This window comes from Schistocerca nitens, chromosome 1 (genome assembly GCF_023898315.1).
Source record: "Schistocerca nitens isolate TAMUIC-IGC-003100 chromosome 1, iqSchNite1.1, whole genome shotgun sequence".
NCBI lineage: Eukaryota > Metazoa > Arthropoda > Insecta > Orthoptera > Acrididae > Schistocerca > Schistocerca nitens.
In genome coordinates this window covers 131,957,623-132,534,338 of record NC_064614.1, presented here as the reverse complement: position 1 = coordinate 132,534,338, position 576,716 = coordinate 131,957,623, and the positions used below count along the sequence as shown (strand labels likewise).

The window sequence follows — 576,716 nt, the reverse complement described above, 5'->3', positions numbered from 1 at the left end:
CGAGCAGGCCATGGTACAGGACGACCTCTGCCACTCCACGTTTCTGGGAACCATCGGTCCAGGAATCGACGCACACGACGACTGAAATGTGCCGGCACCCCGTCATGTTGGAACCACATGTGTTGTCTGGTAGGGAGCGGGACGTCTTCCAGCAATTCTGGTAATGCTCTGGCGAGAAAATTGTAATAGTGCCTGCTATCTAATGGCCTAGGTAGCAGATACGGCCCAATTAAACAGTCCCCAACAACACCGACCCACACATTAACGAAGAACCGCACTTGATGAACGCTAGTAACTGTAGCATGTTGGTTATCCTCACTCCAAACATGCGAATTGTGCATGTTGAAGACTCCATCACGCCCGAACGTTGCTTCATTTGTAAACAACACAGAGGATGGAAATGTAGGATGCATTTCACACTGTTCCAGGTACCACTGCGAAAAGTGTGCTCTGGGTGGATAATCAACTGGTTCCGGGTTGTGGACACTCTGTAAATGAAATGGAAGTAACAATTGCTTTCGCAGGACTGTTCTTACATTCATCTGATTCGTCCCCAAGTTACGTGCAATTGCGCGAGTGCTGATTGAAGGATCCCGCTCCACATGCTGCAAGACAGCTTCCTCAAATTGCAGCGTTCTTACCGTGCGACGGCGTCCTTGTCCAGGTAATCTGCTAAATGACCGGTCCCACGTAGCCTTTGGTACACAGCAGCAAAGGTCGTATGATGCGGGATACGGCGATTAGGATATTGTTGTTGATAAACCCGCTGTGCAGCTCGTCCGTTGTGGTGCGCTACGTACTACGCACCACCCATATCAGTGTGCTCACTCCCGGTGTATCGCTCCATTAGTAAACAGAGACAATGCACTACTGCACGGGTGGACAGCAGTTTTCTACAACTGAAGAGCGTAATACGCCCTCTGGAACAACTGAAGATCGTAATACGGTCTCTAACAGCTGAAAATCGTAATATGGCCTCCACCGGTTTAAATAATCCTCATAGGAAAAAATGACATCAGAATACTATTTGTTTTGATGTCCCCTACAACCTCCCAGAGTTTGTCGGTTTAAACACTTTTCACCCTGTAATCGCCATGCATACTTACACAGGCCACACAACTGTTTGGCATACTCTGTATCAGGTGGTCGAGCAGCTTCTGAGGTATAGCCTCCCATTCTTGCACCAGTGCCTGTCGGAGCTCCTGAAGTGTCCTAGGGGTTTGAAGACGGGCAGCGATACATCGACCGAGAGCATTCCAGACTTGCTCGATGGGGTTTAAGTCTGGAGAACAGGCAGGTCACTCCATTCGCCTGATATCTTCTGTTTCAAGGTACTCCTCCACGATGGTAGCTCGGTGGGACCGTACGTTATCATCCATCAGGAGGAGGGTGGGACCCACTGCATCCCTGAAAAGGCGGACATACTGGTGCAAAATGACGTCCCGATACATCCTGACCTGTTACAGTTCCTCTGTCAAAGACATGCAGGGGTGTACGTGCACCAATCATAATCCCACCCCACACCATCAAACCACGACCTCCATACAGGTCCCTTACAAGGACATTCAGGGGTTGATATCTGTTTCCTGGTTCACGCCAGATGAAAACCCGGCGAGAATCACTGTTCAGACTATACCTGGTCTCTTCCGTGAACATAACCTGGGACCACTCTTCCAAAGACCATGTACTGTGTTCTTGACACCAGGCTTTAGGGCTCTCCTGGGACCAGGGGTCAGTGGGATGCATCTTGCGGGTCTCCGGGCAAATAAACCATGTCTGTTCAGTCGTCTGTAGATTGTGTGTCTGGAGACAACAGTTCCAGTGGCTGTGGTAACGTTCCGAGCAAGGCTGCCTGCAGTACTCTGTGGCCGTCTGCGGGCACTGATGGTGAGATATCGGTCTTTTTGTGGTGTTGTACACTGTGGACGTCCCGTACTGTAGCGCCTGGACACGTTTCCTGTCTGCTGGAATCGTTGCCATAATCTTGAGATCACACTTTGTGGCACACGGAAGGCTCGTGCTACGACCTGCTGGGTTTCAAATGGTTCAAATGGCTCTGAGCACTATGGGACTTAACATCTATGGTCATCAGTCCCCTAGAACTTAGAACTACTTAAACCTAACTAACCTAAGGACAGCACACAACACCCAGTCATCACGAGGCAGACTGCTGGGTTTCACCAACCTCCAGTCGCCCTAGTATTCTACCCATCATAACGTCATAAATATGTGTTCTTTGAGCCATTTTCAACACACAGTCACCACTAGCACGTCTGAAAACGTCTGCACACTTACTCGGTGCACCGTACTCTGACATGCATCAACACACCTTTGGGTATGTAGACTGGGCTATGAGCACTATGGGACTTAACTTCTAAGGTCATCAGTCCACAAGAACTTATAACTACTTAATCCTTACTAACCTAAGGACATCACACACATCCATGCCCTAGGCAGGATTCGAACCTGCGACGTAGCGGTCGCGCGGTTCCAGATTGTAACTCCTAGAACCGCTTGGCCACCCCGGGCGGCACGTGTGTAGACTGCTGCCAGCGCCACCGTGCGACAGTCGCAGCTCCGATGCACCGCATTGTCATACCCCGAGGTGATTTAAACCGGCAAACCGCCCACCAGAGCGTTGTTTCACCATCTATCAGCATTATCCTTAATTTATGACCATGAATGTAGTTACAGTATGTTGTTTCTATAGCTGAAATACTGCTTTTAATTATACACGAATCTCAACTTCTTGTAATATTTTTCAACAAGGCAAAGCTAACATATCGCATTGAATACCTTAACAATGTCAGGTTTTTGCTTTCCTTTTTGTCTCGTCAGTTCACTAAATCGTTAACTGTGTAGTAATATTTCATAAAACCAAAGAGTAAACATCAAAAATTTCGCGTTATAGGCTTTTAATTCCAAAATTACTCTAATATTCTGTTTATGTGAATCAATTGCCGCAGAATCGACGTCGACGAGACGTTAAACCCAGTCTTCCCTCCTTCCTTTCAAAAAATCTCCCCTGGTAGGGACCAGTAATATACTAGTTGCAAGTGCAGCTATTTCTATTGGAATTAGTCGCTAGTCAAAAAGCCATGCTTTAAAAATACAATGACTTTTATTTTGCTCGTGACGTAGCCATCATCAGATACAGATGCGTAGATCTAGGGTTAAGCTGGCTGAGTAGCATAAAAAGTCATACAACGTCTTCGGAAGTACTAGTGCAAAGACAGCACAAACACAAAAGAGTTACAAGTTGCGTACCTAACACGAGACGTAGGCTGTCGTCACATGTTTCGTACGCAACTGCCAACGCTCTTGTCCACGTGCTGTCATTGCACTTCTGATCAAGAAAGTAATTCTTGACCCGCTGTATAACGTTTTATGCGACCTAGCCAGCTTAACTACAGATCTACGTTTATTTACTATAATGGCTGCTAGCGTCCTATGTGACTTTATGTCACACCTTTATATCTTCAGATGTCTAGGAGCAACATGGTGTGCGTAGATATAAAGGTTACAAGATGTGCACATACCAAACATAAGTTGACTGCAGTCTGCTTACGATGGTTAGGAGCACATCTTGTAGCCTTTATATCTACGTGCAGCATGTTGCTCCTGCATATCCGAAGATAGGCATGACGTAAACGTGTCATATTACTTGCAATGAAGTCATTCTATGTTTGACGCACAGCCTTTTGATGAGCTACTAATCCATCCTTTATGCAGTACTACTGTAATATATGGTCGGCTGACTCCTACGCGACATTGTGTCACAAGTGTGTTATTTCTGCTGAGTCAGAACGGTGAACTGAACAACATTGCATCTACACTCCTGGAAATGGAAAAAAGAACACATTGACACCGGTGTGTCAGACCCACCATACTTGCTCCGGACACTGCGAGAGGGCTGTACAAGCAATGATCACACGCACGGCACAGCGGACACACCAGGAACCGCGGTGTTGGCCGTCGAATGGCGCTAGCTGCGCAGCATTTGTGCACCGCCGCCGTCAGTGTCAGCCAGTTTGCCGTGGCATACGGAGCTCCATCGCAGTCTTTAACACTGGTAGCATGCCGCGACAGCGTGGACGTGAACCGTATGTGCAGTTGACGGACTTTGAGCGAGGGCGTATAGTGGGCATGCGGGAGGCCGGGTGGACGTACCGCCGAATTGCTCAACACGTGGGGCGTGAGGTCTCCACAGTACATCGATGTTGTCGCCAGTGGTCGGCGGAAGGTGCACGTGCCCGTCGACCTGGGACCGGACCGCAGCGACGCACGGATGCACGCCAGGACCGTAGGATCCTACGCAGTGCCGTAGGGGACCGCACCGCCACTTCCCAGCAAATTAGGGACACTGTTGCTCCTGGGGTATCGGCGAGGACCATTCGCAACCGTCTCCATGAAGCTGGGCTACGGTCCCGCACACCGTTAGGCCGTCTTCCGCTCACGCCCCAACATCGTGCAGCCCGCCTCCAGTGGTGTCGCGACAGGCGTGAATGGAGGAACGAATGGAGACGTGTCGTCTTCAGCGATGAGAGTCGCTTCTGCCTTGGTGCCAATGATGGTCGTATGCGTGTTTGGCGCCGTGCAGGTGAGCGCCACAATCAGGACTGCATACGACCGAGGCACACAGGGCCAACACCCGGCATCATGGTGTGGGGAGCGATCTCCTACACTGGCCGTACACCACTGGTGATCGTCGAGGGGACACTGAATAGTGCACGGTACATCCAAACCGTCATCGAACCCATCGTTCTACCATTCCTAGACCGGCAAGGGAACTTGCTGTTCCAACAGGACAATGCACGTCCGCATGTATCCCGTGCCACCCAACGTGCTCTAGAAGGTGTAAGTCAACTACCCTGGCCAGCAAGATCTCCGGATCTGTCCCCCATTGAGCATGTTTGGGACTGGATGAAGCGTCGTCTCACGCGGTCTGCACGTCCAGCACGAACGCTGGTCCAACTGAGGCGCCAGGTGGAAATGGCATGGCAAGCCGTTCCACAGGACTACATCCAGCATCTCTACGATCGTCTCCATGGGAGAATAGCAGCCTGCATTGCTGCGAAAGGTGGATATACACTGTACTAGTGCCGACATTGTGCATGCTCTGTTGCCTGTGTCTATGTGCCTGTGGTTCTATCAGTGTGATCATGTGATGTATCTGACCCCAGGAATGTGTCAATAAAGTTTCCCCTTCCTGGGACAATGAATTCACGGTGTTCTTATTTCAATTTCCAGGAGTGTATATTTACGTCATTTGCAGACTAATAATTGTAGCTATTGCGAGTCATATGTTTTTAGGTTGCTTACTACCTCCAAGTGTGTGTGGTAAAATCCAAACCATTGCAGCTTGTTTTCTCTTTGGTAGCAGGTTAGATAATAAAGTGTGATCGCTAAACAGGTACTCTACACTGAAGAGCCAAAGAAACTGATACATCTGCCTGATATCATGTAGGGCACCCGCGAGCACGCAGAAGTGCCGCAACACGACGTGGCATGGACTCCACTAATGTCTGAAGTGGTGCTGGAGGCAATCGACACCATGAATCCTGCAGGGCTGTGCATAAATCCGTAAGAGTACTAGGGGAGGGACAGCTCTTCTGAACAGCACGTTGCAAGGCATCCCGGATATGATCAATAATGTTCATGCCCGGGTAGATTCGTGGCCAGAGGAAGTGTTTAAACTCAGAAGAGTGATCCTCGCGCCACTCTGTAGCATTTTTGGACCTATGGGGTGTCGCATTGTCCTGCTGGAATTGCCCAAGTCCGTTGGGATGCACAATGGACATGAATGGATGCAGGTGATCAGACAGAAGGCTTACGTACGTGTTACCATTCAAAGTCGCCTCTAAACGGATCAGGGGTCCTATATCACTTCAACTGCACACGCCGCACGCCATTACAGAACCTCCACCAGCTTGAACAGTCCCCCCTGCTGACATGCAGGGTCCATGGATTAATGAGGTTGTCCCCATACCCGTACACGTCCATGCGCTCGATACAATTTGAAACGAGATTCGTCGGATCAGGCAACATCTTTCCAGTCATCAACAGTCCAATGTCGGTGTTGACAGGCCTTCGCCTCCGATAGCCCATATCAGTGATGTTTCGTTGAATGGTTTGCATTCTGACACTTGGTGACGCCACAGTTTTGAAATCAGCAGGCTTGCACTTCTGTCACGTTGAACTATTCTCTTCAGTCTTCATTGGTCCCGTTCTTGCAGGATGTCGGAGGTTTTGTGTTTGACCGGATTCCTGATATTAGCGGTACACTCGTGAAATGGTCGTAAGGGGAAAATCCCCACATCATCGCTACCTCGGAGATGCTGTGTCCCATCGTTATTGCTCATGCACCGACTATAACACCACGTTCAGACTCACTTAAATCTTTATGACCTGCCACTGTAGCAGCAGTAACCGATCTAACAACTGCTCCAGACATTTGTTTTATCAAACAGGCTGTGCCGACCGCAGTGCCGTATTCCACCTGTTTACATTTCTCTGTATTTGAATACCCATGCCTATACCAAATTCTTTGGTGCTTCAGTGTACTTTCCGGCCAGTAATTTTAAATACAAAAATTGCACAGAAAATCTGTTAGAACTGTCCGATAGTGCTCAATGTGCCCTACCCATTGACACTACGTTTGTCTTAATCGACTAAGGCAATATCGAGTTATCAATTTTTAAAGATCATTGTATGTGGAAATCATATTTAACAGCTTTCAAACCAAATTTCGTAGCGTGTGCGCGGCATTCACGCATTCGTCTAACATTTGTCTTTCAAAACGTGTTAATGTTTTCTCTGACACGTGTTTGCCTTAGTTTTCTGTTTAGTGTGTCCCTTATGCGGTATCGTCCGCTATCCGGTCGGCTGCTCTTTCAAATAGGCGCGCCGCCAGTTACGGCACCGCATTCCCTACAGGCGCCACTGCGGCTGCAGGGCGCTGCCACGAACGATTACGTCGCCGCCAACGAGGTGCCAGCATCCCCTCTCCGTAGCTCCAGCGGCGAGTGTACTTATGTTCGAAAGTTCACGCACAGATCCACATTTTTTTTTGTTTGCCGGTTGAATAACATTTACAGACGTTCATAGTAGCCACTGCTCGACATGATCTGAATGGACATTCTACTGAAGAGTGAGAGATTTATAAATCTTTTGTATCTGTGTATTTTTCAACATTCAAAGGACTGTTAGCAGCTGACGCTGCAGATACTCTACAAAGTTACATATTTCTTTTACTATTTTTTTGTTCTGTTTATGAACGGCATCTGTGCCTCATTCCTGTACCCACCAAAGAATTATACGGAATGCAAAAGAAGGCACATCATCTTATTTCATATTTTCTTTACTGAGCTAGTTCGGCCATGGCAACTACCCTATGCAGTTCGTTCAAACGTTCGGGATTTCTTCGCCATGTGCTCGGAGCGTCCACCCAGCTTGTAACACCGAAAATGCAGGATGCATGGCACCTGCTATCGATATATAACTTGTTTTTTTAATTGTATGCAAATATTTGTAATTTAAATCCTTTCTTTTAATAAGTAAAAAAGTCAGCAGAAAAGGCTCAGTTGTTCAGACAATAATATGAAATCCAATTTGCAAAATAAGTAACGGCAAAGTAAAAAGTGCTTGCTGTTTTTCTAAATTTCTTTGATGACGTTATGCTGAGGTAGCTGACAGTCATTGTTGACGTAACGAAGTTCAGTATTGACATACAGTTCAATTGGATATTTTCAAATTATTACTCGTTTGCCTCTTTCAAAATTTAATGCCAAACATAACGTAAGAGTGTCTTCTCAGTTTACTTTATCATTACATACTCACTTAAAATTAGCTTAAAAAATGGCAACCTTTAGTTGCCACATCAGTGTTTAATAATACATGTTTTTCTTTCCCATCATCTTGTACAGGATATTGTATGTAAATTGCCCTAGTGGGCTGGGGACGGTTAATTACTTCCTTTTCGTTCATTAGTGTAACTTTTGGATTCATGATCAGTGGTACCCCTTTCTGTCCAGTGTTGTTTGTGGGTGAATGCACAAAATAACTTTCATTTTACAAATTATAGCCCTGAGACCTGAGTTTCTCATGGCGTATACAACTTTTTCTGTTTAAACTCTATTTGGAATCCGGCTCTCTCCCCTGTCAAAAAACAGAGGGACAGAGCCAATGCTACCTCACCTGCGAATTCATAGTCTCACTATCGATAGCTCTGACTTTGGTCATCTTTGGTGGCACTAATGTTCAGTGTGTGTGTGTTATCTTTCCTGCTTCAGTCCGAGAACCGAGGTTTTAAATTTGCATGTACGCCGCCTATCGGTTGCAGTTTGCCTTGAAAATGGGGGGGTATTCTCCCGCCGAAAAGCCCGCATCTCGTGGTCGTGCGGTAGCGTTCTCGCTTCCCACGCCCGGGTTCCCGGGTTCGATTCCCGGTGGGGTCGGGGATTTTCTCTGCCTCGTGATGGCTGGGTGTTGTGTGCTGTCCTTAGGTTAGTTAGGTTTAAGTAGTTCTAAGTTCTAGGGGACTGATGACCACAGCAGTTGAGTCCCATAGTGCTCAGAGCCATTTGAACCATTTTTCCCGCCGAAATATCGGCGGTCGCTGAAAATGTTACCTGGCTGAATTCCCGGAAGTTATTTGAAATTATAGCCCTGTTTGGTTTAAATACTTTTATTTTTAATAGACTTTCCATCAGAAGCGTCGGTTGTACACTTTCCTCCTTCTTATCGGTATCCATTAGGCATACACGCGATCCACGATCATATTTTATATAGCAAGCAGGATAGGCCGATTAGTAAGAGGGAGGTGACCTGCAGTGGAGACTTCTCATACTTCGAGCACCGCCAATCAGCGCGTGTAAAAGTTGCCGCCACCTACTGAACACCCTCGTCCAGCCTAGCATGGCGCTACAACTGTCAAACCACGCTCAGATGGTCGTAACAACACCCTCCGATCCGGCTGCCAGTGTTATGACGGGATTCGCACGCACGGCCGCGTCTGTTTGCTAAAGTTTTTCTTAGACATTTTCAAAGTCTACCGTCTCATCCTGTTGACTACACACTCTCGTCTATTGCTCGCTGAGGAACTGCAGAAGCCGGACGACAGCTCTCTCACACAGGCTGTAACCTTCCACTCACTTATCGACCTTAATGACAGTGAAAAATTAAACCGCGTGTACCTAATGGAAATTTGGGAAAAGCAATAGTCACCGAAGTTAATCTGTCGGTAAAGAGGGAGGAAAGGGTTACATCTAAATGAAAGGAAAAATGCAAATGAAATTGCTGAAATTAACTTTTAAAAAGGGTAAGTTAATGAAGAAAGTAAATGTGCGGTCATTACGTTAACAATTAACTGGCGTTAATTAGATATTTGAGATTTGGGGAAAATTACGGTCGCCAGTTCTATGGACAACTGCTATAATAACTGAAAAAGAAAGGTTAAAGCACAAATAATTAGCACTAAAAGCGTGGCAACTGACGGTTGACATGTGTTTGTGAAAACTGAATGTTTGTCAGAAGTAATAAATTTCGCTACACTCTTACTTAATTTAGCAAAAGAATTAATAAAACTGGAAAATTGCTTCTGAAGCACTACGAAATTCAATAAAATAAGGTTAGTCTTGGGCTGCCTCAACAATCATCTCAAAAGCTACTTGAATCTACGCAATTTAGAAGTACGAGATTTAACTTTGAACTTGAATTAAATGATTTTGAACAATTAACAATAGTAAAATTTAGTACGTATCGAGCTCTGCTGCAGTCACAGGTAAGCTAAAATATGATAAAAAAACTCGCACTCTTAATTTGTGCTTATGTAATCTAAATATTGTAGCCAGCTATGAATACTTTAACTAAACTTTGAAATTAAAGCAGTGAAATGGAATGATATTACTTTAATGCTGGCGTTTGAATTTCAACGACACTCGGGTTCATTCCGGAAAAGGAAGGGACCCTGCTTGGTAATGCAATTGGGACAATGAGCAACAAAGGTTCATGCTAAGTTGCTGTATGTTATCCAAATGGAACAGTTTGAAAAGCTGAGGTCTGTCATACAGCTCTAAAACTTTACGTGCTTTCAGTCTTCCTTGTTGGTTGTTTGAAGGTTTGAAGTCGTCGATCGGGGAGGTGGCGACAGTCACTCATTGTCGGCCGTCACTGTTGCAGAAGCTGGATGTTGGCGCGCCTTATTCTCAACACGCTCACCAGGCGAAACGGGCTCTTGATGTCTGCCAGCTAATATTTCCCGTCCGCGACACCGTGTCAGAAACTATCATAGCAAGTCGAGCGCAATTACATGCTGCCAAACTCCGAAAGCGCGGCAACTCGCGGGAGCGTAACACAACACACCTGCTCCACCGGCCTACTCCAGCCAGACTCTGATCTGCCCGCGCTCCACGCGGCAGAGTTCACACTACCCAAGATCCTAAACACTTTGGTTCTCCACACGACCTATCGATGTAGTCGTTCGATAACATAGTTTTCCCTAGGCAAGACCCTGCGTAAAAATACAATTAATATTTACAAAACAAACCAATTATACATCGACATAAATGCATTATATATACAGGGTGTTACAAAAAGGTACGGCCAAACGTTCTGGAAACATTCCTCACACACAAAGAAAGAAAATATGTTATGTGGACATGTGTCCGGAAACGCTTACTTTCCATGTTAGAGCTCATTTTATTACTTCTCTTCAAATCACATTAATCATGGAATGGAAACACACAGCAACAGAACGTACCAGCGAGACTTCAAACACTTCGTTGCAGGAAATGTTCAAAATGTCCTCCCTTAGCGAGGATACATGCATCCACCCTCCGTCGCATGGAATCCCTGATGCGCTGATGCAGCCCTGGAGAATGGCGTATTGTATCACAGCCGTCCACAATACGAGTACGAAGAGTCTCTACATTTGGTACCGGGGTTGCGTAGACAAGAGCTTTCAAATGTCCCCATAAATGAAAGTCAAGAGGGTTGAGGTCAGGAGAGCGTGGAGGCCATGGAATTGGTCCGCCTCTACCAATCCATCGGTCACCGAATCTGTTATTGAGAAGCGTACGAACACTTCAACTGAAATGTGTAGGAGCTCCATCGTGCTTGAACCACATGTTGTGTCGTCCTTGCAAAGGCACATGTTCTAGCAGCACAGGTAGAGTATCCCGTATGAAATCATGATAACGTGCTCCATTGAGCGTAGGTGGAAGAACATGGGGCCCAATCAAGACATCACCAACAACGCCTGCCCAAACGTTCACAGAAAATCTGTGTTGATAACGTGATTGCACAATAGCGTGCGGATTCCCGTCAGCCCACACATGTTGATTGTGAAAATTTACAATTTGATCATGTTGGAATGAAGCCTCATCCGTAAAGAGAACATTTGCACTGAAATGAGGATTGACACAGTGTTGAATGAACCATTCGCAGAAGTGTACCCGTGGAGGCCAATCAGCTGCTGATAGTGCTTGCACACTCTGTACATGGTACGGAAACAACTGGTTCTCCCGCAGCACTCTCCATACAGTGACGTGGTCAACGTTATCTTGTACAGCAGCAACTACTCTGACGCTGACAATAGGGTTATCGTCAACTGCACGAAGAATCGCCTCGTCCATTGCAGGTGTCCTCGTCGTTCTAGGTCTTCCCCAGTCGCGAGTTCTGTGCTCCCTAAAACGCCGATAAATTGCTTCGAACGTCTTCCTGTCGGGACACCTTTGTTCTGGAAATCTGTCTCGATACAAACGTAGCGCGCCACGGCTATTGCCCCGTGCGCCATACATCAAATGGGCATCTGCCAACTCCGCATTTGCAAACATTGCACTTACTGCAAAACCACGTTCGTGATGAACACTAACCTGTTGATGCTACGTACTGCTGTGCTTGATGCTAGTACTGTAGAGCAATGAGTCGCATGTCAACACAAGCACCGAAGTCAACATTATCTTCCTTCAATTGGGCAAACTGGTGGTGAATCGAGGAAGTACAGTACATACTGACGAAACTAAAATGAGCTCTAACATAGAAATTAAGCGTTTCCGGACACATGTCCAGATAACATCTTTTCTTTATTTGTGTGTAAGGAATGTTTCCTGAAAGTTTGGCCATACCTTTTTGTAAAACAATTACAATATGTAAAGACACAGAAATGTCATACCTTCAGGTAACAAAATAAGGTAAATTTTATTGTACAATAGATGGAAATTTCCGTAGAAATACTGGAACACGTGAGGCAATACTGACCTTACGACTTACCTTAGAAGAAAGATTAAGGAAAGGCAAACCTACGTTTCTAGCATTTGTAGACTTAGAGAAAGCTTTTGACAATGTTGACTGGAATACTCTCTTTCAAATTCTAAAGGTGGCAGGGGTAAAATACAGGGAGCGAAAGGCTATTTACAATTTGTACAGAAACCGGGTGGCACTTATAAGTGTCGAGGGACATGAAAGGGAAGCAGCCGTTGGGAAGGGAGTAAGGCAGGGTTGTAGCCTCTCCCCGATGTTATTCAATCTGTCTTGAAGGGAGGATATAAGTGAACATCAACAAAAGCAAAACGAGGATAATGGAATGTAGTCGAATTAAGTCGGGTGATGTTGAGGGTATTAGATTAGGAAATGAGACACTTAAAGTAGTAAAGGAGTTTTGCTATTTGGGGAGCAAAATAACTGATGATGGTCGAAGTAGAGAGGATATAAAATGTAGACTGGCAATGGCAAGGAAAACATTTCTGAAGAAGAGAAATTTGTTAACATCGAGTATAGATTTAAGTGTCAGGAAGTCATTTGTATGGAGTGTAGCCATGTATGGAAGTGAAACATGGACGGTAAATAGTTTGGACAAGAAGAGAATAGAAGCTTTCGAAATGTGGTGCTACAGAAGAATGCTGAAGATTAGATGGGTAGATCACGTAACTAATGAGGAAGTATTGAATAGGATTGGGGAGAAGAGAAGTTTGTGGCACAACTCGACCAGAAGAAGGGATCGGTTGGTAGGACATGTTCTGAGGCATCAAGGGATCACCAATTTAGTATTGGAGGACATCGTGGAGGGTAAAAATCGTAGGGGGAGACCAAGAGATGAATACACTAAGCAGATTCAGAAGGATGTAGGTTGCAGTAGGTACTGGGAGATGAAGAAGCTTGCACAGGATAGAGTAGCATGGAGAGCTGCATCAAACCAGTCTCAGGACTGAAGACCACAACAACAACAACAACATAGATGGAAATAGGAGGATATGCATTTCCGGCGTTAGAAGGCAATTCGGCAGCTACAACTAGGTGCGATCTAATATCGTAAAGAGACGTAGGGTGAGAACTAGAACGCGTGAGAGGGGCGAAGCGGAAGGCGGCGGCGATGTGGCAGCAGGAGCAGGGCGCGCCCCTAAACCCTGCAGGCGGCAGATTGAGGCCGTTGCGCCCCCGGGGGCCACCTGGTCCGTTTCCGCAACCGGCAATCCAATAAGGAGGCCGGGTCCTGACGTGCGTGAGCGCAGCTGCCCTCGCCGCACCTCGCCCCGTGCCTTCTGTCTCACGTCGCGGGACCCGTGACCGAGGAAGCCCGGTTCCCTTTGGCTCCCCGAATTCACTCTCGGCTCTACGTGCGCCAGTAAGTGCTTGATGCTGTTCCATATTCGCTGTCTACGGATACTCCGACAAAGCCTAGCTGAATCACCTTTATATTCCAATCAGTTTCTACGTTGAAGGTAACTTCATCTTGCAGTTATGGAGTGTGACACTGCGGCTGGTGGATGGACTGTAAAAATAATATTCAAACATCGTCTCGAATGAAAAACAGCCAACATTGCACTAATTATGTTTATTCTAAACCTTGACCATAGTTTCTGCTACAGCCTTCTTCAGAAGTTATGTTGTTGTTGTGGTCTTCAGTCCTGAGACTGGTTTGATGCAGATCTCCATGATACCCTATCCTGTGCAAACTTCTTCATCTCCCAGTACTTACTACATCCTACATCCTTCTGAATCTCCTTAGTGTATTCATCTCTTGGTCTCCCTCTACGATTTTTATCCCCGACGCTGCCCTCCAGTACTAAATTTGTGATCCCTTGATGCCTGAGAACATGACCTACCAACCGGCCCCTTCTTCTTGTCAAGTTGTGCCACAAACTCATCTTCTTCCCAATTTCATTCAATACCTCCTCATTAGTTATGTGATCTACCCATCTAATCTTCAGCATTCTTCTGTAGCACCACATTTCGAAAGCTTCTATTCTCTCTGTTTATCGTCCATGTTTCACCTCCATATATGGCTACACTCCATACAAACACTTTCAGAAACGACTTCCTAACACTTAAATCTATACTCGATGTTAACAAATTTCTCTTCTTCAGAAACGCTTTCCTTGCCATTGGCAGTCTACATTTTATATCTTCTCTACTTCGGCCATCATCAGTTATTTTGCTCCCCAATTAGCACAACTCCTTTACTACTTTGTCTCATTTCCTAATCTAATTCCGGCAGCATCACCCGATTTAATTCGACTACATTCCATTGCCCTCATTTTGCTTTTGTTGATGTTCATCTGATATCCTCCTTTCAAGACACGGTCCATTCCGTTCAACTGCTCTCTCTGACAGAATTAAAATGTCATCGGCGAACCTCCAAGTTTTTATTTCTTCTCCATGGATTTTAATACCTACTCCGAATTTTTCTTTTGTTTCCTTCACTGCTTGCTCAATATACAGATTGAATAACATCGGGGAAAGGCTACAACCCTGTCTCACTCCATTCCCAACCACTGCCTCCCTTTCATGTCCCTCGACATAACTGCCATCTGGTTTCTGTATAAATTGTAAATAGGCTTTCGATCCCTGTATTTTACCCCTGCCACCTTCAGAATTAGAAAGACAGTATTCCAGTCAATATTGCCAAAAGCTTCAGAAGTCATAAACTTTTAAAAATGAAACATATCTCAGCCCAGCGGATTCGTCAAGATTTATAAAATAAAATAACTTCAACAGACATAAGCCTGTTGCGATTATAAGTAAAACTACATATGGCACCGTATGTGCTCCGCCACTACATCTGTTATAACAGATGTAGTGGCGGTGGACAACAAAATTTTCAACACATCACGAAAGAATGTAATAAGATGTCATATATCTCTACACTGATCAGCCAGAGCATTCTGTCCACCGACCTGCTAACGATATAAACCCGTCCAGGCTATAGCAGAACCACCTGGCGAGGCACTGACTGCTGGTCAGACACACGCACTGTGCATGTTGTATCAGCGGCCATGCTATCTGTGAGTAGAATAGGGAATGCGCGCGATCTCTCCCAATTTGATCGAGGGCAGATGGTGGTGACCCAGAGGCACGGTATGAGCGTTTTCGAAACTGCACGACTTGTCGGGCGTTCGAGGAATGCTCTGGAGGATGTCCTTAACAGGTGGTGAAACCATAGTCGTGAGGTTGAGCGGCCACCACTTCTTACAGACGTCAGATGTCGTATCCTGCACACACTGGTGAAACAGTACAGGCGGCGAACTGTGGGGGAACTACACTACTGGCCATTTAAATTGCTAAACCAAGAAGAAATGCAGATGATAAACGGGTATTCATTGGACAAATATATAATACAAGAACTGACGTGTGATTACATATTAACGCAATTTGGGTGCATAGATTCTGAGAAATCAGTACCCAGAACAACCACCTCTGGCCGTAATAACGGCCTTCATACGCCTGAGCATTGAGTCTAACAGAGCTTGGATGGCGTGTACAGGTACAGCTGCCCATGCAGCTTCAACACGATACCACAGTTCATGAAGAATAGTGGCTGGCGTATTGTGACGAGCCAGTTCTCAGCCACCATTGAACAGAAGTTTTCAATTGGTGAGAGATCGGAGAATGTTCTGGCCAGGGCAGCAGTCGAACATTTTCTGTATCCAGAAAGGCCCGTACAGGACCTGCAACATGCGGTCGTGCATTATCCTGCAGAAATGTATGGTTTCGCAGGGATCGAATGAAGGGTAGAGCCACGGGTCGTAACACATCTGAAATGTAACGTCCACTGTTCAAAGTGCCGTCAATGCGAACAAGAGGGGACCAAGACGTGTAAACAATGGCACCCCATACCATCACGCCGGGTGATACGCCAGTACGGCGATGACGAATACACGCTTCCAATGTGCGTTCACCGCGATGTCGCCAAACACGGACGAGACCATCATGATTGCTGTAAAGAGAACCTGGATTCACCCGAAAAAATGACGTTTTGCGATTCGGGCACCCAGGTTCGTCGTTGAGTACATCATCGCAGGCGCTCCTGTCTGTGATGCAGCGTAAACGCAGCCACGGTCTCCGAGCTGATAGTCGATGCTGCTGCAAACGTCGTTGAACTGTTCGTGAAGAAGGCTGTTGTGTTTCAAACGTCCCCATCTGTTGACTCAGGGATCGAGACGTGGCTGCATGATCCGTTACAGCCATGCGGATAAGATGCCTGTCATCTCGACTGCTAGTGATACGAGGCTGTTTGGATCCAGCACGGCGTTCCGTATTACCCTCCTGAACCCACCGATTCCATATTCTGCTAACAGTCATTGGATTTCGACCAACGCGATACGATAAACCTCAATCGCGATAGGCTACAATCCGACCCTTATCAAAGTCGGAAACGTGATGGTACGCATTTCTCCTCCTTACACGATGCATCAGAACAACGTTTCACCAGGCAACGCCGGTCAACTGCTGTTTGTGTATGAGAATCCGGTTGGAAACTTTCCTCATGTCAGCACGTTGTAGGTGTCGGCACCGGCGCCAACCTTGTGTGGATGCTCTGAAAAGCTGATCATTTGCATATCACAGTATCTGCTTCCGGTCGGTTAAATTTCGCATCTGTAGCACGTCATCTTCGTGGTGTAGCAATTTTAATGGCCAGTAGTGTAACTTTAATGCTGGGCAGAGTACAAGTGTGTCTGAACGCACAGTGCACCCAACACTCTTAACGATGAGTTTCCGCAGCCGACGACCCATGCTTGTGCCACTGCTAATACCATGACATCGGCCGCTGAAATGGGCACCGGAAGCTGGCGCCGTGACAGGGCGTTGCATGGTCTGATGAGTCCGAGTACCTTCTTCATCATGTCTATGGGAGGACGCGAATCCATCTTCTCCCCTGGGAACAGCTACTTGACATCTGCACTGCGGGACGCAGACAAGTTGGCGGTGGCTCCATTATGCATTGGGGACATTCACGTAGGCATCCATGGTTCCAGTGGAGCTCCTGCAAGGGCACCACGAGGCCGAAAAGCATCGTGCATTGTTTGCAGACAACGTACACTCCTTCATGACGATCATGTTTCACAATGTGACATTTTTCAACAAGGTAAGTTCCAATTGATGTGCTGTCCTCATAAGTCGCCAGATCTGAACCCGATAGAACACATCTTTCACGTAACTGAACGTGGCTTCAGAGCTCATCGGCCCCCTCACGGGAATTTGCGGGAATTAGGTGACTTATGTGTGCAGATGTGGTGGGAACTCTGTCGAGCGGTATACAAAGGCCTCACTACTTCCATGTCATCATGCGTCGCCGCTGTTATCTGTCGACCAAGATTAGCTCCAATGCTGATGATTTAGCTAAATACAAGGAATACTGTAAAATATATAAAAAAAGTAATTCAGACATCTAAACAAATGCACTGGGAGAAGAAGATAGCAATGTCAGGGAACAAAATACAAACAATATGGGATATAGTGAAAGAGGAGACTGGCAGAACCAGAAAGGAACAGGAGCAAATAGCATTAAGGGTAGATGACACATTAGTAACCGATGGGCATAGTGTGGTAAATCTATTTAAACAAGTACTTTATATCCGTTACTGATAGAATGGGATTGCCAGGGTCAGTAAATAATGCCCTTTAATATCAGAAACTAGCCTTTACAAATAGCTTAAGGTACATGAATATGTCACTCACTTCACCAAAAGAAATAACTTTCATAATAAAATCTTTAAAAACAAAGCATTCTAGTGGTTATGATGAAATATCAACAAAGTTAATTAAGGCATGTTCTTGTGAGTTCAGTACAATTCTAAGTTACTTGTGTAACCAGTCAATTATAACTGGTACATTTCCTGACTGGCTAAAATATGCAGATGTTAAGCCTCTATTCAAGAAAGGGGATAAAGAGATACCATCAAACTACTGACCGATTTCACTTTTGCCACCATTCTCAAAAATTTCAGAAAAAGTAATGTCCAGGCAGCTTCTCAACCATCTGACCACTAATAATATATTATCAAAAACACAGTTTGGATTTCTGAAGGGTTCTGATATCACCTACAGTGAAAATGAACTTAATTCATTAAATAACAAATTACAAGCAGCAGGTATTTTCTGTGATTTGTCAAAGGCATTTGATTGTGTGAACCACAACAGCCTTTTAAATAAATTAGAATTGTATGGTGTCACGGGCAGTGCTGCAAAATGGTTCAAGCCATACCTCGCTAACAGGAAACAAAGGGTGCCAGTGCAACGGACTAGTGAATTAAGTCATCAGTCATCATCAGAACGGGAAGAAATTACATGTGGTGTCCCACAAGGATCCTTCTTAGGGCCATTGCTTTTACTTGTGTACATTAATGATCTCTCATCAATTACACTGCCAGAAGCAGAGTTCGTTTTGTTTCCAGATGACACAAGTATCGCAATAAATAGTATGTCAAGTGTAGTTCTAGAAAGATCTGCTAATGATATTTTCATGGATATTAATAAATGGTTTAAAGCCAACTCACTGACATTACACTTCGAAAAGACTCACTATATGCAATTCAGAACCTGTAAGAGGTTTCCACCCAGCATATGTATAAAGTGTGAAGAAGAGCAGATAGAAGAAGTTGACAGTCTTAAATTCCTGGGATTACAACTTGATAATAAATTCAGTTGGGAGGAGCACACCACAGAACTGCAGAAACGCCTTAACAAATCTGTATTTGCAATTCGCGTGTTAGCAGACATAGGCGACATAAAAATGAAAAACCTTGCATACTTTGCCTACTTTCATTCCATAATGACATATGGTGTAATATTTTGGGGTAACTCTTCAAGTCAAACAAACGTTTTCAGAGTCCAAAAGGGTTTAATACGTATTATTTCTGGAGTAAATTCACAGACGTCCTGTAGAAACCTCTTCAAAGAACTGGGTGTACTAACTACTGCCAATCAGTATATTTACCCCTTAATGAAATTTGTCCCAAATAATAAATCTCTAAATCAAATGGTTCAAATGGCTCTGAGCACTATGGGACTCAACTGCTGAGGTCATTAGTCCCCTAGAACTTAGAACTAGTTAAACCTAACTAACCTAAGGACATCACACACATCCATGCCCGAGGCAGGATTCGAACCTGCGACCGTAGCGGTCTCGCGGTTCCAGACTGCAGCGCCAGAACCGCGTGGCCACTTCGGCCGGCTAATAAATCTCTTTTTCCAACAAACAGCTCAGTTCATACATACAATACAAGGAGCAAAAATGATCTGCACAAGGACTTAAAAGCATTTACTTTAGTTCAAAATGGAGTCCACTACTCAGGTACACTCATCTTCAATAATTTGCCAGCAAACATAAAAAAATTAGTTACAAATAAAAATCATTTTAAAAGGAGCCTGAAAGACTTACTAGTGGCCAACTCCTACTCCATTGACGAATTTTTTAATAGAAACAAATGATGTATTGTATATACTCTGACTATTAGTATTGTTAAATCAGCTTAAAAAATGATGTATTTTATATACTCATACTATTAGTATTGTTACTTTAGCTTAAAAAAATGACATGTTCCACATCCACGAGGATCTCCTCAGCATGGATCTATGGAACGAAAAACTAATGTAATCTAATCTAATCTAATCCATGCCAAAGGTGGAAGTACCAGCTATTAGAAGGGTTGTCATAATGTTCTGGCTGATCAGTATATATGTAAAAGATAATGCCCCAACTGACTGACTTACTGACTGGCGCATTATGGGCAAGCCAAAAACGCTAATAATAGGAACTTTAAATATGCAGAAGCTGCTGGTCTTATGCTGTAGGCTACGTTTAAGAAAGGATTTTTCGAAATTCCATCCCTAAGGGGCTGAAGCAAGGGTTACAACGTTTTTCAAAAAGTATCAATGTAAAGTGAATTTTGATAGCACACCTACAAAAATCGGTATTTAGTTTCTCGGTCAGAAATAAAGAAATACATATTTTGGCATTTTTTGAAAGGTTATCCCTATGGGGATAAATTAGTGAGTAAAACATTTTTCGAAAATACATCGCTATTAAGGAACTACTAAAGTATTTTTAAAGTTAGACCTATGAAAACTGGTGTTTGCTTCCTCGGTTTGAAACAAAAAAATACGTGTTTAAGTGTTGTATGAAATATTTCATTACGAAAGCACGAAAATAAAAATTTGACTTCTCGGTTAGAACTAACAAATCGTGTTTCACTTTGTTTTGAAACTGAAACCCTACGGGTGTGAAATAAGGACTGAAAGTGTTTATGGAAATATTTCGTTATGCAAGTATTTTTGAAGATAAACTTATCAAAATGTGTGTTTGGTTTCTCTCTTAGAAATAAAAAAGACACACAGTTCTCTGTGTTTGGATACTCAACCTCTAAGAGAGTGAAACAGGTGGGGAGAACGATGCAGTTACGAAAATATTTCGTGGCGAAGGCATTTTAAAGCTACACTAAATGACCGAAAGTATCCCAACATCTGGATGAAAATGACTTGCAAGTTCGTGGCGCCCTCCATCGGTAATGCTGGAATTCAATATGGTGTTGGCTCACTCTTAGTCTTGGTGACAGCTTCCACTCTCGCAGACGTTCAATAAGGTGCTGGAAGGTTTCTTGGGAAATGGTAGCACATTCTTCACGGAGTGCTGCACTGAGGAGAGGTATCCATGTCGATCGGTGACGTCTGGCACGAAGTTTGTGTTCCAAAGCATCCCAAAGGTGTTCTGTGAGATTCAGGCCAGGGCTCTGTGGAGGCCAGTCCATTTCAGGGATGTTATTGTCATGTAACCACTCCGCCACAGGCCGTGCATTACAAACAGGTGCTCGATCGTGTTGAAAGATGCAGTCGCCATCCCGGAATTGCTCTTCAACAGTGGAAAGTGTATGCCTGCGCTGTGACAGTGCCACGCAAAACAACAAGGGGTAGCGGTGGCCGTGCGGTTCTAGGCGCTGCAGTCAGGAACCGCGGGACTGCTACGGTCGCAGGTTCGAATCCTGCCTCGGGCATGGATGTGTGTGATGTCCTTAGGTTAGTTAGGTTTAAGTATTTCTAAGTTCTAGGGGACTGATGACCTAAGATGTTAAGTCCCATAGTGCTCAGAGCCATTTGAACCAACAAGGGGTAACAAGTGCCCTCCATGAAAAACGCGACCATACCATAACAGCACCGCCCTTCAATTGTCGGCGGTCTCTGTTAGTCAACAGACGAGGTCGAACTGTACGCTTATGTGTCCCTTCACGTTTCCACTTCACTATCACATCGGAAACAGTGGACCTACGGATGTTTAGGAGTATGGAAAACTCGCGTACAGACGTATGACACAAGTGACACCCAATCACCTGACCACATTCTAAGTCCGTGAGTTCCGCGGAGCGCCACATTCTGCTCTCACACGATGTCTAAAGACTACCGAGTCCACTGATATGGAGTACCTGGCAGTAGCTGGCAGCACAATGCACCTAATATGAAAAACGCATGTTTTTGCGGGGTGTCCGTATACATTTGATCACTTAGTGTTTGTATGTGATAATTGGTATTTGACTTATCAGTTAGAAATGAAAAACTGCTTGTTTTACTGTTTTTGGCAATTCAGTCGCTATGACTGAAAACTAAATCGTTTTCCTTGAATATAGTGTAAGTAGGCTGTTTATGTTTTCTTATTGGCAACGTTACATAGCGCTCTGTGTGAGAATCACTGGCTGTGCTGTGTGCAGTCTGTGGCTAGTTTGCATTGTTGTCTGCCATTGTAGTGTTGGGCAGCGGCAGCTGGATGACCTTTGTAATTGTATTCACTTGTTATAAAATTGTAATTGACACCAGTTCATCAAATTAAGTAACTTGTACGTTACATTTCACTGCACACGTTTCTGTTGGTCATAGTATATGGACAATATGTGAGAAGTAGGGACTGTTAGTGTTTGCACGTGTGTTAATAATTCAGCAAGGGACTGGATAACAGCATTGCTGGTTCTAAGGACATTACAAAAAACTTTGTGAGTGCACAAGTGGTGATTTATGGACTTGCTATATTCTCCGCAAGACTCTTCGATGGTGATTGTGCACCTGCACAGTCGCAACAAGTGGCTGCTGGCCGTCTCTACATGGACTACAGTGGGTCTGCATCTTTGATGGCCCACCAATACCATTAATTCTACAAGGACTGCAGTGGGTGTGCACCCCTGGTGGCCCACCAATACTGTAATCTCTACCGGGACTACAGTGGGTCTACTCTGTGATGACCTACCTACCAATATTCTTCAAAACTTCGACTGACTCTGCTGTGGGTTTGCTCTGTTGTGGCGCATTACCTGTCTGCATGTCGAGAGTCAGCACTGTCTTTCCGTTGGAAGGACAACACTACTTCTTCAAGACTGTATGGAAATCCATTACTTCCGTGTGCATTTTCTTTTACTGCTCAGACTTTGAGAAAAACACTGCAGTTTTATTGTGATGAATGATTAGGACTGTCTTTATGGACTGTAGAAAATTTTAGCTTTTGACCAACATTGTATTTTATTATCTTTGTTATTGTAATTATGAAAATTTTTTTCAAATCTGTATTGGCCAGTGCCCAAAACAATTTGTAAAATTTTTTGTGGGGAGTATGGGGGCTATGTAAGTAGGCTGTTTATGTTTTCTTATTGGCAACGTTACATAGCGCTCTGTGTGAGAATCACTGGCTGTGCTGTGTGCAGTCTGTGGCTAGTTTGCATTGTTGTCTGCCATTGTAGTGTTGGGCAGCGGCAGCTGGATGTGAACAGCGCGTAGCGTTGCGCAGTTGGAGGTGAGCCGCCAGCAGTGGTGGATGTGGGGAGAGAGATGGCGGAGTTTGGAAATTTGTAAGATATACAATGATCTGTTATGTATATTATGAGTTTTCAACATTATTAAAGTAAATACATTGTTTGTTCTCTATTAAAATCTTTCATTTGCTAACTGTGCCTATCAGTAGTTAGTGCCTTCAGTAGTTTGAATCTTTTATTTAGCTGCCAGTAGTGGCGCTCGCTGTATTGCAGTAGCTTGAGCAGCGAAGATTTTTGTGAGGTAAGTGATTTGTTTCAATAGAAATGGGGTAAGTAAATAACCAGACAACGCTGAGCAATCGGCGAGTAAATTAATAAATTATGCAACTATTGTTGCCCTCTGTTCTCGAGATTTCCGGTTCCGCTATCGGAACGCTTCCGCGGCGGAACGTGGCGTTCTTTGCTTCGCGGCGGACTACCGGGCGCCCAGCGCTTCGCCGCGATGGTTAAACGCCCAATTAGTCAGCTAACAGCGGAGCTGGAGAGAAGGCATTAGACTGGAGCGAGGGCGCGCTGGCTTAGCTAATGAACGCTGCAGTGCTGTGGGGGACCCAGCACGGGCCGCGGGGGCTCCGAGTCCAATAATGCGAGCCTTACTCTTGTTATGTCCCGGGGCAACGCTGCGGTTTAAATTAAATCCGCGCGCAGGGCGGGTCGTATTAAACGGCCCGAGCCCTTCATCGCCGCTGTTTCCGCCATCTCTTCCAGTCCGCTGAAGCTTCCGGCTCGCTATTATTTCTGTACCAGAATGCGACTGACTAATTAATCGGTGTTGAGAAGAGAAACCGTGAGTAAATAAACCTTCGTTGGACGTTGATTTTGAAGGTGGAATATAGGCCATATGCTTTTAATTTAGGAATTGCAGTTGCCATCCCTCCATCCACAAATAACTGTTCTGGACACAGCTGCAAATTTTATAAATTTTATTTGTGGTTGGCCACTTTACACGTGGCCGTGCCCTCTCCAGGATAAAAATCTACTCACCATCGGAACACAACGTTCCCTGGTTACAACAACGTTTTATACGCAGGAAAAGAAATGTAACATAAAATCATATTTTCCTGCATGTTATATGTTACAGTCTTCTAAGGAATCCATTATAATAGCATGGTGTGTTAAGCTTTATAATAAACAACATATTTCCTTTCCTCTCAAGGAGATAGTATATACACTGCCTGAGGAGAAAAGTGACATGGCCGAATATCGATCTAACTTATTATCGGTACACACCATCGACAAACAGAATGTATAGTGTTGTAACACGCCATGTAGGATACACGGGGGGCATGGACAGCATCAGATATCGACTGGTCACTGTAAAGGACACGGAGATTACACGTTCTTTCGTGAGACAGCGTTATCAGCACCTGACGGAGTTTGAAAGGCGTTTCATTGTGGTGTCTGCATTTGGATGGCTGACGAATCGTGCGGTATCCAGCTTTGTGGGTAGTTCGGACGTGGCAGTGGTTTCATCTTGAGGTGCATGGGAAGTGAAGGCAGACATAGAGGTCATCAATGTTTCGTCCTACCACGTCTGACTATCAAATTGGAGGATGGCCGTAGTGTGCAACGAGTAAATTGCAACCCCTTCGTACCTACTCTTACGTTTGGCATAAAAGTTTCGTTTTCTTTCATAAGTGTTCATGATGATAATCGTATGGCATTGATGACCCGAAGAATCCGCCTGGGATAAATCGGCAGCCGAGTTGCAAGCCTTTTCATTTGACGCCACATTGGACGAGTTGCGTGTTGATGATGATGAAGTAATGATGAGGAGAACACAACACCCAGTCAGTGAGCAGAGAAAATCTCCGAGCCAGCCGGGAATAGAACCCAGGCCCACTGCATGGCAGTCAGACGCGCTCACCACTCAGCTACAGAGGCAGACACAAATGTTCAATTTTACCTTCAGCAGACACATGACAAACATTCAGATTGTAGTCGAACTAGTCCAAAATTTTTCCAGGCATCTCTGGAGTTGCTGTGAAAAAGTAATGGTTTTCTCGCAACATTCTGTGTCATCCTGCGTCATTGGTCGGATAATAGCAGTTTCGTGTCCTGCGGTCGACAGGGAAGAATTAACAATCAAGTTTGAATACACTTTATTTAACTACAACGCCTCCTTGGCGTGCACTAATTTCCAAACTGAAGAACAACTGTGACTTCAAGTCACAGCTGGTAGTGACTGACATCCTGACGGTGCATGACAGTCATCCTGACTCTTCATGAGTTGTCTTTCACATGACGATATCTCGGCGCCATTTTGTAACAACACTGAAGTGCTGGCTGGGGCCTGAAAACATACTGTGACCACAAAACAAAGTATCAAAAAGAGCAGTTTATTAAGAAGAAGATAAATTTTATAGTGAGAAAATACAGAATTAACAGCAATTATGGAAATACATGAGTATAAAATAATTTAAAAAACGACAACCGCGGGACTGCTACGGTCGCAGGTTCGAATCCTGCCTCGGGCATGGGTGTGTGTGATGTCCTTAGGTTAGTTAGGTTTAAGTAGTTCTAAGTTCTAGGGGACTTATGACCTAAGATGTTGAGTCCCATAGTGCTCAGAGCCATTTGAACCATTTTGAAAAAACGACAAATATTGCCCCATGCTTGTGAGCCAAAATGAAATTATGAAATAATTCTAGAAGTAAGCAGTTGCAGTAAAAGTGATTAACGGAAAATTACAAGTCAAGATCTAGCAAATAATTATTGTTACCAACTGCAGAACGACTTAACCTCAAATGATAAACGCTGAGTATGGTGAGGCCAAAAATAACACAAAAGACATACATTTTACTTACTAATTTAATTAAGGACAATGATCCCTCGTTCACAAATACTAGTTTACTGAAACACAGACCAATCTTGAGCAAATAGAATTTCACTACAAGGAAAATTTAATCTTTATATCTATAAAGCAGAGTATGTGTGTATATCTGGGATCTGTTTCAACACACCTCAATCCATTTCGACCAAATTTGGTACAGTTACAGCAGACTTCATGAGAAACAACACTGTGCGGGTTTATAATCTTCTAGCTCCAACAGGAGCGGAAATATGAGAAAAATTTTTTTTCCAGCTCTTAGAATAAAGGCTGCCCTGCATGATGGGCATGTTCTGTAGGTGTGATGTGTTGGAATATCGCTTTGCCTTATCAACCTGCTTTGCCTGGCAACCTATAGGTCAGGGGAAAGAAGTGTGTGTGTGAGTGTGTGTGTTTTTTTATATTCTTTTTCTCCTTCAAGCCCCTGATGTGTAGGCTATTGTGTACGACAAGGGTGTTGTGTAAGTAAGTAACTTACACAAGACGTTCTCAGAAAGCGCGGCTTGTGCACGCAAATGATCCACCCATGCTGCTCATAACTTGGCAAGTAGACAACAGGATCTAACCCTGATACACATTCGCAACAAATGCCGAATAATTGTCCAGAAAATCGGCTAAATACAGCCTAGTAGCAAAACACAACTGAACACGTATGCTTACAATGGCGAATCGGAGGAACGACCTGTATTGGCCTGGGTGGTGGATAGATATGGAGAGAGGGAGGTAGGAGTGGCTGGATTGAGAGAAGGGGGAGCGAGGATATGCACAGGGACAGGGGGGGGGGGAGCACCGCAGAGAGATGATGTAGGAAATTTAGAGAGAGAGACGATGAGTGGCAGATGGGCAGAGATGGGGAGGAGGAGATGTACAGAGAGAGAGGAAGTAGGAAACGGTCAGAGAGAGGGGAAGGAGAAGTAGGGAGAGTGAGAGAGGGAGGGAGAGAGAGAGAGAGAGAGAGAGAGAGAGAGAATGGGGAGCAGGAGATAGAGGTGGGAGAAAGATGTGAACAGAGTGACAGAGGAAGAAAGAAGTGCAGAAAGAGACGGGGGAATGGGATATGGGCATCTTCATTAGTTGTAAAGCTTGTTGATGTGGACACCGACCTTTAATTCAGTTATCCTGTACATGTTTTATGTACTACTAACATTTTCCCCGCAGCCTTGCCTTAATATCCTACCAACTGGGCTACCCAAGCAGGACTCACGCCCCGTCCTCACAGAGCAGTTGCCCGCGAAAGGCAAAGGTCCCGAGTTCAAGTCTCGGTCCGGCACACATTTTTAATCTGCCAGGAAGTTTCATATCAGAGCACACTGCGCTGCAGAGTAAAAATCTCATTCAAGATTACCTGTAACTGTGATGTCCTCTCCAACTGACTGGAGAAACATTCAAAATGTTTGACACTGATGCATTATACATATGGTTCGATATAACCCTTTCAAGATCAACTAAGGCCTCAAGATGGTGCATTGAAGCGCCGAAACTGGTAGCTGCACAATAAATGACATCATAAGAACGGCTGCAGGTGCTTTGTTTTCTTACAAAAAATTTTAAGCTGATCGATTTTGCGGATCTGCGAAGTGGGACACTTGTGGTACCTGGAGCAAACTAGATCCATGTTTTCATATTTAACTATGATTTTCAGAGTTAAATATTTAATTTTAGAATGATTTTATCCGTATGGCGATTATGGAAAAAGTATAACAAGTCGGTACCAAAACATTTACTCTCCTAACTATGAAAAAGGTGAAACATCGCACACAGATTTCCAACATAACATATGAAGACGGTTTTCACATATCACCCACAAATACTTTCTACATTGAAATGATAATTAAATGGACACCCTAGCTGCAAACAGGCGTTCATGTACTTGATTGGGGACATGTTGAAAATGTGTGCTCCGACCGGGACTCGAACCCAGGATCTCCTGCTTACATGGCAGACGCTCTATCCATCTGAGCCACCGCGGGCACAGAGGATAGTGCGTCTGCAGGGACTTATCCCTTGCACGCTCCCCGTGAGATCCACATTCCCAACATGTCCACACCACTACATTCGTAGTGCGCCTAATAGATGTTTGCCCATCATATGAAGTACATGAACGCCTGTTTGCAGCTAGGGTGTCCATTTAATTATCATTTCATTTCTAGCAAAGCTGCATGGTCATCCACAGTAACTGTTCTTTCGGGAACAGATACTACCGTCATATATACTTAAAATGTGGCTTCCCGGCCATTGACCTTCTTGTGCGAACGCACACGCTATGCCCGAACTCGTACGGGACTTGGTAGATTAATCTGCCACGAGTAATGAGTATGATGGGCAAACATCTATTAGGCGCACTACGAATGTAGTGGTGTGGACATGTTGGGAATGTGGATCTCACGGGGAGCGTGCAAGGGATAAGTCCCTGCAGACGCACTATCCTCTGTGCCCGCGGTGGCTCAGATGGATAGAGCGTCTGCCATGTAAGCAGGAGATCCCGGGTTCGAGTCCCGGTCGGGGCACACATTTTCAACATGTCCCCAATGAAGTACATGAACGCCTGTTTGCAGCTAGGGTGTCCATTTAATTATCATTTCATTTCTAGCAAAGCTGCATGGTCATCCACGGTAACTGTTCTTTCAGGAACAGATACTACCGTCATATATACTTTCTACATTACACTACACAGATTATATGCATGTCAGCAGAATTACTGAGTTCTGTAGTAAAGTTTGAAAACAGTGTCTATGACGTTTAAGAATACACCGTTAGTTTCTGTAGACGTTCTTGCAATAGATAAGATGATGATTTGATCTGATTTTCGTGAAACAGACGCTCTGTAAACACTCACCACCCCATTTCACGACCACAACCTTCTATGTATCCATTCCATAGCAAGGGGTATTTTTCTCCTAGTTCCGAAAGCATATCGCTACTTGTTAGCACTAGACATGTGAGATGTCCCAACGCTGAAAACTACATACGACTTTAGTGGGGCATACGTGTGCCACCAACAACGAAAGGGCTAAGGTTCTTGCACTTTTTTCGACTTCCTCTTGCGAGCTGGACTCACGCAGCCATTGTGATCTCACAGCCGTGTTAGCGAGGTGCGCGGTCACCTGGCCGTCTAGCACGCTTCCCCGTAAACGGAAGAGCAGGTCGATGAGGACCGTGTCTGTGATTAGGTGGCGACGAGTTTGCTGTCGGCGCGCCGGCTTTCGTGGCGCTGAAGGCCTCCAATTACCTGTCTCCTCTGGCCCCATCGACCCTCGCTCCAGTGCAGCGCTTTGTCCGCGCACGCAACTCCGCTGCAATTACCGGGCGGCCCGTCACTACTACGAAGGCGAATTCCTCTCCTGTTGCAATCTGCCACCTGCATTTCGCGCTCCATTCGTATAACAACTCGCCGTCACAGAAGTGGCGTCATCATCCATCCGAGAAGCGATACATGAGGACGGATGTGAAACAGAATTGCCTGAGCGAAACTGTCTCGAAATCTGGAAGAAAGTCCAATGAGATTCGGGTTGTGAATGCACCGGCGGTAAGACAATATCTCTACCGTATGATAGCAATGGTAATGTTACCGCTGACAGCACCACTAAGGCAGAGTTACTAAACACAGTTTTAGAAAGTTACATCACGGACGAATATGGAGTAAAACTTCGAGAATTCGGATCAAGAACACCTGTCGATATAATTTCAGAGCACACTGGTGTGAAAAACGTAAGAACGGAAGTATGGGTCGCGTTCAGTAAGTAATGCAACGCATTTTTTCTGAACGGTGGTTGGTTTTATTCAGGATTGCGATACACTATATTATTCCCCCCACTTTTGGCTACAAAACCATGTTTTGCAACACAATCTCCTTACGCCACAATACTTGTAGAGCCTGTTTGCCCGCGTGGTACCGCTCTGCTGGTCAACAGCGGAGCTAACGTTTTGCTGGCTCAGTAACCTCCCAATCATTCGCATGCTGCTCCATATGGAGTCTGTCCTCCATTGGGACAAACGGATGGAATTCGGAAGGTGTGAGATCTGGGCTGTAGGGCGGATGAGGAATAACAGTCCACTGAAGTTATGTCAGCTACTCTCGGATGCGCAGATCTGTGTAAGGCCTGGCGTTGTTATGTAGAAACAGAAGTTCGCTTGCATTTTTGTGGCGAGGAGCTACCTGAAGGTGTCTCAGTGCACTTGAGAGTTGATCGTCGCACCATGACAGTGGATGTCACGCAGAACAACCCCGTCAGAGTCCCACAGCCATCACTTTAGCGGCTGAGAATGCGGCGTTGAACATTTTCTGTGGAGGAGAGGTGGTGCGGCGCCATTCCATGGATTGCTATTTCGTTTCCGGTTCGAGGAGTTGCACCCATGTTTCATCGTCTGTGACGACACTTGACAAAAATTGTCACTATCAGCCTCGTAAGGCGCAAATAATTCGACATACGTGGTCCTTCGTTGCTCTTTATGGTCCTCTGCTGGCGGTGAGGAACTCAGCGGGAACGCAGCTTTGAGTATCCCAATTGGTGATCGCGTCTGATAGCACTACCAATAAAGACATCGAGTTGTGCAGCGAGGTGCTTGATCGGACGATCACCTCGCATGAGAGTGTCCGCACGTTCCAACACTGCAGCAGTCACAGCTGTGTGCGGCCAGCCGGCACGCGCGGAGTGGGACTGTTTTACTCGACCTTGTTGCGATGATGACTGACGCCTCACCTGACGAGTCATCGTGCTTTTGTTCGCTGACAGGTCTCCGTGGACATTCTGCAAGAACCTGTGAATGTCTGCGATGTTCTGGGTTTCCTGCACAAGAAAAACTCTATGTCACCACTCTGCTTGGAACGCACCTCCACTACAGACGCATTTTTGAATTTTGAAGGCTACGTATAGCGCCATGCGACGGGGCGGAGAATAAGTGCGGTCGAAGAGTTCACACGAATGTGCGTATACAAATGTTCGTTAAAGAATGTTATAGCAAATTTTGGCTCTCACGTAAGTCTCAGGGGATGATTTCCACACTTGGTGCATTAGTACACTGTTATATTTTTTGAATTAATATTCACTCAGACATTACAGTTTATGCTACGGAACAAAAATTAGGCGATTATTATAGCAAAATCATTATTCACGACACAGTTGAATTAACTTTTATCATCACTATTTATTGGCGTCGTCCTTTTCTTTCACGCAATGAAATTAGCACTAGTGAGACGGTTTACAGTTTCACTTTAATAATAATTTGACTCCGAGCCCCCAATAGCAGTAATGTAGGCTGCTATAATCGAGAGTTACTCAATCAACTCGAACAGTATCAGAAGTCCCATTGTCCTCTGTGTTCTAACAGTTTTGGCGCGAAATCACATATCGCCACATGTTCACTTACGCCGATGTATACCTCGTAATTCGTGCTCACACAAATAGTCGTAGCACTTCCAGTTCACCGAATATATGCTTGCACCCTTGCACTATTAAAAAATTACTATTTCTCGAAATAAATCGGCGCGAAAAATTCTTACTCACACGACCACATGGGCCACCCAAAAGTGGGGCTCGCTCGCCACCCACTGGCCAACTCCGCAATGACTGCCCGTGGCCAAGACGGCCGCTTATATAGGCTCGGATGTCTAGCCCCCTGGCTATGCAAGTACCAATCTCACCAGTTAAGGTTATAAATTTTGACACATACATCCCTCAACAGAAATAAGTACACCATCGGAACCATGCTAAAAGGTACATCTTATCTACTATTTTACATTAGTTTCTAGGATTATTCTACCACCAATAAATCAAGTTTTAGTTTTTTGCAAAATTTCGCCACTTAGCGCAAATTTGTTTGTTTACATCTGTGCTTCAAAGTTTTAACATAGAACTGCATATAGCACTGTTTTTAGACCGAGTCTATAGCCATCTATACATTGCGTTGCTCAGAATCTTCAGCTCTATAATAATTAATTAAATATGGGCGATAAATATTAATAATAATTTGCAAACAATGAAAAATATTGCAAGGTAAGTGTATAGTATAGCTTAACTAGTTTCAAATATGTGTGATGCCACCCAAAATACTATATAGTGCCGTTCTTTACGTCATGAATTTTCTATTGAATTTTATAAACAATTTCCCATCAAACTTTGTTTATTGCTACTTACGAGCTTAATTATTAATGAATCTTGACATATGACTATGGCACTCTATCCGCTATGACGAGACGCTTTTAATGAGTGCTCGCTCATCTCTGTAAGTTGTTATTTGCGATCTTTATTAAGTTTTCAGTATTCGTGATACTAAACAATTTTCAAGTTACTGTAACTTTTGTGTCTCGTGGCTTAAAAGAAAGCTAGATCTTTCAGAAGGTGCATATTGCTGACCAAAATCCACTGCCGCATCGCTCTTTACCGTAAGTTACATAATGTGCGAAAAACCAAACAATGCCCCACGTGGCCGCCCGGCGGCGGAGGCGTCACACCGACCCGCTGCAAATCTCGCGCGGGCGCGCCACGCGCTTCCGTGAATGGCGCACCATGTCGCGCGCTCGCCATCCACAAAGCAATTCTTGCATACTAGACCTATTCATCTAGTAACGGGGTTTCTACCGTCACAGCCACCACCTACTTCATGAAACTATAGGGGATGAAGTGGGAATATTCCATGATGTCCCACAATTTCAGCATTTTTCAACCGAAATTGTTCGATAAAATGTATTTTCAGTTACTTATTGAACGCTCCTTGTATGGTGTGACTATCAGGAAAGATAGCTCGATGAAAGATAGAAAGAAGTGCTGCATTAGAGTACAGAAGGTAACTGGAGAACATACACAATGAGACGAACGGAAATAACACTTCTATTCAAAGACATTAATAACTATACTGAAGTCATCGCTGTTCAGAGCGAGGCCTCCAAATGGAGAGACATGGACGGCAATGCTTGCTCTGCAACGTTCTTCCATGCTGGCCAAAAGGTTGTGAGGAGTTCTTGTGGTCCTCCAGCAGTGCTGTCGACAACTACTAGACGGTCGTTGGTACAAGCGGACGTGCTACAATATGCCTCCCAACCGCATCCCACACTTACTAACGAGATTTAAAGCAGAGCAAAGGGATTGTCATACCGTTCGCCGAATATAATCTCGTTCTAACAAGGGAACCTCCCCATCGCACCCCCCTCAGATTTAATTATAAGTTGGCACAGTGGATAGGCCTTGAAAACTGAACACAGATCAATCGAGAAAACAGGAAGAAGTTGTGTGGAATTATGAAAAAATAAGCAAAATATACAAACTGAGTAGTCCATGCGGAAGATAGGCAACATCAAGGAGGGCGTGAGCTCAGGAGCGCCGTGGTCCCGTGGTTAGAGTGAGCAGAAGCGGAATGAGAGGTCCTTGGTTCAAGTCTTCCCTCGGGTGAAAATTTTAATTTTTTATTTACAGTTTATGTCACAAACTCTAATGTTTTCATCACTTTTTTGGGGGTGATTACCACATCCACATGAAAACCTAAATCGGGCAAGGTAGAAGAATCTTTTTACCCATTCACCAAGTGTACAAGTTAGGTGGGTCGACAACATATTCCTGTCATGTGCCGCACATGCCGTCACCAGTGTCGTATAGAATATATCAGACGTGCTTTCCTGTGGAGGAATCGGTTGACCTATGACCTTGCGATCAAATGTTTTCGGTTCCCATTGGAGAGGCACGTCCTTTCGTCTACTAATTGGTTGGTTGGTTTTTTGGGGAAGGAGACCAGACAGCGTGGTCATCGGTCTCATCGGATTAGGGAAGGATAGGGAAGGAAGTCGGCCGTGCCCTTTCAGAGGAACCATCCTGGCATTTGCCTGGAGTGATTTAGGGAAATCACGGAAAACCTAAATCAGGATGGCCGGACGCGGGATTGAACCGTCGTCCTCCCGAATGCGAGTCCAGTGTCTTACCACTGCGCCACCTCGCTCGGTTCGTCTACTAATCGCACGGTTTTGCGGTGCGGTCGCAAAACACAGACACTAAACTTATTACAGTGAACAGAGACGTCAATGAACGGACAGATCATAACTTTGCGAAAGTAAAGAAAGTAAACTTTTCACTCGAGGGAAGACTTGAACCAAGGACCTCTCGTTCCGCAGCTGATTACGCTAACCACGGGACCACGGCGATTTAGAGCTCTCAGTATCCTGTGTGTTACCTATCTTGCGCATGGACTACTCAGTTTGTATATTTTGCTTATTTTTTTTCATAGTTCCACACAACTACTTCCTGTTTTCTCGATTGATGTGTGTTCAGTTTTTCAAGGCCTATCCACTGTGCCAACTTATAACTAAATCTGAGGGGGGTGCGATGGGGAGGTTCCCTTGTAAGAGATCCTCCACTCTCACTGTTCGATGCAGTTGCACATTGTCATCCATAAAAATAAAGTTACGGCCAAATGCTCCCCGGAAAAGACGCAAATGAGTAAGGAGGTCAGTACATCCATACAACACCACGCATCCCCCACATCATAACAGCTGCACCATCGTAACTATCATGTTCGACAATGCTGGACGCACCCTCATATGGCGAGAGAAGGGAACACGTAATGTACGTAATGCACAGAGGACGATCCGTTCCTAAAGCCTGGAAACTTACACAGGTCAGGAGAAACAAATTACGTAGCGCGCTCAATTATAAACCCATATCATTGACATCGGTTTGTAGTAGCATTTTGGAACACACACTGTGTTCCAACAGCGTAAAATATGAAACTTTCTGGAAGATTAAAACTGTGTGCCGGACCGAGACTCGAGACCTTTGCCTTTCGCGGGCAAGTACCCTACCAACTTTTTTTTTTTTTTTTTTTTGGCAGACGCTCTATCCATCTTTTTTTTTTAAACATATACAAATGAGTGTTAGGTAAACAGATTATTAGAATAACATTAAAATCAACAAAATAGAACATATTCTGTTTTCCTTTTTTTTGTTTTTTTGTTTTTGTTTAAAAATTTGTATTGAACAAACTAAAAGTACATATATATTCACTATGCAAGAGTTCTTCAAGGTACCATTTAAAAATATACAAATGACTGTTAGTTAAACAAAAAAAATATTAAAAAAAACATTAAATACAACAAAATATAACATATTCTGTCTTCTCCCTTTTTTTTAAAAAAAATTGTGTTTGTTTTTGGTCGATGCATGAGAACGTGGATAAGGGTGTTGCATCATGTGACAGGTAGGCATGGTACACCCCAACTTTGAGGGGGGTCAAGGAAGACGCTGCGGAGATAACCGGCAAAAGTTTGTCGGTAAGATGGTTTTCGGGTGAGGGTGGTATGCGCGGTCACAACTTTGTACCAGAAGTGAAGGACTGTATGCGGACCACTCTGAAAGAGATATTCTAAAGCCTGTCCTCGAAACCAGATTAGGGTATGGTGCTTAGCAAGAGGGTAGTGAAATGTCTGGGGCAACAACAGGAAATCCGGGGTTACCGTCGTTGGCGGGGCACGGAGGTAAAAGCCCACAATTCGTTGGATGAGGAGCCATACGTTTTGTTTCAGGGGGCACGTAAGACGGTGCTCGTCGGTGTCTTCGAGCTGACAGTCATGGCAGAGTGGGGAGGTGGCCAGTCCTATGCGATAAAGTCGACTATTAGTCGGGAATTTTCCATAGACTAAAACATACCAGAGTGCAGACACAGACGACGGTAAAAAGGGTGCATGCACACACCCCCAAACCGTGCGCCAGTTAATGTCAGGATGCTGTAGCACCATGGGGTCGCAAGGATTGGACAGCATAAACAAACGATAATAATCGTTTGTACGGGGAGGACGGGTGACTGGAAGATCGGCCCGAATGTAGCTGAGTTCTATGAAACAATTGGCGACGTAGTACAATAATGGAGAAATAGGTACCACATTGATCGGTGGATCGAGAGAAGCTGGTCGGAGGATATCTAAGAGACTGCGTGTTAAGGACGGGACCGGCCCCTGCCAGTGCCGCAACAGAGTGTGGACAAAGAGTGCAGAAGATCGTGCCCGCACGTTGATGAGTCCGAGGCCACCTTTTGCAGGAGGCAGTGTTAGAGTGTTGTAGCGGACTTTGAAATGTGCCCCTGCTGACACGAAATATCCAAAGGCTGATTGGATGCGGCGGCCAAGGAGTAACGGCATTGGGAGGATCTGGGCGACGTGTACCAGTTTAGGGGCGACATAGATGTTGACATAGGACACACGTTGGAGTTGGTTTAAGTTACGGTGCACTTGACCGCGGACATGGTGCCGAATCGACTGCAAAAGCCGCCGGTAAGCCAGGGCCACTGTGCGGTGTGTGGAGCTCGTAAATTCGATACCCAAGTAACGAAGGGTGGCACTGACTGGGAGTGGGGTCGGCACCATAGCCGGGAGGCCGCGCCCAATGTGCATCATAGTCGATTTACGGACATTAAGAATGCTACCAGAAAGACGTCCATACTGGTGGATCCATTGGATGGCGTCATTGCGTTCTGTGGAGGAGCAGGTGAGAAAGAGGAGATCGTCCGCATAAGCCCTACAGTGAAAGGTGTGGTCACGCAAAGTGAGGCCCTGCAGTCTAGAGGTAAGTCCAGTGATGAGGGGCTCAAGTGCAATGGCATATAGTAAAGTAGACATAGGGCATCCTTGACGCACAGAGCGGCATATAGGGATCGGTCCTACAAGCCTCCCATTGACTTGTACCATCGAGACCGCGGGAAGTAGTAACCGGCGAATGGCATCGACAAAAAGCAATGGGAACCCCATACGTGTCGCCACCATGAGGAGGAATGGGTGTCGAACGCGATCAAAGGCACTCGTGAAATCGACGGACACCAGTGCTGCACGAAGGCGACAAACCGATGCCAGTGCAATAAGGTCACGGCATTCTCCTAGGGCTGTTCGTAAGGTGGCCCCACAACCACGTGCAGTCTGCTCAGGTGAAAGGACCGTAGGTAAGACGGTGCGTATGCGCGCTGCTAAGAGGCGTGCATAGATTTTATAGTCTGCATTCAGTAGTGTAAGGGGACGATATGCAGAGACATGAGACCCTCCCTTCGGTTTAGGCACAGGTAGAAGAATGCCAGTGACGAATTCAGGTGGAATTGGGAAGGACGGAGTAAAGAGTTCCTGAATCATTTCCGTCCAGCGAGGAAGCATTAACGTGGTGAACGCCCGGTAAAACTCCACTGGGAGACCATCTGGTCCGGGTGATTTGTTCTTGGCCCCTTTGTTGATCGCATCTACCACCTCTTCTGCGGTGATTGCAGACATCATGGACGTTGACTCCGCTACGGTGAGGGTCCGATCAGGGGAAGGACGGAGATCATCAGGAATGGGCGTCGCCATCGGTTCATCATCATAAAATTGGCGATAATGTTCAGCAAAGGCAGACACGACTGCCGCCTGTGTTGTGTGGTGAACACCATCGGAGGTCATGATGTTGGGGACGAAAAGCCGACGTCGACGACTATGGTCGGATGCGGCGTGGATTGTGGATGGGGTTTCGTCGTGGAGGAGGTCTTGTCGTCGGGAACGCACCACGACACCATGCATTCGTGCACGTTGAAGAGAGAGAGGAGAGCTACCCACACACGACTCACGCCCCATCCTTACAGCTCCACTCCTGCCAGTACCTCGTCTCTTACCTTCCAAACTTTACAGAAGTTTACATTCGTGGGTAACTCAGTTGGTAGAGCACTTGCCCGCAAAAGGCAAAGGTCTCGAGTTCGAGTCTCGGTCCGGCACATAGTTTTAATCTGCCAGGAAGTTTCATATCAGCGCACGCTCCACTGCAGTGTGAAAATCTCATTCTGGAAGCGTGAAATATATGTAAAAAAGCGATCTATTGGAACATGACCTACCAGGGTTCAGAAACTATTGTTCTTCTGAAACAGAACTGTTTCTTTGTTCACACGAAGTATGAATACTATGGACAAGGGATCTCAAGTTGATTCTATATTTCTATATTTGCAGAAGGCTTTTGACACCGATGCTTACAAACAGCTTCTAGTTAACGTGTGTGCGTTTGGAATAAAGTTTCAGTTATACCACTGGATCCGTCATTTCCTGTCAGCAAGGTCGCAGTTTGTAGCAACTGACGACAAGTCAGTGAGTGAACGTAAGTGACATCTGGGATTTCCAAAGGGACTGCGTATAACCCTCTACTGAAAGACTGCTTTTTATTGGTAGAACACTTAGAAGATACAATAAGCCTTCTAATGAGACTGCTTGTACTATGACTATACGTTCTCATCTGGAGTATTGCTGCGTAGTATGGAGTCCTTACCAGATAGGATTTGACAGAGGACATTGAGAAGGTTCAAAAAGGGGTAGCTCGCACTTTATTACCTAGAAGGAGGGGAGAGTTGTTACGGATATTATACGCGAGTTGGGATGCCAGTAACTGAAACAAAGACGTTTGTCATTGCGGCAAAACCTTCTCACGAAAGTTCAAACACCAACTTTATCTTACGAATGCGAAAATATTTTGTTGACTCTCACCTAAATAGAGAGAAACGACTATTTTAAAGGAGAGTTCTCACGGGAAGATAAGTGTTCACTTTTCCCACGTGCTATTTGAGAGTGGAGCGCTTGAGAAATAGTCAAAGTGATTGTATGAACCCTCTGGCAAACGTTTAAGTGTGAATTGCAGTGTAGTTATATAGATACACACAGGAAGCAGCTACACGGGTATCGAGGGCTATGTGGAGGGGACTGGGAGGCTCTTTAGGTTAGAGGGTCTCGGGAAGCTACAGAAAGGTCATCAGTCTGAAAGGGCTCAGGGCAAATACAGGGAGGTAGACCTAGCAACAGTCGGTATTGTAGTTGTAACTGTGTCGGGAAAAAACCAAAACTCCATGCCGTAATAGAAAGCACTTCTAACATTCTGCGTGGTGTCTGTTTGTTCTAAGTCGTGTCTCCCTACCACTTTCGCGCAACGACGCTCTGAACGTGTTTTTTAGGGAATTGACTAGTTTGAACGTGGGACCTGTTGCTGGTAAGGAGACGCCAGGCCACACATGACATGTAGAGTTCAGAAGCGTTCAGTGAGACTAGCGTTGATATAATCAAATACTTAATGAATTCAGCGTCAGCTCCACTGCACTCCCTGTAAAAGAATCTTAATACTAACTAAATTTAGTGGAAGGGGTTCAAGGCTTTCCTATTTTTAGTTAGCTGGTAAAATAACGTCGAAAAAGCAGTTAAGTTTACCATTGTAAATTTTATTCTACTCACAAAACATTGTTTATGAATTGCACTATTGATGAAAGGAAATATTTTAATTCAGGATGATAAAAACCAACTGTGTTCAACAAAAATGTGAACGAATATTCCCTGAATGGGTTTCCAAGTTCTACAATGGATCGAAGGATGACCTATGCCATATCACATCTATAATTTAGGTTTAAATTAAGTTTCATAAAAGAGAAAACTATCAAAATGGTCTACAGTGCCCCTCAATTATCTTTAATTACTTATCTAACTTGTCGTAAATTACAGTGGCTAATGTGGCTTTTCAATAATTATATAACAGAAAAATCATCGCGTTTCAGATTTTTGCTTCAAGTAGCAAATGTGAACACCATGAAATTTAATTGACGATCGACACTAGTATTACGTAAAAAGGGGATGTAACAGATGAGACTTCTGCAGTTCTGAGTGAAGCCTTATGCGCTCAAAAATGCGGCATCGCGTGCGTTCATTACCTTGTTGGTGTTTAGGCAGCGTCAGGGGGCGGCGGGCGGCACAGCTCCACGCACCTCGCCGTCTCGGAAGCAACACTCTCTTAACTGCTCCTCACTACAATTTACCGAAGTTGGTTTAAAAAAAGCTATCTGGCTGTGCTTTCAACTGACCAATCAGGGACTCAATGTTAACCTTAAGCTCTGCCTACAAAAATTCTGTCTATCCAATAAGAAACGTTATACTTTTCGTGGTGGGGCAATGTTTTTAACGTTTGCAACGTAACAGAGACGCGAAAAAGCCTCACGCTAAAACTTGCAGCTGGTGTGGCCCTTTTAGTGTTATTGTAAGATCTGTACTGTTCTTCTGGAGGGCTCTATCTTTTAACATGGGATGTGGGTGGTCCTGGCGGTCAGCCGGCAACGTGGGTGTCTGTCCCTTATCGTAGGGCCTTCTCGCTTACACGACTCTGCTCTCGGCTTCTGTTCTCGTTTCTCCCCTCGGAACTGCGTGTGTTTCACGGTGGGAAGGTATGACATGCATTTAGGCGCTCTTGTGATAGTCTGTGGTATTCCATTTGCTCGCTCGTTGATCGTATTACTTTGGTTACTTTAATGTCAGGATTTATTCGGAGCTATGTGACATACTGCCGGATTTGCTATCATGTCAGCGTTTTCATGGAAGGTGTTGGATTTGCCTGACACCTTACACACTGAAGCTCAAATTGTTATAGGTGCTGAAAGCTGGCTAGAGCCGGAAATTACTTCAGCCGAAAGTTTTTCAAAGTAACTAACCGTGTTCAGAAAGAAAAGATTAAATACAGTTGGTGATGCAGTGTGTATCGCTGCCAGAAGTAGTTTACCTTGTAGTGAAATTGAAGTAGATGGTTCCTGTGAGTTAGATTAGGTAGAAGTTATACTTGACAACCGGAATAAATTAATAATTGGTTCATTTTACAGACCCCTGACTCAGATGATACAGTTTCTGAATATTTCAAAGAAAACTTAAGTCTTATTTCAGATAGATACCCCACTCATGCAATTATAGTTGGTGGTGACTTCAATCTACCCTCGATATGTTGGAAAAATATATATTTAAAACAGGCGGTAGGCATAAAACAGGTTCGAAATTGTACTGAATGCTTTCTCAGAAAATTATTTCGAACAAGTTCAGTAGCCCACTCGAAGTGTAAATGGTTACCAAAACGTACTTGACCTCTTAGCAATAAATAATCCTGGTCAAATAGGCAGCTTCATTACAGATGAAGAGAAAAGTTACCACTGTTGTAGTTAGGCTGAATATCGTAACATAATTAAACGGAAAGTACATCTATTCAAGAAAGCAGATAAAAATTCGTTGAAAACCTTTCTAAGAGACAGCTTCAATTTCTTCCGATACGACTATGTAAGTGTAGACAAGCTGTGATCTGAATTCCAAAAACATAGTATGGACGACTATATATATATATATATATATATATATATATATATATATATATATATATATATCACATAAATTAATAAAAGAAGGTACTGATCCCCCATAGTACACAAAACGGGGCAGAACACTGTTGCAGAGGCAACGAAAAAAATCATTAAAAATTAAAAGAACACAAAATCCCTAAGATTGGTAAAGTTTTACAAAAGCTCGAAATTTAGTGCGAAGTTCAATGCGAAATACGTTTAATAGTTTCCACAATGAGACTCTGTCTCATATCCTGGCAGAGAACACTTTCACTGAGTGATGACAATAGTGATGTCACTGACATTCCGAAAACCGTTCACCAAAGAAGACGAAGTAAATACTGCAGAATTCAAATCAAGAAGAACTGCCAACATGAGTAACTTAGACCTAGATATCTTTGGTGTGGCATAGAAGCAAGGGAGCCGGTCCAGATTGTATACCAGTCTGGTTCGTCTGAGAGTATGCTGATACAATAGCTCTATACTTACCAATCATATACAACCGCTTGCGCTACAAAAGATCGAAACCTAAAGCCTCGAAAGTTGCACAGATCTCACCAACGCCCAAAAAGGGAAACATAAGTAATCCGCTGAATTAAAGACCCATGTCATTAACGTCGATTTGCAGTCGGAATTTGGAACATATACCATGTTTGAATATTATCAATTACTTCAAAGAAAGCGATTTGTTGACAAATAGTCATCACGGATTCAGAAAATATGGTTCTTTTGAAATACAACTAGTTCTCTATTATTACGAAATAACGTTTGCTATCGACAGGTGATGTCAAATTGATTCCACGTTTTTGATCTCCAGAAGGATTTCGACACAGTTCCTCCCAAGCGTCTTCTAGTCAAACTGCGTGCCTAGGGAGTATCGCGTCAGTTGTGTGACTAGATTTGTCATTTTCTGTCGGTAAAGTCACAGTTTGTAGTAACTGACGGAAAGTGAGCGGGTAAAACAGAAATAATATCCGGCGTTCCCCAAGGAAGCGTTATAGACCCTTTGCTGTTCCTGATCAACATAAAACATTTATGAGACAATCTGAGCAGCTTTCTTAGACTTTTTGCAGACGATGCAGTCATTTAATGTCTCGTAAAGTGTTTAGATGATCTAAAAGAATTGCAAAATAATTTAGACAAGACATCTGTGTGGTAGGAAAATTGGCAGATGACTCTAAATAATGAAAAGTGTGAAGTCATCCACGTGATTTCTAAAAGAAAATCGCAAAATTTCGGTTACAGGATGAATCACACAAATCTAAAGGCCGCAAATTCAACTAAATTCTTAGGGATTACAGTTGCTAATAACTTAAATTGGAACGATAATATTTGTATGTAGAGCAAACCAAAGACTGCGGTTTATAGACAGAAGACAGCAATGGGTCTATGAAAGAGACTGCTCACACTACGGTTGTTTGCCGTCTTCCGAACTTACGGACGACTTCGAAAAGTTAAAAGAGTGGCAGCTCTTTTTGTATTATCACTAAATAGAGGAGAGAGTGTCATGGACATGATGCGTGAATTGCGGTGGCAATCATTAAAGCAAAGGGGATTTCCGTTGTGTCAGGCTTTTATCATGAAATTTCAGACACCAACTTTCTCCTCAGACTGTTAAAATTTTGTTGGTGCTCTTTTTTTTTTTTTGGTCATCAGACTGGTTTGATGCGGCCCGACGCGAATTCCTCTCCTGTGCTTAACTATTCATCTCAGAGTAGCACTTGCAACCTACGTCTTCAATTACCTGCTGGATGTATTCCAATCTCTGTCTTCCTCTACAGTTTCTGACCTCTACGGCTCCCGCTAGTACCCCTGATGCCTTAACAGATGTCTTATGATCCTGTCCCTTCATCGTGTCAGTGTTTTCCGCAAATTTCTTTCCTCTCCGATCCTGCGCAGAACCTATTCATTCCTTACCTTATCAGTTCATCCAATTTTCAACATTTGTCTGTAGTACCGGATCTCAGATGCTTCACTTCTCTTTCCCACAGATCTTATTTCACTACCATACAATGCTGTGCTCCAAACGGAAATCCTCAGAAATTTTTTCCTCAAATTACGGCCTATACTTGATACTAGTAGATTTATCTTGGCCAGGAATGCCCTTTTGGCTGTGCTATTCTGCTTTTGGTGTCCTCCTTCCTTCGTCCGTCATTGGTTAATTTGCTGCCTAGGTATCAAAAGTCCTTAACTTCATCTACTTGGTGATCATCAATCCTAATGTCAAGTTTCTCGCTGTTCACATTTCTACTACTTCTCATTGTCATTACTTTCGTGTTTCTTCGATTTGCTGTAAATCCATATTCTGTAGTCATTAGACTGTCCATTCCATTCAGCAGGTCATTTAATTCTTTTTCACTTTCTCTCAGAACAACATTGTCATCAGTGAATCGTATCATTGATACCCTTTCACCTTAACTTTAATTTCACTACTGAACTTTCTTTTATTCCCATAATTGATTCTTCGACGCACAGATTGACCAGTAGGGCCGAAAGACTATATTCCTGTCTTACTCCCTGTTTCATTCAACCACGTAGTTGTTGATCATTCACTCTACTCATTCCCTCTTGGCTCTTGTACATAATGTATATTACCCGTCTCTCCGTAGAGCTTACCCCTATTTTCCTCAGAGTTTCCAACATCTTGCACCATTCCACATTATCGAAACCTTTCTCCCTGTCAACCAATCCTTTGAACGTGTCTTGATTTTTCTTTAGTCTTCCTTCCAAAATCAACCGAAACGTCAGAATTGTGTCTCTGGTGCCTTTACCTTTCCTAAGGCCAAACTGATCGTCATCTAACACATCCTCAATTTTCTTTTCCGTTGTTCTATATATTATTCTCGTTAGAAGTTTGGATGCAAGAACTTTTATGCTGATTGTGTGATAATTTTTGCACTTGTCAGCTCTTGCAGTCTTCGGAATTGTGTGGATGATATTTTCCCGATAGTCATTCGGTATATATTCACCTACCTAGGGAGAAATTTTGATCGTAATAAAATAAGAGAAATCAGTGCTCGCACGAAGGATTTAAGTCTTCGTTCCTTCTGCGCGCTTTTAGAGAGTAGAACGTTAGAGAAGTAGCTTAAAGGTGGTTCGATGACTCCTCAACCAGACACTTAATTTTGAACTGCAGAGTAACCGTGTAGATGTGGAAGTAGTCATGTAGTTGTGCAAGAAGCATATAAAGGGCAGACAGGCACTATCAAGGAAAGCATGTCGGAAACAAGGAAAGTATGGTAACAAGTAATAATTATGCAGGTCAAAAAATCCCCTCTTCCCATTTCCCTCCCTCGCAGGGGACATGACGCTAATTCCGTACAACACAGCATCTATCCTTGATAACTGCCTCAGTTCGATGAGGAAGAGAGTCCGCGTTAGGAATGCAGCCTGAAGCCGATCTTTGTTGATTAGAGCCATTAGACCCATCCAGTTGTGGGGATGTTTGTTCGTTACACTTACTGTGCCGTACGGTTCTGTATAGTTTATGGGATTCGGCTGCTCTAGATGGGCACTCCAGGTGCGATACGGTCTCGTGTGTTCGACAAACCAGGAAGTCATGCATGCAACATTGTGAAGGCGGTTGTGGTCATCTTTGAAGACGGAAGAGTCCACAGCGTATGAGAATGTAAAAGAAAGGACAACTTTTAGCCAGCGAGAATGGTAAAATAAACATCGCGATTCATGTTGACGGTGCGAATGGGACTAAGTCGTGGTACGAAAATATATGATGCAGTCAGACTGTCGTACTTGTTAGACTAATTAAGTATATAATATTGTTTGCTCATCTATAAGCATTATAAAGTCTCCCGTTGCGTTTCTCTGTTTATATATGAAGGCTGATCTCGGTAACTACTCTCGGGATTTTTACACGGTTTTTACTAATACTCACAGGTACACTGAGAGTAAGACAAACATCCTTCATAAAGAGCAATATATTTCTCCTCGCTATATCTCAAGTCATTTACAGTGACTCAATGAACATAACACATTTTACATGTTACAACAGGAACGAACAAAGTTCATATACTAGCTGTGCATGTGGAAGCGCGTGGGCAGAAGCACGCACCAAGTACATTATGCAACGAAATCAATAACGTTTGCTAGTTTACGTTCACTGGCGCAAAAAAAGTGATACATTCCTTACTTACCCCCTTAAGGGACGATTTTTTAATATTTTTTTACAAGTAGCCTGTGTCCTCCTTCATGGTTGTAGCTACTTCCATACGAAATTTTATCAAAATCGGTTCAGAGGTTTAGTCGTGAAAAAGTAACAGACAAAGTTACTTTCGCATTTAATAATATTAGTATGGATGGATCGATTAAACACGTTGAGGATTATACAAGCCCTGTATTGACTGTGTTGACTCTTATTACGTTTACCATATCAATCGATAAAAGCGTTTTCACGGATATAATAATGTTGAATAGTCAAAGATAAAACAGTGTTCTCAAGGAGTAAATATTTTCCCTAATTCGAGTAGTATTCTTCAGATCAAAAACTTTCTGATACTATACTCTTCCTAAAGCATCCCGTGTTCTTCCTCACGATTCAGGCTATCTCCATAAGAAATTTCATCGAAATTTGATTTTGTCCTGAAAACGTAAGAGACAGAATTATTTTCACATTTATAGTATTACTATGGGTAAGTTCTGAAGTCATGAACTATTTTTCCAACAAGTACGAGCAAAAAGTAAGGGACGATCGGAACACCGTGAATAAAAGATGAGAATACATGCAGTGATGTACTGTATATTTCGTGTATTTACCTCAGTACGTTTTGATGAGTGTCCGGGTTTCAACTGTCAGCTGCTCGATACATCAACAGAAGATTAATGGCCATTTTCGTGACAATGTCACTCGTTATTTATGAGTTGCGGTATTGATCATTGTTATCGCCCGGCCGCCGAAAATTTTTGTTTTGCGAAATCTTACGATCACAACGCAGAAAAGAGAAAACGGTTTGCAACCACACACTAATCTGTTGATTCACGACTTGCCGTTTGCATACATTTCATTTCATACAACAGAATGAAGCAAACCAGATAGATTTTACTTTCGTTTAAATTAAAGAAGATTCTCCATACACTCCTGGAAATTGAAGTAAGAACACCGTGAATTCATTGTCCCAGGAAGGGGAAACTTTATTGACACATTCCTGGGGTCAGATACATCACATGATCACACTGACAGAACCACAGGCACATAGACACAGGCAACAGAGCATGCACAATGTCGGCACTAGTACAGTGTATATCCACCTTTCGCAGCAATGCAGGCTGCTATTCTCCCATGGAGACGATCGTAGAGATGCTGGATGTAGTCCTGTGGAACGGCTTGCCATGCCATTTCCACCTGGCGCCTCAGTTGGACCAGCGTTCGTGCTGGACGTGCAGACCGCGTGAGACGACGCTTCATCCAGTCCCAAATATGCTCAATGGGGGACAGATCCGGAGATCTTGCTGGCCAGGGTAGTTGACTTACACCTTCTAGAGCACGTTGGGTGGCACGGGATACATGCGGACGTGCATTGTCCTGTTGGAACAGCAAGTTCCCTTGCCGGTCTAGGAATGGTAGAACGATGGGTTCGATGACGGTTTGGATGTACCGTGCACTATTCAGTGTCCCCTCGACGATCACCAGTGGTGTACGGCCAGTGTAGGAGATCACTCCCCACACCATGATGCCGGGTGTTGGCCCTATGTGCCTCGGTCGTATGCAGTCCTGATTGTGGCGCTCACCTGCACGGCGCCAAACACGCATACGACCATCATTGGCACCAAGGCAGAAGCGACTCTCATCGCTGAAGACGACACGTCTCCATTCGTCCCTCCATTCACGCCTGTCGCGACACCACTGGAGGCGGGCTGCACGATGTTGGGGCGTGAGCGGAAGACGGCCTAACGGTGTGCGGGACCGTAGCCCAGCTTCATGGAGACGGTCTTGGCGTGCATCCGTGCGTCGCTGCGGTCCGGTCCCAGGTCGACGGGCAGGTGCACCTTCCGCCGACCACTGGCGACAACATCGATGTACTGTGGAGACCTCACGCCCCACGTGTTGAGCAATTCGGCGGTACGTCCACCCGGCCTCCCGCATGCCCACTATACGCCCTCGCTCAAAGTCCGTCAACTGCACATACGGTTCACGTCCACGCTGTCGCGGCATGCTACCAGTGTTAAAGACTGCGATGGAGCTCCGTATGCCACGGCAAACTGGCTGACACTGACGGCGGTGGTGCACAAATGCTGCGCAGCTAGCGCCATTCGACGGCCAACACCGCGGTTCCTGGTGTGTCCGCTGTGCCGTGCGTGTGATCATTGCTTGTACAGCCCTCTCGCAGTGTCCGGAGCATGTATGGTGGGTCTGACACACCGGTGTCAATGTGTTCTTTTTTCCATTTCCAGGAGTGATATTTCTTCTGTATTTTCATTTACTACCATAAAAATAAATGCTACATTAGTAGTGGTAATTAAAAAAAACTATTTCAAGTAGACTCTGCAATTGAAAAATAGCGAATACAACTTATTCCTACCTCTATCACAATTTATAAAGTGGTATACTCCTAGGTAGTGGAAACAGCACCGATAAATTATGATTTACTTTATTGCAGGCACATATACTAGTATCGTGTTTTGATTTTCAAGGTTATCTTTCAAAGAACTGCATGTACGGTACGTGATACAAATCTCTAGCTACTATTGTGGCATAGCCTCTTTCAAATAACGCCACTAGTGGACTACGAAGTATTTAGTAACTATGTGAAAAAAGAAACAATACCAAGTGGTCCGCAAAGATCAAGCAATTCAAACGGAAGTGCAGTATAGATTTAGCACAGTCACTCTGCACGAAAATTCAATTTGCAAATCAACAACGTGGCATTATGCTTGCAGCTTTCGTGTACAAGAGACAACTGCATGTTTTACGATCATGTGAGAGTGCCAAAAGATAGCTGAGATATCCAGTTTGGAGGAATGATGTTGAAGCGATATGTATTGGACAAACTGCGGAGGATGTTCACTGTCAGAATTGTTTTATTCCACGAAACGTGCATTGAAAACTGAGTTATCCACTCTTTCAGACTCCTGACTAGAGAAACTAAACATATTACTTTTCTCCTAAATCATCGTTTCCGGACCAATATTGACACTGTAGTTCTTCTTTACTGGAATCGTCATAATCAAATTGAAATAGTTTCTTTCATGTCCGTTTCATCTTTTGTCTTTTCTTTTTAGTTTTGTTGTTGGTTTCAACTATTTTACGTACATCTGGCTCCTTTGACTCAGCGTCATGTTTTTTTATTGTACTCTTTTTATATATATATATATATATATATATATATATATATATATATATATATATATATATATATATATTTAAAATGTTTCCTTTATGCCCCACAGGAACATGTCTGACTGCTTTAGAAATTACTGTATTTACCCATAGAGCTGAAACTGCTTCTAGTATTTCTGCACTGGAGTTATGAAGAGCTTTTGCTTCAAAATTTAATCAAAACTGTGGGCTATGGGTGGAGACCCGGTCAGGATTCGAATAAGTCACCAACTAAAACTAAACTCCTTCCGAACAGGCCATGAAGCCCCCCAACGGTACCGACCGACTGCCGTGTCATCCTCAGCTCATAGGCGTCACTGGATGCGGATATGGTGGGACATGAAGTCAGCACACCGATCTCCCAGCTGTATGTCAGTTTCCCAGACCAGAGCCGCTACTTCTCAATGAAGTAGCTCCTCAGTTTGCCCCACAAGGGCTGAGTGCACCCCGCTTGCCAACAGCGCTCGATAGACTGGATGGTCACCCATCCAAATGTTAGCCCACCCCGACAGCGCTTAACTTCAGTGATCTGATGGGAACCGGTGTTACCACTGCGGCAAGGCCGTTGTCCCAATAAGTTGCTTAGGTGAGCTGTTGACACAGTCATCAGTGCGAACTGGTAGGTCTTTTGACTTTCCTAGCATCGTCTCCACTAAAAAATACTCGTCTAGGAATTTTTGTACATTGAAGAGGTCGATAACGGGTACTTGAAAAACTTTTGTATAGTGCAATGAAAAATAATGGCTACTGTTTAACCGGACTTGTGAAAAATCTTGGCTTCATGACAGGAACTATTTGTAAGACATGTTTAGGTTTTAAAGAATGTCAGATTTTCTGTGAAGCCTTCATCATAGAAATTCCTTTATTAACTGATTTCATAACCAGCTGCAGCTATTCTAAATTACACTTAACTTTATTAATTGTTGATTTCTAGGTGTCTTGAAGCAAGCCAGAAGAATTTGTGGAATACCGATCCGGAAAGAAAGTGATCACTCTTACAATGAGTCAAAAGACCGTTATCACATCCACAGCAACACCTGTTATAGAACACTCGTATAGACTAATGAAATACGTTGGTGGGAAGAAATCGCATTACCGAACAGGACTTAATGTAGAGTAATGAAATTACCGCAACACATTTTTCTAGGTAATATATTGAAGTGATTAACACCGCAAGATCGTACGTTAATTACAAGCGAGATGTGCCATTACAAATATGAAACGCTGGTATACTAAGAACCAGTAACCGCCAGAATGTTGAATGCAAGCATGTAACTTTGTATTCATTGTGTTGTACAGGTACCGGATGTCGAGTTTGTGGGATGGAGTTCCATACCGTTTGCACTTAGTTTGTCAATACAGGGATGATTAATGATGGTTGAGGATGATGCTGGGTTTGTCGTCCGTTAATGTCCCATATTTAATGGTTCAAATGGCTCTAAACACTATGAGACTTAACATATAAGGTCATAAGTCCCCTAGACTTAGAACTACTTAAACCTAACTAACCTAAGGACATCACATACCTCCATGCCCGAGGCAGGATTAGAATCTGCGACCGTAGCAGCAGCGCGGTTTCGGACTGAAGCGCCTACAACAGCTCAGTCACAGCGGCCGACGTCCCATATTTACTTGTTTGGAAATGGATCTGAGATCTGGTCATCGAGCAGGTCAGGGAAACATGTCGACATTCTGCATGGCATGTTTGGATAAAACAGTAGTTGACGCGTCTTTCTGAGTTAAAGTGACGCATGGTGCAGTGCAAGTGGCTGTGGTGTGGAAGGACGAACCAGAAAATATACAGGGGAAGCAGGATTCATAATTATACACTGCTTATTTAAGTTCAGAACTCGATTAACAATCACTCAATTTGACTGATTATATTTGATTTGATCCATTATAAATGGTTTCTAAAAGCCTGCGACTGTAGATACAATAGGTTTGTTTATATATAAATAAATCTTCTGCTACCAGTCACGATTTTTATTTATTTTACTATTCGCACGACGCGTTTCGAGAAATAATTCTCATTTTCAAGTGCGTTTCTTTTTATGTGTGTTAAGCCATTTCTTTTGATGTTGTCAGTGTGTGTGAGTCTGCTTCATTTTGTTGACTTTTACTGTAATACATAAGAAACGCGATTTTTAGTTGGGTATCAATCCTTTCTGTGAGGTTAGTGGGTAAAGTTTGAGAACAATTTGTACTTACAGTTTTCTAATGGTCCATTTGTGTAGAGTCTCACACACACTTAACATCACACACAACTTGTACACTTTACACATCGAAAATATCTTATATAAACAAAACAGTTACAGAGATCTTCTTACAGGTAGTTCACAGAGATAACATTATAGGTCTTCCACAGATTATGATATGCTTTTGTACAGAGGTTATTTATCTTAACAGCTTGATTTTTACAATTGTGCTTATTTATATGTTTTACTATTTTTATTTAAGTATATTATCGAAACATCTGAAGAAATTCACTGATTCACTTTCAAGTTTTTCATTTAATATTTTATCTTCATATTTTCTGTAATGTGAATATATCTCCAGTTCTTCAAGCAAATCCATTTTATGTCCTTTATTTAGTCGGTGGAGTACTTTGACATATTGCTCTATTTTTCCAAATGGGTGTCCTGTATTATGTATGTGTGTTGCTATTGCTGATGTAGTGTGTTTGTTGTGTGTGTATGCTCTAATGTGCTCTGTGTACCTGGTGTTAATATTTCGGCCTGTTTGTCCTACGTAGAACTTGGAGCATTCCTGGCATGTTACCTTGTATATTCCAGAGTCTGAATATGGATCATGATTACACTTTATATTATGTATTAGTTTTTGGTGTAGTTTATTGGATGTAGAAAACCCAATTTTTACTCTGTGATTTTTGAAAATATGTGCAATCTTCTGTGATACATTGCCTATGTATGGAATGCTAGATATATATTTGTTTTTCTCTTTTTCTTCTGTGGTGCAGTTTGTACCTGGGTTTCTCTTCACTTTGACTAAGATTGTGTCAACCATGGAAGCATTGTAACCATTGGCAACTGCAATCTTCTTCACTGTGTTTATTTCTTGTTGCATATTTTCTTGGTTCAATGGTATTTTAGTTGCCCTATGCAGCATTGACCTGTATGCTACCTGTTTATGGATATTTGGGTGACATGAGGTTGCAGGGATTGTGGTGTCAGTCATTGTATTTTTCCTATAAATTTTGAATGTGCATGTGTTGTTGTGTCTTGTAATATTTAGGTCCAGAAAGTTGATACTCTTATTTTGCTCATGTTCCACTGTAAATTTGATTTTCTCATTTAGATTATTGAAATGATTAAGAATGTCTGTGATGTCTTTGGTATCTCCTTTCACTAACAGTAGTGTGTCATCTACATATCTCCTATAAAATTCTATTTTCTTTAGGCAAGGTTCTTGGCTGTCAAATAATTTTTGTTCTAAGTGATTTATGTATATGTCAGCTATGGTACCGGATATACATGATCCCATTGCTAGGCCATCTGGTTGCTTATAAAAGTTGTCATTAAAGGTAAAGTAGTTGTAACTTAACATTCAGCACATTAAAAAAGACCCAACCAAACAATTCCAAAGTAAAATTAAGGAACAATTAAAGAACACACATTTTCTGTTGACAGAAACTGAAAAGAAATACCTTACATGTATGAATCCAAAAGCACCACGCCTAAGAGCACAGCCGAAAATACACAAAAATGGAAACCTGATACGTCCTGTGGTTAACTCTATAAACAGCCCAGCATACAAACTGTCACAAAAACTAAATAACATACTGGTGAAAAATTATACATATGAAACAACATATTCCATAAAAAACAGCATGATTCTAGCCAAAGAACTAAGAACCAGAAAGCTCCCCCAAGATGCACAGTTTATATCACTTGACATCACCAACCTTTATTCAAACATACCCATACAAGAAGCTCTAACAGTAATACAAAAGAACCTTATGCAACACAAGAAACTTTCATACACAGAGATTGTCGAATTTATGGAACTCCTTCAGCTAACCCTAAGTTACAACTACTTTACCTTTAATGACAACATTTATAAGCAACCAGATGGCCTAGCAATGGGATCATGTATATCCGGTACCATAGCTGACATATACATAAATCACTTAGAACAAAAATTATTTGACAGCCAAGAACCTTGCCTAAAGAAAATAGAATTTTATAGGAGATATGTAGATGACACACTACTGTTAGTGAAAGGAGATACCAAAGACATCACAGACATTCTTAATCATTTCAATAATCTAAATGAGAAAATCAAATTTACAGTGGAACATGAGCAAAATAAGAGTATCAACTTTCTAGACCTAAATATTACAAGACACAACAACACATGCACATTCAAAATTTATAGGAAAAACACAATGACTGACACCACAATCCCTGCAACCTCATGTCACCCAAATATCCATAAACAGGTAGCATACAGGTCAATGCTGCATAGGGCAACTAAAATACCATTGAACCAAGAAAATATGCAACAAGAAATAAACACAGTGAAGAAGATTGCAGTTGCCAATGGTTACAATGCTTCCATGGTTGACACAATCTTAGTCAAAGTGAAGAGAAACCCAGGTACAAACTGCACCACAGAAGAAAAAGAGAAAAACAAATATATATCTAGCATTCCATACATAGGCAATGTATCACAGAAGATTGCACATATTTTCAAAAATCACAGAGTAAAAATTGGGTTTTCTACATCCAATAAACTACACCAAAAACTAATACATAATATAAAGTGTAATCATGATCCATATTCAGACTCTGGAATATACAAGGTAACATGCCAGGAATGCTCCAAGTTCTACGTAGGACAAACAGGCCGAAATATTAACACCAGGTACACAGAGCACATTAGAGCATACACACACAACAAACACACTACATCAGCAATAGCAACACACATACATAATACAGGACACCCATTTGGAAAAATAGAGCAATATGTCAAAGTACTCCACCGACTAAATAAAGGACATAAAATGGATTTGCTTGAAGAACTGGAGATATATTCACATTACTGAAAGTATGAAGATAAAATATTAAATGAAAAACTTGAAAGTGAATCAGTGAATTTCTTCAGATGTTTCGATAATATACTTAAATAAAAATAGTAAAACATATAAATAAGCACAATTGTAAAAATCAAACTGTTAAGATAAATAACCTCTGTACAAAAGCATATCATAATCTGTGGAAGACCTATAATGTTATCTCTGTGAACTACCTGTAAGAAGATCTCTGTAACTGTTTTGTTTACATAAGATATTTTCGATGTGTAAAGTGTACAAGTTGTGTGTGATGTTAAGTGTGTGTGAGACTCTACACAAATGGACCATTAGAAAACTGTAAGTACAAATTGTTCTCAAACTTTACCCACTAACCTCACAGAAAGGATTGATACCCAACTAAAAATCGCGTTTCTTATGTATTACAGTAAAAGTCAACAAAATGAAGCAGACTCACACACACTGACAACATCAAAAGAAATGGCTTAACACACATAAAAAGAAACGCACTTGAAAATGAGAATTATTTCTCGAAACGCGTCGTGCGAATAGTAAAATAAAGAAAAATCGTGACTGGTAGCAGAAGATTTATTTATTTATAAACAAACCTATTGACTGATTATAAAGATTACAATAAACAACAAATTTCATATAGCAATCAGTGAGAATTTCCCCTTAGGGAAAGTAAACACGGGTACTCAGTCAGCCTGTTTACGCCAAAGTTACTGTAATATTGCATCTCGTAGACGATATTAGATTCAGATTGAAAGCAAAATTTACAGGCAATACGATAGTCTAGATGAGACTGCACTTAACCCCAGGTGCTCAAATAATGGATAATATAACTGTAAAAATAATTAAAGTTCATGAAGATCCTCTAAAAATTTAAAAGCAAATGTATGACAGAAAAATGAAATAATGAAATAGACTTACAGAGCGGGGCCAGATTATACATGAACAGTATCACAATTCCCACGCCCGGGTTCCCGGGTTCGATTCCCGGCGGGGTCAGGGATTTTCGCAGCCTCGTGATGACTGGGTGTTGTTTGCTGTCCTTAGGTTAGTTAGGTATAAGTAGTTTTAAGTTCTAGGGGACTGATGACCATAGATGTTAAGTCCCATAGTGCTGCCGGCCGCGGTGGTCTAGCGGTTCTAGGCGCTCAGTCGGGAACCGCGCGACTGCTACGGTCGCAGGTTCGAATCCTGCCTCGGGCTTGGATGTGTGTGATGTCCTTAGGTTAGTTAGGTTTAAGTAGTTCTAAGTTCTAGGGGACTGATGACCACAGATGTTAAGTCCCATAGTGCTCAGAGCCATTTGGACCCATAGTGCTCAGAGCCATTTGAACCATTTTTTTGAACAGTATCAAAAGAGTTTTGCTCCTGCAAGACGATTAAATGCAACTTCTCCTCCAAAATTTACGTAAAGTGTAAATGCAGAAGTAATATGACGATTAACGGATGTTAACGCTAGAAGCAACCAATCTCAAAGGCAAACTCCTGTCTTGTATAAACGAATCCAACCACTAGCTTCAGTTCTTACGATTTCCCAGTTGGTTGGTTGATTTGGGGGAGGGGACCAAACAGCCTGGTCACCGATCCCATCGGTTAAGGGAAGGGTGAGAAAGGAATTCGACCGTGCCATTCACAGGAACCATCCCGGCATTTGCCTGAAGCGTTTTAGGGAAGTCACGGAAAACCTAAATCAGGATGGCCGGACGTGGTAGTGAACCGTCGTTCTCCCAACTGCCGGTCCAGTGCGTGCTAACCACTGCACCACCTCGCTCGGTGATTTTCCAGGTCAGGACAGTGAATAACCAAGTTATTCAAACATTCAGTGTGAGGGTCATTAAGACATTTGATTTGCCCTCTCACTCTCGTCTCCAGGTGAAATGCCATGACGGCGCCACACATAACAGACAACTGGCGGCAGAAATCCAAGAAGCCAGATGTACAACAGACTAAGATTGGCCATGAGAATGCGGCGACAGAATGGATCAAAGTCAGTTACGTACATACATAACAAGAAAACAGGTTTATCGGGCTTTGATGGGTAACTAAGAAAATACAGGGCGGGAGCGGACACAAGCGTTAGCGAGCGCAGCCACATGGCACTCAGTCACGCAAACAACTTGCAGGCGGTAATGAGACGAGTACACAAACACAGCGCAATGGCTTAACAGCACGAATAAATAAACGGGGCAGGCCGGTAAAGCAAACAAAGCCACCTGCAAGTCAATGCGTGCAAGCAAGCAACCCGAATTCGAAATGTTGTGGCAAACATTAGATTAAAACACTCAAATTCACCCTTGTCATGTAAAAAACAACATTGTAAAGTAAAACAGACAGAGGTCTGGTAATAAACCAACATGCATGGCACAGATTTAAATCAGCATAAACAGTAACCACTCCTTAGTTTATCAAACAATCTTTAATTTGCAAAACATACCTTCACTCATTTCGCCTATCCTGACCCTTTTATAACTGCTAGTAACTTTAATTCATTCGTGGGGTAGCCACGCAATAACGAGGCCAATCAGCAGCAAAAAATTAACACAGTGACAACACCAAGCCCATCACCGTTTAGCACACAGAGTTCGGTTTAAATTAGGAACAAGACAGCCAGCTTCGGCACTTTGCCACAACAGAGATTCAAAACACAAAAGGGCGTACATGGTGACACAAGGTATCAGAAACACTTTCTTACAGGAACACACCGCCATTTGACTGTTTTATTGTTTATTTAAGTGCAAGCAAGGTTTCGGCCTTTTAAGCCATTTTCAAGTATTTAATTTTACGTCTTTAACATATGTTGCAGGACACTTAACATGTTTTCAAGCTCAAATTTGGCCATAATTTAAGAATAATATTGGCGCTACACGAAATGCCAAATGTAAAATCACCATCTTCTAACATATTAGTAAATAATTGTGGGAGCACGTCATATTTAATACAAACAGGCTTGCGTTGGTAAGTAAAAGACAGCACATGTCCTTAAAACGTAAGCCTGTTTATAGTAAATATGACGTTCTCCCACGATTATTTACTGATCTGTTACAAGATGGTGATTTTACATTTGGAATTTCGTAGGGAGCCAACATTTTTCTTAATTGATGGCCTACTTTGAGCTTGACAACGTGTCAAGTGTCTTACAATATATGTCAAAGACGTAAGATCAAATACTAGAAAATGGCATAAAAGACCGAAATCCGGATTTACTTAAATAAACAATGAAACAGTTAAATGTCGGTGTGTTCCTTTAAGAAATATTGTATAACTATTGCTCAGCAACATTAAAAACAGTTTGTTAGGAATACGTTTTACACGCAACATTACTTTCTCACCACGGTCACTTCAGAGGAACGAACCAGCGGTCAGCAACTGTAGAGGTAAGAAAATACCGTCTGGCTGAACGCACTAGCCGTTTTCTAGAAAAGACACAGGCAGGCCCCACTGTACGTCTACAGCTTAGCTGTGGCGGCACAGCACGCAAGAGGTTGTGTCGATATCAGTCCAGACGTCGTAGCGGGCAGTCGATGTCCGATGTTAACCGGCGTCCGTGCCTACCTGACCGCGGCTCGAAGCCACACCTCCCAGCTGCGCGAAAAGTACCAGTGGGCGGTGCTGCCGTCCAGACGTAATGCGCAGCGGAAGATAGCGCAGACGTGCGAATCGATGTAGCGCCGGCGAGCCACGCGGCTCAGTGGTATGTGGGCGAGCGTTATCGTGCTGGAAAACACCCACTGGAATGCTGTTCAGTGGAAGATAGCGCAAACGTGCGAATCGATGAACCGCCGTCTAGCCAGGCGGCTTAGTGGTATGTGGGCGAGCGTTATCGTGCTGGAAAACAGCCACTGGAATACTGTTCAAAATGGTTCAAATGGCTCTGTGCACTATGGGACCTAACTTCTGAGGTCATCAGTCCCCTAGAACTACTTAAACCTAGGTAACCTAAGGACATCACACACATCCATGCCCGTAGCGGTCGCGCGGTTCCAGACCGTAGCGCCCAGAACCGCTCAGTCACTCCGGCCGGCGGAATACTGTTCATGAATGCCAGCACAACAGGTCGACCCATCAGACAGACTTATAGATTTGCTGTCACGGTTCGTCGGATAACCACAAGAGTGCTTCTGCTGTCATACAAACTTGCGTCCCAGACCATAACTCGAGACTTAGGTCCAGTGCATCTAGCACTTTGACAGATCGGTTGCAGGCAGTCAGCTGACCTCCTTCTAACCAACACACAGCCATCACTGGCACTGAGGCAGATCTATCTTTCATCAGAAAACGCAACAAACCTTCACCCCGCCTTGCAATGCGCTCTCGCTTGACAACACTGAAGTAACAAATGGCGATGGTTTGGTATCAGTGTAAAGCGCTCTTCAGAGCGTCTGGCTCGGAGCTGACCTTGAAGTAACCGATTTGTAACAGTGCGTTGTGTCACTGTGGTGCCAACGGCTGCTCGAGTTGTGCTTCAGTTTCAGTAGGATGCGCCAGAGCCATAAGAGGAATACGACGGTCTTCCTTCTTGATAGTGCACGTGGCTGTCCAGAGCCATCTTCTTGCGACTGTACATTTTAGTGACGACCGCTGCCAGCAATCATCCACAGTGGCTACATTCCTGCCAAGTCTTTATGTAACATTGCAGATAGAACATCAACCTTCTTGTAGCCCTATTACATCACGCCGTTCAAGCTTAGTGAGGTACTGATAATAGCGTCTCTGTCGCCTTAAAGGCATTCTTGACTAACGTCAGCTCACCATATCCAGTTTCAAAGGTAACAAACGCTTACGACCATTACAGCGTGTATTTAAAGATTGATTTGCATCGCCATAGCGGCGCTGCTAGATTTAGAAATATGCCTATCGCCGTTCGTTTGTGTCGCACAACTACTTCTTGGAGCTGCAGTGTTTTTTCGTCAGTTCGAGTCTCGGTCGGGCACACAGTTTTAATCTGCCAGGAAGTTTTCAGTGTAGTAAAAACTGAAAACAAATATGCTACAGAATAACTCTATTTTTACAGCTTATCCAGTTTACCTTTGTGCTTGACGATGGAATAACAGCCGCAACCCGGTTTGTAAAATTAAATTGTACCGTAGAATATTACACTTGTGTCGTGTTTTTTTTTTCATCCATAATGTACCTCAGTTTAATCCACGTAGTTGAAATAACTTTCTCGGTAAACTCTGAGTAACTACGTTAGAGTGGAAACTACGATTTCTTAAGTGAGAATTCTGCAGTTACAACCTTACTGCACTTTACTGCATGAATATGTTATTAGTGAGTCATTGTTGTAATCTGTAAACTCATATAAATACTTGGATGTAACGCTTAGGCCGGCCGGGGTGGCCGTGCGGTTCTAGGCGCTACAGTTTGGAAGCGCAGGACCGCTACGGTCGCAGGTTCGAATCCTGCCTCGGGCATGGATGTGTGTGGTGTCCTTAGGTTAGTTAGGTTTAAGTAGTTCTAAGTTCTAGGGGACTTATGACCTCAGAAGTTAAGTCCCATAGTGCTCAGAGCCATTTGAACCAATTTTTTGTAACGCTTAGTTGGGACATAAAGTGGAACAAACATACAGGCTCAGTCATCGGTAAAGCAAGTAGCAGACTTCGGTTTATCGGTAGATTACTGGGGAAATGCAATAAGTCTACAAAGGAGATTGCTAGCAAGCCACTCGTGCGACCCATCCTAGAATGTTGCTCAAGTGTGTGGGACCAAATAGGACTAGCAGGGGATGTTGAACTTATTTATTTATTTATTTATTGTTCCGTGGGACCACATTAAGGAGAAGTCTCCATGGTCATGGAACGAGTCAATACATGAAATTATAACACGATTGTAGAAACAGATAAAATGAAATATAAGAAACATATTCGGGCGACAAGTCGTTAGTTTAAATAAAGAAAATCAATAATGTAACACTGGAATTTGCTTAATTTTTTAGCTCTTCCAGGAGCTCCTCGACAGAATAGAAGGAGTGAGCCACGAGGAAACTCTTCAGTTTAGACTTAAAAGTGTTTGGGATACTGCTAAGATTTTTGAGTTCTTGTGGTAGCTTATTGAAAATGGATGCAGCAGAATACTGCACTCCTTTCTGCACAAGAGTCAAGGAAGTGCATTGCACATGCAGATTTGATTTCTGCCTAGTATTAACTGAGTGAAAGCTGCTAACTCCTGGGAATAGGCTAATATTGCTAACAACAAACGACATTAAAGGAAATACATACTGTGAGGGCAATGTCAAAATTCCCAGACTATTGAATAGGGGTCGACAAGAGGTTTTCGAACTTACACCACACATAGCTCGAACAGCCCGTTTTTGAACCAGAAATACCCTTTTTGAATCAGTAGAATTACCCCAAAAAATAATACCATATGACATAAGCGTATGAAAATATGCGAAGTAGACTACTTTTCGTGTTGAAATGTCACTTATTTCAGATACTGTTCTAATGGTAAATAAAGCGGCATTTAGTTTTTGAACAAGATCCTGAACATGGGCTTTCCACAACAGCTTACTATCTATCCGTACGCCTAGGAACTTGAACTGTTCCGTCTCGCTTATAACATGCCCATTCTGTCTGATTAAAATATCAGTTCTTGTTGAATTGTTAGAAACTGTAAAAACTGAGTCTTACTGTGATTTAGCATCAAATTATTTTCCACAAGCCACGAACTTATTTCATGAACTACATTATTTGATAATGTTTCAATATTACACACAAGATCCTTCACTACCAAGCTGGTGTCATCAGCAAACAGAAATATTTTTGAATCACCGGTAATACTAGAAGGCATATCATTTATATAAATAAGAAACAGCAGTGGCCCCAGCACCGACCCTTGGGGAACGCCCCATTTAACAGTGCCCCACTGGGACTGAACATCATTACCACTCTCAATATTGCGGAGGATTACCTTCTGCTTTCTGTTCTTAAAGTAGGAGGCGAACCAATTGTAAGCTACTCCCCTTACTCCATAATGTTCCAACTTCTGCAGTAATATTTTGTGGTCAACACAGTCAAAAGCCTTCGTTAAATCAAAGAAAACACCTAACGTTCGCAACTTTTTATTTAATCCGTCCAAAACCTCACAGAGAAAAGAGACTATAGCATTTTCAGTTGTTAAGCCATTTCTAAAACCAAACTGTACATTTGACAGCAAATTATGTGAATTTAAATGCTGCAGTAACCTTGTATATACAACCCTCTCGATAACTTTAGCAAACACCGATGGCATAGAAATGGGTCTATAATTGTCAACATTATCCCTGTCTCCCTTTTTATAAAGTGGCTTCACTACCGAATACTTTAATCGGTCAGGAAACCGACCACTCCTAAGGGAAAAGTTACAGATATGGCTAAGTACTGGGCTAACATACATGGAACAATACTTCAGTATTCTGCTAGATACCCCGTCATATCCATGAGAGTTCTTGGTCTTTAGTGATTTAATTATTAACTCAATCTCCCTCTTGTCAGTATCATGGAGGAGCACTTCAGGTAACAGTCTCGGAACACTTTTTTCTAGGAGCGCTATATGATTCCCTGTTGGGACTAGGTTTCTATTTAGTTCACCTGCTATATTCAGAAAGTGATTATTAAATACTGTGCATATATGCGACTTATTAGTAACATGCACATCCCCACTACGCACTGATTCTATATTCTCGACCTGTCTCTGCAGACCAGCCACTTCCTTTACGACTGACCATATGGTTTTAATTTTATCCTGAGACTTAGCTATTCTGTCTGCATACCACATACTTTTTGCTTTCCTAATAACTTTTTTAAGCACCTTACAATACTGTTTGTAATGGGGTGCTGAATTTAGATTTTGACTGTTTCTAACGTTTTGATATAATTGCCACTTTGTTCTACAAGATATTCTTATCCCTTTAGTCAGCCACCCAGGCTGCCTGTTTGTGCTAGTACCCTGTTTTGAACGTTCTAACGGAAAGCAACTTTCAAAGAGCACGAGAAAAGTCTTGAGGAAAGCATTATATTTATCGTCTACTGTATCAGCACTATAAACATCTTGCCACTCTTGTTCCTTGATAAGGCTTACAAAAGTCTGTACAGCAACTGGATCAGCTTTCCTAAAATGTTGGTAACTATATTTAACATGTGTTGCAGCACAAAAATCTTTTAGACTTAAAATTTGTGCATCATGATCTGAAAGGCCATTCACCTTTTTGCTAACAGAATGCCCTTCTAGTAATGAGGAATGAACAAAAATATTGTCTATGGTTGTTCTACTGTTCCCTTGCACTCTCGTTGGAAAGAATACGGTTTGCATAAGATTATATGAATGAAGGAGGTCTACCAGCATCCTTTTCCTTGCACAATCACTTATACAATTAATATTGAAGTCACCACATATAACTAACTTTTTGTATTTCCTATAAAGTGAACCAAGAACCTCCTCTAGCTTTAGCAAAAATGTTGTGAAATCGGAGTCTGGGGATCTATAAATAACAACAGTAAGAAGTTTAGCTCCACTAAATTTAACCACACCTGCACAACATTCAAACACCTTTTCAGTGCAGTACTTTGAAACATCAATTGACTCAAATGGGATACCGTTTTTCACATACATGGCTACTCCCCCACACCGCAAAGAGCACCTAGAAAAGCTGCCAGCCAACCTGTATCCTGGTAAAGGAAGCCTCTGAATTATCTCCTTATTTAAGAAGTGTTCAGATATACCAATAATTTCAGAGTCAACATCTATAAGCAGTTCACTAACTTTATCTCTAATACCTTGTATATTTTGATGAAATATACTAATTCCCTCATTAATCGGATACCCAAGCTTCGTAGAAAGTGGTTTCTTTGTTAGAGAGACTTCCCTTAAGCAGGAATACCTATCAGCTGACTTCAATCTAAAAAAGGTACAGCTCTAACACCCACAACTACCGGAATTTTCCCATGAGTGATCCCACCACCCCCACCTATGCTGTCACCTATAAGTTTTGCCAACCTCCCCTTCCCATACCTGTTGAGGTGCAGGCCATGCCTAGTGAAACCCGTCCTGCTGATAGACTCCACCGACACCACTGAAATGTGACTCATGCCTTCTGTCATCAGCGCACCCATAAGTCTCATGTTATTACGCCTGACGGCTGTATTAAGATGAGGCCGATCGTGACGCTGAAACAGTTCCACGAAATGCACATTCTTGTTGCCAGTCTGAGTGGCTATCTTTTCCAGGTCACCATCTATGTCATACCCCCCATCCCTATCAATACTATTACCAGCCCCACCCACAATCACTACCTGATCCTCTTTAGTAAAATCCCTACATAACCCCCCTATGTTAAAAGTCACCTGAGCCAATCCTGCATTAGGCTTCACAATGCTGGTGACCTGGTACTCACTCCCCAAAACTTCCTGCAACTGCTGGCCTACACCTCTACCATGAGAACTACCTAGCAGCAGAACCTTCTTCTTTCTCTTAGACTTTGCAACTGTCCTAGCCACCGTAACTGCTGAGGTCTGCTGCATACTTCCTACATCTACAGCTACTAGAGATTCCTCTCCACTAGACTCTGACAGTTGGTCATATCTATTACAAACACCAATAGTAAAACTATCTGAAAATCTCCTTCTCCTAGCAGATCTCTTGCCAACAGCCAGCTCCCATTCCCCAACCCCCTTCTCCCTCCTCATCCTATCTAGCTCCTCCTGTGCAGGAGAAGGGCAGCACCAATGATCACAAGTTTGGTTGACTTGCAGGAGAGTGTCACTGAGACGTTGAAGGAACTGAACTGTAAGACTCTTGAAGGTAGAAAACTTGTTTTCAAGAAGTATGTGTGAGAGCAGAAGGGCGATAAATGTTTGCTTGTGGTAAATGCTTGTGATTTTGCCACTGAAATACAATGGGCAGAACAGCCTCTTGACTGGGTGGGATAGCCCCACCATTGTTATATACTGTGATTTCTGCCTTCTTCACATGTTTGTTTAATACTTTGTTCCTGTAAAGGAATTTCTATCTTTTATATACTGGAATGCATTTAGGATGAAAACACCATAATTGTATCATACTGATTCATTTTAAAAACTTTCATGTGATGTTATATAGGGCTCACAGTTGAAATGAGCGGAATAGCCGCTCTGTATCCTATAATATCGTCTGCTGTATTATTAGCAATTTTATGGTAACACAACTTTTTTCGCTCTTGCAAAAATCAAAGGAATGAAGTTGTGGTAAGAGTTATTTTACAAAGTTGCGAAATAGAAATTTTGGAATTTAAAATGTGCCACATGTAAGGAACAGTATATATTTAACTTTCACTAAATACTGTATTATTTAGAAAAATGCTCAGTGTATTTTTATAATACAATAATAATTTTCTGCAATTAATAAATTATTCTGTAAATTATTACATTTGCAAAAATTTTCTACGAACGTGGCTTCTTTTGTAACTTATGCAAAGTTAAATCTATAGGATAACTAACTTTTATCAGCAAAAACATTTATGTTAAGAACTGCACTGGGCAATACACAACTGAATCAACATATTTTATTAGAGACGATGGATTTGGGTTCAGGATCGGACAATAATCGAACCACTGTACCAAAATATTCGGTCTGTAATAAAATATACTTATACAGCTGTGTATTGCGTAATGTAGTTCTTAAAATTCAATAAAACAATACAACACCAGCTCAGTAATAATAATACTAATAATAGAAAACTTTTGCATTGAAAGATACGAAATATGTTTCGATATGTAGCGAAGTAATTTGGATAAATATTGAAGTTTCGTAGATACTTTAGTGTTGGTTGTTAGTGCAATAGACATGGATCCTCTGCTCTATAACTGCAATTAGAATGAACACTGTAAATAAAAAGAGATAGGATCGCAGTTTTTGGTAAACTGACGATGGCATTACAAACTATATTTGACATAATAATCTCATAATCTGGGTTTGTTATAAGATGCTTATAGTTGAGTCGACGTAAATTGATCACTGACAGCTGCAGTGGGCTGGGCGTGGCATCTTCGCACACCTACCTCAACCAATAACTAACGCGAGTTGGTAAACGTCTTTATGGCAACACCTCAGTGTTTCTACAGCTCTTTAGGTGGCAACTGTTTTCGCCTGCAACAATTTGCATATCGCAGTTGAAAGTTGGCAACAGCCCTGCGAGCTGTTCAGACCTTCTTACGCCCTCTCCACTACGGGGCTGCAGGTGGTTCCGCAGCTAGTTTCCCAGTGGCCTTGTTTCTGACGATCCGAAAAATATATGTTACCCATAGAAATGTAAAACTACTGTAGACTTATTTAGTTTATCAAACGTCAGCGCAGACTACGCTAGTTTTACAAGCAGGTTTGATCATTTAAGGCTGTACCCACATTACCTGCATTACTTCTGTTGCATACCTATCGGGCGTTACCTCACAACGATCGCTCTCTTGACGTGTATGATAGGTGTCTCACTAAATTGCCCTAAAAACCAGAAGCAGTAAACCATCTAAAAACGAGTGAGGGTACATTAAGGGGTGAGGAACCTACTGAACATTTTTCTTCTACATAGTTATCCTCCAGCCTGTTACTCAAAAATAAATAGTGTTTGTAGCAAAATTGAAACTGTCAATGTTTAATGCAGGTTTTATTCGAAGATGTAACAGAGGGATGGTGTGATAAAATCAAGAAAACAATTCAGATTAATCATGTAGCATTATAAAAGAAAAAAAAACTTCCTCAACGAAAAGAAAAAAAATATCAAACATTCTTCAATACTTCTTCAAAATAGTTTCAAACAAGTTTCTGTTATTCATTAACAACTTTCACATTTATGGGTATTAATAGGAACTTCTTGGCATTCATCATGATGAACATTCTACTGCGTGCAAAATAACAACAACGAACTGACGGAGGGTCAATGGGGAGTCCATTGTCCCCATAGCCGCAAATTTGCTTATGGAAGATTTTGAGGACATGGCGGTGAAAAATGGCTCTGAGCACTATGGGACTCAACTGCTGTGGTCATCAGTCCCCCAGAACTTAGAACTACTTAAACCTAACTAACCTAAGGACAGCAGACACATCCATGCCCGAGGCAGGATTCGAACCTGCGACCGTAGCAGTCGCACGGTTCCGGACTGCGCGCCTAGAACCGCGAGACCACCGCGGCCGGCCATGGCGGTGAAGACGGCGTTCTTAAAACCAACTTGCTTCTGGAGTTAAGTCGACGATACCTTTATGGTATGATCACATGGGAGGGATGCTATAGATTGTTTCCTTGATCATTTTAATTGCCTGCATCCCAATATTAAGTTCACGATGGAAGTTGAAAAGGATGGAAAACTTCCGTTTTTAGATGTCTTGGTCTACAGGAGGGATGATGGGACACTAGGACATAGTGTTTACCGTAAGTCCATGCATACGGTCCGAGATCTTCATGCATCAAGTTGTCATCCATCGTACCAACGCAACGGGGTCCTACGTTCATTGGTAAAAGGAGCTTATGCCATCTCAGATGCAGATAGTTTGACACAAGAGCTGGACCATCTAAAAGTTGTGTTCAAGCAGAATGGTTATACTGAGAATCAGATCCGTCGTGCTATACAGATTGTACTTTCGCGGAAACCAACGGAAGATAAAAGCAAATAGGTGGCATTCCGACCTTTTGCGGGAAACATATCTTCAAAAATAGGTAGAATTTTAAAGAAATTTAATAGTAAAAGTGTATTCCGCCCACCAGCTATAACCAGAGCCCGGCTGGGCTCAGTGAAGCATGATTTAGGTTTGAGAAAGCTCGGAGTCTACAAGATTCCCTCCCATTGCAGGAAAGTCTGTATTGGAAAAACAAATCGTACGGTCCAGGATAATTACGTGGAGCGTCATCGCCACACGCGTTTATTGGAGCCAGAAAAAATCTGCAGTGGCTGAACATTGTCTTACGGAAGGACATAAAATGTTGTACGATGAGACACAAATGGTTGCTCCTGCGTCGCGGTATTGGGACTGTGTAGTGAAATAAGGCACTGAAATCCGGCTATCTGACAATATTATAAAAAGAGGTAAGGGGTATCGTTTAAGTAAGTGTTGGAACCCTGTTCTGTTTGACATTAAGAAACAACGGTCCCTGTCTGGGTTTTCGAAAACTGTCAGTAGTGTTTGATACCGATTTATCGTTTCCGTGAGCGTTCAACAGCGGTGCGCTGTTGTGCCTGTCGCTAGAGGGCAGTTATTTTCACGCACGCGCGGGCACGGTCGGTGTATAAAGGAGCCGATGCGGCGTGTTTGATTCCAGTTGGGCGAGATAGTGCGGCGGCCTACTCAGCTGATGATGGCGGCCAGGTGAACCGACGATATATTGCGTTAATATGACGAGATGTTTCGGCTGGAGATCCGATATGAATACAAAAATAATTATACGGGCTGGTTCATTGATAGTGACCGGGCCAAATATCTCAAGAAATAAGCATCAAACGAAAAAACTACAAAGAACGAAACTATTGTAGCTTGAAGAGGGAAACCAGATGGCGCTATGGTTGGCCCGCTAGATGGCACCGCCATAGGTCAAACGGATATCAACGGCGTTTTTTTAAAAAAATACGAACCTCATTTTTTTTATATATTCGTGTAGTACGTAAAGAAAGATGAATGTTTTGGTTGGACCACTTTTTTCGCTTTGTGATTGATGGCCCTGTAATAGTCACAAACGTGTACGTAAGTGGTATCACCTAACGTTCCGCCAGTGCGGACGGTATTTGATTCGTGATACATTACCCGTGTTAAAAATGGACCGTTTACCAATTGCGGAAAAAGTCGATATCGTGTTGATGTATGGCTATTGCGATCAAAACGCGCAACGGGCGTGTGCTATGTATGATGCTCGGTATACAAGTATCCAAGTGTCCGGACCGTTCGCCGGATAGTTACGTTATTTAAGGAAACAGGAAGCCACATGTGAAACGTTACCACGCGTTCTATTTAGCGACGAAGCGTCATTCACCAACAGCGGTAACGTGAACCGACATAATATGCACTAGTGGGCAACGGAAAATCCACGATGGCTTCGACAAGTGGAACATCAGCGACCTTGGCAGGTTAATGTATGGTACGGCATTATGGGAGGAAGGATAATTGGCCCCCATTTTGTCGACGGCAATCTATATGGTGCAATGTATGCTGATTTCCTACGTAATGTTCTACCGATGTTACTACAAGATGTTTCACTGCATGACGGAATGGCGATGTACTTCCAGCATGATGAATGTCCGGCGCCTAGCTCTCGTGCGGTTGGAGCGGTATTGAATAGCATATTTCATGACAGGTGGATTGGTCGTCGAACCACAATACCATGGTTCGCACGTTCACCGGATCTGACGTCCCCGGGTTTCTTTCTGTGGGGACAGTTGAAGGATACTTGCTTTCGTGATCCACCGGCAACGCCTGACAACATGCGTCAGCGCATTGTCAATGCATGTGCGAACATTACGGAAGGCGAACTACTCGCTGTTGAGAGGAATGTCGTTACACGTATTGGGAAATGCATTGAGGTTGACGGACATCATTTTGTGCATTTATTGCATTAATGTGGTATTTACAAGTAATCACGCTGTAACAGCATCCGTTCTCAGAAATGATAAGTTCACAAAGGTACATGTATCACATTGGAACAACCGAAATAAAATGTTCAAACGTACCTACGTTCTGTATTTTAATTTAAAAAAAGCTACCTGTTGCCAACTGTTCGTCTAAAATTGTGAGCCGTATGTTTGTGACCATCACAGAGCGAAAAAAGTGGTCCAACTAAAACAATCATATTTCTTTACGTAATACACGAATATATAATACAAAATGGGGGTTCCTAATTTAAAAAAACGCAGTTGATATCCGTTTGACCTATGGCAACGCCATCTAGCGGGCCAACCATAGCGCCATCTGGTTTCCCCCTTCAAGCTAGACAAGTTTCGTTCTTTGTAGTTTTTTCGTTTGACGCTTATTTCGTGAGAAATTTTTTCGGTGACGATCAATGGAGCACTCTGTATATCTTTTGTGTTTGTGCATGTAAACTGTAGTTGCATCGAAGTTCACATAACAACGAAGAAGTTAGCGATCATATAATTTTATCTGCACTTCACAATTAAGTGCATGGCAGACGGTTCATCACACCACCTTCAAGCTAGTTCTCTATGGTCCCACTCTCTAACAGCTCTCGGGAGAAACGAACACTTCCATCTTACTGTGCGAGCTGTGATTCCTCTTATTTTATCACGACGATCCTTTCTCGCTATGTAGGAGGGAGCCAACAGAATATTTTCGGATTCGGAGGGGAAAGTTGCTGGTTGAAATGTCACGAGTAGATTCAGCCGCAGCGAAAAACGCCTTTGTTTTCATGACTTCCACCCTTAAAAAAAAAAAAATGGTTCAAATGGCTCTGAGCACTATGGGACTTAATTTCTGAGGTCATCAGTCCCCTAGAACTTAGAACTACGTAAACCTAACTAACCTAAGGACATCATACACATCCATGCCCAAGGCAGGATTCGAACCTGCGACCGTAGCGGTCGCGCGGTTCCAGACTGTAGCGCCTAGAACCGCTCAGCCACTCCGGCCGGTGACTGCCACCCTAATTCATGCATCTCGTCCGTTGCACTCTCTCCCCTATTTCGTGATACAACGAAACGTACTGCCCTTCTTTGAACTTTTCCGATGTCCTCCGTCAGTCCCATTTGACGCAGATCCCATACCGCACAGCAATACTCCAGAAGAGGGCGGACAAGAGTGCTGTACGCAGTCCCTTTAATCGATCTGTTGCATTTTCTAAGTGTTCTACCTATAAATGTTAGTCTTTGGTTTGCTTTACACACAACAATACCCATGTGATCGTTCCGGTTGAAGTTATTCGTAAACGAAATTTATGTTCTGTAAGGGTATAAAATACAAAATGCGCTAACAAGGGCTGATGTGCGATTCTAGTTATGTGTAAAACGAACAAGCAAACAAACAACGCATTCATATGTGTATCTTTCCCTACCAATGCTACTAATATTCCTTATATTCCTTTAATCCTACCATTTACTATGTCATTTATGTAGCGTCCCCAAACCAACCCAACCGTAATTTTGGTAGCGTGCAGTTCTAGGTACACATGAAGCGCTTATAGTTTTGACAGTCTGTCGCGTGTGACCATTACAGCAGACGGTCAGCTAGTGTTTGGGTGTTAACACGGCAGTCCTCCACCGCGGCGCTACAGCGCGACCTCTGAGCTGTGTGGTGGTCTGCGAGTTGTGGAGGACCCAACCACCAGCGCCTCTCGAGGGCCCTCGGCCGCGGCCGCGACTGAGAGAGCGCAAACACACGTTCGCGCAAAACAAACGTCGGTCGGTCGGTCCCTCCGCTACCCGCTACATTCGTACTCGAGCGTAATTGTTCCGCTAAAGCTCCACTTCCCGCACCATCTGCTCTGCAAACAGAAAATTACCTCTAAACAATACAACCTCAATTCTGTGAAGAATCGAACTCTAATACGTGAGGAAGCGAAACAGTTTTAAAACTTGACATAGTTTAAAAATGACATAACGTGTGAATGATTTGTCGTTCGCCTGGAAAATCTTTATGGCTGAAGACACAAAACCCCAACTATGTTGCTTCTATTAGTTTCGGATTATTTGCCTAGTTGCAGGTATCCCATACTTCTGTGTTTATAGTAACACACATATTTATTTTTTACAATTATAGCACAGTTTTTTTAATTGTATTGTATTAGAACTACCTTCCAATATTTTTATTAATTTCATATACATTTATACAACCAATATAAGAACTACTTGCATTTTCTTCTGAAAAGGTAGTTTTTCCTCCTAAAATATCTGTCACACAATGATACAATTTCTTCAGTAGAATATGTCGATACTATCTACAAAATACGTAGCGAAGAGAGTTAGTAATAAAGAAATAATAAATTTATGTCTCATGGTTGCTGCTAAAGTTTTGACGCGTAAAAGACAAATATTTAGTAATCGATAATCTGCTTTCCTTTCATGGTTTTTCGGGGGCGTGAGCAAGGAAAAGTTTAGAAAGCTTTGAAATTATATTTAAAGTTAGGTAAAATTCGCTAGATGCTCTCCCATAATCGCGAACATTGGATGAGTATAGTCTCGACAATTCGAGCTTCGTTTTTAGAGAAACTTATGTTTGACACTTCTCAATGTGTCCGACATCATAGCTCCTTTACTGTACGTTATACAATGATGTAATGTTGCAGGTACATTCAGTTGTATATGTGCATACTGTCTGCAAACGGTGTTGCGTACGGAGATAGTATTAAAGAGGTAAAGTCATGCCAGATGCTGAAGTATTACTGCGTAAACTGCGAAAATGGAGTAAGCGATAAATTATTTTCCATTCATTCTTTTTTTGCACAGGATGTTGGATATATATATATATATATATATATATATATATATATATATATATACATTAAAATGAGACACCACGAAAGAGTTATCCGAATTAGACGTGTAACGGGACATACTACTCTAGCATTACTTTTCTTCAGCAATAGTTGTCGATACCACTACTATTTTTCGAATTTTGGACAGGTTATTGTTATCACAGCTGCTTTTGTGAAAATTTTCATATAATTTTGTACATAAACATGTGCTACATAAATGGAAAACTTGTCTGCAAAAAGCTCGAGATAATCGTGACCGAATTAATTCAGATTTTTACATTAAAAATTCGAGAAAACGTTCGGATAGACATAGACTACACATTTTTAAATACATATAGTATATAAAACCTGCATCTACAACACCATATAAAAAAGGTCATCCTGTATTATTGGTATCAAAAATCTCTAACAGTTCTAGGCCGATTCACTTGAAATTTTTAAACTATACTCTAATAAACATCCGGACGGACATAGCCTATATATTATTTTAAAATTATTGTATACAAATATATACAAACTGCTTGAAGGGGAAAGTTTTTTTTAGCAAAAATATCGAAATTTCTTGACCATTTTCACCAACTTTTTACACGGTGCTCTAATAAACATTCAGAGGGAGATAGGCTATATATATATATATATATATATATATATATATATATATATATATATATATATAAATTTATGTATATGTCTATACATACTGTATAAAGACAAGTTCTTGATTAATGTTTTTACCAAAATCTCGAAAATTTTTCGCGATACTTTTAACATTCAGACGGCCTTAGGTTACATACTTTTTAATATACATGGCACATAAATATAGATGGAATACACAAAGTGGGAAAATTCTTGACCAATTTATTTCTTATTTTTGCAGGATACTCTTATAATTTTCGGACGGATATAGGTTGCTAATATTTAAATATACACTGAAGCGCCATAGAAACTGGCATAAGCATACGTATTCTAATACAGAAATATGTGAACAGGCAGAATACGGCGCTGTGGTCGGCAACGCCTATATAAGACAACAAATGTCTGGCGCAGTTGTTAGATCGGTTACTGCTGCTACAATGGCAGGTTATCAAGATTTAACTGAGTTTGAACGCTGTGATATAGTTGGCGCACGAGCGATGCGACGCAGCATCTCCGAGGTAGCGATGAAGTGGCGATTTTCCCGTAAGACCATTTCACGAGTGTACCGCGAATATCAGGAGCCTGGCATAACATGAAATCTCCGAAATCGCTGCCTCCGGAAAAAGACCCTGCAAGAACGGGACCAACGACGACTGAAGAGAATCGATCAACGCGACAGTAGTTCAACCCTTTCGCAAATTCCTGAGATTTTCAATGCTCGGCCATCAACAAGTGTCAGCATGCGAACCATCCAACGATACATCGTCGATGTGGGCTTTCGGAGCCGAGGGCCAATCGTGCACCCTTGATGACTGCAAGCCACAAAGCTTTACGCCTCGCCTGGGCCCGTCAACACAAACATTGGACTGTCGATGACTGGAAACATATTGCCTGGTCCAGCGAGTCTCATTTCTAACTGTATCGAGCGGATGGACGTGTACGGGTATGAAGACGACCTCAAGAGCCCATGAATCCTGTATGTGAGCAGGGGACTGTCAAGCTGGCGGAGGTTCTGTAATGCTGCGGAGCGTGTGCAGGTGGAGTGATATGGGATCCTTGATACGTCCAGCAGCACAATGCGACACCCCAGACGTCCAGAATTGCTGCAGAGTGGCTCCAGGAACAGTCTTCTGAGTCTTAACACTTCCTCTGGCCACCAAAACCCCAGACATGAACATTATTGAGCGTATCTGAGATGCATTTCGACTTGCTGTTCAGTCTCTCGTACTCTTACGGATTTATGAGCAGTCCTGCAGGATTTATGGTGTCAGTTCCCTCCAGTACTACTTCAGACATTAGTTGAGTCCATGCCATGCCTTGTTGCGGCACCTCCGCGCGCTCGCGAGGGCTCTACACGATATTAGGCAGGTGTACCAGGTTCTCTGGCTCTTCAGTGTATGTGGTCAATAAATATATATGTTATACTTAATGGGTAAACGTTGTTAGCAAAAATTTCGGAGAGATATTTGCTGTACATCTTTTAATTGTATGCAACGCAGGGTGGGGCAAATAAAAGTGGCCTGGAGAACAGATTTCTAGGGTAGAAAGAAACACAGCAGTGGAATGGAAATGCAGTACTAACCTCACTATAGCTGAATTGAAAGTGACAACCATTCATGTCATCGCACTTTTGGGGTGTGGTCAGTGAGGTCCTGAAGGCGGATCGAAGCTGGACTGCTGGAATTGCTGCAGTCTCATCCGAAATGTCCTGCTGTAGTTATTAAAGATAATGAGGGTTGTCGCAGTACACCTTAGGCTTGAGGGCTCTCGACACAAAGTAATCGCTCACTAACAGATCGGGTGCGTAGGCAGCTAGGGCCGCGACGAGACTGACCTCTGCTGACGACTCTGTCAGGTGAGAAGGTTGTGTAAACGTGCTCCAAAGTTTTGATGGCTGTGTGAACAGTTGCTCCGTCCCGTTGGAAGCAAATGTAGGTCTTTTCCTACTCCGTTAATGCTGCCAGTAGTATCCAGTCTTCCGGATCAAATGGTTCAAATGGCTCTGAGCACTATGGGACTTAACATCTTAGGTCATCAGTCCCCTAGAACTTAGAACTACTTAAACCTAACTAACCTAAGGACATCACACACATCCATGCCCGAGGCAGGATTCGAACCTGCGACCGTAGCGGTCGCGCGGTTCCAGACTGTAGCGCCTAGAACCGCACGACCACCACGGCCGGCTCTTCCGGATCACTTTTATTTGCCCCATCCTGTGTATTTGTTTAATGATAGAGAGGGAAACATTGTTAGCAAAGATCTCGTGAAGCTCTTAACTGTTTTACTTCTTACAAAAAATTATATATACGTATTAAAAGAAGGTACAGATTTTCTGTTAAAAGAGACTGCGAGAAAGATAATGCTCTGCAGTGAAAATGCACAGTTTCGTTTACTTTCTTTCTCGCAGTCAGCTTTAAATGAGATATCAGGGCTTTTAAACTTCAGACAAATTGTTTCTTCAACATAAACCTTTCTCTTTATATATAATTTTGAACAAAAACTGTGCTGTTTTGTTCGTGGCAGTCAGTTTTTACAGGAAAGTTGTATTTATGGGTTACCGACTTATGACTGAACTACCACTACGGAATCTGAGCAACCCGACACTTTGCAAGCCTGCCTGTTTACAGATCAAAACTATGGTAAATACTGTCATTGACGCTACTATCCTCACAGAACCAGCTTCTGGACAGGTATGTCCTGTAACTCTTGTAGTAATGATCTCAACTGATTAACTAATTCATTTATAATGACTTAATTTTCCACAAAGGCTTCGTTTGCAATAACAATAAAGAAGGCTCAAGATCAGAGAGAGAGAGAGAGAGAGAGAGAGAGAGAGAGAGAGAGAGGAGGGGAAGCTAATGAAAAAGGGGGGAGAAGAAGGAGATGGACAGAGAGAGGGATGAAGAGGAGATTAGGACGTACATACGATTCCTGTACGTATTTAGCAAATGAGATGCGCTGCTAGCATCGCGAGTCTAATATAAAAGTGAGTGGTACGAAGCGTATTCTGAATATACACACATAAAAAAAAAGTTTTTAATCACCCCGGTTCCCAGAAATCCTGAAGATAGACGTTGACTGTGGATATTCTGTCACAGATACAGTCCATTTGACTGTTCAGAGATGTCACTAAACCCACCCAAATACGTAAACAACCATGCATGAACAGCACCTATTAGGCGGAGGGGGATCATTTCCAGTCATTCCACCAGGAAGGAGGTACAAGGCTCGTGTTGTCTGCAGTTAAACCATGCCTAGGCGGCCAATACCGCGGTTCGATTGCGTCCGCATTGTTAGTTTGTGCCAGGAAGGGCTCTCAACAAGGGAAGAGTCCAGGCGTCTCGCAGTGAACCAAAGCGATGCTGTTCGGACACGGAGGAGATACAGAGAGACAGGATCTGTCGATGACATGCCTCGCTCGGGCCACCCAAGGGCTACTACTGCAGTGGATGATCGCTATTTACTGATTTTCGCTCGGAGGAACCCTGATAGCAAAGCCACTACGTTGAATAATGCTTTCCTTGCAGCCACAGGACGTTGTGTCACGACTCAAACTGTGTGCAATATGCTGCATCGTGAGCAACCTCACGTCCGACGTCCATGTCGATGTCCATCTTTGCAACCACGACACCATGCAGTGCGGTACAGATGGGCTCAACAAAATGCCGAATGGACCGCTCAGGATTGGCATCACGTTCTCTTCACCGATAAGTGTGGCTATGCCTACAACCAGACAATCGTCGGATACGTGTTTGGAGGTAACGCAGTCAGGCTGAACGCCTTAGATTCACGGTCCAGTAAGTGCAGCGAGGTGGAGGTTCCCTGTTGTTTTGGGGTGGCATTATGTGGGGCCGATGTACGCCGCTTGTGGTCATGGAAGTGCCATAACGGCTGTACGATACGCGAACGCCATCCTCCGACCGATAGTGCAACCATATCGGCAGCACACTGGCGAGGCATTCGTCTTCATGGACGACAATTCGTGCCCCCAACGTGCACATGTTGTGAATGACTTACTTCAGAAACGACATCGCTTGACTAGAGTGGCCAGCATGTTCACCAGACATGAACCCTATCGAATCATGCCTGGGATAGATTGAAAAGGGCTGTTTATGGATGACGTAACCCATCAACCACACTGAAGGATCTACGCTGAATCGCAATTGAGGAGTGGGACTATCTGGACCAACAGTGCCTTGATGAATCTGTGGCTTGTATGCCACGACGAATACAGGCATGCATCAATGTAAGAGGTCGTGCTACTGGGTATTAGAGATACCGGTGTGTGCAGTGATGTGGACCACCACCTGTGATGGTCTCGCTGTATGGTGGTACAACATGCAATGTGTGGTTTTCATGAGCAATAAAAAGGGCGGAAACTATGTTTATTTGATCTCTATTCCAATTTTTTGTACAGATTCCGGAACTCTCGGAACCGAGGTGATGCCAAACTTTTTTTGATGTGTGTTTCACTGGAGTGTAGCCTTGTACGGAAGTTTAATGTAAGCGGTAAGCACTTCAGACAACAGTGGAAAAGAAGCATTTGACATGTGATGCTACAGAAGAATGCTGAAGATTGTGTGGTCAGATCGAGTAGGCGTTCCGGAATTCTGACAGCTACATAATATACTAGTTATACAGTGATGAGACAGATCATTGTCATATTGTGTCCGTCCACCTTTGGAACGCAGTTGATTTGTGATTCCTTGGTAGGTTTCCGAAGATGTGTAGCACAATACTGTACAGGGTGTCCCACTCAAACTTCCCTGATTTCATAGACCATAGAAAAAAAAAAAAAAAAAAAAAACCAGCAGATACGAAAATGAAAAATACACCAAACTGTAGAGCATCTCAAAGAATTTGTTTATTTATTGTCAATACACCTCGACATGTGGACCATTTGTAGCACGAAGAATATCGAATTTATATTCAATTTCTTGCCAAGATCTTTGTAACATTTCCTCTGATATTGTTGCAATCGCCTTAGTGATACGATGTCGCAAAGTAGGAATATCGACACTTTGGTCGCATACACGCGGTCCTTCACGAATCCCCACATGAAGAAATCAAGTGGCGTAAAGTCGGGTGTACATGGTGGCCAGGCAATGGGTCCTCCGCGTCCGATTCAACGATTGAAAAATTTCCTATTCAGGAACTTGCGAACAGCCGCTGACCAATGCAGCGGAGCTCCATCTTGTTGAAAAATGATGTTGGGTTGCAAGTCTTGTATCTGACGGTACACAAACTGCTCCAACATATCCAGATGTACTCACCCATTCACTGTTTGTCCGCAAAGAAGAACGGTCCAACAATCCTGTCGTGCGTTAGCCCGCACCAGACGCTTAGTGTAGGGCTATCACAACATGTTCAGTGACAATGTGTGGATTTTGCGACCCCAAATCCGAACCCTTCCTGATAGATGAAAGTTTGCTTTATCTGAGGATAAACATCTTTCCAGGGAGATGGCATCGATATTAATAGACTGCAGCATATCCGCAGCAAATTGTTGTCGACGTGGTTTGTCATACGCCATCAGATGTTGCAGAATTTGCACTTTATAAGCACACATACGAAGACGCTGGTGAACTACATGATGATTGACGAATTGACTTGCGCGGGCTTCTGAGAAACGTTTGTCTGATGCCCTCTGTTTCTTCTGAAACTCCGTAATGTGCACCGCCAGAATGTTTCAGAACATTTGCTATTGCCAGAAACTTCCTGTACCATTTCTTAAATTTTTCACATCAGGTGGATCACATTCATACACACGACGATAATTTCTTTGCACAGCAATCGGCGATTATGTTTCTGCGAACCGCACTACTGCTTGCGCGCACTGATATGGAGTCGCCATTTTCACTTCATGCGACCATACTGCACTCTGGCGACGATACTTCGCACTTTTGATGCGGGAATATAAATTCTTTGAGATGCTGTACAGTGTGGTGCGTTTTTCATTGTTGTATCTACTGCGGTTTTTCTCTCCTGGGTCCTTGAAATCAGGGAGGTTTGAGTGGGACACCCCGTATGTCTAAGCACAGTCATGCATTTCCGTAAATTGCTGGATGGTTGTTCGTGGGAAAAGTGCTGGCTCCCGTTAGCATTCTAAAAGGTATGGAAGCACAACAGAACAAATTATGTGTTTAATACGGTGTTGGAAAACTGTTGGCATGTAAAGCAGCTTCCTTTTGTCTTGAAATGGGTAAATACAGGTCCTGTATGATGTTCAAGGGAATATTGTATCATTCTTCCTGCGAGTTTAGTTAACATTGATGGTGGCTAGCGATCATGCTTTCTTCATCTGGAAAGTGGACCACCGTGGCTCAATAATATTGTGATCTAATGACTGTGGTTGCCAGCGGGATGGTATAATTCATCATCATGTTCACAAAATCAGTCCTGTGCGATGCTAGCTGTGTGAAAGAGTTGTTCATGGAACACAACATCACCACTGGGGAGCAAATACACTACCGTGGGAAGGACCAGTTCAGCCAAAATAGTCGCATAATCCTTAGCCATAATGCTACTTTGCAGAGAAACTATGGGATCCGTGGAATACTACGACATGGCTGGTCGAATCATCTCCGAAACCCCGAGCCATGTTTCACTTTTGAGACGTAAACTAAGTGAGAAGTTGGAAACAGTTTGCAGCAGGATTCATCCGACCAAATGACTTTCTTCGATTACTCCATAGTCCAGGTTTATGGCTTCGGCAAGACCTTTGCCTGTCATGGGCATTTGAATCATAGAATTTCAGATCATACAATGAAGGCTATCGCGACCGGATGTTTCAGCTGCTGAGGATTTTTCCGGGTTATATGGCCGTGGTCGATGGTCGGCAAGACTCAGCACAACCAGGAGCACCTCCGAAGATGTCCAACGTATACTAGGGCGAAACGTTAGGGATTGAAGAGTTCCATGAACCACAGCCATACTATCTGGAAAAATTCTCAGCAGCTGAATTCCAGATCGCCCTACAAAACCCACTTTACCGTGATCCCATCGTATTGTTTTGGTGCTGACAGGGTTCTCGAGTCGACATTCAGTTCTGCAGCGACTTACACAGCTGTCGTCCTCTTGTTTTCCGTCACAATGCTCTTCAATAGGCGTCCATCACGACCACTCAACATATACTTCCATGCGCGTTGTGACTTGGTGGCTGACATTCCTCCGCTTTCCCTGAAAGTGGTATGAACCTTCGATACGATATCTCTTCAAATACGTTATCTTCCTGGAAGATGACATCCTTGCCGGGGAAAACATCAAGCCTGAAGGGACGCAGGAGGTCTGCAATAATGATTACGTGCTCCACAGCTGGTATGTTGCCTTTGACTACTACCACAGGTCCCGTGGAAGTGCAGGCCAATGTCTCCAATAGCATAATACTGCCCTCACCGGTCCGCACTCATGGCGTAACAAGAAACGGACAATGTACGAGGGGCATTCATTAAGGAACGCAAAATATTATTTTCCCTGACACAGCTAGAAGCAAGAGAAGATTTTGTTAAAGGGGGGGTAGGACGTCAAAGGGGCCGATTTCGAGAAGAAGAGGCACCATAGGACATTTTAATTTGCACTGTCTATATTTTTACAAATAAATTCATAAAACTTTGTCAGCATGACCAGGAATGATTCAGGATTCACACTCATAGCAGTGGATGTTCAAAAACACGAAAAAATAATATTTTTTAAATTTGAAATTTCATGATTTTTTTCACTTACTGTTGGCTGCATTTGTTGCTATAGGTACACTTTTCTTCATAAGTAAGAGAGATTCTTCGATGAATTTAGCTCAGCTTACAAACCATACTTACAGATGTATGAAACTCTAGAATTTATTTAATCTATGGAAAAATGAATGGGCTGTTACGTTTTAAACTTCGTGTTTAGAGAAAACTCGAATTTTATAGATAATTATCTCAATTTTTACCACAGTTTTTAACAGATTTGGGAAATTCTAGAGCTTCATACACCTGTAAGTATGGTTTGTATACTGTGCAAAATTCATCGAAGAATCTCTCTTACTTATGAAGAAAAGTGTACCTACAGCAACAAATGCAGCCAATACCAAGTGAAAAAATGATGAAATTTCACATGTAAAAAAAAATTGTTTTGTTATGTTTTTGAACATCCTCTGCTATGAGTGTGAATCCTGAATCCTTCTTGGTCATGCTAACATAGTTTTACGAATTTATTTGTAAAAGTATAGACAATGTAAATTAAAATGTCTTGTGGTGCCTCTCCTGCTCCAAATCGGCCCGTTTCACGTCCTACCGCCCTTAATTCATATCGCCTCGAGACAATGCATTCATACATTTTTTTCTCGGCCAGTATCGGTTGACTAATGCGGAATTTGTTGTGGGACATTGTGGAATATTCCCGTTCAGTCCGCACAGTTCCACAATGTTCCGATAGGTGGCGGCGCTATACTACCCTTCGAAATGGCGTCTGTAACGGACGTGCTTTCCAAGCAGAGATCTGTCATCGAGCTTCTTTTCGCGGAAAACCAGAGCATCGCAGATATTCACAGGCGCTTGCACATCGTCTACGGCTACCTGGCACTGAACAAAACCGTGGTGAGTCGTTGGGCGAGGAGTCTGTCATAATCGCAGTTAGGTCGTGCAAACCTGTACGATCTCGCGCGTGCCAGCCGGTCGGACACACCCTCAGGAAATTGAAGAAACGACTTCAGCGTGTTCGTCGCCACTAAAATGCAAACGAACTTCTCCTTCTTCGTGTCAAAGCAAAGCCACACCAAAGTGTGCACACCCGAGACAAGGTCACGACATTTAACTGGACTATTCTTCTTCATCCATCCTACGGCCGGGATATCACACCTTCCCACTTCCATTTGTTACACCGAATGGAGGATGCATTCCATGGGAAGTAGTACGTGATTGACGGGGAGATTATTGATGGAACAAGACGTTGGCTCTGGCATCGACTGGTAGAGCTGTACCACGTGGGTTTACAGGCTCTCCCAGTAAGGTGGTGTAAGACCGCCTGATTTACTTCCTCCAGTATCTCGTCTTCTACCTTCCAAACTTCACAGAAGCTCTCCTGCGAACCTTGCAGAACTAGCACTCCTGGAAGAAAGGATATTGCGGAGACATGGCTTATACACAGCCTGGGGAATGTTTCCAGAATGAAATTTTCACTCTGCAGCGGAGTGTGCGCTGATATGATACTTCCTGGCAGATTAAAAATGTGTGCCGGACCGAGATTCGAACACGGGTCCTTTGCCTTTCGCGGGCAGCTCAGTTGGTAGAGCACATGGCCGCGAAAGGCAAAGATTCCGAGTTCGAGTCTCGGACCGGCACGCAATTTTAATCTGCCAGGTAGTTTCATATCAGCGCACACTCCGCTGCAGAGTGAAAATTTCATTCCAGTTTACGTCCTTTCTTTCCATCTGCCTCGTTTTCATTTGACTGCCCCTTATAGTGTATCTAAAGGTATTAAATGTATTTCTTTTACTGCTGTTCATTCAAAAGATATTCAGTTTGTATACTCATGATTACTCCATGTAATAATAATAATAATTATTATTATTACAATTATTATTAAATCCATTACTTCACTCTACCTGTTATTTTTTGCAGCAAATGTAGTCTATATTTTAGAATAAAATTCACTCATAAGTTGTACAGACGTTATTTAATTCACCTTACCAGTTTCAACAAATTAATTTGTCATCTTGAGAAGCCTACAAAATTAGGGATATTATAAATCATTAAATTTTGGCCATGCATTTATGCAACGTATAAGAAAAGTGTTACAGTAACTTGCTTAGTACTGGTTTTATAGTTGTCATTATTACCTTCATAGAAAAATATTGCTATGAAATATTCTGTCATCAATCTGTGTTTACAATAATCACGTACCATATGCACAGTTTTGGACATTATAACGTTATGTGTATGTAGACGAGTTAGTCAGCTGCCTAATACAAGAATGAGGACTATCCTTCTTCATCCATCCTACGGCAGGGATCTCACACCTTCCCACTTCCACTTGTTAAACTGAATGGAGGATGCATTCCGTGGGAAGTGGTACGTATTGACGGGGAGATTATTGATGGAACAAGACGTTGGCCCTGGCATCGACTAGTAGAGTGGTACCACGCGGGTTTACAGGCCCTCCCAGTAAGGTGGTGTAAGACCGCCTCATTGAACGGAGTTGATGTTGAGAAACAGGGTAGTCTAGCCAAAAGTTTGGAAAATGATATGTTGTATTGAAATTATGAACAGAACGAAAATGATTTCAGAAAAAAAAGTATTGCCTTAGTTACTGAATGCCCCTCGAAGTGGCGCGTATTGTGTTATCGCTGACTTAGTTGTGGAGTATCTTTGCAGGCAGCCTCGTCTGTAGAGAGTTGAGCGCGGGACACGGTACTGTTATGTTGTGTAGTGTGTAGCTCTGCATGTGAGAGGCTTCTTTTAGTATTCAGGTTGTAGTGTTGCTACAAGTGCTGTTACAGTAAAGTGATGAAATATGGAAGTGATTCAGAGGAAAGTGCGTCAAGAAGTAATGAAAAAGTGAGCAGTGCCGTCGATAACGTATTTATGTTTCCTCTCGTTGCGTGTCGTACAGCATCGATCTCCGCGCCGTGTTCGGTCTCCCAGAATGAACCAATGTGAATCAGTAAAAATTAGTTACCATAAAAGAGTGCAGTCAAGTGCCAGTGTCTTGTAGCGAGCGTGAGGACGTGCGTTCGATCATCGCGTTTCCGCATTATCAACAATCAGCCGCGCCGCGACCGTTACGCTCACGCTCGTACAAGTGAGAACTGAGAAATGAAAAACTAACTTTACGAACAGTGTTATATCATTACCAGTGACAAGGAGGACTATTACCAGATATCTGTATGTGTGACGAGCGTAAGAACTTTCGTTCGATAATTCGGCTTCCGCATCATCAACAATCACCCGCGTCATGTCGGTTACGTGTACGCTCATCTAAATGATATTTTGTGGACTGTTAATAATCCATTAATTGGGATAACACTTGTGAATTAGAATGTAAACAGTGCAACCTGCGATTTTCCTTTAATAGTCTCAGAATATAGTTGTTCATACCAGACGTCGAACAGTGTTGTGTTTTAACGTTGAGTGGCTCCCCTTACTCGCTTGCATATTTCGATAAATAATTTCAGGCAAGCCAACAGCGGTGTGAAGCAGAACAGTACGACCGCCGCGGGATTATCAGGTACGTGGTGTGGACAGGGCGCACGGTCAAGAAAAGCAACGGTCACGAAACGACAAACAGTTTGAAGTACCCCCCCCCCCCATTTGTACTTCCGGGCGTGTTACAAAGTGCATATCGCTAATTATTTTCATTAATACTCACCCACAATGAAATAAAGTAATTCTGAACAACGCTGTATTATCAAACTAATAATGTTCAATCCCAAGGAGTTGAAACGCGTCGTGGAAACATGCCACAGCGGCTACGGAGTCCAGTTTTGAGTAATTATTTAACTGGACGACTTTTTTGCGTTGCCCAAATCCGATTGACGAATCTGCGATAGTGTGCTTTTCCATGTTTGCAGTTACGAGTATTTCCTGCCGCAGTGTGTACAACAACAAAAACGAAAATACTGATGGTCTAACATGAAAAATTTAATTTCTGCGATAATTATTTCTCTTTGTGTCCATGTCGTGCAATTACAGACTCGGCAACCGTGCAAATGAGGGACGCGATGACTGCGCTTTCCTTTTCCCGAATATACTGTTTCAAACAGCATGGCATGCGAAAATGGTAATTAATTACCTGTTTCGGAAGTAATTGCAGTGCATGAAATTAAATTTGGCCATTTATTAAAGCTAACTCATTCGACTGGATCGGACAAAAAAGGGTAAAGGCAAAATGAATTTTTTTTTCCAGTCGCAAATAACGCGACGAGGCTATAAAGGCATATGTCAGCAACCTTCTCTGTTGCTACAAATGCAGGTCGGATTCTGTACTGTGGTCGGACGAGGCAGGCGCCCAAGCTTTGCAGAAATACGTATATATTCTCACTGATTTGCAAAATGCAAGCGCAAAATTTGACAATATTACTCTTGTAGCCATAGTAGTACCAGCCACTTACGGTCCAAGTCAATACAAGGATGTCTGAAATAGAAGATTCAAAACTGTTAAACTATTGTGTGTAAGGGGCAATCAAATAAAAACCAGACAAATGCGATCAAAAGTAAGTAAACTGTTCTTTGTTTCATAATATTCGCCGTAACTGTTAATACATTTATCCCATGTGAGACAAGATGGTCACTGCATTCATGGAGCCGGCCGCGGTGGCCGAGCGGCTCTAGGCGCTTCAGTCCAGAACCGCGCGACTGCTACGGTCGCAGGTTCGAATCCTGCCTCGGGCATGGATATGTGTGATGTCTTTAGGTTAGTTAGGTTGAAATAGCTCTAAGTTCTAGGGGACTGATGACCTCAGATGTTAAGTCCCATAGTGCTCAGAACCATTTGAACCATTTGCATTCATGGAAAAATGTTTCCAGTTGCCTAAGAAACTATGATGGTGCCCAGGAATGGATCATTTTATCCGAAGCAAATCGGCAGCCACGAATGCCTTTCTTAAGGCATCCAAAAATGTGGAAATTGCACAGGGAGATATCAAAACAGTATGAAGGATGTGTAAGGACTTCCCAGCGAGCCAACATTTAGACAAGGTTGTTTCGACTACGCTGAAGAAGGTTTGCTTGAAAACTATTATACATCCTCCACACAGTCCCGATCTCTCCCGATGGGATTTCACGTTTTTGGAGCCCTCAATAAACACATTCGTGGACGTCGATTTGGTTCGGATGAAGAGGTGCACATTTGGGTACAACTATGGTCCCATAGGCAACCACAAACATTTTTCCGGGGGCCTTTCCCGTCTGGTCTCACAGTGGTATAGATGTAGTAACAGTTATGGCGATTACTTTTGAAATAATGAACAGTTTACGTCCTCTCTTTCCAGCTGCTTCGTTTCCATTTGACTGCCCCATATACAGGGTGTTACAAAAAGGTACGGCCAAACTTTCAGGAAACATTCCTCACACACAAAGAAAGAAAATAAGTTATGTGCCCGGAAACGCTTGCTTTCCATGTTAGAGCTCATTTTATTACTACTCTTCAAATCACTTTAATAATGGAATGGAAACACACAACAACAGAATGTACCAGCGTGACTTCAAACACTTTGTTACAGGAAATGTTCAAAATGTCCTCCGTTAGCGAGGATACATGCATCCACCCTCAAAATGGTTCAAATGGCTCTGTGCACTATGGGACTCAACATCTTAGGTCATAAGTCCCATAGAACTTAGAACTACTTAAACCTAACTAACCTAAGGACATCACAGACACCCAAGCCCGAGGCAGGATTCGAACCTGCAACCGTAGCAGCCTCGCGGTTCCGGACTGCAGCGCCAGAACCGCACGGCCACAGCGGCCGGCTTGCATCCACCCTCCGTCGCATGGAATCCCTGATGCGCTGATGCAGCCCTGGAGAATGGCATATTGTATCACAGCCGTCCACAACACGAGCACGAAGAGTCTCTACATTTGGTATCGGGGTTGCGTAGACAAGAGCTTTCAAATGCCCCCTTAAATGAAAGTCAGGAGGGTTGGGGTCAGGAGAGCGTGGAGGCCATGGAACTGGTCCGCCTCTACCAATCCATCGGTCACCGAATCTGTTGTTGAGAAGCGTACGAACACTTCAACTGAAATGTGCAGGAGCTCAATCGTGCATGAACCACATGTTGTGTCGTACTTGTAAAGGCACATGTTCTAGCAGAACAGGTAGAATATCCCGTATGAAATCATGATAACGTGCTCCATTGAGCGCAGGTGGAAGAACATACTGACGAAACTAAAATGAGCTCTAACATGGAAATTAAGCGTTTCCGGACACATGTCCACATAACATCTGTTCTTTATTTGTGTGGGATGAATGTTTCCTGAAAGTTTGGCCGTACCTTTTTGTAACACCCTGTATAGTGCTCAGGAGAGCATTATAAATCGCAGTGAATTCAGTGTAATTATGTCTTTCAAAAACGTATCATTTCTGTTCCTCTTAATGTGTATTTCTTTCAGTTATCCCCTCTAAAGTAGTGTATCAGTGCTTTCTATGCATCGTCGAGCTGCGTTAGTTGGCAGTGACACATAATGTGTAAGTTACTTTCTTTCTTGCGTTTAGCACACCACAACAGCTCGTCTTATGCCAAGAGAAGAAAATGGTAAATCGCACAGTGCTCTGTCTATGATGACGTAGGTATCCACGAGCGATCATTTCAAGTCCTCCTTTGATTTTCTCTTTTCCCATTTTCTCTCCTTCGCGTTCTGCTACCGTCGTCTGCACAGCAGATCGAAGCACAGCAGCCGCTTTCGCCAGCTCCACGGACCGCCCTAATCGCCGCCGGAACTTTCCGCACAGCAGCCGCAGCCGACGCTAGGGACGTCCGCAGTGTGGCCCTAGCCCTAAGTCTCGGCGTGCGTGGGCTGGCCCTTAGAGCCCAGCCGGGTCAGGGCCGCTCGCCACAGAGCGGGGATTAGGGTCGCGGATGCTGCTGGGCCACGCGGGGATTTGGCCGGCTGCCCGGAGGCGGAGAAGCGAAGGGAAGGGAAACCGAGGAGTGCGGCCGTCTTATCTCGAACGGCGGACCTCAGCGCTGCAGACCAGTCGATGGCACTGCAGCGGGCTTAGCGGCAGGGGTCTCGCCGGCGCTACGGTTTATTAAGGAGAGCAAAGCGGAAGGGTGAATGTTTAATGAGGTTGCCTACAGTACTCCTAAGATACTTAATTTTTTGGTTAATGAAAAGGCGGCTCGCTTTTTCGTGATCTTTCCAAGGTGTTTGATTTTGTAGACCATATAACTTTCTTAGAAAAACTCAAGTTTCAGGGAAACGACTTCTTTATGCACAACTGGTTTGAATAATACTTAAGAAGCACAATGCAAACATTGTACTGAATAATTCTGTCAATATCGGAAAGATGGAAATTTTTCTGACTTGGGGAAGGAAAAAAAAATCCTAAAGGGAGTCCCACAGGGTTCAATTTTGGGTCCACACCTATTCCTTTTATATGTGAATGACCTTACACTTAACATTCAATGAGCAAAACTAGTGTTTTTTGCGGACAATATTAGTGTTAGAATAAATCCCATTAGAGAGAAAGTAGCAGAAGAGTTGGTAAATGATATTTGCCAAAGATATATTGAGTGATTCTCTAAAAATTTACTCTGACTACATACGGTTCTGTAAGATAAATAGTCATACCAACTGATAGGTGTCATTTGAGTATTAATCGATTGCACAGTAATGGCACATCTTTGCGCTGTGGCTGTTACACGAGAGCGAGCAGCGATGTTGTAATGTGTATCGCAGGGTTAGGTTATCATCTTTGGTGTGCACGTAGGCGCAGTAGCAGATAGCGTTTAGTTGTGTTAAAATGAGGAAGCAGTTGTAATATTTTGTTTCAATGTAAAGTCTCGATTTATCGATGTGTTTAACTAAGATGATTGTGTAATGGTAACTGATCTGAGAAGGTGGAAGTGTAATGGAATATTTTATTTACGTGAAGAGCATTTATAGGTTACTTTTTTGAAGTCACTCTTTTATTATTGCAGCGCCATTTTTCGGCTGCCTTTCTCTTACAGTTTTTAACTGCCCATGGTTTTTTTCAAAAGTAGAAATGGAGCCAAGTGTGTTTCGAAAATACTTCGATTTGCAACTAACAGGGAACTCATAGCACATCACGAGTGTCTCTGTGTAGATGTAGTAATTTGCAGCTTTAGCATGGCGACGCGCAAGACAGAGCAGTACTGCAACACGTTATCCAGATTTGCGCAGAATAGAGTTTAGGACTAAATATTTTGATCTTTTTTTTATTCAATCAGGGCCATATTATGTTACTGAGAGACAGAGTTTTCTTTGTTGTGTATCAGTTTTATTTCTGGAATCTGGGATCAGTTTTGCAAAACTAATTATCGTAGGTTTTATGTCAATGATCATTATTCAGGCATTTTATACTGTTCAAAATTCTTGCAGTCAAATGATTCACTTAACCAATATTAAAGGCTTTACTTCTCATTACGACAGTTCAATTTTTTATCAAGATTCATTATTATTTCTGCACAGCTCTTATTCAGAACAGAGTACGTCAATCGCATTTCTATTTTTAAAGAGAATTTTCACAACAACTCATGTAGCACATGAGCAGGAGTCATTAAACAGGGTAAAATTCCTTGCATAAAAGGCGAAACCTCTACCCAATGAGTAACTACCTAGTTATTTCTTCACTCCGAATTAAATAAGATGTTTGAAGCAAGGCTTCATTAAATAACGTATGCAAAATGCAAACACTTCGGTGTCTTAATAGCACAAATACCGTTACTAATAGTCGTATAATCTGAAAACATATAATGGTCCATAAATTCCTTAGTCAGATTCAGACAACTTCAGTTACATTCGACTTTAAGTATCATCCTGGCCTGGCGCATCGATCGTTCCAGAATACTTTTCAAACAAGAACTGAACAATCACACAAATCAAAAAGTAATTTTCCTCAGCAGAGGCGGCATGGCACTCTTTGGCAGCCAGTATATTTTGCCTCGCTGTTGAGTGCCAACTTATTTTCTCCCAAGCAGCACCATCGATAGCTGCGTGGCTGGTTACGAAGACGGAGCTACTACAATATTACTGTTCCAACCATTAATTCAAATAAATTCCTCTCAGTTGTAGCAGACCTGTCCGCTCTGCAGTGACGCTGGACGTAAACCTTCTATGCTTAAGATACAGTGTGTTCGCCCTCCGAGTTGTTAGATGCATTTTCTCTAATCTTCCGGCAGGTATTAGCAATTTCATTTGTCAAATGTACATCTGCAGTCAGTTCAAACAAACTCTGTTCATCATGTCTTTCATGTGACGCACAGTGTCGACTGAAGGCATAATTTTCTTACCCATTAAAAACAAAATGATTTTTAAAGCGGAATTTTTCGTAGCAATTCGAAAGTGCGGACCCAAATTAGTCTAGTGCGTTATTAGTTTTGTCTTTTTGCGTTAACAAGGACAGGAAAGCAAGATCATTAGCCAGTACTCCAGCAACGACTGATCAGCTTTGCTGCATTGCGGTAGCAGTCAGCACGGGCCAGGGCAGAGCAGTCGCTGATGGAGTGCTAGTTGATTTCCGTGTTTATTGTCTCTCTTAATACACTACTGGCCATTAAAATTGCTACACCAAAAAGAAATGCAGATGATAAACGGATATTCATTGGACAAATATATTATACTAGAACTGACATTTGATTACATTTTCACGCAAGTTGGGTGCATAGATCCTGATAAACCAGTACCCAGAACAACCACCTCTGGCCGTAATAACCGCGTTGATACGCCTGGGAATTGAGTCAAACAGAGCTTGGATGGCGTGTACAAGTTCAGCTGCCCATGCAACTCCAACACGATTCCACCGTTCATCAAGTGTAGTGACTGGCGTATTGTGACGAGCCAGTTGCTGGGCCACCATTGACCAGACGTCTTCAGTTGGTGAGAGATCTGGAGAATGTGCTGACCAGGGCAGCAGTCGAACATTTTCTGTATCCAGAAAGGCCCGTACAAAACCTGCAACATGCGGTCGTGCACTATCCTGCTGAAATGTAGGGTTTCGCAGGGATCGAAAAAGAGGGTAGAGACACGGATCGTAACACATCTGAAATGTAACGTCCTCTGCTCAAAGTGCCATCAATGTGAACAAGAGGTGACAAAGACATGTAACCAATGGCACCCCATACCATCACGTCGATTGATACGCCAATATCGCGATGACAAATACCCGCTTCCAGTTTGCGTTCACCGCGATGTTGCCAAACACGGATGTGGCCATCATGATGCTGTAAACAGAAGCTGGATTCATCAAAAAAAAAATGACGTTTTGCCATTCGTGCACCCAGGTTCGTCGTTGAGTACACCATCGCAGGCGCTCCTGTCTGTGATGCAGCGTCAAGGGTAACCGCAGCCATGGTCTCCGTGCTGATAGTCCATGCTGCTGCAAACGTCGTCGAACTGTTCGTGCAGATGTTTGTTGTCTTGCAAACGTCCCCATCTGTTGACTCAGGGATCGAGACATGGCTGCACGATCCGTTGCAGCCGTGCGGATAAGATGCTTGTCATCTCGATTGCTAGTGATACGAGGCCGTTGGGATCCAGCACAGCGTTCCGTATTACCCTCCTGAACCCACCGATTCCATATTCTGCTAACAGTTATTGGATCTCGACCAACGCGAGCAGCAATGTCGCTATACGATAAACTGCAATCGCGATAGGCTACAATGCGACCTTTATCAAAATGATGGTACGCATTTCTCCTCCTTACACGATGCATCAGAACAACGTTTCACCAGGCAACGGCGCTCAACTGCTGTTTGCGTATGAGAAATCGGGTGGAAACTTTCCTCATTTCAACACGTTGTAGGTGTCGCCACCGGCACCAACCTTGTGTGAATGCTCTGAAAAGCTAATCATTTGCACATCTTCTTCCTGTCGGTTAAATTTAGCGTCTGTATCATGTCATCTTCGTGGTGTAGCAATTTTAATGGCCAGTAGTATACATGTCGATAAAACGAATATCTCATTAGACTAATGCAGGTCAGCCCTATCGAGTGGATACGAAAAATTTTCTGACTATAATGGGGACCAAACCGAAGCTTTCTGTCGACACTGTGCATCACATGGTGTGCATTATTTGTTTGGGCTCACTCCACCTACATAATTCAAGAACGAAATAGCAAATATCTGCCGGAACACCAGAGAAAATGCGGCTGGCAACAATGAGGTCACCACAGTCTCCTAATGCTCTGTCAGACATCCTTTTGCCCGGTGTAGTGCAGAAAGTCGAAATGGCATGGATTCAAAAAGTCGTTGCAACTCCCCTGTAGAAATATTGAGACATGTTGTCTGTATAGCCGTTTGCAATTGCGGAAGTGTTGCTGGCACACGATTTTTTGCACGAACTGCTCTCTCGATAATGTCCCATTAATGTTCGATAGGATTCATGTTGGGTGATATGGATGGCCAAATCATTCGCTTGAATTGTCCAGAACCTTCTTCAAACCAATCGCAAACTAAAGAATTCCATAGTTCTTTGGGAACATGAAGTCCATGAATGGCTGCAAATGGTGTCCAGGGAGAAGAACACAGTCATTTTCAGTCAGTGATCGGTTGAGTTGGACCAGACGAACCATTACATTCCAAGTAAACCCAACCCACACCATTGTGGACCCCCCAGCAGCTAGCACAGTGCCTTGTTGACAACCTGGGCCCATGGCTACATGCGGTGTACGTCACACTTGAATCCTACCATCGGTTCTTAACAACTGAAATCAGGCCACGGTTTACCAGTTGTCTTGGGTCAAAGTGATATGGTAATGAGGCCAGGAGATTCTTTACAAGCGATTTTGTGCTAGCAAAGGCACTCTCTTCGGCCGTCTGCTGCTATAGCCCATCAACGCCAAATTCCGCCGCTCTGTCCTAATGGATACATTTGTCGTACGTCCCACATTGATTTGTGCGGGTATTTCAAGCACTGTTACTTGTCTGTTAGTACTGACAATATTAGGCAAACGCCGCTGCTCTCGGTCGTTAACTGAAAGCCGTCGGCCACTACGTTTCCGTGCTGAGAGGTATCCTGGGCACACTCTTGACCCTGTGGATCTCGGAATATTGAAGCCCCTAACGATTTCCGAAACGGAATATCTCATACATCTAACACCAACGACCAGAGTCTGTTAATTTCCATCGTATGGCAATAATGATTTTGGGGAGCTTTTCACTTAAATCACCTGAGTACAAATAACAGCTCCGTCAGTGCACTACCATTTTATACCCAGTGTCCGCGGTACTACCCCGATCTGCATATGTGCATATCGCTATTCCATGACTTTGACATCTCAGTGTATGTTTGTGGATTACAGATGAATGTTGTCGGTCGCACTAGGCGATACGTCATAGGCTACTCAGAAATTTTAATTATCATCTCGAAAAAATTAAGCTGAAAGAATAGAAACTGGCGTTGATAATAGTCCTTCTCTACATATCGTGTCATTGACGCGGTACGTATTTCCAACAATGGATGACGCTGTAGAGACCTTGAGTGTAAAAGTCTGCATTTTGTTGTTCAGGAAAAATTTCACCTCGTAATGTAGGCTATTACTGGGTGTTTGACTTTTACGGATACAAAGGGAAGCGGCGACTAATGGAAACTGCAACCAGAAATACTACCTCAGTTCCCCAAATCAAGTGCGCAAGAACGCCGCAAGCAGTATCCTTTCTCCTGGTTTTTATTTAGGGCACCACCAAGCTTCTCCACAGCGGGTTTTCTGATTTTTCCGGCAGATATTAATAATTTCGTTTTTGTAATGTGCAGTTAAAGTCAATCTAAACAAATACTCTTCCTCACGTCTTTCATGCGGCGCCCGTTGTCTACAGAAAGCGTCACGTGGTAGAGGCCATTCCAAAGGGCTAATCGTTCTTTCAGTTGCGGATTATACAGGGTTTCCATAAAGTCTGAGTGCATAGCAAATTCTAATAAATAATAATAATGCACATTTTAGTCACTTTAATGTTAATAAATGATATTTTCAAAATGATCTCCATGATTTGAATGTATAATTTGGTGCGCTTTGCAAGATTAAGGTGAACTCGATGGAACAGGTCTGAATCGCTGTCGATTTTAGCACTCTTACTAGTAACGCATACTCTCAGATGGTTTAAATTTGTAATCTTCATAGGGGAATCTTTGTCTTTCAGTGTACCCAAGTAAAAGAAATCGAGGGCCAAAAGATATGGCGAACAGAGGGACCACTCCGCATGACGTCTACTTCCAGCGCAACTTGGAAAATTGTCGTTAAACAAATCTCTAACAGCTGCAGCAAAATAGGCCGGGGGCCACATCCTGCTGAAACCAATCTGGAAGTCACCCACCCAAACGCTCAACTTGAGGCATCAATATGTCTCTCAGCATGTTCAAATAAGTCTCACGCATTACATGTTCATCAAGGAAGAAAGGTCCTAGTACATGAGCTTTCCACAAACTACACCACAGCCCTGCTGTTTGGATGTACTAATCCAATGTGGATTGCCTTGAGAGCACTATCGAAGATTTTGTCTCTTCACTCTACCATTGAAATAAAACACCAAAAAATGGTTCAAATGGCTCGCAGCACTATGAGACTTAACTTCTGAGGTCATCAGTCTCCGAGAACTTAGAACTACTTAAACCTAACTAACCTAAGGACAACACACGCATCCATGCCCGAGGCAGGATTCGAACCTGCGACCGTAGCGATCGCTCGGTTCCAGACTGTAGCGCCTAGAACCGCACGGCCACTCCGGCCGGCGCCGACTGACATTGCACCGGAACGTTCTTACATAGGTGAAGTATGTGGGAATGGAAATAGTCCCCTGAGGCTGTGAGCTCGAAGGCAGGTTGAAGCCAAAGTCCAGCGAGGTGGTGAGCTTGAGGATGGTTGAAGACAAAAGTCCATCGAGGCAGAGAGCAGGAGAAGCGATGGCTTGGCTGCTCGGATGCTACAGTAACATGATTCTCGTTCTGATCGGCGACATGAACTGGCTGTAGACAGGCTGGATGGGGTCCTAAGTAAAACCCCAGAGGAAGCATACCGGCTGATGCGTTCAGTGTGCACACTATTTGCGGAAACGAATTAGTGACCGGGATGGCAGCGATGTTTACGGCTGTGCTTACGCCTCTGACGGTGAGTTTGGCCCATGCAATACTGTGCCGGCTGCTGGAGGTTCTGTAGAAACCAACACTGTATATCTGTGTTTACGTTCGGTCTCCGAAGGTAGTGTCGTTAGCGCCTGGAGCTTCAGGAGCGAGCGGTTGGCGGCTGTGTAGCGGGCAGTAGCCTAGGGATACAGCAGAGGGCTGCATCAAAACACTGAAGATCACCACCACAACAACAACAATTAAACTGTGTGACTTCCTTTCTATAAGTACTGCGGTAGTGAATCAGCAACGATTGTTAGCGCCTGAAGGTCCAGCAGCCGGCGGCACATGACTGTATGATTGGTGGCTGTGTCGCAGGCAGTAGTCTGGGGATATAGCAGAGAGCTGCATGAAAACTCTCTTTGAACTGAAGACTACTACCCCGACCACCACTGGCACCACCACCACCACCACCACCAACGCCACCACCATCATAACAACAACAATTAAAGCTTTAACTACTTTTCCTGAATAGGTACAGCAGTCGTGAGTCTGCAATAAAGACCACATGAGTGATCAAGTTTGGTATGTTCCGCAGCGACTGAATCTTTTGCTGAAGTTTATTTTGCGTGTTAAGTACCAGCGAGCCAGTGACGGTCAGAGGGAGTGAGTTATCTATCGCCCCGCCAGACGGCGCCGTATATCCTGTCCGGCGCTCCATCGCTCGCGGCTGCGTCCCCTGGCTGGCAGACTGCCACGCGAAGCACCCCCGCCCTGCATTGCGGTGCCGGCCTACCCCAGTCCAGCTCGCCGCCTGCGACCCCAGATAAGCCAGCGCTCTGTTTACGCGACAACTAATTTGCGACTCCGGCTCCACGCAGTTTCCCCCAACTTGTCCCACCGACTCTACTGTTTCTCCACACTGCGCGATAAAGCACAACGGCGGGTTTACGATTCACCATTAAACACTTGATTTACCACTACTGAAACTCTGTTTATCACATTCTTTCAAAACACTTCACAAAAGAGTTTTGTGGAACATTTCTGAGTTCGAACATAGTAAATTTCCAAGAGACAGAGCTGGCCTATGTCCACGAATCGGCATGGATTTAGAAAGCATCGGTCCAGCGAAACTCAGCTTGCCCTTTTCTCACATGATTTACTGAGAAGCGTGGATGAAGGGCTACGGGCAGATTCCATATTTATAGACTTCCGAAATGCATTTGACGCGGTACACCACTGCAGAATGTTAACGAAACTGGACAATATGGAATGTGTTCCCAGATACGTGATTGGTTCCCCGACTTCTTAAGCAATAAAACTCAAGGGTATCATCAGGAGAGCCCCATGGCGGTGTGATAGGACCTCTACTTCTTTCTATGTAGCTAAATGATCTGGCGGACAATTTGGGCACTAATCTGCGGTTGTTTACTTAAACTCTGTTTATCACCTTCTTTCAAATACTTCAAAAATGGTTCAAATGGCTCTGAGCACTATGGGACTTAACATCTGAGGTCATCAGTCCCCTAGAACTTAGAACTACCTAAACCTAACTAACCTAAGGACATCACACAGATCCATACCCGAGGCAGGATTCGAACCTGCGACCTTAGCGGTCGTGCGGTTCCAGACTGAAGCGTCTAGAACCGCTCGGCCACACCAGCCAGCTCAAATATTTCACACCAGAGAATTCCAGAATATGATGCTGCGGTGTATGGGAAGGTGTCGATGATGAGCCACTGTAGTATAGTACAAGATGACTCAGACAAAATTTCTAGTTGCTATGGTGAGTGGAAGGTGGCTCTTAATGTGGAAAAACGTAAGTTAATACGGATGACAAACTGCCTATTGGCTTCTGTCTCGGGTTCTTCGGCCGACGTTCATCTAATGATTTTTCTGACGTTTCGCCAGCACGAGTGGCTGGCATTGTCAAAGCTTCACCCTCCATTGCCGGTGGTGAACTGGAGCCGAGCTCGCGGGCGCAGACTATATGTACCTGGCGCGCCAACGTCCGAGGGCTTCTCCGCGGTCATTTCCGGTGCGGTTCTCCTCTTGCTACCTGCGACGGTCGTTCGCTGCAGTACGGGAAGCCAGGATCCGTTGACCTTAAGGCTTTCCCCTTTCTTGTTCAAACTGTTCGCGTGTTTTTGTATTTCTACAGCTTCTCTGAACAAGCGCGTGTGATAGTGGTTCTCTACAGCCAGAACTTCCGTGTCGGCGAATTTTATTACGTGGTCGGTCTCATTCAGTGCGTGTTCTGCCACGGCCGATTTCTCCACCTGCCCCAACCTGCAATGTCGCTTATGCTCCTTGATCCTGGTGTTAATGGATCGTCCAGTCATCCCGACATAAACTTTTCCGCATGTGCATGGTATGCGGTATATTCCCGACATTGCAAGTGGGTCTCTTTTCTCCTTCGCCGATCTAAGACACTCTTTGATCTTCCTTGTAGGTTTGAAGATCGTCTTTACGCCATGTTTGCGCAATATACGGCCGATTCTGTCCGTCACTCTGGGAATGTATGGCAGAAAGGCCGTACCCGACATTTCTTTTTCTGGTTCCTTACTTCGCCGAGTGTTTGGCTCAGTTACACTTCTAATATAATTTGTGGAGTACCCATTGCTCCTCAGGACTGTTTCCAGGTGTTGCATTTCTCGTTTGAGGTGTTGCGGCTCACATATTCGTCCTGCTCTCGTTACGAGCGTACTAATCATGCCCCTTTTCTGGCTTGGGTGGTGGTTTGACAGTTTGTGCAGGTATCGGTCCGTGTGAGTCGGTTTTCGATACACGCTGTGTCCCAGGTTTTCGCCGTCCCTTGTGACCAGCACATCTAGAAATGGCAGTTTCTTGTCCTTTTCTACTTCCATGGTAAATGTTATGTTGGCATGGAGGCTGTTCAAGTGTCTTAGGAAGTCACCGAGCTGTTCTTCACCATGGCTCCACACCACGAAAGTATCATCGACGTACCTGTACCACACCTTAGGTTTGCAAGTCGCCGAGTCCAGTGCCTGTGCTTCGAATTGTTCCATGAAGAAGTTGGCCACCACTGGACTGAGAGGACTACCCATGGCGACGCCTTCCAGCTGTTCGTAGAAGTCGCCATTCCACGTGAAATAGCTCGTGGTGAGACATGCATGGAAGAGCTTTCTGATGTCTAGCGCGAAAATGGAACCGATGTGCTCCAGAGCGTCACTGAGTGGCACTTTCGTAAATAACGAAACAACATCAAAGCTGACCAGGATGTCGTTTGGTGCAAGTTTCAGTTTCTTCAGCTTCTCAATGAAATGTCCTGAGTCCTTAATGTATGTGTCGGTCTGCCCCACGTGTGGTTGGAGCAGAGAGGCCAAGTGTTTTGCCAGCTTATATGTCGGTGATCCAGGAGCGCTAACGATCGGTCTCAGTGGAACGTTGTTCTTATGGATCTTGGGTAATCCATACAGCCGAGGTGGTAGGGCTTCTGTATTGCGCAGGTTTCTCGGTATGTCCGCCGGCAGAGAAGACGCCTTGATCAATCGATTCGTATTCCGTGTGATACGTTGCGTCGGATCTGCGCTTAGTTTTCGGTACGTCGTCGGATCTAATAGGTCTCGGATCTTTTGCTCATAATCTTCGGTCTTCATTACGACGGTCGCATTCCCCTTATCGGCAGGCAGTACCAATATACTCTTGTCGGCGTTGAGATTCTTAATGGCTTGTACCTCTTCTTTCTTCAGGTTGCAAGCTGGCGGTCTTGCTCGGCGCAGTATCCTGGCTGTTTCCGTGCGTATTTCCTCTGCCCTTTCACAAGGAAGGGCACGAATGGCTGCTTCGGTGTTGGCAATGATGTCCTCCATAGGTATGGTTCTCGGGATGATAGCGAAATTCCCTCCTTTTTGAAGAACAGACACTTCCTCTTCGGTCAATTGTCGTTCAGTGAGGTTGACCACTGTGTGTGACATGTCGGGAGTCGCCTTGTCGGTCTGCTTCCGGCATCTTTCCCGTACTGCAGCGAACGACCGTCGCAGGTAGCAAGAGGAGAACCGCACCGGAAATGACCGCGGAGAAGCCCTCGGACGTTGGCGCGCCAGGTACATATAGTCTGCGCCCGCGAGCTCGGCTCCAGTTCACCACCGGCAATGGAGGGTGAAGCTTTGACAATGCCAGCCACTCGTGCTGGCGAAACGTCAGAAAAATCATTAGATGAACGTCGGCCGAAGAACCCGAGACAGAAGCCAATAGGCAGTTTGTCAACAAGTGGCCACGAAAGCCTCAACAATTTTGTATTACGCCTCTACGGGGAGGAGATTTGCACATTGTACCGACGCCTTGACCAACGACGGAAGAAGAAAGCGCGACTGATGTCCTCTCTCGCCTTTCTGTCACGGTGCCGAGATGAATGTGCTACACCGAAGTTCTTGAGATGCAAGCGCCTATTCACCACCGCCCAAGCACAGCGTATCTACGACAGAATGGAACGAGCTTTTCTTCGTGAGCGAATACATACAACACGAAGAGACTTGGCAAGAACGGATCAGGAACTTCTGGACATTTTCTATCAACTAAGTAGCAGAATGCATCGAGACGACTGGGACAAGATCGACAGCATCACTCACAGGAGCATGCAGAACGAACTCGAGCGCTGCACCGAGCGACAGAAGAAAAAGTTTGAAAGATGCCGGAAGCAGACCGACAAGGCGACTCCCGACATGTCACACACAGTGGTCAACCTCACTGAACGACAATTGACCGAAGAGGAAGTGTCTGTTCTTCAAAAAGGAGGGAATTTCGCTATCATCCCGAGAACCATACCTATGGAGGACATCATTGCCAACACCGAAGCAGCCATTCGTGCCCTTCCTTGTGAAAGGGCAGAGGAAATACGCACGGAAACAGCCAGGATACTGCGCCGAGCAAAACCGCCAGCTTGCAACCTGAAGAAAGAAGAGGTACAAGCCATTAAGAATCTCAACGCCGACAAGAGTATATTGGTACTGCCTGCCGATAAGGGGAATGCGACCGTCGTAATGAAGACCGAAGATTATGAGCAAAAGATCCGAGACCTATTAGATCCGACGACGTACCGAAAACTAAGCGCAGATCCGACGCAACGTATCACACAGAATACGAATCGATTGATCAAGGCGTCTTCTCTGCCGGCGGACATACAGAGAAACCTGCGCAACACAGAAGCCCTACCACCTCGGCTGTATGGATTACCCAAGATCCATAAGAACAACGTTCCACTGAGACCGATCGTTAGCGCTCCTGGATCACCGACATATAAGCTGGCAAAACACTTGGCCTCTCTGCTCCAACCACACGTGGGGAAGACCGACACATACATTAAGGACTCAGGACATTTCATTGAGAAGCTGAAGAAACTGAAACTTGCACCAAACGACATCCTGGTCAGCTTTGATGTTGTTTCGTTATTTACGAAAGTGCCACTCAGTGACGCTCTGGAGCACATCGGTTCCATTTTCGCGCTAGACATCAGAAAGCTCTTCCATGCGTGTCTCACCACGAGCTATTTCACGTGGAATGGCGACTTCTACGAACAGCTGGAAGGCGTCGCCATGGGTAGTCCTCTCAGTCCAGTGGTGGCCAACTTCTTCATGGAACAATTCGAAGCACAGGCACTGGACTCGGCGACTTGCAAACCTAAGGTGTGGTACAGGTACGTCGATGATACTTTCGTGGTGTGGAGCCATGGTGAAGAACAGCTCGGTGACTTCCTAAGACACTTGAACAGCCTCCATGCCAACATAACATTTACCATGGAAGTAGAAAAGGACAAGAAACTGCCATTTCTAGATGTGCTGGTCACAAGGGACGGCGAAAACCTGGGACACAGCGTGTATCGAAAACCGACTCACACGGACCGATACCTGCACAAACTGTCAAACCACCACCCAAGCCAGAAAAGGGGCATGATTAGTACGCTCGTAACGAGAGCAGGACGAATATGTGAGCCGCAACACCTCAAACGAGAAATGCAACACCTGGAAACAGTCCTGAGGAGCAATGGGTACTCCACAAATTATATTAGAAGTGTAACTGAGCCAAACACTCGGCGAAGTAAGGAACCAGAAAAAGAAATGTCGGGTACGGCCTTTCTGCCATACATTCCCAGAGTGACGGACAGAATCGGCCGTATATTGCGCAAACATGGCGTAAAGACGATCTTCAAACCGACAAGGAAGATCAAAGAGTGTCTTAGATCGGCGAAGGAGAAAAGAGACCCACTTGCAATGTCGGGAATATACCGCATACCATGCACATGCGGAAAAGTTTATGTCGGGATGACTGGACGATCCATTAACACCAGGATCAAGGAGCATAAGCGACATTGCAGGTTGGGGCAGGTGGAGAAATCGGCCGTGGCAGAACACGCACTGAATGAGACCGACCACGTAATAAAATTCGCCGACACGGAAGTTCTGGCTGTAGAGAACCACTATCACACGCGCTTGTTCAGAGAAGCTGTAGAAATACAAAAACACGCGAACAGTTTGAACAAGAAAGAGGAAAGCCTTAAGGTCAACGGATCCTGGCTTCCCGTACTGCAGCGAACGACCGTCGCAGGTAGCAAGAGGAGAACCGCACCGGAAATGACCGCGGAGAAGCCCTCGGACGTTGGCGCGCCAGGTACATATAGTCTGCGCCCGCGAGCTCGGCTCCAGTTCACCACCGGCAATGGAGGGTGAAGCTTTGACAATGCCAGCCACTCGTGCTGGCGAAACGTCAGAAAAATCAGTAGATGAACGTCGGCCGAAGAACCCGAGACAGAAGCCAATAGGCAGTTTGTCAACAAGTGGCCACGAAAGCCTCAACAATTTTGTATTAATACGGATGAACAGGAAAAACAAACCCATAAAACTGGGATACAGCATTAGTAGTGTCGTGCTTGACACAGTCATGTCGTTTAAATACCTGGGCGTAACAATCCAAAGCGATATGAAATGGAACGAGCATGTGAGCATTTCTGGTAGGGAAGGCGAATGGTTGACTTCGGTTTATTAGTATAGTTTTAGGAAAGTGTGAGTCACCTGTAAAGCAGACTACATGTAGGATGCTAGTGGGACCTATTCTTCAGTACTGTTCTGATTACAGAACGACGTCGAAGCAATTCAGAGGCGGGCTGCTAGATTTGTAACCGGTAGGTTCGAACAACACGCAAGATGGTTTGTAAACTCACATGCGAATCGCTGGTGGGAAGGTGACGTACGTTTCAAAGAACTCTACTGAGAAAATTTAGTGAACCGGCATTTGAGGCTGCTGAATAAAAATGATTTTAAAATTCGGAGATGTCTGTGGTCTAGGACTCATCAGCGACATTTGTCCATATTTATTATACTTTTTGGGTGGGGAACTAAGAACCACGTTCCACTTTCAGTTCCTAACTCGGTGTTCTCTTCTTTCCTTCAAATACTCTTTCATTTGTCCCCCACGTTTTTTCTTTCTGTCTTCATACCACTTCAGACCAGTCTTACCAATTTCCTGGCTTGGAGTTCTGCTGCTGTAGGATAGCAGGACGCGGGTTCCTTTGAGTGTCAATCATTATTTCTATGAGAATACACAGAAATTTTATTTCAAATACCTAGAACGGACAACAGAGTCTTTCGTGAACAACCCTATCTTAAAATAAAATAAAAGTGGGCGAAAACACTTTGTCTTTCGCGCTGAATAAAAATGATGACTAAAAGAAACACAACACTAACAGTAGCACTTCATGTTTAAATAACAATCATAAATTTAGACAACATAGTGTATGTAAAGCAGCGACCTGATGCTTTATTTAAGTCGATCTCGACTGTTCATTTTAACTTAAATAATAATTTTATAAAAATCTGTTTTAAGTTTCAAAATTTTATTTCAATTATTTACAAAGCGTGCAACCACATTGCATTTAACTGCCAAAGCTGCACATTTAAAACTTGCCAAGCTGAATTTTATTGAAGAACTATCACACTACAATCGTATAAGGTTCTGGTAATACCGCTGTGCCAAAACAACTGACTACATCAATAAACACACAGCGTTATCAAATTTTTCAGAATAAAAACATACAACCAACACTCACACTTTTTTCACAAACAAGACAAAAATAGTTTTTAAAAAGTTACTATAAGTTAACAGACAATTTTCGGCCACCACAGTTGCTTACCAGAACGGCTAAGAGCACTGTCGCCCTGTAGGCATCAACTTGTACATTTCTAATCACCATTGTGGGTAACCACACAGAACACACATGGCGGCAGGTTAAGAGTGTATTACACTAAATCTAGAACGCACTAAAACTAAATTACATCCTTTGAACACTGACAGTAATCAATATTAGCAGCAAATAATCAAATCGAGAAGACGATAAAAAAACTCAGAAACGCCCGGTCAGGTATGAAAGAGAACTTTTTCTGAATTACTTAAATAGGGTGGCACCCAGCAAACCAAGAAATTTGATTGTTTTGTTCTATTACCACACTTTATCAGTAATATACTGGTACACGCTGAACAGTTTAAACATATCTAACATTATGAGAACGATGGCACAGTTGAAACAGATTACCACATGCGAAGTAACCTTGCAAGGTTCCATAGTCATGTGACTGGTAGCAAAATGACTCATGCACCAGATAGTACACTACTGGCCATTAAAATTGCTACACCACGAAGATGACGTGCTACAGACGCGAAATTTAACCGACAGGAAGAAGATGCTGCGATATGCAAATGATTAGCTTTCCAGAGCATTCACACAAGGTTGACATCAAAAACGAGCTGACATGTTTCCAACCGATTTCTCATACACAAACAGCAGTTGACCGGCGTTGTCTGGTGAAACGTTGATGTGATTCCTCATGTAAGGAGGATAAATGCGTACCATCACGTTTGCGACATTGATAAAGGTCGTATTTGCAGCCTATCGCGATTGCGGTTTATCGTATCGCGACATTGCTGCTCGCGTTGGTCAAGATCCAAAGACTGTTAGCAGAATATGAAATCGGTAGGTTCAGGAGGGTAATACGGAACACTGTGCTGGATCCCAACAGCCTCGTATCACTAGCAGTCGAAATGACAGGCATCTTATCCGCATGGCTGTAACGGATCGTGCAGCCATGTCTCGATCCCTGAATCAACAGATGGGGACGTTTTGCAAGACAACAAACCATCTGCACGAACAGTTCGACGGCGTTTGCAGCAGCATGGACTATCAGCTCGGAGACCATGGCTGCGGTTACCCTTGACGCTGCATCACAGACAGGAGCGCCTGCGATGGTGTACTCAACGACGAACCTGGGTGCACGAATGGCAAAACGTCATTTTTTTTGATGAATCCAGCTTCTGTTTACAGCATCATGATGGTCGCATCCGTGTTTGGCAACATCGCGGTGAACGCAAACTGGAAGCGGGTATTTGTCATCGCGATATTGGCGTATCAATCGGCGTGATGGTATGGGGTGCCATTGGTTACATGTCTTTGTCACCTCTTGTTCACATTGATGGCACTTTGAGCAGAGGACGTTACATTTCAGATGTGTTACGATCCGTGTCTCTGCCCTCTCATTCGATCCCTGCGAAACACTACATATCAGCAGGATAATGCACGACCGCAGGTTTTGTACGGGCCTTTCTGGCTACAGAAAATGTTCGACTGCTGCCCTGGTCAGCACATTCTCCAGATCTCTCACCAGCTGAAGACGTCTGGTCAATGGTGGCCCAGCAACTGGCTCGTTACAATACGCCAGTCACTACACTTGATGAACTGGGGAATCGTGTTGGAGTTGCATGGGCAGCTGAACTTGTACACGCCATCTAAGCTCTGTTTGACTCAATTCCCAGGCTATCAACGCGGTTATTACGGCCAGAGGTGGTTGTTCTGGGTACTGGTTTATCAGGATCTATGCACCCAACTTGCGTGAAAATGTAATCACATGTCAGTTCTAGTATAACATATTTGTCCAATGAATATCCGAATTTCTTTTTGGAGTAGCAATTTTAATGGCCAGTATTGAAATTTGCTTAATGTGAGATCGTTAATGAAATTGTACCAAGGTAAAACTCGAGTTCAAGTATCTCACCATGTATTATCTGGCTCTGTTCTTCGGTAACTAACTCCCGACGAACTCCAGCATAGTGCAGCAGCAGTCAGTTGCAAGGAACAACTTAAAGAGGGACGATAACCACGACAGCATTGACATGCTCACATTGCCACGACGGCACCCAGTTCCGCCCCTAGTCCCGCCGTACGCTTTCATCAGGCAACTAGCATCAGACTGCTGTACACCTCCTCTTACTGGAGTGGTTCGGTATTTAGTCCCAATAGTACCAGAGACAGTCACCTCCGTTGCAGCGCCACACTTCCTGTCGCACCAAGTCCATGTCCTCTCTGTATCCTCGCTCCTGCAAACCGCATGCACCGTGCTCTCTAAAAGCTCACCATTCCAAAGACCATCCCGCCATCAGCGCTCATTCGGTGACGCGAGAATCTCTGGGCGATCGAGTGCATCTAAATCGGTACACATGTATCACTTTCCATGTTCAGTATTTTTCCTCTGTATAGTTCTCTGTCACTTGTTTCTTCAGCTTTCATTTTGTTCTAAAACTGTTTTTACTTCATGGATCCCACTTATTAACTTCTTATTCCACAAATATTTGAAGAGCTTTTAGGTTAATCTATCCTCTTCCATTCGATATCAATCTCCAAGAAATACTTCTTTTGCTCATTACTTCTGGCACGTTTCCCATGTTTCAACAAATTTCATTATTACTACGAAATTAAAAACCTTCAGTAGTTCTACGTGGGCGTCATATTTTCCGAATGATTCACTTTTCTAGTATGTCTGATCTATCTAAATTATAGATGAATGCTGGACATTCTCTTGCCTATAGAAATTCTGGCGTATTGTTAGCAGTTTTTGTTGCAAAACGTCTTTAATTTACTTTGTTTTTACTTTACTTTGTTGTGAAAGTCCTTAGTTACACAACACTTCCTTCCCATTTTATGTATCCTTTCCCCTACAGCAGTTTTTACTAAAAATCATTCAAAATCGAAGATAAAAAATATTTTTTTATTCAAGACAACCAGTTTCAGTAGTCTTAGATGTCATCTTCAGGTCCTCAACTTTTCTTCGTCGTAAAACATGTCCATTTTACGCTGAATCTCGTGCACAAGTTGTCAAGTGGATGCATGATGTTCAACGTAAAATAAACATGTTTTACTATAAAAAAATGTTTAAACTGTCGATGACAAGTAAGACACTGAAACCGGTTGTCTTGAATGAAAAATATTTTGTGTGATCTTGGCTTTTGAATGGTTTTTAACTATTAAAACAGATTGCCCTTTTGTGCTCTCAATATGAGAAAATTCAATCAGCAGCTTTTACCATAAAAATTTTTGTGTTATTACCCCAAGATATTTAATTTTTTTAACATTTTCAGTTTAGTCAATTTCTCAGAAATTCCGGTGGATTTATAATGTCTGCACAAAATTGATTTCTATATTTTTCTTGTTTTATTAATTTTTTAATTCTTTGTAATTAATTTTCTAACTAGAAATTCTACAAACTATAGGGTTTCATAAAAGATACAGTAGAACATCGATACAGTAGTATACGAACTAAGAGATTCACACCGTGCTTGGCTTATGTGACACACTATTTCACAAAGTTTTTGTGCCATTCAGTCAGCTTCAAGGTGTCTGCAATTATTTCCACGCACAACATGAAGTCTGTATTCAAGCTCTATCCATAATAGTTTCAACATACCAGTTTTAATTGTGGCAATGTCAGCAACGATTCAGTGCTTTAAATCACTCATGTGGTTGACAGACGTTTGGTGGACTCTGTCGTTGACATACCCTCACGGAAAGAAGTCCATCGGTGTAATGTCAGGCGACCTAGGAGGCCAGTGATATGATCATCCCTGCCAGTCCATCGATCTGGAAACACCTGGTCTAGCCGCATGGCACAGTCTGAGCTTAATGTGACGGTGTTTACAAAATTTCCAGCTTCCTCTAAGCGGTGAAGAACGCCCACTGTGCATTGCGCACGTTGTGGCTTGTCGTCTGGTTTCAATGCGTGCAAGAGAACTTGCAGTCGGTATGGATACCTCTATAAACGTTTCTGAAGCACCCGGTGCAAGAGGGCCATACGGATTTGCAGTGCCTGCAGCGCTCACCGACCAGACTTCTGCGGTGAATGCTGAAAATCCAACAGTATCCGTTCTGCGTCGGCTCTACCAGTTCCAAGTTGGCCAGTATGAAGAGTCACATCAACGCTTCTTGTCTGTATAAAATTCCTGAACTTATGTCGTTGCTTCCCACACTGAGACTGCAAGTTCGTTCGTTTGAACCAGCTTTTCCGCCGGCCGCGGTGGTCTAGCGGTTCTGGCGCTGCAGTCCGGAACCGCGGGACTGCTACGTTCGCAGGTTCGAATCCTGCCTCGGGCATGGGTGTGTGTGATGTCCTTAGGTTAGTTAGGTTTAAGTAGTTCTAAGTTCTAGGGGACTTATGACCTAAGACGTTGAGTCCCATAGTGCTCAGAGCCATTTGAACCATTTTTAGCCCAGCTTTTCCGATTTGGTCTGAGTAAACCATTCCACACACTGAGCCTTTTCTTGGACTGTTGTCATTATGCTTCACTCACGGCAACCTGAGACACACACAAACAAAACATTCTGAATCTGTCACGTAAGCCAGGCATTGGGCTGGTGCATAAGTTCATAGTGTTTTCCCTTAGGTTTAATAAATACAACACATACACATAGCTGATACGTCATCAATAATGTTTTCTCCTTCACTATTTAGAACAGTCTCCCAACTCTGGGATATTTTTTCGATTCGATGGCTATAGATATCGAGTGGTTTTGAGGCAAAAGAACTTGTCGGGCCATCTTCAGAGCGCATTTTCACCGGGATAGGAGGTTCCTTGAAGTTTGTTCGATAGAGTGCGGAAAAGGAGAAAATCTGAGGACGCAAAATCAAGTGAATAAGGTGGATGCGGAAAGACTTCCACACCCTACTACTGTGTAGTGTTTTTTGTCAGTCTAGCAGAATGCGGGCTGGCGTTATGATGGAGTAGCATCACTTCACGCTCTCTTTCTGGTCGTTGTTCTTCGACTGTGTCTGCAAGGTGTCTCAGTTGTTGGCAATACATGACAGCAGTGATGGTTACACCTCGGGGAAGCAATTCATAGTACACCAGACACTTGCTGTTCCGCCACATTTATAACATTATCTTTTGCGGATGCGCGCAGGTCTTTGTACGCGGAGTTGCTGCTTTATTTGTGCTCAGCCATTCCTTTCTTTTCCTTATGTTAGCATAAAGACACCATTTCTCGTCACCAGAAACGATAGAGGATAGAAAAGGTCGATGCTGTTCCGAACCAATTAATGACAAGCAAGGACAAATGTACACATGGCCAGCCGCAGATTTTTGTGATTTTGGCTTAGAGCATGCGGTAAACATACACCGGATTTTGTTACCTTCCCCATTGCACTGAAATATCTCACGATGGTGAAGTGATGACTGTTCATTACATTTCCCAGTTGACGAGTATATTGACGTGTATCATTGTGAATTAATGCATTTAAGCGATCTTCATCAAATCCCGAAGATATTCCTGGGCGTGGAGCCCAACTAATGTCAAAACGATCCTCCTTAAAACGAGAAAACCATTTTCTTGCGGCACTCTGTGCAACAGCATTATCCCCATATACAAAGCAAATGTTTCTGGCAGCCTCGTTTGCTGTCACCCCTCTACTGAAGTCAAACAGAAGAATATGTCGGAAATATTTAGATTTCTCCCCTTGGAACTCCACTTTCTAACGTCCACAGCTCCACTCACTATCTCCATATGACAATATGACAACATGTAAACTCGTGAAATCTTCTCGGGTGATCAGCCGAGTAAAGGCGTCGTCTTCTCGCAACGTCAAGACAATTTTTCATGCCCCAAGTAAAATTAAGGACATACTTGGCTCAGTCAAAGACCACCTAGGACTGCAGACTCCGGGCGTATACAGTATTGAATGTGAATGTGGTACGAAATACATCGGACAAACGCAGCGCTGCATCACGCAGAGGCGCTCGGAACACATTAGAAATGTACGCCTTGGTCAGACAGAAAAATCGGCGGTAGCGGAACATAGCCTTAACGAAGGACACACCTTCCTCTTTGAGGGTACGAAGAAGCTGTGTGACACTAAAGGATTTTGGGATTCAGTTTTCAAAGAGGCTGTAGAAATTCGGTTGAACAGCAACCTGATCAATCGAGACACTGGTTTCCAACTTAGTACAGCTTGGAATCCCGCAATAACTAAAATTAGAAGAGAACGCTCCGGCACGAAGACGGTAGCGGCCACAGACGTATTAGGAACCGGCGGGGACTCGACGCCCGGTCCGCGCCGCGAACCCCCCACCACTGGCGCGGCGGCCGATTCCGCAGGTACCTGATTGGTCGGCGCCCGGAATCAGTCACTGGTCCAGGAGACTTTATAGGACCGCGCAACACAGCATCTCGACGGAAATCCCACTCCTGAGAGAGCGTTTCCAAGACCTGGCAAGGGCCTTCTATGAAGGTACTTCCAGGTCGGGAAACGCCCTCATCCATTCCCTAGGTCGGTATGACATGTCCCGCGATAAACACAATCGCCCCATGACGATCTTTGACGACTAAGTCGAAGAGAAAAATCCCAATACCCATTCCCAAATCCTGCTCCTACCCCAAATACTACAAATATCTCGCCAAACCTCAGGCAAGTACCAGAATCACACAGAACAAACATCACAATCTCACAGACATCCAAAAAGTACAGAAATAATCACACACACAAGCACACAGGGGAGTAAAAGCCGCAAGGCTACAAACTCCCCCTCACACTTCCCCAAAGAGGGGAAAGTAATAGATGTGAGCAGCACAGCATCTCGACAAAGCAGAACACACAGATCCTCGTCGCCCTTCAGGCAACAGTCCAGCAGTCGCTCCCCTCTGCGACTTCCTCAGTAGTACCAAAACCCCATCATGAATAGACGACCGAATATTCAAGGCCTGACAATGTGCGTCTTTAACGCAGACGGCATTGTTAATCAAGAGGTCGAGTTCAGAGAACTCATGAAGGAGTTCTCCATCGACATATGCATGATGGGGGAAACCCACCTAAAACCGGGAATAAAAGCGACAGTTCCCAACTACGTTACCTACCGTAAAGACAGGCCAACCCAAGGCGGAGGAGTGGCCATATATGTAAAAAGAGGGATCCCTCACCACCAGGTATTCTTACCAGCTACCAACAAAATCGAAGCAGTGGCAGTGGAAGTAACCACTGCCACTGGACCCCTAACAATTGTTGCAGTCTACCGACCCCCACATGACCAGATAGATGAGGGAGACATAGCTGCTCTAGGGCAAATTGAAGGCAAACTCATAATAGGGGGAGACTTCAATGCCAAACATCCTGATTGGAATTCTAGAGTAACCTCCAGAGCAGGTGCCAAACTGCAACAACTAGCGCACACCCACCACTTCGAAACATGGGGTCCAGTCGAGCCCACACATTTTCCGAAAAACGGAAGCAGGCCCGATGTGTTAGACATAGCTCTCACTAGGAGGATCGCAGGATTTGTGACCGCAAGGACAATCAACAGAATGTCCTCCGACCACAACCCAGTGATTCTGGAGGTCGATGTGGGAGAATGGGTAGCACTCCCACGGTACCAGACGTCATACAAACGTACAGACTGGGAGCGATACCAAGAAACTGTCGCCTCTGATATCGCTCGCGCTCCGCCACTTACTGCTGAAACAGTAGAACAAGCGCTACAAGACCTAACAGGCACCATCTTGCAGGCAGCGGAAGAAGCCACCCCTCCACAAAGGGATGGCCCACCGCCGCAAATACAGCTCCCGGAACACTTGCTAGCTCAAATTCGACATAAGAACAGAGTGGCAAAAGAGTGGAAGATCACCAGAAATCAGGCCACCAGGAGGCTGCTCAATCGTCTACAGAGAGAACTGAAGGTAGCGCTCAATGAGCACAGAAACCAGCAATGGCAAAACCGCCTCACAGCTCTCAAAGTAGACGATCATACTCTATGGCAAGCGACCAAACAGTTTACAAAACGACGCGCTAGGATGCCGCCACTGCATGGCGAACGGGGACTGGTCTACAGCCATGCTGGAAAGGCCAACGCCCTCGCCGACTCCTTCGAGAAGCAGTTCCAAGCGGCAGAACCCCAGGATGATGAGCATGAAAGAGTGGTCCGTCGTCAACTGGCCGTCTTCCTCAATGCTGAGGAGGACCCGGAAGACGAACCCACAGTTTTTGCCCCCGAGGACGTGGCAAGAGTAATCAGGTCCCTCCCTACAAAAAAGGCACCAGGGCACGACAGTGTCACTAATCAGTTAGTAAAAAATCTCCCACCCACAGCAATCACACACCTCGCGAACGTCCTCAACGAGATTACTCGATCCCGTGTTTTCCCAGCTTGCTGGAAACATGCGGAAGTGGTCGCGATACACAAACCAGGGAAAGACCCTCTATTCCCGCAGCACTACAGGCCGATTAGCCTCTTGCCAACTCTCAGCAAGATCTATGAGCGCCTCCTGCTAAGACCCATACAAGAACATATTACCAGAGAGCAAATTCTGCCGGATTTCCAATTTGGGTTCCGGCAGAACCACTCTGCCCCACAACAGGTCATGAGAATGGTCGAAGCAGCCACAGAGGGCTTCAACCACAGAGGCTACTGCGGGATAGTGCTACTAGACGTAGCCAAAGCCTTTGATTCAGTATGGCATAGAGGGCTACTCTACAAGTTGTACACACAAGGGTTTCCTGGGAGTATAGTTCAGCTCATCAAGAGCTATCTCACAAATAGGACTTTCTCCGTCAAAGTAGAAACTGCCACCTCCACCAGAAGGCGTATTCGTGCCGGGGTGCCGCAGGGATCGGTCCTGGGGCCCGTATTGTACAGTTTGTACACTGCGGACACACCAACGGCCCCCCTGGTGCACACTGCACAGTACGCTGACGATACAGCCTTCTACACGAGAAACGCGAACAAGGACCTGGTCATCCGTAGGCTACAAAAGGTTTTAGACGACACGGAAACTTGGGCCCGTCGCTGGCGCATCACCATCAATTCTGAGAAGACGCAGGCAATGCTGATTACCCGCAGGCTCGGAAGGCGCGAACCTCCCCAACGTCCCCCCCTCCACCTTCACCTAAATGGAATCCAACTCCCCTGGCGCAGAACCACCAAGTACCTTGGCGTAACCTTGGACTCTCGTCTTACGTGGAAACCCCACATAGACGAGATCCACAGGAAGGTCTGCGCCAGAATGTCCATCCTATACCCTATCCTGAACGCAACCAGCTCCCTTCCCTGCCCAGTAGCAGTAAATGTTTACCAGGCCCTGATCCGGCCAGTAATGGAGTATGCGTGCCCTGTCTGGGGATACGCGGCAAAGCAGCACCTGGACAAACTCCAGAGGCTGCAAAACCGCGCCCTCAGAAGGGCACTGCACCTACCTCTCGGATTCCCCACAGACGACTTACACGCCGCAGCCGAAATCCCACTCCTGAGAGAGCGTTTCCAGGATCTGGCAAGGGCCTTCTATGAGGGTTCTTCCAGATCCGGAAACGCGCTCATCCATTCCCTAGGTCGGTATGACATGTCCCGCGATAAGCATAAGCGCCCTATGACGATCTTCGACGATTAAGTCGAAGAGAAAATCCCAATACCCAATCCCTAATCCAGTTCCATCCCATATAACACCAATCTTTTTTCGCCTACCCCAGGCAAGTACCAGACTCACTCACAACAAACATCACAAGTCACAGACACCAAAAAACTATAGAAAAATCACACACACACGTTCACAGGGGAGTAAAAGCCGAAAGGCTACAAACTCCCCCTCACACTTCCCCAAAGAGGGGAAAGTAATAGATGTGAACAGCAGCAGCAGCATCTCGACACTTCGCTTGAAGGTGATGGGTACGAAACAATTCGAAACGTTGCGAGAAGACGACGCCTTTACTCGGCTGATCACCCGAGAAGATTTCACGAATGGAATACGCCGAGAAAGTCCCAAATCACATTTAACATGTAAACTCATATAGCAACAGCGTACTACAAACAAAAAATGACAATTGATAAGTAAACCCATAGTAAACGGAATACCAACAAGTAAATAAAAACGCTACAAACATATGCACCAACCTAAGAGTTTGGGTGCTATAAAACGTTTAAATTGTTGCGTACCTTTTGGGACTCCCTGTACTTGCCGATACCTTCCATTATCAGGTACCTCTGGCTCGCGTGGTACCACGGAACCTGAAAAATAAAATAAAATAAATAATGTGTCTGAATCGGATGGATCTGTTGATAAGTAAGTGTGTAGTTATAATGGTCATTAGAGTATTAGGAACAAAAGAAATAAAGAATTAACGCAACACGGAAAAACCAGAGTATAGGAATAAATAACACATTTCAGAGAAAAGTTCTCAGCTTCTGTGATGAACTGCTGTAGAGAATTGAAGGAGTCAACTACAAGGAAACATTCGAAAAGATGGCAATACTTGGCACTCTGACTATTTTTTTCAGTTCTTTTAGAAGTGTATTGAAGATGAAACCTTACCATTCTGTACAGTGCTTACAGAAGTGTTACCGGAGAACATGTCGCTTTCCTTTTAGTGTCCACTGAATGAATGTTCCAGTTTCTTTTGAATCAGTCAATATTGTGAACAACAAATGACATGACGGAATATACGTACGGGGATGGGAGAGTTAGAATTCCGGAGACATCCTTACAACAACCTAAATGAAGTTCTGGAACTTTTCTGGGCTGAGAGTATTCATGGTGAGTGGACGGAATAGCCCCAAACCATGACACGGTATGAGATGAAACGGTGAAAGTAAGCAAACTAAATAAGCCTTGCGTTTTAGTGCTGAGGTCAGTGGAGGTCATTCCTATACTGAAGACAGCAGCGTACAGATTCTGCACAAGGTCTTGAATATGTAACTTACAAGTACGTCTCCCATCTATCCTCAGTTCTGAGAATTTAAAGTGGTAGGATTCGCCGACTGTTTGGCCGCCCTGGGACAGTAAGATTTCACTTTTACACCACCAGTTTAGCGTCAATATGTCCTCTGAAAGCAATATAGTGATTTTGCTGATTACCCTGCTAGTTACAAAAGTTATCCAGAGTAAAGCATAACTCCAATGACCAACTTTTAGAGGTTTATTAGCTACCCACGGTCGCCGACGGAACGTTACAATGTAATGGTCCGCTCCCGGTAGCTGAATGGTCAGCGTGATAGACTGTCAATCCTCAGGGCCCGGGTTCGATTCCCGGCTGGGTCGGAGAGTTTCTCCGCTCAGGGACTGGGTGTTGTGTTGTCCTAATCATCATCATTTCATCCCCATCGACGCGCAGGTCGCCGAAGTGTCGTCAAATCGAAAGACCTGCACCAGGCGAACGGTCTACCCGACGGGAGGCCCTAGCCACACGACATTTCATTTCATTTTACAATGTAATGATTTGATTATGATTTATACATCTAATCTTCATTTACATCTACGTACCTACTCTGCCAAAGTAACATACGGTGCGTAGCGGAGGGAACCCTGTACCACTACTAATCGTTTCATTTCCTGTTCCACTCGCAAAGAGAGCGACAGAAAAACGTCTGCAGTCCTTTGTGTGACTCCTAATTTATCGTATTGTTCTGGTCCTTGTGCAGGATGTATGTTGGCGGGAGTAGAATAATTCTGCAGTCAGTTTCAAATCCTGATTCTCTAAATTTTCTTCGTAGTGTTCTTCAAAACGAACTTCGCCTTCCCTCCAGCGATTCGCATTTCAGTACCCGATACATCTCCACAATACTTGTGTGTTGTTAGAAACTACCGGTTACAAAGCTAGCTGCCCATCCTCGAATTGATTCGATACATTCTTTTACTCCGACCCGGTGCGGACCCTAAACACTCGAGCACTACCCAAGAATAGGTCGCACCAGTGTCCTATAAACGGTCTCCTTTGCAGGTGAGTCACAATTCGCTAAAATTCTCCCAATAAGCCGAAATCGACCATTAGGCTTCACTTCCACAGTACTTATGTGCTCATTCAATTTCATATATTTTTTCAACTGTATACCTAGTTATTTAATCGACATGAGTGTGTAAAACAGCACACTACTAATTCTGTATTCGAATGGCACGGGATTGTTTTTCCTACTAATCTCCATTAACTTACATTTTTCTTCATTTAGAGCTAGATATCCTTCATCACAGCAACCAGAAATTCTAAGACATTTTGTATCCTGCTATAGTCTCTAAACAGCACCTTCCTGTGTGTCACAGCATCGTCAGCAAACAACTACAAGTTGCTGCTTATACTGTCCCTCACATCATTTATTTATATACAGAATAATACTAAAATAAATTCCCTTCCGAAAAGGCCAAGGAAGGCCCAACGGTACCGACCGACCGCCGTGTCATCCTCAGCCGACTGGCATCAGTAGTTGTGGATATAGAGGGGCATGTGGTCAGCACACCACTCTTCTGGCCATTTTCAGTTTTCGTGATTGCAACAGCTACTTCCCAGTCAAGCAGCTCCTCAATTGGCCTCATAAAGGCTGAGTGCACCGCGTTTGCCAACAGCGCTCGGCAATCCGGACGGTATTGCTAGCCAAGCCCAGCAGTGCTTCATTTCGGTGATCTGGCGGAAACCATGTTACAACTGCGGCAAGGCTGTTACCATATAAAGAAAAATAGCGGTCCTAATTATTCAATTTGGCAACGGCCTTGCCTCAGTGGATACAGTGGTTCCCTTCAGATCACCGAAGTTAAGCGCTGTCGGGAGTGGCCGGCGCTTGGATGGGTAACCATCCGGGCTGCCATGCGCTGTTGCCATTTTTCGGGGTGGACTCAGCCTCGTGATGGCAATTGAGGAGCTACTCGACCGAATAGTAGCGGCTCCGGTCAAAGAAATCCATCACAACGACTGGGAGAGCGGTCGGCTTACCACACGCCCCTCCTATCCGCATCGTCATCTGAGGATGACACGGCGGTCGAATGGTCCCGATGGGCCACTTGTGGCCTGAAGACGGAGTGCTTAAACAATAATAATTCGATTTGCTACCTTTGTTTCTGAGAAAATACCATCATAGCACTGAAAAAATCCTGTAATATGTAATCACTGAAATGTACGATATACGAGGTACATATGGGCCAACCGTTCATCAGTAAACCTATCCATAGTACTGCTCTATATCGCTGTTGATGCACAACTAACACTGTTGGAAAACAAAACTCTAGGCAGAACAGAGAGGTACTGAAGACAAATTTGAGAACAACGTGTTAAGGAGGGTATTACTGATGTCTACAATAGGTACCGTGACCGAATATAAAAACGACAGACAGTGCATACCGTCGACACTGGCTGTGTTGAGCACTGTTTTCAGCGAAATACAGTTACAATGCTATGTGGAGCGGAGCAGTAAGCGAGATGCAATAGCTCTGTATCGAACCGCTGGAGATTGTGTTCATTTACAGCAAAATACTCACAAAATGTCCCTGAACAATCTTTTAAAGTTTGTCGCTGTAGTTCTGGTTCATCCTCTTCAAAGAACTTAAGAGAAAAAAGTTTCAAGTCATTTGCCATTTAGAGCTGGACATCATTGTTATATATCAAGAAAAGCAATGTAACCCAGACGAGAACATTGTGCCATCCCTTCTTTACATGAGAAACATGAGATTCATACCTTGTTCCTGTTTGTTGCTCCATTCTGCCTCCTACTTTCTAGATATGAACCACTGTTGACCATTTTCCTATACTCCCCCATCCCTGTTTGTTGCTCCTTGCAGGATGATACTCTGCTTCGTGCTTTCTGCATATGAACCATTGCTGAGTATTCTCCTAAACCAATAATACTCCAATTTATGCAGAAATATTACATGGTCCATACAATCAAATACTTGTCTTACATCAAAGGAAAATACCTATCAGTAAACCTTCTTTGTCCAATAGATATCTGAAGTTGACGCAGACTTTAAGCAGAAGTGTTTTTGATTCTGTACGCCTACAAATTAACAAACCGCAGCTTATCTTACGTGGTCGGCATTTCAACATTGGTCTTTCTTGTCTACAACAAAATTTCTACACAGAGATACAGAACAGTGATAGCATACTAGCATGATGATAAAGATTTTCTCAAGAAACTGATATTCATGTTGCGTCTTTTGATTATAAAACCGTTGTGATTAGAAATCCAATTTCCTGTGACTGATGAAATGACCACCAGGGTGTATTATTGTTGTTCGTATTCAGTATTGTTACCAGGCCTCGTAGGGTGTATAAGGGACGTGAGCATCATCAAAAGTTGAATAATCACTGTAAATGACGCATATATGTCACGTAATCGTGTGGGCCAGCGTTATCAGCGCCAGACAAAATTTTAAAGTAGCCACGTTGTGGGTTTCTATTTGGTCACTTGAGGAATCGTCCAGTTTTCATATTTACGGGGCATTTGGATGTGAGAGCGTCCCAGTGTTGGACTGTATGGGAACGTAAGCGCAGGCATACCCGTCTTCATCGTTCCGGTCCACTACATCCGACCACCTCAAAGGAGGAGCGCAAACAGCAATCGCATCGTAACTCCTTCACATCTAAGCGAGGAATCAAAGTACAACTAATAGACTTCCTACAACATTCTCTGTTTTGGTGTACCATGGGACAGCAGCCGGACTAGGGAATTACCATTCCTCGCGAAATCTGCAGCTAACATCACAATGCAAACAGCTGCATTTGGAGTGGCATCGTGACCTGGAAGCCTGGACTGCAAATGAATGGCATCGCAGTGTGATGAGCAAGGAATTGCGGGCCCGTGACGCCGATCGTCGGCATGTGCGGTGGCGCCAGGTGAGAGGTCACGTTCTACTAATGTTTTGGAGAGGCACAGTGTACTATTCATGGCGTCGTGGTGACGGGAGCCATCGTGTATGATAAGTCATGGCTGAAGGAGATGGAGGGAACTCTGATGATACAATGGTACATCACGGACTTCCTGCACCCCATGTATTACCTCCCATGTGACAGTACGGTGGTGCAGGACAATGCTCGTCACAACACATGGCACGTGTCTCAATGAACTGTCTGGGTGATGTTGAGGTAATCGTGTGGAGACCAATATCCCCAAACCTGTCTCCAATAGATCGTCCGCCCCAGCAGTAGTAGCCAGCATATCAACGACCTGTTACAACAACTGTGCATCAGCATGCCTCAGGAGAGGATACAAAGGATTTTTGACACCCTTTCCAACCAAATGCATGCATCCTGACCAGAGAGGGTGTTTCGTCATACTGATAAGAAGATGTACACTGCCAAGTTCTTTGTAAGTATGAGTCGGTTTTGCTATCACTGAATTAACGGTAGCTACCCTCTCAAGTTTCGTATCTTCGCCCCCTTCTCGGTGCTTCACATGCCTCTGTTCGTGTACTAATCTCTCTCATCCTAATTTCGTGATTCTTACGTGAGATTTGTGATAACGTCTGCGGAACTGTCGCTCAGTCTTTCTCCAATACTTGTTCTCCAAATTTAGCCACCATGACTTTACTACAATAACATCACATGCTTATCTACTTTCGTTTTCTCTCGCTCTCTAAGTGTACCGCCCGCATTTGGTAACGTGTGAATGCCAACATTGTGATATGAAGTGGTGCCTTATCTGAAATAATAATGGGCCTGGTAGGTCTAAATTGCAAAGATGAAGAGGCAAATAAAGAAATGAATATAGATGTTGAACTTATTAGTAATCCGGTCGTTATCTATAACATATTCATTTATGTATTACTCTTTCTCATGGTCAAGCAATAAATACGACTTTTACATCAAACTTTAAGCTGAATGATAACAAATCTTTCGTACTTTTATCTTCAAAAGATAATACGGTTTTATTCCAGAACTGATGTTTAACATGTAAGTATGAGTTGTAATTTTTTCTTGTAAAGAAGGTGTGCATTTATATGCTGCAATCGAACTCCAAAGTGACATAAAAATAAGCAAGCAGTAAAACTCTTAGCGCGTAGAACGCGCTAGCTGCGACATAACTGGTTATGAATTTAACCAGTACAAAAATTATCCGCCCTTAGCTGCACGTGTATGGAGTGGAAGTACGGAAGGACGATTCTGTCAGCACGTAAAATATTTATGGCAGCATAACTCGGCTGAGACGCAATATTTATGTCTTCCTGCGCACAGAAAAGGGATTTCTACCAGCTATAAATCAGGCAGGAAGCAGTTTAAGAGCGCATTCACGACTGTCCGTCTTAAATTTGATTTTTAGTTGCACGCTGAATCCTGTCGGGAAGAGGGGAGCTATTTCAGGCCGGCAGGGCTCGAGAAGATACGGGACGGATATTGCTCCCTTCTGCTTATATACAGAGGAAACTGTGTTGCTCAGCACAATATAGAAAAATGACGTTTGATTCGTAGTGCTTCACTACAATGTTCGATAGACAGTGAACTCCAATTTTTATTAATGTAGGCAGAATTACAGACGTGACGGTACCAAAAAATTTTCTTTCTTTGGTGATATTATTTATGGATATATCGTTGGGCTTAGCGTTATTTCATTTTTCAGATCTGTCTCAAAACTGTAGGAACGTGAAGACGATTTTTTGGTTTTTTCATTTGCTCAAAGTCCATTGTGGACAAAAATGTATTGTATCACTGATCATGAATCGAAAGTACATTTAACTGCTACCTTTCCACGACTACAACACTGAACCGATTGTCATGAAATTTGGCATGGAGAAAGCTTGAACATAGGTTGCTTTAGAAAGGGAATAGAAAAATTTATTTATGGATTTGAAGAATATTACGCGAATTAGGACAAATATTTATTCTTTGACCTTTGAAATTTATCATATTTGTGAAAATGATTTTATTGGTTGATAAGTTCTACAGAGTAAGATTCACAGTAGTAAATACAATGCTGATACAATCCTCAACGTGTTAAATCCGTACTTCCTTACTAATATTATAAGGGCGTAAGTAACTCTACTCCATTAACACTACTAAACTGCTTAACCGATTTCATTGTACAAGGGACGTTCAATGAGTAAAGCAACACTTTTTTTTCTCGGCCAGTTCCGATTGAAAAAATGCAGAATTTCTTCTGGGACATCGTGGAATATTCTCGCTTCAGCCCCTGCAGTTTCACGAAGCTTGAATGAGCACGCCTAAAAATTTGGGCGATTCATTGTGTAACCAAATGTTTCAAATGGCTCTGAGCACTATGGGACTTAACATCTGAGCTCATCAGTCCCCTTGACTTAGAAATACTTAAACCTAACTAACCTAAGGACATCAAACACATCCATGCCCGAGACAGGATTCGAACCTGCGACCGTAGCAGCAGCGCGGTTCCGGACTGAAGCGCCTAGAAACGCTCGGCCACAACGGCCGGCATCGTGCAACCGAAATATCTTTTAGGATAGATGTTGTTGACCTCACTCTTTTTTGTTTAGAGTGAACTGCAACTCTCTTTGTACCGTAGTTCTTTGCAATTGTTTTTGATCTTCCGATGACTTTCGTAGCATCATCTGCGAACACTCTAGGGGGACTGCTCAGATTGCCTCCTAAATCGTTTACATATATTGGGAACAGCATAGGGCGTATAACACGTCCCTGAGAAAACCCAGATGTCAGTCATTACCTCCTGTGATTAAAGAGCCACGTTACCTTGTTCGGCTTGGATTGGATGTTGAAACATATGTAACTGTACCTCGCTTTTGCACGTTTAGGGTGCTTGAAGATATTCCTTCCAGTTTATTTCAGAAGTATGTTCTTTTTTAGCCACTGAATTCTGCTAGTTTCGTATGTTCAGAAATCAAGGAAAGAAAGGTCATTGAAAATTAAATTTTATGAATATATATCGAAAGAAAAATACGCATCACTTCTTTGTTGGTAATGCGATGCCGGTCGTGGAATTATGGTATGAATACGTCCACACGTTGTTTACTATTTAGTGAAGGCAATTCCATTTTTTATTTCACATTTGGCTTGTCGTAAGAAGTAAAATACATTATACAATTTTTAACAGATAAAAGAGTGTTTCTGGCGCAACTTTCCACGGTAATAGACATATTACGCATGATGTGTAACGCACAGATGATTACAGATAACTGAGGCGTATACCAAAACGTTTGGTGCGCAGTTGGAAGTATATCTCAGTTAACACTGTTTTCCAGATTGTTGTACAAGCTATATTATAAAATTAAGTTTTATGTCAACGTCCGGTTTCTACGGCAGTGAAAATTCTATTTAAAATATTGTATCTTTGTATCGTTTCAATAATCTAAGAACAAAGATAGTAATGAAAGGTATTTCATACAGTCATGAAACGTGATGTAATACTAACATTTTACATCAAGATAATTTTTTCCGAGAAAGTTAATTGTGTTTTCGAAATAAAGTGATAGTGCTTTATCTAGTAAGCAATGAATTACTATGTGGCATTACAAAAATTAAATTTGCAAAATAATCAAGTGTATGTTACATTTGTTATAAATGATAAGGAAAAAATTGAAATAAACTTACATTTCTCAAAGATACAAATTCTTTTTTATATATGCTTGTCTAAAGCGAAATGTGTGGGATTACCAATTTTCATAATATTACATTGTCACATAGCAAGTTCTTAAAAAAAGTGTTCTTGTGTCAGAGACAAATTTGAAAAACAATACAATTTTCTAATTCCTTCAGTGTATAGTATAATTACGTGAAAGTCGTAAATTCCTTACTCTATGACCGAAATTTGAATAAACGCTATCGAAAAGGAGGTCGAATCGTATCTTTCACTTGACCCTGAGTCGTACCGTGAGGTTCGATTGATTCAGAAACCCCAAGATCTTGGTTTGGTATACACTCAGTTCAAAAACGGAATCGCAACGATCCTTCTGGGTACAGATGGGCCATATTTCTTGGTTAGAGTTGCCACTGTGTGCTAACTGTGAACGCAAAGTTTGAGCGGAGAGTGACGCTAGAGCTCCTTCAGACAGGTCTGTGTGTGTGTGTGTGTGTGTGTGTGTGTGTGTGTGTGTGTGCCATGCGGCGGGCGCGGTAATGCAAGAGCAGGAGTCGCCTGGTAATGGCGCTGCTTGCGAAGTTGGTCCTTAAGCGGCCTGCGCTGGCTATCAATCCCTCCCGCTGGCAGGTGAGCGGCAGGGGTGCCAACTTTACCCCGGGGTTCCGCTGCTGCAGGACGGAATTCTTCGCGTTACTGGAGACTCCAAGCGCCAGCGGGCTGCTCTTCTGGAACGACGACCGTGGGTAGCGGGTAGGTTATTGGCGCCCACGCTTCTCCATTAATCTCCTTCCGACCTATGCACTGAGAAGAAATTGCGTGTCATATTCCAGAATTTCTTAATGGAATTAGAACACCAACACTGCGCCTAATTACCACCATCATTTCTCATCCAGAGACAAGTTAAAACCCTCCGGGAGTCTTTACCCGACGTAATTCGTGGAAGTATGTTTTGCTTGTTCCTGGTATTCAAGATCACTCATCATCAGGATTCCCTAACAATATCAACATATCTTTCACTCAGCTGGTTACAGGTGGTGTGGCCGGCCGCTGTGGCCGAGCGGTTCTAGACGCTTCAGCCCGGGACCGCGCTGCTGCTAGGGTCGCAGGTTCGAAACCTGCCTATGGCATGGATGTTTGTGATGTCCTTAGGTTAGTTAGGTTTAAGTAGTTCTAAGTCAAGGGGACTGATGACCTCAGATGTTAAGTCCCATAGTGCTTACAGCCATTTGAACAGGTGGTATGCAAACAGACGCTAAACTGCCATGAAATGAAACTCCTGCTTGGATGTGAAGATGATTTCTATTTGAGTGCAGTCGCAGTAATTAGGTAGGACTAAAGTCGCCTGCATTCTCTATATACGGAAATACACTCATATGCAAAACTTATTGAAGAAGGCAACTTTCGCTTGATGTGTCATTGCCAAGTATTATAGCTCAATGAAACTTGAACCGTACGTAGAAAAAACAGCTGCAGCAGTGCGGTACAGAAGACAAATGGGCCGACCGGGGTGACAGGTTCGACCGCTACGGTCGCAGGTTCGAATCCTGCTTCGGGCATGGACGGTGTGATGTCCTTAGGTTAGTTAGGTTTAAGTAGTTCTAAGTTCTAGGGGACTGATGACCTTAGAAGTTAAGTCCCATAGTGCTCAGAGCCATTTGAACCATTTTTTTGAAGACAAATGAAATAATACGCAATTAGACGAACAGAAATTACACTTAATCATCTTGGAACAAATACCACTAGCACTGACAAATATAGCCAATGTGGTATATACCAACTAGCTTGCAACTGCTGCCAATCTGTATATGTGGGTCAAACATGCAGGAATTTCAGAACCAGGTACACAGAACATCTCAGAGCCCTGAAAAGCAATAGCTCACACTCTACATTAGCAGACCACATGATAGCACAGAATCACCACCTAACAAAGATTCTTAAAACTAGTAACAGCTTATACCAAAAATTAACTGTAGAAGAAAACTGTCACATCCAAAAATCAATAGCCCACGAAAAGAAAGTACTAAATGAATACATATCACTATGCAATAAAACTCTCTTTGCTAGAGTTGAAGAACTGTACCCACACCAAAACTTCACACAATCAGCCAGCAGAATTAAATTTCCCTCTCCCTTCTCTCCCTCCTCCCCCCCCTCCTCCCACCCAGCCCTGAACACACAAACAACCCCCCGCCTCCCCCCCTCCCACAAAGACAAACAAACCAAACACCATGAACGTCGATAACACTTCAGATCTGTGCCTGTCACCCAGACAAACCTGCCACTGAACAAATGAACGGCACACAGCCACAACAACACGTAATGAAGGCGACAAAAAATCGCAGAAATTGTCTGTGAAACGACTAAAGTGATAGAAATCAGCGTGTTACCACATCACAAACAATGGAGACAAACACCACAACATCAAGCTGTATACAACACGCGAAATTACGCGATACTTACTCATTTTCGTTCGGAAATGCGGAATAAACAAAAATAAAAGTTACGTTTCGCTGTTTGCAGAAGACAAATTGTAGATTGAGTAGCAAACTTACAGCTACCTACATAAACATTCAATAATTTCACGTAAGATATGTATTTAAAATAGTGAATACATTCATCCTTCTTCCAATTAAACTATTAAACCAGAACTTTAGACATATTGCTATAAACTAAGTACAGTGCATCAACCCAGTAATAGACATCTCAACTGAGAATTGTAAACAAACCACGTATAATTTTTGACAACAGTCACTTAATTTACAGATGTAAATATTTTGTATCAAATGCTTCTCTAAACGTTAATAGGTAAGAACAATTTTAGAGAAAGGAAATAAAGAAACCAAGTGAAGATAGCAGAAAAAGTGCTGAACCATGTCAGGGTAAAACAACACTCCAAAGGTATCTTACACGAGGCGGAATTTCTCATAGAAGAAATTACACTTTTATTCGAAGACAATAATTACACTGAAATCACCACGCATCACCTGTACACTGCAAAAAGCGGTTCATTGCTGTTAATAGGGTGTGTGACTACTACAGACGGCCGTGAATGCTGTGCAAAGTGCTCTCATACTGCCCACAAGATTGATGAGGGGTTCTTTTGGTAGGGCATACTGCTTCTCCACCAGCGCTGTTGACAAATGCTAGTGAATGCTGATGTGCTGCAACATGTCTTCCCAGTGCATCCAACAGGTAGCCGATGGGATACAAGTCGGGGAAACTGGCAGGCCAATCCATTCGACGAATATTCTCTCGCTCCAACAGCTGCGCCATCTTCATTGTTCGATGCTGCCGCACATTTTAATCCACAAAAATGAATCCAAGGGTGAATCACCCATGATCAAACGCACATGGGAAAGGAGTACGGTGTCACAATAACATTGACCAGTGAATGTATCGCGTTCAAACATTGAGAGGCCAGTACGCCCATGCAGCACTATGCCCTCTCACACCAAAACACCATAACACCACCAAAAAAATCGTGTGCGGCAATATTGGAAGTTCTGTCATATGGCTGGAGGAGGGAACTTTTAAAGCACTACATAGTGCCGCAAACGACGAACGCGCCTTGTGTGCTGTACCATGGGCGCTGGCCTGTGGATGAACCTTGTATTCCTCCACCTAGCACCGAAAACTGGCGACCCTTTTTACAGCACTAAGACATCCAAAGCAGTTTTTTTTGTACTTATTTCTGACATTAGTTCAAATGGCACTAAACACTATGATACTTAAAAATCACCGAGCGCGGTGGCGCAGTGGTTAGACACTGGACTCGCATTCGGGAAGACGACGGTTCAATCCCGCGTCCGGCCACCCTGATTGAGGTTTTCCGTGATTTCCCTAAATCACTCCAGGCAAATGCCGGGATGGTTCCTCTGAAAGGGCACGGCCGACTTCCTTCCCAATCCTTCCCTAATCCGATGAGACCGATGACCACGCTGTCTGGTCTCCTTCCCCAAACCAACCAACCAACCAACTTAAAAATCTGAGGTCATCAGTCCCCTAGATTTAGAACTACTTAAACCTAACTAACGGAAGGACATCACACACATCCATGCCCTGAGACAGTAGCAGCACCGCGGTTCCGGACTGAAGTGCCTAGAATCGCTCGGCCACAGCGTCCGGCCCGACATTAGTCTTAAAGTGAATATCTGCACCATCTATGTCGTCTTAATGGGACGAAAGTACGAGAATTGTTCAATAAGTAATGCCCTACATTTTTTTTAAAAGCCATTCATACACCTAGACAAACGTCCTTGTTGGTGCTTCACATCCGATGTTTATTCTGTGCACCTGTGAAGTTTCTAACCGTTCTGGCAGATATTAGAGCCGTAGTACAGCGTCAAAATGGCGTCTACATACGACCCACATTACAAGCAGCGCGCAGAAAAAGAAACCGTGGTGAATGTCCATAAACGTTTGTGTGCAGTGTATGGCGATGCTGCAGTTGATAGCAGTACAGTTGGGCGATGGGTGAAGAAATTTACAGCCTCAGGAAATGCAGAAATAGAGCTCCATGATCAGCCACGCTCGGGACGACCTGTCACAGCCACTGCTCCAGACACGCTGAATCTTGCGTATGCCATTACTCGTGCCGACCGGAGCACCACAACTCGACAATTGGCTCTACAGTTGTCGGTCAGCATTGGAAATGCGTCTGCAATGGTCGAGACTCTCGGATATTCCACGAATGCCCACAAGATTCAAAGAAAGGCCATTTCATCTGAATTGTTGGAGCGTTTTGAGACCGACGGAGAGGCCTTTCTGTCACGGATCGTTACGGGGGACGAAAGTTGGGTACACCACTTTGCGCCGGAAACAAAAAGACAGCCCATGTGAATGGATCATCCTCATGCACCACAAAAGAAGAAATTCAAGACAACCCCCTCTGCCGGAAAAGTCACGGCGAAATTCTTCTGGGATTGTGATGGCGTCATTCTCGTGGATGTGATTCCAAGAGGGTGAACCATCAATTCAGAGGCATACGTGAAGGCTCTGAATAAACTCAAGAACCTTTTCCGACGTGTTCGATTGGACAAGAATCCAGCAGAAATCTTGCTCCAACACGATAATGCACGCCAACACACAAGTCTGAGAACCCGGAACACATCGCCAAATTGGGTTGGACATCATTGTCTTCTCCACCATACAGCCCAGACCTGGCACCCTCGGACTTCCATCTCTTTGGGCCGCTTAAGGTTTCTCTACGGGGAACCACACTTTGAAGATGACGAGAGTGTCAGTCATGCAGTGAAAATATGGCTACGCCTACAGGACAAGAGCTTTTACCGTTAGGAAATACATGCCCTTCCACAACGTTGGCGTACGGCCATAGGACGTTTTGGAGACTACGTAGAAAAATATACAACGCAGAGAAGACGTGTTGATGTATATTGTCACCAAAATCTAACTCTTAACAATAAATATGTTCTGAGAAAAAAAAATGGGGCATTACTTATTCAACGACCCTCGTAAGAGTTGGGGAAATTTTAATGAGGCCCTTTACAATTATTACAAGTAATGTACGTTGAATACCGTCTTTTGCGAACGTAATAAACGTTTTATTTAGAACATATGCGTATCGATTTATTTCAGAGTATCTTCAGTGGTCAGATTTTTTTGCTTGCTACTCATTTCCTAAAGTGCTTGCCTTTTATAACATTAGGTCTAACCAAATACGTTTTCATGATATTTTGATGCTCTTACACCTCACGTAGAAATATAAGGTGGGAACGAAAAGTTTCCGGTCGTAAGCCGTACATTTGGTTCATAACAAGAGCCATAAAAGTTTCAATATTTCCCCTTAAAAATTCATAATTTAGCTCTTGAGCAATAATATTCACTTCTGTCAATTGTATAACGACGGCTGCTGGCACGAGAAACGGTATGCCAATCAGGCAAAATCACCCACCGACAAACCAGGTTGAAGATACCCTTTTGGTAAAATACCGTGTCCTGCTGCCTGAAGAAGTCTCTAACTTCTTGATGCTTATCCTCGTTCAGCAAGAGTCGTCGACTATTTAGGGCCTTTTATTAAGGGACTAATGGCCGTATAGCCGCATGAGGAGAGATCAACACTAAAGGGCGGGTGTTCGAGTGTCTCCCGCTTCAGTTGCTGTAATTTCTGCGTTACGGCATTTGCGATATGGGGACGTACGTTATCATGAGGCAGCAGCATCCCTTGTCGCACACCATTCCACACCGCTGCTTATCGACAGACATGCTGCCCCATGCACATTCTTCATTTTCCGATGGATGTCTATCGGTGTTTGTCCCCCGGCGGCCAAGGAAAAATAGTAACACGTTAGTCCTGTTTGGACTGATTTGGTAATAACGTCGCCATAGTTCACGTTTCCGCATTTACCACATACACGTCTGAAACACGTGAATACCACACTAATCCTTTGCCTATATATCCTTTGTCTGTAAACACCTTTGTCTGTGTTTATAGACCCGCATCTGTGTCACGCTACGTTGCGTGCACGATGCAACGGTACCCTTAAACGGAGAATTTTTATCGCCCCTTATAAGAAATAGCTATCGAGGTTTAAGTGCAACAAAACAACTTGAAAGCTAAAATATATCCAGTGTGAGTCAAGTGCAATGTTCTGAAAATCGAACACTTACACTATGTGATCAAAAGTATCCGGACACCTGGCTGAAAATGACTTACAAGTTCATGGCGCCCTCCATCGGTAATGCTGGAATTCAATATGGTGTTGGCCACCCTTAACCTTGATGACAGCTTCCACTTTCGCAGGCATACGTTTAATCGTGTTCTGGAAGGTATCTCGGGGAATGACAGCCCATTCTTCACAGAGTGCTGCACTGAGGAGAGGTATCGATGTCGGTCGGTGAGGCCTGGCACGAAGTCGTCGTTCCAAAACGTCCCAAATGTGTTCTATAGTACTCAGATCAGGACTCTGTACAGACCAGTCCATTAAAGGGGTGTTATTGTCGTGTAACCACTCCGGCACATGCCGTGCATTATAAACAGCTGCTCAATCGTGTTGAAAGGTGCAATCGCCACCCTCGAATTGCTCTTCAACAGTGAGAAGCAAGACGGTGCTTAAAACATCATAGGGCTGTGCTGTGATAGTGCCACGCAAAGCAACAAACCCACACCATAACATCATTGCCTCTGAGTTTTCCTGTTGGCATAACACACGCTGGCAGATGAGGTTCATCGGGAATCCGCCATACCCACACCCTGCCATCGAATCGCCACATTATGTACCGTGATTCGTCACTCCACACAACATTTTTCCATTGTTCAATCGAACATTGTGTACGCTCCTTACACCAAGCGAGGCGTCGTTTGGCATTTACTGGCATGATGTTTGGCTTATGAGCAGCCGCTCGACCACGAAATCAAAGTTTTCTCACCTTCCGCCTGTCATAGTACTTGCAATGGATCCTGATGCAGTTTGGAATTCCTATGTGATGGTCTGGATAGGTGTCTGCCAATTGCTCATTACGACCTTCTTCAACTGTCGGCGGCCTGTGTCAAACGAGGTCGGCCTGTACGCTTTTGTGCTGACATGGTGTCAGTTCCTTCCAGAACTACTTCAGACATTACTCGTGTCCACCCCACGTCGTGGTGCAGCACTTCTGCGTGCTCGCGGGGGCCTACACGATATTAAGCAGGTGTACAAGTTTCTTTGGCTCTTCAGTGTTTTTTGACCTGTTATTTTATGTTTCTGTGTGTTTTACGTTACGACTTTTTAAGGGGAGAAGAGCAGCTGCTATGTCCCGTTTTGGAAACGTTGTGCAACAAATGTTACATGCATTCTATGAGACCCAGTTGAGTTTCCTCTGTAAAGTGATTTTACTTAATTTTCTATCCTACAGTCCCGTGTTAAGATCGGAGACCAACTTAAAACTATTCCAGTGGAGTCGTGTAAGCGCCAGCATAGAATCTCACGCTTTCCCATCTCTCTCATCGTAGCCAACGAAGCAAACGCAGAATTGCAACTCCACACGCACTATTCGAGTGCAAGTGTAACCTACCAATTCGGGAAAACTGATTCTCGGAGCTGCATTATATTTTCATACTACGTAGATCCCATCTACGCATGTCGCTAACAGGAGATTGTGATCGTCCCTGGGGTGGAGTTGCGCGCTTTTCGCCGCTGCAATCCGACCTCCACCGCCCCCAGTAGCCGGGGGCGGCGTTTAATTAAGGCTGGCTCGTCGTATCTCAGCGCTCCCCTCTCCTCTCCTCCCCTCCCTTCTCCGCTTGCTCTTCCCCGGTGCCTTTTGGTGTGATAAGCCCGGCTGCTAGCCGGCGAGGATTGGTACCCCGTCTCTTGGCACACTTGGTCCGTATCGTAGATCCACCATATATCTGCCTCAATTTATTCTGATTGATGCAGGCGTTGCCAAAAGCAGTTTTTCGCAAGTGCTGTCTTTGATATTTTTTACGGGAACCTAACACGTCTTCAACTATTTTCTGTGACCGAGATCCATTACATAGACGAGCCAATGTTATATACTACTCTTGTAGACTGCCGGGGGGAGGTATAAATTAGCATATAAAACGTACCATAGCTAAGACTGTGGTGATTTTTAGTGCCGCATAGATCAAGAATAAAAGTACGATACAGGGACCCTCAACATAAGAAATAGTTACTGCATGATAGTAAATGTAATGAAACTAGTAAGTGTCTCACGTTTCACTACTTGTACTTGTAAATTCAAAATCATTCTTACTTCACATTTCATACAGTTTTAATAACATGACTCATACGAGTTTCATTAGTTTCGAAATGTACTGATTATTTTTCATATTTTGGATACATTTCAGAATTTATTTACTAAATGTTGTGTTAATTTGAAGAAATTGTTAATTATAAACTTTCAAAATAACTTAAAGAAAAGATAGCATAAGTAACGCAATTTTTACACGGAATTTTGTCCTTCTTAGTGAGGAGGTGGAAATGAGGTATAGTTGTTGCAGTGTACTGTAATCATGGGCAGTCCCGATTTCACTTTATACTTGGGAACTAATTCAGATGTCTCTGCATGATGCAAATTGTGAATGTTACTACGCACTAACTGACTGTTTTCCTTATGTCATTGTCATCATTATCTTCATCATCATCAACATCACTATCACCATAGTTCTCCAATTCCAGTTTCCCAGGTGTGGTGTACAAGCGCTCAACATCTCGTTCTGTCTTCACAGACCTTCTGTTCCAAGACAGCTTCCCATTTGTGTCCTTTCTCCTCTACATCTGACCTATCAGTCTTCATACAGCCTTTTCTTGCTGTTCCCCATGGTCTTCTTCCTACGAGACTCAGGTTCAAATACATTTGGCAAGTCTTTGACTGCTCATTCTCGTTGTGTGCCCATACCACTGAAGCCTGCGTTTCTTTACGACACTGGTAACAGGGACCTCAATACCAGCTACTTTTCTGTTCACCTCAATCCTGATTTTGTCCTTTCTAGTTGTTTGATTCATAGTTCTAATGGATCTCATTTCTGTTACATGAATTCTGCTGAGGTCTTTGTTTAGTAGGGTACATGTTTCTAAACCATATGTTAGGACTGGTACAAAATAGGTTTGGTACATGGTCGCTTTTGCTTTTCGTGGCATTTTATCATCCCAGAGAAGATTTCTAATTTCACTGTTGTTCCTTGCCTGTTGATGGTCATCTCTAAGGTCCTTGTTTTGCTTATATTTAGTCCGAAATTTTTGAACGTGGTAATCCTGTCTTTAAGTTTCCTCTGTGCTTCAGCTTCTGTCTCTCCCCATACTATCAAAACATCACTGTCTATTTTCTTCATAGATTTTATGATTTTTGTCCACTACCATTACAAACAGGAGTAGTGATAGGGCACTTCCTTGTTGGACATCTCTCTTTTTCCAAACCATTCTGATCGTCAGTTGTCTATCTGAACACAGCTGTAAGACTTTTGATATAGCGTCTTGACTTTATCGATTAGTTACTTTGGCACCTTTAGTTCTTCCAAATATTCCCATATATTTTTTCGAAGAACATTGTCATACGCTTTTTCAATGTCTAGAAATACAATCACAAGATTTTTTTCATATTCCCAGTACTTTTCTGTCAAAATTCTTACTGCAAAAATAAATCCGTAGTACCTCGACGAACTTTCCTGAATCGATGTTGTTTTTCCTCAAGTGAACGTTCTGCTACACTATGTGATCAAAAGTATCCGGACACCTGGCTGAAAATGACTTACAAGTTCGTGGCGCCCTCCATGGTAATGCTGGAATTCGATATGGTGTTGGCCCCCCTTAGTCTTGATGACAGTTTCAACTCTCTCAGGCATACATTAAATCATGTACCGGAAGGTTTCTTGGTGAATGGCAGCTAATTCTCCACGGAGTGTTGCACTGAGGAGAGGTATCGATGGCGGTCAGTGAGGCCTGGCACGAAATTGGCGTTCGAAATCATCTCAAAGGTGTTCTATAGGATTCAGGACTCTGTGCAGGTCAGTCCATTACAGGGATGTTATTGTCGTGCAACCACTCCGTCACAGGCCATGCATTATCGTGTTGAAAGATGCAGTCGCCATCCCCGAATTGCTCTTCAACAGTGGGAAGCAAGAAGTGCTTAAAACATCAATGTAGGAATATGCTGTGATAGTGCCACGCAAACCAACAAGGGGTGCAAGCCCCCTCCATGAAAAACACGACCATACCGTAACAGTACCGCCTCCGAATTTTACTGTTGACACTACACATGCTGGCAGATGACGTTCACCTGGCATTCGCCATCCCCACACCCTGCCATCGGATCGCCACATTGTGTATCATGATTCGTCACTCCACACAACGTTAAATCTATGTTCAACGTTAGCAAATTTCTCTTGTTTGGAATTGATTTTATTACCATTGCCAGTCTACATTTTGTATCTTCCCTGCGTCGGCCGTCATCAGTTAATTTGCAACAGAAATAGCAAGATTCATCTACTATTTAAGTGTCTCATTTCATAATCAGATTCCCCTAGCATCACCTGATTTAATTCGACTACATTTCAATTAACCTTTTTTTGCTTTTGTTTATGAAAATGAAATGATGATATGGCATTTATTGGCCGGGATATCCCATTCGGGCTTCGGCCGCCGTGTTGCAAGTCTTTTTAGTTGACGCCACTTCGGCGTCTAGCGTGTCAATGATGATGAAAGACACACGACACCCAGTCCCCTTCCGGGAATCGAACCCGGGCCCCCGTGCCTGGAAGGCGATAACGCTACCACTGCGCTATGGAGGCGGACGATTTTGGTGATATTCATCTTATATGCCCCTTTAAAGATTCTGTCCATTCCGTTCAACTGCTCTTCCAAATCCTTCGCTGACTCTGACACAATTAAAATGTCATCGGCAAGCTCTCTGAAGTTCAATTCCTATTCCAAATTTTTGGTTGTTTTGTGGGATTAAAGGGACCAGACTGCAACGGTCATCGGTCCTTTGTTCCAAACCTTAAAAACTACCACACAGAGTAAAAAAAACGGATAATAGAGACAACAGACAACACAGGACAAGAAAAACTCAGACAAAGAACAGACATAACAAATTAAAAGCAAACGGAGTGTGGCAGTGGTTGCCCGACCATAGAATAAAAAAGGAAAAGCCAACCACCGAGAACACATTAAAAACTCAGTTTAAAACCGTAGGCCAAAGGCCAGAATCAACACAAAACAATAAAGTAAAACATACTCAAATTAAATGATAAAAACCCCCTGCCCGAATAAAACGTAAAACTAAGCCAGCCATAGCAGGGTCATCAGTTAAAAGGGCAGGGAGCGTATCAGGCAGCGCAAATGTCTGCCTGACCACAGCTAAAAGGGGGCACGCCAACAAAATGTGGGCCACTGTCAAAGCCGCCCCGCAGCGACACAGAGGAGGGTCCTCCCGACGCAGTAGGTAACTGTGTGTCAGCCAAGAGTGGCCAATGCGGAGCCGACAAAGAACGACTGAGTCCCTGCGGTTGGCTCGCATGGATGACCGCCACACAGTCGTCGTCTCCTTAATGGCACGGAGTTTATTGGGCGTGATCCGATCGCGCCATTCAGCGTCCCAGAGCGCAAAAACTTTTCGGCGGAGGACTGCTCGCAAATCAGTCTCTGGGAGGCCAATGTCCATAGATGGTTTACTGATGGCCTCTTTCGCCAGGTGGTCAACATATTCATTGCCCGGGATACCGACATGACCGGGGGTCCACACAGAGACCACAGAGCGGCCGCAACGGGCAAGAGTATGCAGGGACTCCTGGATAGCCATCACCAGACGAGAACGAGGGAAACACTGGTCGAGAGCTCGTAAGCCGCTCAGGGAATCGCTACAGATCACGAAGGACTCATCTGAGCAGGAACGGATATACTCTAGGGCACGAAAGATGGCGACCAGCTCAGCAGTGTAAACGCTGCAGCCAGCCGGCAATGAACGTTGTTCGGAATGGTCCCCTAGAGGAAGCGCATAACCGGCACGACCAGCAACCATCGAGCCGTCATTGTACGCAATGCCAGAGCCCTGATACATTGCAAGGAGGGAAAGAAAGCGGTAGCGGAAGGCCTCCAGAGGGACTGAGTCCTTCGGGCCCTGTGCCAATTCCAGGTGAAGGCGAGGGCGAGGCACACACCATGGGGGTGTACGCAGAGGTGCCCTGAAAGGAGGCGGAAGAAGTAAGGCCCCAAGCCCGGAGATAAGCTCTCAGACGCGGACCACGATCGTACTGCCAGCCCTGGGTCGACGTTCTGGAAGATTGACGTGCGACTCTGGGAATAGTAGCCCATAGTTAGGATGCCCGGGCAAGCTGAAAACATGGGCAGCATAAGCGGCCAGCAAACGTTGGCGCTGTAACCGCAGTGGAGGGACACCTGCCTCCACTAGTATGCTGTCCACAGGCCTGGTACGGAAAGCACCAGTGGCAAGGCGTATCCCGCTGTGAAGGATTGGGTCCAGCACCTGCAACGCAGATGGGGATGCTGAGCCATAAGCCAGGCTCCCATAATCCAGACGGGACTGGATTAACGCCTGGTAGAGCCGTAACAGGGTAGATCGGTCGGCGCCCCAGCGGGTGTGGCTCAAGCATCTCAGAGCATTTAGATGCCGCCAACACGCCTGTTTAAGCTGCCGAATATGAGGCAGCCAAGTCAGCTGGGCATCAAAAACTACACCCAAAAACCTGTGGGTCTCCACCACAGCAAGGAGTTCGTCGGCAAGATAAAGCCGCGGCTCAGGATGGACCGTTCGGCGCCGGCAGAAATGCATAACGCGGGTCTTGGCAGCCGAAAACTGAAAACCATGCGCTACAGCCCAAGACTGCGCCTTGTGGATAGCGCCCTGTAGCTGACGTTCAACAGCTGCAATGCCAGTAGAGCTGCAGTAAAGGCAGAAGTCGTCAGCATACAGGGAAGCGGAGACAGAATTTCCCACCGCTGCAGCGAGCCCGTTTATTGCGATTAAAAACAGGCAGACACTGAGGACAGATCCCTGTGGTACCCCGTTCTCCTGGACTCGGGAGGAACTATGAGAGGCCGCGACTTGCACGCGGAAGGTACGATACGACAGAAAATTTCGGATAAAGAGCGGCAGAGGGCCCCGAAGACCCCATCCATGAAGCGTAGAAAGTATGTGATGACGCCATGTCGTATCGTACGCCTTCCGCATGTCGAAAAAGATAGCGACCAGGTGCTGACGGCGGGCAAAGGCAGTACGGATGGCCGACTCCAGCCTTTACGGAATCCACCCTGAGACGGAGCCAGAAGGCCCCGAGACTCCAGTACCCAATTCAAGCGCCGGCTCACCATCCGTTCTAGAAGCTTGCAAAGAACGTTGGTGAGACTAATGCGGCGGTAGCTGTCCACCTCCAAAGGGCTCTTGCCCAGTTTCAAAACGTGGATGACAATGCTTTCCCGCCATTGCGACGGAAACTCACCCTCGACCCAGAGACGGTTGTAAAGGTCGAGGAGGCGTCACTTGCAGTCCACTGAAAGGTGTTTCAGCATCTGACAGTGAATGCGATCTGGCCCAGGAGCGGTATCAGGGCAAGCGGCAAGGGCGCTGTGAAATTCCCACTCACTGAATGGAGCATTGTAGGATTCAGAATGGTGGGTGCGAAAAGAAAGGCTCCGACGTTCCATCCGCTCTTTAATGGAGCGGAAGGCCAGTCGGTAATTGGAAGAAGCGGAGGCGCAAAATGCTCTTCCAAGCTGTTGGCAATTTCGTCGGAGTCTTTACAAACTGCTCCATTCAGTGAGAGCGCAGGGACGCTGACAGGGGTCCGATAGCCATAGAGGCGTCGGATCTTGGCCCAGACCTGCGATGGAGAGACATGGAGTCCAATGGTGGACACATACCGCTCCCAGCACTCCTGCTTGCTTTGGCGGATAAGGCGGCGGGCCCGCGCACGCAGCCATTTGAAGGTGATGAGGTGTTCAATGCGGAATGTCGCTTGTGACGCTGTAGCGCCCGCCGGCGATCTTTAATCGCCTCAGCGATCTCAGGCGACCACCAAGGCACAGTCCGCCATCGAGGGGACCCAGAAGAACTGGGAATGGCAGATTCTGCGGTAGTAACGATGCTGGTGGTGACTGAGTGAACCACCGCATCAATGTCGTCACTAGAGAGAGGCTCAATAGCGGCAATGGAGGAGAACAAGTCCCAGTCAGCCGTATTCATAGCCCATCTGCTGGGGCGCCCAGAAGAGTGACGCCGTGGCAGTGACAGAAAGATTGGAAAATGGTCACTACCACACAGGTCGTCATGCACACTCCACTGGACAGACGGTGAGAGGCTAGGGCTACAGATCGATAGGTCAATGGCAGAGTATGTGCCATGCGCCACACTGAAGTGTGTGGAGGCACCATCATTTAAAATCGAGAGATCGAGCTGCGCCAATAAATGCTCAACGGTGGCGCCTCGACCTGTTGCCACTGACCCACCCCACAGAGGGTTATGGGCGTTAAAGTCGCCCAGTAACAAGAAAGGTGGCGGCAATTTGGCTATCAGCGCAGCCAGGACATGCTGCGCGACATCACCATCCGGTGGAAGGTAAAGACTGGAGACAGTAACAGCCTGTGGCGTCCACACCCGAACAGCGACAGCCTCTAAAGCTGTATGTAGAGGGACAGACTCGCTGTGAAGAAAGTTAAGGACATATGTGCAGACGCCACCAGACACCCTTTCATAAGCTGTCCGGTTCTTATAATAACCCCGATAGCCACGGAGGGCGGGGGTTCGCATTGCTGGAAACCAAGTTTCCTGAGAAGTGCAATGCAGAAGAAAGGGTGAAGGCTGATAAGTTGGCGGAGCTCAGCTAGATGGTGGAAGAAACCGCTGCAGTTCCACTGGAGGATGGTATTGTCCATGTCTGAGAAAGGTGTGACGGGACTGGGAAGGCAGATTACGCCGCTGGGTCACCTGCTGCCTCCGAATGAGCACCTGTGCTAGTGCTTTCAATGGCGTCTGAGGGACCGGCGAGATCGAGGTCCTCAGCGGACGCCAGAATCTCCACCTCGGCCTCAGACGCAGTGCTTGTAGGAAGCGGTGGGCTGGGTGCCACCGCAATGTCGTTAGCCTTGGGGACTTTCTTCTTCTTCTGTTTCTCTCGCTGTGCCTTCGGTGGTTCAGGCTTGGAGGGCTTCACTGGGTCAGTCTCAGGGACGGACGACCACCGTGAGGCCCTACGACCAGGGACTGGTGGTTGTTTCAGCCACTTGCGGGTGTCCGCTTTTCCACTGGTCGGAACTTGCGAAGGTAGGTCCCCAAGGTGCCCCTTCCTGGCGAGAGTAGCCGAAGAAGTCTTACTCTTCTCCGGCTGGGAAGGGGGAACTGATGTCCCCTATGGTTGGAGGGGGTGTTGCTCCTGAAGAAGATGAAGCAGGAGCAACAGGGAGTGAATTGCCCCCCCCCCCCCACAACCAAGGGGGCCGGTGGATTCTGACAGATCTTAGAGCCAACGATAAGTGACGATGGGAGAACCGTTGTTGCAGCAGCGGCGTAGGTCGACGTCATTGCCACAGGATGGAGCCGCTCATACTTCCGTTTAGCCTCGGTGTAGGTCAGATATTCCATTATCTTTCGTTCCTTCTGGAATATCCTACAGTCCGGCGAGCAGGGGGAATGGTGTTCTCCGCAGTTAACACAGATGGGAGGCGGAGCACATGGAGTATTGGGATGCAAAGGACGTCCACAATCTCAACATGTGATGCCGGAAGTACAGCGAGATGACATGTGCCCAAACTTCCAGCATTTAAAACACGGCATCGGAGGAGGGATATATGGCTTCACATCACAGCGGTAAACCATCACCTTGACCTTTTCGGGTAAAACATCACCTTCGAAGGCCAAGATGAAGGCACCGGTGGCTACCTGATTATCCCTTGGACCCCGATGGACGCGCCGGACGAAGTGAACACCTTGTCGTTCTAGATTGGCGCGTAGTTCATCGTCGGACTGCAGAAGAAGATCCCTGTGGAATATAATACCCTGGACCATGTTTAAACTCTTATGGGGAGTGATGGTGACGGAAACATCCCCAAACCTGTCGCAAGTGAGCAACTTCCGTGACTGGGCAGAGGATGCTGCTTTGATGAGAACTGACCCAGAGCGCATTTTGGACAAGCTCTTCACCTCCCCGAACTTGTCCTCTAAATGCTCCACAAAAAACTGGGGCTTGGTCGACATAATTGATTCCCCATCTACTCGCATACACACGAGGTACTGGGGTGAATAATCTCCACTGCCTTCTTTGGACAAACGTTCCTCCCATGCCCGCATCTCCTGGTCGTGCGGTAGCGATCTCGCTTCCCACGCCCGGGTTCCCGGGTTCGATTCCCGGCGGGGTCAGGGATTTTCTCTGCCTCGTGAGATGTCCTTAGGTTACTTAGGTTTAAGTAGTTCTAATTTCTAGGAGACTGATGACCATAGATGTTAAGTCCCATAGTGCTCAGAGCCATTTGAACCATTTTTTTTCGTTCCTCCCATGGAGTGGCCAGGGAGGGAAATGATCTCTGATCAAATTTCTTTCCATTGAGGTTAGACCTCGATCACTTAGAGACTGCTGGTGGAGGCCCACCAGCGAGAGATGATGTACCATGCTTCATTGCGGGTCATTCGCCATGATGCCACCCACTCCGACCAGGGGCTCTCCCCACGGGCGCCACCCAGCCGCAGCAAAGACCACGTGGCAGGATGGCCTTTGCCGGGAGTCCCGATGCCCCAAAGGGATAGGCATCTACTCCTCGGCATACGTGGGAAGGTAACAGCTCAGGCATCAGCAGTGCGATCCGTGTGTAGTCAGGGGGCTACCACCAAGAGGGTACATGACGACCCCACCACAACGGACTGGCTACCGTGCTGGATCTCGGGTGTCGAAATATGCATGTACATTAAACTTCCTGGCAGATTAAAACTGTGTGCCCGACCGAGACTCGAGCTCGAGTCTCGAGTCTCGGTCGGGCACACAGTTTTAATCTGCCACGATGTTTCATATCAGCGCACACTCCGCTGCAGAGTGAAAATCTCATTCTGGATCCACGTACATTACGAGGGCAAAGATAGAAGTGCACAATGGAGGGAAGGGATGCTATCCGGAACACACTGCAGCGGATGTGGCCGGAAGCTCGATGTAAGTCCAACTCCATGAAAATATCAGGTGTGCCAGATCTTAGGGCAAGATGGATTTAAGATGCACCACGTAAGGTGTCCTTCCCCAAGTGGTACGCACTAACGGAAAAATTTGGAAATAGAGTGGTCAAACCCCTCAGGGGACCATCATATTAAAGGCCGAAACAGTTGAGACTCCTTTTAGTCGCCTCTTACGACAGGCAGGAATACCGCGGGCCTATTCTTACCCCCGAACCCGCAGGGGGGTCCAAAGTTTTCTTGTTCAGTGTACGTGTTGAATAAGATCGGGGGTAGGCTGGAACTCTGCCTCCTCCTCAACCACTGCTTCCCATTCGTTCCTCTCAACTCCGGATTTTGAACAAGTAGTAAATAGCCCTTCCCTTCCTGTATTTTACTGGTGCTACCTTCAAAATTTCAAAAAGAATATTCCAGTCAACATTGTCAAAAGCTTTCGGACAGTAAAAAAATGATATAAATGTGGGTTGGCCTTTCCTTAAACTATCTTCTAAGCGAAGTCTTAGGCTCAGTCACTATTGCCTCGTGTGTATCTACATTTCTCCGGAATTCAAAATAATCTTCCACGAGGTCGGCGACTACCATTTTTCCATCTGTATCTAAGGTATTCGTTTAGTATTTTGCAAACGTGACTTATTAAACTGATATTTCGTCATTTCAGAATTATGGAGAACAGCAATCAGTCGTCCTTTCCTTTCAGGGTTTATTAAAGCAAATCTAAACTTCGGCTAGTAAATAGTCATTATCAATACAGTATTTCAAAGTTTCAATACATGCCCTAGTACTTCAATCCCCTGTTGTTCGGGTCCTGTGACAGTTCATTCACGACAGCTTTAATAACGCCGAAAGGAAAGCACGGCCGATTGCTGTTATCCATCATTTTGAAAGTCATATCACAGTCGTTGGGTGCATTCCACATTCCTAATGGACGGTAACTTGATGATAGAACGGTAATTTTCACACCTGTAAATAAATGATTTCTTTGAAATTGGAATTAGTACGTTCTTATTGAAGCCTTAGGGTATTTCGCGTGTCTCACACATCGTGCTCACCAGATGGAAGAATTTTGTCATGTCTGGCTCTCCCAAGGCTGTCAGTGGTTCTGACAGAGTATCGTCTACACCCGGTGCACTGATTCGACTTAGAGCTTCCAGAGCTTTGTCAAACTCTTCTCGCAGTATCGTATCTCCCATCTGAACTTCATCTACGTCCACTTCCCATTCTATAATATTGCTTTCACGTTCATCTCCCTTGTACAGGGAATCTATATACTCCTCCCACCTTTCAGTTTTTCCTTCTTTGCTTAGGATTCGTTTGCCATCTGAGCTCTTGATGAAATGACTTAAAGATACTAATGAAGTAAATTTTGGCCCTCAAGGAACACACAGGGTCAAGATCGTTACAACAATGCTCTCTCGGGACTAACATGGAAGAACCGCCATGCCAATAGGCCTCGTACCAAATCCTAACAGCCAACGTGAACAAATCCGATCCCCACACAATGCATCACTCCTAGCGGAGCCGAGTCCGACTTGACGCCGCAAACCACAGCGCCCCTGACAGCAACTGATTGGAGGGCGCTCTCTGTGGCGAGGAACCGCTAGTTCTCTGTTGTGCGATGCAGGAGACATGAAAGAAGGAAGCCGTCACACCACAATAACTTTACTACTTTGTCCAGTTTAGGCTCACGCGGAAGAGAGGCCGGCCATTTCTCCCTACACACTCAATCGCCTCACTGGAAGCGTCTCTGGCGGAGCTCAAGCTGTCATAAAGGCGAGGAGTGGACTCACGCCACATTACGGGGACACGCCCCTGAACGTGCTACATTTTTAGCATTATCTTCACCCTCATAGTGCAACTGATCCATAAATGACAGATAGCTCAAAATTCTTACACACAATTAGGGTCATTAGTCAAAGCATTTCCCTAAACATCATTGAGATATTTATTATATTTTGGTACTGACAACAATATTTATAATAGTACAAAAAACGGAACACTATTTCACTGCGGTACCATTTTCTTTGGAACGACTGACTGCACAGCTTGGAAAAAGAGTCAGAGTACAGACAACATTCACATAAGTGTTTTATGACTCCAATTTCCTTCCCTGATGCTGATCTGTGAAAAAGACAAGGAATTTATTTTACTACAAAAAATATTTAAAAATGTAGCTGAATATCACCGACATCATCATCATGTTGTAAATTTTTCAGGAAATAGTGTGAAAGGGAGGTAGAGGAGGTCATCTTAAATATCTGTGCCAATATTTGTGAGTTTAACGTCAGTCATTTATGAGAAAAGTATACCTTAATGATGAAAATTCAAGTTTTCGATAAATCGCAAAAGAAGATTTACAGATTAACTTACCACTATGCTTGTTTAGAACATTCCAGCTGCATAGTGCAGTAGTCCTCGTGTTTCTTTATCCTCCATACTCTTTCTTTTCATTCTTTTCTTTATCCTCGACTCCTTGGTAGCAGCCTCTGCAGCTGTCTCTGCTTCGGTTACCCGTCACTTATCAACAGCAGTTAGAGCTGAAGCCATATTCATTCCCGTCTGGATCTTCAATTTCTTCATAACATTTAGCCTTGAAATTGCACCATCATTAAATGTTATTATTGCATCCATTACACCAATCTTCAGCACTGTCAGCACAACAAGTTCAGTTTTGGGTATTCTCTCCCATATACAGCTGTTGAAGCTTTCTTTTGCATTCTGAGAGAGACCATGCAAACATTTCTTAAGTAGATTTTTATTTGCCAGATACCTATATATAGGTCTTATTGCCTCCATTACAACACGTGGTAAGGAATGTTTGTGGGTGTATTGTATGCCTGTAGCATTGCTCAACCAGTACTTGCACCACGAATCTTCCCCTTTGGACACAGCCGGCCGAAGTGGCCGTGCGGTTAAAGGCGCTGCAGTCTGGAACCGCAAGACCGCTACGGTCGCAGTTTCGAATCCTGCCTCGTGCATGGATGTTTGTGATGTCCTTAGGTTAGTTAGGTTTAACTAGTTCTAAGTTCTAGGGGACTAATGACCTCAGAAGTTGAGTCCCATAGTGCTCAGAGCCATTTGAACCATTTGAACCCTTTGGACACAAACCGTGCTGTGGGGTGTCATCTGTTGATAGTCTGTAAAACCATGTTGCTCCTCAAATATTCTTCAAATCTCCTACATATCTCTTTATTTCTAGTTTAGAATCAATTTCACTTTTTGTAGGACGACCTGGACCAGCTATTTGTTTTCCATCTGACAGTTTTTTCCATTGAAGTCTTTACATAATTTTTTCAGCCGATCTCCCATTCTTTTTTGTACATGCCCAACACATTCAAGCTTTTCCATAAGAGTGTCCCCAAGGTAGCCTACATACGTCACACCACGAGTGACCTCTGATCTTCTAAAGATGTTTAGAACTCCTTTCGTTTCCCTGTTTCCACTTGGGCCATCAAAGTTCTTTACACAAAGATGGGTGAAAATAAATTTTCTTGTACAACTCTGGCAATGCTTTGTTAGATGGTTCAAATGGCTCTGAGCACTATGGGACTTAACATCTGAGGTCATCAGTCCCCTACACTCAAAACTACTCAAACCTAACTAGCCTAAGGACATCACACACATCCATGCCCGAGGCAGGATTCGAAGGTGCGACCGTAGCAGCAGCGCGGTTCCGGACTGAAGCGCCTAGAACCGCTCGGTCAGAGCGGGCGCGCTTTTTTAGACATTCATAGTCTAGTATTTTACCAGTTTCCATAAATGTGGCAGTTGAAACCCCATTCAGAGAAGTATTACCTACCTTCTGCCAAGATCCATTAAACGCTGCTACAATGACTTCATTCTCAGACAAGGCCACAGCTTCTTCTGCTGTTCTTTTCATTATGTATTAATTTATTGTATCTGTCAAACCTCAGTGGAGGTTGAGGCAAATCCAAAACTGCACAAAATGTCTGTGCATCTCCCCCTCCCCTTCCAATACATCGCATTGCATAAACAAGCTGAATATTTGCACTGTAATGTCGACTATCATTTACTGGCGATGTCATGGTATCATTGTGCATCTTACACGAGTTACTGGCAATCACTAACCGACATGAAAGACCCTTCCTTGCTGAAATGTCCTCAGAAACGTCAGTATTATCTTCACAATTGCAATACTTATATTTCACAGCATTCTTCAAAAGTCTTGACAGCATATTAAGGTTCACAATAACATTTCCAACTGCTCACAATACTACTAGGCTCGTTCGTATTACATTCAGAAAGCGAAAGTTTACCTCTAGAAGCACTGCCCATAGATAAAGTTTGCGAGGGCGACTTTTGGAGCAACTGATGCCTATTATTCGGTTGTGTTTGGAACTGGTTGCCACAAAACTTTCGTTTGGAGCTAAAGTTCTTCATTCTCGGCATTTGTAGCACAGGAAACACACACACAGAAACAAAACAACACACAACAAGTACAAAACCACACATGTATGAAATTCCGAAATCATATATTCTCAGATCTATGTTTACATTCGGACCACAGCCTTCTAGACTTGCCTGTACTTTGGTTCTGGGAGTCAGTGCCTTCTAGAATACACCTGTGTTAACAATCAATAATTAACTATGGAAAAAATGGAAGAACAAAATAATGCATCACGTTTTCTGACGCACTTCGAACTGACAGATGGGTGTTGCTCCTGTGCAAAATTACGTTCAACCTCAATTTTAGAACGAACAGAAAATGATAACACCAGTAAACTATACATTTTTGAAATCAGCATGAAATGCTCTTTTCTATAGATCAAGAATTTGTTTTCAAATTTTTGATCATTTTCACGATCATGTCCCCTTAATGTACATTATTAGGTGGCCATATACTTCTGATCAGGTAAAGTATGTATCCATCACTGCATTCCAAAATACACCATGGTCTGGGTAGACCATTGCGCTGACGAGAACACAGGTGTAATATGCACTCATATAACCATACGCAACTCTCCTTTTGTAACCCGACATATTAAAAATATACAGAGTCTATCAAAAAGAAACATCCGATTTGGCATGTCTATATATCTGAAACTACAAAACGTACACAATGAATTTTATTTCTTGATGAATGGGAAACTCAGTAAGTTCTTTTCATACCTTTTCGTAGGTGTTCAATATGCCCCCTTTGAGATGCATGGCATATATCAGTGCGGTATTGAAATTGTTCCTAAACTGCAGCGAGCATGCCTTCAGTTACAGTTTCTATAGCTGCTATTATGCGATGCCTCAGTTCATTCTTACTTGTTCCTAGTGGAGGTACATAAACAGAGTTTTTTTTTTATGAGCACCTACAAGAAATAATCTCATACAGTCAGGTCAGGTGATCTGGGAGGCCAGAAATGTAAGGCTGAATCATTGGGTCCTGTGCGACAGATCTATCCTTCAGTAATCCTTCGATTTAAAAGTTGCCGTACTTCCAGGTAGCAGTGTGGTGGTGCCCCATTCCGTCGGCAAATGAAGTCGTTCGAATCAGTCTCCAACCGTGGAAAGTTCTCAAGCATATTGAGATATGTGCTTCCTGTAACAGTGTTCTCGGCGAAGGAAAATTAATTGTTCACTTTTTCCTGTGGAACTGCGCAAAACACATCAAATTTTTGCGAGTCCCTCTCATGTTGTACAGCTTCATGTAGTTGTTCCGTATGCCATATTCTCAAATGTGACGGTTCACCTTTCCATTTAAATGGCATGTTGCCTCGTTACTAAACACAAAGCGTGGAAGACAACTGCACGGCCGGCCGCTGGTGGCCAAACGGTTCTAGGCGCTTCAGTCTGGAACCGCGCGACCGCTACGGTCGCAGGTTAGAATCCTGCCTCGGGCATGGATGTGTGTGATGTCCTTAGGTTAGTTGGGTTTAACTAGTTCTAAGTTCTAGGGGACTGATGACCTCAGAGGTCCCATAGTGCTCAGAGCCATTTGAACCATTTTTGAAAACTGCGCAGGTTGTTATTTTCCACCTTCATGAAGATTTTGTAGTAGCTGAATTCTGTAAGGCTTCATGTGTAAATGTCGAATGAACACACGTCACAGGGTCATCGGGTCCAAGTTGAGCTGTCTAGCTGCACGGCGAACGGATTTCCGCGGACTCCTTGTGAAACTATGGCAGATGCGTTCGACATCTGTGTCGGCCCGGCGATTTGACTTTACGCAATCTGTTGCTTGGAATTGATCACACCATCGTCTAATTCTCTGTGCTGTAGGGGGATCCACAGCGTACCTAGTATGAAAATCACGCTGAACAGTTATTACTGACCCGCACTGCGCAAAACGTAGAACACAAAACGCTTTCTGATGTCCGGACACCATTTTTATTATAACTGAAGTGGGCGCACACTGCCGCTAGCTAGCGGGAACCATGTAAACCTCATGAGTTTTCTCTTTCCAACAGTACGTTATTCACGCACGTATCTCAAATAACATTAGAGTTACTTTTTTTTATAAATCGGATGATTCTTTTTGATACACCCCCTACTTCCAAATGGCTGAAGCGGTGCACTCTTTGTTACGTGTCGCCTATATAACGGCTTTCAGCGATAACAGAAATTTGATTTTGATTATTTATGCAATTATTTATCGAACTTAAAAATTTAAAATTCAGTCATAATCTACTCATTAAGAGGAATAATCTTATGTTAAGGGTTAACACAATAAGTATTAAAGTTAGAAACTGTGCATATGTCTCCAGCCAGCAAAACTCACGGTACGCAGATTACCCACACTATTCTCATCCAGTATTTGAGAATGTGTGCACTAAGCGACTTCCAACAATCTTTTACCATGATTTCTAACATTTTCGGAACCTTTTCTGTCTGACACCCCACACGGAATAATGAAACGAGAGAAGTTTATTGCTTACTACAATCTCCTGGTTCATGCGCTACAACTTCAGCGTCATACATGACGTTTTAATTTATTACTTCTCTATTGCTAAGTCTATTCATAATGCATTTGCAGACATTGTACCTACAAAATTACACTGACGAGCCAAAGAATCTTGTACGCCTGCCTAATATCGTGTAGGGCCCCCGCGAACGCACAGATGTGCTGCAACACGACTCGGCATGCACTCGACAAATGTCTGAAGTAGTGGTAGAAGGGACTGGCACCATAAATCCTGCACGGCTGTCCATAAATCCGCAAGAGTACGAGGAGGTGGAGATCTCCTCTGAACGCATCCCAGCCATGCTCAGTGATGTTCATATCTGGGGAGTTTGGTGGCCTGGGAAAGTATTTAAACTCAGAAGACTATTCCTGGAGCCACTCTTTAGCAATTCTAGACGTGTGGGGTGTCGTATTGTCCTGCTGGAATTGCCCAAGTCCGTCGTAATGCACAACGGACACGAATGGATACAGGTGATCAGGCAGGAAGCGTCACCTGTCCGAATCTATCTAGACGTATCAGGGTCGCATATCACTCCAACTGCACCCGCCCCACTCCATAACAGAGTCTTCAACAGTTTGAACACTTCTCTGTTGACACGCTGGGTCCATGGACTCATGAGGTTGATTCCATCACACACATGCATCCGATCGATACAATTTGTAAGGAGACTCGTCCGATCGGACAACGTGTTTCCAGTCATCAACAGCCAAGTGTCGCTGTTGAAGGAGCAGGCAGATGCATAGCTTTCTGTTGTGCAGTCATCAAGTATACATGACTGGACTTTCGACTCCGAAACCCCACATCGATGATGTTTAGTTGAACGGTTCTCGCGCTGACACTTGTTGATAGCCCTGCGTTGAAAACTGCAGCAATTTGCGGAATGGTTGCGCCTCTGTCACGTTGAACGAGTCTCTTGTGTCGTCGTTGGTTCCGTTCTTGCAGGATCTTTTTCCGGCCGCAGCGATGTTTGACGTATGATGTTGTACCGGAAAGTCGTGAAATGGTCGTATGGGAAAATCCCCACCACATCGCTACCTCGGATATGCTGTATCCTATCGCTCGTGCGTCGACTATAATACCACGTTCAAACTCACTTAAATTTTTTATAACCTGCCATTGTAGCAACAGTAACCGATCTAACAGACATTAATAGTCTATATAGGCGTTGTCGACCGCAGCGCCGTATTCCGCTTGTTTACATATCTCTGTATTTGAATACGTATGCCTATACAAGTTTCTTTGGGGCTTCAGTATATATCATTGAGTGTGTCGTGGTTCAGGAGGTATGATATCGAGCATGGAAATGCATGAAAAATTAGCTTTTCTTACAAAGGAAGGCAAATTACTCAGCCTACATTAATCCAGTGAATTATACAAAACTAATAAAACCAACGTAGTCGCAGGGTTTTGTGAATCGTGGGAGGGGGGCGCTGGGCATTGCTATTACTGTTATTCTTGAGGGTCTGCTCGTATCGAAGTCGATATGGTCAGCCGCTCCCTTTCTACCACAACTTAGCGGAAGAAAAAAAAAAAAACTGACATCACTGCGAGCAGAACTCTCGACTCTTCTACCTCGGCATTTGATATACGTCAATGCACATTCTCTGCTGGCCAACATACTATAAAGACTCCTTTGAAAAGAAAGAAATTTTTTTTTGTATGTTCACTGTTGTGGGTAAATACATACAGCGTACACAGGGCGATGTGTGAAACTGATAGCGATTACACTCTTCCGCTGTTGTAGTAATCTGCTCCAGATGCTGCAGATACCGTGTTGAGCTGAAAGTGGTAACCAAAGTACGGAGAAATATTCTTCGGGGCTCTGTTGCATAGCAGTAAGATTGCTTTCAGTTCTGAGAAATGCCCAAGTACTATTGTGGATTTGAATGATCCATGAAGTGACTTCTTTTGCGAAGAAAACATCGAACTATTTGGGCTCTGAGCACTATGGGACTTAACATCTATGGTCATCAGTCCCCTAGAACTTAGAACTACTTAAACCTAACTAACCTAAGGACAGCACACAACACCCAGTCATCACGAGGCAGAGAAAATCCCTGACCCCGCCGGGAATCGAACCCGGGGACCCGGGCGCGGGAAACGAGAACGCTACCGCACGACCACGAGCTGCGGACTATTTCATTAGAACTGAACACTCCCGTCGGAACTGTTCTCAAGCTGGTGTTTATTAGTAAATCACAATAGAAGTATATCGCTGGGTGTATAATAACACGCACCTTCTTGAAATGAACAATATTTTATTGTTCTATTAACTGATTTCCTTCCATATACCCTTATATTTTACAATCTGAATCAGAACCTCGCAATGGCGTCGATTTTTACATCACAAGAATGGCTCCCCTCTCTTCAAATTTTTACTCTTAAGAAGAACAAAAGCTCTATCTCCTAAGAATAATTATGTGAGCGCTGACCGCCACAGAGTAATAAACAATATCTTTGTCTCTCTCTCGCACTGTCACAGCAAGTTACGCTGCATGATACATCATATATGCCCCTCTTATGGACGAACGTTTTTAGGCAAAAACAAACACGAGCGTTCACACAACACTATATCGGTGATTGTTTATGACGCTGTATTAATGTCCACTAGAGTATTAATGTCCACTATATTACTTATGGTATTTTGGTATTAGTGAATGACTATCTAAATGGAAATTATAGATTTGTGTGCATATACTGCTGACGAAGCCTGTGATGCTTGAAAATTCCTGATGCAGCTTAAATGCATAGCTTACATGCTTGCTTTTACTCATTTGTCGAGGATGGCATGAGATGTGATCAGAAACCTTTTTCATCATCACTCAAAGCTTCTGTCACTCGCCTTGGGATGTCTCAAACGGATAATCTAGCCATTTGGCCAAGCCTCACAAAGGAAAACCAAGTAAAACCTCGGGGTAGGTTTACCATCCTCGTATTTCTCATTTGCAAAGAAAATTAATTGAATTGCAATGGAAAAAAATATTTACAATATGGATTTTTTTCAATGAATTTAAACACTGTTCACAAAAGAAACACAACACTGTTAATCTTCTGTGTCTTGAGGTGAACCGTCGACGCGTTGGTTTACGTCCATCTACCATTCCCTTCTATCTGTCATCTCCGGGTAACTGATTGAATTCTATTCCCATTTCACCGTCTCCTCGTGGGTATTATGGTTTTCCGCATATGATTAACACGAAAATAAGAGTCAGTGTAAGTTCCGTGGAAAAGGTGTTTGATCTATGCTGAGCTGAAATAGAATCTAATCTAAAGTTTTTTCTAATTCTCTGTCCTGAATTCGAAATATTCGGAAGTCGTAAGGTGTTCTTCATTTCTATCAACAACCCTATACACAAATCCAACTGGTGCTGCCGTGTCAACTTATGCTCGTCATCTTTCAGATGGATTTTAACACTTGTTGATGTGCTTATAACTGAAAGGCATTGTTCAGTTGGTAACTTCGCGAGCAACAATTGACATAACATAATTGACATACACGGGTATGTTACAACAATAGTACAATTATAAAGACAATGTACATCACAAAAGATTGAAACAAAGTAATAGGCGTCCTTTTAAAACTGAGAACGGGTTACCCCTTCCGAACGGCATGACTTCAGCTCAGCGAGTAAAAAAGCAAATACAAACATATACTGACATAGTTAAATTGACATAAGAAAAGATATCTTGCCATAGACCAGATTCATTTGAGTCACTAACCCATGGTCATTATGCATTGTGAAACCTGATTGAAGTTACTATCAACTAAATAAAAAAAATTTAAAAGAAATCATTCATACTATAGCTAAATTCTCTGCATACTGAAAAGAAAACTTATCTTTACAGTGGAAAACAAATACATAATGTCTGCATATCTCTCGTACATTATGCCTGAAAAGAAAAACTAACTACTAAATTGCAAAAAGAAAGAAACTATCCTAAGTATGATTCATAGGTTTAATGAAAATTCTCTAATCAATATTATTTGATACGAGTAGTATCTTCAATCTTCAGAATCTTCAGTCATTATGAAATTGCTTCAACAAGTGATGAGGATACATTCCTTTCACCTTTCCATTCTTCACATCCTTCAAAACATAAGTTCCTGGATGGGGTATTTTGGTAATCACAAATGGTCCTTGATACAATAATTGCCATTTTGTGTTCTTCCTCTGTATAAGTGAAGCCTTAGGATGAGTTTTTACTGAAACTTGGTCTTTCACTTTATATGTTTTTATTTTTCCAAGTCGATTGTCAAAATATATTTTCCTTTTTCTTGCCTTGTCCATTATATTGAGTAAGGATTGTCGTACTTTATTTTGTACATCTATTTTGTTAATAGCTACTTTAGGAATTGGTCGAATCCAGTCATTCTGTTCCTGTTTTCCAAACATCAGTTCGTATGGGGTGTATTCTGTCGTAGTATGTGGCATATTGTTTACAATTTCCTGAAAATCGTAAAGATAATCGATCCATTTGGGTTGCTGGTTGTGGCAATATGTTCTCATGAACCGGTTTAATTCACGAAAAATTCGTTCCACGGGATTCGCCGAAGGGTGGTACACTGATGTTAGAATTTGTTTTATACCACAACTGGTTAATGTTTGCCTCCAACGAAATCCAGTGAACATTGACCCATTGTCAGAAAGAATAGTCTCTGGTTTGCCTACCTTGAATATGTAATCCTTGACCAGCTTCTTGGCTAAGGATGCAGCAGTAGCTGATTTTAATGGATAAAGTTTGACATACTTCGTGAATATATCAAGAAAAGCTACAATATATTAACATCCTCCCCTTGATGATGGTAGAGGACCACAGACGTCGACCGAAATGATTAACAGCGGTTTAGTGGGTATAATAGGATGTAGGAAATCTTTCACACAAAAATTTCCTGGTTTGGCTAGCTGACAAATTTTACATTTCCTTAACTGTCTGTGTACTTTCCTGCGAATATTTGGGAAGTAGCAATATGTTTGAATCTTCCGAGCACACTTTAATACTCCAAAATGTCCCCAAGTGATGCGCGTGTGCAAAATTAAGTCATTCTCATTCTTCTCGGGAATACACACCTTCCAATTATCTGAATCAAGATGCCCTTTGAAAAATAAGACGTCGTCCTCAACTTTGTACAGTCTCTTCAGATCATCGTTTCCAGGCTTTGCTAAAGTTTCCATTATTGATTGCCACCGAGGATCATTCTGTAGATTTTCCATGTTCTTACACATGTCAAGAAAATGTTTCCTATATATTCTATCAGTCATTATAAGAACATTAAATCAGGACGGATTGTCCGTGATGTTGATAGTTGACAAATCTCCATCTGGCATTCTAGACTGTGCATCGTCGATGAAATTATCCTGTCCGCTTATGTATTTAATTTCAAATTGAAACTCTTGGAGTGAGAGCGTCCATCTTGCTGATCTTGGATGTAATAATTTACATGTTTGCAAAAAACGTAACGCTTTGTGGTCACAGTATACTGTTGTCTTCGCTCGGTGTAAGTAATAGTAAAATTTCTTACATAACCAAACTACGGCCAAAGCTTCCCTTTCGGTAGTCGTATATGTTCTTTCACAAGCAGTTAAGAGTCGGCTAGCAAAAGCTATTGGACAGAAAGTTGATTTTCTATCTATCATCTTTACTTGGAAGAGGCATGAACCTATTCCAATTTCCGAAGAATCTTCCATTAAACCGAATTCTTGGCTCATATCTGGATGATTTAATATTTGTGAATTGACTAAGGCATGTTTTATTGCTTCAAATGCATTCTGACATTGTTGCATCCACACCCACGGAGTATTTTTGCGCAACAAGCTGTACAACGGTTCTGCATTAATAGAGTGGTCGTGAATGAAACGCCGGAAAGAAGAGACAACTCCGAGGAAGCCCTTTAATTTCCTTTTTGTTGTTGAAACTGCAAAGTTCTTGATTGCCTTTAGTTTCTCAGAGTCCGGTAAGATGCCTTTTCCATTTATAAGATGACCCAAAAATTTGATTTTATCCCGAGCAAAATGGGACTTTTGCAGATTTGCGGTTATGCCTGCTTCCTTGAAACGTTCTAACACTCTTCTCAACAAATCAACGTGCTCCTTCCATGTGGTCGTAGCTGTGAGCATGTCGTCCACAAAGTTAAATTGCTTCGAAGTGCAGGTCACAATGCGTAATCTAGAGCATTTATAAAAACTCCTGAGGTTACGTTTAGCCCAAAAGGTAAAACCTTAAATTGATAGCTTCTACCTGCAAGTACAAACGCGGTGTACTTTTTTGATGGTTCGTCTAGAGCCACCTGCCTAAATGAACTTCTCAGATCAATATTTGTTAAGTATTTTATCCACTCGAACTTTTGAATTAGCTCATCGATATTTTCCGGATGAGTTCGCACGGGCACGATAATCTTATTTATCTGCCCTGCGTCTGGCACGAGACGAACTTTTCCTCCCTTTTTCGAGACAACATGAAGCGGACTACAGTATGGACTCGTCGAAGGTTCGATCAGATCTCATTCAAGCATTTGGTGGATTTCCGCATCAACTGCCTTTCGTTGGTGCCACGGTACTGGATAAAAAATACGGCTGAAAACTTGGTGTGGTATCACATCTAAATGGCATGTGTATCCCTTGATTACACCAGGTATTTCTTGAAAGACTTCATGATATTCCTGTAGATCATATAGTTTCTTCGATGTTGTTGCAAATATTCAGGTTCTTGCACCTTTTTATATACCAGATCTTCAGGGTTTAAGACTGGTTGCAAGTAATTAATTTGGTAGTACCGTGCAGGTTTGTTATGTATCCACTTTATTTGCAGCTTTCGTCCCTGACGATACTTTCCATGGGTACTATATTCCCTGAGAAGATTCACTTGATGTTTCTGATCCATTATTGTAAAACCGGCACGGCCTAGAGAAAAATCGATATGCCAATTTCTCTCTCTAAATTCATCTATACCCAGGATACAGTCCTCAACCAATTTTTCTATTACAAGGAACGTGCAATTTATAGCTACATTTCCTATATCTAACTGGAGTCGAGTCTGCACTTTAACCTGAGAAGTCTTATGACCAGTAGGACCTACAATTCTACAACACTGAACAGGAAAAATCGGTGGATTTGCTTTCTGAAGTATTCTTTGAAATGACTTTCAGAAACGACATTTACTGCTGCTCCCGTGTCTGAAGTAGCTTGCACAGTAATGCCTTCAGTTGCCGCCTGAATTTTCGCAACAGGTTCAGTGATATGTTCCTCTTGACAAGGCATCATATCCTGCTGAAGTTCTACTATTAATAATCTGCCATCATTGTACCGAAAAAATTGACGTTTGAATTTTCGCCCCTCAAAACTTCCTCGACTTTATAGTTGTTTTTCTATTTTTATTAACAAGCACTGATGCAGGTATCCTTATCGCACGACAAAGGCACAGGGGATGGTAAACAGTCCACCTTATTCCCGCAATATAGTAGGAGGCGTTATTACGCTGAACTGATGGCCCAGTCGTGGCGCTGTGCGTCACGATAAGCTGATTCATGGCTGGCCTGGCCAGAGCTCGCGAAGCGCACGTTCCGTCCCAAGTATAAGGTAGGATTCCGGAGGCGCTGTGTGATGGGAGCGAGGCTTGTGGAGGGTATATGGAGGGAAGGAGGGGGGAGCGGGGTTGGTCTCAAAAATACGGCCGCGGCGCCCAGGGCGCTGCCAGACCGTGGCTTCCCTATCCCTCTCCCCCACTCCCCTCCCCTCTCTCAGACTCCTCCGCTGGTGCAGATAACCGGGTCCCCAGAGGCCGCCTGTCTAAAGAGACGGCGGAGGTAGAGAGAGCTTGGGGAACCGCAGCGCAGCCTCCTGCAATATCGTCCTCCGCCCTGAAGCCAAGCGCTCTGTTTAGGGCTCGTGAGGGCGACGGTGCGGACTGGCCTTCTTCCATTTCCTGCTTAGTTGTGCAGTGGTCAAAATAAATGCTCCCGAAACTTTAATGTTGAACCTTGTGTCCAGAAATACGTTATGATATCAATAGAGTTTTTCTTTTTTTTTCTTTTTTTAATATAATTCTAGCGGACCAGATGGCAGTTATAAGAGTCTAGGGGTATGAAAGGGAAGCAGTGATTGGGAAGGGAGTGAGACAGGGTTGTAGCCTATCCCCTACGATATTCAATCTGTATATTGAGCAAGCAGTAAAGGAAACAAAAGAAAAATTCGGAGTAGGAATTAAAATCCATGAAGAAGAAATTGACATTGTAATTCTGTCAGAGACAGGAAAGGACCTGGAAGAGCAGCTGAACGGAATGGACAGTGTCTTGAAAGGAGGATTTATGAACATCAACAAAAGCAAAACGAGGATAATGGAATGTAGTCCAATTAAATCGGGTGATGCTGCAGGAATTAGATTAGGAAATGAGACGCTTAAAGTAGTAAAGGAGATTTGCTATTTTGGGAGCAAAATAACTGATGATGGTCGAAGTAGAGAGGATATAAAATGTAGACTGGCAATGGCAAGGAAAGCGTTTCTGAAGAAGAGAAGTTTGTTAACATGGAGTATAGATTCAAGTGTCAGGAAGCTGTTCCTGAAAGTGTATGGAGTGTGACCATGTATGGAAGTGAAACATGGACGATAAATAGTTTAGACAAAAAGAGAATAGAAGCTTTCGAAATGTGATGCTACAGAAGAATGTTGAAGAATAAATGGGTAGATCACATAACTAATGAGGAGGTATTGAATAGAACTGAAGAGAAGAGAAATTTGTGGCACAACTTGACTAGAAGAAAGGATCGGTAGGTAGGGCATGTTCTGAGGCATCAAGGGAACACCAATTTAGTATTGGAGGGCAGCGTGGAGGGTAAAAATCGTAGAGGGAGACCAAGAGATGAATACACTAAACAGATTCAGAAGGATGTAGGTTGCAGTAGGTACTGGGAGATGAAGACGCTTGCACAGGATAGAGTAGCATGGAGAGCTGCATCAAATTAGTCTCTGGACTGAAGACCACAACAACAACAACAATTCCAGCGGAGATGGTCCTTGTTTCTACCGTGAGGGGGCAGTATGTGCATTCTGTGGCAACCGTATCTCCTGTAAACATTGCATTACCTTCACTGTGTGACATTACGAAATTTGTGTTCCTTCAGGATGGTTCGGACAACAATAACGTACGATCGGAGGCTTCATATAGTCACTCTAATGGAGCAGGGAATGAGACAGGTGCACGTTGCAGGAAATATCGCTGTGAGTCAAAGTGCTGTCTCTAGAATCTGGAACAAGTGTCTAGCGACAAGATAATTTGGGAATCGTCAGAGAAATGGCCTTGAAAGAAAAACAGCAGGTGTGCAGAATCAATATCTGTGTGTAACAGCAAGAAAAAACCCTCAATACTGACTGAGGTGGAGCAGTGGACTCGCATTCCGCAGGACGACGGTTCAAACCCGCATCCGGCCATCTTGATTTAGGTTTTCCGTGATTTCCCTGGTCGCTCCAGGCAAATGCCGAGATGGTTCCTTTGAATAAGCACAGCCGACTTCCTTCCCCGTTCTTTCCTAATCCGGTGGGACCGATGACCTCGCTGTTCGGTCCGCTCCATCAAATCAACCAACCAAACCCACAACACAATGCGATACATACACAGCGGCAGTTACAATCAGCTACAGAAGTCCAGTGTCAACATAATAGGAACGAAATAGGCCTCATGAGCAGGGATTAAGTGTTAGAAGACCTCTCAGGCCTCCTTTTCTAACTGGGGTTCGGAGAGGTCTCATGTCATATGGACGCGAACCTTTGTGGACTAGACAGCAACGGGATATACCGCTGTTTTCTGATGAGATTGTCAGTCTCCACTCTCACATTACTGATATTCGTGTGCGGGACAACAAGGGCAACGCTTACAACCCCTTTGTATCACAGACCGGCACCTCTATCAAGGTGCTTCAGTCATGTTTTCGAATGGCATCATGTATGGCTGCAGGACTCCCCTTGTGCCAATATGTAGGAGAATGTCTTATGTGAAGTATTCGGACGACATCCATGCACGCTTTGTGGCTCTATTTGGTGAACTTATTGGAGAGGGATTCACATTGATGGACGGTGATACGCGCCCCCATCGCCACAATCTTGCGAATAGCTTCCTATTAGAGCATAGAATCGGTCGGGTGGAATGACCTCTCCAGCTCTCAGCTGCATTGTGAATGCATGGACCATGCTATAACGAGCAGTTTGTAATCGTCCTGTCCCACCAGGGACCCTACAGGGCATAGGACATCATAGATGTCGCTGTGGAGGAATGGGACAACATTGCACAGGCTAATTTGCGCAATTTGACAAAGAGTATGCCTAACTGCATTCAGAAGTGTCTCTAGTTACGAGTGTCAAGCGGCTCATAAACAATGTTTACTGAAGATGACAGTGAGAAGAAATCGTAGTGTTTGGAGTGGAATCTTTTGTCCGATCTTTATTTTGTTAATGTTTGTCTAGAGTTAACGTGTTTATCTTCTTTTTCTTTGTTTTCAACTTGGGAATCACATAGTCAGGTGCTTACCGACGTCATATTCTAGGACGTCACAGGAAAATTTGAAATAAATATTGCTATGGGGAGGCAGATGGGTAGTGGCTCAATGGTAGACTACTGCCTGCGCCGCTTTGGCAGGTGACTGACAGGCAGTATCTAATAGTCAGCTTGTAACCATGTGTAGTGTTTTCTACAGCAAGAGGTCGATATCACACGGAATTTCTCTTGTCACCCCTTGTGTATTCTGCTGAAACCTTGTTACGTGAAGCTGCTGGCTGGGGAAAACACGCAGCCCGCTGGCCTGGCACCGCTTGCACGCAGGATGTAGCCAAGTTGTAGCCATCCTTCTTGTTAATGCTGTTAGGATGTTTGATTATTTCAGTAGCCTCTTTCACAATGAAGTGTCAAAAGTCATGGAGTACCTCCTAACATCGTATCAGACCTCCTTTGCCCGGCGTGTTGCAGCAACTCGACGTGGCATGGACTCAACAAGTCCTTAGAATACCCCTGCAGAAATATTGAACCATGTTGCCTGTAGAGTCGTCCATAATTGGGAAAGTGTTTGTGGTGCGGGATTTTGTGAACAAAGTGACCTCTCTACTATGTCCCAAAATATTAGATGGGCCAAACCATCCGTTAGATTATTCAGAATGGTCTTCGAAACAATCGCGAACTATTGAGGCCCAGTGAATCGGCACATTGTAATCCACAAAAATTCGATTATTGTTTCGGAACATGGAATCTATGAATGGCTGTCAATGGCTTCCAAGCAGCCGAACACAACCATTTTCAGTCAATAATCATTCAGTTGGACCAGAGGTCGGAGTCCGTTTCATGTAAACGCAGCCCATACAACTATGGAGTCGCCACCACCTCGCAGAGTGCCTTGTTGACATCTTGGGTGCATGGCCTCTCTTACGACGGTTTTTCAGTCGTTTATACCTTGTATACGTGATACTTCCGCCACCTGTATAAGTGGATATCGCTATCCCTTGTTTTTTGTCACCTCAGTGCACTTTTCCTCATTCATGACCGCCGCGAAAGCATGCGTGTGTCTTGGAAGTTAACTGACCTGCCACAGTCCTGGTGGCGTTCACCACAAGCTCACCTGTTGTGTTGGCGCTGTGAATGTAAGAAAGACGTACAGAATGTTTGCACATGTAATGGATTAGGAACGGGACGGGCACAGAATAGGTTAAAAAAGTGAGAAAGCCATAATGCTGGTTTTGTTATTAACTGCCACTTGCACAGTTTGTTCAATATGAATACCGGAGACATCGCTGTGGTAAAGTATGCGCCAGATTTGCACCTGAAGGCCAAAGCTGGAAGTACTTTTGTCCAGTGTAAATCGGTTCCGCATTAATGCAGTAGCTAGTCTATCAAGTTTACCTGCCATTTGATAATTATAGCGCACACTGGAGCCCCGTGAGCAGCTGTACGTTAATTATAGCCCACCATGCACAAATTTGTTGTGGAAACTATATATGAACAGGTCCAATTTTAACCTGAAAATACTGCCCTGAAACACTATGTTTCTAAACAATACCAGACAATGTAAGTATTCATTGGAGAAAAAATTTAATTTGTGGACCACTGAAAATACCTAAAAAGCCTAAATGAAACGTGATTGCATAACAAAAATGCTAGTTTGCAACAGATGGGTAAAACAGATCTGTATCTGCAAGCTAAACAGCGTAGTTACTTGTTTTTCCCTTTTGGTTATATCGAAACCTTTCAGTCTCAATCGATGCTCTTTATTTATTAATTTAAATTCTTACGAGAAAATGATTAAAATGAAATGACATACAAATTTCGCGACAGGAGACTAATCGGTAATTTTGAATTCTCAGTTTTCATTATGATTGGAAATCGATGTGACTACTTCATAAGGATAGCATTTTATTTTCAGCAGCTTAGATATTTTATTCAAATGATATATGGGACATGGGGGTACCAGCTGGAAAGAAGTGAAGGGATGATTCTTTGATGTTTTGATATGTTTACTTCCATCCCTAACACACATACACAGATTATATATATATGTGTATGTTCAGTATCTCCACCTAAGACAATGAAAAAATTTTAAACAAATTTGGTACACACATGAGTTATTGTCTAGAAAGCGACAGTGTGGTGTTATCGCTTTGGGGTAGTGGTGGGGGTGACAACGGAGTGGTGCAGAAGATGGACAGAGAAAGGAGGAGCAAATAGAGAGGGGGGAAGGAGATAATTAGAGAGAAAGGGAGAAGCGGATGACAGACAAAGGTGAACGGAGGAGATAGAAGGGGGAGAGGAGGAGGGAGGAGGGAGTGGTGGACTGAGGGAGGAAATGGACAGTTGAATGGTGGAGGATGGAACATGTAGAAGGCAGATGGAGCTTCAATAGGGCTAGTGGGCAGGTGAAAAGGAAAAGGGTTGAGGAGGCAGTCGGAAGGGAAAGAGGGTGTGAGATGGAAGAAGGAGAGAGAGTTTGGACGTAGGTGTAAGTGGGAGAGAGTGTTGTGTGGAAGCTGGAAGATGGACAGGATGTGAAGAGGAATGTAAGAAAGGCATAGGGTGTGATGAAGCAAGTGGAAGAGGGGAGAAAGAGATACAAGGAGGAAGATAGATTATGGGAGAGGTGACACAGGTATGTGTCCATTCGTACGAGGGTGAAGACGTGGATAAGAAGCCATTAAAGAAATAAATAAAAAACTAAAATGCCGTTTTGATGTACACCCGAACTGGTGCTAACATTTAGATGTCACTGGAAATGCTAAGAGAAGTTGACATGTGCAATACAATTCTCTGCTTTTTTTTATTTCAGGACAATTTAATTCGGGTGTAGCTTTCTTTTTAGGTAAGGTTTGACACGGCACTTTAGCTGGGGAGAGAGTCGATGGTGTGAAACTGTGTTGGCGATATGTGTGACTATCTGTTCAATATTCCTCTCGTAATGAAAGAGACACCAATCTAAACGTCACTGCGGGATAGAGCGCTACGGAATTTAGCACTGGACAAAATCGCAAGGGGGGCAAAAAGCTGACAAGTCTTCCTCTTTTTCTCTCGTCCTTTTTCTCCTTCCGCTTAAATTGTGAATATGCAAATGAGTCGCTGAATATTTATTCGAACACGGGAGCGTGGTGGTTCGCGCGAATGAATGCTGAAGCGCCACTGCTGTAGCAACTCAGAACTAAACACGAGCCCTAACGTGCGCAGCGGGACGGTATATCCAATTTTCTGGGTCTCCGGTTACGGCGACTGAGCCAGCCGTGAGTGAGCTTAGTCGCACTCTGACAGGCTCCCTTCAGAAGCCCCTACTACCCCTCTAACAGCCACTCCTTCTCCCCTCCCCTCCCCCTCCCTCCACCCCCTCCACACACACCCATCACAGACACCACCCTCTAACCTTTCTGTAAAAGCTGCTCATTCCGGACCGGTTCTAGAATAGGACGATCATCACCGGTGCGGAAAAACACTTAAAACTCGGCGCGCCGTACTTTATCCGGATTACACCGTTTCAGTAATTAAACCTGCTTATTTTCTTGGGCGGGCACTCAAGTCTAAGACGTGAAAAACGTACAGGGTTATCTGTGTTCAGGGCTTCCGACTGAAGCGCTCACCACGAGACGAGCCAGTCGGAGGAAATTATGTATCGTCTGCTTCCATTTACGTTTCGTAATTACATTTTCCGTGGTTGCTGTCGGGAGTCCACAAAGACCACATCGCTTCAGTCTGCTTTCACGTGGTTTTGCACAGCGCAGTTACAGAAGTATTTACGAGCTGCAAATGAGGATACGATCTCCGGCAGCAGGAAGTTCTACATCTACATCTGCATCTACATCTATATCCAAACGTTACAAGCAGCCTTGCGGTGTGTGGTGCAGTGTGTTTCTGGTACCACAAACTGATCTCCCCTTCTCCATTCCATTTGGGAATGACGCTTGGGAAAGATGATTGTCTGTAAAATTTAGTGTGAGCCCAAATTTCTGTGATCTTCTCGTCATGGTCATTTCAAGAGGCATACGTCGGAATGACGCCTGGGAAGGATGATTGTTTGTAAAATTTAGCGTGAGCCCTAATTTTTGTGATCTTCTCGTCATGGTCATTTCAAGAGACATGCGTCGGAGGGATAAACATGTTGTTCCGGTTTTCTAGGAGGATACGCTCTCGGAATGTCAACTGTGAACTTCTCTGTAACGCAGAACGCCTCTCTTGTAGTGTATGCCTTCGAAGCTTGCTAACACTTGTGCACAGACCGAACGACCCCGTAACCAATGGCGCCGTTCGTCTTTGGAACTTCTCTACCTGCTCTATTAACCCGTTCTTCTAAGAAGAGACCTACACTGATGAACAGGCAAAATATTTTTGTGAGGTAAAAACTTTAAAATATTTAATTTTTTGTTCAGTAAAAATACAAAAAGTATGTATAAAAATCCAAAAATATATTGTTTCAATATTAGAAACCTGTAAATAAGAAAAGTGCAAATACTTATTTTAAAAATGTCTCACCAAGCATCCTGATGCAGTGGTGGATTTAGACAACTCGTTGTTGCAGTGAACCACGAAAACTTCCACCAAGATTTCCATCATAAATCGATGCCAGTTGTCTCGAAACAATGCACGATACCTGGAGAAGGACCTCTCAACATAACACGATGATTGTCTTGTATTTTTCAACAAACTGGAACACTCATTTTCAATTTCACCATCGTCTGCCTCTCCTTCCAAAACCTTTGTAATTTTACACTTAGAATGAGACCCACCATTTCTTGTGAAACATACTTTCAAATTGCTGTTTCATAACTTCCACTTTTGAAACTTCGAATGAATGGAATTTTTTTGTCATCGTCACGCAATTCATTAACTGTCTCAGTTAAGCCGGTTGGTGTTTGAAAATTTTTGATAGAGTGAAACAAAGAAAAACAAAAAACATATTTGCAAATAAATAAGAAAGCTCAAGCTTTTAATGTACTGCGGTTGACGAAATTCAGAAGAATTTAAACTGTAGAAGTGTCACCCTTATTTAATCCATCAATCACCGATTTAAAATTTTCAAAATTATTCGAATACTACTCTGTTACTTCCAGCCACGGCCCCCGTCGATGAACTACGATGTAGGTGGATGTGTAAGATTTGGATATTTGGCTCTCAACAAATCAGTTCTTGTCGGCGCTTTCACAACAGCCTTTTCGCTGTTTGAGATGAATTTGTCCACTTTGGGATACAATGTATCTATCTGCTCACATGCTCTGTGTAAACCATGTACTATACAAGTTACGTGTATAATGTCCGGGTGCAGAAAGGCCTCCGGCAACATTTTTCATTTATGGAACAGAATTAGTATGCAAGAGGAAAACATTATCAAATTCCTCTTCTATCGTTAAAAAAAAAAAAATCTGCAGAAATTCATTGAATAAGCGAGCCACTGCCGCATCATCCGATGCTAATATCTCTTTACTTGACACTAGAAAACACCTCTTAGATACTATTTCAACATTTTATGGAACACCTATTATATTTCCCAATTTCTTGCCGGTAGAGGCTGATGATTCGTCAGTGCTTAAGCAGATTTTTAATTTTTTTAATTTTAACGTTTTGCTCTGATCTTTCCTCTCATTTTCCGGTAGCAGGCAGGCACATACTATTTTATTAATATTAATTCTAGTGTTTCAGAATTTCGTAAGAAAATTTCTGAACTCTGGACATCTCAATTTATGTAAAGGAATATCACACGAAAGAAAAGTATAAATCTGCAAAATATTCGGAGCTTTTGAAAACTAGGGTACGTGGAGAATTGTACGTGAAGCGGCTATTCTGTGTTAACTGCCTGCTAAATGCTGCAAGACTTTATACCGGTGGTCTGCATTTACTGATTTCTCACATTTTGAGAGAATAGAACTCTACCATTACTTGTAAAGCTGGAATGAAATTCGACAACATATTGTTGCAAACCAGAGCGAACACTGGACTCCGCTTTCGTCATTACATCGCCAGTCACTCCACATAAGATGTTGTTCCATAAAAACGCTATGCTTTAAACAAGACGAGGGCAACGATTTAAGACTGTTGAGTACATTGCCTCAGCCCTCCACATGAGAAATAAGGGATTTCGCGTTGCGATAGCGAGGCTGTGCCTGTCGTGTAGGTCACTCACAATGCAATACATTTACGACTGAAGTTCATTGAAACTGCATTATCATAATATGAGAAGACACGAGTTTTTTTGTAAAATTTAAAAATTATTCCACAGAAAAGTGACAAATTAGGTGGTTTTGTGGAATTATTTAAAATATTTATTTACATAAAATAACAAAAATGTGTATTTCATTAGAAATAGAATTTGATGTACGACTGAAGTGTGCTGGTTCGGAAATTTCAAACTTGATTACAGATTTTTATCTACAACAAAAAATTACCTGCATAAAAATCGGTTCTCTTCTGATCAGCAATACACAAGAATTGATCGAACAGTCTCCATCATGTATCCTTCTTATGATCAGTGTTTCCCACGTAAGACTCTTCAAAGGCATCTTTTTCATAGAAATTTGTGTCGGCGCATACACCATATTGGCGAGGGCGGTTCGGAGTTGTTAGTGCTTGTGCCTTTTCAGTTATTTATTTGTATTATATGATCATTTTACAGTCTCATTTAGAGACATCATGTATAGAAGGTTACAGTATTATTTAAGGACTTCATATATAAAATTTTAAATATATACACAGATACACGTAATATAAAAAAAGGAAACGAACGATCCAGAGAAAAGGCTGTAATTGGATATCTAGGTCTCTTAATCACTCTACAGCTCTTTGTTTCATCAAATACAGCTCGCTGAGTCAACCGGAGTACACTCTTCAATCAGGTGCCGCGTAGTTTGCACAGGATTACCACAATCACATACCGGGACGTCTTTGAAGGTCCATTCACAAAAGAGGCATCGCATCTTCCATGGCCTTTATGGAACCGATTCAGATGTGTCGACAGTTTTCTGGGAAGACCAAATCCGTTCACACGTTTGTTAAGATTAGTTATCAGATGGGAATTTGTCGGAGAAAACTTATGCCAAACCTCTCTCCATTCTTGACAAATGTCATATACAAGAGATTCATCTTGTGTTGCCCAGGGTGGTTATCTAGGGTAGTTATCTAGATCGGAGTCTGCTGGCGGGGGTATTCTGTAGTTGGTTATGTTGAAGTGATTTCTGGTAAGCGGAACACTTTTGGAACTCTCTTACTGCTGCTTCTCGCCTTATTGATGGAGGTGCAACAGCTGCCGTGGAAGTGGTGTAGATTTAGCAGTGCCACTGACTATTCTGATTACTTGATGCAATTTGACGTCAAGTATGCGAACATGTGCATTGGTTTTCCATACTGTAGCGTAGTATTCTGCCGTCGAGTAAACCAATGCCACTGTAGCAGTACGAAGAGTATCTGCATTTGCACCCCATAATGACTCATCCAGTTGACTGACAATATCAGTTCTAATGTTTACTTTTTTACTACATTTTCTAAATGGTTGTTAAAGGTAAGATCCCAGTCTAAAATGACCCCCAAGTATTTTGGGTAAGTGTTATGGTCCAGGGGGATGTTTTCGAAGACCAATGTAATTGGCGATTTGCATCACAGTTATTAAGATGGTAAGCATTTCCTCTGTTTTAGATCGATTTGGCTCCGGTCTCCAGTTCTTGAAATAGTCGTCCATTACTTGTAAATCTATGGTCAACGTATGAATCACAGGATAGTCCATGTTTGCAACACATCAGACATGGACTTTCCAGTGATTCGTTCTGCCAAATAAAGTTGAAAAACGTAACATTGTATTAGTAAACAGTAAATGCAGTTCTTTTGTATAGCAATACAATTTCCCAGTTTTTCCCGACCTATCAAGGCGGCTGTGACGTCACTAGTCATGGTTCGGCTTCCAGTTTAGCATAGAGACCACTGGTTGTGGAGTATTTTTCTTCCCTTGGTGTAGAGTCAACCAGAGATGAGCAATGTTACTCAATGCTTGAGATACTGTTCACCCTAGAGTTCCATTAAAATACTGTTCGCAGTTATCAAACCGAGTGTTCCTGGAGGAATGGCCAATATTCAGAGAAGAGATAGGAATGATCACTCGAAGCAGAAACGTTAGTAAACACGGGTTCTAAAATGCATGCCTTAATAGATATGAGCACTTCTTCCTCTTCGCTACTGTCAAACACATGTCTTCAACTGTACAAGTGCTCAGAGATATTGAGGTGTGAATTTCCCATGTTTACTAGACTTTTTGCTTCGCTTGATTGTTTCTGTCATATCCTTAAATATTGGCTATTCCTTCTGGGTCTACATGTACATTTAGTACTTGCATAGCTGTTCTTACTGTGTACTGTTTTGGGATCTTATCAGTCTTTTAGGTGGTATATGTTTCCATATTTAAAGTTAAGCAGTAGATTACCTATGACTATTTCACATCTCGTAACCATCTAATATATATTTTTCTTTTCATCTGTCCTGTAAAGTATGTTATAAAACATGTGCAACCTATCAAAACAAATTTTGATGACAGCGTAGTCTAATTGCACACTTCAGCAATAAAATGTTTATAGATTAAATGTATTTGCAATTGCGAGTATGGACAACCATCAGCTATAGAACGGAATGACGACAGTGAAAATTTGAGCCGGACCTGGGCTCTAACCCGGATTTCCAACTTATCAACAGCGGTTACCACGACTGACGGCCAGATCCATACGAAATATATAGCCAACCATGTGTCTATGACTTCTAATCGTACATCCATTATATATATTCATGTACAGGTGGGACATTTTACTTGAAAGTCGCTTCCCTGGTGTCGGGGGATAAATACGATATTTCAGTGCCAAACTTGGCATCAGGCAGTGCTTTTTTCTCGGTGAACTTAGTCACCAACGAGTGCTCTCGGCTCTCGGTGGCACTCTGGCCTTGTGCCGAAGCACAGTTATTTTGTACCTGTCCTGTAGCGCTTGTTACTGTATTCTCGGCTTCTAATTCCCTACCGCCGAAGCAGACTTCTTTTCTAGCAATAAACCTGTTGTATCTTGGACAGTGTTCTTCTTGTATCGTGAAGCGTGAAACGTCAACAACGAAGGTAATTACATTATTGATGTAACTTGAAATATTGTTAATAATTTATCTGGTTGAATTCAATGTACGGAAACAAGACCGCATTACTTTACGGTACCGCTAACGTATTGTCTTCCTGTCGGCTGGCCTTTCCATGTGGCGCTTTCTGTGTGTGTGGCAGTGTTCTGCCGGCCACGGCAGCTTCTCGGTCTGACACATAACTACTTGAAAAATGATGCTCAAAACCAACAGTGGTATTATAATCAACCTCGTTTATTCAAAATGTATTATCAGTTTCGACCACAAAAAGAGTCATATTCAGGCCCAAAGCATAGTAGCCTACCATCAACGTACAAACCTGAATGATTGCAAATTACGTTTGGGCCTTGAAGATGACGCTTTTTGGCATCGAAAATGATAGCATTTTCTGTATAAATGTCGTAGGATTACAATAACGCTGTTGGTTTGAATTATCATTATTCAGGTAATTCATGTCCGGATGCTCTCCAATTGTCCTCGATGGATTACCAGAGACCTAATCTTAATCTGGTAGACAGTTTCAGATACGGAATTATGAACGATGTGACAAAATTATAAAATATTTCCTTCACGGTGCATCGAACAGCGTGTGATGACACAATTAAATTAAAATTGCAATGTCGAAATGTTTCTTATTTATTTAAACAGTATCGAGTCAAAATCGACCGAGTAAAACGATCGATCTTATACTAAAGATTAGTGTTAAGGAAACGTCTATAAATATGTCAAAATTTAAAAGTGTAATGTCGGTGCTTAATGTTCGTTGGAAGGAGACAGAATTTTAGGAAAAATTAATAATTTTATGAAATCTACAATATAGAAATGAACATTAGTTTAATAGCTACTGAATAAATGTACTGACTGGAAGATTATAAGAGTACTAGAACATCGAATTCATTTAAAGAAAATGGATTCATAAAGGTAGGGAGTCTACTGTGGGTTTTCGATCACCAGTCGTTTGAATGACTTTTGGGCGAGCACCGCAAGAGAGGGAAGAAAGTAAAAGCAGAGCAGTTGCAGTCGAGCCTTGACAATGTACGTATCGTGGCGTGCCATGTCTGGCGATGTGATCCTTAAGCAAAAACAGTTCTGGGTGGAAGTGCTTAATATTTGGTGTGGCAGTGGTATATAGTTCCTGAAGAAGCCTTCAGCCTATTCTGTGTCAGAAGGAAAGAATATCTGACTGGTTTTATATGACGGAGTATGGAGTGTTCGATACAGCAAGTTGACGTGACCATCGCAAATGGGTGGTAACTAAAAAACAGTTCAAATGTGTGTGAAATCATATGGGACTTAACTGCTAAAGTCATCAGTCCCTAAGCTTACACACTACTTAACCTAAATTATCCTAAGGACAAACACACACACACATGCCCGAGGGAGGACTCGAACCTCCGCCGGGACCAGCTGCACAGTTCATGACTCCAGCACCCCAGACCGCTCGGCTAATCCCGCGCGGCGGGTGGTAATTATTAATTAATTCCAACACTGGAGATGTGAAGAGTCTGTCCAAATTTTCATACAGCAAGCACGAACTTCAACGTCGACGCGACTGTAACGAACTAGGCTAGACACTTTCGTGTTAATTCTTTAGCAGTGTATCAGAATGTTACTGTCTACCCTATGGTTTCCCTAAGTTCTAATACAGTTTTGTTAAACGCATTTGTTAGAATCATTGTCCCAAAGTCATGTACGGATCCAAATTTCCCTGCAGTTTTTTTTTAAATGCAGTTTTTGTGTCATTTTTACGGTTAGCAGATAGTAGCTAATTAATTTTGATGTTATGACGATGAAGTGTGATCGCTTTCAGATGTCATTGTAAAGTTCAATTTAATGAGATTGCTTACATTTAAATTTGCTTCATCGGAATATTAACTTTACGTAATTATTCAAAGTAAAGATGGCAGCCATTAAGCCACAAAAGAATATCTCAATCTGGATCCATCTTGTTTCCAAGTAAAATTGTTGCCATATAAGTCATTAAAGTAAATTCTCTTCCCGCACATTTAAGGAAATTAAACTGAACTGAAGTACTGAAATTGTTCCTTCGGAGCTGGCGACCAAATCAGTCTTCGTAGGTACAGTTTTCTTTTAGCTTTGTCGTAAGGTAAGACTACATTGCTGCAAGCTCTTTGCTACAGAGGTGCAGATAAACCATATCCAGGTAGACCATATAATGTGTTGTGTCTTTAATAATTTGTGTGGCGTACCGATCCCGAAATTGGCACCCCACTATCTACATCTCGATTTGGAGAGAAGTTTAAATCATGAATAGTTCCCTTGCTTTAATAGTATTCTGTTAGAAAACACTTGTCAAAATTTGTGTTAGAGATTGTTACTAATGTTAATACACTGAAGCGCCAAAGAAACTGGTGTAGGAATGCGTATTCAAATACAGAGATACGTAAACAGGCAGAGTACGGCACTGCTGTCGACAACGTCATTATAGGACAACAAGTGCCTGGCATAGTTGTTAGATCGAGTTCTGCTGCTACATTGACAGGTTATCAAGCTTGAAGTTGGTTTCAACGTGGTGTTATAGTCGGCATACGAGCGACGGGACACATCATCTTCGAGGTAGCGATGAAGTGGGGATTTTCCCATTCCACCATTTCAAGACTGAACAGTGAATATCAGTAATCCGCTAAAACATCAAATCTCCGACATCGCTGCTGCCGGAAAAAGATCCTGCAAGAACGGGAGCAACGACAACTGAAGAGAATCGTTCAACTTGCTGGATATTTCAGTGCTGAGCCATCAACAAGTGTCAGCATGCTAACTACTCAACGAAACATCAAAACATCATCGATGTGGGCTTTGGGGGCCTAAGGCCCACACGGGTACCCTTGACAACTGCATGACACAAAGTTTTACGCCTCGCCTAGGCCCGTCAACACCGACATTAGACTGTTGATGAAACATGATGGAAACATGCTTCCTGGTCCGACGAGTCTCATTTCAAACTGTATCGAGCGGATGGACGAGTACGGATATGGAGACAACGTCATGCATCCATGGACGCCGCATGTCAGCAGGGAACTGTTCAAGCTAGTGAAGGTTCTGTAATGGTGTGGGGAGTGTGCAGTTGGAGTGTTATGGGACCTCTCGTACGTCTAGATACGACTCTGACAGGTGACACGTACGTAAGCATCCTGTCTAATCATTTGCATCCATTCATGTCCATTGTGCATTCCGACGGACTTGGGCATCTCCAACAGGGCAATACGACATCCCACAGGTCCAGAACTGCTACAGAGTGGCTGCATGAACACACTTCTACGTTTATAGTCTTCTGCTGGCCACCAAACTCCCCAGAGATGAACATTATTGGGCGTATCTGGGATGCCCTGCAACGTGCTGTTCAAAAGAGATCTCCACCCCCTCGGACTCTTACGATGGAGAGGCCTTCAGGATTCATGGTGTCAGTTTCCCCCATAACTATTTCAGGCATTGTATTGTATTGCATTGTATTCCATGTTGACTAGGGACCTAGAAACGACGGAGAGGTTCCTTCCCCGCCGCAACCCCAGTGGTCCACAACCCCATGACGACCACAACAGTCCACTTCACCCCTCTGCCGCCCCACACCGAACCCAGGGTTTATTGTGCGATTCGGCCTCCGGTGAACACCCCCAGGGAATGTCTCACACCAGACCAGTGTAACCCCTATGTTTGCGTGGTAGAGTAATGGTGGTGTGCGCAGCAATCGCCGACATAATGTAGCTGAGGCGGGAACTAGCCCGCATTGGCGGAGAAGGATGGAAAACCGCCTAAAAACCATCCACAGACTGGCCGGCTCACCGGTCCTCGACACAAGTCCGTCGGGCGGATTCGTGCCAGCGACCAGGCGCTCCTTCCTACTCTGGAAAGCCGTGCGTTAGATCGCTCGGCTAACCGGGCGGGCTATTTCAGGCATTAGTGGAGGGCATGCCATGTATTGCGGCAATTATGAGAGCTCGCGGGGGTCCTACACGTTATTAGGCAGGTGTAAGAGTTTGTTTGGCTCTTCAATGTAGTAAGGGGAAATCAAAAGCTGTATTTTTCTGATAAGCTACATGTAGCCAGCACAAGAGGAGCGGACCTTTTTCTTTTTGTAAAGCAGTGCGGCAGGTAACGGTACACGCACGGGGTGCTGTAAGCCAGACCGCTAAGCGGATTCACTCTCTGTAGCTAGGCCAACGCTACAGAAGTTTGCAGAAATTATCCTGCACATTATTACTTCCATATTAAGCAATATTAGGGAGTCGTACAGCGAAATATTGTCCCTTTCGTAGTAAAATAAGCATTCCTTTCCCTGTAATGTAATGTTAAAAAATAGTTCGATTACACGCGATTCGGACATTTAAAATACCAAGGCAGTTATAAGAGTCGAGGAACATGAAAGGGAAGCAGTGGTTGGGAAGAGAGTGAGACAGAGTTGTAGCCTAGACCTAGATGTTATTCAATCTGTATATTGAGCAAGCAGTAAAGGAAACAAAAGAAAAATTCGGAGTAGGTATTAAAATCCATGGAGAACAAATAGAAACTTTGAGGTTCGCCGATGACATTATAATTCTGTCAGAGACAGCAAAGGATTTGGAAGAGCAGTTGAACGGAATGGACAGTGTCTTGAAAGGAGGATATAAGATGAACAACAACAAAACCAAAACGAGGATAATGGAATGTAGTCGAATGAAGTCCTGTGACGCTGAGGGAATTAGCTTAGGAAATGAGACACTTAAAGTAGTAAAGGAGTTATGCTATTTGGGGAGCAAAATAACTGATGATGGTCGCGAAGTAGAGAGGATATAAAATGTAGACTTGCAATGGCAAGGAAAGCGTTTCTGAAGAAGAGAAATTTGTTAACATCGAGTATTCATTTAAGTGTCAGGAAGTCGTTTCTGAAAGTATTTGTATGGAGTGTAGTCATGTATGGAAGTGAAACATGGACGAAAAATAGTTTGGACAAGAAGAGAATAGAAGCTTTCGAAATGTGGTGCTACAGAAGAATGCTGAAGATTAGATGGGTAGATGACATAACTAATGAGGAGGTATTGAACAGAATTGGGGAGAAGAGGAGTTTGTGGCACAACTTGACAAGAAGAAGGGACCGGTTGGTAGGACATGTTCTGAGGCATCAAGGGATCACAAATTTAGCATTGGAGGGCAGCGTGGAGGGTAAAAATCGTAGAGGGAGACCAAGAGATGAATACGCTAAGCAGATTCAGAAGGATGTAGGTTGCAGTAAGTACTGGGAGATGAATAAGCTTGCACAGGATAGAGTAGCATGGAGAAGTGCATCAAACCAGTCTCAGGACTGAAGACCACAACAACAACAACAACAAGCCAGATCTGTCACATGTAGAATCGGCCGACTCGGTTACAAGCATTAGACCTACCTTTTTCCCCACACTCTTTCCATTCATAGTGATGGAGAGGGACAGAACTACAGTACAGTGAGTGAGCGTGGTTTCCTTTGTGTGGCGGCAGGTGACGCCCGACTGCGAGGGCGAGGAGGCGGAGGAGGGCGGCGACTGCGCGCCCGTCTCCGTCAGCTGGGAGGGCGGCGCCGAGCTGCAGAGCGGCGACGTGCTGCTGGTGCGCATCGACGACGCCCGGCTGGTGGCCGGCCGGCAGGCCAGCGCCAGGACCCGGCCGGGACACCTGCCCGGAGACCGCTACGGCCCGCCGCAGGACGACAGGTAGCGCGCGGCGGGCCAGTCTAGCGCAGCGCCTGCAGCCGCTCTACACTCAGCGCCACTAGCGGGAGCCCTCGGAACTACGGCTCGGCGTGTAACTGTGAAAGGCGCCCACAGCCTTCCTCTGTAATGGTGAGAAACCCTCGGGCTCGGCGACGTTTCAGACAGCAAGGTATCTTCGACACATACGAAAGGAAGACCAGCGCTCAGAAGTTCAAACGTGAGGTGTACAGTGGGCTAGTGATGTAACGTTAGCATCAAATTACATCACAATTCTGCCAACGGCACCGTGAATATGTCACATGAGGGGAAGGCATTTACATCCCCTCTTACCCACATTTAAATTCTTCTTTTGTTGTCTCTGTCAGGACCGCGAGTCCACTGTTGAATCCTCACTCTGAGCTCGGCGACAGTTCAAACTTCAAACATATACGAAAAAAGGACCACAGCTCAGAAATTTATACGACGTGTAATTTGGGTTGATGATGCAGGGAATGGCAATTGAATCTCAATGCGGACAAGTGTAATGCGCTGCGAATACATAGAAAGAAAGATCCTTTATCATTTAGCTACAGTATAGCAGGTCAGCAACTGGAAACAATTAATTCCATAAATTATCTAGGAGTAGGCATTAGGAGTTATTTAAAATGGAATGACCACATAAAGTTGATCGTCGGTAAAGCAGATGCCAGACTGAGATTCATGGAAGAATCCTACGGAAATGCAATCCGAAGACAAAGGAAGTAGGTTACAGTAGACTTATTTGCCCACTGCTTGAATATTGCTCAGCAGTATGGAATCCGTGCCAGATAGGGTTGATAGAAGAGATAGAAAAGATCCAACGGAGAGCAGCGCGCTTCGTTACAGTATTAATAATCGCGAAAGCGTTACGGAGATGATAGATAAACTCCAGTGGAAGACTCTGCAAGACAGACGCTCAGTAGCTCGGTACGGGCTTTTGTTGAAGTTTTGAGAACATACCTTCAATGAGGAGTCAAGCAGTATATTGCCCTCCTACGTATATCTCGCGAAGGGACCATGAGGATAAAATCAGAGAGACTAGAGCCCACACGGAGGCATACCGACAATCTTTCTTTCCACGAACAATACGAGACTGGAATAGAAGGGAGAACTGATAGAGGTCCTCAAGGTACCCTCCGCCACGCATCGTTGGGTGGCTTGCGGAGTATGGATGTAGATGTCGATGTAGATGTAGATTCATACCAAATTTTACTACAGTATTCAGCCATGGACGTGTCACATGATGAGAAGGTCGTCACAACCCCTCTTACACATATTTCCTTTGGCGTCTCTGCGATTTAGTCAGCACCGTGACGCCCAGTGTTGGATATACGTGCTTTCCTTATGGGTAACCGAGGAGAACATTTCAGACTCACCGTCGCTCATAATCAATACGGAAACGCTTGGAGGGATGTAATCAATCTCCTATCACTGGAACATTTCCAGACTTGCTAAAATATGCTGAAGTTAAGCCTCTTTACAAGAAGGGGGATAAAAAGGTACCATCAAAGTATCGACCAATTTCTCTTTTGCCGGATTTCTCACAAATATTTGAAAAGGTTGTGTTCAAGCTTCTCCTTAAGCATGTGACTAAAAATAATATATTCTCCAATTCACAGATTGGATTTCTTAAGGGCTCTGATGTAGAGAAAGCTATTTACACTTACAATGAGAATATACTTATTCATTAGATAAAAAATTAGAGGCTACTGGAATTTTCTGTGACCTGTCAAAAGCCTTTGAATGTGTGAAACACAGCATTCTCTTAAGTATATTAGAATGTTATGGTGTCGCTGCGACATGATTTGAGTCTTATCTATCTAACAGGAAACAAAGGGTGACGTTGCAAAATACCTATGCAGTAAGCAGTCAGTCTTCACCTGATTGGGAGTTAATTACATGTGCTGTTCATCAAGGTTCCATCTTGGGTTCATTGCTTTTTCCTGTGTGCATTAATGACCTCTCGTCTGTTACATTGCCAGATGATAAGTTTGTTTTGTTTGTAGATGATACAAACATTGCAATAAGTAGCAAGTCCAAATAATGATTTAGAAATAGCTGCTAATCAAATTTTCACTGACATTAATAAATGGTTTGAAGCTAATTCACTGTCATTGAACTTTGAGGAGACCCACTATATGCAGTTCAGAACCGGTCAGAGATTTCCTTCCAGCGCGTGTATAACATACGAAGCAGGCAGTTCGAAGAAGTTGACAGTGTTAAACTTCTGGGATTACAACTTGATAATAAATGCAGTTGGGAAGGTCATACTACAGAATTGCTTAAGCGCCTAAACAAGTCTGTTTTTGCAGTGACAACGTCCCCTGACAATTCAGCCGTATTGCAAGAACATTGTATGCCAGCAACTCCATTTAACGTGATCGCTCCCTTTTGGAGAGCACTGCGAGTGTAATTTTTGCTCCGGTATACGGGGTGGAACCACTAAGATCCATTCAAAACCATTCGGCGTATTTTGAACGTGATTTTAAGCAGGAACTGGTGTTTATCTTTTTTCATAGCTCCTGTTCCACAACTTCTAGTGATCACAGAGGGTTGTGACACTGTCACACAGATGAATAAAACGACTAAATTTCATTCCCTCTGCCCTCCACCCCCCATATGGGCAGTCCCTCCGTGCCACCCACCCGCCTTTGCTGAGCACTTTAAAAATATACTTGAACAGAGACAACTTACGTCGAAATACTAAGCTTTTGCATACAGTCAACGCCTGGTACACCCTTCTGATTCTGTATGGACTACTATCAGGAGCACGACTAGCAGCGTAACCTGCCTGGATGCTCATAGCACTCTCGTTAAAAGTTCCATCTCTACAGTATATCTGTAAAGCCCTCAACAAAGCTGGATGTGTGGCACTGAGCTTTTGCCGAACTAGTGGTCCTAGGGGACACTTTGTCGTTTTATTCAAGCAGTTGTCAATGTCGCACCCCTTCTCAATGAGGCCACAGTAGGGCATGTAACTGGAGAACTGAAAATATGCAGACATTTCTGCTCCGGCCACGTTAAGTTTACGACGAATGGCTTTTAACGGTCCCAAATGCTTCCCTCTTTACACTAGGGCAAAAATTACGTTCATACTGCACAACAAAATGGTGCACACACATTCAAGGGCGTTACAGCCCCACGATGTCCTTAGAGTACGGCTGAATCGTCCAGTGGTGTCAACAATATCAACAATCTTCAAGAATGTTCAAAATGGTTCAAATGGCTCTGAGCACTATGGGACATAACTTCTGAGGTCATCAGTCCCCTAGAACTTAGAACTACTTAAACCTAACTAACCTAAGGACATCACACACATCCATGTCTGGGGCAGGATTCGAACCTGCGACAGTAGCGGTCTCGCGGTTCCAGACTGTAGCACCTAGAACCGCTCGGCCACCCCGGCCGGCTTCAAGAATGTCTTCCTGTTGCTTATTACACTGCAAACTGTCGATTCAGACCGCGAGATGTGTGGGAAAGGAAGGAGTGAATTCACTGACGCCCTTTATACATCGTCCCGAGACCTTTACCTGTCGATAGTGAGCGGTGGTGTGTCTGAAATGTTTTCCTCGGCCATCCATAAGAAAACTACGTATTTCAAACAATTTGTTTCGCGATTCTGACTACATCTCAGAGGCGTCAAAAGAAGTGGTGAATTATGGGTAACAGGGGTTGTGACAACCTTCTCATCGTGTGACGCGTCCACATGCTGAAGTGTAGTGAAATTTGGTGCGAATGTGGCATCACCAACTCAATTTACGTTTCAAATGAACTTCTGAGCTTTTTCTCGCATGTGTCGACACCTTGCTGTTTGAACTGTCGCCGAGCCCTAAACTGAGGTCGCAGGTCGCCACCTTTGCAACATTACAGAGGAACTGCACACTCCGCTGCAGAGTGAAAATCTCATTCTGGAAACATCCTCCAGGCTGTGGCTAAGCCATGTCTCCGCAATATCCTTTCCTTCAGGAGTGCTAGTTCTGCAAGGTTCGCAGGAGAGCTTCTGTTAAGTTTGGAAGGTAGGAGATGAGGTAATGGCAGAAGTAAAGCTGTGAGGACCGGGCGTGAGTCGTGCTTCGGTAGCTCAGATGGTAGAGCACTTGCCCGCGAAGGGCAAAGGTCCTGAGTTCGAGTCTCGGTCCGGCACACAGTTTTAATCTGCCAGGAAGTTTCATATCAGCGCACACTCCGCTGCAGAGTGAAAATCTCATTCTGATTACAGAGGAAGGTTGTACGCACCTTTGAGCTACATTAAAAATTTATTCGTCTTAGTGGGAGACAATTGCGAAGTTTCGAAAAACTGGTAATTTAATTTTGTTGCACAGTATAGAAACTGAAACTTCTAACACTGTTACGTCTATTAGGAGGTCTGAATTAACTTACTAGATGGTGCTACGTTCAACTGCAAGTCCTGGTATCGTTGAATTTATTAGCTGATAAAAAAGTGCACCACACTACCTACATAAACTATAGCTTTATATTCATTCTTATTCAACTTAATACTTCTTGAGGTTGAACAAGAGAGTTGCAGAAGATTACACGAAGTTGATACATGAATGAGGGAAAACACGATCATTAATGCAGTCCCCTTACACACAACTAGCACAACGCATCATAATCTCGCACATGGGGAGCGCAAGTAGGAAAAAGTGTCTCCTGTGTATAAGAAGGATAAAACAATGCACCAGCAGAATCATTGACCAATATCCTGAACATCAGTTTGCTGCAATATTCTTGAAAATATTTTCAGTTACAATATAACAAAATATCCTTGAACCGGAAAAGCTTCTGTCCACAAATCAGCATGCTTTTAGAAAGCATCACAGGGTATCCTGCGAAACATGGATGGAGGACAACAGGCAGATTCCATGAAAGACTGGTTTGATGCAGCTCTCCATACTACTTTATCCTGGGCTAGCCCCTTCAATTTTGGGAATCTGTGATAAGATCTTATGGGACCAAACTGCTGAGTTCATCGGTCCTTAAGCTTACGCACTACTGAATCTAACTTTAACTAACCTACGCTGAGGACAACACACACAACTATGCCCGAGGGAAGACCCGAACCTCCGACGGGGAGAGCCGTGCGGACCTTGACAAGGCATCCTAGACCGCGTGGCTACCCCGCGCTGTGCCAGTCCCTTCATCTCCGGGTAACTACGATTTTACCCCCCCCCCCCCCATACACATACACACACCTCTCTCCAATACTAAATTGGTGATCCCTTGATGCCTCATAACGTGTTGTACCAACCGGTCCCTTCTTCCAGTCAAGTTGTGCCACAAATTCCTCTTCTCCAGGAACGCTACTCAGTACCTCCTCATTAGTTACGCGATCTACCCATCTAATCTTCAGCATTCTTTTGTAGCACCACATTTCAAAAGTTTCTATTCTCTTCCTGTCTAAACCGTTTATCGTCCAAGTTTCACTTCCGTGCGGCTACACGCCATACAAATACTTTCAGAAAAGGCTTCCTTGTACTTAAATCTATACTCGATGCCAACAAATTTCTCTTCTCCAGAAAGGCTTTCCTTGCCATTACCAGTCAACATTTTGTGTTCTCTCTACTTCGACCATCATCAGTTATTTTGCTGCCGAAATAGGAAAACTCATATACTACTTTGTGTGTCTCATTTCCTAATCTAATTCCCTCAGCATCACCTGATTTAATTCGACTACATTCTATTTACCTCGTTTTGCCTTTGTTGAAGTTAAGTTAGAAAATTGTAATTTCTCTATGTGTCGCAGGTGGAATATGAAGTGCGCTGTTTTGGTGACTGTCCATGTGGTGTTAAATCTGTTGCAGTCAGGGAATGGCTTAAAGTCTCATGCCGCGGTGTTTTTTGCAACCAAATGACGTCGATATTGTTCTGTTTATCAGGTTGAGTATTTGGTTACTAGTTAACGCAATGTATGCGATCGTTTGACACAGAATTGTGTGCGCCGGAGTGTCTGGTTCACTGCACGTTTCACAGGCGTCTGTCAGAATCACGTATTCTTCTGCAGGTTTTTCGTTGGTCGCTATCGTCCTGTTAATGACTTCGCACCAGGTACTGCAAAGTTCCTGTGAGAAGAAACGCTCCGAGACATTTTACCATACGGCGTTCCATCAGTACGGCGGGAGTTTCGACAGAATGGTCTGACAGCGTCGAATAGTTTCTTTTCAGCTTACACTCTGGGATTTAGGGCTGTTTCTGTTATGTAGGTCTTCTGTGTGTAGTTTTGTCGCAAGAAGCCGAGTTTAGATAAAATCTTCGTTTGGTCGATGACCCTATTTGTACGTGTGACATTGGCCGGGTTGTTTTCTGTGATTCTAGAAGTCCTGTGTATCATCACAGCAGCGCATTTTAGCATAAAGTCGATAAATCCGAGACCCCCTCCTGGTATCATAGTGCATATTGTGCCCGTAACTTTTGATTGACTCACAGCCCAAATGGTGCAACTTAACTTCCTACTGTTTTTGAGATGTGACATCTTGTTAATAGAGAAAATGGTGTAATTTTCAACTCGAATAGCAACCGCATCGGTAGCGCTACAAGTTTCTGTTCTAAATATCTCGGAACAAGTTACTCTACTTTTGCTGTAAAGGGCTTTATGTGTCCATACCACATTACGCAGGAGACCGCTTATCTTGTAGCTTGTTCCAGTTACTCGGACAGGTCTAGAATGAGTCATGTACACGATTTTTCGAGTGAAAATAAGTTTATTAGATTTATTTTTCTCAATGGCAGGGTTCCTGATGCGTTTGCCTTAGCTATCGCTCTGATAAAATACACTGTTCTTCGTGAGCTGCCATTCCTTGAATGTTGGCTTGGACGTGTTCTCTAAGTATTTTATGTTTTTCGTTTATTACGAATCAAAGCCGCTCTAATTGAGTTGTATTTGTCGTATGGATACGTCTCTAGCAGTGTGAGTTGTGTTCAATGACCTGCACTGCGGAGGTTATACGCAAGGCTAGCCAAAACGCACTGGACATGGCCAGCTTTTGGTCGAAAACGACACAATCTAAAACAACAATTGACAGGGTAAATTTTATGTCGGCATGGAGGTTGTTCAGGTGTCTTAGGAAGTCACGGAGCTGTTCTTCACCTTGGCTCCACAGAAGTGCAGAAATGTACTGAACAAGTTTCTTGTCATTGTCAACCAGGAGATACGGGATCTCTTGTAAATTTCTTATTTATGATGATGACTGAATACCCATGATTGCAAATGAAATCTTCTTTATTTGGGTGGATTATTAGTTTCGCCTAACAAAGTAGCCATTTTCAGACGGTAAAACTTTCTCGATTAGTGTCGGTGCCAATATGCCACAATCTTTCGTAAAACAACATCCATACATGACAACGTAACTTTACATCGTTCATGGCCAGTGTAATTGACCAATGGTCTTGAAACAAACATGTTATGCCGTTAAACCTTTATAGCTGTCACAGTCAGTATTCACATCTACCACGTTACAGCAACATATAGATGATCTCTGCTGCGAGGTGATGTAAATACTGATTGTGTCAGTTACCAAGTGTTAATCATAAAACACCTCTGTTTTATGACCATCGTTCTATATATCTGTGATGAATGATGAAAAGCTGTTTTGAAGTATGGCATATACGGACGTTGTCATTTTAACAAAGATTTTACAGATGTGTGAAGCCATAGTGACACAAACACTATTTTATGATCTGAAGATAGCTAGATTTTTCGCCAAAACTAGTAGCGCAGCCAAATAAAGAAGATCCCATGTGCGATCCTTACTTCAGGAGCTTCCAGTCCCTAACATAAGTTTAAAAAAGAGTATTGAGGTTAACGGTGAGATATTCTAACATTTAAATTTATTGCGAAACTTTGAACAGCTGTAGATGTGAATGTGTTAAAAACACGTATTTTTCAATTGATGCTTTGTAAAATGCATGTTTTAATGTTTACTAACTCTTGTACTTGTGTAAACCTGACAGTGTATCAAATAATACTGAAGGTAAATAACAACGTACATTAAATGTGTTCTATCTCTGAAACCATTCGGAATAGGTCATATGGCCACATGAATTTTTCTGCTTCAAATGATCGTTCCTGTCGTATCTCTCAATAATAACCATTCTTCCTGGGACTCCAGGCATATTTGTCACTTTTTACTTTTCCATACATTGTATGACAGGTGTGATACTTCTGATACAGATGCCTAAATGAAGAAATAAATTAATCACAATAGTTTCTGCTGTGGTTTAACAAATGGGTGTAGCCAGAGAACCACTCTCCTCTAGGCTGAAAAATTTTCACATCGCAGAGTAACATTTTTAAACAGTTCATCCGATTTTCCCAGCCTCTAAGAGACACAGGTTCTCTACCAGCACAAAAAGTTAACAGTGGAAGTCCTCGTTCAGTACAGATGTCTGAGATTGTGTGGCTTTGAGGAAGACCTGCAGTACAACTCAGCTGACTGCAGACTACCCAGCTCAAGCAAAGCAAAGCTCTGGTCCCTAATGGGACAATAGGTACCCAAGGACCACCGTGTCACCCTCTGTCAATGGCGAAAACAGATGGGAAAAATCGTATGCAGTGCCGCGTATCGAACTTGTGTGCAGTTAGGCACGTTGACCATTGAACCAGGAACCTACCTCTCAGACAAATGTGTATTTTGGGTACTGGGGTACAGACAGACATCACAACAGTGTTGATCGAGCCCCAACGCGACTATGCTCATATCCACAACACAACCAACTGTCTTTTAGCCACGCCTAAGAACAAATGTAGGTGCCTAAGAAAGTTTTCGGATCCACCTTGTAACATGCCCTTTTATTTATTTTATTGTTCCCGCTCGTTCGGGATCTGAATAGCAGCCCAAAATTAGATAATTAATTAATGTGACCGTGTACCTAATGGGCTGGCAATCGGATTGGACTGCTCAGGGGATGTTACATTCCGTATTGTCCTTCGCAAATACTGTAATAAGTACTGTTTAGTGGTAAGAAGGACACAACACAGTTTGACAAACAAGATCTATATTCTTAGCAAAAGCACAAACTAAGGAGACAGCCACTGCCTTCGTTAATACACTGTAAATGACGGCTAATCTCAGCACAGGTTTCTTTAGTTATTCTTAATCGTCACACGCAACATCCAATCACTGTAATCCAAGTAATGCCGGCGCGGTAGACGCGGAAGTTCAATAGCGGCACTTACTCTCACTGAAATCACTCTGTAATTAAACTTTCTCACTTTCCCGTATAATACTAATACAAAGGGGTTAAACCACGGCGATGGCCACTCCCTTTTACCGGTAATTTTCCTTAATTCAACTGCTGGCTTCTGCACAGCTCTGCCCGCCTCGCGGGCACCTACCACACCTTGACTTCAGCACATCTCAACACTAACTGTTCTCCGCCCAGTTCTTCCCGCCTCGCGGGAATCTACCCAAGCAGCACTCGGCACTCCGGTGAATCCCCTCTAGCTCTCGCGACCTGCACACACACTACTCGATAGTTGCCCTGTCGACCTGTGTGAGCGCAAACTTAGTAGTAAGGGCCTGCGGAGCCCTTACATCCCCGCCCTCAAAAACTTCTTTTGAACCGCAGGTGAAAAAGAATCGGCAAGGGATTTAAAACATAGTTACATTTGAACAAAACATGCAATACAAATCATTAGTGAAATTACAAATTCGTCAAATAATCCTGGACTCCGGTAGTGGGCTGCCTCCACAACAATTTCTACAAAAGGTTATTACATCACATAAATAGCATTGTCCAAATTTACAATTTTTCATTTCAACCAGTAATAGTCCTCTCTAGTCCAATATCAAAATGACAGCACACACAGCATATATACTCAAAAATTATTACCTAAACACAGGACATATGAACACTACACTACCATTTAGCTATTACAGGTTTTATATTCATTCTTAGATAGTCTTTGACATGAAATATGCAACTCTAATTGTAATATATCACAAAACACAATGTAAATAAACACTTCCCTCTTTCAAAAGTCCATTTTACAGCTAAATGCTCTAACCATGTCGTAGCAGGTTTATTTGGGTCCTGGTAGCCCTCACTCTTAACCGGACCTCACCTGGAGTGTCATTCGGTTTTTCGGTTCCTCCGCCTCTTCCTCTGTAATCAGACGAATGATTAATATGAATCCTTGGGTCATTACTCCCTTCTCTGTTTCGATTATTAGCTTGCTTGTATTTCTGTGATCTAATAGACTCCAACTGCTCCAGTATCTTCATTAAGGCCTCTCTACCTTTAATTAGGCTCCTGGATACGGTTCCTTGCCTTTTCTGATTCAATCTTCTTTTTATCACAGATACCATGACGTTATCATTCAGGGGTTGTTCCAAAATCTCGTTCCATTTCCACAAATGTTTGGCAAATTCTTCCGACGTTCCTTTCCAATTACTAAGTGGTCTGCATCGTAGTGGGTCCTCAAGTGCTGCACACTGACGACTTTTGGGCCAGCATTTCTTCAATAATCCTCCTCCAGACTGATCATAATTAGTAGTCTCTTTCTTCCTCTTGATTCCACAAGTGAAGTCCTCACCTTCGATTGCAACCCACTGGTCATCTTCTTCTCGCTGCACGGCTATAGCATTTCTCGGATTGACTGCCAGTTTTGCTTATCTCCTATCCCCTCAACCACATCGTTGCATTGTTTCTGCATCTGCGTCACCTTGGCGATTCGATGATTGCAATTTGTTTCCACTTCGTTGATTCTTTCTCCCAATTCGGCTTTCGTTTCTTCAATATTGTCTCCTATTTTTTTTTGTTAATTTTCCTTCCACCTTCTCCACGTCTCCCTGGACTTGGTCTATACTCTTCTGTAGCTTCTTCTCTTTCTCGTTGACGTCCATCTTCAGTCGTTCTTGTAGCTCCTGCATTTCCTTCTTCAGATTACATTCCATCTTCATCTGCGATGTTTTGATCTCTTGTGCTATAGTCTCTTGTAAACGCTTCTCTAACGACGCGTTATTTTCTTGTACACTTTTTTCTACTGATTCTCTCGTTTCTCGTGAATTCTTCTCTAACGATGCATTAGTTTCTTGTAAACGCTTCTCTACTGATTCTCGGGATATTCTTCCCTCTTCTCTAGATTCCTTAACCTCTTTTAGTAAGTCTGCCAACACCGACCACATATCGGCACTCTCTGAAACTGACTTATTTCTCGTCGTTGGTCCCGGTGTCTCGGGATAATTAGTTGAATGTGCTGATGGGCTTCCTAATGACAATCCACAATCACTAATTCCTGAATCATCTCTGTCTTTCTGTCCTATCCCTTTCCTTTCAACTACTGCTTCACAGACCTGTTTATCTTCCGTAGACATGATTGGTTTATATTTAATGCCCAGGCAAGTAATACAAAATAACCTCCAATAACCCAAAACACTCCTAATTACCATGAACTAATCAAACAGTACCTGCAATCCTTTCAGTTAATTCCCAAAATGATACAACATGCATGAGTACTGAACATAACAGCTCCCAAAAACCAAAATTTCCAATAACAATTTCCACATACACAGTTTATGTAAAAATGTTTTAAACAAGATAATCATAACACTCACAAAATCTATAAATGCAAATTCATCAAAACAATTACCATTTATTCAGTGCAGTGTGCATAAGTAAGCATGCTAGACTTCAGAGTATGTTTCGCAACTTTTCTGAAATTACTGCAATTGAGCACTTTTCCTAATGTAAATACCAGTTAAAAACTGTTTATTTATCGCGAAGACTGCACACTGCAATTACTGTTATGTTAACCCGTCGTCTTCACTCACCAACCGACGTTACCGCGAGTCGCGATGTTTTGATGTTTGAGATGGGCGTGGCTGTGCCGCCGCTGGAGCTCGCGTGAAGTTGAAGATCAGCTGCAAGGCGACGTAGTTCCCCGTCGGCCGCTCCGTGGCGCTGTAGGCGGGCATAGTTTGTAGTTCGGCCGCTAGATGCCGGGACTGCTCTCGTTATCTCGAAGTCGCGTCGCTCGCCGTGGTGTCGTGTGACATCACCTCGCGGATCGAAGCTTTTTGCTGCAACTGCTACACGAGTCTGCGTTACGTCACTCACTAATTGCGTCGCCACAATACATTATCGTCAGCGTACCAGTTTATGGGTCCACACGAAACCGTCCGATTTTCACCGTTCAAAAAGCAATTTCCGTCAACATGTTATCACTAAACACCTTTCTAACAACTTGTGTGACGAAGTCTTGGCTCGTTTTGCTATTTTACTGTTCACACGTGTCTTTCTTTAGTGATCACTTTTCCCAGTTTTTCGCGCGGATTTTCGCATTTGCACTTTACAACACAGTTTATTGACGCTATTGTTTTATTTAATATGGCAAGAAAACCAGTTTTGTCACAATCGTACGATATTATTACTTCGTATTGTTCAAAAAATGCACTGTTCCTTATCGCGATTTTAACGTTCATGCACTGTCCCGATTCCACATTGCAAAATTAGTTTTCTGGCGTTAAACAAGGTAAATTACCTATTGTTCATTACGATTCGCCCGAAGATTGCACTTGTCCTGTCACGGTCGCCAAGGGTGTAACATGCCCTTTTATTTATTTTATTGTTCCCGCTCGTTTGGGATCTGAATAGCAGCCCAAAATTAGATAATTAATTAATGTGACCGTGTACCTAATGGGCTGGCAATCGGATTGGACTGCTCAGGGGATGTTACATTCCGTATTGTCCTTCGCAAATACTGTAATAAGTACTGTTTAGTGGTAAGAAGGACACAACACAGTTTGACAAACAAGATCTATATTCTTAGCAAAAGCACAAACTAAGGAGACAGCCACTGCCTTCGTTAATACACTGTAAATGACGGCTAATCTCAGCACAGGTTTCTTTAGTTATTCTTAATCGTCACACGCAACATCCAATCACTGTAATCCAAGTAATGCCGGCGCGGTAGACGCGGAAGTTCAATAGCGGCACTTACTCTCACTGAAATCACTCTGTAATTAAACTTTCTCACTTTCCCGTATAATACTAATACAAAGGGGTTAAACCACGGCGATGGCCACTCCCTTTTACCGGTAATTTTCCTTAATTCAACTGCTGGCTTCTGCACAGCTCTGCCCGCCTCGCGGGCACCTACCACACCTTGACTTCAGCACATCTCAACACTAACTGTTCTCCGCCCAGTTCTTCCCGCCTCGCGGGAATCTACCCAAGCAGCACTCGGCACTCCGGTGAACCCCCTCTAGCTCTCGCGACCTGCACACACACTACTCGATAGTTGCCCTGTCGACCTGTGTGAGCGCAAACTTAGTAGTAAGGGCCTGCGGACCCCTTACAACCTTCAATGGATTCTCTTGTCTTAGTTCGATGAGTACTACAACTCACAAAATATTCGACACTGTATTTTGACACCTTTTCATATACGTCCTTTACCAGTGAAACTTGAAGTGTCCACGTACGTCCTCTGTGCTTCAGGCGGCGCCAGCCCGAGACGGCCGTGTACCAGGTCACCCGGCCGGGACACGACCACTGTGACGTCACGGAGGGCGTGCTGCTCGACATAACGCCGCTCATCGTGGACGGCCGCAAGGTCGTGACGCTGTACGACAAGGACCTCACCGAGGGCATCAATCTGCTCATCGGTGAGTCCCGCCGGCTGCGTTCCCTCTTCCTCTGTGCGTACTTGAAACACGTAGGCATTCAAAATCTGAGGCAGAAACCATCTCTACGGACATGCAACATGCTATAGATGAAAAACATGTTTGCAACTAATTGTCTGTCCAATGCGGCCTATTTACTGAAGCTTAGTCGGCCACAGGGGGAATTTTTGTACATTTTCGCCTGTATTGTTACGCCTATGATACGGACGGTTTGAAAATGGACATATGTACTTCTTAATGGAAATTATGACCAAGCTCTTCTCCGAAGAAGGAGAGCCTCAACATCACAATAGAGCTGTAAGTTTTATGAGACTAACTGGTCCCATTCATGCCTGTTTTACCTTACAGTATCGACAGCTACAGCTCTGCGAGTAATCACCTGCGAAAATTCTCTAATGTTGTTTGTGTTTATTCCTGAATGTTACCTGTGAACAGAAGATTAAGATATTTTATTTATCTAAGACGTCTTGGTGTGTTATACAATGACTTTCAGCAAGCCAGAGTACGATATCATGATGCTATGACAAACGTACTGATTTATTTTCTACTTCCAACGTTCCTCTCTGTTGGGTTGGCAGAAGAGCCAACACCGTGTTGCTAGAGGAGGCCGAAATGCACGCGTTTAAGCTCACGCAGACTGGCCTGAGGTCTGGAACAGCTAAAGGAGTTATAGTAGCCAAAAATAGTACATAGCTTCTGGAATACTTAACTTTAATCCATAATTGGAGAACATCGCTCTTGATGATACATGAATTACAATCTCAATATAAACTGGTAATGGCGCCTTGCTAGGTCGTAGCAAATGACGTAGCTGAAGGCTATGCTAACTATCGTCTCGGCAAATGAGAGCGTATTTGTCAGTGAACCATTCTTAGCAACGTCGGCTGTACAACTGGGGCGAGTGCTAGGACGTCTCTCTAGACCTGCCGTGTGGCGGCGCTCGGTCTGAAATCACTGACAGTGGTGACACGCGGGTCCGATGTATACTAGCGGACCGCGGCCGATTTAAAGGCTACCACCTAGCAAATGTGGTGTCTGGCGGTGACACCAGACTCTCTACACATCAAAAATACATTTGGAGGTCATGAGTAATTCTAAGAACTTAAGAAAACCAAACAATTTACTTTAAAGAGAGTAAACATGAACAGGGGTTGGACAAAATTTCGGAGATACTGCTAGAAGTGCATTCTCGAACACAAATGCAGGTGACGGACATGCCTGCAGGTGGGCTGTTGTATTTGACCACGAACGGCACCTGTGCAACGTCCTCAGTACGTTTCAAGTGTGAGCCGTGGTCAGAACTGCGTTCCATTCCATTGTTGTTGTTGTTGTGGTTTCAGTCGAGAGACTGGTTTGATGCAGCTCTCCATGCTACTCTATCCCATGCAAGGTGCTTCATCTCCCAGTACCTAATGCAACCTACATCCTTCTGAATCTGTTTGTTGTATTCATCTCTTGGTCTTCTTCTACGATTTTTACCCTTCACTCTGCCCTCCAATACTAAATTGATGAACCCTTGATGCCTCAGAATATGCCCTACCAAACGATCCCATCTTCTAGTCAAGTTGTGCCACAAATTTCTCTTCTCTCCAATTCTGTTCAATGCCTCCTCATTAGTTAAGTGATCTACCCATCTAATCTTCAGCATTCTTCTGTAGCACCACATTTCGAAAGCTTCTATTCTCTTCTTCTCTAAACTATTTATCGTCCACGTTTCACTTCCATACATGGCTACACTCCATACAAATACTTTCAGAAACGACTTCCTGACACTTAAATTTGTACTCGAGGTTAACAAATTTCTCTTTTTCACAAACGCTTTCCTTGCAATTGCCAGTCTACATTTTATATCCTCTCTACTTCGAGCATCATCAGTTATTTTGCTCCCCAAATATCAAAACTCATTTACTACTCTAAGCGTCTCATTTCCCAATCTAATTCCCGTACCATCACCCGACTTAATTTGACCTCATTCCATTATCCTCGTTCCGCTTTTGTTGATGTTCATCTTATATCCTCCTTTAAAGACACTGTCCATCCCGTTCAAGTGCTCTTCCAGGTCCTTTGCTGCCTCTGACAGAATTACAATGTCATCGGCGAACATCAAAGTTTTTATTTCTTCTCCATGGATTTTAATTCCTACTCCGAATTTTTCTTTTGTTTCCTTTACTGCTTGCTCAATATACAGATTGAATAACATCGGGGATAGGCTACAACCCTGTCTCACTTCCTTCCCAACCACTGCTTCCCTTTCATGCCCCTCGACTCTTATAGCTGCCATCTGGTTTCTGTACAAATTGTAAATAGCCATTCGCTCTCTGTATTTTACCCCTGCCACCTTCAGGATTTGAAAGAGAGTATTCCAGTCAACATTGTCAAAAGCTTTCCCTAGGTCTACAAATGCTAGAAACGTAGGATTGCCTTTTCTTAATCTATTTTCTAAGATAAGTCGTAGGGTCAGTATTGCCTCGCGTGTTCCAACATTTCTACGGAATCCAAATTGATCTACCCCGAGGCCGGCTTCTACCGGTTTTTCCATTCGTCTGTAAAGAATTGGTGTTGGTATTTTGCAGCAGTGACTTATTAAACAGATAGTTCGGTAATTTTCACACCTGTAAACACCTTCAGTCGGAAATGACTCAAATCGAACGTGGGCAAATTGGTAGTGCTCGTGTGATGGGTGTTCCCACAACCACGGTAGGCGAAGTGTTTGGTGTTTCAAGAGCCACTGCATCGAAGATTTATAAGGCATACGGGGAAAGTGAGAAAACATTGTTCACTAAGTCACAACACTGTCTAACGTGTGTCATGAGTGATCGTGACAGACGGTCATGGAAGAGGACTCCGATAAAAAATAAGAGGGTGACAGCTGAATGAGTCACTGCAGAACTGAAAGTCGCACTAGCGAACCACACAACAACACGAAGAGAGCTCCAGCAGCAGGAAATAGCAGCGAGAGCTGTAATTCTAAACGTCACCGAATGCCCGTAGCAAGAAAACGAAGTGCCGAAGCCACAACACATGGATTATCGAGCAATAGAAGAAATTCATTAGCTAGGGTGAGACTACACTACTGGCCATTAAAATTGCTACACCAAGAAGAAATGCAGATGATAAACGGGTATTCATTGGACAAATATGTTGTACTAGAACTGACATGTAACAACATTTTCACGCATTTCGGGTGCACAGATCCTGAGAAATCAGTACCCAGAACAACCAGCTCTGCCCGTAATAACGGCCTTGGTACGCCTGGACATTGAGTCAAACAGAGCTTGGATGGCGTGTGCAGGTACAGCTGCCCATGCAGCTTCAACACGATACCACAGTTCATCAAGAGTAGTGACTGGCGTATTGTGACGAGCCAGTTGCTCGGCCACCATTGACCAGGCGTTTTCAATTGGTGAGAGATCTGGAGAATGTGCTGGCCAGGGCAGCAGTCGAACATTTTCTGTATCCAGAAAGGCCCGTACAAAACCTGCAACATGCGGTCGTGCATTATCCTGCTGAAATGTAAGGTTTCGCACGGATCGAATGAAGGGTAGAGCCATGGGTCGTAACACATCTGAAATGTAACGTCCACTGTTAAAAGTGCCGTCAATGCGAACAAGAGGTGACCGAGACGTGTAACCAATGGCACCTCATACCAAAACGCCATGTGATACGCCAGTATGGTGATGACGAATACACGCTTCCAATGTGTGTTCACCGCGATGTCGCCAAACACGGACGCGACCATCAAGATGCTGTAAACAGAACCTGGATTCATCCGAAAAAATGACGTTTTTCCATTCGTGCACCCAGGTTCGTCGTTGAGTACACCATTCCAGGCGCTCCTGTCTGTGATGTAGCGTCAAGGGTAACTGCAGCCAAGCTGCTGCAAACGTCGTCGAACTGTTCGTGCATATGGTGGTTGTCTTGCAAACGTCCCCATCTGTTGACTCAGGGATCGACACGTGGCTGCACGATACTTTCCAGCCATGCGGATAAGATGCGTGTCGTCTCGACTGCTAGTGATACGAGGCAGTTGGGATACAGCACGGCGTTCCGTATTACCCTCCTAAACCCACAGATTCCATATTCTGCGAACAGTCATTGGATCTCGACCAACGCGAGCAGCAATGTCGCGATACGATAAACCGCAATCGCGATAGGCTACAATCCGACCTTTATCAAAGTCGGAAACGTGATGGTACGCATTTATCCTCCTTACACGAGGCATCACAACAACGTTTCGCCAGTCAACGCCGGTCAACTGCTGTTTGTGTATTAGAAATCGGTTGGAAACTTTCCTCATGTCAGCACGTTGTAGGTGTCACCACCGGCGCCAACCTTGTGTGAATGCTCTGAAAAGCTAATCATTTACATATCACAGCATCTTCTTCCTGTCGGTTAAATTTCGCGTCTGTAACACGTCTTCTTCATTATGTAGCAATTTTAATGTCCAGTAGTGTAGTTTCACATTGTTTCCAACATCTGGCAGGGTTAACGTTCGCCGTACTCTGTCCAAAGCCTACGGTGCAGACTGCTTCCTTCCAAGAAGAAAACCTGTCGGGGGTTCGGTGCCAATATGTGCTGCCATGTATTAGTATCCGATGAGCACCAATGGTTACCCTGCAGGATCGCATTACTGCCAAGAATTATGTGACTATTTTGACTGATCAAGTCCATCCCAAGGTACAGTGTTAATTACCCAGTGGTGATTGCGTGCTCCAAGAGAGCAAGACCCCTTTTCACGCAGCTCGCATTGTCCAGGAGTGGTTTTGTGTTCTGTGAGTACGAGGATGAATTATCGCATGCCTGGCCATCACAGTCACCAGACCTAAATACTGTTGTGCCTTTGTAGCCTATATTGGACAGAATGGTCTATGATTGCTATCCGCCTCCATCATCGTTACCCGTACAGAAGGAGATTAAAGTTACAAGAATGGTATGACATGAAAGAGTGTTCGGAGTTGAGAAAGGAAGGAGAAAAGTTGTAACCTTTCATGTATCTCAGTCTCTTCACTGAGCAATCAGAGAGAAATTTTTATATGGAATTAAATGTCAGAAAGAAGAAAAAAAAGTTGATGGTGATAATTTAATTCTGTTAAAGGTAGCAAATGATTGGAAGACGCGTTGAACAGAATTTATAGTCTTAAGGTTTTTAACATGGCTGTCAATCAGCGACTGTTGTATAACACAAAATTTTTAAAAACACAGCCCTCAGTCGCGAACACAATTAATTTGCAACCTAAGTTTCGGTGTGACAAGGGACACCTTTTTCGGAGAAAATTAAAACTAAATGTTGCAGCATAACGTACCAAAAAATACGAATTGTGCGGTCATACCTAACAACGTCAGATAGTCAGAATTAAACTAAAATGCAACGGAGGTGCAAGCCCCTAGTGGCTTGCACCTCCGTTGCACTTACAAGGCGAAGACCTCAGAAACAGCCTACCGATTAGGTTCATATTTGGCAGATTGCTTGCGTTCTGCCTAAAATGCAAGAATGTGAGATACTTTGGCCTAATACCTCTTCTTATTTGAGAAAACTACACGTACAGTTCATTATGCACAGTCGACTCAAAATTGATGGGTTCGACAGAAATTTGAAAACTCAGCGTTTTATCCATCATATATAGTGTCCACAAACGCACATTTTCCTAGAATCCGAGGAAAGAAACTGTCAGGACTGCCACTCACATACCTATAAGCTGCACCACGCTGGTGAACGAAAGAACCGCTGGCGTGGGAATAACTTATTTGCGTTGGAAGTGGACAATTCCCCATGCAACTCGGCTGATTTTTTTTTATTTGTACCTTTTTCCCATACGAAAATTGAGAGAAATAGAAAGGTTAATGATTGAAGCCAGTCAACAAGAAATAATAACAAGTTATAATATTTGAAGAAATATTTCAGAGCAAAGATCGCAATTTAAATATTTATTCTGACAAGAAAAAAAGAGTTAGGCAAATAAGTTTCTCAAACTGCGAGTTGGATCAGTAAAGAATTAAAATTTTAAGCCTCATTGTATTAAACAGTTCCTAGTAAGAATGCTCCGAATTTTTTCACGAGGAACTATAAACAACTAACCCCATGATGCTTGTTTACGATCAGGCACTGGACATAATTTTACTTTGCGGCTTCATAATTGAAATGTAATTCTGGAAACCCAGATAGAATTGTCCAACCGCACGAATGGACTAACGATTCGAATCATAATTCGTGCTCAACAGTGACCACCGATTTTACATGCGATTTTATCGTATGTCCGTTACAAATCAAAGTTAATTATATTGGAACAAATAAGCCCTCGGTCACAAATATTAAGTCAAAATTGACCTGGTGTCGATGCTACTATGAGCGTTGTCTTCAGAATTAGACTAACTGTTCTAAAATATATTAGTTATATAGTACATTAATAAAATTGAAGTTTGTACTGAGTGGAAAAGATGCAGTCAAAGTTAATTTCCGAGAAAAAAATGTTTTAAATGCAAACCACGTCTGTTTGTCACTGAATTTTCATAAGGAGGAATATAGGTGCACGAAGATTATATTCATTAGATATTCTTGATGTTGCAAATATATTTGCTGCAGGTGTTTATATGTCACGTACCATGCATGTAGCTGTTTGGAAGAAACTGACCATAGGTAACAAAATGAATGAAGCAGTTGTTGTAAGGCGACCATGATTAAAATGTTCATATTCTGTACTATCAAATCGTTTGAGAAATTTATTTGACCACTTTGTTATTATTCATTGTTGTTTTACTTACATTATTAACCACCCAATTCCTACCAAATTACGAAAAACACAATTAAATAATACAGTAGTTTTTCCCTCAGAAATGGAGCATGGGTTTTCATCTTCAAGCCAAATGCCTTGTTTGCTATCCAAGCGGCCGTTTCGCTCGCCAGTGTGTACCTTAGATGCCTGAAGTGGTAGTCATAACAATTTCTTTCCTCGATTTCTAGGAAAACATGCGTTTGTGGACCTCGAATATAGTGATGATGAAAAATGACCCGCTTTCAATTACCTACCGATCCTGTCAATTATGAGTCGATTGAATTAGGTATGTTTTTCTCAAAAACGGAGAAGTGTCGAGCTAAAAAAAACTTATATTCTTTTATTTTATGTTGTACACACCGGTTGATCGTGTCTAAGGCCTTCCCCTTGTTATATTAGGAAATGAGATACTCGAGGAAAAAACCTGACGATGTCAGAAATAAGGAGAACATGAAATTAGAACTCATATAGCAACAAAGAGAGAGGTAGTAAAAATTTTAGTGTTAGAAGAGTTTTACGAAAATATTTGCGTGGAATGTAGCCTCGTATGGAAGGGAAACTGAGCGATAAACAATATAGACAAGAAGGTTTTCAATATAGCGCTATAGTAGAATGCTGAGGGCTATACAGGTAGACGGGATAACTGATGAAGAGGTAATAAATAGAATTATGACAAAAAGACGTTTATGGCACATCAGGGCTAAAAGAAGGGATCAGATGAAGGAACACCTACTGAAGCATCAAGGTAAAGTTGATTCAATTGTGGAGGGAGGTGTCGAGGACAAAAATTTAAGGCCAAAGCTTCAGTAAAGGAAAGAGGTTTCAAGTTTATGTAGTTTAACAGCAGTGCAAAGATGAAGAGGCTTGTACAGGATACACCAAAGAGGGAAACTGCATCTACCCATGGCCGTAAAAGATCACCACACGAATGTTTTGCAATGTATATTAAAATAACTTTGTTCATATATTCTACTATTTTCATGTCTGGTGAATTAATAAAAAAACAATAAGTGAATGAGAAAACTATTTGTAGTTGTTTTCGGTGAAAATTCTGCAGTTTATCTCGATTCATAATGAATTGCCAAACCCACTTTTCGGTAAAGTGATCCGTTATGCGGGGTTTGCCTCGAAATTATTGCCAACGTGTGAAATGGTCAGAAATGTTAATGAAGTTTATTTGCGAAGTGAGATACTTACGAAGAAGCGTCACTGTGGCAAATCTGCCTTCGCGTGATGCTCGTGTTGTACGGAATTTCTATGTTTAGAATGCTTCTTCGACCGGTATCATCCAAGGGAATGCAGAAAAACTTCCTGAAGAATAAACATAAGAATAAAATATGAGAATAATATAAGAACTGATACAAGAATGAAATATAAGAATATGAGTATTAAAAAGGATGATAATCTCTGAAAATTTCATATACACATATATTATACAATAAATGCGTGACGTTTATTGCCAAACTCAGTTTTAATTTCACAATTAGTATAGCGCCCTGTATCCTCTACATCTACATCTACATACATACTCCGCAATCCACCATACCGTGCGTGGCGGAGGGTGCCTCGTACCACAACTATCATCTTCTCTCTCAGTTCCACTCCCAAACAGAACGAGAGAAAAATGACTACCTATATGCCTCTGTACGAGCACTAATCTCTCTTATCTTATCTTATCTTTGTGGTCTTTCCGCGAAATATAAGTTGGCGGCAGTAAAATTGTACTGCAGTCAGCCTCAAATGCTGGTTCTCTGAATTTCCTCAGTAGCGATTCACTAAAAGAACGCCTCTTTTCCTCTAGAGACTCCCACCTGAGTTCCTGAAGCATTTCCGTAACACTCGCGTGATGATCAAACCTACCAGTAACAAATCTAGCAGCCCGCCTCTGAATTGCTTCTATGTCCTCTCTCAATCCGACCAGATAGGGACCCCAAACGCTCGAGCAGTACTCAAGAATAGGTCGTATTAGTGTTTTATAAGCGGTCTCCTTTACAGATGAACCACATCTTCCCAAAATTCTACCAATGAACCGAAGACGACTGTCCGCCTTCCCCACAACTGCCATTACATGCTTGTCGCACTTCATATCGCTCTGCAATGTTACGCCCAAATATTTAATCGACGTGACTGTGTCAAGTTCTACACTACTAATGGAGTATTCAAACATGAGTATTCTAACATGATGACAAACATTCTTGTAGTAAACTAATACCGACATGGGTAGGTACACGGAAATAAATTAATAAATAAAATGAAATAAAATAAATAAAACAATAATTTGATTTCGAACACGGGGCACGGCGCTAGCCTCTGCACCACCGTTTCAGCCGCGACTACTGCGCCATGAAAGCCATCCAGATTACTTCAACTTTGGCTGTCCTTTTCTCAGAAACGTTCGAATATCCACGAATAAGGCGATGCACCTGTCTGCTTATCTAAACACCTCTTTCACTGATCGAAGTTTCTGTGAAAACGGGTTACGGCACTTGTGTTCTTCTCACAACTGAAACTCAAAGCACCAGAAGGAAGCAATATCTATCGCAGAGTTGCATCACAGCAGCTCGTCGGACGGTGGAGGGAGAGGCATCTGCCGCAGGCCCTGTGTGAGGAGCGTCCAGGAGGGTTCGTGCTTTCTCGGCCACTTCCCGTGGGCCTGATGGCAGATAGCTTTCGGGCGAGATGCGCTCCGAGATAGCCCACGCTGGACAAAGCAGGCGGACGGCCACTCTCGCCGGAGAGCCATGTCACAGGCCGGCCGCCCCTCTGACGTCACCCGCACCCTGCTGACGCGGACCACTCAGCGGACTACCTGCTTTCAGCTTGTCCCGTGCAATGCTGCATACATTACTCAGGGACCACGTTTTTGCGGCGAGCTGCTTATAAAACGCCGAAACCTGCAGATGCCACACATTGTGTGACATAAGATAATCCGAGTACAGCTACAGTTCCCCACCATCCTCCTAGTAATCTGTGAGTGAACAAATCTGATAAGATGGTGATGACACAATTAGCTGTTGTTTGCAAATAATGATCTGCAGAAGCAACCACTTATCATTACAGCAAAAGCGACTGGATAAAAATAAAATAGGTGTTTTGAAGGGGGTGCAATCTTGAGATAAAATAGTTGAAGAACGAAAGAAAAACAGGGAGTAAATAATGATTATTTGAAAAGAAAAACAAGGAGTAAATAATGATTATTTGCTACGCACTTGGACTGAGATAAGAGAGATATCATTGCATCCCTCAAAAATATAATAGAAAAGTATTATTGCATGTAAACATAAAAGATAACTTATAGTAATGTTTTAGCAAGTAAATAAAATATTGTATTATACCTTCCCTCTCTATATGAATGAACTGAAGTCCTGTGCTCGGTTCTTTAGTATATCTGGGCTACTCTCAGAAACTACTGTAGATATTTTGTTACAGTCTTGGAATTAATTCGTCGGACTACGTCTTGCAGTGTATGATGCGATAAAAGAAATTATTCAGATAGTTAAGGGAGACAAAAATGTAATAGTCACGGGGGACTGGAATTCAATAGTAGGAAAAGGAAGAGAAGGTTCAAATGGTTCAAATGGCTCTGAGCACTATGGGACTCAACTGCTGTGGTTATCAGTCCCCTAGAACTTAGAACTACTTAAACCTAACTAACCTAAGGACATCACACACATCCATGCCCGAGGCAGGATTCGAACCTGCGACCGTAGCAGTCGCACGGTTCCGGACTGCGCGCCTAGAACCGCGAGACCACCGCGGCCGGCAGGAAGAGAAGGAAAAGTAGTAGGTGAATATGCAATGGGGGTAAGGAATGAAAGAGGAAGCCGCCTCGTACAATTTTACACAGAGCATAACTTAATCATAGCTAACACTTGATTTAAGAATCATGAAAGAAAGCTGCATACGTGGAAGAGGCCTGGAGACAGTGGAAGGTTTCACATAGATTTTATAATGGTATGATAGACATTTAGGAACCAGGTTTTAGATTGTAAAATATTTCCAGAGTCAGATATGGTCTCTGACCACAATCTATTGGTTATGAACTGTAGATTAAAACTGCAAAAACGAGGAAATTTAAGGAGATGGGACCTGGATAAACTGAAAGAACCAGAGATTGTAGAGAATTTCAGCGAGAGTATTAGGGAACGATTGACAAGAAAAGAGGAAAGAAATAAAGTAGAAGATGAATGGGTAACTTTGAAAGATGAAGTAGTGAAGGCAGCAGAGGATCAAGTAGGTAAAAAGACGAGGTCTAGTAGAAATCCTTGGGAAACAGAAGAGATACTGACTTTAATTGATGAAAGGAGAAAATATAAAAATGGAGTAAAAGAAGAAGGCGAAAAGAAATACAAACGTCTCAAAAATGATTTCGACTAGGTGCAATGTGACTAAGCAGGGATGGCTAGAGGACAAATGTGAGGATGTAGAGGCGTATATCACTACGGGTAAGATAGAACCTGCATACAGGAAAATTAAAGAGACCTTTGGAGACAAGAGAACCAGCTGTATAAATATCAAGAGCTCAGATGGAAAACCGGTTCTAAGCAAAGAACGGATAGCAGAAAGGTGCAAGGAGTACATATAGGGTCTATACAAGGGCGATGTAATTGAGGGCAGTGTTATGGAAATGGAAGAGGACATAGATGAAGATGAAATGGGTGATATGGATTGGATTGTTTTGGGGGAGGAGACCAGACAGCGAGGTCATCGGTCTCATCGGATTAAGGAAAGACGGGGAAGGAAGCCGTCCGTGCCCTTTCAAAGGAACCATCCCGACATTTTCCTGGAGCGATTTAGGGAAATTACGGAAAACCTAAATCAGGATGGCAGGAAGCGGGATTGAACCGTCGTCCTCCCGAATGCGAGTCCAGTGTGCTAGCCATTGCACCACCTCGCTCGGTGGGTGATATGATACTGCGAGAATTTGACAGAGCACTGAAAGGCCCAAGTCGAAACAAGGCCCTATTAGTAGACAACATTCCATTAGAACTACTGATAGCCTTGGGAGAGCTCGTGAATAAGATGTATGAGACAGGAGAAATACAATCAAACTTCAAGAAGAATGTAGTAATTCGAATCCCAAAGAAAGCAGGTGTTGACAGGTGTGAAAATTACCGAACTAACAAGTTAATACGTCACGGCTGCAAAATATTAACACGAATTCTCTACAGACGAATGGAAAAACTGGTAGAAGCTGGCCTTGGGGGAAGATCAGTCTGGATTCTGTAGAAATATTGGAACATGCGAGGCAATATTGACCCTACGATTTATCGTAGAAGACACTGTAGATTAAGGACAGAAAACCTAAGTTTCTAGCATTTGTATATCTAGAGAAAGCTTTTGACAATGTTGACTGGAATACTCTCTTTCAAATTCTGAAGATTGCAGGGATCAAATACAGGGAATGAAAGGCTATTTACAACCTATACATATACCAGACGGCAGTTATAAGAGTTGAGAGGCATAAAAAGGAAGGAGTGGTTGGGAAGGGAGTGAGACAGGGTTGTAGCCTATCCCCAATGTTATTCAATCTGTATACTGAGCAAGCAGTAAAGGAAACAAAAGAAAAATTTTGGGTAGGAAATAAAATCCACGGAGCAAAAATAAAAACTTTGAGGTTTGCCGATGACACTGTGATTCTGTCAGAGACAGCAAAGGACTTGGAAGGTCATCTGTACGTAATGGACAGTGCCTTGAAAGGAGGATGTAAGATGAACATCAACAAAAGCGAAACGCGGATGATGAAATGTAGGAGAATTAGGTGTTTCTCAGGGAATTAGATGAGGAAATGAGACACTTAAAGTATCAGATGAGTTTTGCTATTTGAAGAACAAAAGAACCGATGATGGTAGAAGTAGAGAGGATATAAAATGTAGACTGGCAATGGCAAGGAAAGCGTTTCAGAAGAAGAGAAATTTGTTAACATCGAGTATAGATTTAAGTGTCAGAAAGTCTTTTCTGAAACTATTTGTACGGAGTGTAGCCACGTATGGAAGCGAAACATGAAGGATAAATACTTTAGACAAGAAAAGACTAGAAGCTTTCGAAATGGGTGCTAAAGAAGAATGGTGAAAGTTAGATGGTTACATCTCCTAACTAATGAGGAGGTACTGGATTGAGTTGGGGATAAAAGGAATTTGTGGCAAGAAGTGGTCAGTTGGTGGGACACGTTCTGAGCATCGAGGCACAACCAATGTAGTGTTGGAGGGAAGAGAGGAGAGTAAAAATTGTAGAGGGAGACCAAGGGATGAATACATTAAGCAGATTCAGAAGGACGGAAGTTGCAGTAGCTACTCGGAGATGAAGAAGCTTGCAAAGGATAGAGTAGCATAGAGAGCTGCATTAAACCAGTCTCTGGACTGAAGACCACAACAACAACAACAACAACGGCAACAACACCTGGCAAGTATCGATATCGATAACTGGCCAAAATCGTCGAGATTCTCATTCTCAGGATGGATTAACTATCTATATACATAATTAAGTTTATACGTAACCATCAATGCGTGAGACCTACTAGCACTTGGCCAATTTTTTCATATCTACTTTATTTTTATTTTGTATACTGCGGTGTTTCACCTGCACAGCTATTTTCAAGTAAAACGTTTAACCCGTTAAGTACATATGTTTCGCGTTACAGTCATATAATTCCATGAGCAGTGCTTGATTGGCTGGGCTTAATAGCTGCATGCATGGTATCCAGCCCTATACAAACAGTATCGCACAGATAGGCCATTTACTGACGTGAGAAAGCAAATGCACAGTGTGCACCACCTATGAAGTTATTTGGCTGTAACCAAAAACATATGTGTTTACTGGGTTACAAGTTTTGAAGGTGGCTGGAAAGCCGAAACGTCGTGGTATATAAAAAAAGAAAAAATCTAACGTAAAATGAACAGCCAATGCATGAAACTAATTCCCACAAGAAATTTCATTTCATTTGCAAAATTGTCATTGACCATAAGGGAGCCTTAATTGGCCTCAAGTATTTGCCTTTGCGAATGTTCTTTACCAGATAGAAATAATACAGAACTGGCGCTGCGAAAAGAACAGTTCGGTAGACACCGCTTTAGCTTACAAAGTGTGGATACGCGTAGATGAAGAATGATGAATTTAAAAAAGCCAGAAGTTCACAGAACATTAAATGAAAATCACAGATCGTGACTGCAGCTTGAAGAACAATCCCGAAAACATATGAAGCTGGCGTTTGCTGTGGACCTCTTTTTTCTCCTCTTTTTTTTTACCCCGCTATTGCAGTCATTGCTCATGTGTGTTTCAAAGGGAAACTAAAAAAAGGGGTCACTTGGCGGCCGTTTTATCGAGCTGGCTTTATTGTGTCGGCGCGTGCACGCCACCGCAGTTAATGGAGTTTGTGTGTAGTGCGTCCCACCGGCACCACAACACATCTGGCAACGGAAAAACTGCAATATCGCGGTAACAGCCGTTTCTCTGTCTCACAAAGCATTTTTACTGCCCAAAATCAGCCTAGTGGGCAGTGTAGCATTGTATCTTGCCCGAGAGTAGCACGTAACCCCCGCAACCACGATGTAAAAAGATCTCCAGTGAACACTGCGGAGAAACAGTAAATTATTTCCACATTGAACTTTAAAAAAAAAAAACTTAGGTGAGGTCCCAGTAAGAATGAAAGCTTAACATGTTCGGATCGTATGCTCCAATGTTTCACAGGCATAATTACATGAAGTATTTCTGCCGTTACGTAAGCAGTGTTTGCTTTCATAACAGTTGAAACAGTCTCAAGCTACAATCATACTTCTGTTATAAATTAATACTCTGTGGAAAACGATTACGTAAAATTATTCCACCTTTTTCGGTAATAATTGATGAGACATCACTGAATTTTCTGTTTCGACTACTTTAACAATATTAATAATTATTGTGCGACTTTCAGTAGAAAAACTTTCTTTAGTATCTTTAAGGGAAAGACTGAATAGAGTATGACAAATTTTTCGCAGCAACGAAGTGGCTATAGGGCTGATAGATAATGATTACATAACCTCGACTGTCTTAGAGGTAAAAACGAGCAGAGCTGGTGACAGGGAAATGCACATTACTTTTGTCGATTTGGAAAAAGCGCAAGACAACATCCCAAGATCTGAGAGTATAAGTGCCATGAAGAGAATAAAAGTACAAGATAAATGCCTTGAAATGGTTATGAGAATGTAAAAAGGTACAGAAGCAAAAGTAAAGATGTGTAAAAGAAGAACAGGGAGCTTCAAAGCCACCAATGGCTTTAAGAAATTTTCCAGTCTAACCCGCATTACTTTTTGACGTAATTTATACATAGACCAAGCGTTGGAGGCACGGTTCCAAAAATTGTTGAGGAATGAGTATGTTAACTGGACAGGACAGAATGCATTCATTACTTCTTGAAAATGGCCAGCTAATTTTCGAAAATAACAGACAAGGTATGAAGCACGTTCTGGATAATTTCCAAAAGGAATACATAAGATACGATCTAAAAATTAGTTTCCTTAAGACAGAGTACATGTGTATCGGTAGACCAGGAAAGGATTTAATTCTCAAAACTAGAAAAATAAAAAAATGTGAATTGTAATATTTAGTTTCTGTTATATACTCTGACGGAACATATGACAAAAATATTAAGACCAAAGCAATGTATATACTCCGATCGTAATACTGTTTTCGCCATTCTTATTCTAACAAATACTGCACCAATTAGCATGTTTTCCGGCTAATTACTTCTCTTAATTTTGTTATGCTTAATTTTTAATTCGTTGAAATATCAAATTGATCATGTAGAGTGCTACGACAGCACACTGCGACGTTTGGGATTCCTGGCAAACATGAACAGAACATCAAGCGGCAGGGTGTCTGCTTGACGGGACGCACGCAAGAGTCGCACAGTGAACGCCTCCATGATAAACGCGCGGATGTCGTAGGCGTTTGGTCGGGAAACTTGGCTACAGTAGTGAATGAGGGGCCCACGAATCCGCCTGCGGCGCCACGTAAATTTTTCATCGTGGCAGGGGCAGCGTAGGCAGCATCGCTGTACATCCACCGTCAGCAACGAAGGCGGCAGAGGACTTCCTCTGCCCATACCTCTCAATGGCGGGCTCGTACTCAGCGCCGTTTATCTCCTGACCATTCAACAAAAGCTCTGCGGTTTTAAATGTAGAAGGGGGCTATCTAAATATAAATCCACGCCTAAGAGCGGCGCTCAATAAGTAATGCAACACATTTTTTTTTTCTTTCATGAAGCAGTTCGGTTTTATTCAGGATTCCAATAACCATACTCTTCCCCACTCTGCTGGCTACAAAACCATATTTTCCAACATGATCTCCCTTCAGTGCGACTGCATTACGCCACTTTAATGGAAGGACCTGTACGTCCATGTGATACCACAGTACTGGTGGACGTCGGAGCTAAAGTCTTGTTGCATCAATAACCTTTCCATCCTCCACGTATTGCTTCCCACGGAGTGCATCCTTCATTGGGACAGATGAAAGTCAGAAGGCATGAGATGCGGGCGTCCCAGTTGGTGAACGACTGTGTCAGTGCTACCAACAGAGACGTCCAGTTTCGCAGCGAGGTTTCAGTGTGACCTGTCGATCACCTTGAGTGAGAGTGTCTGCAAGTTCCAACATTGCTGGCACGAGAGTTATCAGACGGATTTTTGCGACATTGTTAGATCTCGCCCAAAGACTCGTCGTGCTTTTGTTGACAGCCAGGTCTCCGTAGACATTCTGCAACCGCCTGTGAATATCTGCGATGCTCTGGTTTTCCACCAACAGAAACTCAATGACGGCTTTCAACCTGGAACGCAATTCTGTTACAGACGCCATTTTGAAAGATACTTACAGCTCCGCCTAGTATCGGAAGTTGATGAAACTATAGGGGCTGATGTGTGAATATTCCAGGAAGTCCCACAGCAAATTCTGATTTTTTTCAACCGACATTAGCAGCGAAAAAATTGTTGCATTACTTTTCGTACACCCGTCGCACGTATAGAAGTACAGAGGTTGGACAAAAATGTGGATACACAGGGAGATACGTATGGTTGAACATAAATACAGATCATGTTACCTTCCATTAGGGGTGGAAAATTGCCCCTAAAGGCGGAAGAATCAACAATGACCAACGACATGAGGATGCAGAGGGCAATGGAAACCACTGCATTAAAGACACGTAACGTGTATCCACAGGACATGTGGCCTGTAATTGAAGAAGTGTCATGGTGATCTCTCCATTGGCAAAAGATTCCGGAATAGTCCCCCATTCGGATCTCTGAGAGGGGACTGCCAAGGGGGAGGTTACCATGAGAAAAAGATTGAATAATCAACGAAAGGATAACGTTCTACGAGTCGGGGCGTGGAATGTCAGAAGCTTGAACGTGGTAGGGATGGTAGGGAAACTAGAAAATCTGAAAAGGGAAATGCAAAGGCTCAATCTAGATATAGTAGGGGTCAGTGAAGTGAAGTGGAAGGAAGACAAGCATTTCTGGTCAGATGAGTATCGGGTAATATCAACAGCAGTAGAAAATGGTATAACAGGTGTAGGATTCGTTATGAATAGGAAGGTAGGGCAGAGGGTGTGTTACTGTGAACAGTTCAGTGACCGGGTTGTTCTAATCAGAATCGAAAGCAGACCAACACCGACAACGATAGTTCAGGTATACATGCCGACGTCGCAAGCTGAAGATGAACAGATAGAGAAAGTGTATGAGGATATTGAAAGAGTAATGCAGTATGCAAAGGGGGACGAAAATCTAATAGTCATGGGCGACTGGAATGCAGTTGTAGGGGAAGGAGTAGAAGAAAAGGTTACAGGAGAATATGGGCTTGGGACAAGGAATGAAAGAGGAGAAAGACTAATTGAGTTCTGTAACAAGTTTCAGCTAGTAATAACGAATACCCTGTTCAAGAATCACAAGAGGAGGAGGTATACTTGGAAAAGGCCGGGAGATACGGGAAGATTTCAATTAGATTACATCATGGTCAGACAGAGATTCCGAAATCAGATACTGGATTGTAAGGCGTACCCAGGAGCAGATATAGACTCAGATCACAATATAGTAGTGATGAAGAGTAGACTGAAGTTCAAGACATTAGTCAGGAAGAGTCAATACGCAAAGAAGTGGGATACGAAAGTACTAAGGAATGACGAGATACGTTTGAAGTTCTCTAACGCTAAGCGCAGTAGGCAGTACAGTTGAAGAGGAATGGACATCTCTAAAAAGGGCCATCACAGAAGTTGGGAAGGAAAACATAGGTACAAAGAAGGTAGCTGCGAAGAAACCATGGGTAACAGAAGAAATACTTCAGTTGATTGATGAATGGAGGAAGTACAAACATGTTCCGGGAAAATCAGGAATACAGAAATACAAGTCGCTGAGGAATGAAATAAATAGGAAGTGCAGGGAAGCTAAGACGAAATGGCTGCAGGAAAATTTTTGGACATCGAAAAAGATATGATTGTCGGAAGGACAGACTCAGCATACAGGAAAGTCAAAAGAACCTTTGGTGACATTAAAAGCAACGGTGGTAACATTAAGAGTGCAACGGGAATTCCACTGTTAAATGCAGAGGAGAGAGCAGATAGGTGGAAAGAATACATTGAAAGCATCTATGAGGGTGAAGATTTGTCTGATGTGATAGAAGAAGAAACAGGAGTCGATTTAGAAAAGATAGGGGATCCAGTATTAGAATCGGAATTTAAAAGAGCTTTGGAGGACTTACGGTCAAATAAGGCAGAAGGGATAGATAACGTTCCATCAGAATTTCTAAAATCATTGGGGGAAGTGGCAACAAAACGACTATTCACGTTGGTGTGTAGAATATATGAGTCTGGCGATATACCATCTGACTTTCGGAAAAGCATCATCCACACAATTCCGAAGACGGCAAGAGCTGACAAGTGCAAGAATTATCGCACAATCAGCTTAACAGCTCATGCATCGAAGCTGCTTACAAGAATAATATACAGAAGAATAGAAAACAAAATTGAGAATGCGCTAGGTGACGATCAGTTTGGCTTTAGGAAAAGTAAAGGGACGAGAGAGGCAATTCTGACGTTACGGCTAATAATGGAAGCAAGGCTAAAGAAAAATCAAGACACTTTCATAGGATTTGTCGACCTGGAAAAAGCGTTCGACAATATAAAATGGTGCAAGCTGTTCGAGATTCTGAAAACAGTAGGGGTAAGCTATAAGGAGAGACGGGTCATATACAATATGTGCAACAACCAAGAGGGAATAATAAGAGTGGACGATCAAGAACGAAGTACTCGTATTAAGAAGGGTGTAAGACAAGGCTGTAGCCTTTCGCCCCTACTCTTCAATCTGTACATCGAGAAAGCAATGATGGAATTAAAAGAAAGGTTCAGGAGTGGAATTAAAATACAAGGTGAAAGGATATCAATGATACGATTCGCTGATGACATTGCTATCCTAAACGAAAGTGAAGAAGAATTAAATGATCTGCTGAACGGAATGAACAGTCTAATGAGTACACAGTATGGTTTGAGAGTAAATCGGAGAACGACGAAGGTAATGAGAAGTAGTAGAAATGAGAACAGCGAGAAACTTAACATCAGGATTGATGGTCACGAAGTCAATGAAGTTAAGGAATTCTGCTACCTAGGCAGTAAAATAAACAATGTCGGACGGAGCAAGGAGGACATCAAAAGCAGACTCGCTATGGAAAAAAATGCATTTCTGGCCAAGAGAAGTCTACTAAGCCGGGGAATCGAACCCGGGACCCCGGCATGACAAGCCGGAGCGCAGCGACTCAGCTACGGTGGCGGACAACATGTACGATAACCAGGCTTGGATAGCAAGAGAATAGAAGCTTTAGAAATGTAGTGGTGAAGATTAGACAGGTCGATCATGTAACTAATGAGGAAGTGAAGAACAGAACTAATGAGATAAGATTTGGAGCTCAACTTGACCAAAAGAAGGGTTCGGTTATTAGGGCACATTCTGAGATATCAAACTATGTAGGTTGCAGTAGTTACTCGGAGATGAAGAGGCTTGTACAGGATAGAGTAGCATGGAGAGCTACATCAAAACAGTCTACGGACTGGAGACCACAACAACAACAGCAATAACAGGTGAAATATGTGTACAAATATGTGTGAAATATATTAAATACCGGGTGATTAGAAACCGTCTGAAAAGCTTGCAGCCGGCCGGAGTGGCCGTGCGGTTCTAGGCGCTACAGTCTGGAACCGAGCGACCGCTACGGTCGCAGGTTCGAATCCTGCCTTGGGCATGGATGTGTGTGATGTCCTTGGGTTAGTTAGGTTTAAGTAGTTCTAAGTTCTAGGCGACTGATGACCTCCGCAGTTAAAAAAAGCTTGCAAGGACGCAATGTGGTAGCTTGTGCTGAGAAATAACTGTGAAGAAATAAGCCGACGAGCTGAGCTGTTTCCCAGTGACTTAGCATAGAAGTTAAGCAATCAGTTATTTACGCGCATATTTAAGCGGCCCATCAGAAAGGATTAGTGTCAGCTATTCTACTAGCGTAGGTGATAGGGAACGAGTCAGCTCAGTCTTTGGCTCTTGTTCGATCGTTACTACCGTTCGTTATTCAGTTTTTGTATCGCTGTCTCACTCGGTTTTGCGAAATCTAACGAAGAACACGTTGGGTTCACCGTCTCTGACGGAGTGCTTGAATTTGCGAGAGCAACGGCCCGACTAACTAACTTCAATTCTAATTAACTCGGAAACGGCGCAAGGTATGGAACTCCTTTCTTAACAGTTATTTCTAGCACCTCCTTTTCAGACTGGTGTTGAACCCCCCTCCCGTTTGTGTGAGATGTGTGTACATGATTGAAGCAGTACATAAAAAGGTACTTCTAATTCCCTGTACCGACTTCAACCAAACTTGGCAAACATATTACTTACTATCGAAAAAGGAATACCGTGGGGTAAGAACTACCAACCTCGTATTGAGGTGGAGGTGAGGCACAAAGTAAGATGGGGAGGAAGAGGTGGACTGAGAATGTGGGGGAGTAGGAGTTGTAGAGAGAGAGAAGGGGAAAGAAGGTGGGCAGAGGAAGAGAAGAGGAACCAGTGGACAGGAGGAGATGTGAAAGAAGGAGATGGATACATGGGAGAAGGATATGGCCAAATGGGGGATGGAGATGCACAGAGAGGAGAGCAGGAGGAGATATACACAGAAAGGTGGGTTGAAGGGGTAGACAGGGAGAGACAGCAGGAGAAAATGGACAGAGAGAGGGGGCGGTATGAGATAGACAGGCATAGCGGGAAGCAGAAATAAACAGGGAGGGGGAGGAGGTGATGGACAGAGAGAGAGAGAGAGAGAGAGGGAGAGTGAGTGAGGGGGTGGGGAGGAGGAGGTGTGCCAGTAGGTGATTAGAATAAACACTTATCCAGACAAAGGCTGGATGCTCAGCTAGTAGAATTATACAAGAGTACGTTAACCAAGTGTCTGGGCAGAGTTCTCGGTAAGCACGACAGCGTGAACGTCACGCAGGTGTTTTGCGTGTTGAGGCTCAGTAGCGGCGCTTCGCACAGTGCAGGGGTAGCGCGGTGGGTACCGTGGGTACCGCCAGCTGGCAGATGGAGCCGGCAGCTGCCGCCTCGCTAAGCTGCTTACAGTGGGCGGCCCACGCACCGGCAGTGCTGGATCAGGCGCTCACAGTGTTAGTTAGCGGCGATGCAACAAAAAGCGGGAGGGGCCGGGCGGTGCTCAACTCTGCCCCGGCTGCAGACACACAAGGTGCGTCCAGCCTCTGACGCACCCGTCAAACAACTATGGCTAGCATGTACGTCAGTGTATGTACTGTTAAGCCAAAACTTTACGACAACTCCCCACCACGACACCGGATGCTGCCTGATGGATTCGTAGTTCGTGGTCATGTGTCGCCATAACAAAAGTCTGTAAGCGGAGCAGACATGGACGGGTGGTCACGCTAGCCAACAGATGGGCTGCACATGTAGTAATCCATCCAGATAAGGGACTCTGACAAAGGGCAGATTATTATTACGCATAGCCTGTGAACGAAACAGGTCGAATGTTCACGTGCTACTGTTGTAATCATCTACGGACAGAGGTAGAAGGACAGTGAAACTACCACAAGGGCCTAAATGCTTCGACGTTCACGACTCTTCACAGAACGTAGGTTTCGGAGGCTTGTGAGCTCTGTAAAGTAGGATACATAGTAGCAGCTCGTGGTCTATTGTAACAGCTCGTGGTCTTGCGGCAGCGTTCGCGCTTCCCGCGCACTGGGTCCCGGGTTCGATTCCCGGCGGGGTCAGGGATTTTCTCTGCCACGAGATGACTGGGTGTTGTGTGTCTTTAATCATCATTTCGTCATCATTGACTCGCAAGTCGTCGAAGTGGCGTCAGCTAAAAAGGACATGCAATACGGCGGCCGAACAACCCCGCATGGGGTGTCCCAGCCTACAATGTCATACGATCATTCCATTCCATAGTGATCTGTGGCGTTTGTGCCGAAAGAGCATGACGCTGGGCACGCACAAGTTTTTCGGAACGCCCCGTTCATCGTACACTACTGAGCATGGAGCACCGCAGCACATTAGGTCTATGTTCCTCTCCACAAACGCCATATATATATTTCGCATGGCTTGAAGTTACAGTGTGTTGTTACAAATTACGATGTACAGTTATTTTCGTATTTACAAACATACACAGGTTTAGACCTCGATCTATGAGTAACATCAGTATTATTACAGATGGTTGTCCAGTGTCCTTAACCACTCCACAGCTTCCTCACTGGCCTGATGGATCTCCTCCATCGAACCACTGAACCTTCGAAGTGGGCAGTCCATAACTATGTGGCTGATGGTCTGAGGCACGTCTGCACAGTCGCAGAAAAGGCTATCAGCAGTCTTCCACTTGTGCTTCCAAAACTGACATCTGCTATGTTGGGTTCTTATCCGGTTACGTGGTGTCCAGATTTTCCAAGGTTGGTTGAAACCAGGTGGTTGATGGATTGGGTCCGAGATCAGTCCAGATCTGTCTGGGTTTGAAGACAGCCAGTCACTGCGCCAAGCCTCACTAACTGTAAACTGATCTTGAGCCAGGTTCTTTCCTAGATTTCAAGAAGGGTTCCGAGATTTCAGCCTGAGATATTCGTGTAGACAGTCTTCATGTATTGGTAGGAGAGTGTTGTCACAGCACTTGTGCCATTCTTTCTTCAGTGCTAATGCTCTTCGGAGATGAGGAGGTGGAATGTTAGAAAGTACCGGTAGCCACTTCTGAGGAGTAGACTGGATGGTGCCTGATATAATCCTCATTGTGTCATTCAGTTGGACATCTACCTTCTTTGTATGGGTACTGTTAAGCCATACTGGACTGCAGTATTCAGCTACTGGGTATACTAGGCCAAGTGCTGTACTTCTGAGAGTAGATGCAGAGGGACCCCAGCCTGTTCTTGTGAGTTTGTGTAGGATGTTGTTATAGCTTTTAATTTTAGACGTCATCTAGGAGGACGGCGGCTCTAAACGTGCAGCGTGACTCGAACGCAGGCTTGTGGGTGCAGTATTACGCTTGAATGAGGGCTGTGATAGTAATCGAAGACACGCAGACAACTGCAAACCACCTGCGTCCCTCCATGCTTGATGCCTTCCACGACGGCGATGTTTTCTTTCAGCAGTTTAATTATCCCTGGTACAGTGGTTCGAGGAGCGTTATAGTAAACTCGCGTTGATCACGTTGATGTCTCGTCGATCAAATTCGCCTGACGTAAATCCTATGCAACCCATCTGGATCGCTATAGGGCACCGTCACCAACGCAAATCAGGGGCCCCTTATTTACGCGAATTACGACCTGTGCTTAGACATCTGACACCACATAAATGCACAAACCTACAGCAAAGTCCCAGATCCCTGTTTCGCAGGATCAATGATGTATTTCGTTCCAAAACGGACAAACAAGCTATTAAGCAGGTGGTCATAAGTTTCCGCTCATCAGTGTACTTTAATATAATGTTTGCGCCGGCTCCATCTCAGAACTTATGAAACACACTGAAATTCAACATTAGTCGGGCATGGAATTTACACTGTGACAAGGAGCAGTTCGTTACATAAAGCAATTTTAAGAAGTCAATCAAGCTACTCACTTTCGAGCCCCAAGAATCAATAACACACAAAATATACATTTATAAACACAATGGTGCGCAAACACCTCATTGCAATTCAGAGGTCAGGTGCTTTGTTGCGCATCCAGCAGGTCACAATTCAGGCGGAAATGATAACAAAGCATGCAGTAAGAGCGTAGGAAAGAATACTAACAACCTATAACATTATGTCCACTGCCCACCCCGAAGCTGAATGCCACCTGGTGACGTGACGCCATAACAAAAGTATGGAAGCGAAGCAGACATGCACGGACGGGGGATCACCCTAGCAAAGATATGGACTGAAAAGGGGGAAATCCACTGAGAAAAGCTACTTTGACAAAGGGAAGATTGTTATTACGCAAAGCCTGTGAACGAGTATCTCGAAAATGGTGAAGATAGTCGAACGTACACGTGCTACTGTCGTCAGCTTCTACATAAAGAGGTAGGACAGTGAAACTGCCACTAAGCGCTAAATGGTAGGACTTCCACGGCTCTTCACAGAAAATGGGGTTCGGAGCTTTATCTGCTCTGTAGAGTAGGACGGATGGTGATCGGTGGCATCTCTGCCGAAAGAGCACAATGCTGGTCCGCCCACAAGTGTTTCGGAGTACATCGTCCATCGTACACTGTTGAACGTGAAGTTCCGCAGCAGACCACGCCTATGTGTCTACACGTTAAACCAACGACATCGCCTATTACGACTGCAGTGGGCATGAGGACCACCGGAATTCGACTGTCGGTCAGTGTAAACGTGTCGGCTCTTCGGGTGAATCACATTTTTGCTATGCCAGGTCGTCTCCACAAACGCCGTCATTGAGGTGAACGGCGGATCGAAACGTACAGCGCGCCACGGAGTGGAACCTGTGTTAGTAATCGAAGACTCACTGACAGCTATGAACCGTCTGCATTCCTTCAAGCTTGATGTCTTCCCTGAAGCTGATGTCATATTTCAGCAGAATAATTGTCCATTTCGGGGAGCCAGGACCGTTCTGCATTGGTTTGAGGAACATTATAGTCAGCTCACCTTGATGTCTTAGCGACCAAATTCACCTGAGTAAATCCTATAAAAACCTTTAGGGTCGCTATCGGGCGCCATCACCACGTGTGCAAATGGCGGCCTGTTATTTACGCGAATTACATGACCTGTGCGTAGACATCTAATGTCACATAGCTCCCCAAATCTATTAACAAACTGTCGGATCTCTGACACGCAGGATCAGTGATGTATTTCGTTCCAAAGACGGACAAACAAGCTGTTGAGCAGATGGTCATAATGTTTTGGCTCGTAGTGTATTCCACATACAGAATACGGAACCGAACGTCCTTCCGTCTTCAGGAAGACTCTGTACGGTATTTGCGGTTAGTGGAGTTAAAATTCAACAAGGCTCTACCAACATGTATTCCCTCTCACATACGTCTGTTTAAAAGGACTCAGTCTGGAAATGAGAGAATTTGATGTTCATACTGGACAACCACTCCCTTTCCACTAAACATTCGCAGGCATGTCGCTGCAGTCATCTGATATTGTAGCCTCTGTAAACAGAATTATTGGCGTTAGAAAGCTCCTGAAGCGATGTATATGTTGCTGACACGTGTATTTTGAGACTCATGGGCCCGCAAATGTCGGGAAATACCTGAAAAGTGGAAGATAAATGTTGAATATGTGACGTCACTAAGACATGTATCGCAGCGCATGTGCAGCAATTGAGCCTATCAGACGGTCGTAACTGTTCATCCCTAGTCACGTAATCACGCTGGTTGGCTCTGGGCTTACGTGCGCATATCGTGGGGATCAGGATTCGAGTCTTGCCTCTGGCAGGCAGTATGTTTCTGCACTGCGTTAGGCAGTTATGTGTTTACAGTGTTGTAAGATTTATTATTTTATTTTCCACTCTCATACTTTCCATTGGTTTATTGCAAAGTACAGTACAAGGAAAACCTACCGTGTTGAGAAGTAAATGAGTATAAGCCTCAGAATTGTGCCGCTACTAGTAAACGACCTACGTTTCCTTTACTAAATAAAGTCATTAAAAAAGGAAAGAAATACTAAAAGAGAACAGCTTTTGCATGGCTACTGTGAGGACAATGATTTTTTAACCTATACATTTTCAGCAGATCACAGTTACAAAAGGTGTTCGAAATTTGGACTATTTGCTTCAATGCAAGTATTACTTCGCTCAATGATCCATTCATGCAGACACTCGAAAATACTCTCCGTATTTTGGACCTCCTCTGTAGGTGCTGGGAGTTATGTCATCTAGTGACGACATATCTTCAACATTTGTCATCCACTTTTGGGGTATTTCCCAAAATTAAATTACTTGTCTCAGCATCAAGGCATTATCTACATCTCTTCGGGGGGTTTTAAACGTTAATAATCACCCTTTATACATTGGCCTCACGGGACATCCATGTCCAATGTTATACGGTCTATGGGGAACCTCCAATGTTAGAAGACTGCAGCGAAATGCTTGCGAATCGAAACAGAATTACTGTCGTCAAGCCCTGGTATGAGCATGAATTTCTCTCATTTTCATTCTTGAGGTTATTTAAACAGACGTAAGCCAGGGGAAATACATGCCGGCAGAGGCCTGTTCGAATTTAAAATATAGACTCACGTTCAGAAAAACGGAACACATTGAACGACTAGAGACAGGACGTTCATATTAACAGGGCATGTACATTAGTATGTACTGCAGAAATGATTAGCATTTGAGTCATTTCGCCACGGGGGTTCAAGGCCAACATTGATATCGCGACGCAACACATCCTACCGGTAGAATGTGCCTGTCGAAGGTAATGGATCAGTGTGACTTGAGCAGACACGCAGCATGCCTCGCAGACGTTGTGCGAACCATACCGTCAAATCAGCGAGTTTGAAAGAGGGTGCATTATTGGCACGAGATAATGTCATGCAACCATCCGGAAAACTGCTGCTCATGTGGGACGAAATGTTTCGGCAGTGCAACAGGTATGTGGAGAATGGTTCACGGAAGGCCTTAGAACACGACGATTTGGGTCAATTCGCACCACCCACACTACCTCCTGAGAATATTAACACTTGATCCGAATGGCATTGCAGGACGGATGTGCGTCGTCCTCGGCTCTGGCGCAACAATGGAACAGTGATCACATCGTACACTATCAGGGGTGACAGTCTGTCGCCGTTTATTACGCCGAATGTCTTTGACAAATGAGCAAGAACATACTAGGCGGTAATGGTGTATGGAAGACGTCACTGAGGACAGGAATGGCACAAGATAGTGTTTTCGGAAGAATCCAGGTTCTGTTTGTTTGAAAATGAAAGACGCATTTTGCATCGCCTCAGACAGGGGGAGTGGCATCACAGTGACAGCATTCTCACAGGGCATACAGCACCGACTCAAGGCCTTATGGTGTGGGATGCTGTAGGGACAACCACAAATCACAGTCGGTGCGTGTCCAGGGCACTGTGACCAGTGTGATCTACGTGAATGACATCCTGCGCCTGTAACCGTACCCTTTTTGCACAACACCCCAGACCTCATTTTTCAGCACGACAACGCACGACCACACTTTGCTGTATAAATACTTGCCTGCTTGGTGTCACCGAATGTCAGCCTTTTGCCCTGACCCGGCATATCACCAGAGTTGTCGCCAATCGAAAACATGTGGGATTTAGTGAAATGACGGGTGTAGTGCTGTGACCCAATCTCAACCACTACAGATGAGCTTTGGAACCAGGTGAACGCATCATCGATGGCTATACCACTTGACGTCATTCGAGAGTTTTACGCGTCGATGCAATCACTCATGGAACAAATTATAAGGGATCTTGGCGGACCCTGTGCTTGCTAGACGACAGGACACGTGCTGAAGCGAAGAGGCTAATCATTTCTGCTAAACATACTACATACATACATATGTACCGTTATGCAAAACTTCAGGATGAAATAGATAAAGTAACATATTAACTACTCGGTGGAAACGTATAAAAATGCGGGAGCAAGTAGACGAAGGTCTCTCAATCCAGCACAGAGAACAGGGCGTGACATGTGGTGCGGTCAGCACGACGACAGCGCCAAATGCGACTGGCCCCGCGACATGGGGCAGTTGAAGGAACGGGGAAACACTGTGTGTGTGAGCAGTTACAGTGCAGTGTGGTAGTGTTCTTCATCACAATGTAATCTTGAGACAACATCTGGGATGAGTTCACATGGGGAAGAGTCGTCGGGAATCTGGAAGAAGAATAAATTGTGTTGAGTGCAAAAAATGGTTCAAATGGCTCTGAGCACTATGGGACTCAACTGCTGTGGTCATAAGTCCCCTAGAACTTAGAACTACTTAAACCTAACTAACCTAAGGACATCACACACATCCATGCCCGAGGCAGGATTCGAACCTGCGACCGCAGCGGTCGTGCGGTTTCAGACTGTAGCGCCTTTAACAGCTCGGCCACTCCGGCCGGCTGTGTTGAGTGCAACTCAGGAGTTTGGTACTCCTCACAGCATTGTTATATATGTCTCAGGAGCGTTCCAAAACACAGGTACTGCTGCCTGAAGGAGCGGAGATGATGGACCACGGTCAGCAAATGGCCTCTACTTTGTGCAACAGGCAAGAAGGTACCAGATCCATGGCGGTGTTGCTTCGCCCCTCGAATTCCTGGCGCCACTTGCTCAATTTTTCATGTGATGCCCCACTGGTTTGAGGCCACTAAGGTGTTTGCACGAGGTTGTTGATGGGTACGGATCGTGTTCTAGCATGGCGAGTTGGGAGTGGTAGTAGAGCGTGGTTGCACTCCCCAACTCGCCACGCCCAACAGCCTCAAGCAAAGATCTTAGTGGCCTCAAACCAGAAGGACATCACTCGACAGATCGAGCTACTGGCGCCAGGAATTCGAAAGGCGACGCCAACAACGTCGCCACGGCTCAGGACCTACGTCAAACGTCGGGGACAACTGCAACCACCTGTAGCAGGACAGCAGGGCACCCAATGTCACGCTCAACAGTGGCACAACGATTGCATGTTGGGGGGGGGGGGGTTCTCTTTGCCCCATGGCCAGTACATAGCGTTCCGTTGACACCCTCGCTACGGCGGCACAGTTAGCCAGTGTGCCAAGAGCTTAGCGACTGGACCAGTGTGTCCTCCTCTCAGATGAGACCAGATTCCGTTCGAATACCGATTTTTTACATCCCGGCAAATGGCGAGAGTAACGAACACATACCCAGGAACATTGTCGAACATGATCGTTTTTCTGGTTCAAGTATTTTGGTGTGGGAGGGCTTACTTGGGGCCAAATCTTTCAATTCGGTACACTCACAGGTCGACGTTATTGTGACGCTGGACTTCTCCCCCCTGTGCGTCTGTCCAGGGTTGAATTCTGTCCAGACCACATTCTTATGGATGATAATGTGCAACAGCTTCGAACTGCGCATGCGAAGGAGCTCTTTGAAAACAGGATATTCTACTAATGGATTGGCTTGTCCGTTCCCTCCAGTTAAATCCCATCGAGCAAATGCGGAATGCGTTGTGGGAGACGCATTGCAGCGCGCCAGAATACAACAAGCATCCAGCAGTTGTCAACGGCACTGGTGGAGCAATGAAACGCCCCACTATTAGAACTCCTTACCAACCTTGTGGCCAGCATGGGAGCAGGCTGCAGGGCGTGAACTGCCGTGTGTTGTGATCAGAGACACTATTATGAAACATGTCCCGCCTTTCGTAATGTTTCTGTTCGTTTCACTGCAAAGCAGATCTTTCTACATACGGTCGCAGATTCATCGAGTTATATTACTTGGCAGTGATTTTCGTCCTACTGCCATAGCCCATAAACTCCAAATTTCGCCGCACTGTCCCACCGGGATACGTTCGTCGTACGTCCCACACTGATTTCTGCGTTTATTTTACGCTGACAACTCTATGCCAACGCCGCGGATCTAGGTCGTTAAATGAAGGCCGTCGGCCACTGCTTTGTCCGTGGTGAGAATATTCTCGGCACAGGCTTGACACTGTAAATCTCGGAATATTGAATTTCCTAACGATTTTCGGAATGGAATGTCCCATGCGGATAGCTATTACTAGCATTCTGCGTTCAAAGTCTGTTAATTCCCCTAGAGCGGCCGTAATCTCGTCGGCAAGCGGTTCACAGGAAGCACGTGGGTGCAAATGACAGCTCCGCCAGCGCAGTGCCCTTTTATACCTTGTGAACGCGGTACTGCCGCCATCTGTATGTGTGCATATCGCTATCCCACGACTTGTCTCCTCAGCCTGTAAATCTTTTGGCGGTGTTCGCATCTGTGAATGAACTCAAGGGATATAACAAATATGATTCGTAAAATTTTTGCTGTCCACAAGCCCCGTGTGGACACCAGCATATACAGGACGAAGCACTTCAAACCTGCACAGAAAACTTTGCGGAAATGGAAAGTGTAACTGATGTGCGATTTTCACAGAATAGATTGGTACTTAGGGGCGCGTAGGGTCAGCAGGTGCCGGCCGGTGCGTCCGAGCGGTTCTAGGCGCTTCAGTCTGGAACCTCGAGACCGCTACGGTCGCAGGTTCGAATCCTGCCCCGTGCTTGGATGTGTGTGATGTCCTTAGGTTAGTTTGGTTTAAGTAGTTCTAAGTTCTAGGGGACTAATGACCTCAGTAGTTAAGTCCCATAGTGCTCAGAGCCATTTTTGTCAGCAAGTAAACAGAATGTATTAATACTTAGAAGAGGTATTTTTTTGTAGAGACATACACTTTTTTTAAAATGCGAAAGTGCGTACTGCCATTAACAGACTAAAATTAATAGGTTAGGTTAGGTTAGTGTTGTTTTAACGTCCCGTCGACAACGAGGTCATTAGAGACGGAGCGCAAGCTCGGGTTAGGGAAGGATGGGGAAGGAAATCGGCCGTGCCCTTTCAAAGGAACCATCCCGGCATTTGCCTGAAACGATTTAGGGAAATCACGGAAAACCTAAATCAGGATGGCTGGAGACGGGAGTGAACCGTCGTCCTCCCGAATGCGAGTCCAGTGTGCTAACCACTGCCCCAGCTCGCTCGGTGTAAAAATTAATATAAATTAGAAAATCAGTGGTGTTTGTTGCAGGATTCTACTGCGAGTCGCTTACGGAATATCGTATTTTGCAAAGTTCCACCACCGACACTTGTTAGTGCCATTCAGCCTGTGCAGTTGCTAGGTACGATGTTGTTCTGTTTGATTACAGTCTGCTTGCGTGTTCCTTGGCTGCATTGCGACTTGCAGATCTGTTAGTGACAGTCCAAGCAGTAGTCGTGAGTGGACGAATGGATTTAGCAATGCGGACTAAGCCGACATGCTCATGTTGTGTGGAGCGTTTAGGAAGAATGCAGTCCGTTCTTGTACAGTATTTGATGCAAGATATCCCTATAGACGTCAACCATCTCGGCAGCTATTTATCAACCTCTCTCACCAGTCACGAGAAAGTGATAGTGTAACACCTAGCAACATATCAGAAGGAAACAAGTGACGACAGAAGAGGCGGTAATTAATGTTCTTGCTGCCGTTGCAGTTGATCCGCATGTTAGCTCCCATGAAATCGGGTAGTATTTGAGGCAAGATATCCCTATAGACGTCAACCATCTCGGCAGCTATTTATCAACCTCTCTCACCAGTCACGAGAAAGTGATAGTGTAACACCTAGCAACATATCAGAAGGAAACAAGTGACGACAGAAGAGGCGGTAATTAATGTTCTTGCTGCCGTTGCAGTTGATCCGCATGTTAGCTCCCATGAAATAGGGTAGTATTTGAGGCAAGATATCCCTATAGACGTCAACCATCTCGGCAGCTATTTATCAACCTCTCTCACCAGTCACGAGAAAGTGATAGTGTAACACCTAGCAACATATCAGAAGGAAACAAGTGACGACAGAAGAGGCGGTAATTAATGTTCTTGCTGCCGTTGCAGTTGATCCGCATGTTAGCTCCCATGAAATCGGGTAGTATTTGAGGCAAGATATCCCTATAGACGTCAACCATCTCGGCAGCTATTTATCAACCTCTCTCACCAGTCACGAGAAAGTGATAGTGTAACACCTAGCAACATATCAGAAGGAAACAAGTGACGACAGAAGAGGCGGTAATTAATGTTCTTGCTGCCGTTGCAGTTGATCCGCATGTTAGCTCCCATGAAATCGGGTAGTATTTGAGGCAAGATATCCCTATAGACGTCAACCATCTCGGCAGCTATTTATCAACCTCTCTCACCAGTCACGAGAAAGTGATAGTGTAACACCTAGCAACATATCAGAAGGAAACAAGTGACGACAGAAGAGGCGGTAATTAATGTTCTTGCTGCCGTTGCAGTTGATCCGCATGTTGGCTCCCATGAAATCGGGTGAGGGAAAGGCATGAGTCAGGCAAGTGTCCTACGCATTCGCCAACGACATATGTTCCATCCCTATTACATCTCTCTCCATCAAGAGCTGCATGGAAACGATTATGAGAATCGTGTTAACTTCTATACATGGGCACTGAGACAGGACATTTCAGATGTATCATCTATCTTGTTCTGTGATGAACCCACATTTACCAGTCGTGGCAGGTAAGCCGCCGAAACATGCACTACTGGTTCACTGACAATCCGCTTTGAGCCAGGTAGAACTTCGAAGTCCACGGAGTGTAAATTTGTGGTGCTGGATAGTGAACGAACAGCCCATAGCACCGTTTTCGATAGACGGAACACTGAAAGCGCACAAATATCGCAGCCTACTACAGACCATCTTCCACGAATGTTAGAAAATGTTCCTGGGCAGACTAGGAGGAATTTGTGGTATTATCATGATGCTGCCCAGACCATAGTGCACAAAGTACTACAGCTTGTCTTCAGGAATGTTTTCAAATCGCTGGATTGGACACAGAAGACCTATATTTTGGCCGGCCCATTCCGCGGATTCGACGCCTGTAGACTTCTTCCTGTTGGAAATGCTGAAAGACGCTGTTTACAAGAACATTTCAACTACGTTCGATGATATACAACGTCATATTACTGCAGCCTGCTCGGACATCTCCGCCTAAATGCTAGCATGTGTTTTGCCGCTGCAGGTGGTCATTTTGGGCACAACCTGTGACGGTCAAGGGTCTCGTTGCTGGTCAGGTGCCACATAAATAGTTTCTTCATTTAACGAACTGTTTTTGGATCTAAGAGTAAATTAAAATGTAAATAACTTAATTACAGAACACTGATGATGCTTTACCTCAATGAAGAGAAACTCGTCTGGTCACGCATTTTTGTAGTTGCAATGACAGAACAAAAAAACCTTTAAGAATCACATAACTAGCATATGCATTTATGTTGCTCTTTAGTGTGTGATACCACAGGTATTGTAGAAGTGTCGCTGTGGGAACTTTTTCAAATCCTATATCTCGTAAACGACTCCAGCGACAGCCCTGCAACAAACACCACTCACATTATAATTTACACTGCTTTTAGTTTTTTAATATCAAATGTCATTGTTCCATTTAAAGAAGAGTATGTTTGCCCATAAAAATACACTATGTATTATTAAAATATCTGAATAGGCTACGATTATGAGCCCCTGACTACCACTCCACTCTATGGAAACCGCACATCAATAGAACCAATATATATAATATTTTCAGGGAGTGGTTGTTAGACTAACACTAGAACGACCAAAATTATTCAAAATAAACTTATTTTACTTTGAAGTGGTGTCTGTGTTTCACAGAATGATTGGAGCAACATTTCCTTTTATGAACTTTTATTAATTTGGAATGTACTTTCATTACAGTGAAAAACAGCGCATTTCGCACAACTGATCATGATATTTTGCAATTTCCCCTTTAACGGCCAAAATAATCGTATTCATCCCTTTAAGATAAAATTTTTGTTCATTGGTACGCCTTCATTGGACGCAAGACAATTAACCTTTGCTTGTCATCCCTTGCAAAAACCATCACCGTTTTACTTTATGATGTAATAATTAACTTTTATTCGCCTTTTTGTGGTATAAACCAACAAGGATGGTCACTTTGCAACGTATTTTGTTTGTCATTTCCTTGCAGAAATGACTTTCACAAAAGCGATAATGAGATGGAGGTTGAAATGTAAAGGTAACATTGTTTACGCGAAGATAAGCTACTTGCAAAGTAACAAAGAGTTCTGGTAAATGATTTAGATGGCGGTGAATTTTTTTTCTGAGGACTGAGAGATGTTCATGCCACAGACAACTAGAGAAGATGAATCATCTAATAGTAGTGATATTTATTCCCCAGATATTGAAAATGGAAGTATATAGTCTAGCAAGTATAGAAGCAGGACCTAATTCAGAATGGGAGCGTCTTCTTGATCATAATATTTTCAGAGAATCTCGTGGACTTAGACTACATTTAAAAAATGTGACTGATGAACATGAATCAAGCAGTTAGTACTTGTACGTGGACAACTATGTAATCAAACATATTTTAAAGTAGCAAATCATGGCTAGTCAATGACTATGGAAGAAATAGAAGCTTTTTTTGCAAACGTTTATGCTCGTGGTGTGAGTGGTTGCAGAAATGCAAACCTCCACATTTTATGGTCCGACTCCTGGGGCCTACCATTTTGTGTAAAGACCATAAGTAGATACAGATTCTGCGAAATTATGAAATTCATGAGGTTTGACAGGAAGTCTACACGGTATGTACGTGCTCAGACTAATAAATCTGGATTGGGTTCTGCCATTTGCAAAAAATTCATAGAGAACTGCACCATGTGTTATAAACCCAGATCTGACGTAACTACAGAAAAGCGAATGCTCCTAAGTTAACTGGGGTCCCGATCATATAGTTTATTGCTTCAAAGCCTGGTAAGTACGGACAAATGTACTAGTTAGCTGTAGACGTTGATAGCAAGTTTATTCTCAATGGTGTCCCTTTCTTGTTAAGGATATTGCACGATCCTAATTTAGAACACATTCAGCTAATATAGTGATGTGTCTTATGGAAAACTTATATCCAAAGGCAGAAAAGTCACTACATATTATTACTTCAGTTCACTCAAACTTACAAAGAAACTCTAAGCAAAGTCAAACTCCATCGTAGGAACAGTACCAAGAGCGAGAAGAGAAATACCACACGCTTTGAAGTCTTAAAAAGCCCCTCTGTCTTCGACCAAATTATTAAAACCTCGTCATATTTTCCTGACAGTAACAAGGAACAAAATAAAAAATGTGCTACTGATGAGTTGCCTTCATCTTAGTGTTACTCTAAATAGAAATGGAGGAAACCTCCAGAAACTGTAACTTATTACAACAAGACACAGTAAGGGGGATGACGTAATAGACAATATCGTCATGCAGTATTCAGTCAAGGCTTACGCAAGAAGGTGGCCAGTACACTTTATCTTCAATATTCTTGAACTAGCAGGATATTTAATATTGAGGGCTGTTACTGCGAAGAAGATCAAAGGAAGATCTTTTACTCAGCAACTTGCTGAGAAACTATGCTCTGAGTATGTGAAGTCACTCATTTCATAGGACTACTAACGACTATGAAAAGAATGGTAGTGAAAATAAAGATGAAATGCCAAAGAAATGTCGTAAACATCAAGTTCGTAATTTCTGTAAGTGAAATAAAACTACTTCCAATTGCGTAGTTTGTAAGATGATTTATGGAAAACGCACAAATAAATCTGGATACAAGTACGTCAGTTGTGTAGAAATATGAAGTATGAACTAGCTAAATTTACTGTAAACATGAAGAGTTCAAATTTTTCTACGCATTTAAATCTAGTAAACCCTTACTTACTCTTTTTGGGCTTTACCAATTTCAGAGAAATTTTCTTATTTTTTAATAACTGATATTATTTATATTGTGTTCCATTTTATTCCCAATTCTGTATCTTAAATGGCATATAAATCATCTAAAACATTAAAATTTAATATGTGCAGCAATTATGAAGTAATAATTCAGAATATTATTCTTATATAGTAGGTGTCAAAGTGACCCATCTGGGCCCTAGAGAGGACAAGGAGAGCCTGGGCGTCCTAGTTTTAATTCAAACAATACGTTCCACATAACACATGTCCAATTTTGTTCGGTTACACTTGCTAGAATATGGCCAAAGGAAATACTCACAAATGGTGTCAAGGAATCGAACCTGATTTTAATAAATTCCCCTGTGACTTCAACACACAATCGAATTCTCTTCACAACGTTATGTGCAGCTCTGCGACTGTCATTAAGCGGTTGTATTATGAAGGGTCACTTTTCATAATCCACTGAATTTTCGCTTGTTTTTGATTTTTATTTGTGTACTTTACCTTTCAGTGAGTCCAATAGGCAAAATTCTAAATGGTTAAAGTCCCAAGGCATTGGTGGCCAATAAACGTGACCATTTCTGTCGATCCATTTAGCGAGCAATGTTAGGTTTAGAAGGTGATGTGTCACCTGACAACTAGGATGTATAGGTCCCCGTCATTGAGGAAGAACACTCCCACCCTTGTAGTGGAAGGGATGTCTTCCAGTAACAGTGATAGCTCGTTCTCACAAAAGTTTAGAAAACGGGACTCTGTAACACAATTTCGTAACACAACAGCCACAGTCGTCTATCGTACCACGTCACCGATTTACAGATAGATGTACTTGAAAATACGTCTCCACTGCTGCTCCAATCAGAGGTAAGAGTGTTACTGAGACCATCACGAGTGAAAGTGGTTCCATCAGTTAACAGTGTTAATGGAATTACTCGACGATTTTCAATTGGCCAACGACAAAATTCTAATAATCTACCCATCTTCTTCTCGATGGTATTGAATCCTTTGTAAATGGTAAGGATGCAGATCTGCATACTTAATGTCCATCATATTATTGTGTGTAGAACATTGACACTTATGGAAATTATGCGTGAGCTTGTTGAAGGACGATGTTATATAATGTGAATAATGTCTTCTACTTCATCCACACTCTGTTTATTTGCACGTTCTGCTGAGATATGACTGCTGGGCGCTTCTCAGTCTCAGTTGAGTGAAACCTCGAGCAAACATTTGGGAATCTGGTACTCTGCACTTAGAGAATGCTTAACCGTATTCTTTGCAGGCAGCCTCATCGTTTCCATTAAAAAACCGTACACATAAACCATATCTCCACACACAGCCATTGTAAATACATGCTCCATGCTTGGGTACAGTAGTCTTAGCCATCAAATCACAGTAATATTTGAAAAATTGAGTTATATTAACTCAAATACAGCTTCAGAACTGAAACTTCAAATGAAAAGTAACAGTCGCTGAATAAACCCATAGCAATTGGAGTAGAAACACGCAAAAGAAACTTAACAGTGTAACCAGCTGTGTCTTTGTACCCAATCAAATTTAAACACATATTACATGGAATGGCTTATTCCAGTTGGTCTGTAGCAACAGACACCAAAATATTTACTAACCCTCATAAGGTAAAAGCTCAACCCATCCAAACCACAAACTGTATTGGTTAATCATCCTACGTTAATTAGATGATTCAATATCGGGAATTCATTCCATCTCTAACCCTAAACGGGACAAATATCAACTTCCATCATTCAACAAAGAGTCTAGGAGTAATAATAGAAGACCATCTAAATTGGACTGAGCACGTAACAGCATTGTGCAAGAAAGCATCTCACCATGCCCTACATATATATAAAAAGCGTTTCCTTTTAGAGCTGAAAAATAAATTTTTAAGAACACAATAACTGATTACAGTGATGTTATCCTGCAAGGCCCTTGTAAGGAAAGCGCACGGCGCCAGGAAGTGGTTACGGATGGTTATTCGTTCTATTTGTGATGTTCGACTCTTTAATCATATTTCACTATCATATGCTCAACTATCCTCGCTGCGTACAGGCAAGCGCACAGATTTCCGAATCCTCTGTCGTCACTACTGTCTTATCAAGATACACTGTCCCTCATATCTCCCCCTGATCTTAACCCTCTTATCTTAACAACTTAGCAGAAACACCTGTTCCACTCAGACTAAAATCCTTTCTCTCCCACTCCGTCGTTCAGCCACTTTCTCGAAACCCTTCACAGTAACAGGAACTCGACCCTGGAAAAATCTCCCACTTTATGTTAGAGAACAGAATAACAACTCCAGCTTCAAGAGACACTCACATATCTACGAAGCAGACAATAATGACTATAGTCGTCCTTCTACTCACTCGTAATCCTTGTATATTCTTCTTTTCAACCAGATCTTCCTCATTTCCCTGAATTCTAAGCAGATGCAAGCTATTTAAATTTACTTTCCCTAGAACACGATTTGTCTGAAAACATCTACTTTTACACCAACGAGTGGGGTGGCGCAGTGGCATTCGGAAGGACGACGTGACGTTAGATATTCCCATAGAGAATAATCAAGGGGATTCCGTCAGGTGACCTCGCAGGCCGTGGAATAGGACCTCCGCTTCCATTGGAGCCACCGGGAAGTACAGCATAGAGAGTGTTTCGAACATCCACACTGAAGTGAGGCGCTGAACCGCCTTGTTGTGCCCAGAGTCTCTCACAAGGAGTGTAAATCCGATACAACAGAGCCACCTTGTGGACAAGTAACTTAAACGAAACCTGCATCATGATTTCCTGATAATCAGACTCGTGGTCCTTATTTCTTGCAAGGAAATAAGGAACATACATGTAAATAAATACCACAGTACATGTAAATTTGTAGGCATGTTAGTTGTAAATAAGCTGGAAGACGGTAATGCTAGACAAAGCGGTACAAAATAATGGTTCAAATGGCTCTGAGCACTATGGGACTTAACTTCTCAGGTCATCACACACATCCGTGCCCGGGGCAGCATTCGAACCAGAGATTGTAGAAAGCGGACACAAATTAAGTCCATATCTACTTAAGCTGGCTTTTACGATACCAGGTTCTCTATCTCAAATTATTCTATTCAGCATTCTCTACGCCCTGTTACATTTATGCACCCTCTTGCGGAAACACCCTTTATAAATATGTTACAAGTTTCGCGACCGTTGGTTCGTGAAATAGCGTACTCTGCCGTCGCATTCCACTCGCAGAAACGGAAGAATTAGAACTTAAAGTTTTAAATAAAATAATGCAGACTATACACTGAAGCGCCAAAAATACTTGTAGAGGCATGCATATTCAAATACAGAGATATGTAAAAAGGCACAACACGGCGCTGCGATCGGCAGTGCCTACATAAGACAACAAGTGTCTGGCGCAGTTGTTAGATTGCTTACTGGTGCTACACTGGCAAGTTATCAAGACTAAAGTGAGTTTGAACGTGGTGCTATAGTCGGCGCACGAGCGATGGAACACAGCATCTCAGAGGTAGCAATAACGTGGGGATTTTCCCATATGACCATTTCACGAGTGTACCGTAAATATTAGGATTCCGGTAAAACATCAAATCACCGACATCGCTGCCGCCGGAAAAAGATTTGGCAAGAAGGGGAACAACGACGGCTGAAGAGAAACGTTCAACGTGACAGAAGTGCAACTCTTTCGCAAATTGGTGCAGATTTCAGTGCTCAGCCCTCAACAATTGTTAGCATGCGAAGTATTCAACGAATCATCATCGACATGGGCTTTCGGAGCCGAAGACCCACCTGTGTACCCTTGATGACTGCTCGTCACGAAGCTCTACGCCTCATGAGTCCATGAAACATGCATGTCAGCAAGGAACTGTTCAAGCCAGTGGAGGCTCTGTAATGGTGTGGGGCGTGTACAGTTGGTATGACATAGGACCCCTGATAAGTATAGAAACGACGGTGACAGGTGACGTGTATTTAAGCATCCTGTCTGTTCATCTGCATCCATTCATATTAATTGTGTATTCCGACGGTCTTTGGCAATTCCAGCAGGACAATGCTTCACCCCAAACGTCCCGATTTGCTACGGAGGGGCACCAGGGACACTCTTCTGAGTTTAAACACTCCCGCTGGCCTACCAAACTCCGAGGACATGAACATTTTTGAGCAGATCTGGGAGGCCTTGCAACGTGCTGTTCAAAAGAGATCTCGATCCCCTGGTACTCTTACGGATTTATGGACAGCCCCGGAGGATTCATGGTGTCAGTTCCATCCAGCACAACTTCAGACATTAGTCGAGTCCATGCCACGTCGTGTTGCAGCACTTCTGCGTGCTCGCGGGGTCACTACACGATATTAGGCAGGTGTAACAGTTTCTTTGCCTCTTGAAACAAAAGACTGTTTGCATTATTTTTGTCCATAGTTGGTGTCTTCATTCTTCTTCTGCTTTTTCTCAGGCTGCGTACCAAAATTTTGTCTTCAATTAGCCATTTTACTTCATTTGTATTGAGACGCTTTCGGTCTGCCATTGTTATATGTAATTTAGCTTTTGGAAGTACCTTGTAAATGTGACAAGGCTGTCTCTACTGGGTTTGGCAATGTCGATTGGTTGGGCAACGTAAATGGTTCACTCCACGTCGATTAACTGTGTGGCAAGTCGTGGAAAGGTTACTCATAGAATAATATATAAGTATTAAGAAAGTGAGAGGCCACAGATGTTCGTTTTAGTTCAGTGTCTCGTCACATCTGTAGGTTACACTCTACTGGCCTGGCGTAATCGAGAACGATAGAGTTTCAGAAGATACGAGGAGAAAGCTTTTAATAGGATAGCGCGGATAATACCGCGGCGAAGCGGCGACCGAGCAGAGAGAGGGAGAGCTTAGGTACGCATCCAGCCAGCTACGCCGCGCCATTAAGCCGCCGCACAGGGGCGGGCCTGCAGGGTGTTTGCACTGCGGGATTACATACTCACGAGCTTCGCAGGCGTTCCCAGCTAGTCTTCCAGAGGGTGCCTTACCTTACGACGCCACGGGCGCACAGCTCACTGTGGCGCCGAGCGCTTCCTCTTCGGGCCCCTTCCATTTCGCTCACGCTTTCCTCAGTAATAGATCATAGACTACGAATCATATAGAATGAGTGTAACGTATTGCATATGTTGCCAGTATCAAATAGAAATTGTCTAGTCTCTTTAGTATAATGCTGTTGGTCCACAATTTGCGTTATTAAGGGGACTTTGCGTCCTATGCAACGGGACATCCTCATCTAGCATTACTTTTCCTCAGTAGTTATCGATACCAGTATTATTCTCTCGAATTTTGGACAGGTCAATATTTTCTCAGCTTCTTTCCTGACAACCTTCATATAATTTTATACACGATATGTTATATTTCAAGCTAAAATTTTGGAAAGAAATTACTTTATTTTCCAAGTTACAATCGAATGTACAGTTAAAATTATATTTTTAGCGACATTTGAAATTACGAATTATTTGGCACACTTAAAATTTCTGTTATTAATTACACAATCTAGTACAGTTTACTATGTTTATTATAGGTTTCATTTATGAAATAATAATCGAAATTAATAGAAATTCATTTGTCAAGAAAAATTGTAAGCCCTTTGGCATATGGTCATTACTGCAGAGCGTAAGCATTCCTCTGATGTAATCAGATGTATATTTGTATTTTGAGCGAACAATGTAATTTCGACTTTGTAATGTGAAAATTCAAAAGACTTTATAATTTACTAAAATGTGACAAAGTATATTAATGTAACAACATAAATTCTGCAACAACAATCCTCAGATTTATTTGTATCAGTTCAATCATGGGGGACTAAAATGTGAGAATTTCAGCTTCAAGAGTCAGACACTTAGACAAGAACTGGAGCCAACTCTACATGAGAAACTAAATTTTTCATAAAGGACTTCGCTTATTGTACATAATAACTGAACTTAGGAATAAGGGATTACACTCGGCTACTTTCGATATCCTTTGTACCAACATAAGCGCAGGGATGGTTTTCCTGAAGTAGTGCAACGCTATTCTAAAAAAAAGGAAAACTGTTGAACATTAAATAGAACAAAAAAAGTGTTCTATCTTATTAACAAAGATGTCAGTAGTCAAGCAGCGCAGTGCAGCAGTTTTTTTACCATAATGTTGATGGTTCAGATCTCGCTAAAAATAACTTTATTACCTTTACATAAGATAAATCAATATTTTTAACAAATAGAAATGTTAATTAACAAACATTACCCCATGACTATTTATTTAAAAATACTTTTTTCTGTGCTTTATTACTAATAATATGAAAGTAAAATAAAATTGGATACACATATGTGAAATGGCTTTTTAAATGAAAAACGTGTAGACCAATAATATTGTTTAGTCCCTAGAAATAAAAAAGTATTTGTTTTACATTTTGAATTTTTAAACTAATTCAATTTATTGTTGATACCGGAGTTTAAAAATTATTATTTTTTAAAAAATTATGATGCAATATTTATTAATTAGTATTTATATTTGTTAAAAATATGGACTTTGAATATAGGTTAAGAAATATTGATAGTAGCAATATTCAAACAAATAACTTTACCCATCACAAGACTGCTAAGGATACCCTCAGCTACTGACAATTTTATCTGTAAGGTACAATACACAGCAGTGATCATAGAGCTTTTAATCATCAATGGCGATTTTTAACAATTGTGTCTTACTGCTTTAGGAAAGTGATGTCCGGGTTCTGAGCTTCAGATGGAAGTACATCAGTCCGTAAGATCCAGTATTTGACTTTAGACATTTACACTCCTGGAAATGGAAATAGGAACACATTGACACCGGTGTGTCAGACCCACCATACTTGCTCCGGACACTGCGAGAGGGCTGTACAAGCAATGATCACACGCACGGCACAGCGGACACACCAGGAACCGCGGTGTTGGCCGTCGAATGGCGCTAGCTGCGCAGCATTTGTGCACCGCCGCCGTCAGTGTCAGCCAGTTTGCCGTGGCATACGGAGCTCCATCGCAGTCTTTAACACTGGTAGCATGCCGCGACAGCGTGGACGTGAACCGTATGTGCAGTTGACGGACTTTGAGCGAGGGCGTATAGTGGGCATGCGGGAGGCCGGGTGGACGTACCGCCGAATTGCTCAACACGTGGGGCGTGAGGTCTCCACAGTACATCGATGTTGTCGCCAGTGGTCGGCGGAAGGTGCACGTGCCCGTCGACCTGGGACCGGACCGCAGCGACGCACGGATGCACGCCAAGACCGTAGGATCCTACGCAGTGCCGTAGGGGACCGCACCGCCACTTCCCAGCAAATTAGGGACACTGTTGCTCCTGGGGTATCGGCGAGGACCATTCGCAACCGTCTCCATGAAGCTGGGCTACGGTCCCGCACACCGTTAGGCCGTCTTCCGCTCACGCCCCAACATCGTGCAGCCCGCCTCCAGTGGTGTCGCGACAGGCGTGAATGGAGGGACGAATGGAGACGTGTCGTCTTCAGCGATGAGAGTCGCTTCTGCCTTGGTGCCAATGATGGTCGTATGCGAGTTTGGCGCCGTGCAGGTGAGCGCCACAATCAGGACTGCATACGACCGAGGCACACAGGGCCAACACCCGGCATCATGGTGTGGGGAGCGATCTCCTACACTGGCCGTACACCACTGGTGATCGTCGAGGGGACACTGAATAGTGCACGGTACATCCAAACCGTCATCGAACCCATCGTTCTACCATTCCTAGACCGGCAAGGGAACTTGCTGTTCCAACAGGACAATGCACGTCCGCATGTATCCCGTGCCACCCAACGTGCTCTAGAAGGTGTAAGTCAACTACCCTGGCCAGCAAGATCTCCGGATTTGTCCCCCATTGAGCATGTTTGGGACTGGATGAAGCGTCGTCTCACGCGGTCTGCACGTCCAGCACGAACGCTGGTCCAACTGAGGCGCCAGGTGGAAATGGCATGGCAAGCCGTTCCACAGGACTACATCCAGCATCTCTACGATCGTCTCCATGGGAGAATAGCAGCCTGCATTGCTGCGAAAGGTGGATATACACTGTACTAGTGCCGACATTGTGCATGCTCTGTTGCCTGTGTCTATGTGCCTGTGGTTCTGTCAGTGTGATCATGTGATGTATCTGACCCCAGGAATGTGTCAATAAAGTTTCCCCTTCCTGGGACAATGAATTCACGGTGTTCTTATTTCACTTTCCAGGAGTGTATTTATTAGAAACAGAACTTATGATTAACTTGCTGCAATGGATGAAAATTGAAATTCGCCGAAGGAGGAAAAGTTGCTTTTCGTAGGCAGTAGCTACCAAGGTCTATTGATAGTAATCAAAATAGTAATAGGCACCTTACATGTAGAAAAATATTGGTACACAGCATAATAAAGAACTGATACCACAGCGATAATATGTGGAAATAATAAACGCAAATATTGTCGGGGTGGCTGTTTTATTAATAATTACAAGTTTCAATCACACTAGAAAATCATGCTCAGATCAGGTACTGCAAAGTGGAGTTTGTAAACAGTGACTGCAACATGCTGTACCAGATATCGCGATCTGAATGGCACTAGTTGTACTACACCCAATACAATGAAATCTGAATAACTTTGTTGTCTCTTGACAGCCTATGATATTGTCACTGTAACTGATAGTAATGATGCGGGCACTATGGGTTGTGCTACCATTCTGTAAATAGCGACAGCCAAGTCTGAGTGTAGTCTTGCATAGAACTGTGCTGTGCTGGCCTGTCTAACTGCTGGACAGGAACTGCCCGAGTGTCTGCATCGTGTCGTGTTTTGATGCCTATCAGGGGAAGAATCTGCATGTCCGTCACTGCTAGTCACAGACATTGCAGTCTACTGTTGATGGCGCACTGTTTGATGGCAGTTCACACCATTGGCGGAAGCTTTGAAGGACGTGCCACAGAAGCAGGAAGAGGTTCCGTCTGTTAGCGCTGTCTGGCGGCTGAGAGACGCTGGATGAGTGATTGAGTCCATGTAGTGACAATCTCTCATGGTATTTCTTGTGCACACTTAATCTTGACACATAACATATTCTTCGGATAACTGCGGATTTTGTGAAGCCAGTTTACGGTAGTTTTGAGTTATAAATAGTGCTTGAGTGATTAAGATATTTTAAGAGGGGATTAATTTGCTTCTGTTTATCTGGAACATATTATTTAATAATTTCGTCAAAAATAATCTGTCAACGTGATTGGCTCAAGACAGAAAATGCAGGTTTGTGGAGATCAAAATCGAAAGCTGATTGACTGCACTGCGCGGTTGCGGGAGCATTTGGCTTGTGACTGGGTCTCAGGAAAAGTCGGTGCTGCATTAGATGTTATCGGACATATTACATTGAGCCCTCTAAAAATCTATTAGTCATGACAAATCTGAAGAACGAAACGTACCAAAAATTCTTTAAGAAGGAGCTTAAATGACAGTTAGGAGAGTTCTGGAATTTTCCCTTGTAAACTGTGACTTTACCTCGTATAATTTAAATTGGGCATGTTGTGATGTCCAATTATTTCCGAGAACTGCCATCCCGAAGTGACCATATGCCAAGCATTGTTTGAGCATTCTATTCACAGAAATCCCTTTGTCTATTCTGTATCATTTCAGGTTACTAAACCTTCAACAGGCTACTAGAGGCTGTGTGTGTTGCGCGTGTAAAAGTCGGATTGCGCACTGTTTATAGGACGGACATGGTGGCGTGAATATGTAGATCTAGGTGGTAGTACATCGTTGTTTTCATTCACTGACTTGCGCGCGTGCGGTACTTTCGTTACTCCTGGAACTTTTTATCGACACGTTTTTCTAGACGAGAACACAATATATTGTGCCATTGGCTCCGAGCACTATGGGACTTAACATCTATGGTCATCAGTCCCCTAGAACTGAGAACTACTTAAACCTAACCAACCTAAGGACATCATACAACACCCAGTCATCACGAGGCAGAGAAAATCCCTGACCCCGCCGGGAATCGAACCCGTGAACCCGGGCGCGGGAAGCGAGAACGCTACCACACGACCACGAGCTGCGGACTATTATGCCACGCCTGTCTGTCTGTGGGAGAAGTCACCCACACTTGAGTGAGCTTTCCCACTCTTGGCCAACAGACAGCGCCGGCGCAGCAGAAGTCATTCACATGGAAAATAGTGCGTATTAACAATGCTCACCTACTGAATGTCACGTAATAAGGATCGTTCTGTATTAAATGAAAGGGATTAACGTTCAAGATATTGCCATCAAAGACAAAGTATTGCCACACTCGTGATGTGTACTACTTAGGCAATATAAACCCTACAAGAGAAAGGTTGTTTCATTTTGTAAGATAATGCGAAAAAACACAAGTAAAACTACAGTTGTCATTTCATCACCAGACTTCACTCTGTGCTACTGAAAGTAGTACAGCTTTGAATAGAGTTTATCGTATCAACTAGATACGGTGGCCCTCCCAACCGGTCTTGTTTTAGCCCCAGCCAAGCCGACCAGTCACTTAGAAATTCAGTCACTCTGCTCCAGCTGACAGCTCTCTAGAATACATGTTATCTTACAACTTCAATTGAAAGGTAAACACAACGGTTTTCGTTCAGAATTTCGGTAAACTATATCTTCTAACCTCCCTCAATGAACCATGGACCTTGCCGTTGGTGGGGAGGCTTGCGTGCCTCAGCGATACAGATAGCCGTACCGTAGGTGCAACCACAACGGAGGGGTATCTGTTGAGAGGCCAAACGTGTGGTTCCTGAAGAGGGGCAGCAGTCTTTTCAGTAGTTGCAGGGGCAACAGTCTGGATGATTGACTGATCTGGCCTTGTAACAATAACTAAAACGGCCTTGCTGTGTTTGTACTGCGAACGGCTGAAAGCAAGGGGAAACTACAGCCGTAATTTTTCCCGAGGGCATGCAGCTTTACTGTATGATTAAATGATGAAGGCATCCTCTTGGGTAAAATATTCCGGAGGTAAAATAGTCCCCCATTCGGATCTCCGGGCGGGAACTACTCAAGAGGATGTCGTTATCAGGAGAAGCAGATTCAGAAGGATGTAGGTTGCAGCAGGTACTGGGAGATGAAGAAGCTTGCACAGGATAGAGTAGCATGGAGAGCTGCATCAAACCAGTCTCAGGACTGAAGACCACAAAACAACAACATATCTTCTAAACGGTACATACAGACAGCGTATTGGTGCTGTAATAAAACGCCCTCTATCGTGCTCGTCATGTATCGTATCTCGTGAACTACTCGTTCCCGACGCGGGAAAAGGATCTAAAAGGAAGGGCTTTCGTCATGGGTTTTCTTTTCAACAACCTTTAGCGTTTTACGGAAATACAAATACGACTTTATTACAGCAACAAACAACTGCTAATCACTCAAGACTTTCAAAGGCCAAGACTCATTTATGGAGCAAACAATTCTATTAACACGGACACACAGGTCAGACAGTTAGCTAGGATTTCAAATTTAATAAGAAGCATCAGGGTTTATACAGAGTGGAATATATATCATCAGCTGGAGTCCCTCGACCATGCAACAGGATGGACATCCATAAATTGAGAATGGGGACCCCACGCCACCGTTACACGCGCCAGATGACACTTGCAGTGCGTGGTTTGTCTGACCGGATACCACGGCGCCGGTGTGAACGACCGATCAATCAGGAGGGCAGTCGTGCTTGCAAGGCCCGGTGAGGCCAAACACGCGGCCGACCAAACTCTACCAAGCCCTTTGCATGACAAATATGTCAATACAGGCAGACTTATTAGTGGAAGTAGAAATATCATGTGCCCATCTGAGACAATCAGTAGCCAATGCGCGAATTTCCATTGCGAACTACGTATTGCCCAAATAAGCAGCAAGGAACGGAAATATAGGTTTACAACTACTATCTATCAACAGTGACACTGAAACAAGGTTTCGTGCCTAATTCGTACGGCCGGCCGAACAAGGATGTCAAACAAATCGACGTAAGTGCATCCTCAATTTAAGGACTTTATCACCATGTAGCGATTAATCATCACAAAACTACCACATCTCAAAACATTTTTCGCCAGAACAGCACGGAAAAACATGAATGGCAATTAAAAGTACGTAGTTTTATTAGCAACTGGGAATTTAAAGTAACTTCATAAAACCCTAAAACTACAAACAGCTCTGAGCACAGAGCGGGCGTATATCACAGATTGAGATTCAGTAAGGTTTAAATTCTCGGTGCAGTAGCAAGTGTGCCTCTAGCTTACAGATTGCCCCTCTCCTGCCAGCACGCATAGGCAAAATAACACAACCACAACATCAACCGGCGCAACCTCACGGTGAGGGAGCACTCACTTAGTCTTACCGGAGCACCGTAAGCAACACTAAAACACACTGAAATGTAACATTAGTTGAGCCAGAGCATGGAATTTGCATTAAACACAAGGATCTGGTCCTTATGTAAAGCACTGTAAAGTCCTGTAAGAAGTCATTCAAGCTCCCCACTTACGAGCCTTAAGAAGCAATAACACACAAAACGTATACACACATCAAAAAAAGTTTTGCGTCACCCCGGTTCCCAGAACTCTTGAAGACAGACGTTGACTGTGGATATTATATCACAGTCACAGTTCCTTTGACTGTTCACAGATGTCACTAAACCCGCCCAAAGATGTTAAAACCATGCGTCAGCAGCGCCTATTAGACGAAGGGGGTTCAACAGCAGATCAGTTCCAGCCATTCCACCTGGAAGGAGGTACACGGCTCGTGTTGTCTGTAGTTCAACCATGCTTAGGCGGCCAATACTTCGGTTACACCGCGTCCGCATTGTTACTTTGTGCCAGGAAAGTATTTTAACAAGGGAAGTGTCCAGGCGTCTCGGTGTGAACTAAAGCGATGTTCTTCGGACATGGGGAAGATACAGAGAGTAAGGAACTGTTGATTACATGCCTGGCTCAGGCCGTCCAAGGGCTACTGCTGCTGTGGATGACCGCTACCTACGGGTTATGGCTCGCAGGAATCCTGACAGCAGCGCCACCACGTTGAATAATGCTTTTCGAGCAGCCACAGGACGTCGTGTTACGACTCGAACTGTACGCAATAGGCAGCATGATGTGCAACTACACTTTCGACGTCCATGGCGAGGTCCATTTTTGCAAACACACCACGCAGCGCTTTATAGATGGGCCCAGCAACATGCCGAATGGACCGCTCAGGACTGACATCACGTTTTCTTCACCGATGGGTGTCGCATATGCCTTCAACCCGGTCAGGATGAACGCCTTAGACACACAGTCCAGAGTGCAGCAAGGTGGAGATTCCCTGCCGTTTTGAGGTGGCTTTATGTGGGACCGAGTACATCACTGGTGGCCATGAAAGGCACCGTAACGGCTGTACGATACGAGAATGCCATCCTGCAACCGATAGTGCAACCGTAGCAGGAGCATATTGGCGAGGCATTCGTCTTCATGGATGACAATCAGCACCCGCATCATGCACATCTTGTGAATGACTTCCTTCAGGACAACGACATCCCTCGACTAGAGTGACCAGCATGTTCTCCAGACATGAACCCTATCGAACATGCCTGGGATAGATTGAAAAGGGCTGTTTATGGACGACGTGACCTACCAACCTCTCTGAGCTCTGAGGGATCTACGCCGAATCGCCGTTGAGGAGTGGGACAATCTGGACCAACAGTGCCTTCATGAACTTGTGGATAGTATGCCACGACCAATACAGGCATGCATTACTGCCAGAGGAAGTGCTACTGTGTACAGCAATCTGGACCACCACCTTGACGGTCTCGCTGTATGGTGGTACAACATGCAATGTTTGGTTTTCATGAGCAATAAAAGTGGCGGAAGTGATGTTTACGTTGATCTCTATTCCAATTTCCTGTAGAGATTCCGGAACTCTTGGAACTGAGATGATGCAAAACTTTTTTTGATGTCTGTATTTATTAATATTTCTGTGCGCAAACCCCTCACGGCAATTCAGAGGTCACCTTCTTTTTTGAATATCTAGCAAGGCACAATTCAGGCCGAAACGACCGCAAAGCGTGCAGTAGGAATATATCAACGTACACTGATAAACCAAAAGTTTATGACCACTGCCCATCGCGACGCTAGATTCCTCCTGACGGCGTTGCGGGCACGTGACGCGGTAACAAAAGTATGTAAGAGGAGCAGAGTGTTACGGGGCGTCACCCTAGCAAAGATATGGGCTGCCAAATGGGGAAATCCATTGAGATAAGCGACTTTGACAAAGGGCAAATTATTATTATGCAGAGCCTATGAAAGAGCATCTCGAAAACGGCGAAGCTGGTCGAACGTTTTCTTGCTACTGTCGTAAGCATCTACGAAAAGACGTAAAAGGACAGTGAAGATACCACTACGTGGTAAATGATTGGACGTCTACGACTCTTCACAGAACGTGGGGTTCGGAGGCTTGTCTGTATAGTAGGATCTATGGCATCTCTGCCGAAAGAGCATAACGCTGGAGCATACACAAGTGTTTGAGAGCACACCGTTGAACGTGAAGCTCCGCAGCAGACAACCCTATGTGTTCACATGTTGACCCAATAGCATTTCATTTACGATTGCATGGGGCTATCCGTATTGCACCGTCGATCGGTGGAAACGTGTCGGCTCTTCGAGTGAATCAGATTTTTCCTACACTAGGTCTATGGTCGTCCTCACAATCGCCGTTATCGAGGTGAAGGGTGGCTCGAAACGTGCAGCGCGCCACGGACGCAGGCTGGTGGGAACAGTGTTATGCTATGCGAGACATTCTCCTGCGCCTGTATGGGACGTGTGGTATCAATCGAAGACACACTGACAGCTTCGAACTACCAGCAATCCTTCATGCTTCTCCGACGGCGGTGTCGTCTTTCAGCAGTGTCTATATGGGCAATGGATCCACCTTCTTCAGTGCGGATGCGCAAGTACGTCCAATCTCCTGTGGGAATCTCAAAGTAGTGAGCATGGAGGAAATGGATAGGGATTGCGAATAGGTGGCGCTCGGTGGGAATGTGGGTCTGCCATGAGGCGTGCCGAGATGGTCGGCGCAGGGAGGGCTGACGAAAGACTGCGTTTTATTGGCAGGACACTTAGAAAATGTAACACACCTACTAAGGAGACTGCCTACACTGCGCTTGTCCGTCGTCTTTTAGAATACTGCTGCGTGGCATGGGATCCTTACCAGATAGGACTGACGAAGTACACCCAAAAACTTCAAAAAAAAGGCAGCACGTTTTGTATTATCGCGAAATATGGGATAGAGTGTCACAGAAATGACACAGGATTGGGGCTGGAAATCATTAAAAGAAAGGCGTTTTTCGTTGCGACGGAATCTTCTCACGAAATTCCAATCACCAACTTTCTCCTCCGAATGCGAAAATATTTTTTTTGACACCGACCTACACAGGAAGGAACGATCACCACGATAAAATAACGGAAATCAAAGCTCGTACGGAAAGACATAGGTGTTCATTCTTTCCGCGCGCTACACGGGATTGGAATAATAGAGAGTTGTGAAGGTGATTCGATGAAACCTCTGCCAGGCACTTAAATGTGATTTGCGGAGTATTCATGTAGATGTAGATGTGGATGTAGCGATACACACTTTGTCCCAGATGGCACAGTGGTTAACGCACATGCCTAGTAAGCAGGAGATCCCGATTCCGAATCCCATTTCGGTACACATTTTCAGTCGTCGCCGCTGATCCCTCGAAATTTCCCTATGCAGATGACATCAAAAATTCGTTCCTTTCCTTGTACCTTCCTTTCTCGCCCCTCCGCCATCATTTTAAATATAATGTATCACAGCTGCGGATTCAGCATGGTGTCTGTTCCTTCGGATGTGTTTGACAGAACACACACCACACATTCATATCAGCTTTCATTATGACTTGCCTGACTTGCTTTTCTCGTGGAGGATACGTGAATTACGACGAAATCGGTATCACACCTTCCCCCATCAGAGTCGAAATGCGCTGCTAATAAATTGCAAGTGCTCACAGAAGCAGTGCGCAATTCCCTTCTCTGCGTTACCACAGATGGCACGTTACTGTTGTCGTACTGCGGTAGTAGAACATATAAGGGGCGAAGTTGTATCTTAATGAAAACAAGAAACTAATGTTCTAAAAGTTTCGCCAATGAGGAGTTCCCTTGGGATGCCATTGTCTCAGCACGGAAGCAGAACGTAGGCGTTCGGTCTGTCGCTTTTCATTAGAGGCTCCGTGGGACTGCGGTGAAACGGGCTAAGTGGTTTATCTGATGTAAATAATTCCGCCACAGAAACTAGCAAACTAATTTCTACCATATGCTACTGCTGTGTCTTTATTACGGTACAAATGATTTATGACACATAGAAGTTTGGCTCTGGCAGTGTGTGGTGCTCGCATTGCCCACGGGTAAGGGGGCCGCTCGCGATAAGCCAGAAATCCGGGTTCGCCTCTCGGTCCGGCACAACTTTTTCATTGTCATTCCATTACAAAGCATTACACATTCGCAACTGTTAATACACTTCATGGATTTCTACAATGTAGCGTAACCGTGTGTATGCCAGTCATGTTTAGACGATAAATCATCCATCAGTCTCACTAGTCAAAATTGTTTTATCGCACTTTCTAACATAAAAGTAATACACCGAGCTGCAACCTTTAAGGTCGAAAGTAATATTGGCATGATGTTTAGCTCCCGGGTAACATAATGTAACATTACAAGATAGCTGTAACGGAACTTGAATAGCGTAAAGTTATCGTTAAAACGCACGCCGTGCGATTTGTTACGATTTGGTCGGTCATAATAATAGTAACATGCTTTTGAATACCATTAAAATATAACGGCGATACCTGTTTAGTGTTATTAAATTAATGAGTAAGATAGCCGATCCTATAAGAAGAGGTAAAATTTGGCATATTAAGGTATTTTGCTTTATATCGACTAAGCCGATGATACGGCGTCTTTTTTTCTGTTTACTCTTAGAAAAAAAACAAGTCAAGAAGTGCTAATTGTGCGTTGTGAAAAATATAGGGGCGAATTTTAAATAGCTATAGTGTATAATCAGACTAACAAATGGACATTCAGTTACGAGAAATAGCGGATAGCGAAGCGTGGTCATTAAACCGAGTACAACTACAGGGCGGTCAATTCCGGCATAAGTCTATTCGCATCTCACGAGGGACGCGGTATTGAGACCGTTTTTTTTTTTTAATTATATCGCGGAGAGCGGGCTTCAATTTATAAAAAGGAGAAAAGCTGTATCATTATCATTGACTGTTGGTGTCAAGCAACCAAAACTGTTCATCAAAGGGTTTCGGTGAATGAGTGGTGAATGCGAAATGAAACTGTGAACGAAGTTATGTTAAATAAAGCAGAAGAGACAAGACAGTTTGGTCGTATCTGTTATTATTCCATAAACTGTAACATTTCTTCTCGTTGTACGAAGCCCTTATAGACGATCGTTATGACAATTTGCTTTGAAGGGATCTCGTTACGAGTTAAGTTTTGGGGACCTGGTCAAGAGGGGATAGTTCGTAGATCTTAACTACTGCAGCTATTCTGGAATCAGGTGCTACCGTGACCGTTGTGTGTTGTCAATGGCTTAAGGTCATCATATCTCATGCTCTAAGATCGATGCGCCTTTCTTCTTGGTATAACGGTGCCTCACGGTAACAACGACAACGCCGACGACGAAGGAAGATACGGTAAAATAACTCTATGAAACTTGGACTATACATAGAACGAATTGGTGTGAAGAGGTTGAAATATTCAGCCAAACAGCTGCAACCAAAGGTTTATTGAGCCCTTGACCTAGGTTTCGATATTTATAGAATTATCTTCTTCAGAAGGAGACTTCCCGCGAAAGACAAAGATCTTGAGTTCGAGTCTCGGTCCGGCACACAGTTTTAATCGGCCAGGAAGTTTCGTATCAGCGCACACTCCGCTGCAGAGTGAAAATCTCATTCTGTTCTTCAGAAGGAGTTGGCCTTATTACATTTCATGGTGGTATATTACATTAGTTGAAGCTGAGCGGCTCTTGTCATATATAACACTGATATAAAAACCAGAATCATCACATGCCATGAATCAAGACAGCAGCCAGATTACATTCAGCGTAAATCAGAATAAATATACAAATGTATTCGCCCACTGGTAAATGCTCTTGTTTACATAAAATTATAACAGGAGTCCAAAGAGTAAAATGTTTGCATAAATTAAATATTCACCATGCCAGAGACAAGGGACAGCTATATCTCCAACCTTTGGTTTGCAACTAGTAGGCTGATTTTCTCGACCTCTACAAATTTATACAGTTGCTGAATCGCAACCGTGTTTAAAATTTTAAGAGCTGCTGTAATAGAGTGCAGTTCAGAAGGTATTGTATTGTATTGTATGTTAACCGGGGACCTAGAAACAACGGAGAGGCTCCGTCCCTGCCGGAGCCGCAGTGGGCCAAAACCCCACGACGACTACCGCAGTCCACTTCACCCCTCCGCGCCCCACACCGAACCCAGGGTTACTGTGCTGTTCGGTCCCCGGTGGACCCCCACAGGGAACGTCTCATACCAGACGAATATAACCCCTATGTTTGCGTGGTAGAGTAATAGTGGTGCACGCGTTACGTGGAGAACTTGTTTGCACAGCAGTCGCCGGCTTAGTGTATCTGAGGTGGAATATGGGGAACCAGCCCGTATTCGCCGACGCTGATGGAAAACCGCCTAAAAACTATCCACAGACTGGCCGGATCACCGGACCTCGACACAAGTCCGCCGGGCGGATTCGTGCCGGGGACCAGGCGCTCCTTCCCATTCCGGAAAGCCGATCGTTAGACCGATCGGCTAGCCGAGCGGGCTGTGCAGAAGTTAACTGAAATAAATACGCAGTATGGCGAACAGCAATAGCACTTTTATTCAAAGACAGTAATGACACTGATGTCACGGTGATTTATGATGGTGCCCGGATACTACAAGGGGGGAGGATTGGGGAGGAGGGCTTGATTCTTAAAAAGATCACCACCCACCCACGCAATGCATGCTCAGCCACGTGCTACCACGCTGGCCCCAAGGTTGGTAAGGATTCCTTGTGGTGGGACTTTCCATTCCTCCACCAGCGCGGTTGGCAACTGTTGGATGACTGTTGGCCCCTGTGGACTGTAATACGCCTCCCCAACGCATTCCAACCGTGCTCGATATGATTAAAGTCGAGGGAACAGTGAGGTCGATCGATTCGCCGAATATCCGCTCGTTCCAAAAGCTCCTCCACCTGTGAATTTCAAAGTGTTCATGCATTATTGTCCAAAAAAATGAAGTCAGGGTAGATTACACTGATGGAAACACACAAACCTGGAAGGAGTACAGTGTCCTAATAGCGGTGACAGTTCCATGTACCGTTTTCAAAGATCTGGAGGTCAGAACTATCGTGTAACATTGTGCTTCCCCACAGTATAACATCTAGACCACCAAAACGATCACGCTCGACCATGTTCCAAGGTGCCTTTGTGTCCCCACCTCTCTCCATATGAGGGTACGCCCAGCGCTGTCGACCATGATCATTTTTGTGTTGCATGGGTGCACAGCCCTCCAAATCTTACCGGTCTAACTTGTCGCCAGTAAGGGAGCACGTTACAGAGCATGCATCGCCGCCCGCGGTGATCACACGTCCTATCAAGAACAATGTCCCACCGTTTGTAATGTCCAGGGAACCATCACGAATCGCGGTAACTTCAGTGTTATTATTGCCACTGAATAAAAATTTCATTTCTGTTCGGCTGTTTCATTGAGCTACGAGGGCCGTTCAGTAAGTAATGCCCCACATTTCTTTTTAAAAAGCCATTAATATACATAGTCAAACGGACTTGTTTGTGCTTCACATTTGATGTTTGTTCTGCGCGCCGGTGAAGTTTCGACCCGTTCTGGCAGATGGCAGGGCCGTAGTACAGCGTAAAAGTGGCGTCTACATACGACTCATCTTACAAGCAGCGTGCTGTTGTAGAATTCTTGTGTGCATAAAAAGAAACCTTCGTAATCGTCCATAAACGTTTGTGTGCAGTGTACGGTGATGCTGCAGTTGATAGCAGCACGGTTGGGCGATGGGTAAAGAAAGATACAGCCTGAGGAAATGCAGAATTAGACCTCCATGATGAGCCACGCTCGGTGCGTCCTGTCACAGTCACTGCTGAATCGTGCGGATGCCATTATGCGTGCCGATCGGCGCATCACAGCTCGACAATTGGATTTACAGTTGTCGGTCAGCATTGGAAGTGCATCTGCAGTGATCGAGACTCTCGGATATTCAAAGAGGTGCTCACGATGGGTTCCACGAATGCTCACAGCGGACCACAAGGTTCAAAGAAAAGACATATCATCTGAATTGTTGATGCTTAAAGATTCTCTACGGGGAACACACTTTGAAGTGCCGAGAGTGTCAGTCATGCAGTCAAAATATGGCTACGCATACAGGACAAGAGCTTTGACGCAGGGAATACACGCTCTTCCACAAAGTTGGCGTACGATCATAGAACGTGATGGAGACTGCGTAGAAAAATAGGACATGGACAAGACATGTTGATTTATATTGTCACCAAAGTCTGACTCTTAAAAACAAATATGTTCTCAGAAAAAAGTGGGGCATTACTTATTGAACGACCCTCGTATGTTATCTGGGACGGATATATCACGCAAGCATTCTTTATTCCTCAACTTTTGCACGCCATTGTGTTATTAGCATGTCGCAAGTCAAATTAGGTATTCCAAAACTCTTAATATGCTCTCCTTTGATCCCAGATGACTGAACTTAACCGCACACGTCTTAAATCCTTGTCTTTATACCTAGCACAGGTTGGTGGTTGCGAACCACTTCAATGGGTGACTATTCACTTTATTGACGATAACGCACATCTTATTTCTATTTGGTATATGAATTATAACACTGTTCGACATGGGTTCTATTTCTGATAGTAAATTATGTGCTTCTAGACCATTTTACCGTGGGAAATTCAAATATGTAAACAAAATATCGTTGTCAGGGATACTTTTTATGTAATACGTATATATATGTATATTCACAATTCATGGCAAACACAGAGACGTTATAGAGAAATACGGTTATGTTGCTGCATCCAGTAGTGATAGAACGTGATAATTTCTTGTGCAACAGCAGGTGGGAAGAATCAGACATCATTAGGTTACCGCTGCCACACCTATGTCATTAAGACCACCTGAAACATCTCATTAACTCGAACGGCGACAGCCGGTCGCTGCCTCGGCAGTAAAGCTTCACGCCTCCTGGGGGCAGTTGCATCGAGTTTACAACAGTGGTGTTAGCCGCAATTTGTGTCAGTCTTAACAAGTGGGTGTTTTGGCTGACAAGTGACTGTCATATTTCTGAGCACGGTTGAATTTTTTAGTTCCTGTGTGTAAACTGATTGAGCCTGGTGCTGAAGGTAAAACGACTGCTTGTTTTTACACATCAGCGTTCCTCTAGTTCCCTACTATTAATTTAATACAGGTGTATTACCAAAGTGGTATTTTTAAATTTGCAGAAATTCCACGTCATCGTGGATGTCGATATAAGCCGGAAAACTTCTGCTACATCTGTGGGAAGTTCACTTTTGCCAGAAATAGGAAGAAAATTTCTTCAGTCATAAAGAAAGCATACAAACATTACTTTGGAGTAGAGGTAGGAGACCAAGGTAAAGAATGGGCACCACATTTCTGTTGTGCTACAAGTTACTGCAAACTAATTCAGTGGTGGAAAGGTAAAGAGAATGTGGCGTTGTTTGCTGTTCCCATGGTGTGGAGGGAGCCTAAGGACCATGTTACTGATTGTTATTTCTGTCTAACAAAAATTCAGGGTTTTACAAGCAAAAAGTCGAAGAGGCACATTGTTTACCCAGATCTGCCTTCAGCGAGAATGCCAGTTCAGCATTCCCACAACCTTCCAGTACCTTCAAGAGCTCGAGGTCAAATTCTGAGTGACAGTGAAATAAGTAGTACTGAAAAAAACACAGATGATGATTCTTTATATCACTGCACAAGTGAGTCATCGCCACATTTGTTAAACAGGCAGATTTAAATGATTTAGTACGTGATCTAGGACTAAGTAAACAAAAGGCGCAGCTGCTTGGTTCAAGATTACAAGAGTATAATCTTCTGCACCAAAGTACTAAAATCAGTGTGTTCAGGCACAGAAAACATGCCTTTATTTCTTATTTTTCAACTGACGAAGCACTGACATTTTGCAATGACGTTGCTGGCCTGATGAAAGTGCTGAACTTCACTTATATTTGACTGGAGTGGAGACTTTTCATAGATGCATCGAAAACATGTCTGAATGGTATTTTGCTCCATAACGGAAATAAAATACCCTCTGTTCCAGTATCTTACGCTAGTTTGACAAAAGAGAATTACGAATTCGTACAAAGGATGCTAAATTCATTAAAATACAATGAACACAAATGGAAAATATGTGCAGATTTCAAGGCAATTGCTATGGAACTGGGAATGCAACAAGGCTACACAAAGTATGCCTGTTGTCTTTGCGAGTGGGATAGTCGAGACCAAAATTCTCACTACGTGAAAAAGAAATGGCCTCGGCGAAGAGGGAAAGTTGGCGAAAAGAATGTACAACGTGAAAGTCTGGTAGCTAATGAATATATACTACTTCCACCGCTTCACATCAAACTTGGCCTGATGAAACAAGTCGTGAAGGCCATGGATCCAACAGGCTGTGGGTTTGTATATCTAGCTACCAAATTACCCCCTCTTTCAGCTGCAAAAATAAAGGAAGGTGTATTTGTGGACCCACAAATCAGAGAGCTGCAGAAAGATGCAAATTTTGAAGCATGTTTAACTGATAAAAAACCGCATGGGACTGTTTCAAGATGATGTCGGAAAACTTCCTCGGAAGAAGAAGAGCTACTAACTACAAAGAAATGGTGAAGGATATGATCAAAGCATATCAGGATTTGGGGTGCAATATGTCTTTGAAAGGTACATATGATGGACTCTCATCTGGACTACTTCACAGAGAGTTGTAGTGACGTATCGGATGAACATGCCGAAAGATTCCATAAAGACATTTCTATCATAGAAAGGAACTATGAAGGGAAGTGGGTACCTTCTATGTTAGCAGATTATTGCTGGAATATCATTCGAGAGAAGAAAGATTCACAATACAAGAGAAAAAAGTGATGTGCATTACAAGGCAGTGGCTCATTGTTTGTCAATTTTCTGTAATTTCTCATGTCAAATAAATGCTTCAAAGTGTATACACAAAGGTTACTGTGTTATATGTTAGATACCACCCTCCATTAATGTGATGAACTTATAACATTTGTTTGTCGAATTTCACCTCACGTTTGCTGCACTATATCAGAAACTGAAAAGAGAAATAAAATTGCGATTACTCATAAACTATCCCTCTATCCCTGACAGAAAAAAACCAAAAACAGTTTTCAATTCAGCACTCAAATTACAACTAGGATCACAATACTTTTTATCAGAAATAGAAAAAAAGGTTTTTTTTTGTAGAACAGTTTTATTTATCTAAAAATAATTATAAAATCATGGTCTAAATACTTCATAATAATAAAGCAGTCATCCTACATGATGTATCAAACAGAATCATCCGATTAAAAAAAAAAAAAAAGAAAGATCATAACTTTATGATGCTGGACAGTGTGGCCGAGCGGTTCTAGGCGCTACAGTCTGGAACCGTGCTGCCGCTACGGTCGCAGGTTCGAATCCTGCCTCGGGCATGGATGTTTTTGATGTCCTTAGGCTGGCTCTGAACACTATGGGACTTAACATCTCAGGTCATCAGTCCCCTAAAACTTAGAACTACTTAAACCTAACTAACCTAAGGACAACACACACATCCATGCCCGAGGCAGGATTCGAACCTGCGACCGTAGCGGTCGCGCGGTTCCAGACTGAAGCGCCCAGAACCGCTCGGCCACCAGCGGCCGTCGATGTCCTTAGGTTAGTTAGGTTTAAGTAGTTCTAAGTTCTAGGGGACTGATGACCTCAGATGTTAAGTCCCATAGTGCTCAGAGCCATTTGAACCATTTCAACTATTATGATACTTGACATGTATGTGTGAACAAAGTACTGCTTGAAAGAGTAAATTCTCGAGTTTTACGTGGTTCCCGCTAGGTAGCAGCAGCGTGCTGTCACTTCAGTTCTAGTAAAAAAGGTGTTGGGACAACAGAAAGCGTTTTGTGGTCTACGTTTTGCGCAGTGCGGGTCTGTAATAACTGTTCAGCGTGACTTTCGTACTAGGTATGGTGTGGATCCTCCTACAGCACAGAGCATTAGACGATTGCCTGAACAATTCCGAGAGACAGGTTGTTTCTGTAAAGGCAAATCGCCGGGCCGTCCCCGAGTGTCTGACACAGACGTCGAAAGCATCCGCCATAGTTTCGCAAGGAGTCCGCAGAAATCCATTCGCCGTGCATCTCAACATGCTCCAGATGTCGGCCTGGCGTGTGTTGCGTTAACGTTTACGCATGAAACCACACAAAATTCAGCTACTGCAAGCTCTTCGTGAAGGTGACAAACAACAACGTGTGCAGTTCTGTAATTTTGTTCTTGGCAAAATGGAGGATGACAGTTTTCTTCAACGCTTAGTGTTTAGTAACGAGGCAACATTCGATTTAAATAGAAAAGTGAACCGTTATAATGTGAGAATATGGGGTACAGAACAACCACATGGACTTGTGCAGCATGAGAGGGACTCTCCAAAATTTAATGTGTTTAGTGATATTTCACGGGAAGAGGTGTGTGGTCCATTTTTCTTTGAAGAGAACACTGTTGCAGGAAGCACTTACATCGATACGCTTGAGAACTTTCTTTCCCCACAGTTGGAGACTTCAGCGACTTCATTTACCAACAGGATGGGGTACCGCCACACTGGCATCTGGAAGTGTGGGAATTTTTAAATCAAAGTATTACTGAACGACGGATCGGTCGTACTGGACCAAATGATTCACCCTTACATTACTGGCCTCCAATATCACCGGACGTAACTATATGTGATTATTTCGTAGAAGGTTTATAAACGACTTAATATGCCCCCGTTACCAGCAACAATGAATGAACTGAGACATTACGTAACAGCAGCTGTGGAAGTTGTAACTCAAGACATCCTCGCTGCAGCTTGGGAACAATCTGAATACCGCATTGACATATGCCATGCATCGCAAGGGGTCGATTGAATACCTATGAATAGGTATGAAAGAAAACTTTTGGTGTTTTCCGTTCATCAAAAAACAATATTCATTATATATGTTTATAAGTTTCATAAATATAGACATGCCAAGTCGGATATTCTTTTTGATACACCCTGTATTTCGGAAACTATCTGGAGATTAGTTTAGGTGCTATTAACTAGTCAAAAGGATAATCGCCTCTAGCTTATACCGTTGTTCAGTAATAATATTTGTCTCGCCAAACATCTGTAAATCATGTTTGACAAAGAAAATACAGCAGCTACTCAGAACACAAGCAGTTTCTGGCGCAATTTTCAACGATTGCTGTATTCTGTCCGTCGTTGCCTAAATCCCAGTTCGTGACGTCATACGACTGCTGTTATAGCCTGACTCACATTTTTACTATAGGACTGAGGTAATGGCTCGAAGCGCCAGAAATGCTAGAGAATGCACGTATCGCAAGTCTAGGGCACTTGTAGTGCTCGCTTTACACTGGAAACAAGAGAAATAGAGTTGCGTAATAATTGATACTATAGCGTTATTTTGCATAACACTTTCACATTCCTTCATGCGAAACCAAACAGTCTGCTATTCAACTTAATTATTCTTGAAATATGTTCGTTCGTGAAATTTTTCTATGATATTTTGCAATGGTGGGCTGTGCAGAGTTTGTAATCCTTTTGTTAATTACTTGTTGAGTATCTACTGGAATTTCAGCGCTGAGATTCTCCGTGCGGGCGACGTCCATGATCCATCCACAGGAGGGAGGAGGTAATTAGCGCGGAACACGCGCCACCACTCCTTGCTAATTAATTATTTTCCACTAATTAGAATTAATTTGCAGAGACCGCGAGAAATATTTGTTGCGCGTCCCCGAATACTGTGGAGCGAAATGGCGCTGCTTCTGAATTTCGGTGACGCAAATAAGGGTTGGATTTCGTTAGGAGACTCACGAATTTCCCGGAGATGATCTAATTACCTCTTGTTTGCGCAAACGTGTTAACAGCGCTTCACTGGTAAAGGCTGGCGGGAACTGGATGTGCAGAGCGTGGGCAGTGGCATCCAAATGGATGTTTTATGGCCGACAGTCGAAATGCTAGCATCGTATTCAGTAGGTGCTTCGTGTTCCACGTTGTATATGTTTCCTGTGTCGGACCAAGCTACACTATATGGCGCAAACGCACCGTTACTACGAGAACAAATTACGACTGCCAGTCCATCACCATGTAACGAAAAATTCTTACGTTTGTAAAAATGAACAATTTCGATTGCTTAGGTGCTTCCACAGAACATTTACTGATTGACAGCAATTGTGATGACGGTTCACAGTAGTGAACAATCGAAGACTGTTGTATTACTTTAGACAAAGAGTCTCTCAAAATATATGCGACCATCTTTTGTATTGAATGGTAATAAATTTGTCTGGTCAAAAAATATAATTGTTATTTATCAACTCATTACGCAGTTCTGGATGAAATCATTAAATGTGTGATATCCTAAATACAATGTAAAACTAGATATTAAAAGACATACATTGCAACAGCGTAGGGAAACAGTGTAACAGATCTGTCAAAAATCGATAAAAAGTGCCCTGTCGCATCTATTCCATTTCGTAATACTATCGGTGCCCAAACTGACTCAAGCAGTCCACTTCACACAGAGTTAACAATTGTGTTAGTAGGTGGTGTTAGTGACCCGTATGCCCATGACAACAGACAAACTATTGTATGAGAACGCTTATTAAAAAAGTCTGTGATTCAACTTATATATGAATAAAATTTTTGTTAATAAAGGACTCACAGGACACAGTAACAATACCGCAGGTGTTGTATTAAGAGATCTCAAATTTAGAGGTATGGAAATGTAGATTAGATTCAAAGAAATCGATCAAGAGCAGTGGAGGGGTTTATACTAAATAAATTAATAATAGGCGGTACTGACGCTCCATGATACGCAGAACAGGTTAGAACATCGTTGCAGACGATTCGAAAGTAGCATGCCACATTTAAAGGAACGCAAAATCTCGAAGATTGGTGAAGTTTTACAGAGGATAGAATTTAGCACGAACTTCAGTGAGAGATTAGGAATCAGCTTTAAATAGTAATATTTTTCTTTTTTCCCCAAATAGTAACAAAGCTGCACTTAAACAGCAGGGCTCAAAAATAATAATTTTCCCCACACAATAATAATGAGAATAGCTTATGCCAATTAGTTTTTTAAATAGTTTAAAATTGAAACAGTTACCAGCTGATCGCGGTATATTACAATAGGTGCACGTACACTCAAGATCAGAAAAGCAGAACAACTCTCTGGACGTTAGACTAGTATGCTCTGCAGAAATGATTAGCATTTCAGCCACAATGGTCCAGCATGTGTCCTGTTGCCTAGTAAGCACAGGTTCAGCCATGGGCACTGTAAAGTTGTTCCATGAGTGATAGAATCGACGCGTAAAAGGCACGAATGACTTAGTATAGTATAGCAATCCATGCTGCATTGATCTGGTTCCAAAGTTCATCTATTGTGGTTGGCATTGGGTCACGGTGCTGCACCCATCGTTTCACCATATCCCACACATTTTCGATTGGCGTGACGTATGGTGGTGGGCCAGGGCAAAAGGCTGACATCCTGTGAAACCAAGAATAGCCGTGCGTTGTCTTGTTGAAAAATGGCGTCTTGGGTGTTGTGCAGAAAGGGTATGGCTCTGGGCCGCAGAATGTCATTCACGTAGGTCTCACTGGTCACAGTGACCTGGATACACGCGTTGCACTGCCGAAACACTTCATTCCACACATTCTCTCATGCCAATAATGCGCCCTCTTTCAGACTCATTGATCTGACAGTACGGATCGCGCATACATCTGCGAGTCATCCTGCACGTTTGCTCCAGTCACGCTGATCCATTCATTACTTCGGTTTGTAGCGACATCGATGTTTACCTTGAACCCCAAAGTGTCGACATGGTTCAAATGCTAACCATTTCTACAGAAGTTGTACTGCATGTTTTGTATGTTAACCGGGGACCTAGAAACGACAGAGAGGCTCAATCCCCGCCGCAGCCGCAGTGGTCCTCAACCCCACGACGACTACCGCAGTCCACTTCACCCCTCCGCCGCCCCACACCGAACCCAGGGTTATTGTGCGGTTCGGCCCCCGGTGGACCCCAAGGGAACGTCTCACACCAGACGAGTGTAACCCCTATGTTTGTGTGGTAGAGTAATGGTGATGTACGCGTACGCGGAGAACTTGTTTGCGCAGCAATCGCCCGACATAGTGTAACTGAGGCGGAATAATGGGAACCAGCCCGCATTCGCCGAGGCAGATGAAAAACCGCCTAAAAACCATCCACATACTGGCCGATTCACCGGACCTCGACACAAATCCGCCGGGCGGATTCGTGCCGGGGACCGGCGCTCCTTCCCGCCCGGAAAGCCGTGCGTTAGAGAGCACGGCCAACCGGGCGGGCTATGCAGAACTTACTAATGTACGTGCAATATGAATATGAGCGTCCTATCTCTAGTCGTTCAAGGAGTTCTGCTTTTTTCTGAACATGAGTGTATATACAACACGTGGCCCCACAAAAATGCACACGGAGGCCCCCGCTTCCGGGCTCGATATACGTCACAGCTTCGCTAAACAGGCTACTGGCAGGAAACCCAAATAGAACCATATCCATAAATCACTAATATTGCCCAAGAGCGGCCAATAATGGAAAGAAACAGTGCAGACATAAACGCACATGTAAAGGGCACTGCATATAGTACTTCTCCTCCCCTTGTGTCCTTTTTCTTTTTAGGCACTTTGTGGAAACAGGGGGTGTCCAGTGTCAGTGAGCAAGCCCACTTCACATACATACAATGCGACAATTATTGAACTATATGAAAAAACGTAAATTATAAAATTCGGCGTGCACACACTTTATTCAACATGTAGATGTCACTACAGGTATTCGGATTTAGGTTATGACATGTTCGATGTGCCTGCTATCATTGGCGATGATGTGGCGCAGACGAATACCGAAATTCTGTACGACCCGCAGAAGTGTCGAAACATCGATGCTGTGGATGACCTGAATGGCTGTTCCCAGTTCAGAAATGGTTTTCGGGTTTTTTCTGTACACCTTGTCTTTAATATAGCCCCACAAAATGGAGTCACATAGGTTCATGTCTGGAGAATATGGCGGTCAATCGTGGCCCATGCCAGTGGCATCTCGTTACCCCAGAGCCACAATTCGCTCCCAAAAATTGCTCCTCCAGGACATCAAATACTCTTCTGCTTCTATGGGGCCGATTCCCGCCTTGTCGAAATCGTCACTTTGAATATAGGGGATGAAATCATCTTCCAAAACCATCACGTACCGTTCGGTAGTCACCGGGCCATCAACGAATATCGCACCGATTATTTCATGACTGAACACCTGCCCAGTACACAGTCAACCGTTGAGGGTGAAGAGACTTCTCGATCGCGAAATGTGGATTCTCAGTCCCCCAAATGCGCCACTTTTCCTTATTGATAAACCCATCCAAATGTGCTTCTTCGATAAGCCAAACCACACAGGGCATACTAATTCCCATCATGCCCGCAACCAACTAACGCAAACCGTTCAGAAGCTACGGGGATTGAAGTTCATATAGTTCAATAGTTGCCACTCTATATGAACAACTAGGGCGATAGTGATAGCAGTAGTTCTCAGGGCACGTCGCAAGGGCCTCATTAGGACAAACAAACCGTTCCACGGGAACCAGTATTACCACGGTCACCAAAAGAAATGAATATGCATGGAGCCGTCAGCAGAGGAAGGCATTTATTCTGACCACCCCCAAGCAAAATTCGTCACTTATGGCAAGAACGAGGTTAGCTCATTCCAGGCCAAATTCAGACTTCATCAGCGCCTGATTCAAAAAGAATACCACAACTTTAGGAATTTAAAACTCTGCAACGACAAAAGGCAGAGCTAAGCACTATCTGTCGGCGAATTAAGGGAGCTATAAAGTTTCTTTTAGTTGTACATTTGTTCGCTTGAGGCGCTGTTGACTAGGCGTCAGCGTCAGTTGATGCTAAGATGGCGACCGCTCAACAGAAAGCTTTTTGTGTTATTGAGTACGGCAGAAGTGAATCGACGACAGTTGTTCAGCGTGCATTTCGAACGAAGTATGGTGTTAAACCTCCTGATAGGTGGTGTATTAAACGTTTGTATAAACAGTTTACAGAGAATGGGTGTTTGTGCAAAGGGAAAAGTTCTGGACGGCCGAGAACGAGTGATGAAAATGTAGCACGCATCCAGCAAGCATTTGTTCGCAGCCCAGGAAAATCGACTCGCAGAGCTAGCAGAGAGCTGCAAATTCCACAATCAACTGTATGGAGAGTCCTACGAAAAAGGTTAGTTATGAAACCTGAACGTCAACTACCCGAGGCGATGGATCGGCCGCCAGGCAGCCCGTGACAGAGCACTTCATCACTGGCCTCCAAGAAGCCCTGATCTTACCCCCTGCGATTTTTTCTTATGAGGGTATGTTAAGGATATGGTGTTTCAGCCACCTCTCCCAGCCACAATTGATGATTTGAAACGAGAAATAACAGCAGCTATCCAAACTGTTACGCCTGATATGCTACAAAGAGTGTGGAACGAGTTGGAGTATCGGGTTGATATTGCTCGTGTGTCTGGAGGGGGCCATATTGAACATCTCTGAACTTGTTTTTGAGTGAAAAAAAACTTTTTAAATACTCTTTGTAATGATGTGCAACAGAAGGTTATATTATGTTTCTTTCATTAAATACACATTTTTAAAGTTGTGGTATTCTTTTTGAATCACCCTGTATATTGCTGTGGGGAGAAATGGTCATTGTAATAAACTATGAAATATTTTAAAAGTTCGTTTTTCCGCATGCTGTCAGAGAGTGGAATGACAGAGGAATAGCGTGCAACTGGTTCTACGAAGCCTCTGCCAGGCACTTTAGTGTGAACTGCAGAGTAGTCATGCAGATGTAATATAGAAAGCGACACAAATCGAAACAGCTCAGTGCATAAATTTCAGCCAAAATTTTAAAATGAGTGTTTTGTGGTACATCAAAATTACAAACATCTCAATAAATGTAAACCATAAAAATTTGTAAGGGAAGGAGGGGGGACACGTACGACGATTACGGGGAACCAATGCCAGTTATGGTCGGTAATGCTTGTAACCCCTAGTTCGGTCATTAGAATCCCTCCTAACATGGCCGTAGCTGCAGCGTGTCAGAGGGCCTGTGCTAAATCTAGAATCATAGCGCATGTGGGATTATTCGGTATGCAAGTTTCAACCAGCTATTTAAACAATAGTACATGACAGTAAAAGTTGTGAAAAATATCTGGTACATAGTAGTCCAAAATTATACCAACCTATTGAAGACAGTAGTTCACAAGAGTCACAATACGGCACAAGGAACAACGCAAATTCATGGCTTAGTAGCAGGATACACTACTAGCATAAAATAGTCTTCAATAGATTGTGGCACTATAGCACAAAACATCAACCACCAGTCTGGGTAGTTTAATTAATCAGTGAGATGCCGTCCCTGTACAACAAAGAATAGTACAAGAAAGCCACGCATGAGGAAGAGTTTTCTTATTTTTGAATGAAAACTATCAAAAGAGAAAGATTTGGTGCGAGAATATTGTGCCTTATTTCCAACTGTGGTGTTTAGAGAAGGGTCTTATAAACATTAACTATAAGAAATGATGCAGAATTCTATACGTTTCTATTTTTCGGCGCAGTTACAACTTACTGATTTTATTGCTGCTAGGGTGTTTCCATTTCAGTGTGGAAATTCTTGGGACATTATTATAAGCAGCAGGAAATAGGTATTTTGTACTATTTTGTACCATTCGAACTCACATCAAAAGCCAAAAGCTTCCAACATAACTAGAATCACAGTCGAAAAATATCGTTAGCGGTTGAAGAACAAACTTCCAGTATTTCTAGGTGCTAACAATCTGACGCGCTCACTATGAATTGCTGCAAAATAATTATCGGAACCCCAACAAATTCCCAGTGTATTTGATGAGTGGAGGTAGCCATAGCGGCGCCAGATTTTTTGAAGAGCTGTCAGCACTTCAGGACGAACGTACTCATAGCTTTGGAGAGATGGAAGTGACCGGTAAGATTCTCTTGTGGCAATGAACCTAAAACAAACTTGATTTATATTAATTGCTTTTATATAACTGCCACGTGATCCATAAATATTATACAGTATGCTAGCATTTATAAATTATAGAGCGCAGCAGTCAGTCGTCCTTTTTTGTAGGTTTTAGTTGGCAAATCCATACTTCGGCTAGTGCTTAGACATTATCAACGCATTGTTTTCTAGTCTCTATACATATCAGTTCCCTGTTGTTCAGGCGCCAGTCACAGTTCTTCGAATCGCGGGTCGGTGACAGTTCTTTGAATTCAAAGAACTGAGACTGGTGCCCTAACAACAGGGAACTGACATGTATCGAGACTAGAAAACAGTGCATTGATAGTGGCTAGGCACTAGCCAAAATCTGTATTTATCAAATAAAACCTACAAAAAAGGACGACTGATTGTTGCGCTTTATAATTTATAAATAATGTCACAGTCACTGAGTACACCAACTTTACTAACGGAAGGTAACCTGATGAGTATATTAGTACTTTGATTAAAGTAACAACTCTTTGAACATTCTCCCGACAAAGTACAGTGGTGTCGAAGCACCGAGGCGGCCAGTGCATGTGACTGCAGGTTCTCGTCGAATGTGACAACTGTTGTTGTTGTTGTTTCAGAGTGTCTGAGCTCCTGGGCGCCTAGTGTGCGCGGCTGTGGGTGCTAGTCTGGTCTGACAACTGTTGTTAATGTTGTTTGAATGGTGTAGGAGCACCTGGGCAGCCAGTGTGTGCAGCTGTAGCTGTTTGACAACTCTGGCAAATGTTGTTTTTTTCAGTGGTGTTGGAGCGCTGCGCCATCCTTTTGTGCTGTTGCAGGCGCCCATCAAGTCTGACAGCCGTTGCTTGTCGTAGTAGTTAGTAGCAGTAGTAGTTTTTGTTGTTGCTGGTGTTGGTCCCGTGGCGCTGGGACCCTGGGGTTGGGCAGTGTCTGCAGCTGCGTGTGTCCATCGAATCTCATGAACGTTATTATACTTCTTTCAGTGTTGCTGAGGCATCTGGGCGAGCAGTGGGTGCGACTGCATGTGCTTGACAAGTCTGACAGCTGTTGTTGTTTTTACAGTTTTGCTGGAGGGCTGGAGCGAAATGTGTGTGCGATTGCAGGAACTCATCAAGTCTGACAACTGTTGTTGCTGTTATTTCAGTAGCTGAGGAGCACCTGGGCAGACTGTCCGTGCAGCTGCGGGTTCTTGAAATGTCTGACATGTGTTGCTGCAGTTGTTGTTGTTGTTTCAGTGGTATCGGAGTGCGGAGTCGGTCTTTGTCTGCTGTAGCAGGTGCCCACCAAGTCTGACAATTGTAGTAATAGTAGTAGTAGTAAGTGTAGTAGTAGTGCTAGGAATAGCTTTCGTTGTTGTTTGAGTTGTTTCAATGGTGTCAGAGGGCTGGGCTGTGCAGCTGAGGCTGCCTCTGAAGTCTGAACTCTGCTGTTGTTGTTGTCTCAGTGTTGCTGAAGTGCCTGGGAAGTCATTGTGTGCGATAGCAGGAGCTCATCAAGTCTGACAACTGTTGTTGTTTCAGTGGTTTCGGAGCGCTGGGGCGGCCAGTGTGTGCGGCTGAGGGTGCTCGTTAAGTCTGACAACTGCGGCGAGAATCAGGACTGCTCAGCCAAGGGCGTCTGCTTCTCCAACATCTCCATGGTGAGTGTCACCACGTTGTGCAATTCATCGGTTAAGACAATCTTGCAAGGGTGCAGATCAGTGGGATATTTGCTGTTTTTAAGTTGGAACATTCAAGAACATTTGGAAAGATTCAATAGAATTCGTGCATATTCGTAAAAGGTCGAGAATATTACAACCCAACCTGGAATTTTGATCTTGGAAAATACACTATTCATGAGAAAGATACTGACCTCCTGGTGACTTTGTGACCACCACGATGTGGTGGTGATCACTTCAGACACCATCTGCACAGCCACAACAGTCACCACCGCACAACCACTACAGCGCACTGTGGGGGTAGCAAAATACACTGTGGTGGTTCTTTTTTACGTATTTTGTTTTTATATGTTATGTAAAGTTGGAGTTAGTATTACTCTGCCTGCTTCACAACAAAAAAATTATTTACGTCATTCACTCAGTTATGGTACTTCTCGCAGTTAGTTTGCCCAACACGCTGTTTTTATATTAAAAGACACCACTAAGACACAATATTCCAGATTCACAGGTGCATTATTAATAACTTGTTTTTTCTTTGTGAAACTGCAATGCTGAGGAGATTCTTGTTATTTCCGTTAATCGGGGATCAAAAAACTTACTGACATCACGTTACATAAATATGATTCAATATTGGAGAAACTGACTACTATTATTGCTCCAAAGGAAGAACCGCTAATCAAGAGAAATCGCCTACATTTACATTTATTTTTATTATTTGTCAAAATTAGCAAATATTAAAAATATTTATCAAGACTCTGGGCCGTTATCATTTAGAGAACAATGGCATTGACCCCGGCACCAATTTTCCCCAATAAAATTTGCATAAATCATTGACATATATCACGTCATGAATATAGGATCTGTTAACAATAAAATATTAGCGACACTTTTAAGTAATATTAGATTTAGTCTAAATATTACATGAAACTTACACGTTCTCGTGCCTCGTCACAAAATGGCTTCTTACACTACGAAGAAACAAAAGAGAAGTCTGTGCGATCCTTTTTCAAAAGGAAAAAAAATTACAGTAACCTTCGCAGATCATATTAGTTTATATAGTCTTTGTGATTTTTCTGCGATAATATTTATTTCGTTACGTCAGTTTTGCTAAATTTGCGAAATTCTTCAATATTATTTTTTCTTATGTGGCGTACCGCCACAGCGTAGTAACCACTTACGGGCAGTTAGTGTTTTCGATGCAACGTCAACTTGACTCACAAACACTGTAATTTGTACGTATGCTGAATCTTCTGGAGCGACCAAATAGTGGGAATGTTGACCGAAGTTAAAATCTTGTGCTTTATTAGGCCACGTCGTATTTGCTCTAAAATAATCGACGTTTCGTACCTTCTGCTGGGATCTTCCTCTGGATACACTACTATTGAAACAGTGTTCGATTACTTTAGAGGAAATATGACGCGACCTAATAACCCAGAAGATTTTACACAAGCGGTGGGCTTCCCGACCGTGACCTTTGGGACGTGTGACGTTAACGTAGTATTTCCGACCAGTAATACTTTTGCCGTGGGTTTTCCGACCCTCGAATGAAGCTGCAACAATGTGGGAGGCTCCGACGACCGATTTTTAATCAGAACGCTAGATTTCTTTCAGGCTTAGGACTGTCTATGGACGTGGTACAAAGGCATGTTTAACCCTAGTAATATCAAGGCATCTTCCATAACGCCAGTTACAAGGGGGTTACTTTATACCCACCCCAAAAATAATTTTCTAAGACACAAAGTTCGTTAATTGTTGTTAAATTGTATGAAAAACTTACTTTTTAAAGAGGTACTGATGCGCAAGTGGAGTCCAAAACCTGAAAGTACGTTTTAGCACACTCTTAACAAATCGACGCTCCTTCGATAACGTGTACTACTGTCTTTATGACCACCACAAAAAATTTAAAAAGGCCAGCACCATTAGGCTGTCCGAGCACGACTGACGGGCCGACCCAAACTTCCATATGTCGTCAACCATCTGTTTACAACCTGTACTCGTACATCCATAATGTATATTCCTGTACAGGCGAGACATCTTACATGAAACTTGCTTGCCCGGTATCGGCAGATAGATACAGTATTGCAGTGCCTGTGCCATTCCGAGTTGCAACGCAATGTTCCTTTTGGACTTGCATGTCCAAGGGAACAGGCAGTGCAGCGACTACAGCCGGTCCGGAACAAATTTTCACTGTCGTTATTCCATTGCGCAGTTGACGGTTGTTGATATTCGCTACTTCGAATACATTACACGTATTTCAAAACGGCTACAGTCACTGCAGTGGCTGTTCAGGTTCAGTTTAATCGAAAAATTTAAAATGTATATGGAATCTAGTAGACCTCACAAAAACCCACATTTTTTCAAAATTTTTAAATATAGAGTAATTGATTACATTAAAACATTTTCAAAAAGCGGGCATGTAGTAATCTCCTCCGTCCCACCCTAGGCATTGCGAGGGTTGATTTTTTCTATTTTCTACTTTCAGTTTCTTTTCTGTTTACAACATTATTACAGCAAATGATCAAACCTCTTGTCATAATTTTCCCACCTGACATTTTAAACATCTTCAGTTTACCGATCCGTTATTTATTACTATAATGCGTTTTAGCCTTTTGGCAAGATCTATGTGTCTTTTTCTCATTTTTTGAAGTCGTGGAGGTGATTTCGGGAATCTTTTGTACTCATGGTAGATTTTAGTCTTTGCTGAATGTTGCCGAAAAAGAGTACCCGATCTTCTTCCTGTCACTGCTTTATACAGGGTGAGTCACTAACTTTTGCTACCTACAAGAACTTCGATAGTATGATAGTGGCTGAACAGTTTGTGGGACAAATGTTGCATGAAACAACGGGGCCATAATATGACGTTGGTTTTTTGTTGCTAGGTTGGGTAACGTCAGAAAAATGAAGGTCAACTTTGTTTTGTTTTTGAATGGGATACTATAGTTTAGTACTTATTTTCTGATAGCGGCCATCGAGACGAATCCAATGATGTGTAACAGTAAGTTCTTTGAAGGTGAACGATAGTCGAAAAGGGGCATATACTTCCATTTACAGAAGATGTTCGAAGTGATTGCTATTGATATCAATGCAGTGCTGCAACCTTCTTATCACGGACTGAATGGTATTCCTTATCAATTCGGCACTTACTGAGGCACATGCTCTGACAATTCTCTCTCGTATATCGTGCAAAGAGTAAATATTCACCTTATACGGGGTATCCATCTAACGTGCCATTGACATGTAAACGCAATTCGACGGTTTCGCAATAAAACGGTAAGACTAATATCGTCGAATCAAGCGGATGTGAATGATGTATTCCTTCGAAGAACAGGTCGATATGCTTCACATCTACGGATAGTGCCATCGAAATTCAGTGAGATCTGGAGACTTATATGCTGAAAGATATCCTCAAGGTGCTCACCCTACACGTTGTATATTTAAATATGTGTATGATGAATTGAGAGCAGCTGGGTCTTTAATGCATCGGAAACATAGCCGACAAAGGAAAGTTACTAACGAGGAAAGAGAAATTGGTTCTTTTGCCACTATGGTTCGAGATCCTTGTGTTAGATCCTGTAAAATCGTAAGGGAATCTCGCATGTGCCAGAGTAGTGTTGATCGTGTTCTGCATCGCCACAAATATCATGCTTACCACATCAGCCATCAGCAAAAATTAACTGGTACGGATTGAATGCGTCACATTGAATTCTGCCGATGGGATCAACTTAATTTTCATAACATGTATTATTGGCAACTGAAAATCCATGTTGGCTGCGACAAGTTGCACACCAAAAACCGTGTCGATGAATGTATGTTGTGGCATTCTGGAGGACAGAATTTTGTTCCCCTATTTCATCGAAGGAAATCTTAATGGTAGCAAGTACATCACATTCCTGCAAGAAACATTAGATCTGTTATTGGAAGAAACTGAATTTTTCTAGTGGGGATTCGTAAAAGACATTGTTTATAAACACGTTCCAACTACGCTTACGAGAGAGAATTGTATGCATGTGCTTCGATAAGTGCCGATGTGATAAGGAATACCACTCAATCTATAATAAGAAGATTGCAGCACTGTACTGATGCCAATGGTCATCACTTCGAACACCTTCTGTAAATGGACGCCGGCCGAATTGGCCGTGCGGTTAAAGGCGCTGCAGTCTGGAACCGCAAGACCGCTACGGTCGCAGGTTCGAATCCTGCCTCGGGCATGGATGTTTGTGATGTCCTTAGGTTAGTTAGGTTTAACTAGTTCTAAGTTCTAGAGGACTAATGACCTCAGCAGTTGAGTCACATAGTGCTCAGAGCCATTTGAACCATTTTTGTAAATGGACGTTTATGTCCCCTTTTCGACTTTCGTTAACCGTCTCGATAGCCGCTATCAAAAAATAAGTACCAAACTGTAGCATCCCGCTTAAAAAAACGAAGTTGACGTTCATATCTCTGACGCGACCCCACCAAGCAACAAAAAAACCAACGTCATATCAGTACCCCCATTGTCTCATGCAACATTTGTACCACAAACTTTTCATCTCCTATCATATTTTCAGAGTTATTCTAGGTGGCAATAGTTAGTGACTCACCCTATATAATCATTAGCGTCCGCAGCTCGTGGTCGTGCAGTAGCGTTCTCGCTTCCCACGCCCGGGTTCCCGGGTTCGATTACCGGCGGGGTCAGGGATTTTCTCTGCCTCGTGATGACTGGGTGTTGTGTGATGTCCTTAGGTTGATTCAGTTTAAGTAGTTCTGCGTTCTAGGGGACTGATGACCATAGATGTTGAGTCCCATAGTGCTCAGAGTCATTTGATCCATTTTTTAATCATTAGCGAACTACAGAAAAGAACTGCAGCACCCAGTACAGTAAAAATACATTTGGACAGCAGCTATTCGACACTTGTCCCAAATTGCCAAAAGAAGACCCTATTCACGTGGTACACAGGTTAATCTCAACAAAAGATTTGCATTTGACCTGTGAAAGTTACCTGACACTTCATTCAGTTTTTGATTGTACAGCACTTCTGGTAGAGTATGAAGAAGAGATCATGCTACACTGCAGCTGTATTCACCAATATTTCATCTGTGCATCAAATACAGAAGAAAGTTTCAAAAAAAGACAGACATTTGCGAGTATTGGTCGTACTCAGAAGGTTCCATACAAATTTAATTGACTATGTAGGTAGTTCATCTATATAGTTTCTGATAACTGAGTTTGTGAGTATCGAGATATGTGACATCTTTTGACTGCATTGACTTAAAAGCGCAGATATTTCACACAGTGAAAGGTTCGTCGACCTTCAAATTATACATAAATTTCAACTTGATACCTCTACCCGTTCCTAAAAAAAGGGGGGTCTTCAACAGTCGAACAGACAATGTTCCAAAAAAGGACGGACAATCGTAGTGTAGGTACTCTCTTTAGTAGATCTGTACATAAAACGCAGTCCTTGATTACCCTTTCCGTCAACATTTCCTATGTGTTCCTTTCAGTTTAAGTTGTTCGTACACTCCTGGAATTTGAAATAAGAACACCGTGAATTCATTGTCCCAGGAAGGGGAAACTTTATTGACACATTCCTGGGGTCAGATACATCACATGATCACACTGACAGAACCACAGGCACATAGACACAGGCAACAGAGCATGCACAATGTCGGCACTAGTACAGTGTATATCCACCTTTCGCAGCAATGCAGGCTGCTATTCTCCCATGGAGACGATCGTAGAGATGCTGGATGTAGTCATGTGGAACGGCTTGCCATGCCATTTCCACCTGGCGCCTGAGTTGGACCAGCGTTCGTGCTGGACGTGCAGACCGCGTGAGACGACGCTTCATCCAGTCCCAAACATGCTCAATGGGGGACAGATCCGGAGATCTTGCTGGCCAGGGTAGTTGACTTATACCTTCTAGAGCACGTTGGGTGGCACGGGATACATGCGGACGTGCATTGTCCTGTTGGAACAGCAAGTTCCCTTGCCGGTCTAGGAATGGTAGAACGATGGGTTCGATGACGGTTTGGATGTACCGTGCACTATTCAGTGTCCCCTCGACGATCACCAGTGGTGTATGGCCAGTGTAGGAGATCGCTCCCCACACCATGATGCCGGGTGTTGGCCCTGTGTGCCTCGGTCGTATGCAGTCCTGATTGTGGCGCTCACCTGCACGGCGCCAAACACGCATACGACCATCATTGGCACCAAGGCAGAAGCGACTCTCATAGCTGAAGACGACACGTCTCCGTTCGTCCCTCCATTCACGCCTGTCGCGACACCACTGGAGGCGGGCTGCACGATGTTGGGGCGTGAGCGGAAGACGGCCTAACGGTGTGCGGGACCGTAGCCCAGCTTCATGGAGACGGTTGCGAATGGTCCTCGCCGATACCCCAGGAGCAACAGTGTCCCTAATTTGCTGGGAAGTGGCGGTGCGGTCCCCTACGGCACTGCGTAGGATCCTACGGTCTTGGCGTGCATCCGTGCGTCGCTGCGGTCCGGTCCCAGGTCGACGGGCACGTGCACCTTCCGCCGACCACTGGCGACAACATCGATGTACTGTGGAGACCTCACGCCCCACGTGTTGAGCAAGTCGGCGGTACGTCCACCCGGCCTCCCGCATGCCCACTATACGCCCTCGCTCAAAGTCCGTCAACTGCACATACGGTTCACGTCCACGCTGTCGCGGCATGCTACCAGTGTTAAAGACTGCGATGGAGCTCCGTATGCCACGGCAAACTGGCTGACACTGACGGCGGCGGTGCACAAATGCTGCGCAGCTAGCGCCATTCGACGGCCAACACCGCGGTTCCTGGTGTGTCCGCTGTGCCGTGCGTGTGATCATTGCTTGTACAGCCCTCTCGCAGTGTCCGGAGCAAGTATGGTGGGTCTGACACACCGGTGTCAGTGTGTTCTTTTTTCCATTTCCAGGAGTGTAGTTCTAAATCACAAGTATTTAGTTGAATTTACGACCTTTAGATTTGATTGATTTATCGTGTAACCGAAGTTTAACGAATTCCTTTTAGCACTCATATAGATGACCTCACACTTTTCGTTACTTCTGGTCAACTGCCAATTTTCGCACCATTCAGATATCTTTTTTAAATCTTTATGCAATTTGTTTTGATCTTCTAACGACTTAACTGATGGATTAAACGACAGCGCCATCTTCAAACAACCTAAGACGGTTGCTCAGATTGTCTCCCAAATCGTTTACATAGATAACTAACAGCAAAGGGCCTATAACACTACCTTGGGGAACGCCAGAAATCACTTCTGTTTTACTCAACGACTTTCCGTCAATTACAACGAACTGTGACCTCTGTGACAGGAAATCATTTATCCAGTCACATAACTGAGACGATATTCCATAAGCACGCAGTTTCACTAGAAGCCCCTTGTGTGGTACGGTGTCAAAAGCCTTCCGGAAATCAATAAATACGGAATCGATCTGAAATCCCTTGTCAATAGCACTCAGCACTTCATATGAATAGAGAGCTAGTTGTGTTTCACAGGAACGATGTTTTTGACTGTGTGTCAATAGACCGTTTTCTTCGAGGTAATTCATATTGTTCGAACACAATATATGTTCCAAAATCCTGCTGCATATCGTTGTTAACGATATGGGCCTGTAATTTAGTGGATTACTCCTACTACGTTTCTGGAATATTGGTGTGACCTGTGCAATTTTCCAGTGTTTGGGTACGGATCTTTTGTCGAGCGAACAGTAGTATGAGATTGTTAAGTACGCAGCTATTGTATTACATTACTCTGAAAGGAACCTAACTGGTATAAAATATGGACGGGAAGACTTGCTTTTGTTACGTGATTTAAGTTGCTTCACTAATCCGATGATATCTATTTCTACGTTACTCATGTTGGCAGCTGTTCTAAATTCGAATTCTGGAATACTTACTTCGTTTTCTTTGGTGAAGGCATTTCGGAAGGTTGTGTTTAGTAACTCCGCTTCGGCAGTACTGTCTTCGATAGTATCTCCGTTGATATCGCCCAGAGAAGACATTGATTGCTTCTTGCCGCTAACATACGTCACATACGGCCAGAATCTCTTTGGATTTTCTGCCAGGTTTCGAGACAAAGTTTCGTTATGGAAACTATTATAAGCATCTCGCATTGAAGTCCGCGCTAAATTTCGAGCTTCTATAAAAGATATCGCCAATTTTGGGGATTTTGGGCGTGTTTAAATTTCGCACAAATGGTTCAAATGGCTCTGAGCACTATGCGACTTAACTTCTGAGGTCATCAGTCGCCTAGAACTTAGAACTAATTAAACCTAACTAACCTAAGGACATCACACACATCCATGCCCGAGGCAGGATTCGAACCTGCGACCGTAGCGGTCGCTCGGTTCCAGACTGTAGCGCCCAGAACCGCACGGCCACTCCGGCCGGCTGCAACAGTGTTCTGACCCGTTTTGTGTACCAAGGAGGATCAGCTTGAGCGATTGTTAAATTATTTGATATAAACCTCTCAACTGCTGTCGATACTATTTCTTTGGATTCGAGCCGCACCTGGTCTGCACTTAGATTGTTAATTTGGAAGTAGTGGAGATTATTTCTCAGGAAGACGTCGAGTGAATTTTTGTCTGCTTTATTGAATAGGTATATTGTTCGTTTGTTTTTGGAGGATTTGGCGGTTACAGCGTTCAAACTCGCTACGAGAACCCTGTGTTCACTAATCCCTGTATCCGTTTTAATGCTTGTTATTAGCTCAGGATTATTTGTTACTAAGAGGTGAAGTGTGTTTTCACAACTGTTTACTATTCGCGTTGCAGGCTCTCAACTGGCTCCTACTAACCAATACACGGCCATCATTGGCACCGAGGCAGAAATCAGCTTTCATCAGACACACAACAGACCTCTACCCTGCCCTCCTAAGAGCTCTCGTTTGACACCGATGAATTCGCAAATGTCGGTGGTTTTAGGTCAAAGGAATGCACGATACAAGGCATCTGACTCGGATCTGTCCTGGAAGTAACCGATGTGCTACAGTTCGTTGTGTCACAGTGCTGCCAAGCTATGCCCTAGCTGCTGCTGCAGATGCAGTACGATGCGCCAGAGCCATACGCCGAAAACGATGGTCTTCCCTCTCGGTAGTGGCACGTGGCCGTCTGGAGCCCGGCCTTATTGCGGCCGTACATTCTCGTGATCACCGCTGCCAGAAATCACGTACTATGCCTACATTCCTGTCAAGTCTTTGTGCAATATCGCTGAAGGAACTTCCAGCTTCTCGTAGCCCTATGACACGACCTCGTTCGAACCGAGTGAGGTGTCATCCTAAAGGCATTTTTGGCTAAAATCAACTCACTACGTCCAGTCTAAAACGTAAGTAACGCTCACGACTGTTACAACGTGTATTTAAAGCACATCTGATTTGTATTTTCATAACGGTGCTACTAAAGCCACCGTTATACTAATGTCTCTAAATCTGAATAGACGTCATCTTCCAGATGTCGAAAGACGCCTACTAGTTTGCATTTATATCGTAAAACTACTTCTTAGTGTTGAAATTATTTTTTGTCATCAGTGTTCACTTCACAGAAAAGCAAAAAAAAAAATGTTCTACCACAAAAGACTGCTAGTTATCCAGTGAATATTCTTTTGGAGGTAGATTGCTATTATATCTTCAAGTTAAGCATACTTCATTATTATACTGAAATTCTGTCAATACTATTAACATGATTGTGGATGGAGGAAGTCTTCGAAAACAGCCGTAAAATTGGAAGGTGCAGTCAACTCTTAATAGCCCAAGACAAATTCAAAATGGTCCTCGACTCCCACGTTTGATACGTTAATTGTGTAGACATGGCAGCACGGTTACTGAACTCATACAGGTCGACAGTTATATTAAAAAGAAATCTAAATTAGTTACAAACTGCGGCATTCACACACTTTATTCAACGTGCAAACGCCACTACAGATATTCGGATTTAGATTATGACATGTTCGATATGCCTGCCACCATTGTCGATGACGTGGCGCAGACGAATAGCGAAAATCTGCATGACTTCACTTGACGCCTTCTTGAGAGACAATCTACACTAATTCCAAATTAATAACATAAGTGTAGATCAGATGTGGCTTGAATTCCAAGAAATAGTATCGGAAGCAATTGAGAGATTTATACCTAATAACAAACGACTGAGCTGATCCTTCTTGCTACACAAACACTGTTGCAGAAACAACAAAACAAACATCCCAAATTTAAACAGGCGCAAAATTCCCAAGATATTCGATCTTTTACGGAAGCTCGAAATTTAGCGCGGATTTCAATGCGCGAGGCTTATAATAATTTCCATAACGAAACTTTGTCTTGAAACCTGGCAGAAAATCTAAACAGATTCAGGTCGTATGTAAAGTATGTTATCGGCAAGAAACAACCAGCATCTTCTCTGCGCTATAGCAATGGAGATACTATCGAAGACAGTACTACCAAAGCAGAGATACTTAACACAGCCTTCCGAAATGCCTTTACAAAAGAAGACGTGGTAAATATTCTAGAATTAGAATCAAGAACAGCTGCCAACATGAGTAACGTAGAAGTAAATATCCTCGAGTAAGGAAGCAACTCAAATAATTTAATAAAAGCAAGTCTTCTGGTCCAGACTGTATACCAGTTAGGTTCCTTTCAGAGTATTGTGATACAATAGCTGAGTACTTAAAAACGGCATACTACCATTCGCTCGACAAGAGATCCGTACCCAAAGACTGGAAAGTTGCACAGGTCACACCAATATTCAAGAAAGGTAGGAGTAATTCACTTAATTGCTGCCCCATATCGTTAACGTCGATATGCAGCAGGATTTTGCAACATATATTGTATTCGAATATTATGAAATACCTCTAAGGAAACGGTCTTTTGACACACAATCAACATGGATGTAGAAAACATCGTTCTTGTGAAACACAACTAGCTCTTTATTCGCATGAAGTGATGAGTGCTGTTGACAAGGGATTTCTAATTCATTCCGCATTTCTGGATTTCCGGAAGGCTTTTGACTCTGTACCACGCAAGTGGCTTGTAGTGAAATTGCGTGCTTATGCAATATCGTCTCAATTATGTGACTGAATTTGTGACTTCCTGTCAGAGAGGTCACGGAAAGCCATGGAGTAAAAGAGAAGTGATTCCTGGCGTTCCCCAGGGTAGTGTTATAGGCCCTTTGCTGTTCCTTATATAAACGATTTGGGAGAGAATCTGAGCAGCCATTTTAGGTTTTTTGCAGATGCCGCTGTCGTTTATCGACTAATAAAGTCATCAGAAGATCAGAACAAACTGCAAAACGATTTAGAAAAGATATAGTGCGAAAAGTGGCATTTGACCCTAAATAACGAAAAGTGTGAGGTCCTCCATATGAATGTTAAAAGAAACTCGTTAAACTTCGGTTACACGATAAATCTGTCTAATGTAATAGCCGTAAATACAACTAAATATCTAGGTATTACAATTACGAAAAACTTCAATTGGAAGGAACACATAGAAAATGTTGTGGGGAAGGCTGACGAAGACTGCGTTTTATTGGCAGGACACTTAGAAAATGTAGGAGATCTACTAAGGAGACTGCCTACACTCTGTTTGTCCGTCGTCTTTTACAATACTGCTGGGCATATGGGATCCTAACCAGATAGCACTGACGTAGTACATCGAAAAAGTTCAAAGAAGGGCAGCGCTTTTGTACTATAGCGACACTTGGGAGAGATTGTCACTGAGAATGATACATGATTTGGGCTGGACATAACTAAAAAAAAGGCGTTTTTCGTTGCGACAGAATCTTCTCACGAAATTCCAATCACCAACTTTCTCCTCCGAAGGCGAAAATATTTTGTCACACAAGGTGTAGGATCCTTACCAAGTAGGATTGACGGAGAACATTGAGAAAGTTCAAAGAAGTAACCAAGTTTTGTATTATCGCGAAGTATGGGAGAAAGTGTCACTGAAATGAGACAAGATTTAGGGGGGAATCCATTAAAACAAAGGCATTTTTCGTTGCGGCGGAATCTTCTCACGGAATTTCAGTCACCAACTTCCTTCTCCGAATATTTCGTTGACACCGACCTACATTGGAAAAAACAATCACCATAATAAAATAAGGGAAATCAGTGTCGCACGGAAAGATATAGGTTTTCGTTCTTTTCGAGCGGTATACGAGAATGGAATTATAGAGAATTGTGATGGTGGTTTGATGAGCCTTCTGCCAGGCTCTTAAATGTGATTTGCAGAGTATCCATGTAGATGTAGATGTAGATGTAACCTGTCAGTGTCCTAGACACGTTGGACAAACACCTCAATTTATGCTCTGGAGAGCAATTTCTTATGACAGCAGGGGCACTCTCGTGGTTACCCCACTCACCTTAAATGCATATTTGTACGTCGCTCTGGTGATTCTGCCTCTTGTGCTGCCCTTCATGAACGGCATTCCATGGAGAGTTTCCCGACCGCTACGGGCACAGGTTTGAATCCTGCCTCGGGCATGGATGTGTGCGCTGTCCTTAGGTTGGTTAGGTTTAAGTAGTTCGAAGTTCTAGGGGAGTGATGACCACCAATGTTAAGTCCCATAGTGCACAGAGCCATTTGAACATTTGGAGAGTTTTCTAACAGGATAACGCTCGCTCACATACCGCTGTTATAACCCAGCATACTGTACAGAGTGCCGACATGTTGCCGTGACCTGCTCGAACACCAGATCTGTCAGCAATCGATCACATACTGAACGTCATCCAATGACAACTCCAATGTCATAAAAAAAGTATTAACCGTCCCTGTATTGGCAGACCATGTGCTACAGGCATGGAACTCCATCCCAAAAACAGATATCCGGCACCTATGCAACACAGCACGTCTGCACGCTTGCATTCAACATTCTGGCGGTTATACCGGTTATTAATGTACAAACATTTCACATTTTCAATGGCTTACTTCGCGCCTACATTAACCTGTGATCTTGCAGTTACCCAGACAAACGTATTCCCATAATTATATTACTCTATTTTTCGTGCTCCTTTTTTTTTGTTTTTAGTCAGTGTATTTCTCGGGGAATGACACGTTCTCAAACTCATAAAATCAGTTATGTAAAATATAACGCACTTTTTGGATCTTGCCTCCTCCGGGACAAATTTCTGCGGATGCTTATCTATCTGACACATACAGTTTCGACTATTTCCGCACTATGATGTTCTTGAGCCAACATAGCGCGCCTGCCTCCCTCGCTACATTTGGAGACGTACCGGGTGGGAATTTTTGAACCATATGAAATAAAATGGTCATTATTTCTGAACGGTTTGCGTTAGGATTTGAAAACTGCACAGTTGGAAGCGAAGCATCATGGGAATTAGTATCGTTTGGCTTTGCGACAAAGCCCACTTTGATTTTGATGGGCTCGTCAATAAGAAAAATTGGCGCATTTGAGGGACTGAGAACCCGGATTTCACGATCGAAAGTTCTCTTCATCATCAGCGGGTGACTCTGTGGTGAGCAATGTCCAATCACGGAATAATCGGTGCGATATACCTTGATGGCACGTTGAATACCGAACGGTTCGTGAAGGTTTTGGAAGATGATTCTATCCCACGCAACCTGACTGCAAATTCGTATGTCAGTCTGGTGATTCGATCTGTTGTGCTGCCATTAATAAGCAGCATTGCAGTGGGTATTTTCCAACAGGATTATGCTCGCCCTCATACCGCTATTGTAACGCATCATGCTCTACAGAGTGTCGATAGGTTAAATTGGCCTGTTTGATCAAAAAATCTGTCTCCAGTCCAGCGGATGCGGCACATCATCTAACGGCAACTCCAGCGTCATTCACGAAGAAACATTAACCGTCCATGTACTGACCGATCAATTGGAAGAGACATTGAACTCCACCCCACAAATTGGCATTCGGCACATGTACAACACAGTGCATGCACGTCTTAGTACTTGCATACAACAATGTGAACGTTACATCCGTTATTAAAGTACCAGCTTACCTCGTCCTACATCAGCCTGTGGTATTGCCATTTTAATCACTTAAATACGTTAGCTAGAAAAATGTATTCCCGAAATTTCAGTAGTCTACATTAACTATGTTTGGTGTAGCGATTTATTTTTTTCGTCAGTGTGTTTCTTGGGGAATGACACTTTCTCAAACTCATAAAAATCGGTTATAGGCCCTATAAACACTACTGGACATTAAAACGATCAACGATATGACGTGCTACAGACGCGAAATTTAACCGACAGAAAGAAGATGCATTGATATGCAAATGATTAGCTTTTCAGAGCATTCACACAAAGTTGGCACCGGTGGCGACACCTACAACGTGCTACCATGAGGAAAGTTCTCAACCGATTTCTCATACACAAACAGCAGTTGACCGGCGTTGCCTGGTGAAACGTTGTTGTGATGCCTCGTGTAAGAAGGAGAAATGCGTATCATCACGTTTCCGAGTTTAATAAAGGTCGGATTGTAGAGTATCGCGACTGCGGTTTATGGTATCGCGACATTGCTGCTCGCGTTCGTCGAGATCCAATGACTGTTAGCAGAATATGGAATCGGTGGGTTCTGGAGGGTAATACGGAACGCCGTGCTCGATCCCAACGACCTCGTATCACTAGCAGTCGAGATGACAGGCATCTTATCAGCATGGCTGTAACGGATCGTGCAGCCACGTCTCGATCCCAGAGTCCACAGATGGGGACGTTTGCAAAACAACAACCATCTGCACGAACAGTTCGACGACGTTTGCAGTAGCATGGACTATGAGCTCGGAGACCATGGCTGCGGTTACCCTTGGCGCTGCATAACAGACAGGAGCGCCTGTGATGGTGTACTCAACGACGAACCTGGGTGCACGAATGGCAAAACGTCATTTTTTCGGATGAATCCAAGTTCTGTTTACAGCATCGTGATGGTAGCATCCGTGTTTGGCGACATCACGGAGAACGCACATTGGAAGCGTGTATTCGTCAATGCCATACTGGCGTGTCACCCGGCGTGATGGTACGGGGTGGCATTGGTTACACGTCTCGGTCACCTCTTGTTCACATTGACGGTACTTTGAACTGTGGACGTTACATTTCAGATGTGTTACGACCCGTGGCTCTACCCTTCATTCGATCGCTGCGAAACCCTACATTTCAGTAGGATAATGCACGACCGCATGTTGCAGGTACTGTACGGGCCTTTCTGGATACAGAAAATGTTCGACTGCTGTCCTGGCCAGCACATTCTCCAGATCTCTCACCAATTGAAAACGTCTGGTCAATGTTGGCCGTGCAACTGGCTCGTCACAATACGCCAGTCACTACTCTCGATGAACTGTGGTATCGTGCTGAAGCTGCATGGGCAGCTGTACCTGTATACGCCATCGAAGCTCTGTTTGACTCAATGCCCAGGCGTATCAAGGCCGTTATTACGGGCAGAGGTAACCACCTGGGTACTGATTTCTCAGGATCTGTGCACCCAAATTTCGTGAAAATGTAATCACATGTCAGTTCTAGTATAATATATTTGTCCAATGAATACCCGTTTATCATCTGCATTTCTTCTTGGTGTAGCAATTTTAATGGCCAGTAGTGTATATATAAATCGCGCTTTTGGAATCTTCCGTCCACTGGGGCAAATTTCTGCGAATCCCCATGTATCTGACGCCCAGAATTTCTTTTATTTACGCACTATGATATTCTTCTGACGACACTGCGCTCATGATTCCTTCGCTACATTTGCAGATACACTTGTACAGACAATTGTACTGGAGGGCTGTGGTCCGTGTCTGGCTGGTGTAGCACCGCTGCAGTATTCACGGACATCGGGCGCGCAATGGAGGTAGGGGAGGAATAGGTGGCGGAGCGAGTGCGCCGGGAACCTGTTGTGGCGGCTGGCCGCTGGTCGTGGGTCGATGCCAGGGACGGCTCCCGCTGGTACGGCGGCCGCAACAGTCGCACCGTTGCGCGGCTGCCTGCCCTCGCCAGCCAGCCACACAGACAGCAGCATGTGACCCCGCAACACGCCGCGCCCATCAGGCGGACACGCCGTGTCTGGCGCAGCTACAAAGCCAGGCAGCCGGCCATCTACTTGAGGATACGAATACATGATTCAGCGGCGATATGTACCGATAAAATTCTCCGAAGTTTCCAGTCGCGGCAAGTGATTTAAATACACAAGCTTCCGGCCGAGTACTCTGCGGCCAAAGTGGCGACTGTCCTTTAGTTCCTGCTGTCGTACTTATACAGCCATGCTGCCGTCTGTGTCGTCGCAGGTGCTCGCTCCAGCGTCATGTAGGATTGCATCGCGGCCTACGATAAGCACAGGCCTAAGCGCACTTATGTGAGACGTCAGCAATGTAGTGTTACCACCTGGCCGACCCAAACGCATGCTTTGTCAAAGATTTCTACATCTACATCTACATATATACTCCGCTAGCCACCTAGCGGTGTATGGCGGAGGGCACAATTCGCGCCAAAGTCATATTTGCCCCCCCCCCCCCCCTCTTTTCCACTCGCGGATCGCGAGAGGGAGAAACGACTGTCTGAACGCCTCAGTACGAGCTCTAATTTCCTTTATCTTTGAATGGTGATCATTGCGCGATTTGAAAGTTGGTGGTAATAATATATGCTCTACATTCTCGGCGAAGATCGGATTTCGGAATTTAGTGAGTAGCCCCTTCCGTTTAGCGCGTCGTCTATCTGCAATTGTGTCCCACTTTAAAATTTCTATGAGATTTGTAGCGCTCTCGCGGTGGCTAAATGTACCAGTCACGAATCTTGCCGCTCTTCTTTGGACCTTTACAATCTCTTGAATCAGACCCATCTAGTAAGGGTCCCATACAGACGAACAGCACTCTAAGACTGGACGAACAAACGTATTGTAAGCAATTTCCTTTGTTGAAGGACTGCATCGCTTCAGGATTCTACCAATAAACCGCAATCTAGAGTTCACTTTGCCTGTTGCTTGGGTAATCTGATTATTCCATTTGATATCATTTCGAATAGTCACGCCCAGATACTTGACGGATGTTATCGTTTCCAAAGACTGGGCATTTATTTTGGACTCGTGCATTAATGAGGATTTTCGCCTTGTTAACTGCCAGTCATTACACCACGCATCAATTTGCTGCAAATCCTCATTGATTTGTTCACTACTTTCCTGTAGACTACAGCATCATCGGCAAACAGTCTAATGCCGCTGTCAATTCCATCAACCAGTTCGTTTATGTAAATCGTAAAAAGCAGCGGACCTATTACACTGCCCTGTGGCACACCTGAAGATACGCTTGTTTCTGTTGAAGTCACCCCATTCAGGACGACATAATGCTCTCTGTCTGTTGGAAAACTTTCTATCCAACCGCAAATGTCATCGGATAGACCGTAAGCGAGCACTTTTTGGAGCAAGTGACAGTCGAAACTGAGTCGAAAGCCTTTCGAAAGTCGAGAAATATGGCATCAACCTGGTAGCAGCTAACTAGAGCCTGTTGTATATCATGCACAAAGAAGGCCAGCTGTGTCTCGCACGACCGCTGTTTCCTAAAACCGTGCTAGTTTCTGCAGATGAGCTTCTCAGAGTCTAGGAATGTTATTATGTCTGAATACAAAATATGTTCCATGATTTCGTGAAACTTCTTTTGACCAAACTACTTCACTGGAACTGTTACACGATCGTAAAATTTTTCGTCATAGTTATCGGGAAACGGATGCCAAAAGGTTAAAAACAGCATGTACTGGTGACGAGCTCATTGCTGGAAAAGACAGAAATGGAAACGATTGTGGATGAAACCGTGGAAAGCAAGTGGAGAAGCACGAATTGTTCACCGCATTTGCTTCGTGAGACACAGTTATACGACATAAAGAACAACGAAAATTATTTGAGAATGATCGAAGAAACATTTCATTTTGCTCTATGAAAGTGGCCCCTCAGATTTGCATACACGACACTCATTTAAGAAATGACATTTCTCAATTTCATTCGTCGTAATCGATGTTTTCGGGAAGCCTGCAGCGGTGTTAGTTATGATTTAAATAATCAAACACTGCACTAGTTACGTATGTTTTCATGCTTAATATGAAACTTTTCGAGGATTTGTTCTCATTATCGAAAGGAAATATTCACACAGATATTTTATGTTGTGTTTATATGTGTGTTGTTCCGGATCTCTTGCCCTGCTATTACTATGTTCCATTGAAACCGGGCGGATTTCTTTTGGCGATTTTCCGAAACATTGCATAAAGTACCTAATTAAATATTTGTAGTTGATTATGAGAATAAATTCTCGCAAAGCCGTGTTCAAATCATAAAAAATACGTAACTGGTATTTCATTCTTTAAATAATAAATGCTATTTCTGATAAAGATGGGATCATGGCTAATTTGTGACTTTTAGTAACAGGCGAAACATATTCAAGCTTTCAATATAGTACTAGGATCCCAAAACGTACCATTTTAGGTACTATTCCAGAACCAATGAGGAATTCATGACGGTTATGTTAGGTTATTTGGAGAATAGGTAAACACATTTATTTCACGTATGTATACTTGGAACACACTTGGGTTTTCACACCTCCATCTCGTTCTACGTCCTTTCCTTTTATATATAAAATTAACATCATCCACAGTGTAACGAATTCGAATGCAGCTGACTGCTGCGGCTATTTCTTTGTAAGACTGCAACCGCTTATTACTATTTTTGTAGTCAACGTGCTTTGCGGTAAGAAGAATTTCGTATTTTTCATTCTTTGCAACGGTCAGTGTTGTGCTAGCCACGCAACTAACATATTTCGTCATTTTATGAAACTCATTAAAGCAATGGCCTTACTCAAACTTTTATCAAAGATCTTTACTAAAAGCTTCCCTACTACACTGTAAAATATTTGATCAAAGAGCTTTGGCACAGACATACATACACTGAAGAACGAAACAAAATGATACAGCTGCCTAATATTCTGTATGGCCTCCGAGAGCACGCAGAAATACTTCAACACGACATGGCATGGGCTCGACTAATTTCTGAAGTAGTGCTGGAGGGAACTGACATCATGAATCCTGCAGGGCTTCTATGAATCCATAAGAGTACGAGGGGGTGGAGAGCTGTTTGAACAGCACTTTGTAAGGCATCCCAGATATCCTCAATAATCTTAATTTCTGGGAGTTCGGTAGCCGGCGGAGACGTTTAAACTTAGAAGAGTGTTCTTGGAGCCAATATGTAGCAATTATGGACGTGTCGGGTGTCGCACTGTCCAGCTGGAATTGCCAAAGTCCGTTGGAATGCACGATGGACAGACAGTATGCTTACTTACGTGTCACCTGTCAGAGTCGTTTCTAGACGTATCAGGGGTTCCATACCACTCCAACCGCACACACTCCACACCATTACAGAGCCACCACCAGCTTGAACTGTCCCCATCTGACATGCAGTGTCCATCGATTCATGAGGCTGTCTCCATACCCGTACGCGTCCATCCGCTCGATACGATTTAAAACGAGGCTTCTCCGACCAGTCAACATGCTTCTAGTCACCAATAGTCCAATGTCACTGTTGACGGGTCTAGGCGAGGCGTAAAGCTTTGTGTCGTGCAATGGTCCTGGGTACATGAAAAGGGCCTTCTGCTCCAAAAGCCCACGTCGATGATGTTTCGTTGAATGGTTCGCACACCGACACTTGTTGGTGGCCCAGCATTGAAATCTGCAGCAATTTGAGGAAGGATTGCATTTCTGTCACGTTGAACGATTCTCTTTAGTCGTTGGTCCCGTTCTTGCAGGGTCTTTTTCCGTCCTCAGTGATTACGGAGATTTGATGTTTTTACCCAATTCCTGATATTCACGCTACACTCGTGAAATGATCGTACGGGAAAATCGCCACTTCATCGCTACCTCGGAGACGCTGTGTCCCATCGCTTGTGCGCCGACTATAAGGCCACGTTCAGACTCATTTAAATCCTGATAGCCGACCGGAGTGGCCGAGCGGTTCTAGGCGCTACAGTCTGGAACCGCGCGACCGCTACGGTCGCAGGTTCGAATCCTGCCTCGGGCATGGATGTGTGTGATGTCTTTAGGTTAGTTAGATTTAAGTAGTTCTAAGTTCTAGGGGACTGATGACCTCAGAAGTTAAGTCCCATAGTGCTCAGAGCCATTTGAATCATTAAATCCTGATAACCTGCCATTGTAGCAGCAGAAACCAATCTAACAACTACACAAGATACGCGTTGCCTTATATGTTTCCGACCACATCGGCGTATTCTGCCTGTTTACATATCTCTCTATTTGAATACGCACGCCTATACCAGTTTCTCTGGCGCTTCGGTGTATATCTGTGAACTTTGGAAAGTATTTATCGTTGGCCACGAAGTAACATCTTCGTTGCGCTCTCGCTGTATCCGCTTCAGCTTTCCTATAGCCAGGACGCGAGCCCTGTTTCAAATTAAGCTTTACGCCGCCGTTTTTATTGAGGTTGTTGTCACAAATTTTTATGTTAATCGCTTCTTTAGTTACGCTATCGCAGAAACAATATCTCTCTTCGAATACAATACGATGTCCATTATCTAGAGCATGGTAAGGTAGAGCTAATTTCTCAGTCCGTCCGACATAAAACTGTCTACGCCCACTTGGTATTTTATACACTCCTGATGTGTGGTTGCGGACAGTTTTTATGTCTGACTGACTGTGCTTACTAGAGAACAGCGCCGTCTAGAACACGAGAGATGCTCTTGCCTTCGGTATCTTGGGATATCAGTGGTAGAGCAGCATGTACTAAAAACGGACATCGTATTACTTTCGAAGAGACATTAGTTATTACTCTGACTAATAGTTTCTGGGACAGCGTAATTAAAGAAGCGATAGAGATAAAAGTTTATGACCATATCTTCAGTAAAGACTGCGGCCTGCAACTAAGCAAAGCTCGGGACTCGTTCATTGGAAGACTGACGCTGGCGTACAACGAAAACATTACCTTATATGCCGATGGAACGAGCACCAGTGACGTCACAGAAGACAGCGCGGAGCAACCAAAAGACAGTAAACACATGGATTCTAAACCACTTGAAGCGGCTGGTAATTCGACAGAATATTATCACCTCCCTCATTCATCTTCTTCGGTATTTTGTTGACTGTGGGTGACACTTATTGATTCAAAAAATAACATGGGTGGAGACTTGGTCCAGCACATGGATGTACCAGGTATCTATAGTTATAGTGTAGCTACTCAAGAAGGTGCAGTGTGGGCTGTAATTATCGTATGACAGCGAAAAGTGGCAGATATGCTATTGCCTTAACGCGAAACAGATTTGAGCTTGAAAAAGTTATTGGTTAAAAATTGTGGCCACCAGGAGCAAATCTGACGCTGTATACTCTTTGTCTGACGGTATGATATCCACGCTGTCATTTTAACAAGCCATAACGTGAGCGAACAGTATGGCTATCGGGAAGCCAGGCCGTTTGCTGTGTGAGCGGCAGCAATTGCAGTGCTGCACTGAAGAGCATCGCCGAGTGAAAGGTGTAACCCCGATGTCATTAAATGTAAGTTGAGAAGAATTACAGGACCCTTAAATAGAATCAACAGTATAACAAGTACAAAATGTTGAGAATAATCTGAAGAAAGACAAAAGTAGTGAGGAAAAGCAGAAGTAAGTTTATCGATAAACTTAACGTCAAAACTGGGGACCACTTAGTAGACGAAGTTAAGGAATTCTCCAACCTTGGAAGGAAAATAACACATGACGAACGAAGCAAAGAGAATATGAAAAGCAGATTAGCACAAACAAAGAGTAAGAAATTTCCGAGGATATACGTTTGGAGCACAGCATTGCACGGTAGTGAAACGGGGCATGTGGTGAGACAGGAGCAGAAGAGACCGGAAGTGTTCTATGAGGAGCCTCCCCGCAGAAACTACGAAGAAAGCATGTAGAGAAGACTGATAAGAAGAAGGCTGGTTCAAATGGCTCTGAGCACTATGGGACTTAACTTCTAAGGTCATCAGTCCCATAGAACGTAGAACTACTTAAACCTAACTAACCTAAGGAGAGCACACACATCCATGCCCGAGGCAGAATTCGAACCTGCGACCGTAGCGTCGAGCGGTTCCAGGCTATAGGACCTAGAACCGCTCGGGCACCCCAGCCGGCTAAGAAGAAGGGACAGGATGACAAAACATATGTTAAAACATCAGGTAATAACTTTTATGGTAGTACAGGAAGCTGTTAAGGGTAAAACTTGTATGGGAAGACAAAGACTGGAATACGTGCATCAAATAATTGTGGGCTTAGGATACGTTACTTGGAAATGAAGAACTTGGTGCAAGAGAGGAACATTCCTCCCTCCCATACACAAACACTGCCATTACCAGCTTATGCCTCCCTCAAAAGTCAAGTTGTGCCAAAAATTTCTTTTTTCCCCACGTAGATTGGGGTTGGTTGGGTTGTTTGGGGAAGGAGACCAGACAGCGAAGTCATCGGTCTCATCGGATTGGGCAAGGACGGGGAAGGAAGTCGGCCGTGCCCTTTCAAAGGAACCATCCCGGCATTTGCCTGTAGCGATGTAGGGAAATCACGGATAACCTTAATCAGGACGGCCGGACACGGGATTGAACCGTCATCCTCCCGAATGCGAGTCCAGTGCCCCACGTAGTTTCAGTACCTCTTCAATAGTTACTTGATGTGCCCACCTGATCGTCAGTATTTCACTGTAACACGGTATTTAAAAAGTTTGTTTACTAATTTTGACGTCCACATTTCTCTCCCGTTCAATGTTATACTCCAGATAATTACTTTTGGAAAGAATTTGGTAGCACAATTACATTCGGTGTTAACAACGACCTCTTGTCCCAGACACAGTTTTCTTAATATTTCCTGCCTACATTTGATATATTCTGTATTTCTGTCATCGTAATGTATTATGCTACCCAAAATGCAAAACTCGTCTGCTACTTGTAGTGTCTTATTTTCAAATTTAATTCCGTCAGTATCGCATGATGAAATTCGACTACATTCCATTAACCTTGTTTCACTTTTATTGATGTTTATCTAACAATCTCTTTTCAAAACATTACCGATTTCGTTGAAGTGGTCTTCTAAGTCCTTTGGCGTCTCTGACATAATTACAGTGCCATCAACGAACGTGTAAGTTCGGTCTGCCTTTCTTTAATCTGTCTTTTGAGATAAGAAATGGTATCAGTATTGTCTCACGTTTTCTTACATTTCTTCTAAACCGAACAAGTCTTACGTAAATAATTCGTGTCTATATTTTGCAAGCGTGATTTATTAAACTGATGCTTTGGTAATATTCACAGGTGGCAGCACCTACTTAATCTGGATTTCCAATTATTACATTATTCTTGAAATGTGGGGGTACTTCCCATCTCGCATAAGTCTTACGCATCATGTAGAAGAGTTTAGTCATAGCTGGCTCTCGCAATAGTCTCAGTAAGTTTTGGCGAATTTCGTCTTCACGAGGGACCTTGTTTCGACTTAGGTATTTCGGTGTTATGTGGATATTTTGTCACAGACACAGTCCCTTTGACTGTTCAGAGATCTCACTAAACCCACCCAAAGATGTAAACAACCGTGCATAAGCGGCGCCTTTTAGGCGGAGGGGTCCGACAGCCAATCAGTTCCAGTCATTCCACCAGGAAGGAGGTACACGGCTCGTGTTATCTGTAGTTCAACCTTGCCTAAACAGTCAATACCGCTGTCCGATCGCGTCAGCATTGTTACTTTGTGCCAGGAAGTGCTCTCAACAAGGGAAGTGTCAAGGCGTCTCAGAGTGAACCAAAGTGATGTTGTTCGGAAACGGAGGAGATAAAGAGAGACAGAAACTGTCGATGACAAGCGTCGCTCAGGCCGCCCCAGGGTCTACTATTGTAGTGGATGACCGCTACCTACGGATTATGGCTCGGAGGAATCCTGACAGCAACGCCAACATATTGAATAACGCTTTTCGTGCAGCCACAGGACACGTGTTAGGACTCCAACTGTGCACAATAGGCTGCATATGCGCAACTTCACTTCCGACGTCAATGGTGAGGTCCATCTTTGCAACCACGACACCATGCAGCGCGGTACAGGTGGGCCTAACAACATGCCTAATGGAGCTCTCAGGATTGGCATCGCGTTCTCTTCATCGATGAGTGTCTCATATGCCTTTAACCAGACAATCGTCTGAGACGTGTTTGGAGGCAACCCGGTCAGGCTGAACGCCTTAGGTACACTGTCCAGCGAGTGTAGCAAGGTGTAGGTTCCCTGCAGTTTTGGGGTGGTATTAGTGTGGGGCCGACGTAAGCCGCTTTTGGTCATGGAAGGCGCTGTAACGGCTGTACGATATGTGAATGCCATCCTACGACCGGTAGTGCAACCACATCGGCAGCGTGTTGGCGAGGCAGTCGTCTTCATGGACAACAATTTGCGCCCCCATCGTGCACATCTTGTGAATGACTTCCTTCAGGATAACGACATCGCTCGACTAGAGTGGCCAGCATGTTCTCCAGACATGAACCCTATCGGACATGCCTGGGATGGATTGAAAAGAGCTGTTTATGGACCACTTGGCTGACAGATCTACGCCGAATCCCCGTTGAAAAGTAGGACAATCTGGACCAACAGTGCCTTAATGAACTTGTGGATAGTATTCCACGACAGATACAGGCTTGCATCAATGCAGGAGGACTTGCTACTGGTTATTAGAGGTACCAGTGTATACAGCAATCTGGACCACCACCTCTGAAGATCCCGCTGTATGGTGGTACAACATGGAATGTGTGGTTTTCATGAGCAATAATAACAGCTGAAATGGTGTTTGTGTTGATCTCTATTCTAATTTTCTGTACAGGTTCCGGAACTCTCGGAACCGAGGTGATGCAAAAACTTTTTTTGATGTTTCTTCATTCCTCTTGAAGTCTGGGAGAATTTCACCTGTCTCACACATCTTGCACACGATATGTAAGAGGCTTCTCATGTCTTACTCTTCTAAGGCTTTTAGTATTTCTGATGGAATGTCGTCTGCTCTGGGGCCTTGTTTCGAATAACGTCTTCCAGTGCTCTGTCAAATTCTTGTTGAAGTATCGTGTGTCCCATCTCATCTTGATCTACGTCCCCTTACATGTCTATGATATTGCCTCCATCTTCCACCTGTAGATCTTCTACATAGTCCTTCTTCGTTCCAGTTTTCCCTTTTTTGCTTAGAATTGGTTTCTCATCTAAGTTCTTGATACTCATACAGCTCCCATAGGCATTATATATTTTTCCTTTACTGATATCTGCATCTAAATCCTTACATTTTCCAAGATGATACTCCAGGTGGGTGTAAAATGAATGTGCGCAATGTTTCTGGAGTATTATCCGGTTATCCTTCCGACCCCGCTACAAAACCGGCCGGTCGCCGCTGTATTGTGCTTGAGCGCTCAGGTGCCCCGACCGTCCGTCTTGGCTACTTCCTGTGTCAAACAGGACCAACACAAGTGTGTGGGCTTTTCCACCCAGGGCTTGAGTTACGCCTGCCGTTTCATTTCCACTGGCGTCACAACCGCTACTAGTGCGGCAATAATTCATTACGCCGTTTTGATAATAAAGACACTCTGTCCCCTTTGGTGCAATAAGCTACTATGTACAAGGTGGACGTGACAGTGTCAGTCTTCTTTAAATATTCATATATACGATGTATGACCTATCAAATGATACCTAATTCCGGTTGTAAATGACGGCAAAGTATGTAGATGAGTGTTTGTCAGGTGCAAAATTATAGCTATCTTACAATTTGTCCTCTGGTCATCCATTCTTAGCGATTTTCCACTTCCTATCAATCTAATTTTTTAGACGTTTGTATTCGCTATCGTCTGCTTCATTTGTATGATTTCAGAATGTAATGAAGAACATAGAGATATTGTGTCTATCTGGTGTAGAAACTTCTCTTTGCTTTTCGGTGCCTAGCGAGCACTGTCGGTCTCAGGACCGCAGCGAATCAACCCGGTCGGGCGTCAGAGGCTGTATCACGTTACGGACCCGTTTCAATTCCCATCTTTCGCGAGCGCCATTCCGCCGACATCCGGCCGTGCACATCTTAATGAAATACGGCAGCAAACCATTCGCGCGGCAGTGCGAAAAAAAGATTTCTTTCTCTGCGATCCTCTAAGGGAACTCTTTTTGAGAGAGCTTTCATGTGCAATGCCGTGGAAACAGCCGATGCAGATGAATCGGAGCGCAACGGCGGGAGAAGCTTCGAAAGCTGACACAGAGGAAGATGGAATAGAGCATCGGAGGAGATGGTCTGCTCGAATCGCCCACATAAACGAAGAGGGTGTGCAGAGGGAGCCATATGGGAGCTGTGATATTGTTTAGGCGATGACATCGGACGAGTAGCAGAGTTACATTTTCGATTACGATCAGGGAGGGCCAGCGTCAGTTTTATTTACGTTTTCTACCTTACAGGTTTAGCAAGCCATTATTCCTTCTACCATACAGTAGAATGTCTTACAAAATTTTGGAGAGCTGTTGTCTCTATGGGTGTCCTAAGGACAGCACCAGTTTCTTGTAACTTTAAACGGTGTGGTCTATGTAAACTTTTGCATGCTTGAATAATAATGCAGAGTTAACATAAAAATTATACATTTATTTAAAATCCATATTATTCATATTCTCAGCTGCATGAGATGCAATTTTGTGAGGCCGCAACTCATATGACTGTATGGAACTAAGTAAGCTAAATATTTCTGCCGATAATTCAGTTAATTTGATCTTGACGAATATTCTAAAATAAGTGGTTCTTTGCATTAGAATTTCTTCAGAATTCCATCCGAATTTATAAAATCCTGGGGGAAGTGGCAACAAAAGGACTATTCACGTTGGTGTGTAGAGTGTATGAGTCTGGCGATATAAAAACTGGATTTCAGAAAAATATCACCCACACGGTTACGAAGACTGCAAGAGCTAACAAGTGCGAGAATTACCGATAAGTTTAACAGCTCATGCATCAAAGCTGCTGACAAAGATAATACAAAATATTGCTGAAGAAAACTGAGGACATGTTAGCTGACAATTATTTGGGCTTTAGCAAAGGTAAGGGTGCCAGAGATGCCGTTATCATTTCGCGGCTGACAATGAAAGCAAGACTAAAGAAAAATCGAGGCACGCCCATGGGATTTGTCGACCTGCAAAACATTTTCGTCAGTGTGAAATGGTGCAAGATGTTCGAAATTCTGAGCAAAGTAGGAGTAAGCTACAGGAAGAGACGGGTAGTAGACACTACATGATCAAAAGTCTCCGGATACCCCCATAAACATACGTTTTTCATATTAGGTGCATTTTGGTGCCACCTACAGCCAGGTACACCATATCGGCGACCTCAGTAGTCATTAGACATTGTGAGTGAGCAGAATGGTGCGCTCCGCGGAACTCAAGGACTTCGAACGTGGTCAGGTGATTGGGTGTCACTTGTGTCATACGTTTGTACGCGACATTTACACACTACTAAACATCCCTAGGTCCACTGTTACCGATGTGATAGTCAAGTAGAAACGTGAAGGGACACGTGCAGCACAAAAGCATACAGGCCGACCTCGTCTGTTGACTGAGAGAGACCACCGACAGTTGAAGAGGGTCGTAATGTGTAATAGGCAGACATCAATCCAGACCATCGCATAGGAATTCCAAACTGAATCAGGATCCAGTGCAAGAACTATGACAGTTAGGCGGGAAGTGAGAAAACTTGGACTTCAGCGGCTGCTTATAAGCCACACATCACTCCGATGAATGCCGAACGTCGCCTCGCTTGTTGTAAGGGGCGTAGGCATTGTACGATTGAACAGTGTAGAAACGTTGTGTGGAGTGACAAATCACGGTACACAATGTGGCGATCCGAAGACAGAGTGTGGGTTTGGTGAATGCCCAGTGAACGTCATGTGCCAGCATGTGTAGTGCCAACAGTAAAATTCGGAGGCGGTGGTGTTTCGGTGTGGTCGTGTTTTTCATGCAGGAGGCTTGCACCCCTTGTTGTTTTGCGTGGCACTATCACGGCACAGGCCTACATTGATGTGTGTAGCACCTTCTTGCTTCCCACGGTTGAAGAACAATGTGGGGAAGGCAATTGCATCTTTCAAGACGATCGAGTACCTTTTCATAATGCACGTTTTGCGGCGGAGTGGTTACACGACAATAACATCCCTGTAATGGACTGACCTGCACAGAGTCCTAACCTGAATCCTATAGAACACCTTTGGGATGCTTTGGAACGCAGACTTCGCACAGGTCTCACAGACCTACATCGATAACTCTCCTCAGTGCAGCATTCCATGTAGAAGGCATGCCATTCCCAAAGAAACCTTCCAGCAACTGATTGAACGTATGCATGCAAGAGTGGAAGCTGTCATCAAGGCTAAGGGTGTGCCAACACCATATTGAATTCCAGCATTAGCGATGGATGGCCGGGCGGAGTGGCCGTGCGGTTTTAGGCGCTACAGTCTGGAGCCGAGCGACCGCTACGGTCGCCGGTTCGAATCCTGCCTCAGGCATGGATGTGTGTGATGTCCTTAGGTTATTTAGATTTAATTAGTTCTAAGTTCTAGGCGACTGATGACCTCAGAAGTTAAGTCGCATAGTGCTCAGAGCCATTTGAACCGATGGATGGCGCCACGAACTTGTAAGCCATTTTCAGCAAGGTGTCTGGTTACTTTTGACCACATTGTGTACAACTTGTGCAAGAGACAAGAGGGAATAATAAGAGTGTAAGAACAAGAACGAAGAGCTCGGATTATAACGCGTGTAAGACAGGGATGTAGTCTTTGGCCTGTACTGTTCAATGTGTGCACTGAAGAAGCAATGATGGAAATAAAAGAGAGGTTCAAGAATGAAATTAAAATTCAAGGTAAAAGATAACAATCATAAGATTCGATGAGTGTCATCCTCAGTCATTGTTGTTGCTGTGGTTGCTGTGCAAGCTTCTTCAACTCCCAGTACCTATTGCAACCTACATCCTTCTGAATCTGCTTAGTGTATTCATCTATTGGTCTCCCTCTACGATTTTTACCCTCAAAGCTGCCCTCCAATACTAAATTAGTCATCCCTTGATGCCTCAGAATATGTCCTACCAACCTATCCCTTCATCTAGTCAAGTTGTGCCACAAATTTCTCTTCTACCCAATTCTGTTCAATATCTCTTCATTAGTTATGTGATCTACCCACCTAATCTTCAGCATTCTTAATAGCACAACAAATCAAAATCTTGTATTCTCTTTGCATAACTATTTATCGTCCACGTTTCACTTCCATAAAGGACTGCACTCCATACAAATACTTTCAGAAACGACTTCCTGACACTTAAATCTATTTATTTATTTATTTCATCGTATGGCTAGGGCCCCCAATCCGGCAGACCGTTCGCCAGGTGCCGGTCTTTCAATTTGACGCCACTTCGGCGACCTGCAGTCGATGAGGACGATTGGATGATGATAAGGACAGCATAACACCCAGTCCCTGGGCGGAGAAAATTCCCCGACCCGGCCGGGAATCGAACCCGGGCCCAGGGGACTGACAATCGGTCACACTGACCAATCAGCTACTGGGGGTGGACACTAAACTCTATACTCGATGTTAACAAATTTATCTTCTTCAGAAACGCATACCTTGCCATTACCAGTCAACATTTTATATCCTCTCTACTTCGACCATCATCAGTTATTTTGCTCCCCAAATAGCAAAAACTCATTTACTACATTAAGCGCCTGATTTCCTAATCTAATTGCCTCAGCATCACCAGATTTAATTCGGCTACATTCCATTATCCTCGTTTTGGTTTTGTTGCTGTTCATCTTATATCCTCCTTTCAAGACACTGTCCATTCCGTTCAGCTGATCTTCCTGGTCCTTAGCTGTCTCTGACAGAATTACAATGTCATCGGCGAACCTCAAAGATTTTATTTCTTCTCCATGGATTTTAATTCCTACTTCGAATTTTTCTTTTGTTTCCTTTACTGCTTGCTCAGTATACCGGTTGAATACCATAGGGGATAGGCTACAACCCTGTCTCACTCCCTTCCCTACCACTGCTTTCCTTTCATGCCCCTCAACTCTTATAACTGCCATTTGGTTTCCATACAATTTGTAAATAGCAGTTTTTGCATTCGTCTGTAAAGAATTCGTGTTAGTATTTTGCAGCCGTGGCTTATTAAACTGATAGTTCGGTAATTTTCACATCTGTCAACACCTGCTTTCTTTGGGATTGGAATTATTATATTCTACTTGAAGTCTGAGGGTATTTTGCCAGTCTCATACATATTGCTCACCAGATGGTAGAGTTTTGTCAAGTCTAGCTCTCCCAAGGCTATCAGTAGTTTTAATGGAATGTTGTCTACTCCCGGGGCCTTGTTTCGACCTAGGTCTTTCAGGAGAGACCTTTCATAGCATGTACACCAATAACCGCAGCCGATTCACACGGACATTTTACGTGACTATTCCCAGTCGAGGTTCTGGAGAAGAGAAAATAGGAAAAAGGGATGGCGGCAGAGTGGGGGGGGGGGCGGGGGGGGGGGGGCAAACTCTTCACTCAATATCATATCTCCCATTTCATCTTCACCTACATCCTCCTCCATTTCCACAATATTGTTGTCAAGAACCTCCCCCTTGTATAGACCCTCTATATACTCCTTCCACCTTTCTGCTTTCCCTTCTTTGCTTAGAACTGGGTTTCCATCTGAGCTCTTGAAATTCATGCAAGTGGTTCTCTTTTCTCCAATGGTCTCTTTAATTGTACTGTAGGCAGTATCTGTCTTACACCTAATGATACACGCCTCTACATCCTTACATTTGTTCTCTAGCCATCCCTGATTAGCCATTTTGCACATCCTGTCGATCTCATTTTTGAGACGTTTGTATTCCTTTTTGTCTGCTTCATTTACTGCATTTTTGTATTTTCTCCTTTCATGAATTAAATTCAGTATCCCTTCCGTTACGCAAGGATTTCTATTAGCCCTCGTCTTTTTACCAACTTGATCCTCTGCTGCGTTCACTATTTCATCTCTCAAAGTTACCCATTCTTCTTCTTTTGTATTTCTTGCCCCCATCCCTGTAAATTGTTCCATTATGCTTTCACTGAAACTCTCAACAACCTGTGGTTCTGATAGTTTCTCCAGTTCTCATCTCCTTAAATTCCCACATTTTTGCAGTCTCTTCAGTTTTAATCTGCAGTTCACAACAAGTAGATTGTGGTCAGAGTCCATATCTGCCCCTAGAAATGTCTTACAATTTAAAACATGGTTCCTAAATCTCTGTCTTACCATTATATAATCCATCTGAAACCCTCCAGTATCTCCAGGATTCTTCCATGTATACAGCCTTCTTTCATGATTCTTGAACCATTAAGTTATGCTCTGTGCAAAATTCTACCAGGCGGCTTCCTCTTTCATTCCTTACCCCCTTCCATATTCATCTTCTACGTTTACTTCTCTTTCTTTTCCTACTGTCGAATTCCAGTCACCCATGACTTTAATTTTCGTCTCCCTTCACTATCTGAATAATTTCTTTCATCTCATCATACATTTCATCAGTCTCTTCGTCATCTGCGGAGCTAGATGACATATAAACTTGTACTACTGTGGTAGGTGTGGGCTTCGTATCTATCTTGACCACAATAATGCGTTCACTATGCTGTTTTCAGTAGCTTACCTGCATTCCTATTTTCTTTATTGATTATTAAACCTACTCCTCCAACCCCTATTTGATTTTGTATTTATGACCCTGTATTCACCTGACCAGAAGTCTTGTTCCTCCTGCCACCGAAAGTCACTAATTCCCACTATATCTAACTGTAACCTATCCATTTCCCTTTTTAAATTTTCTAACCTACCTGCCCTCTGTTTCCTCTTTCCCTCTCTCGATGTCCATTTCCTCCCTCCCCCCCCACTCTGCCGCCATCCCTTTTTCCTATTTTCTCTTCTCCAGAACCTCGACTGGGAATAGTCACGTAAATGTCCGTGTGAATCGGCTGCGGTTATTGGTGTACATTCTATGAAAGGTCTCTCCTTCTGTTTCATCTGTGTGGATCGTAGCTTCACTTACATTATTATGCACAGTAGTAACATGAAAAAAAAAACAGCTAGCATTACAAATTTTTAGTCGATGTACATTCCGTAGTGGTATTCTGATCATAAGCCTATAAGTCGTCAATAGAACTTTGCTGCTTTGTGTTAAAACGTACTGAGAGGAAGAAAACGAAACTGCACACAGCTGTGTGTACAATTTATGTTTAAATTATACAGAATGTCCCTGGTAAGAGTCGTCAGGCGCAATTCCTCTGGTGTTTCGCCAGATGTCTTAAATTTCGTTTTTGCACTGTGTGGGTGCTCATCACGCTGACTGTCGAAGGAAAGCGTCCGTTTTTTTCCCGTTACAAATAAAACGATTTCTAAAACGAAATTTTAGGAGCCCATTTGATTGAGCGGTCCCACATTTGTGTAGTGCGACATTCGGCTTAGCGATATGTATTAAGAGGGAAAATAAACACGAAGAATAACCAGGACTCCAGCAGCGACTGTACCCAGATCCTGGCCCACGATGCCTGCATGTGGCAGTGCTGCTCAATCGCTGCTGCAGTACTGATTATTATTCGCGTTTACTGTCCCTGTTAATACATATCGCTAAGCCGAATATCGCACAGTATTAATCTGGGACCGCCCAATCAAATGGGGCCTATGAGGAACATACTAACCCTTTCGTCGACACTGGCCGATGAGTGTGAGACGTGATGAATTGTAGTTGTTTAGGCTAACTACGACACATACTGAGAAACAAAATTGCAAATAACTGCCAAAATATCAGACACATCCGGAATAAAATGAGAAAAAATATGTATGGATATTGGAAATTTGTGGTAAGGTCTTATGGGACCAAACTGCTGAGGCCATCGGTCCCTAAGCTTACGCACTACTTAACCTAACTTAAACTAACTTACGCTAAGGACGACACACACACCCATGCCAGAGGGAGGACTCGAACCTCCGACGGGGGAAGCCGCGCGGGCTGTGACAAGGCGCCCTAGACCGCACGGCTGCCCCGCGCGGCCAAATGTATACGATAGAAGCAATTTGTCCCATTGTAGAAATATCCTGCTATATTAGTTAAAACGACTCTTAGAAGGAAGACGAAACAGCATATTTTCACACCACAGCATAGCATAGCATTTTCTCTCTTGCGGTCGGCTTTAACAGAAAAATTTATAGCCTCCGGCCGTTCAAATGTTTATTAGACTATTGTGTAAAAATCTGAAGTACAATAGCGAAGAAATTCTCGATTTTTTCCTTAAACATGTTTCCTAATGTACGTATAGCTAATGTCTGTCCGAATGTTCATTAGAGCGCTGAATAAAGATTTCAAGTAAATCGGTTAAGAACGTTTCGAGATTTCTGCTATCAACGTTTCCTGATATACAGGGTGTTAGGGTTATAAGTGAGTATATTGTCATGACTGGTCCCTTAAGATGTATCCACTCCAATGTTCTACTTATGCATGTAACAGCTTTCCCGCAAACAAGTCTCACAATTCAAGACTCGATATTTTCTACACAGTAGTAACTGCACCACTAAGGGCGGAGTACGTCTGTCAGTATACACTAACAGTTTTCGTCCACACTTCAGCAGCTAACCTGCTGCCCAGGGGGAAATATGCATTAATGGTTTTCTCTTACGACATGTAAAAAGTGGTTCAAATGTCTGTGAGCACTATGGGACTTAACTGCTGAGGTCATCAGTCCCCTAGAACTTAGAAATACTTAAACCTAACTAAACTAAGGACATCATACACATCCATGTCCGAGGCAGGATTCGAACCTGGGACCGTAGCGGTCGCGCGGTTCCAGACTGTAGCGCCTAGAACATTTCCAATTTTCGACTACACTACTGGCCATTAAAATTGCTACACCACGAAGATGACGTGCTACAAACACGAAATTTAACCTACAGGCAGACGATGCTGTGATATGCAAATCATTAGCTTTTGAGAGCATTCACACAAGGTTGGCACCGGTGGCGACACATACAACATACTGACATGAGGAAAGTTTCCAACCGATTTCTCATACACAAACAGCAGTTGACCGGCGTTGCCTGGAGAAACGTTGTTGTGACGCCTCGTGTAAGGAGGAGAAATGTGTACCATCACGTTTACGACTTCGATAAAGGTCGGATTGAAACCTATCGCGATAGCGGTTTAGCGCATCGCAACACTGCTGCTCGCGTTGGTCGAGATCCATTGACTGTTAGCAGAATATGGAATCTGTGGGTTCAGGAGGGTAATACGGAACGCCGTGCTGGATCCCAACGGCCTTGTATCACTAGCAGTAGAGATGACAGGCATCTTATACGCATGGCTGTAACGGATCGTGCAGCCACGTCTCGATCCCTGAGTCAACAGATGGGGACGTTTGCAAGACAACAACCATCTGCACCAACAGTTCGACGACATTTGCAGCAGCATGGACTATCAGCTCCGAGACCATGGCTGCGGTTACCCTTGACGCTGCGTCAAGACAGGAGCGCCTGCGATGGTGTACTCAACGACGAACTTGGGTGCACAAATGGCAAAACGTCATTTTTTCGGATGAATCCAGGTTCTGTCTTCAGCATCATGATGGTCGCATCCGTGTTTGGCGACATCGCGGTGAACGCACATTGGAAGGGTGTATTCGTCATGGCCATACTGGCGTATTATCCGGCCTGATGGTATGGGGTGCCATTGGCTACACGTCTCGGTCACCTCTTGTTCGCATCGACGGCACTTTGAACAGTGGACGTTACATTTCAGATGTGTTACGACCCGTGGCTCTACGCTCCATTCGATCCCTGCGAAACCCTACATTTCAGCAGGATAATGCAGACCGCATGTTGCAGGTCCGGTACGGGCCTTTCTGGGTAGAGAAAATGTTCGATTGCTGCCCTGGCCAGCACATTCTCCAGATCTTTCATCAATTGAAAACGTCTGTCAATGGTGGCCGAGCAACTGGCTCTTCATAATACGCCAGTCACTATTCTTGATGAACTATGGTATCGTGTTGAAGCTGCATGGGCAGCTGTACCTGTACACGCCATCGAAGCTGTGTTTGACTCAATGCCCAGGCGTATCAAGGTCGTTATTACGGCCAGAGGTGGTTGTTCTGGGTACTGATTTCTCAGGATCTATGCACCCAAATTGCGTGAAAACGTAATCAGGTGTCAGTTCTAGTATAATATATTTGTCCAGTTTATCATCTGCATTTCTTCTTGGTGTAGCAATTTTAATGGCCAGTAGTGTATTATGGAACTAGATCGAGTTGAAGACTACACACATCCTTGAATAAATATAAAGACAAGTGTGAATATTACTTACCAAAAAGCTGTGTAGGTGCTGTGGTGGATGTCATAATGGTGGAACAGATGACTGACCCATCCCACAATAATGGGTTTTCGGGTTCTCCAACAGATAGCAGCATTGTGACACCACACTGAGGCGATAGGTGCAAGCGTACCCATTGTTCGGTCGTAGGCTGGATCAGTGATCTGTCGCGTGACTGTGTGCTTTTTGTGCTTGGGTTCGAAATCCAATGGCTGTAAGCGCTATGGGACATCATCTGATGTCATTAGTCCACTAAACTTAGAACTTCTTAAACTTAACTAACCTAAGGACATCACACTCAGCCATGCCCGAGGAAGGTTCGTATCTGCGACCGTAGCGGCAGCGGAAATTAGTCTAGTTCGATATTAGTTTTATCGATACATATTAACAGTGAGAATAAAACATAAGCAATAATAACCAGTATTCCAGCAGAGGTGGCACCGCGCAAGCCTGAGCTAACTGCTACCGCCATGTAGCAGCGCTGTTCAATCGCTGATGGAGTATCGGTTGTTCTTCGATTTAATACATATTGGTGGTACAAATATTGCACTGGACAACGTTTGGACAGCTCAATCAAATAGGCATGTAAAATTCCGCTGTAAAAATCATTTTGTTCGTAACGGGAAATAAACTGACGATTCCTGTCTGCAATGTGCACCTCATGCATGACTTAACTAGCAGTAATTTTTGGGCTGGCTTCAGCTATATATTGAAAAAACGGAGCTGCCAGTATCTACCGAAACATGAGGTAAAATGCGTGTGGCGATTCTGAGGAGAGCTGCCCTATATACCAGTATAAATCTTTCAGGTGAAGATGATGAGGTTTCAAAAACATCGACGAACCACTTTCAGACAATAGGTTTATTTAGCCATGGATCTAGGTTGCGATATGTATAAAAATATCCACTTCAGAAGGATTGGAACCTAAACTGTATATAAATGGTTACAAACTATTATTACATACATGACTTAACAGTAATGAAAAAATATTTGTAAGGTGAGCTTAATCACTTGTTACATCACGTGGTGGTAAATCACATTAGCTGAAGCCGAGCGGCTCTTGTCATATAAAAAATCGATATAAAAACCAGAAATATCATTTGCCATGGTTTAAGACAGCAGCCAGATTACATACAGCGTACGTCAGAATAAATGCACAAATGTATTCCCCCACTGGTAAAGACTCTTGTCTACATAAAATTACAACAGGAGTCCAAAGAATAAAATATTTGCATAAGATAAGTAATCACCATGCCAGAAACAAGGCCAACTGCTCAAAGGTACAGGCTCAAGCGATAAGGATTGGGATGCAAAGGGCGTTAAATACATGCTTTTAAGAAATACGCCTTGCTTGTGTTAAGTAACAGCTTTTTACATTACAGCAAGAATGAAAATTTCTTCTACAAGATAAGTGATAAATAATAAACAAATTTATAGGTATACATAACGTATAAAATCTGTAATACCTTTGCTGACTGAGTAATACTGTATGTAAAATGAGTGTGCAGTTTTTTTTCCTTTTTGTTACTTTCAAGCCATTACATAAAAATAGGCCAGCAGAGATCTATCTATGCCGCTCTTCGGTCATAGAAAATCATACATTAAGCAGGAAGACATAAAAACAAACATTCATCAAGGATAAAAACAGGAGACATACACATTAAAATAAAGGAAAGCGTTCACGAACGCACTGGTGGTATAAAAAAGTTCAGCACTATACACAAACGGAGACACAGAGTAGAATGTAAGAGCACTGAAGGAGAGACACTGCTGAACTAATGGGAAGAGAAACACTTCCATAGTGGCGACGAACTTCAGCACACTAAAACGTACTGTTTGCACGAAAAAGTCGGGGCCTGCCACAGGGAAGAGGGAAGGGTAAGAGGAAGGGGGGGGGATGCCAGTGGGTGAGAAGAAGGGACGGGGAGGGCAGAGGGTATGGGGGGGTGTGGAATCCCAGGAAGGGGGGGCAAGGAGAGGCAGAGAGGAGAGGGGAGGGAATGAGGAGGGAGAGAGGGGAAAGAGGGGAAAGAGGGCGAAATGAGGGAAAAATGTGGAGGAGGAAGGGGAGGATCAAAGCTGATAGGAGGGGTAGATGGAGGGGACGAGGGCATCATCGGGGAGGGGGAGTTGGTGGAAGCCACCTGGGGCAAGGGTATGGAGTGTGGTAAGATGGAAATGGGGTGGGATGCAGTAGTACAGGCATGGCAGCAGACAGGGGTTGGAAAGGTTGGGAGAGTCAAGCAGGTGAGGGGGATCAAGTTTACAGGAGATGAAGAGGGTCCATATACTTTCAAGGAAGAGGAGGAGGTGGAAAGGAATTAAGTCATAGAGGATCTGCATGGGGGATGGGAGGCGGATGTAACAGGCGAGTCGGGGCGCATGGCGTTCCAGGATTTGAAGGGACTTGTAGAAGGTAGGAGGGGCGGAGATCCAGCTGGGATGGGCATAATAGAGAATGGGGTGGATGAGGGATTTATAAGTGTGGAGGATGGTGGAGGGGTCCAGATCCCATGTGCAGCCAGGGAGGAGTTTGAGGAGTCGGAGTCGGGAGCATGCCTTGGCTTGGATCCTCCAAAGATGGGGGGCCCACTAAAGGGTGACACCAAGGTACTTGATGGTGGGGGTGAGGTTAGTAGGACTGCCATAGATAGTGAGATAAAAATCAAGGAGGCGGAAGGAAGGTGTGGTTTTGCCTACAATGATTGCCTGTGAGTGTGCAGGAGCAAGAGTTCTATTTAGAAAGTACCACTGTCACAAATACATGGGGGAAGAAGAGCAAATATGAGCTAAGAACAAAGTCATTTTTATAAACATCGAAACCTAAGTCAAGGGCTAAATAAGCCTTTTTGGCTTGCAACTGGTTGGCTGATTTTTTTCAACCTCTTCAAGTTTATATAGTTGTTGAAACACAGCGATGTTTGAGATCTTTGCAGGTAAGTTTTACTTGGCACACCGTGTACTAGGAAGCAGAGGGTAGTGTCTCCAGTTACCTGAACAGGTCACGTGTGCTACGGAGGATGCAGAGATGGTGCTGGGTGCTACGCAACCTTACCAATGAAAGTGTGGTCTGCAGACACCTGCAGGATGAAGGGCGGGAGTAAGACAGCTAGCTGCCCGCTGACAGTAGTCTGACGGGCCCTCAAACGTGGCAGCTGGTTGGCAGCCGTGGCGCTGCCTGGGGAAATCAACGTGTGCCGCAGCAGCAGAGGGTGGGGGTTGAGGAAGGCAGCGAGGCGAGGCGTGAATATTTCAGCGCCGGGCCGCACAATGGCTGCGCCGCCGGACGCTGAATTAAACAGCGGCCGCTGTTGGGGTCCCGGGCCGCACAAGGTCCGCCGCTGCGTGTTTCCAAAAGTGCTTACCGCCCGACACCTGCTCGGCGAGGCGGGCGCGCTCCGGGCATACACGTCCTCGCCACGCAGCACGACGAGAATAACGAAGGACTCCATTATTACTGATTGGGGGCGTAGCGGGATGTTCGTACTCTACTGGACAACCCGTTACACGTTTCAGGTTGACTGTCTAACGGCTTTCGAGATCAACAAACATTTAATTTTCAATGTCTTGCGTAACTATTGACCGAATTTAAAAACTAATCACTCTCGTAAACTACTCATTAAGACTTATGTATCTTAAAATTGAATTTTCTCATTTTGAGAGAACTTATGGGCGACCTGTTTAATTGTAAAAAATCATTCAAAAGCGAAGATGGCGTAAAAAATTGAAGGGAACCGGTTTCAACAGACTATGCTGTTATCTTCAGGTCTTAAAATCATTTTTGGTAAAACATGTTCATTTTACACTAACCTCAAGCACAAGATGTCAAGAGGTGTGCCATTAAACAAGATGTCAAGTGGTGTGCCATTTTCATCCACTTGACGTCTTGTGCGTGAGGTCAGCATAAAATGAACGTCTTTTATAACAAAATATTTTAAGACCGGAAGATGACAGCAAAGTATGTTGAAACCGGTTGTCTTAAATTAAAAAAAAAAGTTTATGCGATCTTGGTTTATCTCAAAAGTTTAACATAAGACAAGTAGTGCTGTTGGAAGCACGCAGTTACCCCGACTATCTTCATCCCACCGAGCGAGGTGGCGCAGTGGTTAGACACTGGACTCGCATTCGGGAGGACGACGGTTCAATCCCGCGTCCGGCCATCCAGATTTAGGTTTTCCGTGATTTCCCTAAATCACTCCAGGCAAATGCCGGGATGGTTCCTCTGAAAGGGCACGGCCGACTTCCTTCCCCTTCCTTCCCTAATCCGATGAGATCGATGACCACGCTGTCTGGTCTCCTTCCCCAAACCAACCAACCAATCTTCATCCAAACTATGATAATGAGACCACTGAAGCGGGCCTTTATACTGAAGACAGTTATACTCCAGTCAATGAGATACAACGCCGAATGTGTCTGACACCACAGCAAACAGGCTTGCTGGTGTACGGAGGTCAACGGTAGTCGTGACCTCAGCCCCCTATTTGTGAGCCGCCTATTAGTGGTCCTTGTGGTCACTGAGGCACCAGTTGCACGTCGGATCGATGATAATTATGAATCCAAGGCTCCTAGTGCCTCTCTGACGATTCAAATGGTTCAAATGGTTCTGAGCACTATGGGACTTAACTTCTGACGTCAGCACTCCCCTAGAACTTAGAACTACTTAAACCTAACCTAAGGACATCACACACAGCCATGCCCGAGGCAGGATTGGAACCTGCGACCGTAGCAGCAGCGCGGTTCCGGCCTGAAGCGCCTAGAACCGCCTGGCCACAGCGGCTGGCAATACTGACATCACCTCTACTGAAATGTTGAGCTGTTCGCTGATACTGTTTGAAGTACGGTTTACCACAATTACAAAATTCCAAATAATTCAGCACATTAGCAAACTAAAAGGATGGGCCCCGAAAGCAAAGGGTGTAGATATCAATATATCAATATCCAAATTGAGGCAGTGCAAGGCGAAGACCTAGATATGATCCAATTTACCATATATACTTTACACCAGTGAGCATTTGCGAGTAAAATTACATGCTATTAACAATGTTGGCCTATAAATAAATTGAAACAACACTTAAAACAGTTTAGCAGTGCGTGAATTAATTTAGATAGACTTACAATAACATCCAACTGAACCTTAACTGGGCACATCCAGCGACATTCAAACCAATTTAAAGAATTTTTAAGAAAAAATATGTGTACAATGCTACAGCTGCAACAAAAGGTTTGAAGGTGAACTTTTTACAAAATACTCTGAGCAATGTCCATGTTTGCGGCGTTCGCACCGTTCCATAAGAACTCAGCAATGTAGCCCAAATTCATTAGTTCTAAATCATACAAGGGGTATTATTACAAACTTAATAAAATTAACGCACCCTATACAGTGTGGCAACAAGTAGCCGAATGCCACACTCTCGGGATTTCATTTAGGGATTAGCAACTCGCTTTCCATCAATACCACTTACGATATAAGAACGGACAAATAAAAATTCCTGGTATCACGTGATATAACAGTGAACTACAATAAGTTAACACAATCTTGCTGAATTTGGAAAAAAGTAGGAATTTTTTGTCGCAAGACACGCAGTACCGGGCTAAGGGGAAAGCACATTAATGACCTAGGGAGCCAAGGAAGGGCCAGCTCCAAAAGGAACACCCACAGGCAACAGCTGGAGCATTAAAAGTCACACAAAACTTTACTCTGTCCACAATGGCAAAATTGACTAAATACAAGGCCGTATGTTCTTACACTTGTCTCACCTAAGGATCAACACAGTAAACAGCCAGCGTGTAATTAGAGTGAAGGTTTACCATGGGAGGCTGAACCTTGGGAAACAAATCAAGGGAATTAAATAAGGAGTTGGTAACTAGTGGTATTTGATTCTTTCAGATATCCGCCCAGTTAAAGAGCATTGCACCTCGCACCTTGCAAGACACTCGGCAGGTATAACGCGTCGTCATTGCGGTACGACAGCGCTGCTCCACTGCTAAATGTAAGAAAACACTTCGGGGCTTCTTTCCTGGTAATAAAAGGGAGACGTAAACATGCAGCTTGCTGTTCCGTTACGGCACGTTAGAATTCTGGCACAGACGGCGCTTTGCAGCACCGCGATGGAAAAGGCTCCTGTTCCCGCGATGCCAACACCACCAGCTACGGCGGAACACGGCCAGCTCTCCTGTCGTCAAAAGCACAGCCACCAATCGGGGACTCCCAAGCTGTCCGCAGACCACACGAGCTTTGCTGGCCGCGAGGGATTAGCCGAGCGGTCTAGGGCGCTGCAGTCATAGACTGTGCGGCTGGTCCCGGCGGAGGTTCGAGTCCTCCCTCGGGCATGGTTGTGTGTGTTTGTCCTTAGGATAATTTAGGTTAAGTAGTGTGTAAGCTTAGGGACTGATGACCTTAGCAATTAAGTCCCATAAGATTTCACACACATTTGAACATTTCTGGAGCTTTGTTACTGGACCATAGCTGCCTCCTAGCGGATTGGATGCGAGGGAGCGAGATCGTCAGAGATCTCAAATGGTTCAAATGGCTCTGAGCACTATGGGACTCAACTGCTGTGATCATCAGTCCCCTAGAACTTAGAACTGCTTAAACCTAACTAACCTAAGGACATCACACACATCCATGCCCGAGGCAGGATTCGAACCTGCGACCGTAGCAGTCACGTGGTTCCGGACTGAAGCGCCTAGAACCGCACGGCCACCGCGGCCGGCTCGTCAGAGATCTCTTAGCCGTCTTATAAGTGAAACTCCCCATCGAAAGCCCGCAGATTAGTGGTAATGCGGCCCAGTAGACAGGCCATCAACACGGATCAATCATGAAAACAAGAATAAGGTGTACTGGACTGTGAAAAAAAAGTAGAAACAGTTAACGGTCCAAGAAAAAGAAGTGCACTACAGACCAGGCGGCTGTCCGTCCCCGGTAGCGACAGAATGTCAATCCTAAGGGCCTGGGTTCGAGTCCCGGTTGGGTCGGAGGTTTTCTCCACTCAGGGACTGGGTGTTGTAATAATCATCATTTCATCCCCATCGACGAGAAAGCCGCCGAAGCGGCGTCAAATCGAAAGACTTGCACCTGGCGACCGGTCTACCCGATGGGAGGCCCTAGTCACACGACATTTACATTTACCAGGCGGCTAAAGGACTGGCGTCGTGGTTTCCATCGGCACGGTAGCTCAGCGTGTTCGATCGGAGGGTTATTTGCCCTCTGTAATTAAAAAAAAAAAAAACTGGATGAGCGGATCAACGACGAACTTGAACAGGTGTGATGGGACGTCCATCCTGGACAAATGCAACCAATATTAGCGAACAAAATGAGATCAGAAAAAAAGCCAGTGGTTCTGCTGTTGGATTGCCAAGCGGGCGAGCTGTGTTCAAACCTCCCTTGTGCCAAATTTTTTCCCGTTGTTCGCTCTACTTAAATTTTTGTCTGTGTCGTTCGCAACAGCGAGGGGACCTATAATGATAATTGATTCTGGACAACTACTTTATTAGCAGCCGAAAGGAAGTGGATTTCTAACGGGGACCGCAAACGTTTGATGAAAAGGCGATAAGTTAACCGAATCCTCACTCGGAAAGCACGTCTGGTGTGTCATACACGGAATGAGTCTCCAAACTGCTGAGGTCATCGGTCCCTAGACTTACACCTACCTAGACTAACTTACGCCAGGAACAACACACACTCATCCATCCCCGAGGGTGGACTCGAACCGCCGGAGGAAGCGGCCGCGCAATCCGGAACATGGCGCCTCTAACCGCGTGGCCACTCGGCGTGCCCATTAGTGACAGTACGTGTCTCATAGGGTGGGAATCTCTTAAGGACGCAACTAATTTGTTCGCCTGGTAAGTGAGTGAGACATGACTTCTTACCCGATTTACCTGTTCTTATGATTGTGAAAGCAATTACTCACAAGGAAATGATGAAAACATAATAGTTCGTCACATAAGATGGAACAAATGAACGCAACAGCTTTACAATCGCACCGTTCCTCTGTGCTTTGTCAAAACATATGTTTTCAACGTTTTTGAAGTTGCGTTCAGTTTTTCAAATCTTCGTTCATGAATTTATACCCGTTTATTTGTTGTTTTCATTTATGTGAGACGTCTATGTGGTATCTCGACTGCTCTCACTAATCACCACATTTGCTTGCGATTCACATTTACTTGCGACGGTAACGTATTCTTACCACATGACACATTTTCTATAACCAATGTATAGTATGGCCAACGGCCTTGACGCAGTGGTAACACCGGTTTCCGTCAGATCACCGAAGTTAAGCGCTGACGGGCTGAGCTAGCACTTGGATGGGTGACCATCCGGTCTGCCGAGCGCTGTTGGTAAGCGGGGTGCACTCAGCCCTTGTGAGGCAAACTGAGGAGCTACTTGATTGAGAAGTAGCGGCTCCGGTCTCGGAAACTGACATACAGCCGGGAGAGCGGTGTGCTGACCACTTGCTCCTCCATATCCGCATCCAGCGACGCCTATGATCTGAGGATGACGCGGCGACCGGTCGGTGCCGTTAGGCCTTCATGGCCAGTCCGGGAAGAGTTTGGTTTTAATGTATAATATGAAAACTACCGAGACTACAGAAAGAGAACAAACTGGACGGACAGTTCATAATGTTGTAGGAAAAAAAAATGGCACGACCCAGTTTTGAACACGGTTACTCGCTTGACAGCCCAGCACCGTAAGCACTTCGCTACGACGCCGTTGCTGTTTCAAGCGGCTCTTTCTATTTTGCTTTTTTCTCACAGTTCACTACACCTTCTTCCAATTTTCGCGCTTGATCTGTGTTCAGTTTTTGACAGGCTATCCACTGGATCATTTTACTACTAAATCTGAAAGGGGGGGGGATGGGGAATTTCCCTTATAAGAAGCCGCCCGTGGGCACCATCTAGCGAAGGAGAAAAGAACACGAAAGCCTGGCGCGATAAGTCTATTGACGACGCGGCTGAGTAAAATTATCGACATCTATGTGCCTACCATTCAAATCACACTTAAGTGCTTAGCAGAGGGTTCATCGAACCACCTTCACATCAATTCTCTGTCATTCCCCTCTCGAAAAGCGGGCAGAAAAAACGAACACCTATATCTTTCGGAGCGAGCTCTGAATTCCGTTATTTTATTATGACGATCGTTCCTCTGTGTGTAGGTCAGCGTCAACAAAATATTTTAGCATTCGACGAAGACAGCTGGTGATTCAAACTTAGTGAGAATATTCTGCTGCAACTAAAAGCTCTTTTGTTTTAATGATGTCCTCCCTAAATACTGTATCATCTCCCTGACATTTCTCGATAATACAAAAGTGCTGCTCTTCTTTGAACGATCTAGACGTACTCCGTTAATCCAATCTAGTAAGGCTCCCATACCGAGCAGCAGTACTCCAAAAAGAGGGCGGACAAACGCTGTGTGGGAGTCTCTTTAGTTCATCTGTTACAGCGTACATCCCGATAGCTGAGCACTCAGCGTGACAGAATGTCAATCCTAAGGGCCTGGGTTCGATTCCCGGCTTGGTCGGAGATTTTCTCTGCTCATGGACTGGGTGTTGTGCTGTCCTAATCATCATCATTCATTCCCATCGACGCGCAAGTTGTCAAAGTGGCGTCAAATCGAAAGACTTGCACCCGGCGAACGGTCTACCCGACGGGAGGCCCTACTCACACGACATGCACATTTTACATCTGTTACTCCTTCCAAGAGTTCTGTCAATAAAACGCAGTCTTTAGGTCACCTTTCCCAAAACATTTTCTATGTGTCATTTCTAATGTAAGTTGTTCGTAATTGTAATTCCTAGGAATTTATATGAATTTACAGCCTTAAGATTTGACTGATTTATCACGTATCCGAAGTTTAACGGATTCTTTTTGGCACCCATGTTGCTTACTTTTCGCTTTTCATTATTTAGGGTCAATTGTCAGCTTTAGAACATACAGCTACCTTATTTAAATCGTTTTGCAATTGTTTTTGATTTGTTGGTCTTATACTTCGTAGTAAAGTAGGACGAGAAAGAAACGGACCCATGAAACCCCGCGTTCAAGGCTTGAACACCACGCGATTTGTCGACCTTCCGCGGTATCATCCTCAGCTGTTCATCATCGCATGCGGCGTGTGGGGGCATGGTGTCACCAAACCGCACTCCCAGCCCTTGTCGACGTTTCGACCTGGCAGCCGCTGCCTCTCTATTACGCAGCTCGTCAGTTGCCAGCCTGAGACTGAGTGCATCCTGGTCCCGACCTCCTACCAAGCAAAAACGCAAAAATACGTGTTAGTAGTACCAAACATCGAACACGGAACCCCCCCCCCCCCCCCCCCCCACTAGGGGCCTGTCGCGTCGACCATTCGGCTATGGAGTATGGCAGCAAAAAAATGGCTCTGAGCACTATGGGACTTAACATCGATGGTCATCAGTCCCCTAGAACTTAGAACTACTTAAACCTAACTAACCTAAGGACATCACAAAACACCTAGTCATCACGAAGCAGAGAAAGTATGGCAGCATTTTAATTTTTTAGTTTCGGGCAATAACTAAGCGAAATATTCAAAATCATAATTTTATTGCCCCGAGAATCCCTTAGATAGGCAACGTGCAACTCGTACTGGGATAGATGATTATAAGAGAAGAATCAGACAAGGGCACCCGATTCCACTCACATCTGGTGGCTCGCTCGTACACAAAGTAAAATGAAACACAACGTATTCCCATTGTTGAGAAAACCACTCCTAAAGTTCATGACGCGCAACCAACTCAAAATCGACAGGATCGATAGATAATTGAAAACTGCACATTTTCAATTATTTCAGTCATATATTGGGTCCGTAAACACGTATTTTCCCACAAATCGAGAACAGTAGCTTCTAGATCTGCTGCTTATGGACTTATAAGGTAAGCAATACTGAATGAAAGCGACACTGGTGCAGTGACAAATCCACCTGTCCGCGTAGCAGAGAATCTTGTGTTCGGTTCACGGTTACTAAGGTAATTAATAAGGGTTAGTAAGAGGTAGGCAGATAAATTTCTCTAACGGCTTGAATTAGTCAAGAATTTAAATCTTAGTTCTGTTGCCTTAGGGTGCCTCTTTCACTCTTCGTGTTGCATGTCCTCACTTTCGAACAACTACGTGTCATATAAACATTAGAAGCAAATGAACTTGGGCCACCAAGAATATCTGAGGAATGGACTCTTCGCATGACTACATCGTTCTTACCGAAAATTTGTCGGAAAGCGCATTTGATTTACATGCAAAAATATTACTTTTTCGGGAATTAATTCTAATACATACCACGCATACGATAATATCGTTTGAATCATCGGTGCTTGAAACTTTATTTCTTTAGTAACCCAAGTCGTTTGAGAAATTTAATTGCGTACCTTGTTCTTATTCCTCGGCGATTACGTTATTCGCCATACTATTCCTACTAATATCGAAGCAGAGAGAAATTAAAATTAACCCTCGCATTAGCAAGGGGGAGATGGTGGTAGGGTACTTTATCCCCACCTATTGAACATACTGCAATCTAGTCATGTGTTTTGCATTTGAAAATTCTGGAAGAAGCATTCATTGTTTTAATTACTTGCGTAGATTCGTTAACTACTTATTTATCAGTAAATTGTAAGCCAAAAATTTAACTCTTGATAGTGAATGTGACTTTTAGCAGCAAAAGCCATATATATATGTTCAAGTTCAGGTCATTTGTTACAGATCTACATATCTTTAAAAGGTATGTTGCGAATAAAACCTAGTGATGATTAACGAAATTGTGTTTTTAATTTCTTTAGCGGTGGTCATAAGGTGTCCCTCCTGTATGTACACATTACACGAGGGTTATTTGGAAAGTAAAGAACAATCGGTTGCGAAATGGAAAATACAGTGAAAATCTGATGAAGCTTTGCACAGATGCGTTAGGCACTGTGTCTAGTACGCACGTCGATCGCATCATGTAGCTGTGTTCAGTTACGAGCTCACAGTGAGAACGTAAAGATAGCTACAAATTAGCGTCTCCCGCCAAGTATAAGAGCCAGGCGAAAGATTTCGTCTGAAGTTAAGCAATCCACCCACATAACATAACTCTCATGCGGTTCGTTCTACACGCTAATTCTCGGCCGCACTCTGCAGGGGCAATGAAGACGCTCCTGCAGCGTTTTGGATGGGAAGTGTTTGATCACCTACAATACAACCCTTAATTGGCGACCCCTGAAGTTCATCTCTGCTCAAATGAACCGCTGGATATGAAGACAATATTTTGACACAAACAACGAGCTGCAGTCTAGAGTTGAAAATTGTCGAAAAGCACTGGCGGCTGTCTTCTATAACGAGGGAATTGAAAAGTTGGTGCAACGCTACGACAGATGTCTAAGTCTGAGCGGCGACTGTTTAGAGAAGTAGCTGGAAGGTGTAGCTAACCGTTGCAAATAAAACAGTTTTGATTTTCACTGTGGTTTCCATTTCGATACCTATCGTTCCTTATTTTCCGAATAGCCCTCGTAGAAAATGCGTTGATATTGCTAAAATTGTGGTAAAAGATATTGTACCTATTTAAAAAGCATGTCGTTAATAATAGTTAACACCAATTATATGAAATTAGAATTTTGAATTTTTTTGTGCTAGGCATAAAATACCACGCCCTCAGTAGTAAGAGTAATGGAAAATGCGTAAAAAAAAAAGAAGCTACCCTACCGTTGCTTTTGGTGAACAATGTTTACCTTATGGATGCACGAGCTGCAGGCGTAAGAGTTTCTTTTTTCGATGTCTAGGAAAACATTTGTTTGTGGACCCCATTTTCAACGATCTATCCATCCTACACTGCACGTCATGTAATTTGGGGGTGATTTTCTAACAACCGAAGGAGCATTGAGCCAAAATATCTTGTAGTCTTGCGTTTCAGGTTGTACACACACGAGAACCGTCAAATATGGGCCGAAACGATTGGTACTGTCTGAGGCCTTCCCCTTGTTGGTAATGTGGATGTTCGGAGAGGAAATTCAGCGGCCAGTAGTCGAGGAGGCTCGTTACCCAGATGAGACGAGTGGCTCGTGAATGCCGACGCAAGAGCGCCCACTGTCGTCTTAGCAAACTCATAGCTTTGGCGCCGGAACACCGGCTCCAAACGTCGAGCTAATTGCTTTAGCTCCGTCACTGCGGGTTAGCTGTAGGCGACGCACTGCTTGGACCCGCCCTGTGTCCTCAGAGAAGGGCAACGACGGAGGAGGCGGACTCGACACGGCTCCGAGGCTGTGCCTCCCCGTATTGCCTCACTGCTCCACCGGACCTCTCACAGTCACGATAGTAGACCAGGATACACGACAGCTGCAGCTAGTTCAACAACTAGCAGCAGTCCAGCCTGCAGTTAACTGATTTTCTGGCGGAGACGCGGAGATCAAAGCTCCGCCAGATCTCAGTTCCGACTAGCGGAAGAACTGGTCGACACGTGCGGATTCTAGGGACAAAAACATGGAGACACAGCGAGAAATTCGCACTTGAACATAGATGTAGATGCTAGGCCAACGTGCAGGTTGCTCTATGGGGTATTTAGCGATTTATGGCATCTGTGAAATGTCCACAATACTTTAGAAGTGTCAGCCGCGTTCAGAAAAGTGTAACTGCGAGTGCATTATGGCGTAGCAATGTGAAGTATACGCGATGTTTAAAAAGGAACGAACCGGGGGCATAATTACAGAAACCATTTCCTGTATGTTAGATGTACTGACCCTGGCTGTTGAGACACTCGTCCTGCTTTGACACAAGGCAGTGAATGGGTGTCTCATAAAATTCCCAGGGCTGCAGTGTTAACCAGTTCTGCACGTACAGCTGAACGTCGTCGTTAGAGGAGAATCGTTTGCCCCTCAGAGCCTTTTTAAGGGGACCAAAAATGGTGTAATCACAGGGAGAGAGGTCCGGACTGTATAGAGGGTGGTCGTGAGCCTCCAATTTGAATTTATGCAGGAGTGCCGCGACTTTGTTGGCCGTATGAGGCTTTGCATTGTCGTGGAGCAGAATGAACCCATCGGTGAGATTGCTTGGTTGTTTTGATTTGATCGCTTGGCGAAGTGTGCTCAAGGTTTGAGAGTAACGCAGGGCGTTCACTGTTGTCCCGTGCTGCAGAAAGTGAATCAGAAGGGGGGCATCTTGGTCACGCCAGCATAACCTTTCCTGCACAAGTGTGGATGGCCTTGGATTTTTTTGTTGGTGGTGATCCTGGATGCTTCCACTGGAGACTTTGTTGTTTTGATTCGTTTCGAAGTGATGACACCATGAGTTATCACCAGCCACCACTCGTGCCTGGAAAGCATTCCCTTCCCTAGCATAGCGCTGCAGATGAGCAAGACAGTGGGACATGGTTCCTGGTGTGGTTGAAGACTTTGGGGCAGCCATTTGGCACACGCTTTGCGCATGTGCAGTCGTTCCTTCATGATGGTGTGAACACTTCCGACGCTCAATCCGACCACGGCGGCTATAGCTTTCGCTGTCACTCGGAGGTCTACATCTACATCTACATATGTACATACATCTACATACATACTCCGCAATCCACCATACGGTGCGTGGCGGAGGGTTCCTCGTACCACAACTGGCATCTTCTCTCCCTGTTCCACTCCCAAACAGAACGAGGGAAAAATGACTGCCTATATGCCTCTGTACGAGCCCTGATCTCTCTTATCTTATCTTTGTGGTCTTTCCGCGAAATGTAAGTTGGCGGCAGTAAAATTGTACTGCAGTCAGCCTCAAATGCTGGTTCTCTAAATTTCCTCAGTAGCGATTCACGAAAAGAACGCCTCCTTTCCTCTAGAGACTCCCACCCGAGTTCCTGAAGCATTTCCGTAACACGCTCGTGATGATCAAATCTACCAGTACCAAATCTAGCAGGCCGCCTCTGAATTGCTTCTATGTCCTCCCTCAATCCGACCTGATAGGGATCCCAAACACTCGAGCAGTACTCAAGAATAGGTCGTATTAGGGTTTTATAAGCGGTCTCCTTTACAGGTGACCCACATCTTCCCAAAATTCTACCAATGAACCGAAGATGACTATCCGCCTTCCCCACGGCTGCCATTACGTGCTTGTCCCACTTCATATCGCTCTGGAATGTGAACCCCACATATTTAATCGACGTGACTGTGTCAAGCGCCGCACTACTAATGGAGTATTCAAACATTACGGGATTCTTTTTCCTATTCATCTCGATTAATTTACATTTATCTATATTTAGAGTTAGCTGCCATTCTTTACACTAATCACAAATCCTGTCCAAGTCTTCTTGTATCCTCCTACAGTCATTCAACGACGGCACCTACCCGTCCACCACAGCATCATCAGCAAACAACCGCACATTGCTATCCACATAATCCAAAAGATCATTTATGTAGATAGATAACAACAGTGGACCTACCACACTTCCCTGGGGCACTCCAGATGATACCCTCACCTCCGTTGAACACTCACCATCGAGGACAACGTACTGAGTTCTATTACTTAAGAAGTCTTCGAGCCACTCACATACTTGGGAACTAATCCCATATGCTTGTACCTTAGTTAGGAGTCTGCAGTGGGGCACCGAGTCAAACGCTTTCCGGAAGTCAAAGAATATGGCATCCGTCTGATACCCTTCATCCATGGTTCGCAAGATATCATGTGAAAAAAGGGCGAGATGCGTTTAGCAGGAGCGATGCTTTCTAAAACCGTGCTGATGCATGGACAGCAATTTCTCTGTCTCAAGGAAATTCATTATATTCGAACTGACAATATGTTCGAGAATCCTGCAACAAACCGATGTTAAGGATATTGGTCTGTAATTTTGAGGATCCGTCCTTCTACCCTTCTTATGTACAAGCGTCAGCTGCGCTTTTTTTCCAGTCACTTGGGGCTTTACGTTGGGCAAGAGATTCGCGATAAATTCAAGCTAAGTAAGGAGCCAATGCAGTAGAGTACTCTCTGTAAAACCGAACTGGAATCCCATCAGGACCTGGCGATTCATTTATTTTCAACCCATTCAGCTGCTTCACAACCCCAGGGATGTCTATCACTATGCCCTCCATACGGGAATCTGTACGACACTCAAACGGCGGTATGTTTGTACGATTTCTCAAATGCTAATTTTAAAATTTCAGCTTTCGTTTCGCTGTCTTCCGTTTCCAGGCCAGACTGATCAGTGCGTGACTGGATGGAAGCCTTCGACCCGCTTACCGACTTTACGTAAGACATTAATTTCCTTGGGTTTTCAGGAAGATCTTTTGCTAAGGTATGACGGTGGCAGTGGTTGAATACTTCGCGCATCGCTCTTTTTACAGCAGCACGAATCGCTACTAACTTTTGCCTGTCCTCATTCTCCCGATCTTTCTTGTACCGCGAGTGCAACTGCCTTTGCTTCCTGAGCATTCTCCGAATTGCGCTGTTAAACCACGGTGGATCTTTTCCGTCCGTAACCCACTTTTTCGGCACATACTTGTCCAATGCGTGATTTACAATGTGTTTAAAATTTGCCCATAATTCTTCCACGTCCATCGTACCGGAAGTAAATGAAGTCGATTCATTTACTAAATGAGATGCTAACAACTGCTTATCTGCTCTTTCTAGTAAGAATATTCTCCTAGCCTTCTTGACCAACTTTTTAACTTTCGTAACCATAGTCGTAATGACAACATCATGATCATTAATCCCTGTCTCAACACTGGGTAATGAGTGCATCCAGAAGCTGGACGATGTCATCGGTAATGCAGTGTGGTGCTCCAGACTGTGCATCGTCGGCTAACGACACCCGTCCTTCCCTGAAGCGCTTGTGCCACGCCTTGACCCTTGCAAGGGACATGCGGTGTTCGCCGTACACTTGTGACATTCGTCGATGAATGTCCGTTCCTCCTACTCCTTCTGCTGTCAGAAATCCAACAACCTCTCTTTGCTCTTCTTTTGACGCCGCCATGTTACAGTTTGCAATGTGACTGGCAGCGTTGGACGATTGATGCGTACGGCTGCTAGCTCTTTATAGTCAGGTGACGTGTACGCGTATCCCTTAGCGACGGGCTGTGAACTTCCACGCCCTGGTCGGAACGACACCTCGTTACAGGCGGCACGATATTACCCTCCTGTCGGACTCCGGCTCATTTCTTTTTGAACGCCCCTTATATAACGTGGGAAAATTGTGGGAAAATTGTTACAGTTCCTATTGAATGTACTTCCGTAACTGAGATAGCTCAACTGTTTGATGTTTCAGTTCGGAACCGCGCGACTGCTACGGTCGCAGGTTCGAATCCTGCCTCGGGCATGGATGTGTGTGATGTCTTTGGTTAGTTAGGTTTAAGTAGTTCTAAGTTCTAGGAGACTGATGACCACAGATGTTAAGTCCCATAGTGCTCAGAGCCATTTGAACCATGTTTCAAGATGAACCGTATCGAACATTTGTACAGCATAAAGAGGGGTGTAAGCTAGCTCGCTTCCGTAATGGAATACTACACGTGCATCCCAGGTAAAGCTAAATGACGTAGAACGAATAGGCAGCCAGACCAGATATTGGATTACCTGGCTACAAACATGCAGACAAATCAAAATCAAAGAGCTTTACAAAATGGACCTTTTCAAGACCAACTTATTAAAAGACTTGGCCCTTCAACTCGAGTATGCCATCCAAACATAGAAGGTATTAGCCACGCTAAAAGCGAGTACCTATCTAATCTTCTTATAGATAATGATATTAAGGTAGTTATAATCCAGAAAACACATACTCCGAGTATGGAAGACCCGGGAAGAAGAGGTAGGACCCACAGTTACGATTTTATGGGTGCTACATACCACACTGTGTATGGTGTTACCACCTACGTAAGGGGCAATATTTAGCATGCTCGTCTCATTTCAGCAAATACACAAAATGAGATCCATTATGTCTCTACGCAAGTGGAAGAGACCATTATAAATAATATTTACAAGCCATCAAATATGCCACGGTCACTGGATGTTCTGCCAATTACTGTCCACCCATCGATGTATTCCGGAGATTTTAATAGTCACCACGGACACTGGAACTATGGCACGTGATAATGAGTGTGGTATTGCACTCAACGACTGGGTTGAAAATGAAAATCTATTCCTAGTTTATGATGCCACGGATCTGGGAACTTTCTGATCGGCCGATTGGCGAAGAGATTGCGACCCGGATCTCTGCTTTGTGTCTCGGTACTGCAAAGGGCACCCACTGCTTATATCCTAATTTCCTATACAGCCAGCACACGCCAGTAAACCTCGATATGGAGCTCTCTGTCCCAATGGTGAGACCTGTACCGCGACACAGATGGAACTTCTACAGTACTGACCATCTAGATAAATATATCTGTTTCATTGCACCAAAATCTAATAACTACCGCCGGCCGGTGTGGCAGAGCGGTTCTACGCGCTTCAGTCTGGAACCGCGCGACTGCTACGGTCGCAGGTGCGAATCCTGCCTCGGACATGGATGTGTGTGATGTCCTTAGGTTAGTTAGGTTTAAGTAGTTCTAAGTTCTAGGGGACTGATGACCTCAGATGTTAAGTCCCATAGTGTTCAGAGCCATTTGAACCATTTAATAACTACCCTCGATTCGTCGGGGCTGCTCTTACTGCTACTAAGAAGTTTATCCCGCATGGGTACAGAAAGGAATGTATACCAGGCTGCAATGGACATTGTGAACAACTTCATGAAAAGTATAGTGAAACTGGCGACAGCGATATTGCAGACGACTTCCTCCAAAGTCTTGACGCTTCTAAAAGAGTACGATGGTCTGAGATGGTAGAAAATGTGTACCTCAGACGTTCAAGTACAAAGGCATGGAGCCTCCTGCATAAGGTTCGCGGGGCCTCCAATAAACCCAGGCAGAAATCTGGTATTTCAGGTAACCAAATCGGTAACCATATAGTTGAAACAACTAGATCAACCCGTGAGAAACAACATATTTCTAAAATGAAAAAAGAGCTCACCTCTCTAAAAGCTCAGTGCCAAAACGAATCCAGTTTGTCTTCACCATTTACACTGGCTCAATTGGATGAGGCCTTGAAACAAACTGCATATGGTAAAGAACCTGGTTTGGATAATATACACCCGGACTTTCTGATAAACATGGGTAATGGTGAAAAAAAATGGCTGGTCCGCTTCTTCTCCAACATCCTAGATAGTGGATCACTACCCAACGAGCTGAAGAGAACAAAAATTCTGACAATTTTCAAACCAGGTAAACGAGCTGACCACACTCAAAGTTTCAGACCAATTTTCCTTTTGAGCTGTACTCATAAACTCTTGGAAACGCTCGTCTATAATAGCATTAGCGGCTTCATTCTCGAACACATCCCAGGCCACAAAGACGTTGCTGCGACCAAGTACTGGCCCTAATAACTTTCATAGAGGCTGGCTTCCAAGAAATTGTGAAGACGTCTGTCGCGTTCGTAGACCCGAATGCGGCATATGACACAGACTGGAGAGAAGGGATGATATACGAATTACTAAAAACAATCCGATGCCGAAAAACTGTAACTCTCATCAACACCATGATAAACAATAGATATTTCCGTGTTCACTTGGGAGAAACTATGAGCAAGGAGAGGAAATTAAGTAAATAGCCCCCCTATTATTCAACCTACCTCCGATCTCCCCAATACTAGGTCAACAAAATTTTGCTACGCGGGCGATGTCGCTCTTGCCTGTAAAGCCAATGATGTAGGACGAGCGGAGGCAGATCTCACAGAAGATCTAGTCGTTATGAGAGCCTATTTTAGAAAGTGGCGACTTAAACCCAGTACAAGTAAAACTGAAGTATGTAGATTCCATTCGACAAATAAACAGGCTAACAGGGAGCTCAGAGTGAAAATTAACGGAAAACTCTTTGTCATTAGAAGTACCGTAAATACCTTAGTGTCACCCTTGATCGCACCTTTTCCTATGGCAAACATCTTGAAAATACTGCTGCCAAGATAAAATCTCGTAACAGTATTATAAAAAAAATTGAGTGGAACGACGTGGGAAACTACAGCAGAAACCTTGCGCACATCATCCTTTGCGCTGGTCCTCTCAGCAGCCGAGTATTGTGCTCCAGTGTGGCTAAACAGCTGCCACACTAACTTGATCGACACCCATGCATTTAATAACTGGGGCAATCTGACCAACACCGAGTTATTGGCTTCCTCTGCTGAGCAATATCTATCCTCCAGCAATCCGCAGAAGTGAGGCTTTGCTTAGGGAATACCGCAAGCTGCAGGAGAACCTGGAATTGCCCGTACAGGAAGACCTACCAAGTTTACGACGAAATAGACTCCGTTCAAGAAACCCACCTTTACGGCAAGCAAAAGAGCTAGATGCCAGTAATACTGGAGTGAGAGACCTGTGTAACCAGATCTGTTAACTTTTTGAAGAATGTGAGTGGTTACAAAAGTATAATTGTGATACTGCTGGCGCAGAACTCGACAGGAAATTTGGGGCAAATTGAATAGAGCGCACACTAGGCATGGACGATGCGCAGCCTTTCTGTACAAATAGGCTGCTACAGAATCGCCAGTTTGTGACTGTAGGGCTCTGAAACAAACAATCAAGCACATTAAAGATAAATGCTCCTTGCGTTGCTACCAGCAGAGTTAGAGCGACCTCATGAAAGCTGATGATAAGGCTCTTATACGGGTTATGAACATAGATATCGATATTTAGTTACTTTTATATGTAGTTCGTATTTTCATGTTCCTGTTATATGTAGTATTACTAATGTTACATACTTGTAATTTTCAACTGCATGTGAATCATGCGAAAAAGTATAAATGAAAAATAACAAATGAGACAGCATAAAGGGAACACAAAGAAACTTCATCCCCTAAGCCACAACACAGACGAAACTGTATGTTGAGTGATCGTGACAGAATCTCATTGATGAAATTTTATTTAAGTCATTAGTCTTCTGACTGGTTCGATGTAGCACTCCACGAAATCCTCTCCTGTGCCAACTTCTCCATCTCAGAGTAGCACTTGCAACATTGTTTGATGCATCTGTTCCAATCTTAGCCCTCCTCTACAGTTTTTGCCCTCTACAGCTCCCTCTAGTACCATGGAAGTATTTCTCTGACGTCCTGTCATCCTGTCCTTTCTCCTTGTCAGTGTTTTACACATGGACCTGTCCTCTCGGATTGTGCCAGAACCTCCTCATTCCTTACATTATCAGTCAATATAATTTTCAACATTCGTCTGTAGCACTACATCTCAAATGCTTGGAATCCCTTCTGTTCTGGTTTTCCCACAGTACATGTATCACTAACATACAATGCTATACTCCAGACGTACATTCTCAGAAATTACTTCTTCAGATTAAGGCCTTTGTTTGATACTTGCTCTATTCGTCATTGATTATTTTACTACCTAGGTAGCAGAATTCCTTAACACCATCAACTTCGTGACCATCAATCCTGATCTTAAGATTCTTGCAGTTCTTTTTCTGCTACTTCTCATTACTTTCGCCTTTCCCCGATTTACTCCCAGTCCATATTCTGTACTCATTAGATTATCCATTCCATTCAGCAGATCGTGTAATTCTTCACTTTCATTCAGGAGAGCAATGTCATCAACGAATCGTATCATTGGAAACCTTTCATCTTGAATTTCAATTCCACTCCTGAACCTTTCTTTTATTTCCATGTCTGCTGCTTCGATGTACAGACTGAACATAGGGGCAAAAGACTACATCCCTGCCTCACACTATTTTTAATCCGAGCACACCGTTCTTGGTCGTCCAAGAGGGAACTCTTGGCTCTTGTACATATTATATAATAAACATCTATCCCTTAACCTTATTCCTGTTTTTCTCAGAATTTCGAACATCTTGTCCCATTTTATACTGTCAAACACCTTTTCCAGGTCGACAAAACCTATGCACTTTTCTTGATTTTCCTTTAGTTTTACTTCCATTAACAGCCGAAATATCAGAATAGCCTCTGGTGCCTTTACCTTCCCTGGAACCAAACTAATCGTCATGTAACACAGCCTCAATTTTCTTTTCCGTTCTCCTGTATGTCAGCAACTTGGATGCATGAGCTGTTAATTTGATTGTGCTATAATTCTTTCACTTGTCAGCTCTTGCAGTCTTCGGAACTGTGTGGATGATATTTTTCTGAAAGTCAGATGGTATGTCAGCAGACTCTTACATTCTACACATCAACGTGAATAGCGGTTTCGTTGGCATTTCCCCCAATGATTTTAGAAATTCTGTTGGAAGGTTATCTCTCTTTTCTACCTTACTTGATCTTAAGTCATCCACTTCTGACAGCTTTATACAAAATTCTTAAAAATTAATGTATTCAAGAGTAGCATCACATATTTGTAAAAATGAAATATTACCAAATTGTCAGTTTGATTTCAAGAAAGCCTTTTCAAAAGAAAATGCTATATATGCTTTCACTGATTAAGTATTACATTCTTTGAATAACCGAACCTCACCCATTGGGATTTTTTGTGACCTCTCAAAGGCCTTTGACTGTGTGAATCATGAAATTCTTTGAGATGAGCTTAAGTATTTTGATATGAGTGGGACAGTGCACAAATGGTTTAATTGATTTTTAAGTGGAAGAAAGCAGAAGGTTGAAGTTAGTAGTGCAAATAGTCTGCAAAAATCAGCAGAGTCCCCTAACTGTGTAGGTATCAAGAATGGTGTCCCACAGGGTTCAGTCTTGGGGCCCTTATTGTTGTTTATATATGTTAATGACTTGCCAGTCTACATTCTTGAAGATGCAGAGCTAGTTCTTTTTGCTGATGATGCAAGTATAGTAATCACACCCAAGAAACATGAATCAGATGAGGAAATTTCAAATAATGTCTTCCAGAAATTATTGAGTGGTTTTCTGCAAATGGACTCTCACTAAATTTCGAGAAAACATAGTGTTTACATACCTGTACAGTAAATGGCATAAAACCATTGATAAACATAGACTTTGTACTGAAATCTATTGCTAAGACAGAATATTCAAAATTTCTGGGTGTATGGATTGATGAGAAATTAAATTGGAAGAAACACACTGATGATCTGCTGAAATTGTTAGGCTCAGCTACTTATGCTATTAGGGTTATTGCAAATTTTGGTGATAAACATATCATTAAATTAGCCTACCGTGCCTATTTTCATTCTCTGCTTTCATATGGCAACAAGATGAACATTGAGAAGAGAAAGAAAAGGATTATGGAATGCAGTCGAATTAAACCTGGTGATGCTGAGGGAATTAAAAATGGTTCAAACGTCTCTGAGCACTATGGGACTTAACATCTATGGTCATCAGTCCCCTAGAACTTAGAACTACTTAAACCTCACTAACCTAAGGACATCACACAACACCCAGTCATCACGAGGCAGAGAGAATCCCTGACCCCGCCAGGAATCGAACCCGGGAACCCGGGCGTGGGAAGCAAGAACGCTACCGCACGACCACGAGCTGCGGCCTGAGGGAATTAGATTGGGAAACAAAACACTTAAAGTAGTAGATGAGTTTTGCTTTTTGGGAAGCAAAATGACTGATGGTGGCCGAAATAGAGAGGATATAAGGTGTAAACTTGCAATGGCAGGAAAAGTATTTCTGAAGAAATATAGATTTTAGTCTCAGAAAGTTGTAGCTCAGACTTAAAGTCTTGGTGGAGGTATACAGGCCATAATCACAATAGACGTAAAAATATGACTCTAAAATTGTTAACAGGTTGCTGAAGTGAAGGAGATCCAGACGATAGTAAACCCTGGATCTTCCCCATTTCAGCAAACTGTCAACATTTTTAGAGTCTCATTTTTACACTGATTGTGTTAGGAAGTCTTATTTGAAGGTATTTGTTTTGAGTGTTGTCATGTATGGACGTCAAACATGGACGACGATCAGTTTGGACAAGAAAAGGATATAACGTCTTGGAAGGTAGCACTACAGAAGAATGCTGAAGGCTAGATGTGTATATCATGTAACTAATGAGGAGGTACTGAATGGAATTGGGAAGACAAAATATTTGTTGCACACCTTGACTAAAATATGGTATTGGTTGATAGGACAAATTCTGAGACATCAGTTGATCACAAATTTAGTACTGGAGGAAGGTCTCTGTGTGTGTGGGGTAGGGAGCGGGGCGGGGGACGACGAGGAATCGTAGGGGGAGAGCAAGAGACGAATTCAGTGAGCATATTCAGAAGGTGGTAGGTTACAACAGTTAAGAGATCAAGAAGCTTGCACAGTACAGAGTATCATGGGGAGCTGCATCAAACCAGTATGTGGACACACTTAAGTCACCTAATTCCTGTAAATTCCATGGAGGGGGGCGGTGAACTCTGACCCATACGTGTTCAATTGGGTTGAGAGGGCATCACATTAATTGGAACTCGTCACTGTGTTCTTCGAACCGCTCCATGACACTCCTGCTGATGTAACATTGCGCATTACCTTGTTGGAAAGTGTCACTGCCATCTGAAAAACATGATCGTCATGAAGGGGTGTACGCGTTCTGCAATCGGTGTACAGTACTCCTTGGTCGTCATGGTGTCTTGCACAAGTTCAGCTGGTCCTATGGATGCCCATGTCAAAATTCCCATGATCATAAAGGAGCCACCACCAGCTTGTCTCCATCCTGCAGTATAGGCGTCAAGGAGCTGTTCACCTGGAAGATAACAGATACGCATCCTCCTATGGGCATCATTAAGACGGTAATGCGATTCATCAGACTATGCAACGCTCTGCCACTGCGCCGGTGTCCAGTGCCGATAGTCAAAGGCTCATTTCAGTCGTAGTTGCCGCTGTCGTGGTGTTAACATTGGCACATGGGTGGGTCGTCGGCTATGGAGGCCCATTGTTAGGAATGTTGGTGCACTGTGTATTGTAAACTTGTGCTCTGCCCGGCACTAAAGACAGTTCCACCACGATTCGCTGCTTGTCCTGGTTTACCAGTCTTCCCAGCCTAAGACGTCCAACATCTGTAATGAGGGGTAGTCGTCCAACCCCAAGACGTCTGGACGAGGTTTCACCTTTGTTTCGCCACGTGTTGAAGATACTCACCACAGCACTCCTCGAACATTCGACAAGTTGTGTAGTTTCTGAAATGCTCCTGCCGAGCGTCCGGGCCACCACAGTCTGCCCGCCCGCAGTTAGACAGATCGCGCGCCTTCCCTATTGTACACACAGGCAGCACGCTCACTGATACTAAATGCGCTGTGCGTGTGTCATTCCTAACCAGGCGTCGCTGGACGGGTCTGGACGGGTTTATACCGGAAGTGGGTCGGTGGTGATAATGTTCTGGCTGATCAGTGTGTACAACGTGTCCATTATGCAACAGATACTGTGGGAGTATGTATTAAACACATTGAAGGTTGTATGAGCATTTTAATTATCACATTAAATCGTATTACACTCCTGGAAATTGAAATAAGAACACCGTGAATTCATTGTCCCGGGAAGGGGAAACTTTATTGACACATTCCTGGGGTCAGATGCATCACATGATCACACTGACAGAACCACAGGCACATAGACACAGGCAACAGAGCATGCACAATGTCGGCACTAGTACAGTGTATATCCACCTTTCGCAGCAATGCAGGCTGCTATTCTCCCATGGAGACGATCGTAGAGATGCTGGATGTAGTCCTGTGGAACGGCTTGCCATGCCATTTCCACCTGGCGCCTCAGTTGGACCAGCGTTCGTGCTGGACGTGCAGACCGCGTGAGACGACGCTTCATCCAGTCCCAAACATGCTCAATGGGGGACAGATCCGGAGATCTTGCTGGCCAGGGTAGTTGACTTACACCTTCTAGAGCACGTTGGGTGGCACGGGATACATGCGGACGTGCATTGTCCTGTTGGAACAGCAAGTTCCCTTGCCGGTCTAGGAATGGTAGAACGATGGGTTCGATGACGGTTTGGATGTACCGTGCACTATTCAGTGTCCCCTCGACGATCACCAGTGGTGTACGGCCAGTGTAGGAGATTGCTCCCCACACCATGATGCCGGGTGTTGGCCCTGTGTGCCTCGGTCGTATGCAGTCCTGATTGTGGCGCTCACCTGCACGGCGCCAAACACGCATACGACCAACATTGGCACCAAGGCAGAAGCGACTCTCATCGCTGAAGACGACACGTCTCCATTCGTCCCTCCATTCACGCCTGTCGCGACACCACTGGAGGCGGGCTGCACGATGTTGGGGCGTGAGCGGAAGACGGCCTAACGGTGTGCGGGACCGTAGCCCAGCTTCATGGAGACGGTTGCGAATGGTCCTCGCCGATACCCCAGGAGCAACAGTGTCCCTAATTTGCTGGGAAGTGGCGGTGCGGTCCCCTACGGCACTGCGTAGGATCCTACGGTCTTGGCGTGCATCCGTGCGTCGCTGCGGTCCGGTCCCAGGTCGACGGGCACGTGCACCTTCCGCCGACCACTGGCGACAACATCGATGTACTGTGGAGACCTCACGCCCCACGTGTTGAGCAATTCGGCGGTACGTCCACCCGGCCTCCCGCATGCCCACTATACGCCCTCGCTCAAAGTCCGTCAACTACACATACGGTTCACGTCCACGCTGTCGCGGCATGCTACCAGTGTTAAAGACTGCGATGGAGCTCCGTATGCCACGGCAAACTGGCTGACACTGACGGCGGCGGTGCACAAATGCTGCGCAGCTAGCGCCATTCGACGGCCAACACCGCGGTTCCTGGTGTGTCCGCTGTGCCGTGCGTGTGATCATTGCTTGTACAGCCCTCTCGCAGTGTCCGGAGCAAGTATGGTGGGTCTGACACACCGGTGTCAATGTGTTCTTTTTTCCATTTCCAGGAGTGTACATAGCATACCAACTAATAAAAAAAAATTCACAAATATGATAAAGATGGAAGTCAGAGAAATAAAGCTTTTTCAAAGAATAGTTTTTCAGCAACTCACATACGTCATTCCTCAGGGTTCAAGCTATCTGCATACCAAATTTCATCGAAATCGGTTCAGCAGTTTAGCGCTGTAAGTGTAAAAGACAAATTCGTAGTATTAGTATGGATAAAACGATCAATTACGATTTATTTTTTCCGTGATACGATTCTGATGCAATAAAGCTAATACGGTGCCCATGTAGTACTCGGGTCATCTGCGGAGAATGCACCAAATTCATCTGGTAGTTTTGGAGAAGTCTGTAGAAACGGACAAACAGACAGAGGTGTTAGTGTTGCAGATCTGTTATTAGTATCGAAGATTTAGCTCCTCTGACAGCTTTTATCCCCTTTCACCATCAGATTAGGTTCACAGCGCTCACATTGACAATTGTTCATCAAATCGTGAACTGATGAAGTCTCCGTTGACAACATTAGGTAGTTCGTGAGGGTCAGCTATTAGATTAACCCAGAGATGTTTATAGCTATCAAAAGCGTCGCTTGAACCCGTCAGAAAAGGGCAACGCACCTTACGTATCGTGAAACGTATGCAGAGAACTTACCGCGGCGTCTGTGTCAACCCCTCCGTCTCCCGTGTCGGTCTATTTGGTTTCGCGGAACACGTCTGTCACCGATCCCGGCGAATTTCCCCCCTGCTGTCTGCCACCCACGTTTCCCACCCGCGTCCTTCTTCTGCGACAAGGATGAGCCGCCCAGCCCACGTATTCTCAGCTGAGCGCTTTGTCAGGAGCGAAAGTTTGCACTCAGCCCCTCGTCTAACACAAAACTTTCGTCGCTCTTTGCGAAAACGGAATCCAGCCGTATAGTGAGCTCAGAACTTACGTTAGAAGAGACCACAAGCAAACGTGGGAAGCAGTTCCAAGAAATTCCACCTACATTATTCGTCGAATGTTACGAGTTCCTCACGGAAACAGAATAAATGCTTATCACATGCTGGCGGCGGAGTAAACAACCCAATTTTCTGCTGACTCCTGCAGCAGTGTACTCTGTGGTAGGCCTCAAAGTTTCTGCGTAGGAAGCCACTGGAACTAGTAAGCTCTCACAAAATACTTTATTTAGTAAGTTGTAAAAAACTGTTTTTCTTTTCTTTCAAACACGGGAAATTTAACAATACTTCATGAATCTAAGGAAAGAGGCAAAAAGATTTAATATTTCCAAATTAAGGAACATTCAGTTGTTTCAACATTGTAACATTACGTAACATAACGTAAATAAACTGAATAGAGCACAGTATGGATTCAGGACATACTAAAGCAGGTAGAAACATGTTCCACAGAAAAATACACGAATCATCACTAAACATTTAGTGAAGACATGAATTGACACCTGTAAGCACAGCCTATCAAACCGAGCGGTCTACGGCGCTGCAGTCATGGACTGTGCGGCTGATCCCGGTGGAGGTTCGCATCCACCCTTGGGCATGGGTGTGTGTGTTTTTCCTTCGAACAATTTAGGTTAAGTAGTGTGTGAGCATAGGGACTGATGACCTTAGCAGTTAAGTCCCATAAGGTTTCACACACACACACACACACACACACAGCCTATCAAAACAAGCAGTGCCCAATTATAAACCGTGTGAAATATAAACTTCAGAGAAAGATTACGTTAACGCTTTAAGTTGAATCCAAAAGAGTCAAGCTACTTCTATACAGAAATGTATAAATAAAATGTAAACAGTATCGCCTTGAAGGCTTCAACGAAACCAGAGAACAATGAAATTAATCCTCTGTACCAAAATAAATTACACTACGTGTCACAGGCACTATTCATAAATTAGAAATCACGCTCGAACCTGATAGACAGGAATTAATGTGACAAATAGGCAGAATCCTCTAGTAATGTAAGTCAACCAAACTGGAACCTATCAACTCTTTGAATAAAACTACATTTAGCTCAAATATGAAGCACATAATACAAAGAACCCCGCGGCAGAGCAAACAGCTCTGTGCCGGCCGGAGTGGCCGAGCGGTTCTAGGCGCTACAGTCTGGAACCACGAGACCGCTACGGTTGCAGGTTGGAATCTTGCCTCGGGCATGGATGTGTGTGATGTCCTTAGGTTAGTTGGGTTTAAGTAGTTCCAAGTTCTAGGCGACTGATGACCTCAGAAGTTAAGTCTCATAGTGCTCAGAGCCATTTGAACCATTTCAGTCTACTCAATGTGTCCTAACCAAATAAGTTCAACCAGCGCCGATCATCACGGGTAAGCAATTCCACTTTTCCCATGAATTCTGTAGCAACAAACAGTAAGTGAAGTTCCACCAAATTCAGGCCCTTAACAACATCCCATATAACTGCAGCACATGGTGTGAAAGAAAGCCTCATATCCGTAGAGGGACGCAGGGGAGATAACTGCTTCGGTACACTGGAAAGACATTACATCTATACGATATCGAAACCACGCGCGTTGAGGGCCTGTAATTAACCTGTCTTTGCCGGCCGCGGTGGTCTAGCGGTTCTGACGCTGCAGTCCGGAGCCGCGGGAGTGCTACGGTCGCAGGTTCGAATCCTGCCTCGGGCATGGGTGTGTGTGATGTCCTTAGGTTAGTTAGGTTTAAGTAGTTCTAAGTTCTAGGGGACTTATGACCTAAGATGTTGAGTCCCATAGTGCTCAGAGCCATTTGAACCATTTTTTTTTAACCTGTCTTTGTGACAGACGCGATGGACCTACACCTGCAGTTATGGTCTGGGCTTATCCCTCTCACCCTAACCGCAGATTTGTTCGGCAATCTGGTGATTCACCTGTTCTGCTGCCTTTCACGAACAACATTCCAGAGGGTATTTTCCGACAGGATAACGCTCGTCCACTTACTGCCGTTGTAACCCGACATGCTGTACAGGGTGTCGAGTTGTCTTAGCCTGCTCGATCACCGGATCTGTCTCCAGTCGAGCGCGTATGGGACATCATCGGATGACAACTCCAGCGTCATCCACAAACAGCATAATAGTTCCTGTATTGACCGAAGAGACATGGAACTCCAATCCCACAACCTGACGTCCGGAAAAAAAAGCATGCATGCACGTTTGCATGCAACATTGGCGATTAATCTGGTTATTAGTGTATCAGCATTTCACATTTGTAACGTATAATCTCGCTCTTAGATAGTCCTGTGACCTTGCAATTTTAATCACTGAAATATACCTAGACAAATATATTCTAGAAATTTCATTACTTTACATTAATTCTTTTGGTGTTGCGACTTTTTTCCTCAGTGTAAATGCTCGAAACGTCTAAACATACATGACTCGTCCAGTGTGGATTGTGTCCGCCCCGATAGCTGAGTGGTCAGCATGGCGGATTGCCGTCCTACGGGACCGGGTTAGATTCCCGGCTGGGTCGGTCATTTTCTCGGCTCAGGGACTGGATGTTGTGTTGTCTTCATCATTTCATCCCCACCCGGCGCGCAGGTCGCCCATTGTGGTGTCGAATGTAATAAGACCTGCACCAAGGCGGCCGGACCTCCCCTGTAATGGGCCTCGCGGCCAATGACACCAAACGCTCATTTCTCATTTCATATGGATTGTCACATCGTTTCAAATATTACCTTCATTGTTTCGAATGAACTTGCAAGCTTCCATGATGAAGAGGTTCTGTATCAGGGTCGTCTGACTTCATAGACCAATTGTTTAAGGTACTCCCAGAGACAATAAACCAAGGGATTCAGGACTGGGGATTTGGAAGACTATGGAACTGGTCCTGCTCTACCTGTCTACTCGTATATGTCACGATAGACACCAGCCATTACGTCTCAAATGAAGAGACTGAACTCTTTCTCAACAGCAGCATGCACAAACCAATGTTTCTTCTTATTTGCAGGAGCACATCTTGTAGAAGGTTTTGGCTACTGTTCTGAGTAAACTCCCTGTAGACAGCACTTGTAAGACGTGTTGGGAGAAGACGAATATTGTATTGGCTGTTTGTGGAACAAACCGTTGGCAAAAGTTCACCCGTGGTGGCTGATCCGCAGGCGTAACGCCTTGCACACACTGAAGATGATACGGATACACGAGATGCTCGTGAAATGTCCTCGATGCAGATCTTGGGTATGTAATACATGCTAGGGCCACTTGTCTTTCACTGAGGCCTGACTGCTCTTCGACAGCCCTTATAACGTACTCTTTATGCTCGTGAAATGTCCTCGATGCCGATCTTGGGTATGTAATACATGCTAGGGCCACTTGTCTTTCACTGAGGCCTGACTGCTCTTCGACAGCCCTTATAACGTACTCTTTATGCTCGTGAAATGTCCTCGATGCAGATCTTGGGTATGTAATACATGCTAGGGCCACTTGTCTTTCACTGAGGCCTGACTGCTCTTCGACAGCCCTTATAACGTACTCTTCCTGGTGAAACGTACGAGCAATACCTGGCCTTCGTCAATCAGTAGTCTGTTGTGGTGCTACGGATCCTGTCTCGGCAACGTGATGGTTGGCAGCACCGATCGCTTGATGACTCGTCTGTCTTGCGGCTGGAAACGCTATCTGATACAGCTGTACAGCCTCGTGCTCGTAACCATTTGGCCGGCCGTGCAAAAAAATCATGTCTACCTGCTGACGAAATGAACATCTTGGCACGTTTTAACGGAGTCCTTTCAGTTAACGCAGTAGCTGTAATGCATGTACACAACGGACACGTTGAAGACATCGAATAACGAATTTAAAAAAGTCTCGCTGGCAACAGAACTTCATCTATATGCAGTGATTCAAACGAGTGCACAGATAAGTGAAGTTGATTGGTTGTACTTTGGGAGCAATTGAACAGCAACTTTCACTAATAACTTGAAAACTTTTGGATATTTGTTTGTATGAAGCTTTATTTTCTTTTGTTCTAAGGAACATATCCCCAAAGTTTGTAAATTAATTTTTGAAACACCCTGTATAGAGTGTGGCCCATGGGCTTGCGCCTGTGGTAACACCGGTTCCCTTCAGATTACCGAAGTTAAGTGCTGTTGGGGTTGGGCAGCACTTGGATGGTTCAGCCGGCCTCTGTGGCCGAGCGTTTCTAGGCGCTTCAGTCTGGAACCGCTCTGCTGCTACGGTCGCAGGTTCGAATCCTGCCTTGGGCATGGATGTGTGTGATGTACTTAGGTTAAGTTAGGTTTAAGTAGTTCTCAGTCTAGGTGACTGATGACCTCAGATATTAAGTCCTATAGTGCTCAGAGCCATTTGAACCACTGGGATGGTTTACCGTCCGGGTGTGCTAAGTGCTGGTGGCAAGTGAGGTGTACCCAGCCCTTGTGAGGCCAATTAAGGAGCTATTTGATTGAGAACTAGCGACGCCGGTAACGAAAGCTGACAATGGTCAGTAGAGTGGTATGCTGACCACACGCCCCTCCGTAACCGCAAGTGGTGACACCTTAGGGTTGAGGATGACACGGTGGCCGGTCGGTGCCGTTGGGCCTTCATTGCTTGTTCAGACTGTATTTTTTTTGTGTTCTGCATACAGGGTGATTCAGCTGACTCTACCACTTGGTTTTTCGTTGCCTGCAATGCCTTCAAACACCACGCAGGAGAGTTTTTTATATTCTCTCGCTCGTTATGCCTGCACTGTCATGCCTAGTCCTACACAAAAAATGAGCAGGACCTTTTTGTAGGACCTTTATGAAGCTGAACTTTATTTTGGAATATTTTTTCACTAGAGGCCACAGTTATTCAAGAAAAATGCGTTTGAAGGTCAGTTTTGGAAGTTTTGTTTGAATAAATCAAAACTACTGCCTCCGGAACAAACGTATGCTACATTAAATTTTCTACAAATGGGTTCCACTCGTTTTTTCTGTAGCATTAATAATAATTCGCGCGTAGCGAGCTAGAAAATATAAAAATCATAGATGTAGTATTTGAAGGCGTTGCGGGTTGCATAAAACCAATAAGTTGGGGAAGTCGGATCACCTGTTATGTAACTTTATAACTTTTTTCTGTTGATGAGAACTGCTATGCACCGTCCGTGGACCCGGCTTGTTATTCCAGCTTAGAGACGTCTGAGGACTCCCGTCGGTCAGGGTTAGCTGGAAGCGAGTCAGGGTCTTAGGAGGGTGGAGTGAGTGCGCCGCCTAAAGGCGAGCAACCCTCGCGATGCGCGGGCTTTAAAGTGCCGTGCCGTGCTGTACCGTGCTGGGCCGCGCCGGGGTGAAATATGGCCGGCCGGGGCGCGGCGTCCCGCGGAGGCCGTGTGTAACTCCGACTTTCTCCCAGTATTTGACGTATTCAGATAAACGGCGGAGCCCAGAGGCCAAAATTGGATTTGCGAAATATTTATAGCAGTCTGCCAGCGCAGTGCAGATGGAGTGGCGCAGCCGAAGGAAGTGAGTTACACCGCGATACTGCCGTACTTCTCACACAGCCACCAGACCCGCCGGCGAATGAGATCTGACCCAAACTTCACAGTTTCAAGCCTCGAAAAAGCTGCGTTGTGCCAGTAAACTTAACAGGGCGTCTTCTTCTCTTTCTCTCTGTCTCTTATTAGTAATAGGGCCCCAATAGGACCACGCGAGGTACAGTCGTGGACAAAACGAGCGAGACCCCTCGCCTTTTCTTTATGCTAATCCGCACAGCTTAAAGTCGGCTACACAGCATAACAGGCAAGGCCACGAAGTGCTACCAACATACTATGCACAGACAGATAGACGGTCAAGAAAGTGAGAGTACAAGGGTTCCATTTTTACCGATTTAGGTGACGAAATACTAACAACGAAAATAGCTACGACAGTTACTGAAGATGAGGGCCGCATAAATAATTCCCCCTACTCTTTATTCGAAATGTTCTAGTTTCAGTACTAATGCCACCACGTTTTAGAAGTTCGAGCATTCCCATCGCTAGGTATCTTAAGAAACACTTTGGCTAATGTACGTTTTCTGGCTGTGACGAGTCTAATGGAGAATTCGAAACATTGTAGAATACGTTTGGCAGCCATGTAGCCGTTTATTTCCTGGGGTGATGCAGAATTATCCTATTAAATTTACTCGCTAATAATAGTATTTTGTTAGTTCGATAAACATCCCGAATGATTGTCACGTAAGCTGTCACATAAAGGTAGGAAATTCTAGTTTTTGAGTACAGAAAGCTCTATGCAACAGAAAGTGCAGATCATTTTGCCATTTCCATTGGGAAATTGCAGGCTTATTCACGTCTGGGGTTAAAATAGAGGGCTGTTTGTCTCGTTTGTCTGCTAGCGTAGTGAAGCGTGTTTGCTACTGCAAGGGAGATCTGGTTTGTTTTCGGTTCTAATCTAGATGGATACAGATAGGCTATCAGTAAAACAATTTTAAGAAATTCGCGCGCCCCCAATTCGTTTTATTGCTATCTTTATTCTGTACCGGCGCCTTGTGGATGTAAATATGAAAATATTGTAGAGTTTCGTACTTGTTACTGCCTACTTTTTCCGCTTCTGTCAATAACAGAATTGACTTACGTGTGGCACTGAATGATTTTTAACTGAATTTCGTTATGAATCTTCACGCATTGCTAAATTTGCACACTTTTGGTAGGTCAGCAACGGTAATCCAGTATGACTGGTCTGGACGTAACAAAGACCATTTTGTGGCCGAATGCGCATAATACTTTGCTACTTCGTAACGATCTGGGGTAATTTGTCTTACTGAAACAGTTATGTTATCTGCATAAGCTGAAATTCATTTTTAATGGTACGGTTTATACTACTTAGCATTTCTTCTTTCATTTATATCTTATATTTACGTCTTGTGTTTAACACACTAATCACCTTAATATAGTCAAGACCGTGATTGAAAACAGACTAACAAAGTTCGGATAGTTTTTCAGTTTCACGCCTGCGCGTAGTATGTTGGTAGCACTTCGTCGCCTTGCCTGTTATGCTGTGTAGCAGACTTTAAAGCTGTGCGGATCAGCATAACGAAAAGGCGAGGGGTCTCGCTCGTTTTGTCCACGACTGTACACCAATCAATGTCGCTTTTGATGGTTGACTTTCCTTTGTGTCCAAATTTGTTTCATCCTTTCAGAGTGAAGTCTCTTTCTTTCATCAGACCACAGTGTTCCATCCTGTTTTCTAATTATTTCCCTCTGACCAACTTTCCAATGAAATATCTTTGGTCAGAATATTTTTCTGTCTATAACGTCTGCAGAGCTATACCGGCTACTTTAAGATCCTCCTTAATCACAACGATCCATTTAATTGCCTCACTTTTAGCCTTACTTCTCTTTTCGTAGGATTCTAGCATTTGTTTTTCAACCTAGTGGATACCATTCTTTTAATGTCCCCATAAAATTTAAGTTTTCGTTTTCTCATGTCACCATGTATGTCTCTGTATTCTTCTATTTCCTTGTTACTTCTTAGCCTATAAGTTGACCATCAGTAATTTCGGGGGCCTAATATCTTCTTAATAATCTTCCTTTCTTTCTAATTACGGAATGTACTGGGTGATCAAAAAGTCAGTGTAAATTTGAAAACTTAATCAACCACGGAATAATGTAGACAGAGAGGTAAACATTGACACACATGCTTGGAATGACATGGGTTTTTATTAGAACCAAAAAACAAAGTTCACAAAATGTCTGACAGGTGGCGCTGGACATCAAAACGTCAGGGACTACGCATGACAATCGTGTATAAAAGGAGCTGTAATGAGAGAGAGAATCAGATGCGCCAGCAGTCGCAGCATGTTGACGTTACTTGAAAGGCGCTTTTAGTGAAGCTGTGTTATCAAAATGGAGAATGTGCTAGTTCAGCGTTACGATCCTATCGCCATAGGAAGGGGATTCGAACGGGTAAAGTTCCGTTGACAAATTCCGCTGTGGCGAGAATGATTTCGAAGTTCGAAGACAGGGTTGTTTAGACGATAGATCCCGTAGTGGCCGACCGAGAAAGTCACGGTATGGGTTGGATTTATCACATCTACTGTTATCGGGCCTATTTTCTTCGAGGAAATGCGTGATTCTGGTTTTGTATCTGCTACCGTGACGGATGAGAGGTACGCCGATATGTTACAGAATAGCAACATCCCCAGCCTGGCTGATAAACACCTGCTGGAACGTACGATGTTTATGCAGGATGGCGCTCCACCCCATATTGCTAGACGCGTGAAAGATCTCTTGCGCGCGTCGTTTGGTGATGATCGTGTGCTCAGCCGCCCCTTTCGTCATGCTTGGCCTCCCAGGTCCCCAGACCTCAGTCCGTGCGATTATTGGCTTTGGGGTTACCTGAAGTCGCAAGTGTATCGACCGACATCTCTAGGGATGCTGAAAGACAACATCCGACACCAATGCCACACCATAACTCCGGACATGCTTTACAGTGCTGTTCACAACATTATTCCTCGACTACAGCTATTATTGAGGAATGATAGTGGACATATTGAGCATTTCCTGTAAAGAACATCATCTTTGCTTTGTCTTACTTTGTTATGCTAATTATTGCTATTCTGATTAAATGAAGCGCCATCTATCGGACATTTTTTGAACTTTTGTATTTTTTTGTTCTAATAAAACCCCATGTCATTCGAAGCATGTGTGTCAATTTGTACCTCTGTATCGACATTATTCCGTGATTTATTCAGTTTTCAAATTTATACTGACTTTTTGATCACCTGGTATATACAGCCACTTCGGTTATACGAAATTTTGTCAATTGACCACGGTTTAGATTACACTAGGGCACTCTTCATTAGAATAAATAGTTACATCGAATACCTAAAAATGTAATGACGTATATAGTATAATTACCTGAATTGTATTTTCTTTTGTAAAGAAGACTGTTACGTTATGTTGTAACTATCATACACTGTTTCGTATTTGTTACTAGTATTCTTTAAAATTGCCTTTGAAATGCCTCATTTGCTCTTAAGTTATCTGGATTAGATTATTTCCTGCTAGATGGCGCGAATCTGTTTTCATGTCCATCTCGTGGTTGCCTCGGCATGTTAGCCGTTTAGTCTGACGGTAACGGCTGTATTTTGCCGCTCTTGGCCCCAAACGACCTTGCGGTTGTCATTATATTCCACCGAGAATTCTATCTGGTTGACAGTTATGTTATACTTTTACAGTTTAGTTTTTATTCCCATGACATTTCTGTTTGACGACAGCACTTTTGCTCAGACGTTTTAAACCGTGGTGTGATTACATGTTAGTACATTCTGTTTGTGCGTAATTTATGGAAGTAATCCTACAAAGTGCATTTACGTCGTTATATGTTTAGGTATTCCATGTAACTTTTTATTCTGATGAAGATTGCCCTAGTGCAATCGAAACCGTGGTCAACTGACAAAATTTCGTGCAACCGAAGTGGCTGTATATACTTCCTGTAATTAAATAGCGTACGGTTGCTGGAGCACAGCCAATAAAATGTTTCAAATTTCCTTTCTTTCTTTCGAATTTCTTCATATATGAAATTAAAGTTTCTGCTCCATAAAGATATTCAGGCTTGATTAAAATTCTGTAATACCTACGTTTACTGAACATAGAAAGTGATTTTCTATTATAAATATTTTATTTTAATCTGGAGCAGTTTACACTTTTTGACAGCGATCTTCTTTTGCAGCTTTTTCTTGTATAATTTCCCCCAAGTATTTAAACTGAGAAACCCTTTTTGTTTTTCGATATTTCGTGTTCAAAAGCTTTGGAGCTAGTTTCTTGCATTCATATATTCCGTTTTCTCGAATGGTTTTTGTAGTCCTACTTTTTTCACAACTACTACATTTTTCAATTTGTTTTTGAGGTGTGGTAATATCGCTAGTTAAAATGGCCAGATCATCTGCAAAGGCGAGGCAATCTACTCTAATATTACTGTTACCTAACTTGATTGATTGATCTATATTTTGACTCGACTTTTGCTCTCGCCATTCTGTAATGACCTTTTCCAAAACACAGTTAAACAGTAATGGGGAGAGTCCATGTCCGTGTCTAACGCCAGTCTTTATATCAAATGGTTCAGAATTTCCTCCCATGAATTTAACTTCAGAGCTAGTAGTGTCGGTTGCGCCACGCTGGAACGGGGATCTGTGACACATTTCTTCGAGTGGTGGCGATCTTAAACCTGTGAACATGCATTGCAGGATGAATCCAGAGTACGGTGATTCGTGTGCGTTCCTACAGCAATTGTGTGGGTGATGTAGAAAGTATAAAAGAGCCGTAACTTCTGGCGAAGACGCTCCGCTTGGGGACCAGCGAAAACAGTCTGGTAGTGGAAGAAACCTTGAAGGAAAGCGGGTGTATTATTGAGATCTTGAAATTTTCCCGGCGTAAAGAGTTTCGGGGTTGCAGCCTGATTAGTTGACTTCTCACATTAATATTTCATTATTTTCGTCTTGGCAGCGACAACAGCAACAGTTACGAAATTATCTCGAATGAAAAACAGCCCACAGTTGGACTAAATTATGTTTATTTTAAACCTTGACCATGGTTTCTGCTATAATAATATAGCCTTCCTCAGAAGTCATACACAGTAATAAATGAAAAATATCGTATCCCAGCGGCTGCGTGAAGACCAATAAAATAGCTTCAACAGACATAAGCCTGTTTCGAACATAAGGAAAATTACATATGGCACCGTATGTCTTCCGCCACTGTCTGTTATATTGGGTGTCTCTCTACCATACGATAGCTATAGTATACCCGTTCTTCAGGTAGCCATATTAATGGCTGCTAGGCCAAGGACTATCTGAAACACTTGACACCATATCTCTGTGATGAAACCGGAGATATCACCGCCTGGAAAATTGCGTTTTCGCTTCGCGTCTTTTTTTGAAACATATTGGTATCGTGCATTATCATGCATGCGCCGACAGCATGTTCATGTTAATCACTGACTAGTTCAGAAAAGATATTGTTTTTGTTTGTTAGCCTAAATGTATCACGTAATTGAGCGTCAAGCATATATCGCTGGCTAGTAATCCTGAAGTGTGATTTCAAATGGCTCTGAGCACTATGGGACTTAACATCTATGGTCATCAGTCCCCTATAACTTAGAACTACTTAAACCTAACTAACCTAAGGACATCATACAACACCCAGTCATCACGAGGCAGAGAAAATCCCTGACCCCGCCGGGAATCGAACCCGGGAACCCGGGCGTGGGAAGCCAGAACGCTATCGCACGACCACGAGATGCGGACCAATCCTAAAGTGTATCATATTGTTAAATTTGCGTGTGGTATCGGTATCTTCATATCACAAACTTAAGTCCGTCCCTAGTGCTTTACAGTGTGCGTGTCTTTGAGATTTTGTTGTTTATTACTGCGTCGATGATTTCAGCCGTAAATAGAAATATTAAAAAACGTAGGAAGATTTTTCTGTTTAGCAAAAGTGACAAAAATCAGATTTCAGAGTACTTGACTGCTCAACACAAAAGTTTTGTCTCAAGTACAGATAGTGTTGAGAATCAGTGGACAAAGTTCAAAACCATCGTACAATATGCATTGGACGAGTATGTGCCAAGCAAGATCGTAAGAGATGGAAAAGAGCCACCGTGGTGCAACAACTGAGTTAGAAAACTGCTGCGGAAGCAAAGGGAACTTCACAGCAAACATAAACATAGTCAAAGCCTTGCAGACAAACAAAAATTACGCGAAGTGAAATGTAGTGTGAGGAGGGCTATGCGAAAGGCGTTCAATGAATTCGAAAGTAAAGTTCTATGTACTGACTTGACAGAAAATCCTAAGAAATTTTGGTCTTATGTCAAAGTGGTAGGTGGATCAAAACAAAATATCCAGACACTCTGTGACCAAAATGGTACTGAAACAGAGGATGACAGACAAAAGGCCGAAATACCTAAATATCTTTTTCCAAAGCTGTTTCACAGAGGAAGACTGCACTGTAGTTCCTTCTCTAGATTGTCGCAGAGATGACAAAATGGTAGATATCGAAATAGATGACAGAGGGATAGAAAAACAATTAAAATCGCTCAAAAGAGGGAAGGCCGCTGGACCTGATGGGATACCAGTTCGATTTTACACAGAGAACCCGAAGGAACTTGCCCCCCCCCCCCCCCCCCCCCCTTCTTGCAGCGGTGTACCGTGGGTCTCTAGAAGAGCCTAGCGTTCCAAAGAGACGTCGAACAGATGTGCAGAACTATAGACCTATATCTCTAACGTCGATCAGTTGTAGAATTTTGGAACACGTATTATGTTCGAGTATAATGACTTTTCTGGAGACTAGAAATCTACTCTGTAGGAATCAGCATGGGTTTCAAAAAGACGATCGTGTGAAACCCAACTCTCGCTATTCGGCCAAGAGACTCAGAGGGCCATAGACACGGGTTCCCAGGTAGATGCCGTGTTTCTTGACTTCCGCAAGGCGTTCGATACAGTTCCCCACGGTTGTTTAATGAACAAAGTAAGAGCATATGGACTATCAGATCAATTGTGTGATTGGATAGAAGAGTTCCTAGATAACAGAACGCAGCATGTCATTCTCAATGGAGAGGAGTCTTCCGAAGTGATTTCAGGTGTGCCGCAGGGAAGTGTCGTAGGACCGTTGCTATTCACAATATACGTAAATGACCTGGTGGATGACATCGGAAGTTCACTGAGGCTTTTTGCGGATGATGCTGTGGTACATCGAGAGGTTGTAACAACGGAAAATTGTACTGAAATGCAGGAGGATCAGCAACGAATTGACGCATGGTGCAGGGAATGAATCTCAATGTAGACAAGTGTAATGTGCTGCGAATACATACAAAGAAAGATCCTTTATCATTTAACTACAGTATAGCAGGTCAGCAACTGGAAGCAGTTAATTCCATAAATTATCTGGGAGTAGGTATTGGGAGTGATTTAAAATGGAATGATGATATAAAGTTTATAGTCGGTAAAGCAGATGCCAGACGGAGATTCATTGGAAGAATCCTAAGGAAACGCAATCCGAAAACAAAGGAAGTAGGTTACAGCACACTTGTCCGCCCACTGCTTGAATATTGCTCACCAGTGTGGGATCCGTACCAGATAGGGTTGATAGAAGAGATAGAGTAGATCCAACGGAGAGCAGCGCGCTTCGTTACAGGATCATTTAGCAATCGCGAAAGCGTTACGGAGATGATAGATAAACTCTAGTGGAAGACTCTGCAGGAGAGACGCTCAGTAGCTCGGTACGGGCTTTTGTTGAAGTTTCGAGAACATACCTTCACCGAGGAGTCAAGCAGTATATTGCTCCCTCCTACGTATATCTCGCGAAGAGACCATGAGGATAAAATCAGAGAGATTGGAGCCCACACAGAGACATACCGACAATTTTTCTTTCCACCAACAATGCGAGACTGGAACAGAAGGGAGAACCGATAGAGGTACTCAAAGTACCCTCCGCTACACACCGTCAGGTGGCTTGCATAGTATGGATGTAGATGTAGATGTAGATTAGCCTAATTGTATCATGTAACTCAGCTGTAAGCACACATTGATAGCTACAAATCTTAAGTCTATTATACTGTTAAATTTGGATTTGGAATCGGCCTCTTCGTATTACAAGTTGGCCTCCTCGCTCGTACTTTACAGCGTGTGTGTCCTTTTCCGTGCCCGCAGGAGGGCTACGAGTGCCAGTGCTGCCCCGGCTTCGTGGGCCCGCACTGCGAGGAGCGCGACGCCTGCTACCCCAGCCCGTGCCGCAACAACGGCATCTGCGTCGACCTGTCGCAGGGCCAGGGCGGCAACAGCTTCCAGTGCCTCTGTCCATACGGTGGGTACCGCGCGCTCCTGCCTCGTGCTGAAGGTCGCGCATCGCGGCATTACACTGAAAACATACACATCTGTCACGTGGATACCCATGGCGTCTATTTGCAGGTCACTTCTAGAATACCGTTGTGTTTATCTTACTTGTAGTACACTGTGCAATAACATTAGTATGACCACCTGTCAGAAGCCTCAATAACCACCTTTTGTAGCGGAACATGGAAGAAGAGAGTCAATTAGGTTTGGGAGGAACCAACAGGGATGTGAATTCATGTCGACACCAATGCTCTGCCGGGTTCCTCGTTCGAGGCGCCCGATTGACTCGGTTCCACAGATTCTCGATCGGGTTTAAATTCGAGGAGTTTGGTGACCAGGGGGTACTGTAAATTCATCCTACTGTTCTTCGAACCACGTATGTACTGTGCGAGCCGTGTGACACGTCGCACTGTCCTACTGATAGATGCAATCATCCTGAGGAAAAACATGTAGGGGTGTAAATGTTTGTTAGAATGTGTTCCTTCTATAACGCGATATTCTTTGTAACTGCGTCCCAACCAGACCCTAAAGAAGTCGTTTCTCACCTGTGCACTGTGGGCAACGTGCAGTCAAGTCCACCTAAAAGTGGAAATTGCAAGCTCTGCAATCCATTCCAGATGTTCTATCTTCCGTTCCTGCACTTCTTTTCCCTTCATAAATTTAAAGATAGCGACTTTTAAACCAAGAAATTATTCCAGCTGTTCGCCTTTCACATAACCACCGTACTTTGCAGTAACGTACAGTGTCTTCCCTGAGAGTCGTCAGACGAATTTTCTCTACTGTTTCGGAACGTTTAGCTGCACTCAGCCCAAATAAATACTTGTGGTCACGCTTTTATGAGACTTACATCGATGTAAAGTGTCAGTTTGTTTCCCGATTCAAACAACGTGATTTATAAGTCAGAAATTTACGTGACCGTTCAACAGAGAGGTTCCAAATTAGTGTAATGGGATATTCGTTCTACTGATATCTGCTAACACGGACAGTAAAACACGAGGAATAACTCTAGCAGCTACGCCACCGCCCTGGCCCACACTCACTGCTACCGCTGTACAGCAGCGCTGCTCAGTAGCTGCTGCAGTACTCGTTATTCTTGGTGTTCTACTGGCCTTTAATTCATATCGTCGTAACAAATTTCGTACTGCGTACTCTCGTAGAGATCAATCAAATGAGCACGTAAAACTACGATTTAAAAATAATTTTGCTTGAAACGGACAACAAACCGACCCATTCGTCGATGCTAGGCGCCGTATGATGACGTGATGAGCAGAATTTGATTGGGCTGACACCAGCGACACGAAGTTGCAAATATCCGTCGACAACCCACAGGAGAGACAACCGGTATAAAATCTCGATACTGTTCGTTTAGTTCTATCGAACACTGCTGCAACTGACTGTTGAATGATGCATGCGACTTCAGAAATTTTACTCTTAGTAGCACCGATTTCTTTGCGTTTCCAGCCTGAAAATTTAGAACAGTGAAAATTTAGCAAAGCGTCGATCGTTGCGATTTGGTGCTCCTCGATTGTCAACTAAATCTCTAAATTTTTTGTTCATAGTATTGTAATGTCGTTTGCAAGAAATTTCCATTAACCGTCGCTTATGTGACTGCATAGCACACATTGAGAATTCTCACCCCTGTTTTCTGTCACTCCCATTTATTTTTGAAGTCTTAAGACGACAGATCGATAGACTGTCTCGTTTTGCAGAAACATCCGCCGGACCTGTGAATGTCCCTCGTACCATGAACAAATAGCGAAGGGTAAACAGCGGTGACAACACGATTCTGGCGAACTGCAGACAGTTGGTCCGACCGAAGAGTGCCACACCGCAATACTGAATGAAATGTCGCGCTGTACCGAGTACTTCCGGAAATGACCGAGCGAAACCGAGGCTGGCCGAGTCGTAGCACGCACGCCACCCGCACAATCTGCCCGTGTCAAGTTTTGCATGCCGTGGCCAGCGCTGATTTGGGGTGTGTAAATGCAGCATCGAAGTTTACATTGATAGCTGTCTGCTGACATCGAGTACTTACCGGCTTTGTTAGAATCACGGTGGAGCCAAATTTTTAAACAAAGTTTCATGTTCTATGAAACATTTATGTGAAGTGTAGATTACAGAAAGTGCACGAGACTGGTAATCGCTGGATCGTGTCTCGTTTCGGTAATATTTCTCTCTTTTCTTTGGTTCTGTTTGAATACCTCCGTCATTTATACACAAAAGTTGGCCAAGTGTGAGTAGGACTCGGGCGCTAATGGTTCTGTACAAACTTAATGCCGTATATAAACAGTTCATCCATCCCAGGCATAGAGAACCTTTGCCCTTTATCGATATCGATACTGGCAAAATATTGGTCCCGGGAATTTCACGATCGCATCCAAATCTCTACAGTACTTCCTGAGACGCGTGGACGTACAAAACCCAGCAGGGGATTCCAGTTTATATACACTCCTGGAAATGGAAAAAAGAACACATTGACACCGGTGTGTCAGACCCACCATACTTGCTCCGGACACTGCGAGAGGGCTGTACAAGCAATGATCACACGCACGGCACAGCGGACACACCAGGAACCGCGGTGTTGGCCGTCGAATGGCGCTAGCTGCGCAGCATTTGTGCACCGCCGCCGTCAGTGTCAGCCAGTTTGCCGTGGCATACGGAGCTCCATCGCAGTCTTTAACACTGGTAGCATGCCGCGACAGCGTGGACGTGAACCGTATGTGCAGTTGACGGACTTTGAGCGAGGGCGTATAGTGGGCATGCGGGAGGCCGGGTGGACGTACCGCCGAATTGCTCAACACGTGGGGCGTGCGGTCTCCACAGTACATCGATGTTGTCGCCAGTGGTCGGCGGAAGGTGCACGTGCCCGTCGACCTGGGACCGGACCGCAGCGACGCACGGATGCACGCCAAGACCGTAGGATCCTACGCAGTGCCGTAGGGGACCGCACCGCCACTTCCCAGCAAATTAGGGACACTGTTGCTCCTGGGGTATCGGCGAGGACCATTCGCAACCGTCTCCATGAAGCTGGGCTACGGTCCCGCACACCGTTAGGCCGTCTTCCGCTCACGCCCCAACATCGTGCCGCCCGCCTCCAGTGGTGTCGCGACAGGCGTGAATGGAGGGACGAATGGAGACGTGTGGTCTTCAGCGATGAGAGTCGCTTCTGCCTTGGTGCCAATGATGGTCGTATGCGTGTTTGGCGCCGTGCAGGTGAGCGCCACAATCAGGACTGCATACGACCGAGGCACACAGGGCCAACACCCGGCATCATGGTGTGGGGAGCGATCTCCTACACTGGCCGTACACCACTGGTGATCGTCGAGGGGACACTGAATAGTGCACGGTACATCCAAACCGTCATCGAACCCATCGTTCTACCATTCCTAGACCGGCAAGGGAACTTGCTGTTCCAACAGGACAATGCACGTCCGCATGTATCCCGTGCCACCCAACGTGCTCTAGAAGGTGTAAGTCAACTACCCTGGCCAGCAAGATCTCCGGATCTGTCCCCCATTGAGCATGTTTGGGACTGGATGAAGCGTCGTCTCACGCGGTCTGCACGTCCAGCACGAACGCTGGTCCAACTGAGGCGCCAGGTGGAAATGGCATGGCAAGCTGTTCCACAGGACTACATCCAGCATCTCTACGATCGTCTCCATGGGAGAATAGCAGCCTGCATTGCTGCGAAAGGTGGATATACACTGTAGTAGTGCCGACATTGTGCATGCTCTGTTGCCTGTGTCTATGTGCCTGTGGTTCTGTCAGTGTGATCATGTGATGTATCTGACCCCAGGAATGTGTCAATAAAGTTTCCCCTTCCTGGGACAATGAATTCACGGTGTTCTTATTTCAATTTCCAGGAATGTATGTAGAGAGAGAACATTTAATAAAATACTTTTAGTTACTTACTGAAACATGATTACAACTCACATTTTTTATGGAGTAATATTTTACTATTGTGCTTTTGACGGATGATGAATACTATGAGAACTTCCTTCTTGCCAAATTTCGTCAGTTTAGATCAACGGGAGATACGCCACAGGTTTTGATGTCAGTTTGCGAGTATCAAAATAAGTGACATAACTGGGAGCATCTTTTAACTGAACTGACTTAGAATCTTACATTCGCACACTGCCAAAGGACCACAGACCTTCGTATGTGATGTGAATTTCAACTTGATACGACCAGGCATTCCTCAGAAAAAGAGGTTTTAGCAGACGGACAGAATTAAATTCGGACAAAGTTGGGAGAAAAAATCATGTCATATAATAAAAAGTCAACAATTTTGGAATTTTTTCCTTTACTTGCACTATGAAACTTTTCGCTTATTGCAAATTTCATGAGTCTAGGTAAACGGTACATACCCTACATGTTTTAATGAGTGAGCTGTGACTCAGAGTTCTTGGAACGTGCGGGCAGTCTCATTCCAGGTGATCGACGGATCACAATCACTTACCTCGCTGCCCAATTGGACCTGTCTGTTGGTAGTGCTGACACCCGAGTGGAGCACAGAAAATCTCACTGGACTGCTTTTTCTCAGCCACCATACAACATGGACCTCGCACCTTCCGACTTCCATCAGTTTGGCCCAATGAAGGGAGCACTCCATGGGAAGCAGTACGTAGACGACTGGGAAGTTATTGATGCATCAAGACGTGGGTTCCGACGTCGACCAGTAGGGTGCTAGCATGAGGGGATACAGGCTCTCCCAGTAAGGTGGCGTAAGGCCGTCGCACAGAACAGAGGTTACGTTGAAAAATAGGGTTTTGTAGCCAAAATATTGAGGAATAATATGGTTTATTGGAATCCTGAATAGAACCAATCTATGTACCTTCTGAGAAAAAAGTGTTGCATTCCTTATGGAACGTCAGTCGTTTGAAGCACTGACCAGGTCATAATGTGACGCACAGAAACATTATTGGTGAGCTCTATCAATCCAGTATTCTTGCTATTCGTGCCGTGTTGCACTATAACGTATGCCACACTGAAAACGAGATCTCCACTGTAACGACGTTGCATGTAATCCCAGTGGGTGAATGTGTTTGCAGAGGAATGGCATGGTACTATTTCCAGCCGCACCAGCGAACTTAACGCTGCGCGGCAGCTTTCTAATTTCTGGAGAGTTGTTTACTCAGTTCGTTGCATGATGGATTCCTTCCGATCAGCGCAAAGAGTGTTTATCCAATTCCGTCGCGCGGAATGGGAACGTGTTTCGCAAATTTATCGTAGGATGAAAGAGGTGTACAAAGAGCAGTGTCTCGCTCAGTGCACAATATTGCGGTGGCGTCAGCCTGTAAGCCGGGATGTGTGGCTAAGAAGACTCTCGAGCTGCTTCCAGTATTTTGATGGAAGGTCCTGGAATATCCTCCTCGAAGCCCCGATATCGCCCCATGCGGCTGGCATATCGTCGTCCCTTAAAACAATATCTGGAAAGTCAGACGTTAACCTGTGAGAAAGAAGTGCAAGACACCGTGGAAAACTGTATTCGTCAGCAACCCACGAGTTTCTGCACTGAAGACACTCATTCCCTTCTTACGTGGCAAACTGGTGTATCAGTGGCAATGGCAATTATATATAGTTATTCTGTTCCATATTAACTGTAATTATAATATTGATATTACAATTTATTCACATATAACTGTGCTCTTCGTGTGGTTTGCGCGCACTTTTATGCATCGCAGTAGTGGGCGTTCCATAAAATTAGTGATTGCATAAGACTACGTCTTAAGCACAGTAGAAATATGTTCGAATCATTTTTGAGGCGATAGGGAAAGGCGAAGGTCATCCTACAATTGGCAATAGTTAGCTCAGTGTTGATCGTAAGTTCCACTCAGGTTAATTGAAAGACGCTCCAACTATTTATAATTTTCTGGTGGGTCAAATTTGGTCCTGTAATAGGACCTTTCTATAGTGCCTGCCCCTAAATGGCAAATCGCTTGAAGTTCCATAAATGTTAAGTGAAATTTAGCCCTTAATTCTACCACAAAGGAAAGGCGAAAAACAGAAATCTAACTTTAGATCGACCATCAGGCGTTTTTACTAAAAACATTTTTCTTGGGAAAAAAATAATGCGCCACAAAGGAGTTATGCGAATTGGTCACAAATTGACCTGCAAAACTGTAACCTTGGCGAGCGGCTGATGGATGAATATTTGACGCTGCAGTGCAGTTTCACAGCGCACCTGGCAACGATTGTAAACATGAGATTTGTCAACACCAGGGCCTAAAGTCTTTGCAAATTTCATACCGTGCACACAGTTGGACCGTAACTATACCTTGCAGACAGCCACGTGAAGAATTCACGCAGATGTCAGCATTTGAAAGACGATGTACAGTTGGGCTCAAAGAAGCCGGTTGGAGTAATCGGCGAATCCCTCGACATCTGAATAGGAGCGATGCCACTGTCCGACAATGTTAGAAGGAAAGGGTTAACCGTGGCTGAACACAGCGGCAGGAAGTAAGCAGTCGACCTGGAGAGATGACGGAAGTTGAGGACCGGGCAATCGTCAGAGAGGCATTCAGAGCACTGGATTCATCGATATCTGCTATCCGACATGCATCTAGGGCTTCAGTGAACACAAGGACCATTAATAGGCGACTCAAAGAAAGGGGACTGAGTTCACGGCGCCGACTACTGTTGACCTCTGCGCACCAAAAAGCCGTTTAAACTTGTTTCGGGCACATTCGGCCTGGAGTCTCAGCGATCAGTCACGCTTCAAAATGAGCCGCAATGACCAGCGAAGATGTAACTGGAGTTCCCCCATACACCAGTGGGATGCAAACCTGATTGCCAGCCGCCGTACGGCCTGAAAACCAGTTCAAATGGTTCAAATGGCTCTGAGCACTATGGGACTTAACTTCTGAGGTCATCAGTCTCCTAGAACTTAGAACTACTTAAACCTAACTAGCCTATGAACAACACACAAATCCGTGCCCGAGGCAGGATTCGAACCTGTGCGGTTCCAGTCTGTAGCGCCTAGAACCGCTCGACCACTCCGGCCGGCCTGGAAACCAGTAGTCATGTTCTCTGGTGCCGTTTATTTTCATACCACGACGCCTTTTGCTGTCATCCGCGGGACCCTTGCAGGACGGAGGTACGTCGATCGATATTTTAATGCCCTTTGTAGCCTTACATTTCAAAATAATGACTGTCCGCAAACGGCGAGTGCTGATACTGCTTGTTTTCATGCTTCCCAAATCCTACCTTGGCTGGCAAGGTCATCTGATCTCTCGTCACTTGAGCATTATGGCAAAGTCATGTGATCTCCCCTCACTTGAGCGTTATCCGGAGGGTCCTCCAACCAGCTCGGGATTTTGACTATTTAACGCACCAATTGGACAGAATGTGTCATTATATCCCACAGGAGGATATCCAATAGCTCTGTCAATCAATGTCAAGCAGAATAATTGCTTGGATAAGAGTAAGGGATGGACAGACGCGTTATTGTCTTTCTCAATTTCTGATGCTCTTTCTCTTGAGTAAATTATCCAGTTTTTTCTGTAATTCTAATCATATTTTTGCCTGCAAATACACAACACACCTACCGATGTCGATATCTTTCGGATGATTCCTTCGTGATTCGTGGTGCGTCTTTATGTGTATACAAGGTGGTCCATTGATCGTGACCGGGCCAAATATCTCACGAAATAAGCGTCAAACGAAAAAACTACAAAGAACGAAACTAGTATAGCTTGAAGAGGGAAACCAGATGGCGCTATGGTTGGCCAGCTAGATGGCACTGCCATAGGTCATACAGATATCAACTGCGTTTTTCAAAATAGGAACTCCCATTTTTATGACATATCCATGTAGTACGTAAAGAAATACGAATGTTTTAGTTGCACCACATTTTCGCTTTGTGATAGATGGCGCTGTAATAGTCACAAATATATGGCTTACAATATTAGACGAACATTTGGTAACAGGTAGGTTTTTTAAATTAAAATACAGAAAGTAGGTACGTTTGAACATTTTATTTCGGTTGTTCCAATATCATACATGTGCCTTTGCGAACTTATAATTTCTGAGCCGGCCGAAGTGGCCGTGCGGTTAAAGGCGCTGCAGTCTGGAACCGCAAGACCGCTACGGTCGCAGGTTCGAATCCTGCCTCGGGCATGGATGTTTGTGATGTCCTTAGGTTAGTTAGGTTTAACTAGTTCTAAGTTCTAGGGGACTAATGACCTCAGCAGTTGAGTCCCATAGTGCTCAGAGCCATTTGAACCATTTTTATAATTTCTGAGAACGCATGCTGTTACAGCGTGATTACCTGTAAATACCACATTAATGCAATAAATGCTCAAAATGATTTCCGTCAACCTCAATGCATTTGTCAATACGTGTAACGACATTCCTCTCAACAACGAGTAGTTCGCCTTCTGTAATGTTCGCACATGCATTGACAATGTGCTGACGCATGTTGTCAGGCGTTGTCGGTGAATCACGATGTCAAATATCCTTCAACTTTCCCCACAGAGAGAAACCCGGGCATCGACCAATCCACCTGTAATTAAATATGCTATTCAGTACCGCTTCAACCGCACGCGAGCTATGTGCCAGACATCCATCATGTTGGAAGTACATCGCCATTCTGTCATGCAGTGAAACATCTTGTACTAACAATGGTAGAACATTACGTAGATAATCAGCATACATTGCACCATTTAGATTGCCATCGATAAAATGGGGGGCAATTATCCTTCTTCCCATAATGCCGCACCATACATTAACCCGCCAAGGTCGCTGATGTTCCACTTGTCGCAGCCATCGTGGATTTTCCGTTGTCCAATAGTGCATATTATGCCGGTTTACGTTACCGCTGTTGGTGAATAACGCTTAGTCGCTAAACAGAACGCGTGCAAAAAATCTGTCATCGTCCCGTAATTTCTGTTGTGCCCAGTGGCAGAACTGAACATGACGTTCAAAGTTGTCGCCATTAATTCCTGGTGCATAGAAATATGGTACGGGTGCAATCTATGTTAATGAAGCGTTCTCAACACCGACGTTTTTGAGAGTCCAGATTCTCGCACAGTTTGTTTGCTACTGATGTGCGGATTAGCCGCGACAGCAGGTAAAACACCTACGTGGGCATCATCATTTGTTGCGGGTCATGGTTGACGTTCCACATGTGGCTGAACACTTCCTGTTTCCTTAAATAATGTAACTATCCGGCGAACGATCCGGACACTTGGATGATGTCGTCCAGGATACTGAGCAGCATACATAGCACACGGCCCTTGGGCATTTTGATCACAATAGCCATACATCAACATGATATCGACTTTTTCCGCAATTGGTAAACGGTCCATTTTAACACGGGTAATGTATCGCGAAGCAAATACCGTCCGCACTGGCGGAATGTTACGTTATCCCACGTACTTATACGTTTGTGACTATTACAGCGCCATCTATCACAAAGTGAAACATTCATATTTCTTTACGTACTACACGAATATGTAATAAAAATGGGGTTACTATTTATAAAAACGCAGTTGATATCCGTTTGACCTATGGCAGTGCCATCTAGCGGGCCAACCATAGCGCCATCTGGTTTCGCCCTTCAAGCTAGACGAGTTTCGTTCTTTGTAGTTTTTTCGTTTGATGCTTATTTCGTGAGATATTTGACCCGGTCTCTATCAATGGACAACCCTGTATATACAGAGTGATTAAAATTAAAGTTAAACTTTCTAAACGCTATAGAAATAACACCAATGGTCAGAACGACGTCAAATTGCAACGGCATATTATCGGAGAAGTGGGAAGACGTAGGACACAAGAATAAATAAGTTGTTACAAAATGTAGCAATATGTGGCGCTTTAAGCATCGTAATTTAAAACCTCAGTAAGGCTAACCATTTTGCTTCCCACCTATCCGAGGTCTTCTCCATTCCTGACGATCCCCATTTTGATTACTCCCTCTTCCCCACTGTCCTTGACCGCACTGACACCTCGGTCCCCCCGCTCGCCCCTAGCTTCCAGTACTTGGATCGGCTACCCCCCTCCGACATCAACACTCCCATCACCATGCAAGACATCACACTCGTCCTCCGCTCCAAACGCAACACCGCCCCTGGTCATGATGGCGTCACCTACCGTCACCTCAAGGAATCCCCTCCATCCTTCCTGTCTGTCCTTGCTACCCTGTACAATGTCCTCCTCTCCACTGGATTTTACCCTGACCTGTGGAAGACTTCCCGTGTCCTGCTGTTCCCCAAGCCTAACAAACCCCCCTCTGCTACCTCTTCCTATCGTCCCATCTGCCTCACCTCCGTGTTCAGTAAGGTCTTTGAGGCCATCCTCTCTCGCCGTATCCACTGCCACCTTAACCAGCACCGCCTCCTTCCTCTTACCCAATGTGGCTTCCGGCCTTCCTTCTCTGCTGACGACCAGCTCCTTAACCTTACCCATCTTCTTTCCCTCCAACTTAACTCCCGTCGCTCTGCTATCTTTGTTTCCCTTGACCTCCAGAACGCCTATGTCCGTGTCTGGCATCCCGGGCTCCTTTTCAAACTCCAGACCTATGCTCTCCCCATCAACTTCGTCCGTCTCGTTGCTTCCTTCCTCTCCCATCGTCCCTCCTATGTGACTATCCACAATTCCAACTCCCGTACTTTCTACCCCTCTGCCGGCGTGCCCCAAGGTTCTGTCCTTTCCCCTCTCCTCTATCTCCTGTACACTGCTGATATGCCCAAACCTCCCCCTCCTGTTCATCTTCTCCAGTTCGCTGATGACACCGCCTTCCTAGCCCTTTATCCTACCCTTCAACGGTCCCAACGTACTCTCCAAACCCACCTTGACCAATTCACCGCTTGGTGCAACCAGTGGTTCCTCCGTGTTAATCCCTCCAAGACCCAGGCGATCATCATAGGCCGCACCACCCGTTCCTTCCGCCTCCATGATTTCTACCTCACCATTTATGGCCGTCCTATCCACCTCACTCCTACCCTCAAATACCTTGGCCTCACCCTCGACCGCCACCTCACCTGGACTCCCCATCTCCTTACCATCCAAAACAAAGCTCACAACCGCCTCCGCCTCCTGAAACTCCTGTCCGGCCGGACATGGGGTCTGCATCCTTCTACCATCCTCCACACCTACAAATCCATGATCCGCCCCATCCTTTGTTATGCCAGCATCGCTTGGATTTCCGCCCCTCCCCGGTTCTATAACGCCCTCCAAATCCTCGAACGCCATGCGCTCCGCCTCGCCTTCCGCATCCGCCTTCCGTCCCCCACGCGCATCCTCTATGACCTCATCCCCTTCCCCCACCTTCTCCTTTTCCTTGAACACATCCGCACACTCTATGTTGTCCGTCGCCTTGATCCCCCTCACCCCCTGGTGTCTCCCTTCCTCTCCACTCCCGACCAGTTGCCGCGCCTTTACCGTTGTGTCCCTCCCTCTCTCCATCTCCACACCCTCCATCTCCTTTCCCAACACAACTTCCACCATCTACCGCTCCCGGATGATGAGCTTCGCCCTGACATCTACCCTTCCTACCAACTCTAACCCCCTCTTCCTGCCTCCTCCTCAGGGCTCCCTCTCCTCCCCCTCCCTCCTTCTGAGCGGATTTCCCCTCCCCCTCCATCTCTTGTGCCTTCTTTCAGTGTCTCTGCGCTCCCTCCTGCCCTGTCTTCCCTTTTCCTCTCCCGCCCCATGTGTCTCCTGCCTCTTCGTGAACCCACGGTTACCCCTCCTCCCTTCCTCCCGCCGCTTCCCCAGCTGCCCCATGCTCTCCCCTCCTTTTCCATCCTCTCTGCCCTTTCCCTCGGCAGGTCCCACCTGGTAGTTTTATTCTTCGTCGTGTGTGCTCCGAGTGGGTTTTAAGTGTGTTGTTTCGGAGTGTTTTTAATACTGTGGCCGACTTTTAACCTGTGCCTGTGCATCTAGTGACTTCCATGTGTTTTACAAATCACCAATTTTGTTTTTTAACTTTCTGGTGACTTTTTTTAACTGTCCCCAATGAACGTCTACATATCAGTGTATTTTTACCTCCATTTTCTCCCCTTACTCTGTTTTATGTTCCCCCTTTTTACCTCCTTATGTATGTATTATTTTATTCTTGTTTTAATTGTCATATCACTCGGCTGAAGAGCGGCGGATTGTGCTGCTGACAGCCCTCCCCTGCCCGTATGGGGCAGGGGAATGAAATCACAATAAAGAAAAAAAAAAAAAATCGTAATTTAATAGTGGTCGATTACAAATGACAATTGTCATACAACAATGCCTAAGGTGTACGTTTGACGCTAAACAAACTATACAACTCAGTGTGCATGTGTGTACAGATATGATACTGTTAGTTACGTAAGCCCATCCGCCACGGCAATGTCATATCACATCAGATGGGAAAAATCGGTTTTTAACTATCCTGAGGCCAAAAACCACATAAAAAGTATCAATAAAAATTAGATTGTATTAATAGTTTTCGTGAGACTGGGGTAAAATATGTTCAATATGCTGTCCACCATTTTCTGCAAGAAGTTAAAATCGAGAAACAGCATGTTCTACAACTGATCGAAGAGTTTCCGGGGTCACCTTCAGAATATGTTGCGCAATGAATGCCGTCAATGCAGCTACGTTTGCAATCGGAACAGTGAACAACCAATTTAGAAGTCAGACGGATTAAGATGAGATGATCGTGACGGCCAAACTGTAGGGAAATGGCGACTGATAATTCTAGCATTTTCTAAATGGCGCTTCAGCAGCTGCTTAACTGGATTTTAAATGTGCGGAAGTGCGCCATCTTACATGAAGATGATCCCATCCACACATCCACGCTGTTGGAGAGCTGGATTGACGTGGTTGCGCAAAAGACACTCATAGCGCTTACCAGTGACGGTACAGTAACAGCACCGGAAGCACGTGTGTCTTCGAAAAAATATGGCCTTATGATAAATGATGCCGTAAACCCGCACGACACAGTGACCTATTCAGGATGAAGCGGTACTGGTTGATTTGCGTGTGTGTTTTCCGTTGCCCATATTCGACAATTCTGTGTATTGACATATCCTGTCAGATGGAAGTGGGCTTCGTCTATCCACAAAATCTTCCACGGCCAATCATTGTCCACTTTCATGCGAGCTAGAAAGCCTAAAGCAAAGGTCACTCTTGCTGGCAGATCAACCGGAAGCAACTCGTGCGCATGGGTAATTTTGAATGGATAGCAAACAAGGATGTTTTGTAGGATTTTACGCATCGTGCTCACGGGTATGTCCAGTGTTCGGGCAATTCTCTGAGCACTACGCGTTTGTACACCACCACTCGTCTCCTCCTGCAGTGCTGTGGCCGCTGCTTCCACTGACGTCGAATCAGTTCGTTTCCTCCCTCTATCAGGTTGCATATCGGTAGAAATCGTCTTTTCGAATTTCCAAATCATTTTCTGCAGACCCATAGCAGTCATTGGTCCAACGCCTTTTTTGTCCGGAACTTCTGCACAGTCGTCATTCTTGTAACACAGCTTTACAGGCAGAGCGCGATCCTGCATTCAAACAGTCATGGCGAATGTCGCAGATGCGACAGGAGGAAAATCCGTGTACCAAGCGTGTTTACACCAACTGCAGTGGGTCGTGCGCATTACAGGTGTTTTCATTTACGTATTCTGACACATACAGCGCCACCTATTGATCAATTTTCACACTAATTGTCTTCTTCTGCCTACGTTTTCCCCCTTCCCCGATAATATTCCGTTGCAATTTGATGTCATTCTGGCCAGTGGTGTTATTTTTACAGCGTTCTGAAAGTTTTAATTATAATCACCATATATATATTTAATCAAGTATTTATCTGTTAGAGGTTAAATGAGGATAAAAAGTCACAGTCGGAGGGAAAGGCGTGCTTCTAAGTACATTGTGACGAAGTTTAACGAACCAAGTAGCTGGGTGATGAAAAAGATTTGTTCGCAAGGACATAAAAGACTCCTGAAGTGCATTTAACATGGAACACAGATCAAACGCAAAACACTGTGGTTCGTTACAGGCAACCTATAACAACTTATCAATCATCGTTATTCACGCAACGATTGGACTGATTAAAGGACGCAAAATGAAAGACAAATGATCACACATAAAGATTCAAGCACAAAACGAAATGGAAAGGAAAACACAATTTTCCAGAAATGCTTCAATCGTCAAAGCTGAGTTGCGACCCACACCGAAAAGAATCGTGAAATTTAACACTTGGTACACGATGCCAAGAAATAGTTCGATTTCGTCTGTATCTAACGGTGGCCTCAATATCCCTCTTGAGAATCGCTCACTGCCCTTAACTTCGGAGGTTAACTGTTGTAAATAACTAATTCAAAACTGAGCTCACCTCCATACAAAATCACCTTCTACAGTACGCGCAAAGACAGCATGTCACGGTGAACAGCAACTCTATGCTGCTGCGACATGTCTCGTCCCCACCCCGGTAACCTCTGTCTAAAGTCCGAACTGCCTCACCTCTGCGTACAGAGAGCATCAAATTTGGTTGGGGCGCACTGACCCATCACCAAGATGAGTTTGCCAGTAGCAGCAGCCGTCTCCTGCAGTCAACATACGGGATAGACAACGCCTGGTTCTTTCGTCGCAAAATTTTCCATTCTGTTTAATGTCCAAAATTAGAACGAAAGCGTCCCCGTCATGTGGTCTGGGAATGCCTATCGCGAGATCCTCTGGAACGGAAACCTGCGCAGGTAACTCTCTCACGCCCACCACACTTGTGTCTGTAGCCACATTTGAAACTTCAACTCCTGTTCCCAGGCTTCTGCTGCCACGTTAAACTGAGAATTTTCACCTGAATCCAGCCAGTCGCATTGAATTTTAGTTGCACCAAAATTCATTCAGTCCAGCTATCACCTTTGCTTAGGACATACAATACTGCACGGCCTGTGTTGTTCAGAAGTGCGATGCAATGTTTCTTCGGACTACAGCGGTTATGAAACAATATAGTATTTATCCGCCAACACCGGGAAAGTGACTTTCAATTAAAATGTCTGCCCTGCAGAGGAATTTACATAACGAATATACTAGTGCAGTTTGTAGACGCATGGTAGACGCATGGTCGACGACTTATGGAAGTTTGGGTCTGGTCGTGAGTCGAGCTCTGATAGCCAAATCGTAAGGCGACCGCTCGTGGCAAGCGGAAAATGTGGGTTTGAGTCGCAGTCCGGGACAAATTTTCATTGTCATTCCATTATGCAGCTGCTGGTTATTCATATTAGCAACCTTAAATACATGTATATACACTCCTGGAAATTGAAATAAGAACACCGTGAATTCATTGTCCCAGGAAGGGGAAACTTTATTGACACATTCCTGGGGTCAGATACATCACATGATCACACTGACAGAACCACAGGCACATAGACACAGGCAACAGAGCATGCACAATGTCGGCACTAGTACAGTGTATACCCACCTTTCGCAGCAATGCAGGCTGCTATTCTCCCATGGAGACGATCGTAGAGATGCTGGATGTAGTCCTGTGGAACGGCTTGCCATGCCATTTCCACCTGGCGCCTCAGTTGGACCAGCGTTCGTGCTGGACGTGCAGACCGCGTGAGACGACGCTTCATCCAGTCCCAAACATGCTCAATGGGGGACAGATCCGGAGATCTTGCTGGCCAGGGTAGTTGACTTACACTTTCTAGAGCACGTTGGGTGGCACGGGATACATGCGGACGTGCATTGTCCTGTTGGAACAGCAAGTTCCCTTGCCTGTCTAGGAATGGTAGAACGATGGGTTCGATGATGGTTTGGATGTACCGTGCACTATTCAGTGTCCCCTCGACGATCACCAGTGGTGTACGGCCAGTGTAGGAGATCGCTCCCCACACCATGATGCCGGGTGTTGGCCCTGTGTGCCTCGGTCGTATGCAGTCCTGATTGTGGCGCTCACCTGCACGGCGCCAAACACGCATACGACCATCATTGGCACCAAGGCAGAAGCGACTCTCATCGCTGAAGACCACACGTCTCCATTCGTCCCTCCATTCACGCCTGTCGCGACACCACTGGAGGCGGGCTGCACGATGTTGGGGCGTGAGCGGAAGACGGCCTAACGGTGTGCGGGACCGTAGCCCAGCTTCATGGAGACGGTTGCGAATGGTCCTCGCCGATACCCCAGGAGCAACAGTGTCCCTAATTTGCTGGGAAGTGGCGGTGCGGTCCCCTACGGCACTGCGTAGGATCCTACGGTCTTGGCGTGCATCCGTGCGTCGCTGCGGTCCGGTCCCAGGTCGACGGGCACGTGCACCTTCCGCCGACCACTGGCGACAACATCGATGTACTGTGGAGACCTCACGCCCCACGTGTTGAGCAATTCGGCGGTACGTCCACCCGGCCTCCCGCATGCCCACTATACGCCCTCGCTCAAAGTCCGTCAACTGCACATACGGTTCACGTCCACGCTGTCGCGGCATGCTACCAGTGTTAAAGACTGCGATGGAGCTCCGTATGCCACGGCAAACTGGCTGACACTGACGGCGGCGGTGCACAAATGCTGCGCAGCTAGCGCCATTCGACGGCCAACACCGCGGTTCCTGGTGTGTCCGCTGTGCCGTGCGTGTGATCATTGCTTGTACAGCCCTCTCGCAGTGTCCGGAGCAAGTATGGTGGGTCTGACACACCGGTGTCAATGTGTTCTTTTTTCCATTTCCAGGAGTGTATATAATAGCTGAAGCTTCCGCGGCCAGTCAGTCGACATAAAAGTTTTCTGTGTGGGGTACCGCGTCGTAACGTATAAAACTACTGCTGCTGGAGAAAAAGCAAAGTTTAGACCACGGTTGCAGCGGCCCTCTTCTGCGTCTACTGGTGCGTTCTAGCTATTCAGTATCCCTTATACTTTGTTGTTACCGTTCACTGCGCGTGCCATTACGTCAAAATTTTAAAAAGATAGTTCGTTTCATTGGTCACTTATGGAAGAAGGAGACGGAACTTTATTTTAAAGACTACGCACAACGTTTCTAGCCAGTGGTTCAAAATGGTTCAAATGGCTCTGAGCACTATGGGACTTACCATCTGTGGTTATCAGTCCCCTAGAACTCAGAACTACTTAAACCTAACTAACCTAAGGACATCACACACATCCATGCCCGAGGCAGGATTCGAACCTGCGACCGTAGCGGTCACGCGGTTCCAGACTGGAGCGCCTAGAACCGCACGGCCACACCGGCCGGCTCTAGCCAGTGGCAACAGCCATAAGTCGACCCACGCAGCCTTGTCGACGAACACAAGTAAGAAAGATAAGCAAGAAGTAGACGAACTGCAGCCAACAGTGCGCTTACTTGATGTGGAAAATGTTACTGACCGTATAGGCAAACACCTTCGCCGGGTTGAGTTGAACCTATCTTCTATAGTGGTCGAGGATCTAGGACGTGCTAGGCTCCAGCAAGGACAAGGTGGATGTATTACACACTGCAGGCGTGTACAAGTTGGAATGCGAATGTGGAGACGCATACATAGGCGAGACTGGCATTCCGCAACGTGAGCGCTATATTCGTCTAGGGAACACAATCTGCAGTGGCAGTACATCAACAAGACTGCAAAAAGAAATAAAATTCAGCAAAGCTTGCCTGTTGGCCAAGCAGCCGGTTATGACGAAACGCAAAATCACTTTAACACCCTAATAACATGAATAGGGAGAATGGACTCAGGCTTGCCCCATCTTGGCTGCCAGCAATCAGAGCCCAACAAACCGCACTGTCAACACGAGGCACGAGCACTACCGGCGAGTATACGTCCAGCAGTTGGTAAACAGCAGCCGACTTCTCATTCGACGGTGACCACCAATCATGGCACATAACACAAGAGCCAATAGACAACAGAGGTTACGTTCACCCTCCACCGCAATGACCTATTAAAATAAAGGTCGCTCCCCTTGTTCTATAAGTGACCATTGAAACGAAGTATCTTTTTAAAATTATGACGTAATGGCATGCGCAGTGAATAGTAACAACAAAACATAAGGGATACTGCACAGCTAGAACGCACCAGTATACCCTGAAGAAGGCCGCTGTAATCGTGGCTGAAACGTTGGTTTTTCTCCAGCAGCAGTAGTTATGACGCGATATCGCACCCAGAAAACTTTTATATCGCCATTTATGTATGTTTAGGATCGGTCGTTAGGGGCAAAAATGTTCTGAATGTGAAACGTCGTAAAACGAGAATAAAACACAGTTTCTGTTCCCAGCGTGACCTTCCTCCCTCGTAACGCATCGTGTTACGGACCATCCCAAGAACGCCACGTCACATGACGCGGGCATGGGCAGCCGCACAAGGTCGGAAACAAAGGATAAAAATGAACACCGTCCGAACAGGCCTTGGATGCCCAACGGTACCGAGCGGCCACCGTCTCATCTTCGATCCTTAGGTGTTACCGGATACCGATACGGAAAGACATGTGGACTGCACACCGTGCTCCCGACAGGTGTCAGATTTCCTAACCGATGTCGTTACCTCTCTGTCAAGTAGATCCTCACGTCACCTCACAAGCGCTGCGTCCATCCCGCTTGCCAACAGCACTCGGCAGACCTGGCCGGTTACCAATCCGTTACCCAAGCCTGATAGTGCTTTTCATCGGTGATCTGAAGGAAACCGGTGTTAACACTGGCGAGGACGTCGGCTAATAATGGATGAGTCGAGAAGTATTTAATGAATATGAAATCAAATGATAGATTCCGGACCCTTTGATGAGAAACAAACCCCTGCTCTATTGATAATTTGCGTATAAATTGTACTACGATGTATCTAAAAATTCAACAGCGAATTAAAGCATCTATATAATTTTAGAAAGGAAAGAATCATTATTGTACAATAGTAATACCGTGCATACAGGGGAATAGAAATCTGTAAACACATTTCGGAAGCTGTCATTTGGAGAGGAATTAATGACTTGTTCACTTTGGCGGCGTCCGTTAAAAAGATTCTCGAGTTCAAACGGAGCGCCTTCTTCGTCTTGATTACAGAGGAGCCCGCCTTTCCAACGGCCGGAGCTGCGCCAAGTCAGGAAATCTCTGATGCAAAAAGGAAGTGGCCAGTTCTGTGACCCAGCAGGCGACAGATAGCCGCTTGACCACAAAGCATGTTCGCACCAGAGCTGCTTCATTAGGGCCTCGCAGCTCATTCGGTAAAAACGGAAGGCTTATAGGATTGCTTTGTTGTCGTCCAGTCTATCTGTAGGTCTGTCCGACAGTTTAAAACCCTTTTCCTCAGGTATGGGCAAACGTATCAGGTTGAAATTTGTCACATACTGTGGTCAGTGGTCCGTTGGCAGGGTAAAGCATTGAATCTTCTACGTCATTGCAATCAAGAGATATGGCCCTATACAATACGTATTTTGATGCTGCCAAACTAACTTATCAAAACCTGTAGGTCACTTCCAGTTGGCTTACAAAAATGGTTCAAATGGCTCTGAGCACTATGGAACTTACATTCTGAGGTCATCAGTCCCCTAGAACTTAGAACTACTTAAACCCATCTAACCTAAGGACATCACACACATCCATGCCCGAGGCAGGATTCGAACCTGCGACCGTACCGGTCGCTCGGTTCCAGACTGTAGTGCCTTGAACCGCTCGGCCACCCCGGCCGGCAGTTGGCTTACAATTATGGAATTTGACAAAAGGAAGTTTTCACGGTATTACCAAAGGGAAAAATCTGAAAACTGTGTATTTGTAATTATGTCATAAGAAAAAAATCTTTTGTCATTTGTTATCGAACTGTCTGTTTGTATATCCCTCTGTTAAGACCCTTTTCTCTCTTGAATGGATAGAGGTATCTAGCTGAAACTTATGTCTCCCGCTATGGTTTATGGTCACTTGGCCAAGTAATGAACGTTAGCTAGTAAGTCAATGTACGGCTATTTACGTCACATATTTTGACACTCGCAAACTCACTCATCAGAACCTGTAGGGCACTTCCTCATGACTTAGAACCATGAAATTTGGCAAGCAGCAAGGTTTCACAGCACACGTAGAGGGAAAAAAAATCCTGTAATTGGTAGTTTGTTATTATATCACACCAAAAAATGTTTCTTTTCTGATTTGTTATCCAACGTCAAATATGAAATTAAAACAATTAGTAGTTCAGCGTTTAGGCTGACTGGCTGGGTCCCAATCGTAACAGTCAAATATCAGGCAAGCAATGGCTTCATTGCTCATATGACGCGTTTGGGAATTTATCCATCATCAGATAACAAGGAGCGTAATCGCTACTAGATATCTGATGTGCATAAACTCCAAAACGCGTCATATGAGCAATGAAGTCATTCTTCCTTGCCTGATGGTTTTACTTTTACCATTGCGACTCAGTCAGTCTGAATGCAGAATTACTGACTTGCACGACTTTATGTCACATTATATAACTGAAATTAAAACGTTATCGAAAATCTCGAACCCTTTAGATCCGGTACACTGCCAGTATCAATGTCGATAACAGGGAAAAGTGGTTGAAGTGTTTGGTTCCAAAAGTGGATGAATTGTTTGTACGGAACCAACAGTGCCCGAATTCTTCTCGCACCTGGCCAATTTTTTCTGCCTGTTGGCAGACTAGTATTAGGTGCCACCCAGCTAACAAGACCCCTGAACATCGCCGCTAGGGAACATTTCTGCAACATCTTCTTTGAACGACTACTAGCTACAGTCTCGCCTTCGATCTCGCCCTCGACCGCGTCTTCTCCGTAGGCACGCTCCGCCATGCTGCGGGAAAGTTTAACGGTTCGTTACTTCGTGCGCATTCTAGTAATGATGCTCGGATTTTATCGTCGTTTCGGTCGTTTGGAGTTCGCTCTCGCGATACAACGGGTGTGCAGCAGTGCCAGCCATTTGGTAAGGTTCACCGAAGACTGCCACTTCCCAATTTTGCTGCCTAAACCTGTTTCTCGCGGTACAGTATTCTCTCTCCGAAGTGTTACAGTTGAAGTAGTGTAATTACGCCGCTAGAGGGTGTAGTAGAACAGTATTGAGCTGTGAGTGGTTCTTTCTCCTTATTACGATAATATTTATTTTATTTAAACGAGTCTTGAGTATTCAAACATAGGAATTATACTGCCAACCGGTTGCAGATAACTGTTGGTAGATTGACCTACGTTCCGACACCTCTAAGAGTGTCCTTATCACAATGAAATTTTGAGAAACCGTCAAGTTACATTGCGAGAAAGCGTGTTTTATTTCTTTTTTGCCTAGAGCATATATACTTTGAATTCTGATCATTGCTTTCTCACAATGTAATTTCACAGTTTCTCAAAATTTCGGCCTGACGAAGACACCCTTAGAGGTGTTGAAACCTAGGTCAACGTACCAGGCAGTTACGTTGAAACTGTTGGTTGTATAATTCCTATGTATGAAAATTATAGAATGTTACAGAAGCAGCCATGTTTATAACTGTAAGTTCTGAATATTTATTTTCTCGTATAAAATAACAAAATTTAGAAATTACTTTTTCCAGACCAAAATTGTTACAATATGTGCAAACAAATCAGCTTTGTAGTTACTCAACAAGAAAAATACATTCAATACGAATGTGCTCACGTAACAGTATGAAATTTCACTGCAGTGAAAACACATGAAATATCAATGATGCTTCGTAATAAAAATGATTTAAACATTTATATACATACATATTAAAAAGTTATACACAAAACCTTTACGTAAGGAGAAAATTTTACTTAAAATCTGTAAAAAAAATTTCATAATAAAAGTACATTTCAAATAAGCATCGCCTGCAATGTTACAGTTAAATAAACCTAGCCACATCAGAATTTTATTATAGATACTTCCCTGTGTGCTGATAGCATAATTAAATCTAGAGCATCATTGGCCTTCAGCAAATGAAGCAATTAATTATTTTAGTAACTTGAAGAGGTGTTCTGCTATCCCCAGCGGCTAGTCAGTAAGGCAAATGTTGTCGGCTGCTCCTTCCGATGTCATCCACAAGGTCATTTATGTATATTGTGAATAGCAACGGTCCTATGACACTCCCCTGCGGCACACCTGAAATCACTCTTACTTCGGAAGACTCCTCTCCATTGAGAATGGAGTTAAATAAGGAACAGGTTGATTGCATACAACATAACGAAAAATCAAATGACATGAAATCCAGCGGTCAAAAGAATACGCATCTGAAAAACTTAGGGAATCGAGAATTGACAGATATGAAGCACAGTTAGAAAGCTAATACTGCTTTCATAATAAGTGCTGAACAGACTGAATTCACTGAGAACACACAGCAGAGCACATCACTTAATAACATCTGCAGAGTTTCAACACAAGAGAACAGCCCTGTTTAGTAACTCACCCACACAGGCAATTCCGCTGTCTCCAGGTTCTGCAGAGATGCCGTCGAGTTGCCCAACCATGCGCAATGGCGCGGGTTTTAACGTGTGGCGGCTGCGTGACGTCTCGTGACTGCCCAGTAGTTGTAGGTCAACGCTCTTCCTACATGTCGTTGCTGTGAATGTTTTAAGTCTGTGGAGGCTACCCTCGGTTGAGAGTACCTTGTTCTGTACTGATTTCAGAATATATCTGTTCGTTTTTATTTCTAAATTTTGTGTTTAGTAGTATTGCGATTTCTTTCCCATTTCCTCAATATACACTCAAATCAGTGGCCCCTTCTAGTAGGATCGTACTCCATGCCTACCCACTTCCATTGTGTGCCAGCCCAATCCGCTGTAACTAGCTATGACGTCACAAATGTTTGCAATACCTTAAAAATAAAATAAATAGTCTGAAAAGTTGGCAGCATGTCAGGAATGATGCTAAAATGGTAATGTGTTAAGTTTAAGTTCAGTAACTTTAACAGTTTCTCCAAATTTGGACATTTTTCATAAAAATCATCGGCGCAACAGGAAGGAGCTAGAAACTTCAAAATTTATATTCGGATTCCTCTTTCCTTGTAATTTAATGGAAACAGTATGCTAGATTTCACAAAGTAATATTTCGGTTTAAATTCATTTGTGTCCTAAGAATTCGGAAGCAAGATAGATTAAGTAAGTGATTAGATAAAGCTAGGATGTTTACATTGAGGTAGAATGGAGATACGCTATAATAACAAAGATGCGAGAAGTTTCAAAAAGGTAGTTATAAAGCTATAGCTGTAGTGTCTCTCCAAAGGGTAAGTTCAGAGCTCATCTATTGCATGAAGTACAACTAAAATAATTCTCTCCCCAAAAGTATTTAACCTAGCCACTTGACTTCCGCAAGGCGTTCGATACAGTTCACCACAGTCTTTAATGAACAAAGTAAGAGCATATGGACTATCAGACCAATTGTGTGATTGGATTGAGGAGTTCCTAGATAACAGAACGCAGCATGTCATTCTCAATGGAGAGAAGTCTTCCGAAGCAAGAGTGATTTCAGGTGTGCCGCAGGGGAGTGTCATAGGACCGTTGCTATTCACAATATACATAAATGACCTTGTGGATGACATCGGAAGTTCACTGAGGCTTTTGGAGATGATGTTGTGGTGTATCGAGAGGCTGTAACAATGGAAAATTGTACTGAAATGCAGGAGGATCTGCAGCGAATTGACGCATGGTGCAGGGAATGGCAATTGAATCTCAATGTAGACAAGTGTAATGTGCTGCGAATACATAGAAAGATAGATCCCATGTCATTTAGCTACGAAATAGCAGGTCAGCAACTGGAAGCAGTTAATTCCATAAATTATGTGGGAGTACGCATTAGGAGTGATTTAAAATGGAATGATCATATAAAGTTGATCGTCGGTAAAGCAGATGCCAGACTGAGATTCATTGGAAGAATCCTAAGGAAATGCAATCCGAAAACAAAGGAAGTAGGCTACAGTACGCTTGTTCGCCCACTGCTTGAATACTGCTCAGCGGTGTGGGATCCGTACCAGATAGGGTTGATAGAAGAGATAGAGAAGATCCAACGGAGAGCAGCGCGCTTCGTTACAGGATCATGTAGTAATCGCGAAAGCGTTACGGAGATGACAGATAAACTCCAGTGGAAGAGTTTGCAGGAGAGACGCTCAGTAGCTCGGTACGGGCTTTTGTTGAAGTTTCGAGAACATACCTTCACCGAGGAGTCAAGCAGTTTATTGCTCCCTCCTACGTATATCTCACGAAGAGACCATGAGGATAAAATCAGAGAGATTACAGCCCACACAGAGGTATACTGACAATCTTTCTTTCCACGAACAATACGAGACTGGAATAGAAGGGAGAACCGATAGAGGTACTCAAAGTACCCTCCGCCACACACCGTCAGGTGGCTTGCGGAGTATGGATGTAGATGTAGATGTAGAAATGCCTCCAGTATTAGTTCTCATTCCCAAAGAGAATTTTGTATTTGTGTTTCAAACAGTTTTCAAACAACTTCAACTGACTGCTTTTATGAACAGTGTGATAAAGTTCATGGACAGCATGCACCCTATACGGTGTCCTAATCTAAGGCTCTAACAATTTCTAGAACGTATATCATAGAAACGTTTATGGCTTGAACAGCTTTTTGTGATGACGCAGTGTGGGCTGGCACAGGTGTGCAGGTAATGAATGCGAGCAGGTGCAAGCTCGCCGCAGGCCCTCCTTGGGAGCTTTCGAGGACGCGCCTAACAAGCCCGCCCTGGCGCAATTAACCCAGACACTTGTCTTCTCCGCTCCGCTTCGTTCGCCTACGGGGCGCTGGATGCAACCCCGCGATACAATTCCTCCACATCTGTCGCGGATAGCGGTCAGGCGAAGAAGTCGGGGACACAAAGTGATCAGTGAAATTAATTGGTCTTCTTCGTCATCGCTGAAAAATATTGTTCTGATTCTCCCGAATACAAGGCCAGCTTGTATAAAACAGCGCACCCTCCTTTGATTTATCCATAGTGTACAATACTGTTACGCAGAGAATTCATTTAAAAATGTGAAAAGCTAGTGCATTCATTTCTGAATACCGATCACTGTCCAAACTGCCCATGTGATTTCACACTAGAATACTACATACTCTGTCAACTGACGTCAGATCCAAGACAACGACATTTGTTTTCCATCTTTTGTGCAACAGATTCCTATTTGCTTGCCTGAAAACTGAGTCAGAATCTCTCCATAATGAAAGACATTCTGAGCTCAAAAAGAAAATAAGGTAATTGTTATCTGTTGCACAGCTTTGGAGTAAGGTTTCCCAGAGAAAAAGCATCAGACTGCCAAACTTTGTATGAAATACAAATGGTTCAGTATTATTATTGTTATATGCTTCGTGTAACATTTCCTATCAAACGCCTACTTTGTCTAACCTAAGTAATCCTACACTGTATAGAATTTATTGCTTAACTGAAAACTTTAACTGCCTTTTTAAATGAGTTTGTTTTAGCTATGGCTTTTAATTTTCTTGGGCAGTTTATTGCACAGTGTTATTCCATGATGGAATATGTTGTTTTGAATTTTACGTTAAATCTTTCTTGGTAAATTAAAACCCAGTCTAGATCTTGTTCCATAGTTTCAAGTACATAACTGATTGGTTTATGTATTCACATACAGTTGTTACAGTCATCAGCGTGTTCAGCGGATCACATTAAGGCCGATTATTATTTTTGGTTACTGATCTCACGCCCTTTTGTCCACTTTGAAAACTGTGTTCATTTTTTGTACATTTGTTACCCAGAAAGTATTTGATACCTAAAAATTGAGTCATAAAGTAGCCATCCTCTCTGTGTACACATCATGAAAAGTGAGATGGTATTGCTAAGAGGGTGCTAAAATATTTTCACGTTCTGGACCCTACTTATACATCATTACCTAATTACAAGCGATGTTGTCAATAAAAGTCGACAACAACTATCGAAATTTGTTCTTTTTTATTTTTTTATAGTGGGTGTACAAGGGATGTTGTCAATAAGAATCGACAACAATTATCGAAACTTTTTTTTCAGTTTTTTATTGTGGATGCAGAGTACATCTCCGTTGGTAGTACACGTTATGAAAATTATGTTGGTATTGCTAGGATTAATCCACTGACGATGGTGGAACATCATCGAATCATGTATAGGTGTTAAAGATCAAAATTGTGTTTTCTTGAGGCTTAATCCTATTTCCACAATTATATATTAATGTCACGTGTTTTTCTTCTGCTTCAGCATAACTCCATTGCATATTGACCCACTGTAAACCAGTGGCGGATACAGAAAAACCTCAAGGAGGGGGCTTTATAGGTATCTTGAACTATCTTTACTTTTACCGCAATAAAAAATAATCAAGTCACATGCAAAATTTAAGAAAGTTTTGTTTGAACTGATTATACAGATTTACAAGACAATGCCATCTTATGATATAAAAAAGTTGCAGTTTTGGTTCTCTGCTTAAATGATGAATTCTGTGCGCTTATTATTCCTGGAAAATTGGTTAATTACGTCATTCATAGGACAATCAATGTCAGGGTGAGTGTTCAACAAACCAAGCCATTAAGTCGACCTTCCTTCATTGTCGATCTCAGCCATGTCTTTGTACGCCATAATGTACTGTAGCAATAGATGTAGGTCGACAAGAAAGTATTTTGTACAGCGTGTGCAAAGTAGGATACTCAGATCTAGGACAAACAGAAGACGCTTGCGTAACAGAATCACGACCGTTAAGGAAATTTATGCTCGTTTGCTTGTATTGAAGAATCTCTCCCATTAGTCTCTTTTTAATCAGAAAGAGCTATTATTCTTCTAAGGCCGGTAGTTCAGTTAAGTATTGATTCAATTTACAATATGCGTCAGATCGTTACCGTCATGTTTCAGTAGTTTTGAGGGTAAGAGTATGTTGAATTTTAAATGATACATATTTTCTTCAGAAAAACGTTCTCTCATGTCAGTCGTAATATGGTCCAGTGTTGGTACAAAAACAGTTCTTTTCCAATATGGCATAGCATCATCATTATGCTCGCAGTTTTCCATTTGTCTTTCTCTGGTTGTAAGACGAGGAACACTCGTCTCCACGTTTAACTCTTCCATAACTGCCTTCGCCTCTTCAACAATACGAGCAAAGTGGCTCTCAGCATTAGCTCTCATGCCCCCGTACACCTTGAGCATCGAAGCTAATTTTGCTTTTGCCATCGCGATGTCCAAGCTAGGGTCTTGTAAGATTTTGCTGACTGGATATGTAGTGCTCAAAATGTCAATGAGAAATTACTGTGAACTACTTTTATTAATACTTCACAATCAACTGATCATTCTCACTCTTGACTAATCTTCATACTTGCACTTGCTACAACTAGGACTTTTTACTTATCCATTCTTCAGTCTTAATATTTCTGCTGCTGAACATGAACTGGCTTCCTATTCGGCGAATAGTAAGTCTTTATAACGCTACGTATCGAAGGTTCTCTATATAAGAAAACAGCAGAATACTCGTATTCGCGACTTTTCTCGAACAAATGCCAGACAGAATAACGTATCGAAGGTTTTCTGTACAAGAAAACAGTAGAATAGTCGCGACTTTTCTCGAAAAAATGCCAGACAGAATAACGTATCGAGATCATTAAAACTGCCGCAACTTTTCTCGTAGGTATGTGTAGCACGCGGACGTGCAGGCTACATAGGAAAGTACAACTACTCGATAACTCGATTCAGTCGAGTTATCTGAGGAAAGAAACGAACGAGTGGCGGGCGGGCTGACTGGCGGGGACGGCGAGGGTGGTAATGCAGGCGGCCCCGCAATGGGGAAGGGGAGGGGGGGAGCGCCCCCCCCATGTGTATCCGCCACTGCTGTAGATACCTTTGAAGGTTCCATTTGCTTACTCTGCATGATCGTCTTTTGTTTTCTTAGTGACTATAATATTGCTGTCATCAGGATCCCCATGGCTAATACTACTGCGAACAATATTGGTCCTAAAATATGCCACCTTGAGAAATTTCTATATTGATGTGTTTTGGTGCCGATGCGTTTCATTAAACGTTTAACCTCGCTGGCTGTGGATGGATGGACATGTGATTTAGCACACGAAACTGGTTCGAGGAAATGTGGCTTACATCAGTCCACTTTTTTCGTGTCGTCGCTGTTACGAACGAATCTAGAGACACGCGCAAAGCGGCGCCCGCCGCCAATGCTGCTCTAGTCCGCCGTGCGCTGCCGATGCATTTGCAGCGAGCGGCCGGCGGATTTGCAACAGCAAATTACTAATGGCCCCGAGGCGAAACCTGCGCACAAAGTGGCGCGCCGGCTAATCGTTTTACAGCCGCTGCCGGCCTTTGTGTTCGCACAAAGCCCCCGGGCCTGACTCGCGCTGCCTTTGAGGTACGCACAGGCCGGCGACTTTCGGCCGCTCGTATTCATTCTGCGCTGTTTCGCCCCAGAGTCGCTGCGCAACTTCGGACACACCTTTGTTTCGGACTCTCTATTCGCATTCAAAGCACTTCGCGTTTCGAAAGCTATGACATTTTCTCGACGCCGGACATGTTTTATTAACTAGCCGTGTTCTCTTTCGGCCGTCACTGTTTTCTGGACATCAAAGCATCCGGAAAAGCGACTACCGACAATGTCACGCCGAAAGCCCGTAATTTCACTTTGGTGTTGCACCTTTTCGTGTCGTGTGCTCGATGAAAGAGACTTTGATTGGAAAGTCTTGTTAGAGGCTGCCTCATTTTACCTGCTCTGTCACAGTGTGCCGCCGAATATGGACTGTATGAGTTCATTCGTTAAATGAGAGTGACGGAAGCCGGGGGCGGGGGGAGGAAGTGAGCGACTGCGTTATCGGTTAATGCAGATCGATGACTACCTGCATGCAATGCTCTCTTTCATACGTACGTTTAACAAGTAAAAGTTTCATGTTAGAGATTAGGTAATTCAATAAAGCCTGTTTCTGTTTTTGTGGAACTACAGTGTCGAGAACACTTTCGGGACCAGAGTGACACGTTGTTCAAATGGTTCAAATGGCTCTGAGCACTATGGTACTTAAGTTCTGAGGTCATCAGACCCCTAGAACTTAGAACTACTTAAACCTAACTACATCTACATCTACATACTCACTCCGCAGTCCACCATACGGTGCGTGGTGGAGGCTACCTGGTACCACAACTAGCATCTTCTCTCCCTGTTCCACTCCCAAACAGAACGAGGGAAAAATGACTGCATATATGCCTCTGTACGAGCCCTAATCTCTCTTATCTTATCTTTGTGGCCTTTCCGCGAAATGTAAGTTGGTGGCAGTAAAATTGTACTGCAGTCAGCATCAAATGCTGGTTCTCTAAATTTCCTCAGTAGCGATTCATGAAAAGAACGCCTCCTTTCCTATAGAGACTCCCACTCGAGTTCCTGAAGCATTTCCGTAACACTTGCGTGATGATCAAACCTACCAGTAACAAATCTAGCAGCCCGCCTCTGAATTGCTTCTATGTCCTCCCTTAATCCGACCTGATAGGGATCCCAAACGCTCGAGCAGTACTCAAGAATAAGTCGTATTAATGTTTTATAAGCGGTCTCCTTTACAGATGAACCACATCTTCCCAAAATTCTAACAATGAACCGGAGACGACTATCCGCCTTCCCCACAACTGCCATTACGTGCCTGTCCCACTTCATATCGCTCTACAATGTTACGCCCAAATATTTAATCGACGTGACTGTGTCAAGCGCTTCACTACTAATGGAGTATTCAAACATTACGGGATTCTTTTTCCTAATCTTCTGCATTAATTTACATTTATCTATATTTAGAGTTAGTTGCCATTCTTTACACCGATCACAAATCCTGTCCAATTCATATTGTACCCTCCTACAGTCACTCAACGACGACACCTTCCCGTACACCACAGCATCATCAGCAAACAGCTGCACATTGCTATCCACCCTATCCAAAAGATCATTTATGTAGACAGATAACAACAGCGGACCTAACACACTTCCCTGGGGCACTCCAGATGATACCCTCACCTCCGATGAACACTCACCATCGAGGACAACGTATTGGGTTCTATTACTTAAGAAGTCTTAGAGCCACTCACATAGTTGGGAACCAATCCCATATGCTCGTACCTTAGGAGTCTGCAGTGGGGCACCGAGCCAAACACTTTATGGAAGTCTAGGAATATGGTTCGCAAGATATCATGAAAAAAGGGCGAGTTGCGTTTCGCAGGAGTGATGCTTTCTAAAGCCGTGCTGGTGCATGGACAGCAATTTCTCTGTCTCAAGGAAATTCATAATATTCGAACTGAGAATATGTTCGAGAATCCTGCAAAAAACCAATGTTAAGGATATTGGTCTTTAATTTTGACGATCCGTCCTTCTACCCTTCTTATATACAGGCGTCACCTGCGCTTTTTTCCAATCGCTCCTAAGGAATCACACACATCCATGCCAGAGGCAGGATTCGAACCTGCGACCGTAGCAGTCACGCGCTTCCAGACTGTAGCGCCTAGAACCTCTCCGCCACCCCGGCCGGCGATGCGTTGTTAATTATTGTAGGAGTATATCATACGTTCACAACAGATGAAACGCACATGGCACAGTGAAGAGTGCCCAAACGGTCGCATGAATACACAGCGTCCTCCACGCGGGTGGCAACGTAGACATGTATTTTCTCACGGAAACAGTCATAAACGTGCCCAGTGGAATCCTGCCATAGTCCAAGCACCTATAGCTCAGAGATAGAGTTCTTACAGGCTCTGGAGAACGAGTAAATTCCCATCTCATCATATGTGTTCAATTTCCGTGCGACCTGGTGATCTTGCTACCCAGGGACGATGTTCTGCACCACGACAAAAAGCATCGCAACAGACGACTGTGGACGTGCATTGTCCTGCTGAAAACGGGCCTCGTCTTACTGTCTAAGAAATGGCAAAATCAAGGGGACAACATCCTGCACAAACACCAGAATGTGGCTTTCCACACTGTGAAGCCGGGAGTGGAACCTGCGTGTCGTGGTTGAGTGCACACTGGGATAGGGCGCTCACCAGATCTTGCCGTACACTTGTGCTTCCATCAACCACATATACACAAAACCTAATCTCACAACTGAATCGGAAAGAACGCTATTCCACCAGAGTAGCCGTGCTCTGACGGTACTGTGGTGTCAGTGGCACCTTGGCCAGAGGCACACGTGACCTTAGTCATGCTACAAGCAGACAGTTGCCAGTGGTACTTGTTGACACACTAGTTGCAACATGATTCCATATTTCTTCCTTGGGTGATGTACGGTTGTCCACCAGTGTTGGCACAATGCGTCGATTTTGCAGTGCGTCTATACTACGCGGACGTTCAGAGCCTGGTCCATCCAGCTTCCCGCAGGCCCACAGTGCGACCTCGTTGAAATGACTGAAGCTGTTCGATTGGAGTACGTTCTCATCAGTGGGACGTGATTATGCCTTGGAATGAATATTGGAAACGCTGTTCACCTAGTGACTGTCTGCAGCGTCAGAACGAAGAGTAAACATACAGACCTCCTGAGCTCCATGTGATCGCCGGTCAACTTGACAAATGAATCGCTAACACGACAACCCACCAGTAATGACAATGAACTCTGAACACAGTCCTTGCGGATATTGCGTTCGCGTATTCCGGCAGTCCACCTTTGCTCAGCATCGCATCCCAATTTTTTTATACAGCTTTTTGGGAAATCGGCCTTTTTGGAGCTTCTGCACATATGTAATGTTTCAAAGATTTCCGACACATTGCAGAATTGTAGTAAAGCACCACAATGGCATTTGCGCAAGACACGTGCTACAGGCAACATGGTGTAACCGAATTTTTGGTTGCACTAAGGATACGATTCGCTGATGACATTGCTGTTTTCAGTGAAACTTGCATGACCTGCTGAATGGAATGAGCAGTCTAATGAGTACAGAATATGGACTGAGAATAAATCGAAGAAAGAAAGTAATGGAAGTAGCAGAAATGAGAACATCGAGAAACTTAACATCATCATTGGTGGTCATGAAGTAGATGAAGTTAAGAAATTCTGCTCCCCAGGCAATAAAATAAACAGTGACGGACGTAGCAAGGAGGACATCAAAAGCAGACTAGCACTGGCAAAAAGGCCATTCCTGGCAGAGAGAAGTTTACTAGTATCAAACATAGTCCTTAATATTAGGAAAAAATTTCTGAGAATGTACGTTTGGAGTACAGCATTGTATGGTAGTGAAACACGCACTATGGGAAAACCGAAATAGAAGTGAATCGAAACATTTGAGATGTGGTGCTACAGACGAACGGTGAAAATTAGGTGGACTGATAAGATAAGGATTGATGATGTGCTCTGCAGAATCGGGAAGGAAATGAAATGTGAAAATCACTGACAAGGAGAAGGGACAGGATGGTAGGACATCTTTTAAAACATCGTGGAACGACTTACATGTACTAGACGGAGCTGTAGAGGGCAAAAACTGCAGAGGAAGACAGAGATTGGAATACATTTAGCAGACCTAGATTGGAAATGCTACTCTGAGATGAAGAGGTTGGCACAGGAGAGGAATTGTTGGCGGGCTTCATAAAACAAGTCAGAAGACTGATGACTCAAAAAAAAAAAATCCGAACATCCATAAACATTCGTGTCCCGTGTATGGTAATGTTGCAGTTGATTCAAGTACTATTAGGCAATACGTAAGGAGAGGAATATTCCACAAGATTTCGGGATTGCAGCCGGATCTCATCGACTTCTTTCCACGATATTTCGGCTGACAACCTTACAGTCATCTTCAGGCGAGTGTTTGACACTGGAGATTGCTAGTGCAAGTCGCTCTATTTATACGTAAAAGTGCCGCAGGCGCGCATGCGCAAGTTACCGTAGCATGCGCGCCACCTGTCGATTCCAAGGCCCTCTACAATATTACTGCATCTATGGAGCGCAAAGGAATGCGTGAAAAAAGTAAAACATGCACGCAGACGTGTCCAAAACAATAAAATGCAAAATTTCAATATTAAAATTAAAATTTTTTGTCGCTCGACATGTCAGAAGCCATAAAAAGTTTTCTTTTGGTTGAAATTAAAGAAATCAACGGGTCCCAGGCCTTATTCAATAAAAAGCCGCCATCACGATTAATGAGATTTTCCGCTAGACGTATTTCCACGGATTCCTTCACAATTGAATCACAGAAGGATCTCGATGGGGCCAAGATTTTCGTGGCCGAATAATCCATAGTATGTCCTGAGGAAATACAATGTTCGGCTATGGCCGACTTACTGGGCTGTAAAAGGCGAGTGTGGCGCTCATGTTCAACGCAGCGGTCGTGTACTGTGCGTGTGGTTTGACCAATGTAGGCTTTCCCACACTCGCAAGGTATTTTATAAATTCCAGCCTTCCGTAATCGCAGATCATCCTTGGCTGAGCCCAGAAGAGCACGAGTCTTTGTAGGTGGCCGGAAGATTGCTTTCACACGATGTTTCTTTAAAATGTTTCACTTTTTTCACGCATTCCTTTGCGCTCCATAGATGCAGTAATATTGTAGAGGGCCTTGGAATCGATAGATGGCGCGCATGCTACGGTAACTTGCGCATGGGCACCTGCGGCACTTTTACGTATAAATAGAGCGACTTGCACTAGCAGTCTCCAGTGTCAAACACTCGCCTGAAGATGGCTGTTAGGTTGTCAGCCGAAATATCGTGGAAAGAAGTCGATGAGATCCGGCTGCAATCCCGAAATCTTGTGGAATATTCGATACGCCGGGAAAATTTCAAGAGTCGTAAGAAGAGGAGTTACAAAGCCAGGAAGGGCAGAAACTGGGCTGCAAGATATGCTTTGTTCGAAACGTCCTGTCATAGCCACTGCTGCGATTTAACATTTATCTATTTGAGCCAGTTTACAATTCACTACGTGGTGATGATGAGCGTAATACACACATTGGAATCGTGGTTACTCCAGCAAATGCCGTCAAGTTAAGATCTAACTCAAAAATTAACAAACATTAAAAATATCATAATGCTGGTAGTTAAACAAGTATTGAGTGAAAAACCTGAAACGAGGCAGAAAAGGAGACTTCAAATTTGGAATGAAGAAATAGAACCCATACAAAAGAAAAATAAAGCATATAGGGAGTTCTTGCAGAAACAGATGGAAGAGCAATGTAATAAAATCAGAAAAGAATCCAAAAACTGGCAAGACAGGCGTATAGACTATCATGAGATACGTTTATGAGCAGAGTTCAGGATAAATCAGTGTAAGAAGTTACGTTATAATCTAGATGCGAAAGAGTTAACGGAGGAGAAAGCAGAAGAAGGGACAGATTTGTCAGAATTTAAACAAGCATTCAAGGAAAGAAGAAAAAATTGATTAGGTGCAATTAACTCGGAAGTGATAATAAATAGAACATTTCTAGAATTCGGAGTGATCCAGCCACATGACTCGTGTAGGCGCAGAGACGAAATGAAAGTAGAACGAAGATGCACTACGGTTACTTCACGGTTTAAAAAAAGAGAGAGAAGTAACACAAATAATTACGAGACAGTCAAAATACTCCATTATAAGACTTTTGTTTTTTGGCCATCAGTCTTCTGAGTGGTTTGATGCGGCCGGCCCAACACGAATTCCTCTCCTGTGCTAACCTCTCCATCTCAGAGCAGCACTTGCAAGACGTACAACAAAATCATTAATGAAATGCTTCGAAACATCTCTGATTCAGTTTTATTAGAACAGCATGCAGGCTTCCATAAAGGAAGAACTTACGCCGAAGATATTTCACACTGAAATAAATTATACAAAACATACCAGAATTCATTTTAGAAACAAAACTAGACTCTATCGACTGTGAAAATGAGTCTGACCTCATCCACAGACAAAAGTTCTGGTAAATAATGGAGAAAAGAGGTTTCCTTAGGCACGTGATAAAAATATGTTAAGGTTTGCATAAAACACCAAAGTAACAATAGATACTGGCAAATAGATGTCAGCAGAAACTGACATAATTCAGAGAGTAAGTCAAGGCTGTAGTACGCCACCAACACTGTGCAGCATCTACATCGACGACCCGGTCAAGAACTAGTTTTTGTACTTCCATTCTTGTGACTGGATATCTGAGGGACTTCGGCCGTCCTTACGATGCAATTTATTACATCGTTACGAGATTAGGAGCTTGAGTGCAGGCCTTAACTGACGCTGAGAGGATTAACAGCATCCGTATACACGATCCACCATCTATAAATCTATAAATGGTTCTCGCAGACTACATGTTGTCTCTCCAACTTTCAAGTTGAAGCAACGAAATTGGTAGCCATATAATATATTACACGGGAAGGACGGCTGTAGGTGTACTATTTTATTACATTGATCAAAGAATGTCTGAAGGACGGAATACCACACGTGTAAGAGTTGCGACTCACAAATTTATAAGTACATTGCTTTTCGCCAGCGACCAGTTAATCATGCAGGATACTGACGAGAAACTACGAATAGCGGGGAACTGATTAAACAATATAAGCGATAATTATAAACTGAAGACATCAACAGCTAAAACAAAAGCAATTGCCATTTTAGGAAAATACCCCATGAGGACCAAGAAAGCAATATAATAATAGGTGTCCCATTTCCTGTACCTAGAATGTGGCATAACTTTTTAAGAAGAGAAAGACGTAAATTAAAAAAAAAACTAATGCCTATCAATACATATAAGACCCGATCAGAACAAAACTGAAGTGTAAAACGAGAAGAGAAACCCAAATATAATTTGCCAAGTCATGGCACAACCAACAGGAGGCTACTACGTGAAACAGAAAGTTGGACACTAAGATCAAAAGACATAAGACAATTTGAAACATCAAGAATTAAGTTATTTAGATCTCCGAAAGGCTGCTCAAGACAAGACGAAATGTGAAATGGGGAGCGGGATCAGGGGTTTTGACTTATAAATTGCAAGATGCAGGTGTGCCAACATTTTGCAGCTAAGAGGGAAGTAGGATTATCTCGCAAAAGAGCGAGAATGGGTCAAGATGCGATTTAAATGTGTTTGGCGCTACCGTAATTTTGACGTTAGACACAGTCCAGCAACCGACGTAGATTTTTGTTGACTCGGGCAACGACTGATTCGGAATAGGTTTTTTCAAATTGCCTTTCAAACCATGTTGCTTATATCATGGAAACGGATAATGCATATATTTGTCTACATCCTTACTAGTTTTGAGCCGATTCGCACAAGTTTGAAACATAGAAGTGGTGCAGATAAAAGACCAAAAAAAGATCTTTTTTTGCCCTTAAAATCCGAATGAAGCTAGATTTATGAACTCGAATTTTCAATTTTATCGTAATAATACACTTTAAACCGTTGCCGCGCTTGCAATTGACGTAAGAACGAATTTTACATATTACAGTTAGCGCGACTTTAAACCATATTACGTCAACAACGGATAAAGATTATTGGATAAAAAAAGTTTTCGCTTAATCCTTTTATCTAATGTCGTGCAAAGGTGGAACCGATTCGTACAAGTTTAAAGTACAGAAAAACGTTTTCTTTTTGGATGTTTTTGAACGTAAAATCCGAACGGTGCGCATACATATGGTGCCAGTTGCTGAGCATTAAAATCAGACCTATTAAAATCTTTTGCAAAAGGAATTAAACGATTCGCACAGTTTGCGTGGGCGCCAGTTCCGACTGTCGTCCAAACCTTGTTTAATGCACTGTACCATAGCTACAGTACGAGAAATCAGAAGGTTGAACTGCTGTACAAATGGCCACTGGTCCAGGCTAAACCAAAAAATTTATGTGACCAACGTTCCCAACTCAAACAGCAGCAGATCACTAGGACTCCCCCAACCCGATTCTGGTGGCACCCTTTTCCATATTAGAAGAAGGAATGTGTCACGGCAGAAGCAGAGTGTGAGTCCAGAAATACATGCTCCAGTACAACGCTGGCAAAGGCCATAGAACAAGATGGTGATTATGTAGCAAAATAATACTTGTAAAAGAAATGTTGACTGATATTGTCACCAAATTTTAATTCTCAAGAGTAAATAACTTCCGAGAAAAAAATGTGGGATATTATTTATCGAAACACCCCCGTATCTCTTTTCTGTATTTCCTTACATGAATTTTTCATCGAATCCCTGCTTCCTTCTTCGGAAAGTATTCGTGCTCGAAGAAGCAAGCAGGACTTCGACTAAAAAAAGTGTAAGGAAATCTAGAAACAAAGATAGTTACCAGTGAAAGGGCAAATCTATCTAAAGGTAGATTTTCGAGCAGTGGTTACGTTTTAATTATCGCTATTAGAAAAACTTACTTGGTGATTGTGTTAGGCCTCATCTACAATTTCACTCTTCATTGTGCAGGTTTGTACAGACAGTGGATGAAAAAACAGTGACTTAGGATGTAAAAGTCTGCATCTTGATTGTTTAGCAAATGTTCTACCTCAAAAGCAGATCGTCGTCTTTCTGGAATTGCCTGCCCCACAATGCTGTCTTTTTCTACGAAAAGATCAAAAATTACCTGGGTACCACAGCAGGGGAATTTCGGGGATTGCAGTCTGCTTCTCTGACCAGCACTTGTCCAGAATGAGGTGGGCCACAGTCGTGCAGCAAACACACTGCCTTTCAATAGGTACCCTAGTCGATTCTAACAGATTTCGGCAGAATATTTATGTGGCCGCTTGCACCATACGATAGTAATCTGTTAGCACCAAAGAATGTCCTACCCTCCTCCTCCTCCCCCCCCCTCCCCGCCAACCCCATCCAAAGAAAGAAAAATAGTCAGCACCACGTTGCCTGACGATTAAGAGAACCTGTTTGCGAAAAATGACCAAAAATTGGACAAAAATTTCTTCTCTATAGAAAAAACCGTTTCATGCTATTACAAAAACGTGTAGGTTATGGGCATTTTCATTTTCCTTTTGTTCGTAATTTCAGTTTGAACATAATGTTGCACAGGCTCCACGCACTTCTGACATTTTAAAGTGCGTGAGAATACGTGATCTATTCTTCTTTTTCTTATTTTTTCAGCTTTTAGATAAGGATCGTGAACAAACATGCGCTCTGGAAGACTCTGGCTACCACAGCGTAAGCACAGATGTGTCCAGAAGGTTGTGGGTTAGCTGCAACCAAAGACCTTATGCCATATTTGATTATGTCTTGCTTTCTGAATTTGAAACACGTGTGATTCGTAGTTACTGCTGTGTTTTTCTACGCCAGTGTCTTTCTTATGATAGAAATGCCGAGAATATAGAAATTTAACACCGAACGAAGGTTTCGAGGCAACCAGTTCATAGCAATATCAAATAAACAATCACCTACGGAAATTTAGTGAAGCATACAATACACTTACAACCATACCTTGCTGTCTGAAGGCAATTAAGCCTGAAGAAAGGGCTCCGGAAAATACAAATCTTCTTAGGAGATATATCCATGGTCTCTCACAGAATCCCAAAGAAATCTTCAACAGCTCCATAAGACAGCGTATACCGACTATCTATGTCAGGGTGACCGTGTTGAAAACAGGTGTAAGGGGTGCAGTACTGTCAATAATTGTGCCGTTTGGAGGATTCAGGTACTAAAGAAATAAGTATATGGACTGGAAGGAATGCAGTTTCAGCCCTAATTGTTTTTGATCGTCAGCAAGTAACCGAAGTATAGAGAGCTGCAGAAGATGGTACCAAGAGGCTAGGATATGTAAAAGAACGAAGGGAAAGAGTATAGAGGATAAAGGAAAAGGTGACCATACAGGAATATGTAAATTCAGTGTGCTAAAACTGCTATGTCATGAATTTTCTTTTGCGGTTTACCAGAAATCTGCATTTCTATCATTCAGGTACACTTTCCTCCTAAATGACTAAAGTTAAAGAATTGGTACATATAATTAGAAATAGCTTCTATACCTCCCTTCCCCACTATTTTCAGAAAATTCTGAAACGTGATGATAATTGTTGGTCTAAGTTTTTAATATATTTCTTGTAGTAAAATAAATTTTGTATGTTTTTCACAGATCAGCAACAAAAGAGGAAATTGGAGGCAAAACATACTTTGCTTTTCTAAAGTGTGCAGTGAAAGGTACCGTGGAAAATGGTACCTCAGTTAAACAGTGTTATGTTTTCAGCTTTTCAAAAATTGTTCACGTCACAATACAATAAATAACTGATTTTCTCAGAAATTAAAAAATTTTGAGCTACCTAGTTTTAAAAGCGAGTAATGCGGTAAGGGGGGAAGGAAACACTAAAAACTTAGCCATTTCAGGGACAGATCTCCTTTAAGGATGTTCGCCATTTAGACGGCTGTAGAAATCACCGGATTGGCCTGAGACAGCTGCAACAGTTCTGCTTATACCTAGATTTAGCAGGCTTTTTGTGTGGGTGTGAGCTGTCAAAAAAGCCAGCGGGCGGCGTCCTATTTGTCATGTTCCGAATGTCATACAAGATGGTTTTCAGTTTTTCCACTATCACATCGACTGATACAAAGGATGTATCAATTATATGAATGCGGAATCCATAGCTGTGATACACATTACTTAATTGATGGTGGCGGGGGCAGAAAGGAAAAGGAAAGGAAATGAAGTAATGATATAAAGGAGCTTCAGTGAAATCGTCTCCGCCTCCTCACTGTTCTCATGTGATGATTCAGTGTTGCCAAGTGTTTCCAACGTTTTAGCATGTACTGTTAAAGCGTTTTCCCCTTGGAATGCGGGAAAGGAGTTACCGCCTGTTGATCCACTGTATCAATGGGTTGCGCCATTTTGTTTAAGCTCTCTTAGTTGGGTGCTGCACACTGCCATGGTCATTTGAATGTACTCGTATAGCTTTGCTGCAGACGCGTAATCACATACAAACAAAACATTAATTAGGCAACATTAGCTTTTCGGGATGATATGATTACTTTCCACATACACAATTTGGAGAACTGGAACAAGATATTACGGTGCAAACAGTGGAAACAGCAAACACCTGCAGATAAAAGGGCACATGGATACTTCTACTGTATGAGAGTAATGAAGAAAGAAAGATCAGAGCAGAGTCGACCACAGCACGCAAAACTGCACGCATGCACGATGTGAAGCGCGCATGCGTTCCGAGGCTCAGCCCGTCTCGGCGCTACTCGGTACGTCTCGGCTTTGTTCGGTTTTTCAACAGCTAGGTACACCACGACATTTCATTTAGCTCTGTGGTGTGAAGTCATTTCTTTCAATATCCCGTGCAGAATTTTCAGTTCGGCAGAATTGTGTTGTCAGCGCTGTTTATCGTTCGTTGTTTGTTCGTGGTGTAACTGACGTCCACAGATCCAATGACAACTTGCACAAAAAAGAGGAAGTCTAGTGCAATGTCATCACAAGCCTTTAGAAATTAACGCACATCACAGAAGAGAAGGATGAGAATTCTCAATATGTACTATGCAATCGCACAATGGTCGGGTAGCGAATATTTGAATTGAAACGGCGGTATAGCACCACACAAAAAAAAAAAAAAAATACAATGATGGACAGAAGATTTGTAAGGCACTGATTATTTCGTGCAACGAGAAGAACTTCGTCCTAAATTTGCAGGCATGGAGCAGGTGATGAAAAAGTGGTGCATTTACTAAGTTTTTTGAAGGTGCACGGATAATTATACTATCAATTGCAGCAATTTTTGATGGAACTGAGTGAAGAGTAAGGAGACACTATATATATACTGACGGTAAAAAATTCCAACACCAAAAAATGGTTAGTGTAGATTAATGAATTTTGGAAATAGATTTGCCAAGGTAAGGTACTGAAGTGATTAACATTCCAAGATCACAGGTTAGTGTAAGCGCGAGACAAGCCATTGCAAATGTGAAATGCTGGTACATTAATAGCCAACGTAACCGCCGGACTGTTTAATGCAAGCATGAAGAAGTGCATGCACTGTGTTGTACAGGTGCCAGATGTCAGTTTGTAGGATGTAGTCCCATGAATGTTGCACTTGGTTGATCAATACAGGGACGATTAATGCTGTTTGTGGAAAACGCTGAGCTTGTCGGTCGATGCTGACCCATATGCGCTCGATTGGAGACAGATCTGGTGGTCGAGCAGATCAGAGTAGCGTCATAACACTCTGTAGAGCGCGTTGGGTTACAACAATGGTATGTGGACGAGCGTTATTCTGCTAGAAAACAACCCATGGAATAATGTTCATAAATGGCAGCATTGTAGTCGAAAGACTGACGTACAATTTGGAATGAGGGCACCCCACACCTTAGCTCTCGGTATAGGATCACACGGACAGGATCCTAGCAGCGCTCAGCTGGCCTCCGTCTCACAAACACACGACCATCACTGGCACAGAGACAGTACCAGCTTTCTTGAAAAACAAAATAGACCTAACTGTGCTCCCACCAATCAGCTCTCGCTTGACACCACTGAAGTCGCAAATGGCGGTCGTTTGGGGTCACTGGAATGCACTGCAGGACGTGTGTCTCGGAGCTATCCTTGAAGTAATCAATTTATAACAGTGCGTTGTGTCTTTCTTGTGCTAAGTGCTGCTCAGATTGCTGCTGCAGATGCAGTACGATGCACCAGAGCCACACGCCAAACTCGCTGTTTTTCTCTGTCCGTAGCCGATATTCTTCTTGCGACCGTATACTCTCATGGCCACCGCTGCCAGCGGTCACGTACAGTGGTTATGTTCCTGCCAACCCTTTCTGCAGTATCGAAGAAAGAACATCCAGCTTTAGTGGTATTATTCTGCAACAAACTCGATGAGGTGTTGATAACAGCGTCTTGCCGCCTTAAAGGCATTCTTGCGTAACATCAACTCACCACGCCAAAAGTCGAAGGCAACTAACGCACACGACCGTTACAGCGTATATTTAGAGCAAACCTGATTTGCATCCTCATAATGGCGCTACTAACTTCAGTCTTATGCGACTGGCGTGAAATTAGAAAAGACAGGATCAGTCAGCCGTAGAAACACGCCTATCAAATAAGGTTTATGTAATACAACCCTTTCTTTGTGATGCGATTTTCTTTCAGTCGGTGTATTACTGCCAAGTACGTGGGTGAAGTCGAGTGACGTGCCTGGAACGATTTTTGAAGTTAAGACCCGCTATTGTCGAATTACTGAAAGAAACATAAAAGAAAGAAGGATAATTACTACGTATGGAATGGAACGCAGACTTTGCATTTTAAGTGCACTTTACTGCATAATGCCGAGAGTAAGACGCTGCAAGGAGAGAAACAAATTATTTCCGATTTGATGCGCATGCATTTGAAAAGATAATCCGATTTTGGAAAGGACAACTTCTGACAAGAAGCACCGTCCACTTACCGAAGGTCACTGGCTGTAAAGTAAACACCAATTTTGAAGAATTCATTGTGGGGTTGAAAGAATACCGAAACTAGTTTCCTAAACGTTTTCAAGAGACTACCAATCTCACATTGGTTTTTGAGCTGTTTTCGACACAGTTTTCCATTTCAGTTGAGAGCGTACTAGTGCATGTGCAGATGGAACTCACAGATCGTCAGCGTAATTTCCAAGTAACAGAAATATACCTTTACATTAACACTATCCAGGAGGTCCATGTTAGTTTCATTGGGAAAAGTGTTAACGTCTCCATAATGAGGTTGCAAACATCATACAATGTTTCGAACAACATTGGTGTCTGAAGGGCCGTTTCCGATTGTTGTTGTGGTCTTCAGTCCAGAGACTGGATTGATGCAGCTCTCCATGCTACTCTATCCTGTGCAAACTTCTTCATCTCCCAGTACCTACTGTAACCTACATCCTTCTGAATATGCTTAGTGTATTGATCTCTTGGTCTCCCTCTACGATTTTTACCCTCCACGCTGCCCTCCAATACTAAATTGGTGATCCCTTGATGCCTCAGAATATGCCCTACCAATCGATCAATTCTAGTCAAGTTGTGCCACAAATTTCTCTTCTCTTCAATTCTATTGAATACCTCCTCATTAGTTATGTGATCTATCCATCTAATCTTCAGCATTCTTCTGTAGCATCACATTTCGAATGCTTCTATTCTCTTCTTTCCTAAACTATTTATCGGCCACGTTTCACTTCCATACATCGCTACACTCCATACAAATACTTTCAGAAACGACTTCCTGACACTTAAATCTATACTCGACGTTAACAAATTTCTCTTCTTCAGAAACGCTTTCCTTACCATTGCCAGTCTACATTTTATATCCTCTCTACTTCGACCGTCATCAGTTACTTTGCTCCACAAATAACAAAACTCATTTACTCCTTTAAGCGTTTCATTTCCTAATCTAATTTCCGCACCATCACCCGATTTAATTCGACTACATTCCATTATCCTTGTTTTGCTTTTGTTGATGTTCATCTTATATCCTCCTTTCAAGACACTGTCCATTCCGTTCAGCTGCTCTTCCAGGTACTTTGCTGTCTCTGACACAATTAAAATGTCATCGACGAACCTCAAAGTTTTTATTTCTTCGCCATGGATTTTAATTCCTACTCCGAATTTTTCTTTTGTTTCCTTTTCGATTATGAAACAAAAAACACCCGATTACGTGGCAACCTGAGTGATGAAAATCTGCAAAATTTTCTCCGCCCCTCCGTGTGCCATCAGTCTGTACAATATATAAATTTTTATTATATTTTCAGCGCGCCAAATATAATTAATAATAAATAAACTTTTATGTGTGATATGTTTTGTTGAAAAATATGACGTATAAAACCAAGCCACATAGATGCCATTCAGTGTTCCCTGCGCGACTACGTTGCCATGAGGACCGTTCCAGTTTTCCACTTGTTTTTCTCCACTTGTCACTCAGAGCGCGTTGCGTGTCAGAGGCAGGATTTTGCTTTCGAGCGACAGGCAACCACACGGGCGCAGGAGTTCCGCACTTGTGCGGTACTCCTAGCCATCTCTGTCTTTGATTTTAACATACCTTCGACAACAACGAGGTCATATCGAAGAATCTCAGACTGTAAGTCGGGCTTGTAAGCAATGGGATATGTTCTGTTCAAGGCAAGTATCCACGTACTTTCCTTAACAGATTTACTATCACAGTAATTTTGTGGCTCTCAGTAGCCTGGTGCAATGCTTTCTATTGATCGCCACTTCGGCGACTTGTGTATCCCTAACTTACCCCAGTCATCCGGCTGGCAATATTAAACCTACAGTTTCACGTACACTCCGAACCATGTATTGTTTCTGGTGATTCCTCACATAACTCTGAGGTGAAGGCTGGGTCCAACCGAGATTCGATCCTCTCCCTCTCTCTCTCTCTTTTTCTTTCCAGGCATTAATTCCGACTTGCGGAGTGTGCTGTTATGGTTAAACGGACGTGGCATCTTAATTGTAAGGGGTGGCCGAATGCCCTTCCTGTCACCAACCTGTACCCCCTGCGACGGAATCAGTGTACCCCCAGCTGTCTGCGTATAGTCTAAGCCATGGAATACTGCGAACGTTTTTCAAATGGCTGCGAGTTGTATAACTGAGGCGGAACGTGGGAACCAGGCTGGTATTCACCTAGCTGGATGTGGAAAACCGCCTAAAAACCACATCCAGGCTGGCCGTCACCCCAGCCCTCGTTAGTCCGTTGGGCGGATTCGATCCAGGGCCGGTGCTCCTATCTGAGTCCAGGAAGCAGCGCAATAACTGAACTACTGAAACCATGGAAAACGTCAGTCACACTGCCATACAAACCGTGATCGTAACGGCGGTGAACTCCTGGAGTATTCGTCGGCGAGAAACTAATTTGTACAAGTAGGTAATTAAATTACGTAATGTGAGTTTGTCAAAATATTCTTAACTCAAATAATTCATCGAGCACTACTTTCAGATTTACCGAAACGTATTGTTGAACTGGAAGGTAATTTGATCATGTCCGAAATTTATGAGAAGTAATACATGGTTTCCAGTAAGATATGACACTACCAAAAGTCGTGGAGCGAGCATAGTTCCGTGACTCAAAGAAATAACGAGGCACAGCAGTCGACATACTGTCCCTGCAGGCATGCGGCTGATGACAGACCCAACTTACCAACTGCCCCCAGCGTTACACCAATGTGTGACAACACATTGCAAGAATCATCCGCCATGCAGCGAAACAGCTCAGCTTGGGGACGTTATCACAGTTGCGCTCTACCAAAACTACGGTTCGGTAGTTTTGCTACAGTACTTAAATGGCGTATTAAATGGTAGGATTACGGATATTATTGGTAAAAACGGTAGCGAAAGAAACATAAATGAATGTGTGAGAGAAACTAGGAGTGGACAGTTTCTCGTTGTTTTTTTCCCTTCTTTTTTTTGTTTTTTTTTTGTTTTGCACCTAATATCATTCAGTGTTACTGCATTGTCTGTTTTACGCCCCTACAGAATATAAATTATATTTTATAAGTAACAAAACATATTTGATCGTGTAACTTCTGCCCTTTACGTACGCAAAGCAATTACTTTTGAAGCAAATACACTTTACATGCACAAACTAATGTAAATTACTGTTGTCATTTTGTACTCAGTAGCCGGCCAGAGTGGCCGAGCGGTTCTAGGCGCTTCAGTCTGGAAACGCGCGACCGCAACGGTCGCAGGTTCGAATCCTGCCTCGGGCATGGATGTGTGTGATGTCCTTAGGTTAGTAAGGTTTAAGTAGTTCTAAGTCTATGGGACTGATGGCCTCAGATGTTAAGTCCCATAGTGCTCAGAGCTATTTGAACCATTTGTACTCAGTAGAATGTTCTTCATCATGATGAAAGGCAAGAGTTTCCTGTTACTATTGATGAATGCGAAAGTTTTTTATGTATAACAGAAACGTATTTTATTTAAGTTCGATGACGTATTGAAGGGATAGTTGATATATTTTTGTTTTGCAGTATTTTTTACTTTGCTTTTTCGCCGAGGACATTGCGTTTCCTAGCGTTTTGCGATAAATCTGTATTGTTTTCTTTATTTTTACTACAGCATCCACCCGTTTCACATTAAAGATCAACAATTTTCTAATAAAATCTGAACTAAACATTGACAATTGGAGTTTTGCTGCAAATACTGTTTACTATTAAGTAATAGAGAAGAGGATGATTATGTACAAAGAAACTGTTCGAAGCATCACATGGCTCTTTATATATCGTCATTCATTTTCTAGATGGTTCGTCACTTCCGGTTTTTAGGGGAATCTAGTAAGACACTGATCCCATACGTAAAGAAAGGGGTTGTTAAGTGGTCACGCCCATTAGGTACGTAACACACCTAACCTACAGGCAATGCGGGTATAACCTTAACCGACCAAAGCTACAAGAAAAACTACCAAATTCTACCCTTAATTATGTCTACGGTATCCTACGGTAGTTTTACCACTCAAGACATTACAAACAGGCAGGTTCATTTTCCTAACATCAGTTAAGACGTCGGTGAGAGACACCTGTCTACTGTATCAGACTATTTCTACGAAGCGAGCCCCCCGACCACGCTGCTTGGGGTTCAGTGTTCGATAGCATTGACCTGTCCATAGAATCCAAGGAATGCCGCGCGCTGTTGCCAAGCTGCCGCTACTTGCGTTAACCGCAATCGCTCGGGTCTGCAAGAACGCTGCGCTGGCCTCAGCTGGAATTGTTAGCGCACTGCCTCGGATGCATTCCAGGTCTTCAGGCGAGGCTGCCTCCGCTACACAGTGAACGAAACCAACATCGGTCATCGCCGTGGGCACACAGCTGAGTCTGCTCCGGCTCGATTCCATTACACGAGGGTTGCAACTTAAATAGTGGAAACTATTTATTCACAACCGATACAAAAGAGTTACATGTTTGCACCTGATACTGCCCTTCAAAGAAGCCCCCAGCGTTGTGTAGAACCCGTTGCCAGCGAGAAGGAAGGCGTAGTATACCGTTAGCAGAGCATGTTCTGTTGATGTTGTGAACGGAGCGGTCTACTGCCTGTCGAATATCTGGAACAGTTCCGAAGCGAATGCCACGAAGTGGTTCCATCATCTTCGGAATCAAATCAAAGTCACAAGGACTTATGTCCAGGGAATATGATGGATGGTACAGTACTTTCCAGTCCCATCGACCGAACAGAGCAGCCACAGCTTGCGATTTATGGACCTGCACACTGTCGTGCAAAATGATGGGTGGGTTGCGAAGAAAGTGTCGCCACTTCTTTCGCAAAGCTGGTCGCAGATGATGCTCCAAAAAATGAACAGTGATACTGTGCATAGACGGTCTGCCGTGGAGGAACGTAATGCGTTAGGATAACACCATCACAGTCGTACAAGAGTATCACCATATCTTTAGACCGCTACATTCGCACCATCAACAGAACAGGCTCTGCCAACGGTATACTACGCCTTCCACATCGCTGGCAAAGGGGTTCCACAGAACTCTGGTGACTACTTTGAAGGATAGTAACAGGTGCAAACATGTAACTCTTGTATCGATTATGAATAAATAGTTGCCACTATTTAAGTTCCAACCCTCGTATGTACTTTTCGTTCCAATGTACCCGTAGTGATGACGTCCCCCAGGCTGCAGAACGTGTCTAAAAAAACAGGAATACCTAATAAATACCTACAAAGCCATCAATTACGACTTCAGATGACCACTGGCGGTGATGGGGAGGAACTGTAACGGCATAAAAATATGTCACAGGCATCCTGTTTCCTCATGTGTTACTTCTCATGTGGGACAGTAAATTCCCCAGATCGGTACTCAATGGACTTGTGTGGCATTAGCTCGGATGTCAAAACCACCCCAAGGCCAGTATACAGGACATCATGAGGCAGTTACAACAGATGTTGGCCAGCTTGCCTGGAGAGGATACAACTACTATATGAATCCCTCCCTAGTCGAATAAGCGCACATATCCACGCCAGACGGGGTCTAACGTCGTACTTAACAAGTGGGGTCAAACTGCCAAGTGCCTTATAAATAGGATTAGGTATTGCAATCATTTTCTCCTCCCTTTCCGAGTTCTTCACTTACTTTGTAAGGCAGTTTAACATAGAATTTCGAATATATTGATATAACTCAGTGTTATTGTGTTTTCCGGGAAAAATAAAAAAGTCTCTACAAGCTGCATTTTTTTTTCATGCAGACTTCTGACTACTACGGCTTGGCATATTATTACTTTATGGAGACAATAGTGTTCCACGCAGACCACTTACAAGGGGAGGCCGCCAATTGTGAAATTCAGATTCGATTCATACTGCGCATAATAAAAGCTCATGACCAGAGGTGTAATGTGGCAAAGCACCAAGATGCACTTCTCAGCCGTTATCGAGAAAATCGACAGTTAAAAGAAACCGTAGCGGTGAAATACTCTCTACGATTAATAATTTTCTAAAGCGTCGTGGCGCAGCGGTAAGGGCTCGGGTTCGTAATCCGAAGGTCGCCGGATCGAATCTCGCGCCATGCAATTTTTTTTATTATTACTTTTTTGTAATTCAAACATTAATGAATTGCTTATGCACGTTGGTGAAGGCGGATCGCTATCCAATTGTACCGCCTCCATTTTTCCGTTTGTTTAACAGGGTGTACCAAAACTCTCACGTCCGCACTGATTTTCGACGATGTTATAAGTTGCGCTAGGGACCGCATCTACCTTCTTTCGAAGTTAGCAGGCAACTACGCTGTTATGCGGCGGCTCGTTTCGGCCCATTCAACATCTGTCCTTCAAGTGTAACGAGCGAGTAACGGAGTTTATATTTCACACCTGCCACAGCAAATTCGAACGTTTGACTTACGCTATACGTATTCGTTTCGGAATATCGTTTCTACGTCTTCCGTTAACTATACGTGGTTAACATTATGAAGACAATTAATAACATTTGTGAAATACAACTTTGTTTGCGGAAAACATAATGACGTTCGAAGTCGCCAGTTTTTCCACGACAAACGACTTAAACAAACGGAAAAATGGAAGCGGTACAATTGGAGAGCGATCCGCCTTCACCAAGATGCATAAGCAATTCATTAATAGTATATATATATATATATATATATATATATTACAAAAAACTAATAATTAAAAAAAGTTGCATGGCGCGAGATTCGATCCGGCGACCTTCGGATTACGAACCCGAGTGCTTACCGCTGCGCCATGACGCTGTAGAAAATTATTAATCGTAGAGAGTATTTCACCGCAACGGCTACTTTTAACTGTCTATTTTCCCGACAACGGCTGAGAAGTGCATCTTGGTGCTTTGCCACATTACACATCTGGCCATGAGCTTTTATTATGCGCAGTATGAATCGAATCTGAATTTCACAATTGGCGGCCTCCCCTTGTTAGCCAGCATCCCTGGCCACCGCCGTGCAGGAAAATTATGCTACGCAGTTAAGGCCGCGGGCACAGTTGTCCACGTGAAGGAGTGCCTGCGTGAAGTTCCTTTGTTTGCTCTTTGGTCTTATGTTTTATTTACTTACAACAATTACACTTCTTTTTTAAAGAAGTACATTGATTAGGAAGTACTTATTCATAAAAAGCTACATACTACTTCTTGGCGAACTGGTGCGCAGACATAGATTTATCTGGTATCTAAAAGTCACAGGTTACTCCTTTAGAATACTATACCCCATTGTTAAATCACTGATTTTGTAACTGACCCTACGACTTATCTTAGAAAATAGATTAAGGAAAGGCAAACCTACGTCTCTAGCATTTCCAGACTTAGAGAAAGCTTTTGACAATGTTGACTAAAATACTCTGCTTCAAATTCTGAAGGTGGCAGGGGTAAAATACAGGGAGCGAATGGCTCTTTACAATTTGTACAGAAACCAGATGGCAGTTATAGGAGTTGAGGGGTACGAAAGGAAAGCAGTGGTTGGGAAGGGAGTGAGACAGGGTGTAGCCTATCCCCGATGTTATTCAATCTGTATATTGAGCAAGCAGTAAAGGAAATAAAAGAAAAATTCGGAGTTGGAATTAAAATCCACGGAGAAGAAATAAAAACTTTGAGGTTCGCCGATGACATTGTAATTCTGTCAGAGACAGCAAAGGACTTGGAAGAGCAGTTGAACAGAATAGACAGTGTCTTGAAAGGAGGATATAAGATGAACATCAACAAAAGCAAAATTAGGGTAATGGAATGTAGTCGAATTAAGTCGAGTAATGCGGAGGGAAATAGATTAGGAAATGAGACACTTGAAGTAGTAAAGGAGTTTTGCTGTTTGGGGAGCAAAATAACTGATGATGGTCGAAGTAGAGAGAATATAAAATGTAGACTGGCAATGGCAAGTTTCTGAAGAAGAGAAATTGGTTAACATTGAGTATAGGTTTAAGTGTCAGGAAGTCATTTCTGAAAGTATTTGTATGGAATGTAGCCATGTATGGAAGTGAAACATGGACGATAAATAGCTTGGACAAGAAGAGAATAGAAGCTTTCGAAATGTGGTGATACAGAAGAATGCTGAAGATTAGATGGGTAGATCACATAACAAATGAGAAGGTACTGAATAGAATTGGGGAGAAGAGGAGTTCGTAGCACAACTTGACTAGAAGGAGGGATCGGTTGGTAGGACATGTCCTGAGGCATCAAGGGATCACCAGTTTAGTATTGGAGGGCAGCGTGGAGGGTAAAAATCGTGGAGGGAGACCAAGAGATGAATACACGAAGCAGATTCAAAAGAATGTAGTTTGCGGTAGGTACTGGGAAATGAGGAAGCTTGCACAGGATATAGTAGCATGGAGAGCTACATCAAACCAGTCTCTGGACTGAAGACCACAACAACAATAACAACAGCTCTAGACCACGCAATACTATAAAACATTACACTTCACATACTTCGCTACCCTACCTTGCTTGGTTCCAGAAGCAAAACTTGATTTCCATCATTTTGTCTGGATTGTTAGACGAAGGTGCTCTGAGGCAAACTCAGGGTTCACAGGGGCTGTGCTGCAATGTCACCCAAGGTGTGGAGATTGGGAGGTGGCAGTCAGCGACTGAGGAAACCCTTTATGGTCCTCCTCGAAGTTCATCCCTTCGCTAGTTCCGGAAGGTCGTTGTAGTTTGTCCGCAGCTCGTGGTCTCACGGTGGCGTTCCCGCTTCCCGAGCACGGGGTCCCGGGTTCGATTCCCGGCGGGGTCAGGGATTTTCACCTGCCTCCAGATGACTGGTTGCTCGTGTTGACATCATCATTTCATCATGATTCTTGAAAGTGGAGAGATATGGCTGAGAAAAGTTTGGGGATTTGTACAGACGCTGATAACCGCGCACTTGAGCGCCACACAAACCACACATCATCATCATCGATGTAGTTTGGTGTTTTGCAAAGGCGCATCTTATCATGAGGCACGATGTTGTCTCTCGGTCATCTAGGCTTGCAGGTCGTAAACTGATATTGTGACTGTCAGTGAGGTGCAGCTTGTGCCACAGCTCTTAATTCCTTCTTATGCTATAGACAGGTATATTGCCAAAGACGTCCCTGTCCTAGTCAGAGAAATCTTGTCTATGCGTTCACTACCAGACGATGTAGTGTGAAGAGCCAATTTCTCTACATTCACAAAAGTCTGTGATGCACCGGCATACTTTCAGTAAGAACATCAATTAATGCAATCATTTGGAATAGTCAATCTGCTCAGGTAACCTTTGTAATAGGAATCGCTGATGACTAAGTTCCGCTGTTTTAGAGCAAGAAATGGAGTTCTTCGTGTAATGCTCTACACACTGTTTTGTCGTTAGACACCAATAATTTTCTGGAAAGTGGTTCTCTGTGACACATCTTCAACTATATCCTGATAAGATGGAATTGTCAGCCTGCTTCAGTACTTCGTTTCGCAAATTTGCTGGCACAGCCACGCGGCAGAGACATCATCTTGTTTGCTTGTAGAGCAGTCTTTCGTCAGAACTGAACTGTGCTCGCCTTGCAAACCGAGGCCCAATTGGGGCTGTGGGCCGAGCCCTCCCCTATCCTTCTGTGCTTGCCCTTGCACATTCTATATAGCTTATTTTGTGACTAAGTCCGTTCGCGTGAAATCCCTAGTCGACGTACAACCCCAAAATGAAACTCCCTTACCTGTAAAGCCCACCGGGATATACGGTTGGATCTTTTAATCCCAAAAGTCATTTCAGTGTTGTGTGATCCGTTATGACTTTAAAACAGCGCCCATACAGATAACAACGGAATTAGGTGACACCAAAAAAGAACCGACAATAGCATGTCGTTCTCTCGGTTGGGGAGATATGCGACATTTTTGACATTTCTTTTATGTTAGGAAGGAACTGATAGAGTCGCTTCCCTATTGCCTCCCTGCCCCAGACATTTTCCGTATGGTTTCAACATAGCAAGCTGCTGGCTCAGGGGATTCCGAGTTCGATTCCCGGCCGGGTTGGAGATTTTGTCCTCCCGGGGACTGGCCGTTTGCGTTGTCATCATCATTTGATCAGCATTCGTGAAAGCGTCGAGACGGGACTGTGTAAGGATTGGGAATGTGTACGCGCGCTGATAACCGGGCAGCTGAGAGCCCACAAACTAATCATAATCATCATCATCATCATCATCATCATCATCATCATCATCAACGACATCATCAGGAAGCTGCCTGGTGTACACCCCTACGATTCCAGACGCATCACTTCCCTGACAGTCTTTTCATTGCCCTTTAAAAGCAATAGACACACGTCTGTACATGCCTAGGGAAATATAATTCTATTTTATCCGTAACATGCTTTCCAAATTGGTAGGGAGAAATACAAAATTTCCAATACGGCATTATTAATTTTATATCTCGTAATAACTGCAAAAAGTGAAGTACTAATAGAGTGCTACAAATATATATTACTTGTGCGCCATGAACATAAATTAAATTTGACGTCAAGCATCGCTCTATATCGGAGACGGGTTAAACGTTTTTGAATAAAACTGGACCGGAATTAGGAACGATTACTGGCTAATATCGGTCTGTTTTGAGAAGTGCCACGCATATTCATTCTGTGTGTGAAACTGAGAGGAGGAAAACAGACATGTTATTTTCATTTCATTTATTGCATATTTAAAGATCTGTTGCCCGATATTATAAAAAGTAGGTCATACATTATACAATTTTACATGTAGTACATTGTTCCAAATTACTAGCAAAATTTGTTTTGAGCAATAAAATAGGGCAGTAACAATGAGATGCAAAAAAAATTATTTTTAGGAAATGGAGTTTTAAAATAATAAATGTTAGTAATTTAGAAGAAAATATGACACACAAATTGTGGTTCGTGTTGTTGCTATCCCAGTTGGGACGGCCTCAGCAGAAACATCGAGCCTCTCCCATCTGAAGTAGCGTACAAAATTATATCTGCTTGTATTATTAAATTAAATACATTATGAGTGAGTCTGTGATTTTTTTGTTTTTACTCTTTAAAAACAATTATTATTATATTTTAAGTGCTTACGCAGGGCATACCCATTGCAGTAGTTGTGCTGGTATGGACATAGTTCTACATGTTGTACGAGTACTGTTATGTTGTATGTTTGTATACGTGATGCTGTTTCCCTTAACCAGTCCAACTGGCGGGAAAGGAGCCTCGGGACTTAACCTCGAACCTCGCCTTCCCGTGTGGCGTATTCCTTAGATGAAACGATTGTCTCATTGCTTAGATTAGTCATTTTCCTGTACATTATTTAGCTATCATATTTAAAGTGCAGCTTAGATACTTGAGCCATTCACATGCTTTCCTTATAACTATCTCACTACGTTTGTCTTATGTTGTCGCGTTTGTGTTGTTTTCTGTGTCTGCATCTACTTCAGTGTCTCTGGCTGTGTGTGAGTTCGTGTCCTCCAAAGGGTCCTGTTGTGCTTGTTGGGTACCTGTTGAAGATATGAAAAATGGACTTCCTTGTCTATCGGCATCATGCAGTGTTCTTGAAACCTTATCAGCTATGTTACCGAGAGTACACCATTTGTCTGGATTGCGTAACATTTTTTGGATTTCTGTTATACACCGAAGCGCCTAAGAAACTGGTACACCTGCCTAATACCGTGTAGCGCCACCCCCTCCCAGAACGCAGAAGTGCCGCAACAAGGCGCGCCATGGACTCGACTAATGTCTGAAGTAGTGCTGGATGGAACTGACACCATGACACATGAACTGACACCGTAAGAGTGCGTGCTAAACAGCAAGTTGTAAGGCATCCCAGATATGCTCAATAATGTTCATGTATGGTACGTTTTGTGGCCAACGGAACAGTTCAAACTCAGAAGAGTGTTCCTGGAGCTGCTCTGTAGCAATTCTGGACGTGTCGGGTGTCCCGTTGCCCTGCTGGAATTGCTCAAATTCGCCGGAATGCACAATGAACATGAACGTATGCACGTGATCAGACAGGATACGTACGTGTCACCTGTCATAATCGTATCTAGACGTATCGGGGGTCCTACGCTGTAAACGCCCCACAGCATTACACAGCCTCCAGCAGCCTAAACAGTCCCCTGCTGACATGCAGGGTCCACGGATTCGTGAGGTTGTCTCCATACCCGAACTCAGCCATCCGCTCCATTCCATTTGAAATGAGACTCGTCCGAACAGGCAACATGTTTCCAGTCATCAGCACAGTCCAGTGTCGGTTTTGACGGACCGACCCGAGGTATAAAGCTTTGTGTCGTGCAAAAAAAAAAAAAAAAATGGCTCTGAGCACCATGGGACTTAACATCAGTGCCCTAGAACGTAGAACTACTTAAACCTAACTAACCTAAAGACATCACATACATCCAGGCCCGAGGCAGGATTCGAACCTGCGACCGTAGAAGTCCCGCGGTTCCGGATTGTAGCGCCTAGAACCGCACGACCACCGCGGCCGGCCTTGTGTCGTGCAATCATCAACGGTACACGAGAGGCCTTCGGCTCCGAAAGCCCATATCGATGATGTTTCGTTGAATGGTTCACACGCTGACACTTGTTGATGGCCCAGCATTGAAATCTGCAGCAATTTTCGAAAAGGTTGCACTTCTGTCACGTTAAAAGATTCTCTTCAGCCGTCGTTGGTCCCGTCTTACAGGATCTTTTTCCGGCAGCAGCGATGTGGGACATTTGATGTTTTACCGGATTCCTGATAATCACTGTACACTCGTGAAATGGTCGTACGGGAAAATCTCCACTTGATCGCTACTTCGATGATGCTGTGGCCTATCACTCATGCGCCGACTATAACACGTTCAAACTCATCTACATTGCGATAACCTGCTATTGTAGCAGCAGCTACCGGTCTAACAACTGCACCAGACATTTGTTTCCTCATATAGGTGTTGCCGGCGGCAGCGCCGTAAACTTCCTGTTTACATACCTCTGTATTTGAATACATATTACCATACCAGTTTCTTGGACGCTTCAGTGTATAATAACGGTAACAATTAACCTCCAAGCTGATCTGGAGCATTATAGTGCATCAGTGTGTAAGCGCGGACATAGACTGCGAAGTGACCTCCATAAGTTTCTTCTGCAATGATCCGAAGCTTTTATTAGTGCGCATTCCTTTTCCAAAATAAGCGTTGTATAAGGAAGATTCATTAAGACCATCTTATTCTTTACTCCTGTGACAACTTTCGATTAGTTCTGTTTAAATGATACCTTTTCGCGACGAGTTTCTCGAGTCACATTTTTCTGCCTGTCTAGACGCAATTTTATGCGATTCCTTGAAGCGAATATTCCAATATGAAGAGATTAAATTCCTTTGATTTTGTACCGCTAGTAATATTAGAATTTCAGTAGCGCATGAATGTATTGCTGTCTTTCGTATACATTCAGAAAGGAATCTAGAAGATACGCTGAACTAACGGCTGTGTTATTTACGCCGTCCGACAACCCAGTTTTTCCTCTTGTACTGTTCACTTCCGAAACGGACAAAGAGAAATTTCTGCTCGACAGTATTAGTAGGTACGGATTTCTTAACACCTTCGTTTACCCAAAGTCAAGATGTCGTTGCTTAAAATAAAGCTATACAAAGTAGTATTTCCACAAATGAGGTAATCGACAACCTCGGAGATCGCCCAAAATTACCACTGCTAATGTCTCTCTATCGTAATTTCTAAATATTTCTAAAACGAGAGAGAATAGCCGTCAGCGATGTTGATCTGCACATCTGTACATCCAATCTCTCACTTGCTTCCTTTTTTTTTTTTTTGTTTTTTGTAAATCTGCATGTTTTTCTGGTCACACTGGGGTATGCATTGCGCAAAACGTTCTCAATAAATCTAAGATTATAAAGAGCTAATTGTGTACCGTATTCAGGGTGAAAATAAACTGATGTCAGGCTCTGGTGCCGTGTTCACTTTATCGTTTTTCGTTACCTGAGGTGCTAATATCGATACCTCTCATTCGTGGATCTTTGCGGTTGTGAAACTTGGTGCGGTGGCGTCTAATGCGTGAATACATTTAGAAATGCGAAAGTTATTATTTCTTATTTCTCTCCGCTGTTATCGGATTCAGCATCAAATGGAGACTACAAGAGACTGAATAGAATGTTTGGCCTGTCCATTGACTTAACGGCAGGACTTCCTAAGGTTTTCTGAAAAATCTTTTGACAGGATCTGACTGTGAAATTTGCCGCTCGGTCGTGGGCGCCTTGCACACGGTTCGCTCGGCTACTCTCCTCCACCCCTCCCCCCCTCCCCCCCCCACCCCCCGGCTGAGGTTCGAGTCCTCCCTCGGGCATATGTGTGTGTGTGTGTGTGTGTGTGTGTGTGTGTGTGTGTGTGTGTGTAAGGTCCTTGGCGTAAGTTAGTTTAAGTTAGATTAAGTAGGGTGCAACCCTACCAGTTTGGTCCCATTGGAACGTGCCACAAAATTACAATTTCCAAAATTGATTGTGAAATTTACTGTGTGCTTTACGCATGACCCTTCTTGCGGGTGCACGAATTGCTGTTAACTTTATCAATTACCACGTTATCTCTTGTCTAGCGAGTGTGTAGTAGTTTTCTTCGCGAAATGAATGGTACCATTAAGTCAGTGTGGTTCTACATCATCGTTTATTACTTTTTTTGGACCGTGTTCATGTAGACCACAGTTAGTAATATCTCTTAGATTTAACCGCAATTATTTCGAGTTTTGCGGTCCTGAAGTAAATTGTTGTCAGTGCGTACAAATGGCTCTGAGCACTCTGGGACTTAACAGCTGAGGTCATCAGTCCCCTAGAGCTTAGAACTGCTTAAAACTAACTAACCTAAGGACATCACACACATCCATGCCGAGGCAGGATTCGAACCTGCGATCGTGGCGGTCGCGCGGTTCCAGACTGAAGCGCCCGGAACCGCTCCGGCACTGCGGCCGTCCTCAGTGCGTACTTTAAATTGTAGTAACTCTATATCAGTTCGACCAAACACTAATAACTTACTTTTTTAGTTTTCTACATGCCTTTTAGCGATTTGGTGACCACTGTTCCTGTAATAATAACAAGGTTGCTAATCCACTGTTTTGGGCGGTGAGACCATCGTAAATATGGAACACTCATTCCACTGGCAAACGCTACAAAAGAGGCGTTGTTCGTCACTGAGGTTTTTACTATCGAAATTCCGATATAATATGTTCCGGGAAGAATCCGACGACATTTTGCTTCCTCCCAGATATGTCTCGCGAAATGATCACGACCAGAAAATTTGTAAAGTTAGAGTCAATACAGAGGTCTACTGACAATGATTCTTCACAAGCGCCGTTCCTACAGAAGAGGATGAGTGATCAGTTAGTTGTACCGAAATACCCTCCGTCACACACAGGCAAGTCGCTTGCGGAGTATAGATGTAGATCCAGATATCAGGTTTCTTTTATTCACAAATGTCCTGATTCATTTGGTAGATGGGTCACTGCTCTAATGAGTCCTTACCAGAACTAAAAATCCATATTCTTGATAGGAAAATAAAACACCAAACCGTCAGCAACCGCTCATTGTGGTCACGTAAAATCATCTCTCCACCGACCTCAACGAAAGTTTCATGACGACTTGATGTATTGCTACAAGAGACTGGAGTTTTTGTTCAATAATGACTCCTTAGGTTCGCAACCGGTTAACTACAGTATATCAACCAAATGCAGATCAGGAGGTGCAGTGCATTTCAGTTGAACCGGGTAGTCAAATTTCACATTGCCATATTTCATTGTATGTAAGGCCTGTTCATCTACATCTACATCACATTTCAGTGCCTGGCAGAGGGTTCACCGAACCACCTTCACAATAATTCCCTACTATTGCAACCTCGTACAGCGCGCGGAAAGAAGGAACAACTATATCTTTCCGTACGAGCTCTGAGTTACCTTATTTTATCATGGTGATCGTTTCTTCCTATGTAGGTCGGCATTAATAGAATATTTTCAGATTCGGAGGAGAAAGTTGGTGATTGGAATTGCTTGAGAAGATCCTTCCGCAACGAAAACCTCCTTTGTTTTAATTATGTCCATCCCAAATCCTGTATCATTTCAGCGACACTTCTGCCCTTTTTTGAACTTTTTTGATGCACTATCTGGCAAAGATCCCACACCGCGCACCAGTATTCTAAAAGAGGATGGGCAAGCGTAGTGTAGGCTGTCTCTATAGTCGATCTGTTACAGTGTACTGCCAAAAAAACGCAGTCTTTGTTTAGCCTTCCCCACAACATTTTATATTTGTTCCTTCCAAGTTAAGTTGTTCATAATTGTAATTCCTAGGTATTTAGTTGAATTTACGGATTTTACATTTGTCTGAATTATCGTGTAACCGTAGTTCAACGAATTCCTTTGGAACCTCTTGTGGATGACCCCACACTTTTCGTTATTTAGGGCCAATAGCCAATTTTCGCATCATTCAGATATCTTTTATAAATCGATTTGCAATTTATTTTGACCTTATATTGACTTTATTGTCAATAAACGATAGCTGCATCTGCAAACAACCTAAAACGACTGCTCAGATTGTCTCCCAGATCGTTTATGTATGTAAGGAACAGCAGAAGGCCTATAACACTACCTTGGAGAATGCCATAAATCACTTCTGTTTTACTCGATGACTATAGGTCAATTACTACGAACTTTGACATCTCTGACAGGAAGTAACAAATGCAGTCACATAACTGAAGCGATATTCCATAAGCACACAATTTCATTACAAGCCGCTTGTGTGGTACAGTGTCAAAAGCCTTCCGGAAATCCAGAAATGCCGAACAGATTTGAAATCCCTTGTCAGCAGCACTTAACACTTCATGCGAATAAAGAGCTAGTTGTGTTTCACAAGAAGGATGGTTTCTAAAACCGTGTTGACTGTGTGTCGATAGACCGTATGGTCGTAGGTTTTCGGGTCTGCTTTGATGTCGTTCATTTCTTGTGGAAATGTCTTGATTTCAGAGCAACACTTACACTCAACGCCTTCAAATATTTGGATAAAAAGTTTTCGGTTTACTAGCCGCGTCAAATAAACAGGGAAGCGCCAGGTAACCAAGAACGTCTCCTCCAAGAACGAGGAAGCGAAGGTCTTCGGAGATACTCTCAATTTTTTATTGGATGTATTTCTGTCTCTGTATTCAAAATGGTTCAAATGGCTCTGAGCACTATGGGACTCAACTGCTGTGGTCATCAGTCCCCTAGAACTTAGAACTACTTAAACCTAACTAACCTAAGGACATCACACACAGCCATGCCCGAGGCAGGATTCGAACCTGCGACCGTAGCAGTCGCACGGTTCCGGACTGCGCGCCTAGAACCGCGAGACCACCGCGGCGGCATCTCTGTATTGATCCACAGTTTTTGTCCTCTGCGACTCTCCCGACTACCATGGAACCCATTCATGTCTTAACAAATATCCGATTATCCTCTCTCTTCCTCTTGTTAGTAGTTTCCAAATATTCTCTTACACGCCGATGCTGATGGAACTTTCCCATTTTTTACCTTATCAGAATACCTAATTCTCAACATAATCCTACAGCACCAAGTCTCAAATATTTCGAATCTCTTTTTTTATTTGCACACAGTTGGTAACTAAGAAAGTCTGTTTGAACAGTGTTTCTGTTCCCTCTACTAGAACCAATCACTAGTTTTACGTTTGTTACAGGTTGAGAGTTTGACACACAAGGCAATCTTCCAGCTGGCCGCAGTTACGCAAGGAATGAGCATTGTGCAATGCTGTAAGTTCGTGAAATAAGCTCGAGTATGCAGTGTTGCCTCTTAGAGCAACAGTGCCAGAATCGAACATCACATACAGTGCAATCTCGCAACTTAGGTCATGAACAAAGGGTCAGCTGGTGCAGTGTTGTAGGCATGTAGATTCATTACGACACCGCCTCTTATCGCTTTTGGGTGTCTTTATCCAACTCCAGAGACCCTGGGTTCATACCTCGTGACGTGAGGTGACGTGATGGAGAAGGACGTGTGTCTGGCACACTGCTGCGTATTTGCTGCCTGCTGCGGTGTGGCGTCGAGGTTTCTGGGACCGGGCAAATACTCTCGGTATCTCTGTCACTGGCTACAGCAACGTCAAAAATACACACATAAAAAAAAAGTTTTGCATCACTCCGGTTCCCAGAACTCCTGAAGATTGACTGTGGATATTGTATCACAGACGCAGTCCCTTTGTTCATAGATGTCACTAAACCTGCCCAAAGATGTAAACAACCTATTAGACGGACAGCGCCTATTAGCCTATTAGACGGAGGGGGTCCTACAGCCGATCAGTACCAGTCATTCCACTAGGAAGGAGGTACACGGCTCGTGTTGTCTGTACTTCAACCATGCCTAGATGGTCAATACCGCTGTTCGATCTCGTCCGAATTGTTAGTTCGTGCCAGGAAGAGCTCTCAACAAGGGAAGGGTCCAGGCATCTCGGAGTGAACCAAAGCGATGTTTTTCGGACACGGAGGAGTACAGAGGGACAGGAACTGTCGTTGAAATGCCTCGCTCAGGCCGCCCAAGAGTTACTACTGCAGTGGATGACCGCTACTTACTGACTATGGCTCGGAGGAACCCTGACAGCAACGCCACCATGTTGAATAATGCTTTTCGTGCAGCCACAGGACGTCGTGCTACGACTCAAACTGTGCGCAATACGCTGCATGGTACGCAACTTCACTCCCGACGTCCATGGCGAGGTCCATCTTTGCAACCACGACATCATGCAACGCGGTAACAGATGGGCGCATCAACATGCCGAATGGACCGCTCAGAATTGGCATCACGTTCTCTTCACCGATTATTGTCGCATATGCCTTCAACATACAATCGTTGGAAACGTGTTTGGAGGCAGCCCGGTCAGGCTGAACTTCTTAAACCCACTGTCCAGCAAGTGCAGCAAGGTGGAGGTTCCCTGTTGTTTTAGAGTGGCATTATGTGCGACCAAAGTACGGCGCTGGAGCTCATGGAAGGCGCCGTAACGGCTGTACGATACGTGAATACCATCCTACGTCCGAGAGTGCAACCATATCGGCTGCATATTGGGGGTGATTCGTCTTCATGGACGACAATTCGCGCCCCCATCGTACTCATCTTGTGTATGATTTCCTTCAGGATAACGACATAGCTCGAGTAGTGTGGCCATCATGTTCTCCGGACAAGAACTCTATCAAACATGCCTAGGACAGATTGAAAAGGGCTATTTATGGACGACGTGACCCACCAACCACACTGAGGGATCTACGCCGAATCGTCATTGAGGAGTGGGACGATCTGGACCAACAGTACCTTGATGCACTTCTGGATAGTATGCCACGACGAATACAGGCATGCATGAATGCAAGAGGACGTGCTACTGGGTATTAGAGGTACCAGTGTATACAGCAATCTGGACCACCACCTTTGACGGTCTCGCTGTATGGTGATACAACATGCAGTGTGTGGTTTTCATGAGCAATAAAAAGGGCGGAAATGATGTTTATGTTGACCTCTATCCCAATTTTCTGTACAGGTTCCGGAACTCTCGGAACCCAAGTGATGCAAAACTTTTTTGATGTCTGTACTTCTTTCGCTTGCCTAACTCACCTCCCCACGTCACCAAGCATTTTGTTGCGAGTTAGGTATACGGGCACCTCCGTTGCTCTTTTATTTCGTCAAGATTGTACGACCCTCCCCTACGTTAGTGAATAAAGCAATTGAATCTAAGAACTTGAGAAAAGTCTTCAAATGTTGTCTAAATCAATTGCACATTTAAACAATGGGAACACTCACTACTGTAGTGCCACCAAAAGTGTCTGTGAAAGGAGTTTGGACACTAAGAGTTACATTACTTTCTTGTAAAACTGCTCTGCAGCTTCAACAATCTTTTAAAATGATGTATTCCTTTTAGTCATTGTTTTTGTTTTACTATTGCAGTTTTGGTATTTGTGCCATTTTCAAGCATCCAAAATATAGTGCAACGTACTGAGAACCATGTAGTGTGCAGTGAAGCATCCAAAAGACGTACTCGGATGCCAGTATATCGTCGTACAAGTGCGCATCATCAGCGAGTGTGTAAATGTTTAGAGTTCCAAACCCCTGTGACAAATATAACGGCCGCCAGGGTGTATTAGTGTAATTTCTGTTTAGTGTTGCTACCAGGTCTGGAAGGCTTTGCACGGAGGTGATAAAAGTCATGGGATAGCGATATGCACACATACAGATTGCGGTAGTACCGCGTATACAAGGTATAAAACGGCAGTGCTTTGGGGACCTGTCATTTTTACTCAGCCACTCAGGTGATTCATACGAAAAATATTTCGCACGACAGGAATTAACAGACTTTGAACACGGAGAGGTAGTTGGAGCTAGAAGCCTGGAATATTCATTTCGGAAATCGCTTGGGAATTGAGTATTCCGAGATACACGGTGTCAAGTGCGTGCCGATAATACCAGGTGTCATTCATTACCCCTCATCTCGGACAACGCTGTGGCCAACGGCTTTCAATTACAGACCGAGAGCAGCGGAATTTGCATAGGGTTGTAATTGCTACCAGACAAGCAAAACTGCATGAAGTAATAGCGGATATCAATGTGGGACGTACGACGAACGAGTCTGTTAGTACAGTGCGGCGAAACGTCGCGTTGTGGGGTATGGCAGCAGAAAACCAAAAGTACCTTTTCTAACAGCACGTCATCGCTTCCAGTGGCTTTCCTGGGCTCGTGATCATATACCTTGGACCCTCGACGAATGTAAACTCGTGGCCCGGTAAAATTAGTCCCGATTTCAGTTGCTAAATGCTGAGGGTAGGATTCGTATGTGGCGCAGGCTCCACGAAGCCATGGACCCAAGTTGTCAGCAAGGCACTGTGCAGGCTGGTGGTGGCTCAAGAATGGAGTGGGCAGTGCTTACACCCGGTGGACTCGATCCTCTCGCCCAACGGAACCGATCATTGACTGAAAATAGTTCTGGTTGGAGACCATTTGCAGCCAAACAACGATGTAATTTTTATGGACGACAATAACCGTGTTATCGGGCCACAGTCGTCCGCTATTGGTTTCAAGAACATTCTGGACAATTCGAGCGAATGATCTGGCCAACCAGATCGCCTGACATGGATTTCATCAAACATTTATGGGACATAATAGAAGGGTCGGTTCGAGCACAAAATCCTGCACCGGCAACACTTTCGCATTTATTAACGGCTATAGAAGCAGCATGGCTCAATATTTCTGCAGCGAACTCCAAACGACTTGTTGGGTCCGTGCCACTTCCAGTTGCAGCACTACATCGGGCAAAACGAGATATGACACTACATTTGGAGGTATTCTATGACTTTTGTCACGCCATAGTATACTCAATGAACAAATAGACATCAGAAATAAAATTTCTGTGTTGTTTGAGACATTTACTCGTATTACAAGCGCAGGCTTTTAGGTGTGAGAGACTGTCGAGATATACATAATCCACTTAGAATTACACTACATGAAATGGAATGTCATCATCGTTAACTGATTGATTGCGCTTTGACGTGCGTGGGCATTACGTTGTAATCTCTGCGCAACGTCATCGGGCTATCAAAAAATCTTGGACGTAAACTGATTATTCGTAGCGTTAACCTATATTACATGGTTCTCAGTACGTTGTATTGTTTTGCAGATGCTTGAAAATGGCACAAATACCGAGGCTGCAATAATAAAATTTAAGCAGTAACTAAAAGCAACGTGACCTAATTAAAAAATTACAATTTTATTACTCACCTATATCTTGTGTCTCCTCGAGGAGATCATGGCGCGTTGAAAGAATAATTTACATCTAGGTCGTGTGGTCCAGATTTGATTTTCAGAGAAGAACATTGTGTGACTACACAGCAGTCATCTGTCGATTTATTGCTTTCATTTCACATATATTAGTTTCTATGTTTCCATGCTGTCTTCATATTTGCAAATTTTTCATTATAGTCAGTCACAAGAGTTACACAAAAAATTATACTTTAAAAAAATGGTTTATGTAAGTAATACAATACACCAGTACATGATTATACTCACTGTTTTCATGATACAGAATAACTTGTATTAATTTGAAAGTGTAAAATCAGAAAATTGCGGCTATTCGACATGGCAGCATGCGCCACCTACATGTGCTATTCGCCATCATATAAATGACTTTCAGTTCGCCAAGAAGAAAGATTATATGTATGTCTGAAACAAAATCTTTTACATGACAAGTGAATTACTAATCGATTATGTTTTTTCGTGTTATTTTGAAAGTTTATAATTAACAATTTTGATGTCAGTTGCTTCAAATGGAACTAATATTGAATAAGGATATTTTTAAGTAACCAACCGATTGCAAATAACTCTTTTGTATACTGACCTATGTTTAGAGACCTACCAAGGGTGTCTTCATCAGAATGAAATTTCGAGAAACCGTAAAATTAAATTGCGAGAAGGCAGTGCTCAGAATTTGGAGCAACTACGATCAAGCCAGAAATAAAATAAAATACATTCCATCGTTCCATCCTTTGTTACGTGTGCCTAGCAACGACCCGCATCAGAACATCAGAACCTTAGTCTGACGTTGTTCCTAGCGACGCACACATGGCAAAGCCTGGAACACTTTTCGTTTTATTTTTTTGACTTGAACATAGCTGTTCTAAATTCCGACCATTGATTTCTCACAATTTAATTTTATGGTTTCTCAAAATTTGATTCTGTTGAAGACGCCCTTAGTAGGTGTCGAAACCTAGGCCAATATACCAAAGAGTTAGTTGCAAATGGTTGGCTGTATAAACCTTTGTTGAAACTGGTATAAGCTTGTTGAGAAAAGACCATGTTTAAAATTATAATTTTTAAATAAATGCGATAGTACAAATTTTTTTTTGAAAAATGATGAAATCAACATCAATAATGTTAATTCCTTTTTGAATTCATATTTTGGATGTAGGTGTACAATAACATATTACACTGAAGAGCCAAAGATACTTGTACATCTGCCTGATATCGTGTAGGGCCCCCGTCAGCACGCGGAAGTGTCAGAACGCGACGTGGCATGGACTCGACTAAGGTCTGAAGTAGTGCTGGAGGGAATTGACACCATGAATCCTGCAGGGCTGTCCATAAACCCGTAAGATGCGTGGGGGTGGAGATATCTTCCGAACAGAACGTTGCGAAGGATTCCTGATATCCAGAATGAGATTTTCACTCTGCAGCTGAGTGTGCGCTGATATGAAACTTCCTGGCAGATTAAAACTGTGTGCCCGACCGAGACTCGAACTCGGGACCTTTGGAAGTTAGGAGACGAGATACTGGCAGAAGTAAAGCTGTGAGGACCGGTCGTGAGTCGTGCTTCGGTAGCTCAGATGGCCGATTCCTGATATGCTCTATAATGTTGATGTCTTGGTGGAGGGGGGAGGGAGGGGGCATTGTAGGCCAGCGGAAGCGCTTAAACTCAGAAGAGTACTGCTGGAGCCACTCTGTAGCATTTCTGGGCGTGTGGGATGTGGCATTTTCCTGCTAGAATTGCCGAAGTCCTCCGGAACGTACAATGGACATGAATGGATACAGGTGATGAGACAGGATGCTTACGTTCGTGTCAACTTTCATAGTCGCATGTAGACGTAGCAGGGGTCCCATATCACTCCAACTGCACACGCCTCACACCATTACAGAGTCTCCACCAGCTTGAACAGTCACCTGCTGACATGCAGCGTCCATAGATTCATGATGTTGTGACCACATCCGTACACATCCAAACCACTCGATACAATTTGAAACGAGACTCCTCGGACCAGGCAACTTGTTTCAAGTCATCAATAGCCTAATGTCGGTGTCGACGGGCCCAGGCGAGGTGTAAAGCTTTATGTCATGCATTCATCAAGAGTACACGAGTGGGCCTTCGGCTCCAAAAGCCATTATCGATGATGTTTCGTTGAATGGTTCGCATGCTGACATTTGTTGACGGCCCAGAATTGAAATGTGCAGCAATTTGTGGAAGGGTTGGACTCCTTCTCTTCAGTCGTCGTTTTGTCCCATTCTTGCAGGATCTTTTTCCGGCCTTAGCCTTGTCGGAGATTTGATATTTCACCGGATTCCTGATATTCACGGTACGCTCTTGGAATGGTCGTACGGGATAATCCCCACTTCATCGCTACCTGAGAGATGCTGTGTCCCATCGCTCATGAGCCGACTATGAAACCTTGTTCGAACTCACTTAAATCTTGATAACCAGCCATTGTAGCAGCAGTAACCGATCTAACAACAGCGTCAGACACTTGTCATAGCCGGCCGAAGTGGCCGTGCGGTTAAAGGCGCTGCAGTCTGGAACCGCAAGACCGCTACGGTCGCAGGTTCGAATCCTGCCTCGGGCATGGATGTTTGTGTTGTCCTTAGGTTAGTTAGGTTTAACTAGTTCTAAGTTCTAGGGGACTAATGACCACAGCAGTTGAGTCCCATAGTGCTCAGAGCCAGAGCCAACACTTGTCATATACAGGCGCTGCCGCCGCAGCACCGTATTCTGCCTGTTTACATATCCCTGCAGTTGAATACGCAATGCTTATACCAGTTTCTTTGGCTCTTCAGTGTCTCACGAAATAGAACGAACAGATAATACTTTATTCAACAAATAATAAAGAATAAATTGATAACAATTAAACAGATAAAACATAGTATGCGAAGAAATAATACAATACTACCCAGAGAACCCAGAGTACACAGAGATACCAGAGTACCCAGAGAATCACAGAGAAACCCAGAGAGCAACCCAGAGTGACCCAGGGAGCTACAACACTAAGAAGAATCGCTTCTCGGCTTTTGGCAAGATCAATGTGTAGTTGTGTTTTAAGAATTGAAAATTTAAATTTAATTTAATATTAAAACATATATATAAAAACAAAAACACCCACCTACCTCCCCGGGAGTCGTAACTCCCACACCCTAATATAAACTATAAAATACAATGATATATAAGACTATAAACGTGCTTCTGTATCTTCAGATACATTGAAGCATGGCTGTCTGTACCGTGCGGCTACCTCGAGTCGAATGAGCGTGCAGCTGCCTCAGCACAGAGTCTGGTCCCCCTCCATGCGGGCTGTGATGCAGCGGCTGATGCCGCTGCTGACAAGAACGCGCCAGCCTATCAGACCACGACCGGATGGGCGGTGCCCGACCGGAAGGCATTTTTTGCAGTGGATCGTGCTCTGTTAAAACTAGAGCGCGATCCTCCAGCTCTGGCGGCAGCCAGGCGAAGCTCGTTCAAGGTCACCCACCTTAGGTAGCTGCTACGGCTAAGTGAAGACAGCCATGCATGAATCCAGTCGAGTTCTGATTGCCTGGCGCGTTCTTATCAGCAGTGGCGTCAGCCGCTGCATCACAGCTGGCATGGAGGGGGCCCAGACTCTGTGCTGAGGCAGCTGCTCACTCATTCGACTCGAGGCAGCCGCACAGTACAGACATCTATCTTTAGTAGCGGATCGCGCTACTATGCATGGCACCGCATGCAATACGTAATACAATACTACCCAGAGAACCCAGAGTACACAGAGATACCAGAGTACCCAGAGAATCACAGAGAAACCCAGAGAGCAACCCAGAGTGACCCAGGGAGCTACAACACTAAGAAGAATCGCTTCTCGGCTTTTGGCAAGATCAATGTGTAGTTGTGTTTTAAGAATTGAAAATTTAAATTTAATTTAATATTAAAACATCTGTAATTAAATATATAATTATATATACAACACTAAATCTAGTTTTAACAGAGCGCGATCCGCTGCTAAAAATGCCTTCCGGTCGGGCAGCGCCCTTCCGGTCGAGTTCTGATTGGCTGGCGCTTTCTTATCAGCAGCGGCGTCAGCCGCTGCGTCTCAGCCCGCAAGGGGGGGGGGGGGAGACCTTGTGCTGAGGCAGCTGCACGCTCATTCGACTCGAGGCAGCCGCACAGTACAGACAGCCATGCTTCAATGTATCTGAAGATACAGAAACACGTTTATAGTCTTATATATCATTGTATATTATAGTTTATGTTAGGATGCGGGAGTTACGACACCCGGGGAGGTAGGTGGGTGTTTTTGTTTAATTATATATGTTTTAATATTAAATTAAATTTAAATTTTCAATTCTTAAAACACAACTACACATTGATCTTGCCAAAAGCCGAGAAGCGATTCTTCTTAGTGTTGTAGCTCCCTGGGTCACTCTGGGTTGCTCTCTGGGTTTCTATGTGATTCTCTGGGTACTCTGGTATCTCTGTGTACTCTGGGTAGTATTGTATTATTTCTTCGCATACTATGTTTTATCTGTTTAATTGTTATCAATTTATTCTTTATTATTTGTTGAATAAAGTATTATCTGTTCGTTCTATTTCGTGAGATTTCTTTAAAAAAACAAAACAGAAACACTAACTCCCGGGTTTAACTCTCGAAGGTAAGGTTACAATATAGATTTAATTGTATCGTGTTTTGAATTTATAGTGTATCAGTACTCCAGTACGTGATGGGAGAATGCACATTGACCTGTTCCGTTACATGACGCATGGGACCTGAGACCTCTGTTACTGTGACAGCTACTCGCGGCTGCCGGGTGTTGTGCGTCACGCTTGCATCTGTACCTGTGGCCTGACCGCTCGCTCCCCGTGGTTTGCGCAGGCTTCACCGGCAAGACGTGCGAGGCAGAGGCGGACCCGTGCGGCTCTGCGCCGTGCCAGAACGGCGCCACGTGCGTGCGCAACGCGACGCACTTCCGGTGCGTGTGCCCCACGGGCTACGCCGGAGAGATGTGCCAGCGGCCGCTCAACCAGTGCGAGTCGTCGCCCTGCAAGCACGGCATCTGCGTGGAGCAAGAAGACGGATACCGCTGCTTCTGCCGGCCAGGTGGGCGCGCTCCCCGACACCTGCTGCATACCCTCACTGGCACTCACAACCCGGGTGTTCCTGTTTATTGCCTCTGTCACTTGAGACGTTCCTTCACGTCTGTCCACGGAGCTATAGCAACCACAGTCAAGCCAGAATCCACACTCACTTAGCTATTCACGCGAGACAATTTACGCTACATACTGCTCTGCTGATTTGAATGGAAACGTTTATTACCGCATCCAGATTACTTCTATGCATTGCCATAGTATTAAGTCTAAATAAGAGTTCGCGAGACAGGGTTAAAAGATAATTTTTCACTTGTATGGCCATATTGTCCGTAGACGGCCGGGGTGGCCGAGCATTTCTAGGCGCCACAGTCTGGAACCGCGCGACCGCTACGGTCGCAGGTTCGAATCCTGCGTCGGGCATGGATGTGTGTGATGTCCTTAGGTTAGTTAGGTTTAAGTAGTTCTAAGTTCTACGGGACTGATGACCTCAGACGTTAAGTCCCATAGTGCTCAGAGCCATTTGAACCATTTTTTTACTGTCCGTAGTTGTTTTAAAATTATGAGGGTATTTTTGTTCTGCCGCAGCAACTACAAAAATCAGTAATTTTTTCACCAGACACTTTTTGCTTTATTGAGCTAAGGCATCATCAGTGTTAGTGATTTTCACTTGATATCTTACTTGCAGCGGGAAATGCAGCCTGCTAGTACATCGTCGGTGTTTTTCCACTTTAGACTCTGATAGTTGTGCTCTGCAGCACTATGCATTACTTATGTGCTGTGAAAAACGTAAGAAATGCACAGTGCTGAGGAACAATTAAAATTTAGGCAGCAACTATTAGTGTCAAGCAGAAAAACATCAACGATGTGCTAGCAAACGTAAGTGAGAAATCAAGTGAAAATCGCCACCACTGACGATGCTTTGCAATAACGCCAAACGCATCAGGTGAAAAACAAAATCACGCATTTTTGTAGTTGCAACGACTCACCAAAAATACTCTAAAGGGTTAAAATTGTCACTTCTCTTATGCAACTAATCAATGGCATGCAGAAACTTAAGTACTCTTAGAGGGGTGAATGGTATCATCAGTGTTAATTTTTTATTGTTTCTACATACTGATCCTTCGAGTGCATAGAGACATGTCAAAATATGTTATGATTCTAGGAGATGAAAGAAAAAAACTTATTCGGCATCTCAAAGAGTTTCATTCAGTAGAGAACTAAGAATATTGCATCATTTGTCACATTTTGGTCAGTTTTCCAAATAAACAGTGTTATACGTCTATTGGCGTTATTTTAACATTAATTTGATGAATTTGGTTTGCTTGTTAATATATTGAATCACCAACCTGTCTTTAGAAATGGTCATCTCTTTGAATGTGATAATCGTAGGTACCCCACTGAAGTAACGGAGTTTTCGACATCATCTCCTTGACTAAAAAATGTCTCGTAATCTGCTAAAATCAACGTATTTTAATCGATTAGTGTTGGAACACTAAGAGATGACATAATGCTGAACTGTTTAGGATTTGCTGATGACTTCCTCTCGTCAGCAACATTCAAGAAACCAAACAATAAATACAATCATTACAGGAAATAGCCCAGAATATTGGCCTAAAAAAATCTTTTGAAAAAACAGAAATAATGCTAACGGAACCGACACTGACAAACAAAATTAGAATTAGAAAACACAACGTAAAAGTTGCTGAAAACTTTAAATACTTGGGAGAAATGATAACGAACAACCTGAATGAGAAACCATCATGGCAGATGGCAAATCAAAATGATTATAGACATCATGTTACCAAGAGCACATATAACAAAAAATGCTTCTCAATATCCACAAAACTGGAACACTCCAAAACAGTCACACAGGCGCAAATAACATAACCTGGCGAAACTATATGTAAAACAACCAACAGTGTAACAACAGACAGAATACTCAAAATAGAAAGGAGGATAGTCAAAACACGTGTAAATAACAAATACCAAAAAGACGAAGTTTGGAGAATAGCTTCAAATGGAAAGATTTATAAAGAAATAGAACCAATGACAAGTAAAATGAAAAAGAAACGGATCTCTTTCCCATGACATTTGTTGATGACAACAGAAAATAGAATTAGTGGAGAATAATTGAGTAGTTATGGAATACTAAGTGGAGCATTAGATTGATTGCAGATATCAAGGAGGACATGATGAAATTACAGATGACGATGGAGGATTTGAAAGGCAAGACAGACGCCACCAAGATACTTCAGGGCAGACGTATCACACTACCAATAAAAATTAACAAACAGAGACTCGGAAGGGTGATTTCAGATGATACAAAAGCTCGATCTGAAATAATGAAAACGTATTTGGCCAGCAAAAAACAGTGGAACCTAATTCATAATATTGGCTAAATTTCTCCAATCTTGGCCATGATACAAAAAAAAGGTCTTAATTTTTCACAAATACAGAAACGTAGCCTTTGCCTTTTAAATAACAATTTTCACATGAATACAATCCGAATGAATGCTTACTTTTTGCATATATTTTAATCACAGCTTATTCTCCTGGGTTGAGAACAGTGCCAGGTGGTTCTTCATTTACGTCAAAATCTTCCTCTTCTTCTGAAGAAGCACTAACGATTACTGTTTCTATTCATCTCTTACATTCCGAAAACATAGCCGAAACACAACTCAAATTAACATGCTTTAGAAATAAACTTTTGTTTAACGAAAGGGAATTGCAGACTTCCCTGATGAAAACATTAACCGACTTTGAAATTCATAATGTCTCTTTTACATTGGTTCACTACAAAATATGCAAATATGTGTCTGAATGATATTCCCAGTTGTCGTCCGACCCGGTACTATAGAACTTTTTTGGAAGTTTCGTCGCTGTTCACCTCCTTGTTTCTATTCAGCATTTTCTACAGTAGTCCGGAGTATAATTTAATTTCACGTTGGTCAGTGATGTGGTGCAGGTCTATCTATTGGACTCCACTTCGGTTACCTGCGTGTCCGTATTTTACCCCAGTTATCCAACTAAGAAAGGGGACCTAATGTTTAGCGTGGAATCTGGACTCGATTCCACGATCTCTCGGATTCCACGCACACGGTTTACCGCTAGACCAGCAGGCCTGATCTGTCTAAACTCAAAAAGGAGGACGACATGCAGAAGCATCACATTTTACGTTTCCACTGGAACAGTTGGAATTTATTATCTTGTGTGACACAGCGCTATGTGCGCCTCGTTCCTATCAAACACCACTTACAGCTACCTGATGTGTCAATCGTCAGACATGAGTCATGTGTGCACCTAAAAGCGCTCGCTCACAAAGTTGCATCTTTGCTCTTAAATATCGACAAAACGCTGAGACCTGTACTGTTGTGCACAGGAAAGACACCTGCCAACTCTTTCTGCTTTCCGTAGCAGAAGTTAACTTTATATTGACCGCTTGGATACTCTCGACTTCAGTCATGAAACCCTTTAGAAACCTCAGTTTCGTTCTGCAGGGCGCACGACTCACGTCCTATCGTGGTGAGGGCTACCGGCTTTCGGAAGTGGCTTTAACATTCAGACCTTTCGGCGAAACAGTCTCTCGAAAATAGTTCAGACATTTCCATTCACCGTTTCCAGTGCCCAGTAACAGAACTTAGGCGGGAGGAATTTCTTTCTACTAGTGGAAGTTGTATATTTCTCACAGGTGCTGCAACAGAATTTCCTTCTACTTTATTTCGTATTATTTCCCACACAGTGTCATATCCAACAGATAAATCAGTGCAGAACATCTGGGCGGTCGCCCTACAGTTGCAAGCACAGGGTAAGGAAGTATCATTAAGGCCAGTACCAGGACACTTGGGAATTAGTGGCAATAAATCGAAATTGCACCAAGGGCGCTTGTAGCCCACTGAATGTAATACAATGTCGTATCATTAAAGAACCGAAATACAGCTCCCGGAAAGTTTCATACCGCTTCCATAGGAGAAAAAGTGGCTGCGCGTGAAGTAATACAAGTTGAGACCAATAAAGTAGATTACAAGGCCATGGTGTACCTCATTCCGACGAGTTAGGAGTGTTGAAGTATGCTTAACGCGTCACCGGATAGCACAGGAGCTCCAGACTCAATTTTCAGTCTTTTAACGTTCAGCGTATCTGTGTTTGCTAATGAGAGAAAGAGTTTCAGAGAACAAATGTGATCTTATCTAGCTTTTGGCGAATCTGCATTTTATATGTTTGAACCATGGTCATTTAGTACGCTATTTGTAAGAAGATTAGCAGCACTAGTTGTGCACCGATGTCGAGAATGTATTATGTTAAACTCTACGACCTATTAAGGCATTTTGTATAATGCTCTGTGATGGACAACTTCCGAAACGTGTCAAATGAAATTTTTTAACGACAAATGGGAACAGGTTACAGATATGAATTTGCGGGTCTGGAACGAACCAGTTACGTTCTGAAAGTCAAAAGAAACTGTAACACGTTATTGACACTCAATAGCGTAACACACAAAACCAACATCAGCTGCACAATCATACCTTGCTGTAACAAGGTAGCTGATATTCATACATCAAATTAATATTTCATACACATACTTTTAGGAATCTTTACAATATCAGTTGAAAGATATAATGTAGTATTCTACTTCTTTGACCACCAAAATGTAAATGAAGCTCATGACCGTCAAACTTTTCAGCAGATACTAATGTGGAACTTTCCACTACCACTTAAAGGCATTAATATGTACGCATAAAGTCCGTTACCATGCTGTGTGCTTACAGTGTCCAAACTTTCGAAACTACAAAAAATTTTAATCTTTTAAAATTACAAAAAAATTGAACTTACACATCACAATTTGAGGGAAATTAGTCAAATAAGACAGCTTCCATAAAAAAGAATCGCTATTTGCTGCTTGACAGTGAATCAGTTTACAACTATGTTCTTAACTTTTTACGTTCTTCTTTTGGATGTCTTATAATTTTTATTATGTTCTGCTGGAGAAGATCAAATAATTACCTACAGTTACCTACTCCTTTGAGCTATGAGTTCTGAAAATTACTCTTGCAACCTCTGTCTTACCACAGCATGAACAAGGTACAGCTAACAATACATCACAACATACGAGTCAGCTCGTCGTACCACAATGTATTATTAGATTGATAGTCGTATAAATTGTAATTTCCCAAATATGGGTTCCTGCATGACATTTATCCCCAATTTACCTCGCACTCTATAAAAAGTCTATCTATTACCAAAATTATTCATCCACAAACGGTCATTTAACTTAAACTCGTATGATAACTTTTGACGAAACAGAACCTAATTTGAGCTGAACTGTAACTGGTCTGAATGCACCTTGTCTTTATACTAAATGCACAACTGAAGTAAAACAATTATGGGGCCCTAATCACAATTTCACTTACCTCGCGTCTTGACAAAATTGTTGCAGATTTCTCGAAAGCATAACAGCAAACAGTAAGCAGGCAACGGCTAAGCTAGATTTCTGTTTTTAAATAAAATTTCCAAAAATATTCAGACTGTTGCATAGTGTATGGTGCAACGTGGTAATGGTAATGAAAACGCTTCTTTAAACAGTGAGATGGAAGAGTAACTATTCCTATGAAATAATATTCTAAGACAACGGTTTTAGAACGAAGCATGTATTCAAAAAGACAGAGTAAAACTCTGCATAATCTTCACACACAACATAGGTCTGAAGAGTACTATGTATAACAAAGTGAACAATGGTTTAAAAAGGGTATACATCTACCACAATTAACCGAGCGAGGTGGTGCAGTGGTTAGCACACTGGACTCGCATTCGGAAGGACGACGGTTCACTCCCACGTCCGGCCATCCTGATTTAGGTTTTCTCCGGCCGGGGTGGCCGAGAGGTTCTAGGCGCTACAGTCTGTAAACGCGCGACCGCAACGGTCGCAAGTTCGAATCGTGCCTCGGGCATAGATGTGTGTCGCAAGCTGCGACGTCGTCACGAAAAAACAGTGACCCGTATATGTAATCAGTTTCCTTTAATTTACGTCAATGGTCACAGACTGTTTGATAACAGATTACCGGTTTCGGTCTTTAATGGCCATCATCAGATCTGTTTGTTTTTATGAAACAGATCTGATGATGGTCATTAAAGACCGAAACCGGTAATCTGTTATCAAACTGTCTGTGACCATTGACGTAAATTAAATGAAACTGATGAATGTGTGTGATGTCCTTTGGTTAGTTAGGTTTAAGTAGTTCTAAGTTCTAGGAGACTGATGACCTAAGATAAGTCCCATAGTGCTCAGAGCCATTTGAACCATTTAGGTTTTCCGTGATTTCCCTAAATCTCTCCAGGCAAATGCCGGGATGGTTCCTTTGAAAGGGCACGGCCGACTTTCTTCCCTATCTTTCCCTAATCCGATGAGACCGATGACCTCGCTGTTTTGTCGCCTCCCCCAAACAACTCAAACCAACCCTACCGCAATTCAACTAAGAATGTATCAGACTGCGCAAAGGCAAAGATTGTGTCAGGACAAGACGAAAGATTGTTTAACAGTAACATAACTCGCTCTCTCTCTCTCTCTGACGATCACATCGATACCTTACAAAAATCAAAACGACATACCTACCTTACAAGTTGAACACACTAGTTCCTTAAGACACTTTAGTATCTCGGTTAATGGCTCTCGTAATATCCCGTCACGCTTCTAACAGAAGCACTTTCGTAACTCAATTACACCGCATTTCGCAACGTGACCACTCCCTTAGGAGGGACTTGAACTCGTAAGTCTTTGTTAGAAGAGGCACGTTTCCTCAAAAGTTCCAGTATTGACAATCAGTATGTCTGTCTAATGTAGTCAACAACCACTGTCCGTCTTCTTTATCCACGATGGCCTTTCTTGAAATACCACAGACCCACTACTGGCTCCCACACAGGTCTAAACACTCTCCTCGCGACCTCATGGTCTGCCATTACTGACCTCTCTTCTCGTTCGAGTCTTTAACCAGCGATTATCTCCCACATACCACGGTGTATGTCTTTGGGAGAATGCCGATGGAGACGCCTCAGTGTGATCGAAACATAAACGACCATATAAAATGGTTCAAAGTTATCTGTAGATTTCAAGAAACCCTTTACAGCAGTGGTATGAAAAGTGGTCTCAATTTACATTTTGGCCTTAGGCCTCCTGCGCAACTTCATATCCCAGTTTAAGCTGTTTGTTAGGACGCTGATAACCCCTACATTTGGAGTCCTACACAACAACAACAACAACAACAACAAGAGCCACACACTGCTTCCCTAGAACACACTTCGCTTAATACTAGCGTGCTGATTGAACCTGCTTGTAACAAAATGGCTCTGAGCACTATGGGACTTAACATCTGTGGTCATCAGTCCCCTAGAACTTAGAACTACTTAAACCTAACTAACCTAAGGACATCACACACAGCCATGCCCGAGGCAGGATTCGAACCTGCGACCGTAGCAGTCGCGCGGCTCCGGACTGAGCGTCTAGAACCGCTAGACCACCGCGGCCGGCGAACCTGCTTGTAACAAATCCAGCATTACGCTGTTGGTGTTTCCGTGGACAATTCTTCTATTTCAGAATAAAAACAGTCTTGATTGCGAAACTGTTTAATGACAGTGACGCATTTCACTCTTTTCGGGTAGCATTAGATTGTTTGAATGTAGTTGGATATGTGTCACATCCATCATAAAGCCATGTTAAATGGGAAATATACACAACGGTAACTGGATATGTAATTCGTCCGTCATAAAAACATATAAAATACAAGGTGGACTTTGAGCTTATGTGTTCTTACGACAAATGGATTACTTATCCAGTTACTGTTGAGTCCATTTTACTTTTTGTGTCCGCCCCAATTAGTTGAGACACTTAAAGTAGTAAAGGAGTTTTGCTATTTGGGGAGCAAAATAACTGATGATGGTCGAAGTAGAGAGGATATAAAATGTAGACTGGCAATGGCAAGGAAAGCGTTTCTGAAGAAGAGAAATTTGTTAACATCGAGTATAGATTTAAGTGTCAGGAAGTCTTTTCTGAAAGTATTTGTATGGAGTGTAGCCATGTATGGAAGTGAAACATGGACGATAAATAGTTTGGACAAGAAGAGAATAGAAGCTTTCGAAATGTGGTGCTACAGAAGAATGCTGAAGATTAGATGGGTAGATCACATAACTAATGAGGAGGTATTGAATAGGATTGGGGAGAAGAGGAGTTTGTGGCACAACTTGACCAGAAGAAGGGATCGGTTGGTAGGACATGTTCTGAGGCATCAAGGGATCACCAATTTAGTATTGGAGGGCAGCGTGGAGGGTAAAAATCGTAGGGGGAGACCAAGAGATGCATACACTAAGCAGATTCAGAAGGATGTAGGTTGCAGTAGGTACTGGGAGATGGAGAAGCTTGCACAGGATAGAGTAGCATGGAGAGCTGCATCAAACCAGTCTCAGGACTGAAGACCACAACAACAACAACAATTAGTTGAGTGGTCAGCGCGGAGGAATGCCACGCCAAGAGACCCGGGTTCGATTCCCGGCTGCGGCAGGAGATTTTCTCCGCTCAGGGACTGGGTGTTGCGTTGTCCTCATCATCAATTCCTCACCATCTCCGACGCGCAAGCCGCGTAATGTGGCGTCGAATGCCATAAGTACTTGCCCTCGGCGGCCGAACTTCCCCGAATGGGGGACTCCCGACCCACAATGCCGTACGCTCATTTCCATTTCATATGGCTTTATCACGGATGGGTTACATACCCAGCTACTTTTACTCAATCTGATGATGCCCAGACAGGGTGAAACGCGACGCTGATATTAAAAACTTTCTCAACTAAGACTTTTTATGTTCAGAAATAATTCGAAAGTTGTTGCCGTAGCAACCATGCCACAATTGAATGGAATAATTTTTAAGTCTTCTACTTACTAAGTGTTCCGTTACGAGCAACGGAAGATTCAGTCTAATGAAATGTAGCCAGCAAGCTTATAAACCCATAATACAGGCGCTGATTATCAGTCTGAGAGACATTCCAGTTTGGGTTAATAAATATATTGTGTCAAGGAATGCACATAGATTGCGGGTCGCCACTATGGTTAAAGAAGGCAGGAAGTGGTTGTCGACTACGTTGTAATGGTGAACGATACGTCTACCTTGGTACTTTGGGGCTCTGTGACCATTAGAAAATAGGGTTTCAAGGTTTCAGTCCCTCCAAAGGAAATGCTGACGTTGCAAAGCTCAGTATAATTGTGTTACTATAGTGAAGGCAGGAGACGAGGTACTGGCAGAAGTAAAGCTGTGAGGATGGGGCGTGAGTCGTGCTTGGGTAGCTCAGTTTGTAGAGCACTTGCCTGCGAAAGGCAAAGGTCCCGAGTTCGAGTCTCGGTCCGGCACACAGTTTTAATCTGCCAGGAAGTTTCATATCAGCGCACACTCCGCTGCAGAGTGAAAATCTCATTCTGTGTTACTATAGTGTTTCTGTTATAAATGTGATGGGAAATTGGGAAATACTGTTGCAAAAGGTGTTTCAAGGGGCTAGTGCATTCATTTACACTACTTTCAATCTGATGAGGTTAATAACATCGACGTTGAGCGCCCTACACATGCAGCAACGACAACAACAACAAAATAACAGTATCTCCATAGAAGATACTTGTCTGTACTTTGGATGTGTGTGCAGTTCCCACGCTACTTTCCTCGCATTCACAGAGTGCTGTCTCTCGCTACTGTTCAACGTCCCACAGCACGCTTTGTTACATCTGCATCTACGACATACTCCACAAGTCAGCTAATGGTGTGTGGTGGAGGGTACTTTTCGTGCCACTAACTGAGCCCTCCAAACTTGTTCCACTCGCGAACAGCGTGTGGGAATAATGGTTGTAGGTAAGCCTCTGTATTGGCTCTAATTTCTCGAACTTTCTGCTTGTGGTCATTACACGAGACGTTTGTGTGTGTGTGTGTGTGTGGGGGGGGGGGGGGGGAATAATACATTGTCCGAATCTGATTCTTCTCTGTGAGTCAGAGAGTGCTCTCTGGAAATTTAAGTAGTTGATCTCTCCGTGATGCACAACACCTCTCTTGTAACGTCTGCCAATGGAGTTTGCTGTCTAGTACTGACGTATTAAAGTGGCATTGGGTGATCATCAAAGGCTAGCGCTCCTTGAGCCACGTAGAGTCCACTTCATATAGAAAATTTTTCTATCAACTCTGACTCTGTATCGAACCACGTTGCCAGCGCACCGACAACTAAAATAGCGTTCCCTACAGCAGCGGCCAGTGAAAATAGGGACAGTTGCTTTCTTCGAAGATAAATGCACGAATGGCTTTCGTGTCTAGTCCTGAGATGCTATTTTAACACGGAACCTGCTCTGCTGGAAAGGGCAGCACTTTTTGAAATACGGTCTCTCTTGCGAAACTTCGTACCCTAAAAATAACCACTCCAGGTGTTGCTGTTTTCCTCGTACCAGTCTACTGCGTCGTCCTCTATTCCCCTCTCCCATCCCCCCCCTCCTCCCCCCCATTCTACCTCGGCACCGTCGCACTCTCGGCATTAAAGTCTCCCTCTGCGTGGTGGCAACTTGCACACAGGGTCGGGCGGGCGATATTTCGCCGAGACTAATGTACTGCAATTTGCCGGATGATGCACGGCGGCTTGCGTATCGGCTTTTTATCAGCGTTGACCCATCGCCGAGAGACAGAGAGTGAACGCGCCGGCTACATCCATTTCGTCCCACGTCGAAGCTGGCGGTGGCTCGCGACTGCTGGGCCCTGCTGTTTTTATTTCCTCGCTACTGGATGAATTATTTCTCGCCGTCACGTCGGGAGTTATTACTCGTCGCTCCACGAATTTGCTATCAGCTTGTGTAGGCTGCCGGCGCCGTTTTAGCTTGTCCTTCCATCAGTACGAGCATGAAACACAGGAATGAAAGTTAAAAGCAGCCACCAATCGAGAGAAGACGAAACTGGTTTTGCTGTTTGTAGTACATGTTACCATTGTAGCTGATTGAATGTCCAGGGTGTTTTATCTTGAGACAGCTGAATAGCTCTAAAACGACGCATGACACAAAAATAATGTTCTAGGTGAAGTTAATATTAATACAGGGGGCATCTGTGCGTGCTATAACTGGCCACCTGCTAACCGCCCCTACCGTGTTGGTGGAGTCATCTTTTTATTTTCAAATAAGAACCCCCCCCATGTTAGTTGCATATTCGAATTCTACGCCAAGAAATAAGTACGGTTTACTCAAAACATTGTCTGCCATTCGTGGTAGACGGACGCCTTTGATCCTACATTAGATTTACGATGCACGTGTAGAACTGTGTGATCTGCCCGTTGATATTGGTTTTCACACGTTGAATGTTACAAATGTGGTTGTACAGCACAAAGGATACAGCTTGGTATCGACATTTCTGACAAATGAACTGCTTGTATGGTACCGTAGTTTCCTGTTGCCTATATGTTTGACTGTCGTGAGTGCACAAACATTAAGAGTGCTTAATTTCGCTGGCCGCCCTGGATCCCCGCCATCACGGTGACTGATTTCCGTGTCTGTTTCCATCAAACCACAGTGGCTCACGCGCTGCCTTGCCGTGGATGCCCACCGAAATCAAGCACTCCAATGGTGAGAGGCAAGAGGAATCATCGACATAAAGCATGCCGATGGGGTCACAAAACTGTTACATCCACGTCGTAGTTCTGGATCACACTAAACGCAGTTTCTAACCTTACATTCAAACGGCTAACCATATTTTACTGTCCACTCAAATCTGAAACAGTACAGAAAATTTCGAACGTAATTATCAACCATACACTGTAATGAAATATGGAATCAAATGCGTCGGTTCTTGACCGCGAAAACAGGCACAATTGACAATTGTCGATTACAGCACCATCTGCCACGAATTGGAAACAATGATTTCAGTAAACTGTGCATATTTTTTAGCTTATAATTCAAATATGCAATAAAAATAAGTACTCTGTCTTACGGCCACAAGTGGCCCATCGAGACCATCCGACCACCGGGACATCCTCAGCTGAGGATGGGATGGGCGTGTGGTCAGCACACCGACCTCCCATTCATTATGATGGTTTACTTTCACCGGAGACGCTACTATTCGGTCGAGTTGCTCCTCAGTCGGCATCACGACACTGAGTGCACCCCGAAAAATGGTCACCCAGCCAAGTGCCGGCCACGCCCGACAGCGCTTAACATCGACGATCTGACGGGAACCGGTGTATCCATTGCGGCAAGGCCGTTGCCCAATAAAAATAGGAGGTTCGTATTTGAAAATACGCAGCTGACCCGGCCCACGCAGTAGGGGTGGTTAGAAGGTAGCCAGTTATATACCACAGACAGATGTCCCCTTTATTAATATTAACTTTACACCTAGAAGAATTTTTTCTATCGATGCGTCATTTTCCATGTATATAGCTGTCTCAAGTTAGAACCAACACCTTGTATTTCAGTGCAAAAGTTGTAACACCCCATCCATCACTTATCTGGTTTTGGTGTGACTAACAGATCAACAGAGAGTGCAAAACTGCTGCAATGTCGGATAATGCAAAGACAGTAATAATGCCCTGTGACTCATGATTGATCTGCGGTGGCAGTATTGACATTAATTGATTCAGAATTGATCCCTTTTAATTAAAAAGGGGTGCACATTGATGTTATATTCAGCTATTGAACGCCAGATGCAAATGTTCAACATAAAATTAATTAAGAAAGTGACTTGGGATTTCAACTACTTGAGTGAAAACAGATGCAGTCGATTAGCACAGATTTATTTTAACTCACGACCTTCAATCATCACATTACATGGCTCTCCTAACATTCAGTGGTAATAAATTGCGTTTGTGTGGAGTAAAGCGGGATAAATCAAAAGTAATTCCTATAGACTAACCCAGGCGTAATGCGAAGTGCGAGAAGAATTCTACAATACATGGCCCATGAAACGCTCGTGGAAACTTTGCCGACGTGAACCAACAAATTAATCAGTGGCCGGAGCGGGCGCAATATCACCGAATTCAGCGTGGAGGAGCGGCGTCGTTGTGTGGACGTCGGCCGACCTCGTGGTGCTGCAAGGCTGCGCTCGTCTCTTCACTCCTAGCTATCTTGCTCAGTACATAGTTGAACCAAAACTTCCTATCTCCAAGCTCAATCGTTCCCTTTGCTAAGTCCTAAACTGCAGAGATGTCACTCTTTCTCAGGCCAGCTGAGTCAAGAACGCCACGTCCACACTCTAGGCAAGCTGGGAATGGAAGACCTCTACGGAGACTCCTCACAGTCCGCTCTTCGCCTCGGTTTCCCCTCCAGCAAAATCACTTACGCCAATTGCAGCGCAAGTCGCGTTAATTATGTGTCACTTCCCAGCGCCGACCAATGCCTGCTCTGGGATGCGAACAAATTTCCACAAAATTTCCCTTCCTCTCAACTTCTGTTATTTAGCTCCTCGCAGGCCACCCATCAAGGTTAGCGTCTGCACAAACACCAATTTTTCCGGAGTTCTGACTCCCAGGAGAGTACTTCAAATTCCTCGGTCCTACGTTCCCATCGGAGGTCGGCGTATTTCATTCTGTCGCTCTTCACCTGATTTACTTCAGACTCTGTGGACCGTGAATTCAGCGTGAAGTTGCTATAATCACGAACATGCATATTTTGACCTCTGTTGACCACTCCACTGTAGCTTTGCGCGGCTTTCTCGCATGTCTCACTGAAATCGGGATGACGGACATTTATCAACAGGCATACAAGTTCTCCGTCTGCTTCCCAGTACATCAGCATGAGGTTGGCGTCAACCACCCATGCTGTCACTCATCTTATGGCAGCTGGAGGCCGCGCCGCGTTACCACTTTCTCAGAGCTTCAGCCGCCCAAAGCTGCCTATTGTCGCTTCCCTTCGCCGTTCCCCAGCCGGCCACGGTCAACTCTAAATATCTCCCTGGGGTAAAGAAGTGTCCAGTAAATTGTCGCGTTTCCACAAAGTTTTCATGTCGTGTGAATTATTTTAACACCATCACCCGACAATGATTATTCCAATATGTCCATACTATACCATCTACAAGATGCATTGTGCCTTGTCAGTCATTTTGTTGAGCCCTACTGTTCGCTCAACGTGAGTTAGGTGATCTTTAATGACTTCATGTAAGGGGCATGGTTCTTGCCATCTTACAAATGTATCAGTCTACAGCTTCAATATGAGTTCTCAACACCATTCTCATCCTCGTTGACGTCGCCAACGTCATTCTCATCGTCATCAGTTTCATCATCACCATCATCATCATCATCATCATCATCACCAGCAGAAGCAGCATCATTAATCATCATCAATGTCTATATCATAGAAATTTGATATTATAGTGTCTCTCAGTGTAAGTCCTAACGAGATAGATCACAGGTGAATGATCATTGATTACGATCATACCAAGAGTCTGACACAGTGCAGGGTCTGAATCAGGGAGTCAGACGGTTCTTCGGCGATGTAGGCTGCAGATTCCTCGATTTGCGCAGTAGGCTGGTTGGGTTTCGGGTTTCACTCAATATGTCAGGAGTCCACTACACACAGGGCGCGGCTACAAGGGAAGCAGCGGCTGTGTGGCGTAGAATGGCGGTTTTATAGGTTAGAGGGTCTCGGGAAAACACAGAAAGTGCTTCTGTCACAAAGGGTGCAGGCCGAACACAGGAAGAAGGTAGATACAGGAACCATCGATGTAACAGTTGTAAAGTGTCGTAGCTGTGTTGGGAAAGTACCAGAGCTCCAAGTGCCGATAGAAAGCACTGATGCTCAAGTCGTTATAGGCACTGAAAGCTGACTAAAGCCGGAGATAAGCTCAGCTGAAATTTTTGCGAAGAACCTAACGGTGTTCCTAAACGATAGGCTAAATACAGTTGGCGATGGCGTATTCGTTGCTGTTTATCTGGTAGAAAAATTGAAGTAGATAGTTGGTTGGTTGGTTGGTTTTGGGGGTTAAAGGGACCAAACTGGAAGTAGATAGTTCCAGCGATTTAGTATGGGCAGAGGCTATTCTTGGCAACCGGAATAAAATAACAACTGGATCCTGTTACCGACATCCCAATTCAGATGATACAATTGCTGAAGGTTTCAAACAAAACTTAAGTTTGATTTCGGATACGTACCATACTCATAGAATTATAGTTGGTGATGACTTTAATTTACCCTCGATATGTTGCCGAAAATACATGTTTAGTGCAAGAGATATGCATAAAACATCATCCGAAATTGTGCTAAACGCATTCTCTGAAAATTATTTCGAGCAGTTAGTTCATGAGCCCACGCTAAAAGTAAACGGTTGTGAAAACATACTTGACCTCTTAGCAACAATTAATCCAGAGCTAATAATGAGCATCAAAACCGTTACAGGGATTAGTGAGCACAGTGTTGTCGTAGCGAGATTCAATGTTTTACCGCCCAATTCCTCGAAAAACAAACGAAAAATATAACTATTCAAAAGCAGATAAAAATTCACCTGACACTTTCCTGAGAGACAATCTCCACTCTTTCCAAATTAACAATATAGCTGTAGACCAGATGTGGCTTGAATTGAAAGAAATAGTATCGGCAGCAAGTGAGAGATTTACACCAAATAAATTAACAAACAACGTAGCTGATCCTTCTTTGTACACAAAACGGGTCAGAACACTGTTGCAGAAACAACGAAAAATATGCCAAATTTAAACGAACGCAAACATTCTAAGAGTGTCGACCTTTTACAGAAGCTGGAAATTTAGTGCGGACTTCATTGCGAGATGCTTGCAATAGTTTCCACAACGAAACTTTGTCTCGAAACCTGGCAGACAATCCAAAGAGATACTGGTCGTACGAGTATGTAAGGTGTGCTATCGGCAAGACCCAATCAACGCCTTCTCTGCGCGATAGCAATGAAAATACTACAGACGACAGTGCTGCCAAAGCAGAGTCACTAAACACAACCTTCAGAAAATCGATCGCTAAAGAAGACGAGTAACGTAGAATCAGATATCCTCGGAGTAGTGACGCAACTTAAATCACTTAACAAAAGCAAGTCTTCCGGTCCAGACTGTATTCGAGGTAGGTTCTTTCAGAATATGCTGATACAATAGCTCCATACTTAACAATCATATACAACCGTTCGCTCGACGAATGATCCGTATCCAAAGACTGGAAAGTTGCATAGGTCACATCAACATTCAAGAAAGGTAGTAGGAGTAATCCACTAAATTACAGGCCCAAATCATTAACGTCGATATGCAGCAGGATTTTAGAACATATATTGTGTTCGAACGTTATGAATTACCTCTACGCAAAAGCTCTACTGACAAACAGTGAACATGCGTTTAGAAAACATCGTTCCTGTGAAACACAACTAGCTCTTTATTCACATGAAATGTTGAATGCTATTGACAACTGATTTCAGATCGATTCCGTGTTTCTGGATTTCCGGAAGGCTTTTGACACTGTACCACACAAGCGGCTCGTAGTGAAATTGCGTGCCTATGGAATATCGTCTCATTCATGTGACTGGATTTGTGATTTCCTGTCAGGGAGGTCACAGTTCGTAGTAACTGGCGGAAAGTCATCGAGTAAAACAGAAGTGATTTCTGGCGTTCTCCAAGGTGGTGTTATAGGCCCTTTGCTGTTCCTCATATGTATATACGATTCAGAAGACAATCTGAGCAGCCGTCGTAGGTTTTTTGCAGATGACGCGATTTTATCGTCCAGTCAAGTCATCAGAAGACCAAACAAATTGCAAAACGATTTAGAAAAGAAAGTGTGACGTCATCCACATGACTGCTAAAAGAAATATGTTAAACTACGGTTACATGGTAAATCAGTTAAATGTAAGGGCCGTAAATCCAACTAAATACCTAGGAATTACAATTACGAACAACTTAAAATCGAAGGAATAGGTAGAAAACGTTGTGGGGAAGGCTAATCAAGGACTGAGTTTTATTGGCAGGACACTTAGAAAATGTAACACACATAGTAAAGAGACTACCTACACTACGCTTGTCCGTCCTCTTTTGGAGTACTGCTGCGCGGTGTGGGATTCTTACCAAATATGACTGACGGAGTACATCGAGAAAGTTCAAAGGAGGGTAGCGAGGTTTGTATTATCGCGAAATAAAACAAAGGTGTTTTTCGTTACGGCGAAATCTTCTCATGAAATTTCATCTCTATCTTTCTCCTCCGAATGCGAAAATATTTTGTTGACGCCGTCCTACGTGTGGATAAACGATCACCATAATAAAATAAGGGAAATCAAAGCTCGCACCCAAAGATATACTTCTACATCCACAAGGATACTCTGCAAATCACATTTAAGTGCCTGGCAGAGGGTTCATCGAACCACCTTCACAATTCTCTATTATTCCCATCTCGTATAGCGCGCGGGAAGAATGAACACCTGTATCTTTCAGTACGTGCTCTGATTTCCCTTATTTTATCGTGGTGATCGTTCCTCCCTATGTAGGTTGGTGTCAACAAAATATTTTCGCATTCGGAGGAGAAAGTTGGTGATTCGAATTTCGTGAGAAGATTCCGTCGCAACGATAAACGCCTTTCTTTTAACAATGTTGCCCAAATACTGTATCATTTCGTGACCCTCCCTCCCATATTTCGCGATAATACAAAAAGTTCTGCCTTTCTTTGAACCTTTTTCTGCGCGCTGTACGAGATAGCAATAATAGAAAATTACTGTTAGGGCGGGTCAATGAACCCTCTGCCAGGCACGTTAATGCATTTTGCAGGATAGATGTAGAGGTAGACCTTGGCTTGTTGGACTGTCTGAAAGAGTGTATCGCGATTCGGGTTTGGGAACCAGACATCAGTCCTCCTGGTGGGTACACCCTTAGTAATTTCTGGGAACTCGCATTGAGTCTGATCAAGAGGAGGAAGGAGACATCCCATAACGAACTGGCTTCGGGTGCAAGTAGAGCAACAGTGAAGAAGGAACCACCACGTGTGCCTGGTCCCGAATTGGAGGGAAGATGTAATTGTGGACCTGACGCCTCACACCGCCGTAATGAGAGCAGACCGCATAGAGAACACAAAAAAAGGTGGAGGCGGTAAAGTGGGCGGGATGACGTGGCGCGGAGGGGTGGGGGGTGGGGGGGAGGAGATGCAAACCCTGCACCAGCCCCTAGGCAATCACCAAAGCTACAGGCCAATTTCACTGTTGCCATATGATAGAGCCCTTACCCAGTTCCTAAAAGACCACAACATTAGCACCCCTGAGTGGTTTAGCTTCCGCCCAGAACACAGCACCATCAGTTCCTACTGCTGCTGGAACACATGTGCAGGGTGAGAGATAGGAAGCACACCACTGGTATGGTGATACTATTCAGACATTCCATGATCGACATGACTGATTCGTTTCTGCCAGAGAGAAGGAATTCTGTCAGGTGTGGCAAGCGTCTTAGAACGATCAGGAGAAACGCTGTGGTCAGGGTCCCACAGGTTTCATTTCTGACCTCACATTATACATACTTTACATCGACGATGTGCAAAATTTCGCAGGAGGTGCAATTCTCCTGTACGCAGATGACATGCCGGGCTATAGAAGCAGCAGCAGCCTTAACTTCATAGCCAGGAAGCTACAAGAACATATCTGTCCCACCAATTGGTAAAAGATCTCGAAGATTAAGATAAACCCAGACAAAAGCTTTGCAGTAACGTTTACCTATCTGAAAAAAATCTAACGGACAACAGAAACATGATATTTTGAGTCTAAACTTTTCGCAAGCGTTTCTAAAATGTCAGAATATAAGAGACCCACAGGTTGACAAGTAAGTGACAATTTCTGAAGAAGTGAAAATATCTCCCAAATCGCTACATCTGTGGCAGGCAGACTCGTTCCACATTGCTTAATATACAGTAACATAGCTACAGGAAGGCCAATGTTCAAATGGCTATATAAATGGCCTCTGGTCCGAGCTAAGCCAAACAATTTTTACCTCATGTCCCTAGCTCAAACGGGAACCGAGCACCAAGACCCCTCTCTCAAACCGAGTTTCTGCACTCGGCCTTTTCATACATATTTATGCAGCCAGATAAATTGAACTTAAAATTTAACGTGGAATCCGAACGACATATTTCTGGCGACTGCTCACGTCGATAAGAGGTGAAGGCTAAGTCAAAAAGAAGAGTGAAAAAATCAGTCGTCCGACCGAGATTCAAACCTGCGACTTTTTCGGTTTCCTGTTACGCGCTTTACCGCTAGACCACCAGGCCCGACATTGATATCCGTATCTGCAGGTTTTCATAAGTGACTCTACGAGTGCCTAACTATTATATAAATTTAGGGTTTATACCCCCATCCGTTCCTGAGAAAAAGATGTCTTTAACTGTCGGAGAGACAGAGAGACAGTGATCCTATAAGAAGTTCCGTTTCAATCGAGTGGGTACAGAACCGTAAAAGGGCGGTAAAGGAGAGCAAAAGAGCAAAAGGATAGGCTATAAGGGCAGATGGAAGGCTCTGAAAAAAGGAATAGTGGTGGAGGATGAAATTTTCACTGCCAGTGTTCTGCCACCAAGGTAAGTACAGGTGTTGGCGTAAAGTTGCAGATCATCAGTCCTTGCACCAATGTCCCGGATTACGCTTCGAACCTCTCAGCAGTATTTCGTGACGTGCGGTCGTTTGACGCTGTTGGTGCTGATGTAACACCTGTCAGATTCTATACCACGGTCCGATGAGTTTGGAAACTTAACATGATTTTATTCATACAAATCATAAACAGGAGAGGTGAAAGGCGTATCCCTGTAGCACTCCCGTATGTATGCTGCCCCACTGTGGTAATTTGGCCTATTTTCTTGACACAGATTAAATATATTCAGTAGATTTTGTATAAATTGTCGATGTGTTATTGGGCGGATATGAGCGCCTGCTAGGACCTGTAATAATTTACTTTGACTTTATCGGAACCTTTTTTTAAGTGGACCACGACAGCATGTGTTACTAGACTGAATTCTCTATGTTTTTCTATTAGCAACTTAAAAATAGCCATCACACCATGATGTTCCTTTTGGAAAGCCATTTTTCTCCTCTCTCCTGATGCGTCCATAGTGCGCGCCCTATGTACTGACGCAGAGAGTCTACCCCAGGAATTGGAACATCTGAGAACTGTATTTCGAAAAAATGGGTACTCAGAGTGGCAGATACAACGTGCTCTCCGCCCAACCACTGCAGCACAACCTGTTGAGATGGATGAAGTCACGAGGGAGGAGGTAGGCACTGCATTTAAAACCGGGTCGGAACTGTGTTTTGTCCTCCGAATAAAACCCGTGCACTGGTGGGGAGCGCCAAAGATGACCTCGGTTTGAGGAAGGCCGGCGTGTACCAGATTCCGTGTCAATATTGGTCAGACGATGCGTATCACGCTATGGAGTATGACCGCACGAGGATTCTGGTACAGACGTCGAGATACTGGGACAGCGTTGTTAGAGAGGCCTTCGAAATTCGCACCAATGACGACCTCATAAACCGTGACTGTGGCTATAATCTTAGCAAGGCTTGGGAACCAGCGATTGGGTTAATCAAGAGTAAATCGAGCAAACGTATAGTTGTGACGACCACGGCGGACAGAGCCATCACACCGACGTCATCTCAGACGCCGTCGCAATGTGTTCCACCGCGCGACCGTGGCGCGGGGCGCGGACGGCGGAGGGAGCGCGCCGCGGGCGGAGGGTATTTAAATCGCCCGCCGCCGCGACCGAACCGAGTTCCCTCTGAGCAGCCATAGCGTACGGATCTCCGTGCCGGCACGTTCACAGGAGCTAAGTCCGTCAGTTCACCTGATGATGGCGACATGTATGATCGCCGAAATATTGTGCCCGTTGGACACTACAGACCGGCAGCACACCCGTGGATATTTTGATTATCAAATACGCCGGGAGAAACTCAAGAATCACATATCATGTACTGACTAGTTCAAATCTAAGAAATTTCGGAATCTGTCAATAAATGACTTTCTTACATACTAAAACAGGTGTAGATTCACTAAATCTTCTCCTCGACTTTATTATTTTTTTATTTTTAATAGTTGTTTCAGTTCACAAGTTGCCAATTATGCACCGATTTGAAATCTGTAGCATTGCAAGTATTGGGTGAGATAGTTCATTATTCACATGCAAAAGTTCATATCGTTTTCGATAAGTTTATCTAACACAACAGATACCAATAACAGAGACTTTTGTCATCAATAATATATTTTAGAAATAATTCAAAAGCCGAGGTGGCTTAAATACTGTTTACTGGATAACCGGTTTCAACACACTAACGGTGCTATCATCGGATCTGTGAAGATATAAAATGACAGGTTTTAGGGAGGGCTTCCATGAGTTACACTATATACATTGCTGTTAGTACAGTACCACATACCTGAATGTATCGTTATATCCAAATGGTTTATAAATGTTAAGCTTTATTCAGGTATGTGGTACTGTACGGATAGTAATGTATATAGTGTAACTCATGTAAGCCCTCCTTCAAACCTGTCATGTTATATCTTCGGAGATACGATGATGGCACCTTTAGTGTGTTGAAACCGGTTATCCAGTAAATAGTATTTAAGTGATCTTGGCTTTTGAGTTATTTCCACAACAGAGTGATCGCCCCACTACACACTATGTGTTCACTGCAGAATAATATATTTTCCTTCACTATTTACAGTAGTCAGCCAACACTCGGGTAACTTTTAGATTCCACGACTGTAGAAACCAGGTGGTTTTGAGACGAAGAACTGGTCGAGCCATGTTCGGAGCGCATTTTCATCCGGAAAGGAAATTCCTTGAAGATGAAAACCTGAGGTCACAAGATGAAGTGAATAGGTTGGCTGCGGAATGACTTCCCATCCCAACAACTATACAAAGTATTTGTCAGCCTAGCAGAGTGTGGGCGGACCTTAGTGTGGAGTAGCATCACTTCACACAGTCTTCCTGTCGTTCTTCTTGGACTACGTCTGCAAGACGTCTCAGTTGTTGATAATAAATGTCAGGAGTGACGTTTACGCGTCGGGGAAGCAATTCGCAGTACACCACACCGTCACTGTTCCACCAGATGCATAACACGGTCTTTTGTGGATGTGCGCAGGTCCTTGTACGGAGCGTTGCGGATTTGTTTGGACTCAGCCATTCCTTTCTTTTCCTTACCTTAGCAAAAAGACACCATTTCTTGTCACCAGTAATGACACAGGATAGAAATGGTCGGTGTTTTTCACTAGCCAATTGATGACGAGCAATCAGAGACGTATAAATGGCCATCCGCTGTTTTATGTGATTTTGGCTTATAGCATGCGGTATCCAAATACCCGACTTTTGAACCTCCTGCATTGCATGCAAATGGCTCACTACGGTGGAATGATAAGAGTTTATCGAATTTTCCAGTTCTCGAGTACACTAACGTGAGTCATTGTGGATTAATGCGTTTAAACGATTTTCATCAAGCCCCCGATGGTCGTCCTGAACGTGGAGAGTCACTAATGTCAAAACGATCCTCCTTATAACAACAACAAAAAATATTTTCTCGATATGCTCTGTCCAACAACATTATCCCCACACGTGGCGCATGTACTTCTGTCTGCCTCCGCTGCTAACAGCCCTTTAATAAACACAAACAGAATAATACGTCGGAAACGGTCCAATTTCTCCACTCGGTCCAATTTCTCCACTAGATACTCTATTTCTAGCGTCCACAACTCCACTCACTATCTCCAAATGACGAAGTGGCAATGGTTCAAATGGCTCTGAGCACTATGGGACTCAACTGCTGTGGTCATAAGTCCCCTAGAACTTAGAACTACTTAAACCTAACTAACCTAAGGACAGCACACAACACCCAGCCATCACGAGGCAGAGAAAATCCCTGACCCCGCCGGGAATCGAACCCGGGAACCCGGGCGTGGGAAGCGAGAACGCTACCGCACGACCACGAGATGCGGGCACGAAGTGGCAATATTTAAACTAAAATAGCAACAGTGATCTACAAGTAAAACATTGAAATCGGTAAAATAAACTCTTAACAACTGGAATACCAAAATGCGAAACAAAAGCGCTTCTAACTTATTCACCAGCCTATTACAATTTGCTGAAATTCCTTCACTAACAAACTTTTTGTCTGTCAGGCGAGCTAATGTGGCACTTAAAATGTGTGACCGAATTCAGTATTTTCCATTATTAACTTTCGATACTGGCGTTTAATTCTCAAGTTTTTCACTCATGAGAGACACTTGTAGTATTTCTTTCCTTCGGAGCCATTACTTTACTCCTACAGTATGGCGTTTGATACGAGCGAGCGTATAATAGACACATGACGTCTGTGGTCTGTATGAGGTAACAATGACAGACGCTGGTACTACGACGCAGCAGCGGTCGTGGAAAATTGCAACACCTGCTTGTGCTCTGATACGCTGTTGCTGTGAAAGCTTGAGAGTATTTTCTTCTTATGTGCTCACCAAACAGGTTTTTCTCATTTTTTAATAGTTACTAAATAATCTTCAGCTATTGTCCAAAAGAGAATGGAAGTCCCTCTCAGCGCTGTACTGTTTTGACGTATTTGGAAAGTGATTTTACAGTTAATTTTAGATCAACAGTTGGTCTACTAAGGTGACACAGATCACTTTGTATCTCGCCGGCAGTGTACGAATGACCACCCAGAGCAGTAGTTCTCGCCAATCAGACAGTACTAAGTATGATGGCATAGTGTTAGGACTTCTACAGATCATTTTGGTCACCTGCGAGCAAAACATACTACGAGCTTACGAATGCCTGATTTGCCTTGTGCCAAAGGCCTTGGCGCAATGGATGCGCCGGTTCCCGTCAGATCACCGAAGTTAGGCGCTGCCGGGTCTCTTATCACTTGGATGAGTCACCGTCCGGGCCGACCAAGTGCTCTTGGCAAGCGCGGATCACTCAGTCCTTGTGAGCGAGTTGAGGAGCGTCTCTGGACACGAATACTGACAATGGCCAGGAGAACGGTGTACTGACCACATGCCTCTCCATGTCTCCATCCAGTGATATCAATCAGGTGATCTCTGTTGGTCCATCATGGCCAGGGGACATCGGCTGGTAAGTACTTTTCAGTGTCAATAAATCTCACCAACAGCCGTATACTGTGGATATTTTATGTTGTTCTAAAAGCTACCAGTTTCGGCAATTCATTTTGCCATCTTCAGCCCCCATACACTTTTATCCAAATAAACTAACTTTTAGTATAGCGCTATAAAATAGTGGATATCTTGAATTTCAATCGTTATACGAATGCTTCATACGAAGACGCGAGTGCAACTGCCAGTTATACAGATGCATTTGTATAACGATTGAAATTCACGATATCCATGTTTATGAAGCTACACTATAAGTTCGTTTATTTGGATAAAAGCATTTGGGCCTGAAAATGGCAAAATGAATTGCCGTATCCGGTTTCTTTCAGAATGAAATAAAATACTTTAAGTATACGGCTGTTGGTGAAGTTTATTGACATTGAAAATCTGCTGGGAAAGGATGACAGTAACGTTGGACCTTAAGATCCCTGTTTGGGCGGAGTTTAGAGTTTATCTAATTTGTCATGTAGCATGTTACTAATAGGTATTGTTCAGTTATAAAATGGTAAATGATTGGATTTTCACTAATGAGAATGTTTGACAATTCGTCATGCGAATTTGATAGGTGTGCTCAGCGTCAGTTCGCAATTTCCTCTGACAGAGTACTTTATTAATAAAAGTAGTTGGCGTCCCACCAAGTACCACATTCATTATACGGAGTGTAAATTTTAAGTTGACAAACCAGAATAACTCGAAACATAAGCGTCACACGAAAAAATGTGTAGGATTTCAAGTTTACTATTTTTGAGGTGGGCATCTGCTGGTGCTAAAATTAGCCCGCCACTCCAGCCCCTGCGGGTAGGACGGGCAGCAACTTTTAATTTCAAATGGGAACCCACATTTTTTATTGCAGAGTCAGATTCTACATAAAAAACTACGTACATTTTGTCTTAAGCATTTGTTTTGATTCTTGGTAGTTGTTACTCTAATCCAAGAAAATCCATGTTCTCATTTTAGCGTGGAAAATGGTTATACATAGATAAAAAATACTTATTTACTTCCTCAATTTTGATTCGTTAAAACTAAAACTCTCCCTCTCTCCACAAAGGGTGGGGTTTGAGAGAGAGGAATTAAAGTTTTACAAATGTTGACCCAAATGGTGTATTAATTTTTTACGCATATTCGGATAAGTTTTATTTGTTTCGTGGTCATGAGGCCACATAACTTTTAATTATCAAATAAATCATCTGAATAGCTAACTAACTAACCAAACATCCTACTTACTATCGAGTGAACTCATGGTTTATTTATCCGTAACCATTTTCCACGCAAAAATGAGAGTATGGATTTTCTCGAATTACAGCACCAACTACCAAGAATCAAAACAAATGTTTAAGACAAAATGTACGTAACTTTTCATGTAGAATCTGATTCTGCAATAAAAAATGGGGGTTCCCATTTGAAATTTTAAAGTTGCCTCCCGCCCCACCTCCAGGGGGCTGGGGTGGCGGGCGAATTTTAGCACCAGTAGATCTCCCCCTCGAAAGTAATCAACTTTGTATTCTACACATTTTTTTCTTGTGAAGCTTATTTTTCGAGATATTCTGATTTGTCAACTTAAAATTTACACCCTGTATACACGAGATAAAATCCTTAGTCAGTGCCACTATAATTCCATAAAGGCCTGTTACAAAAGCAACGGACCCTAGATCTATGAGGTACATCTCTGATGCGACAACGACGTCGCATGAAGATGCATGGTTGATGGAACTATAAGGAATTTAGTATCTTATTCTGATGTGGCAAGATACAAATATACTCTTTACACATATTACCTCCCTAATAGGTACATACCACAATTAAAGTCATGTGTTACGAAATAGCTATCGCATCTAACTTGTCTTGCAGAGAAATCTTGTTTTGGACTGAAATAGCTGCGGTCTGACGCGTACGTCACTGTTGTTTGCAGAGTGTAGTTGTGGGTGTGGATGTAGAAGTAGATGTAAAAATTACTGTTTTCATATGATATGCAATAACATACCTTCGGAATTTTTAAAATAATTGAGGAAAGAGGGAACCAAACGACTATTTAGCTTGGTTTATAGAGTGTATGATAATGAAGGAATACCATCAGACTTTCAAAAAAAGTATAATCCACACAATCCCAAGGACAATAAGGGGCGATATGAGAGAGCTCATGAATCCACGATACTGACAAGAATAACATACATATAGTGAAAAGAAAATTAAGGTTCCGTTAGATGACGATCAATTATGCTTCCTGAAAGTTAAAGGTGCAAGAAATTCAGTTCTGACTTGACACTTGGTAACGGAAGTAGGACTTGCGAAAAATCAAGACAGGCTCCTAGTACTTTTCCGCCTGGCAAATGCATTCTGCAATGTAAAATGCAGTAATATGTTCAAAAATGTGAGAAAAAAGAAGAGTAAGCTGTAGAGAAAGACGTGTAGTATTCATTATGTACAAGAACGAAGAAGGAATAATAAGAATGGAACACCAGGAACGAAGTGGTTCGGATAATTATTGCGTAAAACCAGGATGCCTTCTATCCTACCTTCTGTTCTACTGAAATATGGAAGAAGCGCTGATGGAAATAAAGTTTCAAGAGCAGAATTAAAATTAAGTGTTAAAAATAAAAACCGCGTGAATGGTAAGATTCGTTGATGATATTGCCATCTTCATTGAAAGTGAAGAAGAATTATAACCTGTGTTGAATGGAACAAACAGTGTATCGAGGACACAAAATAGACTGAGAGTCAACTGATGAATGACCACAGTAATGAATGGTAGCAAAAGTGATGGTTCAAAAAATGGTTCAAATGGCTCTGAGCACTATGGGACTTAACATCTGAGGTCATCAGTCCCCTAGAACTTAGAACTACTTAAACCTAACTAACCTAAGGACATCACACACATCCTTGCCCGAGGCAGGATTCGAACCTGCGACCGTAGCGGTCACGCGGTTCCAGACTGAAGCGCCTAGAACCGCACGGCCACACCGGCCGGCAGCAAAAGTGATAATAACTAGAAACTTAACATCAAAATTGGGGATCACGAAGTAGACGAAGTGAAATAGTTGAACTACACTGGAAGGAAGGTAGCACAAACGAAGCAAAGAGGAGCTTAGCACAGGTAAAGTGGTCATTTCTGGGCAACAGAACTTTACGAGTATCAAAAACTCGGCCTTAATCTGAGAAAAAACTTCTGATAGTGCACGTTTGGAGCGCAGTACTATGTTGTTGTAAATCGTGGAATACGGGAAAACCAGAAAAGAAAAGAATCAAAGCAAAGCATTTGAAATTGGGTGCTGCCTATGGATGCTGAAAATTAGGTGGACTGATAAGAAAAGGAATGCGGTGGTTACTGTGGAATCGGGGAAGAAAGGAACGTGTTGTGAACACTGACAAGAAGAAGGGACATGAAGCCAGGACACCTGTAACAACTTCACGGAATAACTTCCAGGATGCCATAGGGAACTGTAGGGAAAGACCGAGACTGGAATACATCACATAAATAATTGAGGAAGTAAGGTGAAAGTGCTAGTCTGAGATGAAGAGGTTATCACAAGCGAGGTATTCATGAATTCATGGCGGAACACATAAAACCAATCAATAAATTGACGAATCAATAAAAAAAGATACGCATAAACATCGAGATGAGCGAGGCTTATTTCCAGTTCTAGACGCTAGTCGCTACAGCGTGAAGTGCCTCTTATCTATAGCGAGCTCCGTGGGCGTTAAAGAAAAGCAAAGTCCCTCCAGTGGTGGAAGTAATTTCTGTTTGTTGCGCGGCGCTTCTTGGAAACAAAGTGGGAGCGCCCAAGGCGCGCGGCCCGGTCTGCGCAAGAGCCGGCTGTTTGCCAATTACTGCGCGCGCGCCGGCTGGCGGGCGCGTGACGTCACTGTTGCTGTTCTGCTGCTCCCTGCTGCCTGCGCGTCCCGTTTATATGCTAATGGCCCCGGCGCAGGCCTTATTTGAATAGCAAAGCCCTCGCGGCCTGAGCCACCCATTACGCGCGCGTTGCGCTGCGATCGCTCTTCAAGCCGGCATCCGATAATGCTTTATTGCTGCGCCGGGGGACGAAAAGACAGCGAACAAGTGGCGCCGACTCAGACGTACCGAGTTGGGCGCAGTTAGAAACTCTGTGAGGCAGTTTAGGGCCGAAATCGTACGGTTCTATTACACCGACACTCTCGGTGTCCTAACGCGAACACTTCAGCCATCTACATGGTTGCTCTACGATTCACACTAGCGACGTCTATTTTGTTTCTAGGCCTCTTTTCTGCAGTCGTAGATATGCAAATAATACACTACTGGCCATTAAAATTGCTGCACCAAGAAGAAATGCAGATGATAAACTGGTATTCATTGGACAAATATATTACACTAGATCTGACATGTGATTACATTTTCACACAATTTCTATGCATAGATCCTGAGAAATCAGTATCCAGGACAACCATCTCTGGCCGTAATAACGGCCTTGATACGCCTTAGCATTGAGTCAAACAGAGCTCGGTTGGCGTGTACAGGTACAGCTGCCCATGCAGCTTCAACACCATATCGCAGTTCATCAAGAGTAGTGACTGGCGTATTGTGACGAGCCATTTGCTCGGTCACCATTGGCCAGACGTTTTTAGTTGGTGAGAGATCTGGAGAATGTGCTGGTCAGGGCTGCAGTCGAACATTTTCTGTATCCAGAAACTCCCGTACAGGACCTGCAACATGCGGTCTTCCATTATCCTGCTGAAATGTAGGGTTTCGTAGGGATCGAATGAAGGGTGGAGCCACGGGTCGTAAAACATCTGAAATGTAACGTCCACTGTTCAAAGTGCCGTCAATACGATCAAGAGGTGATCGAGACGTGTAACCAATGGCACCCTATACCATCACGTCAGGTGATACGCCAGTATGGCGATGACGAATACACGCTTCCAATGAGAGTTCACAGCGATGTTGTCAAACACGGATGCGACCATCAAGATGCACTAAACAGAATTTGGATTCATTCGAAAAAATGACGTTTTGCCATTCGTGCACCCAGGTTCGTCGTTGAGTACACCATGTTAGGCGCTCCTGTCTGTGATGCAGCGTCAAGGGTAACCGCAGCCATTGTCTCCGAAATGATAGTCCATGCTGCTGCAAACGTCGTCGAACTGTTCGTGCAGATGGTTGTTGTCTTGCGAACGTCCCCATCTGTTGACTCGGGGATCGAGACGTGGCTGCACGATCCGTTACAGCCATGCGGATAAGATGCCTGTCGTCTCGATTGCTAGTCATACGAGGCCGTTGGGATCTAGCATGGCGTTCCGTATTACCCTCCTGAACCCACCGATTACATATTCTGGTAACAGTCATTGCATCTCGACCAACGCGAGCAGCAATGTTGCGATACGATAAACCGCAATCGCGATAGGCTACAATCCGACCTTTATCAAAGTCGGAAACGTGATGGTACGTATTTCTCCTCCTTACACGAGGTATCACAACAACGTTTCACCAGGCAACGCCGGTCAACTGCTGTTTGTGTATGAGAAATCGGTTGGAAACTTTCCTCATGTCAGCACGTTGTAGGTATCGCCACCGGCGCCAACCATATGTGAATGCCCTGAAATGCTAATCATTTGCATATCACAGCATCTTGTTCCTGTCGGCTAAATTTCGCGTCTGTAGCTCGTTATCTTCGTGGTGTAGCAGTTTTAATGGCTAGTAGTGTATGAATTAGAAACAGTCTTTTGCGACTGTGTTGAAAGTCTTACAAGGGGCCCCTTCTACTCGTTACCACCCATTTCGTCCGAATTTATGATATATGCAGCTCTTGGTCATAAATTAAAGAGACTGGAGTTGTTCTCTACTAAAACTACGGTTCGGTAGTTTCGTTACAGTACATAAATAATGTATTACATGGTAGGATTACCAGTAGTATTAGCATCATTGGGAGAGAAAGGAAAATGGATGTGTGTAAGAGAAAATGGGAACCGACGGATTCTCTTTGTTCTTTGTTTCTGTGTTTGTTTTGCACATAATTAAAACTGCACAGCTTTTAACGTCAGTTCACTGTGCAATTTATATCCTTAAAAAGCGTAAATTGCATTTTACAAGCAATAAAAGTCAGTTAACCACGTAACGTGTGCGATTGTACGTAACCAAAGCAATTACTTTTGATGCAGTTACAGTTTACATGTACAAATTGTTATCACCTATTATGACTAACAGCAACATGTTTTAAATAAGCTCGACGAAGTATTGGGATAGTGTTTTATATTTTTCTGTGGTTGTTTAAATTTTTCTTTTGAGATAGTTGCGTTTCTAGCGCTATATTTAAATCTGTTTATTTTTTTATATTAATATGATATCCCTCTGTTTGACGTTACAAGCCGGCCGAAGTGGCCGTGCGGTTAAAGGCTCTGCAGTCTGGAACCGCAAGACCGCTACGGTCGCAGGTTCGAATCCTGCCTCGGGCATGGATGTTGGTGATGTCCTTAGGTTAGTTAGGTTTAACTAGTTCTAAGTTCTAGGGGACTAATGACCTCAGCAGTTGAGTCCCATAGTGCTCAGAGCCATTTTTTTGACGTTACAAATGAACAAGTTTAGAATAAAATCTGAATTAATCATTTACAGTTTCAATTTTGCTATAAATACTGTTTGTTTTAAGGTAACAGACAGGAAGATTACTTTGTAGAACAAAAATGTTCCATAGGTTACATTGCCTTTTAGATGTCTTAGCTTAATTTTTAGATACCGTTTCCAGTTTCCAGCAGAATCTAGTAAGAAACTGGACAAAGCGACGAAATTGAGGTAATGCCCGATAGTTATGCAACGCACCTAACGCACAGGTAAAGTGGGAAAATTTAGCAGACCATGGCTACTACGCAAACTACCACAGTCTCCACTTAATTATGGTAGTCTACAGTAGCCTGCAGTAGTTTTACAACTCTGAAAGAGAGAGAAGTGGGAAAAACAGACGGCCAAGTATACAGGAAAGAATACTACGTTTTGTGTGACTTGGGCGTTGCATGAGCCGTTCATGTTAGCTTCTTTTCCAGGCAGCGGCTGACGTCGCAGAAAGATTACAGAACGGCATTCCGAGGGTCGTTAGGACGAGTCTTTACGCGGAAACCTTTTTCTATTCTAGTTCTTAAGTTATATAAGGAAGTAAAACAAAAGAATCTGTAATAAGGTGCTATGTCACGGATTGCGCAGCCCTCCCGCCGGAGGTTCGAGTCCTCCCTCGGGCATGGGTGTGTGTGTCGTTCTTAGCATGAGGTAGTTTAAGTAGTGAGTAAGTCTAGGGACCGATGACCTCAGCAGCTTGGCCCCTTAGGAATTCACACACATTTGAACATTCGAGCACCTATAATAAATTCTATTTATTAATATTTTCATAAAAGACTCGAAGAAGAGAGATAATGATAATTTTGCACTGCAAATAAATTTCAGTAGCGATTATAAGGCGTACACTTAGCATATAAAATTACTTTTATGATTTTGCTGTTGATGATTCGCATGTCCTGGGTTGGTATTCATCGTAAAAACAGGGGAAGCAGCAAATTTCTCAGCATATTGCCCACGTTATAAATGCCACTGTTTTACATCTGCTTGATGGTTTTACAGTTGTTATATAAAAGCAGATTTGGTTTGCATTCATGGAAGGTTGCCTCTCATAGCATACGTAGCGTTTCGTCACATGTTGACGGGGATACCTGGTGACGTACAGTGGGAGGTATTTTGATGCAACCTTCTCAGAATGTTTCTTTCTCTGTCTTTATGAGGTGAGATCAGTTTTGAGACATTTTGATCGAATCCTGCGATAAAATTAGAGATCGCAGAGGGTGGCACTAGTGGAGTGCATTTATGGGGAATCACTTTGATACTGTATGATGGCAATCATACTTCTTCATCTCAAAAATTCTCGTCACCTAATCGTGTCTTTGTTTGCCTTCGTCACGGGGCAATTAACACAACTTATTTATTCTCCTGCACGTAGGGCTTCAACACATAGGTCAAAAATCTATGTATAAGGATGTCGTAAGTTACCCAAATTTTGACGATTAATGGCGACATCTCTACATTTCACTGCATACTCGTCCAACGGTTTTTGAATCCTCTGTCTAACGTTTGCCTTTACGTTTCCTTTTCATGTCTTTCATGAACATATTGATAAATACAATATACCGAGCACTGTTTTGGTTTATTTGTGGCGTACGTAACCTATAAACTGAAAATAGAAAATAAGTTCTCCCATAGATCCTGGCCCAACAATGACCCTCGCATTACCGTTCTGCATTCTTTTCTTTGGCGCCGGCCGCGGTGGTCTAGCGGTTCTAGGCGCTCAGTCCGGAACCGCGCGACTGCTGCGGTCGCAGGTTCGAATCCTGCCTCGGGCATGGATGTGTGTGATGTCCTTAGGTTAGTTAGGTTTAACTAGTTCTCAGTTCTAGTGGACTGATGACCTCAGATGTTAAGTCCCATAGTGCTCAGAGCCATTTGAACCATTTTTTCTTTTCTTTGGCCAACTACTGTTCGGTAATTCCACTAACAGAAATGTCTCATGACTAGCACGACTCGCGCCAAAAACTGTATTCTTTCTCCAAACGCTCGGCCGAGCGTCACTTCTGTCACTTTTATATCTGAGCAGGTCCTACATGGACCAGAACTGTGGAGAAAATCGGCAATGACGAATATGTACGATCAGTTTGTTTGTTACACCATAAACAGTTCTCTTTATTTTAAAGCATCTTCGGTGCTCGCTGTAACAATGCAGCTTTTCTTACAAGAATTTTTGTCAAGGTCGTAAACTGTTCTCTCGTTTTAAATTATTATTACTACTACCGAAAATCAGATTGGTGTAGAAACACTGCCCAGTGCGCCTCCAAACACGATGGCCAACGGGGCTCACTTGGAAGTAGGACTCATCACTGAAGACAGTTTTACTCCAGTCACTGAGTTTCCAGGCCGAATACGTGCCTCGTGACGTCCCGGACAGCGGTGGGATACCAACCTGACTGTTGGCCGCCATTCAGTCCGACAACTAGGAGCGATGGTCCGGGATGTCATTTCATTTCATCTGCGAAACACTTGACAGCACTGCAGTATGTCGACGATATTCTATGCCCCGCTTTGTTTCCCTTCATGGCAAGGCATCTTCTGTTTTCATTTCAGGAAGATAATGCCGACCACACAGACCGAGAATTTCGACTGCTAATCTTCGTGCTTGCCAAATACTACCTTGGCCAGCAAGGTCACACGATCTCTTTTCAGTTGAAAATATCTGTATCGTTGCAGGCAGAGACCTTCAACCATTTTGGGATTTGACGATCTGACGCGCTAGTTGGACGAAATTAAAACTGTGTGCCCGACCGAGACTCGAACTCTGGAGGTCCAGAGTTCGAGTCTCGGTCGGGCACACAGTTTTAATCTGCCAGGAAGTTTCATATCAGCGCACACTCCGCTGCAGAGTGAAAATCTCATTCTGGAAACATCCCCCAGGCTGTGGCTAAGCCATGTCTCCGCAATATCCTTTCTTTCATGAGTGCTAGTTCTGCAAGTTTCGCAGGAGAGCTTCTGTAAAGTTTGGAAGGTAGGAGACGAGGTACTGGCAGAAGTAAAGCTGTGAGTACCGGGCGTGAGTCGTGCTTCGGTAGCTCAGTCGGTAGAGCACTTGCCCGTGAAAGGCAAAGGTCCCGAGTTCGAGTCTCGGTCGGGCACACAGTTTTAATCTGCCAGGAAGTTTCATATCAGCGCACACTCCGCTGCAGAGTGAAAATCTCATTCTGGAAACATCCCCCAGGCTGTGGCTAAGCCATGTCTCCGCAATATCCTTTCTTTCATGAGTGCTAGTTCTGCAAGTTTCGCAGGAGAGCTTCTGTAAAGTTTGGAAGGTAGGAGACGAGGTACTGGCAGAAGTAAAGCTGTGAGTACCGGGCGTGAGTCGTGCTTCGGTAGCTCAAGTTGGTAGAGCACTTGCCCGCGAAAGGCAAAGGTCCCGAGTTCGAGTCTCGGTCGGGCACACAGTTTTAATCTGCCAGGAAGTTTCATATCAGCGCACACTCCGCTGCAGAGTGAAAATCTCATTCTGGAAACATCCCCCAGGCTGTGGCTAAGCCATGTCTCCGCAATATCCTTTCTTTCAGGAGTGCTAGTTCTGCAAGGTACACAGGAGAGCTTCTGTAAAGTTTGGAAGGTAGGAGAGGAGGTACTGGCAGGAGTAAAGCTGCGAGTACCGGGCGTGAGTCGTGCTTCGGTAGCTCAGTTGGTAGAGCACTTGCCCGCGAAAGGCAAAGGTCCAGAGTTCGAGTCTCGGTCGGGCACACAGTTTTAATCTGCCAGGAAGTTTCATATCAGCGCACACACCGCTGCAGAGTGAAAATCTCTTTCTGAAAATAGAATCCTGTTACAATCGAGACTGTTTTACTAAATTTAAAGATTTTGTATCGATCGCCGTTTACGCTCCATTAATAGAATCCTTTCTAAAATTTATTTGATAGAATAAGTTACGCGAGTCACCCCACTTTAAGGCAACTCTTCAACAAGAGTGGCACATTGTGTGAAGAGAGAGCTTTCTACACACACACAGACACACACACACACACACACACACACACACACACACACACACACACACACAAAAGGAATGTTCAAATGTGTGTGAAATCCTATGGGACTTAACTGCTAATGTCATCAGTCCCTGATTGAAATTGCGTGGCAACTGGAAACGTAACGGTACAGACTTACACACAGCGGGTTCTCGAATGACTCCATGAACGACTGCTAATACACACATCAGAAAAAGTTTAGCATCACCCCTTTGACTGTTCAGAGATGTCATTAAACCCACCCAGAGAGCGCTTATTAGACGGAGGGGGTCCGACAGCCGATCAGTTCCAGTCATTCCACCAGGAAGAATGTACACGGCTCATGTTGTCTGTAGTTCAAAAAATGTGTGTGAAATCTTATCGGACTTAACTGCAAAGGTCATTAGTCTCTAAGCTTACACACTACTTAACCTACATTATCCTAAGGACAAACACACACACCCAGGCCCGAGGGTGGACTCGAACATCCGCCGGGAACAACCGCACAGTCCATGACTGCAGCGCCCTAGACCGCTCGGCTAATCCCGCGTGGCGTCTGAAATTCAATCATGCCTAAACGGACAATACCGCGGTTGATTGTGTCCGCATTGTTACTTTGTGCCAGGAAGGGCTCTCAAGAAGGGAAATGTGCAGGTGTCTCGGAGTGAATCAAAGCGATGTTGTTCGGACAGGCAGAAGATACACAGAGACTGGAACTGCCGATGACATGCCTTGCTCAGGCCGCCCAAGGGCTACTACTGCAGTGGATGACCGCTACCTACAGATAATGGCTCGGAGGATCCCTGACAGCAACTCCATCATGTTGAATAATGCTTTTCGTGCAGCCACAGGACGTCGTTTTACGACTCAAACTGTGCGCATTAGGCTGCGTGATGCGCATCTTCACTCCCGACGTCCATAGCGAAGTCCATCTTTGCAACCACGACGCCATGTAGCGCGGTACAGGTGGACCCAACAACATACCCGAATGGACCGCTCAGGACTGGAATCACGTTCTCTTCTCCGATGAGTGTCACGTAAGCCTTCAACCGGACAATCGTCGGAGACGTGTTTGGAGGCAACGGTATCAGGCTGAACGCCTTAGACACACTGTAGGCGAGTGCAGCAAGGTGGAGGTTCCCTGTTGTTTTGGGGTGGCATTATGTAGGGCCGACGTAGGCCGCTGGTGGTGATGGAAGGCGTCGTAATGGCTGTACGATACGTGGATGCTATCTTCCGACCGCTAGTGCAACCACATTGGCGAGACATTCGTCTTCAAGGACGACAATTCGTGCCCCCATCTTGTGAATGACTTCGCTCGAATAGACTGGCCAGCATGTTATTCAGACATGAACGCTATCAAACATGCCTGGCATAGATTGAAAAGAGCTGTGTATGGACGACGTGACCCAACAACCACTCTGAGGAATCTACTCCTAATCGCCGTTGAGGAGTGGGACAATGTGGACAAACAGTGCCTTGATGAACTTGTGGATAGTATGCCACGACGAGTACAGGCTTGCATCAATGCAAGAGGACGTGTTACCGCGTATTAGAGGTACCTGTGTGTAGAGCAATCTTGACCACCACCTCTGAAGGCCTCGCTGTATGGTGGTACAACATGCAGTATGTGGTTTTCACGAGCAATACAAAGGGCGGAAATGATGTTTATGTTGATCTCTATTCCAGTTTTCTGTACAGGTTCCGGAACTCTCGGAACCGAGGTGATGCAAAACTTTTCTTGATGTGTTTACAGCCGGCCGGTGTGGCCAAGCGGTTCTAGGTGCTTCAGTCTGAAACCACGCGACCGCTACGGTCGCTGGTTCGAATCCTGCCTCGGACATGGATGTGTGTCATGACCTTAGGTTAGTTCGGTTTAAGTAGTTCTAAGTTCTAGGGGACTGATGACCTCAGATGTTAAGTCCCATAGTGCTCAGAGCCATCTGAACGATTTGTTTACATTCGGACAGTTGCTTACAGAAGTTTCGCTAGCGATATTGCAAAATAGTTTCGCGTATGTGTGTGCCTATGCAGTGTAGTGCCGCATTCAATAAACGTTTCTTTTCCTACGATAATAATGTGTAACTAAGTTTTTGAAGTTCTCTTGTTCTATTGCCAAAACCGTGATACGATCATAACACGCCTATGTATCGGGTTCTACACTAAAGTTAAGATGGTATAATATATTTAAGTTTTCTAAGGCGCTTACAACTCAGGTGTCACAGCCTCATATAGTATTTGACGTAATCCAATACCCAAATTATTAACCATCTACATCTACATGATTACTCTACAGTTCAGAACTAAGTCCCTGGGAGAGGGTTCAATAAACCACCTTTAAGCTACTTCTGTACTGTCCCACTCTCGAATAGCGTGTGTGATGAACGAACACATAAATCTTTCGTGCGATCTCTGATTTCCCTTGGTGATGACCATTTCTTCCTATGTAGGTGGGCACCAAAAAAATATTTTCACTTTCTGAGGAGAAAGTTTGTGATTTGAATTTCATGAGAAGGTCACGCCGCAGGAGAAGCGCCTCTGTTTTAACGACTCCCACCTCAATTCGTGTGTCATATCCGTCACACTCTCTCCCCTATTTCGCGATAATACAAAACAAGCTGACCATCTCTGAGATTTTTCGATGTCCTCCGTCAATCCTATCTCTTGCGGATCCCACACCACATAGCAATATTTTAGAAGGGAGCGGACAACCATAGTGTACAGGTAAGCAGTCTCTTTAGTGGACCTGTTTCACTTCCTAAGTGTTCTCCAATAAATCGCAGAGTTTCGTTTGCTTTGCACTCAACATTATGTATGTGATCGTTGCAATTTAAGTTATTCGTGATTGTAATTACCAAGTATTTAGCTAAGTTTACAGAATTTAGATTTGTGTGATTGATCGTGTGATTAAAATTTAGCTGATTCTTCTCAGTCTCATGTGGATGACTTGATACTTTTCATAATTTAAAACCAATTCGCACTCTTTGCACCATACATATATATTTTGTATAAATCATTTTGCAATTCGTTTTGATCTTCTGGTGACTTTACACGACAGTAAATAACAGCATCATCTGTAAATAATCTAAGCGAGCTGCTCAGATTGTCTCATAAATCGTTTATGTAGATCAGGAGCAACAGAGGGCCTATAACGCTTCCTTGGGAAACGTCGGTTATTATTTCTAATTTACTTGATGACTTTCCGTCAATTATTAACTTTCTGAGAGGATATTACGAATCCAGGCAGATAACCAAGAAGATAATCCGAAGGATGCAATATCATTAGAAGTCTGTTTTGGGGAATGGTGGGAAAAACCTGTTGGAAATCTGGCAATATGGAATCAACTTGACGCCACTGTCGATATACTCATTACTTCGTGAGAATATAGATCTGGTTATGATTCACAAGAGTGATATTTCTGAATTCCTATTGCAAATCGACGTTAGTGATGTGGAGGTTTAATTCAGAGGATTACTCCTACTTTCTTTCATGGGTATTGGTGTGACTTGTGCAACCTTCCAGTCTTAACCATAAGTGTTAATTGTCTATTGAAAATTGTGTATTGTTAACAAAACCTACAACGACAAGTGACAGGAACAAAATATGTGGATGTATCGTGCTCTTCATTAAATATCTGGAGAAAGTAATACATTCAAGCTGTTTAACGTGGTTACAGTTTAGATTCCACAGCTTCGTTTTTACTCTTTGTGCGAGCTAATCAAGTACTCAGTACTTAGCTGTCTAAAAAAGAGAAGGCCACAACGTTGCAATCACTGACTTATTTCAAACTTTGTACACCTTTAGTAGGTCATTAAAAACGTAATGTCCCAGTAGTAAGGTGCACTAATTTCGAGAAAATCGCAAAAGAAATTTTAGACGTCTATTATGTGGCTTATGTATCTGTGCGTAGGTGCTGGATGTTAGAGTTCATGGCGACGGTTCTACTCACGATCAGAGTTAATAATTATTCTATTTGTTCATCACTGGTGATATTATTTAATTTATATGACATTTGAGGGCTAATTTAATAAAAAACAATTACCGCGTGTATTTGTATGCAGTTTCAATTTGTGTTTTCCATGTCTGCAAGACAAATATAATCGTGAATGGCATTTTCAGTCTGCAGCGGAGTGTGCGCTGATATGAAATTCCTGGCAGATTAAAACTGTGTGCAGGACCGAGACTCGAACTCGGGACGTTTGCCTTTTGCGGGCAAGTGCTCTACCATCTGACCTACTCAAGCACGACTCACGCCCCGTTCTCACAGCTTTAGTTCTGCCATCCTGCAACGTGTGAGGTCTCGAGCACATCCGACGAGTAATTTTACATTATCGTTGTCGCGTCTGACACATTGTGACTTAGACCGAGCGAGGTAGTGCAGTGGTTAGACACTGGACTCGCATTCGGGAGGACGACGGTTCAGTCTCGCGTCCGGCCATCCTGATTTAGGTTTTTCGTGATTTCCCTAAATCGCTCCAGGCAATTGCCGGAATGGTGCCATTGAAAGGGCACGGCCGACTTCCTTCCCCATCCTGCCCTAATCCGATGAGACCGATGACCTCGCTGTCTGGTCTCCTTCCCCAAAACAACCCAACCCCAACCCAACATTGTGACTTACTATGTTAGTGATTGTCAATTGCATAATTACTTGTCGAGGTTTGACTTGGGTTTTCCAAGACTGTCCCTCGTCCTTGAATATTTAATTACTAATAGTAAATAGTCAAATAACACACAAAATTCACTACAAAAAGTGGTTCAAATAGCTTTGAGCACTATGAGACTTAATATCTGAGGTCATAATCCCCTATAACGTAGAACTACTTAAACCTAACTAACCTAAGGACATCACACACATCCATGCCTGAGGCAGGATTCGAACCTGTGTCCGGAGCGGTCACTCGGTTCCAGACTGAAGCGCCTAGAACCTCTCGGCCACACCGGCCGGCAAATTCACTACAACTTCACGAAAATGCACCCGGTTTTTTCACTATATTACCTTTCAAACGTCCTATGAATTAAATAATGTGACCAGTAATGAAAAAACATGGATTAAAAAAAACGTAGATTATAAAAAGGAAATGTTAGCAGGATTCGAATGGTCGCCTCCTCTCTAATCGTCTTGCAGCACGCGAACGCTAACCAATTGGCCATAATCACTACTTCCGACCGGTACCTTTGCACAGATACACCACTTATGCTGGCCGGTGTGGTCGAGCGGTTCTAGGCGCTTCAGTATGGAACCGCGCGACCGCCACTGTCGCAGGTTCGAATCCTGCCTCGGGCATGGATGTGTGTGATGTTCTTAGGTTAGTTAGGTTTAAGTAGTTCTAAGTTCTAGGGGACTGATGACCTCAGATGTTAAGTCCCATAGTGCTCAGAACCATTATTTTACACCAGTTATAGAATAGACGAGTAAAACGTGTGTTGCGATTTTCTCGCACCTGACTACATGGAACATGGTGTAGATTTAATTGCCTACTAAGGGTGTGCTAAGTCTGAATTAAATCTGTGATCCCAACGTTGTGGCCTCCCCTTGAAAAAGACATTTGAGAAACGTCAGTCTTTGTACTGTTTTTGTGGTCTAATCCAAGTGTTTCCAGACTGTGCGCTAACAGGCGATGTGGCGGTGTGCCGGCAGGTTTCACGGGCATGAACTGCGAGTACGAGTACAACGAGTGCGAGTCTTCGCCGTGCATGAACGGTGGCACCTGCACGGACCAGGTGGGCCGCTTCTCGTGCGCCTGCGGCCGCGGCTACACCGGCAACAGGTGCCAGGTCAAGGTGAGTGCCCCTGCTGGCCCGCTGCCCGCCACGCGCGCTGTGGCCGGCCGGTATTGACGCCCAGCTCCCGGTTCTATTGCTGGGGGTAGGTCTGCCTCCTGTAGATGATGGCTGTTTCACTTCTCTCTATACTACATTGACAGCAAATGACTAAATTTTGTGGAAGAACTTGAGCCTTCGATACCGCTCGTTGTCTCTGACCCATGACGTAGTGTGTGTGGGTGACGTGATGTAAGTGTGGAATGTTGCTTTGTTTTGATTTGGGCGCTAGTAGAATCAGCTGATGGCGGGCTTTGTGATATTGGGTTTGCAGATGAAGATGTGAATTATAATGGTACGGGAACGTCATTAAATCTACAACTATTCGAACAGAAGAAAACGGTATTTATTGTGTTCACGCTGTGTCTGAACAAGTACTTCGAATGTTCCTTTGGTATTATGTTACAGTTAAATACTAGCTATGTAGGCAATACTTCTGAGAATGAATGTACTCGTTCGAAGCTGTTCACCACTAAAGATTATATGAGACTGTGGCAGAAAACTAGATAAAAAATAAAGAAGATAACGAGCTCATGCTCCTAATCCGTCTGAGCTTACATTATCCGTGATTGTCTTAGTAACAAGCATAAACCGTCATTAAAATTTACGTGAACTTGCAGTTTATTGTCGATACATCTTTCGTCTAACTATATTTGTGTCCAAAATGATAGCATCAAACTGCTGTTTCCCCTTCCTGTGTCTAATTCACTATATAATCATGGTAACCAGATGTCCGTACCATCGTCTTCTGCGTGGAAGATGGCAATCAACGGACAGCCATGCGAACGATGACGTCAGGGCATCAATCAAACGGGTATAGTTTGCAGGGTAGTCCCACATCTACCGTAGATGTGTACACAGTCAAAGTCGATGCAGTACTGCACACAGAAGACGCCTACCATACTCTCTGAGGTGGTGGGCTATAGGAAGAATGGAAGCAGGACAGTCACAAACTGATTTAGTCCGAAGGCTTAGTGTGAATCGTTCTGTTGTTTCTCCGATGTGGCGATGGTTTGTTGAGTCCTAAACTGTATCCCGAAGACCAGGGCAGGGCTGACCACGGGGCGGACCACGTTTGACTTCAGAATGGAGGACCATTATTTGGCCCTAAGAGTATGACATTACCGCTTTAGCACGGCAACTGACACGTGAGCTCGCAGCATTCTCTGGACGTGTTGTATCGAGGCAAACGGTGTACATGTTTCAGCAAAGTCGTTTTTATTGTCAGAGACATACTGTATGTCTACCTCTGACGCGTCTTCAAGAAGCGAACGTCTAGACTGTAGTCACCAATAGGCCACCTGGACGGTCGAACAGTGGGCCAATGTTGCTTTCTCAAATGAGTCCCGATGTAGTCTGGAGAGTGATTCTTGATGGATTCGCTTCTGGAGGGAACGTGGAGAACGATTTAGGGACCCAAATACTGCGAAAAGATACCAAGATCGAGGAGGACCCCTGAAGGTGTCTGCAGGGATTATGTTTACCACTCGAATCCCTCTTCATGAGATTGTGCTGGTGAATCGGCTAGGTTTAATTGCTTCAGGTATCATGACGAGATCTTGGGACCTCATCTGTGGTTGTTGCGAGGTGCTGTGGGCCCTGCCGTCGTATTGGTGGACGATAAATTTCGACCTCATGGAGCACGGATGGTTGATGTTTTCTTGGAAATGGAGATGTTACACGTGTAGCGTGGTCTGCTCGTTCTCCCGATTTGAATCCCATATTTCATGTCAGCGATGCGCCGGGGACACGGCTTGCATTACGTCAACATCCACCAACCACTCTCCAAGACTACGAGCAGCTCTGCAGGAAGAATGGGCGTCATTGCCTCAACATGAGACTAATGACATCATTCACAGCACGCCCCGTCGTTGTCAGGCCTGTATTGCTGCCAGAGGTGGCCACACCCCATACTTAGTACATTAGCCGCTTGTCAGAATGTGTGTGCAAATCCGTTAAGTTGGAAAAAAACGAAGAACAGTTTCGTCTACCGTTATGGATGTTGCAGTCGTTTGCGTTCTGTATTCTTTACATTGTTTATACTTCACTGTCACCTTTTTACACTGTTTTGTGGCAAAATAAACTGAACCTTGCAACATTTCCTTTTGTTGCTTTATTTTTTGACACCAGTGTATAAAGTTCTAGCCTGGCGTGCTTCTTGGTCAGAGATCGGGGCTCAGTTTTTTCGTGAAATGTCAGTATTCTTCACTACCTGTATTGGAATCACTCTTTTGCTTTCTGTTTTTGTAGTGGTTTTTGAATTTCTACACTGATAGCAGACTTTTCAGTTTTGCTATATAGACCAAGTGATCATTCCGATAACAGTTACAGTTGTTTCTCTTTCTTTTTTTTGTCTTTGAAGTTAACTGTTGCAACTTTTCTCGCAATTTTTTGCAATTTCGTAATTTTGTAGTTGATATTTTTGTTTTTTGTTCATTCTCGCACAAAACCACCTTCTTGGAGGGATTGTACCATTAGGTTCAATATTTATTCTAAGGAATTTATGCATTTCCTTATTTATATTTGTACGAGGGCCATTTTTAACCTAAGGTTCGATCGGTTGCGAAACTAAAGCAACAGCGAAAGTCCGACGAAACTTTGTGCAGATGTGTTGCAAAGTGTCTCTTTTATGACCGTAGATCGCGTCATGTCGCACTTTTGAGTTCTCAGAGCACACTGAGTACGTAAAAATGCCTCCAAAACAACAGTATTTGTATTTAGATTCTGGACGTGGGGCGGAGGGGGGGGGGGGGGGGAAAGGAAGGAGTCGATGTTCTGACTGATTTTATCCAGACACATAACGTACCTGTAATATACCTGTCATGCGTGTCCGTATTCATAAGAGTAGCCAGCCACACACTGCAGGCGGAAGAAAGACACTCCTGCAGCGTATTCGATGCGAAGTATTTGATCTCCACCACACAACCCATACTTGACTATATCGATCTTCATCTCTTTGCTCATATGAACCAATGGCTAAGAGGACATGAGGACAGCATTTTGGCACGGACATGGAGCTGCAGGCAGCGTCCAGAGTTGGTGCAAAACAGAGGCCACTATCTTTTATGATTAAGGTATTTGGAAGTTGGTGCCAATCTACAACAAATATCTATGTTGGAGCGGCGAGTATGCAGAGATGTAGCTGTTAGCTCCAGCTAAATATTGCACATTAAAAGATTTTTATTTTCACTGTGGTTGCCATTTAAAATCTTGAAAAAAATAATAGGGTAATTTCCAAGAATGTTTGCCTAACGAAGCCACGGGCCCCACAGGATAGATATCGAACATGCGTTCTAAATCGATCACGCGATTGTGGTGGCGGGAGTTACGTCGAGTGTTTATAGTGGTCGCTATAACAACGACAAAAGAATAATGTTGATTACAATACTTGTAATTACAAAGGGAATAACTTATCTCACTCGTCACCGACGTTTTCGTCATGAGCAATCCCATTTGATGTGTATGCTACGGAAAGGATTCCCTTCTTGCCATAATCTGGTTTTTTGTTCTTGCTATGTGCGACTCGTCCGCCTCAACAACTTTATTTGGCCCACCGATCGGTGTCCTGGTTCAAAAATGGTTCAAATGGCTCTGAGCACTATGGGACTCAACATCTTAGGTCATAAGTCCCCTAGAACTTAGAACTAATTAAACCTAACTAACCTAAGGACATCACACACACCCATGCCCGAGGCAGGATTCGAACCTGCGACCGTAGCAGTCCCGCGGTTCCGGACTGCAGCGCCAGAACCGCTAGACCACCGCGGCCGGCATCGGTGTCCTGTCGTTCGACACTATCACATAACATATCTGAAAAACCCGAAATAGTTGTACACGGTATTAGTAGATAAGTCAGTTTCCGACGCAGTTACTTGCAGAGTGTAGTCCTAATCCAGCAAGATACAAGAATTATGCTGTTCTGGATCGATAATTTAGATCAGTCAAACCATGTATTTTTCCTGAAAGTCGTTCGTTTACCACAGTGTCCACAATGAAATTGTAAAGTTGTTTCACTATCAGAACTCTTATTAGGAACTTTTATAGACTTCACCCCACTGCCGTCTACACAGTCTCTCCTTTAGTCATCTGATATTAGTCCATATTTGGGGCAAATGTTCAAACACTTCTCTACATACATAAGCTCGGAATTAGATTGTTCCATACCAGGAAATCGGCCGAAGAAAACACCATACATCCCAACCAAGTACCGACATAAATATTTTGTTTTAACAGTAACTTACAAAAATTTATCATAACTCCCGCAACCACAATTGCATGATCGATGTACAACCGCCGCGCTCGATATCTATCGTGTGCGGCCAGCGGCTTCCATAGGTAACCATTCTTTGAAATAAATTTTTACGTGATGCAGTCGGAATATTCATAGGTAGAAACTAAAAACTAGAAGACTAGAGATCCCTGTAGTGGTAGAGTAATTATGAGTACTTACCTGTAGTGTAGAAATAACAGCTGCAAAAATGTTATGTATGAAATTAGGACCCACTAATGTATTTAGGCAGTGGGTTAACATGTATAAATATAATAATTGAATAAAGAATTTTAAAAAAATGGATGATGTCATGCTCGCCATTTTGCAATCGTGTTTGTGTTACACTTCAGGGCTTATGATGACGTCATGAGTCAAAGTAGTTGGCGGGTATCGAAAGCTTCAGCGTATCCAATATTACTTATTTTATTTATAGTGCATATGCAATATAGCAATAAGAATATATAGAATACATGGTTAGAGAAAGAAGAACGTAACTATCGCTCCACGAAAAAATTATCCGAATGGGACGGAAATTGGTAGATGTGATGTACATGTACAGACAAACAGATAATTCCTATTTCAGAAAAATCGATTATTTATGCAAGAGACAGAAATTGAGGCTGATGCAAGCAGTTATTCGGCTTGACATTGATACACAGAGCTGTCGGATGTCCTCCTGAGAGATATCGCGCAAACTTCTGTGCAATCGGCGCTTTAGATCGCAAAACATCGAGCTTGTTGGATGGTCCTGTCAATAAGGCTCAATACGTGCTCAATTGGGGAGTGATCCAGGGACCTTGCTGTCCAATGCAGTGTTTGACAAGCATGAAGACAAGCAGTAAAAACTTTTGCCTTGTGCGAGTGGACATTAACTTGCTGAAATGTAAGCCCAGTATGGCGCAGAGTATCGGCGACGTATGACTGTGCTGTAAGGGTGTTGTGAATGAGAACCAGAAGGATATTGCTACAAAATGAAATGGTTACCCAGACCACCACTCCTTGTTGCTGGGGTGCTGGGCAGTCCACAATTAGGTTAGTAGCCCACTGCTGTCCAGGGCACCTCCAGGCACGTCTTCGGTCTCGAATGTCATTCACTGGGGTAGATTTGTCTTCAGCGATGTATTCCTCTTCGAACTGAGCCCTGATGACCAGGTAAGACTTGTCTGGAAATGTCACAGACAGTAGTGTTACACCAACCTGACAGTCGCCCACCATACTGTACGACAACCAGGAGCGATGGTCTATGGCGCCATTTCATCTTCCAGCAGGACCCCTTTGACTGTCATCCGTGGTTCCCTTACAGCACAACGGTACGTTGATAATAATCTAAGTCCACTTCGTTGCCCTTCAGGGCAATCCATCCTGGACTCGTATTTCAGCAAATAATTCATGTCCGCACTTGTCGAAAATTTCTAATGCTTTTCTTCGTTCTTGCCAGGACCTACCTTTGCCAGCAATGTCGCCAGATTTCTCCCCAATTGAGAACGTTTGGGGCATCATGGGTAGGACCCTGTAAAGTGCTCGGGATTTTGACAATCTAACTCGACAGTTGTACAGAATTGGCACGATGTGACTCAGAAGGGCTGCCAACACATCTGTTAATCAATGCCAAACCGAATACCTCCTTGCAAAATGGGCAGTGTTGGACCAACATCTTATTGATTTGCTCAGTTTCTCTTGAATAAATCATCCATTTTTTCTGAATCTGTAATAAATCGTTTCTCTGTACATGAGCGTCACATCTACCGATTTCCGTCCCATTCAGATATTTCCTTCGTGGTGGGCCTTAGAGTGTATATTAGTGATCTGAGGAGATACAAGGTGCCAAATCTGATACATAGAACTGTCTCCTTTGATTAGAACAGTGACCCTAAACTGGCTGGCTACCGAATAGAACTCAGCTTAGATAGTAGTTAAAGATGCGTCATTCCATGTTTCTTCATCTTTATGCCAATTCGCCAATCCATTAACAAATGTTTTCAGTCGGTTCTTAAGTTCGAGAAATGTGATACTTCAGGTCAGAACAGTACAGGTGGCACATAAAAAAAAAAGAAAAAAATATGTCCTGGTGTTCGTATTACCGGACATGTAAACTGGAGGTGCGCAATGCCTCCCCACATCCCATCATAGTTCATTCTTCTTTCATTCCCAGTTTTTATCATGTGTTTTGGTCTCTATGACGAAACGATGTCCAATTTTTTCAGTACGCGTGTGTATTATATTGACACCTTAATTTACGAATTTCACGTAGTTAACTGAATCACAAGTCCTAAACTTAGTAATTCACCTCTCTGTCTACTCCTTCTGTACTGATTGTTGAAGAGCACATGTTCCTAGGTTTCAGAAAATTCCTTTCCCACATTGCAACCGGCCTGTATCTTTTATAGATTGTACACCTCACTGCTGTCTGGTAGACTTATCTGGCGACGGTCTGCAGAGATTCTCCTTTTTGCAGGTTGACTTGTGTGACCCGAACCCCTGCCACGACCACCACTACTGCGTCGACCGCGGCAACAATTACACCTGCGAGTGTCCCAAAGGCTTCTCCGGACCCGACTGCCTCATCCCGTCACGAGCGGTGAGTACACTCCGCCAGCTTAAGTTTGCTCTCTGACAACTGTGGAAAATCCTCTACAGTTTCGCGTTTATGAAACGAATTTATTTCTCGAACAGAATGTACTTTTATAGAGGTACGTTTTACCATCGTCTTCATTCTATACGTGTCTGTTAAATACGATGTGACTTATCCAGTAACAGTGGGCATTAACCATGGGACAGTAAAGAGGGAAAATTTTACATTAGTACTAAACGGTCCAAAAGTTTACTACTCCACATTTTATTAAGTCATACACTCCTGGAAATGGAAAAAAGAACACATTGACACCGGTGTGTCAGACCCACCATACCTGCTCCGGACACTGCGAGAGGGCTGTACAAGCAATGATCACACGCACAGCACAGCGGACACACCAGGAACCGCGGTGTTGGCCGTCGAATGGCGCTAGCTGCGCAGCATTTGTGCACCGCCGCCGTCAGTGTCAGCCAGTTTGCCGTGGCATACGGAGCTCCATCGCAATCTTTAACACTGGTAGCATGCCGCGACAGCGTGGACGTGAACCGTATGTGCAGTTGACGGACTTTGAGCGAGGGCGTATAGTGGGCATGCGGGAGGCCGGGTGGACGTACCGCCGAATTGCTCAACACGTGGGGCGTGAGGTCTCCACAGTACATCGATGTTGTCGCCAGTGGTCGGCGGAAGGTGCACGTGCCCGTCGACCTGGGACCGGACCGCAGCGACGCACGGATGCACGCCAAGACCGTAGGATCCTACGCAGTGCCGTAGGGGACCGCACCGCCACTTCCCAGCAAATTAGGGACACTGTTGCTCCTGGGGTATCGGCGAGGACCATTCGCAACCGTCTCCATGAAGCTGGGCTACGGTCCCGCACACCGTTAGGCCGTCTTCCGCTCACGCCCCAACATCGTGCAGCCCGCCTCCAGTGGTGTCGCGACAGGCGTGAATGGAGGGACGAATGGAGACGTGTCGTCTTCAGCGATGAGAGTCGCTTCTGCCTTGGTGCCAATGATGGTCGTATGCGTGTTTGGCGCCGTGCGGTGAGCACCACAATCAGGACTGCATACGACCGAGGCACACAGGGCCAACACCCGGCATCATGGTGTGGGGAGCGATCTCCTACACTGGCCGTACACCACTGGTGATCGTCGAGGGGACACTGAATAGTGCACGGTACATCCAAACCGCCATCGAACCCATCGTTCTACCATTCCTAGACCGGCAAGGGAACTTGCTGTTCCAACAGGACAATGCACGTCCGCATGTATCCCGTGCCACCCAACGTGCTCTAGAAGGTGTAAGTCAACTACCCTGGCCAGCAAGATCTCCGGATCTGTCCCCCATTGAGCATGTTTGGGACTGGATGAAGCGTCGTCTCACGCGGTCTGCACGTCCAGCACGAACGCTGGTCCAACTGAGGCGCCAGGTGGAAATGGCATGGCAAGCCGTTCCACAGGACTACATCCAGCATCTCTACGATCGTCTCCATGGGAGAATAGCAGCCTGCATTGCTGCGAAAGGTGGATATACACTGTACTAGTGCCGACATTGTGCATGCTCTGTTGCCTGTGTCTATGTGCCTGTGGTTCTGTCAGTGTGATCATGTGATGTATCTGACCCCAGGAATGTGTCAATAAAGTTTCTCCTTCCTGGGACAATGAATTCACGGTGTTCTTATTTCAATTTCCAGGAGTGTATTTATAGGTTATGAATTAGTTAACTACAATTATTAGACCTTGAAAGATGTATTAAATACCAAATTAAGAACAAAATGTCCTGTTTTAAATCGTACTGCAATCGTAAATTTTACGAGATTTTAGTAATCCACAGATAAAGTTCCACTTGGAACTGCCCTGGTTACAGATGGCGCCTTTACAAATGAACATATTTTTAGTAATATTATTACGTGGTATGGCTATCCTCAGGAATAACGCATCGCAGAAGTGCGTCTGTAACGTAAAGGAAATTTCCTTGTCATCTTAAATTATGCGATATAGGTTATGGTGATGTAATCAGTTGTCAGAGAACGCAGTAACGATGTGACGAAACAGCTGTTGTCCTGGAACTCTAGAGGCAAATTTACCCTTTTTTCCTTGAATTTATTGGCTTTCAGAAGGTGCCGGTTCAGCGAGGCTAACAGTGGAATGTCGATTACAACGTTACGAACATTTTCTTCCCAGAGTGAAGAAAATCTCCGCCCCAGCTGGGAATCGAATTCGGGAACCTTGGCTTCGGAATCTGCCTCGCTGACGGCGCAGCTACAATACTTAACTTTCGTGATCCTAAATAATTTACTTATTTTAAGAAATGCTTGATATTTGAATAAACTGCCCGGAGCAGCAGTCAAATTGAAGCAGTCAAATTGAAGCACGAGAATATTTTTGTCATTATATCTGCATAAGGTATTAGCGCAAAGCCTCTCGACTATTCAATGCTAGCAAAAGTAATGCTCAATTTAATTAAGTTGACCAAAGGAACGAAGTAGCAAAGTTTATACTTAAACTTCAGGATTATTATTTTATCCCAAAAAGCACAGAGATTCTACTGAGAACAATGAGATTAATGTTACAGGACTAACATTGTGCTCTCAGCACAATCATACGAAGACCTGTAATAACATGTAAAATGCAAAACCTTTTACACAATTACGATTTGCTCCACATAGATCTGGCGTTCCCCAAGGTAGTGTTATAGGCCCTCTGCTGTTCCTTATCTATATGAACGATTTTGGAGACAATCTGAACAACCATCTCAATTAGTTTGCAGATGATGCTGTCTTTACCATCTAGTAAACTCACCAGAAGATCAAAACAAATTGCAAAACAGTATAGTTAAGGTGTCTAGATGGTGCTAAAAACTGGCAATTGACTCTAAATAAAGAGAAGTTTGAAGTCATCCACACGAGTGCTAAAAGGAATCCGTTAAACTTCGGTTACACGATAAATCAGTCAAATCTGAAGCTCGTAATTTCGGCTAAAACATAGTGACGAATAATTTATATTGGAAATAACACACAGAAATGACAGAAAACTTACAAAATATAACAGATCTACCAAAGAGACTGCCTACTCTACGCTTGTCCATCCTCTTTTGGAGTACTGATGCCCAGTATGGGATCCTTCCCCAATAGGATTGGCGGAGTTCACCGAGGAAGTTCAAAGAAGAGCAGTCAGTTTCGTATTATCGCGAAATAGGGGCGAGATTGTCACTGACGTGACACTGGATTTGAGGAAGACGCCACTAAAACAAAGGCATTTTTCATTGCAGCGGAGCCTTCTCACGAAATATCAGCCACCAAATTTCTCCTGCGAATGCGAAAATATTTTGTTGACGCCGACATACATACGGAGAAACGATCATCATAATAAAATAAGGGAAATCAGAGCACGCACAGCGGGATATAATTGTTCGTTTTTTCCGCGCGCTGTTCGAGAATGGAATAATAGAAAATTATTGTGAAGGTGGTTCGATGAACACTCTGCCACGAATTTAAGTGTGTTTTGCAGAGTATCCATGTAGATTTAGATGTAACTGCGCATACCACTCCGATACTCATCCAGTAACATTCCATAAACAAACTCACGGCTCCAGTGCAACTCGTCAGACAGATAATTGTGGAAAATATTGCCTTGTGTTGCAGAACACACCCGTAGAACGAAGTTGTATATGCTTGTTATTATCACTACGTCAATAAAAGCCCATTACTCCGCATACGTTTTGGAGCCAAGCTCGTTAGCACACTAATAGGCACGAGCAAAACACACCTTCACTTCAGAGCAGGCAAAGCAGAATAGAAGTGGAAACATAATGCCATGTTTTCGTTTCAGATCAGCACGCTACGCTCCTCGCTAAAAATTGGCTGCACGCACTTTCACGTCAAAGGGCTCGGGGCTGATATACTAGACTAAGCAGCTGTGAATATGGGGAGGTCGACCACTGTCACTCAAAAACAGTAGCAAAGACTGATCGCGAGACGAAGGTACATACAAACAGAACATATGTCAGGTGGTCGATTACCACCACAACTACAATCACCAATAACAACAACAACAACAATAATACTTATAGAACAATATTGCCATCACGTTGGCCAACATGTTCTGAAACACAAGAAAAGATCGAAAGCCATACAGTATGCTAAAAATAATTTACAACTTTCGAGAGGTCTGAGTGCCAGGGCGGAATTTTTGCACCGTTTCAGCCGGAACAAATTTTGTGGGCAATCGTAGCTAATGTACCAAGCAGATGTAACTTTCAAAAGGATAAACCATTCCTTGCAAGTGTAGCTATAACTCATAAATGTGTTACCATAAACTGAAAATAACAGTTTTGTGACAGAAGAATTATTATCGTTGATTTCTTTCCAATATTAAGACGACAGTCACGAACACCCCAGTAAGACGAAATGGCTGTTCGTCATGGGATAGGAACCATTATACAAACTACTTTGAACAGAAACTCGTACTGGTAGTATCCATTGCTGACAATCCAAACTGCAAACGATTTTCTCTGAAAACCGGACCGAAATGAAAGAGCACTTCTTCGAGGAATGTGAGGAGGTAAAATGAGCGGAGGGGTTAGGCCGAGATGGCTGCGATACATTTATTCTAAATTACATTTCGTCAAAAGCAAATTGCTAACTCAGTTTTGTTACAGCGAAAAACTCCCACAAAAAAAGAAAAAAAGAAAAAAGAAATAAAAGAAAAAAAGAAAAGGCAGCAGTATGCATATAGAGAAACCTCTCATCTACTCATGAGAGTATTACAATTTAAAGCCAAACGCAGCGTGTTGAGAAAAACGTACCGAGTATTTTGAAAGCTGGTAGTAGCCATAAAAAAAAAGGAAAGGAACTTGGACTGACTGTTAATAAGAAAAAGACCGAGATCATGATAATGGTTAGAGGTGAATAACTAGCAGCTACTGATGAACCAGGTGGCTATAATTAAACTGACGACGCTCCAGGTGGTGTAGTTTGGCCTGCATACTTTGCAGTACCGGTACGCTAAACAATCGCAGACTTGTTCATTCATTGATGCGCCTGCAGAGTATGGGAAAAAAATAGCGGTTCCACTTTCTGCCATCAGGTGAAAATATGGCGCTGTAAGCAGTCGGAATATGGAATCTCTCCTGTTTTGACATTAACATACTGCTTGTCGCTTGGCGACGTGTGTAGATTTCTCTGTGAAATGACTGTTGGTGTAAAGGGATAAGAAGTTTTCATTTTTCTGTATGAAAATTAATGTCTCTTAAGTAGAAAAACCGTGAACCGCTGGTAAAGTTGTTCTATCAGAACGGCAGCAACAGGAACGCTACATTTCGGGAATATCACCGACAAAAACAGATTAGAAATGGTCCCATGTCAATAAATGTGTTAAAGAAAATTAGGTGGTATAGCAGGAAGAGGTAAGCTGCTCATTCCCACTACAGTAGCCAACCGTGCAATACATGCCCCAAATTCTTCAGCCAGTGCTGTTACGTATACAGTGACATGGAAACGTTTTAAGGACCGCCTTGTGCCTGTTACGTATACAGTGACATCTAGACATCTTAAGGACCTCCTTGTGCGGCACGTGACTCCAGCTTTATAAGAACGTAACTGTACCGACATCACTACATTCAAGCAATATTGGGTGACACCACATGTCGCTCGCCGGGTGAAATATCTGTTTCGAGATACCTTCGGTAACGACCGCATCATCTCTAGTTATTTTCAAGATCTGTGGCTTTACAGATCCCCGACCTGAATCCATGTGAGTTTTGCTTATCTGAATATCTAAAACACTGTATCTACCAGTGATTTATCCTGACTCTTACTGACGAGAAGGATAGCATACGACGACATGTTGCTCTGATTACACTGGATAGCCTGCCAACAACTGTCGACCATGGTGTGTTATGGATGCAACAAGTTTCTGAGCCAGGAGACCATATATAACACATGTTGTGACTAGTGACCGTATCCTAATAAACATGCCAGAATCATCGTTATTGTGGGTTTGGTCATTATTCCCTTTCTCTGCACCCAAACCGCATTCTGAATTCTTACAGCGCCATGTTTTCACCTGGTGGCAGAAAGTGGAACTGTTATGTTTCTCACAAGGGAACCTTCTCATCGCACCCCCCCCCCCCGCCCCCCTCAGATTTAGTTATAAGTTGGCACAGTAGGTTGGCCTTGAAAAACTAAACACAGATCAATCGAGAAAACAGGAAGAAGTTGTGTGGAACTATGAAAAAAAATAAGCAAAGTATACGAACTGAGTTGTCCATGAGCAATATAGGCAACATCAAGGAAACTGTGGGCTCAGGAGCGCCGTGGTCCTGTGGTTAGCGTGAGTAGCTGTGGAGCAACAGGTTCTTGGTTCAAGTCTTCCCTCGACTGAAAATTTTACTTTCTTTATTTTCGCAAAGTTATGATCTGTCCGTTCGTTCATTGACGTCTCTGTTCACTGTAATAAGTTCAGTGTCTGTGTTTTGCGACCGCACCGCAAAACCGTGCGATTAGTAGACGAAAGGACGTGCCTCTCCAATGGGAACCGAAAACATTTGATCGCAAGGTCATAGATCAACCGATTCCTCCACAAGAAAACACATCTGATATGTTCTATTCGACACTGGTGACGGCATGTGCGTCACATGACAGGAATATGTTGTCGACTCATCTAACTTGTACACTTAGCGAATGGGTAAAAAGATTCTTCTACCTTGCCCGATTTAGGTTTTCTTATGGATGTGATAATCACCCCCAAAAAAGTGAAGAAAACGAAAGAGTTTGTTACATAAACTGAAAATAAAAAATTAAAATTTTCACTCGAGGGAAGACTTGAACCTAGGACCTCTTTTTTTCATCTTTTTTTCTCTATCCACTTTTTTGTCTATCCTTTTTTCCAGCAATCCAATTTTTACTTACCACTTTTATTTTCTTTTTATTTTTTATTTATTTTTATTTATTTATTTATTTATTTGTATTTTTAGGATGGTCAGGGCGTGGTACACGCCGCGCTAGCAGTGGGGTCTGTTCACGGCACTGCCAGTGCGTCGAGGCCCAAACCACTCCCGCCCCTTTTTCATGTTCCCTGTTGGGTCATAGCACTAAGTGTGCAGAAATCTTAACACAATATTTCCATTCTCCGATGTAAGAAAGACAAAGAAACCTCTTCTCTGCGTAGAAACTGAACACTGATAAAAAAAAAAAAAAAAAAAAAAAAACTTTACAATTCTTCTCGAATCACACAAATACTTTGGAAGTCGAACACGAGTAATTTCGAACAAAATGTTTTGAAAAAAAAATGTTTTGGAAGTAAGGTAATAGTAAACAATAATAAGAAACCAAGTGACTTTTAATTTTCTTCTGTTCGTTCTCGTTCAAGGTGTTGTAGTGGTTCCACATATTTAACCAACACCCATTCTTTCAAAAATGATCTTCAGCATGTTGCCGAAGTGCTTATTGTGGTTGCGATACGTGCTGATTTTTGCATATTCACACTTCATGTAAACGCGGAATTCTATCTCGTTGTCCGACCCAAGTGTGTGGATGACATAACTAACATATTTTCCCAGTAACCAGCTAATGGCGTTGGTTTTTAATTTCGGAAAGTATGTCATGTCTGGTCTCAGGAGGAGCGATGGCGTTATATATTCCGTAGAGGATCTGGTGAGAAAAGCGATTTGTTGCCTGATCCAATTCCAGTAATGCACATTGCCACCACAGGTGAATCTGTGGCTGAGTGTATCCACCAGATTGCATTTTCCACAAAGGTGTGTCTGGTTTAAACCGATCCCATATAGTCTCTCGTTGGTGCTGATGACATTATTAACTGTTTTGTACCATGCGGAAATAGCGTCTGTAGATAGCCCGGCATAGTTGATGTTCCGCCATACAGCTTTCCAGTCACAATTTGGGAATTTCGTTTCAATTTTGTTTCTACCCTCATTTAACTTCCTTTCAAGTACGATGTCGCGCGCTGTGATACGTGTGTTGATTCTGATTTCATCACTAAGATAACTTGCTTCGAGGAAAAAGTTCCTCACATACTGCAGACGGGCATTAATCCTTCGCACATCAATCGGTGCTTGCAGGCTATGGGGTGTCACAGCCTCAAAGAGCTTTGCGGTTATACATTGTGGAAGTTCTCTGAGTATATGGAAAGTCCGTTTGAGGAACAGAGCAGACGCTTTACTGCGAATATCCACCAAACCGAGGCCCCCGTTTCTGACATCCAGTATAACGGTAGTCGCACCAACCCTGAAAATGTCTCCTCGCCATAAATAATTGGTAACAGTGGACATGATCCCTTTCGCTACTAGTTTAGGGATTGGAAATATCTGCGCAGTGAAATACGCTTTAGACAAAACGCAGGAGTTGATGAATCTGACTTTTTGCACCAGGTCCATAGTTCGATGGATGTTCTCCATTACAGCACCATGAACTTTCCTCCTAGTTTCCGTCCAGTTAAAAGCAGCCATCCTCATCGGACATGCCATTAAGGTTATTCCCAAAGTTTTATGCTTGTTGTCTTGTTTTGCCCATGCCAGTCGAAGGTGATCTAGGCCCCGTAGATTCAATATTTGACTTCTGTTTTCATTTGCTATCGCTCCCGACGCTAGACAATACCTTTGGATTTCTCTTTCCAGTGTAACTGTCTCCTCCTTATTTCTTATTACAACGCCCACGTCATCAGCATAAGCTCGTATGACAGTTTTCTCACCACTCAATGTTATGCCTGTTAATCTTGCGTGGACAGTGCGGAGGAAGGGCTCTATAGATACGGAAAATAAAAACATAGATAAGGGACTGCCCTGTGGAACCCCTCGCCTTATCTGTACGGGTTTAGATGTTTGGCCATTGATTGCTATTTTCGCATTTATACCTGTTGCAATATTCCTTAGCATGTTCACAATCTGGGGTTGGAAAGCCATTCTTGACAGCGTCGCAAAGAGGTATCTATGACTAACGCGGTCAAAAGCTTTGTTGAAATCTATAAAGATTAACGCACATTTTATACTTGTCACTGAGGTAATTGCAATGACGTCTCTGTATGCAAATAGACTTTCGAATATCGTTCTGGTCGGAGAACAAGATTGATGATGACTCAATATTTTGTTGGAAAAGGCAGAGAGTCTTTTGTTAATAATACGCGAGTCTTTTGTTAATAATACGCGAAATTATTTTGTAATCAGAATTTAGTAGCGGAAGAGGCCGAAAATTGTTTAAGTTGGTTTTGCCTTTACTCTTAGGAATCAGTACTATTTTACTTTCCTTAAACTCTGCAGGGACTGGTTTTCCGTTCAGGACCTCATTTGCCATGGAAGTGATCTTGTCCCCAATTATAGACCAGTAGCGGGCATAAAACTCCTCAGGGTGGCCATCAAGTCCCGGAGATTTTTTGAGAGGTGGGTTACGCACTGCCTTATGCACTCCATCTTTAGTAATAGGTGACAGGATGTCAGCGTTGTCTCTTCCCGACAATTGTGGACCTAAAATAGTGAGAAAGTCCTCGACAGCTGCATCTTCCACTGTGGTAGGGGCATATAAGTTTTCATAGTACCTGTGGACTTCGTCCAGTATTTGTTATTTGTTTCTGGCATATGAGCCTCGTACCAGTATGCGTCTGGACTTCATCAATTAAAGTTAGACGTCTGTTTTTAGCATGCCGCACCAAGTGATACAGAGAAGCTGTTTCATCTGCTACGACTGATGTGGCTTTCGATTTAATTTTGAGTCCCTCCATCTGTTGCCATTTAATGGTTAATAACTTGGCTTTTATTTTTTTGATATCATTCAGACGAATTACGTCATCATGGGCCTGTTGATATAAGTCTCTTAAAACTTTATAATAAAACTCCATTGTATTCCTCAACTCCCTGTGCCTCGCTGCACTATACTGCATGACAACTTTCCGCAGCCTTGGTTTAGCCCTCCTAGTCCACCAGTCAATGACTGTAGGGTGCTTGTCTACTGTGCGGAGGCACATAGTCCACGCTACTCTTATTTCCTGTTCCAGTTCTTCGTCAGTTAAAACAGAGATATTTAAATTCCATTGGCCTCTGAATCGACGGGTTGGCTGTACACTAAAATTAAAGCAAGTTAAAAGTGTACTGTGATCGCTAAAATACACGGGAATAGTTTCAACGTTTAATAAATAATTTTGCAAATTTGGTGACACGTAAATTCTATCTAGTCTGCTGCGGGAGTGGCTGGTTATATACGTGAACCCGACTGACGTCGGGTGATGAAGTTCCCACACATCCTTAAGGTGTAGATCACTTACCAAATTTTTAACTGTGGCGAGTAGTTGAAGTTGGGTTGTTGATCTTTCTGGTTTAAAACACAGTTAAAATCTCCACGTAGTATAAGAGAAAACGGATTTTTCCTCAATAAATAAATCAGTTCATCTTGAAAAAACTTCAAACGATCCAATTTGTGGGAATTTCCTGATGGGGCGCAAAGGTTAAGCACTGTCACATCGAAAATTTTTATGCCTATGGCTCTTCCTGATTCTAGTCGTTCGATTTCAGTCACCGGAATGCCTTCCCTTATAAGAATGGCTGTACCGATATTGACTTCCGTAGAAACATTAACAATTTCAAAAAAGCCTGGGATCCGAAATTCCGTTATCGCAACTTCTTGTAGCAACGCGATATCTGTCCCGGACTGGTACAAGAATTCTTTTAGTGCTGCCAATTTCAAGGGTGACTGTATTTTATTAATGTTAATAGTAGTAATGCTATATAAGCTTGCATCACAGACATACCAGAAGAAGCTATTTGGGATGAGGATCGGTATGATTATAGCAGCAACGTGCTTCCCTACAAGGCACGATCTTTACAAGCTGTGTGCCCATTACATGTACTAAATTCCTAGAAAAATTTGCACTGCTTTTAAACAAAGAGCTTGAGAAGAAAAGTATCCTGAAATCCTGAGAATGCGTTGCTATAAGTCACTGTGGCCATTCTCTTTCTCCTCTTCAGTGTTGGCCCTGATGACTTCATATTTAATATTCTTTTTCTTGATGTCTTTCTTCTCTGGTGTGATTAGATTAGATTAGATTAGATTAATACTAGTTCCATGGATCATGAATACGATATTTCGTAATGATGTGGAACGAGTCGAATTTTCCAATACATGACATAATTAGGTTAATTTAACAACATACTTAAGTTAATATAACAACTTTATTTTATTGTGTTTTTTGTTTTTCTTTATTTTTTATTTTGATTTTTTTAATTTTTTTAATATTTTTTTGTTTTTTTTTCTTAATTTATATCTAAAAATTCCTCTATAGAGTAGAAGGAGTTGTCATTCAGAAATTCTTTTAATTTCTTCTTAAATACTTGTTGGTTATCTGTCAGACTTTTGATACTATTTGGTAAGTGACCAAAGACTTTAGTGCCAGTATAATTCACCCCTTTCTGTGCCAAAGTTCGATTTAATCTTGAATAGTGAAGATCATCCTTTCTCCTAGTATTGTAGTTATGCACACTGCTATTACTTTTGAATTGGGTTTGTTTGTTAATAACAAATTTCATAAGAGAGTATATATACTGAGAAGCTACTGTGAATATCCCTAGATCCTTAAATAAATGTCTGCAGGATGATCTTGGGTGGACTCCAGCTATTATTCTGATTACACGCTTTTGTGCAATAAATACTTTATTCCTCAGTGATGAATTACCCCAAAATATGATGCCATATGAAAGCAATGAGTGAAAATAGGCGTAGTAAGCTAATTTACTAAGATGTTTATCACCAAAATTTGCAATGACCCTTATTGCATAAGTAGCTGAACTCAAACGTTTCAGCAGATCATCAATGTGTTTCTTCCAATTTAATCTCTCATCAATGGACACACCTAAAAATTTGCAATATTCTACCTTAGCTATATGCTTCTGATTAAGGTCTATATTTATTAATGGCGTCATACCATTCACTGTACGGAACTGTATGTACTGTGTCTTATCAAAATTCAGTGAGAGTCCGTTTACAAGGAACCACTTAGTAATTTTCTGAAAGACAGTATTGACAATTTCATCAGTTAATTCTTGTTTGTCAGGTGTGATTACTATACTTGTATCATCAGCAAAGAGAACTAACTTTGCCTCTTCATGAATATAGAATGGCAAGTCATTAATATATAATAAGAACAACAAAGGACCCAAGACTGACCCTTGTGGAACCCCATTCTTGATAGTTCCCCAGTTTGAGGAATGTGCTGATCTTTGCATGTTACGAGAACTACTTATTTCTACTTTCTGCACTCTTCCAGTTAGGTACGAATTAAACCATTTGTGCACTGTCCCACTCATGCCACAATACTTGAGCTTGTCTAGCAGAATTTCATGATTTACACAATCAAAAGCCTTTGAGAGATCACAAAAAATCCCAATGGGTGGTGTTCGGTTATTCAGATCATTCAAAATTTGACTGGTGAAAGCATATATGGCATTTTCTGTTGAAAAACATTTCTGGAAACCAAACTGACATTTTGTTAGTACTTCATTTTTACAGATATGTGAAGCTACTCTTGAATACATTACTTTCTCAAAAATTTTGGATAAAGCTGTTAGAAGGGAGATTGGACGGTAATTGTTGAGATCAGATCTATCCCCCTTTTTATGCAAAGGTATAACAATAGCATATTTCAGTCTATCAGGGAAAATGCCCTGTTCCAGAGAGCTATTACACAGGTGGCTGAGAATCTTACTTATCTGTTGAGAACAAGCTTTTAGTATTTTGCTGGAAATGCCATCAATTCCATGTGAGTTTTTGCTTTTAAGCAAGTTTATTATTTTCCTAATTTCAGAGGGAGAAGTGGGTGAGATTTCAATAGTATCAAATTGCATAGGTATGGCCTCTTCCATTAACAGCCTAGCATCTTCTAATGAACACCTGGATCCTACTATATCCACAACATTTAGAAAATGATTATTAAAAATATTTTCAACTTCTGACTTTTTGTTCGTAAAGTTTTCATTCAATTTGATGGTAATACTTTCTTCCTCTGCTCTTGGTTGACCTGTTTCTCTTTTAATAATATTCCAAATTGTTTTAATTTTATTATCAGAGTTGCTGATTTCAGACATGATACACATACTCCTGGATTTTTTAATAACTTTTCTTAACATAACACAGTAGTTTTTATAATTTTTGATAGTTTCTGGGTCACTACTCTTTCTTTCTGTCAGATACATTTCCCTTTTCCGGTTACAAGATATTTTTATACCCTTAGTAAGCCATGGTTTGTTACAAGGTGTCTTACGAGTATATTTAACTATTTTCTTGGGGAAGCAGTTTTCAAATGCATTTACAAAAATGTCATGAAATAAATTATATTTTAAATTGGCATCAGGTTCACGGTACACCTCATCCCAGTCTAACTGCTGTAGGCTTTCCCTGAAATTTGCAATTGTTAAATCGTTGACTGAACGTACTACTTTGGAGGACTGTTTAGTATTGCTGAATGGAGCTATGTCATATATTGTAACTAGCTGTGCACCATGATCAGAAAGACCATTCTCAACAGGCTGAGCATTTATCTGGTTAAACTTATCTTGGTCTATAAAGAAGTTATCTATCAGTGAGCTGCTATCCTTTACCACCCGAGTAGGAAAATCAATAACGGGTGTCAAATTGAAAGAACCGAGTAATACTTCAAGGTCATTTTTCCTATTACCCTCTTTCAGAGAATCTACATTGAAGTCCCCACAAATAATAATTTGCTTCCCCCTGTCTGACAGATAGCACAACAAGGAGTCCAAATTTTTCAGAAATAGATGAAAATTTCCTGATGGGGACCTATATGCAGTTACAATTATAAATGTGCCTTTATTTAATTTAAGCTCACAGGCACATGCTTCTATATGTTTCTCTACACAAAACTTTTTTGTTTCTATACTTTTTGCACAATGATAACTTTTGACATATATGGCAACTCCTCCTTTCTCCATATTTTCTCTCATTACATGTGCAGAGAGCTTATATCCACTTACATTTACCTTATCCATATCAGTAACAATGTGATGCTCAGACAGGCATAGTATATCTATTTCATTCTCAGCTTCTAAATCTTCTAAACAAACCAGAAGCTCATCTACTTTATTCTTTAAACTCCCAATATTTTGATGAAATATACTTACATTATTTTTAATTATACTTTTATGAGAACCTTTCCTTATTCTAACATTTGCAGTACTCTCCTGTCTGAGTTTATCATTGTGCTTAGGCCTAGTTCCTATACCAGTGGTCACACGGTGTTCAGAGAGGCAGATTATGTCAACTGGGTTGGGTGACTTTAATTCATAAATGCAATTACCTAGGACTGAGATACAACTTGGTGGAGATAAAATTTCTGGTGATTGGTGAAAATTTATAATTGATAGCTGTGATTGGTGATCCAATGTGCTAGAATTGTGCTGTTTAAATTCTTTCCTAAACTGAAGATTTGTTTCAATCCTGACCTCTCGTAGAACTTGACATCTTTCTGTCTTACCTATCCTAAAAAAGGTGCTGCTCCAACACCTGTAACCACTGGTATTTTACCATTCATGGCAGTGCCTCCCCCCCTTAAATTTCCTGCTATTACCCCAGCCAGTTTCCCCTTCCCTTTCCTGTTGAGATGTAGGCCGTGCCTGGTATAGTCCCACCTACTGAGATAATCAACAGGAACCACACCAATATGAGCCCCCGCATCCGACCCAAGCAGCCGTTCCAACTCCAAATTAACTCTCCCAACAGAAGAGTTCAAATGAGGCCGGTCATGGCGTCTCAGGACAGATACAAATTCAACATCGGTGTGTCTCGATGCCGACGCAATCTTTACCAGGTCACACTCTATACTGAACCAGGATCTCTGTCGATGCTGTTCCCTGGCCCTCCCACAATAACCACGGTGTCTTCCCTGGTAAATCCTTTACAAAGTGAACCTAAATCCTCTGTCACCTGATCCAGACTAGCACTTGGTTTGAAAAAATTTGTGACCTGGTATTCTGGTCCTAATTCCTCCTGCAGAAGTTGGCCTACACCTCTGGCATGAGAACTGCCTAACAACAAAACTTTCTTCCTTTTCGATGACTTTCCTACATTCTTTTTCAATTTCCTATTGAAAGTTTGTGTGTCCTGTCTACACCTACCTCTGCTTGAGGCTCATCAGTTTCTAACTGAAGCAACAGGTCAAACTGATTTTTGACATTCACCACAAAACTGTCAGACTTAGTTCTAGGCCTGTTCCTTCTGCTACCTGTTGCCACTTCCCACCTCTCTTTGCCCTTCTCCCTCCTTAACCTGTCCAGATCTTCCCTAGCCTGATCTAGCTCAGCCTGAAGGGCAGCAATTTACCCCTCCTGTTCCACTATCTTCGTATCTCTGCTGCAAATCCTACATAACCACTGATGAGCCTGATCCACTTTCCCAACACCCACGCCACTGCAATCCCCCCAGTGAAAAAAACTACTACATCCATCACACCAAACCCCGGAACTAACAATTCTACGGCAAGTCAGGCACTTCTCACTCATGGCAAAAATAATACTTTAGCTAGAATAAATCAATTAAATTACCGAAAATCAAAAAAGACGTTACAAGAATAAAGCCTATTCACAAATGTATATAAGCAAGTTTCTGATTTAAAATTCCGCTGTTTTTCTGAGATCTGTATTAAAACAATGAAGGTATACGCTGTTTATTATATATTTCACTCGATTGAATGAAAAAAAGGACAATTAAACGAGGTACTTTAACTTTGATTCTCCAAAAACGTTACGAGAATTAGGCCTATAAACAAATGTATATAGGCAAGTTTCTGATATAAAGTTACGCTGTTTTTCTGAAATCTGTTTTAAAACAATGAAGTTACACGCTATTTACGGTAGTTTACTTATTTGTTACCGAGAAACTAGTTAAATTACCGTGAAACAATAAACAATAAACAAACACGTTTACAAAATTTAAGCCTAAGCGCGACTTCGCGAAGTTACGATCTTTTCGTGTTTTCTGAAAAAATACGCAAAGAGAAGTCAAACCTTTAATGGCAAGACTAAACGATACACTAATGCACGTATTTAATTTGTTGTCGGCGTTAAACTAAATTATATTCCTGTCTAAATCACTTAACTTTCTGGAAATGGTTTCTCTTTCGCTTGATGACGCGTGACAGCAAGACCCGGTGTCGGTCGCTGCCGCCGGCGGTGGCTGAATGGTGCAACGGCCGTGGCTTGCGAGCCTTCAATATTTGGTTCCGGCGTGGTGTCTGTTGTGCTGTCTTGCTGGCGAGGCGGTGATGCTTGTTTATTTCCTCCTTCGGCGCGGCGTTGCGCTTCGGAGTCAGCAGGTTGTTTACTTGGTACTTCCTCGTACTGTTCGCACTGTATGGGCTGTGCACTTGATGCGGTTATTTCAGTCGTGACCTCAGGCTCAGGGTCACATTTCCGTGAAAGGTCACTACCAGCTGCGTCACTATTTGTTCGTGGCGGTATAAGTCCTTGTGCGAAAGTGGGAGCCACATCGACCTGCATTCCATCTCCTTTTTCCACTTCCAACAGATCTTCAGGACTGGGCTTCGGCCTCCTGGCAACGGGTGTTTCACAGGAAGAGTCCTCATCAACATTTTTTTTCAGTGTCCTCTAGAGGACGCTTTTTAGTGGGAATCTCGCTGTCACGGGACGGAATTTCAGCAGTTAATGCAGGTTTTAAAGACGGAAAGTCATTAACATTAAGTGCAACATTTTCAGAGGTAGTAACAGGATCCACGACAGCCGCCGGCTATGTTGTATTACTGGCTGGCAACAAATCGTTGAGTGTTAATTTCCGGCGTTGCGTAAGGTTATTTGTTAGCACAAAAACACAGCGAGGGCAGTCCTGACGGAGGTGACCAGACTCGTTACATACATGACATGTAGGGGTTTGCCCTGAGTACATAACATGCGCCTTGTGCCCGTCAACAAAGATGTGGGAGGGAATGTTTGCCTTCACTTCCATCTCCACGGAGCGAATGCCGTTAAAGCACTGCAGATTGAAATGCGAAGCCCACCTTTCGTTGACTATTTGCCTGACAACCCCATACTTTGAAAGGACATCTTTAATTTTCGAGTTGTCTACTTCTATGGGAATATTCAAAACCCTAACATTCCTAATTACAGACTCGGTATTCCGGAGTTTTACAGTACTTTTAGTACCATCACGGTGTATAAATTCCGTTTCATAATCAAATTTTGCCAGAAAGCGGTCTACACTCACGGAATCGTTAAACTTTACAAAAATGCAGTATTCATCAGAGTCTAGCTGCATGGTATGTACAGATTCAGAATGAAGGCCAATTACCTCGGTAATCCAGTCGTGTATTTCAAGTGCAGAGGGCTGTAGTCGACGGGTGTACTTGTCGAAGGTGAAAATCACGGTGTTTTTTCTCACGGAGTTTGCCATGGTGTTCTGCAGCGAAGAAATCTCGGACAACGCCGAAATCCCAACAGCACTACGTAGAAAGATGACACGACGAAGACAAAATGCTCAATTGATAACGCTTAATTCACGTGCAAAACGTCAATAAACAAGCACGAAACTCGAAAACACTGGCGTAAACACTGAAGATTTGAATCAAGGACCTCTCGTTCCGCAGATGGTCTCGCTAACCACGGGACCACGGCGCTCCTTCAGTCCCACTGTCCTTGTTGTTGCCTATCTTCGCATGGACTACTCAGTTTGTATATTTTCTAATTTATTTCATAGTTCCGCACAACTTCTTGCTGTTTTCTCAATTAATCTGTGTTCAGTTTTTCAAGGCCTATCCACTGTGCCAACTTATAACTAAAACTGAGGGGGGTGCGATTGGGAGGTTCCCTTGTCAGCACATTCCGCTAGCGCACTGATTGATGATGTACCTTACGATGTTTCAACGTCTTGCGAGTATACAGCCCACACTGCAGCACGTGGAATACCGTCAGTTTAATTATAACCACCCGGTACTATCAGAATATAACGAAGTTTATCAGTTTGTCTCCCTGGGCCCAGTGGTTCGGAAAGAGGGTTTCTCTGCAGAGGATATATGATGTGGAGTTGTTCTTGGTTGGGAGGCCGCTCCGAATCTGATAGTGATTTGGAAAGACCAAGCCCTAAGGAGACGTATTAAAACGAAAGTGTTGAAATTTCTTGTGTTTTCAGTTTTCTTTCATGGTTCTGAAGCATGGACAATAAATGAAGAGAACCGCAAAAGAATTAATGCTTTTTGTTGTGGCTGTACCCTCTTGTAGTATTTTGTGGCTCCTGGCTGAATGAGGAGACGGTGGTATGATAGATGGGTAGCCGGTTTTCTCTCGCTACAACAGAAAATGTACACGTGGCTAAAGTACAGTTTATTACAGGAATCAGTTTAGTACTTAGCTTCAGTAACGTCCAGTCTGTAGCTCTGTGGATAACAACAATCAAATAACATGTACTAATTCTCGAATCTTGTCCATCTCCACATTACAACTATACAGGGTGGTCCATTGATAGTGACCGGGCCAAATATCTCACGAAATAAGCATCAAACGAAAAAACTACAAACAACGAAACCTGTCTAGCTTGAAAAGGGGACCCAGATGGCGCTGTGGTTGGCCTGCTAGATGGCGCTGCCATACGTCAAACGGATATCAACCGGGTATTTCTAAATAGGAACCACCATTTTTAGTACATATTCGTGTAGTACGTAAAGAAATATGAATGTTTTAGTTGGACCACTTTTTTCGCTTTGTGACAGATGGCGCTGTAATAGGCACAAACGTATAAGCACGTGGTATCACGTAACATTCCGCCAGTTTTGACGGTATTTGCTTCGTGATACATCACCCGTGTTAAAAATGGCTCTCAGCATTATGGGACTTAACATCTATGGTCATCAGTCCCCTAGAACTTAGAACTACTTAAACCTAACTAACCTAAGGACAGCACACAACACCCAGTCATCACGAGGCAGAGAAAATCCCTGGAAACAGGAAGTGTTCAGCCACATGTGGAACGTTAACCACGACCTGTAACAAATGACCATGCCAAAGTGAGTGTTTTAGCTGCTGTCGCGGCTAATTCGCACATCAGTAGCGGACAAATTGGCCAAGAAACGGGAATCTCAAAAACGTCGGTGCTGAGAATGCTACATCAACATCGATTGCACCCATACCATATTCCTATGCACCAGAAATTGCATGGCGACGACTTTGAACGTCGTGTACAGTTCTGCCACTAGGCACAAGAGAAATTACGAGCGATGGCAGATTTTTTGCACGCGTTCTATTTAGCGACGAAGCGTCATTCACCAACTGCGGTAACGTAAACCGGCATAATATGCACTATTGGGCAACGGAAAATCCACGATGGCTGCGACAAGTGGAACATCAGCGACCTTGGCGGGTTAATGTATGGTGCGGCATTATGGGTGGAAGGATAATTGGCCCCCATTTGATCGATGGCAATCTAAATGGTGCATTGTATGCTGATTTCCTACGTAATGTTCTACCTATGATACTACAAGATGTTTCACTGCATGACAGAATGGCGATGTACTTCCAACATGATGGATGTCCGGCACATAGATCGCGTGCGGATGAAGCGGTGTTGAATAGCATATTTCATGACAGCTGGATTGGTCATCGAAGCACCATGGTCCGCACATTCACCGGTTCTGACGTCCCCGGATTTCTTTCTGTGGGGAAAGTTGAAGGATATTTGCCATCGTGATCCACCGACAACGCCTGACAACATGCGTCAGCGCATTGTCAATGCATGTGCGAACATTACAGAAGGCGAACTACTCGCTGTTGAGAGGAATGTCGTTACACGTATTGCCAAACGCATTGAGGTTTACGGACATAATTTTGAGCATTTATTGCATTAGTGTGGTATTTACAGGTAATCACGTTGTAACAGCATGCGTTCTCAGAAATGATAAGTTCACAAAGGTACATGTATCACATTGGAACAACCGAAATAAAATGTTCAAACGTACCTACGTTCTGTATTTTAATTTGAAAAACCTACCTGTTACCAACTGTTCGTCTAAAATTGTGAGCCATATATCACGAAGCGAAAAAGTGGTCCAACTAAAGCATTCGTATTTCTTTACTTACTGCACGAATATGTAATAAAAAATGCGGGTTCCTATTTAAAAAAAAATACAGTTGAAATTAGTTTGACCTATGGCAGCGCCATCTAGCTGGCCAACCACAGCGCCATCTGGTTTCCCCCTTCAAGCTAGACAAGTTTCTTCCTTTGTAGTTTCTTCGTTTGACAATTACTTTTTGAGATATTTGGCCCGGTCACGATCAATGGACCACCCTGTATACAATGAATAACGTTCCCTCACGAAATAAGCATCAAACGAAAAAACTACAAACAACTCACAGCTAGCTAAGGTGCAAGGTGACGACTGTCATTGTGGAGGACTAGCGCACAGAGCGACGTATTGAGGTGCAGTGCGAACTGAGTCCTGATGCGACGTACTGATAGACTGAGCGATTGAGAAACCTCGGTCGTCGTCCGCGGCGGCCTATGTGCGCGGTGCCCAGACGGTGTTATCGGCGCGTAGCCTGGGGGGGGGGGGGGTGTCTTGTCATAGGCGTACATAGTTCAGCACCTGCTATATAATGTTTCCTAGTGCCGACCACTGTGCTGCTGAAGGCGTACGCCAGCACAGTTTTGAAGTGTGAACCTGTAGGAGGTTCCTGAGAATGTCATGATTGGGCAAATGGACCATCAAATCAACCCTTCTAGCTTTCAGGGTGGAGAAGATGTTCTCCAGTTTTTCTGTACAGAGAATACTACCGTTATTTTATCACATGGTTCGACGTCAGGAGACTTGGAAAAGATGATCGTCTGAGGGAAATTCGAAGGGAAAAGACTCCAGGGGAGACCACTGAGGAGATGGATGGACCGGATAAAGAACAAGAGACACCAGACATGAGACCAGCTACTCCAAGATGCAGAAGACCGAAGTAATGGAGACAGACTGTTTAGAGGTTATGTGATTGGCCACCAACTTTCAAATACGAAAGAGTGAGTGCTGATGATTGATGACCAGTTCAAGAGTACGTCACCAGGAGCTCCTGTTGCGTATAAGGCTCACTTGTCATTTGTAACCAGTTCGAGGTGAAGAACGGTGGAACTTAGTCCTTCCGTCACCGCCTCTTCGTCCACAAACTCGGCTCCAGCTTCAAATGTAAATTTCGTGGCACGTGGCCGCAGTAATTGATAGAATTGCAAATTTTTCCTGGACTTTCTAGAGTTCTTCAGTCTGCAGGGGTCTAAAGTAGACACCATTAAAATGCAATTGCTGCTTTCAAAGTCTCCGCAGCGAAGTGCTTCAAATATTGATTCCGCGAACAGACTTGGCAAGGCGCCTCGTCATTCGTCTTGTTCGCAAATCTTCCGCCGGATACGTTGATTTGTATCGAGTCTTGCTTTGTCATGGAAATTTCGCGCCACGAACTTTCTTACTTTCAGCCGTGCGGTGAAGCATGTACACAGGCCATCGAATCGACAACTTCAGAAAGTGAAAAGCTGGAAACTAGTATGAGTTACTACTAACAGTATGACTTTTTTTTCTTTCTGTGTCATCTTGTTAATCTAGAAATAGTCTGGATTGTTAAAATTTTCTAGGAAACATTAGAACATTCATGCTAAAATAATACACTATTTAATTAGTATTCTGTGCTATACGTTCCAGATTTTCCAAGAAATTTTGTAATATGAGTTTGTTTATCTTCACTGTACCGTGAACCGTGTGGGACATACGATAATTAAGATGGTTTGAAAATAAAATTAGACGTCCTTAGAAGACAGTATCAGTCGTTCGTTGAAATGCTAGAAGCATTTTACCTGTTTCCTCCGTCAGGCCGTTTTGAAATTTGTTGGAAGTACTTGTAAGACAATGGGCTCAATAATAAACCAATTATTTCATCACTTCACTCTGTTTCTTTGTGTTTAAAATGCAAATGATAAATGAGGACCCTTCGTATTGGTTCTCCTTTTTCTTAGCTTTTAATGAGATGTTTTATAACCCTAAACTTTTTGTTGGAAACACTCACATACATTTAGAGGAAATTAAGTAAATTATGTTCGTATGTTAAATACACATGTGGCAAGACATACTGTAATACTGTCTCTGCGTAACAGCTACGCAGTGTTACCGACGACAAAGCTACCGGAGTTACTACATATGGTTTTCCGAAATTCTTTCGCCAAAGGAGATGCGATAAATAATATTAGAGTACGAATCAAAAACAGCTGCTTACATGAAAATTGGAAGTAAGTACCTTCGATGTAGACAACAACTTAAGTAACTTCCTAAAGGCAAGTTTTCCTATCTAAACTATACACCAGTTAGGTTCCCTTCGGAATTTGCTGATGAAGTAACTATTTTTGTCAATAAAACGCTCGCTAGAAGAAAGCTCCGTAGCTAAGGTCTGGAGAGCTACACAACTCAAACGAATTCACAAGAAAAGTAATTTACTGAATAATAGACTCATGTCATTGCCATCGATTTGTAGTAGGATTTTGGAGCATATACTGTGTCCCAGCATTATGAAATACCTGGAAGCGAAGGGCACACAACCAACACAGGTTCAGAAAATGTTCTTATGAAACACGCATGGCTATTTATTCGTATGAAGTAATGGGTACTATCGGAAACTAATTCCCTATTTCTGAATTTCCAGAACATTTTTGGTACGAATCCTCACAACTGGCAACCAAAAGAGTGAATTATCACAAGCATGCGTACTTTCCTTTATTCTGCACAGTAGGTACACAAAAGACCGTCCACATCTGCCGGAAATAAGATTCATATATGCAGATAAGACCGTCATTATTGCTCAAGGAAGAGCATTTGAAGAGTTTCAGAGGAAGCTGATACACGCTTTGGATGCCTTGTGGAACTACTATGAAGAAAATCACCTGCGGTCTAACCCAGAAAAAAATTCACGTATGGGCATTACACATTCGCATTAGTGAGGCGCCCGCATCTCGTGGTCGTGCGGTAGCGTTCTCGCTTCCCATGCCCGGGTTCCCGGGTTCGATTCCCGGCGGGGTCAGGGATTTGCTCTGCCTCGTGATGGCTGGGTGTTGTGTGCTGTCCTTAGGTTAGTTAGGTTTAAGTAGTTCTAAGTTCTAGGGGACTGATGACCATAGATGTTAAGTCCCATAGTGCTCAGAGCCATTTGAGCCATTAGTGAGGCCATAAGACGGAAGTAGAATGGGGAGGGCTTAGACGACTCTAATATACTAAACCAAAATAACTTAGAGTCAACTTGCACCGTCCACTGTCATTTAAAAAACACAGCACCGAGGAAAAAGAAAGAGCAAGAAAAATATTATAAGTAAACTGAAAGGATTAACATCGTCTGCAATGAACTCTATTTTGCAGCCTGACAGTGTACTACACGATTGAGGGAGGCGTCTTGCCAATCCAGACAAGCAGACGTGGCTCTAAGTGAGACTGCCAGGATTGTCATCGGGTACCTGAAGCCTGCACCTGTCCACAAAATTCACCCACTTGCGTCAATAACACCACCAAATACCAGACGCGAGGTAGCCAGTGAAACAGAGAGGAAGAAACAGCAAACTGACACACGGCACTTGATGTACAACCAGTAAACGGTTCAAACTCTGCTTAACTCTAGGAAGAGCTTTTCCCAACGGGCAATACCTCCAGGAGGCCGACCTGAGACTCGCCGCTATCGTTGTGGTTCGACTCTCTGAAGAATACAAACCTGCGTCCCAAAGAGGAAATCACACAAGGGCAACAACTACAATATAATAAAAGAACACTCATAGATTAAAACCAGGAATCGGAAAATTCAAAGTAAACATGGTTTACTGACACTACTTTGAAAGTGACCAGTGTGGATGCCGTGAAAGACGAGTAAACATATGCTCAAGTGTTCAAAGATGGAGTTTGTTTGTGCAGCAGAAGATCTATTTTTGTATGAAATGACAAGGCCATTAAAGCTGCAGAGTTTTGAAAGAGGAGGGTTTAGATGCTGTCGCCGGAACGAAGTGACTAAAGCAAGTAACCAGTTTCTCACCATATTGATTTCCAATGGGGCATTGGTTCAGTTGTGGGACTGGATTTATGATATAATTCCAGTGTTCGTAGTAATTGATGGGAATCAGTTATTATTGGTTTTTCGTTTTGAGATGACTGCAGTTTAATTCAAGAGAATCACACCAGACTTGATTCGCTTGTATTTATAAAGCATCTCCCGTGGTTATTGGTGTTTCCTTACGTATTCTCCAAACCACTGCTTTTTATCCCTCCCCCAATTTACAAAAACGAAGTGTAAATAATGCAGTACAAGAAATATTGCAGAATAGGACAAACTGCCAAGTGCATATGTGAATCGAAGTCTTTCGGCGTCAACTGATGCTAACAAGGAAGGAAAAAAGCAGTGGTTTGGAGAATACGTAAACACCGAAAGTAACTTGCACACCAATTTTATAAAGAAAACCCAGTTTTTTAACCCTAAAAAACCGAAAATTTACAAATGTGTCCAGTTTGCACAATATGCACTGAAGATGCTTTTTGAATAAAAGCGAAACACATCTGATGTAATTCACTTTAATTAAACTGCAGTAAGCTCAAAACGGAAAACCAATAATAACTAATTTTAACAGCTGCTACGGAATATGGCCATGCAAACAAACGTATTAACTGACGGGAAGCTCTCGAGTGAAACAGAAGTGATATCTGGGCTTTCCCAAAGAAGTGTAGTCTTCTACAGTTCTTAATTCATGTAAAATATTTAGGAGACAATATCTGAGTAGTCCTCTTACATTATTCGCATCTGATGTTACCGTTTAACATCTAGCAAGGTCCTCAGAAAATCAAAATAAACCGCAGAATGGTTTAGACAAACGGTGTGGAGTGAAAAGTGGCAGTTGAAGCAGAACAGTAAAAAGTGCGAGGTCCTTCTCATTAGTGCTAAGAAATGTGTTACATTTCGGATACGCGATAAATAGTACAAATTTAAAGGTTGCTTATTCAACTAAATACACTCATGCTCATAAATTAAGGATAATGCTGATACATGGTGAAACAATGTTCTGGTGGGCGGTCTGGGGGCTTAAATCACGTCGGGGTATGACCATGCGGTACATCTGACCTGCGGTCGTCGCACGGTAGCGCTGGCAGCAGTCCACATACGCAGAGGTGTGTTGTTGCTTGTCAGAGTACGGTGCAGCGAGTAAGTGTGCAGACTCTTTCAGACGTGCTAATGGTGACTTTGTGTTGAAAATAGCTCAAAGAACACTTATTGATGACATTATGAGGAGTGGAATATTAGGGAGACTGGAGACTGGTCAAACACAGCAGGTCGTAGCACGGGCCCTCCGTGTGCCACAAAGTGTGATCTCAAGATCATGGCAACGACAGGAAACATGTCCAGGTGCTACACTACGGGATGTCCACAGTGTACAACGCCACAAGAAGACCGATATCTCACCATCAGTGCCCGCAGACGGCCACGGAGTACTGCAGGTAGCCTTGCTCGGAACCTTACCGCAGCCACTGGAACAGTTGTCTCCAGACACACACAGTATACAGCCGACTGAACAGACATGGTTTATTATCCCGGGGACCTGTAAAGTACATTCCACTGCCCGCTGGTCACAGGAGAGCCCGTAAAGCCTAGTGTCAATAACACAGTACATGGTCATTGGGACAGTGGTCCCAGGTTATGTTCACGGACGAGCCCAGGTATAGTCTGAACAGTGATTCTCGCCGGGTTTTCATCTGGCGTGAACCAGGAACCAGATACCAACCCCATAATGTCCTTGAAAGGGACGTGTATGGAGGTCGTGGTTTGATGATGTGGGGTGCGATTATGATTGGTGCACGTACACCCCTACATATCTTTGACAGAGGAACTGTAACAGGTCAGGTGTATCGGGACGTCATTTATAACCAGTATGCCCGCATTTTCAGGGGTGTAGTGGGTCCCACTTTCCTCCTAATGGATGATAACGCACGGCCCCACCGAGCTGCCATCGTGGAGGAGTACCCTGAAACAGAAGATATCAAGCGAATGGAGTGACCTGCATGTTCTCCAGACCGAAACCCCATCGAGCACGTCTGGGATGCTCTCTGTCAACGTAGCGCTGCACGTCTTCACACCCCTAGGGCACTTCAGGAGCCCCGACAGGCACTGGTGCGAGAAGGGGAGGCTACACCCTAGCAGCTGCTCGACCACCTGATCCAGAGTATGCCAACCCGTTGTGCGGCCGGTATACATGTGCATGGTCATCATATCCCATATTGATGTCGGGCTACATGCGCAGGAAACAGTGGCGTTTTGTAGCACATGTGTTTCGGGACGGTTTTCTCAACTTATCATCGCTACCGTGGACTTACAGATCTGTTTCGTGTGTGTTCCCTATTTACCTATGCTATTAGCGCCAGTTTTGTGTAGTGTCACGTAGTGTGGCACCACATTCTGCAATTATCCTTAATTTATGAGCATGAGTGTAGCTAGCTATTACAATTACAAATTACTTAAACTGGATTACATAGAAAACGTGGCCTAGAAGGCGTAACAATGACTTCATTTTATTGGCAGAACACCTAGAAGATACATGAATTATACTAGACTCCCCACTTTACACTTGTTCGTCCACTTCTCGAGTGTTACTGCGCGTTATGGTATTCTTAAGATACATGACTGACGGAGGACACTGAGCAAGTTCAAAGAAGAGCTGTTCATTTCGTGTTACCGCGTAAGAGGGGATAGAATGGCACTGATATGACACATAAGTTGAGGAGGCAACCACTAAAACAAAGGTATTTCTCGTGGCGACAAGAAGTCTTCACGAAATATCAATCACTGTTTTCCCCCTGAAGAGTTAAATATGGTTATTACTCCCTAGTGCATAGGTAGAAGTGTTCATGGCAATAAAATTAGAGCAATCAGAGTTCGTATGAAAGAAGTTAAGTGCTCATTTTTCTCACGTGATATTTGAGAGTGGAACGCTCCAGAAATGCTCTGAAACTAGTTCTATAACCCTGTGCCAAACAGTTAAGTGTTAATTGCAGGATACTTACGTTGCTGTAGATGTAGACATTCGGTAGAGAAACTGAGTAAAACACATATGTTTTCAAATTATCGAATTGCGTTATAATGTAAAAAACTAAACTGGAGAAATCAATACTTCGGCTAGGGTTACAGTTTTTTGCATTATGAAAAAAATTCGATAGTTGGAAAACTTTTAAGTCAACTTACTCTGGCCGTAGAAGCCTACTGAATTATAAATAGAGTAAGAGATGGAAATTTAAATGCTGCGCCAAGTGGGGATTTCAGTTTGAGACTACTTTTCGATTCATTTAGAGAAACTGAACAAAGATATCAATCAGTTCGAAAATCGTGCTTCTCACTACACTGATTCTTGTATTGGAGAATGAAAGTGAGACTTAAGCCTTGGCGTTGTATCTTTAAAGAATATTTATCGCCCTGTTAATGTGAAACACAATGATTTTGGGAGTAGAAAGTGCAGTCACTCGTAATTTACTACTTTAAACATAACTGGAAAATTATTCCGATGAAAGCGTCGGTGTAGCGAAATTTGGAGAAGGTGTAATGATGGAGGTTGACAACATTAGCGGGTAGCTTTGTCGCGATAGTGGAGTTCCTACCAAAGCACATAAGTGAGGCTTGCTGCCGGCCGAAGTGGCCGTGCGGATCTAGGCGCTACAGTCTGGAGCCGCGTGACCGCTACGGTCGCAGGTTCGAATCCTGCTTCGGGCATGGATGTGTGTGATGTCCTTAGTTAGGTTTAATTAGTTCTACGTTCTAGGCGACTGATGACCTCAGAAGTTAAGTCGCATAGTGCCCAGAGCCATTTGAACCATTTTGAGGCTTGCTCTATCAAATACTTACTCTCAGTACTCCGCATACCTAAGTCAGGAACGCATAAAGGTGTTCAGAAAAGCTACAGCTCCCTCTCGCACAATGGAAGTTATTCCCTGATGTCTTATTAGATGTCCTATCATCGTGTCCCTTCTTTTTGTCAGTCTTTTCCATATATTCCTTTCCTCACCTATTCTGTGGAGAACCTCGTCATTGCTTATCTTATCAGTATACGAAATTTTCAACATTAGTCTGTAGCACCGCATCTCAAATGCTTTGATTCCCTTCTGTTCCGGTTTTCCCACAGTCCATATTTCACTACCATGCAATTCTGTGCTACAAAGACACATTGTCAGAAATGTTTTTCTCACATTGAGGCCTGTGTTCGGCACAAGTAAACTTCTCTTGGCCAGGAATGCCCTTTTTGGCAGTGCTAGTCTGCTTCTGATGTCCCGCTCGCTCCGTCCGTCATGGCTTATTTTGCTGCTTTGGTAGCAGAGCTCCTTACTTCATCTGTTTCGGGATCACCATTTATGATGTTAAGTTTCTCGTTGTTCTCATTTCTACTACTTCCCATTACTTTCCTCTTTCTCCGATTTACTCTCATTCCATATTCATCACTTAGTGTTCATTCAGTTCGGCTGATACTGCAGTTCTTCTCTACTTTCACTACGGATAACAGTGTCACTAACGAATCTTATATCTGACATCTTTCCACCTTGAACTCTAGTCCCACTCTTGGGCCTTTCTTTTATTCCAGCCAGTCCTACTTCGATTTATAGATTGAACAGTAGGGAGGAAAGACTACATCCCTGCCTCACACCCGTTTTTATCCGAACAATTCGGTCTGTATCTTCCGTTTCTATTGCTTCCTCTTGGTTCATGTAGATATTGTATATCATCCGCCTTTCTCGATAGCTTACCCCTATTTTTCTCAGAATTTCGAACGTCTTGCACCGCTTTACGTTGTCTAACACTTTGTCCAGATCGAGAAATCCAGTGAACGTGTCTTGTTTTTCCTTCACTTTTGCTTCCATTATCAACTGCATCGTCAGAACTGCCTCAGTTCTGACGGAAAAAAATGCTTCAAATCCGAAACGTTATGTATGTATTATTTGAAGTCTCCTAAGTGAGCACTCCAGGTTTTCGTCACTTCCGAGAGATAGCCTAGCTGAAGGACAGTTTCAAAATGGCGTCTGTGGGTGATGAACGTTATAAGCAACGTGCCATTATTTAATTTCTCACTGCAGAGAAAGAAACCGTGGAGAATATTCACAAACGCTTGCTCAAAGTCTATGGAGCATCTGCTGTCGACAGAAATGCAGTTAGTCGCTGGTCACGGAGCGTGAGGTCATCAGAAGGTGTTTCGGCGGAGCTCCACGATTTGTAGAGGTCGGGGAGACCATCCATGGCTGTCACACCTGACATGTTACGGCGAGCTGACGTTGTCATTCGCGAGGACAGACGTATTACGACTAGGCAGTTGGCGCTGCATCTGTCAATCAGCAGAGGAAGTGTGGGTGCAATTATCCTCACTCTTGGATAGTCAAAAGTGTGTGCAAAATGAGTCCCGCGTTGTCTAACGGTGGATCACAAACCGCACAGAAAAAAAATTGTCTTGATTTATTGCAACGTTTTGAAGCCGAGGGGAGGCCTTCTTGTCCTGGAGTGTGACAGGTGAAACCTGGGTTCACCATTTTGGCAGCAGTCCACATACGCAAAGGTGAGTTGGTGCATGTCAGAGGACGGTGCAGCGAGTAAGTGTGCAGACGTTTTCAGACGTGCTAATGGTGACTGTGTCTTGAAAATGGCTCAAAGAACATATAGTGATAACGTTTTGAGGGGTAGAATGCTAGAGCGAATGGAGGCTGGTCAAACACAGCAGGTCGGAACACGGGCCCTCCGTGTGCCACAAAGAGTGATCTCAAGATAATGGCAACGATTCCAGCAGACAGGAAACGTGTACAGGCGCTGCAGTACAGGACGTCCACAGTGTAGAGCACCACAAAAAACCGATATTTCACCATCAGTGCCCGCAAACACCCACGGAGAACTGGAGGGAGCCTTACCGCAGCCACTGGAACAGTTGTCTCCAGACACATAGTCTACTTACGACTGAACAGACATGGTTTATTCCCCCGGAGACCTGCAAGGTGCATTCCACTGAACCCTGGTCACAGGAGAGCCCGTAAAGCCTGGTGTCAAGAACACAGGAGATGGTCATTGGAACAGTGGTCCCAGGTTATGTTCACGGACGAGTGCAGGTACAGTCTGAACAGTGATTCTCGCCGGGTTTTCATCTGTCATGAACCAGGAATCAGATACTAACACCTTAATATCCTTGAAAGGGACCCGTATGGAGGTCGTGGTTTGATGGCGTGGAGTTGAATTATGATTGGTGCATGTACATCCCTGCATGTCTTTGACAGAGGAACTGTAACAGGTCAGGTGTATCGGGACGTCATTTTTCACCAGCATGTCCGCCTTTTCAGGGGTGCAGTGGGTCCCACCTTCCTCCTGATGGATGATAACGCACGGCCCCACCGAGCTGCCAACGTGAGAGGAGTACCTTGAAACAGGAGATATCAGGTGAACGGAGTGGTCTGCCTGTTCTCCAGACTTACCCATCGCGCACGTCTGCGTCTGGGATGCTCTCGGTCGACGAAAAGCTGCACATCTTCAAACCCCTAGGACACTTCACGAGCTCCGACGGGCAATGAAGCCAGAATGGGAGGCTATACCCCAGCAGCCGCTCGACCACCTGTTCCAGAGTCTGCCAACCCGTTATGTTGCCTGTGTACGTGTGCATGGCGATCATATCCCATATTGATGTCGGGGTACATGCGCAGGAACCAGTGGCGCTTTGTAGCACATGTGTTTCGGGACGGTTTTCTCAACTTATCACCAATACCGGGGACTTACAGATCTGTGTCGTGTGTGTTACCTATATACCTATGCCATTAGCGCCAGTTCTACACCCACATCTACATCCATACTCCGCAAGCCACGGAACGGTTTGTGGCGGAGGGTACCTTGAGTACCTCTATCGGTTCCCCCTTCTATTTCAGTGTCTTATTGTTTGTGGAAAGAAGGATTGTCGGTATGCCTCTGTGTGGGCTCTAATCTAATATCTCTGATTTCATCCTCATGGTCTCTTCGCGAGATATACGTAGGAGGGAGCAATATACTGCTTGATTCCTCGGTGAAGGTATGTTCTCGAAACTTCAACAAAAGCCCGTACCGAGCTACTGAGCATCTCTCCTGCAGAGTCTTCCACTGGAGTTTATCTATCATCTCCGTAACCCTTTCGCGATTACTAAATGATCCTGTAACGAAGCGCGTGCTCTCCGTTGGATCTTCTCTATCTCTTCTATCAACCCTATCTGGTACGGATCCCACATTGCTGAGCAGTATTCAAGCAGTGGGCGAACAAGCGTACTGCATTCTACTTCCTTTCTTTTCGGATTGCATTTCCTTAGGATTCTTCCAATGAATCTCAGTCTGGCATCTGATTTACCGACGATCAACATTATATGATCATTCCATTTTAAATCACTCCTAATGCGTACTCCCAGATAATTTATGGAATTAACTGCTTCCAGTTGCTGACCTGCTATATTGTAGCTAAATGATAAGGGATCATTCTTTCTATTTATTCGCAGCACATTACACTTGTCTACATTGAGATTCAATTGCCATTCCCTGCGCCATGCGTCAATTCGCTGCAGATCCTCCTGCATTTCAGTACAATTTTTCATTGTTACAACCTCTCGATATACCACAGCATCATCCGCAAAAAGCCTCAGTGAACTTCCGATGTCATCCACAAGGTCATTTATGTATATTGTGAATAGCAACGGTCCTACGACACTGCCCTGCGGCACACCTGAAATCACTCTAACTTCGGAAGACTTCTCTCCATTGAGAATGACATACTGCGTTCTGTTATCTAGGAACTCTTCAATCTAATCACACAATTGGTCTGATAGTCCATATGCTCTGACTTTGTTCATTAAACGACTGAGGGGAACTGTATCGAACGCCTTGCGGAAGGCAAGAAACACGGCATATACCTGGGAACCCGTGTCTATGGCCCTCTGAGTCTCGTGGACGAATAGCGCGGGCTGGGTTTCACATGATCGTCTTTTTCGAAATCCATGCTGATTCCTACAGAGTAGATTTCTAGTCTCCAGAAAAGTCATTATACTCGAACATAATACGTGTTCCAAAATTCTACAACTGATCGACGTTAGAGATATAGGTCTGTAGTTCTGCACATCTGTTCGACGTCCCTTCTTGAAAACGGGGATGACCTGTGTCCTTTTCCAATCCTTTGGAACGCTACGCTCTTCTAGAGACCTACGGTACACCGCTGCAAGAAGGGGGGCAAGTTCCTTCACGTACTCTGTGTAAAATCGAACTGGTATCCCATCAGGTCCTATTTTGAGCGATTTTAATTGTTTCTCTATCCCTCTGTCGTCTATTTCGATATCTAACATTTTGTCATCTGTGCGACAATCTAGAGAAGGAACTACAGTGCAGTCTTCCTCTGTGAAACAGCTTTGGAAAAAGACATTTAGTATTTCGGCCTTTCTCTGTTTCAGTACCATTTTGGTCACAGAGTGTCTGGACATTTTGTTTTGATCCACCTACCGCTTTGACATAAGACCAAAATTTCTTAGGATTTTCTGCCAAGTCAGTACATAGAACTTTACTTTCGAATTCATTGAACGCCTCTCGCATAGCCCTCCTCACACTACATTTCGCTTCGCGTAATTTTTCTTTGTCCTCAAGGCTTTGGCTATGTTTATGTTTGCTGTGAAGTTCCCTTTGCTTCCTCAGCAGTTTTATAACTCGGTTGTTGTACCACGGTGGCTCTTTTCCATCTCCTACGATCTTGCGTGGCACATATCTAATGCATATTGTACGATGGTTTTGAACTTTGTCTAGTGATACTCAACACTATCTGTACTTGAGACAATACTTTTGTGTTGAGCCATCAGGTACTCTGAAATCTGCTTTTTGTTAATTTTGCCAAACAGAAAAATCTTCCTACCTTTTTTAATATTTCTATTTACGGCTGAAATCATCGATGCAGTAACCGCTTTATGATCGCTGATTCCCTGTTCTGCGTTAACTGTTTCAAATAGTTCGGGTCTGTTTGTCACCAGAAGGTCTAATATGATATCGCCACGAGTCGGTTCTCTGTTTAACTGCTCAAGGTAATTTTCAGATACAGCACTTTAAAAAATTTCACTAGATTCTTTGTCCCTGCGACCCGTTATGAACGTTTGAGTCTCCCAGTCTATATCCGGCAAATTAAAATCTCCAACCAGAACTATAACGTGGTTGGGAAATCTACTCGAAACATTTTCCAAATTATCCTTCAGGTGCTCAGCCACATCAGCTGCTGAGCCAGGGGGCCTATAGAGACATCCAATTACCATGTCTGAGCCTTCTTTAACCGTGACCTTCACCCAAATTATTTCACATTTCGGATCTCTTTTGTGTAGTGCCTCCTTGTGTGGCAATACATTCTGAAATTATCCTTATTTTATGTGCATGAGTGTGTATCATCCTGTGTTATGTTATTGCAGCCATCAGATAATTTGCTCGTAAAAATGCTGAGACATCACAATGTACACGACTGTCTGAAAAGTGAGTACCGTTTGTGGCGAATATCGTCATACTATTAGAGCAGCGGTGTGATTTTATGCTGAAGAGTATCCAGAAAGTGCCAAACAGTACAAAAAAACTTCTAGAAACTCGAAATGTGGAAAATAAAATAAACTAAGGAGAAGGAGAGCACCTGCTGAAAGAAATCAGAGTAACATTTTAGCAACAGTAACACGAAAAGCTAATGTCTCTAAGACGCATCTCGGAATTACAGGAGGGACTAACCAAACGAGTGTTCTGCGAAAACTACTTTCCATCTCATTTCCTTCTCTTAAGATTTCGCTGTAGCTACGGCAGTGACTTACAAAACTGGTTACAGTTCTTCGAATGTTATCGATGAAAAGAGCACAGTGATGGGACACATGTAAAAAAATTTTGTTTACGGAAGAAGCATCGTTTAGAAAACATGGGCATGTCAATATCCACAAGATGCAGTAATCACTGGTTGAAAATACACGCTGACTCATGGAAGTGAATAAAAGCAACTCTTGTGGTCTATCTTCGTTTAGTGCTTGTTTTTTCAAGGTCCGCTTCATTTGTGTCTCTTCTAGAAGATATACTGATGCCGCAGTTATTGGAAGAAATCCCACTGGGCATAAGGCAATCAGACATCACGCATGTCCCTCCCATTTCGCACATGCTATGACACACCATCCTAAGGGAACTTGGCGAGCATTGGAATGGTCATGTAGGAAAAGCAAAATGGTCTCTACCCTCACCAAACTTAACACTTTCATACCTTTATCTGTTGCCGAAAATGAAAACAAGAGCTCTGTTAGGAAACACTGAAGAGTGCCGAAGGCCGCATAACTCGGTTCCGTGCTGCTGTAAGCTCCAAATGAAATTCAACGTGCAGTATTGTTTCTCTAGAGTCACCTTATAGCATGTAGCAATGCTCAGGGTCAACATTTTGAGGGCTTGGAAATTTTTGAAAATTTGTGGTAAGTTCCTATGCGACCAAACTGCTGAGGTCGTCGGTCTGGAGACCTATACACTACTTAATCTAACGTAAACTAGCTTACGCTAACGACAACACGCACCCATGCACCCATGCCCAAGGGAGGACTCGAACCGAACCCGAACCCGTACATGAGTTTCGTTCTTGTTCGTATTTGATGTATAGGCCTCTTCTCCTGTGGACGGGACAGTGGCTTACGTCCCTGTTGTTGTTGTTGTGGTCTTCAGTCCTGAGACTGGTTTGATGCAGCTCTCCATGCTACTCTATCCTGTGCAAGCTTCTTCATCTCCCAGCACCTACTGCAACCTACATCCTTCTGAATCTGCTTAGTGTATGCATCTCTTGGTCTCCCCCTACGATTTTTACCCTCCACGCTGCCCTCCAATACTAAATTGGTGATCCCTTGATGCCTCAGAATATGTCCTACCAACCGATCCCTTCTTCTGGTCAAGTTGTGCCACAAACTCCTCTTCTCCCCAATCCGATTCAGTACCTCCTCATTAGTTATGTGATCTACCCATCTAATCTTCAGCATTCTTCTGTAGCACCACATTTCGAAAGCTTCTATTCTCTTCTTGTCCAAACTATTTATCGTCCATGTTTCACTTCCATACATGGCTACACTCCATACAAATACTTTCAGAAAAGACTTCCTGACACTTAAATCTATACTCGATGTTAACAAATTTCTCCTCTTCAGAAACGCTTTCCTTGCCATTGCCAGTCTACATTTTATATCCTCTCTACTTCGACCATCATCGGTTATTTTGCTCCCCAAATAGCAAAACTCCTTTACTACTTTAAGTGTCTCATTTCCTAATCTAATACCCTCAACATCACCCGACTTACTTCGACTACATTCCATTATCCTCGTTTTGCTTTTGTTATGTTCATCTTATATCCTCCCTTCAAGACACCATCCATTCCGTTCAACTGCTCTTCCAAGTCCTTTGCTGTCTCTGACAGAATTACAATGTCATCGGCGAACCTCAAAGTTTTTATTTCTTCTCCATGGATTTTAATACCTACTCCGAATTTTTCTTTTGTTTCCTTCACTGCTTGCTCAATATACAGATTGAATAACATCGGGGAGAGGCTACAACCCTGTCTTACTCCCTTCCCAACCACTGCTTCCCTTTCGTGTCCCTCGACTCTTATAACTGCCATCTGGTTTCTGTACAAATTGTAAATAGCCTTTCGCTCCCTGTATTTTACCCCTGCCACCTTCAGAATTTGAAAGAGAGTATTCCAGTCAACATTGTCAAAAGCTTTCTCTAAGGCTACAAATGCTAGACACGTAGGTTTGCCTTTCCTTAATCTTTCTTCTAAGATAAGTCGTAAGGTCAGTATTGCCTCACGTGTTCCAGTATTTCTACGGAATCCAAACTGATCTTCCCCGAGGTCGGCTTCTACTAGTTTTTCCATTCGTCTGTAAAGAATTCGTGTTAGTATTTTGCAGCTGTGGCTTATTAAACTGATTGTTCGGTAATTCTCACATCTGTCAACACCTGCTTTCTTTGGGATTGGAATTATTATATTCTTCTTGAAGTCTGATGGTATTTCGCCTGTTTCATACATCTTGCTCACCAGATGGTAGAGTTTTGTCAGGACTGGCTCTCCCAAGGCCGTCAGTAGTTCCAATGGAATGTTGTCTACTCCGGGGGCCTTGTTTCGACTCAGGTCTTTCAGTGCTCTGTCAAACTCTTCACGCAGTATAGTATCTCCCATTTGATCTTCATCTACATCCTCTTCCATTTCCATAATATTGTCCTCAAGTACATCGCCCTTGTATAGACCCTCTATATACTCCTTCCACCTTTCTGCTTTCCCTTCTTTGCTTAGAACTGGGTTTCCATCTGAGCTCTTGATGTTCATAGAAGTGGTTCTCTTATCTCCAAAGGTCTCTTTAATTTTCCTGTAGGCAGTATCTATCTTACCCCTAGTGAGATAAGCCTCTACATCCTTACATTTGTCCTCTAGCCATCCCTGCTTAGCCATTTTGCACTTCCTGTCAATCTCATTTTTGAGACGTTTGTATTCCTTTTTGCCTGCTTCATTTACTGCATTTTTATATTTTCTCCTTTCATCAATTAAACTCAATATTTCTTCTGTTACCCAAGGACTTCTACTAGCCCTCGTCTTTTTACCTACTTTATCCTCTGCTGCCTTCACTACTTCATCCCTCAAAGCTACCCATTCTTCTTCTACTGTATTTCTTTCCCCCATTCCTGTCAATTGTTCCCTTATGCTCTCCCTGAAACTCTGTACAACCTCTGGTTCTTTCAGTTTATCCAGGTCCCATCTCCTTAAATTCCCACCTTTTTGCAGTTTCTTCAGTTTTAATCTACAGGTCATAACCAATAGATTGTGGTCAGAGTCCGCATCTGCCCCTGGAAATGTCTTACAATTTAAAACCTGGTTCCGAAATCTCTGTCTTACCATTATATAATCTATCTGATACCTTTTAGTATCTCCAGGGTTCTTCCATGTATACAACCTTCTATCATGATTCTTAAACCAAGTGTTAGCTATGATTAAGTTGTGCTCTGTGCAAAATTCTACCAGGCGGCTTCCTCTTTCATTTCTTAGCCCCAATCCATATTCACCTACTACGTTTCCTTCTCTCCCTTTTCCTACACTCGAATTCCAGTCACCCATGACTATTAAATTTTCGTCTCCCTTCACTATCTGAATAATTTCTTTTATTTCATCATACATTTCTTCAATTTCTTCGTCATCTGCAGAGCTAGTTGGCATATAAACTTGTACTACTGTAGTAGGTGTGGGCTTCGTATCTATCTTGGCCACAATAATGCGTTCACTATGCTGTTTGTAGTAGCTTACCCGCGTTGCTATTTTCCTATTCATTATTAAACCTACTCCTGCATTACCCCTATTTGACTTTGTGTTTATAACCCTGTAGTCACCTGACCAGAACTCTTGTTCCTCCCGCCACCGAACTTCACTAATTCCCACTATATCTAACTTTAACCTATCCATTTCCCTTTTCAAATTTTCTAACCTACCTGCCCGATTAAGGGACCTGACATTCCACGCTCCGATCCGTAGAACGCCAGTTTTCTTTCTCCTGATAACGACATCCTCTTGAGTAGTCCCCGGCCGGAGATCCGAATGGGGGACTATTTTACCTCCGGAATATTTTACCCAAGAGGACGCCATCATCATTTAATCATACAGTAAAGCTGCATGCCCTCGGGAAAAATTACGGCCGTAGTTTCCCCTTGCTTTCAGCCGTTCGCAGTACCAGCACAGCAAGGCCGTTTTGGTTAATATTACAAGGCCAGATCAGTCAATCATCCAGACTGTTGCCCTTGCAACTACTGAAAAGGCTGCTGCCCCTCTTCAGGAACCACACGTTTGTCTGGCCTCTCAACAGATACCCCTCCGTTGTGGTTGTACCTACGGTACGGCTATCTGTATCGCTGAGGCACGCAAGCCTCCCCACCAACGGCAAGGTCCATGGTTCTTGATAGTATTTGATCGAGTACCATACACGTTGTGTTGTTGACATTATTTTCGAAGCTTCTTTCAAACGCCGCTGAAAAATAATTATGCAGTTCCATTAGGAACAAAAAAACAAAAGTCGGTGTTGTAATTCGGCGACTATAAATGATAATAATTATATGATAACGTCAGAAAATTGGTGATATTGTCTAACTTGGCGAAAACCACACCTGAATAAATTTATTCATTCTGGATGTACGTATCTGGAATGGCCGTCTTAGCTGTTTGACCTTGTAGGGACTGTTCGTGTCGTACTGTCATGAGGATGTATGGAAAGAGGTTGAAGACGATGAAATCAGAAGCGAGCGACAAATGGTTGGGCGATCAATCCCATCACAAATTGGGGTTGGAGGTTCTCAAATTGACATGGACCAGTACACACGAGTCGCTTGGTCAGACGAATGGTGTTTCTTGTTGCACCAGGGCAATGGTCGTGTCAGGTTACGCAGTCATCCAGACGAACATGCTCTACACCACGGACGCAGTCCGGAGGGAGCAGTATTATGCTGTCTAGGATATTGACCGGGGAATCTGTGCTGCCCGTGGTATTAACCAATCGTACCATGATAGCCACGGTCTACGTTAACATTAAATTTTCTGGATCTCCCCATACGAAAAACGAACAGCACTGAAGAATTCATAATATTCAAGAAAACGAAAACCATGAGCATCAACATTCACAATTTGTCGAATCACCCGGTAGCACACAAGCTTCAGATTCATGCTCCATAAATTGAACAGAACACCCATAAGCAAACAGAATTACACACAGGAGCTGAACACAACAAAACAGATAGCAGAGGAAAATGTTTACAAGCCCCACATCTAATTAAATTAAACCAAAAAGTTTTGTAAACAGGAAAGTAACGAACGCACAACACAAGCAAGAAAACCTTACACAACACACAACAACACAACATATAAACACTGACCACATGCAGGACACAACAGTGCAACACACAAACAAAACAAACTTATACATACTCACCTACAATAACAAAATTGTTTATGGAATAGGTAACAAACTGAAGAAACAGGGACTTCAAGTAGGATAGGACAGACAACACAACACAGAAAAAACTCAGAACACAGGAGACATCCACAGATAAATTCAGCAGATCGGGAATATATGAATTTACATGCAACACTTGCCAATCAGTATACGTAGGACAAACAAGAAGGAATTCTGAAGCAATGAACACCTCAGAGCTCTAAAAATTAATATTACCGATAGCATATTTACTTTAATGACCACCTAATAGCCCACAACCACCACCCACATAAAATAGCAACAGATTTAAAAATACTGAAATCCAGCCACAGTCTATACCACAAGCTAAGCATAGAAGAAAACTCCCACATACAGAAGAAAATAACAAAAGGCAGACAAAAAAAAAATGGCTCTGAGCACTATGGGACTTAACTTCTGAGGTCATCAGTCCCCTAGAACTTAGAACTACTTTAACCTAACTAACCTAAGGACATCACACACATCTATGCCAGAGGCAGGATTCGAAGCTGCGACCGTAGCGGTCGCGCGGTTCCAGATTGTTGCGCCTAGAACCGCTCGGCCACTCAGCCCGGCACCCCCCCCCCACACACACACACTCATGCACACAGAAAAGAGAGATAAAAGCAAACAACAATCAAATTTGGTGCCATCTCACCCAGGAACAAAACGAACGCCGACGGTGTTAGGAGACACAACATTGTTCACACCTCGTTTTGCGAGGTGAAAAGGCGTTTGTTAAACCAAAATTATACAAAGCACCCCTCATAACGCCAAGGAAAATGGACCCATGACTAAAACGTGAGTAATTACAAATACATACGCAAAACATTTTGCCACACCAAAATCACATTTTTAAAAATCAAGGGAGACGTCAACTCGCTGATGAAATTCACATTTACATCGTTTAGTTCGCAGATGAAAAGCTATCACTGCAGGACGCCATACAGAAGGTCCTGCAAAGCCGTGTAATGCGAAAATGAGGGCTAAAAAGTAAAAGAACGAAAAAAAATATCTTAACGCCTCATTTTGTTATATCATTTACAACCTAAAATATGTTCACTTTTAACAGTTTTTCAATAAAAAAGCAGTGATGATGGCACAGTGGTGCTGAAACATGTTTGGGTAACAAGAAAAAAAGTGTTTTGCATAAAAGGCGGAACCTATATTCAGTAACAAACACGATGGATACTAATGCACTGTAGTAGCCGTCCTGTCTCAGACAATTGGAGCTGTAATCATTTATATATTCGTTAATGATTTGTACTTCTGCGAAGATATACTGATAAGCGAATATGTTTTCTGGATACTCCACTGACTTTGTCAGACAGTTTATTTAGGCACAGCCATTGAGGATTTCTGAGAATATCGTTGTGTCGTCTATCACTTTACTCTGACGTGTTACTCCGGTGCAACTGACACATCTGTTATTTTCTAAAGGATTGTTGTGCGCGTATTACTAGCTCCACGTGGTACATACTCGCTGAGATAGATCTCTCCCAAATTGGTGAATGGAGGTTCGCACATCTCTTAATCAACCTTTTCGAAACCATTGCGTCGGTTGTATCGGACACACTGACACTGTGTTCTGTTCTTCGCCACCTGTATCTGCAGACCTGACAGGAATAGACTTCGTGTTATGGCGTTATGTAAGAGACATAGCGTATGTGCCTCATTTGGCGAAAAAAGCTCAAAATAAACGTTTCCAGCGTGCTCTCTTTGGTGACTCCACGTATGCATCAGAATGATCGGCTTAAAATGGATTATGGCGTATATGTGATACTGCATTAGCTGTAATAATTAACCATATTTCACTAAGAATTAAATACTCATAATCGTCTGTTACCGCTCTATTAATTTTTTGAGTTATCCTGTATAATGAATTTTCCACATTAACCATTATTTTTAAACGTTTTTTACTTCATATTTCCATGCGTCTGTATAGATTTCTGTCTTCTACATTTACATAGATACTCCACAAGCTACCGTATGGTGCGTGGCGGAGTGCAGCCGTACCACTATTAGTCCTTTCCATTCCTGTTCTGCTCGTAAACAAAGCGATAGAAACACGAGTGTCTATATGCCTCCATACGAGTACTTGGTTCACTAATCTTAGTTGTCGTTAACCGAAATGTAAGTTGGCTGCAGTAGAATCGTTCTGCAGTCAGCTTCAAATGCTGGTGCTCTTACTTTTCACGATAGTGTTCCCCTAAAATAATGTCGGCTTCCCTCCAGAAATTGCCATTCGAGTTCCCGAAGAATCTCCGTGATACTTGCTTGTTGTTCTAACCTACCGGTAACAAATCTAACGGCCAGCCCCTCAACTGAAACTGGAAACCCCTCAATTGCTTCGATATCTTCCTCTAGACCAACCTGTCGTGGATCCCAAACGCTTCAGCAGTACTCATGAGTGGATCGCGCTAGCGTCCAAGATGCGGTCTCCTTTACACATGAAACACACTTTCCTAAAATTCTCCCAATAAACCGAAGTCGACCGTTCGCATTCCCTATCACAATCCTTAGATGCTCGATTGATCTCATATCGCTTTGCAATGTTACTAGTAGATTATGTTTCTTTTTATTTTTACTCGTCTGCATTGGCTTATATTTTTCTACATTTAGAGCTAGCTACCATTCATCCTACCACTTACAAATTTTGTCTAAGTCATCTTGTATCCTACAGTCACTCAACTTCGATATCTTCCCGTACACCACAGCATCATCAGCAAATAACCAGAGACAGCTGCCGACCCCGTGCGCCAGATCGTTTATATATACAGAAAGTAACAGCGGTCCTGTCACACTTGTCTGGGGCACTCCTGACGATACTCTTGTCTCTGAGGAGCATTTGCCGTCGTGGACAACGTGCTAGGTTCTGTTACTCAAAGAAGCCTTCAAGCGACTCGCCTATCTGGGAATCTATTCCGTGTGCTCGTACCTTCTTTAATAGTCTACAGTTGGACTACGTGTCAGATGCTGTTCGTATATCAAGTAGTATAGAATCTGTCTGTTGGCCTTCTCCCATAGTTCGCAGTATATCATGTGTGAACAGGGCTAGCGGAGTTTCGCAAGAGCTACGCCTTCTAAATCCATGTTGATCCGAGGAAAGACGCTTGTCCGACTCAACGCAATTTATTATATTCGAAGTGAGAGTATATTCAAGTATTCTGCAGCAAACCGATGTTAAAGTTATTGGTCTGTAATGTCGAGGATACTGTTCTTTCACCCTTCTTATGTACAGGAGTCACCTCGTATTTCCCGTCACTTGTAACCTTAAGCTGGGTGTGAGATTCGTGATAAATGCAAACTAAGTTAGGAGCCAATACCGCAGAGTACTCTTTGTAAAGCCGAATGGGGATTCCAATTCTTAAGAATGTATTACGAACACTGTAGCGTTGAATGATTATAAGGAAACCGCCTCGATTGCAAATAGAAACCGGATGTTCACCTAGGTTTCGGTGCGGATAACCACGCCTTCTTCGGATCACACAAAAACTACAAACTACCTAAAGAGGCATGGTCCAACATTAATTAATGTTTTAGTGTGTTCCGAAGAAAGCGTGGTTATACGCAGCGAAACCTAGGTGAACATCCGATTGTGTTTACAATCGAGGCGGATTCTTTACAATCATTAAATTATCCACGATTGCTGACGCGCTGCAATGTTAAAAGTTCACTGTAGCGTCGCTATTTTTAACGAAGACGTAACACTTCGCAGTAAAGTTTTAATTAATGATTGCATTTTTCTCGACAGCAAATTGAGAAGTTTTTGTAATTATAGAAGTTTTAGAGGAAAAACGTTACTTTTATAGGGGTTATTTCTCTCAAGACTTACCGGGTGATCCTCATTGTTGTACATGTTGGTTGCGCGCAGGAGTTCTGGCTCCATTGGCTTGTTAGTACTGAATTCCGTAACAATTTACATAGGTCAACGTTTTGAAATAAAGCGTCCACCAGTAATGTACTGACAAATTTCCATCATTTACTCGTTTCTAAGAACTCGCTAATGCTGCCATTAACGACTCACATGATCCGACTGGTAACTGACAACTAAATTTTGCATACCCACGTCGCCAGTTTTGTAAAGGCCTCATCAAAACTGCTTTGGAGGCCGAATTGCCACTGTAGTTACTGTAGGCCGAGCTTGTGGGTTCGTGAAACGGCTTCTGGTGCAGTACACCGCTAAGACAATTTCTCCCTGCCACTATTACACAGCTATGCCCCACCGTCAGGTAACAGGACAGGAGAACGAAGGTTTTACAACACTCCAACAAATTAATAACAAAGTCACACAAATGAGTTAAAAAGGTTTACTTATCTTTGTGACATGTTGAATGATTAAGTGTGCAACACTGCATGCAATGTTACGCATAAATGGCCCTCAGTGGCGAAGTGCAAATAATCGTAGGTAAACTTCACAGTACCTAGCAAATGCAATTTACAACAACTGTCTGTTCAATCCTAAGAGTTCACTAAACGACGTTCACTATCTACAAGGTGAAAAGTATTTAAAGCGACAAACTCTGGGAGGTTGTAGGGGACACCAAAACAAATATTTTTCCCCTAATGTCATTTTTTCCTATGAGGATTATTTAAACTGGTGGGCCCGCATCTCGTGGTCGTGCGGTAGCGTTCTCGCCTCCCACGCCCGGGTTCCCGGGTTCGATTCCCGGCGGGGTCAGGGATTTTCTCTGCCTCGTGATGGCTGGGTGTTGTGTGATGTCCTTAGGTTAGTTAGGTTTAAGTAGTTCTAAGTTCTAGGGGACTCATGACCATAGATGTTAAGTCCCATAGTGCTCAGAGCCATTTGAACCATTTTTTTAAACTGGTGGAGGCCGTATTACGCTCTTCAGTTGTTAGAGGCCGTATTACGATCTTCAGTTGTTAGAGGGCGTATTACGCTATTCAGTTGTAGGCAACTGCTGTCCACCAGCGTAGTAGTGGATTGTCTCTGTTTACTAATGAAGCGATACACCTGGAGTGAGTACACTGATATGGTTGGTGCGTGCTACGTAGCGCACCACAACGGACGAGCTGCTCAACGGGTTTATCAACAGCAATATCCTAATCGCCATATCCCGCATCATGCGACCTTTGCTGCTGTGTACCAACGTCTGCGTGAGACCGGGTCATTTAGTAGAGTACCTGGACGGGGACGCCGTGGCACGGTAAGAACGCTGCAATTTGAGGAAGCTGTCTCGCAGCATGTGGAGCGGGATCCTTGAATCAGCATTCGTGCAATTGCACGTAACATGGGGACGAATCAGACGAATGTAAGAACAGTCCTTAGAAAGCAATTGTTACGTCCATTTCACTTACAGAGCGTCCAGTACCTGGAACCAGTTGTTTATGCACCCAGAGCACAGTTTTCGCAGTGGTACCGGGAACAGTGTGAAATGCATCCTACATTACCATCCTCTGTGTTGTTTACCGATAAAGCAACGTTCGGGCGTGTTGGAGTATCCAACATGCACAATTCGCATGTTTGGAGTGAGGATAATGTGGTGTCACCGCCAGACACCACACTTGCTAGGTGGTAGCCTTTAAATCGGCCGCGGTCCGTTAGTATACGTCGGACCCGCGTGTCGCCACTATCAGTGATTGCAGACCGAGTGCCGCCACACGTCTCAGTTGTACACCCGAATTTGCTAGCGATGGTTCACTGCCTGCATACGCTCTCAATTTCAGAGACGACAGTTTAGGATAGCCTTCAGCTACGTCATTTGCTACGACCTAGCAAGGCGCCATATTCTTCAAGAATGTATTCTGAACTGATAATATTGTGAATCATGTACCGACAAGAGCGACGTTCATCATTAATTGGATTAAAGTTAAGTAACAAACTACTTCCGTCCGCTTTCTGAATTCTAATTCCTTGTCATGTTCCAGACCTCACGTCAGTATAGTTCTTCCCTCCTCACGCCAGCCTGCGTGAGCTAAAACGCGTGCATTTAGGCCTGCTCTAGTAACACGGTGTTGGCTCTTCAGCCAACACAACAGATAACCCACATGCTACACTTACTAGCGCTCATCAAGTGCGGTTCTTCCTTAATGCGTGGGTCGGTGTTGTTGGGGACTGTTTAATTGGGCCGTATCTGCTCCCGGCGGGGTCAGGAATTTTTCCTCCCTCGAGATGACTGGGTGTTTTTGTGTCGTCTTCATCATCATAATCATTCATTCCCATTACGGTCGGAGGAAGGCAATGGCAAACCACCTCCACTAGGACCTTGCCTAGTAAGGCGGCGCGGTTCTCCCGCGTCACTCCCCTACGCTCTGTGAAGAAGTATGGGACTCATCATCATCATCATCTGCTACCTAGGCCATTAAATGGCAGGCACTATTACAATTTTCTCGCCAGAGCATTGCCAGAATTGCTGGAAGAGGTCACGCTCCCTACAAGACAACGCATATGGTTCCAACATGACGGGGCGCCGGCACATTTCAGTCGTAGTGTGCGTCGATTCCTGGACCGACGGTTCCCAGAAAAGTGGATTGGCAGAGGTGGTGCTGTACCATGGCTTGCTCGATCCCCAGATATGTCCCCTCTGGACTTTTTTGTGTGGGGGGAGATGTGCAACATTGTTTACGCAACTCCTGTTGCATCAGAAGAGGACCTGGTTGCCCGGATAGTAGCAGCAGCAGGAACAATTCAGGATACTCCTGGGGTTTTTGCCCGTGTCAGACAGAACATGATCCGACGGTGTAACCTTTGTTTACGTGTCAGTGGAGGCATTTTTGAAAATCTACTGTAATTGGAATTGGGTTGTGTTAATGTGTTGTGTCTTGGTCATAAAAAATGGAAAAGTGTTTATTGGTTTAATTAATTTGCCGCCAGATAAATATTCCTCTACCGGTTTAAATACTCCTCGTAGGAGAAAATGACATTAGGGTAAAATATTTGTTTTGATGTCCCCTACAACCTCCCAGAGTTTGTCGGTTTAAATACTTTTCACCCTGTATATCTATGTCAGCTCTGGACGATGATCTACAGCCAAGTGGGCGAGAGCTGCTCTTCTACCTTCCGAGTAGGCTTCTGTCTGTTGTCGTCCGGTCATTGGCGGATTGTGCTCGGCCGGCAATTGGCCGAGGCGAAGTCGATATCATCATCCTCAACGCCGCCCGCAGCGCTGGTGGAACTCGAGCAAGTGGCGAGTCTCTATGGCACTGGCACCAGCTCAAGACTTTGCGCCTGTGGTGCTTTTGCCCTGGCTGTGTCTTGTTCGAACAACACAGCATTAATTACTTTGGCCCGCCTCTGGTTCTTGTATAGAAAAAACAAATTATTGGTACTAGTACGAATCTAAAATTATAATGAAAAATTAAGCTTTCACACAAATTATGGCCAATATCAATATCTACTGCAGTGAAGAAATTACTTAAAATTCTGAGTTCCATTGTAACACCTTTTATACAACATTTAGTAAAATATGAATTGCAAGCAATCACTCCTAAAATATTTAAACTTATACTAAATTACTTAATTACTTTTGTTTACAATTTGTACAGAAACCAGAGTCGAGGGACATGAAAGGGAAGCAGTGGTGTGAGACACGATTGTAGCTTCTGCCCGATGGTATTCAATCTGTATATTGAGCAAGCAGTAAAGGAAACAAAATAAAAATTTGTAGTAGGTATTAAAACCCACGGAGAACAAATAAGAACTTTGGGGTTCGCCGATGACATAGTAATTCGGTCAGAGACAGCAAAGAACCTGGAAGAGCAGTTGAACGGAATGGACAGGGCCTTGAAAGGAGGATATAAGATGAACATCAACAAAAGCAAAACGAGGATAATCGATTGTAGTCGAATTAAGTCGGGTAATGCTGAGGGAATTACACTTAAATTAGTAAAGGTGTTTTGCTATTTGGGGAGCAAAATAACTGATGATGGTCGAAGTAGAGAGAATATAAAATGTAGACTGGCAATGGCAAGGAAAGTGTTTCTGTAGAAGAGAAATTCGTTAACATCGACTATAGATTTAAGTGTCAGGAAGTCGTTTCTAAAAGTATTTGTACGGAGTGTAGCCATGAATGGAAGTGAAACATGGACGATAAATAGTTTGGACAAGAAGTGAATAGAAGCATTCGAAATATGGTGCTACAGAAGAATGCTGAAGATTAGATGGGTAGCTCACATAACAAATGAGGAGGTATTGAATAGAATTGGGGAGGAGTTTGTGGCACAACTTGACTAGAAGAAGGGATCGGTTGGTAGGACATGTTCTAAGGCATCAAGGGATCACCAATTTAGTATTGGAGGGCAGTGTGGAGGGTAAAAATCGTATAGGGAGACCAAGAGATGAATAAACTAAGCAGATTCAGAAGAATGTAGGCTACAGTAGGTACTGGGAGATGAAGAAGCTTGCACAGGATAGAGTAGCATGGAGAGCTGCATCAAACCAGTCTCAGGACTGAAGACCACAACAACAACAGCAACTAGAATCTACATATTAGCCCACTGTGTTGGGTTATTTTTCATGCAGCAAGTTACTCTACACATTACGTTACAAACTGCTAAACAGTGTGGCTTTTGTATCCTAATTTTATAGAACTTTCTGAACGATAATTTCGTTTGCAAAAAAGCTGCGCTACACAATGGCATTGTTATTAGTATAAATTTGATGATTTTATTTTAATGGTATATAACCGTGTCAATAGCTTATTTAAAATATCAGATTTATAGTTTAACGTATACTCTTCAACTTCTCCAAATAATATTACATAATGGGCAATGTATGTGAAATACAGTCACATGGTAACACGATACATGATACAAGTAAAAACTGTGTATCGCATACTCCGGTACAAAATTCAAGGCTGTTACGTTACGACACCCACACGGCCTTTACTTCTGAAATAATCACGGATTACCCAAACGGTAGTACTGGTCCGCCATCCTTTCATGTTTTCAGTACTTGGAGGTCAGACGCTGCGCAGTTATGTGGCGGAGGGGGGGGGGGGGGGGGAGGGCAGTGGCACTTGGCCCCGCCCGCGGCTTGTAAGCGGATTAAGAGGCACGAGTGACTCGTCAGACATGTTCTTTTTTTCTTTCCCCTCCTTTTTTCTGGATAACACGCCCCTGCAGCTAACGACATCCTACCGCGACGCTAAATCACTTTAGCCGCCCGCTCTCGGAAGCGGCTGCGACGTTGCTGCAAACTTCTTGCTCTGCCGCGAGGAAGTCATTTCCATGGAATGTCTGCCGGGGGAGCAGCCGGGTCGCTGCCTGTAATCTTCTTGTTGTTGTTCTACGTTTTAAAAGGATCTCCTTTTTACCCCCAGAGGCGCTTTCGCGACGAAGGAAAAATGTTGCAGCTACGCGGAAAAATAGCGAGAAATTTAAATGCAGAATACTTGGGGGATTTACAGGGAATGGGAATGCGAATGTAGACGCGAGACTGTTTGCAGTTTCCACAGTTTTCGATGGAAGATGTTTGCTCGTCATGTCTGTTCATATGTAAATGCCAACTGCGTGCGTCCCTTTCAGTGTTTCAAGACTTACAACAATCAATTAAGGGTGGGTCAGTCTTTTCCAAAGTACGCAAATTACTGCTATTTTCTTTTAACAGCCAAACAAGTTTCACCATGGTTTTAGTATTTTTTCTTTTATTCTTCTGAAATACACATATACAGATTATTTTAAGTTAGGAAATATGATACATCAAATTTTGTTACTTCAAGTATATGTGCACCTTACATTTTAATTTACATTGTGTGTGAACTGTGGCTGCCAGTCAGATTAACCACAGATCTATATATTAGTACACCAAAGATGTTTAAAAAATCACACACACACACACACACACACATCCACGCGCGCGCAGAACGAAAAAAAAAGAAAAAAAACGGAACGGATTAAAAATTCGCGGATGACAAACAAGCAACAAAACAGTAAAAAAAAGACAGTCGGAAGCGCCTAAAAAACGTAAATTTGTACAGTGAAACGTGCGTCCAAGCTAGAGTAACATAGAAAGACGCAATATTCACAAACAGGCAGGAGAAAACGCGTTTATAAACTGTTAAAATACGGAATATAATGCATTAATTTGACGGTACATGAAATAGTCTGCCATACTTATGCTTCACAAAACTTTTACCAATGTCCACATGTTCAGCTCAACTACACAGAAACACTTTTGGCACACAAAAACAAGCTCCTCACAGCTCATGACAAGCCAAATACTACAACGGTAACTTCAAAAACTGTCAGACGCCGTGAGTATTACCTGAACATACAATTTAGATTATATTGCTAAACAAATTCAATGCAGACGACATCTCAACTTATTATATGATTGCAGATGACTTGCTGTACTGATTTAGACATGTCGCTAATATCGGTTGGCAGCCACAGGATACACGCAATGTAAAAAAAAAGGTAAAGGTCAAATATAATCTGAATAATAACAATATGTGACGTAACTTATTTCCTAAAATAAAAATAATCTGTATGTATGTATTTCAGAAAAACAAAAGGAAAAAACCCACTGATGATGCCACAAGTGTAGTGAAATATGTTCAGGTGTTAAAACAAAATAATAATTTGTTTCGTTGCAAAACGGTGAACCCATCTTTAATTCTTTATTTTTTCTGCAAGCTCAAAACGTCTATGATAGTAAAACGTTTTTGTGATTGCTTAGTACTCGCGTTGACATGGCAGGTAGGGCAAAACGTTTAGTACCGTTTCCTAAGGAAAACACAAATATTTCTACTTAAAATGTGAACAGGCTATTTCAGGTGATCTAGCTCTATAAAGCTGAGAAATTTTCGTAACAAATTGCCTGCACATATTTGCGATATAACAGTTGACTGAAGTAAATGTGCCAACGAATCGCACTTAATGGGAGGAGAGTAAACCTGGGAGGTGGGGGAGGGGGGCGGGCGAACAGTTTAGTAAGGTGGACTTGCTCTTCTTAAAATTTATATTTGTTTGGTACTCCAATGGTAAACCACTTTTAGTTAATTATTTCACCTGAACGGATTTGTCATACATCACAACTATAGTTGGCAATATCCCATTAATTTATGTCTTTACGTCATGTCTTTTTAAAGAAAGAAGGTTAGTTTGAGTATCTCGCACCCGTTTCCGAAACGAAGTTCTACAAGCGCCTAGCAGCGACTTAAGAGGTGAAATGACAACATTAGCATGGGTAAATAAAAGTCAGTAAACTCCAGTAAGACGACCTTCATCACCGAAATCCGAGAAACAGAGAAGCGATGTTGTTGGGGCCTTCAGTTAGAAGACGGGTTTGATTCAGTACTCTATCATGTGCAAGCCCCTTCATCTCTGAGTAACTACGGCAACCCTCTTACATTTTGACCTGATAACTGTATTCACGCCTAGGCGTCCCTTCTACACTTTTTACTCTTCCATCCCCTACCAAACTGAGAATTCCTTGATGCTTCAGATTGTGTCCTATCTAACAATCCCTTACTTTAGTCAAGTTGTGTCATGCATTTCTTTTCTCCCCAGTTCGATTCAGTACTCCTCATTAATTATTCGATCTACCCATCTAATCTACAACAGTTTTCTATAGCACCACTTTCAGAAAGCTTCTTTAAAATGGGTTAAAACAGTCTCGACGGCAATAAAATATATATAAAATACAATGATTGCTGTTTTCAGCGAGGACTGACCCTCTTCGGTCCATTTATACCATGGCGGTAGACCATGGTGGTGAACGGAGCAGAAGTTGTAACTCCACGAACGTCTTTTCCTCCACGAGAAATGTTCTGAAAGAATACCAAGAGCTTCAATATTCCTTTTGTCACAACTGCTTAGCGGCAATATTTCACTTCCGTACAGAGCGACGCTCCAGACAAATGCCGTCATACAAGACTTCCTAATACAGGTTTTACGGTGCACGACGTGGTGGATAATAATGACAGCAAGCTTTGATCCTATGAAAAATATACCTCATATCGATTAAATGTATATACGTGGTGAATCATCTCAAACTTGTACCACAAATATTACGGAAAGGGAAAGTCCTTTTTATGTGTGGTTTTCACAGAATGAATTGGTAGTCGGGGGCTTGTATTTCTTGCCAACAAACGGATTGTAATAATACTTAGAAAGTGTATTTCTTCTGCAGACATACAATTCTTTAAATGGAACAATGCCTGCTGACATTAACAAGATAAAGGTTGGGTAAATTAGAATGTCAGTGGTTTTAGTGCGCGTCGCGTAGGGGATATCGTATTTTGAAACGTTTCCACACCGACACTTGTTTGTGCCATCCAACCTGAGTACTTGCTAGGTACGATGTTGTTATATTTGCTTATAGTGTGGTTGTGTGTTTCTTGAGTGCACTGCGACTTGCTGGTCAGTTACTGTGTGACAGTCCAAGCAGCGGGACGTGAGTGGACGATGGGATTTACCAATGCAGAATTGCTGTCTGGAGACTGTAGGAAGGGTGCAGTTCGTTCTTGTACGGCGTATGCGGCAACACACCCCAGTAGACGTCAGCCATCTAGGCTATTACTTATCAACCTCTTCACCCAGTTACGTGAAAGTGGTAGCATAACACCTACACGTTGTAACAGAAGGAAGCATGTGACGACAGGTGAGGGGGAAATTAAAGTTATTGCTGCTGTTGCAGTTCATCCACATGAGCCATGCAGATGTCCTACGCAGGTTCCATCACTATCATCTCTCTCTCTCTCTCTATCAAGAGCTGCATAGATACGGTTATGAGAATCGAGTTAACTTCTGCAGATGTTTATTAAGTCAGTATACTTCAGATGTACAATGTTTCTTGTATAGTGGTGAAGCCACATTTACCAGTCATGGCCAGGTAAAGTTCCGAAACATGCACTATTAGCCTGCTGACAATCCCTGTTGGCCTCTTCAGGTCGAACGTCAGGGTCCGTGAAGTGTAAACGTCTGGTGTGGGATAGTGGACCAATAGGTCGTAGGACCTATTTCATCGACAGAATACTGAACCCGCACAAGTATCGCAGCCTCCTAGCAGACCATCTTCCACGGATCCTTGAAGATTTTCCTCTGCCGACAGGGAATGACTTCACGAATTGTTTCGAAATCGTTGGACTGGACATAGGGGACCTCTACCTTAATCGTCCCGTTCCCCACATTTGACGACTGTGGACTTTTTCTGTGGGGAAAGCTGAAAGGCGCTGTCTACAAGAACATACCAACTACACCCGATGATATGCTGATATGCAGTGACATATTACTGCAGCCTGCTTGGACATCTTAGCTGAAATGCTAGCACGCGTGGAGCCGTCATTCCACACCAGACTGGAGGCGTGTATTGCCGCTGACGGTGTCATTTTGAACACAACCTGTGATGGTCAGTTTTCTTGTTACTTTTCGGAATCCACGTAACTTATTTATGCAGTTGTGTTGCTCTTTAGTGTGTGCTACCACAGGTATTGTACAAATGTCGGTGTGGGAAGTTCTTCAAATCCTATATCTCGTAAATGACCCGCACTAGGATCCTGAAACAAATACCACTTGAGGCTTGGCGCCTTATACCGCTCCTGTCTAGAGCCTGTGTATCGGGAGAATGACCCCTTGCGTGCACAGTGACAGGTGGTCTGAAGCGGGTTCAGTCGAGTACGTAGTTTTAATTTTCATCTGCTAGAGGACAGTGGCAGACAGGACTAAACAGAGAGAACTGTAATGTTTTTAAGGATTTTGAGCACCAGAGTCCAGTAGTGCACAGAGATAATCCAGAAACAGGCCTAGAGAATATTTTTGTGAATTGTTCTGTTCATTACTTGGAGGCTTTTTTGTTTATCTATGTTTGGACAATTTTGTATATGCTTTTAGTAACGTGAATTATACGTGAATGTGGTGTAAAGTAAATATGTAGACCATTGTTCTACTAATGAACGCTGTACGAACTAGTGTGAGAAAGTTTTAAGGTAGTGTGAATGCACACGACGTGGAATTTTGTATCATGATATGTTAAGTAAGTTTATGGTAAAAGAAAACCTAATTCTAGTGCAAACAAAAATAGTTAATAATGTAAAGTGTAAACAAAATATGAGAATGTTAAATATTTATTTCGGGTTAAAAGTACACTTCGAAAGTGTGTTAGTTGTTGATTGGTTGGTCGTGAAAAGCGCGGACTAACGCGGAAGAATGATGTTTTTCTATTGGGCTTAAAGATAACTGACCAATCAGAACGGAGTATTCTTCGCGAGTCTTTTTTCTTGGAGATATAGAATGCTTACAGCAGTTTAAGGGAGTCGGAGTCCAGCCTTCCAATGGTACGGTCTTGTGTAGTATGAGCTCCCAAGGAAGTTATAATTTGCCGGTTTTAGTTGTGCTACATGTTTCAAAACTGTTTTAAAGTGAAGGTATATTTATTCCGGTGTGTTTTTTATAAAGTACGGAGTTTTTAAGTAATTTTGTGTACGAGAAAAAACAATAAATCTGCGTGGCATATTGAGCAGATCGGTGACTAAAAACTTGAGTGCATTAGACACCGATAAACTTAATAGAATGGCGAACATTTTCATTGAAGAAGAATCCGTGCTTAGTAGCTGTTCTCACTTCGGGAAATACGTTACCATAAACTTGCAAATGTGAATGAAAGGGCTGGTGCATGATTATCACGGGCTTCGCAGTGAACGTGTACATCTCAAGATTCAGAATATATCGAAGTCTTGCCAGTATTTCCACCTTTCATTCAAAATTAAGACCTTTTCCCCATTCATAGAATAGTTAGGTTGCATGCAGCCTGGTCAAAGTTGGAATACCGTACGTTTCTGCTCGGCTTTCCTACCGGCGATCTGAAGGTAGGAGTAGATAATGGACGAACGTAACCGTGCCGCCGCAAACTGACATTCTAATTTACCACACGTTTAGTGTGTTATTGTCAATAGGCATTTAGCCATTTTAAAAATGTATATTTGCACAAGAAATACACTTTATAAGTACTACTGCAATCTGTTTCTTAGCTAACAATACTAGCCCCTGACCGCCAACGCTTTTCGTAAAGGCCACACGTTAAATAACACTTGCCACTCCCGCGAAATTTGGCTGCAAATTCTAGGTGATTCACCTTGTGTACTATGTGTGTCGGAGGACGGCGCTGGTGACTGAAAGTGATCAAGACACAAAAAGAGATTCTGAAAATAATTTTCGCAGTCACAGGCAAAATCATTCCTAATCTCGCTCCACTCTTGAACCTTTCTTTTATTGCCACCACTGTATCTTCCGGAATTGAATTACAATGTTTTTTTCTGAAAGTCTGATGATGTGACTCCAGAGTCATATATTCTGCAGACCGACTCTAATGATCTTTTGGCTGCCACTTCACCTAGTGATTTAATTCCGGACTAGTGTTGTGTAAATCTTTCGCCTAATTTGATCACAAGTCCTTCACACCGCATCTGGGTGACGCCGTTGTCAGAAGACAACCCAGCGGTCAGTTTGGGCCGTACTAGGGAGCTGGTATGTATACTATCACGAGCTTATTAATGCTCCACAGCAGACGCTATTGTAGAGATGATGCAGAAAGCAGACAAAATCCTAAAGCTGCACAGTCGTCGCAGACTAAAGAGAAATCGCACTGGGGTTAGCCCATGACACTGGTTCCAGTATCACACAGCCAATTAAATAAACAAAGGACGTTTCCGTAGTGGTGATCCAACAAGGTAAAGACGGCATTCACGATAAACCCTGCACTCTGCGGTGGCTGTGCAGCCGGCACCCACTGCCAGTGGAGTGCCTTAGATACACTGTGGACGGGTCACTTTGGGGGTGCCTGGAATTCAGCACTGATGGCGATCTGGATAATGTGGGTAGTACAAAACTAACATCAGCAGAGGCTTCCCCAAAATCGCTACTTTGCCAGTGTTCAACCTGGCGCTGACATAACGGTCACAGGTCCTAGCAGTCGGCTTTCCTGTTTGTCAAATTTGCGAATCCCGATGTACTGGCGTTCTGAGCTATGGCGAAATTCGGTTGCTAAGTTGCCGCCGTAGTGATCATAGCAGGGCCTCTTCTTTACAGTCCGATCGCCCATTTGCAGCAGATGAAAGTATGCTCCCACGTGCCGCGTAGTGGGAGGCAGGTTTGATATTGTGGGGAAGAAAGTGAGCATCTATTCCACTCGCCATCAGACTTCAAGAAGAATATAATAATTCCAATCCCAAAGAAAGCAGGTGTTGACAGATGTAAAAATTACCGAACTATCAGTTAAATAAGTCACAGCTGCAAAATACTAACGCGAATTATTTACAGACGAATGGAAAAACTGGTAGAAGTAAACCTCGGGGAAGATCAGTTTGGATTCCGTAGAAATGTTGGAACACGTGAGGCAATACTGTCCTTACGACTTATCTTAGAAGAAAGATTAAGGAAAGGCAAACCTACGTTTCTACCATTTGTAGACTTAGAGAAAGTTTTGACAATGTTAACTGGAATACTCTCTTTCAAATTCTAAAAGTGGCAGGGGTAAAATACAGGGAGGGATAGGCTATTTATAATTTGTACAGAAACCAGATGGCAGTTATAAGAGTCGAGGGGCATGAAAGGGAAGCAGTGGTTGGGAAGGGAGTGAGACAGGGTTGTAGCCTCTCCCCGATGCTATTCAATCTGTATATTGAGCAAGCAGTAAAGGAAACAAAAGAAAAATTTGGAGTAGGTATTAAAATCCACGGAGAAGAAATAAAAACTTTGAGGTTCGCCGATGACATTGTAATTCTGTCAGAGACAGCAAAGGACTTGGAAGAGCAGTTGAACGGAATGGACAGTGTCTTGAAAGGAGGGTATAAGATGAACATCAACAAAAGCAAAACGAGGATAATGGAATGTAGTCGAATTAAGTCGGGTGATGCTGAGGGAATTAGATTAGGAAATGAGACACTTAAAGTAGTAAAGGAGTTTTGCTATTTGGGGAGCAAAATAACTGATGATGGTCGAAGTAGAGAGGATATAAAATGTAGACTGGCAATGGCAAGGAAAGCGTTTCTGAAGAAGAGAAATTTGTTAACATCGAGTGTAGATTTAAATGTCAGGAAGTCGTTCCTGGAAGTATTTGTATGGAGTGTAGCCATGTATGGAAGTGAAACATGGACAATAAATAGTTTGGACAAGAAGAGAATAGAAGCTTTCGAAATGTGGTGCTACAGAAGAATGTTGAAGATTAGGTGGGTAGATCACGTAACTAATGAGGAGGTATTGAATAGGATTGGGGAGAAGAGAAGTTTGTGGCACAACTTGACAAGGAGAAGGGATCGGTTGGTAGGACATGTTCTGAGGCACCAAGGGATCACAAATTTAGCATTGGAGGGCAGCGTGGAAGGTAAAAATCGTAGAGGGAGACCAAGAGATGAATACACTAAGCAGATTCAGAAGGATGTAGGTTGCAGTAGATACTGGGAGATGAAGGCGCTTGCACAGGATAGAGTAGCATGGAAAGCTGCATCAAACAAGTCTCAGGACTGAAGACCACAACAACAATCAGTTTCTGGACACACAACCGCTCTGCCGTCCGCGCCGAAAGCGTAGTGCTGGCGTTACAGCCTGCTGCACACGCTTTTCAGAGCAGCTACAAAGGCTTTCAGAGTAAATATAATGGTTGCCCATGAACACTGTGTACCAAGAATATTACGACCCTAACTGATGGTAGCCAGTAAGCTTGGAGCGGCCATTCGACATGACAGCGACACGAAGATCAAAAAAATGGCTCTGAGCACTATGGGACTCAACTGCTGAGGTCATTAGTCCCCTAGAACTTAGAACTAGTTAAACCTAACTAACCTAAGGACATCACAAACATCCATGCCCGAGGCAGGATTCGAACCTGCGACCGTAGCGGTCTTGCGGTTCCAGACTGCAGCGCCTTTAACCGCACGGCCACTTCGGCCGGCGCGACACGAAGAGGTTTAACATATATTTGGTCAAATTTTCTTGAGTTAATCTCCGTATACATCAAGTGCGATCGACTGTATATCTTAATAAACGAAGAACAGAAAACGAAATCATCTGCGGGAGATCTACCCTCAGATAAAGTTGGATGTCATCTGACGGAATCCACACAGCAACTTCTGTCACTTGTGTTAAAGCCAAGTGGTACGTGGTTGTCCACGAAACAATAGCAACTAACGAAAAATTATACAACATATATCGCAGCACTACTTTGACACGTGAAACATGTGGTCTCAACGCTATAATAATGAGGAAGTTCACTTGCGAAACTGCATCCGACTTCTGGTATTATATCAACAGGAGACAAGCTGTCATACACCACACAACACAGAACGTTTAGACGTGATGGAAACGAAAAGATCGCAGACGCTGCGTTACCCACGTTCCAAAACCACCCAGCAATTTGAATGATCTGGTTTATCACTAGTCTCGTAATTTACCATAGATCAGCCGTTTTCAAAGATTATTACTCACATATGAAAGTAGAACAGCAAACAATAACACAATATCAGAAAATAATATAGTCTTCCATAAGAACTATGTGGGATTACTTGGCACTACGATGATTGCACCACCACAACTAAGAAGAAGAAAGGGAGAAAGGAAGCTGCAGCTTTGTTCAGTAATTGTTGAAATGTTCCAAAGCGCTGAACGTTCGTTTATATGATGGGTGAAACGGAAGTTATAGCATAAGGCACACTTCTCAGTGTACAATAAGTTGTGAAGTTATTAATACATTTTTTATTTATGTAAAAGAAAAAAGGTCTAACCCCACTGGGGAAAAAGAACATGAGCTGTTTTACTTAGGGGTGACTTAATTTACTACACAGGATTTCGGCTAATTTCGTTTAATTGCATCTTCCAGTATTACGTCATTCAACATTTTTTTAAAATTCAGAATTATCCAGTCTTAAGTATTCCAATTTTATGTCACTTGTTGCCTTTTAGCGTCACCGTTGGTGAATTCTGCAAGTAGACTTGCAATACACAACAAGGCGGCGCCTTTGGCGCAATTGTTTTATGTATCTCCACTGCAGGATATGATTTTAGTGTATCTCTGCTTCTGATGAAGGTATATTTAGATATACCGAAACCGTGGTCAAGGATTTCAATAAATCTCTATCCTGCAACTGTTTGGCTGTTAGCATTTACCGTGAAGAGCTCACAGAATCATTACTTTTTGGAGTTCGTGCATAATATTTTGGGGAATAATTCTTCAATGTATATACATTCGCATTCATCAACAACAAGTTCCAGTTTTTTCGACCGTCACCCTGTCGTTCGTCCTTGAGTCTTGGGGAGCAATGTAGTTTTTTAGACCGCAGCTGTGTGTGTTTGTGTTCCAGGCGTGCAGCGTGAACCCGTGTCGCCACGGCGGCACCTGCTGGAGCAGCGTCGACTCCTTCTACTGCGCCTGTCGGCCGGGCTACACGGGGAAGACCTGTCAAGGTGAGTCCCGCAGAACCTGCCAGCGCCTGCCTGCTCTGGCACCTGCCGCTGTCGGCGAGCACATCGCCGTTCTCGCGTTTCCTCAGCTATTCTCTGTTGCCATAGCTCAAACAGCGACACTTCTTTCTCATATACAGGATGTTTCCGTAAGAGCGTGCAAAAATGTAGCAGGACTCAGAAAATGCTGCACTGAACATTTTGGGGTAGGGAATATGAGGTCGGAAAGCCAGCTTAAAGAGATATGGAAGTAAACTTGTTTGCCACTTTGTCTAGCATTACTGTTTTCCAGCTCACAACAAACGTGCGTACAAGTTTACACGTACTGCGCTGTTTATATGCAGGTACATTCTCTATTTCCTGCAAGGAAAGGAGGAGGCTAAAAATGGTTCAAATGGCTCTGAGCACTACGCGACTTAACTTCTGAGGTCATCAGTCGCCTAGAACTTAGAACTAATTAAACCTAACTAACCTAAGGACATCACACACATCCATGACCGGGGCAGGATTCGAACCTGCGACCGTAGCAGTCGCTCGGCTCCAGACTGTAGCGCCTAGAACCGCACGGCCACTCCGGCCGGCGAAAGGAGGAGGACGAGCCTGACTACTAGGGAGTCGTGATGCAGGTTTTGTTTATTTTACTTGTCCATAACGTCGCTCTGTTTATCGTATTTACACTGTCCCATGACAGAAAGTGCTATAAATCAAAGATATACCCATTCATTACTCAGTGCTATTTAGAGACGTACAGCACAATACGATGGAGCGGTAGCGGTACAGTATTTCGTGGTCGCTGGATGGGAGGAGGAGGTCCTGCTCCATGGCCTGCGATGTCGCCTCGATTATTTCCTATGGGGTTATCTACAGTCACTTTTCTATGATGCCGCAGTGGGTACGGAGATGGAATTAGTTGCCAGATTCGTAGTTGTGATTCCAAACATACCAGGGATATTTGTCATGGTGCGTCAGAATGTTGTTCGCCCATGCCATCCTTGCATTGAGATTGGTGGTCGGTAGCTGCAGCACATTTTGTAAGGCACAGTACAAATGGTACGCTCATTGTGTCAATGATGGCACTTGCATTTAACTAATGTGAATAAAAAATTACACAGTAATGTGATTTTATTTCTATTATCTCCTTAAGCTGGCTTCTACGGTCGCAGATTCCTTGCCTCGAATTGTTCAGTGGAGCAGCCGCTATGTCCTGTTCAACTTTTGCACGCTGTTACGGAAACGTCATGTATACACAGTGTTTAAAAATTAGTTATACAAAACTAACCTATAATACTCTAAAGAGTAAATAACTTGCAGAAATGTTTGACACAGCATTGAATGCAGCAAATCTTCAATTTTTATTCCCTCCTAACACTGTTAGTTGCCGATGCTCCCGCTAAGTGGCATGTGCGAATGAGTTATTTCAAGAATCATCATGGAGTCGTATAACGGCGTACAGCGTGCGCGGTCTTGGTTACTGTTTCGTGAATCCAAATCAGCTACTACAATTCAGAAACAATTCAGGACTAACTATCGGAAGTCAACATCTCAGAGATTAACTGGCTTTGTGTGACTTAGGACGCCAGATCATAGTTGGCCAGCAGTATCTGATGCAACATTTGAACCAGTTCGGCAGTCGTACATTCGTGAATATCGGAAACTATCAGTGTTAAGCGGTAATGAAACTTGAAGATATGCTGCATTCTGTGCGGTATCAAACATTTCTGCATGTTATTTAACCCTTTCAAAATTAAAGCTTACTTTTATGTTACTAATTTGAAAACACGCTGCATATTACCAAAGGACTCAAAAGGTCTGCCAGTTACCCACACCAAGTTGCAGATCGCCTCCCTGATGGCTTCCAGCGGTAACAAAAATAGCATTTTCAATATTTCATGTAACTGTAAATCGTTTTGAAAAATACTGAAATGTTGTCACAATCCACTCATTAAGTTATAGATTTAGCACAGTCAATCAGGTATTAAAGTTGGAAAGTGTTTTGAGGCACTGGAACCGACGGCGCGCATATATTCCCCATAGTATTAGGTTGGCGCACAATTTCGTAGAGTTTTTTCATAATTTAAATAAACGCTACAGTGAGTGTGGAAATCACGTAGTTCTGAAGCGAAGAACTCGTCGAGCCTTACTCGGAGCGCATTTTCATCCGGAAAGGAAGTTCCTTGAAGGTTGTTCGATAGAGAGCGGAGAAGGTGAAAATCTGAGAGCGCAGGATCAGGCGCATAAGGTGAGTGCGGAATGACTTCTCGAGCCAACTACTGCATAGTTTTGTGTCAGTCTAGCAGAATGCTTGCTGGCCGTATCGTGGAGTAGCATGACTTCACGCAGTCTTTCTGGTCGTTGTTCCTGGACTGAGTCTGCAAGACGTCACAGTTGTTGACAATAAATCCCGGCAGTGATGATTAGATCTCGGGGAAGCAATTCGCAGTACACCACAACGCCACTATTCCACCAGACGCAAACGTTCTGTTTTTCTGACGCGCAGAGGTCTGTTTACGGGGAACTGCTGCTTTGTTTGGGCTCAGTCATTCCTCTCTTTCCTTTATTTCAGCATAAAGACACAATTTCTAGTCGCTACTGTTGATACGGGATAGGAATGGTCGGTGTTACTCCCGAATCAATTGATGATAAGCAAGCAATGTGCAAATATGGCCACCAGTAGATTTTTGTGATTTTTGGTTTAGAGCGTGCGGTACCAAATGTTCAAATGGGCGTGAATTCCTAAGGGATCAAACTGCTTAGTTAATCGGTCCCTAGACTTACACACCAGTTAAACTAACTTATGCTAAGAACAACACACACAGCCATGGCCGGAGGAGGACTCGAACCTCCGGCGGGAGGGGCCTCGCAGTCCGTGACATGACTCCTCAAACCGCGCGGCCACTCCACGCGGTGCTTGCGGTACCCACACACCCGATTTTAGAATCCTCCCCAAACGCATACAGATGTGCCGCGATGGTGGTGTGGTCACAGGTCATTACATTCGGCAGTTCTCGAGCACCCTCACATGGATCATTGTGGATTAAAGCGTTTAAGAGAGCTTCTTCAAACCACGGTGGTCTTCCTGAACATGGAGAGTCACTAATGTTGAAACGATCCTCCTTGAAACGATTAAAACATTTTATTACCGTGCTCTGTCCAATGCCATTATTCCCATACCCGAAGAAAATATTTATGGCTGTCTCCACTGCACAAAGCTTCTGTTGACCTCAAACAGAAGAATACGTCGGTAATGTTCCAATTATTGTACTTGGCACTCCGTTTTCTAGCATCCACAGCTCCACTTATTCTATCCATATGGCAAAATGGCAATGTATAAACTCAAACAGCAACAGTTAACTACGTATAAAAAATGACAATCGATAAATAGACCCATAGCAACCAGAATACCAACATGCAAAACAAAAACGCTACGAACTTGTGCATCAATCTAATATAAACGTATTCATATAATATCATACAGTATTTGACAATCTCGAGCAGTTACACGTAATATAAACACTTTTCTCGCTGATAACGTCACATGATAATGAAAAGAAGAAGTTTATCACTCACTAAGTTTTCACTGTTCATGCAACAGGACCTTAATATCAATCATGATGTTTTATTAGTTCGTTACTTCTAACACAGGAATCTTATTCAAATGCGAAAGAGTCTTGGGCATATTTCGTACGGTAGACCATACTAACTTTAGCACACATCTCTCAAAAACTGCTTGTTCAAATCAAACCAAAGCTAAAACGTGCGTAAGTTGTCATATCTTCTTTAAAATTCATTAGTTATGTGACCGTAGCATTGTCATCATAGTTGGAAATCAAAGAAGGGTTCGTAACCTAAGAAATTCAAATCTGAAAAGAAATAACCCCGAAATACTTGTTATATCTCCCATTCGTTTGCCATAAATCTAATACATTTTGATGAAACTAACGCAATTTCTATAGCTAGTTTCAAAGGGTGAAATTCGTATACATGTTTTAGTTTCAGAGATAATTGTGCCTAAGGTTTAAGATTTCTTATTTTTGGGAAACTGTATTAAAACTTTTGATACGATCTGTTCAACATGCCTTCAAATCTAAAAGTCTCCACATCTATAATGTCATCGTTGCGGATTTCTGTGTACTCCACCTTCCGTTAGGAGGTCCTATTTTGAACTCTGACCTCTTTTACCCTTCGCAGAGTACTTTTCTCAGCGTCCCGCACCGTCAGCTGGTCAGGTAACAAAAGCGTAGTCTTCATTGTCGCTCCATATAACTGAAATATTCAGTTTGCTGTCTAGCAAATCTCTGAAACTCAACACCGAATCCATTACACCAGGTTATAGAGCTTTATGGCCTATAAAAACTGTTTAGGCAAGTTTTCCCACATGCAGTTATTAAAATTCTTGTTCTGGTTTTGAGTTCTTGCACGGACGCATTCAGCAATCAAGTTTCTGCTAGCTACGTCTCTATACATAGGTTTTGTTAACAACAGATGCTGACATTGATAGGGGATGTTTGTGTCTATGCAAGAGTGATTCCCATTAACGTTTAAAAACCTCCAATTCGATGTAGATGACGCTGAGACGAGTAATCTAATAAAATGCACAGGGATCCGCAACGTCTGAAAGTACCCCAAAAGTGAATGACAAATTTTGAACATGTGATGTGACCCGGTGACTTACCTCGCCGCATGTGCAGCGGTTGGGCTTGTTGATCGAACCCACACCGGTAGGGGGCAGTCCTATAAATCGCTTGCTTGAGTAAACGTTAAAATTTCCGTACAACTACTGTAAATGTGGTCTGTTGTAAGCTCAGAATTCACAAAATTATTGTCTTATTACAACGAGCAAAAGCTGTTCTTATTTTACGTTTCTTTCCTTTTGTTTACAGCATGGCCATTTTCCGCAGCAGCTGTTAAAATCAGTTATTACTGGTTTTCCGTCCTGAGCTTACTGCAGTTTAACTGAAGAGAATTATACCAGATGCGTTTCGCTTTTATTCATAAAGCATCTTCAGTGGATATTCTGCAAACTGGACACATACGTTTGTAAATTTTCGGTTGTTTTAGTTTAAAAACAGCGTGTTCTTTATAAAGTTGGTGTGCAAGTTACTTTCGGTGTTTCTTTATACATTCTCCAAATCACTGTTTCTTCCCTCCTTCTTCCTAGCAGCGGTTGACGTCGAAAGTATCGATTCACATAAGCACTTGGGAGTTTTGCCATTTTGCAGTATTTGTGATTATAGGACGATTCTTGGAGGAGATGGCAGTGGTACATGCATTGTGTGATAATATGTGTATATCCAACGTTGTAGTAAGAGGTCGGGGAATTTAAAGAGACACAGGCATCGAAATCATTAGACCTCTTCACCTCACAAGGAAACTACCACATTCAAAAAACCACAGCAGAAAAGAAACAACTCATAAATGATCATACCAGCTTGGCAAACCACACATTCTTTAAACTAATCGACCAACATAATATAGCATTAAAAACCCACATGTAACCGCAGGTTCCATGTACCACTACCATCGCCTCCCAGATTCTATCCTATAATGACGACCCATGCCCGTTCCTGGCCCCCCGCCCCCCCCCCCCCCACCTCCAAGAAAAGCCTTGCAATCAACTCTTCCATCTCCTCTGATATCTCTACTTAACATACAAGGTATTTTCACTAATTTACACTATCTTACACATACACAAATACCCATGAGAAAAAAAAATAATTAGTTTCACATGTTGGCAACACACACAACGTGAACTAAAATATACGGGCTTCACTGTTACTGTGTAGAGTGAGAATCAAACAGAGCTACAGTTCAATTTATAAAGTGAAGTGTAAAGAATGGAGTGCAAGAAATACTGCTGAAGGGCAAAAACTTCCAAATGCAGACGTGAATCGAAGTCTTTCGACATCAACCGCTGCTAGCAAGAAGGAGGGAAGAAGCAGTGATTTGGAGAATGTATAAGTAGCTTGCACACAAACTTTACAAACAAAACAAAGAAAAAACTACACACGTATGTATCCAGTTTGTAGAATAACCATGGAAAAAGATTTTTAAATAAAAGCGGAACGCGTCTATTGTAATTCTCCTTATATAAACTGGAGTAAGCTGAAGACGGAAAAGAAATAACAAGGGCAGGTTTTTGTTGTACCGGACTTTACCATAAACCACGGGAGACCGTGGAACCGGTAAATAAAGTAGCAAGCCATACCTCAGTGCCGACACAGAATAGTCTAACGCACTGCAGACATTACTGCCTGCCAGACGCAAGAGTCGAACTCTGAGCCCCACACGATAGAGATGGGCACGTAGGCACGGAGTGACACTGATGTCAACACTTGGCTGGGGTATGGGGACGAGCAGGTGCGACTGACAGATGGACTCAACTTCTGAACGTGCGTAATGGTACGTCATCTGTCACGTTACATATCCAACATTCGACAAAGCAAATATAAAGCTGTGTAAGTTATATTATAGACTGACCTTTTTAGTCTCGAGGTTACTTTTATTAATGCAAGCGTGTTTGGTGTGGTGTGCCCGCAGAGGAGTTCGTGCTGGAAGCGATGCCGAGCGCGATGCCGCGGGCGACGGGCCGCGACGGCCAGCTGGACCTGCAGATGCCAATCTCCATCCACCTGGACCACCTGCACAACGTCTACATCGCGGCGGGGACGCTCGCCTGCGCCGTCGTCATCGTCGTGCTCACGGTAAGTGCTCACAGCTGCTCACGTCACCTCCCTGCCACTCAATACACAGCGTGGGCCAAATAAAACTAACTCACCTTAAGGCACGCAACCATTCTTACATCACCCGCGCCCATGGTGAACTATGTGGGCATGGTTGCCTGTCTTAAGGGGGTAGGACGTCAAAGGAGCCGACTTGGAGCAGGAGAGGCCCCACAGGACATTTTAATTTCCACTGTCTATACTTTTACAAGTAAATTCATAAAACTTTGTCAGCATGACCAGGAAGGATTCAGGATTCACACTCGTAGCAGCGGAAGTTCAAAAACATAACAAAATAATTTTTTTTACTTGTGAAATGTCATCATGTTTTCACTTACTATTAGCTGCATTTGTTGCTATAGGTACACATTTCTTCTAAGTAAGAGAGATTGTTCGATGAATTTTGCACAGCATACAAGCCATACTTACAGGTGTCTGAAACTCTACAATCTATTTAATTTATGAAAAATGAATGAGCTGTTACGTTTTAAACTTTATGTTTAGCAAAAAATCAAATTTTGTAGTTAATTATGTCAATTTTTACCACAGTTTTTAACAGATTTGGAAAATTCTAGAGTTTCATACACCTGTAAGTATGGTTTGTATGCTGTGCAAAATTCATCAAAGAATCTCTCTTACTTATGAAGAAAAATGTACATATAGCAACAAATGCAGCCAACAGTAAGTGAGAAAATGATGACATTTCATATCTAAAATAAAAAATTTGTTTTGTTTTTGCACTTCCACTGCTCTGAGTGTGATTCCTGAATCCTTCCTGGTCATGCTGACAGAGTTTTATGAATTTATTTGTAAAAGTATAGACAGTAGAAAATAAAATGTCCTGTGGTGCCTCTCCTGCTCCAAGTCGGCCCGTTTGACGTCCTACCCCTCTTAAGCTGGATGAAGTATTTTCTGGGCCAACTGTAGTTTGCCCACACTGTAGGTTTTCCTGCCAACCACACTGTACCATGCAACGTTGTGTACTAGCATCGAGGTTTCCGTTCTACCGATGCAGGGTTGCAGCGAACACATAACAATAAACCTACAGGATTTATAGGATAAAATTTTCTGACACTATAGCACCTCAAACTGTACTAAAAATTACTTGTTTTGATAGATCTATGTTGCAATGCATCACTGGAACAGTGAAACCTACCATACACGGCATGTCATGTTCGCAAACACTGAGACTTACATGGCGGCTGCTCGGTTTGTCTTTGTCCGTCAGTCCTAGCTCAGAGCACATGACTGCGCCAACTAATCTCACCATAAAACGTGTGACTGGGGTTTTGGTTAGGCTGGGAGCTAATAGAAAGGTTAAATTCATAATATGAATTGTATAATACAACCAGCCGGTTGCAACAATATTTAACTTCACATTTTTCGACACTGACTATAGATGTCTTCATTAGTAAATCTGAAACAGTTACATGTAGAGGCAGATGGACACATTTACGAGCAAAATGTTCATATACACTGAAGCGACAAAGAATCTTGCCGGCAGGTGTGGCCGAGCGGTTCTGGGAGCTTCAGTCTGGAACCGCGCGACCGTTACGGTCGCAGGTTCGAATCCTGCCTCGGGCATGGATGTGTGTGATGTCCTTAGGTTAGTTATGTTTAAGCACTTCTAAGTTCTAGGGGACTGATGACCTCAAGTATTAAGTCCCATAGTGCTCAGAGCCATTTGAACCAAGCCCAAGAAACTGTTACAGGCATGAATACAATACAGAGATATGAAAACATGCAGAACACGACGATGGAGTCGGCAACGCTTATATAAGACAACAAGCGTCTGGCACAGTTGTTAGATCGGCTACTGCTGCTACAATGGCACGTCATTAAGATTTAGGTGACTTTGAACGTGATGTTACAGACGGTACACGAGCGATGGGACACAGCAACTCCGAGGTAGCGATGAAGTGGCGATTTTCCCGTACGACCATTTCATGTGTGTACCGTGAATATGATGAATCCAGTAAAACATCAAATTTTCGACATCGTTGCGGCCAGAAAAAGATTCTGCAAGAACGGGACCAACGACGTCTGAAGAGAATAGTTCAAAGTGATAGATGTGCAACCCTTGAGCAGATGGCTGCAGATTTCTGTGCTGGGCCAGCAACAAGTGTCAGCGTTCGAACCCTTCATCGAATCATCATCAATATGGGCTTTCGGAGCTAAAGGCCCACTCTTGTACCCTTGATGGCTGCACGACACAAAGCTTTACGCCTCGCCTGGGCCCGTCATCACCGACATCGGACTGTCTATTATTGGAAACTTGTTGCCTGGTCCGACGATCTGGTTTCAAATTGTACAGAGCGATGGACGTGTACGGGTATGGTGACAACCTCATGAATCTAAGAACCCTGTATGTAAGCAGGAGACTGTTCAAGCAGGTGAAGGCTCTATAAAGGCGTAGGGCGTGTGTAGTTGGAATCGTATGGGACCCCTGATACATCTAGATATGACTCTTACAAGTGACACGTACGTAAGCATGCGTCTGATCATCGGCATTCATTAATGTTCATTGTGCATTCCGACGCACTTTGTAAATTCCGGCAGGACAATGCGACACCACACACGTCCACAATTGCTACAGAGTGGCTCCAGGAACACTCTTCTGAGTTTAAGCACTTCCGCTTTCCATAAAACTCCCCAGACATCATCATTATTGACCATATCTGGGATGCCTTGCAACGTGCTGTTCAGAAGATATCTCCACACTAAAAATACTGGGACACGTGAGGCAATACTAACCTTACGACTTATCTTAGAAGAAAGATTAAGGAAAGGCAAACCCACGTTTCTAGCATTTGTAGACTTAGAGAAAGCTTTTGACAATGTTGACTGGAATACTCTCTTTCAAATTCTAAAGGTGGCAGGGGTAAAATACAGGGAGCGAAAGGCTATTTACAATTTGTACAGAAACCAGATGGCAGTTATAAGAGTCGAGGGACATGAAAGGGAAGCAGTGGTTGGGAAGGGAGTAAGACAGGGTTGTAGCCTCTCCCCGATGTTATTCAATCTGTATATTGAGCAAGCAGTAAAGGAAACAAAAGAAAAATTCGGAGTAGGTATTAAAATCCATGGAGAAGAAATAAAAACTTTGAGGTTCGCCGATGACATTGTAATTCTGTCAGAGACAGCAAAGGACTTGGAAGAGCAGTTGAATGGAATGGATGGTGTCTTGAAGGGAGGATATAAGATGAACATCAACAAAAGCAAAACGAGGATAATGGAATGTAGTCGAATTAAGTCGGGTGATGTTGAGGGTATTAGATTAGGAAATGAGACACTTAAAGTAGTAAAGGAGTTTTGCTATTTGGGGAGCAAAATAACTGATGATGGTCGAAGTAGAGAGGATATAAAATGTAGACTGGCAATGGCAAGGAAAGCGTTTCTGAAGAAGAGAAATTTGTTAACATCGAGTATAGATTTAAGTGTCAGGAAGTCTTTTCTGAAAGTGTTTGTATGGAGTGTGGCCATGTATGGAAGTGAAACATGGACGATAAATAGTTTGGACAAGAAGAGAATAGAAGCTTTCGAAATGTGGTGCTACAGAAGAATGCTGAAGATTAGATGGGTAGATCACATAACTAATGAGGAGGTACTGAACAGGATTGGGGAGAAGAGGAGTTTGTGGCACAACTTGACCAGAAGAAGGGATCGGTTGGTGGGACATGTTCTGAGGCATCAAGGGATCACCAATTTAGTATTGGAGGGCAGCGTGGAGGGTAAAAATCGTAGGGGGAGACCAAGAGATGCATACACTAAGCAGATTCAGAAGGATGTAGGTTGCAGTAGGTACTGGGAGATGAAGAAGCTTGCACAGGATAGAGTAGCATGGAGAGCTGCATCAAACCAGTCTCAGGACTGAAGACCACAACAACAACAACACCCTCTCTTCAACTCCTCCATAACACTTGTATGGTTTTCAACGTTACTGAATAGACAGGTATGGTGAGGAACAGATTTTGTGACTTAACCTCCACTCATGTTCTCTAGTTGTTACCAGAATACCTTACGCGATCATGCAAGGGAGCACGTAAGGAGAGTTCTAAACTGTTAAACTTCGGAAGAATAGAGATCGTATCCCGATAAAAATTCTGGATGAAGTCTAAATTCGGTTTGAAAATGTGGTTCAAGTGCATGAGTTCATACTGAAATGATTCAAGGAGCAACGTATTTCAAAAATTGATAAAAAACTCTCGGTTTCCAAACGGATTGGCCGGCCGAAGTGGCCGTGCGGTTAAAGGCGCTGCAGTCTGGAACCGCGTGACCGCTACGGTCGCAGGTTCGAATCCTGCCTCGGGCATGGATGTTTGTGATGTCCTTAGGTTAGTTAGGTTTAACTAGTTCTAAGTTCTAGGGGACTAATGACCTCAGCAGTTGAGTCCCATAGTGCTCAGAGCCATTTGAACCATTTTTTGAACCAAACGGATTGTAGTGTTGCGGTATTTCACTAGGCCACTGTAAATCGTATAAGAGTCCTATGTGGGCAACTGCATCTTACTCTACGCATCATTAATAATTTTTAAAAATATTTTTTGATCGAATATAAGAAGTTATAGAGTTGGGTATGACTTAATAGCGTTTGCGTCTGCACACGATTCTACCATTTCTTCATCGCAGCTGAGATAGGTGTTTTTCTAAGTACAATGAAGATTCCAACACTGGTCTAAATTAGAATGTCAGTCGGTAATGACTCGTAATTATCTGAGATTATTGATGGACCTTTCGACATCAATTGCATTTAATGATGCAAGGATACGTGCCATTTAGAATTTTGGGACATCGTACTGGTTTAATGGCTTAATGTAATCCAACAAAATTTAACCAGACTACACTATTCATTATCGTGAATCCGGTTGTGTCTTGAGTCTACAGTAAATAAGGATTAGCATCTACAAACGGACTGTACCATTTTTAGAAGATTTTACTACAAACAACTGAAATAAAATGAACTATTGAAAATCGTATGTATTCTTACTGAATATGTGTTTCTTTCAACAAATAATGTACAAACAATCAGGCTCCTTGTATGAAAGTAATCGATATTTGGTAACGAATATGGATGTTAAATGAGATGTTGCCATTGATGCATTATCTGAAAAGTAGCAATTTACAGTTGAATCTTCTTAAGAAAAGATATGAAAACCAATAACGCTATGAAAAATGAGGAACAGCAAGATAGTAGGAACCAAGTCAGCTAAGTTGATATATTCCTGCCATTCATTAATACTAATATGATAAGATATGTAGGATAATGGATAAAAAGTGCAAGGTGTCCTATAAACATAGGCAGAGGTGAAAGAAGTGACGAGTCAGAGAAAACAAAATCTTAGAAGCGAGTGGAGAACAAAGCCAAAACCTTTGGTGTTGTAGTCTAGCATTTGCACCCCTTATCCACTTTTTTTAACTGGGCCACTACGGAACACAGCAGTGCATCTGCCACATTCTTCAATTCAGCTGCAGTCACGGTGCAGTCCGGAAGACACGAAAATGGAATGTTCTGTACGCAGTCATTTTATTTTAACAAATCATATAGGAAACAATTGCAGTCCACTGGTAAAGGCATGTTCGTGGGAATACCTGAGTGGTGACGATGAAGTAACGATTAGGTACTGTTCTCACTGAGGTCGAAGTTGATACTCCGTGCGAATTGGTATGGATGGAGGTTATACTTAACAGCCGAACTAAGTTAATAATTGGCTCCTTCTACCGATCCCCAGACTCCGATGATATAGTTGCTGAACAGTTCAGAGAAAATTTGGGTCTCGTAACAAATAAATACCCCACTCATACGGTTATAGTTGGTGGGGACTTCAACCTTCCCTCGATATGTTGGCAAAAATACTTGTTCAAAACCGGTGGTAGGCAGAAAACATCTTCCGAGATTGTCCTAAATGCTTTCTCCGAAAATTATTTCGAGCAGTTAGTCCACGAACCCACACGAATTGTAAATGGTTGCGAAAACACACTTGACCTCTTAGCCACAAACAATCCAGAGCTGATAGAGAGCATCATGACTGATACAGGGATTAGTGATCACAAGGTCGTTGTAGCTAGGCTCAATAAGGTTTCTTCCAAATGCACCAGAAACAAACGCAAAATAATTTTGTTTAAAAAAGCGGATAAAGTGTCACTAGAAGCCTTCCTAAGAGACAATCTTCATTCCTTCCGAACTGACTATGCAAATGTAGACGAGATGTGGCTCAAATTCAAAGATATAGTAGCAACAGCAATTGAGAGATTCATACCTCATAAATTGGTAAGAGATGGAACTGATCCCCCGTGGTACACAAAACAAGTCCGAACTCTGTTGCAGAGGCAACGGAAAAAGCATGCGAAGTTCAGAAGAACGCGAAATCCAGAAGATTGGCTAAAATTTACAGACGCGCGAAATTTGGCACGGACTTCAATGCGAGATGCCTTTAATAGGTTCCACAACGAAACATTGTCTCGAAATTTGGTAGAAAATCCGAAGAAATTCTGGTCATATGTAAAGTACACAAGCGGCAAGACGCAGTCAATACCTTCGCTGCGCAGTGCCGATGGTACTGTTACCGACGACTGTGCCGCTAAAGCGGAGTTATTGAACGCAGTTTTCCGAAATTCCTTCACCAGGGAAGACGAATGGAATATTCCAGAATTTGAAACACGAACAGCTGCTAGCATGAGTTTCTTAGAAGTAGATACCTTAGGGGTTGCGAAGCAACTCAGATCGCTTGATACGGGCAAGTCTTCAGGTCCAGATTGTATACCGATTAGGTTCCTTTCAGATTACGCTGATACAATAGCTCCCTACTTAGCATTCATATACAACCGCTCGCCTATATCATTGACTTCGGTTTGCAGTAGGGTTTTGGAGCATATACTGTATTCAAACATTATGAATCACCTCGAAGGGAACGATCTATTGATACGTAATCAGCATGGTTTCAGAAAACATCGTTCTTGTGCAACGCAGCTAGCTCTTTATTCGCACTAAGTAATGGCCGCTATCGACAGGGGATCTCAAGTTGATTCCGTATTTCTAGATTTCCGGAAAGCTTTTGACACCGTTCCTCACAAGCGACTTCTAATCAAGCTGCGGGCCTACGGGGTATCGTCTCAGTTGTGCGACTGGATTCGTGATTTCCTGTCAGGAAGGTCGTAGTTCGTAGTAATAGACGGCAAATCATCGAGTAAAACTGAAGTGTTATCGGGTGTTTCCCAGGGAAGCGTCCTGGGACCTCTGCTGTTCCTGATGTATATAAATGACCTGGGTGACAATCTGAGCAGTTCTCTTAGGTTGTTCGCAGATGATGCTGTAATTTACCGTCTAGTAAGATCATCCGAAGACCAGTATCAGTTGCAAAGCGATTTAGGAAAGATTGCTGTATGGTGTGGCAGGTGGCAGTTGACGCTAAATAACGAAAAGAGTGAGGTGATCCACATGAGTTCCAAACGAAATCCGTTGGAATTCGATTACTCGATAAATAGTACAATTATCAAGGCTGTCAATTCAACTAAGTACCTGGGTGTTAAAATGACGAACAACTTCAGTTGGAAAGACCACGTAGATAATATTGTGGGGAAGGCGAGCCAAAGGTTGCGTTTCATTGGCAGGACACTTAGAAGATGCAACAAGTCCACTAAAGAGACAGCTTACACTACACTCGTTCGTCCTCTGTTAGAATATTGCTGCACGGTGTGGGATCCTTACCAGGTGGGGTTGACGGAGGACATCGAAAGTGTGCAAAAAAGGGCAGCTCGTTTTGTATTATCACGTAGTAGGGGAGAGAGTGTGGCAGATATGATACGCGAATTGGGATGGAAGTCATTACAGCAAAGACGTTTTTCGTCGCGGCGAGATCTACACTCCTGGAAATGGAAAAAAGAACACATTGACACCGGTGTGTCAGACCCACCATACTTGCTCCGGACACTGCGAGAGGGCTGTACAAGCAATGATCACACGCACGGCACAGCGGACACACCAGGAACCGCGGTGTTGGCCGTCGAATGGCGCTAGCTGCGCAGCATTTGTGCACCGCCGCCGTCAGTGTCAGCCAGTTTGCCGTGGCATACGGAGCTCCATCGCAGTCTTTAACACTGGTAGCATGCCGCGACAGCGTGGACGTGAACCGTATGTGCAGTTGACGGACTTTGAGCGAGGGCGTATAGTGGGCATGCGGGAGGCCGGGTGGACGTACCGCCGAATTGCTCAACACGTGGGGCGTGAGGTCTCCACAGTACATCGATGTTGTCGCCAGTAGTCGGCGGAAGGTGCACGTGCCCGTCGACCTGGGACCGGACCGCAGCGACGCACGGATGCACGCCAAGACCGTAGGATCCTACGCAGTGCCGTAGGGGACCGCACCGCCACTTCCCAGCAAATTAGGGACACTGTTGCTCCTGGGGTATCGGCGAGGACCATTCGCAACCGTCTCCATGAAGCTGGGCTACGGTCCCGCACACCGTTAGGCCGTCTTCCACTCACGCCCCAACATCGTGCAGCCCGCCTCCAGTGGTGTCGCGACAGGCGTGAATGGAGGGACGAATGGAGACGTGTCGTCTTCAGCGATGAGAGTCGCTTCTGCCTTGGTGCCAATGATGGTCGTATGCGTGTTTGGCGCCGTGCAGGTGAGCGCCACAATCAGGACTGCATACGACCGAGGCACACAGGGCCAACACCCGGCATCATGGTGTGGGGAGCGATCTCCTACACTGGCCGTACACCACTGGTGATCGTCGAGGGGACACTGAATAGTGCACGGTACATCCAAACCGTCATCGAACCCATCGTTCTACCATTCCTAGACCGGCAAGGGAACTTGCTGTTCCAACAGGACAATGCACGTCCGCATGTATCCCGTGCCACCCAACGTGCTCTAGAAGGTGTAAGTCAACTACCCTGGCCAGCAAGATCTCCGGATCTGTCCCCCATTGAGCATGTTTGGGACTGGATGAAGCGTCGTCTCACGCGGTCTGCACGTCCAGCACGAACGCTGGTCCAACTGAGGCGCCAGGTGGAAATGGCATGGCAAGCCGTTCCACAGGACTACATCCAGCATCTCTACGATCGTCTCCATGGGAGAATAGCAGCCTGCATTGCTGCGAAAGGTGGATCTACACTGTACTAGTGCCGACATTGTGCATGCTCTGTTGCCTGTGTCTATGTGCCTGTGGTTCTGTCAGTGTGATAATGTGATGTATCTGACCCCAGGAATGTGTCAATAAAGTTTCCCCTTCCTGGGACAATGAATTCACGGTGTTCTTATTTCAATTTCCAGGAGTGTATTTACGAAATTTCAGTCACCAACTTTCTCTTCCGAATGCGAAAATATTTTGTTGAGCCCAACCTACATAGGTAGGAATGATCATCAAAATAAAATAAGAGAAACCAGAGCTCGAACAGAAAGGTTTAGGTGTTCGTTTCTCCCGCGCGCTGTTCGGGAGTGGAATGGTAGAGAGATAGTATGATTGTGGTTCGATGAACCCTCTGCCAAGCACTTAAATGTGAATTGCAGATTAGTCACGTAGATGTAGATGTAGATATGCGAAACTACGCGTTTGCAATACCTGTGTGAAAATCGTATTACCGCACTAGTGAAAAAACTAGCAACAAAAGACAGCATGCGGCAATAGCATCGCATGTGGTGGGCCACTATGTTGCGGACAACATAATAATACGTCACGTATCTAGTTGAGACTAGAAAGAAATATGGCTCTTTCCAGCGTTAAATACAATTTAGACATGTTTATTATGCAGTATTGTACACTCATTTTCAGAAAAAAACAGAACAGCTTGAACGACCAGAGATACAGCGTTCATATTCACTGGACATGTACATTAGTATGTTCTTAAGAAATGATCAATATTTGAACCATATAGGCCTGCGAGTTCACGGTCAACATCGATATCGGTGCGCAACACCACGTACCAGTAAAGTGTGCCTGCAGCTCTTGTCGCTATAAACCGAAGGCAATGGATCAGTGTGACTTGATCAGACGAGCAAGATACCTCGCAAATATATGTGTGAACCGTACCGTCAAATCAGTGAGTTGAAAGAGGGCGCGTTATTGGCATGTGTAGCATACATTCGGGAAATTTGCTGCTCATGTGGGACGAAGTATTTGGGTAGTGCAACGGATGTGTGAGCAGAATGGTTAATTGAAGGCCGTAGAACAGTGCGAGATGACTCAGGTAGCACCACAGACCACCAACCTGAAAAAGACGATGCCTCATACGAAAGGCATTGGAGGACAGATCTGCATCCTCCTCGGCTCTGGCGCAAGAGTGGAGCAGAGAAACACATTGTACACTGTCAGGAGTAACGGTCCGTCTCCGTTTATTACGGAATGGGCTACACGCGCGTCGTCCACTTCTCTGCCTAACTTTGACGAATGTGCAAAAAAGGTGTATGGAACGATGCCACTAGGGACAGGAATGGCATCAGATACTATTTTAGGACGAATCCAGGTTGTGTTTTGTCTGAAATTGATGGCCACATTTTGGTTCGCCGCAGACAGGGGGACCGCCACCAAAGTGGCTGCATTCGCACAAGACATACAACGCCAACTCAAGGCGTTATGATGTGCGGTGCTATTGCGTACAACCACAAATTACAGCTGATACGTGTGCAGGGTACTGTGACCACTGTGACATACGTGAAAGACATCCTGTGACCTGCAGACTTACCCTTTCTCCACCACACCCCAAACGCTATTTTTCAGGAAGACAATGCATGACCACACGTTACTGCACAAACACGCGTCTTCTTGGTGTCACTAGATGCCAGCGTTTTGCTCTGGCTCTCCAGATCACCAGCCCTGTCACCGGGCGAAAATCTGTGGGATATGGTGAAAAGACAGATGCTGTACTGTGACCCAATGCCAACCACCACAAATGAACTTTGGAACCAGGTGAATGCCGCATGGGTGGCTATATCACAGGACGCACCGATACCATCACGCTCGGCTCATGGCGGAACCTGTGCCTACTAGGTAACACGACACATACTGAACTGAGGTGACAAATGCTTATCATTTCTGCAGAACATACATATCCTGTGAATATGAACGACCCATGTCTAATTGTTCAAGGTGTTCTACTTTTTCAGAACATGAGTGTATGACCTAAAATGCACTAGACGTAAAACTGCTAGTGACTACGTTTTTTGCTGCATACTTCTCAAAATATGTATTGTGTTTTACTTAATTTCAAAATGTGACAATACCTAAACCTACATCTACATCTACGTGATTACTCTGCTATTCACAATAAAGTGCCTGGCAGAGGGTTCAGTGAATCACCTTCAAGCTGTCTCTCTACCTTTCCACTCTCGAATGGCGCGCGTGGAAAGAACGAGTACTTAAATTTTTCTATGCGAGCGTTGATTTATTTTATCGTGATGATCGTTTCTCCCTATGTAAATGAGTGCCAACAGTATGTTTTTTCAATCGGAGGAGAAAAATGGTGATTGACCTTTCTGACAGGAAATTACGAATCCAGTCACGCAGCTGAGGTGATGTTCCATAGGCACGCAATATTGGTTAGAAGACGCTTCTGAGGAATGGTGTCGAAAGCCTTCTGGAAATCTAAAAATATGGAATCAATTTGACATCCCCTGTCGATAGCACTTGTTACTTCATGAGTTTAGAGAGGTAGTTGTGTTTCCCAAGAACGATATTTTCTTATCCGTGCTATCTGTCAATAAATCCTATTCTTCGTGGTAATTCATAATGTTCGAATACAGTATATGTTCCGAACCCCTACTGCAAATCGACGTAATTGGTATGTGACTGTAATTCAGCAGATTGATGGTACTTCCGTTTTTCGGTATTGGTGTGACTTGAGCAGTTTTCCAATCTTTAGGTACGGATCTTTCTGTGAGCGAGCGGTTGTATGTACACTACTGGGCATTAAAATTGCTACACCACGTAGATGACGTGCTACAGACGTGAAATTTAACCGACAGGAAGACGGTGCTATTATATGAAAATCATTAGCTTTTCACAGCATTCGCACAAGGTTGGCGTCGGTGGCGACACCTACAAAGTGCTGACATGACGAAAGTTTCCAACCGATTTCTCATACACAAACAGCAGTTGACCAGCGTTGACTGTTGAAACGTTTTTGTGATGCCTCGTGTCAGGGGGAGAAATGTGTACCATCACGTTTCCGACTTTGCTAAAGGTCGGATTGTTGCCTATCGATATTGCGGTTTATCGTATCGCGACATTGCTGCTCGCGTTGGTAGAGATACAATGAGTGTTAGCAGAATATGGAATCGGTGGGTTCAGGGGGGTAATACGGAAAGCCGTGCTGGATCCCAACGGCCTCGTATCACTAGCAGTCGAGATGACAGGCATCTTATCCGCATGGCTGTAACGGATCGTGCAGCCACGTCTCGATCCCTGAGTCAACAGATTGGGACGTTTGCAAGACAACAACCATCTGCACGAACAGTTCGACGACGTTTGCAGCAGCATGGACTATCAGTTCGGAGACCATGGCTGCGGTTACCCTTGACGCTGCATCACAGACAGGAGCGCCTGCGATGGTGTACTCAACGACGACCTGGGTGCACGAATGGCAAAACGTCATTTTTTCGGATGAATCCAGGCTCTGTTTACAGCATCATGATGGTCGCATCCGTGTTTGGCGACTTCGCGGTGAACGCACATTGGAAGCCTGTATTCGTCATCGCCATACTGGCGTATCACCTGGCGTCACCTCTTGTTCGCATTTACGGCACTTTGAACAGTGGACGTTACATTTAAGATGTGTTACGACCCGTGGCTCTACCCTTCTTTCGATCGCTGCGATACCCTACATTTCAGCAGGATAATACACGACCGCATGTTGCAGGTCCTGTACGGGCTTTTCTGGATACAGAAAACGTTCGACTGCTGCTGTGGCCAGCACATTCTCCAGATCTCTCACCAATTGGAAACGTCTGGTCAATGGTGGTCGAGCAACTGGCTCGTCACAATACGCCAGTCACTACTCTTGATTAACTGTGGTATCGTGTTGAAGGTGCATGGGCAGCTGTATCTGTACACGCCATCCAAGCTCTGTTTGACTCAATGGCCAGGCGTATCAAGGCCGTTATTACGGCCAGAGATGGTTGTTCTGGGTACTGATTTCTCAGGATCTATGCACCCAAATTGCTTGAAAATTTAATCACATGTCAGTTCTAGTATAATATATTTGTCCAATGAATACCCGTTTATCATCTGCATTTCCTCTTAGTGTAGCAATTTTAGTGGCCAGTAGTGTAATTGCTAAATATGGAGCTATTGTGTCAGCATATACTCTGAAAGGAACTTGACTGATATACAATCTGGACCGGAGGCCTTGCCTTTAGTAAGTGGTTTAAGATGCTTTACTACACCGAGGATATCTGCTTCTGTGTTTCTCATCTTGGCATTTGTTCATGACTGGAATTCAGGAATATTTACTTTGTCGTCTTTGGTGAAGGAGTTTCGGAAAACCGTGTTCAATAACTCTGCTTTAGTTGCAATGTCGTCAGTGACTTCACCGTTGTTATCGAGCAATGTATGTACTGATTGTGTGTTGCCACTGGTGTGCTTTGTCGACATTAACGAAAAGAAAACTGGTTCATTGTGAAGTTGTTGTGTCAGACTACTTGGTGCCAAAATAATAATTCTTGACCTAATACTATTCTCAGAATCGAATGAGAAAGGCTGCATAACAGAGAACACATACGAATCCCAAAGTAGTGGTTTTTAATTTTTACGCAAAAGTCAATGTTTTACTGAGAATCTGATTACAGAGGCGGATGTAGCTCTGCTTCATCTATATAAAACAATTTTTTTTAGGCACATGAGATGATTCAAAACTTCTATCCCTGGGTATTGTACGATAGAGTTTTGTGGAGAACCCAGCACTCTGTGTTGTTCCAAGTGACACAGCAGATAAATGTTTGCGACCTACCCTGGTGCAGGTTTCTTCTGTGTCGCACCATGAGTCGTATCACGTATTGCGTTGCATATTGCATCACCTCGCTGAGAACCCTTCCTTTACGAATATTTTATAAAGGGTAAGGTGCTCGACAGTACCGAATACGTATGATTTCAGTTTATGTCCTTACTCTTACATGTCTGGTTTCAACACTACCACCCAGCTTCGTTCCCGAGAGCGTTTCATCGCCGGCCGCGGTGGTCTAGCGGTTCTAGGCGCTGAGTCAGGAACCGCGCGACTGCTACGGTCGCAGGTTCGAATCCTGCCTCGGGCATGGATGTGTGTGATGTCCTTAGGTTAGTTAGGTTTAAGTAGTTCTAAGTTCTAGGGGACTTATGACCACAGATGTTGAGTCCCATAGTGCTCAGAGCCATTTGAATTTTTGAAGCGTTTCATCAGAAGTGTATGCGGGGAAAGCCTATACTGACAGGGGTAGCAGCGCGGCAGTTGCTCGTCGGAGCCTCCTGCGTGGCCTACGAGAAAGACAGGCCGCGGCGTGTACGTGACGAAGGTAGTTCTGCACTAACTCGCTCGCTCAAATCAGCAGACAAACTACGTTTCGACACCTGCTAACTCGTAACTAGGCGTGTCCGTACAAACGAAAACTGAATCCTCAACTGGAATCCGCTGTTATGGAATCTTACTGTTATTAGTCCTATAATGATGGGAAGTCCATGGGCCTGCTTATGATTTGTTACGGCTGTACTGGCGTACAATAAAACAAAATCATGATAAAATGACTATCAGTTGCATAAGGCACCACTTCCAGAATGTAATGAGTACTGTTAAGTAGAAGAGACTAAATGCCATAAACAAGCCGTTATATCATTTATATCGAGTATCGATCTTAAATTAAATTTTGCTGTAGTACTGTTAATCAGTAAGACTTCATAATAGCAGATTCCAGTGGAAGATGCAATTCCAGTTAGCACTTACACGCCCAGCTGCGACTTAAAAGGTTTAGAAACGCATTATGTCTGCTGAGCTGAGCGAGCGAGCGATTACAGGACTACCTTCGTGACGTACGCACCGCGGCCTGTCTTTCTCGTCTGCCTCGGCCTCCTGACTGTGACGTCATCACTGAGTGTCAGCGGTGGTGTGTTTCATGTTGCAGGTAGCGGCGTGCCATTGCCGCGTGCACGAGACGTACAAGCGGTGCTTCCTGAACGCGTCACCGCTGCTGCCCTGCAAGCTCTCCAGGCTGGACGACCCCAAGTCCCCCAGGTCAGTATTATTATACGGCTATGGTTGTGCACTGTGTAATGAACGCTGAAGGCTGAAGTGTGGGAGCAAGGAGCTACGTGCTGCGTGGATCCGTCAAGTGGAGAAGGCAGCTCTCCAGGTTGTCTATGAAGTCTGGGTAAAGAGGGAATTCTAATAAATGATAATAAAACACCTTTTATGTGAATAAATAGTATTTTCAACGTGATCTCTGTGCTTTTTCCTGCATAATGTGATGCACTTTGCAAGATTAAGGTGAACTTGGTGGACTACGTCTGAATTGCCGTCGGTTTTAGCACACTGGTAATGCGTTCTTTCAGTTGGTTTCAATTTGTAATATTCATCGAGTAACCTTTCTCTTTCAGCAGACATCAGAAAAAGAAATGTAGGGTAGAAGTGTCTAGCAAACGACAGGACCACTCCACATGACCTCTCCTCCCAATCCAGAGAGCATCTCTAACAGCTGAGCAAAATGAGTAGGGGCCCCATCCAACTGAAACGAGTATTGAAGTCCCTCACGTAAATGCTCAATTTGAGGCATCAAATTGTCTTTCTTCAGATAAGTGTCACCCACTACTGGTTTATCAAAGAAGATAGGTCCTAGCATATAAAGTTTCCGCAAACCACACAACACCATCATCTTTTGGCAGCCCTGCTGTTTGGATGGATTCATCCACTGACGATTGCCTTGAGTCCAGTATCTAAGACTTTGTCTGCTCATTTCACAATTGACATAAAACACAGCTTCATCACTGAAAAACACACATTCTTTAGTAACATTGATATTTTCATCTAGTGTATAGGTAAACCATTCACACATCTACATGCATCTACAGCGGTCATCCTCATTTAAGTGATGCAATATCAGTAACGTGTACCGAAGAAACCTCTTCCCTGCCAGGCTTTTGTGGATGGTTGACCACGGAACATCCAAATCCTTGGATGTCAGTCGAGGCGATTTCTTTGGGCTGTCATTAACCTCGGCCAAGACTGGCTCTTTCGTTTCGCCTGAAGCATTTGGTCGTCCTGAACGGGGTTTGTCCAACACACTGCCTCTTTCTTTAAATTAGGTGGTTAATTTCCCGACGGTAGTAAACAAATAGATTGAGATGAGGGTGTCGAATGTTAAATTCTTCCGCAATTTTGCGGTACATCCAGTCTTCTCGTCCACTCAAGAGTACCAACTCTACTCTTTCTTGTTTAAACAGAGCTACCATTCTGTCTAAAAAGAACAAAATATTTTATAATTATTAGAAGTTATTTTATTATTATTTAATTATTTATTAAAATTTATTAATGTTTATAGTATCTAGAATATTTATTAGAATTTATTATAATTCTCTGTGTACGCAGACTTTGTGGACACCCTGCTGCGATCTGACAAGGAGACTGTGCAAACTTCCCTCACCGACTTGATTCTTATTAACAGGGTGTGTATGATAGGACTACGACTTCAACATATGTAGACGGGAAGACGCAATTCTCAGCCGTTTTCGAGAAAAACGAGTATGAAAATTTTAGGCGTGCTTAACACACGGACGGAAAAAAATGTAGCACTCTCAAAGACTGTGCTTAGTGTCACCGTGGCATAATAAAAGTGTCTGCATACTGAGGGGCTGCGGTGTTAATAATTCATTTGTCACGATCTTTAGCGGTAAGAAGGCGCTATGGAAGTAGGACTGTGCGCCCTCTTTTTTGATTCTGCAGTCAGTGACTGCGGTGAGTTTCGAGGTGAACAGTGGTCGCAAGATTCACAGTAGGGTAAGCCCGAGCCTAGCTGACGAGTACGTACACCTGTTGAACAACTTCACCCATGTTAACTGGGTCGCAATTTGGTCCTGTGGAAGCTTGTTGGAAGTATCGACCTATTGCTGCACGCCTTGGGCACACTGTATCAGTGTCGTGTCGTGGTTTTCGCAGTGGTAACCGTAGATAAGGTCCTGGAAATGCCTGTACTCCAGATGCACATAAAGTTCACCGGATTCTGAGAGCAGCAGTGCCCGATCGAACATCATCCAGAAATGAAATATGGGCACATGCTGCACCTGACGCGTCACGAAGGACCACAGGGAACCGTGTGCTGGCTGCAGTACTAAGACCACGTGTGGCCAGACTACTACTGACACTACACCGTCAAGAATGGCTGGTGTCGTGAAATAGTCAACTGTGCAGTAGAATGACTCTCTGTTGTCCGCAGTGATGGGAGAAGGTTTTGTCTGTGTGCGAGTGATGGACGTGAATGTGTACAGCGTAGACCTGGTGTGCAACCTATTCCAGAGTGTATTCGCCAATGATACACATGTCCCACCCCAAGTTTCTTGGTGTGGGTGCCCATTAGTTACAACTCGAGGTCACATTTGGTGCTCCTGCAGGGTAGAGTACCAGTGGCCGCCGCATTGCACAAGCTGTTATTACCGTGGTGCCACCATTTCTTGGAGAGGAAGGTGATGTGCCTTTTCAGCAGGACAATGCACGTCCTCATACGACTGGTGCAATACAGCGTGATCTTCGTGGTGCAATACATCTGCCCTGGCCTGCAAGATCACCAGATCTCTCTCCAAGTGAACACACATGGGAACTTAGTTATTCTCCAGAGCCTGCAAGAACCACGGCCGCTTTGCAACGAAAGGTGCAAGGTGCTTGGAGCGGTCTACCGCAGGAAACCATAGTTTACATGCGAGAATGGACACCTGAGTTGCCGGCGGAGGAATGACTCATTGTGTACTGTTGGGACTGTATGGGCACCGTTTATCGTGAATAGCGTTTCATTTGCGTGATTTTGTTATCATACACTCCTACGAGGATGAACTATCTCTCACCTCACTTGTCAATAAAATTGCCTCGTTCTTGTTGCATATTTGCCCAGCAACGTACTTTGTATGGTCACCAGTATTGAGGGAGACCACAGCTGAACGAGTAAGCCCTCAATTTTGTACGTGCGAATCCTCTGGATCGAATCCCGCGACCAGCATTTTTTTCACTACTTACCAGGCTTGGACATAAGTACGAAAACAACAAGCAACACCTTACGATACATAATAGGATGTGGGAGACTCGATCACATCCGAAACAGCATCCACTCGTCTCGGAAAGGATAAATATCGATCCTATATGGTTTTCCAGGGACTGTTACACAACTTTCCGGCAAAATAGTGGTGATGGAGGTACGTACCTTCCCCTGTTGACCATGGTGGCCAGTGAAAATGGAACAATTCATCCCCATGCTCACTAAATCAGTCCTGAAAGACGCGATGTTTGGGAACAAACGCCGTCGTGGACATGTGGGAACCACGTCACACACCCACTCCAAACTGCATATCATCTCTCCTTCTGACGCCTCTGCCATTGGGTCAGAATCGTTACACCCAGCCTCGAAATCATGCATTTTTCTTACGAATCGTCGAGGAAAACAATTTATACGTATCAACACTCAGACTCGACATGAAAAGTTCCCATAAAGTGGTATAAAGGGTGTCAGTGAAAGCACCCCTTCCCTTCTTTCCTATACATTTTGGCGTCGGAAACTAGATTGTGCGACGGCAACCCCACTGTGCGTGATCCTACCTATATGGAGTTTAGCGCAATTTTTGATCTGGTAAACAGGATGGGAACCTCTAGGGACCGCTCAAAAGAAATTTCAATCTGATCCTTAGTAGCAAAGGCTGTTTGGACTTTTGCAACCCTCCAGTTTCGCGTCCTTCTGTGGCGTGATCACAGAGGGCACTTAGGCATGTACATGCATAAAACGGCAGAGGGTCCCCCTAGGATCCCCAGTTGGGCAACACTCAGGGTGCCATCTACGCACCTTTGTTGAGCACGTTTAAGATGACCTGTTAGAGGCTTCGACACCCATTCAAAAGAGTGGTGCCTCGAAGGTATTCTTGCGCCTGAGTGCAAGCTACCTCTTCGACACACCTTATATGTGACACCTCCACGTCGGCGTCGAGTAGAATTGTAATGAAATTTGGTGACAATGTGACATCATAAACCCACCTTACAGCTCACTTGAACTTCTGAACTGCGGTCTTTTTTAGGGGCTGTACGACTGTCTTAAAGTCTTTTTCTCAAGACCAGGCAGAATACTAAGTTGAAATTTATGTCAAAAACTTGGGTCTTTTGCCTCTTGGCAGTATAATAACGGTTAGCTTCTAAGTCAATCCGGTTAAAAAAATACGGCTATTTGTGCGACATGTTTTGAGACTCGTAAACTCACTGATCAAAATCTACACCGTATTCTGCCAGTGACATAGAATCTTGAAATTCCGGATGAAGCAAAGGTTCACACTGCAGTCTAAGGAAAACGTCCGAAAATTGTTAACCTGTATTTATATCGGACGAATTTTTAAAAAAATTGTTATCGTACTGTCTATTCATCCATCTGTTAAGGCACCTTTTTCTTAGGAAAGGGTAGACTTGATGACTTGAAATTTTTGTCAAATACCAAGGTCTATGACTGATTTGCAGTATAATAAACGTTAGCTCCTAACACAATGAAATCAAAAGATGTGGCAATTTATGTTCCATATTTTGATATTCGTAAAGTCACTCATCAAGACCTAAACGGTACCTCTTATTGACCTGGTCTCAAGAAAAGCAAAGTTTCATAGTACAACCAAAGGAAGAAATCCAAGAATTACTAACCTGTAATTGCATAGAAGAGCCGAAGAAACTAGTACACCTGCTTAATATCGTGTAGGGCCCCTGGTATCAGGCAGAAGTGCCGCAACACGAAGTGGCATGAACTTCACTAATGTGTAAACTAGTGCTGGAGCGAATTGACACAATCAGTCCTGCAGAGCTGTCCGTAATTCTATAAGTGTACGTGAGGGTGGAGATCTATTCTGAACAGGACGTTGCAAGACATCCCAGATACGCTAAGTAATGTTAATTTTTGGCGAGTGTGGGGGCCAGAGGAAGTGTTTAAAGTCAGAGGAGTGTTCTTGGAGCCACTCTGTAGCAATAGTGGAGGTGTGGGAAGTTGCATTGTCCTGCTACAATTGCCCAAGTCCGTCGGAATGCACAATGGACATCAATGGATACAGGTGATCAGACGGAATGCTTACGTACGTGTCACATGTCAGAGACGTATCGAGGGTCCCATATCACTGCGACTTCACACGCTCCACACCGTTACAGACCCTCCATCAGCTTGAACAATGCCCTGCTGACATGTAGATTCCATGGATTCATGAGGTTGTCTCCATACTCGTACACGTCCATCCGCTCGATTCAATTTGAAACGAGACTCGTCTGAACAGGCAACTTGTTTCCAGTCATCAACAGTCCAATGTCGGTGTTGATGGGCCAAAGCGCGGCATAAAGCTTCGTGTCGTTTAGTCATCAAGGGTACAGGAGTGGGCCTTTGACTCTGAAATCCCATATCGATGATGCTTTGTTGAATTTTTGTATGCTGACACTTGTTGATGGTCCAGCAATGAAATCTGCAGCGATTTGCGAAACGATTGCACTTCTGTCAGGATGAAAGATTCTCTTCAGTCGTCGATGGTCCCGTTCTTGCAGGATCTTTTTCCGGCTGCAGCTGTGTAGGAAATTTGATGTTTTACTGGATATTCACGATACATTTGTGAAATGATCTTACGATTAAATCCCCACTTCATCGCTACCTCGGAGATGCTGTGTCCCATCGTTCGTGCGCCGACTATAACACGACGTTGAAACTCACTTAAATCTTGATAACCTGCCATTGTGGCAGCAGTAACCTATCTAACAACTGCGCCAGACACTTGTTGTCTTCTACAGGCGTTGCCGACCTCAGAGCCGTATTCTGTCTGTGTACATATCTCTCTGTATTTGAATATGCATACTTGTATTAGTTTCTTTGGCGCTTCAGTGTATATTATACGAAACAAAATTCTCTTTTTTCATCAGATTGTATATCAGTCCAGCCGCTTTTAAGCTCCATTTTACTCAAGAACGTGTAGACGTATGAAGGTGAAATTTACATCATATAGTTAGATATATAATCCTTTGGTGGTGTAAAAATGTTAAGCTTCTAAGTCATTGCAGTTAAAAGATATGGTAATTTATGTCACATATTCTGATACTCGCAAACTCACGGGTTAAAACTTATAGGGTACTTCACCTTGATGTAGAGTCATCGAATTTGGCAAGAAGAAATGTTTGACAGTAGAAATAAAGTAAAATAATCAGAAAATTGTGAATTTGTAATTATATCACATTAAAATAAAATAGTTTGGCATTTGTTATTGGACTTCAAACTTGAAATTCAAAGGATCTCGAAAGTATTGAAATCCACCCCCCCCCCCTCCCCGGTATCAATGTCGATAACAAGCAAAAAATTTCGAGTTCCTCGATTCCTGAAACAGGTGAACTCTCTATGTTTATAATTAAGTTTGTACAGAACCCTGAGTGCTTGAGTCCAGGTCGCACCTCGCCAACTTTTTCGCATATATCAATGTCTTGTTGCTTGAAGTGTCGCGAAGCCAGAAGATTATGTTTCAAGGCGTCACGCTTTTTCTCCATTACACAGAGAGGTTGTATGCACCTTTGAGCCAAATTTCAACCATACGCGTCACAGTGGGAGACAGTTACTGGGTTTCTAAGAAGTGATACTTTTTTTGGCGCAGTGTGTATATCATTTTATAATTTCAGCATTCCTCAGAGTTCGATGTCTTGTGCACGCTTCGACATGTCGGGCTGTGACCTGTGGAGTGACGGGCGCAGGACGCCTTTCCTTGGCCGCAGGGGCAGCCGGGCCTCCATGCTGGAGCACGACCGTGAGAGGGAGCGCGACCGCGACCGAGAGCGGGAGAGGGGGAAGGCGGGGCCCGCGGGGGGCGGCGGCCGCTTCCCCGCGCTCGACACCGCCGAGATGTACTACACGCTTGACTTCAGCGACAGCCAGAGCTCGCCGCTCATTCAGTAGAGTATTGGGCCAAAGGCGTTCTGGTTCAGCTGGGCCCCACGCGCGCTCGCACACAGGAAGCCAGCCTCAGCAGCAGCCGTATGTTTACGTTTGCATAGTGCTACTCGCAGCAGCGCATGTGTTCCCAAAGAATCGACACACAAACACACAGGACGGAGAACAAAATACTAACATTATGTTACTTTTACTGGTAATCGCGAACTGCCTCCTGTAACGTCAACACGCCCTCAAATTTCATGGTACCGAAACAATATTTTCTATTTTTTTCAGATACCAATTAGCACGTGTTACACTTTGTCATGAATAATGAGTAGCATTAACCCACTTGGACTATGCTTTACACAGTCAATAGTACTCTTTGTGAGACAATACTATCGCTATCGCTTTGTCACCTCTCAGCTTATGTCTCTAGAATATTAAAAAACTGTAACTGAGTATCTGCAGCATTTATAAAATAAAACACAACACATAGTACTAAGGGTTCTCGTCCACCATTAAAATAGTCCACTTATGCCCCTGTCAGTCCCATTTCACTCGTCAATCTACTAAGAACATAAGGTCAGAAAGAACGAAATAAAAACTGAAGTTGGTCCTTTATCCATATTACAGGAAACTCATAACAGACATCAAAATTTTTTAAATCTCACAGAATTAGAGTAATGTAGCCAGCTAATAATTTTGTGAGCTCTAACATGACCTTGATGTCACTATAAAAATGAGCTAATTTTGGAAGTTAGGACTGTGTACAAGAGTAGCTCAGTAGGTAATGCTCTCCTTTTTTAATTTTTTTTTGCATGAAAGGAAATGATATATACATGCAAAAAGAGATACAAAAATTGAGATTTATTTAGTCACATTTCAGTGTAATGATGTTTGTCAACCAGTTCTTTCTACCTTGGAAGAAGTGCATGTATATCACTGCAGTTAAAATCACGGTCCTCCATCAAAAACGTGAACCTAAATCTTGCTTCTAGTCATAATTTTCGACAGAAACTCTTTCCCCTCCACATTGAAGCAATATAAAAGATTGGATGGAGATGTTTTCTTTGCTCTTCATTCTGGTTTGTCAACATTTTCAGTACCCAGCTTGCACAAATCTTCCAGGAGCTCTGTCTTTTCATAATGGCACTCACACTCCCTTTATCAATGGATATCTGGTGATATGATTCATCTGTTATGATCCAGCTGCCATCACAGACACACTTGATGTAGTTGATGCACTTCGTGTTGTATGGCATCATTCCAGTCACTGACCAGCCACTAAGCATCAGACAACTGTGTTTGAGCTTCAGGTACTCTACAGCAGTGAACCGACCATCTAAGAGTACAAACATCCACCACATCATCTCTGTACATCTTCTTCAGTGTTTTATGAATGTGACTGGACATCTGCAGTCTTACACATACCTTAGCATCTGGTACTTTCTAAACTTATATATTGATGCCACCTTTTGTTGTAGGACTGTGTTACTGGAGTGGGCTGTAGAAGGTGATTTGGGAAAGTGAACTAAATTCACGATTACTACATTGTCTACTTCGTGAAGAAGGGAAAAAAGGCGTTATTGCTACCTGACTGGCACTCATAAAATAAATTGCAGATCCTCTCATGTGACAAATGGTGGATAAATGTGGAGAATACATCAGATACTAGGAACACAAAGAGGCTTTTATGCTAAGGAATTCTGACAAGTCATAGGTAGCTAACCATGTAAAACAAATTAGATCAGCCCTTAAAGGAGAACATGATTTAGAAGTCTTACACTTGGGAAAGAATATAAGACTCTCTGGAAGAGTTAGAAATAGATATTGGAGAAAACACTTTCGACAATCAAAATTCACATGAAGCACATAATGAGAGTTTTAAAAGTTTCTGGATGTGTTTCAATGCAAATGCATAGTAAACTAATGAGTACTACTTGATGCAACAGGGAGAATTTTGTGAACCTGGACATCAGTATACAATCAGTATCTTTGAAAATAGCGAAGAATATGTACCAAGGAAATGATGTCACGGTTCAGAAAGCAATTGCACATGCGTGGTAGTACCTTCAGAAAGCAACAGGTAATGACTATATTAGAAGTATCAAGAGGATACTCTTGGTGCTCACTGCTAATAAAGATAACCAGGTGCACAGATACTGTGTGTTACAAGGACAGAAGTGGACAATTTTAATTATGACGAGCACCTATGCCTTATGGTCATTTCATTTCGTAGTCAAGGTATTAAATTTTATTTTATGGATGCAAGAAATGTGTTGTATGAGTTTCTAGCGTTTCTAGTATTGTAAAACTGAGAATTATCAACCTGACGATATATTTGTTGTCTCTCACAACATGTTGCTCCTTGTGTAAGACACAGTTAACGTATCTGAATGCTGCTCATCGTCCCTGGAATTGAAACAAGTTTAGAAAAATGATATTATGTATTGTGCCAAACTTTTTACTGTACGTTTACTGTGAGAAATTTTTTAGTAACTGAGATATTCAAGCAGCAAAATGCTTTACAAGAAACATCAGCGATCAAAAAGTCACATATTATTCACACAAAAGTCTGAACCACAATGTCACGTAATGTTTTCGTATTCTTTTTGCGAAAAATTATATTCTGCCATAAAGAGAAAAGAACAAGAGATGTAAAAAGTGAAGAACCAAATACAATTGTGTAGTTTTGTCAACCCATTACAGAAAGTGTCTACTGTCCATTTCAATGAAATACTTCTGACAATGCGATCCCTTCATGATATAGCAAAAACTGCAGGAGCTTCTGCTACATGAGACTCATCCTGATCACTGGTGCCTGCAATTGTAGACGAAACGTTGGCAGTTTCTTTTTTGTATCATGACACCATGTGACATGCAGGAAAATTTTATTGAAATAGACTCCACAGTGGAAGCCTACACTCATACAACTATTATTAAAGTAGTTTCCATTTAATCGAGTGCTTGAAACTGTAATGTTAATGAATGAAATCAACACTGTCTGATGTATAATTTGCTCACTAGATAGCACCAATCATATCTACACAAGTACCATTTTTTTCATATTATATAGATAATGAATGCCAAATAAAAGGTTTATTCTATGCCACAAGTTGGGAAAAATCGAGAAGTGACTTCAAAAAATCGAATGGAAACCAGTTATATCATCTTGAAAATGGCAGTTTAGAATATATGAAATACATTTGGAGCTAAATCCTGTAAGTTCTGCTAAAACTGAGATCAAGAGAGCATTGTGATCTTCATTTCGATGTAGACTTCCGATATTCACATTGTGTCATTGCACTTGCCCTTCATATATAAAATATTTGTGGAACTTTTTTCCGAACTGATTCACTGCGATTATTTCATAGTGTTGTATTAATATTTCATCTTTTTGCACTGGTTGTGAATACTGACTAAAAGAATTTATCATAGCATACAAAAGAGTTAGATTCATTATAATATCACGACATAGGACATAGATACAGATGAAGAAGATTAAGAAGAAACGTTGGATGGAAATGCGAGTTTGATTCTGTAGTAACTATGAAAACTTGAGACTGTTAACGTTACATGAGGCACAATTTCTATGCCTTGACAAATATCAGAGTATGTAAAAACGAATACAAGACAAACATTCATACCTTGGTGAATTTTTCTGAAAATTCCCTAGCAAAAAGCAGTCCTTGTAGAGACTGCATTGTGGCAACATCATTTGCCTTTTCCACAGTCATGTTTCTGTAAAGTACAGCAGGGAGAGGTATCCTTGAGAATAAAACTTAATTTCGTAGCACCCGGTATAACTTCACAGCAAGAAAAGTTTTTTGGTAGCTGTATAGGAGAGTAATGAATGCGATGCAATTACTGCTGCAATTAGAACACTATTTCCTGTCGGATATTGACATCTAGAATACAGTCTGTTAATGCGATACCTCACGGATGGAAACTGAAGCAGTGTTTTGAGACATGAAAATAGAAATTAATGGGCTTCTTGCAGGCAGGGAATTATCGGAAAGAAAAATACGAAACATGTTAGTGTCAATTTAATGTGACGGGTTTCTCACTATTCAGTTATAATGTTGGCAATCACGATAGATTTTTAGTGTGAGTAAATATTTGCTATGTGTTTATGCTGATTAACTAAATTCATTAGATAACATCAATATTCTTCGTTATCTACAAACAGATATCCGACACACAGACATTACTGCGATATAGTAGTCTTTATGAATTGTAAATAAATGTTACATGCTTTCTTAATGTGCCACATCAGAGACTCATAAATATAGGAGCATCATAGCAACAGTTCACCTTACGTACTTATTTTGCTGTCACCACATTAGAAGGTGGTATATACAGTTCAAATCAAACAAAATTCTTAAGACGTATAATTCTGCAAGGATATTTTGCAAGGCTAATTAGAGTAAATGAGAACTGGCACTTTGTATTTGCACGTAGCTCAGAAACTTAATTGTTTAGTTCAGTATTTGCTTTATAACAAATATTCGTGAAATTTTACTGAACACCATCAAAATATGCTCACATTGAGCACCAATACAATTAATTGATTTCTTGCTTGGATAAAAAAAAACAAAATGTTTCCAGTTTTCGTGGCCACTTGTCGACTTATTGGCTGTTAGCTTCTGTCTTGGGTTCTTTGGCCAGTATTTCGTTCCAATGGCTCTAAGCACTATGGGATTTAACATCTGAGGTCGTCAGTCCCCACCAGTGTTTGTGTGACGATTTTTCTGACGTTTCGCTAGTGGGAGTGTCTGGGGTGGTCAAAGCTACACCCCTCCCCCTCTCATTGTTAATGTCGAACTGGATTCTAGGCCATGACCGGCAGTTATTATGTAACTATGGTGCCAATGTGTGGGGGATTTTCCCTGATCATTACATTTCCTCATCAACTTTGTATGCGGTACATTCCTGACATTGCAAATGGGACGCTTTTGCCCTCAACCGATCTGAGACACTCTTTGGTTGTTAACTGGTAAGTGGAAACCTCTGGCTAACAGTAGAGCACTTAGAAAGAAGCAAAAAGGTTCAGATATACACAAGATATTTTTTTTTAATTTTCTTAGTTACATGTTTCGCAGTCACATGTTTATGTGCTTTCTGTCTTTTTTCAAATTTCCAGCCCAATTATAAAGATATTTTTCTCTTTTCAAGTGTTGTCTTCTGATGGATAAATGAAATGCTTAAAATGTCTACCCTTAACTTTGACACAAGTTCTAAACTCCGCATCATGGATTGTCTTAATCGCTCCTATATTCCAGGTGTCTGCTGTATCTCCTGAAATACAGAGAATAACACTAAGGCGAAAGATCTCATCATTTGCAATAGAACGTGAATACAACATTTTCTTTAACTGCCTCAAAAAACAAAAAGTCAGTGGATTGAGGTCAAGAGATCCAGGAGGCCAAGATGCTGCTCTACCATCTATTGATTTGAGAAACACTGATTTAAAAATTCTTCTTGCCTGCAATACACACTAATTGCTAGGACAATAACTAGTATGGAGCAAGTTTCCACTACTGATTGTTCTCTTGAAACTAAAGGGATTTGTTTGTTTACTGGTACCATAGGAACAACTTAGAAGGATTAGATGCAACACATCCCAGAACAAACAACATACGAAACGAAAAAATATCTGTAGAATCGAGGTGAAAATGTGACGAAGGAAAGACAGAAATATAGCAAACATGTAACAACAGAATGTATCTGTGATTGAGAAACTAAACATAATTTACACCTGAACTTTGACAATGCCAGACACTCGCGTTGGTGAAACGACAGAAAAATGGTCAACGAACGTCGTCCATAAAGCTTGAGACAGATGCGAACACGGAATACATCATTTAAAAAATTATCAGGGATAAAAATTCACATGAGGTGTTCCTTATTCGACACGCCACAGCTACAGTTTGTCAAAAATTCTCGTTCTCGGAAGTTACTAGCTTGAGTAATGGATTTGGTGTATTATCGTAACGAATTTTAGTTTCTTCTATTTATATTCCACTACAGATGTTTTTATTAATACAGAAGTATATTATTGCCGTTTTTTCACTATAATTCGAGAAACTTCCATTTAAATAATTCTTCCGTCCGAGGTAGTGAACACATGTGATTTAACTATGTGCTCTCAGATGCAGTTGCTTTCTTATACTTGCCAGAAGTAAGAGGTAAATTACATAGAGCATAGATGCGAATATTCGCCCAGTTCAGGAAAGCACGAGATTCATACAAACGGCGTCTTCTATTAGTCTCGATTGTAGTCCATGTTTCTTAAGGGTCGGTTTTATTTGGCATTTGGCAGTAATTAATGTAACTTTGTAGTTGTTAGATTTGTAGCATCAACCACTTAGAGAGAATTGTTGCTGAAAACGTAGTTCTAGTAACAAATCGTTTTTGAAGTGTTTTTCGAAGAGGTTCAAATGTTAAATTATTTATAGTGGAATTGATTCAGAAGTCTTTATCAACACAAATTTAGTGCCAAAGAAGTTTTAATGTTAACGTAGTTGTGCCAAATAAGAAAACATAATCAGTGATCAGCACCAAAAAAAGGTGCATTCACTTCAAACAAGGGTTATGGCTGGGGGCTAAGGATTATTTCAGCATGGAGCACGAATTAATCACAGTTTTTTAAGGATAACTGGGAACCTGTTGTAATTTTTTAATAACCTGGAAATTTATCATGATATCCTAATAAATTCATGAAAATCATTTTGGCTTTCTCAGTATATGTAATGTGTAATTTATTACCTGTCTTACTTGTTACCATATACCAAATATTCTTTGAAATGCCAGTTCATAAATACCAATATATTTTGCTGTGTCTTATGGTAAAACAATTTAGGCTACTTTGTCTGACACATCTTCATGTACATTTTTATACCTCAGACTGGAATTTGAATGAGATGCTTGTAATTAACCCTGGTTTAACTTTCTTACCAACTACAAAGGTATGTTCACCGCTTAAAATTAAGCATATGTCTGCAGTCCATCCATTACACTTGCAATTATTTATGTAAAGATTATTTCTCTCAATGTGATGGCAATTAATGTAAGATATAAACTAATAATAATAAATTGGTATAAATTAAGGCATTTGATTTATTTCAGGAAATTAATAACCACAATTAGAAATGAATACAGCCCCCACTTACCAAAATCCTGCAGCCTTTCATAGTGCTATTTACGAGGCTTATGATTCTGTATCTAATTAATTAAAAATAGTTATGAATTATTTTCTGAATTCATTTAGTTCCCCTGTTCATTTGTTTCCAGTTAGAACCTAAGACTGTAACAAGTCACTTAATTAAATACAACATGAGAATGTACATGACTTGTCTAAATTATAACAGCTATTATCTTTGAAATATCCCGCTACTACTAATATTAATTACATTTGCAATGTGTCATTTTGAGTACGTTACAGTATACATATTAGTACCTTACGTACTTTTGGGTAATGGCTACATTATTATTATGACTATCAAGTTTTTCATTAACCAGCTCTTATAAACAATGCTACGAAAACAATTGAGACCACACATTTTATATTTGATTCACTAGACACAGGGTAGAAAATCATTATTACTACAATTCATACTACTATAATCCTAGCCATTACTGAGACAAATGGTCAGTGAGTATAATTCAAACTGTATGAAGACTCTTGTAATATATTTTACTGAAAGTTTAAGTGAACCCAGCACATAAGAGCATATCAAGATTTCAGATATAAATATTACTATAGATACAACAATTTAAAGAGACGATAGAATACAATATTTAACAGTTTAAAAATAAGAGTTTAATGTTTTACTTAGCAATGGAGTACTTAAACTGTGGGTTGTTAACACTCCTTAAGATTTGTAAGATTCATAAACATGCAGCGATTGAAGGATTTTAGAAAACTAAACGGGGTTAATAATGGGCCACTTCTGATAATTATAGAAAAACCATGTAACAGAAGTTCCACTAAGCTCACCGCCATCATACTGGATATTTTTTACAGTAATTGTACATATTTCCCAGCAAGTTTTGCATATCAATCGGTAGCAGTTCATGCTGGTAAATGTGTAGATTCACAACAGTTTCCTAATGAGCGCTGGACACAAGTGGAACTTTAGATGCGAAGAAACGCAAAGTAGTTCATTTTGGGTTCTGCTCACTCAGTTGAACAACCTATGCATGGTCCATGGAGCTACTCTAAGTTTCTACCTGTCACCATGTCTTGCTACACCTTATAGACTATTCTAAAGAGTGGGTAGAGACCACACCCAAGATGTAAACTTGAATGGACCTGTGAAGTATGCTAACATGAATTAACAGTTGATTAGTGCCTGAAAATAAGAGTTATACATGTATGGGTTCCAGTATTTAATGCTATCTTGTCATGCAATATTTTAATTAATTACTTATGTATTTTGGTTTATGTAGTCAACAGGATCACCATATTACATAAGTGGTAATGTACATCTGATGGTTAAAAAAGTTTGTAGGACATAAGGGTAAAAGTCATTTAAACCGACATACTCTGGGAGGTTGCACAGGACACCAAAGCCAAATTTTTTTTCTAATGTCACATTTCCCTGTGACGATTTTTCAAATGGGAAGATGAAGTTTTGTCTGGATGAAAGTTAATTAAACCAACAAGCTGTGGGACCCGGCATGGGACAGTGAAAACACTTTTTTAATATGTTTTCCTGTAAGGACAAAAAGTATCACAAATGAAGTTTAATTCCTTATTACTAGAGGGCAACAACACTAACACAGCGCAACTACACCAGTTACAGCACAGATTGAAAAATGCCTCCATTGACTTGTAAAAGGAGGTTAGACAATTAAATTTTAATTCTTTATTGGTAATTGACAACAACATTAACACAACACAGTTACTACAATTACGCTACAGATTCAAAAATTCCTCCATTGACTTGTAAACAAAGGTTCCAACGGAGGGTCATGTTCTTTCTAACACGGTAAAAGACTGCAGGACTGTCCTTGATTCCTACTGCTGCTGCTGCTACTATCCAAGCTACAAGATCCTCTTGTGATTCAACAGGGGTTTTGTTAACATGGCTGCACATCTTTCCTCTTCTATATGGAATCAACAAGGGAACTTGAACAACAGAAAGCTGATTCATTGACAGGAAGCAAGACATCTTTCCGTTATAAGAAGAATAACTGTCACTCACTGAACACAGTTCTATGGAGGTCGAAGTCAGTTGCCTTCACAATCGGTGCTGCTGTGGCGTTGTCCTGGTCTGGCAGCATTGCGTCGTATCCCCGACGTTTACTCGGAATCAGACTTGGTATCTGGCTTGGAGAACTGCAGGCGGCGGTCGTATAAAGGCCACCCGGAGTATGGATGTCAGGAAGTTGTCGACCTCACATGCCTTCGCTGATGCAATATAGTGCTGGCTGTATACAATGATGGCGGCGTCCTCCTTATTGCACGAGATGGCGCTGTGCAGATTCGGCTGCTGGCGCCTGCCAGGACGGCAACCCGCAGCACAATCCTGTGTGGCGGGTGTGCCGGATCGTCAGGCACCAGCCGTACACGGCTTTCCTTTTCTCTTCGGAGAGAGATGTCGAAGCCATCTCCATGCGCAGACGGTGGCAGTGGCGGAGGCGACAGCCAAAGAGATGGCATGTGGGGGTAAAATTATGCTATGGGGCATTCATCTGGGCTGCCATGGGTAGTGATGGAGGACACTACGACAGCTGCGGACCACATGAAATCCTTTCGTACTTAATGTCGTAATCGATGGCGATGGGATTTCCTAACTGGACAAATGTCTATAGCGTAAGGGTGGAATCTTGCTACAGTGATTTGAGAAACATGATAGTGAGCTCACGTTAACGTCTTGGATACTGAATTCGCCTGATATGAACTCGATGGGACTCATCTGACTTGCTATTTGGCGCCAGATCCGCGCCAACAAAACACTGGCTAGTAACTTACGGGAATTAATTGACCCGTATGTAGACACGCGGTGGTACGTACCTCTGGAAACTGATCAAGAATTTTTTGTACCCATGCCATGCAGAATTGCTGCTGAAATGAATTCAAAAGACGGTTCAGCAATGTAAGGAGGATGTCACTATTAAGGCAGAGTTCCTACGAAAGTAATATGCAGTGCGTGAAACATAAATTTATCGAATTTATTATGAAAGTAGTAGATACATGTAAGACATAAACAATCATGACGGTATAACATAGTTTCTTTTACAACACTAGTAACAAACTAGGCCGTTTGCATTTCCAAGGCACTCACTGTCCTGTTGTGTTATTGCAGTGTTAATGCTTTGTCCAACATCTGCTCTTGGTAATTACCTCAAAAACATTCTTCGACATTGAGTTTCTTAGGGTGTTTAGTTATTGCAGTGTCATTCCTCTTATGAGATGATTCCGTCCTTGAAAGGTTTGGAAAATATTCAGCTATTTGCACATCAAATTCTTCAGTGGTGTCGAAGCGTTTTCCGGTCTCGAACTGATTTAGGTGGAGCTCAGAGAGTTCCAAATATAGCGGTGATGATCGATCTTCCAACTACTCATATATCAAATTCTTTAGTTTTCCCTTTTCCTAAGAACTTTTCTGGGCAACTAACTGCACCTGATATAAAATGATACTTTCGATCTGAAAACGAGAATTATAACCACATACGTTAGACTCAGTTGCCCCATTTGCATAGTGTTCACTATTTATTGTTTTACCTTTCACAATAAAAAATTATTTGAGGTTTCCGTTGGCTTGTGATCCTTATTCGTAGTTTGAAATCTGTGACGAAATTAAGATTAAGAAATTTCATTTTATGCCTAAAGTACTAGGCTGCGAAGTTAGATATTTCCCAGTCGTTTGTCAGGGAAAGTTAAATATCAGCTGCGACTTTGTGTGAAATCTTAAACGTAAATGATTAGAATTGGAACTGTCTGTGTCAACGGCCACAAGAGTGCACCAGTGATCTGGCAGGGTATACACGGGACGTGATGATAGTGATGATGTTTGGATTGTGGGGCGCCCAACTACGCGGTCATCAGCGCCTGTACAAAGTTCCAATTTTTCTCACAGTCCAATTTTTTTACACAATTCAATCTAGCCACTATCATAAATGATGATGATGATAATGATGAAATGATGAGGACAACACAAACACACAGTCTCCGGGCAGAGAAAATACAAGGGACTTGAACAGCGTCACATGTTGAATGGTCACTATAGCAGGTCACAGAGATGCCAAAGTACTCGTGTAAGACAGCGATATCAGTACTTGATAAAATTTGAAAGGGGCTTCATATGGGTCTCCATTTCGCTGCCTGGTCGAATAGTGGCATATTCTGATTTCTGAGGCATCTGAATGTCACATCCGAATGGCCCGCTGTTGGACTGCATCAAAAGCTCAGGGCAGACATACTCATCAAGATGAAGCCGACCATGTCTGATCACCACAAGGGAAGATCGCTGTATTTTACAACAAGCACATCGTCGCCCCCTCAAATCTGCATGTGCCATCCGAGAAGAAGTGATGGAAAATTCTACGTCATCCAGCACCATTGGTTGGAGACCAGCAGCACCCGAAATAAGGAATTACAGTCCCATGCTTGGTTTGCCGTTAATACAGCAACACAATCTGCTGCATTTGGAGTAGTGCTGTGTGCAGGTAATACGGACTTCTGATACATTGTTCCCATTATGTTTAGAAATGAATCGCGGTTTTGCACGGCCTCCCTGCAACATTGTGTATCATCCCACACCATTGGTCGGAGACTAACAGCAACCAGAATAAGAAACTACCGAATGGAGTAGAATGGCAAATCAAACACCTTTCATCCATGTAAATTTCCAAATTGTTATTTTATTGGGCTACCAGTTTCGTCGAAATATCACGCCATCTTCAGGACTCTTTTCCGAAGTAAAGGAAGATTCCCACCTTTGGTCCAGTCGAAATAGGGGGCAGCATTCAGTGCCTGGTATCCGTAGGTTTCTAGACAGTGATCGCTTCAAAAAAATCACCAGCAGGCCAGAGGTGTCTGAAGTGGTCACTGTCTCAAGTAGAAACCTGCAGGTACCACTCACTGAATGCCAGCCTGTATTCTGATTGGACCAAAGGTGAGAAATTTCCAACACGTCGAAGGGGAGGCCTGTGGAGGGCGTAGCATACCGCCGAAACGTAACACTTTGAAAATTTAGGTACCTGAAAGGTGTTTGATTTAACATTCTGTACTGAACAGCGGCAACCATCTTTGGAAAGATGGACATACAAAGAAATTACCGTCCCATGCTTAATTCGCCGTTAATACCACAACACAAACGACTGCGTTTGGAGTGATCTCATGTCTTGAATGTATGGACTACTGATTCATTGATCCCATTGTTTTTAGAAATGAATCGCAGTTTTACAGTAACATGGAATACACCTGGGAGTACGGCGGCTATCTGGGGAAACTCCCATTCCTCCAATGTTCTGAGGAGGCACAGAGGTATTTCTCCTGGTGTTATGGTGTGGTGAGTGACTGAGTATGACTTCCGGTGACGGCTGGTTGTGAATGAGGAATTCTGATCGCAGAACGGTATACCACGGATGTCCTGCATCCCCATGTGTTACTAATGCGCATCAGTGTCATGGGGTTATTTTTCAAAGGACAGTGCTCTTTCGCACACGGCACTCGTCTCTGTGACCTGACTGTCTGCTGCTGAGGTGGTCCTGTGGCCAGCAATATTCCCAGATTTGTCTCCGACCGAGCATGTACGGGGTCAGCTCGGGTATTAATTCTGTCCCAGATCCAGCATCCAGGATATCAAGGACCAGTTGCCACAGTTGTGGACCAGCCTTTCTCTGGAAAGGACACAGCGGCTTTTTGACGTTGCCCTACTGAATTAGTTCACATATCCTGGCCAGACAGGGTGAAGTCACATTGATAAGCGGCTTCACACTGACAAGTTCTTTGTAAATGTGATTCCAGTTTGCAACCACTCAAATAACATCACATGTCTTCTCAACTCATGAAGTCTCATTTCGTTTCCCTCACCCTTTCTGGATGCTCCACATTTTGTGTCAGGATGTGTATTTACTTGTATTAACTTCACTTTTACTGTATAGGTAAGTATTAAAAGGAAGTGAAACATGGTGGATAAACAATTCTGAGAACAAACTGAAGGTGTTACAGAAAAAATGCTGAAGATCAGAATGGCAGATCGAATAACTAATCAACACGCACCAAATCGAAGTAGGGAGAAAAGACATTTGTAACAGACATTTGTGACACAATTAGATTAAAAGGGCGGATCGTTTGACAGGACACATCAAAATGAGTCAAGGAAGAACAGTAGCAACGGAAGCAACCACAAGTATTAGATGCTATTAGCCTCTGCTGATTTCACACATAATATGGTACAGCCACCTTAAAGTAAACAACATCCTACAGTAGGAAATATCAGAATATCTAACTCACTACAGTTTAAGATAACTACGTTTTTTTTTTGTGAGTCAACAGTCTCCTGACTGGTTTGTTGCGGACAGCCACTAATTCATCTCCTGCGCCAACCTCACCAAGAGTAGCACTTGCACCCTACGTCCTCTGTTATACGCTGGATGTGTCTCAATCTCTACGTTTTTTACTCTCTACAGCTACCTCTAGTACCTAGAAGTTATTCCGTGATGTTTTAACAGATCTCCTACCGTTCTCACCCTTCATCTTCTCTTTCCATGTGTTCCTTTCCTCATGTGTTCTCAGTCCATTTTCGACTTTCTTGTGTAGCATAATTTCTGAAGTGCTTCAGTTTTCTTCTGTTTCAGTTTTGCCAGAGTCCATGTTTCACTAATATACAATGCTGTGCTCCAAATGTTGGTTCTCAGAAATTTCTTCCTCAAATTAAGGCTTATATTTGATACTAGAAGACTTCTCTTTACTAGGAATGCCCTTTTTGCCAGTGCTAGTCTGTTTTTATGTCCTCCTTGCTCCGTCCGTGTTGGGTTCTTTCGTTATCTAAGTAGCGGAATTCCTTAATTTCCCCTACTCTGTGATCAACAATGGTGTTGTTAAGTTTCTCGCTGTTCTCATTTCTGCTAGTGGTCATTACTTTCATCTTTCTTCGATTTACTACCATTCTATATTCTGTACTCATTAGACTGTTCATTACATTCAGCAGATCCTGTAATTCTTCTTCGCTATCACTGAGAATAGCAATTCATCAGCAAATCTTATCATTGTTATCCTTTCACCTTGAATTTTAACTCCGTTCTTGTTGTTTTATTTCCGTTATTGTTTCTTCGATGGATAGATTGAAGAGTAGGATCGAAGAGCTACTTCCGTCTTGCACCCTTTTTCAATCCGAGCACTTCTTTCTTGGTCTTCCATTCTTATTGTTGGCTCTTGGTTCTAGTACATATTGTAGCGTATATCAGTGTCTTTTCCTGTACGTTACGCCTATTTTTCTCAGAATTCAGAACGTCTTGCACTACTTTACATTGTTGAACGCTTTTTCCAGATCGACAAATTCTGTGAAGGTGTCTTGATTTTTCTTTAGTCCGAAACACCAGAATTGTGTCACTGGTGTCTCTACCTTTCATAAAGCCAAACTGATCGTCATCTAACACATCTTCAGTTTTCTTTCTAATTCTTTTGTATATTATCTTTGTCAGCAACTTGGATGCATAAGCAGTTAAGCAGATTGTGCCATAATTCTCGGACTTGTAGGCTCTAGCAACCTTCAGAATTGTGTGGATGACTTTTTTCCGAAAGTCAGACGACATATCGGCAGGCTCATGCATTATACATATAAACGTGAATAGACATTTTGTTGCCACGTCTTACAATGGTTTCAGAAATTCTGATCGAATGTTATCTATCCATACTGCCTTATTCGATCGTAACTCTTCCAAATACCTTTTAAATTCTGATTCTAATGTTGGATCTCCTATCTCTTCTATTTTTATACGTCCTTCTTCATCGATCAACTGAAATATTTCTTCTGTTACCCATGGTTTCTTCGCTGTTACCTTCATCGTTGCTATGCTTTTAATCTCAACTTCTGTGATTGCCATTTTTAAAAATGTCTATTTCTCTTCAAATGAACTCCCTACTGAGCTATTACTTATCGCATTATCTATATGCTCAGCGGACTTCAAGGGTATCTCTTCAGTCCTTCGTATTTCTGTATCCCATTTCTTTGCTCACTGATTCTTCCTCAATATCCTCGTGTACTTCAGCCCCTCTTCATCACTACTAAATTGTGATTGGAGCCTATATCTGGTCCAGGGTGAATGTTACGCTTCAGTATCTGATTTCGAATCTAACCGAAATCTTCTTATATCTGCCGGCCTTTTCCTTGTGTACTACCTCCTCTTATGACTATTCGCTATTACTGGCTGAAATTTATTGCAGAACTCAATTAGTGTATCTCTTCCCTCATTCCTAGTACGAAGCACATATTCTCCCACAATCCTATCTTCTACTCCCTTCCTGTTCAATATCCTTATATAATTCGTTTCTCTCTTCATCTTTTGCTTGCGTCGTCGGCATGTATACCTGAACTATCGTTGTCGGTCTTGCTTTGGTATCACTTCTGATGCGAATAACCCTGTCACTGAACTGTTCACAGTAACTCACTCTCCGGCCAGCATTCCTGTGCATAACGACTCCAGTTATACTCTTTTATGCTGCTGTTCATACGAGGGCAGTTCAATAAGTAATGCAACACATTTTTTTTTCTCGGCCAATTTTGGTTGAAAAAACCGGAAATTTCTTGTGGAATATTTTCAAACATTCCCGCTTCGTCTCGTATAGTTTCATTGACTTCCGACAGGTGGCAGCGCTGTACGGAGCTGTTAAAATGGCGTCTGTAACGGATGTGCGTTGCAAACAACGGGCAGTGATCGAGTTTCTTTTGGCGGAAAACCAGGGCATCTCAGATATTTATAGGCGCTTGCCTACGGTGATCTGGCAGTGGACAAAAGCACGGTGAGTCGTTGGGCAAAGCGTGTGTCATCATCGCCGCAAGGTCAAGCAAGACTGTCTGATCTCCCGCGTGCGGGCCGACCGTGCACAGCTGTGACTCCTGCAATGGCGGAGCGTGCGAACACACTCGTTCGAGATGATCGACGGATCACCATCAAACACCTCAGTGCTCAACTTGACATCTCTGTTGGTAGTGCTGTCACAATTGTTCACCAGTTGGGATATTCAAAGGTTTGTTCCCGCTGGGTCCCTCGTTGTCTAACCGAACACCATAAAGAGCAAAGGAGAACCATCTGTGCGGAATTGCTTGCTCGTCATGTGGCTGAGGGTGACAATTTCTTGTCAAAGATTGTTACAGGCGATGAAACATGGGTTCATCACTTCGAACCTGAAACAAAACGGCAATCAATGGAGTGGCGCCACACCCACTCCCCTACCAAGAGAAAGTTTAAAGCCATACCCTCAGCCGGTAAAGTCATGGTTACAGTCTTCTGGGACGCTGAAGGGGTTATTCTGTTCGATGTCCTTCCCCATGGTCAAACGATCAACTCTGAAGTATATTGTGCTACTCTTCAGAAATTGAAGAAACGACTTCAGCGTGTTCATAGGCACAAAAATTTGAACGAACTTCTCCTTCTTCATGACAACGCAAGACCTCACACAAGTCTTCGCACCCGAGAGGAGCTCACAAAACTTCAGTGGACTGTTCTTCCTCATGCACCCTACAGCCCCGATCTTGCACCGTCGGATTTCCATATGTTTGGCCCAATGAAGGACGCAATCCGTGGGAGTCACTACGCGGATGAAGAAGAAGTTATTGATGCAGTACGACGTTGGCTCCGACATCGACCAGTGGAATGGTACCGTGCAGGCATACAGGCCCTCATTTCAAGGTGGCGTAAGGCCGTAGCATTGAATGAAGATTACGTTGAAAAATAGTGTTGTGTAGCTAAAAGATTGGGGAATAACCTGGTGTATTTCAATGCTGAATAAAACAACCCCTGTTTCAGAAAAAAAATGTGTTGCATTACTTATTGAACTGCCCTCGTATTAACCCTATACCCATCTCACCATACATCCTTGTCTATTTTCCATTCACTTCACTGACCCGGTATAGAGCTCCGTATCTAATGAGCAAACTACAAGAATAATTGAAATTGCAAAAATGCCCAGACGATGGTTTGCACGATTCATAGACAGGTGTCTAGCATGCCTCTCCCACCTTTTCATATCGTGTCAGTAATGCATCTGGCGACAGAAACATGTACTAGACCCACGATTAGTGGAGGCTCAGCTGGTATGCAGTCTGTAATGAAAGCAAGGTAAATTAGGGCAGGAAACAATTTAGTCATTAAAACTTTATGGTTGTGCCGGGGATCAAACTAAGGATACATGCTGCGGGATGACGCCTGTGGAACGACGGTGTATAAGGTAAGGAACGTTTTACATTAGTGTCTGTCACGGTATCATTACACCAGAGATGTAAACATAGAGCTGACCGTTCCTATAGTAGTTGTAACTTGGTCGTCACCTGGGCAAGTATCAGACTGCCTATTCATTGTTTCGTGGTTCGATTCTTGATTGATTCTAAAATTGTTATGATATTACACTTGATTATAATCTCAGACCACGGTCTGTGCATGTAAACCGCCATTGTTCACAGTAAACGTTAGAAGGTACGTTTGGTTGTTTCTGCCTATGAGAGTCAGTACTCAGATTCGCTGGTGATATTACTATCCTCAGTGAAAGTGAAGAAGAATTACAGGATCCGCTGAATAACAGTCTAACGAGTACAGAATATGGACTGAGAGAAGATCGAATGAAGACTAAAGTAATGAGAAGTAGCGGAAATGAGGACAGCAAGAAACTTAATACATCGACTGGTGATCACGAAGTAGTTGAAGTTAAGAAATTCTGCTACTTAGGCAGCAAAATATACCATGACGGACGGCGTAAGGACATCAAAAGCAGACTATCACTGGCAAAAAAAGTTTTCTAATATGAAACATTTCCCTTAATTTGAGGAAGAAATTTCAGAGAATGTACGTTTGGAGCACAGCATTGTATGGTAGTAAGACATGGACGGTGGGAAAACCAGAACATAAAAGAATTGAAGCACTTGAGATGTGGTGCTAGAGAAGAATGTTAAAAATGAGGCTGACTGATGAGGTAAGAAATGAGGAGGCTCTTCGCAGGGTCGAAAAGGAAAGGAAAATATGGAAAACACTAACAAGAAGAAGGGAGATGACGCTATGGCATCTTTTAAGGCATAACGGAATTACTACCATGGTACTAAAGGGAGTAGCAGAGAGAAAAAACTGTAGAGGAAGACAGAGATTGGATTACATCCAGCAAATAACTGAGAACTAGGTTGCAAGTGCTACTCTGACATGAAGAGGTTGGAACAGGAGAGCAATTCGTGGCGTTCAGTCCATGTCTAATAAAGAACTGATTTGTTGGAGCTAACCGTTTTGTAGATACCTGCATTACTAAGTTATGCCAAAAAGTAAAGTATTGTTCACAAAAACGTTGTTAAAACATAACCTGCTAGATATCAAAAGACATAAGTTTAGTAGCATTGCAGGCCAATACTTTAGATGAAAGCTCAAATATCCATCCAGCTATCAGTATTTCAATATTTTGATATGGAGGTAAAACATGTTAATCAAAATATGATGGATTGATTTTGCGCAACATAAACTAGTTTCGTTCCATCTTTCAAAAAATCATAGTTAATGACCAATTTTTTTGCGGTACGTTGTAGGATAGCACTAGAAAATCACTAGACGGAATTGTTTGTAAACATGGAGGAAAGAATAATATTTTGCATGGTAGGAGTATCTGTCACATTAATTTGTTGTTGTATCATATATTAATCATGAAACAAAATTCTTTTTTAAGGGTTGGAGAAATGGTCAAGTATCTACGTATCATAAGCCCTACCTTGTCCCATTCTTGAATGGCGAGAGGAAGAATGATTGTCGGTAAACCTCTGTACTGGCTCTAATTTCTCGAATTATCTAGTCGTGGTGATTACGTGAGATAAATGTAGGGGGAAGCAATACATTGTCCGACTCTTCCGGAAAGTGCTCTCTCGAAATTTCAGTATTTAACCTCTGCGCCATGCGCATCTCCTCTCTTGTAACATCTCGGTAACGTTCCCGTACCGACTAAAGAAGTCCGTTGCGTAACGCACCGATCTTCTTTTTGTGGTACAACCTGACTAGAAGAAGGAATCGGTTGGCAGGACACATTCTGAGGCGTCAAGAGATCACATATTCAGTACTAGAGGGAAACGTGGGGGGTAAAAATCGTGGAGGGAGACCAAGAGAGGAATATAGTAAGCAGATTGAGAAGGACGTAGGTTGCTGTAAGTACTGGGAGATGAAGAACCTTGCACAGGATACAGTAGCATGGAGAGCTCTATCTAAGCAGTCTTTGGACTGAAAATGACAAAAACTTCAACAACAATAACAACATGAGAAATTGTTTCCATATTTAATCAATTTTCTTATTAATCTACGTATCTCCGCCCCCCACGCCCCCTCAAAGCATGACGTTAAGATTTCTATTTCTAAGTGACATAAGTGGGAGTACATTCTCGTAATTGTATGTTTATGGTTAATCTTATTACGGGCTAAGAATATTGTCATTTATAGAGTATTAATTCCCTCAACTCGACTCTAGTTTCTATTGGAAACGAAAATAACTTTGTTCCGTGAGGTCTTAAATAAACCATTTATCTTTACTTTTACGCCACGTCCTATCTTGATCCATTCAGATGCTGTTAATGTATAAAGTAGCAGGCTAAACATTTAAATAGAAAATGTTGCGTTCTCTTTGCCCAAAGTAATGCTGAGTGTTGAGAAAGCTTGATTTATGGCTAAAGACAGTGAATTTCGCCCCCACAGTCACAGGATACGTTAAAAGAGCTCAGAGTGAAGTTCAGTTGCGTGAGAATAAGCGAACGGCATATTTCACCAAGCCACAGATCTAAGGATAAATTGAATCCAGTTACCAATAAGAGACAACTCAACTTTCAACGTGACCAAGTTAGTTCTCACTATGGAAAATACTTCGTCTTCCCCCGTAATAGTTATGTCATACAGTAGTCACAGAGTTTATAAATACGGGGTAGGTTATGAAATGGTTATTTGTGTTGACAATGTCTGTGGCAACTCGACATTTGTAGAGAAACTTGTCGCACAGGCAGGCACTGGCGGGGACGCTATACGCCTTGTAGGCGGCTGCATCCGTCGCTATGACTGCAGGAGCCGCTGTTGGAGCTTCGCCGCGAGGGAGAGGGCGCGCAGTCGTATATCAAGCCGGTTGCCTAGCAACGGCCATCAGCCCCGGGAACGCTTTCTCGCGAGCCTGTGCAGTCGATATCTCGCAGAGTGGCCACGTGCCGCTGCTCGCTCTTGCATCCTGTGTTCCTCATACAGCGTACAGTCAATGCGTGGCAGAGGCGACCGTGTATAGAGTCCGTATTACCTCAGTTCCCTATGTCATTTGTTTATGATGCGAGGATTCTTAATTGCCTGTATGTCCCCAGTATCGTGCCACTGTTGTGGTTGTCGCTGTTGCGATTTTCATTTCGAAGTAGTAACTCCGTGGATCAAAATGTACGTACTGCGGAGCAACGCTGGACGGAAGACGAGAAGTGCTTACGCCTACACTATCCAGAAAAATCAGCCGTGGCAGTACACGCCTTAGAAAATGGACACCGAATTCTATTCGACGAAACATCTGTCTTTATGAGGACGAATGGATTTTGGGATACCGTCGTGAAAGAAGCTATTGAAATAAAAACCTCTGAAAGCACCATCAACAATGATGGCGGTTTGCAGCTCAGCACAGCCTGGGACCCGGCCATCGTGAGGTTAAAACGGGCACGACGGACGCTGGATGAAAATATTACTATAAGGGTGAGTCACCTAACATTACCGCTGGATATATTTAGTAAACCACATCAAATACTGACGAATCGATTCCACAGACCGAACGTGAGGAGAGGGGCTAGTGTAATTGGTTAATACAAACCATAAAAAAATGCACTGAAGTATGTTTTTTAACACAAACCTACGTTTTTTTAAATGGAACCCCGTTAGTTTTGTTAGCACGTCTGAACATATAAACAAATACGTAATCAGTGCCGTTTGTTGTAGAGATCGGTCGAAAGGTCGTGGGATTTTAACCACTAGACGCGGCTGGAAGCCCGAGAATATTTTATTAAGATTTACTGCTTTTTTCGCTGCCATTCTGTCTCGTTCAAGTCTGTTCGTCTTGCACAAGCACTGCAACCAGCGAGGGAACCACAAAAAATAAGGGACGTATTAAACGTTGATCCGCCACGATTGTAACAGGTCTATCGATATTGTCGTCTGACTGTACAACAAGCGGAGGTAAACCAATTAGCAGACACGTTATCCGCTCGTGCAACACAATTATAATACCTACTTTTTGTAACCCACAAAGTCTCCCGTTGAGAGACAGAATTTTGAAATTTAACTCAAACGTGCCGAAAACCTCCTCCATCTGTATTAGTACAGAAGTGTGGATCCCTGTGACGTCAGCTCCGGTGTCGGCGACGCGTTAAATAGCGAGGTGTCAACATATGCGAAGAAAAGGTCAGAGCTCAGAGGTTCATGTGACGTGTAAGATCGTTTAGTGATGTCACTATGCCACCAAACTGCACCACAATTTTTCCCAGTGCCACCATGGACGTCTCACATGGTGGAAGGTAGTCACGCCTCCTCTTAACTACATTTCATCCCTTCCCATGATGTCCCTGCGATGGTATTCGAAACCACGACGACCGGCATTGAAACCAAGCGGTTTCTTTGTGGGTGGCGGATGGAAACAGTTCAGACGCACCGCCGCTCAGAACAGACTATAACCCTACCACTACTGTTGTAATTTAGGATGCTTTTACCTAAAAAACAGAAAGCTCTAAGTTGCCACATATACTATACCCCCACAGAACAAATAGTCCTGCCATGGGAAATGCCACATATAACCCTCTTGCTAAAATTCAGTTTAGTTTCCAAATAAAGTACACTATAGGAGAATAGTCCTGTTTATAGGATAAGCTAATCAACAGAGTCGGCCTTTTTACAGAATTTAATCGTGTGTTGAGTCTAATGGATAAGAAAATCAGACTATTCACTTCTTTCCCTAAGATCTTACCCAGTAGTTAGATAGAAACACGGTATGAAGAATATTACACTGAAGCTAGGACCACTCAGTTCCAGTTCATTTAGTGGTTTAAAACATGTACTGATGATCGCCAGCCTATCCACGGAATGAAACAGTGAAGTATTGGGAAAGCATAATATGAATTTAGCCTATTTTCTTGCTACTGTTCAAGTCGCTTCTTCAAATAAATATTACTCCACGTAAACAATGTTGGACGATGCCCTTAAACATTACGTTTTTAAAAGAGAAAAAGCCCAGTATATAACTTCAAGGAAGGTAAAAAGAATTTGGCGATGGGGGAGTTTTAGGAAAGCACTTTCTGTTATCAACAAACTTAAATACCAAAACACTTCGATATTAAAGCGCGTGCTTTTTGTACTGAGCATTCCACTTCAAGAAAACCTCTATTTTACTGCAATTTACTTCCAAAAGCTATTACTCTTTGAACTAATTCTGTATAGTCATTTGCCGGCCTCGGTGGCCGAGCGGCTCTAGGCGCTTCAGTCCGGAACCGCGCGATTGATAAGGTCACAGGTTCGAATCCTGTCTCGGGCATGGATGTGTGTGATGTCCATAGGTTAGTTAGGTTTAAGTAGTTCTAAGTTCGATGGGACTGATGACCTCAGATGTTAAGTCCCCTAGTGCTCAGAGCCATTTGAACCATTTTTAGTATAGTCATTTAAAAGATGGTAGTAACTTGACTTCACAAACTGAATTTTACGTAAGTAAACTTTTACTACAACACTTTGCAATAGTTCAGGAAAAACATAAACATTTTAAATGGTGCCTCTGTATATTAACTTGACACTTCGTATGTCTGTAAAACAGGATACTCGGATTAATCAAACACCACGAAGGACCTTATATGGGTGTACGATTAGGATGAAATAACAGGGTGAACCAGATTCATTAGTTCATGAATAATTATTAAAACACAGTTTAAATTAATGGTTGACGCTGTACTGAAGTAAAAAATCTTACCTGGTGGCTGTAGGTTTGGGATGTGGCGAACAATTATAACGGCTACACTATGCACAGTACGGTCTGCAAGTCTTTTACTGTGTGGGCTCAATTTATCTACTTGGTGTCGTTCAGTTTTACATACAGTAGCCCAACAACTCGCAGGAATGCCGTAAGCCGTTTTCAGTCTTCATCCGGGGCATTTTTATGCAAATTTGCAGGCAAAGCTTCTCCTGCTCTCAAAGGTGTTGCCTGAATCACTGCTGCCTATAGACTGTGTGACTTTCTTCCAGCACTTGCTCTAGGTAGCGCGCCAATTCGCCCTTGCCATCTTTTCCACTACTAAGAGCCACAGCACACTGGCTTTTACATAACACCTATTTCTTACATTGTTCCTGAGGGTGACCATTTCTTAAATTGTCAAATTTACATCAACATGAACCATTTACACACACAAATATTATAATATACAAAATGTTATCAGGAAATTATTTAACGTAATAAACAATTTACATAGTATTTTACATACATTACTCACATACAATGCAAGGAAATTCAAATTCCAGTACAGTACACTTGACTTTACATCTACAGAAAATATAGTGCCAATATGCAAAAAAATTTAAAGCAAAAAAAATTATAAAAATTTAAATGAACCATAAACAAATAAAGTTATAAGACACGAAAGGGCCTCAGACGGTCGCATAAATGGTTTCAGTGTAATCACCCCTACCTTGAAGCGTTCATTTACACACATTTCGTGCTCAAACATGCCAGTTAACAGTGTGATGTGCAATACGACGATGTTCTTGACAATCCTTGACACCACTGCACAATTCAACCCTTCTCTGAGGCCATCATGGGGCTACCATCCTACTGAACGTTAGCTGATCCTTTTGAAGTGTAGCGCTCTGATATAAAAAGTGAGATCACTAGGGGCCGTTCGAACCTATTCGACGAAATATGAACGTGATCAGAAGTAGCAAGGGATGATACAGTTTTCCAGCCCTCCTGCTCCGCGTCCTTCTATGGTGTGGTGATGAGGGGGTGCAACATTGACACTTGCGTTAACAAAACTTCAAAAGTGTCCTCTAAGACCCTGAAACCCTCCCTCTGCTCCAGTGCAGCATCAACCTCGGTGCACCCCACCCCCCCACCCCCCATCTTTGTTGAATACAGTAAAAATGTATGTGTACAGAGATTAGTGTCTCTTCCATATTTGGGCGCCTGTGGGCAGGCAACCTTCAGACATCTTTCTGCTCTGCGGCCTGTGTGGATGCGTGTGGTACTGGAGGAGTGTTGAAGAGGTTACGTAGCCAGGAATACATAGAGATAGTGGTATATGTACAGGTAACTTTCAACGTGCTCAACGAAGGTGCACGTATTGCAACAGGGGACTTGTTGCATTTTTTGGGGGGTCATAGAGAAATCCTTTGCCATTTCAATCATGCATGTGTGAATGTCACTCTCTCCCTCATGACCACGTCACAGCAGGGTGCAAACAGGAGGGATGAAAACACATAAACACACATTGCTACTTCGGATTATGTTCAAATTTTATAAATATTTGAACAGTTAATAGTGATGCCTTATACACCAGAGCAAAAATTTCGGTCTCACTATTGTTGTAACCCCACAATATCCTTTCTTTTTTAGTCATCACTCTTCTGCCTGTTTCACCAGCAATTCCTCTTCTGTGTCAACATCTCCATATCAGAATAGCACTTGCAACCTATATTCTCAATTATTCTTATTTGCTGGACCTATTCGAATCTCTGTCTTCCCCTACAGATTTACGCTTTACAGCTCCCTCTAGTGCCATGGAAATTTTTCTCTGATATCCTAACAGATGTTCTATCATCCTGTCCCTTCTTCTTGTTACTGTTTCCAATATTTTCCTTTCCTTTCCGATTCTGCGTGGAACCTCCTCATTCTTTACCTTATCAGTCTACCTAATTTTCAACATTCGTCTGTAGTACCATATATCAAATGGTTCGATTCTCTTGTCTTCCGGTTTTCTCACAGTCCGTGTTTCACTACTTTACAAAAAATGGTTCAAATGGCTCTGAGCACTATGGGACTTAACATCTGAGGTCATCAGTCCCCTAGAACTTAGAACTACTTAAACGTAACTAACCTAAGGACATCACACAATCCATGCCTGAGGCAGGATTCAAACCAGCGACCGTAGCGGTCGCACGGTTCCAGACTGAAGCGCCTAGAACTGCTCGGACACACCGGCTGGCTTCACTACGTTACAATGCGTTACCCCAAACATCCATTCTAATAAATTTCTTCCTCAAATTAAGGCCTATTTTTGACAGTAGCAGACCTCCCTTGGCCCTTGGCCGGGAATTCCCTTTTTTTGTCAATGCTAGTCGCTTTTGATGTCCTCCTTACTCTGTCCAGCTTGGGTTATTTTGATGCCTACGTAGAAAAATTCCTTAACATCATCTATTTCGTGACCATCAATACTCATGTTAACTTTCTCGCTGTTCTCATTTGTGCTACTTCTCCTTACTTTCGTCTTTCTTCGATTTACTCTCAATCCATATTATGTACTCGTCACACTATTGATTTCATTCAACAGATCCTGTGATTCTTCTTCACTTTCACTGAGGATACCAATGTCATAAGCCAAACTTGTTATTGATAATATCCTTTCACCTAGAATCCTTATTATAATTCCGTCTCTGCCTCTTCGATATACAGGGCGAAGAAAATTCGCTCGCTCTGACTTCGCAGCGTGATCCCTGACGTAGTATTAATATAAAAATGTCTCACAAAATATCGTCCGGCGTTTATTTGCAGCAGTAAGTGGGTGTTAGAGATTGCCAATCTGGCAACACTGTAATCTTATGTATGGTAACTACCTCTCTTCTCACACACACATTTCAAGCGCTGTTCTGTTGGAACAATGGTTAGCGGTTTGAGGTAGCGTGCAGGAGGTCAAGCGTTCAATTCGAGGTCGAAGTGTATTTATTTTTATTTCCACATTCATTCTTCCATATAATACTGTCGTATACACTGTTCCTCAAGCCACATGTATCCGACGTTACTTACGTAGTACAGTGTTCTGTAGCGGTGAACATAACGAAAACGTGGTCAGACAAGTCAGAAACAGACAGCTGAAACAAATGACCTCTCGTAGGACAAAACAGTCACAAAAACATCATTAATTTAGAAATGCTAAAGATGATTGCACAGTTAAATAACTCAACATATACTAGTCATTTATACTACATGCAGTACGTCCGCTGAGATGTAAAGCATTAGCAGACAGTGTCAATAATACTTTCCATATTAACGACCGCATGACGCTTACAAAAGAATACGCAGTCCTCAGAGCAGATGCTCAAAGCGAACCGCTTACACGTCCAAACACTTCGCTACCCGCTGGAACATACAGCTCTGCGCTCTTCGCATCCGCAGATCCAAGAGCAGCATGAACACACGCTAAATGTTCCTCCATTTGTGTCGGAGGAGTAGGATACACGTGTCCTTCAAGTGTCCGCTCAGGAAGAAATCCAGTGGCTTTAGGTCAGGCGAACGCAAAGGCCATGTAACTGGAGCTTTCCGTCCGAGCTTTTTCGCTGGAAATGTCCTGTCTAAATACTGCGGAAATTAATTCCAAACTGCTGAAGTGCACCATCATGTTGGAATCATAACCTCTGCCGATCATGTAGTGAAGCATCTTTTAGTGCGTCAGGCACATAGTTTGGGAGGAATGCAAGATACCGTCGAGCAGTCAGCCGATCGGGCAACAAGTAGGGACGCAAACTCCTGTTTCCCAATACTCCGCTTCAGAAGTGGATGCTAAAGCAAACTAGATATCCATGGTCGCGTGTGATGTGCGGGTTGACGTCACACCAAAAGTGGGCATTATGCATATTGAAGACACCCTCATGAGTGAATACTGCTTCAGCCGAGCTTACTACAGTATTTATGAAGTCGTCGTTGACTTCCTGTTGTTGCTGGAACCATTTCACAGGATGCCATCCGCAGAGTGCGGTCTTCTTGATCCAGGTGTCGCGTTAATAACTTTTCTTCTCCGTTCTTCTCTATGTTATTCTTATCAGCAGCTTGGATGCGTGAGCTGTTAAGTTGTTCGTGCGATGATTCTCACACTTGACGGCTCTTGCTATCTTCGGAGTTGCGTAGATAACTTTTTTTCCGAAAGTCTGACGATATGTAGCCACTATCAAACATTCTATACACTATGTCGTTACAGAAGGATTGAACCGTACCGATTTGTCAGAACTATCAAAGATGACTAACAACTACGTTCTAATGCGCATCAACATCCAAACCGTGGTTTCCTACCGCGGAATTTGAGTACATGGACGCCCCAAGAGTAGGGGTGGTTCCACTGATGCCCTCAATGCCACCCGTGAGTTGTTGTGGTGTCGGCTCTGAACGTCGGTGTGTCTGAAATGTTTCTTAGATCACCCTTGAGAATACCGCATGATTTTGACGTTGGGCGTCGCAGTTGTGACCTCCATGGCAAATGGATGAAATGACCAGGGGCCCACGATCTGTTCTGGGGACGATGCTGCAGTTGATAGGAGTACGGTTGGGCAATGGGTAAAGAAAGTTACAGCCTCAGAAAATGCAGAAACAGAGCTCTATGATCAGCCATGCTCGGGACATCTTGTCACAGCCACGGTCCCAGACATGCTGAATCGTGCGGATACCATTATTCGCGGCGACCGCCGCATCAAAAATCGACAATTAGCTCTACAGTTGTCGGTCAGCATTTAAACTCTCTGATATTTAAAGAGGTGCTCACGATGGGTTTCACGAATGCTCACAGCGGACCACAAGATTCAAAGAAAGGCCATTTCATCTGAATTGTTGGAACGTTTGGAGAGCGACAGAGAGGTCTTTCTGTCACGGATCGTTACGGGGGACGAAAGCTGGGTGCACCACTTTGCGCAGCAAACTAAAAGGCAGTCCATTGAGTGGCAACATCCTCATTCACCACAAAAGAAGAAATTCGAGATAACCCCCTCCGCCGGAAAAGTCATGGTGACTGTCTTCTGTGATAGTGATGACATCATTCTCGTGGATGTGATGCCAAGATGGTCAACCATCAAGTCAGAGGCATACGGGAAGGCTCTGAACAAACTCAAGAACCGTTTCCGACATGTACTATCGGACAAGAATCCCGGAAAAATCTTGCTCCTACACGATAATGCAACCCCGCGCACACATGTCTGAGAACCCGGGAACAAATCACCAAACTGGATTGGACATCATTTCCTCATCCACCCTACAGTCCAGACGTAGCACCCTCGGACTTCCATCTCCTTGGGCCGCCTAAAGACTCTCTACGGGGAACACGCTTTAGAGATGACGAGAATGTCAGTCATGCAGTGAAGACATGGCTACGCTTACAGGACAAGAGCTTTTACCAGCACAGAATACATCGTCTTCCACAACGTTGGCGTAAGGCCATAGAACGTGATGGGAGACTACGTAGAAGAAAAGGACTTGGGAAAGACATGGTGATGTATATTGTCACAAAATTATGACTCTTAATAATAAATATGTTCCGAGAAAAAAAACTAGGGCATTACTTATTGAACGACCCTCGCAATTTTATGTTGAGTATGTACCTTAGAACTCTTTCATCGTTGATATGCAGTGGGAATCATCCATTTTGTTACGAAATTTCCAGTCTCTTGGCAATGAAATCATCAGATGTGTGCAAATTTATCGAACTTATATAACATAAAGTGTGTACATTTTCCCCAGATGGAATTTCTTTGTTTCTGTGAAAGGCAGTCCGCACTGCTTCTGATACTATTAAAACTGCCCACACCTTCTCTCGCTATTAACAATTCAGCAGGTGCTTTGTGCGTTCACTTTACCTGCGTTAATAGGACACCCTCCGCGACGCAGTGGTAATGAATACCCGGCCGCAGAATGGGGCGTTAGGTGTCCGGAAGAATAATGAGCTCTTTTTTGCAGCACGGAATGGCCAGCCATATTTCAGCCGAATCACCGCGAGTCTAATTGGGAATTAGGCGCCGCAAGCGAGCCTCGCGGAGCGGCCCAACAAATGGCAGCACATCCTGCCAGGTCGTGGTGTACTGCGCTGGAGAAGAAGTGGCCGGTCTTGAAAGTGCCCCGTCTCCCGAGGAAGCGGCAGGACAATCTGGAAGATCGTTGCGTAAACAAGTCAGGTCTTCAGTGGTTCAAGCCGATAGCACACACGTGAAATAATGAGAATTTGCCGTCTGTTTTATACCACTCATCGCAGCAGTAAGGACCTTCGTGTCGGAACATTTCAAGAATTTCGGTTCAGCACTTCCGTAAGTAATTAAATTTTCCTTGCAGAAAAGCATGAAACTAGAATAACATACAATATTATAGAATACTCGTCGATTGTTTAAGGAGCTAGGTGTTTTACCACTGAAACACGCTATAAACATCAAATAACAACAGATGAAACATGTTGTTGTGATCTCCAGTCGGAAGACATGTTTGATGCAGCCTCTTCTTCTCCAAGTAGCTATTACAACCTACACTCTTTTCATCTGAATTCTTCTCTTGACCCCCCTCTACAATTCTTAAGCGCCTCACGTCTCTCCAGCATTAAATTGGTGATCTGAAGGCTCAGAACGTGCCGTGTCAACCGACCCCTTACCTCAGCCAAGTTGTCCACAAATATCTTTTCTCCCCATTTAAATTTGGTGTCTCCTCAACAGATACATGATCTACCCATCATATGTTCAGCGTTCATCTACGGTACCACTTTACAAACGCTTCTGTTCTCTTTTTTGTCTGAACTGTTTAAGTACACTTTTCACTTTCACTCAAGCTACTCTCACGACAAATACTTTCAGAAAAGAATTGATAATATTTGAATCTATATTCAGTGTTAAGAAATTCCTGTTTGGCAGAAACGCTTTTTTTGCCATTGGCCATCAACAGATATTTTAATGCTCAAATAGTAAATCTCATCTACTACTTTTATTGTATTGTTTCCTCCTCTAATTCCCTCATCATCAACTGATTTCAGTCGACCATATTCCGCTACCCTTATTTTGCTTTTCTTAATGTTCATCGTATATCCACCTTGCAAGACACTATCGTTTCCGTTCAACTGCTCTTACAAGTTCTTTTCTGACTCGGACAGAATTACAATGTCATCGGCAAACCTCAAAGTTTTTATTATTCCCCCTGAAATTTAATTTCTACTCCAAATATTCTCTGGTTACCTTTACTATTTGCTGAGTGTACAGACTGAATTACATCCGGAATAGACGAGGTAGGCTACAACCCTGTCCCAATCCCTTCTCAACTTTTTACTTCCCTTTCATGCCCCTCGACTCTTATAACTGCCACCTGGTTTCTCTACTAGTTGTAAATAACCTTTCGCTCTCTATATTTTACCCCTACTGCCTTCGATTTTCAAAGAGCATATTCCAGTCAACATTATCAAAAGCTTTCAGTACGTATACAAATGTTATAACGTAGGTTTGCCTATCAACATATTTTCTAAGAGAAATAGAGTCAGTATTGACTTGCGTGTTCCTGCTTTTCACAAGAAGCCCAATTGATCTTATCGGAGATGGGCTTGTACCAGTTTCTTCACTCTTCTGTGAAGAATTCATGTAGTATTTTGCAACCATGATCTATTAAACTAATAGTTCGGTAATATTCATAGCTTTGGGGACGTGATTTCTTTGGAATTGGAATTATTACAGTCTTCCTGAGGTCTGACTCTATTTGGCCGGTTACATACATTTTTCAGACCAGGTGGAATAGTTTTGTCATGACTGGCTCTCCCTACGATATAAGTAGCTCTGACGAAATTTCGTGTACTCCAGAGGCAGAGTACGCGAAAGAACATGCCCCCCTTCTAACAGCCGTGTACCCCAAGTCTCTAGAGGAACGGAAGGTTCCAAATGATTGGAAAAGAGCACAGGTAGTTCCAGTTTTCAAGAAGGGTTGTCGAGCAGATGTGCAAAACTATAGGCCTATATCTCTGACACCGATCTGTTGTAGAATTTTAGAACATGTTTCTTGCTCGCGTATCATGTCATTTCCGGAAACCCAGAATCTACTCTGTGGGAATCAACATGGGTTCCGGTGACAGCGATCGTGTGAGACCCAACTCGCTTTATTTGTTCAAGAGACCCAGAAAATATTAGATACAGGCTCCCAGTTAGATGCCATTTTCCTTGACTTCCGGAAGGCGTTCGATACAGTTCCGCAATGTCGCCTGATAAACAAAGTAAGAGCCTACGGAATATCAGACCAGCTGTGTGGCTGCATTGAAGAGATTTTAGCAAACAGAAGGCAGCATATTGTTCTTAATGGAGAGACGTCTACAGACGTTAAAGTAACCTCTGGCGTGCCACAGGGGAATGTTATGGGACCATTGCTTTTCACAATATATATAAATGACCTAGTAGATAGTGTCGGAAGTTCCATGCGGCTTTTCGCGGATGATGCTGTAGTATACAGAGAAGTTGCAGCATTAGAAAATTGCAGCGAAATTCTGGAAGATCTGCAGCGGATAGGAACTTGGTGCAGGGAGTGGCAACTGACCCTTAACATAGACAAATGTAATTTATTGCGAATACATAGAAAGAAGGATCCTTTATTGTATGATTGTATGATAGCGGAACAAACACTGGTAGCAGTTACTTCTGTAAAATATCTGGGAGTATGCGTACGGAACGATTTGAAGTGGAATGATCACATAAAATTAATTGTTGGTAAGGCGGGTGCCAGGTTGAGCTTCATTGGGAGAGTCCTTAGAAAATGTAGTCCATCAACAAAAGAGGTTGCTTAGAAAACACTCGTTCGACCTATGCTTGAGTATTGCTCATCAGTGTGGGATCCGTACCAGGTCGACTTGACAGAGGAGGTATAGAAGATCCAAAGAAGAGCGGCGCGTTTCGTCACAGGGTTATTTGGTAAGCGTGATAGCGTTACGGAAATGTTTAGCAAACTCAAGTGGCAGACTCTGCAAGAGAGGCGCTCTGCATAGCGGTGTAGCTTGCTGTCCAGGTTTCGAGAAGGTCCGTTTCTGGATGAGGTATCGAATATATTGCTTCCCCCTACTTATACCTCCCGAGGAGATCACGAATGTAAAATTAGAGAGATTCGAGCGCGCACGGAGGCTTTCCGGCAGTCGTTCTTCCCGCGAACCATACGCGACTGGAACAGGAACGGGAGGTAATGACAGTGGCACGTAAAGTGCCCTCCGCCACACACCGTTGGGTAGCTTGCGGAGTACAAATGTAGATGTGGATGTAGGCCTTGTTTCTACTTACGTCTGTCAAATTCTACTTGCAGAATCATATCTCCCATCTCACCTTCATCTTCGTCTTCTTCTATTTGTATAATATTGCCTTCAATTTCATTTCCCTTGTAGAGCCCCTCTATGTACAGCTTCCACTTTTCAGCTCTCCTCTCTTTGCTTAGAAGCTCTTTATATTCACGCAGCTGCTACTCTTTTCTCCAAAGTCCTCTTTAATTTTGCTGTATGCTGTATCTATTTTTTCCCAGGAAATATATGCTTCTATATCCATACATCTGTTTTTTAGCCATTCCTGCTTAGCTATTTTGCACTTCCTGTCAATCTCATTTTTTAGACATTTGTATTTCCTTTTCTCTAGCGTCATTTTCTGCATTTCTGTATTTTGTTCTTTCGTCAGTTTATCTCCTGCGTTATCCAATGATTTCTACGAGGCCTTGCCTTTTTACCTATTTGATCTTCTGCTGCCTTCATTATTTCATCTCTCAAAGCTACCGAATCCTCTTCTAACGTGTTCTTCTCCTCTTTTGTGGGCAGCGGTTGTCTAATGCTCCCGCTGAAACTCATAACAACCTTTGGTTCTTTAACTGATGCAGGTCTTAACTAATGAATTTCGTATCCTTTTGTAAACATTTTAGTTTTAATCTACTGTTCACATGAAATAAATTGTGATGAAGAGTCCACATCTACTCCTGGCAATATCTTGAAGTTTAAAATCTTGTTCCAAAATATCATTCTTACCATTATGTAATCAATTTGAAACATTTGAGTGTTTTCAGGTTGCTTGCACGTATACAGTCGTCACGTATATTTTCGCGTTCGGAAGAGAAAGTTGGTGACTGAAATTTCGTAAATAGATCTCGCCGCGAGGAAACACGTCTTTGCTTTAATGACTTACATGTCAACTCGCGTATCATATCTGCCACACTCTCTCCCCTATTACGTCATAATACAAAACGAGCTGCCCTTTTTTGCACCCTTTCGATGTCTTCCGTCAATCCCACCTGGTAAGGATCCCACACCGCGCAGCAATATTCTAACAGAGGACGAACGAGTGTAGTGTAAGCTGTCTCTTTAGTGGACTCGCATCTTCTAAGTGTCCTGCCAATGAAACGCAACCTTTGGCTCGCCTGCCCCACAATATTATCTACGTGGTCTTTCCAACTGAAGTTGTTCGTCATTTTAACACCCAGATACTTAGTTGACTTGACAGCCTTGAGAATTGTACTATTTATCGAGTAATCGAATTCCAACGGATTTCTTTTGGAACTCATGTGGATTACCTCACACTTTTCGTTATTTAGCGTCAACTGCCACCTGCCACACCATATAGCAATATTTTCTAAATCGCTTCGCAACTGATACTGGTCTTCGGATGACCTTACTAGACGGTAAATTACAGCATCATCTGCGAACAACCTAAGATTGTCACCCAGGTAATTTATATAGATCAGGAACAGTAGAGGTCCCAGGACGCTTCCCTGGGGAACACCTGATAACACTTCAGTTTTACTCGATAATTTGCCGCCTATTACTACGAACTGCGACCTTCCTGACAGGAAATCACGAATCCAGTCGCACAACTGAGACGATACCCCATAGGCCCGCAGCTTGATTAGAAGTAGCTTGTGAGGAACGGTGTCAAAAGCTTTCCGGAAATCTAGAAATACGGAATCAACTTGAGATCCCCTGTCGATAGCGGCCATTACTTCGTGCGAATAAAGAGCTAGCTGCGTTGCACAAGAAGGTTTTTTTTTTTTGAAACCATGGTGATTACGTATCAATAGATCGTTCCCTTCGAGGTGATTCATAATGTTTGAATACAGTATATGCTCCGAAACCTTACTGCAAAACGACGTCAATGATATAGGTCTGTAGTTCGATGGATTACTCCTACTACCCTTCTTAAACACTGGTGCGACCTGTGCAATTTTCCAGTCTGTAGGTACAGATCCATCGGTGAGCGAGCGGTTGTATATGATTGCTAAGTACGGAGCTATTGTATCAGCGTAATCTGAAAGGAACCTAATCGGTATACAATCTGGACCTGAAGACTTGCCCGTATGAAGCGATTTGAGTTGCTTCGCAACCCCTAAGGTATCTACTTCTAAGAAACTCGTGCTAGCAGCTGTTCGTGTTTCAAATTCTGGTATATTCCATTCGTCTTCCCTGGTGAAGGAATTTCGGAAAACTAATGAGCGAAAAGATATTTTGGAATGCCGTTTTGTACGGTTGTGTGTTTTGAGAATGTCTGACTGCACAATTTTCGTTCCTTCATCGCAAGCAGTTTCAAACTTATCGTTAAATAACGCATTAAACGTCACCTAGGTGCCGTAGAAATCTCTTTAGATCTTTTACTTTACATAAAGTAGTAGATATTTCAGTAGGTTGTAGTAACTACTAATTCGAATAGAACATTCCACATAACATGTGTGCAGTATCCATTGGTTCAGTTGGTAGAATGTAATCCTAACAAATACTCATAGAGGTGTTCAACAGAGGCATATCGCGAAATCCGAAGTCAATTTTTAGTAATTCCACTTCTGTGTTCAACGAACTCCCGAATTCTGTTGACACCACCATGTGCAGCTTTTCAGTGGCGTGTTGCTGTTATTTTATAATGACAGTGCTGTTTCGAATCTGAAGGATCAGTTCGTCTTTGTTTACATTTATTTTGCAGACTTTGTCGTTCAATCATCCACACAGACAAAACTGTAAAGGAGCAGGATCCGGCGACTGTGACGGCGGGTAATTTTACGTTCCAATGTTGTGTCATCCGACTTCTAGATTGAGCAGCTGGTGCCGCATGAATATAACCACCCTTGTAGTCAAAGGAACCTCTTTCAGTAATGGAATGGAAATGAAATCCTATGCTTCTTGACAGAGTATAGGGGAACGATGCGGGAGACCCGCACCGCCGTACTGGGCAAGGTCCTAATGGAGGTAAATGCGTTGCCTTCCTCCGAGCGTAATGGGGATGAATGATGATGATGAAGGTGACACAACAACACCCAGTCATCTCGGGGCAGGTGGAAATCCCTGACTCCGTCTGGAATCGAACCCGGGACCCCGTGCTCGGAAAGCTTGGACGCTACTGCGAGACCACGAGCGGCGGGCTTCTTCCAGTAATAGACGAATTAAATCAAGCGATGGTGTGGAAATTAGATTAGGAAATGAGACACTGTTAGTAGTAGATAAGTTTTCTATTTGGGCAGCAAAGTAGCTGATGATGGCCAAAGCACAGAGGTTAGATAGAAAACCATTCTGAGAAAGGGGAATTTGTTAACATGTAGTGTTAGAGGGAGTTTTCTGGCGAAATTTTTCTGGTGTGTAACCTTGTTAGGTAGTGTAACGTAGACTGTAAGAGATTTAGAAGAGAAGAGACTAGAAGCTTTTGAAATTCTGTGTTACAGAAAAACAGTGAGGATGAGGTGGGTGGCTTCAACAACTAATGAGGAGTTACTGTATCGAACTGAGAGAGAAAGGAATGTAATGCTCTACATGACTAAAAAATGATACCAGATCGGATAGCATCAAAGAATAGTCAATTTGTTATCGAGGGCAATGTGGGGTGTAAACATTGTAGACCGCACGAATACTTAAAGAAGCTGAAATGGATATAGGTTGAAGTAGTCATTCAGAGATGAAGATGCTTGCACAAGATACATCAGTGAGGAGAGCCGCATCAAACCAGTCTTCGACTTAAAGACCAAAGAACAACGTTATATTAATTTCGATCCATGCATGTACAAACAGCTATGGTATTGTAGAATTGCTTAGTTCTTGGATTTATCAAGAAAAAACTAAGCCAACACATTGTTTTCAATAAATCCTGTGTTCCTGCTAACCAATATGTACTGAATGTTTGTAATTAAAGTCCAGCTACTCACAAAGGTCCAGTATAGGCGGTAATTGTCGTACAGCAGCGAATCTTGGTAGATGTTCTAATGCGATAATGCGGAACCGATTTACACTGAAAAAAAATTAGTTCCAATTTTGGCCGCCATGTCCAAATGTGGTGATTTGAATGGAAGGAAGTCATATATTCATGTTTCCAAATATAAAAAAACACGAAGTAGAGTTGGGCAGAAAAGGTGAAACAACAAAGAAGGGCATAATGTTGATTTTATTATTAACTGCAGCTTACACAACATCTTCATCATCATCATCTCCTTCCAAGGATTAGGTTTTGTAATCACCTGTTCCGCTCTCTGTCATCCATCCACTCATCTCTTACGATGTCTACCTAGTTCTCTCTTTCCAGTCAGTCGATAATTAATTATATGTTTTTGCAATCTGCTCTGCCGGCCGGTGTGGCCGAGCGGTTCTAGGCGCTTCAGTCTGGAACCGCGCGACCGCTACGGTCGGAGGTTCAAATCCTGCTTCGGGCATGGATGTGTGTGATGTCCTTAGGCTAGTTAGGTTTAAGTAGTTGTAAGTTCTAGGGGACTGATGATCTCAGATATTACGTCCCATACTGCTCAGAGCCATTTGAACCATTTTTTACAATGTTTTCTGTCATTCTATCGGCATGGTCGTGCCATTTCATTTTGTTGTCTTCTATCTAGTCATTAACCGAAAAGCTCTTTAAATCTGTTCATATTGTTTCATTCTTTATTTTATCTATTTTATTATAGCCTCTTACATATGTCATGAACGTCATCTTTGCTGCTTGTAAAAGTGATTCTTTTTTCTTTTTTTGTTACCTTCTGTAATTCAGAACCATATAGGAGAGCTGGTACACCCATAAATTTATAGAACTTCATGTTTGTTTCTTTTCTTGTTTTTCTCCCCAAAGTTCTCCTAATTGTTCCTCAGATAGCTTGATGTTTACTATCCATCATATCGATGTTTTTGTCATAGCTAAACTACTCGTAATATCACTTCCTCTATAACTGAAGTGTGATACTTGCTCTAAAATCTTCTCATCTGTTATTATTTTCGGTCTGGCTGAATTCTTTCCCTTGCAAGCTATTATCTTTGTCTTATACGTGCAGTTTGAGCACCGAAGACGTCGACGAGGAACTGTACAACGCCAGATTTCCACTTGGTGGCCAAAATTGGAGCTATATTTTTCCGTTGTCAATTGATTCTGCATTACATATTAGCATATCAACCAAGTTTCGCTGAAGTACTATACGTCTGTCAGTAGTTGCACTTTAATTATAACCGTCCAATAGTTATAAGTGATCATCTGACACCCAAAGCTCTCACACTGAAAACTCATTAAGAATTATACCTAGAATTGTTGCGATGATGTCAGTCTGGGAGATTACTATACTGTTCATAGCACAGCTGTGTGTATAAAGAATCAGTCGTTTTTTATAGACAATAGACAGGTATTCCGGTGATTACACGTAGAAGTTTATGTCGTATCTGGTTATAGTTTTTTAATATAATGTAGCATCTGTTTTCACGGAATACTCGCTCTGGGCCACAAAATGAGGCACGCAGTCTGCAGTGTACTTCACATTGTTTGCTCAAAGGAATTCACGTCCGTTTGTTACTGAACCATTCAACTACTATTCGTACAGAACCCACATTAGATTCCATGTTCACCTACAACGCCTTGTCACGTGTGCTAAAAATATGCTGGAGGTGTCTGCATCCAAGGTATGCCACTTACACTTGTGTCTACGGTTACAAGCTAAGAGTCGTCTTACGGTGTGTGGTGGAAGGTACCTCTGTCTTTCCCCCATCCCAACTCCTACCTTCCTTGTTCCATCCGTCTATGGCGCGGGAGCGTGGGAAAAAATCTGTCCATTAACTACCATATGAGTTCTGATTTATCTGATTTTCGTCGTGGCAATTTCGCAAAACGTACGTGGGACAGGGCGATATGCTGTCCGGCCCCTCTTGGAGCAGACTCTCTCAGAATTGAAAAAAAAAAAATACCTCCGTGATATACGACGACTTGTTGCGAATGTAACTTGAGCTTTTTAAATACCTCCGCAATGGCGCTTGGCCGACTAATTGACCCCGCGACGAATTACACCGTTCTTCGTTGGATTATGCCTACCCTTTTCTATTAACCCAACATGCTGATTGTTCTAAAGTTTTGTAAGTCATTTCTTTCGTGAAAAAAAAAACCTTTTTTTAAGGTTCATTTAACGAATGCCAGTGTGATGTTTCGCTGTAAGCGGCACTGGACGATTACTCCAAGATATTTTGTGGTAGTTATTGTTCCGGTGGTTTGTTACCAATAGTGAAATCGAACACTAGTGCAGTATTGATTCTCAGTAGGTGCGTAAGACTGTTTTTACACTGGAAGAATGTATACTATGGTTTGATATTTTTGTGCGTTCATGAAAATAGCATTGTCAGTGGAATACGACCGGGGACCAGCATTGGCGTCTGTACCCACCACAGAAAAGTCATACATCTTAGGAAGTGTCAAGAGTAGAAGTGGTTGCTCATAAAGGGTGGATTTTGTGGAGGCGGATTATGACACCCTTGAGCACAGGGGAGCTCTTCGTATACTCCAGGAAGGGGTGAGATCCTGCAGTTGGTTTGCCTCTCAAGACCATAAATCTTAAGCCTCCGCCTAAAGCGTACAAGGACCGACGCCGTTGATGCACGAGGTAATGTATCGAGAAGGGCAATACTACATAAGCCACATTTGTTTAAAACACTTCTTGTTAGATGTGCAACTGGAAGAAGTGGAAAGTTCTTGTTTGTATGCTAAAAATCCGTTATCTATTCAATATGTAAACAACTTGCGTCTAGATTTATAGTTGCATGAAGTGTTCTTTGCAAATACTTACGTACAAAATTATTTTATTTGCACCTGTCATGTGATTAATTGCAGACTTATTTATTTGCTATTTTCTTTTACTCTGTATCTATATAAAAGAACAGACCAAGTGTTGCACATGAATTCTCATGAATAAAGCACGTAATATTTTAACATAATTTCAAATGTGTAGTAGTAACTAAGAATTATGTTATTTAAGGGGGGAGGATCTACGTAGAATAACTACATTAAAAAATAATACTAATTATAGCTAAAATGTTTGCGTACTACCATTTGGGCAACTGGTCACGGATATCAGTTCATCCGGAATCCAGAAGGCACACAATACTTGTCTGTTATGCTATGCGGCATTGGTTGATTCCAAATTTTGTAATTTATAATTCTGGACTACACTGCTACAACACTATGCTACACAGCATTACACTACACACCAATACGATACGGCACTTGGTACAGGAAACGAGCTCGATCACTCATTTGTCTGGATGGTTAGCCATTGGCTTCCTGAGGTGCAACTCAGGATTTACAAGGGCTGCGCTGCTGTTCCATCCAAGGAAAAGAGATTGGGAGATGGCTGTCAGGGTCCAGGAAGTCCTTCCTGATCCTTCCCGCGGCTCGTCTCCTCACTACCTCTAAAAGGTTGTTGTAGGTGCGTGTTCTGCCGAGGCGCGTCCCGTTATCGTGATGTAAGGCCCTCTTGATTTTCACTCAGTCATGTAGATATTTATATAGTCCGTAGTACCCTGGTCTAGGGGTAGCGTCTTTGATTCATAATCAAAACCTCTTCGGTCCCGGGTTCGATCCCCGCCACTGCCTAAACTTTGATAAATAATCAGCATTGGCGGCCGAAGACTTCCGGCATAAGAAGTCAGTCTCATTCTGCCAACAGCCTTGTCAAAGGGGGCGGAGGAGCGGATAGAGGTTCAGGGCACTCTCTTGTCCTAGGGGTGGGAAATTGCCCCTAAAGGCGGAAGAATCAGCAATGATCAACGACATGAGGATGCAGAAGGCAATGGAAACCACTGCATTAAAGACACGTAACGTGTATTCACAGGACATGTGGCCTGTAATTGAAGAAGTGTCATGATGATCTCTCCATTGGCAAAAGATTCCGGAATAGTCCCCCATTCGGATCTCCGGGAGGGGACTGCCAAGGGGGAGGTTACCATGAGAAAAAGATTGAATAATCTACGAAAGGATAACGTTCTACGAGTCGGGGCGTGGAATGTCAGAAGTTTGAACGTGGCAGAGAAACTAGAAAATCTGAAAAGGGAAATGCAAAGGCTCAATCTAGATATAGTAGGGGTCAGTGAAGCGAAGTGGAAGGAAGACAAGAATTTATAGTCAGATGTGTATCGGGTAATATCAACAGCAGCAGAAAATTGTATAACAGGTGTAGGATTCGTTATGAATAGGAAGGTAGGGCAGAGGGTGTGTTACTGTGAACAGTTCAGTGACCGGGTTGTTCTAATCAGAATCAAATGGTTCAAATGGCTCTGAGCACTATGCGACTTAACTTCGGAGGTCATCAGTCGCCTAGAACTTAGAACTAATTAAACCTAACTAACCTAAGGACATCACACACATCCATGCCCGTGGCAGGATTCGAACCTGCGACCGGAGCGGCCGCTCGGCTCCAGACTACAGCGCCTAGAACCGCACGACCACTCCGGCCGGCTAATCAGAATCGACAGCAGACCAACACCGACAACGATAGTTCAGGTATACATGCCGAAGTCGCAAGCTGAAGATGAACAGATAGAGAAAGTGTATGAGGATATTGAAAGGGTAATGCAGTATGTAAAGGGGGACGAAAATCTAATAGTCATGGGCGACTGGAATGCAGTTGTAGGGGAAGGAGTAGAAGAAAAGGTTACAGGAGAATATGGGCTTGGGACAAGGAATGAAAGAGGAGAAAGACTAATTGAGTTCTGTAACAAGTTTCAGCTAGTAATAGCGAATACCCTGTTCAAGAATCACAAGAGGAGGAGGTATACTTGGAAAAGGCCGGGAGATACGGGAAGATTTCAATTAGATTACATCATGGTCAGACAGAAATTCCGAAATCAGATACTGGATTGTAAGGCGTACCCAGGAGCAGATATAGACTCAGATCACAATATAGTAGGCTGAAGTTCAAGACATTAGTCAGGAAGAATCTATACGCAAAGAAGTGGGATACGGAAGTACTAAGGAATGACGAGATACGTTTGAAGTTCTCTAACGCTATAGATACAGCAATAAGGAATAGCGCAGTTGGCAGTACAGTTGAAGAGGAATGGACATCTCTAAAAAGGGCCATCACAGAAGTTGGGAAGGAAAACATAGGTACAAAGAAGGTAGCTGCGAGGAAACCATGGGTAACAGAAGAAATACTTCAGTTGATTGATGAAAGGAGGAAGTACAAACATGTTCCGGGAAAATCAGGAATACAGAAATACAAGTTGCTGAGGAATGAAATAAAAAGAAAGTGCAGGGAAGTTAAGACGAAATGGCTGCAGGAAAAATGTGAAGACATCGAAAAAGATAGGATTGTCGGAAGGACAGACTCAGCATACATGAAAGTCAAAACAACCTTTGGTGACATTAAAAGCAAAGGTGGTAACATTAAGAGTGCAACGGGAATTCCCCTGTTAAATGCAGAGGTGAGAGCAGATAGGTGGAAGGATACACTGAAAGCCTCTATGAGGGTGAAGATTTATCTGATGTGATAGAAGAAGAAACAGGAGTCGATTTAGAAGAGATAGGGGATCCAGTATTAGAATCGGAATTTAAAAGAGCTTTGGAGGACTTACGGTCAAAAAAGGCAGAAGGAATAGATAACATTCCATCAGAATTTCTAAAATCATTGGGGGAAGTGGCAACAAAGCGACTATTCACGTTGGTGTGTAGAGTGTATGAGACTGGCGATATATCATCTGACTTTCGGAAAAGCATCATCCACACAATTCCGAAGACGGCAAGAGCTGACAACTGCGAGAATTATCGCACAATCAGCTTAACAGCTCATGCATCGAAGCTGCTTACAAGAATAATATACAGAAGAATGGAAAAGAAAATTGAGAATGCGCTAGGTGACGATCAGTTTGGCTTTAGGAAAAGTAAAGGGACGAGAGAGGCAATTCTGACGTTACGGCTAATAATGGAAGCAAGGCTAAAGAAAAATCAAGACACTTTCATAGGATTTGTCGACCTGGAAAAAGCGTTCGACAATATAAAATGGTGCAAGCTGTTCGAGATTCTGAAAAAACTAGGGGTAAGCTATAGGGAGAGACGGGTCATATAAAATATGTACAACAACCAAGAGGGAATAATAAGAGTGGACGATCAAGAACGAAGTGCTCGTATTAAGAAGGGTGTAAGACAAGGCTGTAGCCTTTCGCCTCTACTCTACAATCTGTACATCGAGGAAGCAATGATGGAAATAAAAGAAAGGTTCAGGAGTGGAATTAAAATACAAGGTGAAAGGATATCAATGATACGATTCGCTGATGACATTGCTATCCTGAGTGAAAGTGAAGAAGAATTAAATGATCTGCTGAACGGAATGAACAGTCTAATGAGTACACAGTATGGTTTGAGAGTAAATCGGAGAAAGACGAAGGTAATGAGATGTAGTAGAAATGAGAACAGCGAGAAACTTAACATCAGGATTGATGGTCACGAAGTCAATGAAGTTAAGGAATTCTGTTACCTAGGCAGTAAAATAACCAATGACGGACGGAGCAAGGAGGACATCAAAAGCAGACTCGCTATGGCAAAAAAGGCATTTCTGGCCAAGAGAAGTCTACTAATATCAAATACCGGCCTTAATTTGAGGAAGAAATTTCTGAGGATGTGCGTCTGGAGTACAGCATTGTATGGTAGTGAAACATGGACTGTGGGAAAACCGGAACAGAAGAGAATCGAAGCATTTGAGATGTGGTGCTATAGACGAATGTTGAAAATTAGGTGGACTGATTAGGTAAGAAATGAGGAGGTTCTACGAAGAATCGAAGAGGAAAGGAATATGTGGAAAACACCGATAAGGAGAAGGGACAGGACGATAGGATATCTGCTAAGACATGAGGGAAAGACTTCCATGGTACTAGGGGGAGCTGTAGAGGGCAAAAACTGTAGAGGAAGACAGAGATTGGAATACGTCAAGCAAATAATTGAGGACGTAGGTTGCAAGTGCTACTCTGAGATGAAGAGGTTAGCACAGGAAAGGAATTCGTGGCGGGCCGCATCAAACCAGTCAGTAGACTGATGACCAAAAAAAAAAAAAAAAGTTGCATCAGATAGCCTCAGATCACAGCCTAACATTGTTTTTTGATAAAACGGAAGTGATGGAATTTCAGGGCAGACTAGCACTGAGATGTAACGTAGTCTTAAAATGGTCTTAAAATCTTAAGCAAAACATTTGAAATATCTAGGATGCGACATCACTTAGGAATGGACCAAAAATTAAATAAATTTACTTCTATGTGTGGAACCATCGTAAAAAGTTTGCAGAATAAAGCCAGAAAAGAAACCCAGCTGAAGTTTTATAAAACAATAGCAGTACGAATCCTTAATTATG

The 576,716-nt window shown here is 43.5% G+C and overlaps 1 protein-coding gene and 2 non-coding genes across 3 annotated transcripts; 2 read left to right on the top strand and 1 right to left on the bottom strand.

Annotated features, from left to right (window-relative positions):
* Positions 1-28,325: 28,325 nt before the first annotated feature.
* Positions 28,326-28,400, top strand: Trnat-ugu (transfer RNA threonine (anticodon UGU)). The gene has a single exon. It is a non-coding gene; the product is annotated as a tRNA-Thr (tRNA).
* A 140,855-nt stretch (positions 28,401-169,255) lies between these two features.
* On the top strand, positions 169,256-533,802 carry LOC126210057 (delta and Notch-like epidermal growth factor-related receptor). The gene is made up of 12 exons (XM_049939540.1): positions 169,256-169,276; positions 169,316-169,527; positions 182,983-183,149; positions 252,668-252,786; positions 329,459-329,612; positions 398,323-398,547; positions 438,796-438,938; positions 445,703-445,825; positions 504,099-504,201; positions 510,736-510,899; positions 526,004-526,113; positions 532,816-533,802. The coding sequence occupies exons 1-12, from the start codon at positions 169,256-169,258 to the stop codon at positions 533,015-533,017; spliced, it is 1,743 nt and encodes a 580-aa protein (XP_049795497.1). The 3' UTR covers positions 533,018-533,802.
* Positions 349,121-349,204, bottom strand: Trnap-ugg (transfer RNA proline (anticodon UGG)). Its single transcript has one exon. It is a non-coding gene; the product is annotated as a tRNA-Pro (tRNA).
* Positions 533,803-576,716: the final 42,914 nt, after the last annotated feature.

Bases quoted from the DNA above. Each gene is read 5' to 3' on its own strand.
- LOC126210057 (XM_049939540.1), top strand. From the start codon at position 169,256: ATGGAGAGGGACAGAACTACA. The intron at 329,613-398,322 runs GTGGGTACCGCG...TGGTTTGCGCAG, and splicing joins CCAGTGCCTCTGTCCATACG to GCTTCACCGGCAAGACGTGC. The intron at 438,939-445,702 runs GTGAGTGCCCCT...TCCTTTTTGCAG, and splicing joins GCAACAGGTGCCAGGTCAAG to GTTGACTTGTGTGACCCGAA.